The 442,234-nt window shown below is 45.1% G+C and overlaps 16 protein-coding genes and 2 pseudogenes across 29 annotated transcripts in view; 6 read left to right on the plus strand and 12 right to left on the minus strand.

Annotated features, from left to right (window-relative positions):
• Positions 1-9,962, minus strand: part of LOC134396155 (zinc finger protein ZFP2-like) — a 12,257-nt gene extending 2,295 nt beyond the window's left edge. The window contains exons 1-5 of the mRNA XM_063122547.1: positions 9,896-9,962; positions 5,860-6,963; positions 5,520-5,649; positions 1,821-1,888; positions 433-556 (exon numbers count right to left, since the gene is read on the minus strand). Coding sequence (XP_062978617.1) covers positions 433-556; positions 1,821-1,888; positions 5,520-5,649; positions 5,860-6,621 — 1,084 coding nt within the window. The 5' untranslated portion in view covers positions 6,622-6,963; positions 9,896-9,962. The remainder of the gene's footprint in view (positions 1-432; positions 557-1,820; positions 1,889-5,519; positions 5,650-5,859; positions 6,964-9,895) is intronic.
• A 14,348-nt stretch (positions 9,963-24,310) lies between these two features.
• On the minus strand, positions 24,311-33,728 carry LOC134396143 (oocyte zinc finger protein XlCOF6-like). Of its 3 annotated transcripts, none has more exons than XM_063122525.1 (6): positions 33,660-33,728; positions 31,525-32,003; positions 31,221-31,347; positions 30,369-30,439; positions 29,429-29,555; positions 24,311-26,905 (listed from the first exon to the last, which is right to left on the minus strand). In XM_063122525.1, the coding sequence occupies exons 2-6, from the start codon at positions 31,939-31,941 to the stop codon at positions 25,263-25,265; spliced, it is 2,385 nt and encodes a 794-aa protein (XP_062978595.1). In that variant the 5' UTR covers positions 31,942-32,003; positions 33,660-33,728; the 3' UTR covers positions 24,311-25,262. The 3 variants fall into 3 exon arrangements, with proteins under 3 accessions (XP_062978595.1, XP_062978596.1, XP_062978594.1); XM_063122526.1 differs by having other exon boundaries at positions 24,311-26,902; positions 31,525-32,043; XM_063122524.1 differs by having other exon boundaries at positions 31,525-32,043.
• Positions 33,729-38,763: 5,035 nt separating this feature from the next.
• On the plus strand, positions 38,764-105,683 carry LOC134396129 (oocyte zinc finger protein XlCOF6-like). 5 transcript variants are annotated; one of them, XM_063122498.1, is made up of 6 exons: positions 38,764-38,829; positions 42,091-42,610; positions 98,590-98,716; positions 99,168-99,238; positions 99,726-99,852; positions 102,938-105,683. In XM_063122498.1, the coding sequence occupies exons 2-6, from the start codon at positions 42,194-42,196 to the stop codon at positions 104,923-104,925; spliced, it is 2,730 nt and encodes a 909-aa protein (XP_062978568.1). In that variant the 5' UTR covers positions 38,764-38,829; positions 42,091-42,193; the 3' UTR covers positions 104,926-105,683. The 5 variants fall into 5 exon arrangements, with proteins under 5 accessions (XP_062978568.1, XP_062978567.1, XP_062978569.1 ...); XM_063122497.1 differs by having other exon boundaries at positions 38,785-38,829; positions 41,943-42,610; XM_063122499.1 differs by lacking the exons at positions 38,764-38,829; positions 42,091-42,610 and adding exons at positions 94,786-94,855; positions 97,667-98,217.
• Positions 43,693-48,100, plus strand: LOC134396959 (zinc finger protein 883-like). The gene is made up of 4 exons (XM_063123572.1): positions 43,693-43,755; positions 44,540-44,666; positions 45,619-47,185; positions 47,419-48,100. Exons 1-4 carry the CDS (start codon positions 43,693-43,695, stop codon positions 47,666-47,668), a joined length of 2,007 nt encoding a protein of 668 aa, XP_062979642.1. The 3' UTR covers positions 47,669-48,100.
• Positions 55,899-57,721, minus strand: LOC134396960 (zinc finger protein 567-like). Its single transcript, XM_063123573.1, has 2 exons — positions 57,713-57,721; positions 55,899-56,843 (listed from the first exon to the last, which is right to left on the minus strand). Exons 1-2 carry the CDS (start codon positions 57,719-57,721, stop codon positions 55,899-55,901), a joined length of 954 nt encoding a protein of 317 aa, XP_062979643.1.
• LOC134396138 (oocyte zinc finger protein XlCOF6-like) lies at positions 63,718-72,653 on the minus strand. Of its 2 annotated transcripts, none has more exons than XM_063122518.1 (6): positions 72,442-72,653; positions 69,606-70,124; positions 68,988-69,114; positions 68,364-68,434; positions 67,872-67,998; positions 63,718-65,748 (listed from the first exon to the last, which is right to left on the minus strand). In XM_063122518.1, exons 2-6 carry the CDS (start codon positions 70,020-70,022, stop codon positions 64,052-64,054), a joined length of 2,439 nt encoding a protein of 812 aa, XP_062978588.1. In that variant the 5' UTR covers positions 70,023-70,124; positions 72,442-72,653; the 3' UTR covers positions 63,718-64,051. The 2 variants fall into 2 exon arrangements, with proteins under 2 accessions (XP_062978588.1, XP_062978587.1); XM_063122517.1 differs by having other exon boundaries at positions 63,718-65,751.
• Positions 82,618-85,348, minus strand: LOC134396245 (zinc finger protein OZF-like). Its single transcript, XM_063122666.1, has 2 exons — positions 85,299-85,348; positions 82,618-84,398 (listed from the first exon to the last, which is right to left on the minus strand). Exon 2 carries the CDS (start codon positions 84,295-84,297, stop codon positions 83,242-83,244), a length of 1,056 nt encoding a protein of 351 aa, XP_062978736.1. The 5' UTR covers positions 84,298-84,398; positions 85,299-85,348; the 3' UTR covers positions 82,618-83,241.
• A 2,578-nt stretch (positions 105,684-108,261) lies between the features above and the next one.
• On the plus strand, positions 108,262-120,601 carry LOC134396141 (zinc finger protein 436-like; annotated as a pseudogene).
• A 5,609-nt stretch (positions 120,602-126,210) lies between these two features.
• Positions 126,211-355,398, plus strand: LOC134396130 (zinc finger protein 420-like). Its single transcript, XM_063122502.1, has 6 exons — positions 126,211-126,299; positions 127,390-127,892; positions 128,068-128,194; positions 128,649-128,719; positions 129,088-129,214; positions 353,248-355,398. The coding sequence occupies exons 2-6, from the start codon at positions 127,479-127,481 to the stop codon at positions 355,320-355,322; spliced, it is 2,814 nt and encodes a 937-aa protein (XP_062978572.1). The 5' UTR covers positions 126,211-126,299; positions 127,390-127,478; the 3' UTR covers positions 355,323-355,398.
• Positions 147,553-170,655, minus strand: LOC134396961 (zinc finger protein 569-like). Its single transcript, XM_063123574.1, has 6 exons — positions 169,342-170,655; positions 168,881-168,888; positions 161,189-162,072; positions 153,841-154,117; positions 151,361-151,487; positions 147,553-149,777 (listed from the first exon to the last, which is right to left on the minus strand). Exons 1-6 carry the CDS (start codon positions 170,615-170,617, stop codon positions 148,573-148,575), a joined length of 3,777 nt encoding a protein of 1,258 aa, XP_062979644.1. The 5' UTR covers positions 170,618-170,655; the 3' UTR covers positions 147,553-148,572.
• LOC134396135 (zinc finger protein 345-like) lies at positions 181,734-314,870 on the minus strand. 6 transcript variants are annotated; one of them, XM_063122508.1, is made up of 7 exons: positions 198,652-199,246; positions 198,361-198,487; positions 197,542-197,612; positions 186,154-186,181; positions 185,269-185,339; positions 184,555-184,681; positions 181,734-183,756 (listed from the first exon to the last, which is right to left on the minus strand). In XM_063122508.1, the coding sequence occupies exons 1-7, from the start codon at positions 199,066-199,068 to the stop codon at positions 182,093-182,095; spliced, it is 2,505 nt and encodes an 834-aa protein (XP_062978578.1). In that variant the 5' UTR covers positions 199,069-199,246; the 3' UTR covers positions 181,734-182,092. The 6 variants fall into 6 exon arrangements, with proteins under 6 accessions (XP_062978578.1, XP_062978580.1, XP_062978581.1 ...); XM_063122510.1 differs by lacking the exons at positions 197,542-197,612; positions 198,361-198,487; positions 198,652-199,246 and adding exons at positions 186,439-186,958; positions 189,022-189,068 and having other exon boundaries at positions 186,154-186,280; XM_063122511.1 differs by lacking the exons at positions 181,734-183,756; positions 184,555-184,681; positions 185,269-185,339; positions 186,154-186,181 and adding exons at positions 194,624-196,285; positions 196,947-197,100.
• LOC134396131 (zinc finger and SCAN domain-containing protein 2-like) lies at positions 220,177-229,683 on the minus strand. Its single transcript, XM_063122503.1, has 7 exons — positions 229,637-229,683; positions 226,905-227,346; positions 226,124-226,235; positions 224,803-224,873; positions 223,093-223,611; positions 222,776-222,899; positions 220,177-221,751 (listed from the first exon to the last, which is right to left on the minus strand). Exons 2-7 carry the CDS (start codon positions 227,319-227,321, stop codon positions 220,280-220,282), a joined length of 2,715 nt encoding a protein of 904 aa, XP_062978573.1. The 5' UTR covers positions 227,322-227,346; positions 229,637-229,683; the 3' UTR covers positions 220,177-220,279.
• Positions 234,914-239,193, minus strand: LOC134396228 (uncharacterized). The gene is made up of 2 exons (XM_063122648.1): positions 239,153-239,193; positions 234,914-236,544 (listed from the first exon to the last, which is right to left on the minus strand). Exon 2 carries the CDS (start codon positions 236,430-236,432, stop codon positions 235,014-235,016), a length of 1,419 nt encoding a protein of 472 aa, XP_062978718.1. The 5' UTR covers positions 236,433-236,544; positions 239,153-239,193; the 3' UTR covers positions 234,914-235,013.
• On the minus strand, positions 258,319-266,158 carry LOC134396219 (zinc finger protein 501-like). Its single transcript, XM_063122638.1, has 3 exons — positions 266,093-266,158; positions 264,510-264,636; positions 258,319-260,545 (listed from the first exon to the last, which is right to left on the minus strand). The coding sequence occupies exons 1-3, from the start codon at positions 266,153-266,155 to the stop codon at positions 259,185-259,187; spliced, it is 1,551 nt and encodes a 516-aa protein (XP_062978708.1). The 5' UTR covers positions 266,156-266,158; the 3' UTR covers positions 258,319-259,184.
• LOC134396216 (zinc finger protein OZF-like) lies at positions 314,869-331,654 on the minus strand. Of its 2 annotated transcripts, XM_063122635.1 has the most exons (3): positions 331,616-331,654; positions 324,431-326,009; positions 314,869-314,924 (listed from the first exon to the last, which is right to left on the minus strand). In XM_063122635.1, exons 2-3 carry the CDS (start codon positions 325,952-325,954, stop codon positions 314,889-314,891), a joined length of 1,560 nt encoding a protein of 519 aa, XP_062978705.1. In that variant the 5' UTR covers positions 325,955-326,009; positions 331,616-331,654; the 3' UTR covers positions 314,869-314,888. The 2 variants fall into 2 exon arrangements, with proteins under 2 accessions (XP_062978705.1, XP_062978704.1); XM_063122634.1 differs by lacking the exon at positions 314,869-314,924 and having other exon boundaries at positions 324,332-326,009.
• Positions 355,399-369,841: 14,443 nt separating the features above from the next.
• LOC134396188 (zinc finger protein 436-like) lies at positions 369,842-434,021 on the plus strand. Its single transcript, XM_063122592.1, has 5 exons — positions 369,842-370,289; positions 370,860-370,986; positions 371,285-371,355; positions 430,879-431,005; positions 432,880-434,021. The coding sequence occupies exons 1-5, from the start codon at positions 369,873-369,875 to the stop codon at positions 434,013-434,015; spliced, it is 1,878 nt and encodes a 625-aa protein (XP_062978662.1). The 5' UTR covers positions 369,842-369,872; the 3' UTR covers positions 434,016-434,021.
• Positions 383,903-404,141, plus strand: LOC134396261 (zinc finger protein 420-like; annotated as a pseudogene).
• LOC134396202 (zinc finger protein 883-like) lies at positions 411,568-417,057 on the minus strand. Its single transcript, XM_063122612.1, has 4 exons — positions 416,934-417,057; positions 416,445-416,512; positions 415,972-416,098; positions 411,568-413,216 (listed from the first exon to the last, which is right to left on the minus strand). The coding sequence occupies exons 1-4, from the start codon at positions 416,974-416,976 to the stop codon at positions 411,712-411,714; spliced, it is 1,743 nt and encodes a 580-aa protein (XP_062978682.1). The 5' UTR covers positions 416,977-417,057; the 3' UTR covers positions 411,568-411,711.
• Positions 434,022-442,234: the final 8,213 nt, after the last annotated feature.

Raw genomic sequence — 442,234 nt, forward strand, 5'->3', positions numbered from 1 at the left:
GGGAGCGTTATATAAATATTCTAAATAAATAAATAAGGCAAGAGACAGGTTTACATACTGGAATAGTCAGGTGATGTTTTTCTATGGGAATGAAACATAATAGGAATGAAGCCTTCTTTAAGTCTTCTGGATGGGGAAATAAGTAGACCTCTTTCCATCCCAAATCCCAGTTAAGGAGGATATCATCAGGTTTGAAGAGAGACTTGATAATAATAAATAGATGTTATCATCCACCAGAGAAAGAGGTAGCTCTACCTCTTTCCTCTTCCTCTTCTTTCCCCATTCCTTTTACCTGGACTGTCATGTCTTTTTAGACTGTCAGCCTCTGGACACAGGCTGTCTTATATACTGATTATACATACGCCACTCAAGGATCCTTTTTGGTTGAAGAATGGGATAAAAATAGTTTAAATAAATACATGAATAAATTACCGAGAGAGGACATGATCCTGCAATTCTCTTCCATGACTAGTCTGTGTGGGGCTCCCTGGTCAAGATCCAATAGTGTTGATTCTTCCTTGAGACACACAGCAACCTCCTGAAAGTTCTCAAGATCCTGTACAAAAATAAATAATTCCTAAGGACATTTTTCTCCGTTTCTCATAATACTAGAATCCAGTGGGATCATCCCATGAAGATGACTGGTAGGAGATTCAGGACAGATAAAAGGAAGGACTTCTTCACACAGTGTATAGTTAAACTCTGGAATTCACTACCACAAGATGTACTGATGGCCATCAATTTGGACGGCTTTAAAAGGGGGTTGAATATATTCCTGGAGGAGAAGGCTACCAATGGCCACTAGCTCAGATGGTTATGTGCTACCTCCAGTATCAGAGGTAGTATGCCTATGTACACAAGTTGCTGGGGAACATGGGTGGGAGAATGCTGTTGTTGCACTCATGGTTGGCCACTGTGTGAACAGAATTTTGGATCAGATAGAGCCTTGGTCTGATCCAGCAGGGCTCTTCTTATGATCTCATAATAGTTTACCTTGTTAAGGAGATATAGTGGGTCATTATACAGCAAGATCTAAACATTCATGTCATCCTAGTGGAGGACAAGACGACTCCAGGATGAGAGGCCAGAAATCTCTGAATACCATTTGCTGGTAGAATAGCAGGACAGGCCTATGATCTTAGGTTGCCAGAGCCAAACAGCAGACAGATTTAGAATGATAGAATAGTATAGTTGGAAGGGGCCTCTGATGCCATCAAGTCCAACCCCCTGCTCAATGCAGGAATCCACCTTAAAGCATGCCTGACAGATGGTTGTCCAGCTGCATCTTGAATACCTCTAGTGTGGGAGAGCCCACAACCTCCCTAGGTAACTGCTTCCATTGTCGTACTGCTCTAACAGTCAGGAAGTTTTTCCTGATGGCCAGCCGGAAGCCAGATTGAGCCCGTTATTCCGTGTCCTGCACTCTGGGAGGATCGAGAAGAGATCCTGGCCCTCCACTCTTCAAATATATTCAAGTATTTGAAGAGTGCTATCATGTCTCCCCTCAATCTCCTCTTCTCCAGGCTAAACATGCCCAGTTCTTTCAGTCTCTCTTCATAGGGCTTTGTTTCCAGACCCCTGATCATCCTGGTTGCCCTCCTCTGAACACGCTCCAGCTTGTCTGCATCCTTCTTGAATTGTGGAGCCCAGAACAGGATGCAATACTCTAGATGAGGCCTAACCAGGGCCGAATAGAGAGGAACCAGTACTTCACGTGATTTGGAAGCTATACTTCTATTAATGCAGCCCAAAATAGCATTTGCATTTCTTGCAGCCATATTGTCCCTGACTGTCTCCCCAGTGTTCATTCCCCAGCCTACCTGGCCTGGTTTCACTCCATCCCCAAGAAAAGATGGTTCAGTCCTCATTGCTGGCATCATTCCTGCCCCTGTAGGATACAAAGATGATGTGAAATTAGCAGAATGCATAGGATTCCACTGAAAGTGATGCAAATCTAAGTTCGCATGAGTGTTACAAGATGTCTTATCCTTTCTTTGCATTTTGGATGCGTAAAGAAACTCTGTTTACCTGAGGTAAAAGTTACTGTTTTGTTGTGGCACAGTGACTGATGCATGAAGGGTGAAATGAAAAGGGAAAAATTGGTGTCTTTTAATTTGGCTGGGGCCAGAGAAATGATACAAAGTTGGAATCTGAAGATGGAAATCTGCCAGCTGAGAAACGGCCATTTTATTGCTTGTTGTTACCAATAGGGTGGCTATGTTATGTCTCTATGAGCTTCCTGTCTTTTTATATCGGAGTGTGGCATCAAATTGTGGTCAGATAGGATTGGTTAACTTGTGGAAGTTCTACTGAAGTCTATTGGTCCATTATTACAGTCCAGAGGGTGGGAGGCGGGAATTCAACACCAAAATGAGCTGATTGGCTGGAGGAGCCTGGCTGGAGTGCATATAAAGAGAGGTAGAGTCAGAGGATCAGACAGAGCTGAGGTAGGACTTAAGTTAGGGCAGTCTGAAGTCGGCCCTACACAACTTGAGACCAGGATACCTAGCAGACCACCTTCCCTTATACATACCCAGAGAGCTTCGGCTATTGGGCGGTATAAAAATGTAATAAATAAATAAATAAATAAATAAATAAATACCCAGGCGACCTTTAAGATCAGCCAAGGAGGTTCTGCTGGTCATTCCAAAATGGACGGAATGTCACCATGAAGTACCCAGATGGCCGGCCTTCTCTGTAGTGGCACCTGCCTTTTTTACTGTATAGTCTGAGCGGCAGAAAATGTGGCCTCTTTTAAACACCTCCTGAAGACACACTTGTTCACCTAGGCTGTCCCTGGGCTGTAAGTAAATTAATTAGGCCACTCCATTTCACTGCTTCTTTATTGTAGTTCGAAGTGTTTTAATGCTATGTTTTAATGCAGTGTTTTAATATTGTCTTTTAACATTATATTTTAATCTTGTGAACCAACGAGAGATTCTATTATATTCAGCAGAATATAAACGTTACAAATAAATAAATAAGTCAGTGAGCGGCATCTGAAGTTGGGGAAAGAGCTGAAGACTGAAAAACAACCCTGAGGCTAGAATCACTTGAGTCAACAGCTAGAGAAAGACTGTGAGTGGGGAGTGGAAGACACCTGAGGTAACCTTCAGAAAGGCGCCGAAGTGACAGTGAGGGTGCAATGTTACCTGAGGCAACAGCTGGACCAAACTGAAGACTGCAGGAGACACCTTGAGAAACCTTTAAAGGTACCTGACTCAGGAAACCCCTACCAAAAGGAAGACTGCAGACTAAACCCTCAGTAGAGCTTGTGGTGGAACTTTGTAGGGAAAGTGCCTCACTACACTGGCTGCCAATTAGTTTCCGGGCGAAGTACAAAACCTTTAAAATCCTACATAGTTTGGGTCCAGGTTACCTGCAGGATCTCCTTGTTCTGTACAATACACCTCGCACACTCAGGTCCTCTGGAGAGAACTTACTTCAGTCAGTCAAAACTAGGCTAACAACTGTTACTCAGGACCTTTTCTTCTGCCGCCCCCAGACCATGGAACGGCCTGCCGGAGGAGATTCGTCAACTTAACTTTCTCTCTGAGTTTAAGACAGCCATAAAGACTAATCTTTTCCGGCAGGCCTACCCAGATGAATTTTAAACTTAAGAATTTTAAGATGTCCTGACTGTTATTTTAATATTGTATTGGTTTTATATTTATTTATTTATTGCATTTATATACCGCCCCATAGCTGAAGCTCTCTGAGTGGTTTACAAAAGGTAAAAACGGTAAACATTAAAAACAAATATACAAAATTTAAAAACGTAAGAAGCATAAAAACAACAGTATCCTTATATGCTCTTTTAATTAGTTTTATGTATTTGATTTATGTTGTGTTGTTGTACTAATGTTATTTCTAGCCTCAATCCAATAATAATAATAATAATAATAATAATAATAATAATAATAATAATGCCTATCAAAATACAGCCACACCAACATCCAGAAAGCAGTCATAATTAAAACATGCTTAATTGTCAGGAAATTCCTGACTCGGTAAAAGACAACATGACTTGGCAAAGCCCATCATGTTCGTCTAGAAAAACTGCCATGAGCCAGAAAGAAATGATGATGATGATGATGATGATGGTGATGATGATGATAATAATAATAATAATATGATAGGAAGTGGAACTAGAGATAAAATATAGCCAGCTTCTTAAGGCAATAGAAACATCTTTGTTGTTTATGAGTGAACCATTAAAGGAAACAGTAACATATGGTGACTAACAGTAACATGCCTTCTGTTTAAGTAAACATATTCTGCTATAGTTACATTATTATTAGCGAAAAAGCCCATCATACGACAGGTGTATTTATTGTGTTAGCACTTCTTTCAGCCAGTTCCCTCATTGCTGCATCTTCCACAACAGCTCGTTTACATTTTGGGGGCATATTCACTATTTTCTCATTGTGAGGAGGCGCAGTCTGGTGAGGAGGTTAGTGGGTTTTGGCCCCTCGGCTAGTAGGCCGGAAGCTCCTGGCAGTTGTCTTTCTCGGAACTTGGAACTTCCACAGAAGGCCGCAGTTCTGAGGAACGTCCCTAGATGACGCCAGAGGGCAAAACCTAGAAGTGGTTTGGAGGCGCCCTCTGGCCTTCTATCTTGGAACTTCCCTAGATGGCAGTTATTTTTCTTGGTAGATGGCAGTAATTTTTCTTGGAACTTCCATAGAAGGCCCTGTGAGCTCAGACTTTTTAAACATGCAAATAGGAGAGAATGCAGAGGCAGTGGATTGGCCTATAAGTGCTATAAGTGCAAATAGGAGAGAACATGCAAAGGCCTATAACTACAAATAGGAGAGAACATGCAAATAGGAGAGAAGGCAGAGGCAGTGGATTGGCCTACTGGTTGGTGGTGACATCACCAACCAGTAGGCCAATCCACTGCCTCTGACTTCTCTCCTATTTGCATAAGTGGATTGGAGGAGGACTCTGTGCTTTTATATAAGAGATTATTATTTTAAAAATACTTAATATGAACTTCCTGTCTGTTTTGCCCTATGTCTATCCCCACCTACTATAGAGAATAAGAGTAACAGGTAAACAGGGGTTCATATTTTATGGTTGGCAGTAGAATGGATTTGGGACAATTAATACATGGAGTAAGCGTTCATGTAGTTATCAAACTAGCCCTCCTCAAGGTGGTTATCATTTCTAGGGATGTGATAACCTGAGAGTTTTTTGTTGTTCTCATTGTTATCCACGCTTGGTACCATAAGTGATGGGATACCCTAGATAAGGAGTGATCCTCCACAAAATGTTTATACTCATTTTTTATTTGTGTCAAATGAAAACACATTTCTCTCCACTTGGCCTCAGAGAGTGTTGAACAGTGAGCTTGTTTTTGAACTGTACGAAAGGCTGGAGACAAGCGTCTTCCCCCATAAAATTCTTGAAGAAACACAAAATTCTTGAAGAAACATAAAAGCAGCCCAGAGATCATTTGCAGAGTTAAGAGTGTGAAGCCAGATTGAAACATGACCACCTCCCCAATGAATCCTTACCCCCAAAGATGACAATTTCATCACCCTCCTGCTTGATACCCCTTGGCAGGGGGTTCTGGTGTCCGGAGTCTGATGGAGGCTTCTCTGCCACAGCAGAATTAGGTCTCACATCTGCAAACAGACTCGGTACCTGAAACAGCAATGAGGATTGAAAGGAAAGAAGACAAGAATTAGAAAAGGAACAACAGATGCAAAATTCTGGGGAGGGGGGGATTGAGTTGGGACTTGGGGTAATGGGGCAAACTTCCTTGAATGATTGGCAAAAAAGGTTGGGGAACTGGTAGAGAGTCTTAGGATATCCTCACTCACATCCCTGACCTCCTGGATGCAATGCTCTCACCTGCTGCTGCTCTTGCTGCTTCTGGTCCTCTGCCTGGCTCAGGAGGAAGCCTTCAGCCAGGGCCACCGCCTGAGAACTGGTCTCCGCTCCGCATTCTCTCACCCAGCTCGCCATCTCCGCTGGCAGGATGGTCAGGAACTGCTCCAGGATCACCAGGTCCAGCATCTCCTCTTTGGTGCGCCTGTCCGGCTTCAGCCACTGGCGGCAAAGTTCCCAGAGCCGGCTGCAGACCTCTCGGGGCCCTCGGGGCCCGGCATAGCGGAACTGCCTGAAGCGCTGGCGGTGGACCTCCGTGGCGAGGTCTTCCTCCGTCTCTTCTTTCACTTGCCCACAGGGTTCATTCTCTCTCGGATCCATGGCATGTGCTGGCTGGGCTGCTCCATTGGGGCCCGTCAAATACTCTTCTCTAGGTTGTTGGGCAGCTGCAGTGACCGTCTTGTAACAGATCAGGGAAGCCTTAGGATCTCCCCACAGAGCCGTTTCTGGCAGCTGCGGATTCCCTGTCCCAGAGTGGGGGGACTCCATGGCCTTGAGGAAGGCCTGCCACTGGGCCTCCCACAGCTGCTGCAGCTCCTCGGGCCCAATGGCTCCCACCCCAGCAGCTGTTCTGGGGACTTTCCTTGGGCCTTTAGGTTCCATCTCAGATTCGGTATCCACGGGGTTCTTCCTCTCCAATTTCACTCTGGGCTCCATCCCTTTCTCTAGCGCTGCCCGGAACTGGTGATCCAGGGATGAGACCTCTCCTTCCTTCCCTTCCGCCATCACCTCTTGTAGGGGGATGATCCGAACACCGAACACTCCCTCCGTCGTCGTCCCCGTCAGCAAATATGTTAGACGTGCATCTGGCTGCTATGTTAGAAGTATCTGACAGGCTTTGGGCCTGTCATTACAGCCGTGCAGGTCCAGAAGGACAGGGAGAGCACTGTTGCACCTGTGTCCTGCTTGTGGACTTCCCGTGGGCAGCTGGTTGGCCACTTCATCAACAAAGTGCTGGACTAGATGGAGCCTTGGTCTCACCCAGCAGGGCTCTCCTTATGTTCTTATGCCTCTCCGTAGCGATTGTTGTGTGAAAGTGGAAGACATTCCAAGATATTCTCCTGTCTGCTAGAAGGATAGGCAAAAATGGCAGTGAACGACATGTGCGTGGCATGTTTTGCTTCATGGGGCAGAAGTGGCGACATTGCCGCAGAGGGCAGTGCAAGAACTTAACAGGTGAAAATCCCAGGGAAGCAAATTTCAAGTAAACATTTGGAATGCTGTGTGTGCTTGGAATATGGGGTACAGTTCTGGACGCCACACCTAAAAAGGAGTATTGTAGAATGGGGAAATGTGTCCAAAAGGTCAACAAAAATGGTCAAGGGACTGGAGAAACTCCCCTGTGAGGGAAGGTTACAACAGCTGGGATTGTTTAGCTTGGAAAAGAGGAGGCAACATGATAGAGGTGCAAAGAATTATGCGTGGTATGAAGAAAGTTGATAGAGGTGCATTGCTCTCCCTCTCTTATTATTACTAGAACCTGGAATCATCCCTTGAAGCTGATCGGTGGGAGATTCAGAAAAGATGAAAAGAAGAACTTCTTCACACAGCGCATAGTTAAAACTATGGAATTCGCTGCCACAAGACGTAGCGATGGCTACTAACTTGGATGGCTTTAAAGGAAAGGAAAGGAACCTCTCGTGCAAGCACTGAGTCATTACTGACTCTTGGAGGGACGCCAGCTTTCGCTGACATTTTCTTGGCAGGCGTTATAGCGGGGTGGTTTGCCGTTGCCTTCCCCGGCCGTTATTACCTTCCCCCCAGCTAGCTGGGTACTCATTTTACCAACCTCGGGAGGATGGAAGGCTGAGTCGACCCGAGCCGGCTGCCTGAAACCAGCTTCTGCTGGGATCGAACTCAGGCCGTGGGGAGAGTTTTGGCTGCAGAAACTGCTGCTTTACCACTCTGCGCCACACGAGGCTATATGGCTTTAAAAGGTTAGACAATTTCATGGAGGAGAAGGCTTATCAATGGCTATTAGTCCTGATGGCTATGAGCTACCTCCAGTACCAGAGGCAATATGCCTATGTACACCAGCTGCTGGGGAACATGGGCAGGAGGGTGCTGTTGCTCTCGTGTCCTACTTGTGGGTTCCCTGTGGGCACCTAGTTGGTCACTGTATTAACAGAGTGCTGGACTAGATGGACCCTTGGTCTGATCCAGCAGGGCTCTTTTTATGTCCTTATGTTAAGCAAAAAACAACAACGCCCACCTTTTTTACAAATATAAAAGATGGTGAAATAGATGTGACCATCTATTGGTATAAAGAGTGACTCTTTATGCATCTTTTTTACTGTTTTTAAAAAAATCCTTAGCTTTTGTTTAACCTCCTGCATGACGAAAAGTTCTGTGGAACTCAAAATCTCACACAGCAGATTGTGAATCTGGGTTGGTTATAATAAAGGATGCTGTTTTTGTGAAATCAGTCAATCAATCCTGATTGCATCTTTTAAAGTAACCTATAAATCTTTATTGACGGATTTCCCCCATTTTACAGAACTCAATATACAGTTAAATAATGCAATGCAGGAGACAAACAAATATAAAGAGTGTGAGGCAGTTATAGTCAAAGGAATGTTTATGCTTGAAGTGAAATGAGGTGTGTATATCTGTATCAGTAGGGGAAAATTTGGGAGGCCCAGAGCCATTTTCAGACCTGGACCAGCCCTACGCCTGGTAGGCCTCACTTCCCTCCCCTGCAGCACTGAAAAAATAAAATTAAATAATTATTAATTATTGTTTATTATTACTATTATTGTTGTTGTTGTTTTAAAATGGCATCTGGAATGACCACCAAACAGCAAAAGGGTTATAATTACTTGCAAATGTAATTTTAACCTTCTGGGCATTCCATAGCTGCTCCAGATATGTTTCTGTTTCCACATTAAACAACAACTTGAACATTTAACCAGTCACTGCATTTCAGTTTAGCCTTCCTCACAGGGCTGTTATGAAGATGCTGCCATCAGTTTTTTTCGAAGAAGGATGGATTTAAAATGCTTTTAAAACCAATATGCCAGCTTTCTGAGCAACACAGAACCCTTCCTTAAGAGAACCCTAACCCCCTCCGTTATTTATTTTTATTTAGCAACACCTTTTCTTCAGAAATAACCATATTTTCTTTCCCGAATCCTGATCTGTGGGCTGTGCACTGAGGCAGGCGATAAAATGTGAAGACATTTTCTTTACTTTTGTGCAAGCAATGAAACAAGCTCACCTGTTCTTTCCTGACCACGGAGAGACAAGAGAGCCCCACAAATCAGTGGTAGATGATTTGCATGTGTTGTAGTTAGAAAGCATGCAGGCAGAAGAAGCACATAGAAACACCTAGGGGGAGGGGGATCTACACTACTGCTTTAAAGCACTTTATAACAGTTTTGACAACTGTTGGGGCCCAGGACACACTGCATATACAGGTTTCAAAACGTTTTCAAAGTGCTTTAAAAGCAATAGTGCAATACTGCCAAGACTACCTGCATTTCATCTGCTGTCAGGATAGGGCTGAGGGGCAGAAGTCCAGGAGAATGAGTAGGATTAAACGCAGCGTGCCTGGCTTACCCCATGTTGAAATAATAGCACACATTACGATTTGAAGTGGGAGGGGAGCATAAGACAGTTAAGTCCAGATAGGGGATCATAGAATATAGAGTCCAGAGTTTGACATTATTTCACTGAACCACTGGATCCCATATTCAGTCACTGGCATCTGCAGTTAAAAAAAGACCCAGGCAGCAGAGGGTGGGGAAAAGAACTCTCTCTGCCTGAAACTCTGCAGGGTCAACTGCCAGTCAGAACAGACAATATTGTGCTCAATACATACTCTGACCTGGTATAATGTAGATTTTTATGTCCCTGCATGAACCAGCTACTCAGTCATTCTCCCCAGTCTCCTGCCCCTGGAGAGGGGGGTTCAGCCTCACCCTCTTTTCTTCCATCCTGCAATCTCTTGCTTTTCCCTCCCCATGGGTCCAATAATCCCCTCACTCTCCCTTTAACTTACCAACGCCTCCTCTTTGCCTCAGCCTCCAACTCCTCTCTGCACCGAGGAAATACACAGAGCTAGGTCACTTTGCAGATGGGTGGGACAATAATCCACTCTCTCCCTTTCTCTCTATGGTAGTGACATTTTTCCTTTCCCCAGATTTCGCCCTTCCTCTCTAGGAACCCAATCTCGACTGTTCGAGTTAACCCTGAGAGGACCAATCTCAGATTTGGTAGCATCCTCATTGTTTCACTCCAGACTGCATTGACGTATTTTACCTTGGCCAATTTGGTTTTTTAATGAAACTTTTTATTGTTTATTGTTGTTTTATTATAGTATACTGGCGTTGCTGGCCTTGAGCAACATTTGCAGGAAAGAAATGTTTAATAGAATAATAGAAGTATTTAAATAAATTTAAAAAACTTGCAGGGAAGTATGAATGTGACTGATGGGTCACATTCGATATAGTACATCGTTGGTGCTATATAAATAAATAAGAAGAAGAAGAATGGGGTGGGGGGGAATCACAATTACCACAAAAGACTAGTTGCAGGCAAAGATAACAGCTTTATGGAAAGGAGGACAGGGTTCCTGTATCTTTAACAGTTGTGTAGAAAAGGGAATTTCAGCAGATGTCATTTGTATGCATGCATCACTTGGTGAAATTCCCTCTTCATCACAACAGTTAAAGCTGCAGGAGCCCTGCCTAGGCAAGGCTCCTGCAGCTTTAATTGTTGTGATGAAGAGGGAATTTCACTAGGTGCTTCGTTTAAATTAATCGAAGCAAAAAAAAGTATTCATATCCTGCTCCGATATCTTGCTACCCTTACTATAAAACTCAGTGTAAAACCTTTAAAACTGTAAATTTATATCTGTAGCAGAAGTATGTATCATGTTATTCTCATCTTTAATGGCGAAAAAGACATTTCAATCTTTTTGATGTTTAAGACAGTGTGCCAAAATTTTGCCGGGACATTCCCCATTTTCCCAGTATTGCAAGCAAGTTGAGGCAAATTCCTCCTGCTGAAAAAGAATATTGTTTAGCTTGGCCCATATACATTAATCATAGCAATGATTTTATCCATGTATTTCCCAACCAAAATTAAAAAGCGACCATCAGGATCAATCATCTGTCGCAAAGAAAAAGGTCGTTTATGGATTAAAATTGCCACTGCTTTGGAATGTGTTGAAGTACGTGTTACATGAGCCTCACTAACCCAGGCTTTGCTTAACAAGTGGGCGTCTTCAGCGGTCAGGTGGGTTTCTTGTAAAAATGTCACATCAACGTTAAGCTCTTTTAGCTTAGGAAGAACCATTTTCTGTTTGTTAGCATTTTGGAGCCCCTTGACATTCCATGAAGTCACATTAAGCACTGGACAGAAAGAAGCGTGTTATTTCCCCCTCCACATAAACAAATCATCCCAATGTTACAAATATTTCTTACGCTTGAATCACAAACCACATTGAACCTTAACAATGCATATCAGTCTGCGGGGGGGGGGGGGGGAATCCACACTAATATTTGTCTCTCCCAAATAACAATAAAAAAATGGGGGGGGAATCTGAATGAACCAACAGAACCAGAAGCAACAAAAAACCAATCCAAACCAGAAAAAATATCTTGCCTTCTGTTAGAGACCATGCTGCACACACTCATCCCACCCTCACCCTGTATTGAGTTAATCAAATATTTAATCAAACCAGCAAGTAATATTGAAGTATTAGCAGATTGCCTTGGAAGGGGGGGGATCCCTGACCACTTCCTCCCCAACCCCCGCCACCCCCAGCCCCCATTCTTCCTGGCCCGGCACCTTCATCTACTGCTCCATCTAACGTTACAGGAAGTTAGATTCCGGCTGGACATCAGGAAAAACTTCTTGATTGTTAGAGCAGTACGACAATGAAACTAATGACCCAGGGAGGCCATGGGCTTTCCCACACTAGAGGCCTTCAAGAGGCAGCTGGACAGCCATCTGTCAGGGATGCTTCAACGTAGGTTCCTGCAATGAGCAGGGGCTTGGACTTGATGGCCTTATAGGCCCCTTCTAACTCTATGATTCTATGAGTCTATAATATTAATATGACTCATCAACACAGAACACTCTTAAACCTTGTTCCATAAACATGCTTTGCTATGCTTTCTTTCCTGGGTGAATTTAAAAAATGAAAAGTGAGACTTCTCTTCTGATTGAAGGGGGTATTCTTACACGGGGAATGCTACCAAGTGAATGAAAGGGGGAGAAGAAGGGGCCTCTGTCAAAGTCTCCCAGCTGTAGAAGATAGGCTGTATCAGTGTCCTGTGTGTCACCCCCTCCTGGCCTGTAAGGCAGTGGAAGGCCTGGTGGAGCTCAGTTGTCAGATGCCTGCCTTCCTATGACTGGGGCTGACTCTACAGCGTCCTTGTCTGAATCACTGTCAAAAGCTATAGCTCCTCCTAAACTGGGACAAAGTCACACACTACCTCTACGGGGGTCAAGCACCTTTCACTGAAACTGTTTTCATACTGGTTTCTCCCCCGTGTGAATTCTTTCATGTTTATTGAGAGATTGTCTCTGACGGAAGCTCTTTTCACACTTCAAACACTGATATGGTTTCTCCCCTGTGTGTGTTCTTTCATGTTGAGTAAGAGTTCGCTTCTCACTAAAGCTCCTTCCACATTCCAAACACAGATAGGGCTTCTCCCTTGCATGAATTCTTTGATGTTGAGTGAGCTTTCTTTTCTGATGGAAGCTCTTTCCACATTCCAAACAATGATACGGTTTCCCCCCCCATGTGAATTCTTTGATGTTCAGTGAGAGTTATCTTACGACTAAAATTCTTTCCACACTCCAAACAATGGTACAGTTTCTCCCCTGTGTGAGTTCTTTTGTGTTGAGTAAGAGTTCTCTTCTCGCTGAAGCTCTTTTCACACTCCAAACACTGATATGGTTTCTCCCCTGTGTGAATTCTTTGATGTTGAGTAAGAATTTGCCTCTGATAGAAGCTCTTTCTGCACTCCAAACAATGATATGGTTTCTCCCCTGTGTGTGTTCTTACATGTTGATTGAGGGTTTTCTTCTCACGGAAGTTCTTTCCACACTGCAAACACTGGAATGGTTTCTCCCCTGTATGAGTTCTTTCATGATGATTAAGAGTTTTCTTCTCATGGAAGTACTTTCTGTGATGGAAGTCTGAGTTAATCAGTCCTTCCTCAGGGTCTCTTCCCCGCTTGCTCCCACCCAAAGAACCAGTACTTCCTTGGAATAAAACACACCAACACCCGAAGTAACCAAAATAAAAGGTTTATTTTTAAAAAGACAGCTATTAGATAGGCACTTGGTCAGTAGCAGATATAAACAAGTACATAGAACAGAACATAAGAGGGAATGGGGGTAGGGAATGGATAAAACAAATACAAGTCAGGCAAAACCACCCATAAATCCATTCATACAAGAACCGACAGTCAGTCCATTAAATTTCCCTTTCCCTGGTCAAACCGACCAACTTGCCTTTAGAGAAACCAGCTCACAGCCAAAGTACGGCTTCCTAACGCTCTCCCAGTCCCCTAACCGGGCAACCGTAGACATCCATAGCCTCGGGGCTAAAGACGAACCCCCAGCCTAATCCTATCAGCTTTTATCTGTTTGTCTCCTAATGAGGGAGTCAGTTCTTTCTTCTCACACAAAGCCCAATTAGCCTAGGCAGGAGATAACCTCCAGGTGTGAAGCCTCAGCCTGACCTCAGTAAGTTTAACTCCCACTTTCCCACATACCAAAAGCTGGGTCCTGGCGCCGGTTTACCCCATAAACATATCAAGTTAATCTTTCCTCTATCTATCACCACTATGGTATACTGCCTAACAGGAAAACAAGGTTTAATACCTGAAAAAAAAAACACAAATTACTTCGGGAACAACTATATTTTAGGACCTAATACATTTTATAACTTTCCCAGTCCTTCACACGCCCTCCTTTGAAAGATGAGACTTGAGGGTAAATCCCTCAAGATCTCTATCTCAAAAAAAAGAAAAAGAAAAAAAAAAGGAAATTCACTTAACCAGACTCTCTTTCCCAATCACAGACAATCTCCTTCCCTTAGGTAACAGCTCTTTTCTCAAATACACCACAGGGTGCAGCTGCTGATCTAACCCCTCCTGCAGCAGCACAGCCCCAATCCCGGTGTCTGATGCATCAGTCTGCAACACTAGCACCGGATGGAAATCAGGGGCCAGCAAAATAGGCGCAGACATCGGCTTCTCTTTTAACAGATCAAAAACCTGCTGCCAAACAGGAGTCCACCGTACTTGTACGGGTCTCCATTTCGGACACCAATCAGTAAGAGGGGTAGCTACAGCACTAAACTGGGGCACACACTTACGGTAGTACCCCGCAAACCTCAAAAGGGACTGAACTTGTTTCTTAGTCCGGGGAATGGGCCAATCCTGAATCGGTTGAATCTTAGCCTCTAAGGGTTTGATGTTCTTTACCCTAAAAGGCAAAACTGTAAATTCAAACAACCTCTGGTGAGTCATAACGACCGATTTTTTCCTCGCCCCTTCATCCGTTCGGGGCATGGGATAGGGATCCAACTGCGTTAGCTGATTGATCTTTCTGTAGTCTATCTCTTGCAACTCCTTTTCTAGGTCGAGAGCATGCGGTCTTGCCGCCCGATAGGGCAGGAACCGGATGGGGGGATGGTCCCCCGTATAAATCAGATGCTTGGCCAAAGAAGTCCGCCCTGGGCGGTTTGAAAACAGAACCCGAGATTCCCCCAACACCTGCCTCAGCCCCGTTTGCTGTGCAGCTGAAAGAGAGGGGGATAAGACCACACATTTCACTTCTTCAAGCCTCGGATATTCTTCTAACAAATCCCCAGGTCTCTCTACCTCCCCCTTTAAGCCAAATACAAAATCTTGTTGGTCAACATACAACTTTAACATATTTACATGAAACTCTTGAAGTTGTCGAGTTGTTCTCGGGCAAGTCAACAAATAATTCACATCTTCCCACTGCGGTTTGATCATTAAAGGACCTTCCCCTTTCACCGACAGTTGGTCCGGTTTCATGGGCTTGAGAACTAAAACCTGGTCACCGGGCTGGGAGGTACGGGTTCGGGCAGCCCGATCACACCACGCTTTCTGGTTCTGTTGGGCACCCTCCAAGTTCTTCCGTGCCACCTCCCGAATAGTTTGTAGTAGGCTCTGAAGCTGTTGCATAAAACCCACCACCAACCAAGGGCTGCCTTCCACCTTCCCCTCCCATTCCTCCCATAGGAGGGTAAGAGGGCTCCGTACCCGCCTCCCGAACATTAACTCATTCGGGACAAACCCAACACTCTCCGGGATCACATTGTTGTATGCAAAAATTAGCATCGGGAGTCTTTGGTCCCAATCCGTAAGATGTTCTATAGTAGACGCCCTCACCATCTTCCCCAAAATCGGATTGAACCTCTCCACCGACCCATCAGTTTGGTGATGGTAAGGGACAGAAAAAACATGCTCCACACCGCCCAAGTCCTTCGTCCCTTGCAATAGCTGGAAAACAAATCCAGGCCCTCTTTCCAACGAAAGAGCCGGGCACATTCTCTGTCCAGCCTTCTCTTGACACTTCGTGTCTGTCGTTGGCTGTCGGAGGGGCTCGGGTTTGTTGGAGAAAGAGGCAGCTATATCCAGATCTGCCACACTAATCAATCCTGCCCCTTCCTCCTCCTGCGCCTGCTGGATCTCTGGGCCCTCAGGGGTTTCCTGTCCTTTCTGCTCCAAAGGCTGGGGTTGCATCTGGCTCCAGGTTGCTACCCCCACCTCAGCCGCCAAATAAGCCAAATCGTTCCCTAATATAACAGGCCACGGGGAATTCCTGTGCACTAAAAAAGTCATCTCCCCTTTCCACCCTTCGTACTCCACAGGAATTTTAGCTAGAGGTAGAGCAACTGGGGGGGAACTATAGGGAATGACGGTGTACTTCTGCCCCGAGAGCATCTGATCCGGTCGAACATATTTTTGGTCAATAGCAGACAGGGATGCGCCAGTATCACGCCAACCCCTCCGCGTAGTCCCATTAATTTTAATGGACCTACAGAAGTGTAACTGACTCCACTCTATTTGTCCGGGCTGGACCAGAGCCCTCGCTGCTTCATTCCCTTGCCCGGGCTGGATCAAGGCCATCGTCGCCGCATCTGAACCGGGTCGCCCCATCCTCGAGTGGGGAGGTCCAGCCGCCTCCCTCCCTTGCTCGGCTTCCCAATCGGATCCGTCATTTCCTCCCTCGTCTGGGGAAGCATAAACTCTGCCCATCTTAGACGCAGCCGGGTTTTCTCTAAGCTTCCTGGCTGCTAGCTTGGGGCAGTCCTTCTTCAGGTGACCTTCTTCTTTACAGTAGAAGCACCCCGACGTGATAGGAGTAGATGTCGCTCTCGAGGGGTCCACCCTTTCTCGCCGCTCGCCCCGGGGCGGCCAACCCGGATTAGCAGCTCTACTCTTCCCTCCACTCGCCGATGGCGCCGCTGGCACGGCTCCGCTTCCCCCTCGCTTGGGCAGACTGGCTCGACCCGCCTCCTTTCGCCGGTACACCCCCATCTGATCCGCTAGCAGGGCAGCATCCCGTAAAGTAGTGGGACGATGATCACTCACCAGCGCAGCCAGATCTTCTGGAAGGGCGGCATAAAATTGTTCCATGTTCAGTACCTCCGCCATAGGAGCGAGAGGAACAAACTTCGCAGCCGCCGCCCATTGTTCCATCGCTCTTGTAATCCGATCCGCCAGTGAAACACAAGTCTCTTTCGACTCCAGTCTAATAGCTCGATATTTCTGGCGGCAGCTCTCCGCCGAGAGGGCAAAACGTTGGCGGACAGTTTCCTTAAACTTCTCATAGTCCTGAGCGTCCTGCTTCGGGATGGTGCCCATCACGTCCGCCAGTTCCCCACTCACTTGGGCCCGCAACACCGCCATCCGTTGCGTCAGCGGCACCCTCTGATCATCACACGCCGTCTCGAACAAGGAAAAGAAAGAAAACATATCTTGCCCGGATTGGAAAGTGGGGAACAGCTTTCGATTAACCGCCACGACACCCCGGCTCCTCTCACTTTCCTCCAACTGGAGCTGCAATGCCCTCATTTGCAACTGCATAGCCACCATTTGTTGGTGCTGGAACTCCTCCTGCCGTCGTTGTCTCCTCCGTTCCCGGCGGCGATATTCCGCGGCCCTCCGCGACTCCTCCAGGTCGCTTCCGCTATCCGTGTCCAAGAGGCTCTGCTCCATATTCAGGTCGGCAGCCTCCGCTCGCCTCAACCCTTGCCCCGCCGCACCAGCCTCTTCCCCGGCCTCGGACGGCAGCACCGACGATGGCGGGCTCCCTGCCGTGTCCACCAGCGTCACCAGCAAGCCTTCTGGTGCGCTTAAACTCGCAGCCGGAACAAGCCTCCCTATATTCCCAGGCTCACTCATGGCAGCCTGCTTTTTAGCCAACTTTAACTGCGTCTGGTTTTCCAAAATTTCCTATTCCCCCACACACACACCACTTTTATTCCAAAAAATACTGGCTCTTTTATCCCACAGCTTGCCACCATGTGATGGAAGTCTGAGTTAATCAGTCCTTCCTCAGGGTCTCTTCCCCGCTTGCTCCCACCCAAAGAACCAGTACTTCCTTGGAATAAAACACACCAACACCCGAAGTAACCAAAATAAAAGGTTTATTTTTAAAAAGACAGCTATTAGATAGGCACTTGGTCAGTAGCAGATATAAACAAGTACATAGAACAGAACATAAGAGGGAATGGGGGTAGGGAATGGATAAAACAAATACAAGTCAGGCAAAACCACCCATAAATCCATTCATACAAGAACCGACAGTCAGTCCATTAAATTTCCCTTTCCCTGGTCAAACCGACCAACTTGCCTTTAGAGAAACCAGCTCACAGCCAAAGTACGGCTTCCTAACGCTCTCCCAGTCCCCTAACCGGGCAACCGTAGACATCCATAGCCTCGGGGCTAAAGACGAACCCCCAGCCTAATCCTATCAGCTTTTATCTGTTTGTCTCCTAATGAGGGAGTCAGTTCTTTCTTCTCACACAAAGCCCAATTAGCCTAGGCAGGAGATAACCTCCAGGTGTGAAGCCTCAGCCTGACCTCAGTAAGTTTAACTCCCACTTTCCCACATACCAAAAGCTGGGTCCTGGCGCCGGTTTACCCCATAAACATATCAAGTTAATCTTTCCTCTATCTATCACCACTATGGTATACTGCCTAACAGGAAAACAAGGTTTAATACCTGAAAAAAAAAACACAAATTACTTCGGGAACAACTATATTTTAGGACCTAATACATTTTATAACTTTCCCAGTCCTTCACACTTTCCACACTGCAAACACTGGAACGGTTTCTCCCCTGTATGCATTTTTGTGTGTTGAATAAGAATTCTCATCTCACTGAAGCTCTTTTCACATTCCAAACACTGATATGGTTTCACCCCTAAGTGAATTCTTTGATATCGATTGAGATTTTGTTTCTGATTGAAACTCTTAGCACACTCCAAACATTGATATGGTTTCTCACCCGTGTGAGTTCTTTGATGAGAAATGAGATGTGTGCTCTGACTGAAGCTCTTCCCACACTCTGAACAATGATACGGTTTCTTCCCTGTGTGAGTTCTTAGATGGCGAGTAAGATTCTGTGTTTGATTGAAACTCTTTCCACACTCCAAACAATGATATGGTTTCTCACCGGTGTGAAATCTTTGATGAGAAGAGAGAGAGATTTTCTGACTGAAGCTCTTTCCACACTCCAAACATTTATATGGCTTCTCCCCTGTGTGAGTTCTTTGATGAGAAATTAGATGCGTATTGTGACTGAAGCTCTTTCCACACTCCAAACAGTGATATGGTTTTTCCCGTGTGTGTGTTCTTTGATGTCGAGTTAGAGTTATCCTCTGACTGAAGCTCTTTCCACACTCAAAGCATTGATATGGTTTCTCCCCTCTGTGTGTTCTTTGATGAGAAGTTAGATATTTCTTCTTACTGAAGCTCTTTCCACACTTCAAACAATTATATGCTTTTTCCCCAGTGTGTAATCTTTGATGACAAGTATGGATTATTTTATGATTAAAACTGTTTCTACACTCCAAACAATCAGATGGTTTTTGCTCTATATGGGTTCTTTGATGAGAAGAGAGATGTACCTTGTGACTGAAACTCTTTCCACACTTCAGACATTTATGCGGTTTCTTCAATGTGTGAGTCTTGAAATATGCTTTACTGTTTGATTCAGAATTGAAATTTTTCCTATTCATATGCCACCTAGTCTTTTCCTTTCTTTTATGCATTTCTTTTTTGATGGCGATACTTCCCTCAAAAATAAAGGAATTCTTCCTTTTATTCCAATTTACTTCAGTTTTACTTCTCTGCTTTTTGCTATTTTTACATCTGTCTTTTTTTTGGTGACATCCCATATGGTTCTCTCTTCTTCTCCATGTCCCACCTTTCAGCTTCTGGAATGAAGACAAGAAATAGCTGAAAGCCTGAGTTAGCAATAGAATTTATCATTAATGATTTTGATAAAAGGAAGAATTAAATAGATTTCAGTGAGATGCAGTTCTTTCCATGTGTTTAACTGCCTCTGTTGACTGCTATTAACTGACTATTGGTTTGGTACAATGCATTTGATTGGGTGCTAGCTACCTCCCTTCCTGGCTTCAGGACAGTTGTTCTGTCAGGCTTCTGAGATTCTATGATGGGTCAGTATTTATTGAGCTCTCAACAGGCCTGTTCAGACAACACACTAAGCCACAGTTAGGCTGCTAACCCTTTTGCAGCAAATAGATACTGTTTGAACCATGGCTTACGTAGCCACCATGGGGAGTGGGGAGAAATGGGGCAGGGTCCAGCTCCTGTCCATGGTGTAACATCAAATCCCCCTCTGACACTTTGGGGGTTGAATTTGGGCACCCCATGCCCCGCTCCCTCCCCTACAGCCCTTTACCCCAATGCACAAAGGGGGGGGGTCTCACCTGATCCCCCAATGAGGCACAGATGAAGCACCTGGATGAAGCTCCTGTGAAGGAAGAAGGCGGGACATGAAGGGCCTTTGGAGTGGGGTGGGGTGGGGGGGAGAGGTGCATTTCCTGTGGAGGACACCCCCTTCCTCCTCAAATCCCCTTCCTCTCTAGGAATCCACTTCAGGCCCTTTAACCCTTAGATATCCTAGCAGCAAGATCCTCTCACTGTGCCCCTCTTTGTTCACAGGACCAGGGGAACACCTTGCATTGCACCACAATGGATTTTGGCTTCCAAACAGGGTGCTACTGGCAGGGCCGGTGCCAGACTATTTTGCGCCCTAGGCAAGGTGAGCTACTTTCACCCCACCCCACCCAAAAATGCCAACTTTGGTTTTTAAGAACATATGTTTCCTGGAAAAAAATAAGAAGCACAAAACTTGAAACTGCTAAATTTATTTTAAAGTGCAAGAAATACGTCGTGCCAATTATATCAAATAAATTGGAAAGGAACGTCTATGGGTGTAAAATGCATTATTTAATAGGAATATGACCTCCAAATCATCCCCCCCAACTCACACGCGCGTGCACACACACTCAGCATCACTCACTCCAAACAAACACACACATGAACACATGCATTCACTCAAAGACCCCATGCACCCCATTCACCTATACATTTATTTATTTCTTTATTTATTACATTTTTATACCGCCCAATAGCCGAAGCTCTCTGGGCGGTTCACATTCTCTCTCTCTCTTCTGGGCGCGTCCCATCCCCACCCCAGCGTCCCTGGTTTTGCTTCGGCTGGGCGGGTGCGGAGCACCATCTCGCCTGCCCAGGCCCAGCTGAATCCTCAGGCCGGGCCGGCTCACAGCCAACACACATGAGTGCTGCAGTGTGCCCGGCGCCCCTTTTAGCTTGGCGCTCTAGGCGGCCACCTGAGTGGCCTGTATGGTAGCACCGGCACTGGCTGCTGGCAGCAATTTTGTTTTTATTCAAGAAAACTGCCCTAGAGGTTCAACAAGTTAGGATGGTGTAAAAGCCGGAACAGAACAAGCCAGAATAACCCCTTTATATTAAACCCCCCCACAAAAAACCGCCAAAAACAGTGGCATGTGTTAGAAACAGTGGAGAACAATAACTTAGGACTAAAACACTTGCAATATTAAACCGCCCAGAGAGCTTCAGCTGTGGGGCGGTATATAAATGTAATTAAATAAATAAAAAATAAATATTATATGACTATTAATCCCAGAACAACAACCGGAACAGAATGGATGGCCCAGAATAGGCATCGGCATGTGTTTTTGTGGAAGTTTTGTGGCTTATTGTATCTGTCCCACCTAGTAATATGTGAGTGGTGAGTTTGGTTGCGTTGGCTCACTTGGAAGCCGCCGTTCTGCCCCATTTTGCGCAATACGGACTACAGCCCAGAATGGGTATCAGAATGTGTTTTTCATGGAAGTTTTGGTGCTTATTGCATCCCTGCCATGGACTGGAGGGTTTGGTTGATTTCACTCACTCGGAAGTGGCCATTCCGGGCCATCCATTCAGTTCCAGATGTTGTTCTGGGAGTTATGGGGTTAATAGTGATATAATAATGCAAAGGTTTTAGTCCCAAAATATTGTTCCCCAGTGTTGCTAACACACGTCACTGCTTTTGGTGCATTTTTTTTTTTTTAATATAAAGGGGTCGTTCCGGCTTTTACACCATCCTCAAGTCAACAAGTCAGGCCAGGACACTGAAACCTTCAGGGGCTGAGGGAGAAAGCTGCACTTTGGTCCTGTATGTTTGTCCAGAAACAAGAGCCATTCAGTGCCCTGGGTCTTACTCCCTGGTAAATGTTTACAGCAGCCTTCCCCAAGACACCCCTCTGTCCCAGCTCGAGCCATTTTGGGGAGCCAAGATGGTTGACAGCAGAGCCTGACTGGCACCTTTTCACTGTGGGGCTAAAAGGCCTAATCCTAATTGGTGCTTGCAGCCACTGGACTAAAGGTAGGGTGAGCGTGACCCTATGAAAAGGTCAGAGCACCTTCATCTTTCAAAACAGTTGCATTGAAAGGGGAATTTCAGCAAATGTCATTTGTATGCATGCAGCAGCTGGTGAAATTCCCTCTTCATCACAACAGTTAAAGCTGCAGGGGCCCTGCCCTCTTTTGTATCCGGTCACACTAGGCAGGGCTCCTGCAGCTTTAACTATTGTGATGAAGAGGGAATTTCACCAGCTGCTGCATGCATACGAATGATAAAGCAGGACATGGTGCGACAGCACCCTCCCATGTGCCCCAGCAACTGGTCCATATAGGCGTACTGCCTCTGATACTGGAGATAGCACATAAGCCATCATGACTAGTAGCCATTGATAGCTTCCTCCACCAGGAATTTATCCATCCCCCTTTAAAACCTTCCAAATTGGTAGCCAACACTACATCTTGTGGTAGTGAGTTCCATAGTTTAACTATGCACTATGCGAAGTAGTACTGCCTTTTATCTGTATAAGAACTTGAATCTATTATTATGGTCTACAAAGTTCATATATTCTTTCTGGTCAGGGAATCTGCTACATTATCCCTCTCTGTTTTCCCTTCGGTTCTTCAAAGCAGTTCATTATTGTATCAGGGGTGAAGTGTTAATTTGTGTGTGTATGTGTTCATTTCTTTTTGTGATTGTGCAAACTATCACTAAATTTCTTTTCTGGGAGTAGTATTTTTATTTATTTATTTGAAATATTTTTACAGTACTTTTCAAGGAAAAAGCTCTCCCAAGGCAACATACATCATTATGTATTTTAATCTTATATCAATTTCTGCTGCGTGGTTTTATCCTGGTTGTGCTTTTTATATTGTATTTTGTATTTGTGTTTTTAGACTATTGGTTGTTTTATTATGGTTTTAATTTTTGTGAACCGCCCAGAGAGCTTCGGCTATTGGGCGGTATAAAAATGTAATAAATAAAAAAATCATTAAAATGCATGAAATAAAAAATGATATGAATAATAAAAGCAGCAAAAGTTCCACAAAACAAGAAACATCAGCATAAGACAGAACCTACAAGACAATTGCAACCGGTTTGATAAAACCTAATCGGGCAAGGCCAGAGTAAAGATGTCTTCAGGGTGTTCTTAAAATCCTGGAATGACGGCCCCTGAGACGCCTAACGGCAACTTATTTCAGAGATGTGTGGCCACTGCAGAAAAAACCCTGTTTCGTGGACTCACCCATCCAACTGCAGTCAAAAGTGAGAAAGGCCTGACTTTCCTGATCTTAACGTGCAGGCAGGCTAGTAAAGGCGAGGGTGGCCCTTCAACTAATTTGGCCCCAAACTATTTAAGGCTTTAAAGGTCAAAACCAGAACTTGAAACTGGGTGCCCAATTTCACCTGACGCAGGATTTATTTATTTATTTATTTATTTATTACATTTTTATACCGCCCAATAGCCGAAGCTCTCTGGGCGGTTCACAAAAATTTGCCCCAACACCACTGGAACCACTTTAAAACTGAGTCTCCTAAGACCAACTATAAAGAAAAATTATAGCTACATATGTTGGATAGACATTATATGATCTGATGGCTTCACCCCCATCAACGTTCTGCACCAGCTGGTCTTTGGAACATCTTCAAATTCAGCCCTGTGTACAGCGCATTACAGTAGTCTAGCCTGTATGTTACTATGCATAGATTATCCAGGCAAGATCTTTCCTCTTCAGATCGAGCTGCTGCTGGCGTACCATCCTAATCTGGTAAAACACACTCCTGGACACCGTAGCCACCTGGGCTTCCCTAATTAGCACCGAGTCCAGGTGGATTCCCAGACTATACCATTGGTCTTTTAGGAGGATTGTATCGAAGACCAGCTGTAAACCTCTATCTAGTGTAGCTGATTTCCCAACCTACGGTACCTCCGTCCTGTCTGGATTAAGCATTAGGTTGTTCACCTTCATCCATTCAAAACAGCCTCCAGACACTGGTTCAAGAGTTCCACATACTGATTGAACCTCAGCCCAAACCTCTGGATGACTTCCCCCAGCGGTTTCACGTACATGTTAAAAAGGATGGGGGGGGGGACACAAGATGGAGCCTTCCAGCACCCTACAGGCTCACATCAATAGGGTGGAGCAGAAGTGCCCCAACACCACTGGAACCACTTTAAAACTGAGTCTCCTAAGACCAACTATAAAGAAAAATTATAGCTACATATGTTGGAATAAATCAATTTCAATACATGCCAAAGAAATGTATATACACACACACGTATATAGATACAGCTTTCTAAGAACTCTACATAAACTTCAACAAAGGCAGACCAAATAGGCATATACGTATCCATTTGTAATTATCGTCTATATGCCACCCATAGAAATTTTGAAAGTGCTGTAATGTCCTCAGTCCACTGCATTAAAGGTGAGCATTTTTCCTTCTAATGCCGTAGTATCAGTCTTTTAGCTGTCAAAAAGGCGTGGGGGAATCCATTTGTGCTGAACATGTGTTAACATCCAGTAAGCCCAGAGATAATTTAAGATATGTACATCAGTGAATATTAGAGTGTTCCAATATAAAATTTATCCGTATAATAAGCTCCACCCAAAGAAGCAGCAACTATTGGGCATCACTATTGAGTCTAAACATGCATGGGATTGTGCCCTACGTAAGCTAAAAATAAAAATACAAGTTAAAATGTCTAAATGAATAAGAACATTTTGACCTAATACCAAAAAGGTCAAGTGCAGGCACCATATGGGTCTCTTTAAGTGCAGCCATTCTATAACTGGGGTGACATGGTTGAGAAAGCCCTTCAATCAAATGCTAAATATCATACCTCTGATAAAGGAAAAATATGGAGAAACTCTCTGTTTAGTAAAACGTGGAGCCAGGAAATTAGAAGTAGTTGCTGATGCCGTAACTGACGTGCCTTGTGACCGGTGAGGTTATTGTGCAATGTCACAAATTGTGCTTGATTATGACTTACCCTCCATGCACCCACCCTTTTGTTTGGACTTTCAGGCCTAGATCTACGTGAGGGGGCAGAGTGTCTGAGATCAGCACTCAAAAAAAACCCCCAAAGAGGCTTGGAAATCAGATCTATTTTGTAGCATATAATCCCAGGCAACTAATAAAAATGTCCTGTATTGCCTTACGAAGCATCTGGGCTCTACTGCTTTGCTAAATGACTCTTCCTGTGGGTTGACTCATGTGTGCTTGTTGGATTCATCAGTAGCCGTCATGCAGTAACATGTAGTGTTGTCTGATGTTGTGGAATCACATTTCATAATGAAAGGAATATGCAATTCACGTAGAATCCACTAGATTCAATTTATATGGTTATTGCCCTGTGCAAAGTCTTTTTGCAATCCAAGCATCTTTATAATTTCTCCCCTATATGAGTGCACTGATGAGAAATAGCTTATGACTGAAGCTCTTTATATACTCCAAACAATGATGTTGTTCTCCCCTATATGAGTTCTTTGATGAGAAGTTAGATATTTCTTCTGACTGAAGCCCTTTCCACACTCCAAACAGTGATATGGTTTCTCCCCTGTGTGAGTTCTTTGATGATTAGTAAGATATTTCTTCTGACTAAAGCTCTTTCCACACTCCAGACAATGATATTGTTTTTCCCCTGTGTGAAACCTTTGATGACAAGTTAGAGTTACTTTATGACTAAAGCTCTTTCCACACTCCAAACAATGATATGGTTTCTCCCCTGTGTGAGTTATTTGATGAGAAGTGAGATGTCTCTTCTGGCTGAAGCTCTTTCCACACTCTAAACAATTATATGGTTTCTCCCCTGTGTGAGTTATTTGATGAGAAGTGAGATGGGTTTTCTGACTGAAGTTCTTTCCACACTCCAAACAATGATATGGTTTATCCCCTGTGTGAATTCTTTGATGAGACATTAGATATTTCTTCTGACCAAAGCTCTTTCCACACTCCAAACAATGATATGGTTTTTCCCCTGTGTGAGTTCTTTGGTGAGAAGTGAGTGTTGTCTTCTGACTGAAGCTCTTTCCACATTCTAAACAATGATATGGTTTCTCTCCTGTGTGAGTCCTTTGATGAGTAGTAAGATATTTCTTCTCACTGAAGCTCTTTCCACACTCCAAACACTGATATGGTTTCTCTCCTGTGTGGAATCTTTGATGAGAAGTGAGAGTTATTTTATGACTGAAGCTCTTTCCACACTCCAAACAATGATACTGTTTCTCCTGTATGTGAGTTCCTTGATGAGATGTGAGATGGTTCTTCTGAGTGAAGCTTTTTCCACATTCCAAACAATGATATGGTTTTTCCCCTGTGTGTGTTCTTTGATGAGAAGTAAGAATTATCTTCTGACTGAAGCTCTTTCCACACTCCAAACAGTGATATGGTTTCTCGCCTGTGTGAGTTCTTTGATGACAAGTAAGAGTTCTCTTTTCACTGAAGCTCTTTCCACACTCAAAACATTGATATGGTTTCTCCCCTGTGTGAGTTCTTTCATGTGAAGTGAGATATTTCTTTTGACTAAAGCTCTTTCCACACTCCAAACAATGGTATGGTTTTTCTCCTGTGCCAATTTTTTGATGACAAGTGAATGTGTTATTCTCACTGAAACTCTTTCCACACTCCAAATAATGATATGGTTTTTCCCGTGTATGTAATCTTTGATGACAAATGAGAATTATTTTACGACTGAAGCTCTTTCCACACTCCAAACAATGATATGGTTTCTGCCTTGTGTGGATTCTTCGATGAGATGTGAGATATGTTTTATGAGGGAAGCTCTTTCCACACTCAAGACAATTATATGGTTTCTTCAGTACGTGGATTTTGTAACGCATTTTAACCTTTGATTCAGAATTGAAAGTTTTTCTACGCAAATGGAACCTCTTCTTTTCCTCTCTTTTATGCATTTTTTCTTGGACTGTGATGTTATGGTAATCATTGCCCTGAGAAGAATAAGAGTTGTTCCTCGTATTGGGTTTTGCTTCAATTTTCCTTCTCTTCTGTTTGCTATTTTTACACTTGTCTCTTTGTGGTGACGTCCCATATGTTTCCCTCTTCTCCGCTTCCCACATGTCAGCTGCTGGAATGAAGACAAGAAGTTGGTAAAAGCCAGAGTTACTAATAGAATTAACCCCCTCCCTGCCCCTCAATTACTGAGTTTGATAAAAGGGAGAACTGAAAAAACTTTGATGGGATGCCGTTCTTTCCAGGTGTTTTAACTGTCTTGGTTGACTGGCATTAACTGACTGTAAGTGTAGTACAATGAACTTTCTGAACTTGGGACCTACTCTTATTTTCTGAAAATAGGACCACATGACATTCTGATTAACAAACTAGCTAAAAGTGGGGTAGATGGAACAACTATTAGGTGGATCCACAGTTGGCTACAGAATCGGACTCAAAGAGTGCTTATCAATGGAACCTTCTCAAACTGGGGAGAGGTAACAAGTGGGGTACCGCAGGGCTCAGTCCTGGGCCCAGTGCTCTTCAATGTTTTTATTAATGATTTGGACGAGGAGGTGCAGGGAACGCTGATCAAATTTGCAGATGACACAAAATTGGGTGGGATAGCTAATACCCCAGAAGACAGAAACAAACTTCAAAGTGATCTTGATAGGCTGGAATGCTGGGCTGAAAACAACAGAATGAAATTGAATAGGGATAAATGCCAAGTTCTACATCTAGGAAATAGAAACCAAATGCACAGTTACAAGATGGGGGATACTTGGCTCAGCAATACTACAAACGAGAAGGATCTTGGAATTGTTGTAGATCACAAGCTGAATATGAGCCAACAGTGTGATATGGCTGCAAGAAAGGAAAATGCTGTTTTGGGCTGCATTAATAGAAGTATAGCTTCCAAATCACAGGAGGTACTAGTTCCTCTCTATTCGGCCCTGGTTAGGCCTCATCTAGAGTATTGTATCCAGTTCTGGGCTCCACAATTCAAGAAGGATGCAGACAAGCTGGAGCGTATTCAGAGAAGGGCAAGCAGGTTGATCAGAGGTCTGGAAACAAAGCCCTATGAAGAGAGGCTGAAAGAACTGGGCATGTTTAGCCTGGAGAAGAGAAGATTGAGGGGAGACATGATAGCACTCTTCAAATACATATTTTATTTATTTATTTATTACATTTTTATACCTCCCAATAGCCGAAACTCTCTTGAAAGGTTGTCACACAGAGGAGGGCCAGGATCTCTTCTCGATCCTCCCAGAGTGCAGGATGCAGAATAATGGGCTGAAGTTACAGGAAGCCAGATTCTGGTTGGACATCAGGAAAAACTTCCTGACTGTTAGAGCAGTATGACAATGGAACCAGTTACCTAGGGAGGTTGTGGGCTCTCCCACACTAGAGGCCTTCAAGAGGCAGCTGGACAACAATCTGTCAGGGATGCTTTAGCTGGATTCCTGCATTGAGTAGGGGGTTGTACTCAATGGCCTTGTAGGCCCCTTCCAACTCTTCTATTCTATGATTCTATGACTTATAGGCCCCATTCTGACAACATGCTAAACCATGCTGCTTAAACACAAAATGATTAACGGAATGCATGTTGCTTCTTTTGTGTTGTAGTTTTCTAATATTTTGTATTGATATCTCACCAGTATTAGTTCCTATATAGATTTTCTTATTTATTTATTTTATTTTTATTTATATATTGCATTTGTTTACCCCATAGCCGAAGCTCTCTCGGCAGTTCACATAAGATAAAACATTTAAGAACAATATACAAAAATTAAAAACTACAAAAACATGCAAAATGCATATACAATTAAAACCACTGTAACAACTTTAGAAACGATGAACCCCAAAAACAGACCAAGGCTCATTACATATTGCTAAATGCCTGGGAGAAGCGAAAAGTCTTGACCTGGCGCCGAAAAGATGACAATGTCGGCACCAGGCAGGCCTTGCCAGGGAGATTGTTCCACAGTTGGGGGGCCACGACAGAGAAGGCCCTCTCTCTTGTTGCCACCCTCCGAGCTTCCCTCGGAGTAGGCACCTGGAGGAGGACCTTAGATGTTGAACATAGTATTCGGGTAGTGTTCTTCAATGGAAAGGCAGGAATATAAATGTTTTAATAAATAAAAGTAAACAAAGATTTCATCATCACCAGATCACTTCTTTCTTTATTCTTGTAAGCCGCCTTGGGAAGGCCTCTGCCCTGAAAGGCGGCCAAGAAACATTTCAAATAAAGAATAAACGAATACACAATAGAACTCCATATGGCCCCTTCATTTATGCCTTGAAACATATCTGTTCTGGGCTGCCTTTCCCTAATCAGTGTTTTGCTGCTGGCGGTTTTGGAGACTCCTGTCTTAACGTATCCTCTAAAAATGTTTGTGGTATGTTTGAGGCCTGTATCTTTAAACTGCGGTCTTAAATTAGCTTTTAATCATACGATGATTTTAATATATTTAAATTTATCTTACTTTCTTTTTGAACATCATTTTTTGAGCGTTATGCCATAAAAGGCAGACCCAAAACAACAAAACCACGGAGCAATGTTATGGGAATGTAATTTCAGGGGACCGAATGGCGAAAAAAATCTTCCTCGTTGTTAGTGCATTTGGAACCCGATATTGTCATTACGAGGGAGCCTTACTGAGAGAGGCCACGATCCTACGGTTCTCCTCCATGGTTTGCCTGTGCAGGGCTCTCTGGTCAGGATCCAGCAAGGCCCACTCCTCCTCTGTGAAGCACACGGCAACCTCCTCAAAAGCTACCAGAGCCTGGATGGAAAAAAGAAAACATTTCCATCTCAAGGATAGCGGAAAGTGAGGTAGCTAGACATTACACTGCAGAATTTAAACTTGTTTACAGTAAAAAGCAGCTGCTGGGGGTGGGAAAACTGGGGGTGGGGGGAAACAGCTCTGGCCATCCTGTCCTGCTTGCAGGCTTTCCAAGAGGCAACTGGTCAGCCACTGTGAGAATCATTCTCCATTCGGCCCTGGTTAGGCCTCATCTAGAGTATTACGTCCAGTTCTGGGCTCCACAATTCAAGAAGGACGCAGACAAGCTGGAGCGTGTTCAGAGGAGGGCAACCAGGATGATCAGGGGTCTGGAAACAAAGCCCTATGGAGAGAGACTGAAAGAACTGGGCATGTTTAGCCTGGAGAAGAGAAGATTGAGGGGAGAAGCCAAATTCCAGCTGGACATCAGGGAAAACTTCCTGACAGAGCAGTATGACAATGGAATCAGTTGCCTAGGGAGGTTGTGGTCTCTCCCACCCTAGAGGCCTTCAAGAGGCAGCTGGACAAGCATCTGTCAGGGATGCTTTAGGGTGGATTCCTGCATTGAGCAGGGGGTTGGACTTGATGGCCTTGTAGGCCCCTTCCAACTCTGCTATTCTATGATTCTATGAATCAGGATTCTGGAACAGAGGGGCCTTTGGTCCAATCCTGCAGGGCTCTCAGTATGGTCTTAGCTTTGCCAGAAATAAATGGAAGGAGAGGGATGTATCCTGGCCTAGGAGGCAAGGAGGGGATAAAGGCACCCTGGCTCCTCCCTACTTACTGTATATTCCCAGTGATTCTTCCCCGTACCTGATCCGGCTCCACTCCATCACAAAGAAAACGAGATGGCCAAGTATCCATTACCAGCATCATTCCAGCCCCTGCGAGAGAAAGATGATGGGAAGCCAGTTTTATATATTAGTCACAGAGACAATCAGGATGATCAGGGGTCTGGAAACAAAGCCCTATGAAGAGAGACTGAAGGAACTGGGCATGTTTAGACTGGAGAAGAGAAGACTGAGGGGAGACATGATAGCACTCTTCAAATACTTAAAAGGTTGTCACACAGAGGAGGGCCAGGATCTCTTCTCAATCCTCCCAGAGTGCAGGACACGAAATAACGGGCTCAAGTTACAAGAAGCCAGATTCCGGCTGGACATCAGGAAAAACTTCCTGACTGTTAGAGCAGTATGACAATGGAACCAGTTACCTAGGGAGGTTGTGGGCTCTCCCCCACTAGAGGCCTTCAAGAGGCAGCTGGACAACCACTTGTCAAGGATACTTTAGGGTGAATTCCTGCATTAAGCAGGGGGTTCGACTCGATGGCCTTATAGCCCCCTTCCAACTCTGCTATTCTATGATTCTATGACTGAGATTACCATCCTAATCTCCTGGGAAATAAGCCCCTTGGAACAGAAAAAGTCTTCCTTCCCAGTAAAATGGGTAGAATTGCACTGGAAGTGATGGTAAGTCTCAATATAGCTGGGCATTACAAGATGTCTCATTTGTATTTGGAGAATTCAGTTGGGTAAAAATGCATGTTTCCCCCACAAAATACTCAATGGTGGTGGTGGTGGTGAATAAATGCAGCCCAACGATCTCTTGCATACTCCAGAGAGCAAGACCAGGTTGACATTCACCAACCCCGAAATTAACCCTTACCCTGCAAAGAGACACATCCGTCAACCTCTTGCTTGATCTCTGTTTGCGGGAGGCTCTGCCCAGTGTTTGATGGAGCCTTCTCTGATGCAGCGAAATCTGGCGTTACTTCTGCAAACAGACACTGTAACTGAAAGAGCAACAAGATCTAAGACACAGAATGAGAAGAAGGAATAGAAAAAGAGTGAAAGAGGCAAAAATGTATAGGAATATCCCCCCTCCTGGGGCGATTTCCAGAATGGGCAACTAGTAGAGTTTTCAGACATCCTCCCTCCCTTTCCTGCCCCCTGGGATGCAATGCTCTCACCTGCTGCTGCTCTTGCTGCCTCTGGTCCTCTGCCTGGCTCAGGAGGAAGCCTTCTGCCAGGGCCACCGCCTGGGAACTGGTCTCCGCTCCGCATTCCCTCACCCAGCTTGCCATCTCCGCTGGCAGGATGGTCAGGAACTGCTCCAGGATCACCAGGTCCAGGATTTGGTTTTTCGTGTGTTGCTCCAGCTTCAGCCACTGATGGGAAAGACTGTGGAGTTGGTTGCAAACCTCTCGGGGTCCCTCAGCCTCCTGGTAGCAGAACTGCCTGAAACGCTGGCGCTGCACCTCTGAGCTAACCGTGTCCTCACCCTGGATCATCTGCACTGTTCTTTCCCAGAATTCTCCACTGCTCTCGGTCTTAATGGCACCAGGGTCTCTCTTTAGTTTGGGGCCAGCTAAGCCCTGCTCTGCCATCTTTGATCCGTGTTCCAAGGATGTCTCCAAGGGGGCTGAAGAAACTCTTCCCTCTTCTGTAACTGGGCAAAGATTGCTGTGTAAAACAGTGCAGCTAAGGTTCTGTAAAGGCAAGACATTGATTCTGTTAAAGAACATTCAGTGCAAGACGAGACGTGCAGAACTCCAGCTTATAAGCAGGTCTTGTCTCGGAAGGTCTGGGGAAGGGGGAGGAGGAATCCTTCACCTCAGCCACAGAAGAAAAGCCCTTCACTGGCTTGAGTTGTGAAATGTCTCAATTCCCTTCTCTCCTCACGCCCCCCCCGCTAGCCATTCACCCCCTAAAATTACATACCCATAGCATTTCCCAATTATTTTGTGAGGTATCCTGCCTCAGTAGACGGAGGCTCCATTCCTAACTTGCAAACGTTCTCACAGAACCGCATCCTACTTCTGAGAAGACCATAAATGTATCCAACAGAAACGGACACTTTGGGGCTAAATTTGAGATCCTAGTGATATAGGCTGGGATACAAATCTTTTAATAAATAAATAAATAAATAAATAAATAAATAAATAAATAAACAAACTGTGACCCACCACTTGAGGTTTACATTCTTCCTCGTCAAGATTTTTAGCATGTTTTTTATTTTATTTTATTTCCCCTCCATAATAATAATAATAATAATCCTTCTCCTTCTAGAAAGAACCCCTCTCTTGCTGCCTCTCAGTGCAGGCCTGCATCACAACATTGGCACAAGAACCTTTGCTGCCTTTAGCAACAACTACCACCAGCGCTGCACCGCTCTGCCACCCGGTAGTAAAATGTCAATAATAGTTATTTGAATAACTAAGAATTTGTTCCCCTTTCTGGGCTCCCAAAATCTTGGCAGGGCCAGCCTTTGCTTTTGTCACACCAGCAAACACAGCAGAGAACGAAGGGAGCGTCTCAGCCCCAGGCAGAATTGCATCAGGGGACCCACATTTGCAAAGGGGGAGGGGGGGAAACAGGGCTCCCGATTCAAGGGGGGGAGAAAGGATTTCAGTCAATGCAGAGCAGATTAATCAGTGAATCAGTTTGATAAATTGACTCAGCTCTAAATGTCTCTCCTGCTCCCCATTTGCCAAATCAAAGGGGCCACCTGGTCGGCTGAACGGAGTCGATAATATTGCGGGGGTGGGGGGAACCCAAGTGGATCAGCTATACAGGTCACCTTGCTATAGGGTAGGGTGACCATATGAAAAGGAGGACAGGACTCCTGTATCTTTAACAGTTGTATTGAAAAGGGAATTTCAGCAGGTGTCCATTGTATGCATGCAGCACCTGGTGAAATTTGCTCTTCATCACAATAGTGAAAGCTGCAGGAGCCCTGCCCTCTTTTGTATCTGATCACTCTAGTATAGCACTTGTAGCTTTAACTGTTGTGATGAAGAGGGAATTTCTGCAGGTGCTGCATGCATACAAAGGACACCTCCTGAAATTCTCTTTTCTATATATCTGTTAAAGATACAGGAGCCCTGTCCTCCTTTTCATATTGTCACCCTACTATAGGGAAAAATGGAGGGGGGAATCCAGCTCCCTCCCCCATGACGTGAAATCAGATCCCCCCTCTGACACTTTGGGGCTATATCTGAGCATCTCCCTTCGAGTCTTCCCACCTCTGTCCTGCCCCCCATACCCCTTCCCTGAAGCTTAGGGGCCCTCCTCACCCCAATGCACAAGCCTGAGTGGGTCTCACCTGATCCCCCAAATGAGGCGCCAATGCAGCACCTGGAGGAAACTCAAACTCCCCTTTCCTTCTGGAGGAATAAGGTAGGACAGGAAGCAGCTGGGGGGGGGGAGGAAGTGCACTTCCTGTGGAGGGCATGGCCCCTGCCTTCATCCCCAAATCCCTTTCCTCTCTAGGAATCTAGTTGAATCCTTTAACCCTTAGAAGGCCGAGCAGCGCGATCCTCTCTTAAGAGTAAACTAGGTGACCATGTTTTGGGTAGAAAACCCAGTTATAGGCCTGCCGCCTCCAGTCGGCTGTGCGGCAGCTCCATCTAAGGGGGATGGCGTGGACAGACCCCTCCCTCAGGGGGCTATGGGGTGGGCCGTGGGGCTAGGTGTGCCAGCAGGTGTGTCTTCACTCAGGTGTGGCGTAGGGTGACCATATGAAAAGGAGGACAGGGCTCCTGTATCTTTAACAGTTACATAGAAAAGGGAATTTCAGCAGGTGTCATTTGTATATATGGAGAACCTGGTGAAATTTCCTCTTCATCACAACAGTTAAAGCTGCAGGAGCTATACTGTGACCAAATTTAAAAGAGGGCAGGGCACCAGCAGCTTTAACTGTTGTGATGAAGAGGAAATTTCACCAGGTTCTCCATATATACAAATGGCACCTGCTGAAATTCCCTTTTCTATGTAACTGTTAAAGATACAGGAGCCCTGTCCTCCTTTTCATATGGTCACCCTAAATAAAACAAAAAGATCGTTTTAAGAAGGATTGGCAAAAATATATAGAATATATGAAGAAAGAAAAGAACAACTCTGGCAGAAGCCTATAGGACTCTGGGATTCCTGAAAGGAAGTAGTGCTAAAAAATAATATAAAATAAAACAGAAGAGAGAAGGAAAAATGATATACCATCCTAGGAAGAGAAATGGGTAATCTATGGGAGATGGACCAGGCTGGGGGAGGGAATAGGGTAAGGGGATAAAAGGTGAAACTTGAAAGGAAAATAATTTTGCTATAACTTTGGACTGTAAAAAGTTCTGCATTTTGTACGTTTTATATATATATATATATATATATATATATTTGAGAAACCTCATAATAATAATAATAATAATAATAATAATAATAATAATAAAGATGGAGCACCCTACTGGATGGGACCAAAGGCCCATCTAGTCCAGCATCTTTGTTCTCACAGCGGTATTATTATTATTATTATTATTATTATTATTATTATTATTATTATTAATTATTTATATAGCATCATCAGTGTACATGGTGCTGTACAGAGTGAAACAGTAAATAGCAAGACCCTGCTGCATAGGCTTACATTCTAATAAAATCATAATAAAACAATAAGGAGGGGAAGAGAATGCAAACAGGCACAGGGTAGGGTAAACAGGCACAGGGTAGGGTAAAACTAACAGTATAAAGTCAGAACAAAATCAAGTTTTAAAAGCTTTAGGAAAAAGAAAAGTTTTTAGCTGAGCTTTAAAAGCTGCAGTTGAACTTGTGGATTTCAGATGTTCTGGAAGAGCGTTCCAGGCATAAGGGGCAGCATAAGAAAATGGACGAAGCCAGGCAAGGGAAGTAGAGACCCTTGGGCAGGCGAGAAACATGGCATCAGAGGAGCGAAGAGCACGAGCGGGGCAATAGTGTGAGATGAGAGAGGAGAGATAGGAAGGAGCTAGATAGTGAAAAGCTTTGTAGGTCAACAGGAGAAGTTTATATTGGATTCTGAAGTGAATTGGAAGCCAATGAAGAGATTTCAGAAGTGGAGTAACATGGTCAGAGCAGCGAGCCAAGAAGATGATCTTAGCAGCAGAGTGGTGAACAGAAACCAATGGACTGATGTGAGAAGAAGGAAGGCCAATGAGATCTACCAGATGCCTCTGCTAAAGCCCACAGGCAGGACAGGAGGGCCAGAGCCAATTCTGGCTGCTGATCTCCCAGCACCTGCTTTTCACAGCAAGCAAGTTAAATCCTGTGTTACAACACTCAACTGCCTCTTCATAACTAGCCATTTCAATTTCGTTGATCTTTATGTTACCCTTGTGTAGGAAACATTTTCTTTTTCTACCCAGGATCTAGTGACTTTCGAGGTTGTGGTGTGCTTCATGGAGGAGGAGTGGGCCCTGCTGGATCCTGACCAGAGAGAGGAGAACAGTGGGATCGTGGCCTCTCTTGGTAAGCCTCCATTTTCCCATTTAAGGACAATGTTGGCTTCCAAATGCAATCATGACAAGGAAGATAATACCATTTTTGATATTTTATGAAACAGTCATAGAATCATAGAATAGCAGAGTTGGAAGGGGCCTACAAGGCCATCGAGTCCAACCCCATGCTCAATGCAGGAATCCACCCTAAAGCATCCCTGACAGATGGCTGTCCAGCTGCCTCTTGAAGGCCTCTAGTATGGGAGAGCCCACAACCTCCCTAGGCAACTGATTCCATTGTCGTACTGCTCTGTCAGGAAGTTTTTCCTGATGTCCAGCTGGAATTTGGCTTCCTTTAACTTGAGCCCGTTATTCCGTGTCTTGCACTCTGGGAGGATCAAGAAGAGATCCTGGCCCTCCTCTGTGTGACAACCTTTTAAGTATTTGAAGAGTGCTATCATGTCTCCCCTCAATCTTCTTTTCTCCAGGCTAAACATGCCCAGTTCTTTCAGTCTCTCTTCATAGGGCTTTGTTTCCAGACCCCTGATCATCCTGGTTGCCCTCCTCTGAACACGCTCCAGCTTGTCTGCGCCGTTCTTGAATTGTGGAGCCCAGAACTGGATGCAATACTCTAGATGAGGCCTAACCGGGGCCGAATATGTTATGTTCAAAAAGTAAACCAGGTGCATTAATTTATATTTAAATCAAACAGTTGTACAGTATTTTGAGGCAGCAGCTTCAAGGCACAGGCTTCAAACTTATTCCCCAAAATTTCACAAGACAGCTCAGAGATCCAAAGCAAAACAGTGATTAGGAAAGAGCAGCCTAGAACGTCTTCACACGTGGTTTCAAGGCATAGCCTGTTCTCCAGTGCCATGAGTAGCTGTACTGCGTTTTCCAGCACTTCCAAATCCCTCCTTCCAGTCTCCCAGAATTTGATTATTTATATTTACTAAACCATTTCTAATGCTGTCTTGGTCAGCCATGTCACTCCAATTACAGAATTTGCCCCGCTCTTCTAGAGGTTCACTTGGTGCCTGTATTGCAATCCCATTGGTATTTCATCAAAATGTTCTAATTTATCCAGACATTTTTTTTTAAGTTGATGTAGGATTTATTTCTCTTTAAACATGCATAGTACTGTGCCCTACAGCTTCCAACACCACTACCCCATGCTGGGAATTTTAGGACATATTTATGTCTGAACATACATAAACATGTTTATGTGGGTTTTCTTTATTTTTGCATTTATAATTATAGACCGCTTGGAAATCCTACAAAGGACACATACATGTTTTCAATAAAGCACAGTTTTTAGTTTTGCCAGATTTCCAAGAATTAATGCGGAAGCAGCTCCTTCCCTGGCTTCTCAGACTTCAAGGCATGGAGGACTCTTTTCCAACGCCTGCTGTACCTTAAGAACTAGGAACTTGCTTTTTAAAAAGGGAAACAGGCTTTTCTAGAAGCAGCACACTCTTGTACTTCTCCCATGCTGCCGTGCGTTGGGCCAACCCCTGACCGTGACCATCAGCACCTCTTTCGCACAATTTGTGCCTGTATGTAGGAAAGGCTGCCCCCCTCCATGGCGAAGTCGCATCAACACCCCCCCCAACCCCAACCCCTAGTCTAGGTCAAATTAACGAAAGAACAGTTCAGTGGGAGTCCTGTGGCTTAGAGTGTCTCCGTCCCTGTTATGACAAAAGGTGATTCAGTGGAAATAGCGGAGATCCAGGATTTGCCCCCATAGGAGTTTGGCTTCTGTGGCCTCTTCTGGTCTCTCTGGATCTGGCCCAGATTGGGAATGGAAATGCTGGGTTCGAGCTGGCCGGCTGCCTGATAGTTCTCATAACTCCCAGTCAATGGTTCTGTTTCTGTGCTCATCCCTGGACTCTACGTTTCCCTCGCTGTGGCCACCTCCTTACCTATCTCATGTCCACACTTCCACTTCTACCTCCATTTTACCTCAGTTTCGGCACAGCATTTTGGAGGAGCAGCCTGCCTCCCTCGCATCTCTTGCTGTGATCCTTTGAGCGCAGCGAGAAATCAAGCAAGCAGGGGGTCTCCAGTGAGGCAGCCTGCCTGATCTCTCATTTAGGGCATTCTCCAAGAGAGAGAGGTTGGGCGGGCGAGAGGCTTCTCCAGAGAGGCCACCTGCCTGGTCTCTTGCTCTGGGACACTCCCCCAAAGGAGAGGATACCTGGACAGCCTCTGCAGTAAAGTGCCCAGGCCCGAAAACCCCACCATAAGGAGTTCTCAAAGCACTGTGAGGAGGCGGCCCTGGTAGACTGCCTTTAAGGGTGCCCTCTGTACAGGCAGGCCCAAAGGCCACCACAGAATGCCACTCTTTTGGGTTATGACCCCTCCACGAACAGCATTCAGGCCTGAGCACTGTTCTGGAGAGGCCCCTCACCCAATCTCTCCCTCAGGAAGAGCGCTTCTGCTGCAGTGTTAGGGTGGTGGATGCTGCTGCAGGAGCAAGGCGTGTTCTCCCACCTGAGACATCTTGCGCTGCGGCCAGGGCCAGATCTCCACCAAGCAGAATAGGACCCTTTGAAACCCGTTTTGAAAACTGTCTATGGAGGGTGTCCTGGCCCCCAACAGTTGTCACTACGGTTATAAAGCATTTTAAAGCAGTCGTGCAGCTCCTGCCCAGGTTCCTTCCTTAGCCCTGAGGACCCCTGAGAGCCGAAAGGGTTGGGTGGGGGGGAGCTGTCTGCAGTGTCCCATTGAGTGAGCTGCAGTCACATCCTTTTCTGCTGATGGGTTCTTCTGCAGAGTCAGAGATTTCTGGAAGGTATTTCCAGAGGCAGCCCCACATCAAAAGCCTTTGGGGCGTCTTGCTGCTCAGCCTCAGGAGGGTTAAAGAGAACCTTACTACAAAGGACGGGGATTTGGGGGGAGAAGGGAGGGGGGCTGCGACCCTGCGCAGGAAATGCATGTTCTCCCGCAGATGCCCTTCCTGCGCCGCCTTCTTCCGCCAGAGCAGCTCGGACTTTGAGCCTCCTCCAGGTGCAGCATCGGCGCCTCCAGGGGGTGAGATCCGTTGAGTCCCGTCCCCCTCCTTGTGCATTGGGGTGAAGGGGGACCCCTGGGCTGTAGGGGTGGGACATGGGGGGGGGCAGAAAACGGAGGATGGGGCAGCTCCGGGAGGGTGGGGGGGAGATGCTCAGATTCAACTCCTTTGATTTGGCAAAGAGAGGGGCGGAGCTTCAGGCCAGGCTCCCGCGGAGCAGCCTGATTGGGGGGGGGGCGCAATGTGGGAAGAGCCTGGAATGGCGCCGCTCCTTCCCTCCCTGCTTCTGCCCTCCGCCTGCTGTGCCGACTAAGAAGCGCCGCTCGCACGACGCCCGCCCGCCCTTGCTGCCCTGCGGGCCGCCTTACCCCCCTCCCCAAGGTGCCGCTGGCCCTCCGCCGCCCCAGAAAGCGCGGCCCTGCTTTGCACTGATTGCTGCCTGGCTCCGAGAAGCCCCCAATCCCCCCCGCCTGGCTGCCTGCCGGCCCGCTTTCTTTCGGGGCCGTCCCTTGAGCCGGGCCTGGCTGGACTGCAGCGCTGGCTAAACTCGACGGTCGCCATTGTGCTGCTGCGGAGGGGAGAGGGAGGAGGAGGGTCTTGCGGGATGTGCTGGGTGAAGGCAGCACAAGATCGTGGCCCGGCCCGCCGTGTGATGCAGGCCTGGCGCTAGAGGCGGCTGGAGAGGCGTCCTCTCCAGAAGAAGGAGAAGGCTGAGGGTCCGAGTAAAATAAGGATCCGTGATACCAAAAACCGCATCCCCCTGATTGCATATGATTTTTACAGAGCAACTGCTCCCCCCCAAACCACAATCCAATCACAGAGCCCATCGGCCTCCACAGACTGAGCCACCTGAATCAGGGATCCACCCTCGTGGGTGCAGCCACCGTGCAAAAACATGGATCCGAGGCAGGGATCCTCATGATTATAAGACAACTACACCAAAACACCATCATATCACAGATCATACCTGCTTCCACAGACTGAACCACAGAAATAATGGATCCACTATTTATGGGTGTGACTACGACACAAGAACATGGATCTGAATCTTATATGAGATCCACATGAAACCATAATCAAATCAGTGTTCAGTGTGAACCAAATTACTAATCCCTTATTAGACTGTTCCACTGCAGTACAAAAGCATTGATTTGAGGGACAGATCCTCATAGCTGAACCTTAAAAAGCTGAACCTGTAACTTCTTTAAAACCCTGGGTTTTTATGAATGAGTCCGCATGCTATGGCACGCTGCCTGATCTCTCCTGCTCTGATTGAAAGCAGCTAAATAATTCAGACATGTTTCGACCTTTGGTGTTTGTCTGGCTTTTCTCTTTGTGAACAAACCAGAGAAATAGCCCCAAATTTATAATCAAATCAGCTGTCATCCTTCTATACTCTCTGGCCTCTGAAACGCATGTATCAATTGGAGCAAGGGGTTAACGGAACAACAACAACAACAAGAGGTATATGAGGAATGGATCCGCACGAACCATCTTAGTAGTTTTTACATGGAACACCTAAAATCAAATGCTAAGCCACACTTTACACCCTTATCTATGGAGTGCATCATAAAAATCAGCATGGATCCAGCAAGTTGTACAAGCTTTGATCAGAAGCAGGGGCCTTGTGATTCTTGCACACAAGCCCCACCATGCAATCTCCCGTAATACTAGAACCCAGGGTCATCCCATGAAGCTGATTGGTAGGAGATTCTGGACAGATAAAAGGAAGGTTTTCTCCACATAACACATAATTAAACTAGAACTCGCTACCACAAGATGTGATGGCCACCAATTTGGATGGCTTTAAAAGACAGTTGGATAAATTCCTGGAGGCTATCAATGGCTACTAGCCCTGATGGTTGTGTGCTACCTCTACTATCCGAGGCAGTAAGCCTGTATACACTAGTTTCTGGAGAACATAGGTGGGAGGGTGGTGTTGCATGGCGGCCAACCAGCTGTCCCTGGTCAACAGCTGGTTGGCCACTGTGTGAACAGAGTACTGGACTAAATGGACCCTTGGTCTGATCCAGCAGAGCTCTTACGATGTTCCCTGTGATATAACAGTGCATTTGTGGGGACACTATATTAAAATCCGGTGGACCCATCAGGAACTGCATCTTGAATCAACGCCCCCCCCCCCCCCCATCCTGGTTCTGAGAAGTATAGGGTCCATGCTACTGTATGATTCAGCTTTGATTTTGGATGCACTGCATATAAAAACCAGATGATCCATCAGCATCTATAACTTGCATAAAAGGATCACACTGTTTGAGTTGAAGAAGCAGATATTTATTTATTATATTTTTATACAGCCCAATAGCCAAAGCTCCCTGGGCAGTATACATGCTAAGATATGGGATTCTTAGCATGCATAGTTGGACAAAGATGAGTTCTGTGCTTTGATGGGTTTTTTGGGTGGGTGGGGAACCCAATGCAAAAATTCCCAGGATCCACGCTGAATTGTGCCTCCTATCCATGATTTATACTATGACAGTGCCATAAAACTCTAAATCTATGTTTTTTGTAGTTTGTTCCCTGGGCATGGATGAGCTTTGTGATTGGATTGAAGTTTGGGGGTGTTGCTCTGTAAAAATCATATGAAATCATGAGGATCCCTTTTTGATTTCATGGATCCTCGCTTTACTTTGTTCCGAAGGCAGATAATAAATAAGTGGGGAGGGGGAAAATAAAAGAGAATGAAGGACAGATGATAAGAAAATATATTGTGAACCTGAAAAAAGCAAAGCTCACCAGAGCACCAGCGGAATCCCTGTTCTCGTGGGGCACCAAACGTCTGGTCTCAGAAGCAAGAGTCGTCTTGTGAGGACTTTTGCTCCGTTCCAGTCAGGCAGTTCCTGGCTATGATTAAACTACAACTATCCTGAGGGAAGATTTATCTTTAGCCTCACACTGTGCCCCAGAAAAGAAGGAGTTGATATTATTAGATAGATACAGCAAGTGGGGAGGAAGGGAGCAAGTTGTTCTTCCTCATCACTCAATTTTGCTTTCTGCGTATTACTCCACCCCCTAAACAGTAATTGCTTCTTTCTCTGTCAGATCTTTTACACTCGGCCTTCAGCTGTCCTAAGGTGCTTATTTTCGATTTCTCCACCTGTTTTCTTCATTGCAGAAAGACTTTCTTTAGCTTCCTTCTCTGTCAGCCATGACTGCCAATTTCTTCTGAGATAAGACCTGCTTACTAGCTGGAGTCCTGCACATTTCACCTTGTCCCAAAAGCGTAATAAATCTTTTAAGAAAGCCATGTTCTGCCCTTACAGAGCCTTAGTGACTCTGCCTCAGACAGCCCTCTTTGCCCAGATAACAGACGAGGGAGGAGTTTACCTGGTCCCCTTGGAGGCTTCCTTGGAACACGGATCAAAGATGGCCGAGCAAATCCCAATTGGTCCTGAAGCAAGAAAAGACATTGATGTTTTTAAGACTGGTTATACTGGGGAATTCCTGGAAACAACAGTGCAAGTTCTCCAAGGTGAGGATATGGCCTACCCAGACATACAGCGCCAGTGTTTTAGGCAGTTCTGTTACCAGGCAGCCGAAGGGCCCAGAAAGGTTTGGAACCAACTTCACAATCTTTCCCGTCGGTGGCTGAAGCCAGAGCGACACACAAAAAACCAAATCCTGGACCTGGTGGTCCTGGAGCAGTTCCTGACCATCCTGCCAGCAGAGATGGCGAGCTGGGTGAGAGAATGCGGAGCGGAGACCAGTTCCCAGGCGGTGGCCCTGGCAGAAGGCTTCCTCCTGAGCCAGGCAGAGGACCAGAGGCAGCAAGAGCAGCAGCAGGTGAGAGCATTGTATCCCAGGGTTCAGGAATGGGAGGGATGATTTCCAGTCCAACCCCATTTGGAAATCACCCATTCCTCACTCTCAACAGTTTTGCCTCTGTTGTCTTAGATCTTCATTGCTCTTTCAGGTACAGCGTCTGTTTGCAGAAGTGGGACCTGATTTCCCTGCAGCAGAGAAGGCTCCATCAGATGCCAGAGAGAGCCCCCCACAAAGGGGAATGAGGCAGGAAGTTGACGGATGTCCTGCCATGCAGGGTAAGAATTAGTTTGGGAGTGGCTGCATTTCAACCTGGTCTTTTCCTCTGAAGGGTGGAAGAGATCGTTGAGCTGCTTTTATTTCCCACCCGAAGTCCTCTTAAGGGGAGATGATTATCTCCAGAGTTTTCCAAAATTGAAAACCAACAGTTTGATTTGTGGCCAAGAGTCCAAAATGGGGGAAATGCACTTTTACCCAACTGATTTCTCAAAAAGCAAATAAGACATCTTGTACTGCCCAGGTGTACTTAAAGCATCTCTACATGAGGGGCAATCGTGTTGCTTACCCGGGGCCTTGTGCCTTCTGGTTCTTTTGCACATTTGTTATGGGTTGCATTTCATGGGCATAGAGGGGAGACCATGTGCTTTCAAATGAATTCTTACCCTCCCTTCATTTCTGTTGAGGCACCGACATCTAGTGGTAGAAGATCCTGCTTCCCCCAGATTTTACTGCATTAAAAGTGGCTCTCTCACAGCAGGATTTCCAAGGGATACCGTGGTAGATGTCCTGGGCATTGAGAAAATCATGTAATGGACCGCAAAACTTCTGTGACTGGCTAATCATGCACATGCAATAAATTCCTCGTTTTGAAGAGCCCTTAGACTTCCACCACTTATTTATTTATTTATTTATTTATTTTATTACATTTATATACCGCCCCATAGCCGAAGCTCTCTGGGTGGTTTACACTTCCCATAGAAATCTATGTATTGTACTCCTATTGAGTTCAAAGAGGCTTACTTCGTAGCAAGTGTGTTTAGGATTGTAACCTTGTTCTCTAAGCCTATTTTGTACTGTATCACCTGTTTCCCACAGGCACTGGAATGACGCTGGCAACAATTACTCAGCCCTCTCTTATTCTTTGTGACGGAGAGGAACCACAACAGGTAAGGTGAAGTAGCCGGGTGCCTCCATCCCCCACTCACGTCCCAGGGCCAGAATATCTGTCTCTCCTTCTGTTTTTCTTCTGGGAAAGCAAAGATCATGCTTGTTGGATGGCACCAAAGGCTCATGTAGTCCAGTATCTTGCGGCTTGTCTATGCACCCTGTTTAGCCCATTCTGGCTGCGCGATGGTGCCGCGTTTTTTATAAGATGCAGCCGCGAACTTGCAGCCACATCAAGCTTTTCCCCGTGAAACTGCAGTTGTTCGCGGTGTCGATTTCCCGCAGTTTTTAAAGCTGATACGAGGTCACGCGTTCTTTCCTCCATCTGTGGGTGGGGGCCTCACTTTGGGTTGAGCAGTGGGCGATCCTGGGGGCGGTTGAAGCCCAGGGGAGATCTGGGTAAGCACAAGAAAGCCGGGCAAGGGGGCAGGCTCAAGGAGCCAAAGGGCTGCCACACTGCGGTTTTTCCGGACAGATAACCTGTGGTCCTTTCTGACATCTAGATTTGGCATTCCCACCCCACAGCTGCGATGCTGCAGGGTTTGGGGGGGAAGCAGCTGCAGAACGGCATTGTATAGACACTCCTTTGTTCCTCACAGTGGCCGACCAGATGCCTCTTGGGAAGGCCACAAACAGGACAGGAGGGACACAGCCGCTCCTTGCTGTGCTTATTTCAGCACCTGTTTCTTTCAGCAAGCAAGTTAAATCCTGCCGAATAATGCCCAGCCATCCATTTTGTGGATCTGTATGTTATCCTTGAGAAGAAAGCTTGTTTCTTTTGTCCAGGATCTGGTGACTTTTGAGGAGGTCACTGTGTACTTCACTGAGGAGGAGTGGGCGCTGCTGGATCCTGACCAGAGAGCCCTGCACAGACAGATCATGGAGGAGAACCGTGGGATCGTGGCCTCTCTCGGTAAGCCTCCCTGTTGGCCTGCACGATGACAATGTTGGCTTGGATTTTATAATTGCTGTTGTTCCCCACCTCGATCCAATCGGAGAGGTGGGTAAGAAATAAATTGTTGTTGTTGTTGTTATTATTATTATTATTATTATTATTATTATTATTGGAATCATGATGTGGAAGGTAATAATACTGTTCTGGGTATTTTGAGGCTGCCTTTTACGAAATAGTCCTCTGAAGGTGATGTTAGGTACATTAATTTATATTAAAATCAAGGATCGTGCAGTATTTTAAGACGGTAGCTTAAAGGCACAGGCCTCCAACATATCGCCCCTCCCAAATTTCATGAGATGCATTAAGACGGCTCCGAGTCCCGCAGCAAAACACTGATTAAGAAACAGCAGCCTAGAACATTTTCACACACATTTTCAAGGCCTGGTTGAAGGCCTGCCTCTAGCACCGTGAGCAGTGGGATTGCTTACTTCAGCCAGACTTTGTTTATTCTCATTTACTAAAACATTTCTAATGATGCATTTGCATTAAACAAGAGTCCGTGCAGGAGCTAATGCTGGTGAGATAGCAATATGAAATGTTAGAAAACAGAATCAAAACAATCATCAGCATTCGGTCATCAGATCATCAGGAAACGTTTATTGCTGCCATACATGGAAACATAGAAGTGACCCATCATACAGTCCCAGAAGCCTGATAGTTCAGCTGTCCTGAAGCCACGGAGGCAGGGGGCAGGGTCTAGGGAGGTGGCAGCACCCAGGCAAATGCAGTGTCCCACACCAACATTCAGTTAATGGCAGTCAGTAGAGGCAGTGGAGTGCACGGTAGATCTGTCTCCCACTGAAGTCTTTTCAGTGCTTACTTTTATCAAACTCACTAATTGTGGGGAGCTCAGTTATTTGCGTTTCTATTGCTAACTCAGGCTTTTACCCTTTTCTTGTCTTTATTCCAGAAGTTGACAGGCGTAAAGTGCAGACTAAAAGGGAACCATGTGGGATGCCACTGGAAAAAGACAGATGTAAAAAGAGCAAAACGCAGAAAAGGGAAACTGAAGTAAATCAGAATAGCATGAATAATTCCTTTATTTCTCATGACGGTGGCTACTATGATATCACAATCCAAGAAGAAATGAATTCTGAATCACACGGTAAAGCTCATTTCAAGACTCACACACTGAAGAAATCACATCCATGTCTGGAGTGGGAAAAGAGCTTCGATCCAAACAGTACTCTCACTATATATCAAAGAACACTTGCAAGCGAGAAACCATATCATTGTTTGGAATGCGGAAAGAGCTTCAGCCAGAAGATTTCTCTCATTAATCATCAGAGAAATCACACAGGAGAGAAACCATATCATTGTTTGGAGTGTGAAAAGAGCTTCAGTTGGAGGAAAACTCTAATTTCTCATCAAAGAACTCACACAGAGCAAAAACCATATCATTGTTTGGAGTGTGGAAAGAGCTTCAGTCAGAAGATTCATCTTACTTATCATGAGAGAACTCATACAGGAGAGAAACCATATCATTGTTTGGAGTGTGGAAGGAACTTCAGCCAGAAGATTTCTCTTATTAATCATCAGAGAACTCACACAGGAGAGAAACCATATCATTGTTTGGAGTGTGGAAAGAGCTTCAGTTGGAAGAAAACTCTAATTTCTCATCAAAGAATTCACACAGAGGAAAAACCATATCATTGTTTGCAGTGTGGAAAGAGCTTCAGTCAGAAGATTAATTTTAGTTATCATCAGAGAACTCACACAGAAGAGAAACCATATCATTGTTTGGAGTGTGGAAAGAGCTTCAGCCAGAAGATTTCTTTCATTAATCATCAGAGAACTCACACAGGGGAGAAACCATATCATTGTTTGGAATGTGGAAAGAGCTTCAGTCAGAAGATTAATCTCACTTATCATCAGAGAACTCACACAGGAGAGAAACCATATCATTGTTTGGAGTGTGGAAAGAACTTCAGCCATAAGATTTCTCTCATTAATCATCAGAGAACTCACACAGGAGAGAAACCATATCATTGTTTGGAGTGTGGAAAGAGCTTCAGTTGGAAGAACACTCTAATTTCTCATCAAACAACTCACACAGAGGAAAAACCATATCATTGTTTGCAGTGTGGAAAGAGCTTCAGTCAGAAGATTAATTTTACTTATCATCAGAGAACTCACACAGGCGAGAAACCATATCATTGTTTGGAGTGTGGAAAAAACTTCAGCCAGAAGATTTCTCTCGTTAATCATCAGAGAACTCACACAGGAGAGAAACCATATCATTGTTTGGAGTGTGGCAAGAGCTTCACCCAAAAGATTTCTCTCATTAATCATCAAAGAACTCACACAGGGGAGAAACCATATCATTGTTTGGAGTGTGGAAAAAACTTCAGTGAGAAGAGAAGTCTCACTTCTCATCGAAGAACTCACACTGGGGAGAAACCATATGAATGTTTGGAGTGTGGAAAGTGCTTCAGTGAGAAGGGAAATCTCACTCAGCATCAAAAAACTCATACAGGGTAGAAACCATACGAGTTTGGTTTGTGGAACGAGCTTTAGTTGTAAAGCACATTTTACTTCTCATCAAAGAACTCAAACAGGGGAGACACCATACCATTGTTTGGAATATGGAAAGAGCTTCAGTTGTAAGGCACTTCTTATTTCTCATCAAAGAACTCACACGGGGGAGGGACCATATAAAGCTTAGAGTGTGGAGAGAGCTTCAATGAGGGGAGAACTCTTCTCATCATAGAACTCACATAGGAGAGAAACCAAATCATTGTCTGGAGTGTGGAAAGAGCTTCAGTCATAAGATTAATCTCACTAATCATCAGAGAACTCATAGAGGGGAGAAACCATACAATTATTTGGAGTGTGGAAAGAGCTTCGGGAAGACAGAATCTCTTACTCTGTATCAGAGAACTCACACAGGGGGAAAACCGTATCATTGTTTGGAGTGTGGAATGAGCTTCAGGAAGAAGGAATCTCTTACTCTGCAGTAGAGAACTCACACAGGTGAGAAACCATAACATTTTATGGAATGTGGAAAGAGCTTCAGTAATGAGAGAACTCTCACTTCTCATCACAGAATTCAAACAGGAGAGAAAACATACATTTTTTGGAGTATGGAGAGAGATTCAGTCAACAGTGGAATATAACTTCTCATCAAAGAACTCACACCAGGGAACGACGACACACCATATAAATGCTTAGAGTGCAGAAAGAGTTTCAGTGAGAAGACAATTCTCACTTCTCATCACAGAACCCACTCAGAAGAGAAACCATAGAAATAACCTGGAGTATGGAATTAGGTTATTAACATTTATTTCACATTAGAAGACCAATGTAGGTGATATACCATATAAAGGATGCTGAAGCTAAGACAACAAAGAAACTTTAATGAACGTTTTGTTCTTATATCAAAACATAGTAAAAAAGAAAAATATGCAAGTCTTAAATATCCTCAGAATATAGGGTGAAATTGAATTTCTCAGTTATGTGCATTTCAAATTTCTTTCATAAAGTTTTTATTTATATTTGTATAATGTTAAGAAAAAAGTACATATTTCAATATTGAATAAATATGTTCAAATAGCAAAACAATGCTTCACTAAAGGGGAAGAGATTGTTCCCTTGCGTAAGGTAAGTAGAAAAAATATTCCATCATGATTAGCTTTATAATTTCATTGCCTATAACAGTAACTCCTCTTGAGCTAATAATTTCAGCCTTGGCTTTTGAGATCTACTTGAAATTTCAAATCAACATGGTAAAGGTTAGGCCAGGTACAGCAAGTTCAAAAGTGCTTACAACGGACAGATTTATCCTTTCTACCCATAATATATTTGTTCAAGCTTTGATGAAAACTGGTGATGCCTTGTTTTCAGCTTTCAGAAGGTTGGTACATTTCACTGGTTTGATGAGATTCTAAGCAGTAGCTCAAAGATTATTAGATTTTTTTCAGCCCCATTAAATCCTAGGGCAGCAACTATTTTCAGAGTTATGTCATGCATGCCCAGGATCATTGTACCGCTGAAATGCTGCCAGTAGTCCAAACTTTGAGAAGAATTCTATGCTATAGCTGTAATCTAGTTGATGTTATGTGCAATGTCTATTCCTGGGGTGCCATATGGAAAGGAGGACAGGGCTCCTGTATCTTCAACATTTGTAGAGAAAAGGGAATTCCAGCAGGTGTCATGTGTATGCATGCACCTGGGGAAATTTCCTCCTCGTCACAACATTTAAAGCTACAGGAGCCCTGGCTTTTTTTGTAGAGTGACCAGATACAAAAGAGGGCAGGGCTCCTGCAGCTTTAACTGTTGTGATAAAGAGGGAATTTCACCAGGTGCTGCATGCATACAAATGACACCTGTTGAAATTCCCTTTCCTATCCAACTTTTAAAGATGCAGGAGCCCTGTCCTCCTTTTCATATGGTCACCCTATTCTCTACCACATTGTGATTTTCCCCAGCACACCTACTTCATGACTGATTTGTGGATGCTTTGGAGCTTGGGTTTTACTCCAGCGCCCAAGCCCACACAACCAGGCCTCGTAGGCTGAGAATAAAATGTTTTTGTGCTTTTATACACTCATTCTGGTCAAAGGTGGGGACCCCAATGAGTGAAGAGACAACCACCTTCCAATCAAAAATGGTATGCATGTGTGTTTAGACTACCCGTTCCCCAACCAGAAGTAAGGTGTTTTCTCTATCTCTGACAATCTCATGTTTTATGCTCACATAGAATCATAGAATTGTTGAGTTGGAAGGCACCACAAGGGTCATCTTGTCCAACCTTCTGCAATGTGCAGGAAACACAATTAAACCATCCATGAGGCTGTCCGTCCTCTTCTTTCAAACCTCCAGAGATGGAGAACCCACAACCTCCGAAGGTAGACTGTTCCACTGTTGTACAGATTTTACAGTCAGGAAGTTTTTCCTTATATTTAATCGGAATCTAGTTAGCTGTAACTTATACTCATTATTTCAGGTCCTAATTTCTGTGGCTGTGTAAAATAGTTCTTGACCATCTTCCTGGTGGCACCCTTTGATGTAGCTGAACCCTACTAACATGGCTCCCCTCAGTCTTCTTTTCTGCAGACTCAACATCCCAAGTTCCTTCAGCCTGTTCTCAAGTCCCTGGATCATTTTTGTTGCCCTCCTCTGAACCTTTTCTGACCTGTCAATGTCCTTCTGGAAACGTGGTGCCCAGAATCATGCACAATACGCCAGCTGTGGTTTCACTAGTGCCGAGTAGAGAGGAATACGGACTTCACTCGTCTTTGAGACAAGGCTTCTTCTAATGCAGCCCAGAACTGCGTTAGCCCTTCTAGCAGCTACCTCACACTGCTGGCTCACGTTCAGGTTGCTGTCAATGACCACACCCAAATCCTTCTCTGGTGTAGTGCTTCTAAGCCATGAATCCCCCTCTTGTATGTGGACCCTACATTTTTTCTCCCTAAATGCAATACCTCACATTTCTCCCCGTCAAAGGACATCTTCTTCCTCTCAACCCATTCTTCCAACCTGTTCAGCAAAGGTTGCAGTCTCATGCTGTCATCACTGGCCAGACCTCCCAGTTTTGTGTCATTGGCAAATTTGATAAGCCCATCAATCCCGTCATCCAAGTCATTAATAAAAATGTTGACTAATAACCCAAGACAGAACCCCGTGGTACCCCGCTGGTTACTGCTCTCATAACCCTGGGCGGCAGGCCTGAGACTCAAGGCCGGGCTGGCCCTGGCTAACTGGGAAAATGATTCCAGCTGGGAAAGTGGGCTTCCAGCAGGGTGGGGGTGGGTAAGCTGGGGGGAGGAGCTCGCTCAGTGATTGGCAGAGATCGCTCAGCTGAGGCAGCCAGGGCCTGGGCATCAGAAGAAGGGGTTTGAAGATGGAACTGTGTCCCAGGTGGCCTTGCTGTGTGGAGGTGGTACGACTGTGGCTAACTGACTGGAGGGAAGGCCCTATCCATGGTAATGTATAGATCAGATCCACTAGGCTTTGTTATTTTGCATGGGTGTAATTGGTGAAGGATCTCTGTTTTACTTGTATTTTACTGTACTGGTGCATTCCTTTGATCCCCTTTAACCCCATTTTATTCATTTTACTTTCCCTACTTCCCTTTCCTTAATAAACTGCTTTCAATCTTCAAAGCTGTGTGTTTACTTCAAGGTAACTCCTGGTGCTCAATCCAATGTTTGCTGGTTTGCTGCGCTCTTCCTTCACAACACTTACTTGGGAGTAAGCTCCATTGATCACAATGGCACTTCTGAGTAAACACGTGGGGAACTACTAGCACAAGGAAGGGATTTCACTGGGTGCTTCAGACATAAAAATGACACCTGCTAGAATTCTCTCTTCAATATAACTATTAAAGATACAGGAGCCCTGTCCTCCTTTCCATATGGTCACCCTAATCAGGGGGACCTCAAATGCCCGATGAACGGAGAAGGATTTCAGTGACTGCCGGGCAGATTAATCAGTGGCTGAGTTCAGAAGACACGCTAATCAACTGGGGGTGGGGGGTAATAGTAGGGTGACCATATGAAAAGGAGGACAGGGCTCCTGTATATTTAACAGTTGTATTGAAAAGGGAATTTCAGCAGATGTCATTTGTATATATGGAGCACCTGGGGAAATTCCCTCTTCATCACAACAGTTAAAGCTGCAGGTGCCCTGCCCTCTTTTAAATCTGGTCACTCTAGTATAGCTCCTGCAGCTTTAACTGTTGTGATGAAGAGGGAATTTCACCAGGTTCTCCATATATACAGATAACACCTGTTGAAATTCCCCTTTCAATATAACAGTTAAAGATACAGGAGTCCAGTCCTTTTCATATGGTCACCCTAGGTAATAGGAACAGAATGGGAAACAACCCGTTGATTAGCGTGTTGTCCGAACTCCGCCAATTAGTCACTTTGACATATGTGCAGTTCATCTCGACATCACCATTTGCCAAATCAAAGGAGGCCACCAGGGCAGATGAACAGAGGAAGGAAGAGACTCTCTGATACTGGGGGGGGGGGGCATCCCAAGTGGATCAGCCACACAGGTCTCCTGCCAATCAGGTGAATCGGTGGGGAGGGGGAAGGTCCAGTTCCCCTCAATGACAAGAAATCAGATCCACCTCCCACCCGGGAAGCATTTCCTGTGGAGGACACAGCCCCTCACTTCCTCTCTATAGAAAACTAGTTCAATTCTTTAACCTTTAGAAAGCCAAGTAGCAAGATCCTTCTCTCTGCATTGCTCCAAGCACGACCCGGGAAGCATCAAGCATTTGCACTTCACGGCGTTTTTTGTTTTGTTTTTGCTTCCCCTCCGCTGCTGCTGGCTGTGATTTATCTTTCCTGCTCTGATCATTTCCTCTCCTTGCTGAATGAATCTGTTCAGCCTGCCTGTGTTTTGTTTTTGGTTGTGAAATCCTCCTTTTAGTGGTTGTTTTTGCCAGGAGGCTGAAAAGGTTACAGGAGCTTCAACAAATGACCCGAGAACTCATAGAATCATAGAATAGTAGAGTTGGAAGGAGTCTACAAGGCCATCGAGTCCAACCGCCTGCTCAATGCAGGAATCCACCCTAAAGCATACCTGACAGATGGTTGTCCAGCTGCCTCTTGAAGGCCTCCAGTATGGGAGAGACCACCACCTCCCTAGGTAACTGGTTCCATTGTCATACTGCTCTAACAGTCAGGAAGTTTTTCCTGATATTCAGCCGGAATCTGGCTTCCTTTAACTTGAACCCATTATTCCGTCTCCTGCACTCTGGGATGATCAAGAAGAGATCCTGGCCCTCCTCTGTGTGACAATCTTTTAAGTATTTGAAGAGTGCTCTCATGTCTCCCCTCAATCTTCTCTTCTCCAGGCTAAACATGCCCAGTTCTTTCAGTCTCTCCTCATAGGGCTTTGTTTCCAGACCCCTGATCAACCTGCTTGCCCTTCTCTGAACACGCTCCAGCTTGTCTGTATCCTTCTTGAATTGTGGAGCCCAGAACTGGACGCAATACTCTAGATGAGGCCTAACCAGGGCTGAATAGAGAGGAACCAGTACCTCACGCGATTTGGAAGCTATACTTCTATTAATGCAGCCCAAAATAGCATTTGCCTTTCTTGCAGCCGTATCGCAGTGTTGGCTCATATTCAGCTTGTGATCTACAACAATTCCAAGATCCTTCTCGTTTGTAGTATTGCTGAGCTAAGTATCTTGACAACTTAAGGGGTTTGGGGAAGAAAGCTGCAATGCCATCTTGTCTGAGTTTGCCCAGAAGTAGGCCCACCCAATGGGGTTTACTCCTTAGGAAATGAGTTTAGCAGTCTTCCCCAAGCATCACTCTTGTCCCAGCTGGAGCCATCTTAGAGCAGGACCTGACTGACCCCTGACTAACTGTTGGTTGCAGTTACTTGACTAAAAACCGCCTCAAATGGTTGGTTCTGTTTTTGGAGAGGTACACAATGAGCAAAATGCGTTGATAAACAAAAGACAGGAGGCAGCTGGAAAACCATCTGTCAGGGATGCTTTAGGGTGGATTCCTGCACTGAGCAGGGGGTTGGACTCGATGGCCTTGTAGGCCCCTTCCGACTCTACTATTCTGATTCTTCCATTCACTTCCCTCTTCCAAGCCCTGCTCTGACTCTCCCAACGTACAACTGCAGAATTGGGAGGAAATGCGGATGTAGGTATTATTATGGCCTACAAATTTAATACTGTATATTCTTCCTGGTCAGGGAAACAGTCATATTCTCTCTCTCTATTTCCCATTCAATTCTTCAAAGCGGTTCATTATTGGGTTAATTTTTGCATAGGTTTTTAATTTCTTTTTGTGGTTGTGCAAACGATTACTAAATCTTCCATTTCTGGGAAAAAGTTTAATCCCCCCCCCTGTGATTTATTTATTTATAAGCTGCCTGCTAAGGTGGCGTACGTCATTAAAATACATATAATAAAATTCATTTAATAAACTATGTGATAATAAAAGCAGTGAAAGTTCCACAGAACTAAACATCAGCATAAGACAGGACCTACAACATAATTGCAGCTATCACCTGGCTTGATAAAACAAACAAGGGAATGCCGGGATGAAGAAGTATTAATTCAGAACGTTCTTAAAAGCCTTGAATGATGGCCCTGGCACATGCCTGATGGCAACTTATTCCAGAGATGTGGGCCCACCCTAGAAAAGGCCCCCTCTCACACACTCACACACCCAGCTGCACTCAAAAGGGTGCTAGGGAAAAGGGCTTCTCTTGTTGATCTTAAAGTGCAGGCAGGAGGATAAGAGTTTGTGGGTCATTTACATGGCAGCAGCATCCCACAGGGCCTCTCCTGTGCTTTGTAACTATTATCAGGGTTTGGGGTTGCTGTTCTTTTCCTAGTGTGGGCTGTCTGATTTTAGAAATGGCAGGATGAAAATCTCATGTAAGTGCACAATTCCACTATGCCTCACACCACCATCTAATGGTTGAATAATGAAACATATGGCAAGCCAGAGAAAGAAAACTCTTGGGGGGAAAGCACATTTAAAGGAGGTAATCCTGATCCCACAAAGAATCTGGTAGCATTTTTGGTAAAGGTGCAGGATAAAAGCCTCACGTAGAAATGCCCTACGTTCCATTTGGAATTCTATTGCGTTTTCCAGAGTTCTTCCATCTCTTTGCTTTTAAGGTCGGAACTGTAATTTGGGCTTGGAAACACACCAGTAACCAGAGCAGCATTATATGATCTGATGGCTTCATCCCGATCAACACTCAGGTGGCCACATTTTGCACCAGCTGAAGTTTTTTCAAACTCAGTCACAAGTACAGCGTATTTCAGTAGTCCAATCTGGAGGTTACGAGTGCATGGATAACCCAGGCACGATCTTCTCCTCTTCAGATAGAGCCACCACTAGCAAACCAGCCTAATGTGGTAAACACTCCTGGACACCTGGGCTTCCCCAGTTAGCTTGCTGTAAATGTTTCACTTCTTTTCACACTGGTTTGAAACATGGCACAATTATACACTTTGTGAAGTACGTATCTGGTGATGAGGTTCATGTCATTACCTCGAGTGTCGTTTTTATAAGCAATACAGTTTTGAGGCCTATACTGCCAGAACATTCCCACCCGCCCTTAATGAAGCATTGTCTTATTATTATTATTATTTATTTATATAGCACCTTCAATGTACATGGCTTGGCTTGGTTAACTGCATATATCTTTCAGTTTCGGAATATGTATTTTTCCCACTCAACGCTCTTACAAGAGTAAATAAAACATATAAAATGCATGTAACTGAGAAAATCTATCCTGCCCCAGATTCTGGGAATATTTATGATCTTCATGTCGTGATTTTTCAATATGTTGTGATGTAAAACAAAAGATTTGTTTACTGAAGTGCTTTTCTTGTTTTAGTTTCAGCACAGGTTTTCTTTATGGCTTTAGCTTCAGAGCTCACATCTAAAATATTTATAAGGTTTCTCCTCTGTGTGAAGTCTTCTTACAATCCAAGCATTCATATTATTTCGCTGCTGTGTCAGTTCTTTGGTAAGAAGTGAGTTAGCTTATGAATGAAGCTCTTTCTACACTCCAAACAATCATACGGTTTATCCCATGTGAGATCTTTGATGACAAGTGAGAAATGGTTTATTTATTATTTATTTATTACATTTTTATACCACCCAATAGCTGAAGCTCTCTGGGCGGTTCACAAAAATTAAAACCATAATAAAACAACCAACAGTCTAAAAACACAAATACAAAATACAGTATAAAAAGCACAACCAGGATAAAACCACACAACAAAAATTGATGTAAGATTAAAATACAGAGTTAAAAAGTAAAAATTAAATTTAAGTTGAAATTAAGTGTTAAAATACTGAGAGAATAAAAAGGTCTTCAGCTGGCAACGAAAGGAGTACAGTGTAGGCGCCAGGCGGACCTCTCTGGGGAGCTCATTCCACAGCCAGGGTGCCACAGCGGAGAACACTCTCCTCCTAGTAGCCACCTACCTCACTTCCTTTGGCAGGGGCTCACAGAGAAGGGCCCCTGTAGATGATCTTAAGGTCCAGGCAGGTACATATGGGAGGAGGCGTTCCTTCAAATAACCTGGCCCCAAACCATTTAGGGCTTTGAATGTCAATACCAGCACTTTGAATTGGGCCCGGACCTGGACTGGCAGCCAATGAAGTTGTAAAAGGACTGGCGTAATGTGGTCTCGCCAGCCAGTCCCTGTTATAACTAGAGGTCTTTCCACACTCCAAACAATTATATGTTTTCACCACACGGTGAGTTCTTTGTATGAGTTATTTGATGACTAGTTAGATATTTCTTCTTAGTGAAGCTCTTTCCACACTCCAAACAAGTATATGGTTTCGCCCCCGTATGAGTTCTTTGATGCCAAGTCAAATGTATCTTCTGACTGAAATTCTTTCTACACTCCAAACAATGATATGGTTTCTCCCCTGTGTGAGTTCTTTGATGACTAGTTAGGTATCTCTTCAGACTGAAGCTCTTTCCACACTCCAAACAATGATACGGTTTCTCGCCTGTGTGAGTTCTTTGATGATTAGTTAGATATTTCTTCAGACTGAAGCTCTTTTCACACTCCAAACAATGATATAGTTTTTCCTCTGTGTGAGTTCTTTGATGAGAAGCAAGATCTTTCTTCTGGCTAAAGCTCATTTCAGACTCCAAGCAATATGGTTTCTCCACTGTGTGAGTTCTTTGATGATTAGTTAGATATTTCTTTTTACTGAAGCTCTTTCCACACTCCAAACAATGATATGGTTTTTCGCCTGTGTGAGTTCTTTGATGGGAAGTCAGACTTATCTTCTGATTAAAGCTCTTTCCGCACGCCAAACAATGATACGGTTTTTCCCCTGTGTGAGTTCTTTGATGATTAGTTAGATATTTCTTCAAACTGAAGTTCTTTCCACACTCCAAACAATGATATGGTTTCTCCCCCGTGTGAGTTCTTTGATGGAAAGTAAGATTAATCTTCTGACTGAAACTCTTTCCACAATCCAAACAATGATATGGTTTCTGCCCTGTGTGAATTTTTTGATGTTTAGTTAGATATTTCTTTTTACTGAATCTCTTTCCACACGCCAAACAATGATGTGGCTTTTCCCCTGTGTGAGTTCTTTGATGACAAATGAGATATATCTTCTGATTGAAGCTCTTTGGACACTGCAGACATTTATATGGTTTCTTCAACGTGTGAATTTTGCAATGAGTTTTAAGGTTTGATTCAGAACGGAAAATTTCCCTATGCAAATGAAATATATTCTTTTCTTGTCTTTTACGTATTTCTTCTTGGATTGTGGTATCATAGTAGCCACTGCTGTGACAAGCAAAGGAATTATTCCTCCTATTCTGATTTGCTTCAGTTTTTTTTCTATCTTCTTTGATATTTTTACATTTATCTCTTTTCCATGACATCCCATTCAGTTTTCTCTTATCTTCTGCTTCCCAACTCTCACCTTTGGAAGGAAGATAAGAAATTGGGGGGGGGGGGATCCAAAGTTAGACATTGGCTTTAAGAAAACACATTGTTTGTATTCTTGCATATTGTGAAGTAATAAATAAATAAATAAATATAAATACTGACCCCAGAATAGTTGTTTTAAATGGATATTGTTGTTTTTATGCTTTCGATGGTTTTAAATTTTTGTATATTTGTTTTTAATGTTCACTGTTTTTAACCTTTGTAAACCACCCAGAGAGCTTCGGCTATGGGGTGGTATATAAATGTAATAAATAAATAAATAAATAAAATAAAATAAATCACTTACGCAAGATAATAAAAAATGCACCTCTTTGAAACTCCTGGGATAGCAAATGAAAATGTAACAATACAAGCAAACGTCGCCTCAAGATAAGTAAATTACCAGCTCACATGCTAGAACAGGAATTTCTGAGTCTCCCAGGAAAGATGAAAGATTTCTTAGGCCTATAAAGGTCCTTTTGGTATTTGATGGTTTTGGGAAACCAAGTCCTTTGTGTATTCAGTGTGCCAGCTGACTGGTACAGGTGCATTTGTTGCTGGTTGGAAGACTACCATCCTGGGTCCGCATCACTGAAACCATCTTGGTCGCCTGGGAGGACTCCATTTGCTTTTCAGTTTGTGGCAAACTCTGAAGTTCTGTTGTTCTTAGACATACAAAAGCAGGTCTCTTTCCCATCCCTCCACCTCAGCTAAGAAGGATTTAATCTGGGTGTCTATATGTGAAGAGAGACTGGAGTTTGAAGAACAGACTCAGGCCTTAGCTAGACCTACCTGATAATCCAGGATGGAAGAGATCCCTCCTCCGTTTACACGTGAGGTGCAACAACCTCAGAAAGAGAGGTGTCGCGCCCGCCATTTTCAAAATTATTTTTAAAGGAGAAGCAGCGCACGAACGATCATGCGCTTAAGGTAGGTCTTTTTTAAAATTTAACTTAATTTCCTGTTCCCCTCACCCTACCCCCGATGGGCACAGCGCTCCTCCCGACTCGCGTGGAGCTGGGTCAAACCGCGGCAACGGGCCACCCGAGACCGCGGAAAAAGTGGGCCCAAAGAGGAGGGCGAGATCCCGGAGCAAGGGAAGGATGAGCCCTTCCTGATCCTGGGATCCCCTGTGCGTCATGTGGACACACAGGGATGATCCCGGGGTTCACCCCGTGATAAAGCCCGGTCTATCTAAGGCCTAAGAGAGGAACACCTGGGTTGGGATTCTTTAAAGAACTACATTTGGGGGTGCTGGCTGCCTCCCTAGAGACCTCCCTCTCTGGCTTCAGCACAGCTGATCAGTCAAGATTCTAGGATTCTGTGATGGGTCCATTAAATATTAGAATTTGTGGCAGCTCCGGATTATTTCATAAAGGGACACTAATAGTCCCCCCCCATCCCGCCATTATCTTGATGTTTTCTAATATTTTGTATTGGTGTTTCATCAGTATTACCCCCTTGTGGATTTTTGTTAAATGAAAAGTCAGTATTATAAATCCTTTGGTAAATAAAAGTGTAGAAGGAGCAGAAGGTATAAGATAGAGACAGCAGGGGTGGTGGAAGGGAGCATGTTGCCAGGTAACGGAAAAAGAATGTTGACAGTTGATTTGATGGGAGGGGGAAGAGGAGAAGAGCTGAGAGAAGGAGTCATGGCTGACCAAGAGAGAAGCTGAAGAAAGTCTTCATGAGAGAAAGGAGGAAACAGATGAAGTAGACAATAAGTACCTGACAGTAGAAGGCCAAGCGGAGCAGATCTAACAAGAGAAAGAGAGCACTTACTGTGAAAAGAAGTAATGAATGCAGCCACAAAGTAGTAAATAAATAAATATTATATGACGTATGCAAAAAAATGGTATTATCTTCCCAATCATGATTAAGTTTGGAACTCAACTTATAGTCAAGCAGGAAATCAGGGAGCTTGAAATAATGTTTAACCATAACAGTCTTGACAGTGTTTTAGCATTCAAGAAAGCTGTCCCTATCTTCAAAAAGGGCAAAAATGAGGAACCTAGGAACTACAGACCAGTCAGTCTGACATCCATCCCTGGGAAAATTCTGGAGCAGATTATAAAGAAGTCAATCTGTAAACACCTTGAAATCAATGCGGTGATCACTAGAAGCCAACATGGATTTGTCAAGAACAAGTCCTGTCAGACAAATTTGATCTCATTTTTTGATAAGGTAACCTCCCTTGTGGACCATGGGAACGCTGTGGACGTCATATATCTTGACTTCAGCAAAGCTTTTGACAAAGTACCACATGACATTCTGATTAACAAACTAGCTAAAAGTGGGCTAGATGGAACAACTATTAGGTGGATTCACAGTTGGCTACAGAATCGGACTCAAAGAGTACTTATCAATGGAACCTTCTCAAACTGGGGAGAGGCAACGAGTGGGGTACCGCAGGGCTCAGTCCTGGGCCCAGTGCTCTTCAACATTTTTATTAATGATTTGGACGCGGAGGTGCAGAGAATGCTGATCAAATTTGCAGATGACACAAAATTGGGTGGGATCGCTAATACCCTGGAAGACAGAAACAAACTTCAAAGTGATCTTGATAGGCTGGAGTGCTGGGTTGAAAACAACAGAATGAAATTTAATAGGGATAAATGCCAAGTTCTACATTTAGGAAATAGAAACGAAAGGCACAGCTACAAGATGGGGGATACTTGGCTCAGCAATACTACAAACAAGAAGGATCTTGGAATTGTTGTAGATCGCAGGCTGACTATGAGCCAACAGTGCGATATGGCTGCAAGAAAGGCAAATGCTATTTTGGGCTGCATTAATAGCTTCCAAATCACGTGAGGTACCGGTTCCTCTCTATTCAGTCCTGGTTAGGCCTCATCTAGAGTATTGCGTCCAGTTCTGGGCTCCACAATTCAAGAAGGATGCTGACAAGCTGGAGCGTGTTCAGAGGAGAGCAACCAGGATGATCAGGGGTCTGGAAACAAAGCCCTATGAAAAGAGACTGAAAGAACTGGGCATGTTTAGCCTGGAGAAGAGAAGGTTGAGGGGAGACATGATGGCACTCTTCAAATACTTAAAAGGTTGTCACACAGAGGAGGGCCAGGATCTCTTCTTGATCCTCTCATAGTGCAGGACACGGAATAACGGGCTCAAGTTAAAGGAACCAGATTCCAGCTGGACATCAGGAAAAACTTCCTGAATGTTAGAGCAGTGCGACAATGGAATCAGTTACCTAGGGAGGTTGTGGGCTCTCCCACACTAGAGGCCTTCAAGAGGCAGCTGGACAGCCATCTGTCGGGGATGTTTTAGGGTGGATTCCTGCATTGAGCAGGGGGTTGGACTCGATGGCCTTGTAGGCCCTTTCCAACTCTGCTATTCTATGATTCTATGATCCCTCCCCTCCAGGGCCTCCCCCTCCTCCAGAGCCTCCCCCTCCTGCCCCCCACGTCCCTCCCCTCCAGCGCTTCCTCCTCCCCTCATCACTCGGGGGTGGTTTTCACCTGAAAAGGGGGCCGCGATGCAGCGCCTGGAGAGAGAAAACGAAACCACAAGGGCCTCCGCGGGGGGGGGAGTATTTCCTGTGGGGGACCCGGCCACCCCCTTCCTCCCCAAATTCCCATCCTCTCTAGGAATCCAGTTCAGCTCCTTTAACCCTTGGGAGGCCAAACAGCGCGATCCTTCTTTGCATCTCTCCAAGCAGGACCCGGGAAACACCTTGCAAAGCGCCACGTGAGTTTCTGGCTTCCCTTCGGGAGCCGCTGGAAGCGATTTCCCCTTTCCCTTCTGCAGGGCCGGGCAAAGCTGGTAGTAGGCCCAGGCCAGATGGGAAGTGTAGGCCCCATTTCAAACTGCTCATTAAGTATTTTCTAATCAGTTCTAAATACATATGAACTAAAACGATTTATTTAAAAGCACTTTTATTCAAGATGTATAGAAGACATCACTTCTTCACATTCAGAAATGCTTTACGTGCTTTTCTTTGGTTAAATTCATCATCAACAAAAATTAAGCGACTTTGCCCAGGGGGGCTCAGAGTAGGCCCTGTGGCATTACACCCCACAAGTCAGTTCCCAAATGTATGTCTTGAGTTTGTAAGTCTGTGGTTTTTAGAATGTTGGCCTGAGTGGGCGGAGTTAGGAGGGGGAGGAGTGATATATAAGGGAAAGCCGGGATTGTGGAAACTTTTTAGTTACTCTTAGAGTCTTTAGTGCTCTTTGTGTGTTAGATCTTGGTGTTTAGAGTACTTGGGTCTGGAGAATTTGAGGTTCAGTGTAGAGAGTGGTGTCGTTGGAGTGTGGTGTGCACATAGTTGCTGTATATTAAACAATACTGATAATAAAGAAAGCTCAAAAGTGATTGTGTGAGAGAAAGGAAAGCGTGTATGTGAATGGGTGAAAGGATTGGATGAAAGGTTTCAAAAAGGTTTTTAAATGTTTTATTTTGAAACAAAGCTTGTGAACTTTTAAAATAAATTTTAATCATTTTGTTTTTAACTACCACAAAAATCCCACGTGTCTGTTTGGCATATATTATCTGAAGTTTATACATTTAGCACCCACTCTGACAATAATTCGCCTCAGCACATATAACTCACAGTGTATTATTTTATGTATTGAGATCCTTATCCATTTAATCCCTTCCTCCACATAGTTTGGAGAAAGGCGGTGTTTGTCCCTTGCCTCAGGCATATCAAACGGTGGTGCTTGGCTTGAGCAGGGAGTAGCCGCAGCCAGGCCTGGTGTTCAGAGCCTGTGTCATGGCAGGCCCCCTCAAAATCATAGACCCATGCCAACTGGGCCCACTGCCCCCACCCTCTGCCCAGCCCTGACCTTCTGGACATTTCCTCTTCTGAAGCTTAGCCATGCATTAGCTTTCCTCCTGCAATTTGTGAGAATGAATCTGTTCAGCCGGTGTGTACTTTTGGTTTTAAAACATTGTTCTTCCTCTTCTTGTCAGGAGGCTCAAAAGATCCCAAGAACTTCAGCAAGTCAACCCAGAGGGCAACTAAAATGATGAAGGGGCTAGAGCATCTCCCTTATGAGGGAAGATTACATCAACTGGGATTGTTTAGCCTGGAAAAAAAGGAGACTAAAAGGAGACATGATAGAGGTGTACAAAATTATGCATGGGGTGGAGAATGTGGACAGGGAGACAATTTCCCCCCTCTCTCAAAATACTAGAACCCGGAGTCATCCCATGAAACTGATTGGTGGAAGATTCAGGACAAATAAAAGGAAATAAAAGGAAGTATTTCTTCGCACAGCACATAAATTATGGAACTCACTACCACAAGATGTAGTGATGGCCACCAATCTGGATGGCTTTAAAAGGGGTTGGATAAATTCCTGGAGGCAAAGGCTATCAATGGCTACTAGCCCTGATGCTTGTGTGCTATCTCCAGTATTCGAGGCAATAAGCCTGAGTGCACCAGCTGCTGGGGAACATGGGTGGGAAGGTGCTGTTGCACCATGTCCTGCTTGTTCATCCCTGGCCGATGGCTGGTTGGCCACTGTGTGAACAGAGTGCTGGACTAGATGGACCCTTGGTCTGATCCAGCAGGGCCCTTCTTATGTCCTTATGTTCTTATGACAGTGAAACTTTCAGAGGGGTTAATTAATTAATTAATTAAATGTATATTCCACCTATACACAAAATACTCTAGGCAGCATGCAAAGGTACAAACAAGTTAAAATGAAACAATAAGAAAAACACGACATAAAACAATATATTACAGTCAGCAATAAGATTCTAAAAAGGGAAGGCCTGGGAATAATAGTCTTTAATGCCTGCTTAAAGACAAAGACATCCAAAGAAGTCAGCAGGCGCATTATGAAGGCAGTAAAAGAAAAAAGTCCTGTGGCGTATGGCCGCAGCAGAGGACCCTCTAAGGAATTTAAGAGGCAGGCTGGTTGGGGGAGAAAGCTACAGTGCTATCTAGTCTGCGTCTGCTCCCAAGGAATACCCATTCAGTTCCATGAATACTCCCTAGTATATGCATATAGCAGCCTTCCCAAGGTTCCCCCCTGGCACAGCAGGAGCTGTTAAAGGTGCAGGAGCTATACTACAGTGACCAGATTTAAAAGAGGGCAGCGCACCTGCAGCTTAAACTGTTGTGATGAAGAGGGAATTTCACCAGGTTCTCCATATATACAAATGACACCTGCTGAAATTCCCTTTTCAGTACAACTGTTAAAAATACAGGAGCCCTGTCCTCCTTTTCATATGGTCACTCGATGTTACAAGCTCGCATTGGAGGGGAAAAGGAGCATTTCTGGGGTGCAAAGAGGAGGTGGGAATAGGAGGTATCATCAGCCTCCTTACCTCCCCTACCCACAGACTCCACTAAACACAAAACTTTGGAGTTTTAGGAGCAGCCAGGGTGGCACCCATAGAGAATAATTTCATCTCCAGCTCCTGGAAAACATCAAAAATAGTTTTCGTTCCAAAACCTGGAAGAAACCTAAATGACCTAGATTCTTACAACTCAGTTTCAATGCTTTATCAAAATTATTCATTTTTATATGCAACACAGTTTTCAGGGTATACTGGCAAAACATTTCCCCCCAACTTTACTAAAAAAAACAATGCCCCACCGCCTTTAATGAAGTATACTCTTGGCTTTGCTAATTGCACATGTTTATTCAGTTTTAGAATATGTAATTTTCTTCTTAACGTTCTTACAAGGATAAAATATTAAAGAAATATGAAATGCATGTAAACATCTATCATGCCCCATATTCTGGGAATAATTTTCGGCAGTGTTTCGTATTTTTCAATATGTACTGAGATAATACAAAAGATTGCTAATTGATGTTTCTTTGATGTCTTCGCTTCAGCACCTGTTTCTTGGTTGGCTTAGCATCAACTCTTACCACATTCAAAATGTTTATACAGTTACTCCCTTAAGTAAAGGTTTTTTTTTGTTTTTTGTTTTTTTACAATTAAAGCATTTATATTATTTCTCTGCTGTGTCAGTTCTTTGATGAGAAGTGAGTTGACTTATGACTAAAGCCCTTTCCACACTCCAGTCATATGGTTTCTCCACTATGTGAGTTCTTTGATGAGAAATGAGATGTGTCTTTTGACTGAAGCTCTTTCCACACTCCAAACAACGATAAGGTTTCTCTCCTGTGTGAGTTCTTCGATGATTAGTTAGATATTTCTTCTGGCTGAAGCTCTTTCCACACTCCAGACAATGATATGGTTTCTCCTCTGTGTGAGTTCTTTGATGATTAGTTAGATATTTGTTCTGACTGAAGCTCTTTCCACACTCAAAACAATGATATGGTTTCTCTCCTGTGTGAGTTCTTTGATGATCAGCTAAATATTTCTTCAGACTGAAGCTCTTTCCACACTCCAAACAATGATATGGTTTCCCCCCTGTGTGAAATCTTTGATGATGAGTGAGAGCTATTTTATGACTGAAGCTCTTTCCACACTCTGAACAATGATGTGGTTTCTCTCCTGTGTGAGTTCTTTGATGATTACTTAGATGTGTCTTCTGACTGAAGCTCTTTCCGCACTCCAAACAATGATGTGGTTTCTCCCCTGTGTGAGTTCTTCGATGACAAGTCAGATGTATCTTCTGACTGAAGCTCTTTCCACACTCCGAACAATGATATGGTTTTTCCCCTGTGTGAAATCTTTGATGGGATGTGAGAGTTCTTTTATGACTGAAGCTCTTTCCACACTCTATACAATGATATGGTTTCTCCCCTGTGTGAGTTCTTTGATGAGAAGTGAGATATGCCTTCTGAGTAAAGCTCTTTCCACATTCCAGACAATGATATGGTTTCTCCCCTGTGTGAGTTCTTTGATGAGAAATGAGAATTATTGTACGACTAAAGCTCTTTCCGCACTCCGAACAATGATATGGTTTTTCCCCTGTGTGAGTTCTTTGATGAGAAGTAAGATTTCTCTTCTGGCTGAAGCTCTTTCCACACTCCAAACAATGATATGGTTTCTCTCCTGTGTGAGTTCTTTGATGAGAAGTAAGAGTTATCTTCTGACTGAAGCTCTTTCCACACTCTAAACAATGATATGGTTTCTCGCCTGTGTGAGTCCTTTGATGATTAGTTAGATACTTCTTCTTACTGAAGCTCTTTCCACACTCTAAACAATGATATGGTTTTTCCCCTGTGTGCGTTCTTTGATGCCAAGTCAGATGAATCTTCTGACTGAAGCTCTTTCCACACTCTGAACAATGATATGGTTTCTCCCTTGTGTGAGTTCTTTGATGGTTAGTTAGATATTTCTTCTTACTGAAACGCTTTCCACACTCCCAACAATGATATGGTTTTTCCCTTGTATGAAATCTTTGATGCCAAGTGAGATGTATCTTCTGACTGTAGCTCTTTCCACACTCCAGGCATTTATATGGTTTCTTCAGCATGTGCATTTTAAAATGAGCTTTAAAGTTTGATTCAGAATTGAAAGTTTCACTGTGCACATCAAAGCTATCTTTTTCCTGTCTTTTATGTATTTTTCCTTGGATGCTGATATCATGGTAGCTACTGCCATGAGAAGCAAAGAATTTATTCCTCCTGTTCTGAAGTGCTTCATTTTTCCTTCTCTCCTGTTTGTTATTTTTACATTTCTCTTGTTTCAATGACCCATATGGTTTTCTCTTATCTTCTGCTTCCCAACTCTCACCTTCTGGAACGAAGACAAGAAATTGGTAAAAGCCGCAGTTAGCAATAGAACTTGAAACCACTGAGCACCCTCGATTAATGATCTCAATAAAGGGAAGAAGGGGAAAGCATTGGATGGAATGCAGTTCTTAGCAGGTGCTTCACTGCCCTTCAAGGACTCTTAGTGTGGGACAATGTGTTTGATTGGGCTCCTTGGAGGCCTGGGTTAGAGCTTCCAGTGGAGACATTAAAAGTACTCTGTGTTTCTGGGCCAGTTGCTCCTTCTCAGCCAAGCCTATATGACAGACTTGTTAATGGGCTGTCCATCAGCAGGGCAGTTATTGCAGACTCCAATGAATTTGGCTACCATAGACACGGGTCGTGACACAAATCATGGCGTGCGCCAAGACAGGACAAGTAACGGCAAAGTCATTCTTACCTAACAGCCCTATAGATCACTTATGCAAGCTGGTAAAAAAATCACCTCTTCTGAAAGCCCTGGGACAGCAAACACAAATGTCACCCTGAATTGGTCTCCTTGAGATAAGTAAATAACCAGCACAGGGGTGAGACCAGGAATGTCTTTGCTTTTGAGGAAACATGTTAGCCTTTGGTTTGGGAAAACTAAATAAAAATCAATATCTTTGTGCACTCAGTGTACTTGCTTAAAAGTGCAGGTGCATTCATAGCCTGTTGGAAGAGTCCCATCCTGTGTACACACCACTGAAACCACCTTGGGTCTCTGGAAAGGACTCCACCTGCATTTCAGAGTGTGGCAAAACCTGGAGTTCTATTGCTCTCAGACAGAGAGAACCAGGTCTCTTCCCCATCCTTCCACCTCAGCTAGTATCTGGGTGTGAAGACAGACTGTAGTTCATAGAATAGTAGAGTTGGAAGGAGCCTATAAGGCCATGGAGTCCAACCCCCTGCTCAATGCAGGAATCCACCTTAAAGCATACCTGACAGATGGGTGTCCAGCTGCCTCTTGAAGGCCTCTAGGGTGGGAGAGCCCACCACCTCCCTAGGTCACTGGTTCCATTGTCGTACTGCTTTAACAGTCAGAAAGTTTTTCCTGATATCCAGCCGGAATCTGGCTTCCTCTCACTTGAGCTCATTATTCCATGTTCTGCACTCTAGGATGATCGAGAAGAGATCCTGGCCCTCCTCTGTGTGACAGTCTTTCAAGTCATTGAGAAGTGCTATCATATCTTCCCCTCAATCTCCTCTTCTCTGGGCTAAACATGCCCAGTTCTTTCAATCTTTCTTCATAGGGCTTTGTTTCCTGACCCCCGATCATCCTCATTGCCCTTCTCTGAATACACTCCAGCTTGTCTGCATCCTTCTTGAAGTTTGAGAGACAGACTAAGAGAGGAACACCTGGGTTGGGATTCTGTAAAGAACTACATTTTGGGGCGCTGGCTGCCTCCCTAGAGACCTCCCTCTCTGCCTTCAGCACAGCTGAACTGTCAAGATTCTATGATTCTATGATGGGTCCATTCTATATTTGTATTTGTGGCAGCTCAAAATGTTTCCAGATGATTTCATAAACAGATGCTAAATGTATTTTCTATTATCCTGTAGTTTTCTAATATTTTGTATCGATATTTCACCCGTATTACGTCCGTTGGGGATTTTTGTTTAATGGAAAGTCAGTATTATAAATCCTTTAGTGAACAAAAATAGACAACAACTGGTAGATTGGAAGAATCATAGAATCATAAAATCATAGTAGAGTTGGAAGGGGCCTCTAAGGCCATCGAGTCCAACCCCCTGCTCAATGCAGGAATCCACCTTAAAGCATCCCTGACAGATGGTTGTCCAGCTGTGCAGAAAGGATGTGGAGGTGTTTTGCTGGTGGTGGTTTTGAGTTTCAGCAGTCTCAATGTGACTTCTGAAAATTTCTGTGTTTGTTTGAGGCCCGTGTCCTTAAGTTGCTCTCTTAAAGTAGTGTTTACTCATTTAATGATTTTAATATAAGTACATCTTATTTTCTTTTTGAACAGTACCTTCTGAAGGCTCTGCCCTGAAAGGCAGCTTCAAAACAATAAATAAATAATTATAGAGCATGTGCAAAAAAAGGTATTATCTTCCCAGTCATTACTGCATTTTGAGCCCATCATTAAGCAGGTAAACAGGGAGCCTTACCAAGAGAGGCCATGATTGCATGGTTCTCCTCCATGATTTGGCTGTGCAGGGCTCTCTGGTCAGGATCCAGCAGTGCCCACTCCTCCTCAGTGAACCACACAGCAACCTCCTCAAAAGTCACCAGAGCCTGGATGAAAAAAGAAAATGTTTCCTCTTCAAGGATGACATAAAGTGAGGTGGCTGGGCATAATAATGCAGAATTGAAATTTGCTTGCTGTGAAAACCAGCAATAGGGGAATCAATAGCAAGAAATGTCTCTGGGCCTCCTGTCCTGCTTGTGGGCTTCCCAAGAGGCACCTGGTTGGCCATTGTGGTGAACAGGGTGCAGGACCAGAGGGGCCTTTAGTCCAATTCAGCATCGCTCTCCATATGCTCTTAGCTTTTCCAGAAGGAAACAAAGAACAGAGACGTATTCCGGCCCTGGGAGGTGAACAGGGGATGGAAGCACCCGGGCTGCTCCCTGCCTGTCTCCCCAGCGATATTTCCACCTACCTGATCCAGTTCCCCTCCATCAAAAAGAAGAAGAGATGGCTGTGGATTGATTGTCGGCGACACTCCAGCCCCTGTGGAGACAGAGGTGATGGGAAGCCAGTAGCACATGATAGCCTCAGAGGTTGAGATGACCATCTGAGATTCCTAGGAAGAAAGTCCCTTGGAAGGCCAAAGGACATCCTGCCCAGGCGAATGCATAGAATTGCATCGGAAGTGATGCAAGTCTAAGTACACCTGGGCATTGCGTGATGCCTAATCTTTAATTTGCATTTTGAGAGTTCAGTTGGGGAAAAATATGTGTTCCCTCATTTGGGCTGTTCGCAAGAAATCTGTTAAGTTTCCATGTATAAAATCTCATGTTGTTCCCCATCTCGATCAGAATGGAGAGGCGGGTAAGAAATAATTTTTTATTATTATTACTATTATTATTATTATTATTGTTGTTATTAAAGTCTTGTAAGTTAAATAGAGCTTTGAATTGCTGAATAGGCTGGAGACAACCACCTTCCCCCACATAACATGCAGGGGTGGGGGTGTGTGAATAAAGGCTGCCCAACGACCCCTTCCATAACTCTAGAGAACGAGACCAGGTTGAAATCGAGCCACCCCCAAATGAAGCCTTACCCTGCAAGGCAGCACGACCTTCACCCTCCTGCTTGATCCCCATTCGTGGGGAGCTCTGACTGGTGACTGAAGAATCCCTCTCTGCTGCAGGGCAATCAGGCCTCACTTCTGCAAACAGATTCTGTTCCTGAAACAGCAATCAGCAAACAACAAGACATGGAAGGAGGAGGAGGATTAGAAAAGGAATCAAAGAAGCAAAAATGCTGAGGGGAAGTCATGCAACGTCTCTCTTCAGGTGTTTTCCAGAAGGGGTTGGGCAATGAGTAGAGAGGTTTTGGAAAACCTCCCTCACATTCCATTCCTTTTTTTGGATTCTAAAAATTTATTTTATTTTATTTTTAAAAAAATCTTTAGTTCTGGTTACAAAGGTCAAATAATTCTCTCTCTCTCTCTCTCTCTCTCTCTCTCTCTCTCTATATATATATATATATATTCAGGGACCATACAAATATAAATATATGTTCCAATCTGGATTTCAGGTTATTTAACATTAATTTAATTTAATTTAATTGGACAACTTTCCTTGGGTGACTTCCAGAATGTGTTGGGCAATTTGTAGAATTTTAAGATGTTCCCTCCACCCTCTTATTCCTGACCCTGTGGACGCAATGCTCTCACCTGCTGCTGCTCTTGCTGCCTCTGGTCCTCCGCTTGGCTCAGGAGGAAGCCTTCTGCCAGGGCCACCGCCTGGGAACTGGTCTCCGCTCCGCATTCCCTCACCCAGCTCGCCATCTCCACTGGCAGGATGTTCAGGAACTGCTCCAAGAGCACCAGGTCCAGGATTTGGTTTTTCGTGTGTCGTTCCGGCTTCAGCCACCGACAGGAAAGATCGTGGAGTTGGTTGCAAACCTCTCGGGGACCCTCAGCCTCCTGGTACCGGAACTGCCTGAAATGCTGGCACTGTATGTCTGAGCTGACCACATCCTCACCCTCGAGCTTCTGTACTGTGGTTTCCCAGAATTCCCCACTGCTCTCCATCTTAATGGCACCGAGGTCTATTTTTGGTTCAGGGAAAGCTGAGCCCTGCTCTGCCATCTTTGATCCGTGCTCTAAGGACGCCTCCAAGGTTAGCAAAGAAACTCTTCCCTCTTCTGTATCTGGGCCAAGATTGCCATATGAAGCAGCTCTACCGAGGTTCTGTTAAGGCAAGACATGGTTTTGTCAAAAGAATGTTCAATGCAAGATGAGACGTATTGGACTCCAACTAGTAAGGACGTTGTGGCGATACCCACCTCTCTGTCCCTTAGGTATGTCTGTGTTTGTATATCTAGTGAGTGCGGAATGTTTGACTGAGTGGGTGTGGCTGGTGATGCTGTGAGAAAGGGGGAGGGAGGAGTATAAATAGATTGGCTGAGGAGATAGTGGTAGTTTAGTGCAGTTTTGGTTTGGAGGTTTGGTTTTAGTCTGGGAGTTTTAGTCTGGCTTGTGCCTCATGAGAGTGTTTGGTGTGTGAGGAGTGAGGATAGGATTTTAAGGAACTTGGGATTGTTGTTTTAAATATAAAAATAAGCAGGTTTGATCTAAATTGAGATACCAAAGATCTGTTAAATTTCAATAAACTTTACTTTGTGTTCTGTTACCACAAACCATGTGTCAGCTCGGATTTATTACCTGCTATATTACACAGTGCAAAAACAATGTGCCAATATAGAAGGTGGGGGGGGGGCAATGACCCCAAAGAGCATATTCTAGGGTGGGGAGATAGGAAAAGTTGGGAGCCTTAGAGAGCAGTCAGTGAAAGGCTTGGCACGTATGTAGGTGTGTCAGGATAGTATGCATAAAATAAAAGTTTACAAAAAATCCTGGGAAAGTTGAGAGCAATCATTCTGGGTGTTTTTTTGTTTTTGTTTTTTTAGGTTGGGTTGAACTTGGTGAAAGGCTAGAATTTTATTTTCATTATTTTTATAAGGATACTGTTGTTTTTTATGTTTTTAAACTTTGTATATTCGTTTTTAATGTTTACTGCTTTTAACTTTTGTAAACCGCCCAGAGAGCTTCGGCTATGGGGCGATATAGAAATGCAATCAATCAATCTAACAATACACCTGCAGTTCAGTACCTCAACAATAGAACCTATTTTCCAAAACCCTTTACCTTGTTCCCTCACATATAGGGGAAAGGTTGTGTTGTTTTTACCCTTTCCTCAGGCTTTTCAAGAGGTGGCGCTTGGCTTGAGAAGGGTGTGCTAGGCAAGGTCTTCTGTGTGAGGTTGGTGCCGATGCAGACGTCTTGTCCCGAAATGAACTTGGGGGTTCCTTCACCTGACAGCCACAGACCAAAGCCCTTCACTGGCTTGAGTGTCCGAAGATGCTGCACCCTTCCACTGCTCCTCACACACAGGTGTCTGTCTTACCATTTGGCCCCCTAAAATTACATTCCCATAACGTTTCTCCCTCATTAAGTGAGGTACACTGCCTCAGCAGATGGAGGCTCCATTCCTAACTACGAGCTGCCTCAATGGAACAGAGCAAAACTTCTCACAGGACTGCTTCCTACATCTGAGACCAGAAATGTTACATTCAACAGAAACTAGGATTCATTGCTTGTGGTCTGGTGAAGTTTACTGTTTTCCTGTCCAGGATTTTTAGCATCTGTTTTTCATTCTCTTTTATTTCCACCCCTTTCTTATTTATTTTAATTATTTAGTATTATCAGCCTTCTCTCAAAAGGGCTCCTCTCACTGCAGGCCTGCATCACAGAGTTGGCCGAGGAACATTTGCTGGCTTTAGCAAAAAGTACTGCAAGCACCTCTCCTCTCTGCCCCTACAGCAGTAAAATGTCAATTAAATAATTAAAATAAATAAATAAAAAACGCTGCCTTTTCAGGGATCTCCAAATGAGCTCCCTTCATGGGAGGGCCGGACTTAGGGAGGGGGCACCGCGTCTCCCTGCGCCTGCTTTAGTTTGCTTTTGTCAGTCCGCCCAATCCAGTACAGAAACATCTCAGCCACCCGCAAAATTGGATCAGGGGATCCACATTTGCAGAGTGGTGGTGGTGTGGGGAGGAATAGAATCAGTGCCCGATGAAGAGGGAGGAGATTTTACTCAATGTAAAGCAGTTTAATCAGTGAATCGGTTTGATAAACTGGCTCAGCTTTAAATCTCCCTCCACGCGTCCACCGTGTGCCAAAATCAAGGGGGGGGGGGCATCTCGGCTGCTGAACGGAGGGAAAAGGTGAAGCTCCCCGACATTGTGGGGTGGGGTGGGGGGATCGCAAGTGGTTCAGCCGCACAGGTTGCCTCCCTGGGGAGGTGGGGATGGGGGGAGGATCCATGAAGCCAAATCAGATCCGCCTCTGACACTTTTGGGGCTCAATTGGGCATCTCCACCCACCCACCTCCGCCGGCCCGGTCTTCCCATCCCTCCTCCCTCTCCTGCCCCATGTCCCTCCCCTTTCCTTGCCGCCCAGGGTCTTCCCTTCCCCTCAATACATGGGGTGGGTGGGTGTCTCACCTGACTTCCCCAAAGGAGGCCCCGATGCCGCGCCTGGACGAAGAAAACGAAACCAGGAAGGGCCTTCGGTGCGGGTGGCGGTGGTGGATTTGAGTGTATTTCCTGCGGAGGACACGGCCCCTCCCTTCCTCCCCTCCGCTCTCGGATCCTGGTTCAGCCCCTTTAACGCTTAGATGGCAAAGAAGCGAGATCCTTTCTCTGCATCTCCCCAAGCAGGACCGGGTCAACGTCTTGCATTGCACTGCTTTGGGTTTTTCGCTTCCCCTCGGGGTGCTGCTGCTGCTGCTGCTGCTGGTGGTGGTGGCGGCGGCGGCGGCGGCGGCAGCGACTTCTCTTTCCCGATCCGGACCTTTCCTCTTCTTGCTGAATGAGTCTGTTCAGCCGGTGTGTGTTTGGTTTTGCTGGTAAGACACGGGCTCTCTGTTTTAAGGCTCTTCTTGCCAAGAGGCTCAAAAGGTGCCAGGAGGTTCAACCATAGGGTGACCATATGGGAAGGAGGACACGGCTCCTGTAACTTTAACAGTTGGTTTTTGTAAACCACCCAGAGAGCTTCAGCTATTGGGCAGTATAAAATGTAATAAATAAAATAAAATAAAATAAATAAAAGTAAAAGGGAATTTCAGCAGGTGCCATTGGTATGCATGCAGCACCTGGGGAAATTCCCTCTTCATCACAACAGCTAAAGCTGCCTTTAGAGCCCTGCCCTCTTCTGCATCTGGTCACACTAGGCAGGGCTCCTGCAGCTTTAACTGTTGTGATGAAGAGGGAATTTCCCCAGGTGCTGCATGCATACCAATGACACCTGCTGAAATTCCCTTTTCTATATAACTGTTAAAGATGCAGGAGCCCTGTCCTCCTTTCCATATGGTCACCCTATTCAACCAGGCAGCTCTGAACACGGAAACCTGTGGGAGGACCCTACAGGTCCATCCTGTCTGTGCCTGCTCAGAAGTAGGGCCATTTAGTTCTATGGTGCTTACTCCTCGGTAAATGGGTATAACAGCCTCCCTGCCCCCCCACAGCTGGAGCCATCTTGGTGGTAATACAAGTGACGGCAGAACCTGACTAGTCCTTTGTCACTTTGGGACTAAAAGGCCTGATCCTAACTTTGGTTGGTACACCAACTACACCCGTTCCTGGATAGGGATAGCCTTGCCACGGTCATTCATGCACTGGTAACCTCACAACTAGACTACTGTAACGTGCTCTACATGGGGCTACCGATGTGTGTGGTTCAGAAGCTGCAGCTAGTGCAGAACGCAGCAGCTAGGGTGCTCACTGGGACACCTAGCTCTGCCCACATAAAACCTGTATTTAGAAACTGCACTGACTGCCTATTAGCTACCAAAGTTGTGTTGTTATCCTACAAAGCCCTAAACAACTTGGGACCAGGATACCTAGCAGACCGCTTTCCCTTATATATACCTGGATGACAACTACGATTCTCAGAGGAGGCCCCACTGGCCATTCTGAGTCAAACCAAATGCCACCATGAAGAACCTTCTCTGTGGTGGCACCCACCCACTGGAGGACCCTCCCTCGTGTGGTTCAGGAGGCGGAAAATGCAATGTCTTTTAAACGCCTCCTGAAGACATACCTTTTACCACAGGCGTCCCCTGGTTTTCAGTGGAGCTGGTTTTATATTGCCTTTTTAACTTTTCAATGTTTTAAATTTATACTTGTTAGATTTTATGGTCTTTAATTGTGCTCTGCCCAGAGAGCTTCGGCTGATGGGCAGCATAAAAACGTAATAAATAAATAAATAAATAAATAAATAAATGCAGTTCCCAGACTCAAAAACAGATTGCTTAAAGGCAGATTGCTCAAAAACTTAATTTTTGGGGGGTATCCAGTGAGCAAAATGTTTTGAAAAACAAGGGCAGAAGGACTTATTAACTACCAGGCCTGTCCTTCTGCCTGGAAAAGTAGAAAAATGGTGGGGTCAGGGAGATATTGCATTCAGAAGACACCTTAAACCATGGCTTTCACCACGGTGAATAAGAGTTTTTGCTTTATCCACAGTGGTTAAAGCCATGGTTTAAGGTGTCTTCTGAACACGGCCTGGCTTTCTGGCTTAACCACCGTGGTTAAAGCCATGGTTTAAGGTGTCTTCTGAACACGGCCTGGCTTTCTGCCTTAACCGCCGTGGTTAAAGCCATGGTTTAAGGTGTCTTCTGAACACGGCCTGGCTTTCTGGCTTAACCACCATGGTTAAAGCCATGGTTTAAGGTGTCTTCTGAACATGGCCTGGCTTTCTGGCTTAACCGCCGTGGTTAAAGCCATGGTTTAAGGTGTCTTCTGAATGGGGCCATAGGACCTGAAGCTTGACTTTCCTCTTGCATCTCGTGAGACATTTTTACATTTAAGTTTGTTTATACAAAAATATTTATGATTCTCTGATGTTAGAAGAACAAGGGCAGCTCTGTTGTGGTACGTTCTCAGACAAATACATCCGAGTAACCGAGAATATGGGGGTGGGATGAGGGAAGAGAGACCAAAGGAGGGAAAGGGGCCTTTAAAAAACCTTTTTACACAAATATTGTCTTACAAGAATTTTGTATAGATCCTATTTGACGCAACATCATTTGGAATCCACCTGTTCTTTAAGGTATCAAGGTGAACTAGTAGTGACCATCTTTGAGATGGAAAACAGTATGTGAGGCTCCTGGTCAGGAACATTAAAATGCCTCACATACTCAGCACCCATTTCCTCCTCAAAACAAGCCCCTGAAGTAGGTTATGGCTGGGAGAAAATGACTGTTCTAATGTTATTATTATTATTATTATTATTATTATTATTATTATTATTATTTATATAGCACCATCAATGTACATGGAGGGGGCACTGTTCAGTTTGTCAGCAGGCTTTTGGGCCTGGGAACTTTGGAGTTTGTCTTACTGGAAAACCCTTTACTTCATTGAAGTATATGATAGGATAGGAAATTCTGGTTTTGCCTCCAGTATTGCTTCAAGGGGTTTCTCCTGTTAGTTTGGGGTTCTTAATCGTTTGTGAACTTGTATATCTCTTTCCCCCTTAAGCCCCTTCCTTGTTGTTAATAAATGTTACCTTTACTTTGGAGCTGGTGTGTGTTTTAATCCTCAGTACTAAATCCAGAGCCTTCTGCTTGATCCTGCTCCTGTTTAGGATTCTAGGCTTGGGGTGCAGAATAGAGGTAAGCCCTTATACTTACACCCCAGGGGTGTCCCAAAAGGTCTGAGGATCCCCTGGCTCAGGATGGGTTGGACGTTAAGGGGTGGCGGCAACTTACTGGTTAATTTGTTTGCCCACTGTCCACAGAGCAGGGGGGAATTTTGGGGTAACACCTCTTAACTTCCTCTTGCTCCACCTCCCTCTCTGGAAGGGTTTGTTGTTCTTCCTTCACAATTTATAGGCAACGTTTCACAGTAGGAACTCTCCCAAGGCGGCGTACATCATGAATATGCATATAATAACATTCATAATAAAAAAAATGGATGTGACAATTGAGGGGAGACATGATAGCACTCTTCAAATACTTAAAAGGTTGTCACACAGAGGAGGGCCAGGATCTCTTCTCAATCCTCCCAGAGGACACGGAATAACGGGCTCAAGTTAAAGGAAGCCAGATTCCAGCTGGACATCAGGAAAAACTTCCTGACTGTTAGAGCAGTACGACAATGGAACCAGTTACCTAGGGAGGTTGTGGGCTCTCCCACACTAGAGGCATCCAAGAGGCAGCTGGAAAGCCATCTGTCAGGGATGCTTTAGGGTGGATTCCTGCATTGAGCAGGGGGTTGGACTCGATGGCCTTGTAGGCCCCTTCCAACTCTGCTATTCTATGATTCTATGATTAGTAAATTGCATCTACTGTATTTCTTCGATTGTAAGACACACAGTACCACCAACAGAAAAAAAAATCTAAGACACACCTGCGATTCTAAGGCGCACCCCATTTTTAGAGATGTTTATATGGGGAAAAAAGTGTGTCTTGGAATCAAAGAAATAGGGTATCACCTGGTTTGACAAAACACCATCATGGTGGTGTAGTGGCTAAAGTGTTGGACTGGGAGTTAGGAGATCCTGGATTCTAGTCCCCACTTGGCCATGGAAACCCACTGGGTGACTTTGGGCCAGCCACAGACTCTCAGCCCAACCCACCTCACAGGGTTGTTGTGAGGATAAAATGTTGAGGAGGATTATGTATGCTGCCTTGGGTTCCTTGAAGGAAAAAAGAAGGGATATAAATGCAACAAATAAATAAATCATTTTAACCAAGTAAAAATAATAATAATTCAAAACCTCACACATTATCTCTGTTTAAACACAGTTTAAGAAGCAATCTTATGTCCCCTAGACATTGTCTTGGGGGGGGGGGCATAGAATATTTTGGTTTCCTGGATCGGGGCTCACGCAGGAGTTGGAGCTAGGAAACCGTATTCCCGAGCCCTCCGCCACCCCATCATAGCCAGTGCAAAGAGAACCACTCTTACAAGCTCGCATAGGACAGGAAAGGGGCGTTCCTGGAGGCCGGGGAGTGAGAAGACTGGGGATGTGGGAATATGAGGTATACCCAACTCTCCCTTCCCCTCCCCGAAGTCTCCGCTAATGAGTTTGGAGGCTTAGGAGTAGCCAAAGGATTGTGCCGTTAGAGAATGAGGTCTTCTACGGCTCCTGGAAAATATCCAAAATAGTTTTCATTTCGAAACCTGGGAAAGACCTAAATGACCCAGACTCTTACTACCGACAAAAAAAGTATACATAATTTGCCCCCACACTACATTCATAGAGACCAATTTGGCTTCATTAAAACCAAGCAAATTGCTGAACCTATCAGGCGGCTGAACCTATCATGCCCCCAGTGATGGAGTTCTCCTCAGAGGAAGAGCCAGGGCCCCCAGAAGTCCAGGGCATGCTGAACTAAGGACTGCAACTGGACCCACAAGAGCTTGAGCCCTTGGGGGAATGTGTTGCAAGGTCATCTCTGTCAGGAAAAAGGGAGTCCTTGGTCTAGGGTGCCCTGGGCTTCTGGGGCATCTAACTCTTCTAGAGAAGACATGAACGACTGCTCAAACTTATTTCTTAGTGCACCAAAAGCAAAACGTCTCCTCACATGATTGCCTCACCTGATGCTCCAAAAGCCTAGATTAGAATGGCCCTTCCAACTTGAGGTTTGTGAAAGCATGGAAATGGGCACAAATGTTATATATACATCTTATTTTTTTATTATTTTTTAAAATCTTTTTAAAAAATTATTTCGTTTCTATACTGCCCAATAGCTGAAGCTCTGTGGGTGGTTCACAACAGTTCATAAGATAATAAAATAGAGCATAAAATGTGCATAAAAATAGAAATATACAAAACTGAAAAGCGGTTAGACAACTAAAAACAGTTTCAATAGAAGGCTAAACCTGTGACAATGGCTGGCATAAATGTGACATTATATGCCAGGCAGCTGGGCTGGTGACGGGTGTGAATTGCCTGCCGGGTGCAAAGGTTGCAGATATCACGCACCATCTAGATGGCATAGTAGACAGTGCTGGGGTAGGTGGGTGGGGAATCAGTTGTCATGGTCCATGTTGGTACCAAAGGTGCAGGAAAATGTAGTTGTGAGGTGCTGGAAGCCAAATTTAGGTTGCTAGTCTGAAACCCAGAATCACCAAGGTAGCTTTCTCTTAGATGCTACCAGTTCCATGTGCAGGGCCAGCTAGACAGGTGAAGCTGAGGAGTCTCAACGCGTGGATGAGACGGTGGTGCAGGGAGGAGGGGTTCAGAGGGGAACATTTTGGGACAAGCTGGACCTGTAAGAGGGACAGGCTCCACTTAAACCAAAATGGATCCAGACTGCTGGTGCTAAACATAAAAAAGCAACAGAGCAGCTTTTAAACTAAACCCTGGGGGAAGCTGACAGGAGCTGGGAAGCATCTGGTTCGGATTAAATCATCCAAAGGGGATGAAGATGAAAATGCTTTTGATTGCCCAAATACAGAAGGGAAGCAAACAGGCCATGAGTACATGGTAGTACAGGATAGCCAGTCAAAGAAGCTTAAGTGCCACAGTGAAAAATGCACACGCCAGAGACATCTGGGGAGGGACACTGTATATAGGTGTTTCTATACAAATTATAGAAACCTCCGAGCTCAAATGGGAGAATTGGAGTGCTTGGTTTTAAAGGAGAACCAGGACATAGTGGGCATTACAAAAACCTGATGGGAACGGAGAGGACCAGTGGGATATGGTCATCCCTGGATGTCAACTCCACAGGAAGGACAGGGAAGGGTGTTCTGGAGGCTGTGTTGCTCTGTATGTCAAAGAGGTCAATTAGACTAGCATCTAAATAGGTCAGACTCTTCCACAGAAGCATTGTTGGTGATAATACAGGGTCCTAAGACTAATTTAGTGCTAGGAACGTGCTATCAGCCCCCAGACCAGAATGCTCAGGGTGACCTTGAGATAGAAAACGAAATCAGGGAGGCCTCCAAAAGAAGAAGGGTTGTAATAATGGGCGACTTCAATTACTCCCACAATGACTGGATAAATGTATATTCCAGTCATAACAAGGAAGCTAAATTCCTCTATACCTTAAATGACTTGGTCCTAGAACAGTTGGTCATGGAAGTGACCAGAGGGGAGGCAACCTTGGACTTAATCCTAAAAAGTGTCCCCCTAGGGCCTAGTACGAGATGTAAATATTATTTATTTTTTTATTTAAAACATTGATGTCCCGCCCTGTATCAATAAGATCTCAGGGCGGCGTACAGATAAAAGCATACAGTATAAAAACAGTAAATAAACACAGCTAAAAACAAATTAAACCATAAACCAAGTTAAAACGATATATAATTTAAAAGCAGTAAAACAACGTGCCTAGTGAATTCAACCATTTAAAGCTTTGTTAAAAAGCCATGTTTTCACTTGGCGCTGGAATAAAATCAGCATTGGCGCCAGTCAGGCCTCTAAGGGGAGAGCATTCCACAGTCGGGGTGCCACCACAGAGAAAGCCCTCTCCCATGTCCCATCAGAGGAAATGTGTTGTGCTGGTGGGATGCAAAGAAGGGCTCCTCCAACAGATTTCAAGTCTCGGGCAGGCATATATAAGGAGAGGCGCTCCCTCAAGTATCGAGGTCCCAAGCCATTGAGGGCTTTAAACATCATTACCAACACCTTGAATTCTGACCGGAAGCGTATAGGCAGCCAGTGCAATTCCTTTAAGACTGGTGTTATATGGTCTCTGTAAGATGTATCCACCAGCAGTCTAGCTGCTGCATTTTGCACTAGCTGCAACTTCCGAGTCGTTTTCAAGGGCAGCCCCACATAGAGTGCATTGTAGTAGTCTAATTGGGAAGTTACCAGTGCACGCACTACTGTGGCTAGGTTGTCCCTGTCCAGGAAAGGCCATAGGTGGCGGATCAGCCGAAGCTGACCCCAAGTACTCCGTGCCACGGAATCCACCTGGGCCTCCAGTGACAAAGATGGATCTAGGAGTACTCCCAAGCTATGCACCTGCTCCTTCAGAGGAAGTGCCACCTCATCCAGAACAGGTCGCTTACCCAATTCCCGGACTCGGGAACCACCAATCCACAGAGCTTCCGTCTTATCAGGATTCAGCTTCAGTTTATTGGCCCTCATCCAGCCCATTACAGCCTCCAAACACTGGTCCAGCACCTTCACAGCCCCAGCTGACTCCGACGACAAGGAGAAGTAGATCTGAGTATCACCAGCATACTTATGGCACCCAACCCCAAAACCCCTAATGACCTCATCCAACGGCTTCATATAGATGTTGAACAGCATGGGGGATAGAATAGAACCCTGTGGCCCCCCACAGCTTGTTGAACCAATTGGTAACAGTGACCACAGTGCTATCAGATGAAATTTATATTTAAATGGAAAACTGCCCAGGAAGTCCAACACAGTCACACTTGACTTCAAAAGAGGAAACTTCTCTAAAACAAGGGAACTGGTGAAAAGGAAGTTGAAAGGGGGAGTCAAGGGGATTAAATCCCTTCAAAATGCATGGAAGTTACTCAAAACCACAATAACAGAAGCTGAAAGAAAAAGGAATGCCACAGGTTAGGAAACACACCATGTCAGTGTCCATGAGGTCACTGGCATGGTTAACCAGCAGTGTCAAGGAAGCTATTATAGAAAAGAGAGCTTCCTTCAGAAAATGGAAAACTTGCCCAAGTGAGGAAAATAAAAGGGAGCACAAGCTTGCATAAAGGCAATGCAAGCAGACAAAAAGAGATGCGAACAAGCATTTTGAAGAGCATTATTGCTAACAACATTAAGGCCAACAATAAAGAATTCTTTAAATATATCAAAAGCAGGAAACCAGCTAGGGAAGCAGTTGGACCGATGGATGACAGCGGAGTTAAGGGAGTACTAAAGGAGGATAGGGAGACTGCAGAGAAGCTGAATGAATTCTTTGCATTTGTGTCCACTGCAGAGGATACAGGATAGATGCCTGGGCCTGAATTGAGGCTTTCAGGAAGGGAGTCTAAAGAATTGAGGCAAATAGTGGTGACAAAAGATGAAGTTCTCAACCCTATTGACAATCTGAAAGCAAATAAATCACCAGGCCCAGATGGCATCCATCCTAGAGTTCTCAAATAACTCAAATATGAAATTGCTGGTCTTCTAACAAAAAATATGCAACATGTCCCTAAGTTCGGCTTCTGTTTCAGAGGACTGGAGGATGGCCAATGTAACACCATTTTTAAAAAAGGGATCCAGGGGGATCCAGGAAATTACAGGCCGGTTAATTTAACGTCTGTTCCAGGTAAATGGTTGAAAGCATTATTGAAAGCCAGTATGGTGTAGTGGTTAGAATGTTATTCTGGGAGCCAGGAGATCTGGATTCTAGTCCCCACTCAACTATAGAAACGCACTGGGTGACTTTGGGTAAGTCACAGACTCTCAGCCCAAACTATCTCACAGGGTTGTTGTTGTGATGATAAAATGCAGAGGACGGAGGATTATATACCCCATCCTGAGTTCCTTGGAGGAGAAAAGGTGGGATATAAATGTAATAAATAAAAATTAAAAAGACAAAATTAACAAGCATATAGAAGGACAAATTCTTCTGAAAAAGAATCAACATGGCTTCTGCAAAGTTAAATCCTGTCTCACTAATTTGTTTGAGTTCTTTGAGAATGTTAATAGACATGTAGACAGGAGAGATGTTGTGGACATTGCTTACTTGGACTTTTAAAAGGCCTTTGATAAAGTCCCTCATCAAAGACTCAGCCTTGGCAAAGCTTAATTTCCTATTTCAGCCCTTCCCCCTAAATTTCTCAGAACATTATTTAAACAAATGTCAGAAATGATTTACACATTGGCTCCATTCAGAAGACCTTAAACCATAGCTTTAACCACAGTGGTTAAGCCAGAAAGCCAGGCTGTGTTCGGAAGACACCTTAAACCATGGCTTTAACCACTGTGGATAAAGCAAAAACCCTTGTTCACCGTGGTTAAAGCCACAGTGTCCTCTGAACAAGGCCTGGCTTTCTGGCTTAATCACCATGGTTAAAACCATCGTTTAAGGTGTCCTCTGAACAAGGCCTGGCTTTCTGGTTTAATCACCATGGTTAAAGCTATGGTTTAAGTTGTCTTCTGAATAGGCCCAACTTGTTCTCGGCGACAAAAAGTGCCAACAATGCCCGATTTCACCAAACCAAAAAAAGGAGGCTTGCAAATGCCAAACATACAGATCTATTTTGCAGCATATCAATCTGGGCAACTGATTGGAAAAAAGCTCCTGTTTGGATTTAAGAAGCATCTGAGCCTTACTGTTTGGCTAGGCAAAGCCTCGAGTGAGTTGACCCCTGCCTGCTTGCTGCATAAATCACCAGCCGTCGCGTAATACGATGTAGCCTTGTCTGACCCATGAAATCACATTTCATAATTCAAGGAATAGGCATTGCACACAGAATCCACTACATTCCCTCTGAAATATAGAACCGGTCCTAAAACATCAGACTACTGGCAATTTAGATTTAGAACAATATCAAGCATAAGTGACACAACGTTGACAGCGGTTGCTGCCCAAAGCTTTAACAGGGCAGGAAAACCTTAATGACTTTTGAAGCGCTGCTTAGAACCTCATCAACCCCCTTGAAAGGACCCCTTTTTCAATAAGCCAGAATACAACACATCAGTAGTTTGGACCAAAGTTTAACAAAACATGATATGCATTTCTAAAAATTGGAGTAAAGGAGATAAATGTGTCAATTGCACGCACTTTTTAAACTTGCTGAACCTATTCCAATTTTTATCACAGCAGAATGAAATTTGGCACAATTATACTCTTCATGAAGTACATCACTTATGATCAGATTCACATTATTAGCTCACTGGGTGACATTTTTATAAGCAATACAATTTTGAGGAATATACTGCCAAAACTTTTTTTTTCCTATTTGCCTTTGCTAACAGAGAAATGCCTACCCTCTTCAATGGCACACTGTGTTCAGTTTAGTAATAGCACATATTTATTCAGTATTAGAATATATATTTTTCTTCTTCCGAACCCTCTTACTACAAATTAATCTCATTCCATACCCGCATTTCTATGATTTGCAAGTTCTTTAACGAGAAGTATTTTCAGATTTAATTTTCATCCACATTCTAAAAAGTATTAGAGATCCTCCCACATGACTTTGATGAGAAAGTTTCTTTCTCACTGAACTTTTTTCCACACTCCAAACATTCATACTGTTTTTCAGGTGAGAGAGTTCTTTGATGAAAACTGAGAGTTGTCTGATGACTAAAGCTCTTACCACATTCAAATTATTTACATAGTTTCTCCCATGTGAAATCTTTTACATTCCAAGTTTTTCCTCTGTGTGAGTTCTTCGATGAAAAGTGAGAGTTCGCTTCCGACTGAAGCTTTGTCCACACTCCAGACAATGATATGGTTTCTCCCCTGTGTGAGTTCTTCGATGTTTAGTTAGATGTATCTTCTGGTTGAAGCTCCTTCCACATTCCAAACAATGATATGGTTTCTCGGCTGTGTGAGTTATTTGATGAGAAGTGAGATAGGTCTTCTTTTTGAAGCTCTTTCCACAATCCAAACAACGATATGGTTTCTCCCCTGTGTGATTTCTTTGATGATTAGTTAGATATTTCTTCAGACTAAAGCCCTTCCCACATTCCAAACAATGATATAATATCTCACCTGTGTGGGTCCTTTGATGATTAGTGAGGTTTATCTTCTGACTGAAGCTTTTTCCACACTCCAAACAGTGATATGGTTTCTCCCCGGTGTGGATTCTTTGATGTTGAGTAAGATGTGCCTTCTGACTGAAGCGCTTTCCACACTCTGAGCAACAATATGGTTTCTCTCCTGTGTGAGTTCTTCGATGATTAGTAAAATTTATCTTCTGAATGAAGCTCTTCCCACACTCCAAACAATGATATGGTTTCTCCCCTGTGTGAGTTCTTTGATGATTAGTGAGGTTTATCTTCTGACTGAAGCTCTTTCCACACTCCAAACAATGAAAAGGTTTCTCACCAGTGTGGGTTCTTTGATGTTGAGTGAGATGTGCCTTCTGACTGAAGTTTCTTCCACACACCAAACAATGATATGGTTTCTCCCCTGTGTGAGTTCTTTGATGACAAGTAAGATTACTTTGATGACTGAAGGTCTTCCCGCACTCCAAACAGTGATATGGTTTCTCCCCTGTTTGAATTTTGCAATGAGGTTCATTGTATGATTCAGAACTGAATGCCTTTGTATGATTTAGAATTAAATGCATATGGCACCTATCCTTTTCCTGTCTTTTATGCATTTCTTCTGGGATTGTAATATGGTAGCCATTGCACTGTGAACCAAATGCACATTCCCTCTCTTGACTTTCCCTTGTGGACGTATCCATTCTTCATTCAAGCCTCCTGCCGCACTCTCTCTTTGTGTCATCTGCTGCTGCTGCTGCTGCCACCGCCATCTTTTCCTTAGGCCTCTCTTACACCAAGTTTCCTTACAAGTGGTTTAAATTAAGGCTGTCAGTCATTTAAAGAAATCTTTATTGATTAGTCTGCTGATTTTAAAAGGTCAACATATTAATCAATGGAATCCGTTTGTGCATAGAAGCTAGAAATTCTCTTGAGTACAAACATTTCCCTTTACTTTAGAAAGACTGTGCTTTACTAGGGTGACCATATGAAAAGGAGGACAGGGCTCCTGTAACTTTAACAATTGTGTTGAAAAGGGAATTTCAGCAGGTGTCATTTGTATGTATACAGCACCTGGTGAAATTCCCTCTTCACCACAACAGTTAAAGCTGCAGGAGCCCTGCCCCATTTAGCTTGAGTGACCAGGTACAGAAGGGGACAGACTCCTACAACTTTAAATGTTTGATGAAGAGGGAGTTTCACCAGGTCCTGTATGCATACAAAATTACACCTGTTGAAATTCCTTTTCAGTGCAACTGTGGTCACCCTAGTTGTACATTAAATAAACACATAATAGTTCTCCCCGATTTTTTGAGACATACTGCCCCAGGAGATGGAGGCTCCATTCCTAACTAGGAGCTGCCTCACCGGAACAGAGCAGAACAATGTCTTGCTTCTTAGGAGACCACAAGTTTGGTGCCCCACTGAAACTGGGATTCACTGCTTGGGCTCTGTTGCGATTTATTTTTTGGTTTTTTTGCATACAGGACTTTCTTTTGTAAAAAAAATCCTTTTATTCTCTTTAAAATTCCCTCCCCTCTTATTTTATTACCATCTTTCTTTTCAAAGGGACGCCTATCCAGCTGGGGGTTGAATTTGGGCATCTGCTTCACCCGGAGTTCTCCCTCCTCTCCCGCCCTCATATCCCACCCCCGGAGATTCCCCTTCACCCTAATTCTTAAGGCGGGGGGCGGGGGTGTCTCACCTGCTCCCACACAGGAAGCACCGATGCCTTCGGGAAGGAGGGAGTGCATTTCCTGTGGAGGCCTCGCCCTCTTCCTTCCTCCCCAAACGCCCTTCCCTTCTAGGAATCAATGTCATTTCTTTAACCCTTAGGACGCCAAAGCAGCAAGAACTTCTCTCTACTACATCTCCCTAAGCAGATCCCTGCAAACATCTTGCATTGAGCCACATCGGCTTTTGGCTTCCCTTCACGTGCTGCCGGCGGCGATTTTGGGGAATACGAAATCTTATTTAAAGGCGCCAGAGTAACCAATAAATGACCGTCTTTTGGAGTTTGGCAGCTACTCGCCGGAGGACCTTGTCTTTTGCTGCTCTTCAAAATGGACCTGCAGACTTCTTTGAGGGACGGTGTAAAAGCCGGAACGGAACGGAACAGGCCGGAACAGCCCCATTATATTAAAAAACCATACCAAAAACAGTGGCATGTGTTAGCAACACTTGAGAACAATATTTTAGGACTAAAACCATACCAATATTATATCACTATTAACCCCAAAACTCCCAAAACGACGTCCGGAACAGAATGGGATGGCCGGAACGGCCACTACTGAACAAGCGATATCAACCAAACTCACCAGTCATGCATACCTCCATGGCAGGGACGCAAAAAGACACAAAAGTTGCCCCGAAACCACGTTCAGATACCCGTTCCGGGCAAAAAAGTGTATTGCGCAAAATGGGCCGTAACGGCAGCTTCCCAATGAGGTAAGTGAACCAAACTCACCAGATGCACTTGACAAGGTGGGGCAAATATAGAAAGCTCCAAAAGTTGCCCTGAAACCACGTTCAGATACCCGTTCCGGGCAAAAACGCGTATTGCGCAAAATGGGCCGTAACGGCAGCTTCCCACTGAAGTAAGTGAACCAAACTCACCAGATTCACATAACTAGGTGGGGCAAATATAGAAAGCTCCAAAAGTTGCCCCGAAACCACGTTCAGATACCCGTTCCGGGCAAAAACGCGTATTGCGCAAAACGGGCCGTAACGGCAGCTTCCCAATGAGGTAAGTGAACCAAACTCACCAGATGCACATGACAAGGTGAGACAAATATAGAAAGCTCCAAAAGGTGCCCCAAAACCACGTTCAGATACCCGTTCCGGGCAAAAACGCGTATTGCGCAAAATGGGCCGTAACGGCAGCTTCCCAATGAGGTAAGTGAACCAAACTCACCAGATGCACATGACAAGGTGAGACAAATATAGAAAGCTCCAAAAGGTGCCCCAAAACCACGTTCAGATACCCGTTCCGGGCAAAAACGCGTATTGCGCAAAAACGGCCGTAACGGCAGCTTCCCAATGAGGTAAGTCAACCAAACTCACCAGATGCACATGACAAGGTGGGACAAATATAGAAAGCTCCAAAAGTTGCCCCAAAACCACGTTCAGATACCCGTTCCGGGCAAAAACGCGTATTGCGCAAAAACGGCCGTAATGGCAGCTTCCCAATGAGGTAAGTCAACCAAACTCACCAGATGCACTTGACAAGGTGGGGCAAATATAGAAAGCTCCAAAAGTTGCCCCGAAACCACGTTCAGATACCCGTTCCTGGCAAAAACGCGTATTGCGCAAAAACGGCCGTAACGGCAGCTTCCCAATGAGGAAAGTCAACCAAACTCACCAGATGCACATGACAAGGTGGGACAAATATAGAAAGCTCCAAAAGTTGCCCCGAAACCATATTCAGATACCCGTTCCGGGCAAAAACGCGTATTGCGCAAAACGGGCCATAACGGCAGCTTCCCAATGAGGTAAGTGAACCAAACTCACAAGATTCACATGACAAGGTGGGACAAATATAGAAAGCTCCAAAAGTTGCCCCGAAACCACGTTCAGATACCCATTCCGGGCAAAAACGCGTATTGCGCAAAAACGGCCGTAACGGCAGCTTCTCAATGAGATAAGTGAGCCAAACTCACCAGATGCACATGACAAGGTGGGACAAATAAAGAAAGCTCCAAAAGTTGCCTCAAAACCACGTTCAGATACCCGTTCCGGGCAAAAACGCGTATTGCGCAAAAACGGCCGTAACGGCAGCTTCCCAATGAGATAAGTGAGCCAAACTCACCAGATGCACATGACAAGGTGGGACAAATATAGAAAGCTCCAAAAGTTGCCCCGAAACCACGTTCAGATACCCGTTCCGGGCAAAAACGCGTATTGCGCAAAACGGGCCGTAACGGCAGCTTACCAATGAGGTAAGTCAACCAAACTCACCAGATGCACATGACAAGGTGGGACAAATAAAGAAAGCTCCAAAAGTTGCCTCAAAACCACGTTCAGATACCCGTTCCGGGCAAAAACGCGTATTGCGCAAAAACGGCCGTAACGGCAGCTTCCCAATGAGATAAGTGAGCCAAACTCACCAGATGCACATGACAAGGTGGGACAAATATAGAAAGCTCCAAAAGTTGCCCCGAAACCACGTTCAGATACCCGTTCCGGGCAAAAACGCGTATTGCGCAAAACGGGCCGTAACGGCAGCTTACCAATGAGGTAAGTCAACCAAACTCACCAGATGCATATGACTAGGTGGGACAAATATAGAAAGCTCCAAAAGTAGCCCCGAAACCACGTTCAGATACCCGTTCCGGTCAAAAACCCGTATTGCGCAAAAACGGCCGTAACGGCAGATTCCCAATGAGGTAAGTCAACCAAACTCACCATACGCACATTAATAGGTGGGACAGCAATTCAATAGTCCTGTTTCTAGAAAATCACCGAAAGGAGCATTCTCTACAATCCACTTCTTGTCTTCAGCAATACAACAGTATTACACTTCATCTTGGTCTTTGTGCTTAATGGGTGATCAGTGCAAGAAACCCAAGAAGGATACCATGGTTCTGTGCGAGGGAGCATGTCAGGACTGGTACCATCTCTCTTGCCTTGAGATAAATCAAGCTTCTCGTGGTATATTCAAATGTCCAAAGTGTTGTGAGAAATGAATAATCTACACTGTAGGCAAAAATTTATGTTAACAGGTGCTGTATGTTAGCATTTACATTTACACACACACACACACACACACACACACACAGAGTATATAGATATTATGTACATTGTTTTTGTTCTTACTGTTTGTGGTTATTTTTCTTGTATTCACGTTGTCATAAAGAATATGACTAAAGAAGCGTATATGTTAATAAAGCTTCAGAACATCACAGCCAATGACAATGGGTTATACTGAATCAAACAAATGGTCAACCTAGCTCCCTCTTATTCACATGGGGCTAACCTATTCAAAACACCTAACATACAATTAAAAATTGTGTGATTGGCTTTTAAAAATAAATTCCATGTTTGGGGAGGGGAGGGGTACCTGTCAAGATTGTGGAATGTGGGCATTAACGCTTTGTCTCCTGGTGTGATAGGGTGACCAGATGACCCGGAAAACCCGGGGGACCTCTGGAAAAATGGACATCTCCAGGGCAACCGGGACTGGCACCCAATTTCCTGGGGGAAAGGGCTGAGGGGGAAGGCCTCCATCAGCCCTGGAAGGGGTTGGGGGCCACGTTTTTGGACTTCCTGGAATGCAGCCTCCAGTACTCCCATGGCAATCCTCAAAAGACCTGGGCTTTTTTGACAGAACATTTATATCCCACCCGCCACCCAGAAACGCATGGTGAACTACAATGGCCTTTCCCAATTTTGTAATAACCCTGTGGGATAAGTTAGGTTGAAAGATGTGAATAGCCACAGGTCATTGTAAGCTTCATGATGGAATGAGACAGGCCAACTCCAACAATGCCATCATAGACTGATATTTTAAGCACACTATCAAACCACATGACAACTATGGGCTTCTGTAGGAAACCATCTTTGCAGAACTTCACTCCGGATTCTGAGAAAGTTTATTAAATGTTCCAGTTAGTACAATGAAAGTAGTTTATTTGATTGCATTCATACACATAGAAGTTGCCTTTCGAGGCAATTTCCCGACAATAGATAGTGCCTCATTTTCCTCACCCATAATTTTCTTTTCCAGCTAATTTTGGGAATATGAACTATGGCCCGGAATGGGTAACAGAACCTGACTTTCATGGAAATTTCAGAGGTTATTATATCTGTCCCACCTAGTAATGCGCATCTGGTGAGTTTGGTTGACTTACCTCATTGGAAAGCTGCCGTTACGGCCCGTTTTGAGCAATATGGGTTTTTGCCTGGAACGGGTATCTGAACGTGGTTTTGAGGCAACTTTTGGAGCTTTCTATATTTGCCCCACCTTGTCAAGTGCATCTGGTGAGTTTGGTTGACTTACCTCATTGGGAAGCTGCCGTTACGGCCGTTTTTGCGCAATACGCGTTTTTGCCCGGAACGGGTATCTGAACGTGGTTTCGGGGCAACTTTTGGAGCTTTCTATATTTGTCCCACCTAGTTATGTGCATCTGGTGAGTTTGGTTGACTTTCCTCATTGGGAAGCTGCCGTTACGGCCGTTTTTGCGCAATACGTGTTTTTGCCCGGAATGGGTATCTGAACGTGGTTTCGGGGCAACTTTTGGAGCTTTCTATATTTGTCCCACCTTGTCATGTGCATCTGTTGAGTTTGGTTCACTTACCTCATTGGGAAGCTGCCGTTACGGCCCGTTTTGCGCAATATGCGTTTTTGCCCGGAACGGGTATCTGAACGTGGTTTCGGGGCAACTTTTGGAGCTTTCTATATTTGTCCCACCTTGTCATGTGCATCTGGTGAGTTTGGTTGACTTACCTCATTGGGAAGCTGCCGTTACTGCCGTTTTTGCGCAATACGCGTTTTTGCCCGGAACGGGTATCTGAACGTGGTTTTGGGGCAACTTTTGGAGCTTTCTATATTTGCCCCACCTTGTCAAGTGCATCTGTTGAGTTTGGTTCACTTACCTCATTGGGAAGCTGCCGTTACGGCCGTTTTTGCGCAATACGCGTTTTTGCCCGGAACGGGTATCTGAACGTGGTTTTGGGGCAACTTTTGGAGCTTTCTATATTTGCCCCACCTTGTCAAGTGCATCTGGTGAGTTTGGTTGACTTACCTCATTGGGAAGCTGCCGTTACGGCCGTTTTTGCGCAATACGCGTTTTTGCCCGGAACGGGTATCTGAACGTGGTTTCGGGGCAACTTTTGGAGCTTTCTATATTTGTCCCACCTAGTTATGTGCATCTGGTGAGTTTGGTTGACTTTCCTCATTGGGAAGCTGCCGTTACGGCCGTTTTTGCGCAATACGTGTTTTTGCCCGGAACGGGTATCTGAACGTGGTTTTGGGGCAACTTTTGGAGCTTTCTATATTTGCCCCACCTAGTCAAGTGCATCTGGTGAGTTTGGTTGACTTATCTCATTGGGAAGCTGCCGTTACGGCCGTTTAGCGCAATACGCGTTTTTGCCCGGAACGGGTATCTGAACGTGGTTTTGGGGCAACTTTTGGAGCTTTCTATATTTGCCCCACCTTGTCATGTGCATCTGGTGAGTTTGGTTCACTTATCTCTTTGGGAAGCTGCCGTTACAGCCGTTTTTGCACAATACGCGTTTTTGCCCGGAACGGGTATCTGAACGTGGTTTTGGGGCAGCTTTTGGAGCTTTCTATATTTGTCCCACCTTGTCATGTGCATCTGGTGAGTTTGGTTGACTTTCCTCATTGGGAAGCTGCCGTTACGGCCGTTTTTGCGCAATACGCGTTTTTGCCCGGAATGGGTATCTGAACGTGGTTTCGGGGCACCTTTTGGAGCTTTCTATATTTGTCCCACCTAGTTATGTGCATCTGGTGAGTTTGGTTGACTTTCCTCATTGGGAAGCTGCCGTTACGGCCCGTTTTGCGCAATACGTGTTTTTGCCCGGAACGGGTATCTGAACGTGGTTTCGGGGCAACTTTTGTGGCTTATTGCATCGTTGCCATTTAGTTATGCATGACTGTTGAGTTTGGTTGGTATCGCTCGTTCCCTAGTGGCCGTTCCGGCCATCCCATTCTGTTCCGGGCGTCGTTTTGGGAGTTTTGGGGTTAATAGTGATATAATATTGGTATGGTTTTAGTCCTAAAATATTGTTCTCAAGAGTTGCTAACACATGCCACTGTTTTTGGTATGGTTTTTTAATATAATGGGGCTGTTCCGGCCTGTTCCGTTCCGTTCCGGCTTTTACACCGTCCCCTTCTTTGAATGTCGACAAGCAGGCATTAAAGACTCTGTTATTCCGGCAGACCTTCCCTTTTAAGAAACGTATTGCTGACTGTAGTATGTTATTATGCCGTATTACTTTATGGATCGTTTCATCTTGTTTAAATTGTGTGTATTTTGTATATAGGCAGGGTATAAATTGAATAATAGTAATAGTAGTAGTAGTAGTAATTTAATTTTTGTGAACCGCCCAGAGAGCTCCGGCTATTGGGCGGTATAGAAATGTAATAAATAAATAAATAATAATGATGATGATGATGATGATGATGAACCCCTGAAGGCTTTACTGCCCTGGGCTGACTTGCTGAAGCTTTTGAGATCTTTTGGGCCTACTGGCAAGAAGAGGGAGACCAACGTTTTACAATCCAAAAACACATACTGGCTTCATCCAGCAAGAAGAGAAAACGTCCGGAACGGGAAAAGAGAAATTGCTGCCAGCTGCGCTCGAAGGAAAGCCAAAAACCAATGAGGCGCAATGCAAGATGTTTCCCCGGTCCTATTTAGAGAGGAGGCGAGGCGAGGGATCTTGCTGCTTGGCCAGCTAAAGGCTAAAAAAAAAAAAAAAATGAATTAAGTTTCCTAAAGAGGAAGGGAGTTTGGAGGGAGGGGCCGGGTCCTCCATAGGAAATACTCTCTCTCTCCCCCACCCCTCTTCATCTGAAAGAGCTTCAGTCAGAAAACACTACAAAACTAAGACAACAAAGGAAGATCATGACACGCAAATATTTCCAAAATATGGGGCAGGATAGATTTTCTCAGTTACTTAATCTGATGTTACTTGTATAGTTTATTTACTCTTGTAAGTGTGTTGAAAGGAAACATGAATTTTCTAATACTGAATAAATATATGCAGTCAGCAAAGCCAAGACAAAGACTTGCATTAAAGGGATTGCTGTTTTAGTAAAGGCAAGTTGAAAAAAAATGTTGAGGAAACTACACAAACCTCATCATCTGATACGTCCTTCATGCAGTGCATAATTGTGCCAGACATCAAACTGCAAGGAAACAAATTTGAGCAATATTATAAAGGTCATGTCTGAAACAAAAATTAATACTCAAAACAAAATTGGTTTAAGAAAATTAATGAGATACAAGATTCAAATGGAGGTACTACTAAACACACAGATATAAAATTTAATAAACTAACTGATCCATACTGTTAAGTATAACAAGTAATAATAAACACTTAATAATTGAAATTGGTAACAATTTAACACATAACATTATACCAAAATAAGATCAGTAGTAAAATGTGATATGTGTCATTTCTTCCTAGTTTTTGTAGACAACTTAGTTCTTACTTTGTTATAATGTTATATTTTGTGTTGAATCATTAAATTTATAAACTATTATGTGTTTATTATCACTTTTATTCTTAACAGTTATTTTCTTAAATTTTATTGGAACAGTTCCAGCAAGCTAAAAGTATTTATTTTTTTATTGCATTTCTCCACCGCCCAATAACCAAAACCCTCTGGGCGGTTCACAAAAATTAGAACCATTCAAAGAATAAAACCACAGTATAAAACCATCATATAAAATACAATATAAAAGAACAACCAGGATAAAATCAGGAGCAGTGCAGAAATACAAATTTAAAACAGCACATACACTTGGCACATTTACCGTAAGTTGGGAACCCAACTCTTCTGGGTGGAGGTTTACAGCTGGCCTTGGATGGGTTTCACTCTCCCTATGCTGGCTTCCAAGAACACCTTGAAAGGCCTTCTCTTGCTAGGACTGCTGCTGGTGGTATTGCAGGTATTGTTGTTGCTTGTTTGATTGTTGGCTTTTATTGTTGATATTTTATTGCTTTCTTTTTTATTGTGCTTACGTTTGGACACTTTTAATATTTCAACAGTTTGTGTATTTTATTGCTGTGATCCACCTTGGGAGTGCTTCTGCCCTCAAAGGTGGCCAAGGAAGTTTATTTGAATTTTCAGAAAGGCAGGTCAGATTTTTTTTTGTCAATCTTGGGTCCACCCACTGATGCATTGTTTTCCGAACTATTGAGGAGAGAATCTCCTTTCTTGAGTTTGGGGAGGTTCTAAGAAGTGCATCAAAAGTTATGAAAGTTGTCCTTCCCCTGTCAGGCCTTCAGGCAGCAGCAACAGCTGTCAACGTTCGGTCAGGTAGGTTCAATATTATGGGACTTGTTTATTTCTAAAGATGCATATTATAACACTCTGTGGTGTGTGTTTTTTAATTGTTGTATTTGCTATGTGACACCATTGACTGTACACAACTCAGAAATCCTAAAAAGTATGAAAGGTAGTATATAGACATTACATAAAAAGCACGTTTGTTCTTCTTGCTCGATTCCAAGAAATATTGTGGAAGTGGATGTTTCATGAGAAACGCTGGCTGGTGAGTGTTTTTAAAGGTAGGCATATCTGGGTCCTTGATTTCAAAAAAAAATAATAAAAAAATCCGCACCCTGAAAAAAAAAGCGTTTCTCTGGGGGTGTGGGGAGTGTATTTTGCAGAATTTACTCTGGCTTTGGAAGTCAGGTGCAGGAAGCAAGAGCTCGACGGGCACTAAAGCGCCCCTTGCCCTCTGATGCCTGTTTCTCCCCCAACCCCCTGGAGGTTTCAGTGTTCTGGTCTGACTTGTTGAGCCTCCCGGGACCTCGTGAGTCTCATGGCAAGAAGAAGCTCTTGACGGAGAACCACCTTTTACAACACACACACACACACACACACACACACACACACACACACACACACACACGACCTGCGCCCCACAGACCCACTGGCTGAACAGATCCAGGGAGAAGAGGGGATGTCATAACATAAGAAGCCTTATGCCGGGTCAGACCGAGGGTCCATGTAGTCCAAGACTCCGTTCACACAGAGGCCAACCAGCTGTTGACCAGGAACCAACAGAGCAGGACACAGTGCAGCAGCACCCTCCCACCCATGGTCCACAGCAACTAGTGTATACAGGCTTACTGCCTCTCATAGTGGAGGAGTTGGCACGTAGCCATCAGGACTAGTAGCCCTTGATAGCCTCCTCCTCCAGGAATTTATCCAGCCCCCTTTGAAAGCCATCCAAATTGACCATCACTCCATGTTGTGGTCGTGAATTCTGGAAAATAGACATCGTTACCAGCAGGAGCTGAGGAGAAGCCCAGAGCCACTGTGGTGCATTGGAAGAGGTTTCCCTGCTTGGAGGCGGAGGCGGCTGTTGTTGGTTGGCCCTGTAAGGGTTAAAGAAATGAGCTAGATGCCTAGAGAGGAAGGGGATGTGGAGAGGTTGGGAGAGGCCGTCTCCCCGACAGGAAATGGCCCTCCCCGGCACTTTCTGTCCCGCCTACTTCCTCCGGAGGAAAAAGGACTTAGATCTGCCTCCAGGTGCTGCATCCGGGCCTCCTGGAGGGGAGCAGGTGAGACCTCTCCAGTCTTCCGCATTGGGGGGGAGGGAGTCCCTGGGCTGCAGAGGAGGGTCATGGGGTGGGGGGAGATGCCCTAATTCCAACCCCGCCATGTCGGGGCGGGGGGTGTCGTCCAATTCCGAGTCTTGGATGGAAGCTGGATCCTTCCCCCATTTCACCCCAGAGGGAGGGAACATGTGCGGCCCCTGCATTTACGATGCACCCAGAACCGGAGGGAGCTTCTTCGTCTTGACCTCCCGGCGAAGCCAGGAGTCCTCATTGAGCGAGGAGTGTCGCGGGGGAGGTCCAGCGTTGAATGGATTAATCAGACCGACCCCTTGAATACACTTCTAGGCCTTGAGTGAAATCCTTGCTCTCGTTATGTGGGTCCTCGGGTGGATTTCCCCAGGTGGCTCAGAGGGTCCCCAGGTGGCTTCTCCACTTGGCTGCCCATTGTGGTGCAATGCAGGATGTGTCCCAGGACCTGCGTGGAGAGATGCAGAGAAAGGGCCTTGCGGCTTGGCGTCCTCTTGACGCCTGAAGAAATGAACCCAATCCCTGGAAGGGAGTTGGGGAGGAAGGAAGAGGCCGAGGCCTCCACAGGAAACCCACCCACCCTCCTTCCCCAAGGCATCGGTGCCTCCTGTGTGGGATCAGCCGACACACCCCACCCCACCCTGCCTGATGCATTCGGGTGAAGGGGAATCTCTGGGCTGCAGGGGAGGAAGTGGGACATGGGGGCAGGGGAGAGAGAGAGAGAGAGGTGGGGAAACTCTAGGGGTGGGGAGAGATGAAAAGAAGGCTGACAATAAAAGAATAAATGGAGAAGGGGGAAATTAAACAGAATGAAAAGGGGAATTTGAAATTCCGGAATACAAAAACAGACACACCAAATCTGAACAGAGCACAAGTGATGAATCACAGTTTCTTTGGGGAACAAAAGTTGTGGTCTCCTTAGAAGCAGGAGGATGCTGACCTGTGAGAGCCTTTGTTCTGTTCCGCTGAGGCAGCTCCTAGTTAGGAATGCAGCCTCCATCTGCTGAAGCGCTACACCTCAGGAAATCAGGGAGAAGAATGATCTGTCTTTATTACTATTTAATGTAAAGCATCGTCTTTCTAAAGGAAAGCGGAATGTTTGTGTTTGTAGCAGTTTCTAGCTTTTACACACAAATGGATTCTGTTGATTAATGCATTGATCTTTTAAAATCAGCAGACTAATCAATAAAGATTTCTATAAATGACTGACAGCCTTAATTAAACCACTCGTAAGGATGCTTAGTGTAAGGGAGGCTCAACCTTATTGACAAATTGAAAGCAAATAAATCACCAGGCCCAGATGGCATCCATCCTAGAGTTCCTATAGAACTCAAATACTAAATTGCAGACCTCCTCACAAAAATATGCAACATGTCCCTAAGCTCAGCCTCTGTACCAGAGGATTGGAGGATGGCCAATGTAACACCAATTTTCAAAAAGAGTTCTAGAGGGGTCCAGGAAATTACAGGCCAGTTTGCTTGACATCTGTTCCAGGTAAATTAGTTGAAAGCAATATTAAAGACAAAATTAGCAAGCATACAGAAGGGCAGGTTCTGCTTAAGAAGAATCAACATGGCTTCCACAAAGGCAAGTCCTGTCTCACTAATCTACTAGAATTGGTTGAGAGTGTCAACAAACATGTAGGCAGGGGTGATCCGGTGGACATTGTTTAAACCAGATTTGTTTATTAGGGAGAAAAGAGAAGCTAGCAGTAGAGCCCACCAGCTGATATTACATTTCATCATCTCTTAGGGAATACCGTCTGGACCATGAGCCTTGCCATGCTTTAGCTGGAGTAGTAATTCCTCAACAGTATTGGTGTCAACATTGGGCCATTCGGGAATATCTAGAGGCAGACGGGGAGAAGTTTGATGTTAGGCAGTCACTGAAGACAGCACAACAGTGATTCTCCCAGATGTTAGCTAGAACATGACAATCCATACTACTGTCGCTATTGCTTCAAGCTCCTCACGCTATCTGCCAGAAAGTTTTGTAGTTCTTAGTGACAGAAGCACCTATCAATTGTTGCCATGACTTTCTGGTCACTTTGGGGATTTTTTTTGCAATGCAGAAGCTTCTTTTGATTTTTTTCTTAAGTCATAATATGAGCAAGGTAGTTGACGCTCATTGTTCTGTTGGTAAGAGTGGTATATGGACTGGATCTTTCTCCTGAGATTAGCACACTCACAGTCAAACCATGTATTTGTGTGGGCTCTCGGGCGTTTTGTGGTGCTGAGATTGTTTTGAAGGAGGGTATATAAGTCCTGAGTGATCTCCTCATAAGCTAAGATGCCCTACTCAGGAAAAGTGCCTGCAGTAATCTGGCTATCAATGGCTACTAACCCTGATGGTTAAGTGCTATCTCCAGTATTTGAGGCAGTAAGCCTGTGAGCACCTGTTGCTGGGAAACATGGGTGGGAGGGTGCTGTTGCCCTCATGTCCTGTTTGTTGATCCTAGGCCAATGGCTGGTTGGGGCACTGTGTGGACTAGATGGACCCTTGGTCTGATCCAGCAGGGCACTTCTTATGTTCTTCAGGAGAAGATGGCAGCAGCAGAAGGCATCACAGAGGCGTGGCAGGGGGGTTGGATGAAGAATGGATAAGTCAAGAGAAGGAATGTACCTTTAGTGGGGTGAATGGTTAGAGATGGTCTGTGGGGGTCGGGGGGAGGCTCTTTCTGGTTCTCAAGCAAGTGAAGAGCTTTGGTCTGTGGCTGTCACGTGAAAAGTCCTGCTCTGGTTTCTAGTTCCTCTTGGAATGTTTGCATTGCTTTGATTTTCTTTCCAGGAGAAGACCTGCTTTGAAGCTGGAGTCCTACGTATTTCATCTTGTCCTGAGAGTATAACACTTCTTTACACACTCTATGAATAGTAAGGAAATCTTTGCCCAGATACAGAAGAAAGAGGGGGGGGTTGCCCCTCTTCAAGGTGTCCTTGGAACACAAAACAAAAATGGCCGAGGAGGGCTCTGCTGACCCCGAATGAAATGATGCCATCAAGACTGAGAGCAGTGGGGAATTCTGGGAAAGAATGGTGAAGGAGTCCCAGGGTGAGCAGCTCCAGCATTTCAGGCTGCTCCGCTACCAGGCTGCCCAGGGCCCCCGAGAGGTTTGCAACCAACTCCACAACCTTTCTCGTAAATGGCTGAAGCCAGAGAGACACACGAAAAACCAAATCGTGGACCTGGTAATCCTGGAGCAGTTCCTGACCATCATGCCAGCAGACATGAAGAGCTGGGTGAGAGAATGTGGAGCAGAGACCAGTTCCCAGGCGGTGGCCCTGGCAGAAGGCTTCCTCCTGAGCCAGGCGGAGGACCAGAAGCAGCAAGAGCAGCAGCAGGTGAGAGCATTGCATCCCAGGGGGCAGGAATATGAGCAAGGATATCCTAAAACACTCCACTAGTTGCCCAACCCTTTCTGGGAATCGCCCCAGGAGAGAAATCCTAGACCTCACCCTCAACATTTTTGCCTCTTTCTCTCTTTTTCTATTCCTTCTCCTCACTCCATGTCTTGGGTCTTATTGCGCTTTCAGGTACATCCAGGGGGTCAGGAATGGTAGGGCAGAGTACCTAAAACTCTACTCATTCCCTCCCCCTTCTGAAAAACACCCATGGAGAGATGCCCCCATACCTCGCCCCCAACATTTTTGCCTCTCGCTCCTTTTTGAAGCCTTTTGCTCCTTTCGTATCTTGGATCTTCATTGCTGTTTCAGGTACGGAGTCTGCCAGCAGAAGCGGGGCGTGGTCGCACTGCAGCAGAGAGGGCTTCTTCAGACACCACTCAGAGCCCCCCACAAAGGGAGATCAAGCAGGAGGGTGACTGTCGTGCTTCCTTGCAAGGTAAGACTTCATTTGGGGGTAGCTCTATTTCAACCTGGCCTCATTGTCTAGAGTTATGGAAGGGGTCTTTGGACAGCCTTTACTCACACACACACCACCACCACCACGCTGCCTGTTATGTGGGGGAAGATGTTTTTCCCTGTCCTTTAAATTTACAGACTTTGAGATTTTTTACCCATGGAAATGAAGAGTTAGATTTGTGGTGAAGAGCCCAAATGGGAAAATGTGGATTTATTTTCCCAACTGAACTCCCAAAATGCAAATTAAAGGCAAGGCATCTTGCAATGCCCAGGTGTACTTAAAGTTGCATCACTTCCAATGCAATTCTGTGCATTTGACTGGGAAGTAAGTCCCTCTGTGGTCCAAAGGACTTTCTTCCCAGGCGTTTCGTTCATCTCAGCTTCTCAAGCAAACCTGTGCTACTGGCTTCCCATCTTCTTTGTCTCTACAGGGCCTGGAATGATGCCGGCAATAAATCCACAGCCGTCTCTTCTTCTTTGTGATGGAGGGGAACCGGATCAGGTAGGTGGAAGGATCACTGGGGAGACAGCCTGGGTTCCTCCATCTTCTGTTCCCCTCCCAGAGCCACAATAATTCCCTCTCCTTCTCTTTCCTTTCCTAAGAACATAGGGAGAGCCGTGCTGGATTGGACCAAAGGCCCAGCTAGTCCTCCATTCTGTTCCCCAGAGTGGCTGAGGAGAAGCCTCTTGGGCCTCCAGAATCAGGACAGGAGGGCCAGAGTCTTCTTGCCATTGTTCCCATGGCAACTGGTTTTAAATCCTCCACCTCACTTTACCCCAAGCCACCTCACTTTACCCCTAAAGAGACAACTTCATGCCATTAGGACCAAGAGCAGTGGGGATTTCTGGGAAAGAAAAGTGCGGAAGATCCAGGATGAGGACATGGTCAGCTGAGACATGCAGCTCCAGCGTTTGAGGCAGTTCTGCCACCAAGAGGCCGATCGCTTTATCTCATCCTTGAGTAGGAAACATTTTCTTTTCTCATCCAGGCTCTGGTGACCTTTGAGGAGGTTGCTGTGCATTTCACGGAGGAGGAGTGGGCCCTGCTGGATCCTGACCAGAGAGCCCTGCACTGGCAGGTCATGGAGGAGAACCGTGGGATCGTGGCCTCTCTCAGTAAGTGTCCCTGTTTTCCTGCTTAATGATGGGTTCCAAATGCAGTAGTGATGGGGAAGATAATACTTTGTGTATTGGAAGCTGGGGTCCACCCAGCGTCCCTGCAAGGTAAGCTCCTGGACAAAACATCCTTCAAGTCCCAGGCAAACCCCCTCCCTAGTCCTGTCCACAACTGGAACGAGCCAGATGTTCAGCGAATAAAGCACAAACACACATTTAGGGACCAAAGCAGGTTTATCAACAGCACTAAAACTACCATGTAAGGCCTTGGTCTGTAAAAGCTCCTAAAAGGGGAAGGGAGATTGGGGAAAGGGGGTGAGGTAGGAAGGCGAGGAAATAGTCTAGCAGCTAGCAATAACCCCAATAAAACAATCAATAAAACAATCATCCCTCCGCCCAGCCACAACGGTGGCCGACCTTCTCCACGATACCCAAACACTTTACATAAGCCTATGCGGCAGGGTCTTGCTATTTACTGTTTCACTCTGTACAGCACCATGTACATTGATGGTGCTATATAAATAAACAAACAAATAAATAAATAATAATAATAATAATAATAAGCCTTTCTAACTCCAAGCAAACCCCCACCCACCCACTGCATCGGACCTGATCTTCCCACTTGACACGCGTTCAGTCCACCAAGGAAGAAGGACGCCCTCAGGCATGGGGCTTCTTATCCCTTTTTCGGTCACCTGGCCCCATTATTTATTTATTTATTTATTTATATAGCACCAACAATGTACTTGGTGCTGTACAAAATATACAAATAAAACAGCGATACCCTGCTTAGAGGCTTACAATCTAAAATCACATTAAAACATATGAAGGGGGTGTGTGTGGAAGGGGTTCGCAAAGCAGAAATAAGAGAATAATCTTAGTAATAAGAACAGTAAATCAAGCTAAAATACCAAAAGCTATTGAAAACAAATGAGTTTTCAAACGCGTTTTAAAATCTACAATGGAACTCGTGGTACGTAGTTGCTGTGGGAGAGCATTCCAAGCAAACGGGGCAGCCAGAGAGAACGGGCGAAGCCAGGCAAGAGAGATAGAGACTCTTGGGCGGGAGAGCAATATAACATTTGAAGAAAGGAGAGTACGAGGGGGATGGTAAAGTGAAATGAGAGAGGAAAGATAAGAAGGTGCAAGACCGTGACCTTCGTTAACCAACCAGTGCCCTTCCCGGGCTTCTGGCGACCCCTCCCAGCAGGAACGGGACCCACCTTCTTTTCCCACAGCTGAAACGAGTTAGCTCCCAAGCATCCTTGATAACCCCCAGGTGCTATAGTGGGAGTTGAAGGCTCTAGCTGGCCTTGGCACCAAGCCCTCGACTCTCTCCCTCCCACCAGAGCTTGGGCCAGCAGATTTGGAACACAAGGGTGCATACATTAAGGCAGACATGAAAGTTGTTGTTGTTTATTCGTTCAGTCGCTTCCGACTCTTCATGACTTCATGGACCAGCCCACGCCAGAGCTTTCTGTCGGCCATTGCCACCCCCAGCTCCCCCAAGGTCGAGTCTGTCCCCTCCAGAATATCATCCCTCCATCTTGCCCTTGGTCGGCCCCTCTTCCTTTTGCCTTCCGCTTTCCCTAGCATCAGCCTCTTCTCCAGGGTGTCCTGTCTTCTCATTATGTGGCCAAAGTCCTTCAGTTTTGCCTTTAATACCATTCCCTCAAGCGAGCAGTCTGACTTTATTTCCTGGAGTATGGACAGGTTTGATCTTCTTGCAGTCCAAGGCACTCTCAGAATTTTCCTCCAACACCACAGTTCAAAAGCAAACATAAAGCAAATCAGAATCTTGAACCCCATGTCCTTCACACTTTGCACATGTCCTATTATATATAATTTATCTATTACTTTGATGCTGCCTTTTAGGGCACAACCATCAGAAGGTACTGTTCAAAAAGAAATTGAGATTTATTTATTACATTTATATACTGCCCCACCAGCCAAAGCTCTCTGGGCTACAAGTGCTCTCAGATGCATTTGTATTAAAATCACCAAATGATAAAACACTTGTCAAATGATAAGACGGGTGTAAATTTGGTCCTTTTAAACCTCAGAACCTACACCAAATTGGATTACCCAGCGGGACATGTGGGGAAGCAGCAGAAGAAATCACAAAGAACTCCAGCTACAGTGCCCGTGATTTCATGCGCTTGCCCTGGCCAGAGGTGGGAGCCTCCACTGCATGATGAAACACACCGTCTTCTAGGGTGCAGGGTGGTTAGACCACCCACTTTCCAATCAGAAGCAAGGTGTCTTTCTATCCCCCCAAATTCTCCCATTTTACGCACCTGTGTTTTGTGAATATCTGTGGCATCATAACGAACAGGTTCAACGGAGTCTATTGTAGGTCCACCCACTGGGCATGTTACCTTGATGGATCTGTTTCTTCCTAGAACATCTTCCTTGAACTTTGGGTGTTCTTTAGTCACATTCTCCTTGCCATCGCAGTTCAGGCTCCTTGTGACGGCTCCTCCGTCCCATGAGCTTTGAGGAATGACGTTCCTCTACCTCTGTCGGTGCATAGCGTCAGATGCTCACTGACGAGTCTTTGCTCCTCATCATTATGGCAGCTGGCACCAGTCCTTCTGTCCTTCATCTCAGCATCTCTGCCCCCAGTTGGCCCAGGCCCAGCGATTGCTCTGCAGAAGCCATTTGCAAAACGAATCTGCCCTTCTTGTTTCTTTTCTTTCAAAGCCAGTCTTGCACAGTTCCAGTTAGAGGTATCCATGGCTACCAAACTCATTTGGAGTCTGCAATACCAGCTGTGCTGTTGGACAGCCGGTGAACAAGTTTGTCATGTAGGCTGGGCTGAGAGGGAGCAGAAACACCCAGTGCATTTAATTCCTCTGCTGAAATCTCGAACCCAGGCCTCCACGGGGCCCAGTCCAATGCCTTGCCCCACATAGAGGGTCCGTGAAGGGCAGTCCACAAGGGCACTTAAGCACCTGGGGAGAACTGCATCCCATCCAATGCTTTCCCCTTCTTCCCTTCATTGAGAGCATTAATTGTGGTGGCTCCCTGTTTTCAAGTTCACTTGCTAACTGCGGCTTTTACCAATTTCTTGTCTTTATTCCAGACAGTGACATTTGGGAAGTGGATAATAAGAGAGAACCATACGGGCTATCATCAAAAAGAGAGAAATGTAAAAACAGCAACAAGGAGAGAAGGAAACCTGAAGTAAATTGGAATGGGAGGAATTATTCCTTTGCTTCTCAGGACAAGAGATATCATGATAGCAGCATGCAAAAACACACACACAAAAGACAGGAAAATAATACGTTTCATGTGCATACGGAAACATTCAATCCTGAATTGAAAGATAACACTCACTCCAAAATTCACAGACTGAAGAAACCATATAAATGCCTGGAGTGTGGAAAGAGCTTCAGTCAGAGTTCATGTCTCATTCTACATAACAGAGTTCACTCAGGGAAGAAACTATATCATTGCTTACAGTGTGGAAAGAGCTTCAGTCACAAGACAAATCTTACTACTCATCAAAGGACTCACACAGGGGAGAAACCATATCATTGTTTGGAATGTGGAAAACGCTTCACTCAGAAGAATCATCTCACGTCTCATCAAGGAACACACATACAGGAGAAACAGTATCATTGTTTGGAGTGTGGAAAGAGTTTCAGGGAGAAGTCATATCTCACTTGTCATCAAAGAACTCACACAGGGGAGAAACCATATCATTGTTTGGAGTGTGGAAAGCGTTTCAATCAGCAGGCACATCTCACTTCTCATCAAAGAACTCACACAGGGGATAAACCATATCATTGTTTGGAGTGTGGAAAGCGTTTCAATCAGCAGGCACATCTCACTTCTCATCAAAGAACTCACACAGGGGAGAAACCATATCATTGTTCGGAGTGTCGAAAAAGCTTCAGTCGGAAGATATATCTCACTTCTCATCAAAGAACTCACACGGAGAAACCATATTATTGCTTGGAGTGTGGAAAGAGTTTCAGGGAGAAGTCATATCTCACTTCTCATCAAAGAACTCACACAGGGGAGAAACCACATCATTGTTTAGAGTGTGGAAAGAGTTTCAGTCGGAAGAGAAGTCTTACTTCTCATCAAAGAACTCACACGGAGAAAGCATATCATTGTTTGGAGTGTCGAAAAAGCTTCAGTCAGAAGGGAGAACTTACTTCTCATCAAAGAACTCACACAGGGGAGAAACCATATTGTTTGGAGTGTGGAAAGACCTTCAATCAGAAGATAAATCTCAAACGTCATCAAAGAACTCACACAGGGGAGAAACGATATCATTGTTTGGAGTGTGGAAAGAGTTTCAGGGAGAAGTCATATCTCACTTGTCATCAAAGAACTCACACAGGGGAGAAACCATATCATTGTTCGGAGTGTCGAAAAAGCTTCAATCAGAAGGGAGAACTTACTTCTCATCAAAGAACTCACACAGGGGAGAAACTATATCATTGTTTGGAGTGTGGAAAGAGTTTCAGTCGGAAGATATATCTCACTTGTCATCAAAGAACTCACACAGGGGAGAAACCATATCATTGTTTGGAGTGTGGAAGGCGTTTCAATCAGCAGACACATCTCACTTCTCATCAAAGAACTCACACAGGGGTGAAACCATATTATTGCTTGGAGTGTGGAAAGAGTTTCAGGGAGAAGTCATATCTCACTTCTCATCAAAGAACTCACACAGGGGAGAAACCACATCATTGTTTAGAGTGTGGAAAGAGTTTCAGTCGGAAGAGAAGTCTTACTTCTCATCAAAGAACTCACACAGGGGAGAAACCATATCATTGCTCGGAGTGTGGAAAGAGTTTCAGGGAGAAGTCATATCTCACTTCTCATCAAATAACTCACACAGGGGAGAAACCACATCATTGTTTAGAGTGTGGAAAGAGTTTCAGTCGGAAGAGAAGTCTTACTTCTCATCAAAGAACTCACACAGGGGAGAAACTATATCATTGCTCGGAGTGTGGAAAGCGTTTCAATCAGCAGACACATCTCACTTCTCATCAAAGAACTCACACAGGGGAGAAACCATATCATTGCTCGGAGTGGAAAGAGCTTCATTTATAAAGCATATCTTACTTCTCATCAAAGAACTCACACAGGGGAGAAAGCATATCATTGTTTGTAGTTTGGAAAGAGCTTCAGTCAGAAGACAACTCTTACTTCTCATCAAAGAACTCACGCAGGGGAGAAACCATATCATTGCTTACAGTGTGTAAAGAGTTTCAGACAGAAGTGTAATCCCACTTCTGATCACAGTCTTCACCCGAGAGAAAAACCATATCAACAGACTGAGGAAAGTGCTTCAGTCAGAAGACACATCGAACTAATCTACAGAGAGCTCGCACAGATGAGAAACCATATCATTGCTTTTCACTCATTATCCAAGAATTCACACAGGAGAAAGAACATATCATTGTATACAGTGTGGAAAGAATTTCAGCCATAAAAATTATCTTAAAAGCACTCGCACAGGGGGAAAATTACATGATTGTTTGGAATGTGGAAAAGGCTTCATTCATAAGCTAACTTACTTCTTAACAAAGAAATGACACAGAGGAGAAATAATATAAATGCTTAGATTGTAAATAGCCTTCACACAGTACAGAAACCATCTACATATTTTGAATGTGCTAAGAACTGAAGCTAAGACAACGAAGGAAGATCATGACACACAGATCATAAATATTTCCAAAATATGGGGCAGGATAGATTTTCTCAGTTATATACATTTGATGTTTCTCGTAGAGTTTATTTACTCTTGTAAGTGTGTTGAAACTTAACATTCATTTTCTAATTCTGAATAAATACGTGCAGTCAGCAAAGCCAAGAGAAAGACTTGCATTAAAGGCGGTTGGGGATTGCTGTTTTGGGAAAGGCAAGTTGGGGGGAAAATGTTGAGGAAACAACACAAACCTCATCATCTGATATGTCCTTCATGAAGTGCATAATTGTGCCAGATATCAAGCTGGAATGAAAAGAATTGGAGCAATATTATAAAGGTCATATCTGAAACCAAAATTAATACTCAAGACAAAATGGGTTTAAGAAAATTAGTGAGATACAAGATGCAAAGGAAGCTACTACTATACACACAGATATAAAATTTAATGAAATAACTGTTCCATACTGTTAAGTATAAACAATAATAATAAACACTGAATAATTTAAACTGGTAACGATTTAACACATAACCAGAGATCAGTAGTAAAAAGTGATGCGTGTTGTTTCTTTCTAGTGTTTGTGGACAACTTTGGCTATGGGGCGGTATATAAATGTAATAATAATAATAATAACTTCTTACTTTGGTATGACGTTATATTTTGTTTTAAATTATTAAATTTATAAATTATTAAGTGTTTATTATTACTTTTTATACTTAACCGGTGCTTTATTAAATTTTATGAAAATAATTGGAACAGGTCCAGCCGGCTAAAAAGTACTTACAGTTGGCGCATTTACTGTGAGTTGGTTAACCAACTTCTTTGCCTGGAGGTTTACTGCTGGCCTTGGAAGAGGGTTCATTCCTCCTGTGCAGGCTTCCAAGAAGGCCTTGAAAGTGTATTCTGTTACTGCGGCCTTCTCTTGGTAGGACTGCTGCTGCTGGTATTGCAGGTATTGTTGTTGCTGGTTTGGTTGGTGGCTTTTACTGTTTTTATTTTTATTGCCCTTGCTTTTGATTGCTTTTAATATTTTAACTGTATTTTTATTTATTTTATTTCCTTGATCCGCCTTGGGAATGCTACTGCCCTCAAAGGTGGCCAAGAAAGGTTTTTAGTACATATTAAAAATGTTATCCTTTTTACTCTAATTTTCAGAAAGGCAGCTCATATATTTTTCTCAAACTTGGGTCCAAACATCTGATGCAGTGTATTCTGACCTATTGAAGAGAGAAGTTCCTTTCCTGATTTTGTCGAGGTTCTAAGTAGTGCATCAAAATTTATTATTTACTGCATTTCAATACCGCCCAATAGCCGAAACTCTCTGCACAGTTTACAAAATTAAGACAATTCAAGTATAAAACAACAGTATAAAACCATAATATAAAATACAACATAAAAGCAAAAAGCAAGATAAAAACAGCAGCAATGCAAAAGTACAAATTTAAAATAAATTTAAAACAGCAAGTTCAAATTAATTTATAGACTGTTAAAATACTGGGAGAATAAAAAGGTCTTCACCTGGCCTCTAAAACAATATAATGTAGTTATGAAGGTTGTCCTGCCCCAGTCAGGCCTTCAGGCATCAGCAACAGCTGTCAACGTTTGGTCATGTAGGCTCAAAATGAAGGGACTTGTTTGTTTCTAAAGATGCCTAGGATAGCAGCCTGTGGGGTTTTTCAATTGGTTTTTTTGTTTGTTTGCTATGTGATACCATTGACTGTACACAGCTCAGAAATTCTAAGAAGTATGACAGGTAGAATATACATGTTTTAAATGGTCTGTTACGCTTGCCGGATTCCAACAAATATAGTGGGAGTGGATGTTTCATGAGAAACGCTGGCTGGTGAGTGCTTTTAAAGGTAACAGGTTCTTGATTTCAAAATGAAATAAAATTCTGCACCCTCAAGAAAAACAAAAAAAGTTTCTCCCGGGATTTTGGGGGGGGGGGGAGGCTATTTTGCTGAATTTACTCTGGCTTTGGAAACTGGACGGGCATTAAAGCGGGCTGTTTCCCCCCCCCCCCCCCCAATTCCCTGGAGACTTCAGTGTTTTGGTCTGACTTGTTGAGCCTCCCGGGACCACGTGAGCCTCATGGCAAGAAGAAGCTCTCGACAGAGAACCACCTTTTACAACACACACACACACATTGCGCCCCACAGATCCATCCAGCGAGAAGAGGGGATGTCATAACATAAGAAGCCTTATGCCAGGTCAGACCGAGGGTCCATCTAGTCCAGTACTCCGTTCACACAGAGGCCAACCAGCTGTCGACCAGGAACCAACAGAGCAGGACACAGTGCAGCAGCACCCTCCCACCCATGGTCCACAGCAACTAGTGTATACAGGCTTACTGCCTCTCATAGTGGAGGACGTAGCACACAGCCATCAGGACGAGTAGCCCTTGATAGCCTCCGCCTCCTCCTCCAGGAATTTATCTAGCCCTCTTCTAAAGCCATCCAAATTGACCATCACTCCATGTTGTGGTCGTGAATTCTAGAAAATAGACATCGTTGCCAGCAGGAGCTGAGGGAGAACCCAGAGCCACTGTGGTGCATTGGAAAAGGTTTCCCTGCTTGGAGGCAGAGGCGGCTGTTGTTGGTTGGCCCTGTAAGGGTTAAAGAAATGAGCTAGATGCCTAGAGAGGAAGGGGATGTGGAGAGGTTGGGAGAGGCCGTCTCCCCGACCGGAAATGGCCCTCCCCGGCACTTTCTGTCCCGCCTACTTCCTCCGGAGGAAAAAGGACTTAGATCTGCCTCCAGGTGCTGCATCCGGGCCTCCTGGAGGGGAGCAGGTGAGACCCCTCCAGCCTCCGCATTGGGGGAGAGGGGGGAGGGGAGTCCCTGGGCTGCAGGGGAGGGTCATGGGGTGGGGATGGCCCAAATTCCACCCCTGCCATGAAGGGGGTGGGAGTAGTCTAATTCCCGGTCTTGGAGGGCAGCTGAATCCTCCCCCATTTCACCCCAGAGGGAGGGGACATGTCCGGCCCCTGCACGTACGATGCACCCAGAACCGGAGGGAGCTTCTTCGTCTTGATCTCTCGGCAAGCAAGGAGGCCTCATTGAGTGGGGAGGGCGGGGGGGGGGTGGAATCCAGCGTTGAGTCGATGAATCAGACCGACCCCTGAATCCCCTTCTGGGCCCTGAGTGAAATCCTTGCTCCCGTGGATCGCCCCTCCTCCCCGCTCGGCCTACGTGGGTCCTCGGGTGCCTTTCCCCAGGTGGCTTAGAGGCTCCCCAGGTGGCTTGGCTGAAGGAGATGGGTGACCCCCCTCATCCCCAGGACCCACATGCCTGGCACACGCCTCAGAGAGGGGATTTCAAAGGAATCGCTGCTGGAGCCCAAAAGCCGCAGTAGTGCGATGCAGGATGTGTCCCAGGACCTGCGTGGAGAGATGCAGAGAAAGGGCCTTGCGGCTGAAGAAATGAACCCAATCCCTGGAAGGGAGTTGGGGAGGAAGGAAGAGGCCGAGGCCTCCATAGGAAACGCATCCCCTCCTTCCCGAAGGCATCGGTGCCTCCTGCGTGGGATCAGCCGAGACACCCCACCCTACCCTGCCTGATGCATTCGGGTGAAGGGGAATCTCTGGGCTGCAGGGGAGGAGGTGGGACATGGGGGCAGGAGAGAGAGAAGGAGAGGTGGGGAAACTCTAGGGGTGGGGAGAGATGACAAGGCTGACAATAAAAGAATAAAAGAGAAGGGGGAAATTAAAAAGAATAAAAAAGGGAATTTGAAATTCCGGAATACAAAAACAGACACACCAAATCTGAACAGAGCACAAGTGATGAATCGGAGTTTCTTTGGGGAACAGAACTTGTGGTCTCCTCAGAAGCAGGAGGATGCTGACCTGTGAGAGCCTTTGGTCTCTTCCTCTGAGGCACCTTCCAATTCGGAATGCAGCCTCCATCTGCTGAAGCGCTACACCTCAGGAAATCAGGGAGAAGAATGATCTGTCTTTATTACTATTTAACATAAAGCACCGTCTTTATAAAGGAAAGGGGAATGTTTGTATTTGTAACAGTTTCTAGCTTTTATTCACAAATAGATTCTGTTGATTAATGCATTGATCTTTTAAAATCAGACTAATCAATAAAGATTTCTATAAATGACTGACAGCTTAATTAAACCACTCGTAAGGATGCTTACTGTAAGGGAGGCTCAACCTTATTGACGAAAGCAAATAAATCACCAGGCCCAGATGGCATCCATCCTAGAGTTCTCATAGAACTCAAATATGATATTGCAAACTCCTCTCAAAAATATGCAACATGTCCCTAAGCTCAGCCTCTGTACCAGAGGATTGGAGGATGGCCAATGTAACACCAATTTTCAAAAAGAGTTCTAGAGGGGTCCAGGAAATTACAGGCCAGTTTGCTTGACATCTGTTCCAGGTAAATTAGTTGAAAGCAATATTAAAGACAAAATTAGCAAGCATACAGAAGGGCAGGTTCTGCTTAAGAAGAATCAACATGGCTTCCACAAAGGCAAGTCCTGTCTCACTAATCTACTAGAATTGGTTGAGAGTGTCAACAAACATGTAGACAGGAGTGATCTGGTGGACTTTGTTTACTTGGACGTAATTATTATTTATTTTTCTTAATATAAAACATTTGTATCCCGCCCTATGCCACTAGGATCTCAGGGCGGCGTATAGATACAATCATACAATATAAAACAATAAATATACACAGCTAAAAACAAATTATGTCAATCCATGCTACCGTCGTTTTTGCTTAAAGCTCCTCACACTATCTGCCAGAATGTTTTGCAGTTCTTAGTGACAGAAGCCCCTATCAATTGTTGCCATGACTTTCTGGTCACCTTGGGGGGGGGGGGGGGTTGCAATGCAGAAGCTTTTTGTGATTTTTTTCTTAAGTCATAATATGAGCAAGGTAGTTGATGCTCATGGTTCTGTTGGTAAGAGTGGTATATGGACTGGATCTTTCTCCTGAGATTAGCACACTCACAGTCAAACCATGTATTCGTGTGGGCTCTCGGGTGTTTTGTGGTGCTAAGATTGTTTTGAAGGAGGGTGTATAAATCCTGAGTGATCTCCTCATAAGCTAAGATGCCCTACTCAGGAGAAGTGCCTGCAGTAATCTGATAAGTGTTTATGTTAGCTAGGAGAATAAGCAAGCCTATCAAAGACTTTTGAGAAAGTCCCCCACATGAACAACCTCCGCAGTCATGGAATAAGAGGAGAGGTCATCTTATGGATTAGTAACTGGTTAGAGAACAGAAAACAGAGGGTAGAAATAAATGTTCAATTCTCCCGAGGGAGGGAAGTAAATAGTGGGGTCCCACAGGGATTGATATTAGGGACCAACTCTTTTCAACTTAATCAGAAATGATCTGGAATTAGGAGTGAGCAGTGAAGTGGCCAAGTTTGCCGACAACACCAAATTATTTAAGGTTGTTAAAACACAAAGGGATCGTGAAGAGCTCCAAAGGGATCTCTCCAAGCTGGGAGAGTGGGCGTCCAAATGGCAGATGCAGTTCAATGTAAGCAAGTGTAAGTTGATGCACGTTGGGGCAAAAAACCCCAACTTCAAATACAACCTAATGGGATCTGAGCTGGCAGTTACCAAACAAGAAAGAGATCTTGGGTTTGTGGTGCACAGCTCGATGAAAATGTCCACCCAGTGTGCGGCGGCTGTAAAGAAGGCAAACTCCATGTTAGGCATTATAAGAAAAGGAATTTCTTATAATGGACATCAGGAAAAACTTCCTAACTGTTAGAGCAGTGCGACGGTGGAATCAGTAACCTAGGGAGGTTGTGGGCTCTCCCACACTAGAGGCCTTCAAGAGGCAGCTGGACAACCATCTGTCAGGGATGCTTTAGGGTGGATTCCTGCATTGAGCAGGGGGTTGGACTCGATGGCCTTGTAGGTCCCTTCCAACTCTGCTATTCTGTGATTCTATGAATTGAGAATAAAATCGCCAGTATCATACTGCCTTTATACAAATCTATGGTGCAACCACACTTGGAATATCTGCAAAAAAGGATATTATGGAGCTGGAAAAAGTGCAGAACTGGCAACTAAAATGATGAAGGGGCTGGAGCATCTCCCCTATGAGGGAAGGTTATATCAACTGGGATGATTTAGCTTGGAAAAAAGGAGGCTTGAGCAGACATGATAGAGGTGTGCAAAATTATGCATGGTATGGGGAATGTGTACAGGGAGACATTTTTCTCCCTCTCTCAAAATATTAGAACCCCAAGGGGTCATCCCATGAAACTGATTGGTGGGAGATTGAGGACAAATAAAAGGAAGTACTTCTTCACGCAGAACACCGTTAAATTACGGAACTCACTACCACACAAGATGAAGTGATGGCCACTGTGGCGATACCCACCTTTCTGTATCTTAGGTATGTCTGTATTTGTATGTCTAGTGATTGTGGAATAATTGACTGAGTGGGCGTGGCTAGGGAGGCTGTGAGAAAGGGGGAGGGAGGAGTATAAAGAGTTTGGCTGAGGGGCTTGTCTAATCTGATTCTGATTCTGATTGTTATCCTTGTGGAGTGTCTCAGGCTTGTGCTCCTTGAGAAAGTTTGGTGTGTGGGGAGTGGGAAGAGATAGGATTTTAAGGGACTTGGAATTGTTTTAAATATAAAAATAGGCAGGTTTGATCTACATTGAGATACCAAAGATTTGTTCAATTTCAATAAACTTTACTTTGTGTGCCGTTACCACAAACCACGTGTCAGCTCGGATTTATTACCTGCTATTTTTGCACAGTGTAAAAACATCTGCCAATGTGGATGTTCAGTACCTCAACAATAGAACCTGTTTTTCAAAACCCTTTAGCTTGTTCCTTCATGTATAGGGGAAAGGTTGGATGGATCCTTTGTCTGATCCAGCAGGGCACGTCTTATGTTCTTCAGGAGAAGATGGCGGCAGCAGAAGGCGTCACAGAGAGGGCGTGTGGCAGGGGGGTTGGATGAAGAATGAATAAGTCATGAGAAGGAATGTACCTTTAATGGGGTGAATGGTTAGAGATGGTCTGTGGGGGTCGGGGGGAGGCTCTTTCTGGTTCTCAAGCAAGTGAAGAGCTTTGGTCTGTGGCTGTCACGTGAAAAGTCCTGCTCTGGTTTCTAGTTCCTCTTGGAATGTTTGCATTGCTTTGATTTTCTTTCCAGAAGACCTGCTTTGTAGCTGGAGTCCTACGTATTTCATCTTGTCCTGAGAGTATAACACTTCTTTACACACTCTATGAATAGTAAGGAAATCTTTGCCCAGATACAGAAGAAAGAGGGGGGGTTGCCCCTCTTCAAGGTGTCCTTGGAACACAAAACAAAAATGGCTGAGGAGGGCTCTGCTGACCCCGAACGAAATGATGCCATCAAGACTGAGAGCAGTGGGGAATTCTGGGAAAGAATGGTGAAGGAGACCCAGGGTGAGCAGCTCCAGCATTTCAGGCTGCTCCGCTACCAGGCCGCCCAGGGCCCCCGAGAGGTTTGCAACCAACTCCACAACCTTTCTCGTAAATGGCTGAAGCCGGAGAGACACACGAAAAACCAAATTGTGGACCTGGTGATCCTGGAGAAGTTCCTGACCATCCTGCCAGCAGACATGAAGAGCTGGGTGAGAGAATGTGGAGCAGAGACCAGTTCCCAGGCGGTGGCCCTGGCAGAAGGCTTCCTCCTGAGCCAGGCGGAGGACCAGAAGCAGCAAGAGCAGCAGCAGGTGAGAGCATTGCATCCCAGGGGGCAGGAATATGAGCAAGGATATCCTAAAACACTCCACTAGTTGCCCAAACCTTTCTGGAAATCGCCCCAGGAGAGAAATCGTAGACCTCACCCTCAACATTTTTGCCTCTTTCTCTCTTTTTCTATTCCTTCTCCTCACTCCATGTCTTGGATCTTATTGCACTTTCAGGGGGGTCAGGAATGGTAGGGCAGAGAACCTAAAACTACTCATTCCCTCCCCCTTCTGAAAAACACCCATGGAGAGATGCCCCCATAACTCGCCCCCAACATTTTTTGCCTCTCTCGCTCCCTTTTGAAGCCTTTTGATCCTTTCGTATCTTGGATCTTCATTGCTGTTTCAGGTACGGAGTTTGTCAGCAGAAGCAAGGCCTGAACACCCTGCAGCAGAGAGGGCTTCTTCAGACACCACTCAGAGCCCCCCGCAAAGGGAGATCAAGCAGGAGGATGACTGTCATGCTTTCTTGCAAGGTAAGACTTCATTTGGAGGTGGCTCTATTTCAACCTGGCCTCCTTCTCCAGTGTTATGAAAGGGGTCGTTGGACAGCCTTTATTCACACACACCCCACCACCACCACCCTGCCTGTTATGCGGGGAAAGATGTTTTCTCTGCCCTTCAATTTTAAAAGACTTTGAGATTTTTTACACATGGAAATTAAGAGATAGATTTGTGGTGAAAAAGAGGGAAATGGGGAAGCATGTATTTATTTTCCCAACTGAACTCCCAAAATGCAAATTAAAGGTAAGCCATCTTGCAGTGCCCAGGCGTACTTAAAGTTGCATCACTTCCAATGCAATTCTATGCATTTGACTGGGAAGTGAGTCCATCTGTGTTACAAGGCACTTTCTTCCCAGAAGTCTCGGATGTTCATCTCAACCTCTGAGGCAAGCCTGTGCTACCGGCTTCCCATCTTCTTTGTCTCCACAGGGCCTGGAATGATGCCGGCAATAAATCCACAGCCGTCTCTTCTTCTTTGTGATGGAGGGGAACCGGATCAGGTAGGTGGAAGGATCACTGGGGAGACAGCCTGGGTCCCTCCATGTTCTGTTCCCCTCCCAGGGCCATAATAATTCTCTCTCTTTCTCTTTCCTTTCCTAAGAACATAAGGAGAGCCGTGCTGGATTGGACCAAAAGCCCAGCTAGTCCTCCATCCCGTTTCCTAGAGTGGCTGAGGAGAAGCCTCTTGGGCCTCCAGAATCAGGACAGGAGGGCCAGAGCCTTCTTGCCATTGTTCCCATGGCAACTGGTTTTAAGTCCTGCATTATCCAGCCCAGCCATCTCACTATACCCCAAAAGAGACAACCTCATGCCATTAGGACCAAGAGCAGTGGGGATTTCTGGGGGGAAATAGTGCGGAAGATCCAAGATGAGGACATGGTCAGCTGGGACGTACAGCTCCAGCGTTTGAGGCAGTTCTGCCACCAGGAGGCCGATCGCTTTATCTCATCCTTGAGTAGGGAACATTTTCTTTTCTCATCCAGGCTCTGGTGACTTTTGAGGAGGTTGCTGTGCACTTCACGGAGGAGGAGTGGGCCCTGCTGGATCCTGACCAGAGAGCCCTGCACAGGCAGGTCATGGAGGAGAACCGTGGGATCGTGGCCTCTCTCAGTAAGTGCCCCTGTTTTCCTGCTTAATGATGGGTTGCAAATGCAATAATGATGGGGAAGATAATATGATGGCCTATGATATATAATTTTTTGACGCTGCCTTTTAGGACACAACTGTCAGAAGGTAGTGTTCAAAAAGAAATCGAGATTTATTTATTTATATATTTATTACATTTATACACCACCCCACTGCCGAATCTCTCTGGGCTACAAATGCTCTCAGATGCATTTGTGTTAAAATCACCAAATGATAAAACACTTGTCAAATGATAAGACAGGAGCCTCTCAGAAACACCACCTGCAAAACACTGATGAAAGAAAGGCAGCTCAGAACGGGCCCATTTTGAAGGCAGAAGAACTTAAGAAGAGCCACTCTGGATCAAATCACGGATCCCTCCAGTCTGGCATTCATTGCACACATTGCAACCCCCACAGGAGACCCACAAGCAGGGCATGTGGGGAAGCAGCCGCAGAAGTGACAAAGAGCCGCAGCTACCCGTGATTTCATGCACTTGCTCTGGCCAGAGGTGCGGGGGCCCACTGCGTGACAAGACATGTTGTCTGGGATGTTCCCCAACCTGATAGGGAAGGAACCACTTCACAACCTGTTCAGGCACAGAGACTCTTCTATTGATCCATGCGCATAGGAGACAGCTCTTACCTCCTACAAACTGATGGCAGAGACTCTCTACCCATCATCCAAAGCATACATTTATAACTTTCCAAGCCCCTCCACACATTATACAAAAGTCCCTCCCCCCATCTTCTATTGATTGCATATTTTCTACATTTTCCATAAACTAACTTCTCTACACAAAACAATGCCCCACATTGTGACAACTGCGCCCCCCCCCCCCGGTATGTAACTCCTTGTAGTTTTGTTAAGACCCTCGCCAAGGTCAGCCGAAAGTGTCTCCAGCTAGCTGTGAGCCACTTCTCGGTGCCCAATAAGGAGGGGGTCTTGTGGATCAGGCTTGAAGATGCCTCTGTGTCTGCAAATACGGAAACTTGTTTCCGTCCTCAAGGCTTTCTTTCGGATATGTTTTGCAGGACTGCAACCTTTTCCCTGTGTCAGATTAGTAGGGGTGGATGTGGGGGCAAAGGGTTTAGGGCAAACTTGAGCCTGAAGTGAAGACTCGGCACTTTATTATTCTCCATGAGGAGACACGAAGGTGGGAGCCAGGACAAGGAGTGTGCATGCTTTTGTACTTTAATTCACATTGAAATGAAAGGCTTCAGGGAGGCTTTTCAGGTTTCTCTATCAACATCTTCTAATCCTAAGTGGGGTGCAGGGTGGTTAAACCACCCACTTTCCAACCAGAAGCGAGGTGTCTTTCTATCCCCCCAAATTCTCCCATTTTACGCCCGTGTGTTTTGTGAATATCTATGGCATCATAACGAACAGGTTCAATGGAGTCTGCTGAAGGTCCACCCTCTGGGCACGTTCCCTTGACGGATCTGTTTCTCCCTGGAACCTCTTCCTTGAGCTTTGGGTGTTCTTTAGTCACATTCTCTTCGCCATCGTGGTTCAGGCTCTTTGTGACGTCTCCTCCGTCCCATGAGCTTTGAGGAAGGACGTTCCTCTGCCTCTGCAGGTGCATAGCGTCAGATGCTCAATGACGAGTCTTTGCTCCTCGTCAACATGGCAGCAGGCGCCAGTCCTTCTGCCCTTCCACAGCATCTCAGCATCTCTGCCCCCGTTTGGCCCTGGCCCAGCAACTGCTCTGCAGAAGCCATTTGCAAAACTAATCTGCCCTTCATGTTTCTTGTCTTTCAAAGTCAGTCTTGCATAGTTTCAGTTAGATGTATTAAGATGCCGCAATGTTAGTTGGCAGGGAAGCACGATTTCCGGGTCAGGGGTTTGGCGTCCTCCTAAAGATGAGTCGGGGATCTTCGGGCAAGTGCTTCAAAACCTTCATTCTGCCCATTCCAGATCAAAGTCATTGAACGCTGCCTCTTCAGCCTTTCAATCCTTTCTGGGCCAGATTAGTAAGGCGCTGAGCCTGCAGGTATTGAACATTGCCTCTTTCCTGAAGGGCTAAGAAAGTCCTGGTGTAGAAATTCCTGATCTTCCTCCAGGAGACCTCTTCAGGCCCTGCTTATGCTTGAATGGTTAGGTTTGCTTTTGCGGTCCCAGGGCTTTAGGAAGATGTGCCCTTTTGATGAGCTTGGTAAAGCCAGATCCAACCTAGCATAAGCGATCTATCGGGTAAGATGACTGTGCCCTTACAGGTCCTACCTTGGCGCATACCATGATTTTGACAGGACCCGTATCCATGGCTGCCAAACTCATTTGGAGTCTGCACTACCAGCTGTGCTGACGGACAGCCTGTGAACAAGTCTGTCACATAGGCTAGGCTGAGAGGGAGCAGAAATGCACAGTGCATTTAATTTCTCTGCGGAAAGCTCGAACGCAAGCCTCCATGTGGCCCAGTCCAATGCCTCGCCCCACACAGAGAGTCTGTGAAGGGCAGTCCACAGGTGCAGTTAAGCACCTGCTAAGAACTGCACCCCATCTAATGCTTTCCCCTTCTTCCCTTCATTGAGAGCATTAATTGTGGTTGCTCCGTGTTTTCAAGTTCTCTTGCTAACTGCGGCTTTTACCAATTCTCTTATTTTCATTCCAGACAGTGACAGTTGGGAAGTGGATGATAAGAGAGAATCATATGGGCTATCATCGAGAAGAGAGGAATGTGAAAACAGCAACAAGGAGAGAAGGAAACCTGAAGTAAATTGGAATGGGAGGAAGTATTCCTTTGTTTCTCAGGGCAATAGCTATCCTGATAGCAGCATCCAAGAAAAAATACACATAAGACAGGAAAATAATAGGTTTCATGTGCGTAGAGAAACTTTCAATTCTGAATCAAAAGTTAAAACTCACTTCAGAATTCCCGGACTGAAGAAACCATATAAATGCCTGGAGTGTGGAAAGACCTTCATTCAGAGTTCATGTCTCTTTCTACACAACAGAGTTCACTCAGGGGAGAAACCATATCATTGTTTGGAGTGTGGAAAGACCTTCAATCAACAGACACAACTCACTTATCATCAAAGAACTCATACTGGGGAGAAACCATATCATTGTTTGGAGTGTGGAAAGAGTTTCAGTCACAAGACAATTCTTACTTCTCATCAAAGAGCTCACATAGGGGAGAAACCATATCATTGCTTACAGTGCGGAAAGGGATTCAGTCGCAAGACAACTCTCACTTCTCATCAAAGAACTCACACAGGGGAGAAACCTTATCATTGTTTGGAGTGTGGAAAGAGTTTCAATCAGATAACAACTCTCACTTCTCATAAAAGAACTCACACAGGCGAGAAACCATTTAACTGTTTCGAGTGTGGAAAGAGCTTCAGGGAGAAGGCACATCTGACTTCTCATCAAAGAACTCACACAGGGGAGAAACCATATCATTGTTTAGAGTGTGGAAAGAGCTTCAATCAGAAGATAAATCTCAAACGTCATCAAAGAACTCACACAGGGGAGAAACGATATCATTGTTTGCAGTGTGAAAAGAGTTTCAGTCAGAAGATAAATCTCACTTCTCATCAAAGAACTCACACAGGGGAGAAACCATATCATTGTTTGGAGTGTGGAAAGAGCTTCAGTCGCAAGACAACTCTCACTTCTCATCAAAGAACTCACACAGGGGAGAAACCTTATCATTGTTTGGAGTGTGGAAAGAGTTTCAGTCAGCACACACATCTCACATCTCATCAAAGAACTCACACAGGGGAGAAACCATATAATTGTTTGGAATGTGGAAAGAGCTTCAGTAGTAAGGCAGATCTGACTTATCATCTAAGAACTCATACCAGAGAAAAACCATATCATTGTTTGGAGTGTGGAAAAAGCTTCAGTCAGAAGACGTCTCTTACTTCTCATCAAAGAACTCACACAGGGGAGAAACCATATCATTGTTTGGAGTGTGGAAAGAGTTTCAGTCGCAAGACAACTCTCACTTCTCATCAAAGAACTCACACAGGGGAGAAACCATATCATTGTTTGGAGTGTGGAAAGAGCTTCAATCAGCAGACACATCTCACTTCTCATCAAACAACTCACACATTGGAGAAACCATATCATTGTTTAGAGTGTGGAAAGGGCTTCAGTCGTAAGCCAGATCTGACTTATCATCAAAGAACCCACATCAGAGAGAAACCATATAATTGTTTGTAGTGTGGAAAGAGCTTCTGTCACAAGACAATTTTTACCTGTCATCAAAGAACTCACACAGTGGAGTAACCATAACATTGTTCAGAGTGTAGAAAGAACTTCAGTCAGAAAACACAACAAAGCTAAGACAACAAAGAAAGATCTTGACACGCAGATCATAAATATTTCCAAAATATGGGGCAGAATATATTTTCTCAGTAACATAAAATTGATGTTTCTTTTATAGTTTATTTTCTCTTGGAAGTGTGTTGAAAGTTAACATGCATTGTCTGGAGTGTGGAAAGAGATTCAGTGAAAAGAGAAAACTGACTCAGCATCAAAGAATTCTCACAGGGTACAAAACACATCATTGCTTTCAGTGTGGAAACAGCGTTAGACAGAAGAGTAATCCTACTTCTCATCACAAATTTCACACGAGAGGAAAACCGTATCAATGGAGCGCGGAAAGAGCTTCAGTCAGAAGACACATCTTAAAAGCGCTCACACAGGTGAGAAATCAGATGACAGATTAAGTTTTCATTCATAAGCTAACTCACTTCTTACCAAAGAAATGACACAGAAGATAAATAATATAAGTGCTTAGATCGTAAAAAGACTTCACACAGTGGAGAAACCATATACATATTTTGAATGTGATAAGAGCTGGTGTTAGGACAACAAAGAGACATCATGACACACAGATCATAAATATTTCCAAGATGTCAAGCAGTGTTGATTTTCTCAGTTACATACACTTGATGTTTCTTGTATAGTTTATTTACTCTTGTAAGTGTGTTGAAAGGAAACATGCATTTTCTAATACTGAATAAATATGTGCAGTCAGCAAAGCAAAGCCAAGACTTGCATTAAAGGCGGTTGGGGATTGCTGCTTTAGTAAAGGCAGGTTGGGAAAGAAATGTTTAGGAAACAACAAATGGCGATTGAAGAGACAGCTTTAGTGGCATTGTTATCATTATATGGAGAACTGAATTGCACTAAAGAGACAAAAGAATTGATAATGAAATTATTAACAGCAGCAAGATTAATGATATCTAGAAACTGGAAGGTTCAAGGGATTATCATATAGAAGATTGGTGTAAAGAAATATGGGATATTGCTATTAATGATAAGTTAACATGTAATATAAAAGTTAGAAGAGGGATGATAAAAACGAATGATTTTGATGGAATATGGAAACAGTTTCTAGAATTTGTTTTATCAAAGGGGAGAGGGAAAACACCTCCAGAGGAAGCAATGAGATTCTGGAAATATGAATAAGATCCCGTGGGTGGGTGGGGGAGCACTTTTATGTTAAGTATGATTATGTTAATCTAGAATATATTTTATCAAATGTTTATTTTATATTATTGTGTATTATGTGGTATTGTTTTATTGTATTGATGTATTGATTTGTATTGATTTATATTGATGTTTAATAATAATAATAATAATAATAAGATGCCTAGTATAGCACCCTGTGGTTTTGTTTTATTGTTGTATTTGCTATGTGACACCATTGACTGTATACAACTCCGAAATCCTAAAAAGTGTGAAAGGTAGTATATAGCTATTACATAAAAAGCACCACGTTTTTTATTCTTGCCCGATTCCAACAAATAATGTGGGAGTGGATGTTTGATGAGAAACGCTGGGTGGTGAGGGCTTTTAAAGGTTACAGTCATATCCGGGTTCTTGATTTCAAAATAAAATAAAAAATCTGCACACTAAAAAAATTAAAATCGTTTCTCCCCGGGGAGTGTATTTTGCAGAATTTACTCTGGCTTTGGATGTCATGTGCAGGAAGCAAGCACCCTTGCTTGCCCTCTGACGCCTGAAGCAGGCAGTTTCTCCCCCAAACCCCTAGAGATTTCAGTGTCCTTGTTGAGCCTCCCGGGACCTCCTGAGTCTCTTGGCAAGAAGAGGCCCTCAACGGAGAACCACCTTTTACAACACCCTCCCCCTCCCTGCACCCCATACACACGCTGGCTGAACAGATCCATCCAGCAAGAAGAGGGGATGACATAAGCGTCATGCCGGGTCAGATCGAGGGTCTATCTAGTCCAGTACTCCGTCCACACAGAGGCCAACTAGCTGTCGATCAGGAACCAAGAAAGCAGGACACAGTGCAGCAGCACCCTCCCACCCATGGTCCACAGTAACTAGTGTATACAGACTTACTGCCTCTCATAGTGGAGGAGTTGGCACGTAGCCATCAGGACTAGTAGCCCTTGATAGCCTCCTCCAGGAATTTATCCAGCCCCCTTTCAAAGCCATCCAAATTGGCCATCACTCCATGTTGTGTTCGTGAATTCTAGAAAAGAGACATCATTGCCTGCAGCAGCTGAGGGGAAGCCCAGAGCCACTGTGGGGCAATGGAATACGTTTCCCGGCTTGGAGAGAGGAGGCTCTTGCTGCTTGGCCCTCTAAGGGTCAAAGACATGTGCCAGATTCCTAGAGAGGAAGGGGATTTGGGGAGGAGAGGAGTGTCCGTATCCCACCACAGAAAATGCCCCTCCCCAGCTCTTTTTGTGCCGCCTTCTTCCTCCTGAGGAAAGAGGACTTGGATCTGCTTCCAGGTGCTGCTTCGGAGCCTCCTGGAGGTGAGCAGGTGAGACACCCACCCACCCCATCTTCCGCATTGGGGGGAAGGGGAGACTGAAGAAACCGTATAAATGCCTGAAGTGTGGAAAGAGCTTCATTAAGAGTTCATCTCTCATTCAACATCACAGAATTCACACAGGAGAGAAACCATATCATTGCTTACAGTGTGGAAAGAGCTTCACTCTGAAGACACGTCTTACTTCTCCTCAAAGAACTCACATGGGGATTGGAGTGTGAAAAGAGCTTCAATCCAAAGATAAACCTCACTCGTCATCAAAGAAGTCACACGGGAGTACTCATATCATTGTTTGGCGTGTGGAAAGAACTTCAGTCGCAAAACACAACAAAGCTAAGACAACTAAGGAAGATCATGACACACAAATCATAAATATTTCCAAAATTTGAGGCAGGATAGATTTTCTCAGTTACATACATTTGATGTTTCTTTTATAGTTTATTTACTCCTGTAAGTGTATTGAAAGGAAACATGCATTTTCTAATACAGAATAAATATGTGCAGTCAGCAAAGCCAAGCCAAGCTTTGCATTAAAGGTGGTTGGGGATTGCTGTTTTAGTAAAAGCAAGTTGGAAAAAACATGGAGAAGAAACAACACAAACCTCATCATTTGATATGTCCTTCATGAAGTACATAATTGTGCCATAATGGAATGAAAAGAATTGGAGCAATATTATAAAGGTCGTGTCTGAAACTGAAATTAATACTCAAAACAAAATGGGTTTCAGAAAATTAGTGAGATACTAGATTTAAATGGAGGTACTGTGGCGTTACACCCCACAAGTCAATTCCCAAAGGTATGTCTGCAGTTTGTAAGTCTGTGGTTTGTAGAATGTTGGCCTGAGTGGGCGGAGTTAGAATGTCTTGGGAGGGGGAGGAGTTATATATAAGGGAATGACGGAGGGGATTGTGAGTCTTGTTCTGTTCTGTTCTTGTTCTGTTCTTTCCAGGGAGACTGGTTAGGTACTCTTAGAGTCTGTAGTGCTCTCTGTATTTATGGTACTTAAGTTTTGGGAAATTTGAGAGTCAGTGTAGTGCGTGGTGTCTTTAGAGTGTGGTGTGCACGTAGTGGAAGTATATTAATCAATACTGAGAATAAATAAAGTTCAAGAGTGATTGTGTGAGAGAAAGGAAAGCGCGAATGTGAGAGTGACAGGATTGTATGGAAGGTTTCAAAAAGGTTTTTAAATGTTGTTATTTGAAACAAAGCTTATGAACTTTTAAAAATAAATTTTGTTTGTTTATTTTAAAACTACCACAAAAATCCCACGTGTCTGTTTGGCATTTATCATCTTAAGTTTACACATTTAACACCCACTCTGACAATCATTCACCTAAGCAGATATAACTCACAGCGCATTATTATATATATTAAAATCCTTCTCCATTTTAAACCCCTTTCTCCACATAGTTTGGAGGAAGGTGGGCTTTATCCCTTGCCTCAGGCGTACCAAGTGGTGGTGTTTGGCTTGAGAAGGGAGTAGCCTCGGCCAGGTCTGGTGTTCAGAGCCTGTGTCGTGGCAGGTACCACTATACACACCGATATAAAATTTAATAAAATATCTGTTCCATACTGTTAAGTAGAAACAGTAATAATAAACACATAATTTAAATTGGTAACAATTTAACACATAACTTTATACCAAAATAAGATCAGTAGTAAAAAGTGACGCCCCTCGGCTATGGGGCGGTATATAAATGTAATAAATAATAACTTAGTTCTTACTTTGGTATAATGTTATATTTTTGCTAAATCATTAAATTTATAAATTATTAAGTGTTTATTATTACTTGTTATACTTAACAGTTACTTTATTAAATTTTATGAAAATAATTGGAACAGGTCCAGCAGGCTAAAAAGTACTTAAAGTTTGCACATTTACCGTGAGTTTGGAAACCAACTCCTCCGGGTGGAGGTTTACAGCTGGCCTTGGATGGGGTTCACTCCCCCTGTGCAGGCATTCAAGAAGGCCTTGAAAACATATTGTTACCGTGGCCTTCTCTTGCTCGGACTGTTGTTGAAGCTATTATTGTTGCTGGTTTGAGTGTTGGCTTTTATTATTGTTTTTATTGCTTTTTGTTGTTGTTGAGCTTACGTTTGATCGCTTTTAATATTGTTACTGTTTTTTATGTGTTTTATTGCCGTGATTTGCCTTGGGAGTGCTTCTGCCCTCAAAGGTGGCCAAGAAAGGTTTTTAGTACATATTAAATAATGTTATCACGACCACAAAGCCTTGCATTTTAAAGCCTTGCGCTTTTCAATTAGCGCATCCTTTCTCAAAGCCAAGATTTCAGCCATTTTCTGGGGTAAATTGTGTTTATTTTTTGTTAATTCCTTCTTTATTGTCTCCCACGAGACCTAGTGTGTCTTAATTTTGTTCTGAAATTCCTGTCAGAACTCCTTTGTGTTTATTATGGCCAACACTGTATTTTGCTAAATAGCACTGGATCTCTTTGAATCTCTCTACTATAGCCAACACCTGTGATCTCCTACATGCACGGATCACCGCAGTCTGTTCTAGCACTGGATCTCTTTTGTATCTCACTGCTTTGTCCACCACTTGTGACGCCCTGCCCCCCTGCATCGTCTCCACTTCACCTGAGACACCCACAAGCACCCGACAGGACTGTCCACGGCACTAGCACCCAGGGCCACTTCAATCCCCCGTGCTCTCACAATGGCCGTGAACGGGAAAGGGTGTGGGTGTTGGCACCCTCAAGAAATCGACACATAAAATAAGTATTAGCAAGGCGGATAGAAAGTCGTGACAAATTTATTGCAATGGGGTTTCCTTTCATAGGCTATCTTAATAAGGACGGTGGGAAAAGCAGTCTTCCTGATACACAATAATAATTTAAAAAATGTACTGATCTTGGAACTCCTTTCACTACTTGCATGCCATTATGTTTTTGGATCATATTGTACTTAGTTTATTTATAAGAAAAACCCTTAAAAAAAAAAGGACAGTTTAAATCAAGGAACTGACCATGGTATTAGGTCATGAACAATAAACTATAAAAATGGAAAGTGTATACTGGGGGAGGGGGAGATGAGTAAATTGATTCAACTTTTATCCAATTAAATGTTGTATTTGAGACTTCAACTTTTGTCCAGTTTGGGGGTAAATCCAATGAACAAATCTATCTGTAAAGGGCATGGTCCTCACAGTGCCAAAATTGATTACCTCTGTCTTCATTTTAAAAAGAAACAAAGTAAAAAGGGAATGATTGGAGATGGAACAAGTTTTGACCGCCATTTATGCCATATTAACGAAATTCATTTTTCATTCAGAATTACCCAGTTCATTGAAGAATTTTCCTGTCAATTACACCCTTGATTTTCTTCCAAGTTCCCCTTTATAAAAGCGCTGCCACCACCCTGCTGTGGTCTTCCTTTCCTGCCAGAGTCTGGGAGATTGGGAAGCACACACCCAGGAACTTAGCACAAGAGCGCTGCCCTCATTCTTCTCTTTCCCTCTAAGAGGCCCAGAAATATTCAGGTATCACCAACCTTACATTTAAAAAGGTCTCTCTACGGAGCTGCAAAAGGAATGCCAAGGGAAGGCTAAGCTTCAAACCCAGTATCTCCCTGACCCCGCCATATCTGAAACGTTCACCTTCATCACTTTTCCGGGCGGAAGGGAAGGCCTCCTTGCTAAGAAGTCCTTCCGACCTTGGCTTTCAAACATTTTGCTCGGAGTGAACCAAAACACCCAAGAACTAGTGTGGCGTAGTGGCTAGTGTGTTGGACTGGGAGTCGGGAGATCCGGGTTCTAGTCCCCACTCGGCCATGGAAACCCACTGAGTGACTTTGGGTCAGTCACAGACTTCTCAGTCCAGTCTACCTCACAGGGTTGTTGTGAGGATAAAGTGGAGAGGAGGAGGATCATGTACGCCGCCTCGGATTCCTTGCAGGAAAAAAGGCGGGGTATAAATGCAATAATAATAATAATAATAATAATAATAATAATAATAATAATAATAATAATAATAATAATAATAAAAATAAACTAGCAATTCAAGATGGTTTTGAGTCCAGCGACTGCAAGCACAGATTAGGCAAAGGCCTTTCAGCCCCAAAGAGAGATGCTGTCAGAGAGGCCCCAAGATGGCTCCAGCTGGGACCGTGGAAGCGGCCGTAGGCATTTACCGGGGAGTAAGCGCCATGGGGCTGAATGGGCCTCGCTGATGAGCAGACACGGACACAACGGGGCTGCAGCCTTCCGCGCCCTGGGCTGAATGGCTGAAGCTCCTGCGACCTTCAGAGCCTCATGGGGAGAAGAGCAACGAAAGGGGGGGGGGGGAGGATTTACGAGCAAAACCCAAACACACATCGGCTGAACCGATTCATTCAGCAGGAAGAGGAAATGTCCGGGATCGGAAAGACAGATCGCTGCCAGCAGCGCCCTGAGAGGAAGCCGGAAGCCAAGGCGGCGCAATGCAAGATGCTTCTCTGTTCCTGCTTGGAGAGAGGCAGGCAAGGCTCTTGCCGCGTGGCCACCGAAAGAGTCAAGAAGACCGAAGTAGGTTCCTAGAGGGGAGGGGGATTTGGGGAGGGGCCGAGTCCTCCGGAAGAAATGCATTTTCTCCCCCAAGGGCCCCTTCCTGCCGGGTCTTCTTCCTCCAGAGGAAAGAGGCCACCGATCCTCCTCCAGGTGCTGCATCGAAGCCTCCAGGGTGGGATCAGGTGAGACTCCCCGCCGCCCGCCTTGTGAATTGGGGGAATGTGGGTCCCTGGGCTGCAGGAGAGGGGGGGACAAGGGAGGCAGGAGGTGGTGAAGACCCAGGGGGAGGAGATCCCCGAAGAGGGATCTGGTTTCTGCTAGGGACGGGAGCTGGGCCCTCCCCTCCTTTCCCCCCACGCCATAGGGATTTCCCCCCCCCCAAGGGAGCTTCCCTCTTTCCTCCAGGCCGCCCCTTTGATTTGCCACCTGGGAGGGGGAGACTGAGAGTAACATGGACCCCATTTCCCAAACTGATTTATTCACTGCTCTGCATTGATTAATATCCGCCCGTTAATCCGCATCTCCTGTCCCCTCTCTCCCCCGCCCCACCCCCGGCCCTCCCGGGAGGCAGCTGATCCAGGGAGCCCTAAAAGGGCCATAGCTTTTGTCGTTATTTAAATAGGCATTATTGACATTTGGCGACTGGGCAGGGAGCGGAGAAGAAAGCCGATTTTGGTAGTTTGGGCTAAGGGCCCCAAATGATCTTGGCCCGCCCTATGATGCCACTCTGAAGAGAGAGGTGGCTGGAGAAGAGACCTGTCTGGAAGAAGGAGGAGGCCGATAATAACTGAATTAAAAGAGAAAGAGACAGGAGAAAAAAGCAAACCTGAGCAGAGGACAGTCTGTGAATCTCAGTTTCTATGGGGCACACTTTGCTGGTCTCCCCCGAAGCAGGAGGATGCTGTCATGTGAGAACATTTGCTCTGTTCTAGTGGGGCAGATCATGGTTATGATCATAAGGAATGGAGCCTGCAGAGGCAGTATACCCCACAAAATATGGGGGAAATGCTACAGACATGTACCCTTATGAAGACAAATGGTTACAGAGGAGCATTGTGGTGGTGGGGATGGACTCTCAAGCAATGGAAGGGCTTCGGCCAATGGCTCTCAAGTGAAGCATCCTTCCCTAGTTTCTGGTTTCTCTTGGAGTCTTGGCATTCCGGGAGCTTCCCTTCTGGGACAAGACCTGCTTAATAGCTGGAGTCCTGCACATTTCATCTTGTCCTGACAGTGTAATGATTCTTTAACAGACTCTTTCCTTACCTTTTACAGAGCCTTAGGAGCCTTGCCTCTTGTTTTTGCCCAGATACAGAAGAGGCAAGAGAGTCTGTGGCCCCTTGGAGGCTTCCTTGGGATGGAAGATGGCTGAGCACAATTCAGCTGGCCCTGAAGCACAAAGAGACGAGGCTGCCATTAAGATTGGGAAGAGTAAGGAATCCTGGGACAGAACAGTTCAGAACCTCCAGGGTGAGGACATGGTCAGCTCAGACGTGCAGCTCCAGCGTTTCAGGCAGCTCCGCTACCGGGAGGCTGAGGGACCCCGAGAGGTTTGCAACCAACTCCACAACCTTTCCCGTCAGTGGCTGAAGCCAGAGCAACACACGAAAAACCAAATCCTGGACCTGGTGATCCTGGAGCAGTTCCTGACCATCCTGCCGGCAGAGATGGCAAACTGGGTGAGGGAATGTGGAGCGGAGACCAGTTCCCAAGCGGTGGCCCTGGCAGAAGGCTTCCTCCTGAGCCAGGCAGAGGACCAGAAGCAGGAAGGGCAGCAGGTGAGAGCATTGCATCCCAGGGGGCAGGAAAGGGAGGGAGAGTATCCTAAAACTCTCTGCTAGTTGCCCAACCTGTTCTGAAAATCTCCTGAGCAGAGATGCCCCAGGCCTTCCCTGCTCTATTTATGTCTCTCTCATTGCTTGTCTTATCCCTCCCATTTCATTGCTGTTTCAGGTCAAGAATCTCTTTGCCGAAGTGAGGCCTGATTCCCTTGCAGCAGAGGCAGCTCCATCGAACACCACACAGAGCCCCCCACGAAGGGGCATCTGGCAGGGGGGTGACGGACGTGCTGCCTTGCAGGGTAAAGAATCTGATGGTGGTGGTAGGTGCATTTCAACCAGGTCTCGCTCTCTGGAGCATGCAAGAGAACTTTAGCCTGCTTTTATGTGTGTGTTTCTGCCCCACTCACACCCCACCGCACCCACACACCAAAACGTCTCTGGGGGGAAATGCTTCTCTCCAGCAATTCAGAACTACGTTAAATTTTCAACACTTCGAGACTTTATATATGGAAACGTACTGTGTGATTCATGGCCGAGTGCCCAAATGGGGAAATACACATTTTTCAAACAATTGAACTATCAAAATGCAAATTAAAGCTAACTCCCATTATAAGGCCCAGGTGTACTTAGAATTGCCCTCGGTGCATTTTACTGGGAAGGATGTTTGTGTTCCATGGGGCTTTCATCCCAGGAATTTAGGATGAGTAATCACAGTCTCTGAGGCAAACATGTCCCGTCATCCTTCTCACACAGGGGCTGCAATGGCGCCGGCAGTGGGTACTCGTCCATCTTCTTTTCGTTGTGATGCAATGGCACCGGATCCGGTAGGTGGAAGGATTGCTGGAAAGAGAGGCAGGGAGCAGCAGCCTGGGTCCCTCTGGCTAATGCCCTCCGCTACGGTCCCAAATTTATCTGCCTCCTTCCATTTGCTTCTGGCCAATCTAGGATTGTCTGAGAGCCCCGCTGCACCTGACCAGCTGCCCCCTTGTCCCGCTACCTGGCTCCCCAGATGCCTCTTGGGAAGGCAACAAGCAGGACAGGAGGGTGATCAATGCTGCAGCAACATGCCCAGCCCACCTCGCTTTACGTTACCTTTGAGTAGGAAACTCCAGTGTTTTAGGCAGTTCTGCTACCAGGAGGCTGATCGCTTTATCTCATCCTTGAGTAGGAAACATGTTCTTTTTTCGCCCAGGCTCTGGTGACATTCGAGGAGGTTGCTGTGAGCTTCACGGAGGAGGAGTGGGCCCTGCTGGATCCTGACCAGAGAGCCCTGCACTGCCAGGTCATGGAGGAGAACCGGGGGATCGTGGCCTCTCTCGGTAAGGCTCCCTGTTTTCCTGCTTAATGATAAAATAAGGTTCCAAATGTAATAATGATGAGGAAGGCAATATTACCATTTTGGGGTATTTTGAGGCTGCCTTTTATGGCAAAGCCCTCGGAAGGTGATGTGCACAAAGAAAATAATATATATTGTTAGGCATCCCCAACCTTTTTGAACCTGTGGGCACATTTGGGGATTTTAGAAACTGCTGGGGGGCACCACCACAAAATGGCTGCCAAAAGGATATGGCTGCTGTGAGGGCCTGGCTGGTCAAAAGAGGTGTTGGGGGAAGAGAAATAGTAAGGCTAGAGGCTGGGAGGGAGGGAGGAATGGGAAGCCAAAGGGATAGAGAGGAGAAAAAGCAAAGGGGGAAGAGGTGACGGGGAAGGGAATGAGCAAGGCTACGGGCAAGGAAAGCAAAGGAGAGGCAACCATCTGTCAGGGATGCTTTAGGGTGGATTCCTGCATTGAGCAGGGGGTTGGACTCAATGGCCTTATAGGCCCCTTCCAACTCTACTATTCTATGATTCTGTGGAGACCAGGGATGGGGAAAGAAAGAAATAGTTTGGAAAGGGGTAGGGGGAGAGCCGAATCTTGGAAAGATGGGAAAGGGCTTCATTGGTGTTTTTTTAAAATGGTGAATATTAAAAAATAATATTGTGAAAAAGAAAACAAACTCCATTACATATATAGGAATATCATAATTTCCCCATCAGGTATACCATTCTTTTTTTTAAAAAAAAAAAAAGGTGGGTTCTTCAACCTCATACATAGGGTTGAAGAAAAGCGGACCATACGGCCACGTATTTATCCACTCACAAGTCACACCTATATAACACCCGTTCAGATGATGATGATGATTTACATTTATATACCGCCCTATAGCCGAAGTTCTATGGGCAGTTTACAAAAGTTAAAAACAGTGAACCTTAAAAACAAATATACAAAATTTAAAACCATAAAAAGCATAAAATACAAACATAAAATACAACTTCTGGATTTTAAGAAAGGCATAAAGACTGATCTCGTCCAGCAGGCCTACTCAGTTGAATTTTAAGATGCCTTTTAATAATGCGCTGCTTTTCATGATGTATTAGTTTTGAATGTTTTAATTATATGTATTTTATGGCGTTTGCATTTGTGTTGTACCCTGCCTCGATCCAGAGGGAGAGGCGGGTAACAAATAAATAAATAAATTATTATTATTATTATTATTATTATTATTATTATTATTATTATTACAGAATATCTGTTTAAAACAATTATTCTGGGGTCAGTTAAAAAACTCAGCATATGCTGTTAAATGTTGTTAAATGCCTGGGAGAAGAGAAAAGTCTTGACCTGGTGCCTGATAGTATTGTTAAGTCTTCAAACCATAGCATTATGGGAGGTGAGCATTTGTCCTTCCAACAGGATAATACTCGCTACTGGGCCAGGTTTAAGGTTCTTGTACTAGTGTACAAAGCCCTAAACAACTTGGGACCAAGATACCTTACCCACCTGCCCAGTCACTGAGGGCACCCGAGGGCCTGCTCCTGGTGGTTCCACGTGGACCCATCCTCCGATTGGAGTCCACCAGGAGAAGAGCCTTCAGCGTGGTAGTTCCCCCCCCCCCCATGGAATTCCCTGCCTCTGGAGGTCAGGCAGGCACCAACTTCTTATTCCTTCGGCGCCTCCTGAAAATGTCATTGTTCCAGGAAGACTTTCCTTAATGACCAGCCACGGTTCACTTTGCTTCTTTTAAAATCTATTTTAAAGTGTTTTATTCTGTTTTTATTTCATTTTATCTTGTACACCACTCTGAAATTTTGAATGGGGAGCAGTATTTAAACATTGCAAATGAATAAATAAATAAATAAATAAATAAATAAATAAATAAAAGGCTTTAAGGGCTTCATATCGAAACATAGTACCAGAGAGTATGGCGGATTGCTCGCCTAGAGAAATTGACACAGAAGTTCAGGGTGGCCATGAGGTCAGTTAAATGGAAGACAAGTTTGAAGGGGGTTTGAAGGAAGTTCATTAAATTTGTAAATGCCCCAGAACTTGGGAAAATGCCTCCGTCAGCATATCCAGGGGGCTACGGAGAACATGGATCTAAGGAGACGAGGCTCCCTTTACAAAATGTCTGAAAGTCAGCTTGGTCCATAGATGGGTGATCTAGGGATTAAGAGTTATGAAATAAGGTATATTAAGCCAGTAAACAGTCTTTTAGCATTCAAGAAGGCTGTCAAGACTGATCTCTTTCGGCAGGCCTATCCAGTAGAATTTTAGGATATTTTAGTATATTTTTAAACAGTGTATACCATGTTTTTAATCAGTATTTTATGTATTTTATGCTTGCTGTTGTTTCCCGCCTCGATCCAATCGGAGTGGCGAGTAAGAAATAAATTATTATTATTATTATTATTATTATTAACTGATTAATTAATATTAAAACCAGGCAGGAACTGGAATTGAATGTAAATAAATAATTTTATTTATTTGAGTTATGTAACCAGAAGTAAAGTTATTTTCAATGGGGGGGGGGGGAAAGAGGAAATAGGTGTGGGGAGAGGAATTCCTTGACTGGCTGCAGGAATGAGCAAAAGAGGAAAGTTCTCTATGGGCGGATGGATTGGGTGGATGAGGAACAGGTCCAGGAACAGGAAGGAGAACCTGGTGCCTGAATGCTTTACGTTTTTAATTAAAAACTAAATTTGGAAGGGTGCAGGAAGTGCAGAGGGCGCATTGGGGACCCCTGCCTTAAATTATATTAAAACAACCAAATGATTAAACAACATTTCAAGACAGTAGCTTGAAGACACGGGCCTCAAACACACCACAAACATTTGCACAAGACACATTAACGTGGCTCATGGTCTCTAAATCCAGCAGCAGCAAAACACTGATTAGCAAAGCGCAGAACAGACCTGTTTTCAAGGCCGAGTTGAAGGCCTGCAGGGGCCATGTGGAGTCTGACTGCATATTTCAACACTGCCAGATTCCTTCTTCCTAGGGTGACCATATGAAAAGGAGGACAGGGCTCCTGTATCTTTAACAGTTGTATTGAAAAGGGAATTTCAGCAGGTGGCATTTGTATATATGGGGAACCTGGGGGAATTCGTTCTTCATCGCAACAGTTAAAGCTGCAGGAGCCCAGCACTCTTTTAAATCAGGTCACTCTAGTATAGCTCCTGCACCTTTAACTGCTGCGATGAAGAGGAAATTTCACTAGGTTCCCCCGTATATACAAATGACACCTGCTGAAATTCCCTTTTCTATGCAACTGTTAAAGATACAGGAGCCCTGTCCTCCTTTTCATATGGTCACCCTACTTCTTCCAGTCTCCCAGGACTGGTTTATCTTTAAACCAGGGCTCTGGAACACCCTTCCCAGGGAAGCTAAACTGGTTCTCTCCTTGCTATGCTTCCAGAGTCAGCAAAAATGTTTTTGTTCTGGCAGGCCTTTGGGGAATCATAGAATAGCAGAGTTGGAAGAGGTCTATAAGTCTGGGACATCTGCTTATGCGTTGTTTACACATTGGATTTTTTTTAAAAAATATATTATTTGTATTTTAAAATTTGGAGCATGTTTAATTATAATTTTTAAGAGCTTCAATGAGAAGAGAACTCTCACTTGTCATCAAATGACCCACACAGGGGGAAAATCATATAAATGTCTGGAGTGTGGAAAGAGCTTCAAAGAGAAGAAAACTCTCACTTGTCATCAAAGAACCCACACAGGGGAGAAGCCATATCATTGTCTGGAGTGTGGAAAGAGCTTCAATGAGAAGAGAACTCTCACTTGTCATCAAATGACCCACACAGGGGAAAAATCATATAAATGTCTAGAGTGTGGAAAGAGTTTCAGTGAGATGAAAATTCTCACTTGTCATCAAAGAACCCACACAGGGGAGAAACCATATAACTGTTTCGAGTGTGGAAAGAGCTTCAGGGAGAAGGCACATCTGACTTCTCATCAAAGAACTCACACAGGGGAGAAACCATATCATTGTTTGGAGTGTGGAAAATGCTTCAGTCAGAAGATAAATCTCACTTGTCATCAGAGAACTCACACAGTGGAGAGACCATATAAATGTTTGGAGTGTGGAAAATGCTTCAGTCAGAAGAAAAATCACACTTGTCATCAAAGAACTCACACAGAGGAGAAACCACATCATTGTCTAGAGTGTGGAAAGAGCTTCAGCAGGAAAGATTCTCTCATTACACATCAGAGAACTCACACAGGGGAGAAGCCATATCATTGTTTGGAGTGTGGAAAATGCTTCAATCAGAATAGCCATCTCACTTGTCATCAAAGAACCCACACAGGGGAGAAACCATTTAACTGTTTCGAGTGTGGAAAGAGCTTCAGGGAGAAGGCACATCTGACTTCTCATCAAAGAACTCACACAGGGGAGAAGCCATATCATTGTCTGGAGTGTGGAAAGAGCTTCAAAGAGAAGAGAACTCTCACTTGTCATCAAATGACCCACACAGGGGAAAAACCATATAAATGTCTTGAGTGTGGAAAGGGTTTCAGTGAGAAGAACATTCTCACTTGTCATCAAAGAACCCACACAGGGGAGAAACCATATAAATGTTTGGAGTGTGGAAAATGCTTCAGTCAGAAGATAAATCTCACTTGTCATCAAAGAACCCACACAGGGGAGAAACTACATCATTGTCTAGAGTGTGGAAAGAGCTTCAGCAAGAAATATTCTCTCATTACACATCAGAGAACTCACACAGGGGAGAAGCCATATCATTGTTTGGAGTGTGGAAAGTGCTTCAATAAGAATAGCCAACTCACTTGTCATCAAATGACCCACACAGGGGAAAAACCATATAAATGTCTTGAGTGTGGAAAGGGTTTCAGTGAGAAGAAAACTCTCACTTGTCATCAAAGAACCCACACAGGGGAGAAGCCATATCATTGTCTAGAGTGTGGAAAGAGCTTCAATGAGAAGAGAACTCTCACTTGTCATCAAAGAACTCACACAGAGGAGAAGCCATATTTGAATGTAAAAAGAGCTTCTGTGAGAAGCTTACTCTTAACTGCAGACCAAAGAAGTCACACAGGGGAGAAACCCTAACCATTAAAGTCATACAAAAGCTCTCCCCAGACACAGGAGAATGATGTTGCCTTCGGACATCAATGGATAAATAAGCTCTGCACATTTATTTTTGAAATAGCCCACAATCCCCCTGCCACATGAAATGGCTAATAAGCCACTGTGAGTAGCTTATTAAGCCACTGGTTATAATTTGACTCTCAGACATGTACCCTGGCCCATTTGGCTGCAGTCCTCTTGCCTGCGCAGGTGTGATGTTTCACCTGTAAAGTGCTGGAGGTTTGCAGTTGGCTTGCAGCCAATCCTACATCAAAACCCTGCACAACTACTCACCAAAGGACAACACTTCACACACAGCCTCTCCTAATTGGGAGGCACCCGAACCAACCACAGAACTCTGTGCTATTACCCTAGAGGAGTACAACATAGGTGCCAGGAGAACCTCTCTAGAGAGCTCATTCCACAGCCAGGGTGCCACAGCAGAAAAGGCCCTCTTCCTGGTAGCCACCTGCCTTGCGTTCTTCGGCAGGGGCTCTCGGAGGAGGACTAGTGGTTCCATAGCCATAGCAACTAAGAGAAGAGAGAGAGGACATCTTGGTTTTGTTCCCGGCTGAATGTTTAAAGACCGTGAGTCATAATTGTTCATCCTGTTATTTGCCCATTTAGATGCATTCAATCTTCGAAGGAAATGCATCACATTTGTGCCCGTTTCCTTACTTTCACAAACCTCAAGTATGAAGGACCATTCCAGTTTTTCCAAATGTTTTTAGAGCATCAAGTGAGGCAATGATACGTAGGGTGACCCTATGACAAGGAGGATAGGGCTTCTGTATCTTTAGCAGTTGTATTGAAAAGAGAATTACGGCCGGTGTCATTTGTATGCATACAGCACCTGGTGAAATTCCCTCTTCCAACACAACAGTTAAAATGGCAGGAGCCCTGCTTAACATGACTAGATGCAAAAGAGGACAGGACTCCTGCAGCTTTAACTGTTCTGATGAAGAGGGAATTTCACCAGGTGCTGCCTGCATACAAATGATACCTGGTGAAATTCCCTTTTCAACACAACTGTTAAAGATAAAGGAACCCTGTCCTCCTTTTCATAGGGTCACCCTATGGTACCAGGAGATGTTTTGTTTCAAGGTGATATACTGAGCAGCCTTTTTATAGGGTTAGCAACAATTTGCTAGTTTTTAAGAAAGCCCAATTGATTTCTATGAATGCTAGTGAACATTTTATAATCTTGATTAAGCAGGGGTGACCATGTGAAAAAGAGGACAGGGCTCCTTACTAGAGTGACCAGATACAAAAGAGGGCAGGGTTCCTTCAGCTTAACTGTTGTGATAAAGAGGGAATTTCACCAGGTGCTGTACGCATCAAATGTCACTAGTGAGCGAAGGGAATTGGCACCAGTAAGGAGGTAGAAGAAGGAGAGACGAGCTCTGGTGCTGTGTGTAAATGAACAATAAACGTTTTATTTTTGTAATGATGTAAAAAAGCTCGATTTTTCGGATTCAGAAGCTAAAACAAACAGATTACAAAACCATTATTTAGTGTAAAAGAAAATATGCACAATATTGTAGCTGTTAGAAAAAAATTGTATTATAGATATCCAAAATTTCTATTTTATCTGTATGGGTGTTGTTCTTGTTCTTTTTTCTGTATCATTTTGGTCTGTAGACCCCAGGTGTGCTGTTCAGGGATACATTTCAGGTGATGATGTCAGAGACCTTGCATGTGAGTTAGCCCTTGCTGATAATGTCACCCAGAGAAGAGTACAAGACCAGCAAATCTCCTTAGGTGAGCTAATGGGAAAGCAGATAACTGAATTAGCAAGGTCTTCCCCATTATCTGTTGAAAGGGGGAATTTTCCGAGCCATGAAGTGAGTAACCTGGAAATTAAGTGGCCAATTAATAACTGACCAATGTGGACAATTAATTGAACAGTTGTTAGAAATTGAGAAATGGGTGATTGATACCTCCAAGGATCTAGGTTTAATTACATCTTTCCTGGCAGAATCGTATGGCCTCAACAACAGTGGTGGAGATCTATAGAAATGGGAATACTGGTTCTGCTCAAACTGAAAATCAGGGATTACTCAAATGAAAAGGCTTTCTTTCTTACCTGGGTCGCCCCATTATGGGCTCACCTGATGCCTACAAGTCAAAATGTTATTCATCCACACATTTTAAATTGACACCTGCTGAAATTCCTGTTTCTATGCCACCGTTAATGATAGAGGAGCCCTAATTTTTGTACAAATTCACATTCCCACCTATTAGCTTCCCTGTAGCCCCTCTTCACCTTTGAAGGAATATGGAAACAGTTTTTAGAATTTGTGTTATTAAAGGGGAGAGGGAAAATGCCCCCAGAAGACGTAATGAGATTTTGGAAATATGAATACGATCCCGAAGTTGGAGGGAGCACATTTATGTTAATTATGGTTATGTTAAGGGAATTAAGCTAGAACATATGTTTATTAAATTGTTTACTTTATATTATTGTGTATTATGTGGTATTGTTTTATATTGTATTGTTGTATTGTTTGGATGTATTAAAAAATAAAAAATTATTAAAAAAAAAAATTAAAAAAAGATACAGGAGCCCTGTCCTCCTTTCCATAGGGTCACCCTAGGGTGCATGTGTGAAGCATTTCGATGTTTAAGGGGAGATTGGGAGCTGTCTGAACTGGAAAACCTTTGCCCAGGCATCAAACATACTGTTTCCTACCCAACAGACGGTATTATTATTATTATTATTATTATTATTATTATTATTATTATTAATTTATTTATTTATTTATTTATTTCTTACCCACCTCTCTTTGGATCGAGGCGGGGAACAACATTAGAACAGGAATCAATACATATTAAAAATGCATGATTTAACATTGATCTGGATAGGCCTGCCAGAAAAGGCTAGTCTTTAAAGCTGCCTTAAAATCACACATAGAGTTAATTTTACAAATCTCCTCCAGCAGGCCGTTCCACAATCTGGGGGCGACAGAAGAAAAGGTCCTCTGGGAAACTGATGTCAGCCTAGTTTTAGCTGACTGAAGTAAGTTCACCCCAGAGGACCTGAGTGTGCGGGGCGGACTATATGGGAGAAGGGCTTTAAAGGTAATGACCAACACTTTGTACTTTGCCCGGAAACTAATTGGCAGCCAGTGGAGTGATTTTAATGTTGGTGTAATGTGGTCACCCCTAGGTGTACCAGTGACCAACCTGGCTGCCATATTTTGAACTAGTTGAAGTTTCCGAACTAGGTACAATGGTAGCCCTATGTAGAGCGCATTGCAGAAGTCAAGCCTTGAGGTTACCAGCGCGTGCACTACTGTCTTTAGGTCTTCTGACTCTAAGAAGGGGCGCAGCTGGCGTATCAGCCGAAGCTGATAGTAGGCACTCCTGGCCATCACATCCATCTGGGCTGTCATTTGGAGCGACAGATCTAGGAGCACCCCCAAACTGCGAACACAGTCTTTCAGGGGGAGTGTAGCCCCATCCAGAACTGGCTGACACACCTCCAAACCTAGGTCAAAGCCCTTGACAGCAAGCACCTCTGTTTTGTCTGGATTCAGCTTCAGTTTGTTTTTCCTCATCCAGCCCATTACTGCCTCCAAGCATTCATTCAGAGACACACTATCTTTAGCTGATGCTGTTATTGAAGGCATAGAGAAATATATTTGGGTGTCATCAGCATACTGATAGCACCCCGCCCCATGCCTCCAGATGATCTCTCCCAGTGGTTTCATGTAGATGTTAAACAGCATTGGGGATAGGATGGTACCTTGTGGTACGCCATACAACAGCTCCTTTTTTGAGGAGCAACTACCCCTAAGCATCACCATCTGGAATCTACCTGAGAGGTAGGACCGGAATCACTGGAGCACAGTGCCCCCGATTCCCAAACCCCTCAGGCGTTCCAGAAGGATACCATGGTTGATGGTATCGAAAGCCGCTGAAAGGTCCAAAAGTACCAGCAGGGACACACTCCCCCTGTCAATACTCATTCGGAGATCATCTACTAAGGCGACCATAGCTGTCTCAACTCCGTATCCTGCCCTAAAGCCAGTTTGAAATGGGTCCAGACAATCTGTATCATCCAAGACTCCTGGGAGTTGGAAGGCAACTGCCCCTCTCAATCACCTTGCCCAAAACTGGAAGATTTGATACTGGTCTATAACTATTAAGGTCCAGGGGATCCAGGGAGGGCTTTTTTAGAAGCAGCCGTACCACTGCTTCTTTTAAACATGGTGGAAAACTCCCCTCCCTGAGAGATGCATTAACAATATGTTGTAGTTGTAGTCTAACTGCATCTCCTCCCTGGGCGACCAGCCAAGAAGGACCGGGATCGAAAGGACAAGTTGTCTTCCTTACTCGTCCAAGCAGCTTGTCCACATCATCAGTACTCACCAACTGAAACTGATCCAGTGTAATCCTACTCACGTAGTTGCTGGACACTTCAGTTTCAGCTTCTGTTATAACGGCGGCATCGAAATTGGCTCTTATCCGAGAGATTTTATCTGTGAAATGATCATTAAATGCATCACCGAAGGCTCTAAAACTGGGTTCAGGGGAGGAGGTGCCTGAGTTAGACCCCTCACCACCCTAAACAGTTCTGCTGGACGTGAATTTGCAGACGTAATGCGGTCAGAGAAGAAAGCTTTCTTTGCTGCACGTATTGCCACCCCATAGGAACGAAGATGTTCTCTATGATGTGCCTTGTCGGATATGAGACGAGTTTTCCTCCATCGGCGCTCCAGTCGTCGACCTTCCTGATTCAATTTCCTGAGATCTTCTGTGTACCAAGGTGCCCGATTGGAAGCAGGTCGGAGAGGACGTTTGGGGGCAATCGTGCCGATAGCCCTAGTGTAGGCCTCTTTAAGGGAGGGCATTGCACGATTGGAGTGACGTGGCTGAGAGAGCCCTTTCATCTGAAGCTAAATAGCGTTCCTCTAATAAAGGATTAAAAGGGAGAAACTGTTTTATATGGTAAGAACATAAGAAGAGCCCTGATGCTGGATCAGACCAAGGGTCCATCTAGTCCAGCACTCTGTTCACACAGTGGCCAACCAGCCATTGGCCAGGGATGAACAAGCAAGTCATGGTTCAACAGCACCCTTCCACCCATGTTCCCCAGCAACTGGTGCACACAGGCTTACTGCCTCAAATACTGGAGATAGCGCACAACCATCAGGGCTACTAGCCATTGATATCCTTCGCCTCCAGGAATTTATCTAAACCCCTTTTAAAGTCATCCAGATTGGTGGCCATCACTACATCTTGTGGTAGTGAGTTCCATAATGTAGCGCCAATCACTGAAAGCTGTGGCTGACGCCTTAACTGACATGCCCCATGATCAGTGATGCCAAGCACAATTCCTTACCTTTCATGCACCTTGGTCTTTCAGGGCCAAATTCAGATGGGGAGGACGGAGCGCCTGGGTCCAGCAAAGATGCCCCACCTGGTCCCGATCCTGTATTGCCTTATGAAGCATCTGAGCTTTAGTGTATTTCTAGAAGAATCCTTCTGTGTGTTGACCCAGGGCTGTTTGCTGCCTACATCTCTTGCTGGCGGGAGGGGTTAAAAAGTGGGGGATGAGGGGAGGTCTCCTCTGCCGCAACAGGGCTGAGAGTGGTACTGCTGCTATTGACTAGGGGAGTGCAGTGCTTGTACGCATATTTCCTAGCATCCTGCTCCAATGCCCAAACCTCACACAGGCCCCTTTCAGAAGACACCTTAAACTATGGCTTTAACTACCCTGAATAAGGCTTTTTGCCTTAGTCACTGTGGTTAAAGGTGTCTTCTGAACACAGCCCAGCTTTCTGGCTTAGTCACTGTGGTTAAAGCCATGGTTTAAGGTGTCTTCCGAACACAGCCCAGCTTTCTGGCTTAGTCACTGTGGTTAAAGCCATGGTTTAAGGTGTCTTCTGAACACAGCCCAGCTTTCTGGCTTAACCACTGTGGTTAAAGCCACGGTTTAAGGTGTATTCCGAACACAGCACAGCTTTCTGGCTTAGTCACTGTGGTTAAAGCCATGGTTTAAGGTGTCTTCTGAGCACAGCACAGCTTTCTGGCTTAGTCACTGTGGTTAAAGCCATGGTTTAAGGTGTCTTCCGAACACAGCCCAGCTTTCTGGCTTAGTCACTGTGGTTAAAGCCATGGTTTAAGGTGTCTTCTGAACACAGCCCAGCTTTCTGGCTTAACCACTGTGGTTAAAGCCACGGTTTAAGGTGTATTCCGAACACAGCCCAGCTTTCTGGCTTAGTCACTGTGATTAAAGCCATGGTTTAAGGTGTCTTCTGAGCACAGCACAGCTTTCTGGCTTAGTCACTGTGGTTAAAGCCATGGTTTAAGGTGTCTTCCGAACACAGCCCAGCTTTCTGGCTTAGTCACTGTGGTTAAAGCCATGGTTTAAGGTGTCTTCCGAACACAGCCCAGCTTTCTTGCTTAGTCACTGTGGTTAAAGCCGTGGTTTAAGGTGTCTTCTGAACACAGCCCAGTTTTCTGGCTTAGTCACTGTGGTTAAAGCCGTAGTTTAAAGTGTCTTCTGAATGGGGCCACCGTGTCTTTGCCAAGCTGGTCAGTCAGAGCAACGTCTTCCATTCACTTGCCTCCCCACAAAGGTCTTCTTCCAAGCTCTCTCCAAAGTACAATTGCAGAATTTAGGGGAAAATGCAGAAGATACTAATTTTCGCATTGATTTTTAATTTCTTTTTGCATTTGTGCAATAAATCACTAAATCTCCCATTTCTGGATCTATAGCTTAGTAATTTCTTGACTTATTTATTTAAAGTGCAAATGCTATTCTTGGTTAGAATACAGTGTAATAAAAATGTCGTGTTTTGCTTTGCTTGTCGCCATTTCTCTGGAAAAATCCCCATACTGCTGAAAATCCATTTACTCATAAAGGGTACAACAACTGGGAAAAAGCTACTGCTAATGGTTCAGGATTGAAGCTGCATAACAGAAGTGCAGTCCACAAAGCCTGTATGGTGGCATGGGACAGTTACAAACAAACACAGAAATCCAAAGGAGGCTCAGTTTTAGTGCAATTAAGTGATGCTCATAAAGAACTTATCAAAGAAAATAGGCATTATTCTTTTGCTCACTGCTGTACAAAAAATTGCTCAGTGTGGACATTGGGAAAGTGAGGCAAGTGACAACAAGGGAAATGTTCTAGAACTCGCATTTAGTCGCAAAACACGATCCCAGAATCCAGTCTAAGATACATACTCTTCCTCGCAATGCAAAGTACACACAGCTTTCCATTCAAGATGAATTGTTAAGCATTATGAGCAGAATGGTTCTGGAGTCAATTTCTCACGAAGTGAAGGAATCTGGCTTCTTTGCATTAATTGCTGATGAAACAAAGGACATACGTAAGCAGGAACAAATGTCAGTAGTTCTCCGTTATTGCTACAATGGCAATATATATGAACGTTTTGTTGGTTTCCATCCATGCCATTCACTGAATGCTCCTTCACTACTGAGTTATATAAAGGAAATCTTAGCATGTTGTAGCAGATATCAACAACTGCATAGCAAACTGTTGGATCCTGGATTGGATCTGGTTTTTATTTTTCCACTGGTTTTACAATTACCTGGAGACCTGAAGAAAATGAGTCAGCAGAACGTATTCCCTTAAATGTCAAGGTCTCAGCTGGACATTTATTGAATTATTGTATGGAAGCATTTTTCTGCAATTAATCAATTAGTGATTGCATCATTGTACAGGACTGCCTATATAAGTAGCTGTGTTTTTCATGCATTTATTCCTTCATCTTACCCCATCTTGATGTATGCTGCTGTGTATTGATCGTCTGTGAGTATTTGTATATGTGCTGGCATAACTAAATCATTTTAACTGTCAGTAAAGGATTTGTTTTTAACTTACAAAGAATCCTTTGCCTCATTTAGTCTTTGCTGCGTCCTAAACTGAGAGCCGCTGCTACTTCTGCTCAACTCTGGTTCAGAGTGTGATTTCCCAACATATGATGGTGCCAGTGTAATGAGTGGGAAGCTAAATGGGGTGCAGGCACTGCTCCTGAAAGAGATGCCACAAGCCGTCTATGTCCATTGTTTCAACCACAGGATGAACTTAATTATTATTGATATATGTAAGAATATTGATGTTGTTGCAAACTTCTTTAATCTTCTTCAACAACTGTACATATTTGTATCCTCTTCTTATGTGCATCCACGTTTCATTGAATTGCAAAGACAAACAAGGAATATAATTATTAAATTAAAAAGAAAAGGAGGACAGGGCTCCTGTATCTTTAACAGTTGTATCAAAAAGGGAATTTCAGCAGGTGTCATTTGTATATATGGAGAACATGGTGAAATTCCCTCTTCATCACAACAGCTAAAGTGCAGGAGCTATACTAGAGTGACCAGATTGAAAAGAGGGCAGGGCACCTGCAGCTTTAAATGTTGAGATGAAGAGGAAATTTCACCAGGTTCATATATACAAATGACACCTGCTGAAATTCCCATTTCAATACAACTGTTAAAGATACAGGAGCCCTGTCCTCCTTTTCATATGGTCACCCTACTCAGGGGGCTCTTGGCACCAATTTCTCTTTTCCCTTCTGGACATTTCCTCTTCCTGCTGAATGAAACTGTTCAGCCAGCGTGTGTTTTGTTCTTTGGTTGTAAAACCTTGTTCTTCATTTGAAGGCTGTTCTTGCCAAGAGGCTCAAAACGTTACAGGAGGTTCAAAAACGTGTCCTGGAAAATTATGGCTCTGTCTAACTTCAATATTTGATGGGTGTTATGTTTAGCTCAGTGCTCACTTGCTAAGCAGAATATTCAGTATTCCGAATATTGAACTTCAATATTTAATGGTGCATATGTTAAAAGACAAGGTAACAGTTATGAGTCGGACCTAGCTGATATCAAATTATGTCTGATTCTTTCCCCGGGCAGCTAGTTGCAGCTAATAGGAATATTGGGGGAGCAAAGACAAAGTCCATTTCATCCTTGTAGTCAGGATGGTGCTATGAACTGAGTGAGTTTAAAATGAAAAACATCTGCTAACTCTGCTATGCTATGATTCTATGATCAAAGGGAAAGAAAATACGGGGCTAATACTGGTCGATGATGATGTCATGACTAGGCCTGTTCCCCTTAGGCTGGGGGAAGGAGTTTCAGGCAATCAATCAGATTCTGAAGCAGAAGAGACAGTGCCAGAAACATACCCGCCTATATGGGGAGTGGAGGAGGTGACTCACGGGCTCTTCACCAGCTGGGAATGAACCTTCGCCAGACCTTATCTCTGAAAACGTTAACAACACACAGTCTGTGGGAAATCAGTATTGTTCCCGAGGGGGAGGGCACTTCAGGGCTGGCTGATCCTAGAGTACGCCACAGACTAAACCAGCGGAGCTAAAGAAAGGTGAGAGAAGGTTGGCCCAGCTAGCTTCTCACCAGACGCTTCTCCAGAACCAGCCTCCCTGAAGTCAAAGCGTTCTGGGAAAAGGCTTCCTGTTCTTCTTGAAAGGACAATTGTCTCGCTTAGTTTGCATAGTTTTGCCTAGAGGAAAGTGTTAAGGTGGTCAAAAGACCCCCTTTCTAGGGGGAAAGTGTACACCAAGGACTCAAGGCTCGGCCACCAGACCCCTCCCTTCCCCCTCTCATTAATAAAGAGTCATCAGAATGAAGTTGGCAAGTTGTTCAAGGTTGCTCTGCACTTTCTAACTCACAAAGGAAGTCCCTAATCTGCCTGGTCAAGGGTAACAACTTCTAAAAACGCAGCTACCAGAGGCTTGGATCCCGGATCCATGTTGTCATTATCCCAGACACTTCGGCGCACTGCTCCTTGTTATCATGAAGCCCACCCCAATGGTCAGCAAAGTTAGCTTCGCCTGCCCTTGCATGGGGGGCTTATCTGGTACAGTAATTTACATAAACAGGGCATTGATGTCACATATTATGTGTTATTAGCTGTTAGAAATAGTTTCATTTATGGAAAACATGGAACTGCAATCAATAAGGGATGGGAGGAGGAAGGAACCATGAGCTCATCAGGAGGGGCATGGAATGTTATAAAAGACGTTAGTTGTGGATAGTGGGGAGAGAAGCTCACCTTCGATCCGTCGAGTGTGAGTTTCTTCCCACACGTGTAGTTCAATAAAATGGTCACTGACTCTGGACTTGTCTGGTTTTCCTGTTCCCTCCTTTCTGGTTGGGTTTTTTTACCTTAACAAAAGTTCCTAGAGGATGTGTGGTGGATGTGACTCTGCCATGAAGAGGGCAACCTTTCCTACATGCAGGCACAATGCAAAAGAGCTGCTAAGAGTCATGGCCAGATGTAGGCGGGCAAATTTGTTTTTTCGAAAGCAAGTTTCTAGACAGCAAGATACAGCAGGCATTTGAAAGGGAAGCTCCAGCCCTTGAAGTCTGAGAAGCCAGGAAGGAGGTGGCTGAAGGCACGTTCCAGCAATCAAAGGGCAAGAGGCTCTTTAGGGACCCCTAGAGGTCATAAGAACATTAGAAGGACCATGCTGGATCAGACCAAGGGTCCATCTAGTCCAGCACTCTGCTCACACAGCGGCCAACCAGCTGTCAGCCAGGGACCAACAAAGCAGGGCATGGTGCAATAGCACCCTCCCACCCATGTTCCCCAGCACACACAGGCTTACTACCTTGGATACTGGAGATAGCACACAGCCATCAGGGGTAGTAGCCATTAATAGCTGTAGCCTCCAGGAATTTATCCAACTCCCTTTTAAAGCCATCCAAATTCATGGCCGTGACTACATCTTGTGGTAGTGAGTTCCATAATTTAACTATGCGCTGTGTGAAGTACTTCCTCACTTCCTGCTCATGACTGACAAAGTCAGAATAAATTTGGCGAAATACACTCCAATTGGAAAAACACTGCTCGTGTATGTGTGTGTGTGTAAAAAAGATATTTGTAAAGAGAACACCCCAGACCTGGGTGTTACCTTTTTAAAACTCTCATCATCTAGCGACCAGCTTTTCTCAGAGAATACCCTCTCCCATGTTATTTCTTGGATATCAGGCAAGGCTAACACATATTTTTCTTTGTTTAAAACATGCACATAGTACCCTTAGTCTTGTTTTAGGATTTATTGAAGGGTGTTCTTAAAATAAACTTATTGCTGTGTATTTTAACTTGTGCCAAATCTGCACAGGGATTCAATAAGATGTGTGGCATACCTGCCTAGTTACCAGTGAGAACACCTTTTCTACAAGGCCTTTCCCAGAGTAGGCAACATCTCCACATACAATATAATGCTGCCATCAGGAACTTTACACCAGGTTCATCTCCTTTACTTTTCGAGGCGAGAGGTCACACTGGAATCTTTGTTCTAACATGTTGTTCTTATCACTTTTAGGCATTGGTAGCCATGAGCCATACGCCTATTTTTATTTATTTATTTATTTATTGCATTTTTATACCACCCAATAGCCGAAGCTCCCTGGGCGGTTCACAAAAACTAAAAACAGGATTTGGAAAAGCAAAGAAATATTTATCATTTATAGAATTACAGTGTTAAACAGTAAATCACTTTACTCCCCTCCTGCACATAAATACTTGAGTTACAGCAATAAGTTATTTTAGTACCTACAGGGACTTCTCACCATTTCACACCCACCCATTCACTCAACCAATCATCTCACATATGCAAATAAAATATACCTGCTGTCACTCATACCATTCACACTCTAGATCTACTTACAAGAAACATACAGTGTCGTAACATTAATGCATTTATACAGATTCATCACATTTATGCATGTGACATCACAGGATGCAACTCCAGTATTTAGTTGACTCTGGATGACCTGGTAACCACTCCCACACAGTTTTCACCAGGGCAAAGGGTCACCAGGAATGCAGGTTCTGGTTTCTGGTATTATAGACACAACCTTTTCGTGCAGGAACAACCCTCTGAAACCAGGCTTTTGCCTTCCCTCTCTTTTAGCTTTTCAGGCAGATCCCTAGTACAGAATAAACACTAAACGTATAGTGCTGTTACAAGCACAAACATCATGATACATTTCCAGGAGCAAGGCCTGTGAAGAGCAAAACATCACAGTAAATAAGGCATCTAATCAGTTTTCCAAAATCAAGCAAAGAATTTGAGTTCTTCCAGGGAGCACTGAAATCTTTGAGCACTAGACTGCCTTTGATACAAGTTAAGTCTTTTTATACTTGAACATTTGCTTACATGCATTCAGATTTCATGTTTCTTCTTAATACAATAGAAATATCATCACTAAAGCTATTCTAAAAAGCCATCTCTCCTGGCCTCAAAACCAGATTTCTCGCTACAAAAGCATGTATCTGAAACAACTTCCATGAACATAACATGCCATTTATTATGTGAATGACAGATAAATGAACTGTCTCCAAATAGTTATATTTGCATTTTACTCTAAATCAGACATTTCTCGTTTCAAGCATCCCTCCCTGGGTTGATAACATTCCTGGTTTATGGCTGTCATTGCTCATGACCTAATACCATTGTGACCCCCTTGATTTGCCAGACATCACATTTATTTTAACCCTAGAACCTCCATTATCCATCAGTCTATGTCTTGGTATGGATTGTTCCCAGAATGTTAAGTATTACCAGATCCCCACAAGAGTGTTCTTGGAGAAACAACACTTTGTTCTCAGCCGAAGAGGCCCCATTGTGTGGGATTGAGCGCTGGAATAAAATCGTGGAATCCTCATGCAGAATATCCTTTGATGACTGTGATCATGGGATCCTCGAACTGCTTCGCCAGGTCAGACGGGGCAATGTGGGTCCCAATATTTGCCAGAAGCTGCAACACTTGTCCTTGTCCTGTGTTGCCTTACAAAGCACCTGAGCCTTACTGGTTTGCTAGAGCAATCCTGTGAGTTGACCCAGGCCTACTTATTACATTTGTAACTCCCATGTAGTAACATAAAGTATTGTCCAACCTCATTAACTCACCATAGATTCTGCTAGATTTTCTCTGCAACATAGAATCCACCCTAAAGTAGCCAAGTACTGGCGGTCTTCCAACTTTTGATATCGAAACTGGATGAAATAACTTTGACAGCCATTGCTGCCATAGGATTTAATTGGGTATGAAAACCCTAATAACCTTTGACACATCCATAGAACCTGAAACACACCTGACTTAAATAAGCCAGAATAAAATGCATCAGTAGTGTTCAGAAAAAGTTGACAAAAATATGTGATCTTCCCTTCCAAACATTGAAGGAAAAAAGAATAAATGCGTCAACAGTAAGCTCTTTTGAACTTGCCGTACCTGTGCCAATTTTTATCATTCTAGTTTAAATTTGGGCACAAATGTAGAATTCATCAAGTCGATCTCTAAAGCTAAGGCTCAGGTGATGAACACAGGAGGTGTCACTTTTATTAAATTTTGAGGTTTATAATGCCAGAACATTTTTTTTCTATTTGTCATAAAAGAAGGAGCGATCCATTCCTACTTTAATGAAGCATCGTCTTGGTTTTGCTAATTCCACATATTTATTCAATATTGGAAAACAGACTTTTTATTCATAACCCTTTAACTAAAACAAATAAAACCTTTATTAAAGAAATTTGAAATGCACTGAAATGAGGAAATCTATCCCACCACATGTTCTTGGAAGTTTTGTTGTCTGCACGTCACTATTTTTTATGATATACTGATATAAAGGGAAAGATAGTTTATTAAATTATTTATTTCTATTTAGTTACAAAATTTATATACTGCTCCTCATCCAAAGGTTTTTGGAGTGGTGAACAACAAATCAAATAAAACAATAAAAACACTATACTAAAATTACTTTTTAAAAAAAGAACAAAGTTCTGGTAAAACTGCGGCCAGTCATTTAAGAAAAAAAAGCTTCCTGAAAAAACATTTTCAGCAGGTGCCGGAAGCAATACAACCAGCCTGGCAGGAAATCCCATAGGAAGGGGGCCACCACTCTGAAGGTTGTTCTCCTGGTGTACTCCAAAGGGACCATAGGTCCATCAGGAGCCCCCCAGAAACATCCCTTGATTAGCTTCACCATATCAATAGACTCCTTGGTTGACATCCCTTTATATAGTGTATCTCCTATGTAGGTCCTGCAATATGAAATATGGGTTGATCATAAATTAATCTCATCCCAATCTAAGCATTTCTATGGTTTCTCCACTGTGTGAGTTATTAGTTGAAATGTGAGATCAGATATTTTCCCCCACATTCTAAGCAGTTTTACAAATTCTCGCCTCTGTGATTTCTTTGATGAGAAGCAAGGTTTTTGTTCTGCCAAGGCTCATTCCGGATGCCATACAGTCCTATGGTTTCTCCCCTGAGTGAATTCTTTGATGAGAAGTGAGATTTGTCTTCTGGCTGAAGCTCTTTCCACACTCCAAACAATGGTAAGGTTTCTCCCCTGTGTGAGTTCTTTCATGCTGAATGAGAGATATTTTATGACCAAAGCTCTTTCCACATTCCAAACAATGATAAGGTTTCTCTCCTGTGTGAGTCCTTTGATGCTGAGTGAGAGTTATTTTATGACCAAAGCTCTTTCCACACTCCAAACAATGGTATGGCTTCTCCCCAGTGTGGATTCTTTGATGAGAAGTAAGCGCTATCTTCTGATTGAAGCTCTTTTCACACTCCAAGCATTTATATGGTTTCTCACCTGTGTGAATTCTTTGATGAGAAATAAGATGCATCTTCCGACTGAAGTCCTTTCCACATTCCACACAATGATATGGTTTCTCCCCTGTGTGAGTTCTTTGATGAGAAGTAAGAGTTATCTTCTGATTGAAGCTTTTTCCACATTCCAAACATTGATATGGTTTCTCCCCCGTGTGAATTCTTTGATGCTGAGTGAGATTTATCTTCTGACTGAAGCTCTTTCCACACTCCAAACAATGATATGGTTTCTCTCCTGTGTGAAAGCTTTGATGAGAATTAAGAGTTATCTTATGACTGAAGCTCTTTCCACATTCCAAACACTGATATGGTTTCTCCCCTGTGTGAGTTCTTTGATGCTGAGTGAGAGTTATCTTCTGACTGAAGCTCTTTCCGCACTCCAGACAATTATATGGTTTCTCTCCTGTATGAGTTCTTTGATGACAAGTGAGGGACATCTTTCGACTGAAGCTCTTTTCACACTCAAAACATTGATATGGTTTCTCCCCTGTGTGGATTCTTTGATGACGAGTGAGATGCAACTTCTTACCAAAGCTTTTTCCACAGTCCAAACATTTATATGGTTTCTTCAGTGTATGAATTTTGCAAGGAGCTTCATTGCTTGATTCAGAACTGAAAGTTTCCGTACACATACAGCACATATTCTTTTCTTCATCTTTATGTATTTCTTCTTCAATTATGATATCATGGAAGGCATTGCCTTGAGAAGCAAAGAAATTATATCTTGTATTAGAAGTTGCTTCAGTTTTCCTTCTCACCTGGTCACTATTATCACATTTGTCTCCTTTCGTTGTCATCCCACATTGCTCTCTCTCATTCTCCACTTCCCACCGGTCACCTTCAGAAAGGAAGACAAGAAACTGGTAAAAGCCTGAGGTAGCAATAGAATCTCAAATAACTAACTCACCCTCAATAAAAGATTTTGATGAAGGAAGAACTGAAAAGGCTTCAATGGGACGCTGTTCTTACCTCGCGTTTAATTGTCTCTGTTGACTACCATTAACTGAGTGTTGGGGTGGGACAATGGATTTGATTGGGCCCATGGTGTCCTGGGTTCAGCTTACAGCTGAGAAGACCAATGTACTGAGTGTTTCTGGGCCTGTTTCTCTCCCTCAGCCTAGCTTACACCACGGACTTGTCATCAGGCGGCTTGTCAAGAGGTCAGGTCCCACAGACTCCAATGAAACTTGGCAACCACAGATATGGTCACTTTAACAAATCCTTGCCAAGGCGGGAAAAGTTACAGCAAAGTCATCTTGCCTTAGAGAACAGTTATACGAGGTCAGATATGGCATTTGCTAGCAAATCAAAAGTGCAGCTATTCAGAAAGCCTCAAGATGGGCAAAGGCATATGCCAGCCCTGAAGTGACCACCTCGAGATTAATAAATTACCATGTCAGGTGGTAGCCTAGGAATTTCTTAGCTTTTCAGAGAAGATGCAGTCTAGAATACAGTAGCTGTAGGGCCATGCCTTAAGAAGAAGCCTCAAAATAAATAAATAAATAACAACAATGACAAAGGAAGTTAAGCAGGTGGCCACCAGGAGAAGGGTCTTCTCTGCTGTGGCACCCTGGCTGTGGAATGAGAGCCCTAAGGGGGTTTGCCTGGCATCTATACTATATTCTTTCAGATGCCAGGTAAAAACCTTTTTATTCTCTCAGCATTTTAACAGTCTATAAATTCAATTTTAACTGCAGTTTTAAATGTGTGTTTTAAATGTGTGTTTCTGCACTGCTGCTGATTTTATCCTGGTTGTGCTTTTATATTGTATTTTATATCATGTTTTTGTACTGTTTGTTTTAAACTTTGAATGGTTTTAATTTTTGTGAACCGCCCAAAGGGCTTCAGCTATTGGGCGGTATAAAAATGCAATAATTAATTATTTACTTTAATTAATTAATTAATTAATTATGTAAGTGCTCCTGTGCTACCTGGGCTTTCGTACCCTCGCTCTGGCCAGAGGTGGGTTCCCCAGTGAGTGATGAGACAACCCCCTTCTAATAAAAAATGGGGTGCCTGGAGGGTTAGAGCACCCATTCCCCAATCAGGGGTCTACCTATCCCCCCAAATCTCCCATTTCACACCCACGTGTTTTGAATATCGCTGGTATTATCACTAAGGCTTCCAAGTGATGCTAAAGGTTCCCCATCTGGGTGAGTTGATGCATCTTCCTTGAACTCTCTGCCTTTTCAGTCATATGCACCTGAATCCCTCCTCTTGCAGGTTCTCAAAGCATCTCTGCTTGGTAAAATAGTTGGTTAGGAGAGCTTCTTAGCTCATCCCAAGAAAAGACTTGGAGAAAAAGGTGACATAACTATGAGAGTCCCATCCAGGGAATGAGGCCTGCTCTTGTCAGCTAAGGCCTGTATAAAAATGCAATAAATAAATAAATGAATTAATCATGGAAATTGGGAGCCTTACCGAGAGAGGCCACAATCCCACAATTCTCCTCCATGACCTGGCTGTGCAGGGCTCTCTGGTCAGGATCCAGCAGCACCCACTCCTCCTCTGTGAACCACACAGCAACCTCCTCAAAAGTCACCGGACCCTGGAGGAAAAAAGAAAATGTTCCCTACTCAGGGATAACATTAATGGAGGTGACTGGGCAATATTCTGACAACAAGGAATTGCTATGGCCCTGGTGTTCTGCTTGTGGGCTTCCCATGGAGCATCTGGTGAGCCCCACTGAGAAACAGGGTGCTGGAGTAGGTGGGCTATTATTATTATTATTTATTTATTACCTGCCTGTCCGACTAGATCAAGGCGGGGAACAACAGCAATCACAAAATACTGATTAAAAACATAGCACACACTGCTAAAAACATCCTAAAAGCATCCTAAAATTCTACTGGATAGGCCTGCCTGAAGAGATCAGTCTTGATAGTTTTCTTGAATGCTAAAAGACTGTCAAGCTGAGGAGTCTCTTCCGGCAGGCTATTCCACAATCTGGGAGCAGCAGAAGAGAAGGTCCTCTGGGTAAGGGTTGTCAGCCTAGTCTTCGCTGACTGAAGTAGATTCTTCCCAGAGGACCTGAGTGTGTGGGGCAGATTGTATGGGGGAAGGCAATCCCGCAGGTAGCCTGGACCCAAACCATGTAGGGCTTTAAAGGTAATAATCAACACTTTATACTTCGCCCGGAAACTAATTGGCAGAGAAGAGATTTTAAGACAGGTGTAATGTGATCACCCCTAGATGTACCAGTGACCAAACTGGCTGCCATATTTTGAACTAGTTGAAGTTTCCAGACTGGGCATAAAGGTAGCTCTATGTAGAGCGCATTGCAGAAGTCGAGCCTCGAAGTTACCAACATGTGCACTACTGTCTTTAGATCGTCTAATTCTAGGAAGGGGCGCAGATGGTGTATCAGCCGAAGCGGATAGTAGGCACTCCTGGCCATTGCATCTATCTAGGCTGTCATTTGGAGCGACGGATCCAGAAGCACCCCCAAACTGCGAATGCAGTCTTTCAGGGGGAGTGTAATCCCATCCAGAACCAGTTGCCAAACCTCCAAACCCAGGTTGTGGCCTTTGGTCAGATCCAGCAGGCCTCTCCTTACGATCTCAGCTTTGACCGAAAGAAACAGCAGGAGAGAAATGAATTCTGGGCCAGGGAGGTGAGCAGAGGATGGCGGCAGCCAGGCTGCTCCCAGGCTGTCTCCCCAGTGATCCTTCTGCCTACCTGATCCAGTTCTCCTCCATCACAAAGAAGAAGAGATGGCTGTGGAATTATTGCCGGCATTATTGCAGCCCCTGTGGAGACAAAAGTGATGGGAAACCAGTAGCGCATGTTTGCCTCAGAGGTTGAGATTGCTATCCGAAACTCCTGGGAAGACAAATGGACCGACTTCCCACACAAATGCACAGAGTTGTTCTCATGGAAGGGATGCCAGTCCAAGTACATCCAAACATTATGAGATGTCTTATCTTCAGTATGCATTTTCAGAGTTCATTTGGGTAAAACACACACACCATACTTTCCCATTTGGAGACTTGGCCACCAATCAAACTGTTGGTTTCTATGTATATGTTTTTCATGTTGAAAATTTAACATAGTTTTGCATTCCCAGGTTAATCTGTGAACTTTGAGTTGGGGGCCACAGAATTAATTGCGTAAGCAGAAGAGCTTATTGGGGTGGTACAGCAGAGGCATGATGGGAAAGGAGATCTGAGGACAAGAGTTGGTTTGTTTGTAAATGCTCGCATTTGTGTGTGTATCTGGTGGGGATGGAAGGACTCAGGACAGATTCAGGAGTGGACTCTCAGTATGGATGAAGGTTAAGATCTTGTCTGCTAACAGCTGAGGAAGACTCACGGTCTTCCCCACAAAACATAAGGGAACATAAAAGCACACTTTTCAGTGGGAACTGATTAAAGTACACCCCCCCCCAAATATTAATCCTTACCCTGCAAGGAGACACGTCCGTCACCCTCCTGCCAGGTCCCTGTTGGTGGGAGGCTGTGTCTGGTGACCAGGGGAGCCCTCTCTGCTGCAGGGAAGTCAGGTCCCACTTTTGCAAACAGACTCTTTACCTGAATCAGCAATTAAATTCAATGGCAAGGAATGAGAAGAAGGATTAGAAAAGGAATGAGAGAGGCAAAAACGTTGGGGGGCAAGACATGGGGCAGCTTTCCTTGGGGGATTTCCAGAACGGGTTGGGCAGTTTGTAGAATTTTAGGATGTTCCACTTCCCATTCTTGCCCCCTTGGATGCAATGCTCTCACCTGATGCTCCTCTTGCAAGTAGAGAGTTTCCAGAAATCCTCCCTCCCATTCCTGAGCCCTCTAATGCAATGCTCTCACCTGCTGCTGCTCCTGCTGCCTCTGGTCCTCTGCCTGGCTCAGGAGGAAGCCTTCTGCCAGGGCCACCGCCTGGGAACCGGTCTCCGCTCCACATTCCCTCACCCAGCTTGCCATCTCCGCTGGCAGGATGGTCAGGAACTGCTCCAGGAGCACCAGGTCCACAATTTGGTTTTTTGTGTGTCTCTCTGGCTTCAGCCACCAGCGGGAAAGATCATGGAGTTGGTTCCAAACCTTTCTGGGCCCTTCGGCTGCCTGGTAATGGAGCTGCCTGAACCGCTGACGCTGCACTTCTGAGCTGACCATGTTTTCACCCAGGTCCTTCTGCAGTGCTGTTGCCCAGAATTCCTCACTGCTTCCACACTTAACAGCATCAGGGCCACTTTCAGTTTCAAGACCAACTGAGTCTGGCTTAGCCATCTTGGATCGGTGTTTCAAAGAAGCCTCCAAGGGGCCCAAAAAACCTCCCCCCTCTTCTGTATCTGGGCAAAGATGACTGTATGAGGCAGTGCCACTAACAGACTATAAAGGAAAGACATGGTTCTGTTAAAGAATTACTGTTTTGTCTCGACAAGGGGAAATTTTTTTTGGGGGGGGGAACACAAGATAACAAACAGGACTTGTCCTAGAAGGAAAGACAGGCAAATGCCAAGGCTGAAAAGGAAATTGGAGACTTGGGAAGGATCCTTCACCTGACAGCCAGAAGGCCTTCATTTGCTTGAGAGTCAGGACAGGTTTCATCCCTTCCACCACCCTCCAGCTCCGTCTCTTCCAGTCATCCCACTAAAAGTACATCCCCTGTCTCGGCCCTCCCTTGGTTGGGCTTTAATCTGTTCTTCATCCAAGCCCCCAGCCACACACCCTCTCCATGACACCTGCTGCTGCTACTATCTTCTCTGTAAACCTCTCTTAAATTGAACTACCAAAAACGTTGATTAAATTAAAGCTGTGAGTCATTTAAAGAAATCTTGGTTGATTTATCTGATTTTAACTCTCAGTGTATTAATCAACCAAATTCATGTACCCATAAAATTATATTATAATTCTGATGAACACACAAATTTCTCTGTACTTTACGAAGACTGTTTCACATTAAACACTGAAAAAGACCCATAACATTACTCCCTGGTTTTTGAGGTATACTGCCTCAGCAGATGTAGGCTCCATTCCTAACTATCATCGCCAGGATCTGCCTCTTTGAAAGGAGCAAAAGAACAGCACCCTGCTTCAGAAGACACCAGCAGTTTTGTGCCCCACAGAAGCTGCCATTGACCGCTTTTACTCTGTTGACCTTTGCTTTTTTCCTGTTCAGGTTTTTTTAAGGCCACTTTTTCGTGCTTTTTTATTTCCCCCCTCCTTATTTATTGTCAGCCTTCTCCTCCGTCTCGAGAGGCCTCTTCTCTCACAGGCTTGGCCCAAAATCATTTGCTGCTTTTAGAAAGAAAAAAACCAATCCCAGAAGCCCTTTTCCCCTCTGTCCTTGCAGCAGTAGAATGTCAATCGCAGACAATTAAATACCTAAATAATAATTTTGAAACATGGCTGCCGTTCCAGTGCTCTCCCTATCACTGGCCTCGCAGGGGCACCTGCCTCTCTCCACCACCACCTTTGTAGGCTTCTGTCAGTCCGTCCAACCCAGCGCAGAACGAGGGAAGCATGTCAGCCCCAGGTAGAATTGCATCGGGTGGGAGGGGTATTTGCAGAGGGAAGGGGGAGCAGCGGCCCATGAATGGGGGGCGGGGGGATTTTACTCGATGCAGAACAGTTCAATCCGGATTGCAGTTCATCTCTGTATCGCCCCCTCCCACTTGTCAAACCAAAGAGGCCGCCTGCTCTGCTTAAGGAAGGAAACTCTCTGACATTGGGGGGGGGGGGGGACCCCAAGTAGATCAGCGGCACAGGTCACCTCCCTGTGGAGTGGAATTGGGGGGTTGAATTTGGGCACCTGCTTTTCCCCGGGTCGTCTTCCGTCCCCGCCTCCCCAATGCACGAGGCTGGGGTGTGTTTGTGTCTCACCTGATCCCACCCAGGAGGCAGCGATGCTTTTGGGGGGAGGGAGAAAGCATTTCCTTACCCCCACCCCTCTCGCCCTCCACGCCCCTCCGCCTCCCCATCGCCCCAATGAACAAGGCCGGGTTGTCTCACCTGATCCCACCCAGGACGCAGCGATCCTTTTGGAGGTAGGTAGGTAGGTAGGTAGGTAGGGAAGGAGCAAGCGAGCGAGAGCACTGCCTTCGGAGAACCCGGCTCCTCCCCAAATCCCTTCCTCTCTAGGAACCTCCTCGTTCATCTCATTTAACCCTCCGGAGGCCGAACAGCAAGAGCCTTTCCCTGCATCCCTCCAAGCAGTGAAACGCCTTGCATTGCACCATGTGAGCTTTAGGCTTCCCCTGGGCTGCTGTTGACAACGATTCCGGTTTTCTGTTCTGCATCTTTTCTCTCCAGGCTCAACGAAACTGGGTGTGTTTTGTTGTTCATTGTGAAATCAAATGTCCTCCTTTTTTAGTGGCTGTTCTTGAGAGGAGGATCACCTCGACCGGGTGAGGGAGAACGCTGCAGTTCCATCCTGGATGTGTCTGCTCTCAAGCAAGGCCCATTCAGTTCTCTGGCATTTACTCCCCAGTGAATTTGTATAGCAGCCTGTATAGCAGTGGGATTTGTATCCCACTGTCACAGCCAACTGGGAGCCAATATGGGTGATGCAGAGCCTGACTGGCCCCTTGTCTCCTATGCGCTTAAAGGCCCTGATCCTACTCGGTCCTGGTCTTAAAACCACCTTCAATTGCTGATTCTTAGTTGGGTTGTTTTAATCATGAAATTCTATTTTATTCTGAAATAAGGTTAACAAAATGAAGTCAATAAAAAGAACATACATGATAAAAAAAGCATTTCTTTAAAAACGGAAATTCACTAATTATACACCTTAGTCCATAAATGACATGCTTATATAAGCTGAACATTTGAAAAGGAGATCAGGGCTTCTGTATATTTAACAATTGCATAGAAAAGGGAATTTTAGCAAGTGTCATTTGTATACATGCAGCACCTGGTTAGGGTGACCCTATGAAAAGGAGGACAGGGCTCCTGTATCTTTAACAGTTTTATTGAAAAGGAAGTTTCACCGGGTGTCATTTGTATATATGGGGAACCTGGTGAAATTTTCTCTTCATCACAACAGTTAAAGCTGCAGGTGCCCTGCCCTCTTTTAAATCTGGTCACTCTAGTATAGCTCCTGCAGTTTTAACTGTTGTGATGAAGAGGAAATTTCAGCAGGTTCTCCATATATACAAATGACACCTGATGACATTTCCTTTTCTATGCAACTGTTAAAGATACAGGAGCCCTGTCCTCCTTTTCATATGGTCACCCTACACCTGGTGAAATTCCCTCTTCATCACAAGAGTGAAAGCTGCAGGAGCTATACTAGAGTGACCAGATACAAAAGAGGGCAGGGCTCCTGCAGCTTCCACTCTTGTAATGAAGAGGGGATTTCACCAGGTGTTGCATGCATAAAAATGACACCTGCTGAAATTCCCTTTTCTGTGCAACTGTTAAAAGATGCAGGAGCCCTGTCCTCCTTTTCCTATGGTCATGCTACTTCTACTTGTTCATCTGGTATTAAAAGGATTAAATAATTTTGCTACCAAAAAACTGGACTCCCTAAAGACCTGAGATTCCAATGGAAAGAATCCTTGTATTCCATACTCTTCAAGGCAAGGAGACCTCAAAGTTTTGGATTTTCTGCTAAATGACGTTCTCTAACTAAGATGACTCTGGGCTTCTCTAAACCGGCTATTTATAGCATGCCCATGTATGGCCACTCACAGAAGTTTCCAGGTGGTTTAACTAACATTACAAACAAACAGGATGTCCCCTGTAGTTCCCTCATTCCATTTTTTTAAATAAAACTCAGAGATAAGCTCTGGCTTACTCCCATGTAAGGGAAACTCTACATGATGCTAGACTGGAGTTGTGCTTGAGAGGTTTTTTTCAGTTAATTTGTGGTAGTAGTTTCTCATGTGTTGACTCAGAAGTATCATTGTGTTAGAGTGACCATATGAAAAGGATGACAGGGCTCCTGTATCTTTAACAGTTGCATAGAAAAGGACATTTCAGCAGGTGTAATTTGTATATATGGAGAACCTGCTGAAATTTCCTCTTCATCACAACAGTTAAAGCTGCAGGAGCTATACTAGAGTGACCAGATTTAAAAGAGGGCAGGGCACCTGCAGGTTTAACTGTGGTGGTGAAGAGGAAATTTCCCCAGGTGCTCCATATATACAAATGACACCTGCTGACATCTCCTTTTCAGTACAACTGTTAAAAAATACAGGAGCCCTGTCCTCCTTTTCATATGGTCACCCTAATTGTGTTTAATGGAACTTACCCACAAGTGGTTACGCTCTCCCTACAAGGTAGACCAGGTGAATCACAACCAGCCAGCCACTTTCAAGCAGCAAACACTGGATTGAGCACCAGGAGTTACCTTGAAGTAAACACACAGCTTTGAAGCTTTAAACTAGTTTATTAAGAGAAGGGAACTATGGAAGGTAAAACAAATAAAATGGGGTTAAAATGGATCAGAGAAATAAAAGCAGCAGCGTAGTAAAATATAATGCAAACACAGAGCCTTCATCAATTACACCCAAGAAAAATAACAAAGCCTAGCAGACCTGACCTGATCTATACATTACCATGGATAGGACCTTCCCACCGTTCAGTCACAGCCATGGTACCACCTCCATGCAGCAAGGCCACCTGGGAAACAACCCCATCTTCAAATCCCTTCTTCTGATGCCCTCGCTGCCTCAGCCCATCAATCTCCGCCAATCACCAAGCGAGCTGGTCTCCCCGACCTGCTGGAAGCCCACTTTCCCACCAGACCCAGCCTTGAGGCACAGGCCTGGCGCCCAGGGTTTTGAGATGACACCCTACCAGATGGTGCCTGTGTACCTGTGAGCGAACGATGAGCTGATGACAGCTCTTTTAGGGAAACAACTTCCATGAACATAATGTGCAATTTATTATGTGAATGACAGATAAATGAACTGTCTCCAAACAGTTAGATTCGCGTTTTGCTCTAAGAGGTCTGGCATTTCTCGTTTCAAGCATCACTCCCTGGGTTGATAACATTCCTGGTTTATGGCTGTCATTGCTCATGACCTAATACCATTGTGACCCCCTTGATTTGCTAGACCACATTTATTTTAACCCTAGAACCTCCATTGTCAGTATTCATGACTCTTTGTCTTGGCACGGATTGTTCCCAGAATGTTAAGTATTACTAGATCCCCACAAGAGTGTTCTTGGAGAAACAACACTTTGCTCTCAGCCTAAGAGGCCCCGTTGTGTGAGATTTAGCGCTGGAATAAAATCATGGAATCCGCATGCAGAATATCCTTTGATGAATGCAATCATGGGATCCTCGAACTGCAAGCAATGCAGCTGTGTAGGGGGGAAATCAGAATGTGGTCGAGAATGAATCTTTTTCTCTCACTCACCCAACTGCTTCTATCCCAATGAAAATATTCAGATTCCAAAGTGACCTCAAATATCCTGAAGGAATGCCTGCTGGTAGAAATCTCAATGCAGCATTGAATGCTTTTCCCCGCCTCCCCCAATCATCATGGCGCAGTTCAAAATCTAGAAAAAGAAGCTTGAACTCTCATGCAATTCAGTCTTACCCCAGTGCTGCAAAAAATGAGGTGGGTTGCTAAAAAGAGAGCTCTCTCTCACTCTTTTAACCCCCTGACAGCAATTGATGTAAGAACCAACCAGGCATGGGTCAAAGCACATCCGCAAAGCCATTTACCAAGTCTTCCTGGTCCCAGAAATTAACTCCAACAGTTTAATGATCCTGCCTTTTCATGTGGGCCAAGAGCTCGACTAATCAGACAGGAGACAGTGGACTTCTCTGTGTGAGGCTTGTATAAAGGGATATCAGAGTAAATTGCAATCCATAGGTCTGAATCACTGCCACCCATTTCCTGATAAAACTGTCCAATGAAATTTATTTATTGATTTATTTATTTATTATAAATCAATCAATAAATAAATCTGAAATCAATCTGGCCGCTGCATTTTGCACGAGCTGCAGCTTCCGACCCGTCTTCAAAGGCAGCCCTACATAGAGTGCATTGCAGTAATCTAACTTGGAGGTTACCAGAGCATGGACAACTGAAGCCAGGTTATCCCTGTCTAGATAGGGGCGTAGCTGGGCCACCAACCGGAGTTTGCAGAAAGCACTCTGTGCCTTTTTATTTCTCATTCATCAGGGTGCACTTCCAAATCCTGAAGAGAACTGAACTCTCATGCAATTCAGTCTTAACGTAACGCCACAAAACAAGCATCAAAAAGATGTTGAAGGTTGCTAGAAGAGGGCTCCCTCTCACTGTTTAACCCTTCCTGTCAGCAAGTGATGTCAGCCACAAATAGGCCTGGGTCAACATTTGGTAGGATTCCTCTAGCATTACAGATGAGAAAGCCTTAACTGCAGGCTTAAATTAGAAGGGCTTTCGATCATTGAGTATATAATGGATGAAGCTGCACAAAGCCAGTAAATTGGAAGTTAAGACTCACAGCTTAATATCAAAGCTCATATTGCCTCATGGACAAGTGATGATGTCACAAATTGGGCTTGCTTACCACTGAGAACCTCCATCTGTGCACCCAAAATTGTCCTTATTCTTTCAGGGCCAAATCCAGATGGGGTGGAGGTCCCATGTTGTCCTTGTCCTGTATTGCCTTACGAAGCACCTGAGCCTTACTGGTTTGCTAGAACAATCCTCCTGTGAATTGACCCAGGCCTACTTATTACATCTGTAACTCCCAAGTAGTAACATAAAGTGTTGTCCAACCTCTTTAACTCACCATAGATTCCGCTAGATTTTCTCTGCAACATAGAATCTATCCTAAAATAGCCAAGTACTGGCAGTGTTCCAACTTTTGATGTCAAGACTGGATGAAAGATAGTTTATTAAAGACTCTTGTTGTCATCGCCTATTTATTTTAATTTTATTTACAATATTTATATATTGCTCACCATCCAAAGGTTTTTGGAGTGGTGAACAGCAAATCAGATAAAAGAATAGAAACACTATATTAAAATTACTTTTTTAAAAAAGAACAAAGTTCTGGTAAAATTGCGGCTAGTCATTTAAGGAAAAGAAGCTTCCTGAAAAAACATTTTCAGCAGGTGCCAGAAGCAATACAACCCGCCTGGCAGGAAATCCCATAGGAAGGGGGCCACCACTCTGAAGGTTGTCCTCCTGGTGTACTCCAGTGACACCATAGGTCCATCAGGAACCCTCAGAAACATCCTTTGATTAGCTTCACCGTATCAATAGTGTCCTTGGTTGACATTCCTTTATACGGTGTAACTCCTATGTAGGTCCTGAAATGTGAAATATGGGTTGATCATAAATGAATCTCATTCCAATCTAATCATTTCTACGGTTTATCCCCTGAGTGAATTCTTTGATGAGAAGTGAGATTTATCTTCTGGCTGAAGCTCTTTCCACACTCCAAACAATGGTATGGCTTCTCCCCAGTGTGAATTCTTTGATGAGTAGTGAGAGTTTTCTTCACACTGAAGCTTTTTCCACATTCCAAACAATGGTATGGCTTCTCCCCAGCGTGAATTCTTTGATGCTGAGTGAGAGTTATTTTATGACCGAAGCTCTTTCCACACTCCAAACAATGGTATGGCTTCTCCCCAGTGTGAATTTTTTGATGAGTAGTAAGAGTTTTCTTCTCACTGAAGCTCTTTCCACACTCCAAACAATGGTATGGCTTCTCCCCAGCGTGAATTCTTTGATGCTGAGTGAGAGTTATTTTATGACTGTAGCTCTTTCCACACTCCAAACAATGGTATGGCTTCTCCCCAGTGTGAATTCTTTGATGAGAAATGAGAGTTTTCTTTTCACTGAAGCTCTTTCCACACTCCAGACAATGGTATGGCTTCTCCCCAGTGTGAATTCTTTGATGAGTAGAGAGAGTTTTCTTCTCACTGAAGCTCTTTCCACACTCCAAGCATTTATATGGTTTCTCACCTGTGTGAATTCTTTGATGGGAAATAAGATGCATCTTCCGACTTAAGCTTTTTCCACAGTCCAAACATTTATATGGTCTCTCCCCTGTGTGAGTTCTTTGATGAGAATTAAGAGTTAACTTATGACTGAAGCTCTTTCCACAGTCCAAACAATGGTATGGCTTCTCCCCAGTGTGAATTCTTTGATGAGAAATGAGAGTTTTCTTTTCACTGAAGCTCTTTCCACACTCAAAACATTGATATGGTTTCTCCCCTGTGTGGATTCTTTGATGACGAGTGAGATGCAACTTCTTACCAAAGCTTTTTCCACAGTCCAAACATTTATATGGTTTCTTCAGTGTATGAATTTTGCAAGGAGCTTCATTGGTTGATTCAGAACTGAAAGTTTCCGTACACATACAGCACATATTCTTTTCTTCATCTTTATGTATTTCTTCTTCAATTGTGATATCATGGAAGGCATTGCCTTGAGAAGCAAAGAAATTATATCTTGTATTAGAAGTTGCTTCAGTTTTCCTTCTCACCTGGCCACTATTATCACATTTGTCTCTTTTCGTTGTCATCCCACATTGCTCTCTCTCATTCTCCACTTCCCACCGGTCACCTTCTGAAAGGAAGACAAGAAACTGGTAAAAGCCTGAGATAGCAATAGAATCTCAAATAACTAACTCACCCTCAATTAAAGATTTTGATGAAGGAAGAACTGAAAAGGCTTCAATGGGACGCTGTTCTTACCTCGCGTTTAATTGTCTCTGTTGACTGCCATTAACTGAGTGTTGGGGTGGGACAATGTGTTTGATTGGGCCCATGGAGTCTTGGGTTCAGCTTACAGCTGAGAAGACCAACGTACTGAGTGTTTCTGGGCCCGTTTCTCTCCCTCAGCCTACACCACGGACTTATCATCAGGCAGCTTGTCAAGAGGTCAGGTCACATGGACTCCAATGAAACTTGGCAACCACGGACACCTACCTCCCAGCCCACCTACCGACCCCCCTCCCTTGGTGGAAGCCCACTTTCCCACCAGCCCCAGCTGGAATCATTTTCCCAGTTAGCCAGGCCCAGGCCTAGCCCCAGCCCTGACTCTCAGGCCTGGCACCCAAATAACACCCTACCAGGTGGTGCCTCTGTACCTGCGAGCTATGAGCTGATGACAGCTCTTTTAGGGAGAACAGAGAATTGTACTCATTCAAAACATGTCTGCTGTTCAAAGGAGCCCTGGGAATCAGCAGGATCTTCTCCTTTGTCACCCCTCTCTTCCCATGTAATGCAGCCCATATCAGTCCCGCCAAGGAATCGCAACAAGGCAATTTCCCTTAATGTAGACACGCTCTCTAACTACGATTTTTGCAGGAGCGGCTTGGGGGGAAAAGGAAAACAAATGCAGCTATGTTTCAAGCGGCTTCACAGAGCATGTTCAAGGCCTTGGTGAGTCAGCAGGTTTCTCCATGCTCAGACACCCGCAAGGAGAAAGTTAATTAGTTGGTATTGTACACCTGTAGAGAAGAACATGTTTTTCTCCACCCAAGTTGAGTGAGTAAGCCCTAGTTGCATAAGCAACAGTTGGGAGGTTTGGGAAGTAGATATAACTAAAGATGAGCAGAGATGAGCCTGAGTTTAAACACGATGTACCAGGAAGAAATACATCAATCCAAATAATATGCTAAGATGGCAGACTTTTTGCCACATATTACATTTAGGGAGGTAAAATGTAGGGTCCACATACAAGAGGGGGGATTCATGGCTTGGAAGCACTACACCGGAGAAGGATTTGGCCGTGGTCGTTGACAGCAACCTGAACGTGAGCCAGCAGTGTGAAGTAGCCGTTAGAAGGGCTAACGCAGTTCTGGGCTGCATTAGAAGAAGCCTTGTCTCAAAGACGCGTGAAGTCCATATTCCTCTCTACTCGGCACTAGTGAGAGCACGCCTGGAGTATTGTGTACGATTCTGGGTACATTTCCAGAAGAACATTTACAGGTTAGAACAGGTTCAGAGGAGGGCAACAATCCAGGGACTTGAGGACAGGCTGAAGGAATTTGGGATGTTCAGTCTGCAGAAAAAGGAGACTGAGGGGAGACATGTTAGCAGGGTTCAGCTACATGAAAGGGTGCCACCAGGAAGATGGTCAAGAACTATTTTCCACGGCCACAGAAAGCAGGTCCTGTATTGCCTTACGAAACTTCTGAACTTTAATGTTTTACAAGACAAATCCTTTGATTTGACTCATGCCTGCTTGTTGCATAGATCAATAGTTGTCACATAGCATGTGGTGTTGTCTGACCTTGTGAAATCTCATTTCATAACAATAGGAATAGGTAGGCTGACCATATGAAAAAAGACAACACAGCTCCTGCATCTTTAACAATTGTGTAGAAAAGGGAACGTCAGCAGGTGTCATTTCTATTCATGCAGCACCTGGTGAAATTCCCTCTTCATCACAACAGTTAAAGCTGCCGGAGCTATACTAAAATGACTAGATACCAAAGAGGGAAGGGCTCCTGCAGCTTTGTTGTGATGAAGAGGGAATTATCCCAGGTGCGGCATGCATACAAATGACAGCTGCTGAAATTCCCTTTTCAATACAACTTTTCTTATGGTAACCCTAGGAATAGGCATTGCACATAAAATCGACTAGATTAGAGCTGTAATATAGAATTCTTCTGAAAACTTTGGACTACTGGCAACATTCCAGTAGTACAAAGATTCCGGGCAAGCATGACATACATAGCTTTGAAAGTAGTTCCTGCCCTAGGCTTTAATGGGGCAGAATAAAACTAATAATCTTTGACCTCCTGTTTAGAATCTCACCAAACCAGCAAAATGTACCAATCTTCAAAAAGCCAATCACCAGTTTTCACCAAAGTTTGAACAAATACATTATGGGGTACAAGGATAAATCTGTCCGTTGTAAGAGCTTTTGAACTTGCTGTACTTGTGCTATTATTATTATTATTATTATTATTATTATTATTATTATTATTATTATTATTATTATTTGTATCCCACCTTTTGCCCAATACTGGGCCTCATGTTGATTTGAAATTTCAAGTAGATCTCAAAAGCCAAGGCTCAAATTAGAGGAGTCATTGTTATAGGCAATGAAATTATAAGGCTAATCATGATGGAGTATTTTTTTCTACTTACCTTAGGCAAAGGAGAAGGCCCTTCCTCTTTAGTGAAGCATTGTCTTGGTTTTGCTAGCACAAAACCTTCGAGATAATCCAAACGTGAAGGGGGTAAAAATAGAGAATGGGGTTAATTTGTTAGGGCTCTATGCAGATGACATGGTCCTGACCACAGACCAAGTGCTTAGTTCAGCACCCCACTTGAAACAAGAATTAGAGAATTTTAGTTTGGTGCCGGGTTCGGAGGGAAATTATAGCAAATCAGGACATGGAATAACGGGCTCAAGTTAAAGGAAGCCAGATTCCAGCTGGACATCAGGAAAAACTTCCTGACAGAGCAGTACGACAATGGAACCAGTTACCTAGGGAGGTTGTGGGCTCTCCCACGCTAGAGGCCTTCAAGAGGCAGCTGGACAAGCATCTGTCGGGGATGCTTTAGGGTGGATTCCTGCATTGAGCAGGGGGTTGGACTCGATGGCCTTGTAGGCCCCTTCCAACTCTGCTATTCTATGAGTCTATGATTCTATGAATAAATATTATCCTTCCCCTCTCTGAAAGGATGGGGATACTGCTATGTTATGTAAGTTTTACATATTTAGGGGTTCAAATTACTAGGAATCTAAATAAATTATATGAAGCAATTACAAAAAGGATGGAAGACTATATGAGGAGGCAGAAGCAGCAGAAGTTAGGAATTACAGATCACTCAGCTACCATTAAAATGATGTCAGTTCCAAAACTTTTATTTTTATTCCAAACACTGCCGGTCTGGATCCCCAAAAGCCAACTACAACATTGGCAAAGACAATTGAATTCATTCATATTTGACACAAACACCCCCACCCCCAGGATACACAAATCACTTCTATACAAGCAACACGAGAAGGGCAGGTGGGGAATCCCAAATATGACATGCTATTATGAAGCTAACCGATTTAAACATATAGTTCCTTTGATGGATGGAAGATGTCTCTAAACAGAGGAGGTGAAGATGGAAGGGATTAGGTGTGAGGGAGCTTTAATTAGCATTTGCCCACTCTGAACATAATATTCAATTAGTAGAGCAGATACAGAATCGATTTACATTGACTACATCTAGGAAATAGAAACCAAATGCACAGTTACAAGATGGGGGATACTTGGCTCAGCAAAACCACAAACGAGAAGGATCTTGGAATTGTTGTAGATCACAAAATGAATGTGAGCCAACAGTGTGATGTGCCTGCAAGAAAGGCAAATGCTATTTTGGGTTGCATTACTTGGGCTGCATTAATAGAAATATAGCTTCCAAATCGCGTAAGGTACTGGTTCCTCTCTATTCGGCCCTGGTTAGGCCTCATCTAGAGTATTGCGTCCAGTTCTGGGCTCCACAATTCAAGAAGGATGCAGACAAGCTGGAGTGTGTTCAGAGGAGGGCAACCAGGATGATCAGGGGTCTGGAAACAAAGCCCTATGAAGAGAGACTGAAAGAACTGGGCATGTTTAGCCTGGAGAAGAGAAGATTGAGGGGAGACATGATAGCACTCTTCAAATACTTAAAAGGTTGTCACACAGGAGGGTCAGGATCTCTTCTTGGTCATCCCAGAGTGCAGGACACGGAATAATAGGGTAAAGTTACAGGAAGCCAGATTCCGGCTGGACATCAGGAAAAACTTCCTGACTGTTAGAGCAGTATGACAATGGAACCAATGAGCTAGGGAGGTGGTGGGCTCTCCCACACTAGAGGCCTTCAAGAGGCAGCTGGACAACCATCTGACAGGGATGCTTTAGGGTGGATTCCTGCATTGAGCAGGGGGTTGGACTCAATGGCCTTATAGGCCCCTTAAAACTCTACTATTCTATGATTCTATGAGTGTGTGGAAATCGAGGATGAAAATATTAACTCCAGGACTCTCACTGTTAATTCTCACCCAGCCTTTGAAGGTGGATTAAAAGCAATGGAAATAGCTAAGTAGAAATCCAAAGGATTTTATTGCCTTACGGATTTCTTTAAAAATGGGCAATTGATCCACCAGGAGAGGGTACAGTGGTTAAAAATCACACAAGTATGTGCCTTTCTCCTTCACCCAGCAATACAAACTGCGGCTACAAGGAATTTGACAGCATTGGGACGGGAGGTGGTGAGATATACAGGAGGAACAAAAGGCTTAACATTTAAGTTAAATAAGTGGATAATAGCTCAGGAAGTTGGCATAAACAACCCACTCCAGATGGTGTAAGAAGCAGATCTTGGAATTCAAATGGGGGGGGGGGGGACGACTGGAATGCATTGTGGGACTGGTGTCCATTTAAAACAATAGCAATTAAAAATAGGGTACTAATGTTAAAATTAATACACAGATGGTATCTCACATCTAGGAAATTATTAATGATGAGCCAGAGTGTTGGAGGGGATGTTCGGGCACAGGCACATATATAGATATGTCACGGTCCTGCCCTAAGGTAAATAATTTTTGGAAATCAGTGTTCCAAGAAAGGGAATTGAGAATAAAACTGCCAGTATCATATTGCCTTTATACAAAACTATTGTGAGACCACACTTAAAATACTGTATACAGTTCTGGCCACCACACCTAAAAAAAGATAGAGCTGGGAAAAGTGCAGAAAAGGGCAACTAAAATGATGAAGGGGCTGGAGCATCTTCCCCTATGAAGGGAGGTTACAGCAGGTGGGGTTGTTTAGCTTGGAGAAAAGGAGGCTAAGGGGAGACCCGATAAACCGGACAATGGGTTCATCCATTTCCACACCTAGCCTTGCTAAATTTATGTAGAGGATTAGATATCAATCCATTAAGTAAGGAATTAGTATGTCATCTATTGTTAGCGGCAAGATGGTTGATAGCCAAACATTGGAAAGATGGTAAAGGGCTCTATATCGAAAACTGGTATCCGAGAGTATGGCAGATGGCTCTTTTAGAAAAACTGACTCAAAAGTTAAGGACAGCACGAGGACAATTAAATGAAGACAAATTTGAGGAGGTATGGAGGAAATTCATTTATCTTGTAAACCAGTGGTTCCCAAACATTTTCAGGTCACCGCCCCCTTGGTTCCAGAAACTCATGCCCAGTGCCCCCTACCCTACCCTATCAAAATCATTATTCAGAATAGCAGTTTTCAACAACCCACTAAGGAAGATAATAATAAAATTCAAAACAGTAACAATTAATTGAATATTTATTCAAAATCTGAAGCACTTGCCGCAGGCTTGCCAAAGGAGGGAGGGAGGGAGGGAAAAGAGAGCGAACGCCTCTGTTTTGCAGCCGGCGTGGCGGGGCACACCAAACAGGGTATGTCTCTTCATTAGCATTTTGGTGCTTTTGAAACATTTCAATTCACTGTTAAAAGGACTCTTCTTAAACGGTATTAATACATGTGTGGATTCTTCCCCTATATGGCTTGGGACCCATCTACCTTCTCTCATAAAAATGTCTCTGGGTTTTAAGACCTTCTGGAGAAGCGCTGCTCGGAAAAGATCACCTCGAGTGCCCCTCGCTGCTGCCCCTTTGCCTCTTAATGCCCCCCTATGCAATCCCATCGCCCCCAGGGGGGTCGTACCACCCACTTTGGGAACCACTGTTGTAAACAAAGTAGAACATGGGCGAATGCTTCCATCAGCATATAGAGAGCTCTGGAGAGCATAGGTCGAAGGAAATGAGGCCTTGTCCTAACAAGAGTGAAAGAAAACATTGTCTATAAAAGGGTGATTTAAGAGGAAAGGAGTAAGGAAACTAAGTGCTTTAAGCATGTTAATGATTAGTATTTTTAAATCCAGGAGGGAACTGGAATTGAATGTAATTGGAAATGTATGACTTATTATTTGACTTATGTAAAAAGAACTACAGAACAATAAAAATATTATTTTTAAAAAAAATTAAGGAATGTTTATGAAAGAAATTTGAAAGGCACATAACAGAAATTTGATCATCCCCTATAATCTAGGATTATTTATGATTTGCACATTTTTCTTTTTTACTATGGTTTCTCCTCTGAGTGAGTTTTGTGAAGGGAGAATTGTTTTCTGGCTGAAAATCTTTCTACACTAAGTATTTCTATGATTTTTCCCCAGTGTGAGTTCTTTGATGAAAAGTAACATTACTTTGTTGATTGAATCACTCTCCACACTCCAAACAATGATACGGTTTCTCTCCTGTGTGAGTTTTCTAATGCAGTGTGAGAGATGCCTTCTTCCTGAAGCTCTTTCAACACTCCAATGATATGTTTTCTCACTTGTGTGAGTTCTCTGATTATTAGTGGATTGATCTTCTAGTTGACACCTTTTCCACACTCAAAACAATGATACAGTTTTTCTCCTGTGTGAGTTCTCTGGTTCAGAGTGATATCTCTTCCTCCTGAAGTTCTTTCCACACTCCAAACTATGATATGGTTTCAGCTCTGTGTGAGTTCTTTGATGATAAGTGAGTATAATCTTACGACTGAAGCTCTTTCCACAATCCAAACAATGATACTGTTTTTCTCCTGTGTGAGTTCTCTGATGCAGAGTAAGATATTCCTTCTTCCTGAAGCTCTTTCCACACTCCAAACAATGATATGGTTTCTCTCCTGTGTGAGTTCTCTGATGATTAATGAGAGAAAACTTCTGGCTGAAGCTCTTTCCACACTCCAAACAATGATATGGTTTCTCTCCTGTGTGAGTTCTTTGATGATAAGTCATATTAATCTTACGAGTGAAGCTCTTTCCACAATGCAAACAATGATATGGTTTCTCTCCTGTGTGAGTTTTCTGATGATAAGTTAGTATAATCTTACGAGTGAAGCTTTTTCCACACTCCAAACAATGATACATTTTTTCTCCTGTGTGAGATCTCTGATGCAGAGTGAGATATTCCTTCTTCCTGAAGCTCTTACCACACTCCAAACAATGATATGGTTTCTCCCCTGTGTGAGTACGCTGATGTTTAATGAGAGAAATCTTCTGGCTGAAGCTCTTTCCACACTCCAAACAATGATATGGTTTCTCTCCTGTGTGAGTTCTCTGATGATAAGTGAGATTAATCTTATGACTGAAGCTCTTTTCACACTCCAAACAATGATATGGTTTCTCCCCTGTGTGAGTTCGCTGATGGAGAGTGAGATATTCTTTCTGCCTGAAGCACTTTCCACACTCCAAACAATGATATGGTTTCTCCCCTGTGTGACTTCTCTGATGATAAGTAAGATTAATCTTTTTACTGAAGCTCTTTCCACATTCCAGACAATGATAAGGTTTCTCCCCTGTGTGAGTTCTTTGATGCTGAGTGAGAGTTACCTTCTGACTGAAGCTCTTTCCACACTCCAGACAATTATATGGTTTCTCCCCTGTGTGAGTTCTTTGATGCTGAGTAAGATTTATCTTCTGACTGAAACTCTTTCCACACTCCAGACAATGATACGGTTTCTCCCCTGTGTGAATTCTTTGATGACGAGTGAGATGTAACTTCTTACCAAAGCTTTTCCCACAGTCCAAACATTTATATGGTTTCTTCAAGGTGTGAATTTTGCAATGAGCTTCATTGTTTGATTCGGAACTGAAAGTTTTCGTACACACAGGGCACATATTGTTTTCCTCATCTTTATGTATTTCTTCTTCAATTGTGGTATCATGGGAGGCATTGTCTTGAGAAGCAAAGGTATTACATCTTGTATTCCAATTTGCTTCAGTTTTCCTTCTCAGCTGGTCACTATTTTCACATTTGTCTCTTTTCATTAACATCCCACATGGTTCTCTCTCATTCTCCACTTCCCACCAGTCACCTTTTGGAAGGAAGACAAGAAACTGGTAAAAGCCTGAGGCAGCAATAGAATCTCAAATAATTCACACACCCCTCTCAATTAAAGAGTTTGATAAAGGAAGAACTGAAAAGACTTCAATAGGATGTTGTTCTTCCCTTGTGTTTAACTATCTCTGTTGACTTCCATTAACTGAGTGTTGGGGTGGGACAACGCGTTTGATTGGGCCCATGGAGTCCTGGGTTCAGCTTACACCTGAGAAGACCAATGTACTGAGTGTTTCTGGGCCCATTTAGAATCATAGAATCATAGAATAGCAGAGTTGGAAGGGGCCTACAAGGCCATCGAGTCCAACCCCCTGCTCAATGCAGGAATCCACCCTAAAGCATCCCTGACAGATGGTTGTCCAGCTGTCTCTTGAAGGCCTCTAGTGTGGGACAGCCCACAACCTCCCTAGGTAACTGATTCCATTGTCGCGCTGCTCTAACAGTCAGGAAGTTTTTCCTGATGTCCAGCTGTAAAAACTCTCCCACAGCCTGGCCTACATCACCGACTTGCTATCAGGTGTCTTGTCAAGAGAGCAGGACTCCAATGAAACTTGGCAACCACGGACATGGTCACTTTAACAAATCCTTGCCTGTGCCAAGGCGGGAAAAATAACAGCAAAGTCATCTTAGAGACCAGTTATACAAGGTCAGATCTGGCATTCGCAAGCGGAACAAAAGTGCAGCTATTCTGAAAGCTTCGAGATGGGCAAACGCAAATCTAATCATATAAGCATATGCCAGCCCTGAAGTGACCACCTCGAGATTAATAAATTACCATGTCAGGAAATTTCTTAGCTTTTCAGGGAAGAGGCAGTCTAGAATAGCTGTAGGGCCATGCCTTAAGAGGAAGCCTCACAATACAAAATAACAAGAACAAGCAGCAGCATGGAAACTGGGAGCCTTACCCAGAGAGGCCACGATCCCCCGGTTCTCCTCCATGACCTGGCAGTGCAGGGCTCTCTGGTCAGGATCCAGCAAGGCCCACTCCTCCTCCGTGAAGTGCACGGCAACCTCCTCGAAAGTCACCGGACCCTGGAGGGAAAAAAAATGTTCCTTACTCAGGGGTAACATTAATTGAGGTGGGAGGTTAGTATATCTCTCCCGACATGAATCATAGAATAGCAGAGTTGGAAGGAGCCTACTATTGGGATATGTTGGTCTAATATTTACAACCTTATTTTAGTTATTGCCAGACTGGGCTTCTGGCCAATAACCATATAGCAGAGTTTTGCAGCGGTTTCCAGCAAAGTCAGCACAGACACAGATTAAGACTGAGACTTTCAGTAGGTTTAAAGAAACCTTTACTGGCATATAAAAATATAATTTAGTTATGGCAATCACAAATACAAATACTTACATACGGTCAGTCAATACAACTCTGATAGAGTGATCATTTCTGATACATGTACATGGGAATACATTCCTTTTTATAGGCTAACTGTACAATGATGCAACTGCTTGCAATCCCTTAATTGAAACAATCAAGTCACCAATTATTCAATCATGACATCAATGTCCAGGTGCAACGTTGACCTTTAAGTTTTCTGCTGAGTCTTCTGATTCCTCCAGCTCCTCAGCAATTAGCAAATCCCTGGAAACATATCCAGGATCCATTCCAGGATCCAACACCTACAAGGCCATCGAGTCCAACCCTCTGCTCAATGTAGGAATCCACCCTAAAGCATCCCTGACAGATGCTTGTCCAGCTGCCTCTTGAAGGGCTCTAGTGTGGGAGAAGAGCCCACAACCTCCCTAGGCAACTGATTCCATTGTCATACTGCTCTAACAGTCAGGAAGTTTTTCCTGATGTCCAGCCGGAATCTGGCTTCCTTTAACTTGAGCCCGTTATTCCGTATCCTGCACTCTGGGAGGATCGAGAAGAGATCCTGGCCCTCCTCTGTGTGATAACCTTTTAAGTATTTGAAGAGTGCTCTCATGTCTCCCCTCAATCTTCTCTTCTCCAGGCTAAACCTGCCCAGTTCTTTCAGTCTCTCCTCATAGGGCTTTGTTTCCAGACCCCTGATCATCCTAGTTGCCCTCCTCTGAACACACTCCAGCCTGTACACTATGCTCAACATCTAAGGTCCTCCTCCGGGTGCTTATTCCAAGGGAAGCTCAGAGGATGACAAGAGAGAGAGCCTTTTCAGTGGTGTCCCCCCCCCCCAATTATGGAATGGTCACCCCGACCAGGCTCACCTGGTCCTGACATTGTTATTTTTTCAGCGCCAGGTCAAGACTTTTCACTTCTCTCAGGCATTTAACAGCGTATGTTGAGATTTTAACTGACTTTAAATTTAATATTTTAAATTAATATTCATCTGTTTTTATGCTTTTTATGGTTTTAAATTTTGTATATCGGTTTTTAATGTTCAGTGTTTTAATCTTTGTAACTGCCCAGAGAGTTTCAGGTAGGGTGTGTGTATGTATATAAATGTAATAAATTTAATAACAACAATAAATAATAATAATAAATAATAGGGGACAGAGGCACCCAGTCTTCTCCCCACTTGTCTCCCCTTGTGATCCTTCCACCTACCTGATCCAGTTCCCCTCCATCACAAGGAAGAAGAGATGGCTGTGGATTTATTGCCGGTGTCATACCAGCCCCTGTGGAGACAAAAGTGATGGGAAACCAGTAGTGCATGTTTGCCTCAGAGGTTGAGATTGCTATCCGAAACTCCTGGGAAGACAAATGGACCGACTTCCCAATCAAATGCACAGAGTTGTTCTCATGGAAGGGATGGCAGTCCAAGTACGTCCAGGCATTACGGGATGTCTTATCTTCAGTATGCATTTTCAGAATTCAGTTGGGTAAAAAAACATACTTTCCCATTTGGGGTACTGGCCACAAATCAAACTGTTGGTTCCTATGTATACATTTTTCATGTTGACACTCAGGGCTCTGTGGTTAGCGTAACCATGCTTCTCTGTCATTAGCACTAACCACAAGCCGTATGTTTGCATACAGCATCGTTAACCCTTTCCGGCTCCCAGTTTCCTTAACCACACGCTAACCACAAAGCAATTAGATGAGCGCCTGAGTCCTCCAAATGCTCTGTTCCGTATCCTATCAGCCCTTGTGTTAAGACAGCTGTCAGTTGCGAGATTTAGGCCGCTCTATATGGCTTGATCTACAATTCTGGCCCCTTAAACACAGCTGCATCGCAGAAGACGCCTTAAGCCAAAGTTAATGCCACTAACTGGATGACTGGAGGAGGGCGAATGTTGTCCCTATCTTCAAAAAGGGCAAAAAGGAGACACCTGGGAACTACAAGTCAATTAGCCTGACATCCATCCCTGGGAAAATTTTGGAGCAGATTATGAAGAAGTCAACCTGTCAGCACCTTTTAAAAAATGCAGTGATTACTAGAAGCCAGCATGGATTTGTCAAGAACAAATCCTGCCAGACTAATCCGATCTCATTCTTTGATCAGGAAACCTCCCTTGTGAACTGTGGGAATGCTGTGGACATAATATATTTTGACTTCAGCAAAGCTTTTGACAAAGTGCCCCATGATATTCTGAGTGAATCTGGTGGGGTTGGAAGGACTAAGGACAGATCCGGGAGTGGAGTCTTAGTACAGATAAAGGTTAAGATCTTGTCTGTTAATGGCTGAGGAGGCCTCATAGTTTTCCCCACAAAAAACATAAAAGCACCCAAAGATCTTTTCAGCGGGACCAGGTGGAGATAACCCACCCCCAAATTAATCCTTACCCTGCATGGCGACACGTCCGTCACCCTCCTGTGAGGTCCCTGTTGGTGGAGGGCTGGGGCTGGTGTCCAGGAGAGCTCTCTCTGCTGCAAGGAAGTCAGGTCCCACTTTTGCAAACGGACTCCATACCTGAATCAGCAATGAAGATCAACAGCAAGGAATGAGGAGAAGGATTAGAAAAGGAATGGGAGAGGCAAAAAAGTTGGGGGCAAGGCATGGGGCAGCTTTCCTTCAGTGATTTCCAGAACAGGTTGGGCAGTTTGTAGAATTTTAGGGTGATCCCCCTCACATCCTTACCGCCTTGGACGGAGTGCTCTCACCTGCTGCTGCTCTTGCTGCCTCTGGTCCTCTGCCTGGCTCAGGAGGAAGCCTTCTGCCAGGGCCACCGCCTGGGAACTGGTCTCCGCTCCACATTCTCTCACCCAGCTCACCATCTCCACTGGCAGGATGGTCAGGAACTGCTCCAGGATCACCACATCCAGGATTTGGTTTTTTGTGTATTGCTCTGGCTTCAGCCAGCGGCGGGAAAGATTGTGAAGTTGGTTGCAAACCTTTCTGGGTCCTTTGGCTGCCTGGTAACGGAGCTGCCTGAAACGCTGACGCTGCACCTCTGAGCTGACCGTGTCTTCACCCAGGTCCTTCTGCAGTGCTGTTGCCCAGAATTCCTCACGGCTTCTGCACTTAACGGCATCAGGGCCACTTCCAGCTTCAAGACCATCTGAGTCTGGCTTGGCCATCTTTGATCTGTGTTTCAAGGAAGCCTCCAAGGGGCCCAAAAAACCTCCTCCCTCTTCTGTATCTGGGCATATAGTGCCGTATGAGGCAGTGCCACTAAGGGACTATAAAGGAAAGACATGGTTCTGTTAAAGAAATATTGTTTTGTCTAGACAAGGGGAAAAGGGGTGTGTGTGGCAAGCTAGCAAGCAGGCCTTGTCTTAGAAGGAAAGGCAGACAAAAGCCAAGGCTGACAGAAAAACTGGAGACTTGGGAAGGATCCTTCACCTGAAAGCCAGAAGGCCTTCATTTTCTTGAAAGTCAGGACAGGTTTCATCCCTTCCACCATCCTCCAGCTCTGTCTCTATCCAGTCATCCCACTAAAAGTACATCCCCTGTCTCGGCCTTCCCTTGAGGTTTAATCTGTTCTTCATCCAGGCCCCCAGCCACACCTTCTACTGCTGCCATTTTATCCTAACGCCTCTCTTAAATTAAACTACCTTGAAACTACCTGCATGAAATTGAGGCTGTCAGTCATTTACAGCAATCTTTTATTTCCCTCCTCCTTATTTATGTATTTATGATCAGCTTTCTCACAGGTTTGGCTCAAAATCATTTGCTGTTTTTAGAAAGGAAGAAAAACAATCCCAGAAGCCCTTCTCCCCTCTGTCCCCCCATAACCCTTGCAGCAGTAGAACGTCAATTGCAGACAATTAAATATCTAAATAATAATTGTGAAACATGGCTGCCGTTCCAGTGCTCTTTATATCACCGGCCTCGCAGGGGCACCTGCCTCTCTCCATCACCCCCTTTGTTGGCTTCTGTCAGTCCGTCTCACCCAGTGAAAAACGAGGGGAGCATCTCAGCCCCAGGCAGAATTGCATCGTTGGGGCTGGGGGGCTGGGAAGCTCCCGATGAATGGGGGAAGGATTTAATCGATGCAGAGCAGTTCAATCCGAATTGCAGTTCACCTCTGTATCGCCCCCTCCCACTTGGCAAATCAAAGAGGCCGCCTGCTCTGCTGAAGGAAGGAAACTCCCTGGGATTTGGGGAGGGGGGGACCCCAAGTAGATCAGCGGCACAGGTCATCTCCCTGTGGAGTGAAATTGGGGGACATCCAGTTCCCTCTCTGACAATTTGGGAATTGAATTTGGGCACCTCCTGCCCCCGGATTTCCCCCCTCTCCTGCACAAGGCGGGGTGGTGGTGGTGGTCTCACCTGTTCTCACCCAGAAAGCAGCGATGCTTTTGGAAGGAGGGAGGGAGAGTCTTTCCTTCGGAGAGCCCGGCCTCTCCCCAAATCCGTTTCCTCTCTAGGAACCTCCTCGTTCATCTCATTTAACCCTCAGGAGGCCAAACAGCAAGAGCCTTTCCCTGCATCCCTCCAAGCAGGACCAGTGAAACGCCTTGCATTGCACCACGTGGGCTTTGGGCTTCCCTCGGCTGCTGTTGGCAACGATTCCGGTTTTCTGTTCTGCACGTTTTCTCTCCAGGCTCAACGAAACTGTGTTTTGTCCTTTTAGTGGCTGCTTTTGCCAGGAGGCTCAAAAGGTGGCAAGAGCTTCCACAAGTCGGCCCACGGCACTGCAACCTCAACACGGTGGGGAAGAAAAGCTGCAGTGCCATCCTGGATGTGTCTGCTCCCAAGCAAGACCCATTCAGTTCTCTGGCAGTGCGGTGTAGTGGCTATAGTACTGGAAATCCCTTTTCTAGTCCCCACTTGGCCACGGAAGCTCACTGGGTGACTTTGGGCCAGGCATCGACTCTCAGCCCAACCTACCTCACAGGGTTGTTGTTGTGAAGATAAAATGGAGAGGAAGATTATGTGTGGCACCTTCAGTTCCTTGGAGGAAATAAGGCAGAATTTAAATGTAATAAATAATAAATAAAATGTCATTTATTCCCCAGTAAATATGTATAGCAGCCTCCCTCAAAGCTCCCACTGTCACAGCTAAAGCCATCTTAGAGCCAATATGGTTGATGCAGAGCCTGACTGTCACCTTTGGGCTTCAAAGAGTGATGAAAAGGAAGTCAGGACTTGTATTGAAAAGGGCATTTCAACAGGTGTCATTTGTATGTATATGCAGCACCTGGTGAAATCCCCTCTTCAGGGCTCCTGCAGTTTTAACTGTTGTGATGAGGGATTTTCACTAGGTGCTGCATGCATACCTGCTGCAATTTCCTTTTCAATACACGGGTTAAAGCTACAGAAGCCCTGTCCTCCTTTTCATATGGTCATCCTACTTCTACTTGTTCATCTGGTACTAAAAGGGTCAAATAATTTTGCTAACAAAAAACTGAAGACTCCCTAAAAGACCTGAGATTCAAATGAAAAGGATACTTGTATTCCAGATCTTTCACCCTGGACAAAGACCTCCAATGTTTTATTTTCTGCTGACATTATCTAACTAAGAGGGGCTCTGGGCTTCTCTAAACCAGCTATTTGTAGCAGGCTCATGGCTGGCCACTCACAGAAGTTTCTGGGTGGTTTACATAATGCTGTAAACAAACAGGATGTCTCCTGTGTGTAAAGCTGGCATTGTGTTATAAACTTGAGGAAGGGCTTTCCCAGCTATTGAGGAAGAAGAGGGTAAAATGCCTCTGTGCAGCGAAGGTAGGCAAATCTGGCTTACTCCCAAGTAAGGGAAACCCTACATTATGCTAGACTGGAGTTGTGCTTGAGATCCTTTTTAAATTTTTAGTTCATTTGTGCTAGTAGTTCCCCAAGTGTTGACTCAGAAGTAAGTACCATTGTCTTTTATGGAACTTACTCACAAGTGGTTACGCTCTCCCTATAAGGTAGACCAGGTGAATCACAAACAGCCAGCCACTTTCAAGCAGCAAAAACTGGATTGAGCACCAGAAGTTACCCTGAAGTAAACACACAGCTTTGAAGCTTTAAAGCAGTTTATTGAGGGAAGGGAAGTGTGGAAGGTAAAATGAATAAAATGGGGTCAAAAGGATTAAAGCAGCAGTGTAGTAAAATACAATAAAAAAGGGAGCTTTCACCAATTACACCCAAGCAAAATAACATAGCAGACCTGACCTGATCTATACATTACCATGGATAGAGGCTTCCACCAGTCAGTTAGCCACAGCCGTACCATCTCCACGCAACAAGGCCACCTGGGACACAGTTCCATCTTCAAACCCCTTCTTCTGATGGCCAGGCCCTGGCTGCCTCAGCTGATCAATCTCCGCCAATCACCAAGCGAGCTGCTGGAAGCCCACTTTCCCACCAGACGCAGCTGGAAACATTTTCCCAGTTAGCCAAGGCCAGCCTGGGCCTTGAGTCTCAGGCCTGGCACCCAAGGTTTTGAGAGCAATAACCAGTGGTAATGACCTGGGTGACAGGATTGATGGGCTTCTTATCAAATTTGCCGATGACACAAAACTGGGAGGTCTGGCCAGTGATGGCAGAATGAGATTGCAATCTGATTTGGACAGGTTGGAAGAATAGGCTGAGAGGACGATGACGTCCTTTAACAGGGAAAAAATGTGAGTTATTACATTTAGGGTGGCAAAATGTAGGGTCCGCATACAAGAGGGGGGTTCATGGCTTGGAATCACTACATCGGAGAAGGATTTGGCCGTGGTCATTGACAGCAACCTGAAAGTGAGCCAGCAGTGTGAGGTAGCTGCTAGAAGGGCTAACACAGTTCTGGGCTGCATTAGAAGAAGTCTTGTATCAAAGACGCGTGAAGTCCGTATTCCTCTCTACTCGGCGCTAATGAGACCACAGCTGGCGTATTGTGCATGATTCTGGGCACCACATTTCCAGAGGGACATTGACAGGTCAGAACAGGTTCAGAGGAGGGCAACAAAAATGATCCAGGGACTTGAGAACAGGCTGAAGGAACTTGGGATGTTCAGTCTGGTGAAAATGAGACTAAGGGGAGACAGGTTAGCAGGGTTCAGCTACATCAAAGAGTGCCACCGGGAAGACGGTCAAGAACTATTTTCAAAGGCGACAGAAATTAGAACATGAAATAATGGGTATAAGCTACCTAGATTCCAATTAAATATAAGGAAAAACTTCCTGACGGTAAAATTTGCACAACTGTGGAAAAGTCTACCTGCGGAGGTTGTGGGTTCTCCATCTCTGGAGGTTTGAAAGAAGAGGACGGACAGCCACCTCTCATGGATGGTTTAATTGTGTTTCCTGCACATTGCAGAAGGTTGGACTAGATGACCCTTGTAGTCCCTTCCAACTCAACAACTCTGATTCTATGTGGGCATAAAACATGAGATTGTCAGAGATAGAGAAAACACCTTACTTCTGGTTGGGTGATCTAACCACACATGGATCCCATTTTTGATTGGAAGGTGGTTGTCTCATCACTCATTGGGACCCCCACCTTTGATCAGAATGAGTGTATAAAAACACAAAAACATTTTATTCTCAGCCTACGAGGCCCAGTTGTGTGGGCTTGGGTGATGGAATAAAACCCAAGCTCCAAAGCATCCACAAATCTGTCCTGCAGAAGTGTCATTCAAGAGGCAGCTGGACAACCATCTGTCAGGGATGCTTTAGGGTGGATTCCTGCATTGAGCAGGGGGTTGGACTCGACGGCCTTGTAGGCCCCTTCCAACTCTGCTATTCTATGATTCTATGAAGGTGTGCTGGGGAAAAATCGCAATGTGGTAGAGAATCTATCAACCTCCAGGAATGTGTCAACATGCAGAAAGATTCCTTCAGCATTACTGCAAGGCTTAGATGCTTCATAAGGCAAGAAGAGGGCCAGGCCAACATGCAGCATCTTGGCTGCTCTCAGGCACTCTGTCCTCCCAAGTGTGACCAGGCACAAAAGAAGCCAGGGCCCCTGTAGCTTTAACTGTTGTGATGAGGGGGGAATTTCACCAGGCACTGAATGCATAAAAATGACATGTTGTGAAATTCCCTTTTCTCTACAAATGTTGAAGGTACAGGAGCCCTGTCCTCCTTTTCATATGGTCACCCCAGGAATAGGCATTGCACATAAAACTGACTAGATTACAGCTGGAACAGAATTCTTCTCAAAGCTTTGGACTACTAGTAGCATTTCAGCGGTACAATGATCCTGGGCATGCATGACATAACTCTGAAAATAGTTGCTGCCCTTGGATTTAATGGGGCCAAAAAAATCTAATAATCTTTGACCTATGCTTAGAATCTCATCAAACCAGTGAAATGTATCAACCTTCTGAAAGCTGAAAACAAGGCATCACCAGTTTTCACCAAAGTTTGAACAAACATATTACAGGTAGAAAGGATAAATCTGTCCATTGAAAGCGCATTTGAACTTGCTGTACCTGGCCTAACCTTTATCATGTTGATTTGAAATTTCTAGTAGATTTCAAAAGCCTAGCTCAAATTATTAGCTCAAGAGGAGATATTGTTATAGGCAATGAAATTATAAAGCTAATCATGATGGAATTTTTTTTCTATTTACCTTAAGCAAGGGAGCAATCACTTCCGTGTTAATGAAGCATTGTCTTGGCTTTGCTACTTGAACATATTTATTCAATATTGAAATATGTACTTTTTCCTTAACATTATACAAAAATAAATAAAATGTTTATGAAAGAAATTTGAAATGCACATAACTGAGAAATTCGATTTTACCCTATATTCTGAGCATATTTTAGATTTGCATAGTTTTCTTTTTTACTATATTCTGATATAAGCAAAAAATATTCGTTGAAGTTTCTTTGTCTTAGCTCCACCTTTTTTTATATGGTATATCACCTACATGGGTCCTCTAATGTGAAACATATAATAATAGAAAAGCAGAGTTGGAAGGGGCCTACAAGACCATTGAGTCCAACCCCCTGCTCAATGCAAGAAACCACCCTAAAGCATCCCTGACAGATGGTTGTCCAGCTGCCTCTTGAATGACTCTAGTGTGGGAAAGCCCACAACCTCCCTAGGTAACTGGTTCCATGTCGTACTGCTCTAACAGTCAGCAAGTTTTTCCTGATGTCCAGCCGGAATCTGGCTTCCTGTAACTTGAGCCCATTATTCCGTATCCTGCACTCTGGGAGGCTCAAGAAGAGATCTTGGCCCTCCTCTGTGTGACAACCTTTTAAGTATTTGAAGAGTGCTATCATGTCTCCCCTCAATCTTCTCTTCTCCAGGCTAAACATGCCCAGTTCTTTCAGTCTCTCTTCATAGGGCTTTGTTTCCAGACCCCTGATCATCCTGGTTGCCCTCTTCTGAACACGCTCCAGCTTGTCTGCGTCCTTCTGGAATTGTGGAACCCAGAACTGGACACAGCACTCTAGATGAGGCCTAACCGGGGCTGAATAGAGAGGAACCAGTACCTCACATGATTTGGAAGCTATACTTCAATTAATGCAGCCCAAAATAGCATTTGCCTTTCTTGCAGCCACATCACAGTGTTGACTCATATTCAGCTTGTGATCTACAACAATTCCAAGATCCTTCTCATTTGCAGTATTGCTGAGCCAAGTATCCCCCATCTTGCAACTGTGCATTTGGTTTCTATTTCCTAGATGTAGAACTTGGCATTTATCCCTATTAAATTTCATTCTGTTGTTTTCAGCCCAGCACTCCAGCCAGTCAAGATCACTTTGATTTTTGTTTCTGTCTTATAGGGTATTAGCTATCCCATCCAATTTTGTGTCATCTGCAAACTTAATAAGCATTCCCTGCACCACCATGTCCAAATCATAAATAATTTTTTTGAAGAGTACTGGGCACGATGTGTTGATGGTAAACGAACCTAATTCCATACTCCAGGTATTTCTATGGTTTCTCCTCTGAGTAACTTCTGTGATGAGAAGTGAGAATTGTCTTCTCACTGAAACTCCGCACTCTAAGCATTTATATCGTTTTTCCCTAGTGTGAGTTCTTTCAAGAGTAGTAAGATTCCTCTGTTGACTGAATCTCTCTCCATACTCCATTTTTTATGTTTTCTCTCATGTGTGAATTCTGTGATAAGGGAGAGTTCTCTCATTACTGAAGCATGACATCCATGCAATGTTATGGTTTCTCCCCTGTGTGAGTTCTCTGATGCAGAGTGAGAGATTCCTTCTTCCTGAAGCTCTTTCCACACTCCAAACAATTGTATGGTTTCTCCCCTGTGTGAGTTCTCTGATGATTCATTAGATTAATCTTACGACTGAAGCTCTTTCCACACTCCAAACAATTATATGGTTTCTCCTGTGTGTGAGTCCTCTGATGATTAATGAGAGAAATCTTTTGGCTGAAGCTCTTTCCACACTGCAAACAATGAAATGGTTTCTCCCCTGTGTGAGTTCTCTGATGATAAGTGAGATTAATTTTCTGGCTGAAGCTCTTTCCACATTCCAAACAATGATATGGTTTCTCCCCTGTGTGAGTTCTCTGATGATTAATGAGAGAAGTCTTCTGGCTAAAGCTCTTTCCACACTCCAAACAATGATATGGTTTCTCCCCTGTGTGAGTTCTCCGATGATTAATGAGAGAAATCTTCTGGCTGAAGGTCTTTCCACAATCCAAACAATGATATGGTTTCTCCCCTGTGTGAGTTCCCTGATGACAAGTGAGATTAATCTTCTGACTGAAACTCTTTCCACACTCCAAACAATGATACATTTTTTCTCCTGTGTGAGTTCTCTGATGCAGAGTGAAAGAATCCTTCTTCCTGAAGCTCTTTCCACACTCCAAACAATTATAGGGTTTCTCTCCTGTGTGAGTTCTCTGATGGTACGTAAAATTAAACTTCTGACTGAAGCTCTTTCCACACTCCAAACAATGATAGGGTTTCTCCCCTGTGTGTGTTCTTTGATGAGAAGTCAAATTAATCTTATGAGTGAAGCTCTTCCCACACTCCAAACAATTATATAGTTTTTCTCCTGTGTGAGTTCTCTGATGAACAGTAAGATATTCCTTCTTCCTGAAGCTCTTTCCACACTTCAAACAATGATATGGTTTCTCCCCTGTGTGCGTTCTGTGATGACTAATAAGAGAAATCTTCTGCCTGAAGCTCTTTCCACACTCCAAACAATGATATGGTTTCTCTCCTGTGTGTGTTCTCTGATGATTCATGAGAGAAATCTTCTGGCTGAAGTTCTTTCCACACTCCAAACAATGATAAGGTTTCTCTCCTGTGTGAGTTCTCTGATGATTAATTAGAGAAATCTTCTGGCTGAAGCTCTTTCCACACTCCAAACAATGATATGGTTTCTCTCCTGTGTGAGTTCTTTGATGATAAGTGAGATTAATCTTCTGGCTGAAGCTCTTTCCACATTCCAAACAATGATATGGTTTCTCCCCTGTGTGAGTTCTACGATGATTAATGAGAGAAGTCTTCTGGCTGAAGCTCTTTCCACATTCCAAACAATGATATGGTTTCTCCCCTGTGTGAGTTCTATGATGCATAGTGAGAGTACTCTGTGGATTGAGGCTCTTTTCACACTCCAGACATGGATGTGATTTCTTCAGTGTGTGAGTCTTGAAATGAGCTTTACTGTGTGATTCAGAATTCATTTCTTCTTGGATTGTGATATCATAGTAGCCACCGTCATGAGAAATAAAGGAGTTATTCATGCTAATCTGATTTACTTCCGTTTCCCTTCTCAGCTTTTTGCTCTTTTTACATCTGTCTTTTTCCAGTGGCATCCCACATGGTTCCCTCTTAGTCTGCACTTTACGCCTGTCAACTTCTGGATTGAAGACAAGAAAAAGGTAAAAGCCTGAGTTAGCGACAGAAACGCAAATAAATGAGCTCAGTCCAATTAATGAGTTTGATAAAAGCAAGCACTGAAAAGACTTCAGTAGGAGACAGATCTACCGTGCACTCCACTGCCTCTGCTGACTGCCAGAACTGAATGTTGGTGTGGGACACTGCATTTGCCTGGGTGCTGCCACCTCCCTAGACCCTGCCCCCGTGGCTTCAGGACAGCTGAACTATCAGGCTTCTGGGACTGTATGATGGGTCACTTCTATGTTTCCATGTATGGCAGCAATAAACGTTTCCTGATGATCTGATGACCGAATGCTGATTATTGTTTTGACTCTGTTTTCTAACATTTCATATTGCTATCTCACCAGCATTAGCTCCTGCACGGACTCTTGTTTAATGCAAATGCATCATTAGAAATGTTTTAATAAATGAGAATAAACAAAGTCTGGCTGAAGAAGGCAATTCCACCTTCAACCAGGCCTTGAAAATGTTCTAGGCTGCTGTTCCTTAATCAGTGTTTTGCTTTGGGACTCTGAGCCGTCTTAATGTGTCTTGTGAAATTTTTGGGGGGGGGATATGTTGGAGGCCTGTGCCTTTAAGCTGCCGTCTTAAAATACTGCATGATCCTTGATTTTAATATAAATTAATGTACCTAACATCACCTTCAGAGGGCTATTTTGTAAAAGGCGCCCTCAAAATACCCAAAATGGTATTATTGTCTTCCTCATCATGATTCCAAGCCAACATTGTCATCGTGCAGAACAACAGGGAGGCTTACCGACAGAGGCCACGATCCCACGGTTCTCCTCCATGATCTGTCTGTGCAGGGCTCTCTGGTCAGGATCCAGCAGCGCCCACTCCTCCTCACTGAAGTACACAGTGACCTCCTCAAAAGTCACCAGATCCTGGACAAAAGAAACAAGTTTTCTTCTCAAGGATAACATACAGATCCACAAAATGGATGGCTGGGCATTATTCGGCAGGATTTAACTTGCTTGCTGAAAGAAACAGGTGCTGAAATAAGCACAGCAAGGAGCGGCTATGTCCCTCCTGTCCGGTTTGTGGGCTTCCCAAGAGGCATCTGGTCAGCCACTGTGAAGAACAAAGGAGTGTCTATACACTGCCATTCTGCAGCTGCTTCCCCCCTCAAACCCCGCAGCATCGCAGCTGTGGGATGGAAATGCCAAATCTAGATGGCAGCTTTAAAAATCGCAGGAAATCGACACTGTGAACATATGCAGTTGCATGGGGAAAAGCTCGCTGTGGTTGCAAGTTGGCGGCTGCATCCTATAAAAAAGGCAGCACCACGGCACAGCCAGAATGGGCTAAACAGGGCGTATAGACAAACCCAAAGATACTGGACTACATGAGCCTTTGGTGCCATCCAGCAAAGATGGTATTTGTTTCCCAGAAGAAAAACAGAAGGAGAGAGATGTATTCTGGCCCTGGGACGTGAGTGGGGGATGGAGGCACCGAGGATACTTCACCCTACCTGTTCTGGTTCCGCTCCGTCACAAAGAAAAATAGAGGGTTGAGTAATTGTTGCCAGCGTCATTCCAGCGCCTGTGGGAAACAGGTCAATTGAAAATAGGCTTAGAGAACAAGGTTACAATCCTAAACACACTTGCTACGAAGTAAGCCTCTTTGAACTCAATAGGAGTACAATACATAGATTTCTACGGGAAGTGTAAACCACCCAGAGAGCTTCGGCTATGGGGCGGTATATAAATGTAATGAATAAAATAAATAAATAAATAAGTGGTGGAAGTCTAAGTCTAAGTCTCTTTAAAATGAGGAATTTATTGTATGTGCACGATTAGCCAGTCACGGAAGTTTTGGGGAGCATTACATGATATTCTCAATGCCCAGGACATCTTCCGTGGTATTCCTTGGAAATCCTGCTATGAGAGAACCACTTTTAATGTCATAAATTCTGGGAAAAAGCAGGACCTTCCACCACTAGCTGGCACTGCCTCAACAGAAGTGAAGGGAGGGGAAGAATTCGTTTGAAAGCACATGGTCTCCCCTCTATGCCCATGAAATGCAACTCATAACAATAGTGCAAAAGAACCAGGAAGCACAAAGCCCCGGGGAAGCAACACGATTGTCCCTCTTGTAGAGATGCTCTAAGTACACCTGGGCATTACAAGATGACTTATTTGCTTTTTGAGAACTCTTCAGTAAAAGTGCATTCCCCAACCCCCATCCCCATTTTGTGCTCTTGGCCACAAATCAATCAATTTGACAAATCAATCACAAACAAGCATCTCCTCTTAAGAGGACTTGGGTTGGGAAATAAAAGCAGCTCAACGATCTCTTCCACCCTTCAGAGGAAAAGACCAGGTTGAAATGCAGCCACTCCCAAACTAAGACTTACCCTGCATGGCAGGACATCCGTCACCTTCCTGCCTCATTCCCCTTTGTGGCGGGCTCTCTCTGGCATCTGATGGAGCTTTCTCTGCTGCAGGGAAATCAGGTCCCACTTCTGCAAACGGACGCTGTACCTGAAACAGCAATGAAGATCCAAGACATACAGAGGCAAAACTCTGTGAGGAATGGGACATCTCTCCTGAGGTAATTTCCAGAAGGGGTTCAGCAACAAGTAGAGTGTTTCCGGAAATCGTCCCTCTCATTCCTGAGCCCTCTAATGCAATGCTCTCACCTGCTGCTGCTCTTGCTGCTTCTGGTCCTCCGCCTGGCTCAGGAGGAAGCCTTCTGCCAGGGCCACCGCCTGGCAACTGGTCTCTGCTCCACATTCTCTCACCCAGCTCGACATCTCTGCTGGCAGGATGGTCAGGAACTGCTCCAGGACCACCAGGTCCAGGATTTGGTCTTTTGTGTGTTGCTCTGGCTCCAGCCACTGGCGAGAAAGCTGGTAAAGCTGGTTCCAAACCTTTCTGGGCCCTTCAGCTTCCTGGTAACAGAACTGCCTGAAATGCTGGCGCTGTACATCTGAGCTGACCGTGTCCTCCCGCTGGAGAACTTGCACTGTTGTTTCCAGGAATTCCCCAGTACAACCGGTCCCAATGACATTAATGTCTTTTCTTGCTTCAGGCCCAGTTGAGGTTTGCTTGGCCATCTTTGATCCGTGTTCCAAGGAAGCCTCCAAGGGGACCAAGGAAACTCCTCCTTCACCTGGTATCTGGGCAAAGAGGGCTCTCTGAGGCAGCGCCACTAAGGCTCTGTGAAGACAGAACATGGCTTTCTTAAAAGATTTACTATGCTGCCAAGACAAGATGAAATGTGCAGGACTCCAGCTAGTAAGCAGGTCTGCTCTCGGAAGAAATTTGGCACAAATGCCAGATCTTTTATGGCACCATTGAAGTATAAAGTCACAGATAGGAGGCACAATTCAGTGTGGATCCTAATTTTTTTTTTTGCATTGGGTTCCCCACCCACCCCAAAAAACCAGCAAAGCACAGAACTCATCTTTGTCCAAAAGTGCACTCTAAGAATCCCATTCTTCTACTCAAATAGTGTGATCCATTTATGCAAGGTATGGATGCTGATGGATCATCTGGATTTTACATGTAGTGCATCCAAAATCAAAGCTGAATCATATAGCACATTTATTTATTTAAAACATTTCTTAGCAATGTCAGTAGCATGGTCCTATACTTCCTAGAACCGATGGGGGGGGGGAGGATTCAGGATACAGTTCCTGATGTGTCCAGTGGATTTTAATATAGTGTCTGCACTGTTATATCACAGGGCACATCATAAGAGCTCTGCTGTATCAGACCAAGGGTCTGTTTAGTCCAGCACTCAGTTTACACAGTGGCCAACTAGCTTCTGATCAGAGCTTGTGCAACATCCTCTTCTTGTTGTTCCCTGGTAACCCCTTGCTCTGGCTTTTTAGAGGCCAGATTGTATACAAGGATGACACCTGATTTGTTTATGGATTTGGGGCTATTTCCCTGGTTTGTTCACAAAGAGAAAAGCCAGACAAACACCAAAGGTCGAAACATGTCTGAATTATTTAGCTGCTCTCAGTCAGAGCAGCAGAGATCTGGCAGGGTGCCATAGCATGCGGACTCATTCATAAAAACCCAGGGTTTTAAATAAGTTACACGTTCAGCCTTTTTAAGGTTCAGCTCTGAGGATCTGTCCCTCAAATCAATGCTTTTGTACTGCAGTGGAACACTCAAATATGGGATTAATAATTTGGTTCACACTGATTTGATTATGGTTTCATGTGGATCTCATATAAGATTCAGATCCATGTTCTTGTGTCGTAGTGGATCCATTATTTCTGTGGTTCAGTCTGTGGAAGCTGATATGATCTGTGATATGGTGGTGTTTCGGTGTTGTTGTCTTATAATCATGAGGATCCCTGCCTCGGATCCATCTTTTTGCACGTGGCTGCACCCACGAGGGTGGATCCCTGATTCAGGTGGCTCAGTCTGTGGAGGCCGATGGGCTCTGTGATTGGATTGTGGTTTGTGGGGGAGCAGTTGCTCTGTAAAAATCATATGCAATCAGGGGGATGCGGTTTTTGGTATTGTGGATCCTTATTTTACTCGGACCCTCAGCCTTCTCCTTCTTCTGGAGAGGACGCCTCTCCAGCCGCCTCTAGCGCCAGGCCTGCATCTCACGGGCCGGGCCACGATCTTGTGCTGCCTTCACCCAGCACATCCCGCAAGGCCCTCCTCCTCCCTCTCCCCTCCGCAGCAGCACAATGGCGACCGTCGAGTTTAGCCAGGGCGGCAGTCCAGCCAGGCCCCGCTCAAGGGACGACCCCGAAGGAAAGCGGGCCGGCAGGCAGCCAGGCGGGGGGATTGGGGGCTTCTCGGAGCCAGGCGGCAATCAGTGCAAAGCAGGGCCGCGCCTTGAGCCAGGCGGCAGTCAGTGCAAAGCAGGGCCGCGCTTTCTGGGGCGGAGGGCCAGCGGCCCCTTGGGGGGGGGGTGTCAGGAGACCCGCCGGACAGCAGGGACGGGCCAGGCAGGTCGGTCGGGCGTCGTGCAAGCGGCGCTTCTCAGCCCGCCAGGCAGGCGGAGAACAGGAGCAGAGGGAGGGAGCGGCGCCATTCCACGCTCTTCCCCTATTCCGCCCCCCCCCCCCCGATCCGCTTCAGGCTGCTCCGCAGTAGCCTGGCATGAAGCTCCGCCCCTCCATTTGCAAAATCAAAGGAGTTGAATCTCAGCATCTCCTCCCCCCCTCCCAGAGCTTCCCACTCCCTCCCCTGTTTTCTGCCCCCCCATGTCCCCCCCCCGTACCGCCCAGGGGTCCCCCCACTGATCTCACCCCCTGAAGACTCCGATGCAGCACCTGGAGGAGGCTCAATGTCAGAGCTGCTCTGGCGGAAGGCGGCGGCGCAGGAAGGGCATCTGCTGGAGAACATGCATTTCCTGCGCAGGCTCGCAGCTCCCCTCCCTCCTCCTCCCAAATCTCCGTCCTCTGGAGGAAGGATCTCTGCAACCCTCCTGAGGCCGAGCAGCAAGACGCCCCAAAGGCTTTTGATGTGGGGCTGCCTCTGTAAATACCTTCCAGAAATCTCTGACGCTGCAGGAGGTGGCCACAGCGAGGGAAACGTAGGGATGAGCACAGAAGCAGATCCATTGATCGGGAGTTACGAGAACTCCCAGGCAGCCGGCCAGACCGAACCCAGCTTTTCCATTCCCAATCTGGGTCAGATCCAGAGAGACCAGAACCAGGCACAGATGCCGAACTCCTGTGGGGACAAATCCTGGGTCTCCGCTATTTCCACCGAATCACCTTTTCTCAGGACGGACGGAGACGCTGCAAGCCGCAGGACTCCCGCTGAGCCGTTCTTTCGTTAATTCGATCTAGAATAGGGGCCGTGGGGTGTGTGTGTGTTGTTGTTGATGTGTCTCCGCCGTGGAGGGGGCAGCCTTTCTTACATACAGGCACAATGCGAAAGAGGTGCTGATGGTCATGGTCAGGGGTTGGCCCAACGCCACGGCAGCACGGGAGAAGTACAAGAGCGTGCTGCTTCTAGAAAAGCCTGTTTCCCTTTTTAAAAAGCAAGTTCCTAGCTCTTAAGGAAAGAGGTCTTCCATGCCTTGAAGTCTGAGAAGCCAGGGAAGGAGGTGCTCCCGCATTAATTCTTGGAAATCTGGCAACACTAAGAACTGTGCTTTATTGAAAACATGTATTTGTTCTTTGTAGGATTTCCAAGCGGTCTATAATTATAAATGCAAAAATAAAGAAAACCCACAAACATATTTATGCATGTTCAGACAGAAATATGTCCTAAAATTCCCAGCATGGCTGGATGAGGGTGGTGTTGGAAGTTGTAGGGCACAATACTATGCATGTTTAGAGAGAAATAAATCCTACATCAAGTTTAAAAAACGTGATAAAATGTCTGGATAAATTAGTCATAGGGTGACCATATGAAAAGGGGGACAGGGCTCCTGTATCTTTAACAGTTGCATAGAAAAGGGAATTTCAGCAGGTGCCATTTGTTTATATGGAGAACCTGGTGAAATTCCCTCTTCGTCACAACAGTTAAAGCTGCAGGAGCTATACTAGAGTGACCAGATTTAAAAGAGGGCAGGGCACCTGCAGCTTTAACTGTTGTGATGAAGAGGAAATTTCCCCAGGTTCTCCATATATACAAATGACAACTGCAGAAATTCCCTTTTCAATACCTCTGTTAAAAATACAGGACCCCTGTCCTCCTTTTCATATGGTCACCCTAAATTAGAACATTTTGATGAAATACCAATGAGATTACAATACAGGCACCAGGTGAACCTCTAGAAGGGCAGGGCAAATTCTGTAACTGGAGTGACATGGCTGAAAAAGCCCTTTTGTCTGATGCTAAATGGCAAACCTCTGGTAAAGGAGGATCGTGGAGGAACTCCCACCCACCCCCGTTTTGTAAGACAGGGGTCCCCAACCCCCAGTCCGCGGACTGGTCCCAGTCTGTGGCCTGTTAGGAACCGGGCCGCGCAGGTGAGCTGCTTTCACCCACCCCCACTCCAGTGAACCTGGGCGCGGGGCGCCATCTCGCCTGCCCAGCCGAAGCGAAGCTAGGACGCTGGGGTGGGGGTGGGGGGCTTCAGAACAGCGCGCCCAGCCAGAAGACTTCTGGGAGAGCGACTTCAGGGCGCGCCATTCTGAGGCCGCCCGCTCGCGCCAGTGTCCTGGCTTCGCTTCGGCTGGTCGCCCCCACCCCCACTAGCATCTCTCAGAGCTGCTGTGGGAGAGCGGCTTCCAGGTGCAGTGGCTGGGGTGGGAAGCTCGGGGACCAGGCGGGCGCGACCCTGGCCGCTACCACTTGCAGGCAGGAGCGGGCCTTGTGCGTGGATGGGCTGGAGGCACATGGCGCTATCGGCACTCCAAACGCGGAGCAGGTTGCAGCTTGGGCTGCTTGGTGGGAGGAGGAGGGGTGGCTGCGGCTGGCAAGGAAAGGGGCGGCCCACCCCTTGGCGCCTCCCTAAACCTTCAACCTCATCTCCCTGCCCCCCCCCCCACTCCATGGAAAAAGGTTGGGGACCAGTTGTAAGACATGGAGCCAGGAAATTGGAAAGTAAGGCTGAGGCCTTAACTGACATGTCCCGTGATCAGTGTTGTGTGATGTCTCAAAATGTGCTTGCTTACAATGCACCCACACTCTTGCTTGGTCTTTTAGGCCCAAATCTGGATAGGGAAGATGAGACCAATGCAGATGGACTGCGTTGTCCTTGTCTTTTCGATAACGTTCCTACTATATGGATGCTGCTGGTCATGACTCAATACCATTGGGACGCGAGGTGACTTACACTGTCCATTTTTTTTTTAAAAAAGTAGTTTTTATGATAAACAATTAAAGTATAATATGGTTAGGAACATAACCATAGACCCTCCATCATCAGCTATTCCCCATTCTACCTCATGACACAGGTGTTTCCCAAAGTGTTAAGTATCACAACAAAATTTTGCTACCAGTCTTAAGAGGCCTGGTTGTGGGGGACAGGGTGCTGGAATGAAATCATGGAATCCAAATACAGAATATCCTCTGATGCACTTGATCATGGAATCCGCTAATTGCTTAGCTAGGTCAGGCCAGGCCAGGCCAGGCCAGGCAATATGGGTCCAAACATCTCCCACAAACTGGAACACCATACCACCCACAATGTCTTGTCTGGAAGGTTCAAGCAACACAGCATCCACAAATTGGTCTTGTAGCAGTGAGCTGGGGGAAATCACAAAAGTGGTAGAGACTGTAAGCAATCACCAGGCATGGGTGAACCTGCAGGAAGATTCCTCTAGCATTACAGTTAATAAGCTCAGTTGCTTCATACTGCAATAAGAGGGCCAGGACAACGTGGAGCATCTTGGCTGCTCTCAGGCTCTCCGTCCTGCCCATCTGGATGTGAGCCCGAAAGACCCAAGAGAAGTGTGGGTGTCTGGATGGTAAGTTGTAAGCAAACTCAATTTGTGACATTTCACAACATCATGACCAACCACTGGGCATGTCTGTTAAGGCATCAGCCTTACTTTACAATTTCTTGGCTTTCCAGACCTTGAACCAACATCGGAAAGCCTTAACTCTGGTATCAAATTAGCAGGGTTTTGATCACTGGATATATATATATATATATATTGGGTGTGGCTACATAAAGACAGTGATGGTGTTGAGTAATGTCACAGATTGTTCTTGATTACCATTTATTTATTCATTAAAATATTTATACCCCACCCTATATCACAAGGATCTCCGGGCGGCATACAGATAAAAACATGCCTATATAATAGAATATAGAATTCTAAAACAAATTAAACCATTAGTATGTTAAAACCAATGTGAAATTTTAAAACAGTAAAAGCCAATTAAAACAAGACAGTGTGCAGAGGCTGGCAGATTTAGCCATCAAAGGCTCTGTTAAAAAGCCATGTCTTAACCTGGCACTGAAACGAGGCCAGTACTGGCCAGTCAGGCCTCCAGGGGAGGGCATTCCACAGATATCGGGAGAGGCGCTCCCTCAAGTATCACGGTCCCAAGCCGTTCAGGGCTTTAAACGTCATACCAACACCTTGAATTCCAACAGGAAATGTATTGGCAGCCAGTGTAATTCCCTTAAGACCAGTGTTATGTGGTCTCTATGGGATGTTCCAGGCAGCAGTCTAGCTGCTGCATTTTGCACTAGCTGCAGCTTCCGAGTTATCTTCAAGGGCAGCCCCACGTAGAGTGCATTGCAGTAGTCTAATTGGGAGGTTAACAGTGCATGTATTACTGTGGCAAGGTTATCCCTGTCCAGGAAAGGCTGTAGCTGGCGGATCAGCTCCTTTGCCCAATGCACCGATAATTTTCCATATTCTTGCAGGCTGAAATTCAGACGCATTAGATTGAATGCACGGAACCAGAAAAGATGCCCACATTGTCCTGGTCCTCTATTGCCTTATGAAGCTTCTGAGCCTTACTGTTAGGAAAGAGGAATCCACCTGTGAGTTGCCCCATGCCTGTCTGTTGTGTAGATCAGCAGCTGTCATGCAGTAACATGTAGTCTCGTCTGACTTTGCGCAGTCACATTTCATAAGAAAACAGGCATTGCACATAGAACTCACTAGATTATTGACGCAAAAAGGCATTATTAAATATTGCATTATTGCCATTATTCAATATTGGAGTATACACTTTCTTCCTTATCATTTTAAAAGATAACTAAAATAGTGAATAATGAAAATTGAAAAGCACATAACTGGGAAATTCTGGGAATAGTTTTGATCTGCACAGCATTATTTTTCACTGTTTGCTGAAGATTCTTTGTATTCTAAGCTTCATCCTATCAATAGACAGATGGGTTGTATTTGCTGTATGCAATCTATCTCCTACACTCGTCATGCAGTGTGAAATTTATTATTTATTTATTTATGTATTTATTACATTTCTATACCGCCCAATAGCCAAAGCTCTCTGGGCGGTTCACAAAAATTAAAATCATAGTAAGACAATCAACAGGTTAAAAGCACAAATACACAATACAATATAAAAAGCACAACCAGAATAAAAACCACGCAGCAAAATTGATATAAAATTAAAATACAGAGTTAAAACAGTAAAATTTAAATTTAAGTTAAAATTAAGTGTTAAAATACTGGGAGAATAAAAAGGTCTTCAGCTGGCGACAAAAGGAGTACAGTGTAGGCGCCAGGCGGACCTCTCTGGGGAGCTCATTCCACAACCGGGGTGCCACAGCGGAGAAAGCCCTCCTCCTAGTAGCCACCTGCCTCACCTTCGGCAGGGGCTCACGGAGAAGGGCCCCTGAAGATGATCTTAAGGTCCGGGCAGGTACATATGGGAGGAGGCGTTCCTTCAAATAACCTGGCCCCAAACCGTTTAGGGCTTTAAATGTCAATACCAGCACTTTGAATCGGGCCCGGACCTGGACTGGCAGCCAATGAAGTTGTAAAAGGACTGGCGTAATATGATCTCGCTGGCCAGTCCCCGTTAGTAAACAGGCTGCCCTGTTTTGTACCAGCTGAAGCTTCCGGACCGTTTTCAAAGGCAGCCCACGTATAATGCATTGCAGTAATCCAAACGAGAGGTTATCAGAGCATGGATAACTGTAGCTAGGCTATCTCTGCCCAGATAAGGGCGTAGTTGGTATATCAACCTAAGCTGATAAAAGGTGCTCTTTGCCACTGAGTTCACCTGTGCCTCAAGTGACAGTTCTGGATCCAAGAGCACCCCCAAACTACAGACCCGATCCTTTAGGGAGAGTGCAACCCCATACAGGACAGGGGTTGATTGTAAAGGAAACACCTGTCGTGTTTCCCAAAACCTCTTGCCTTCTTGGGAGGCAATAATGAGGCCTGCTAAGTAATCCACAAAGCTTTATTCAAGCAATAAACATCTCTTTCCACCTGAAGAGAGTCTAATCTCTAGGAACTTTCCCCTAGGCAACATTATGCAACCTAAGCGAGACAATTGTCCTTTCAAGAAGAATGAAAAGCCCTTTCCCAAGACGCATTAACTTCAGAGAGACTAGTTCTGAGGCAGCTTCTGATGGGATGGTAGCCGGGCCAACTTTCTCTCACCTTCCTTTAGCTCTGCCTGTTTTAGTCTGCGGTGTACTCTAGGATCCGCTAATCTCTCCGTGCTGTTGCCTTCCCACTGACTGTGTATTGTTTGCCTTTCAGGAGATAAGTTCTGGAGCAGGTTCACTCCCAGCTGGTGAAGAGCCTGTGAGAGCTTTCTCCCCCAATGGTATAGCCTGGCCTGTGTCTGGCGCCGACTCCTCTACTTCAGAGTCTGATTCTGATTGATCACCTGGAACACCTTCTTCCAACCCAGGGGGAGAAGGGCTAGACATGACGTATGGTTTCTCCCCAGTATGAGTTCTCCGATGATTAGTGAGACTAATCTTACAATTGAAGCTCTTTCCACACTCCAAACAATGAGGTTTCTCATCTGCGTGAGTTCTCTGATGAGAAGTAAGATGAATCTTCTGAATGAAGCTCTTTCCACACCCTAAACAATGATATGGTTTCTCCTCTTTGTGAGTTCTCCGATGATTAATGAGAGAAGTCTTCTGGCTAAAGCTCTTTCCACACTCCAAACAATGATAAGGTTTCTCCCCTGTGTGAGTTCTCTGATGATTATTGAGAGAAGTCTTCTGCCTAAAGCTCTTTCCACACTCCAAACAATGATAAGGTTTCTCCCCTGTGTGAGTTCTCTGATGATTAATAAAAGAAATCTTCAAGCAGAAGCTCTTTTCACATTCCAAACAATTATATGTTTTCTTCCCTGTGTGCGTTCCCTGATGATAAGTGAGATTAATCTTGCGACTGAAGCTCTTTCCACACTCCAAACAATGATACAGTTTTTCTCCTGTGTGAGTTCTCTGATGATATGTCAGATAAATCTTACAACTGAAGCTCTTTCCACACTCCAAACAATGATATGGTTTTTCTCCTGTGTGTGTTCTCTGATGACGAATGAGAGATTCCTTCTTCCTGAAGCTCTTTCCACACTCCAAACAATGATATGGTTTCTCCCCTGTGTGAGTTCTCTGATGATAAATCAGATTAATCTTTTTACTGAAGCTCTTTCCACACTCTAAACAATGATATGGTTTCTCTCCTGTGTGAGTTCTCTGATGCAGAATGAGAGATTGCTCTTTACTGAAGTAGTTTCCACACTCCAGACAATGATATGGTTTGTCCTCTGTGTGAGTTCTCTGATGATTAATAAGAGAAATCTTCTGGCTGAAGCTCTTTCCACATTCCAAACAATTATAAGGTTTTTCGCTTGCAAGTGTTCTTTGATATATAGTGATAGTACTTTTTGGATTGAAGCTCTTTTCACACTCCAGACGTGGATGTGATTTCTTCAGTGTGTGAGTCTTGAAATGAGCTTTACTGTGTGATTCAGAAATCATTTCTTCTTGGATTGTGATATCATAGTAGCCACCGTCATGAGAAATAAAGGAATTATTCATGTTATTCTGATTTACTTCCGTTTCCCTTCTCTGCTTTTTGCTCTTTTTAGATCTGTCTTTTTTCAGTGGCATCCCACATAGTTCCCTCTTAGTCTGCACTTTACGCCTGTCAACTTCTGGAATAAAGACAAGAAAAGGGTAAAAGCCTGAGTTAGCGAAAGAAACACATAGAGCAGGACCCAATTAGTGAGTCTGATGAAAGTAAGCACTGAAAAGACTTCAGTGGGAGACAGATCTACCGTGCACTCCACTGCCTCTACTGACTGCCATTAACTGAATGTTGGTGTGGGACACTGCATTTGCCTGGGTGCTGCCACCTCCCTAGACCCTGCCCCCGTGGCTTCAGGACAGCTGAACTATCAGGCTTCTGGGACTGTATGATGGGTCACTTCTATGTTTCCATGTATGGCAGCAATAAACATTTCCTGATGATCTGATGACCGAATGCTGATGATTGTTTTGACTCTGTTTTCTAACATTTAATATTGCTATCTCACCAGCATTAGCTCCTGCACGGACTCTTGTTTAATGCAAATGCATCATTAGAAATGTTTTAATAAATGAGAATAAACAAAGTCTGGCTGAAGAAAGCAATCCCACTGCTCATGGTGCTGGAGGCAGGCCTTCAACCAGGCCTGCATGATCCTGTGCCTTTAAGCTGTCATCTTAAAATACTGTATAATCCTTGGTTTTAATATAAATTAATGTACTTAACATCACCTTCAGAGGGCTATTTCGTAAAAGGCAGCCTCAAAATACCCAGTACGGTATTATTACCTTCCACATCATGATTCCAAGCCAACATTGTCATCATGCAGGACAACAGGTTCTCCTCTGTGATCTGCCTGTGCAGGGCTTTCTGGTCAGGATCCAGCAGTGCCCACTCCTCCTGAGTGAAGCACACAGCAACCTCCTCAAAAGTCACCAGATCCTGGACAAAAGAAACAGGCTTTCTTCTCAGGGGTAACATAAACATCAACAAAATCAAAACAAATAATTAAGATGAGATGGCTGGATGCTTCCCGCCCCGCCCCACCCAGCATCGCAACAGATGGAGGAAAGAACACGTGACCTAACAGTAGCTTTAAAAATCACAGGAAATCAACACTGCGAACAAGTGCAGTTGCACGGGGAAAAGCTTGATGTGGCTGCAAGTTTGCAGCTGCGTCCTATAAAAAACAGCACCACTGCGCAACCAGGACAGGCTAAACAGGGCGCAAAGACAAGCCGCAAGATACTGGACAACATGAGCCTTTGTTGCCATCCAGCAAACATGATCTTTGCTTTCCCAGAAGAAAAGCAGAAGGAGAGACAGGTATTCTGGCCCTGGGACGTGAGTGGGGGATGGAGGCACCCGGCTACTTCACCTTACCTGTTGTGGTTCCTCTCCATCACAAAGAAAAAGAGAGGGCTGAGTAATTGTTGCCAGCGTCATTCCAGTGCCTGTGGGAAACAGGTGATACAATGCCAGTAGAAAATAGGCTTAGAGAACAAGGTTACAATTCTAAACACAATTCCTAGGAAGTAAGCCCCTTTGAACTCAACAAGAGTACAATACATAGATTTCTATGGGAAGTGGTGGAAGTCTAAGGGCTCTTCAAAATGAGGAATTTATTGTATGTGCATGATTAGCCAGTCATGGAAGATTTTGGGTCCATTACATGATGTTCTCAACGACCAGGATATCTAACACAGTATCCCTTGGAAATCCTGCTATGAGAGAACCACTTTTAATGCGATAAAATCTGGCAAAAAGCAGGACCTTCCACCACTAGATGGCAGTGCCTCAACAGAAGTGAAAGGAAGGTTACAATTTAAAGGACATGGTCTCCCCTCTATGCCCATGAAATGCAACCCATAACAATCATGCAAAAGGACCAGGAACCACAAAGCCCTGGGGAAGCAATGTGATTGCCCCTCGTGTAAAGATGCTCTAAGGACATCTGGGTATTACAAGATGTTTTATTTGCTTTTTGAGAACTCTGTTCAATAAAAGTGCATTTCCCCTCCCCTCCATTTTGTGCTCTTGGCCACAAATCAATCTGTTGGGTTTCATTTTTGGAAAACACTGGGGACAAGCATTTCCCCTCAAAAGGAATTGGGGTGGGAAATAAAAGCAGCTCAGCGATCTCTTCCACCCTTCAGAGGAAAAGACCAGGTTGAAATGCAGCCACTCGAAACTAGGACTTACCCTGCATGGCAGGACATCCATCACCTTCCTGCCTCATTCCCCTTTGTGGGAGGCTCTCTCTGGCATCTGATGGAGCTTTTTCTGCTGCAGGGAAAACAGGTCCCACTTCTGCAAACGGACGCTGTACCTGAAACAACAATGAAGATCCAAGATATACAGAGGCAAAACTGTTGAGAGTGAGATATGGGACATCTCTCCTCAGGAGATTTCCAGAAGTGGCTGAGCAACGAGTAGAGAGTTTTCAGATAGCCCTCCCTCCCATTCCTGAGCCCTTGGGTGAAATGCTCTCACCTGCTGCTGCTCTTGCTGCTTCTGGTCCTCTGCCTGGCTCAGGAGGAAGCCTTCAGCCAGGGCCACCGCCTGGGAACTGGTCTCCACTCCGCATTCCCTCACCCAGCTCGCCATCTCCGCTGGCAGGATGGTCAGGAACTGCTCCAGGATCACCAGGTCCAGGATTTGGTTTTTCGTGTGTCGTTCTGGCATCAGCCACCGATGGGAAAGATGGTGAAGTTGGTTCCAAACCTTTCTGGGCCCTTCGGCTGCCTGGTAGCACAACTGCCTGAAAGACTGACGCTGCACGTCTGAGCTGACCGTGTCCTCCCCCTGGAGAACTTGCACTGTTCTTCCCAAGAATTCCCCGGTCCTACTGATCTTAATGACATCAATGTCTTTTCTTGCTTCAGGACCAGTTGGGATTTGCTCAGCCATCTTTGATCTGTGTTCCAAGGAAACCTTCAAGGGGACCAAGGAAACTTCTCCTTCGTGTGGTATCTGGGCAGAGGGCTCTCTGAAGCAGTGCCACTAAGGCTCTGTAAAGGCAGAACACGGCTTGCTTAAAAGATTTACGACACTGTCGAGACAAGATGAAATGTGCAGGACTCCAGCTAGTAAGCAGGTCTTATCTCAGAAGAAATTGGGCACAAATGCCAGGTCTTCATGAGAAACTAGAGTCTGGCAATGGATCCGTCACCTGAGAAACACTGACTACCACTGATGTAAGAAGATTTCTCATCCCTTAGCCCCCACCCCCCAAGTCAAGCTCTAACCATTCATCCCCCTTTACATCCATTCCCTCTCTTGGCCTTCCTGTGAGGCCTCATCCATTCTTCATCCAAGCCGCCAGCCACAAACCCTCTCCATGACACCTTCTGCTGCTGCCATTTTCTCCTTAAAGCCTAAATGTCCTTTAAATTGGTTTAAACTAGGGCTGGTAGTCATTTAAAGAAATCTTTGTTAGTTAGTCATCGGATGTTTAAAGTTCAAGGTATTAATCAACCAAATCCACTTTTGCATACAAGTGAGAAATTCTAACGAATATGTTATCTTTCTTTAAAAGGCAGACTTTACTGTACATTATATAATTAAAAAGACCCGTAACATTTCTCCCTGATTTTGTGAGGTAGATTGCCTCAGCAGATGGAGGATCCATTCCTAATCTAGTGTAGCAGGAACTGAAAGGGTTAGGTCGATACAACAGGGGGCGGGGCTAGGGAGCCAGTTGCCCAGGTAATGGAAACAGAATCTTGGCAGTTGATATGAAAGGTGGTGGAGAGAAGGAAGAGCAGAAAAGGGGGGAGTCATGGCTGGCAGAAAGGGAAGCTGAAGAAAGTCTTTCTGCGATGGAAGAAAGATGAAGAAATCGAAAATAAGCACCTTAGGACAGCTAAAGGCCGAGTGTAAAAGATCTGACAGAGAAAGAAGCAATTACTGTTTAGGGGGTGGAGTAATACACAGAAAGCAAAATTGAGTGATGAGGAAGAACAACTTGCTCCCTTCCTCCCCACTTGCTGAAAAGATTGAAAGAATTGGGCATGTTTAGCCTGGAGAAGAGAAGATTGAGGGGAGACATGAGAGCACTCTTCAAATACTTAAAAGGTTGTCACACAGAGGAGGGCCGGGATCTCTTCTCAACCCTCCCAGAGTGCAGGACACGGAATAACGGGCTCAAGTTAAAGGAAGCCAGATTCCAGCTAGACATCAGGAAAAACTTCCTGACTGTTAGAGCAGTACGACAATGGAATCCGTTACCTAGGGAGGTTGTGGGCTCTCACACACCAGAGGCCTTCAAGAGGCAGCTGGACAAGCATCTGTCAGGGATGCTTTAGGGTGGATTCCTGCATTGAGCAGAGGGTTGGACTCGATGGCCTTGTAGGCCCCTTCCAGCTCTGCTATTCTATGATTCTATGCTGTATCTATCTGATAACGCCTTCTTTTCTGGGGCACATTGTGAGGCTAAAGCTAAATCTTCCCTCAGGATAGTTGTTGTTCAATGATAGCCAGGAATAGGGTGACCCTATGAAAAGGAGGACAGGGCTCCTGTATCTTTAACAGTTGTGTCCCAAAGGGTATTTCATCAGGTGTCATTTGTACACCTGGTGAAATTCCCTCTTCATCCCAGCAGTTAAAGCTGCAGGAGCCCTCCCCCTTTTGTATCTGGTCAAGACGCCAGGGCTCCTGCAGCTTTAACTGTTGGGATGAAGAGGGAATTTCACCAGCTTCTGCATGCATACAAATGACACCTGCTGAAATTCCTCTTTCACAATACAACTGTTAAAGATACAGGAGCCCCGTCCTCTTTTTCATATGGTCGCCCTAGCCAGGAACTGCCTGACTGGAACAGAGCAAAAGTCCTCACAAGGTGACGTCCTCTCCTCTCCCCTCCGCAGCAGCACAATGGCGACCGTCGAGTTTAGCCAGCGCTGCAGTCCAGCCCGGCCCGGCTCAAGGGACGGCCCCGAAGGAAAGCGGGCCGGCAGGCAGCCAGGCGGGGGGGATTGGGGGCTTCTCGGAGCCAGGCGGCAGTCAGTGCAAAGCAGGGCCGCGCTTTCTGGGGCGGTGGAGAGCCAGCGGCCTCTTGCATAAGGCGGCCCGCCGGGCAGCAGGGACGGGCCAGGTAGGGCGGGCGGGCGGGCGTCGTGCAAGCGGCGCTTCTCAGCCGGCCAGGCAGGCAGAGGACAGGAGCAAGGAGGGAGGGAGCGGCGCCATTCCACGCTCTTCCCCTATTCCGCCCCCCATGATCCGCTTCAGGCTGCTCTGCAGTAGCCTGGCATGAAGCTCCGCCCCTCCATTTGCCAAATCAGAGTTGAATTTGAGGATCTCCGCCCCTCCCGGAGCTTCCCACCCCCTCCTCGGTTTTCTGGCCCCCCCCCATGTCCCACCCCTACAGATCAGGGGTCTCCCCCTTCACCCCAATGCACAAGGAGGGGAGGGGGGGCTTAACGGATCTCACCCCCTGGAGACTCCGATGCTGCACCTGGAGGAGGCACAAAGTCGGAGCTGCTCTGGAGGAAGAAGGCGGCGCAGGAACGGCATCTGCGGGAGAACATGCATTTCCTGCGCAGGCTTGCAGCTCCCCTCCCTCCTCCTCCCAAATCTCCGTCCTCTGGAGGAAGGATCTTTTGTGTTTTAGAATTTTAAATTTTGTATACTCGTTTTTATCTTAATTTTAGAATTTCTGTAACCCGCCCAGAGAGCCCTGGCTATGGGAGCGGTATATAAGTGCAATAAATAAATAAATAAATATAAATAAACCTCCCTGAGGCCGAGCAGCAAGATGCTCCAAAGGCTTTTGATGTGGGGTTGCCTCTGTAAATACCTTCCGGCAGCGGCACAAGATGTCTCAGATGGGAGGACACGCCTGACTCCTGCAGCAGCATCCACCGCCCCCATACCGCAGCAGAAGCGTTTTCCTGGGGGAGAGATTGGCCGAGGGGCCTCTCCAGAACGGTGCTCAGGCCTGAATGCTGTACGTGGATAACTCAAAGGAGCGACATTCTGCAGTGGCCTTCGGGGCTGTCTGTACAGAGGGCACCCTTAAAGGCAGTCTACCAGGGCCGCCTCCTCACAATACTTTGAGAACCCCTTAAGGGCCTGGGCACTTTACTGCAGAGGCTGTCCAGGTATCCTCTCCTTTGCGAGAGTGTCCCAGAGCAAGAGACCAGGAGAGGCCTCTCGCTCGCCCAATCCCTCTCTCAGAGAATCCCCTAAATGAGAGATCGGGCAGGCTGCCTCACTGGAGCCCTCCCGCTTGCTTGATTTCAGAGATGTGAGGGAGGTGGGCTGCTCCTCCAAAATGCTGTGCCAAAACTGAGGTAAAATGGAGGTAGAAGTTGAAGTGTGGACATGAGATAGGTAAGGAGGTGGCCACAGCGAGCGAAATGTAGACTCAAGGGATGAGCAAAGAAACAGATCCATTGACTGGGAGTTACGAAAACTCCCAGGCAGCCGGCCAGCTCGAACCCAGCATTTCCATTCCCAATCTGGGCCAGATCCAGAGAGACCAGAACAGGCCATGAAAGCCAAACCCTTTGGGGGGCAAATCCTGGATCTCCGCTATTTCACCAAGTCACCTTTTCTCATGACAGGGACTGAGACACTCTAAGCTGGAGGACTCCCACTGTACCGTTCTTTCATTAATTTGACCTGGAACGGGAGCGGGGTTGGGGGTTGTTGATGTGCCTCTGCCATGGAGGGGGCAGCCTTCCTTTAATGGAAGCTATACTTCTATTAATGCAGCCCAATAGAAGTATAGCTTCCAAATCGCGTGAAGTACTGGTTCCTCTCTATTTGGCCCTGGTTAGGCCGCATCTAGGGTATTGCATCCAGTTCTGGGCTCCACAATTCAAGAAGGATGCAGACAAGCTGGAGCGTGTTCAGAGGAGGGCAACCAGGATGATCAGGGGTCAGGAAACAAAGACCTCTGAAGAGAGACTGAAAGAACTGGGAATGTTTAGCCTGGAGAAGAGAAGATTGAGAGGAGATGTGATAGCACTCTTCAAATACTTAAAAGGTTGTTACAAAGAGGAGGACCAGGATCTCTTCTCAATCATCCCAGAGTGTAGGACATGGAATAACGGGCTCAAGTTATAGGAAGCCACATTCTGGAAAAACATCAGAAAAAACTTCCTGACTGTTAGAGCAGTATGACAATGGAACCAGTTACCTAGGGAGGTTGTGGGCTCTCCCACACTAGAGGCCTTCAAGAGGCTGCTGGACAACCATCTGTCAGGTATGCTTTAAGGTGGATTCCTGCACTGAGCAGGAGGTTGGACTCAATGGCCTTATAGGCCCCTTTCAACTCCACTATTCTATGATTCTGTGATTCCCCATTTGGGCTCTTTGCCACAAATTGATCTAGTGATTTTGAATTGTGGGAAATTCTGGAGAGAAGTGTCTTCCCCGAGAAACTCTCAGCCGGTTGGCGGTATGGACATATCTCTTCCATACTCTAGGGAGTGAGACCAGGTTGAAATAAAGCCACCCCCAAATTAATCCTTACCCTGCATGGCGGGAGATCTGTCACCTTCCTGCCAGATCCTAGTGTCTGACGAAGCCCTTATTGCTGCAGGGAAATCAGGTCCCACTTCTGTAAGCAGGCCCTTTTCCTGAAACAGCAATGAAGATCCAAGATGTACAGAGGCAAAACTGCTGAGAGCGAGGTATGGGATATCTCTCCTCATGATGTCCAGAATGTGTTGGGAATGTTTAGAGAGTTTTCAGTAATTCCCCCTCCCATTCCTGAGCCCCTGGATGCTCTCACCTGCTGCTGCTCTTGCTGCCCCTGGTCCTCTGCCTGGCTCAGGAGGAAGCCTTCTGCCAGGGCCACCGCCTGGGAACTGGTCTCCGCTCCGCATTCTCTCACCCAGCTCGCCATCTCCGCTGGCAGGATGGTCAGGAACTGCTCCAGGATCACCAGGTCCAGGATTTGGTTTTTTGTGTGTCGCTCCGGCTTCAGCCACAGGTGGAAAAGACTGTGGAGTTGGTTGCAAACCGCCCTTCAGCTGCCTGGTAACGCAGCTGCCTGAACTGCTGACGCTGCACTTCTGAGCTGACCATGTCTTCACCCAGGTCCTTCTGCAGTGCTGTTGCCCAGAATTCCTCACGGCTTCCACACTTAACAGCATCAGGGCCACTTCCAGCTTCAGGACCAGCTGAGTCTGGCTTGGCCATCTTGGATCCGTGGTTCGTAGAAGCCTCCAAGGGGCCCAAAAAAACCTCCTCCCTCTTCTGTATCTGAGCGAAGATGACCGTATGAGGTGGACTCTAAAGAAAAGACACGGTTCTGTTAAAGAATTACAGTTTTGTCTAGACAAGGGAAAATGGGGGGGGGGGCAAGCTTGCAAACAGGCCTTGTCCTAGAAGGAAAGGCAGACAAATGTCAAGGCTGACAGAGAAACTGGAGACTTGGGAAGGATCCTTCCCCTGAGGGAAGGCCTTCATTTGCTTGAGAGTCAGGACAGGTTTCATCCCCTCCACCATCCTCCAACCTCTATCCAGTCATCCCGCTAAAAGTACATCCCCTGTCTCGGCCTTCCCTTAGTTGGGGTTTAATCTGTTCTTCATCCAAGCCCCCAGCCACACCTTCTGCTGCTGCCATTCTCTCCTAAATTAAGCTACCGTAAACCTGCATGAAGTTAAGGCTGTCAGCCATTTAAAGAAATCATTGATTTATCCGATTTTTAAATCTCAATGTACTAATGAACACAACCAAATTCTTGTATGCATAAATGATGAACACATAAACTTCTCTTTAAGTTTAGAAAGGCTGTGTTTTATATTAATGAAAAAGCCCCATAACATTACTCCCTGTTTTTTGAGGTATACTGCCTCAGCAGATGTAGGCTCCATTCCTAACTATCATAGCCTGGAGATGCCTCACGAAAAGGAGCAAAAGATCTTACTGGACAGCTCCCTGCTTCAGAGGACACCAGCAGTTTCGTGCCCCACAGAAGCTGCAATTGACCGCTTTCACTCTGTCGACCTTTGCTTCTCCCCCCCCCCCCCCGCGTTCAGGACTTTTAAGGCCTCTTTTTCGTGCTGTTATTTCCCTCCTCCCCAGTTATTTATATACTTATTTAGGATGACCATATGAAAAGGGCTCCTGTATCTTTAACAGTTGCATAGAAAAGGGAATTTCAGCAGGTGTCATTTGTGTATATGGAGAACCTGGTGAAATTCCCTCTTCATCACAACTGTTAAAGCTGCAGGAGCTATACTAGAGTGACCATTTTAAAAGGGAGCAGGGTACCTGCAGCTTTAACTGTTGTGATGATGAGGAAATTTCACCAGGTTCTCCATATACACAAATGATACCTGCAGAAATTCCCTTTTCAATACAACTGTTAAAGATACAGGAGCCCTGTCCTCCTTTTCATAGGGTCACCCTAACTTATTATCAGCCTTCTTCTCCTCCTCCTATGATTCTCGAGAGGCTTCCTCTCTCACAGGGTTGGCCCAAAATCGTTTGCTGCTTTTAGAAAGAAAGAAAAACAATCCCAGAAACCTTTCTCCCCACAACCCTTGGAGCAATAGAATGTCAATTGCATAAAATTATATATCTAAATAAAAATTAAAAAATGGCTGCCGTTCCAGTGCTCTCCGTATCACCGGCCTTGCAGGGGCACCTACCTCTCTCCACCACCACCTTTGTTGGCTTCTGTCAGTGCAGAACGAGGGGAACATCTCAGCCCTAGGCAGAATTGCATCGCGGGGTGGGGTGGCATTTGCCGAGGGAGGGGGGAGCAGCGACCGATGAATGGGACAGGAATTTAATCGATGCAGAGCACTTCTATCCAGATTGCAGTTTAATCCGGATTGCCCCCTCCCATTTCACAAATCAAAGAAAGAGACCGCCTGCTCTGCTGAAAGGAGGAAGGAAGGATGGAAACACCCTGACATTCCCTGTGCAGTGAAATTAGGGGGTTGGATTTGGGCATCTGCTCCCCCACCGGGTCTTCCTCCCTCTCCTGCCCTCCCCAATGCACAAGGTGAGGGGTGTTTGTCTCACCTGATCCCACCCAGGAGGCAGCGATCCTTTTGGAGGGAGGGAGATAATTTCCTTCGGAGAACCCGCCCCCTCCCCACACTTTTTTCATCTCTAAGAACCTCCTCGTTCATCTCATTTAACCCTCAGGGGTAGGGTGACCATATTTGGGAAACCAAAAAAGAGGACACCTAGTGTGTGTGTGGAGAAGCAGCTTTCTGAGTCCTACAGAAAGTACGTTATTCCCCCACCACCTTAAAGAACCCGATTGGAGTGGAGGAGGGGAAAGGATTTCATTCTGTACCACCACCATCCACTCCAATTGGGGCCTTTTCTATAATGTCCACGAATGACCCACTTTCCCCTTTAAGACCTCAATTGGAGCTCGGGGTGGGGGAATGATGTGCCTCAAGAAAGCATGTCATTCACTCCTGCCATGCTAATGGCAGCCTTAAAGGGGAAGGTGTGTCATTCCAGGACATTATTGAAAATTATAGAAAATCCCCCCTGACACCATGGAAAGAACAAAAACCAGGACAAATCCGGGGAAATCCTGACAGTTGGTCACCCTACTCAGGAGGCCAAACAGCAAGAGCCTTTCCCTGCATCCCTCCAAGCAGGACCAGTGAAACGCCTTGCATTGCACCATGTGGGCTTTAGGCTTCCCCTGGTCTGCTGTTGGCAACGATTCCGGTTTTCTGTTCTGCACGTTTTCTCTCCAGGCTCAACGAAACTGGGTATGTTTTGTTTTCGAATGTTAAAAAAGAAAGTCCTGCTTTTAGTGGCTGTTTTTGCTAGGAGGCTCAAAAGGTGACAGGAGCTTCCACAAGTGAGCCCACGGCACTGCAACCTCAACACGGTGGGGAAGAAAAGCTGCAGTGCCATCCTGGATGTGTCTGCTCCCAAGCAAGGCCCATTCAGTTCTCTGGCAGTGCGGTGTAGTGGCTATAGTACTGGAAATCCCTGTTCTAGTCCCCACTTGGCCACGGAAGCTCACTGGGTGACTTTGGGCCAGGCATCGACTCTCAGCCCAACCTACCTCACAGGGTTGTTGTTGTGAGGATAAAATGGAGAGGAAGATTATGTGTGGCACCTTCAGTTCCTTGGAGGAAATAAGGCAGAATTTAAATGTAATAAATAATAAATAAAATGTCATTTATTCCCCAGTAAATATGTATAGCAGCCTCCCTCAAGTCTCCCACTGTCACAGCTAAAGCCATCTTAGAGCCAATATGGTTGGTGCAGAGCCTGACTGTCACCTTTGGGCTTCAAGGAGTGATGAAAAGGAAGTCAGGACTTCTGTATCTTTAACCATTGTATTGAAAAGGGCATTTCAACAGGTGTCATTTGTATGTATATGCAGCACCTGGTGAAATCCCCTCTTCAGGGCTCCTGCAGCTTTAACTGTTGTGATGAAGAGGGATTTTCACCAGGTTCTGCATGCATACCTGCTGAAATTTCCCTTTCAATACAAGGTTTAAAGATACAGAAGACCTGTCCTCCTTTTCATATGGTCACCCTAGACATACTTTTTTTAAAAAAAATATTTTTATTGCTTTTCCACATTAATTAAACATACAATAAAACATTACAATAAAAGAAAACATCAAAACAACCACTACATAAATGTTGAATAAATGTTGAATACATATATGTTGAATAGATATTAACTATAAAATATCATACCATACATAATAATTTTTAACATAAAAGTGCGCCCCCCACCTCGGGATCTATTCCTGATTCCAAAATCTTATCGTTTCTTCTGCTGGTGGTTTCCCACTTCCCCTGGTAAACACAAATATTAGGAACTGTTTCCAGATTCCTTCAAACTCATTTATTTTGGTTATACCTTTTCTCCACTTAATATTACAAGTCAGTTTATCATTAATAGCTATATCCCATACTTCTTTATACCATTCTTCACTAAAATATTCCCCTTGAATCTTCCAGTTCCTAGCTACCATCAATCATGCTGCAGTCAGCAAACTCAATATCAGCTCTTTAGTTTCTTTACCACATTTTAAATCTTCAAATAGTGACAGTAATGCAATCTTTGGTGTTTGTTCTCTAGACATACCTAAGGGAACAGAACTGTGGGATAATGCCACATGAGGCTTTTGGGCCTGGGCGCTTTACTGAAGAAGCTGCCCAGGTATCCTCTCCTTTCGGGAAGTGTCCCAGAGCAAGAAACCAGGCAGGAGGCCTCTCGCCTGCCCAGTCCCTCTCTCTCTGAGAATCCCCTAAATGAGAAATTGGGCAGGCTTCCTCACCAGAGAGCCCCGCTTGCTTGATTTCTTGCTGCACTTAAAGGATCACGGCAAAAGACGTGAGGGAGGTGGGCTGCTCCTCCAAAATGCTGTGACGAAACTGAGGTGTTATGCTTTTATTTTAAACATGATGGGTTGAAGGGGGAAATAGTAAAAGAAAAAAAGTGTGATATTTACTCAATTGTGAAAGAAAAATATAGGGCTTTTACTCGAGGCTTGTGCCTGTGGGGGAGTTACATTGCAGGTACGGTGTGCTGTTGCTAAGGCTTCAGCTCTTTCCTCCAAAAGCTGCTCTGGTGTTTCTCCCTACCTTCTTTAGCTTTTGCTCTTCCCCAAGCTGATGTATTCGTGAGAGACTGGGGTGCCTAAAGAAGACACCTTCTCAGGTAACTCTCCGTTTAGTTTTCTCTTGACATCCTGCGAATGGTTTCCAAAAGCTATGTAATTAGAAGACTTTTGCAGACAGAATTTAAAAAATATTTTTATTTCCAGTCATTTTTCAGATGTCTGGAAATAAAAGTCACACCCATAAATAGTGGATCCATGATTTCTGTAGTTCAGTCTGTGGAAGCAGATATGATCTGTGATATGATGGTGTTTCGGTGTAGTTGTCTTATAATCATGAGGATCCCTGCTGCACCCATGAGTGGTAGATCCCTGTCATCATGACCCTGTGGGGAAGGAGCTGTTGGTCTGCCCCTCCAGGGTCTTCCCACCAGCCTGAACAGTCTCCTTAATTTTTCTTTCCCCCTTTTTTCCTCCCCATCCCCTTTTCCTTGTGTGTCATGTCTTTCTTTTTTTCTTTAGAATGTAAGCCTGAGGGCAAGGACTGTCTTCTTTACTGATCAATTGTAAACCACTTGGGGAGCCTTTTTGGCTGAGGTGCAGGATAAAAATACTCTAAATAAATATATAAATATTATTATTTATTACATTTTTATACTGCCCAATAGCCGAAGCTCTCTGTTTTGGTGGTCCAGTCTGTGGAGGCCGATGGGTTCTGTGATTGGATTGTCGTTTGTGTGGGGTGGGGGGTGCGCAGTAAAAATCATATGAAATCACAGAATCTGCCCGGAAACACTGGCAGCATTCTAGATTTAGATGATATCAAGCATGCATGACCTAACATTGACAAGCGGTTGCTGCCATAGGCTTTAATGAGGCAGGAAAACCTTAATAATTTTTGACCTGCAGCTGAGAACTGCACCAAACAAATGCAAGGCACCTTCTTCAATAAGCATCAGTACTATTCCTCAAAATTGGGGGGGGGGGGGAATCAATAATTTGCCTTTTCAAAATTTGGAGTAAAAAGGATGAATGTGTGAATTGTAAACACTTTTGAACTCGCTGTACCTGTGCCAATTTTTATCACACCAGTTTGAAATTTCGTACAATTGTAGATTTCATCAAATAGCTCTCTAAAGCCATGGGTCACATTGTTAGCCCAGCAGGTGCTATTTTTATAAGCAATAAAATGTGTGTGTGTGTGTGTGTGTGTGTGTGTGTGTGTGTGTGTGTGTGTATATATATATATATATATATATATATGCAATAAAAGGTTGAGGCGTGTAATGCTGGAACATTTTTTCTACTTGCCTTACCCAAGGAGAAATCCCTCCCCCTTTATTTAAGTATTCTCTTAGTTTTGCTCATTGTATATTCAATTCTGATGTACATCCTTTTTTTCTTAATCATTTAACAAAAAATAAATGCAATATTTATTAAAGAGATTTAAAAAGAACTTAAATTTAAAATGAGAATCCATCCCACCCCTATATTCCAGGAATATTTCTGTCCTGCAAATCATTATCTTTCACTCTCTCAGATATAAGAGAAAAGATCGTTTATAGAAGCTCCTTTATTTCCGTAGATTCAGCACATGCCGAGAGTAATCCTATGCACTCCCATCCAGCATCTGGGGATATTTCAATTTCTTGGCTTCAAGCTCATGGACAGGGCACCAAGCTTGGATCCAGGAGACCATGCAGGGTATGTGAGTCTGTAGGGGGTGCATTCCCAGGGATGAGAGGAGCCTGGGGATGTGGGGCTAGGAGGTATCCCCAAGTGTCCCCAAACCCCTTCCCTCCCACTCCCAAATCCCCCATCCAGTTAAGATGCAGAGTGGGAGGTGTGTTGCGCTTCTGGCTCTGCATTGAATACTCATAACCCTCTGCATTCAAAGGCATACAAGTACCCAGTCAGCATTAGTTGGCATTAATTTATATAGTGCATCTCCTTTATAGCTCCTCTAATGTAAAATATGACTAAATTGTAAATCAATATTACATACGCTTAAGTATTTCTATGGTTTCCTCCATAGATATGAAGTTATTAGATAAGAAGATCAGATTTGATTTGATTCCGTATCGCAAACAGTTTTACAATTTCTCCACTCTGTGATTTCTTTCATGAGAACTGAGATACATTCTTACTGAAGCTCTTTCCATACTCCAAGCATTTATACATTATTACATTTATATCATGCCTTTTTCCTCCTCTCCATTTCATCCTCACAACAACCCTCTGAGGTAAGTTAGGCTGAGAGTCAGTGACTGACCTAAAGTCACCCAGTGAGCTTCATGGATGAGTGGGAACAAGAACCCACACCTCCCCAGGTCCAGTCTAACATTCTAACCACTACACCACTCTGGCTCTCTTTATACGATTTCTCGCCTGTGTGAGTTCTTTGATGAGAAGCAAGATATATCTTCCGACTAAAGCGCTTTCCACACTCCAAACAATGATATGGTTTCTCCCCTGTGTGAGTTCTTTGATGAGAAGTAAGATTTATCTTCTGACTGAAGCTCTTTCCACACTCCAAGCAATGATATGGATTCTCCCCTGTGTGGGTTCTTACATGTTGAATGAGATGTGCATTCCGACTGAAGCTCTTCCCACATTCCAAACATTTGTATGGTTTCTCTCTTCTGTGAGTTGTTTGATGAGAAGTAAGATGTTTCTTCTGGCTGAAGCGCTTTCCACACTCCAAGCATTTATATGGTTTCTCTCCTGTGTGTGTTCTTTGATGACAAGTGAAATTTATCTTCTGATTGAATCTCTTTCCACACTCCAAGCATTTATATGGTTTCTCCCCTGTATGAGTTCTTCTATGTTGAATGAGATTTTTTTTCTCACTGAAACTCTTTCCACATTCCAGACAATGATATGGTTTCTCCCCTGTGTGAGTTCTTTCATGTAAAGTGAGATGTGCATTCTGACTGAAGCTCTTTCCACACTCCAAGCATTTATATGGTTTCTCCCCTGTGTGCGTCCTTTCATGTCGAGTGAGATTTCTTTTCTGACTGAAGCTCTTTCCACATTTCAAACAATGATATGCTTTCTCTCCTGTGTGGCTAATTTGATGGGAAGTAAGATGTGTCTTCTGACTGAAGCTCTTTCCACACTCCAAACAATAATATGGTTTTTTAAATGTATGAATTTTGCAATGAGCTTTAATATCTGCTTCAAAATTGAAAGTTTTTCTATGCATATGACATCTATGCTTTTCTTGGCTTTTATATATTTCTTCTTGGGTTGTGATATCATGGTAGCCATTGCCCTTAGAAGCAAAGGAATTATGTCTCATACCCTCATTTACTTGAATTTTCCTTCTCTGCTGTTCGCTGTTTATACATTTAACTATTTTCAGTGGGATCCTGTGTGGTTCCCTCTTATTCTTCACTTCCCGCCTGTCAGCTTCTGGAATAAGGAAAAGAAATTGGAAAAGCCGGAGTTAGCAGTAGAACCTCAGAAAATTGAGCACTTTTGATTAATGAAACTGATCAAAGGAAGGACCAAAGGGCTTAGATGGAATGTAGTTCTAACTGGCTCAGTTCACACAACACTTTTCTCTATGCAGTGTGAAAACTCCCCACAACAGTTCTAACAGGACACGGAATAACAGGCTCAAGTTACAGGAAGCCAGATTCCAGCAGTACATCAGGAAAAAACTTCCTGACTGTTAGAGCAGTACGACAATGGAACCAGTTAACTAGGGAGGTTGAGGGCTCTCCCACACTAGAGGCATTCAAGAGGCAGCTGGACAACCATCTGTCAGGGATGCTTTAGGGTGGATTCCTGCATTGAGCAGGGGGTTGGACTCGATGGCCTTAGAGGCCCCTTCGAACTCTACTATTCTATGATTCTAACTCCACCGTTGTGTGAATGTGGGCTCCCATGGAGTTGAGTAAAAGTAATCACGATGTTTGATTGGCAGTTCCTCCGTCCTCTCTCGTTCCCCATTACTCCCAATGGTTAGGCTTTTTCTTTCTGAACATCACTGTCAGGGGCCTACATGCTAAAAGGCAGCTTCTAAATACCAGGAAAACAGTAATATCATCTGCCTCATCATGACTGCATTTGGAAGCCAACATTGTCATCATACAAGAAAACAAGGAGCCTTACCAAGAGAGGCCACGATCCCACAGATATCCTCCATGACCTGCCTGTGCAGGGCTCTCTGGTCAGGACCCAGCAGGGCCCACTCCTCCTCCGTGAAGCAAATGGCAACCTCTTCAAAGGTCACCAGAGCCTGGATGAGAAAAGAAAATGTTTCCTACTCAAGGAGAACATAAAGTGAGGTGGCTGGGCAGGACACTGCAGGACTTCAGCAAAGTTTTTGACAAAGTGCCCCATGCTATTCTGATTAACAAACTAGCTAAAAGTGGACTAGATGAAACCACTATACTAACCCACAGTTCAACAACAATCCACATTCTACCACTGACTGTGGATTAGTATACTATGCCAGTGTGGTGTAGTGTCTGAAGTGTTGGACTGGGAGTTGGGAGATCCGGGTTCTAGTCCTCACTAGGCCATGGAAGCTCTCTGGGTGACTTTGGGCCAGTCACAGACACTCAGCCTAACCTAACTCACAGGGTTGTTGTTAGAGTAAAATGGATTATGTACGTTGCCTTGGGATCCTTGGAGGAAAAAAGGCAGGACCTAAATGTAATAAATAAATAAATGAATAAACTGTCAGAGCCAGAAGAAAACAGAGAGAGATGTATTCTGGCCCTGGGAGGTGAACCTGCCTGCCTGTTCCCCGCCTCTCTCCCCAGTGATCCTTCCACCTACCTGATCCGGTTCCCCTCCATCACAAAGAGGAAGAGACAGCTGTGTATTTACTGCCAGCGTCATTCCAGTCCCTGTGGAGACAAAGGTGATAGGAAACCAGTAGTGCATGTTTGCCTCAGAGGCTGAGATTGCCATCCAAAATTCCTGGGAAGAAAGCTCCTTGGAAGATAATGGGCCTGTTCAGGCGACACTTCAGCCTCTGGGGTTAGTGAAACTGTGGATCTCTGGGGTCAGCACTAACACAATCCTTTAAACCATGGTTAGAGCTGCTAACCCTGCTGCAGACAGTGCAACTGTGGTTAGTGAGTGAGCAGGGTTTAGCAAAACACATTGTCCAAGAAGCTGGGTTTAAGGTGTTTTCTGAACAGGCCCAGAATTGCACAAGAAGAGCTGGAAGTCTAAATACATGTGGGCGTTACAAGATGTGTCATCTTTAATTTGTATTTTGAGCATTCAGTTGGGGGGAAATGCATATTTCCTCATTTGTGCCATTAGGATTCGATTATTTTTGTCTGTCTCTTCTGCCAAGACGCTTGTTCATGCATTGGTTATTTCTCGGTTGGACTACTGCAACCTTCTTCTCACTGGCCTTCCTTCTTCTCACATCAGTCCATTGGTTTCCGTTCATCACTCTGCTGCTAAGATCATCTTCTTGGCTTGCCGCTCTGACCATGTAACTCCACTTCTGAAATCTCTTCATTGGCTTCCAATTCACTTCAGAATCCAATATAAACTTCTCCTGTTGACCTTCAAAGCTTTTCACGGTCTAGCTCCTGCCTATCTCTCCTCTCTCATCTCACACTATTGCCCCGCTCGTGCTCTTCGCTCCTCTGATGCCATGTTTCTCGCCTGCCCAAGGGTCTCTACTTCCCTTGCTCGGCTTCGTCCATTTTCTTCTGCTGCCCCTTATGCCTGGAACGCTCTACCAGAACATTTACGAACTACAAGTTCAATCACAGCTTTTAAAGCTCAGCTAAAAACCTTTCTTTTTCCTAAAGCTTTTAAAACTTGATTTTGTTCTGACTTTATACTGCTAGTTTTACCCTACCCTGTGCCTGTTTGGTGCATTCTCTTCCCCTCCTTATTGTTTTATTATGATTTTATTAGAATGTAAGCCTATGCAGCAGGGTCTTGCTATTTACTGTTTTACTCTGTACAGCACCATGTACATTGATGGTGCTATATAAATAAATAATAATAATAATAGCCAGAAACTTAACTAAGTTTCCATATATACATTCTCAAATGTATATATATAAAAAATTAAACATAGTGTTTAACTGAAGAAAAGGCTGGAGACTAGCATCTTCCTCACAAAAGAAATGGAAGAACATGAAAACAGTCCAAGAATCTCTTCCATAATCCAGAGAGTGAAAACAGGTTGAAATAGAGCCACCCCCCAAATTAATTCTTACCCTGCAAGGTGGCACATCCGTCACCCTCCTGCCTGATCTCCCTTTGTGGGTGTCGAGGAAATCAAGCTGGTTCTTTTACCTAATGCCCACAGGTATAAGGAAATGGCTCTATAACACATTAGCTCCATACAACATAAAGTTCATATCTTCCTGCTTTATTAAAAGTGAATTGCTGTCACAATTTAGCTGATGCTGAAACCACATGTCACAAAATAGTTAGACAGATAGTAAGATATTTTTAAAGCAAGCTAACCACAACTAGGAAACAGATGGAGATGTATGTCCTGTAACTAATACAATATAGTATTCTAGTCAGAGAAGTACTTGAACTCTGTATATGCCTAGGTGCTTTGCTTCTCATTGGTTATTGTATTGCAGAGCTGTATTATGATTGGTGGGAAGGTTCTGCCATTGTATCTGAGGAGACCTGACCCTATAAATACGTTAACCTTTCCTGAAATTGTTGGGCAGTTCCTCAAACTGTCACCCTGCAACGCTGCTTGTAATAAATCTTCTAAAGAGAGAGAAATTGTGTCTTGAGAGTCTGTGACCACCACTCAGCGAACCACAGGGACCCGTGGTTTCGGGTTCCACCACAGCGGGGGACTCTGCCTGGTGTCTGAAGGAGCTGCTGCAGAGAAACTTCCTGACTGTTAGAGCAGTACGACAATGGAATCAGTTACCTAGGGAGGTTGTGGGCTCTCCCACACTAGAGGCATTCAAGAGGCAGCTGGACAACCATCTGTCAGGGATGCTTTAGGGTGGATTCCTGCATTTAGCAGGGGGTTGGGCTTGATGGCCTTGTAGGCCCCTTCCAACTCTGCGATTCTATGATTCTATGATCTGATTTTAAGTGTCAATGGGCCTGTTCAGACAAAACACTACGCTATGGTTAGGCCGCTAACCCCTTTGCAGCACAAGATTAGTGTGTTTAAATCATGGTTATGTAGCCACCATAGCTAGGAATGTTGACACAATGTGCTAACTTAGGGTGACCCTATCGAAAAGGAGGACAGGGCTCCTGTACCTTTAACAGTTGCATAGAAAAGGGAATTTCAGTAGGTGTCGTTTGTATGCATGCAGCACCTGGTAAAATCCCCTCTTCATCACAACAGTGAAAGCTGCAGGAGCCCTGCCCTCTTTTGTAACTGGTCACTCTAGTATAGCTCCTGCAGCTTGAACTGTTGTGATGAAGAGGGCATTTCACCAGGTGCTGCAGGCATACAAATGACACCTGTTGGACTGAACAGAGGAAAGAAGGAAGTTCCCTGTTAATGTGAAAGGAATCTGAAGTGCCACACAGGCCAGCTCCTTGTGCGGTGAAATGTGGTTAGGAACCAGCTCCTTCCTGTGATGCAAAATCTGATTCCACTCTGCCACTTTGAGGATTCAATTTGAGCATCTCCACCACACCGGGTCATAGCATAGCAGAGTTGGAAGGCGCCCACAAGGCCATCGAGTCCAACCCCCTGCTCAATGCAGGAATCCACCTTAAAGCATACCCCATGTCTCTTCCCCCTCTCCTGCAGCCCAGGGAGTCTCCTTCTTCCCGATGCACAGGGTGGGGTCTTACCTGATCCCAGCCAGGAGGCCCCGATGCAGCACTTGGAGGAAGCACCAAAGCCTCTTTCCTCTAGAGGAAGAAGGTGGGATAGGAAGCAGCTTGGGGGTGGGAGGTGCATTTCCGGAGGACACGACCCTCCTTTCCTCTCTAGGAATATAGTTCATCTCTTTAACCCATGGCTGGCCAAGCCGGACGCTCCTTTGTGTGCATCTCTCCAAGCGGTACCGTGGAAACATCTTGCATTCCAAGCACATTGGCTTTTGGCTTGCCCTCAGGCGCGGCTGGCTGCAGTTTCTCTTTTTGTGTGTGTGTGGATGTTTTTTCTTTATTGCTGGATGAATCTGTTCAGCCAGTGTGTATTTTGTATTTGATTTAAGGGCTCAGACCGAGGGTCTATCTAGTCCAGCACTCTGTTCACACAGTAGCCAACCAGCCATCAGCCAGGGATGAACAAAGCAGGACACGATGCAACAGCACCCTCCCACCCATGTTCCCCAGCAACTGGTGCACACAAGCCTCTGCTACTGGAGGTAGCACACAACCATCAGGGCTAGCAGCGATTGATAGCCTTTGCCTCCAGGAATTTATCCACCCCCTTTTAAAGCCATCCAAATTGGGGGATGTACTAAAACAAAGGACAGTACTTGCCCATAGGGAAGCCATACTTGCCCATAGGGATCCATTGCAAAGCGCTTGCCCATCGCAATCTATAGGACAGAATTGTCTATAGAGAAACCATACTTTAAAAAAAATATCTATTCCAATTTAGGAAACACAGAGAACTTGCTTGTCGGATTTAGGGAAGACATTTATAGGTTAAAATACTCAATTGTTGTGGCTGCTTGCAAAAAGTAAGTAAGATCCTGCTATGCAAGGATAATTACATAACATTTGTTTCCCTGGGTTGTTTCCAATGTATGAGTTCCTGTTTTTAAAAAAATCTATTCCAATTTAAGAAACCCTGAGAACTTGCTTGTCGGATTTAGGGAAGACATTTATAGGTTAAAATACTCAATTGTTGTGGCTGCTTGCCAAAAGTAGGTAAGATCCTGCTATGCAAGGATAATTATATAATTACATAACATTTGGTACCAAGTTTTTTTTCCAATGCATGAGTTTTTTTAAAAATAGTCTTCTCCCCCAGGAATTTATCCAACCCCCTTTTAAAGCCATCCAAATTGGTGGCCATCACTATATCTTGTGATAGTGAGTTCCATAGCTTAACTCTGCGCTGTGTGAAGAAGTCCTTCCTTTTATTTGTCCTGGATCTCCCACCAATCAGTTTCATGGGATGACCCCGGGTTCTAGTATTTTGAGGAGAAAAATGTCTCCCTATCCACATTCTTCACCCCATGCATAATTTTGTACTCCTCTATCATGTCTCCCCTTAGCCTCCTTTTTTCCAAGCAATCCCAATTGATGTAACCTTCCCTCATAGGGGAGATGCTCCAGCCCCTTAATCATTTTAGTTACCCTTTTCTGCACTTTTTCCAGCTCTATAATACCCTTTTTTAGGTGTGCTGACCAGAACTGTACACCGTATTCTAAGTGTGGTTGCACGATAGATTTGTATAAAAGCAGTATGATACTGGCCGTTTTATTCTCAATTCCTTTTCTTATAATGATGGAGTTTGCCTTCTTGATAGCAGCCGCACACTGGGTGGACATTTTCACCGAATTGTCCACTACAACCCCAAAATGACTTTCTTGTTTGGTCATCACCAGCTCAGATCCCATCAGGTTATACTTGAAGTTGGGATATTTTGCTTCAGCGTGCATCACCTCACACTTGCTTACACTGAACCGCATCTGCCATTTGGATGCCCACTCTCCCAGCTTGGAGAGATCCCTTTGGAGCTCTTCACAATCCCTTTGTGTTTTAACAACCTTAAATAATTTGGTGTTGTCGGCAAACTTGGCCACTTCACTGCTCACTCCTAATTCTAGATCATTTATGAACAAGTTGAAAAGAATTGGTCCCAATACCGATCTCTGTGGGACCCCACTATTCCCCATCGGGAGAATTGACCATTTATTCCTACTCTCTGTTTTCTGTTCTTTAACCAGTTACTGATCCATAAGAGGACCTCTCCTCTTATTCTATGACTGCTAAGTTTGTTCAGGAGTCTTTGGTGAGAGATTTTATCTCTGTTTAAAGGCCATACTTGCCTGAAAGCTCAGGGTACAAGACTGTGTCCTGGTTCACACGTAATGAGAAGCCACCATGGGTGAATTTCCCCACAGGATTTATTGCTGGGGCAGTAGCCATTGTGAATATTCATAGGGGTGCAGTAGTTTCTCATTTTGTTTGAAGCCAGACTCGGTGGGTTATTTGGCTGGTTGTAGCCCAGGGGTTCTGGGTGGCTTGTAAACACCCCAGGAATAGGATGACCAGAAACAAAGGAGGGCAGGGCTCTGGTAGCTTTAACTGTTGAGATGAAGAGGAAATTTCACCAGGTGTTGCATGCATACAAATCACACCTGCTGAAATTCCCTTTTCTAGACAACTGTTAAAGATACAGGAGCCCTGTCCTCCTTTCCATATGGTCACCATACCTGGGAACACAAGGACATCCATGCTGGGTCAGACCCAGGGTCAATGTAGTCCAGCATTCTGCTTACAGTGGCCAACCAGCTGCCCACAGGAAACCCACAAGCAGGACATGAGTACCACAACATCCTCCTACCCATGTTCCCCAGCAACTGCTGTACATAGGCTTACTGCCTCTGCTGCTGGAACCTACCCTCTCCAGGTTCACATGAAACAATAAAGCTGTGGTGACAGGCACTTTGATTGTCAAGAGAAGCACTGAAGAGTAGGTTTCAGGGCTGTAGCACCTTTAAAAAACTCCCATCTCCAGAGAAGCAGCCAGCACCACAAAATGCTGCTTAATTACAGACCCCACATCCAGCTTTCTCCTCAGTCTGTCCTAGTCTCTCTCTCAAACCATGGATTATTCCCACCCCCCACAGGGCTAACTGTCATATTCACCCTGTGGGGAAGAAGGAGCTGTTGGTCTACCCCTCCATTTGGAGATGAGAGGACGGAGCAGGACCTTCCCACCAGCCTGAACAGTCTCCTTAATTTCTCTTTATTTTCTCCCTCTTCCCTCCCCATCCCCTTTTCCTTGTGTGTCATGTCTTTTTTAGAATGTAAGCCTGAGGGCAGGGACTGTCTTCTTTACTGATCAATTGTAAGTCGCTCCGGGAGCCTTTTTGACTGAGGTGTGGGATAAAAATACTCTAAAAATATATATATATATACCTAGATTACAACATCTTTCACTTTAGGAAGGGAGGGGGGAAACGACAGGATGAGGAACAGGTCTGCTTTCACCCCATTGAGAAGATAAAAGGTGGTTGTCTAATCATTTGATCCCAGGGAAACACATCACATAAAATGTTCCAGGCTATTAGCCTGCACTTTCCCTAACAACTGATGAGCTAACCAACATTACCAGACCTTGTGGAGTTTCTATTCATACATCTGTCTCCACTAAATCTTTCCTCTCCAAGGCCCCAAACCCGCTGCAATATGAACATCTGATATGGTGCACCATGTGCCACCTGAATAGGGGAGGCTGTGGATGGAGTTTGTCCCAATCCTGCAAGCATCCAATGTTTTTAGATGAGAAAGATATACCTTCTTACTGAAGCTCTTTCCACACTCCAAGTATTTACATTATCATTATTATTAAATTACATTCATATCCCACATTTTTTCCTCCTGCAAGGAACCCAACGCAGCTCACAGTCCTCTTCCTCTTCATTTTATTTTCTCGCAGCAACCCTGTGAGGTAAGTTATGCTGAAAGTCATTAACTGGCATAAAGTCACTTAGTGAGCTTCATAGCTGAGTGAGGACTGGAGCACGGATCCCCCCAGTTCCAGTCCAACACCCTAACCACTACACCACACTGGCTCCCTTTATGTGGTTTCTCCCCTCTGTGAGTTCTTTGATGAGAAGTGAGATGCATCTTCCGACTGAAACTCTTTTCACATTCCAAGCATTTATATGGTTTCTCCCCTGTGTGAGTTCTTTGATGAGAAACAAGTGTTATCTTTTGACTGAAGCTTTTTCCACACTCCAAACAATTATATGGTTTCTCCCCTGTATGAGTTCTTTGATGCAAAGTGAGATGTATCTTCTGGCTGAAGCTCTTTCCACACTCCAAACAATGATATGGTTTCTCACCTGTGTGAGTTCTTTCATGAGAAGTAAGATGTTTCTTCTGACTGAAACTCTTCCCACACTCCAAGCAGTGATATGCTTTCTCCCCTGTATGAGTTCTTTGATGAGAAGTAAGATTTTTCTTATCTGTGAAGCTCTTTCCACACTCCAAACAATGATATGGTTTCTCTCCTCTGTGAGTTCTTTGATGGGAGGTGAGACTTATTTTATGAGTAAAACTCTTTCCACACTCCAAACAATTATATGGTTTCTCCCCTGTGTGAATTCTTTCATGTTGAGTGAGATTTCTTTTCTGACTGAAGCTCTTTCCACATTTTAAACAATGATATGGTTTCTCACCTGTGTGGGTTCTTTCATGTAGAGTGAGATGTGCGTTCTGACTGAAGCTCTTTCCACACTTCAAACATTTATATGGTTTCTCCCCAGTGTGAGTTCTTTGATGAGAAGTGAGAGCAATCTTCTGTTTGAAGCTCTTTCCACACTCCAAGCATTTATATGGTTTCTCCCCTGTGTGAGTTCTCTGATGAAAAGTGAGATTTATCTTCTGACTGAAGCTCTTTCCACACTCTGAGCATTTATATGGTTTCTCCCCTGTGTGAGTTCTTTGATGAAAAGTGAGATTTATCTTCTGTCTGAAGCTCTTTCCGCATTCCAAGCATTTATATGGTTTCTCCCCTGTATGAGTTCTTTGATGAGAAGTGAGATTTATTTTCTGACTAAAGCTCTTTCCACATTCCAAGCACTTATACGGTTTCTCTCCTGTATGAGTTCTTTGATGAAAAGTGAGATGTATCTTCTTGCTGAAGCTCTTTCCACACTCCTTGCATTTATATGGTTTCTTCAATGTTTGAATTTTGCCACGAGGTTTAATATTTGATTCAGAATTAAAGGTTTTCTGACGGATATGGCACCTCTTCTTTTCTTGTTTTTTATGTATGTTTTCTTTGATCGTGATATCATGGTAGCTATTGCCTGGAGAAGCAAAACAACATTTCCTCTTACTCTGATTTGCTTGAATTTTCCTTCTCTGCTGTTTGCTATTTATACATTTTCCAGTTTTCGGTAAGATCCCACTTGGTTCTCTGTTCTTTTCTGCTTCACAGCTGTCATCTTCTGGAATGAGGAAAATAAATTGGGAAAAGCCCAACTTAATAATAGAACTACAAATAACCAACAAGCCTCAATTAACGATTTTAATAAAAGGATGGATTGGAAAGACTTAGAGGGGATGCAGTTCTTACCATGTGTTTAACTGCCTTTGTAGACTGGAATTAACTGGCTGTTGCTAGGGTACAATGCATCTGAATGGGACTATGGTGACTTGGGCTTAGCGTTCAGTTGAGAAATCTCATTTACAGCATACATCTGGGCTCGTTACCCTCTCTTATCCTAGCCGACCTCACAAGCCTGCTATCAGACTGCTTGTCAGTAGGGCAGGTAATACAGACCTGAATAAAATTTGGCAAATCATGGACATTTTCACTTTAAGAAAACCTTGATTGCTCGAAGGCGGAAAAAGTAACAGGTGTGTTTTTACCTAATAGCCCTATAGCGCACGTGCACAAGTGTGCCATCCCACGTTAGAGGCCTTCAAGAGGCAGCTGGACAACCATCTGTCAGGGATGCTTTAGGGTAGATTCCTGCATTGAGCAAGGGCTTGGACTCCATGGCCTTGTAGGCCCCTTCCAACTCGGCTATTCTATGATTCTATGATTCTATGCCATTACCCAGCTAATGAAAAGTGCACATATTCAGAAAGCCTTGAGATGGGCAAACGCCCATCTGGCTGTACAAGCATATGTCAGTACTTCAGCGATCTTTCTGAAAGAAGTAAATTACCAACTCAGGTGCTAGACCCTGAAATTCTTAGCCTTTCGGAAAAGATGCAGCCTTAGAATCATAGAATAGTAGAGTTGGAAGGGGCCCATAAGGCCATCGAGTCCGCCCCCCTGCTCAATGCAGGAATCCACCTTAAAGCATCCCTGGCAGCTGGCTGTCCAGGTGCCTCTCGAGCATCTTTTGTGAGCATCTTCCTCACAAAAGAAATAAGGGGACATAAAAGCAGCCCAAGGATCTCTTCCATACTCTAGGGAGTGAGAACAGGTTGAACTCGTGCCACTCCCGAATTCATCCTTACCCTGCAAGGCGGGTTGTCCATCCTCCTCCTGCTTGATCTCCCTTTGTGGGTGGCTCTGCCAGGTGCCTGATGGAGCCTTCTCTGCAGGGAAATCAGGTCCCACGTCTGCAAACAGGCTTTGTACCTGAAAGAGCAATCAGGATCCAAGACATGGAATGAGGGGAAGGATCAGAAAAGGAGCAAGAGAGGCGAAACTGTTGTGGACGAGGTATGGGACATCTCTCCTCGGGTGATTTTCCAGAAGGGTTGAGCAATGAGTAGAGAGTTTTGGGATACCCTCCCTCCTCTTCCTGAGCCCTGGGATGCATTGCTCTCACCTGTTGCTGCTCTTGCTGCCTCTGGTCCTCTGCCTGGCTCAAGAGGAAGCCTTCGGCCAGGGCCACTGCCTGGGAAGTTGTCTCCGCTCCGCATTCCCTCACCCAGCTCGCCATCTCTGCTGGCAGGATGGTCAAGAACTGCTCCAGGATCACCAGGTCCAGCATTTGGTTTTTTGTGTGTCGCTCCGGCTTCAGCCACTGATGAGAAAGATCATGGAGTTGGTTGCAAACCTCTCGGGGTCCCAAAGCCTCCTGGTAGCGGAACTGCCTGAAACGCTGGAGCTGCACGTCCGAGCTGGTCATGTCCTCATCCTGGATCATCTCCACCGTCCTTTCCCAGAATTCCCCACTGCTCTCAGTCTTAATGGCATCAGGGACTCTTTTTGGTTCGGGGCCAGCTGAGCCCTCCTCTGCCATCTTTGATCCGTGTTCCAAAGACGCCTCCAACGGGGCCATAGAACCTCTTCCCTCTTCTGTATCCGGGCAAAGATGTCTGTATGAGGCGGTGCTACTAAGGCTCTGTAAAGGCAGGACATGCTTCTGTTAAAGAATTATACTGTCAGTACAAGATGAAATGTGCAGGACTGTATCAAGTGAGCAGGTCTTGTCCCAGAAGGGAAGGCACATGAATGCCAAGTCTGAGAGAGAAACTGGAGAACCATAGCCCAAAGTCCTTCTTTTGATTTCTACTACTGCCAACTACTCCTTTATCCTCTCTTACACTAATCTTCCTTTAAAATGGTTTAAACGAAGGCTGCCAGCCATTTAAATCAGTTTTTATTGATAAAGTTATCTGATTTTTAAATGTCAACGTATTAATCAACCAAATTCTCATACGCATAGATACTAGACATTTTGAGGAGTACATGCATTTCTCTTTCCTTTAGACATATTTCATTCTATATTAAATCATTAGAAGGACCCATAACATTTCTCACAGATTTTGTGAGGTATACTGCTCTAGCAGATGGAAGCTCCATTCCTAACTATCAGAGCTAGGAGCTGCCTCACCGGGAGAAAGCAAATGCTTTCCTGGTCTCAAGAAGATCAGGAGTTTTGTTCCCCACAGGAACTGGGATTCCCTAGTTGTTTTGTGCTGAGGTTTGCTGTTCTCTCATTCAGGATTACAAACACCCCTTTTTCATTCTAGTTTCCCCCCTCCCCATTTATTAATTAATTATTAGCAGGGCCCTCATAGAATCATAGAATAGTAGAGTTAGAAGGCCATCAAGTCCAACCCCCTTCTCAATGCAGGAATCCACCCTAAAGCATCCCTGACAGATGGTTGTCCAGCTGCCTCTTGAATGCCTCTAGTGTGGGAGAGCCCACAACCTCCCTAGGTAACTGGTTCCACTGTCGTGCTGCTCTAACCGTCAGGAAGTTTTTCCTGATGTCTAGCTGGAATCTGGCTTCTTGTAACTTGAGCCCGTTATTCCATGTCCTGCACTCTGGGATGATAGAGAAGAGATCCTGGCCCTCCTCTGTGTGACAACCTTCTAAGTATTTGAAGAGTGCTATCATGTCTCCCCTCAATCTTCTCTTCTCCAGGGTAAACATGCCCAGTTGTTTCAGCCTCTCTTCCTCCATATGCTCCTAGCTTTCCCGGAAGGTAACGGAACTAGAAACATGTATTCTTGCCCTGGGAGATGAGCAGGAGATAGAGGTACCAGGCTGCTCCCTTCTAGTCTCCCCAGAGATAAATCCACCCACCTGATCTTGTTTCACTCCATCATAAAGAAAAACAGATGGCTGAGTTCTTATTGCCGGTGTCATTATATCCCCTGCAAGAGACAAAGGTGGTAGGAAGCTTGTAGTACATGTTTGATTCAAATCCAAACTCCTGGGAAGTGAGCTTCTTGGAAGCTCACTATGGTGGGACATGGGAGAGGGCCTTCTCTGTTGTGGCACCCCGACTGGAATGCCCTCCCCTTGGAGGCCCGACTGGCGCCCACGCTGACTCTATTTTGGCGCCAAGTAAAAACACGGCTTTTTAGCAAAGCCTTTAATGGTTAAATTCACCTGGCTTGCACATTGCTTTAACTGTTTTAATTGGTTTACTGCTTTTAAATTATATACTGGTTTTAACTTGATTAATGATTTAATTTGTTTTTAGCTGTGTGTATTTATTGTTTTATATGGTATGATTTTATCGGTACGCTGTCCTGAGATCCTAGTGATACAGGGCGGGATACAAATGTTTTAAATAAATAAATAAAGACTGTGGAAAAATAAAATCTGGGGCATAGCAATAAACGAAAAGTTGACACAGAAGTTACGAATACATACAGAGATAAAGAAAAGAGACACCTTCAGGACAGACTGGCAAAAATATTTAGAATATACGAAAAAGGAACCAAACAGAATAACTATGGCGGAAGCCATATCCCACCGCTGCCACCACAAAAAATTTTGTGAACCGCCCAGAGAGCTTCGGCTATTGGGCGGTATAAAAATGTAATAAATAAATAAATAAATAAATAAAATATAGAAATCTTTGGGACTCATAACCAGACCACCAACAATCTCCTTGAAATATTTTGTCGGACACATCACAACTAATGAGATAATTCCACTTTGCAGGTTGAGTGTTGGGATTTGACGTAATTGACCAAGCGTGGGGAGGGAATGGGAAGGGTTACAGAATAAGGAGGGACGTGGTTTGTGTATTATAAAATAAATAAATAAAAGAAAATAAATAAATAAATAAATAAAGACAAAAGGACTGCATAGAATTCCACTGGACGTGATGCAAGTCCACGCAGACCTGGGCATTACACCATGTTCTATCTTTAGTTTGCATTTTGAGAGTTCAGTTGGATAAAGATGCATATTTCCCCTATTTGGGCTCTTGGTCACAAATCTAACTCCATGCATTCTCCAAATGCTGAAAACTAAAAGCAGAAAACGTTGGAGACTATCATCTTTCCCATAAAAAAAAAATAGGCCAACCTAATAGGGGCCCCAGGGTCTCTTGCATACTCCAGAGACCGAAAACAGGTAGAGATAGAGCCACCCCCAAATTTATCCTTACCCTGCAAGGCAACACATCCGTCATCCTCTTGCTTGATCTCCCTTTCTCTGATGGCCGGAGCTTTCTCTGCTGCAGAGAATTCAGGGACTGCTTCTGCAAACAGATGCTGTACCTGAAAGAGCAATGAAGATCCAAGAGATGGAATGAGGAGAAGGAATTATTATTATTATTATTATTATTATTATTATTATTATTATTACTTTATTTCTTACCCGCCTCTCCCTTTGGATCGAGGCAGGAAACAACATTAGTACAGGAATCAAAACATCTTAAAAATTCTTGATTTTACATTGATTTGGATAGGCCTGCCGGAAAAGGCTAGTCTTTAAAGCTGCCTTAAAATCACACAGAGAGTTAATTTTATGAATCTCCTTCGGCAGGCCGTTCCACAATCCAGGGGCGACAGAAGAAAAGCTCCTCTGGGAAACTGATGTCAGCCTAGTTTTAGCTGACTGAAGAAAGTTCACCCCAGAGGACCTGAGTGTGCGGGGCGGTCTGTATGGGAGAAGGCGATCCCGCAGGTAACCTGGACCCAAACCATTTAGGGCTTTAAAGGTAATGACCAACACTTTGTACTTTGCCCGGAAACTAATTGACAGCCAGTGAAGAGATTTTAATGTTGGGGTAACAGAACAGAAACAGAATGAGAGAGGCAAAAATGTTGGGGGCAATTTATGGGACATCTCTCCATGGGAGATTTCCAGAACGGCTTGGGCTATTAATAGAGAGGTTTTGGATGTCCTCCCTCCCATTCCTGAGCCCTTGGGTGCAATGGTCTCACCTGCTGCTGCACTTGCTGCTTCTGGTCCTCCGCCTGGCTCAGGAGGAAGCCTTCTGCCAAGTCCAGCGCCTGAGAACTGCTCTCCGCTCCACATTCCCTCACCCAGTTCGCCATCTCCGCTGGCAGGATGGTCAGGAACTGCTCCAGGACCACCAGGTCCACAATCTGGTTTTCTGTGTGTTGCTCTGGCTTCAGCCACTGACAGGAAAGACTGTGGAGCTGGTTGCAAACCTCTCGGGGTCCCTCAGCCTCCTGGTAGCGGAACTGCCTGAAAAGCTGGAGCTGCATGTCTGAGCTGGCCATGCCCTCGCCCTGGAGCTTTTGCTCCGTTCTTTCCCAGAATTCCCCACTGCTCTCGGTCTTAATGGCATCAGGGTCTCTTCCTCCATTAGGACCATCTGAGTTTTGCTCGGCCATCTTTGAGCCGTGTTCCAAAGGAAGCCTCCAAGAGAGCCAAAAGGAGCCGGGCAAAGGTTTGCCACACGAGGCATGGGCTTCTAGAGCTCTGTAAAGGCAGGACGTGCTTCTGTTAAAGTATTGTTATACTCTCAAGACAATGTGAAGGGTTCCAGCTAGTAAGCAGGAAAGGAAAAGCAGGTGAACGCCGAGACCAAAAAGAAGCTAGTGACTTGAGGAAGGTCCTCACCCTGAGAACAACAGGCCAAAATCCTTCTTTTGCTTGAGAGTCAGAAGAGGTCCCATCCCATCGCCTTCCCACCCTCCTCTTCCATCTCTAGTTGTTCATCCCACTAAAAGTATGTTTGTTTATTTATTTATTATTGCATTTATATCCCGCCTTTTTTTCTCCAAGGAACTCAAGGCGGTGTACATAATCTAGGGTGACCATATGAAAAGGAGGAAAGGGCTCCTGTATCTTTAACAGTTGCATAGAAAAGAGAATTTCAGCAGGTGTGATTTGTATATATGGAGAACCTGGTGAAATTCACTCTTCATCACAACAGTTAAAGCTGAAGGAGCTATACTAGAGTGACCAGATTTAAAAGAGGGCAGGGCACCTGCAGCTTTGACTGTTGTGATGAAGAGGGAATTTCACCAGGTTCTCCATATATACAAATGACACTTGCTGAAATTCCCTTTTCTATGCAACTGTTAAAGATACAAGAGCCCTGTCATCCTTTTCATATGGTCACCCTAAATAATCCTCCTCTCCATTTTATCCTTACAACAACAACCTTGTGAGGTGGGTTGGGCTGAAACTCCGTGACTGGCCCAAAGTCACCCAGTGGGTTTCCATGGCTGAGTGGGGACTAGAACCCGGATCTCCCGACTCCCAGTCCAACACTTTAGCCACTACATTAGGGTGACCATATGAAAAGGAGGATGGGGCTCCTGTATCTTTAACAGTTGTATTGAAAAGGGAAGTTCAGCAGGTGTCATCTGTATATATGGAGAACCTGGTGAAATTTCCTCTTCTTCACAACAGTTAAAGCTGCAGGCACCCTCTTTTAAATCTGGTCACTGTAGTATAGCTCCTGCACCTTTAACTGTTGTGATGAAGAGGGAATTTCACCAGTTTCTCCATATATACAAATGACGCCTGCTGAAATTCTCTTTTCTATGCAACTGTTAAAGATACAGGAGCCCTGTCCTCCTTTTCATATGGTCACACTACTGCTTTATAGTGGTATTGAAGTGCACTGACAACTGTTGGGGCCCATTGAGACATACGATATACCGCTTTCATACTGTTATATCCTGCTTGGTGTGGCTCCTGCCTTTTATATATAACTTTCATAGTGGAATATCCTGCTTGGTGTAGATGAGCCCCCAGAAGTAAAATGTTTGTGGACTCTCCCACCCTAGAGGCCTTCAAGAGGCAGCTGGACAACCATCTGTCAGGGATGCTTTAAGGTGGATTCAATGGGGGTTGGACTCAATGGCCTTATGGGCCCCTTCCAACTCTACTATTCTATGGTTCTATGAAAATATCAACAATAGTTATTTAAAGAACTAAATTGCTCCCCAGATCAACTGCCTCCTGGGTGAGGCTCCTCTCCATCCTTCCTTCGCCTTTGACAGTCTGGCTGATCCAGCAGAGAAGGAGGAGGAAGTCTCAGCCCATGGCAGAATTGCAGCTGGGGACCCACATTTGCAGGGTGGAGGGCAGTGCCCGAAGAATAGGGGCATTATTTTAGCCAAGACTGAGCAGTGAATCACTTTTATTAATTGACTCAGCTTTGCAGTTCACCTCTAAATCTCCTGCCTCTGTCCCAGATCAAAGGAGCAAAAAGGAGAGAAACGAGTTCTCAAGATGCTGAACGTTTTATTTAATATAATATAATATAAAAAAAATTAAAAAGGGCTTCTCAACCTAATATATAAAAAATAAAAAGTTCAGCATCTTGAGAACTCATTTCTCCCTTTTTTGCACCTTTCTTGGATGGTCTGTTTTTGCTCCCGTCTTTGCTCCAGATCAAAGGAGCCAGCTGCTCTGTTGAACGGGTGAAGCTTCCGGATAATGTGGGGCGCATCCCAAGTGGATCGGCCGCTTAGGTAAGCTCCCTATGGGGGTCCAACTGCCCCATAGCATGAAATCAGATCCTCCTCTGACATGGTGGAGGTTGAATTTGGGCATCTCCACCCGCTCACAGTCTTTCCAACCCCTCCTCCCTCTCCTGCCCCCCCATGTACCTCCCCTTGCCCTGCAGCCCAGGGACCCCCTTCACCCACCCACCCACTCACTCAATGCACAAGACGGGGAAGGGTCTCACCTGACCCCACCCAGGAGGCACCGATGCAACACCTGGAGGAAGATCAATGCCCTTCTCCTCTGGAGGAAGAAGGCGGGACAGGAAGCAGCTTTGGGGAGCAAGTGCATTTCCTGTGGAGGACTCGGCCCTTTCCTCCCCCCAAATCCCCTTCCTCTCTGGGAATCCAGTTCAGTCTCTTTAACCATCAGGCCGCCAAACAGCAAGATCACTTCTCTGCATCTCTCCAAGCGAGATCCCGGAAACCGCTTGAAATGCTCCACATTGGATTTAAGCTTCCCCTAGGGTGTTGCAGGCAGCGATTTCTCTTTTCTGTGCTGGACGTTTTCGCTTTTCTGTTGCTTGAATCTGTTCAGCCAGTCGGTGTTTCGCTTTTGGTTGTGAAACATCGTTCTCTGCTGGAAACCTGTTCTTGCCAGGAGGCTTAGAAAGTTGCATTTTATTATATTTGTATTTTATTGGTGTCAGCCGCTGCCCCCCCTTTTTTTTTTTACAGAGGACAGTCCTGTATTTGAAGGTTTGCAGAGTATTGTCCCCAATTTTGAAGGTCTGTCTGGTTGAAGTCTAGAATAAAGATAAGAAACCATCAGAAGGAAGAACTGGACCTTGAAATCCACAGCACCTGGACAGCAGGCTGAGCAGAGCACCCAAGTCATAGATTAGTAGAGATGGAAGGGGCCTATAAGGCCATTTAGTCCATCCCCCTGCTCAATGCAGGAATCCACTTCAAAGCATCCCTGACAGATGGTTGTCCAGCTGCCTCTTGAAGGCCTCTAGTGTGGGAGAGCCCACAACCTCCCTAGGTAACTGATTCCATTGTCGCACTGCTCTAACAGTAAAGAAGTTTTTCCTGATGTCCAGCCGGAATCTGGCTTCCTGTCACTTGAGCCCAGTATTCCGCTATCTGCACTCTGGGAGGATCGAGAAGAGATCCTGGCCCTCCTCTGGTAACAGTCTTCCACTCTACACTGAAAATACTGACCTGGTTGTCACGACCACTGCAGCATTCCGGGGGGGGGGGGGGCATTTCCTTAATTACTAGCCCAGGTGCAGCTTGAACCTGGGTGACATAGCTTGTTTGAAGGGGAAGCAACCCTCAAATAATCCATGGCCTGTGGTTTGGTTATTGTTTATGCTGCGGTGATTGTGCAAACTGGGCCACTGAGTTGTGTTCATATGTCACAACAGCCCATGGTGGGTTGCTTTACCTGTACTTCACCCACGATATAGACACCAGATGATCGATCGCTTCATGAGTTGTTTTCCTATTTCATGGGATGTTTTCCTGTGCCCTCTTTGCCCATATACCTGAAGCCTTTGTGACACTGAAGGGTTGGCTTCACTACGTCAGTATCTTCTTCACCATTGATCCTCTGAGTGTGTATTAAGAATATAAGAAGAGCTATGCTAGATCAGACCAAAGGTCCAGTGGCCAACCAGCTGTCTACCAGGGACCCACAAGCAGGTGACGGTGCAACAGCACCCTCCCACCCAGCAACTGGTGTATATACGTAGGCTTTCTTTGTCTGATACTAGAGGTAGCACTTAGCCATCAGGAGCAATGGCCATTTATAGCCTTTTCCTCCAGGAATTTATCCAATCCCTTTTTAAAGCCATCCAGATTGGTGGCCATCACCACCTCTTGTGGAAGTGAGTTCCATATTTTAACTCTGCGCTGTGTGAAGAAGTCCTTCCTTTTATCTGTCCTGAATCTCCCAACGATCAGCTTCATGGGATAATCCCAATGGGTTTCAGGTATCCACATTCTCCACCCCATGCATAATTTTGCACACCTCTATCAGGTCACCTCTTAGCCTCCTTTTTTCCAAGCTGAACAGCTGTTGTAACCTTCCCTCGTAGGGGAGTTTCTCTAACCCCTTGATCATTTCAGTTGCCCTTTCCTGCACTTTTCCAGCTCTTTGGCCACTCCCTGGGATGCTCATACTGCCCCAATGAAACCTTCCCCCAACCCTAAGCACCCACTTCCCTTTGAAGCCTTTATTAGCAGTAAAATTCACACCCCACTGCCCGCTTATGGGTCAAGTGCTGTGTGACTCAACTGGAAACAAAGCCCTATGAAGAGAGACTGAAACAACTGGGCATGTTTAGCCTGGAGAAGAGAAGATTGAGGGGAGACATGATAGCACTCTTCAAATACTTAAAAGGTTGTCACACAGAGGAGGGCCAGGATCTCTTCTCGATCCTCCCAGAGTGCAGGACACGGAATAACAGGCTCAAGTTACAGGAAGCCAGATTCCAGCTGGACATCAGGAAAAACTTCCTAACTGCCAGAGGAGTATGACAGTGGAACCAGTTACCTAGGGAGGTTGCGGGCTCTCTCACACTTTCAAGAGGCAGCTGGACAACCATCTGTCAAGTATGTTGTAGGGTGGATTCCTGCATTGAGCAGGGGGTTGGACTTGATGGCCTTCTAGGACCCTTCCAACTCTACTATTCCATGATTCTGTGGCCAGACAAGACCCCTTCATTCGTCTGCACTCCCTCGTCCTATTGCAGTGCTTCCCTCCACCACTTTCCATCCCTTTCAGGGCCTTCATTGATGTTCCCACACCACTATTGCATCCCTGTCTTCCCCAAAACCCCACCTTGCAAATGCACAGTTGCTGATTTTCCCATGCAAAGAAGCTGAGAGGCACAGGAATGCATCTCATCTCCTCCCTCTGTCAGTGCTGCCTTCAAACCATCCCTGCCTCCTTCTGTCCAATGTTTCTCCCTTGCGAATGGAGGCCGACTGCATTCATATATTTAGGACAAAAGAATACACCTGATGCAGATTACCCTTTATGTTTTACTCATAGCTTGATCATTTTCCGTAGGAGCCAGGCAAGCACTTCATTTGAGAGAGCCAGTGTGACGTAACCATTAAGAGTGTCGGACTGTGAGTTGGGAGACCTGGGTTCTAGTCCCCACTCGATGATGGAAACCCATTGGGTGACTTGGGGCCTGTCACAGGCTCTCAGCCCAACCTACCTCACAGGGTTGTTGCGAGGACAGAAATGGAGAGGAGAATTATGTACACCACCTTGGGTTCATTGGAGGAAAAATGGGGGGATATAAATGCAATCAATCTAGTGTGGGGCTTTGTGGAAGTAAATAAATAAATACTGAACCCAGAATAGTTGTTTTAAAAGAGTATTGTTGTTTTTATGCTTTTGATGATTTTAAATTTTATGTATTTGTTTTTAATGTTCACTGTTTAAAACTTTTGTAAACCGCCCAGAGATCTTCGGCTATGGGGCAGTATATAAATGTAATAAATAAAGTAGAAAAGAAAGAAATGGCCTAAGTGTAGCCATCTTGACTTGTATATGTGACAAGGGCAAAGAACCGAAAGCGTGGTTCATCCTTTTTTTCCAGGGAGATAAAGATAATGAGAAATGCCTATCAAGCACATTCTAACATGAAACAATAGCTGTAACTTAGTTAACTGAAATATATCAATACTTTCCTAAAAGTTACCCTGGATGGAGATTTGCTCAGGGACAGAGAACGTTCCGTCTGGCTTCTTCCCTTGCAATTGCAAGTAATAAAATGTCTTTGACTTGTTTGTTTGCAACCTAAATGCAGATGTGAAGACTTGTTTTTTTCTCCTTTTCTTCCACAACTATGAAAGCTGAGCTGCCAAGCCCTCTGTGAGGCACAGTACTTATGTACTTTGATCGAGTAACCTCCCTTGTGGACTGTGGGAATGCTGTGGATGTAATACACAAAGTGCTCCATGATATTCTGATTAACAAACTAGCTAAAAGTGGGCTAGATGGAACAACTATTAGGTGGATTCACAGTTGGCTACAGAATCGGACTCAAAGAGTGCTTATCAACGGTACTTTCTCAAACTGGGGGAGGTAACAAGTGGGGTACCGCAGGGCTCAGTCCTGGGCCCAGTGCTCCTCAACATTTTTATCATTTGGATGAGGAGGTGCAGGGGACGCTTATCAAATTTGCAGATGACACCAAATTGGGTGGGATAGCTAATACCCTGGAAGACAGAAACAAACTTCAAAGTGATCTTGATAGGCTGGAGTGCTGGGCTGAAAACAACAGGATGAAATTTAATAGGGATAAATGCCAAGTTCTACATCTAGGAAATAGAAACCAAATGCACGGTTACAAGATGGGGGATACTTGGCTCAGCAATACTACAAACAAGAAGGATCTTGGAATTGTTGTAGATCACAAGCTGAATATGACCCAACAGTGCTAAATGGCTGCAAGACAAACCAAATGCTATTTTGGGCTGCATTAATAGAAGTATAGCTTCCAAATCGCGCGAGGTACTGGTTCCTCTCTATTTGGCCCCGGTTAGGTCTCATCTAGAATATTGCGTCCAGTTCTGGGCTCCACAATACAAGAAGGACGCAGACAAGCTGGAGCGTGTTCAGAGGAGGGCAACCAGGATGATCAGGGGTCTGGAAACAAAGCCCTATGAGGAGAGACTGAAGAAGAGAAGATTGAGGGGAGACATGATCGCACTCTTCAAATACTTGAAAGGTTGTCACACAGAGGAGGGCCAGGAAGCCAGATTCCGGCTGGACATCAAGAAAAACTTCCTGACTGTTAGAGCAGTACAACAATGGAACCAGTTACCTAGGGAGGTTGTGGCTCTCCCACACTAGACGTGGATGCTAAAAAGAGAAATCAACTCTGGTGCTTGATAAGCGTGTTAAAAACTATTTTATCCTGTTTGCATTCTCTTCCCCTCCTTATTGTTTTACTATGATTTACAAGCCTATTAGATTGTAAGCCTATGCGGCAGGGTCTTGCTATTTACTGTTTTACTCTGTACAGCACCATGTATACTGATGGTGCTATATAAATAAATAATAATAATAATAATAATAATAATAATAATAATAATCTTTAAATCCAAAAATGCTCCCACACTAGAGGCATTCCAGAGGCAGCTGGACAACCATCTCTGTGGCAAGTACTACAATAGTACTACAATAATGGAATGCTGGGAAGGGGGCAGATTTACAATTAAGAGGCGGTCAGAAAAGGGGGAGGGGGAGTTAAGCCCAGTCTTGTGAAGAAGGTGTTGTGTTGGCCAGCAGGACTGGGAAAGATCTGGTTTTGGAGAGACTGACGTGGGACGGAATAGCCGTGAGGAGTCGGTAGATCGGGTGGCCTGCAGCTAAAGAACGAGACAAGAGAAAGACACAGATCACCAGCTGTCTTAGAAAACCCAGATCTTCAATGGTGATCATTGAACTGCTACAATAGTTAAAAAGCATTTATTAGTTTACAGGGACATTAGAGCTTTGCGGTGAATTCTCTTAACACTGATCCATTTTGCTAACGCGTCTGCTGGAATTGGTCCAATGCCCATCTCAGACGGCCCTATAAAGAACCGTCACACTCAGTCGTGAGTAACGTGGGGATAGCGGTCCCAGAGGAAGTCAGCTATAGCGGCGCGAGTGGCCTGCCCTTCGTGTGATGCCGTTTCCGAGCGGGGATTCGGAGGGTGCGGAGCAGGCCGCTGTAACGGGGGATCGGCGGGGACGGCGTCGTTCTCAGCCTCTGGCCCAGGAAGGTCAGGGTTTGCCTCCAAGAGCACGTCCCCCCGCGATTCGCAGAGGTTGTGAAGGATGCAGCACACGACGATAACGTCCGGGACTAGATCTTCCTCGACATCCAGAAGTGTGTAAAGAGAGCGCCAACGTGACTTCAGTCGGTCAAACGCTCTCTCCACTGGTAGTCTTGCCCTGCTGTGGTAGTGGTTGAAGTTTTCTTCTTTGGGTGTTGCTGGAGTGCAGTACGGGGCCATGAGCCAAGGTTGAAGCTCCAAAGCTCCAGCTTCCAGAACGAGAGGGCGCACGGGGACCCCGTTGACTATTACAGGGAGACCGCTGAAGAATGTCCCCTTGGCTAGCTTATCTGCCACGGGTGAATTCCAAAAGACACCTGCGTCATCACTTCCTCCGGAAACCCCGACGTACACGTCCATGAACCTGCCGTTCGCGTCTACCACTGCCTGCAAAACCATGCTGTAGAAACACTTTTGGTTATTGGACTCGGGGCCCTTCCCCTCCGGAGCGAGGATCCTTATACGGGATGAATCCAGGCCTGCTCCCACACAAGGGAACCCAAGCTCCCGGAAGCCCCGGACATTTTCTTCTTCATCGCCCACTTTGATGACATCAGCCAGGTAGAGGTTCTTCAGGGCTTGCACCGTTTCTCTGAAAATATTGCAGGCTGTTGAGTTCCCAACTCCGAAGGTGGTACTGAGAGGGAGGTAGCCCAGGTTGGATGCCAGCTTGTACAATGTCAGTGCTAACTTTTTTTTGACTGGGACCGCGCGTCGCATCACTGTGTTTTGCCTCTGGATTACAGGGGCGACGGCTGCGGCGACGGCGTCAAACGTTTCCCGTGACATCCGGAAACTTCCACGGAAACATGCGTCGTCCCCATTGAGCATCGAGGCCCAGGCAGCTTCGGTGCGAGGCAGGGCCCAGCGGCGTGACAAGCTCAGGTCCGCGGTCATGTGGTCAGCCAGAGCAATGGTTGCCGTGGCCACTCGGGCCTGTTCTGCTATGGCGGACATTCTCTGGTGCATCTGATGCAGGCTTCGCATGTGGCCAGAGAGCCGGTCTCTTTCGAAGCGCATTACTGCCCCCTCGGCGGCTCCGACGGTGTTGAGGTGCTGCTGCAGGGACCCAATAGCTGCTCTACGGAACCTCAGATGCCACTGGAAAAGCTCCTCTGCAGCATCGTGGTTCTCGATGACGCGCTGTAGAATCGTGCTGATGGCGGCCACCAGTGTAGCGTTCTCCCCCATGCTTGGTTCTCAGCTTTTGAACGTTGAGAAGATTGTTACAATAATCAGCAAGGGCTGGGATGGGCTGGCTGGAGGAGGAGCAAGCGGTAGGCAGCTGTGGGCAGTGAAAGGTCTGGAGGAACAGAGAGAGCTCATAGTTTAAACAACTCGAAGTTCACAATCCAACAACAAGCCATGGGTTCTCAGTGAGGCAGTTCACATAACACACTAACCCATGCTCAGTGGTTGAGTGTGGGTTGTTTTCAACCATGGGTTGTTCGTTGAACTGTGGGTTAGCGTGTTTTCTGGATGAAGCCAGATGGCTTGTTAACCACGCAGTGTGGCTTATTTTTCTTGTGCAAGCCACCTTGAGAACCCACAGTTTGTTGTTGGGTTGCTCAGCGTGGTTAACAAGCCACCCTGGATGTGATCAGACAACATAACCCACCCTATGGAAAACTTGCTGCATTCAGACAACACACTAACCCGTGGTCCAGCAAACAACCCACACTCATCCAGTGGGTGTGGGCTAACATATTGAATAGCCCCAGCGTGGGTTATTCATGGTTAACAACCCACATTTAACACATCGTGCTGGGTTCACATGACACGACAATCCATAGCAGGGGTTGTTTTAGTGCAGGTTGTCGTGTCATGTGAACCAGGCCTATATTTCTTTTTAAAACTATAATTACTATTCCTAAATTAGGATTTATACATGTGAATTAGGATGCAAATTTAACAAACATCAGAATGATAATAATGAGCAGCAACCCCATTCTGTATGCCATCTTTTTGAGTTACACAGCACCCTTCTTCAGCCTGGGTATAATTAGAAACATAGGAAGTTGCTTTATACGGAGTCAGACCATTGGTTCATATAGCCCAGTATTGTCAACACTGACTGGCAGCAGCTTTACAGGGTTTCAGGCAAGATTCTTTCCTTGCCATACCTGGAGAAGCCAAGGATCGAAACTGGGACCTTATTCCCCCTGTTTTAATAATTGAAATATTTTAATCAGAAATGTTTAAAGTTACTAGGCCCTTTGATAGATCAGTACGTCTACACCTCCAGCCTGAGAGGCAGGACAGGCTGCAAGACACCTGTTTGTCTGCCTTCCTCACGCCCTCTTTTTAACAACCTGCCCACAGAAGAAGACAGGCGGATGGCTTTTACATATGGAAGAAGACAGGCCTATTTTTCAGAACATAAGAAGAGCCCTGCTGGATCAGACCAAGCGTCCATCTAGTCCAGCATTCTGTTCACACAGTGTCCAACCAGCTGCTGATGGGAAACACACAAGCAGGATATGAATTAAACAACAGCCTCCCACCCATATTCCCCAGCAACTGGTGAACACAGGCTTACTGCCTTGGGTACTGGAAGTAGCATAGAGCCTTCTCCTCCAGGAATTTGTCTAACAACCTTTTAAAGCCATCTAAATTGGTGGTCATCACTACATCTTGTGATTGCAAATTTCATAGTTTGACTATGAGCTATGTGAAGAAGTCCTTCCTTTTATATGTCCTGAATCTACCACCAATCAGCTTCATGGGAGGACCCCAAGTTCTAGTATTATAAGGGGAGGGAATCTCCCTATCCACATTCTCCACACCATGCATAACTTTGTCCACCTCTCTCATGTCTCCCCTTAGCCTCCTTTTTTCCAAACTAAACAATCCCAGTTTTTGTAACCTTCCCTCATACAGAAGATGCTCCAGCCCCTTGATAATTTCAGTTGCCCTTTTCTGCACTTTTTCCAGCTCTATAATATCTTTTTTTAGGGGCAGTGACCAGAACTGTAAAGAGTATTCTAAGTGTGGTTGCACCATAGATTTATATATCTAGGCAGTATGATCTTGACAATTTTATTAATTCCTTTCCTAATTATGCCTAACATGGAGTTTGTCTTTTTCAAAGTGGCTGCACACTAAGTCAGTATTTTCACTGTCCTGTCTACCCCCCACGTTTTAACCTGTTACAGTTTTTAATTTTTTAACATGTTTTTAATTTTACTGTAGGTTTAATTCTATTTTAACTTTTGTAATTTATATTTATATGTTTTAATTGTACATGCTTTAATCTTGTAAACCGCCTTGAGGAAAAGGCGGGATATTAATAATAATAATAATAATAATAATAATAATAATAATAATTTTTACTGATTTAGGGGACTCTAATAGTTAAATCAGCCGAGCTGTGATTCCTAGAGACGAAGGACATTTGGGACAGGAGGATGGGATGGTCCACAGTGAATGGACCTTACAGAGACACTGAACAGCCTCTGCCAAGGGCACCAAATCAGTGGTCTTCAACTGGTCCAGACCCCAGACCTACCCCAGACTCCCACTCTGCAACATGGGACCCACTTTCACAATTGCCCCATATGGTGGCAACAGCTTTGCTGCGACCCATCTGGACTGATCTCATTTTTGGGTTGAGGATCCACTGGTTGAAGGCCACTGGACTAGATAATATTCATCTAGAAGCACTAATGATCTGGATTCTAAATAAATCAACTCCAAATGTTCCTGGGTACAGGATCCCAATTCCTGCTTCTGATCCTCCCTCTGTTTTTAGGTGCCTGTTCTTATGTTCGGATTCGTTAGGGAAATATATGAAAATGTTACAGTGGGAAACTTGATTTAACTCAGTAACTTGAATCGAACTTTTTTTCTTTCTTGCTGATTTAAATCGCCTTGATTGAAATCCATCTACCCGGGCTGTTATACACACTTACCAGGGAGTGAACTCAAGGGGGCTTATTTCAGAGTAGACCCATACAAGACGGCAATGCAGCTTTCTCCCTCCAAACCCCCGAAGGTTTCAATGTCTCGGGATGACTGGTTGAACCTCCTGTGACCTTTTGAGCCTCCCGGCAAGATCCGCCTCTAAACAGAGAACAACGTTTGACCACCAAAAACACAAAACAGTTTCATTGAGCAAGAGGCGGAAACGTCCAGAACAGAAAAGAGAAATCATTGCCTGCAGGCAGCCACAACTGAAGGGGGTTTGGTGCGATGCAAGATATTTCCACGGTCCTGCTTGGCGTCCTTAGGGTTAAAGAAAAGAATTGCATTCCTAGAGAGAAAGGGGATTTGGGGAAGATGGGAGGGGCCGCGTCCTCCACAGGAAATGCACCCCCCCAAAGGCTCTTCCTGTCCCGCCTTCTTCCTCCAGAGGAAAGAGGACTTTGAGCTTTTTCCTACAGAGGTGCCTCCTGAGTGGGATCAGGTGAGACCCCCTCCCCACCTTGTGCATTGGGGAGAAGGGGGGAGTCCCTGGTCTGCAGGGGAGGGCCAGGGACATGGGGGGCAGGAGAGGGAGGAGGAGGTGCGAAGACCCCAGTGGGGGAGATGCCCAGATTCAACCCCGAAATGTGAGAGGGGGAATCTGGTTTCACGTCATGGAGGGGGGCTTGACCCTTTCCCATTTCACCCCATAAGCAGGTGACTTCTTCTTGCGGGTGATCCACTTGGGATTCCCCCTGCAATATCAATTTAGCAATCCAGGTAACCCCCTGATTAAACAGCTCTGCCTTGACTCAAGTCCTTCCCCCATTAATCGGGCACTGCTCCCCCCAACGCAGAAATGTGGGTGCCCTGATGCAATTCTGCATGAAGAGGACACCCCACACACACCCTGCCTGTTCTCTACTCTGTTAGCCGGTCTGACAAAACCAGACAGATCTGGGCAAAGGGAGACCAGGGGCTCATCTACACCAAGCAGGATATTCCATTATGAAAGCGGTATATAAAAGGCAGGAGCCACACTACTGCTTTATAGTGATATTGAAGAGGACTAACAACTGTTGGGGCCCATGGACACATACCATATATCGCTTTCATACCACTTTCATAGTGTTATATCCTGCTTGGTGTAGATGTGTGATGGGCCCCAACAGTTGTCAGTGCACTTCCGTACCACTATAAAGCAGTGGCAGAAGCCCTCCCAAGGGAGCTTGTAGCAATAAAGTACGTAAAAACAGTTACCTGATTAACCTGCTTCGATGCTGATTGTGTGTATTAAAGATATCCCATGTTTGATTATTGTGTTATGTTTGATGTGATTGGATTCAATTATTGTGTTTTTTTTAAAAAAAGTTAAAATATTAAAAGCAGTAAAGACATGAACAATATTTATAGTATAGATAGCATATGATAGGTGTAGGATGGCATAGCTAAGATAGGGTGACCATATGAAAAGGAGGACAGGGCTACTGTATCTTTAAAGTTGTATAGAAAAGGGAATTTCAGCAAGTGTCATTTGAATGCATGTAGCATCTGGTGAAATTTTGTCTTCATCATAACAGTTACAGCTGCAGGAGTCCTGCCCTCTTGACCAGATACAAATTCCCTTTTCTATGCAAAAGAGAGGAGGGCACCTGCAGCTTTAACTATTGCGATGCAGAGGAAATTTCACCAGATGCTGTATGCATACAAATGACACCTGCTGAAAATCCCTTTTCTCCACAACTGTTAAAGATACAGGAGCCCTGTCCTCCTTTTCATATGGTCACCCTAGCTAAGAGAGGGGGTGGGGGTGGGGAGCATGTTTTATTGGCTTGCAGCCAGGAAACCAAAAGAGTCCTATGTCTCCCAGACATTCCCTAGGCGACAAAGGATTGCTCCCTACTAGGCCAAACAAAAGTTTTATTCGGTAAGCCAAGTTTGAGCTGAAGTGAATTTTGTGAAGTGCTTGTTCAGATAGCAGAGACATCTTTTGACTTTGTAAAAAAAAATGTTTATAAGAAAAAGCTTGAGGTTAATGCACCTTTTTTTAGTTACATTGCCAACCACAGGGTACAAAGACAAGATGCTTTAGGAGAAGTTGGAGACTTTTCAAGTTTCTTTGGAATTATCTAAGACCTGGTTGTAAGAGGAAGGCAATTAGATTTAGAGTAAGGGGATTGAATGAAGCTAATAACCATTATTAAGTGTACAGCATAATAGATAGGACATATAGTGTTAGATAAAGGGTTGGCAGAGGACTTATGGGTATACTTTTTTTTAACCTTTGGACAAAGTTCCTACCTTCTGTCTCGACTCTAAAAGAACAAATTCATGTTGAGAGAGGGGACGGGGTCTCTGCCGGCAGATCTGTGAAAGTCTTAATGCTTCTATTTCTGTTTTAAGTATGAATGGTGTGTATGAAGACATCTTGGTAAGAAAATATACTTACTTTTGTGTGTGTAAATCATTCATTTGGATATAAAACCCAGCAGTTTCTTGTATCTAGGCAGTCATATTTCCTACCCCAAGTGAAATCCTAGAAGAGGGGAGGTAAAATCCTGTCCGAATTCAGATTTCTTCCAAATGGAGTGACTGCCTTAATTTAAACCAGTGTGAAGGTACTTAACTGTAAAAGGGGCTTAAGGAGAAGGTGTCCGCAGCAGAAGGCTGGTTGCTTCGGATGAGGAATGGGCATGGTTTCAGTGGAAGGAGGTTGTGGGTGGTGGGGAGAAGTGGTTAGAGACAGATCAGTGCAGCAGGAGGAAATGCGAAATATTATTATTATTATTATTATTATTATTATTATTTGTTATCCGCCTCTCCCTCTGGATTGAGGCGGGGAACAACACCAAACACAATGTAATACATAAAAGTAGTTAAAAGAGCATATAAAAGCAATACAATATTAAAATTATTTATTTATTTATTGCATTTTTATACCGCCCAATAGCCGAAGCTCCCTGGGCAGTTCACAAAAATTAAAACCATTCAAAGTATAACAATCGCAGTATATTAAAGTTCTTAGGTTTAAAATTCATCTGGGTAGGCCTGCCGGAAGAGACTAGCCTTTACGAGAGCATTAAACTGACTCCCAAGCAACTGAAGGACTTTGGTCAGTGGTTCTAAGGTGAAGGATCCTCAAAAAGGATTGCTCTTGAAGTCTTGGCGTTTGCCTGCCTTTCCTTTTTGGACAAGGCCTGCTTACTAGCTGGAGACCTGCACATTTTGCTTTGTCCTGATACTGTCAAAATTCTTTAACAGAACCATGTCCTGCCTTTACAGAGCCTTAGTAGCACCGCCTGTTAAGTGCCTCATCGACTTGAGAGATTGTCAGAAAAAGGACGTGGTCAAAAATGGCTGAGGAAGACTCAGGCAGCCCTGAAGCATGGAGAGACCCTGAAGCCATTAAGAGCAGGAGCAGTGGGGAATTCTGGGAAAGAACGGTGCGGAAGGACCTAGGTGAGGACATGGCCAGCTCGCACATACAATACCAACATTTCAGGCAGTTCCGCTACCAGGCAGCCAAGAGCCCCCGAGAGGTTTGGAACCAACTGCGCATTCTTTCCCATCGGTGGCTCAAGCCGGAACGACACTCAAAAAACCAAATCCTGGACCTGGTGATCCTGGAGCAGTTCCTGACCATCCTGCCAGTGGAGATGGCGAGCTGGGTGAGAGAATGCGGAGCGGAGACCAGTTCCCAGGCGGTGGCCCTGGCAGAAGGCTTCCTCCTGAGCCAGGCAGAGGACCAGAAGCAGCAAGAGCAGAAGCAGGTGAGAGCATTGCATCCGAGGTAGCAGGAATGAGAGCAAGGATATCCTAAAACTCCTGGAAAATCACCCGAGGAGAGATGCCCCATACCTCGCCCCCAACAGTTTTGCCTCTTTCATGCCTTTTTGAAGGCTTTTGCTACTTTCATGTCTTGGATCTTCATTTCTCTTTCAGGTAAAGGGTCTGTTTGCAGAAGTGCTCGCTGACTTCCCTGCAGCAGAAAGGGCTCCATCAGACACCAGGCAGAGCCCCCCAGAAAGCGGGATCAGGCAGGGGGGCAATGGATGTGCTGCCTTGCAGGGTAAGGCTTAATTTCTGGAGAGGCGGGATATTTCAACTTCATCTCCCTCTCTGGAGATTGCAAGAGAGCCCTGAATATTTGTGGGTGGGTGGGTGTGGCATTATGCTTGCCTCCAGCCTTCAAATATGTCTTTTGATTTTGAACGCTTGCAGGCTTTTTAAATAGAAACCAGCACTGTGATTGGTAGCCAAGAACTCAGATGGGAAGAGATGCATTTTCTCCAACTGAACTATAAAATAGGCATAAATGTCAAAAATACAGATCAAGGGGAAGGCATGTCATGATGCACATGTGTACAGAGGCCCCGTTCGGGCAACATGCTAAACCATGCTGCTTCACCACAAAATGGTTAACGGAATGCAGTCCATTAACCATTTTGCGGTTAAGCAGCGTGGTTTAGCATGTTGTCTGAACGGGGCCGTAGACTTGCACCAATGCCAGTGCAATTCTATGCATTTTACTGGGAAGTAAGACCTATCGTGTTCCAAAGGGCTTGCTTCGCAGGAGTATAGGGTTGTCATCTGAAGATGCTTCTAATTTACCACCACCTTTGTCTCCTCCAGGGGCAGGAATGAGGCCAGGAATGAGTACTCTACTGTTTCTTCTTCTTTGTAATCGGGTGACACCAGATCCGGTAAGGGGAAGGAATACTGGGGAGAAAGGCAGGGGTCAGCCTGGGTGCCTCCGTCCCCTGCTCACCTCCCAGGGCCAGAATACATCTCCCTCCTTCTGTTTCCTTATGGAAAGCTAAGATCATACAGAGAGCCCAGCTGGATGGGACCAAAGCCCTTGACTAGTCCAGCATCCTGCTTCCCAGAGTGGCTGACCAGATGCCTTTTGGAAAGACCACAAGGAGGACAGGAGAGCCAGAGCTGTTTCTTGCTGCCCCCCACCCCCAGCTGCTTTTCACAGCAAGCAACACTGAATCCTGCACTTTAATGCCCAGCCACCACACTTTATGTCATCCTCGAGTAGGAAACATTTTCTTTTTTCATCCAGGATCTCGTGACCTTTGAGGAGGTTGCTGTGTGCTTCACGGAGGAGGAGTGGGCACTGCTGGATCCTGAGCAGAGAGCCCTGCACAGGCAAATCATGGAGGAGAACCGTGGGATCGTGGCCTCTCTGGGTAAGGCTCCCTGTTCTCCTGCTTAGAATACATTTCTGGTCGCCACACCTAAAAAAAAAGATATTATAGAGCTGGAAAAAGTGCAGGAAAGGGCAACTGAAATGATCAAGGGGCTGGAGCACCTTCCCTAGGAGGGAAGGTTACAACAGCTGGGATTGTTTAGCCTGGAAAAAAAGGAGGCTAAGGGAAGACATGATAGAGGTGTACAAAAATCAGGCATGGTGTGGAGAATGTGGACAGGGGACAGTTTTCTCCCTCTCTCAAAGTGCTAGAACCCAAAGGGGTCATCCCATGTAGCTGATTGGTGGGAGATTCTGGACAAATAAAAGGAAGGACTTCTTCTCACAGCGCATAGTCAAACTATGAAATTTGCAGTCACAAGATGTAGTGATGACCACCAATTTGGATGGCTTTAAAAGGGGGTTGGATAAATTCCTGGAGGAGAAGGCTATCAATGGCTACTAGCCCTGGTGGTTGTGTGCTGCCTCCAGTATCCGAGGCAGTACACCTGTGTGCACTGGTTGCTGGGGAGCATGGGTGGGAGGGTGCTGTTGCACCATGGTCCCTGGTCGACATCTGGTGGGCCACTGTATGAACAGAGTGCTGGACTAGATGGACCCTCGGCCTGATCCAGCATGGTACTTCTTATGTTCCTAATGAGAATCTCGGGTTCTGAATGCAGTCAAGATAAGGAAGATCATATTACCGTTTTTTGATATTTCAAGGCTGCTTTTTGGGATGTGGCCATGAGAAGATGATGTGCAAAAGGAAAATAAGATGCATTAATTCATATTCAAATCATCCAAAGATTAAATACTATTTTACGAAAGTAGCTTAAAGACACAGGCCTTCAAAATAATGTAATAGTTTTCCCAAGGCATATTAAGACAGCTCAGAGTCTCCAAAGCCACCAGCAGCAAAACACCGATTAGGGAAGGCAGCCCAGAACAGGCATATTTTCAAGGCCTATATGAAGGCCTCCCTGGCACAGGCCGTGTGGAGTTGGATTGCGTATTTTAACACCTCTACATCCTTTCTTCCAGTCTATCAAAATTTGACTATTTTTATTTACTAAACCATTTATAGTACTGCCTTTCCATTTCACAAAAATCCTCAAAAGGAGCTAATTCTGGTGAGACATCCATATGTGATGTTTGGAAACCAGAATATAATCAGGACAGCCACCAACATGAGGTCATCGAAACATAGGGAACGTTTTAGTGCTGTAACAAATACAGCTTTGGGCCGTCACAGAATCTCAGAAGCCTGACAGAGCTGCTGTACTAAAGCCAGAGAGAAGCAGCACAGTGGTGCCACTCCTGAGAAGGCCCTGCCCTATATACCTCAGATTTGGAATGAGGATCTGAACAGTCTGGGAAAATCTTAATGTGTGGGTAGGCTGATATGGGATAAAGCCATTGTACCCGTTAATGGCACTTAATGCCATTAATGGCAAACAACAGAGGCAGTAAAACACCTGGTAAGAACTGCATCCAGTCTAATGCTTTTCCGTTCTGCCCTTTATTGAGATCATTAATTGAGGGTGTTCAGGGATTTCAAGTTCTATTGACGATGTCAGTTATTTGATTTTCTATTGCTAACGCAGGCGTTTACCATTTTCTTGTCTTCGTTCCAGAACATGACAAGTGGGAAGTGGAGAATAAGAGAGAACCATATGGAATGTCACGAAATAGAGACAAATGTAAAAATAGCAAAGAGCAGAGAACAAAACCTGAAATAGGTCAGAATAGGAGGAATAATTCCTTTGCTTCTCATGGCAATGGCTACCATGATATCACAATCCAAGAAATAAATCGTAAAAGACAGGAAAAGAATAGCTTCCATATGCATAGGAAAACGGTCAGTTCTGAATCAAATGCTTATTACAAAATTCACACATTGAAGAAACCATATAAATGTTTGGAGTGTGGAAAGAGCTGTAGTCAGAAGATGCATCTCACTTGTCGTCAACTAATTCACGCAGGGAATCATCCATACGAATGCTTGGAGTGCGGAAAGAGCTTCAGTCAGAAGAAATATCTCACTTCTCATCAAAGAATTCACAAAGGGGAGAAACCACATAAATGTTTTGAGTGTGGAAAATGCTTCAGTCAGAAGATACATCTCACTTGTCATCAAAGAATTCACACAGGGGAGAAACCATATCATTGTGCAGAATGTGGAAAGAGCTTCAGTGAGAAGAAAACTCTTACTTGTCATCAAAGAACGCACACAGGGGAGAAACCATACCATTGTTTGCAGTGTGGAAAGAGCTTCAGTCAGAAGATTACTCTAACTTCTCATCAAAGAACTCATACAGGGGAGAAACCATACCATTGTCTGGAGTGTGGAAAGAGCTTCAGTGAGAAGAGAACTCTTACTTCTCATCAAAGAACTCATACAGGGGAGAAACCATATAAATGTTTGGAGTGTGAGAAGAGCTTCAGTCAGAAGACACATCTCAATTCTCATCAAAGAATTCACACTGGGGAGAAACCGTATAAATGCTTGGAGTGTGAAAAGAGCTTCAGTCACAAGATAAATCTCATTTCTCATCAAAGAACTCACTCAGGGGAGAAACCATATCATTGTGTGGACTGTGGAAAGAGCTTCAGTCAGAAGATGTGTCTGAAATTCACACAAGGGGTTGTCAACACCAGCCCTTCGGACATGCACTTTGGGGGAGAAATAGCCACTCACAGTGATGGTTGCTAACACCAACAAAGAAATGTGAAGGATGTTGGTCCGTGTGATATTTTGTTCACGGATTACGCGGAACATGTCTATGAAACAGCTAAATAACTAACATTTAAAACTGCTACTGAAGTAAATGACTGAGCTTCCACCTGGGATTTATTTTCAAGAGACCAGTGGTCGCCTATGTTAGTTTCCACTTACCAGTCAGTAAAGTTGAGGGAGAATGGCAGAATCACTGTGTTTTTCCATTGGTTATTGAGCATAAAGCTGACGAAGGATATGCAATTCATCCTCAGCCTGTTAAAAAGCTATTGAGTCTCACTGTGGGTGGGAGCCATTTGATAAGAGTTCTTGAGAGCTTTGGATTATTCATTCCTACTTGTTTATGCAGTTGGAATGTGTCCAGGTGACGTAATAGGGGAGCATTTGCCTCTCCAATATTATCTCACGGGATGGATGTTTTCTGGTGGACTCTTCATTGCAGTGCTTTGGATTGGCCTATTTTTTTAATAATATACACAGCCTATGATTCTGCATCGTGGCTCAGGGGGCTAGGGGATTTTTGCAAACTCCTGGCTGGCTGCATTGGCAACTGATTTGGGAAAGGTAGGAGAGGATTGATAATGGGATTATGGAAGTCACATACTTCCAAAGGGAATATTTTAATAGGGTCACTACCTGCTAGGTCTGTCTGTTTTTGAGGCCTGGCATTTTCACATCTTGAACATTTCTTTCTGTTTCCTTCTGAATGTTGTTGTGTCATCTCCTCTATACTGCCCAATAGCCAAAGCTTTCTGGGTGGTTTACAACAATTCATAAGCTAATAAAATGCAACATAAAAATACACTGCTATTGCTGAACGTCGTCGTCATCATCATCATCATCATATAATATTTCTTACCCACCTCTCCCTTTGGATCGAGGCAGGGAACGACGTTGGTACAGGAATCAACACATCTTAAAAATTCTTGATTTTACATTGTCTGGGTAGGCCTGCCGGAAAAGGCTAGTCTTCAAAGCTGCCTTAAAATCACACAGAGAGTTAATTTTATGAATCTCCTCCGGCAGGCCGTTCCACAATCCAGGGGTGACAGAAGAAAAGGTCCTCTGGGAAACTGATGTCAGCCTAGTTTTAGCTGGCTGAAGAAAGTTCTCCCCAGAGGACCTGAGTGTGCGAGGTGGAATGTATGGGAGAAGGTGATCTTGCAATTAACCTGGACCCAAACCATTTAGGGCTTTAAAGGTAATTACCAACACTTTGTATTTAAGGATGTATACTGTACAAATATGTCATCCAATAATTCAAAAAGTTACATGAATGGGTCAGATAGATTCTGCACCCCAAAACCAAAATTAAGCCCATCTAAGGATCCAGAGATGCGTTGCCTGCTACTGACAATGAGAACTGTACAAAGCCACTGAATAAACAAGGGATTATGGAAGGGAGTTGAAAATGGAAAGTCTGCTATAAGTTTCATTGGAGCTTTGTGAATACCTGCAGTAGTAGGATTTTTTCTCTGCCTGTTTTTTTGCCAAACTGTTCGAGTTTAATGTAAGAAGAGCCCTGCTGGATCAGGCCAAGGGTCCATCTAGTCCAGCACTCTGTTCATACAGTGGCCAACCAGACATCAGCCAGGGACCCACAAGGAGGACATGGTGCAACAGCACCCTCCCACCCATGTTCCCCAGCAACTAGTATATACAGGCTTATTGCCTCCTTCTGACAAAGGAGTCAGACCTTTATATTTGATTTTAAGAGAATTATTTTAAAAACTTGGACTGTGACCCAGAATGCCCAGTTATCTCCTTGAGAAGGAGGCTGCTCTGCTAAAAAAATAATAATAATAGAGCAGTAAAGAGAGAAATCCATCTTTCATATATTTCTGTGATCCTGGGCTTAGTTTTTCTGAAATGATTTGTACTGTTATGGGAAGCAGGTTTAGGAATGTACCTCTTTCTGCCCCACCACCTTTATTTTAATTTATTTTAATTTAATGTATTTATTAAAACATTTGTATCCTGCTCTATACTACCGGGATCTCATAGCAGTGTACAAATAAAATCAGAACAGTGGAAACATAAATAATATACACAGCTAAAAAACATATTAGCTGTGGACATGTACTTATCTCAGGAAGGTGGGTATCCTCAGAAAAAGCAGATACTGGGCATTTTACAGCATAACTGAGCCAAAGAAAATGTGCCTTATGCTAATTTTGTCTTAAGTAAATGTTATACTACATGGTTGGTTTTATTTTTATTTATTTTTAACAGAACACCAACAGGTCTGAGAAGAAGGTGCTAAGAAACCTAATTAATGTTGGATGTTTGTTTGCTTCGTGCTAAGAAGGATTAGCAAAATACTGAGTGAAGTGTAGTTCACATCATGAATGAACTTGCTAAGAAATGACTATTGTTGAATATATGCTACTTGCTCTGTTATTAAAAAAAGAAAAAGCAGTTTGTCCCCATTATCCAGCATTAATGATTAACTTAACACACGATATGATCAAAAAGATAAGGTTCTGGGCTTATATAGTCCTCTACTCTGAAATGGCACAATGCTCCTGAGCAAATGTGTTAAGGGATGTCACATTATGAGTTGAGTTTGAAATGTGAAAATCTGGGCATCTGCAGATTTTTTTTTAATTCAACAGGGTTGCCATTATTGGGGCTGTGCATGCTCCCCCCGATTCGCCTTGGAGGCCAGTTCGGAGCCCCCGAAACAGCCCTGATTTGACTTGGGGTGCTTCAAGGGTTGCCTGCCTCGCCTCGGTGCTGAAGCCTCGGAGAGATTTGGGCCCCCCAAGGTGACTTGGCCTTAGAATCATAGAATCAGAATAGCAGAGTTGGAAGGGACCTACAAGGCCATCGAGTCCAACCCCCTGCTCAATGCAGGAATCCACCTTAAAGCATCCCTGACAGATGGCTGTCCAGCTGCCTCTTGAAGGCTTCTGGTGTGGGAGAGCCCACAACCTCCTTAGGTAACTGATTCCATGTAAGTCCCTGGGTAATGGCTGCGCAGGCAGCACCCAGAAAAGCTGGTAGCAAGGCCAGCCGTGAGTCCATTGGACTCCCCTCCCTCCTCCCGCTCACCTGCCGCCACCGCCATTGCCTCCTCACTCCTGCCGCCATCACCGCCGTCTCCTCCTCTGCTCCTGTCACCATCGCCACCTCCTCTTCCTTGCTCCTGCCACCATTGCTGCCTCTGAGAACCAGGCTGCGATTTTAAGATATCGCGGGGGATCTAATTAGTACTTCTGTGGCCACCATAGTTTGTGACCATAGAGGTACGAATCAGAGCCCCCACGATATCTTAAAATCGCGGCCTGGTTCTCAGATGTGGCAGTGGTGGTGGCTGCGACAATGGCAGCAGGTGAGCAGGGAGAGAGTGGCCCAGTGCTGCTCTGAAGTGTGCCAAGGCGCCCCAAAGCTGATCAACTTTGGGGTGCCTTGGGCTGACCCAGAACCAACTTGGAACCTAGGCAAGGTGGGCCGAATCAACCCGCTTTGCCTCAGTTTCGGGGATTCGGCCCTTAGGCGGTGCACAGCCCTAGCCATTATTATCATCATCATCTAACGTATCAGAAATATAGCAACTGTGGCAGGGTGGAGTGGCTGCTAAATGACGTGATACACCTTAAGACTAGGCAGGGGGCGAGGGGTGTAAGAGTATGGGCCTGTTCAGAAGGTACCTTAAACCATGGCTTTAACCACAGTGAATAAGGTCCCTTTAACCCTCAGATGGTCAAGCAGTGAGATCTTTTCTCTGCATCTCTCTGGAGGACTGGAAGCATTGGTTTTTGGCTACCACCACCACCACGATACTGACAGTGATTTTCTTGTCTAGTTTTGGATTTATTTTCCCCCCAGGGGCGGGTGTTAGGGGAGAGAAATCATCTTGCAATTTTGTTCCTGGTTGTAAAATGCTGTTCTGTGGTTTGAGGCTGTTCTTGCCAGGAAGTTCAGCCCAGGAAATTGAGATTTTGGAGGGCTGAGCTGAGGGGAGAGCAAACTACCATGCAGTCCTATTCAGAAGGAGAATCCCATTGAGTTTCATTCAGCCTTACTCTCCATTAAGGGCATATAGCAGCCTTCCCTGCCCTGGATCCTTTGGACTACAACTGCCATTATACATCTCCCATTATAGAATCATAGAATAGCAGAGTTGGAAGGGGCCTATAAGGCCATTGAGTCCAACCCCCTGCTCAATTGAGAAATCCATCCTAAAGCGTACTTGACAGATGGCTGTCCAGCTGCCTCTTGAATGCCTCTGGTGTGGGAGAGCCCACGACCTCCCTAGGTAACTGGTTCCATTGTCGTACTGCTCTAACAGTCGGAAAGTTTTTCCTGATGTCCAGCCGGAATCTGGCTTCCTGTCACTTGAGCCCGTTATTCCGTGTCCTGCACTCCATGATGCAGACAGTTCAGAACAATCTCAGCGTGGCTCAGAAACAGCAGAGCCAATGGTATCATCACAACACTCTCGCACGCCTTCGCTTGTGGGAGCTTGATGCATTGCCTCAATAAACTGGCTGTTTGGATCTTACCCGCCTTGTCCATCTCACATTGACTCTTGGTTGGACAACGAACTCCCTACCCAGGGAGGAGCAGCATTCCCACTCTTACCACACTATTGGCTTGTTCTCTCAGAGCTTTCAAACGGCTGTCAGTTTGTAACTCTCGTTTGAATGCACTTGAATCAGAGAACCTTGTTGCCTCCATAGAAGATATAGTAACGGGTTTTCCTGCCTTTTCTGTGGTATTCCTGGCAACACTGTTATCTCTCTCCTCAGCTTGGCTGACTTCCCACAAAGGAGCTATGTTGTTTGGGGCCTCTTTTGCTGGCTCTGCACTCTTGTCCCTTTGACTCCTAGTGACTATTTAAATTTTCACTCCCCCTCCCAACAGAATTAACTACTTAACAGCCTTATCATACAAAGTCTAAACAACCCTGTAATGCTGCCCCTGTAATGACGTCGAAGTGGACTCCATCTTGCATGTACTATTTTACTGCAATTACTATCAAGAGGCCAGGAAAAATGTAATATGTCCTATTATACAGCGTTTCCCCGGTCACTGTCCTGAGTCCCATGATTATTTTACTTCAGGGCACCTGCTGTATCAGGGCTGCAGCTTCTCCTTACCGCCGTGTGTCTTCACAGCCAGCAGCTTCGATAGATAACACCATCAGATCAAGCACTGTTTGTAGAATGTTTCCCAACGGTGGGGGAGAGGAATGCAGAGGAGTCCGACAACTCCGAGCTGAGCAATTAAACAAATTCCAGAGGCTAGCTTTCCTCATGTAAAAAGCACTAATAATAATGCCAAGATAAAATCGAACTTCAAACAATAGGGTAAATGAATTAAGATAAAAAGAGTAAAATTAGGCGAGCTAACAGACTGCGTGTGTGCTGCCTCGCCCAACCGGAACCGGAACTCCTCCAGCTCCTTCAGGACACCAATAAACCTATTACTGCGCAAGAGGCCAATTTTTTGAATTTGGCTATTCTCATCAGACCACTCATTATTTTAAACCTACTGATTAGCATTTTTACAGAATTTGTATCCTTTCTTTTTTCCATCATGTATTTTTTTATTAACGTCTGTGTACTTGGCTGCTGTAACAATGGTCTGTTGACTGTAAATAAAGATTGATTGATTGATACATAACAGATAAATGGAATAAAACTGAAGCATCAAAGCAAGCAACCCCCAGGGTTTTTCTGGGTAACTAGATCCTGGAAGTTCCCCTAGTTTTCTGGATAACTAGGGGAAGTGGGGACCCCTGTAATGCCTTTCTGTGACCGAATCCTCTTCCTGGACTGTTTACGCTGGAGCCTCTGGCCCACAGGAGGCAGAGGGAATCCACCATCTCAGGCAGCAGAGCAAGAGTGGTAAATGGCCTGTTCCCCCTGTCAGGTGGTCCTGCTGCCACTGTGCTTGCCCGCCCCATCTCCCACCCCTCTCCCTTCTACCCCATTGCTGCTGCCACATACCATGCAGATCCCCACACCTACAGTTAAAATCACAGGAAGAAACATTAACAATCTCAGATATGCAGAGGACACCACTTTGATGGCTGAAAGCGAGGTGGAGCTGAGGAGCCTTATGACGAAGGTGAAAGAAGAAAGTGCAAAAGCTGGGTTGCAGTTAAACCTAAAAAAAAAACCAAGATTATGGCAACCAGCTTGATTGATAACTTGCAAATAGATGGAGAAAACGTGGAGGCAGTGACAGACTTTGTATTTCTGGGCGCAAAGATTACTGCAGACGCTGACTGCAGCCAGGAAATCAGAAGACGTTTACTTCTTGGGAGGAGAGCAATGACAAATCTCGATAAAATAGTTAAGAGCAGAGACACCACACTGACAACAAAGGTCTGCATAGTTAAAGCAATGGTATTCCCCGTAGTAACCTATGGCTGCGAGAGCTGGACCATAAGGAAGGCTGAGCGAAGGAAGATAGATGCTTTTGAACTGTGGTGTTGGAGGAACATTCTGAGAGTGCCTTGGACTGCAAGAAGATCAAACCAGTCCATACTCCAGGAAATAAAGCCAGACTGCTCACTTGAGGGAATGGTATTAAAGGCAAAACTGAAGTACTTTAGCCACATAATGAGAAGACAGGATACCCCGGAGAAGAGGCTGATGCTAGGGAAAGTGGAAGGCAAAAGGAAGAGGGGCCGACCAAGGGCAAGATGGAGGGATGATATTCTGGAGGTGACAGACTTGACCTTGGGGGAGCTGGGGGTGGCGACAGCCGACAGAAAGCTCTGGCATGGGCTGGTCCATGAAGTCACAAAGAGTCGGAAACGATTGAACGAATAAACAACAAACAGGTGATCTCCAGGGATGGCCCCTCCCACACTGCCTGTTCCTGAGAAGGGACCCCCTCAGAGGCAGGAATTTGGGCCTAGCTGGGTCCCTGACCAGCCATACTCAGTGGTGGGTGGTGGCACTGATTTGAGCGGGGCTATGAGACCATCTTGGGTTTTAGTCAAAAGCAGACAAAACTCCATAGGAGTTATCCCCAAAAGAGGTTCAGCACCTTGGACAGCGCAAGAGTCCTGGCTGGTTCTGACTTCTCAGCTGTGGAAACGCCCCTCTCTCCATTGCACACGTCCCCGAATTTCTAGTAACTTGTCTTAAGGGTGCTCTCCTGGCTCCTCTGATATTGCAAATGGGTGCAGCAAAAAAGGGTGGACCCTAGATCACCCTTAAAACAACTTGCTGGAGAGTTGGGGAGGTGTGCAATGGAAGTGGGGGGGGGACCCCCAAAGGTCAGTTTAACACTGCAAACCCTGAGGATCTCCTTAAGTAGAGGAGCCATGCTGGATCAGACCAACGTTCTGGGAAGACCAACCAAGATGGCTGCAGTGTTGCTACTGCCTGGTGGCAGAGAGAGTTAACAAGAACTGTTCTCAAGGACTATTTCTGGGGGGTGGGGGGACAGTTTGTTAGGCACTTCCCCAGAAAACAGCACCTGGGTGATTATCAGTGTGGCTCAAGGCCATTTGCAAGGATGGTGCTGACTGACTTCAGCTGTGGGGAAAGCGGCCTGGTGGGAAAGGCTCCTTTCCCAAAAGGGAGGGAGATCTGAGGCTTGAGAGGGGGTTGGGATTGGCCAAGGTGGGTCATGATACCGGCTGAACGTCTTGTCACCTTTGGGCGTGATTTATGGTGGATTAATGTTTTAGTGCTGCTATACACCTAAATCTTCTCCCCGCTGCCTCCCCATGTCTGTGTTTTTAAGTGCATGTTTGACTGAGGCCTTGCGTGATTAGTTTTAGAGTTTTTAATAAGCTGCTTTCCTTAGTCTACTGTGTGTTTATTCTTCAAAAGGCTGGCTGTTGCTGTCTTGGCATGGGGCTAGGGAGGTGGGAGTCTAGGAAACTGGATGGTTGGTCCAAAGACTACCTTGCAGGGAAGACAGGTGGACCCTGGGCTTTCCTTCACAGGTTCCATCTAGTCCAGCATTCTGTTCACACTGACCAAACCACTGTTGACCAAGAACCCACAAGCAGGACTCGAGTGCAAGGGCAGTCTCCCGCCCATGTTCCCCAGCAACTGGTGTGCATAGGTTTACTGCCTGTGGACTGGAGGTAGGATCTTGCCAAGGGGGCAATGAGGTCCCCTTCCCTGCACTTGTCAAAAGCTGTGAAACTAGCTTCTCTTTCCCTTTGACAGCTCCAACATACAAGCCAAGACTATTTATAGGTTGACAGCCTTAGGGGTGCACTTTTGCAATGGTGAAAAACTGGCAGGGGGTGGGTGGGTGGAATAATAACAAAATAACAAAAATAAATACCTGGCACTGAAAAGATAAAAATATTAATGGAACCAATTGTGCAAATATTGGGACCAACCCCCCGCGCCATTTAAAAAACCAATCTTCGGGAAATAAAAAGGGAGCACAGAGCAGGGAAAGGGAGGGGACAGGTAGACAAGACAGGTTCTGCTGATACGGAGTGGACTGAAATTCGGCAACTGTAGACATCAGGTAGGTCTCTAAAGCCAAGGGTCACTCCAGACATTGATTTGGTTCTACCATACCTTTGCTAGAGGAATCCTCCTCAGAGAAAGAATCATAGAATCATAGAACAGCAGAGTTGGAAGGGGCCTACAAGGCCGAGTCCAACCCCCTGCTCATTTGGAAGCTATACTTCTATTTATGCAGCCCAAAATAGCATTTGCCTTTCTTGCAGCCATATCACACTGTTGGCTCATATTCAGCTTGCGATCTACAACAATTCCAAGATCCTTCTCGTTAGTAGTATTGCTGAGCCAAGTATCCCCCATCTTGTAACTGTGCATTACATATAAATGTAATAAATAAATATCCCAATTTTTGGTGAAAGAGACCCTATTCTTAAGTTTCCCAACTAAGAGCTGCCCTACTGGAACAGGTTAAAGCTTCACACAGGGCAGCCTCCTGCTTGCAAGGAAACATACATGTTTATTCCCCCAGAAACTGGGATTGACTGGTTTTGCTCTGTTGATCTTTCTCCACCCCCCTCATTTGTCCTTCATCTTTTTTATCCTGGCTTTTTAAAAACACCTCTTTTTATTCTCTTTCATTTTTACTTCCCCATTAATAACGACAATTAGTCTCTTTCTTGAACAGGGGCTCTTCTACATGGCTCTCTGCACATGACAGCACTGGAATATCTGTGCAGCACAGGGACGGCCATTTTGCCTCCTTGAACCACTGTCCCTGCTCCAATCAAAACCTCAGCTTCTCTTGCATGAGAATGAAGGCTTAGCAACTGCCCACCCACCCTGCTCTGATACTGGTGAAGTTATTTTCGCACCTGAGGAAAGAAATATCACACCCTCCCTAGCAGTAAAAACCCCAAAAACCACAAAGACTACAAAAAATAAAAATTATATTAAATAACGTTTTGCTGCCCTTTCAGGACAGCCCAAATCGATTGCCTGAAGCAGTCCCTTCATAGAATCATAGAATAGCAGAGTTGGAAGGGGCCTACAAGGCCATCTAGTCCAACCCCCTGCTCAATGCAGGAATCCACCTTAAAGCATCCCTGACAGGTGGTTGTCCAGCTGCCTCTTGAAGGCCTCTAGTGTGAGAGAGTTACAAATATCCATATTTGGTGGGATACATACCCATCCACAGGCTTGTGGTTGAAGACAGAATAATAATGTGGGGCAGGACCAACACACACATACACACACCTGCTTTGGGGTTCCTCCTCCCCACCCCAGAGTCCTGATACAATCATGGGAGATGGCAGATCATAGAATTATAGAATAGCAGAGTTGGAAAGGGCCTACAAGGCCATCGAGTCCAACCCCCTGCTCAATGCAGGAATCCACCCTAAAGCATCCCTGACAGATGGTTGTCCAGCTGCCTCTTGAAGGCCTCTAGTGTGGGAGAGCCCACAACCTCCCTAGGTAACTGATTCCATTGTCGCACTGCTCTAACAGTCAGGAAGTTTTTCCTGATGTCCAGCCAGAATCTGGCTTCCTTTAACTTGAGCCCGTTATTCCGTGTCCTGCACTCTGGGAGGATCGAGAAGAGATCCTGGCCCTCCTCTGTGTGACAACCTTTTAAATATTTGAAGAGTGCTATCATGTCTCCCCTCAATCTTCTCTTCTCCAGGCTAAACATGCCCAGTTCTTTCAGTCTCTCTTCATAGGGCTTTGTTTCCAGACCCCTGATCATCCTGGTTGCCCTCCTCTGAACACACTCCAGCTTCACCCTGCCTCAGCCTTGCCTTTCAATCCAAGGTTATTATTGGAGACATGCTTCATTTTCTATTCCATAATATTTTACCCTGACGTGTTTTTTTTTCTCTAGCCAGGATTTGTTGTGGTGGTTTAATGCCTCTTTTTAGTTCTTCCCTCTCCCTCCGCCTTGGACAGTCTCTCCTCCCTGTGTCTCTCTCTGCAGGAGTGCATCATCAGAAAGCCGAGGCAACACTGGGCTGGATGAAGATATTTTGCTTTTTCCCCCTCTGCCAAAGCGCACAGGAGCCAAAGCTGAAGGCTGGTGCATTTGGCACCAGAAACACAAATAATCCCTCAAGTGCCTCCCATGCTCCCTGGCAGAGAAAAAACACATTTAGAGTTTATTAAATAATGAAGGACTTGAGGCCCCTCCAGGATCCCCCAACTCAGCTGCCTGAGGCACCCCCCCTCACTTTGCCACGTGGTCTTGGGATGGCAGGGGGGAGCTCGTCTCTCTCCGCCCAGCATCGTCGGCTTTGCTCAGTGCATCCAATGCAGCAGAGACCGAGGGAGCATCTCAACAAGGCAATCAACAAGGCAAGGCTACATATTGTTCAAGAGCTGTGGGGGTGCACTTCTGCAACTGTGAAAAACCAGCAAAGGAGGATGAGGATACTAGTAAAATAACAAATACATTTCCATAAATACCTGGAATTGAAGAAATAATAATAATAATAATAATAATAATAATAATAATAATAATAATAATAATAATAATAATAATGATGGCCCCATATGCATGAATGCCTGTGTCAAAGGGAGGGGGGAACCCCAGAAGCCTGGGAAAGAAAATGGGATCTCAGGATGGACCGACAAGGCGGGTTCTGCTGCACAGGACCCAGGGGATACCAAGCGAAGGACTGAAATTTGGCACAATTGTAGACATCAAGAAGACCTCTAAAGCCAAATTATTAAATCAGGAGGTGTCGTTATTATAAAATTTGGAGACTTAATTCTTCCGGAACGCTTTTTTCTACTTGCCTTAACCAAAGCAGCAATCCCTTCTCCCTTTAATGAAGCATTATCTTAGTATTGCTAATTACACATATTTATTCAGTGTTGGAATGCATTTTGTTTCTTAACCCTTCTACAAAAAATAATGAAATATTTATAAAAGAATTTTGAAATGCACTTCACTGAGAAAATACATCCAACCCAGTATTCTTGGATTATTTACAGTCCGAACATATTTTTCAATATGATTTTTTCTTACATCATTTCCCAAGATGATAAAAGAGAAAATGTTGTTTACGTAAGTTTCTTTGTGGTCTCTTCATTTGAGCACATTAATAGTCTCATTGGTTTGGCATCTCCTAAGCTGGTCTTCCTAAGTTGGTCTTCTAATGTGAAATAAAGCTTGAGTGTAAATGAATCTCATTTCACGATCCCAAAGGTTCCTATGGTTTTTCCCTGGTGTAAGATATTAGATGAGAAGTAAGATAAAATATAGTGTTTTCAGTTTTAAAAGTTCTTCCCTGCATGATTTATTTGATGAAAACCAAGGAGTTTGTTTCTACTGAAGCTTTTTCATCTTTTAAGCATTTCGATGGCTTCTCCGCTGAGTTAATTCTTTCATGCAAACTGAGATTTCTCTTTTGAGAGAAGATCTTCCCACTTTCCAAACAATGAGACAGTTTCTTCTCTGTATGAGTTCTTTGATATAAAGACTGATCTCTTCCGGCAGGCCTATCCAGTGGAACTTAAAGATGTTTTTAGAATGTTTTTAGGATGTTTAATGTATATTATGTTCTCATCAGATTTATATATTTTATATTTTCTGTTGTTCCCCACTTCAATCAAAATGGAGAGGTGGGTAAGAAATAAATTTATTTTTATTATTTGATGAGAAATAAAATGACTCTTTACAGTGACGCTCTTTCCACACTCCAAACAATAAATTAGCTTTTCCCTGTGTGAGTTCTTTGATGTCGAGTAAGATTTGTCTTGTGACTGAATCTTTTTCCACACTCAAGACAATGATATGGTTTCTCCCCAGTGTGAGTTCTTTGATGAGTAATGAGTTTACTCTTCACACTGAAGCTCTTTCCACAGTTCAAGCAATAATGTAGCTTTTGCCCTGTGTGAGTTCTTTGATGTTGAGTAAGACTTGCCTTGTGACTGAATCTTTTTCCACATTCCAAACAATGATATGGTTTCTCCCCTCTGTGAGTATTTTGATGAGATGAGAGTTGTGTCTTCCAACGGAAGCTCTTTCCACACTCCAAGCATTCATGTGGTTTCTCTCCTGTGTGAGTTCTTTGATGAGTAGTGAGAGAATGCTTTGCAATGAAATTCTTTCCACACTCCAAACAATGATATGGTTTCTCCCCTCTGTGAGTATTTTGATGAGATGAGAGTTGTGTCTTCCAACAAAAGCTCTTTCCACACTCCAAGCATTTATATGGTTTCTCCCCTGTGTGAGTTCTTTGATGAGTAGTGAGAGAATGCTTCGCAGTGAAATTCTTTCCACACTCCAAACAATGATATGGTTTCTCCCCTCTGTGAGTATTTTGATGAGAGGAGAGTTGTGTCCCCCAACGGAAGCTCTTTCCACACTCCAAGCATTTATATGGTTTCTCTCCTGTGTGAGTTCTTTGATGAGTAGTGAGAGAATGCTTTGAAATGAAATTCTTTCCACACTCCAAACAATGATATGGTTTCACCCCTGTGTGCGTTTTTTGATGTCGAGTGAGACTTGTCTTGTGACTGAATCTTTTTTCACACTCCAAACAATGATATGGTTTCTCCCCTATGTGCATTGTTTTATGAGTAATGAGACAACTCTTTGCACTGAAGCTCTTTCCACACTCCAAGCAATAATATAGTTTCTCCCCTGTGTGACTTGTTTGATGTTGCGTGATGTTTATCTTTTGACTGAAGTTCTTCCCACATTCCACACGATGATATGGTTTTCCTGTGTGAATTCTTTGATGAGAAATGAGGTGTATCTTGTGACTGAAACTCTTTCCACAACCCTTGCATTTATATGGTTTCTTCAATGTGGGAATTTTGCAATAAGCTTTAATTTTGAATTCAGTATTCAAAGTTTTCCTTCTAATTGGGAACTTATTATTTTCTGGTCTTTCTTCTTGGATTGCGACATCCTCGTAGTTATTGGCCTGACAAGGAAAGGAATTATTCCTCATGTTCCAATTTGCTCCATCTTGCTGTCTCCCCTCTTTGCTGTTTGTATGTCTTTCTTCCTTCGATAGCATTCCCGATGCTTCTCTCTCATTCTCTGCTTCCCAATAGTCACCATCTGGAACAAAGACAAGAAATTTGTGAAAGCCTGTATTAGCAAATAGAACCTGAAATAGAATCATAGAATAGCAGAGTTGGAAGGGGTCTACAAGGTCATCAAGTTCAAACCCCTGCTCAATACAGGAATCCACCCTAAAGCATCCCTGACAGATGGTTGTCCAGCTGCCTCTTGAAGGCCTCTAGTGTGGGAGAGCCCAAGACCTGTAACTTGAGCCCGTTATTCCATGTCCTGCACTCTGGGAAGGATCGAGAAGAGATCCTGGCCCTCCTCTGTGTGACAACCTTTTAAGTATTTGAAGAGTGCTATCATGTTTCCCCTCAATATTGAGCAACTTAATAAATTTTGATTAAAGGAAGAACTAAAAAAAATAGATTGGTTACAGTTCTTACCATGTGTTTACCTGCTTGTGTTGACTGCCACCAAATGTGGTAACATGGTACAATGCTTTTGATTGAGCCCATGGAGACCTAGGTACAGGTTTCAGCTGAGAAATTAAATGTACGGTGTCTTTCTGGGCCGGTTACTCTCTCTCAGCCACCTAACCCCACAGGCTTGTTATCCAGCTCCTCGTCAGTAAGGCAGATATCACAGACTCCAGTGATATTTGGCAACCATGGACACAGTTCCTTTCCGAAGCCCTTCCCAGTGCCAAAGCGGGAAAAGGAAGGCAAAGTCCTCTTACCTATTAGCCCCAATGGTCACTGATTATTTATTTATTTATTTATTTATTTATTTAAGCATTTAATACCACCATTCAGCCAAACAAGTCTCTCATGGTGGCTTACAAAAATATTTCTTGACAGTCCCTGCCCACAGGTTTACAATCTAAAAATCATGACATAAAAGAAAAGGGGATTGGGAGGGAAGAGGAGGGGGAAAAGAAAAGCACATTCAGGCACTTCATTCTTAGGGCCTTGCTAGACCTGCCGGCTTACGCCGGCAGGGAGGCGGGGCCGAGGCGCGCTGAAGTTAGCGCGCCTCCCCCAGGCTACCAGACGTACGACGCGCAGGGACGTCGCGTCCCTGCGGCGTCCGCCATTTTTTAAATTTTTTTTAAAGGGGCCGGGTGCGGCCCGAAGACTCCGGAGAGGTAAGTGGGGGTTTTTTGGTTTTTTTACCGGGGGGGGGGGGCGAAGGCTGGGAGGGTGGGTGCCAGGGTGGGTGGCATGGGGGGAGGGTGGGGGCGATTGCGCCACGCGCCGCCCGAGCCCGGGCAATGCCCCCCCCTATAGTAGCGCTGTGCCCGAGCCCCCCCCCGCCGATGGGCACAGCGCTACTATAGGCGCTGTGCCAGGTCCGCGGCTTTTCGTGGCTCCTCGCGAGTAAGCGAGGAGCCGCGAAAAGCTGCGGAAGTCCCTAGACGTTCCCCAGCTCCGGCCTGAGGCCGGAGCTGGGGAAAAGGCGCGCCATAAGCGAATTCGCTTATGGCGCGTTGGAGGAGGCCTCAGCGCGGCCTGTCTCCGGATTCCCCTGTGCGTCATCTGGACGCACAGCAGGGAAGCCGGGACAGAAGGCGTGCTAAGGCCTCGTCTAGGAAGGCCCCTGGTTACAAAGTTCAGCAGTGACAGTTGGTAGCAGGAGGGGGGGGCTCTCAGCTGGAGCTGGACCCAGGCACGATAGAGAGGTGCCTGGCTGCTGCTTCCTCCCCGTGTCACTCACATAAAGTCAGATCTGGCACTGATAAGCTAATGAAAAGTGCAGACCTAACCTTCCAAGTAGAGGACAGCCCTGCAGTGTCTTCCCTGAGATAAGTAAATTACCACCTTAGGTGCCAGACCAGGAGTTTCCTAACCTTTCAGGAAAGATACAGTCTTGAATAACTGCAGGCTCTGCCCCTCTGTTAATGAGTGCTCATCCCAAATTGCCCACTTTTAACATTTGAGATGGCTCTGGCAAGGTGTTCTCTGAACCCCATTATCTTTCTGCATGGAGCGGGTCTTGTCAACACCTGGGAATCTTTCCTTAACTCCTTGTAGCTTTGAAATATCAGACTGGCACCCTTTGTGCCCCTGAAGGTTCTGTGCGAACCGGAGAAAGATGCAGAGTTTCTTGCCTTCCGTGTGCTTACTTACTATAGCAGTGGCATTTGTAGCTGTTGGAACGGTTCCAACCTAGATCTATGCTACAGAAACAATCTTGGTCTCCTGGGCTATCCAGTCATGGCAGGATCCCACTTGCTTTTCAGAGTGTGGCAAACCCTGGAGTTGTTTTGTTCTCAGCCAGAGAGAATCAGGTCTCTTTCTAATCCCCCCACCCCAGTTGGGAAGGATGACAATTCTGGGCTCCACAAGTCAAGAAGGACGCAGACAAGCTGGAGCGTGTTCAGAGGAGGGCAACCAGGATGATCAGGGGTCTGGAAACAAAGCCCTATGAAGAGAGACTGAAAGAACTGGGCATGTTTAGCCTGGAGAAGAGAAGATTGAGGGGAGACATGAGAGCACTCTTCAAATACTTGAAAGGTTGTCACACACAGGAGGGCCAGGATCTCTTCTCGATCCTCCTAGAGTGCAGGACATGGAATAATGGGCTCAAGTTACAAGAAGCCAGATTCCAGCTGGACATCAGGAAAAACTTCCTGACTGTTAGAGCAGTACAACAATGGAACCAGTTACCTAGGGAGGTCTTGGGCTCTCCCACCCTAGAGGCCTTCAAGAGGCAGCTGGACAACCATCTGTCAGATATGCTTTAGGGTGGATTCCTGCATTGAGCAGGGGGGTGGACTCGATGGCCTTATAGGCCCCTTCCAACTCTATGATTCTATGACATCTGGGTTTCTATGTGTGAAGAGAGACTGCAATTTGGGAGACAGAGATATGGGAGAAATAGCTGGGTTGGGATTCTGGAAACTCATTGCGTTTTGGGGTGCTGGATGCCTATCTAGAGACCTCTCCGTTGGCTTCAGTATGGCTGATCCGTCAGGCTTCTGGGATTCTATGATCCATCAGTTCTGTGTTTGTATTTCTGGAGCTCTAAGTGTTTCCTGTTGATTTCATCACCAAATACTTATTATTGTATTGATTCCATTGTCGTTTTCTAATATTTTGTCTCACCACTATTCGCTACTCTTGTGGATTTTTAGTTAATGGAAAGGCAGGACTAAAGATGTTTTCATAGATGAAAATAGGCAAATTCTGGTAGACTGGAAGCAATACTAATACTAATAATATATTTATTTATTTGTTACCCGCCTCTCCCTCTGGATCGAGGTGGGGTACAATACAAATGCAAACACCATAAAATACATATAACTAATTAAAACATGTAAAACTAATACATTATTAAAAGCAGCACATTATTTAAAAAAAAGGCATCTTAAAATTCAATTGGGTAGGCCTGCCGGAAGAGATCAGTCTTTATAGCTTCCTTAAATTCCAGAACACTATTAAGTTGACGAATCTCTCCTGGCAGGCCATTCCACAAACAGGGAGCAGCAGAAGAAAAGGTCCTCTGGGTAATAGTTGTCAGCCTTGTTTTTGTTGGCTGGAGTAAATTCTTCCCAGAGGACCTGAGTGTGCAGGGTGGATTGTACGGGAGAAGGCGATCCCGCAGGTAGCCTGGACCCAAACCATGTAGGGCGTTAAAGGTAATAACCAACACTTTATACTTCGCTCGGAAACTAATTGGCAGCTAGTGAAGAGATTTTAAAACTGGTGTAATGTGGTCACCCCTAGGTGTACCATACCGGTGACCAGCCTGGCTGCCAAACCATCTCCACATGGCTTTGCAGGGGAGGCCTTCAAGTCTGCCTTGAAATTGTGCGTGTTCAGGGCTGCCTTTCTCTAATCTGTGTTCCGCTTTTGGAATGCTGCCTTCTGAGGGCTGCGTCCTCAAAGACAGCCCCCAAATACAAAAAGTATAAATAATGTTGGATATGTGCGAACACATTGTAATACTACATTCCTCACCATTATTGCATTTGAAATCCAACAGTAAAAGTAAACAAGAAAACAAGGAGACTTACGGAGAGAGGCCACGATCCCAAGGATGTTCTCCGTGATTTGGCTGTGCAGGGCTCTCTGGTCAGGCTCCAGCAGGGCCCACTCCTCCTCCGTGAACCACACGGCAACTTCCTCGAAAGCCAACAGAGCCTGAATGAGAAAAGATGTTTCCTTCAGAAGGACAATGTAAAGTCATAGAATCATAGAATCATAGAGTTGGAAGGGGCCTACAAGGCCATCGAGTCCAACCCCCTGCTCAGTGCAGGAATCCACCCTAAAGCATCCCTGACAGATGGTTGTCCAGCTGCCTCTTGAAGGCCTCTAGTGTGGGAGAGCCCACAACAGCCCTAGGTAAATGAGGTGGGCTGGGCTGCAGATTGAAACTGGCTGGCTGTGAAAACCATTTGCTGTGAGACCAACAGCAGGAAACAACTCCGGCCCTCCTCTCTTGCTTGTGGGCTTCCCAAGAGGTATCTGCTTGGCCGCTCTGAGAAACGGAGCGGTGGGCTAGAGGGCCCTTTGGTCTCTTCCAGCAGGGCTCTCCGAATGGTCTTAGCATGACCAAAAGCAAACAGAGGGAGGGAGAGGTGTTCTGGCTAAAGAGGTAAAATTTAGGAAATTCTGAAGCCATGGAAAAAAAAATGGGTTTCCCTGTTTTTTTCCGGGGGGGTGGGGGGGAATTTTCGGAAAAATTGAAATAATGCAATATTAGCACTTTTTACAGATTGAAAGTCACTTTGTTACTTTAGGAACATAAAATGTAATTATGTCCAAGTTGGTTTGGCATAAAATTATTACGTTTGGTATATTAAAAGTACACTGTATTCAAACAATTATGACAAATTTAATTTACTTTTTTAATTCCCCCCCCCCCCCCCCGGTGTTTTTGGTAACAAATGGTGCTACAAGCTCCTGAACTGTTAGGAACACGTGAACTGTAAGGAACCTCTTTGGTTCTGCCAGTTTATGAGGAGCAGGGGAAAAAGAATTAAAAAAAACAACGGAAGAAACCGGCAACATTAGTATCAAAGAAAATTATTTATGTTTCCGCTAGTCCTCCACAGTGTCAAAACATAAAGCACCCATTCCCATAATAAGAACTGAGAAAAAGGGGGGAAACCAAGGTTCAGTGAATATGCATGAAATTTAATCAGACTCATTTTCTGACCTATAGCTATCACTATCAGTTTGAGTCTCTGCTTCCATGGAAGTGCTGCCCCCTAGAGGCAGAAAATCATCTTGCTCTTGCATTTGAGAGTTGTAGTCTCAGTTTGCAACCTAGGACTTGCTTGTCCTCGGGGCACAGACATTGTAATAATCTGATACTGTACAGTTTTTAGAAATCATTTGGAGAAGTAAATATCTGAACACCTTGTCTTAAACATTTTATTCATCATGCTGAAATAAAACATCCCATAATCCATTTTTTCTTCGTTTTTTCAATCTTTCGGGGGGAAACCCAAAAAGGGTTCGGGGGGAAAACGGAACACACACACACAAACACACAGAATTTTACTTTTTTCACATCTCTAGTTCTGGCTCAGGGAAGTGCGTAAGGGACGGAGGCACCCAGGCTGCTCCCTGCCCTCAGCATCTTTCTGCCTACCTGGTCCGGCTCCACTCCATCACAAAGAAGAAGGGACCTCTGAGTACCCATTTCCAGCGTCATTCTATCCCCTGCAACAGACAGAAGTGATACGAAGACAACAATGGCCCCATTCAGAAGACACCTTAAACCTTAATGGTGGTTAAGCCAGAAAGCTGGGTCATGTTCAGAAGACACCTTAAACCATGGCTTTAACCATGGTGGTTAAGCCAGAAAGCCAGATCGTGTTCAGAAGACACCTTAAACCAAGGCTTTAACTGTGGTGACTAAGGCAAAAAGCCTTATTCACTGTGGTTAAAGCCATGGTTTAAGGTGTCTTCTGAACGGGGCCAGAATGGGCTTAGAAATTATGATTACGATTTTAAACACACATCCTTGGGAGTAAGCCCCCTTCCAACACAAGAGGACTGAAATTCCCTGTAAAACGCATACGGATCATTGCAAGCGATGCAAGTCAAAGCACACCTGGGTGTTACAAGATACCCTTTCCTTTATTTCTCGTTGGATATGTGTAACCATTTTAGGGTTCAAGTTGGATGAAATGGCTTCTCTCCCCACAGATGGATTTCAAACTGGTTCCCCTCCTGGGCAATTAATCCTTACCCTGCAAAGAGGAACCTTCGTAACCCTCTTGTGTGATCCCCTTCCATGGGCGGCTCTGCCTGGTCTCTGCTGGAGCCTTCACTGCTGTAGGGAAATCAGGGACTGCTCTTGCAACCAAACTCAGTACCTGGGAGAGCAATGGAGATATGGAACGAGGAGAAGGAATAGAACTGGAATAAGAGAGGTGTAAATCTTAGGGGCTACGCATAGGACATCTCTCCGCGGGTGACTTGCAGAATGGGTTGGGCAATTAGTTTCCGGTCAAGAGTTTTAGACTACCCTCCCTCACATTCCCATCCCTTTGGATGAAATGCTCTCACCTGCTGCTGCTCTTGCTGCCTCTGGTCCTCCGCCTGGCTCAGCAGGAAGCCTTCTGCCAGGGCCACCGCCTGGCAACTGGTCTCTGCTCCGCATTCTCTCACCCAGCTCGCCATCTTTGCTGGCAAGATGGTCAGGAACTGCTCCAGAATCACCAGGTCCAGGATTTCATTTTTCGTGTGTTGCTCTGGCTTCAGCCACCAATGGGAGAGATTATGGAGTTGGTTGCAAGTCTCTCGGGGGCCGTCAGCCGCCTGGTAGCGGAGCTGCCTGAAACGCTGGCGCTGCACCTCTGAGCTGTCCATGTCCTCATCCCGGTCCTTCTGCCCTGTTGTTTCCCAGAATTTACCACTGCTCTCACTCTTCATGGCATCAAGGCCTCTTCCTACTTCAGGGCCAACTGAGTTTTGCTCAGCCATCTTTGATCCGTGCTCAAAGGAATTCTCCAAGAGGGCTAAAGAAACCCCTTCCTCTTTCCCGTCAAGGACTCTCCTGTGAGGAAGTGCTACTGGAGCTCTAAAAAAATGAAGACATTGTGCAATCAAAGAGTTATTATACAGTCAGGAGAAGGTAAAATGTGAAGAACTCCACCTAGCAGCCAGGTCTTGTCCCAGAAGGAAAGACTGGCAAACGCCAAAATCAAAGGGGATCCAGAGCCTTGGGGAGGTTCCTTCATCTGGGAGCCCCATACCAAAGTCTTTCACTCGCTTGAACAGGCTTTGCAGAAAGGAGGAAAAAATGGAGCTCCCATATGTTGTGGGGTGGAAACCCAAGTGCACCAGCCCCACAGCCCACCTCCCTATGGGGTGAAATGGGGGGAGGGTCCAGCTCCCCTCCATGATGCTAATTCAGATCCGACTCTGACCCTAGGATGAATTTGGGCATCCCCAACCCCTCCTGACCCTATGCCCTTTCCCGCAGCCCAGGACCTCCCCTTCACCCCAATGCACAAGGCAGGGAGGGATCCCACCTGGGAGGCTCTGATGCAGCACTTGGATGAAGCGCCAAGGCCTCTTTCCTGTGGGGTAAGAAGGTGGAAACAGGAAGGGCATTGGGAGGAAAGAAGCATTTCCTGTGCATCACACACCCCTCCCTTCTTCCACAAATCCCCTTCCTTGCTAAGAACCCAGTTAACCCTTAGATGCCCTAGCAGCGAGATCTCTTTTCGGCTCTTGTGAGTTTTGCAAAAGGCTGTTCTGTGTTTGGAGTCGGTTCTTGCCACCAGGTTCAAAGGGACGCAGGAGGTTCAGCCCAGGAAACTGGAACTTTGGAGCCTGCCTACTCAGAAGCAATCCCCAGTGAATTCCATTCAGCTTACTCCTCAGTAAGGGTATATAGCAGCCTCCCCTGTTCTGAGGCCTTCTAGGAGTTTTGGACTACAACTCCACAAATATATTTGAGATAAAATTGTTTTGTAATTAAAAGTTAAATCTCTAGCAATTGATATCCCCTGATTTTCAAAGATAGAGATTCCATTCTTAAGTATCACAATGAGTCTGGGTAAAACAAGGATCCATAAAATAAAAAAGGATCCCCCTGATTTCAAATGATTTTACAGAGCAACACCCCAAACTACAAATCCAATCACAGAGCCCATCTGCCTCCGCAGATTGAACCACAAAAACCAGAGATTTACCACTCGTGGGAGCAGCCACCGTGCAAAAACATGGATCTGAGGCAGGGATCCTCATGATGATAAGACAACTACACCGAAACACCATCATATCACAGAAAGTTGAAAGGGGGAATCAAGAGGGTTAAATCCTTGGAAAAGGCATGGCGCTTACTCAAAAGCACAATAATAGAAGCTCAACTAAAATGTATTCCACAGGTTAGGAAGGGTAGCATCAAGTCCAAGAGGTCACCAGCATGGTTAACAAACAGTGTCAAAGAAGCTATTGCTCAATGCAGGAAGTCTTGCCTAAGTGAGGAAAATAAAAGGGAGCACAAGCTGGCACAAAGGAGTTGCAAGAAAACAATACGATGCAAAAAAGCATTTCGAAGAGCACATCAAGTCCAACAATAAAGAATTCTTTAAATATATTAGAAGCAGGAAACCAGCTAGGGAAACAGTTGGACTGTTGGAGGACAATGGAGTTAAGGGCAGGGAGGACAGGAGGACAGGGAGATCGCAGAGAAGCTGAGTGAATTCTTTGCATCGGTGTTCACTGCAGAGGATACGGAACAGATGCCTGTGCCTGAACTGATGTTTTCAGGAAGGGAGTCTGAGGAACTGCGGCAAACAGTGGTGACAAAAGATGAAGTTCTCAACCTTATTGACAAATCAAAAGCAAATAAATCACCAAGCCCAGATGGCATCCATCCTAGAGTTCTCAAAGAACTCAAATATGAAATCGCAGACCTCCTCACAAAAATATGCAACATGTCCCTAAGCATAGCCTTGGTACCAGAGGACTGGAGGATGGCCAATGTAACACCAATTTTCTAAAAGGGATCCAGGAAATTACAGGCTGGTCAGTTTGACATCTGTTCCAGGTAAATTGGTTGAAAGCATTATTAAAGACAAAATTAGTAAGCATATAGAAAGGCAAAGCAATTCACAGCTTACTGATCAAGTTCCGCGGTGTCCTTCGTGGCCCTTATCAAGAGTCAGGACAGGAGATTGGTGCCAGCCATGGTGGTAGCTTCTAGGAGCAACCTGATTATTGTTACTAGTGTAGTTTGGGACTATACTGGCACATTCTCTTCCCATAGAAACATAGAATAGTAGAGTTGGAAGGGGCCTACAAGGCCATCGAGTCCAACCCTCTGCTCAATGCAGGAATCCACCCTAAAGCATCCCTGTCAGATGGTTGTCCAGCTGCCTCTTGAATGACTCTAGTGTGAGAGAGCCCACAACCTCCCTAGGCAACTGGTTCCATTGTCGTACTGCTCTAACAGTCAGGAAGTTTTTCCTGATGTCCAGCTGGAACCTGGCTTCCTTTAACTTGAGCCTGTTATTCCGTGTCCTGCACTCTGGGAGGATCGAGAAGAGATCCTGGCCCTCCTCTGTGGGACAACCTTTTAAGTATTTGAAGAGTGCTATCATGTCTCCCCTCAGTCTTCTCTTTTCCAGGCTAAACAGGCCCAGTTCTTTCAGTCTCTCCTCATGGGGCTTTGTTTCCAGACCCCTGATCATCCTGGTCGCCCTCCTCTGAACACGCTTCAGCTTGTCTGCGTCCTTCTTGAATTGCGGAGCCCAGAACTGGACGCAATACTCTAGATGAGGCCTAACCAGGGCCGAATAGAGAGGAACCAGTACCTCACGTGATTTGGAAGCTATACTTCTATTAATGCAGCCCAAAATAGCATTTGCCTTTCTTGCATCCATATCCCACTGTTGGCTCATATTCAGCTTGCGATCTACAACAACATGGGGGGAGGGAAAGACAAAGGGGGAAGGGAGCCTGGCATAAAACCACTGTCCTAGCTTAGGGTGACCATATGAAAAGGAGGACAGGGCTCCTGTATCTTTAAGAGTTGTACTGAAAAGGAAATTTCAGCAGGTGTTATTTGTATATATGGGGAACCTGGTGAAATTTCCTTTCAATCACAACAGTTAAAGCTGCAGGTGCCCTGCACTCTTTTAAATCTGGTCACTCTAGTACAGCTCCTGCACCTTTAACTATTGTGATGAAGAGGAAACTTCACCAGGTTCTTCATATATACAAATGACACCTGCTGAAATTCCTTTTTGTTAAAGATACAGGAGCCCTGTCCTCCTTTTCATATGGTCACCCTATCCTAGCTGGCAGAGAGCCTGCAGCCCGCGGGAGGCTGCCCTTCCTCCTCCCCGTGTCGTTTCTCAAGAATGCTTTTGGATCGGGACCTGCCTGCCTGGACTTGGCTTCATCTCTGCTTCGGTCATTTCCGTGACAATAATCAATTGATCAGTTGAGTCAATCAATTCCACGCTGCAGTTCTTCTTTGAACAATGAAAAGGGCCTCCAGGAGAAAGAACACTCTGTGTGTGGGGGGGGGGGGGAAGAACCCCAGAGAATCAGCCCCACAACCCACCTCCCATGGGGTGAAATGGAAGGAGGGTCCAGCTAAACCTACCGCCCGCCCCGCCCGCCCCGAGATGGTGGGGGATGAATGTGGGCATCTCCCCCTCCCCCTCCCCCAATGCACAATCCCGCCCCCCTTTCTGCCCCCAGTCTCACCTGACCCCACCCAGGAGGCCCTGATGCAGCGCCTGGAAGAAGCGCCAAGTCCTTCTTCCTCCCCGGATCTCCTTCCGCTCTAGGAAGCCAACCCAGCTCCTTTAACCCTTAGATGGCCGAGCAACAAGAGCCTTCCTCTGCGTTTCTCAAAGGAGGATCGCGGGAACACGGATTTGGGGCTTCCCTCCGGGGATTCTGGCAGTGATTTCTCTTGTCTAGTTTTGGATTTATTTTATTTTATTGCATGAATGAGGGAGGGAGGGAAATCATCTCGCAGTTCAGCGCTTGTGAGTTTTGTTTCTGCTTCTGTTCTTGCCAGGAGGTTCAAAGGGACCTAGGAGGTTTCAGCCCAAGAAACCGAGACTTTGGAGTGGGATCGGGGAGAGCAAACTACCATGCAAGCCTAGGCAGGTCTACTCAGAAGCAAGCCCTGTGGAGTTCCATTCAGCTTACTCCCCATTAAGGGCATATAGCAGACTTCCCTGCCGTGGATCGTTTGGACTACAAGTCCCATTATCCCTGACCCTTTGCCCTTCTGGCTTGGAGTGATGGGAGTTGCAATCCATCACCTCTCCCGAGCATCAGAGTGGGAGGGCGTTGGCGTATTGGATCGTAGCCATTATCACTCTGAGAAATAGGAGCTCTCTGGGCGGTTCACAAAAATTAAAACCATAATAAAACAACCAACATGTTAAAAGCACAATTACAAAATGCAGTATAAAAAGCACAACCAGGATAAAACCACGCAGCAAAATTGATTAAAATACACCGTTAGGACAGTAAAATTTAAATTTAAGTTAAAATTAAGTGTTAAAATACTGAGAGAATAAAATGGTCTTCAGCTGGCGACGAAAGGAGTGCAGTGTAGGCACCAGGCAGACCTCTCTGGGGAGCTCATTCCACAACTGGGGTGCCACAGCGGAGAAAGCCCTCTTTCTAGCCCTCTCTGGGCGGTTCACAAAAGTTAAAAACATTCAAAGTATGAAACAACAGTATAAAACCATAATATAAAATACAATATAAAAGCTCAACCAGATAAAAACAACAGCAATGCAAAATTACAAATTTAAAACACCCATGTTAAAATTTATTTATAGACTATTAAAATGCTGGGAGAATAAAAAGGTCTTCACCTGGCGTCTAAAGGCATATAATGTAAGTGCCAAGTGAAACTCCTTAGGGAGCTCATTCCACAGCCGGGGTGCCACAGCAGAGAAGGCCCTCCTCCTGGTAGCCACCTGCCTCACTTCCTTTAGCAGGGGCTTGCGGAAAAGGACCCCTGAGGATGACCTTCAGGTCCGGGCAGGTACATATGGGAGGAGGCGTTCCTTCAGATAGCCTGGCCCCAAGCTGTTTAGGGCTTTAAATGTTAATACCAGCACTTTGAATCGGGCCAGGACCTGGACTGGCAGTCAATGAAGCTGGAAAAGGACTGGCGTGATGTGGTCTCGTCGGCCAGTTCCTGTTAGTAACCGTGCTGCCCTGTTTTGTACCAGTTGAAGTTTCCAGACCGTTTTCAAAGGCAGCCCCAGGTATAACACATTGCAGTAATCCAAACGAGAGGTTATCAGAGCATGGATAATTGTAGCTAGGCTATCTCTGTCCAGATAAGGGTGCAGTTGGTATATCAGCCTAAGCTGATAAAAGGAGGAAAAGGAGCTAAAAATGGATTTAACCACTCCGGAAACAAAAGAAACTGAGCTGAAAGAGAGAAGAGTGGAATCTCCATGGCCAATAGACAATGATGAATTGGAATTTCCTTAGTCATTGATCTTGGGTTCAGTGGGGAAACAGCCAAGACCAGGAGAGGCCGGATGCATTTATATTTGTTATTTTCATATCCCAAATGCTTTTATTGTGTGGATGTCCCCAAAATGTGGATAAACCATGGCAATGTCACGCAAAACCCCTAGCCTGGAAGTCCACCCCCCCCCCGCTCTCCTCCAGTGCAGGGGGTTGTTAGCAAGAGGGATCTCATCCCACTAGGTGAGTTTGAGTAGAACAGGAAGAGTGTCTGGCTCCAAATTGCTTTCGCCACAAGGCCAACCGTAAAGGTTGCAGTCTTATGAGCACCTGTGGGAGCCAGTGTGACATAGTGGCTAGACTAGTGCTGGACTGGAAGCGTCATCCCACATACCTGTTTCCCACGAATTATCCCCTACAGCGCTAAGCTGTCGCCCTTGTTGTTGTTGCTACCGGGCGGCTAGATCCTTTGCATTCCAGGAAATGGGTTTAAGGGGGGAAATGTAAAAAAAAATCATTAAAAAATCAACAGATGACCCAATCAGATTCAAATTTGGTATGCTTAAAGCTCTCCTTAATATCTATTACTGTGCCAATTTTGATGTCTTTATCTTTAAAGCTTACGCAGATGTAAGCATTTGTTTAATTTTTCTTCAAATCCTGCTCCTGTGCCCCAGTGGCCACTCAGAAAACAACAAATAATACACTCGAAAACTAGTAGCAAAATACAGTGAGGCTTTTGCCTTTGAAGCACAATTAAAGCAGGATGCATGGGAGTACTTCACAATAAAAGCAGATTATAAGCTGAAAAACTTCGGAGTCCTTTGCACGCAATTCGCAGTGATTGCACAGTATAACACTAGTGTGATAAAGCTCTGGGAGTTGGGAGATCCGGGTTCTAGTCCCCACTCGGCCATGGAAACCCACTGGGTGACTTTGGGCCAGTCACAGCCTCTCAGCCCAACCTACCTCACAGGGTTGTTGTTGTGAGGATAAAATGGAGAGGATTATGTATGCTGCCTTGGGTTCCTTGCAGGAAAAAGGGAGGATATAAATGCAATAATAAACAAATAAATAAATGCAGTTCTGTGAGCAGAGAGCACATCTCTGAGCCTCAGTGCTTCCCAGGTGTATACTGGGACATTAGGCTCAAGACTGCAGGAAGAATATTCTGATCTTTAAAAGTAAATTGGGCGGAGGGTGGAGGGTTTCTGTTGTTGAGTAATGGGTATGTCCTCAATGCAGGCTTGGAGGACTCAGCGTTTCCTTGAGGAAACGTACCAGGGAGAAACACCAGGGAAGGATTTAGCAGCTGTGGTCACTCCATGTGCATTTGGCAGGGACAAAACCCTGGGGGGTGATTTCCCTGCCCGGCATCAGTCCCTGCAGGTGGTGAACATTGTGCGAATTCTCCAAATGACTGAGCCATTCTCCAGTTGTGTCATGTTCTGCTGTAAGAGTTGCCACCAGGACAGTCTTCCTTATTACACTATGAAGTCAAAGCGCCTGTTTCCAGCTGCTGCGTCTCTGATGGAGTCAATGGATCAAGGAGGTGTCAATCTACCTTTGTCACCCAACCCTCTCAAAGGGAAAGGATCCTCCTCTGGATGCAGGGGGTGGGGGTCAACCCCCAGGGATTCTCTGGGTAATTAGATCTTGGGGAAGTGGAGACCCCCATAATGCTTTTCTGTGACCAAATCCTCTTCCTGGACTGTTTACTCTGGAGCCGCTGGCCTTCTCATGAGGCAGAGGGAATCCACCAGCTCAGGCGGCAGAGCAAGAGGGGCGAATGGCCTGTCCGGTTCCCCCCACCCATCAGGTGGTCCTGCTGCCACTGTGTGTGCTCACTGTGTTCTGACTTATCCTCAAGCCGTGGAAATGTCCCCGTCTCCATTGCACACTTCCCCGAATTTCTAGAAACTCATCTTATGGGTGATCTAGGGTCCAAACCCTTTTCCTGGCTCCTCTGATACTGCGAATGGGAGCAGCAAAAAAGTGTGGACCCTACATCACCCTTAAAACAACTTGTTGGGGAGGTGTGCAATGGAAGTGGGGGATCCCCAAGGGTCAGTTCAACACTGTAAACCTTGAGGATCTCAAGAAGAGGATCCCTTTTGGAACCGACCAAGGGTCCTTCTAGCCAAGCATTGTTCACACAGTGACCAACCAGCTGTTGACCAAGAGCCCACAAGCAGGACCCGAGTGCAAGAGCACACGCCCACCCATGTTCCTCAGCAACTATAGACTTACTGAGGTCCCCTCCCTGCACTTGTCAAGAGCTGTGACAGTCGCCTATCTGCACTTCCCTCTGGTCAATGGCCATGTATGTTCTCTGGTACTTTTCCGTCCCTTTGACAGCTGCAACGTACAAGCCAAGACTATAGACGTGGACAGCCTTAGGGGTGCACTTTCGCAACTCTGAATCCCTGGTTTGGGGTGTGGAATGATCACAAAATAATAAAGATCTTTGCGTAAATACCCGGCCCTGAAAAATATTAATGGTTCCAATTGTGCAAATATTGCCCCCCCCCCCAAAAAATATCTACAGGAAATAAAAAGTGCTCGCAGAGCAGGGAGAGGGAGACCAGACAGGTTAACTGTTGACACTGAGTGGAGGATTGAAACTTGGCACTACATCACCCTTAAAACAACTTGTTGGGGAGTTGTGCAATGGAAGTGGGAGTCCCCAAGGGTCAGTTCAACACTTCAAACCCTGAGGATCTCCTTAACAAGAGGCTGGAGAAGACCAAGGGTCCATTGACCAACCAGCTGTTGACCAAGAGTCCACAAGCAGGACCCGAGTGCAAGAGCACTCACCCACCCATGTTCCCCAGCAACTAGAGTACATAGGCTTACTGCCTTTTGTTACTGGAGGTAGGATCTTGCCAAGGGGGCAATGAGGTCGTCTCCCCCTCGCACTTGTCAAGAGCTTTCAAACTAGCCAATCTGCACTTCCGTCTGGTCCATGGCCATGTATGTTCCAAGGTCGTTTTCCTTCCCTTTGACAGCTGCAACTTACAAGCCAAGACTATATATGGACAGCCTTAGGGGTGCACTTTCGCTACTCTGAATCACTGGTGTGGAATGATCACAAAATAATAAAGACCTTTGCATAAATACCCAGACCTGAAAAAATAAAAAATTAATGGCCCCAATTGTGCAAATATTGGGGCCAAAAATATATATCTACAGGAAATAAAAAGGGATCACAGAGCAGGGAGAGGGAGGGGGGACAGGTAGACAAGACAGGTTAACTGCTGACACTGAGTGGAGGATTGAAACTTGGCAACTTTCTAGACATCAAGTAGGTCTCTAAAGCCAAGGGGCACATCATTGGCTCAAGAGGAATCAGTATTATAACATTTTGAGATACTTCCAGAATAATTTTTTCTGCTTTCCATAACCAAAAGCGCAATCCCTTCCTACTTTAATGAAGCATTAGCTTGGTTTTGCTAATGACACTTATTTCTTCAGTATTGGAATACATATTTTTATTAAGCCCTTTACAAAAATAGGTGAAATATTTATTAAAGAAATTTGAAATGCACTTCACTGTGAAAATAAATCCCACCTTGATTTCTTGGATTATTTATGACCCGCACACAATTATGTTCAAGATGTACTCGTAAGAGGATCTACTGTCATTTTACGTTTCATTGTTGTCTTTGTGATATCACATTCATAGTCTTGGTTTGGCATTCCTTTCTACAGGGTATCTCCAGAGTCAGTCATCTAATGTCAAATATGGCTTGAGAGAAAATGAATCTCATGAGGGTCACCAAGTATTTCTTAAACTTTCTTTATTGCGATCTATAGATCCATAAAAAGAAAAGAAACAAACAACCAAACACAAGAATCAGACATGAAATCATACAGTTAGAGCTATTATCAACTTTAGTCTAATACACAAAGAGCTCTAATCTTGGCTGCCACTGTAGGAAATTTAGCAACAGCCAAAGTTACACTTGAGGACTTATCTTCCAACAACCAAGTATTTCTATGTTCTCCCCCAGTGTAAGTTATTCGATGAGAAGATGAGATGTAACGTTTCCCCCATACTCCAAAGCGTTATAAAACTTGTTCCCTGTGTGATTCCTTTGATGAGAACCAAAGTGTTTGTTCCTACTGAAGCGCTTTCAATCTTCCAAGCATTTAGATGGGTTTCTCCCGAGAGTGAATTCTTTCATGCTGACTGAGATACCTCTTCTGAGAAAAGCTCTTTCCACCTTCCAAACAATGATACGGTTTCTACCCAGTGAGTTCTTTCATGAGAACTCAGACTTGTCCTGACCAAAGCTCTTTTCACACTCCAGACGTTGATTTGCTTTTGTCATGCCCTCAGTAGAGGAATTAACTAGACTGAAGACTGAAGCTCTTTCCACACACCAAGCATTTATATGGTTTCTCCCATGTGAATTCTTTGATGAGCAGTAAGATAATTCTTCACAATGAAGCGCTTTCCACACTCCAAACAATGATGTGGTTTCTCCCGTGTGTGTTCTTTGATGTCGAGTGAGATTTGACTTTTCACTGAAGCTCTTTCCACACTCCAATTAATTATACGGTTTTTCCTGTGTGAGTATTTCGATGAGAGGAGAGTTGTGTGCTCCAATGGAAGTTCTTTCCACACTCCAAACAATGATACGGTTTCTCCCCAGTGTGAATTCTTTGATGAGAAACAAAGGGTGTTTTTTGACTGAAACTCTTTCCACACTCCAAACAATGATATGGTTTTTCTCTTGCGTGGGTTTTTTGATGAGAGGAGAGTTGTGCCTTCGAACGGAAGCTCTTTTCACACTGCAAGCATATATATGGTTTCTCCCCTGTGTGAATTCTTTGATGACTAATTAGGTTGCTTTTGTGACTGTAGCTCTTTCCACACTCCAAACAATGATATAGTTTCTCCCCTGTGTGAGTTCTTTGATGTCGTGTCAAACAACTCTTTGAAATGAAGTCCTTTCCACACTCGAAACAATGATATGGTTTTTCTCCTGTGTGGGTTTTTTGAGGAGAGGAAAGAAGTGTCTTCAAACGGAAGCTCTTCTCACACTCCAAGCATTTATATGGTTTTTCCCCTGTGTGAATTCTTTGATGATAAATAAGGAGTGTTTTTCGACTGAACCTCTTTCCACACTCCAAACAATGATACGGTTTCTCCCCTGTGTGAGTTCTTTGATGAGAAGTGAGATGACTCCTCACAATGAAGTTCTTTCCACACTCCAAACAATGATATAGTTTCTCCCCTGTGTGAGTTCTTTGATGTCGTGTTAAACAACTCTTTGAAATGAAGTCCTTTCCACACTCGAAACAATGATATGGTTTTTCTCCTGTGTGGGTTTTTTGATGAGAGGAAAGAAGTGTCTTCAAACGGAAGCTCTTCTCACACTCCAAGCATTTATATGGTTTTTCCCCTGTGTGAATTCTTTGATGATAAATAAGGAGTGTTTTTCGACTGAACCTCTTTCCACACTCCAAACAATGATACGGTTTCTCCCCTGTGTGAGTTCTTTGATGAGAAGTGAGATGATTCTTCACAATGAAGTTCTCTCCACACTCCAAACCATGATATGGTTTTTCTCTTGCGTGGGTTTTTTGATGAGAGGAGAGGTGTGCCTTCGAACGGAAGCTCTTTTCACACTGCAAGCATATATATGGTTTCTCCCCTGTGTGAATTCTTTGATGACGAATTAGGTTACTTTTTTGACTGCAGCTCTTCTCACACTCCAAGCATTTATATGGTTTTTCCCCTGTGTGAATTCTCTGATGATAAATAAGAAGTGATTTTCGACTGAACCTCTTTCCACACTCCAAACAATGATACGGTTTCTCCCCTGTGTGAGTTCTTTGATGAGAAGTGAGATGACTCTTCACAATGAAGTTCTTTCCACACTCCAAACAATGATATGGTTTTTCTCCTGTGTGGGTTTTTTGATGAGAGGAAAGAAGTGTGTTCAAACGGAAGCTCTTCTCACACTCCAAGCATTTATATGGTTTTTCCCCTGTGTGAATTCTTTGATGATACATAAGGAGTGATTTTTGACTGAACCTCTTTCCACACTCCAAACAATGATATGGTTTCTCCCCTGTGTGAATTCTTTGATGAGAAATGAGATTTCTCCTCTCAGTGAAGCTCTTTACACAGTCCTTGCATTTATATGCTTTCTTCAATGTGGGAATTTTGCAGTAAGCTTTCACACTTGATTCAGTATTCAGGGTTTTCCTTCTAATTTGGAACCTGTTCTTTTCCTGACTTTTATGTATTTGTTGTTGAATTGCGACATCGGCGTTGCCATTGGCCTGATAAAGAAAGGAATTATTCCTCATTTTCCAATTGGCTCCATTTCCCCATCTCCTCTGTTTGCTGTTTGTGTGTCTTTCTTCCTTCGATAGCATCCCGCATGGTCCTCTCTCATTCTCTGCTACCCAACAGTCACCTTCTGGAATGAAGACAAGAAACCAATAAAAGCCTGAATAAGCAAATATAAACTGATGAAATAATTGAACAACTTTCATAAACGGAACAACTGATGGCATGCAGTTCTTCCCATGTGTTTAACGGCCTCTATTGACGGCCATAAACTCAGTGGTGATGAGCTACAATGCACATGACTGGGCTCATGGAGACCTGGATGCAGCTGAGAAAGGAAATGGACGGTGTCTTTCTGGGCCAGTTGCTCTCTCTCAGCCCAGCCAACCTCACCATCTTGTCATCAGGCTGCTCGTCAGTCAGAAGGTACCCTAAACTTCCATGAAATTAGACAGCCAGGGACACGGTTCCTTTCACAAACCTTCCCAGCGCCAAGGAGAGAAAAGGAAGGCAAAGTCCTCTTACCTAGTCACCCCAGTGGTCACTGACGCTCACTGAGATCTGGCATTGACAAGCTAAACCAACGTGCAGCTCTTCAAAAAGCCTTGGGACGGGTAAAGGCAGATCCCACCTTCCAAGCATAGGGCAGCCCAGAAGTGACTTCCCCGAGATCCGTAAATTGCCAACTGAGAGGTGCCAGACCAGGACTCTCTGAGCCCTTCAGGAAAGAGGCAATCTTGAACAGCTACAGACTCAGCACCTCTGTTAAAGAGCCCCCATCCCAAATTGCCCACTTCTGCATCAGGCAAGGACATCTCTGAACCCCCATGTTTTCAGCATGGAACAGCTCTTGTCACCACCTGGGACTCTTTGTGTAACTCCTTGTGGCTTTGTAATACCAGACCTGGCAGCCTTCTGCCCTTGAAGCTTCTGGGCCAACCGGAGCATTTTGTGCCCTCGGGGTGCTGGTGTTGTTGGGGATTACCATTCATAGCTGTTGGACCAGGATGAACCCGGATCCACACCACTGAAACCGTCTGCATCTCCTGGGCTTCCCACTACTGGCAGGGTCCCACCTGCTTTCCAGAGCGTGGCAAACGCCGGAGTTGTTTTGCTCTCCGGCAGAGAGAAGCAGATCTCTCTCTCATCCCTCCACCCCAGCTAAGGAGGAGGACAGCTGGGTAGCTGGAGGTCTCTGTGTGAAAAAGGAGAACCTGCTAGGCTTGAACTCTGTAAACAAACAGCACTTAGAGGTGCTGTCTGTCTCACTAGCTGATATCTCAGGTTTCAGGATTCAATGATAGGTCAGTTCTGGGTCTGTATTTCCAAACTAGACAAATCCTGGTAGATTGGAAGAAGGAACGCGGAGGCACTGTAATACTCAATTGAGCTCCATGTGGCCCCTGCAGGACAGGCCTTCAACCCTGCTTTGAAAACCTGCCTGATCTGAGCTCACAAGGAAACAAGGAGACTTACGGAGAGAGGCCATGATCCCACAGACGTCCTCTGTGATTTGCCTGTGCAGAGCTCTCTGGTCAGGATCCAGCAGCGCCCACTCCTCCTCCGTGAAGCACACAGCAACCTCCTCAAAGGCCTGGATGAGAAAAGAGAAATGTTTCCTACTCAAGGAAAACATAAATATAGATGGCTGGGCAGGACACTGCAGGATTGAAACTGGCTTGCTGTGAAACGCAGTTGCTGAAACAACAACAGGAAGAAACATGTATGGCTCTCCTGTCTTTTTTCTGGGTTTCCCAAGAGGCATTTGGTCATCTCTATGGGAGACAGAACGGTGGGCTAGAGGGCCCTTCGGTCCCACCCAGCAGGGCTCTCCATATGGTCTTAGCTTTGGCAGAAGCCAACAGAAGGAAAGAGCTGCATCCTGGTCCTAGGAGGGGAGCAGGGGACAGAGGCACCCGGAATGCCCCCTGCCTCATAGAATAGCAGAGTTGGAAGGGGCCTACAAGGCCACCGAGTCCAACCCGCCTGCTCAATGCAGGAATCCACCTAAGAGCATCCCTGACAGATGGTTGTCCAGCTGCTTCTTGAATGCCTCTAGTGTGGGAGAAGAGCCCACAACCTCCCTAGGTAACGGATTCCATTGTCGTACTGCTCTAACAGTCAGGAAGTTTTTCCTGATGTCCAGCTGGAATCTGGCTTCCTTTAACTTGAGCCCGTTATTCCGTGTCCTGCACTCTGGGAGGATCGAGAAGAGATCCTGGCCCTCCTCTGTGTGACAACCTTTTAAGTATTTGAAGAGTGCTATCATGTCTCCCCTCAATCTTCTCTTCTCCAGGCTAAACATGCCCAGTTCTTTCAGTCTCTCTTCATAGGGCTTTGTTTCCAGACCCCTGATCATCCTGGTTGCCCTCCTCTGAACACGTTCCAGCTTGTCTGCATCCTTCTTGAATTGTGGAGCCCAGAACTGGACGCAATACTCTAGATGAGGCCTAACCAGGGCCGAATAGAGAGGAACCAGTACCTCACGTGATTTGGAAGCTATACTTCTATTAATGCAGCCCAAAATAGCATTTTCCTTTCTTGCAGCCATATCGCACTGTTGGCTCATATTCAGCCTGCGATCTACAACAATTCCAAGATCCTTCTCGTTTGTAGTATTGCTGAGCCAAGTATCCCCCATCTTGTAACTGTGCCTTTGGTTTCTATTTCCTAAATGTAGAACTTGGCATTTATCCCTTTTAAATTTCATTCTGTTGTTTTCAGCCCAGCACTCCAGCCTATCAAGATCACTTTGAAGTTGAAGATCACCTCCCTCCGCAGTGATCCCTCCCCGTACCTGATCCGGCTCCACTCCATCACAAAGGCGACGGGGTGGCTGAGGACCCATTGCTGGCAACATTCTCTCCCCTGCAACAGACAAAGATGGCAGGAAGCCAGGAGAAGGTGCTTAGAAACTATGTTTACCATCTTAAACACACATCCCATAGCGGAAGCCCCTTTCAACACAAGAGGAGTTATTCCCTGTAAAATGCAGATGGTGGCATTTCAAGTCAAAGCACGCCTGTGTTCTACGAGATGGCCTTCCTTCTATTTCTTGTAGGATATTTGTAACCATTTCACAGTTCAGGTGGTTGAAACTGCTTCTCTCCCCACAGATGGATTCCAAACTGGCTCCCCTCCTGGGCAATTCATCCTTACCCTGCAAAGAGGCACCTTGGTCACCCTCCTGCCGGATTCCCCTCCGTGGGGGGCTCTCCCAGGTCTCAGGTGGAGCTTTCACTGTTGCAGGGAAATCAGGTCCCACGTCTGCAAACAGACTCTGTGCCTGAAAGAGACATGAAGATCCAAGACATGGAATGAGGAGAAGGATTAGTCAATGAATGAGAGAGGCAAAAATGTTGCAGGATGCGACGCCTCTTTCCTCAGGTGGTTTTCAGAAGGGGTTGGCCATTTAGCAGAGTGCATTACTACATCCCACCTCACATTCCCATCCCTTTGGATGAAATGCTCTCACCTGCTGCTGCTCTTGCTGCCTCTGCTCCTCAGCCTGGCTCAGGAGGAAGCCTTCTGCCAGGGCCACCGCCTGGCAACTGGTCTCTGCTCCGCATTCCCTCACCCAGCTCGCCATCTCCGCTGGCAGGATGGTCAGGAACTGCTCCAGGATCACCAGGTCCACGATTTGGTTTTTCGTATGTCGCTCCGGCTTCAGCCACTGACGGGAAAGATCGTGAAGCTGGTTGCAAACTTCTCGGGGCCCCTCAGCCTCCTGGTAGCGGAGCTGCCTGAAACGCTGGAGCTGGACGTCTGAGCTGACCGTGTCATCAACATGGATCTTCTGCCCCATTGTTTCCCAGAATTCCCCAGTGCTCTCAGTCTTAAGGGAATCAGGGCCTCTTCTTGCTTCAGGGTCAGCTGAGTTTTGCTCAGCCATGTTTGATTTGTGCTCAAAGGAATTCCTCAAGAGAGCCAAAGAAACTCCTCCCTCTTTCCCATCAATGACTCTCTTAAGAGGCCGTGCTACTGGAGCTCTGCAAAATGAAGACATTGTGCAAACAAAGTGTTATTATATTGTCAGGAGTAGACAAAATGTGGAGAACTCCATCTAGCAGCCAGGCTGGCAAATGCCAAGACTCAAAAAGGACCCAGAGCTTTGGGGAGGTTCCTTTATCAGGGAGTCGCAGACCATCACTTGAGTCAAAAGTGGCAGCATCTACTCCAACCCGCTCCTGATCAATCTCTATCCATTCCTCCCCCAGAAGGAATCTCCATCTCTCGGCCTTCCTTTGTGGCCTGACCCATTCTCCCAGCAAGCCCTCTGTCACACCCCCTCTTTGCAATGCCTTCAGCTGCTGCCAGGTTCTCCTTTAGCCTCTCTTACCCTAAAATACCTTAAAGTAGGTTATATAAATCAAGCTAGTTCATATCTGCATGGGAGTTGGCCTGCATTGCAGTGGTTTCACTCCTACTTTGATAGCCGGCACCAGAAGGTGGTGCCTGGGGGAAACTGGTCGGCCCTGTGGATTCTCCAGTTTGAGGTTCTTCAGGGCGTGGTTTTGTCCTCCATCTTGTTCAACATCTACATGACTGAGATGCTGATAGTGGGTGGTTCTCCTGACCGAATGGACGTTGTTAAACCTGTTCTGGATGGGGTTGCACTCCCCGTAAAGGAGGAGGTAGTAGTTTTGGGGTCCTCCTGGAATCATCTTCGTCACTTGCAGCTCATGTGGCCCAGTGGCAAGGAGTGCCTTCTACCAACTTTGGCTGGTAGCCCAGCTGCACCTCATCTGGGCAGGGATAACCTGGTTTCAAGTGATCTTTATTTTGGTAAACCTCCAGGATAGATCACTGCGATGCACTCTAGGTGGACCTGCTGTTGATCTCCCCTCCCCTGTTCCGCCATCTCACCTTTATCTTTTCCATCCAGGCTTTAAAAAATATTCTTCCATGATATTTTTTCCTCTAGGCAGGATTTTGTTTTGGTTAATGCCTCTTTTTAGTGCCTCACCTGCTCCCTGGCAGAAAAAATAAATGTCAGAATTAATTAAATAACGGAGGATTTGGGGCCCCTCCAGGACTCCCCAACTCAGCTGCCTGAGGTGCCCCCCGCCTCTGCCTCGTGGTCTTGGGGTGGGGGGCTCATCTCTCTCCGCCCAGCATCGTGGGCTTTGCTCAGTGTGCAGCCAATGCAGCAGAGAAGAGAACGAGGGAGCATTTCAGCCCCAGGCAGAAGCGCATCTCGGTACCCGGGAATGGGGAGAGAGATGGGGGGCAGGGAGTTTGGTTAATCAATTCCACACTGCAGTTATTCTTTAAACAACGAAAGGGGCCTCCGAAAGAATAAAACATGAAGCTCCCGTATGTTGTGGGAGGAAACCCGAGAGAATTAACCCCACAACCCACCTCCTATGGGGTGAAATGGGGGGGTCCAGCTAAATCTACCGCCGCCCCCCTTTGAGATGGTGGGGTGTTGAATGTGGGCATCTTACCCCCTCCCCCAAAGCACCACCCCTTCCCCCTGCTCCACCCCCCAGTCTCACCTCATCCCTCCACCAGGAGACCCCGATGCAGCGCCTGGAAGAAGCTGAGAGTCCTCCTTCCTCGCGAAGAAGAAGGCGGAACAGGAAGGGCGTTGGCGGGACACGGGCATTTCCTGTGGAGGATCCGGCCCCTCCCTCTCTCCCCAAATCCCCTTCCGCTCTAGGAGTCCAACACAGCTCCTTTAACCCTTACATGGCCGAGCAGCGAGATCCTTTTTCTGCGTTTCTCAAAGGAGGATCGCGGAAACATGGTTTGGCTGCCTTCCCTTCCGGGGATCCTGGCAGCCATTTCTCTTGCCTAGTTTTGGGTTGATTTTATTTTTTGCGGTGTGTGTGTGTGTGTGTGTGTGTGTGGTGGTGGGGAATCATCTGTTTTTGCCAAGAGATTCAAAGGGGCCGAGGAGTTTCAGCCCAGGAACTTGAAACTTTGGAGGGGAGAGCAAACCATCATGCAAGCCTAGGCAGGTCTCTACTCAGAAGCAAGCCCTGTAGCGTTCCATTCAGCTTACTGCCCATTAAGGGCATATAGCAGCCTTCCCTGTCGTGGTCGTTTGGACTACAAGTCCCATTATCCCTGACCCTTTGCCCTACTGCCTTGGAGTGTTGGGAGTGGTAGTCCATCACCTCTCCCGAGCATCAGAGTGGAGGGCGTTGGCGTATAGGATCGCAGCCATCGTCACCCTTGGGAAATAGCAGCCCTGCTCTCTTTCTGCTTGGTGAAGGGGGGCAGTGAAAATAGCACATTATAAGTGGAGGGCAGAAGCGGGCAAAGGGCAGCGTTGCTGGCACATTTTTAGGAAAAGGAGCTAAAAATGCATTTATTTATTACATGTATATACCGCCCCATAGCTGAAGCTCTCTGGGCGGTTTACAAATTGAACTTGAATGGAGATGGTTCTGGGAGGAGAGGCCTCCTGTATCTTTAAAAGTTGGATAGAAAAGGGAAATTCAGTTTTGTTACTCCAGATGTAATGGAGTAACAAAAGGTTTGACCTCCAATCTTTGTAAGTGGATAGCAAGTCAAGAAGCTGATACAAACAGGGCCGGCGCTTCCATAGAGGCCAGTTAGGCGGCCGCCTAGAGCGCCAAAGTAAGGGGGTGCTGAACGGCGGGCCCGGAAGTCGCCCACCCACTCCCAGAGCCACTCTGGCCAAGTGAGGGCAGCTTCCGGGCAAGCCGTTCTGAAGCCTTCTGCCGCCTCCCCCCCCCCCCCGCGTCCCTGGCTTGGCTTCAGCTGGGCGCCCACCCAGCAACCGAAGCCAACCTGGGACACTGGGGGGCAGGGGTGGGGGGCTCCACGTTCTGACTTCCAGCGCGTGCCGGAAGTCAGAACATGGAGCCGTCTGACTGCCCTCCCCCAGCTTCCCGGCTTGGCTTCAGCTGGACCCTCCCAGCTAAAGCCAAGCTGGGAGGGGGGCGATCGGACGGCTCCACGTTCTGACTTCTGAGCACGCTGGAAGTCGGAACATGGAGCCACCTGCCTGCCCACCCCACCCCACCGCAGTGTCCCACCAAGCCAGGAGGCCTTCGAGCGAGGGATAGGTAACGTGGCCTCATCCCCGCCTGTCTCCGGCTACCTGGGGTGGTGGGGGGTACGGTGGGGTGTGTGTGAAAGCTGCCCACCCCACCCCACCGCAGTGTCCCACCAAGCCAGGAGGCCTTCGAGCGAGGGATAGGTAACGTGGCCTCATCCCCGCCTGTCTCCGGCTACCTGGGGTGGTGGGGGGTACGGTGGGGTGTGTGTGAAAGCTGCTCACCTTGCCTAGGGCGCAAAAAAGCCCGGCACCGGCCCTGGATACAAATGATCCACTTAGGATGGTCAGGGAGACGGATTTAGGAATCCAAACGGAAGAAAAAGATTGGGATGTTTTGTGGGACAGAGGTTTATTTAAAACAATATCTAGTGAAAAATATAATTAATGTTAAAACTGACCCACAGATGGTATTCTGATGCCCAGAAGAATATCCATGATGAGTCCAGGGTCATCCCCAGTGTGTTGGAAGGGATTTCTGGGGTAGGGACGTCCATTCATATGTGGTGGTCTCACCCTAAGGCGAGTGGTTTTTGGACAGAAAGCACTTCTGCGAGGGCACCGATGTCACACAGAAGGCCTTGCCTAGCACACCCTTCTCAAGCCAAGCGCCACCGCTTGAAAAGCCTGAGGAAAGGGCAAAAATGACGCAACCCTTCCCCTATATGTGAGGGAACAAGGCAAAGGGTTTTGAAAAATGGGTTCTATTGTTGAGGTACTGAACTGCAGGTGTATTGGTAGATGTTTTTACACTGTGTAAAAATAGCAGGTAATAAATCCGAGCTGACACGTGGTTTGTGATAACAGAACACAAAGTAAAGTTTATTGAAATTGAACAGATCTTTGGTATCTCAATGTAGATCAAACCTGCTTATTTTTATATTTAAAACAACGATCCCAAGTCCCTTCAAGTCCTCTCTCTTCTCACTCTTCACACACCAAATACCCTCAAGAAGCACAAGCCTCAGACACGCCACAAGAATCAGAATCAGACAAGACTAGACCCAGGGCCAGTGCTACCATAGAGGCCACCCAGGCAGCCGCCTAGAGCGCCAAGCTAAGAGGGGCGCCGCGCAGCACAGCACACACATGCATTGTTGGCTGTGAGCCGGGCTGGGACGGCCCGAGGATTCAGCTGGGCCTGGGCGGGCGAGATGGCGCCCAGCTGAAATGAAGCCAGGGACGCTGGGGTGGGTGGGGCTGCTCCACGTTCGGACTTCCGCCTGGAAGCCGCCCTCCCAGAGCTGCTCTAGCCACCAGGATGCCGCCACCAGAAGAAGAAGAAAAAGCACGTGGCGAGCTCGACCCTGGCCCAAGCCAGCCTCTGCCTTACTCCTGAGTAAAGGGCACTGGGTCGCCTCGCCTCTCTCCTCAAACAGGCCGCGATGTCCAAGCAAGCGGGACTCCCTCTCCCTTCCCCCAGGAAAGCTAGGGACTTGTGGACTCCTCGCAAGGCAAACTCTCCTGCTTCCCCATCCTGCGCGCATGGATCAACAGGACTTGCATCCGAGAAAGCGTTGCACTGAGAGGCACCAGTGCGGCCCGATCCACCTATGCCTCCTTACTCGGAAGCCTTATTCCCCCGAGTAAACGTGTGGAGGGGATCGGGACGCCAGGATGCATAGCGGGTTGCGTTTGCAAGGAAGTAAGTCCCAGTGAATTCCAGACAGCTCGGTCCCAAATCGAAGTGAGCCAGTCCCAGCTCTCCACTCGGCGCACGCGTTCGGACTTCTGTGCAATTTGGGTGTGTGTGTGCAAGTAGCTCGCCTTGCCTAGGGCGCAAAATAACCTGGCACTGGCCCTGACTAGACCACAATCCCTCAGCCAAACTATTTATACCAATTCACTTCAGAATCCAATATAAACTTCTCCTGTTAACCTTCAAAGCTTTTCACGGTCTAGCTCCTTCCTATCTCTCCTCTCTCACACTATTGCCCCGCTCGTGCTCTTCGCTCCTCTGATGCCATGTTTCTCGCCTGCCCAAGGGTCTCTCCTTCCCTTGCTCGGCTTCGTCCATTCTCTTCTGCTGCCCCTTACGCCTGGAACGCTCTTCCAGAACATTTGAGAACTACAAGTTCAACCGCAGCTTTTAAAGCTCAACTAAAAACTTTTCTTTTTCCTAAAGCTTTTAAAACTTGATTTTGTTCTGACTTTTATACTGTTAGTTTTACTCTACCCTGTGCCTGTTTGGTGCATTCTCTTCCCCTCCTTATTGTTTTATTATGATTTTATTAGAATGTAAGCCTATATGGCAGGGTCTTGCTATTTACTGTTTTACTCTGTACAGCACCATGTACACTGATGGTGCTATATAAATAAATAAATAAATAAATAAATAATAATAATAATAATAATAATAATAATACTCTCTTCCCCTTTCTCACAGCATCCCTAACCACGGCCATTCAGTCAAACTCGCAAGACATACAAACTCAGACATACCTAAAGGACAGAAAGGTAGCATTGCCTTCCATCTTGTCAATAAACATGTATGTTCCCTAGTACTTTTCCTTCCCTTTGACAACCAAGCCAAGACTATATACCTCAACAGCCTTAGGGCTGCACTTTTGCAACTCTGAAAAACCATCAGTGGATGGTTGGTTAATTGGAATAACAAAATAACAAAGACATTTGTGTAAATACCTGGTACTGAAATTGTGCAAATGATGGGGCCAAAAATTGTATTTTAAGAAAACCAATCTGCAGGAAATAAAAAGGGAGCACAGAGCAGGGAGGGGAAGAGGACAGGTTGTACTCAAACTGAGTGGAGGACTGAAATTTGGCATAATTGTAGACATCAATCGGGTAGATCTCTAAAGCCAAGGGTTGCATAATTAGCTCAAGAGGAATCAGTATTATAAAATTTGGAGTTACTTTCAGAATGATTTTTCTGCTTTCCATAAGCACAAGTGCAATCCCTTCCTACTTTAATGGAGCATTAGCTTGGTTTTGTTAATGACACTTATTTAGGCCTCATCTAGAGTATTGCGTCCAGTTCTGTGCTCCACAATTCAAGAAGGACGCAGACAAGCTGGAGCGTGTTCAGAGGAGGGCAACCAGGATGATCAGGGGTCTGGAAACAAAGCCCTATGAAGAGAGACTGAAAGAACTGGGCCTGTTTAGCCTGGAGAAGAGAAGATTGAGGGGAGACATGATAGCACTCTTCAAATACTTAAAAGGCTGTCACACAGAGGAGGGCCAGGATCTCTTCTCAATCCTCCCAGAGTGCAGGACACGGAATAACGGGCTCAAGTTAAAGGAAGCCAGATTCCAGCTGGACATCAGGAAAAACTTCCTGACTTTTAGAGCAGTGCGACGGTGGAATCAGTTACCTAGGGAGGTTGTGGGCTCTCCCACACTAGAGGCATTCAAGAGGCAGCTGGACAACCATCTGTCAGGGATGCTTTAGGGTGGATTCCTGCATTGAGCAGGGGGTTGTACTCGATGGCCTTGTAGGCCGCTTCCAACTCTGCTATTCTATGATTCTATGACCTTGAAATTGTAGTTAATAGTTTTGCAGGGATGCATAAAAATCAGCTCATATCTACATACTTCTCCCTCTCAGTGAGTGACAATCGAATCAGCCAGATATGGCTATAATTTAGATACCGGTATCTAAATGTAGGGGGGGAAACGCACCAATAAGTGTGGATGCTAAAAAGAGAGATCAACTCTGGTGCTTGATAAACATGTTAAAAACTATTTTATTCTTTAAATCCAAAAATGCATTTTTGGATTTAAAGAATAAAATAGTTTTTAACACGTTTATCAAGCACCAAAGTTGATCTCTCTTTTTAGCATCCACCCCTATAATTTAGATACACAACAACTTGCATTGGGTTTCCTAGGTGTACAGGGCCCAACTTTCTGAGTTTATTCTTACTTTCCTTATGCTAAGAGTCTACCTTCCTGGTTCTGCCTACACCAGTTCAAAAGTAACTGTTTTTAAAAGAAATTGTTCTGTCTTATCTGTATGTCAAGGAAATGCTTGTGTAGTGACTCTACCTTGTTTGAAAGCTTTTTTTCCTTACTGTAATTTGAATTTGGCTAATACATGTTACATTTTTTTAAAAGCCCTAAATTAATCAATATATGACCTACTGCAGAATGTATGGCTAGGATGGCAGTTTTAGTGTGAGATATACTGTTATTTTTCTTTCAAAGATCTTAACATGCGGGACACAGCTCGCTCAACTAGAAATATACTTTGCCCCTTCTCTGCACCCCCGATTTTTCTCCCCTGGTGCTGTCACTGGGTACAGCCCAGGAAAATGAAACTTTGGATGGGGAAGGGGGCATGAAGCTAGAAAACTACCATGCGGTCCTATGCATGTCCCCGTCTCGATCCAAGTGGAGAGGCGGCTAAGAAATAATAATTAATAATTATAAAAGGCAAAACCTATTGACTTCCGTTCAGCTTACTATCCAATAAGGGTATATAGCAACCTCCCCTGATGTAGATCCTTTGGATTGCAACTCCCATGATCCATGACCCTTTCCCATTCTGGTTTTGAGTGATGAGAGTTGCAATCCTGAGCATCAGATCGGAGGATGTTGGCATATAGGATCATAGCCATAGTCACCTTGAGTAATAGCAAGTCTGCTCTCTTTCTGCTTGGCGAAGGGACAGGGAGGGGCAGTGAAAATAGTATATACAAGTGGAGTGGAAAAGCGGGCAAAGAGGGACGTTGTTGACAAACCTGTGGGAGGAGGAACTACAAATTGACGAAGCCTGGATGGAGATTGTAGAAGAAACGTTCCAGAAACAAAGGTAGTTGAGTTGTCACACAGAGGAGGGCCAGGATCTCTTCTTGATCCTCCCAGAGTGCAGGACACGGAATAACGGGCTCAGGTTAAAGCCAGATTCCAGCTGGACATCAGGAAAAACTTCCTGACTGTTAGAGCAGTACACTAGAGGCCTTCAAGAGGCAGCTGGACAACCATCTGTTGGGGATGCTTTAGGGTGGATTCCTGCATTGAGCAGGGGGTTGGACTCGATGGCCTTGTACGCCCCTTCCAACTCTGCTATTCTATGATTCTATGAAAGCAAGAACAGCAGAAGCTACACTGGCAATGAACAAGTAATTGGAATGGCCTTACTCATTGATCTTGGGTTCAGTGGGGAAACAGCTAAGACCAGGAGAGGATGGATGCATTTGTATTTATTTCCTTATCCCAAATGCTTTTATTGTGTGGGTGTCCCCAAAACGTGGACAAAGCATAGCAATGCCACATGAAACCAGTAGCATGGAAGAGCCCCCACACTTGTCCAGTGCAGGGGGTTGGCAGAAGGGGCCTCGCTGGAGATCGCTGGGTGATTCTGAGTAGAACAGGAAGAGTTTCTGGCTCCCATCTACTTTCACCACGAGGCCAATGTCAAAGGCTGCAGTCCTATGAGCACACGCAGTTCTGCGAGCAGGAAGTACATCTCTGAGCCTCAGTGCTCCTCAGCTGTATAATGGGACGTTATGCTTAAGATTGCAGGCAGAATATTCTGATCTTTAAAAATTCAATGGGTCGTATTGGTCTGCTGTTGGCTAACTGTTATATCCTCAATCTTGGATTGCGGCGAAATATGATTTTGTGCGCCTTTGACCAGGTCCTTGATGCAACGTTGGTGGTTGGTGGAAGGCTCGATTTGAATCCCTGATATGCAGGAACATCTTGCATTGCAGCACATCGGCCTCAGATTCTCTTTCTTGTTCTGAACATTTTCTCTTCTTGCTGAATGGAACTGCTGTGCCAGTGTGTGTTTTGGTTTTGGTGGCAAAACGTCGTTCCCTTTGGAGAGGCGATTTTTGCCAGGAGGCTTGAAAGGTTGAATGGGGATGAGGAGGGGATCTTATCAGCCCCGTGTGGAACTGACCTTTGGCAGTGTCCTACTTCCATTGCACACCTCCCCAAATCTCCAGCAAGGGTGATCTAGGGTCCATCTCCTTCTCAAGTCTCCTCTGATACGATGAGTGGGAGCTACAAAATGGGGGCAGGTGCTAGATTACCCTTAAAACATTGTGCTGGAGATTCGGGGAGGTGTACGATTGAAGGCAGGGGACCTCCAAGTGTCAGTTCAACACTCCAAACCCTGAGGATCACTTTGCCAAGGGGGCAATCAGGCCCGCTTTCCCCCACAACCCATCAACGGTGCTCCGTTTTCGCAAATACTGTTGCCAAGAAAAATAACCCGTAGTCCTGGGAAAGAAAAAACAATCACAATCGGAGGGGGGAGAGAGACGGGACAAGCATACGAGATATGCAGGATCTTGGGATACTAAGCAGGGGTCTGAAATGTGGCACAATTTTAGACATCATCAAGTAGATTTCTAAAGCCAAGATACAAATTATTAACTCAAAAGGTGTCATAAATACAAAATTTTGAGACTTGTACTTTCAAAACAATTTATTCTACTTCCCTTAACCTTTAATGAGGCGTTATCTTGGTTTACTAATTACACATATCTATTCAGTATCAGAATACATATTTTTTTCTTCCTAACTCTTCTACAAAAATACATGAAATATTTATTAAATAAATTTGAAATGCACTCAACTGGGAAAATACACCTCACCCTGCACTCTCGGAATATTTATAATCCACACAAAATTATTTTCCAAGATGACCCATTATAAGAGAAAATATCGTTGAAGTTAATGTGTCTAATGTGAAATATGGCTTTAGTGTATATGATTCTCATTCTATGCTCCAAGAACTTCTATGGTTTCTCCCCTGTGTCAGACGTAAGATGGAATATAACGTTTTCTTCCACACTCCAAAGAGTTTTAACACTTCTTTCAGGGTGATTCCTTTGATGAGAACCAAAATGTTCGTTTCTACTGAAGCTTTCTCCATCCTCTGAGAATTCAGATGGCTTGCTTCCTGAGTGAAATCTTTGATGCAAAGTGAGATTTCTCTTCTGAGTGAAGCTCTTTCCACACTCCAAACAATGAAACGGTTTCTCCCCTGTGTGAGTTCTTTGATGAGAAGCAAGATACTCCTTCCTATTGAAGCTCTTTCCACACTCCAAACAATTATATGGTTTCTCCCCTGAATGAGTTCTTTCATGCCGAATGAGAGTTATCTTCTGTCGAAAGCTCTTTCCACACTCCAAACAATTATATGGTTTCTCCCCTGTGTGAGTTCTTTGATGAGTAGTGAGACGACTCTTCGCACTGAAGTTCTTTCCACATTCCAGACAATGATACAGTATCTCCCCTATGTGAGCTCTTTTATGTTGAATGAGGGTTACCTTGTCACTGAAGTTCTTTTCGCATTCCAAGCATTTATATGGTTTATCCCCTCTGTGGGTTCTTTGATGATAAGTAAGACTTTTTTTATGACTGAAGCACTGTCCACACTCCAGACATTTATATGGTTTTTCCCCTGTGTGAGTTATTTGATGAGAAGTGAGGTGTATCTTTTGACTAAAGCTTTGTCCACACTCCAAACAATGATATGGTCTCTCCCCTGTGTGAATTCTTTTATGTCGAATGAGAGTTTCCTTCTCACTGAAGCTCTTTCCACATTCCAGACATGGATATGGTTTCTCCCCTGTGTGAGTTCTTTGATGTCGAGTGAGAGTCCCCTTCCCAACAAAGTTCCTTCCACATTCCAGACATTTATATGGTTTCTCCCCTGTGTGAATTCTTTGATGAGCCAAGAGATGTGACATGCAACGGAAGCTCTTTCCGCACTCCTTGCATTTATATGGTTTCTTCAATGTTGCAATGTTGTAGTGAGCATTTGATTCAGTACTGAAAGTTTCCATTCTAATACTGAGCATATTATTTTCCTGTATTTGTTCTTGGATTATGATGTCATGGGAGCTATTGCCCTGAAAAGGAAAGGAATTATTTCTTGTATTCCAATCTGCTCCATCTTCGCTTCTCTGCTGTTTGCTGTGCTTATAGCCTTCTCTTTTGGGTAACATCTCCCATGCGTCTATCTCATTCTCCACTTCCCAACAGTCACGTTCTGGAATGAAGACAAGAAATTGGTGAAAGCCCGAGTTAGCAACAGAACCTCTCCCTTAAATGATTTTTAATGTAATTGTAGATGTTATATGTATCTTTGTTTGTATGTATTATGTGTGATATTCATTTAGATGTTGTTGTTGGGAAAAAATAAAATATTATTAAAAAAAAAGCAACAGAACCTCAAATAATTGTGCAAATAAACACTGTTGATAAAAGGAAGAACTGAAAAAATTAGACAGGAGACAGTTCTTACCATGTGTTTACTTGCCCCTGTGGATTGTCATAAACTCACGGATAATTTGCTATAATGGATTTGATCAGGCCCATGGAGACTGAGTTTCAGGATTCAGCTGAGAAATGAAATGTACCATGTCTTTCTGGGCCAGTTTCTCTCTCTGTCTCTCAGCCTATCCCATCCCCCAGGCTTGTTCTCTTTCAGCCTAGCCTACATCACAGGCTTATTCTCAGCTGCTCGTCAGTAAGGCAGGTATCACAGACTCCAGTGAAATTTGGCAACTGTGGACATGGTTCCTTTCACAAACCTTCCCAGCGCCAAAGCAGGAAAAGGAAGGCAAAGAGAGCTTCGGCTATTGAGCGGTATAAAAATGCAATAAACAAATAAAATAAAATGAATAAGTCATCTTGCCTAATAGCCCCAGTGGTCACTGATGCAAAGTTGAAACTCTTCAGAAAGCCTTGGGACGGGCAAAGGCAGTTCCCACCTTCCAAGCATAGGACAGCCCTGAAGTGACTTCCCTGAGATCCGTAAATTGCCAACTGAGAGGTGCCAGACCAGGACTCTCTGAGCCCTTCAGGAAAAAGGCGATCTTGAACAGCTGCAGGCTCAGCACCTCTGTTAATGAGCGCGTATCCCAAATCACCCACTTTTACATTTGAGATGGCTCTGGCAAGGATGTCTCTGAACCCCATTGTTTTAAGCATGGAACAGCTCTTTTCACCACCTGGGAATCTTTCCATAACTTCTTGTGGCTTTGTAATATCAGATATGTCACTCTGGAGGGTTTTATTTATTTATTTATTTACTGCATTTATATACCTCCCCATAGCCAAAGCTCTCTTGGTGGTTTACAAAGGTTCTGTTCAAACTGGAGAAAATCCAAGAACCAGTGTGGTGTAGTGGCTAAAGTGCTGGACTGGGTGTTGGGAGATCCGGGTTCTAGTCCCCACTCGGACATGGAAACCCACTGGGTGACTTTGGGCCAGTCACAAACTCTCAGCCCAACCTCCTCACAGGGTTGTTGTTGTGAGGATAAAATGGAGAGGAGGAGGATTGTGTATGCGCCATTGGTTCCTTGGAAGAAAAAAGACAGGATAGAAATGCAATAATAAATTAATAATGAAGGTTCCGTGCCCTTGGTGTCCTGGCATACTTGAGCTTTTCCATTCATAGTCGTGAACCCAGTTTGGTACTGGTCCAATGCTTCCCACTACTGGCAGGATTCCACCTGCTTTCCAGAGTGTGACAAACCCTGGAGTTATGTTGTTCTCAGCCAGAGAGAATCAGATCTCTTTCTCATCCCTCCACCCCACGTAAAGAGGATGGAATCTGGGCATCTATGTGTGAAGATTGAGTGCAATTTTGGAGAAAGAGACTAAGAGAGAAATAGCTGGGTTTGGTTCTGTAAACTAACTATGTTGGGGTGCTGAATGCCTCTTCAGATACCTCCTTTCCTGTCTTCAGTACAGCTGATAAGTCACACTTCTGTGAATTTTAAGAAAACAGAGAACGAAACAGAAAAAGGATTTGTTCTCTATTTTGTTTTGTTAAATTCTCAATAAAAGGAAAATGAATTTTATTGTTTTACTCTGTACAGCACCATGTACATTGATGGTGCTATATAAATTAATAATAATAATAATAATAATAATAATAATAATAAAGGAATTAATTTTTAAAAATGGCTTATGGGATGCTATGACAGGTCAACTCTGCGTTAGTATTTCTGGAGCTCTAAATGCTTCCTGTTGATTTCATGACCAAATATTGATTATTGTTTTGATTATGTTTTAGTTTCCTAATATTTTGTCTCACCACTATTCGCTTCCGTGTGGATTTTTTGGTTAATGGAAGGGCAGGACTAGAAATCTGTAGTAAACAAAAATAGACAAATTCTGGTAGACTGGAAGAAGGCATCTGAAATATGCACTCAAGCTCCACACGGCCTCTGCAGGGAAGGCCTTCAACTCTGCCTTGAAAATGTCCTTGTTCTGGACTGCCTTTCTCTAATCAATGTTCTGCTTTTTGAATGTTGCCTTCTGAGGACTGCATCCTAAAAGACAGCCTCAAAATCCAAAATAAATTAATAAGATAAGACGTATGCCCCAAATTGATAATATTATCTTACTCACCGTTATTGCATTCGAAAGGAAAGGAACCTCTCGTGCAAGCACTTGAGTCATTGCTGACTCCTAGAGGGACGCCTGCTTTCGCTGACGTTTTCTTGGCAGGCTTTGTAGCAGGATGGTTTGCCATTGCCTTCCCCATTGCATTTGAAACCCAACCATATATTTAAACAAGAAAACAGAGGAGACTTACCGAAAGAAGCCATGATCTCACAGTTCTCTTCTGTGATTTGGCTGTGCAGGGCTCTCTGGTCAGGATCCAGCAGTTCCCACTCCTCATCAGTAAACCACACGGCAATCTCCTCAAAAGTCACCAGATCCTGGATGGGAAAAGAAAAAGTTTCCTACTCAAGGATCACATAACTTTAGGTGGCTGGGCAGGACACTGCAGGACTTAATTCTGTTTGCTGGAGGAACAACAGCAGGAAACATGTATGGCCCTCCTTTCCTGTCTATGGGCTTCCTGGCCAGCCACTCTGGGAAACAGGATGGTGGCCTAGAGCAGCCTTTGGTCACTCTCCTTGTGCTCTTAATTTTACCAGAAAGAAACGGAAGCTGCAGCTCGTGCAAAATGCAGCGGCCAGATTGATTTCGGGAACCACAAGGTTCAACCATATAACACCTGCTCTGGTCCGCTTGCACTGGCTGCCTGTATGTTTCCGAGCCCAATTCAAGGTGCTAGTTTTGACCTATAAAGCCTTACACAGTTTGGGACCACAATACCTGACGGAACGCCTCTCCCGACGTGAGTATACCCGGTCACTACGTTCAACATCTAAGGTCCTCCTCCGGGTGCCTACTCCGAGAGAGGCTCGGAGTGTGGCAACAAGGGACAGGGCCTTTTCGGTGGTGGCCCCCAGACTGTGGAACGCTCTCCCTGACGAGGCTCGCCTGGCGCCAACGCTGCTATCTTTCCGGCGCCAGGTTAAGACTTTCCTCTTCGCCCAGGCATATGGCGGCACATCTTAATCACCCACATGTTTAGTTTTTTAACGGTTTTTAATGCTTTATGTGTGTATGTTCTGTGTTTTAGAATTTTAAATTTTGTATACTTGTTTTTATCTCAATTTTAGAATTTCTGTAAACCGCACAGAGAGCCCTGGCTATGGGGGCAGTATATAAGTGTAAATAAATAAGGAGAGAGATGCATTCTGGCCTGGGGAGGTGCATAGGGGACGTAGTCACCCAGGCTGCTGACTGCGTGGCTCCTCAGTATCCTTCCTCGTACCTGGTCTGGTTCCACTTCATCACAAAGAAGAAGGGACGTCCGAGCACTCATTTCTGGCATCATTCTATCCCCTGCAACAGACAGAAGTGATATGAAGACAGCAGAATGTGCTTAGAAACCATATTGACAATCTTAAACACACGTCCTACGGAGAAAGCCCCTTTCAACACAAGAGGAGTTATTCCCTGCAAAAACTCAGGCAATTCAAGCGATGCAAGTCAAAGCACGCCTGCGTATTACAAGATGGCTTTCCTTATATTTCATGTTGGATATTTGTAGCCATTTTATGGTGCAGTTAGGGGAAAATGCATATCTCCCCAGAGATGGCTTTGAAATTGGGCCCCTATGACAAATCTTGATAAAATAGTTAAGAGCAGAGACACCACACTGACAACAAAGGTCCGCATAGTTAAAGCAATGGTATTCCCCGTAGTAACCTATGGCTGCGAGAGCTGGACCATAAGGAAAGCTGAGCGAAGGAAGATAGATGCTTTTAAACTGTGGTGTTGGAGGCAAATTCTGAGAGTGCCTTGGACTGCAAGAAGATCAAACCAGTCCATACTCCAGGAAATAAAGCCAGACTGCTCACTTGAGGGAATGGTATTAAAGACAAAACTGAAGTACTTCGACCACGTAATGAGAAGACAGGATACCCTGGAGAAGAGGCTGATGCTAGGGAAAGTGGAAGGCAAAAGGAAGAGGGGCCGACCAAGGGCAAGGTGGAGGGATGATATTCTGGAGGTGACAGACTTGACCTTGGGGGAGCTGGGGGTGGTGACGGCCGACAGAAAGCTCTGGCGTGGGCTGGTCCATGAAGTCACGAAGAGTCGGAAACGACTGAACGAATAAACAACAAAAACTGGGCAATTCATCCTTACCCTCCAAAGACGCATCTTGGTCACCCTCCTGCGGGGGGCTCTCCCTGGTCTCGGACGGAGCCTTCGCTGCTGCAGGGAAATCAGGGACTGCTTCGGCAAACAGACTCTGCACCTGAAACAGTAACCAATGTTCAAGGTATGGAACGAGGAGGAGGAATATGAAAGCAATAAGATGGGTAAAACTGTTGCAGTTTGGGACTTTTCTCCTCTGGAGATTTCCAGAAGGGGGTGAGCATTTATTTATTTATTTATTGCATTTCTATACCGCCCCATAGCCGAAGCTCGAGAGATTTCGGATAATTTCCCAGGGATGCAAGGCTCTCACCTGCTGCTGCTGCTGCTCTTGCTGCCTCTGGTCCTCTGCCTGGCTCAGGAGGAAGCCTTCTGCCAGGGCCACCGCCTGGCAACTGGTCTCCGCTCCGCATTCTCTCACCCAGCTCGCCATGTCCGCCGGCATGATGGTCAGGAACTGCTCCAGGACTACCAGGTCCACGATTTTGTTATTTGTGTGTTGCTCTGGCTTCAGCCACTGCCGGGAAAGAAAGTGGAGTTGGCTGCAGATCTCTCGGGGCCCCTCAGATGCCTGGTAGCGAAGCTGCTTGAAACGCTGGCGCTGCACGTCAGAGTTAGCCTTGTCTTCATCCAGGTCCTTCTGCACTGCTGTTTCCAAGAATTCCCCAGTGCTCTCGATCTTCACGGCATCAGGGCCTCTTCCTGCTTCAGAGCCAGCTGAGTATTGATCCGCCATCTTTGATCTGTTTCTCAAAGGAATTCTCCCAGAAGGCCAACGCAATGAGTCACTCCTGATACCAATCTTTCCACTGAATGACAGTTGTAACAGGCAGTGCTACTAAAGACCTGCAAAATGAAGACACTGTTCAATCAAAGAGTTATTATACCTTCAGGGGGAGACAAAATGTGGAGGGCCCCATGTAGCAATCAGATCTTGTCCCAGAAGGAAAGGCTGGCGAATGTCAAGACACAAAGAGCAAGCAGAGACTTGGGGAGGTTTCTTCATCTGGGAGCCACAGACCAAAGTCCTTCACTCGACTGAGTGTCAGAAGTTAGGGTGACCCTATGCAAAGGAGGACAGGGCTCCTGTATCTTTAACAGTTGTATTGAAAAGGAAATTTCAGCAGGTGTCGTTTGTACATACGGAGAACCTGGTGAAATTTCCTCTTCATCACAACAGTTAAAGCTGCAGGTGCCCTGCCCTCTTTTAAATCTGATAGGAAATGAAGAGAGGAGCCCTCACAAAAGGAACATGTCAAGCCTGTGATTGATACTACTTATGATAATTGTTATTCTGAATAATGTGTTAATACATCATTAGAGATTACTAATGAAGTGAGAAATGGTGAATTATCTAGAATAACCGTCTAATCCCCAATTTAATCCTCATTTCACGTTACTTCAGAATAAGCCTAACTCCACTGTATAATTACTTCATGTTACTCTGTGATTTATACTGTGTATTGACGACATGTTAATCTGTGTAATGTTGATGCACGTTCATGGAAGCCATCGTATTTCTTCAATTCTAAGACACACTTTCCCCCCATATAAACATCTCTAAAAACGGGGTGCATCTTAGAATCGCGGGTGTGTCTTAGGTCTTTTTTTTCTGTTGGTGGTACTGAAATTAATGTGTGTCTTACAATTGATGGCGTCTTACAATCGAAGAAATATGGTAATAATGTATTCCTTTGTCTATAATTGTACAGCTTTCTAGAGTGTATTGTCTACAATTGTGTAGTTTCCTAGATTTCATTGTTGCATCATCAACAGTGTCTCCCATTTTCACATTCGTGGGTTGTGCATTAGTACTCCATTGGGTTCATTAAAGCCATTGACATTTTCACAACCCCTTTTGTATATAATTTTTTGTATATAAATTTTGGTATTTGGACAGGGATATACATTTATCTCATTAAACCATCCAGACATTGTTTTATTAAGAAATACTTTATATCACAGACACATGGTTTTCTGGGGGATCCACTCCTATACATGTTTCTCTTTTAAATCTGGTCACTCTAGTATAGCTCTTGCATCTTTAACTACTGTGATGAACAGAGAATTTCACCAGGTTCTCCATATATACAAATGACCCCTGCTGAAATTCCCTTTTCTATGCAACTGTTAAAGATACAGGAGCCCTGTCCTCCTTTTCATAGGGTCACCCTACAGAAGTGGCAGCATCTAATCCAACCCACTCCTGATCAATCTCCACCATTCCTCCCCCAGAAGAAAGCGCCATGTCTCTCGGCCTTCCCTTTTGGCCTTACCCATTCTTCCAGCATCCCCCCTTTCACACACCCTCTTTGTGATGCCTTCTCTTGCTGCCATGTAGGTTGTAAAAATCAACCTATTTCATTAAGCCACAGTTCACAGTTCATTTTGCTTTTAAAAATCTATTTTATGGTGTTTTATTCTGTTTTTATTGTATTTTATCTTGTACACTGCTCCGAAATTTTGAATGGGGAGCGGTATATTAATATTGTAAATAAATAAATAAATAAATAAATTCTTACCTACCTCTCCATTCTCATCGAGGTGGGGAACAACAGCAAACAGTTAAATACATAAAACTGAATTAAAACATAATATACATTGTTAAAACATTCTAAAAACATCTTAAAATTCCACCGGATAGGCCTGCCAGAAGAGATCAGTCTTTATAGCTTTCTTGAATGCTAATAAACTGTCAAGTTGACAAGTCTCCTCCGGCAGGCCATTCCACAGTCTGGGAACAGCAGAAGAGAAGGTCCTCTGGGTAATACCTGCCAACGTTGGGTTGCTTCTGAATACGACTCAGAACTTGTGCAAAATGCTGTAGCCATACTGATAGCAGGTCCAATCTTAGAACACTTCTTTTTCACTCTGGCATTTGGCCCTTTCCAGTGGTGCCCCCCCCCCCCATTATGGAATGATCTCCCTGATGAGGCTCGCCTGGTACCAACATTGTTATCTTTTCAGCACCAGGTCAAGACTTTTCTCTTTTCCCAGGCATTTAACAGCATTTAACAACGCTAAGTTTGCTTGTTTTTTAATGGACCCGAGAACTGTTGTTTTAAAATGGATACCATTGTTTTTATACTGTTTATGTTTTTGATGGTTTTAAATTTTGTATATTTTTTAAAGTTCACTGTTTTTAACTTTTGTAAACCGCCCAGAGAGCTTTGGCTATGGGGCAGTATATAAATGTAATAAATCAAATTAAATCAAATTTGGCAGCATAGAACAAGTCTTTTTCATCAGGTCCTGGATTGTCTCTGGCTGATGGTTTTAGATACATGTTGTTGTGTGTGCTGTTTTATGTCTGTACACAAATGGTTTTATACTTTATGTAATGTATTTCAACAGTTTCTATCCAGGCTGCTACTTCTTTTTTAAACTACCTCTTTTTCATTCTCTTTCATTTTTCCTTTCCAATTAATAATAACAATTAGTCTCTTTCTTTAATGGGGCCCTTCTACCTGCCCTCTCCATGCAGACACAATAACTATTCAACACAGGGCCGGCCCAAGACATTTTGCTGCTCTAAAACATTGTCCCGGATCCTGCCAAAATATCAGGATGTGGGCTTCCCAAACGCCCGTCCCGCTGCTCCAAGTAGCCAAGACTAATAAAGTTATTTGGGCAGCGGAGGAAGGAAATATCACAAGGGCCTCCCTTCCTTCCTGTCAATAATAATAATAAAATATAATAAAATAATAATAATAATCCAGTAAGAACAAAATGAATAAAAATTATATTGAATAAGAAACGTTTTGCTGCCCATTCAGAACAGTCCAAATCATTCTTAACTATAGTAGCTAGGGGCTAGCTTAGTGGAACGGGTTAAAGGCTCGCCCAGCCCTGTGTCCTGCAGAAATTGGGATTCACTGGCAGAGGTCTCTTTTTTTCCTCCTTTATTGTTTTCTCTGTTTAATAGAGAAAAGGTTTTAGGGCCCCTCCAGGCCGCCCCAACTCAGTCGGCCTCGTGGTCAGGGCGGGCACCTCGTCTTTCTCCATCCAGCATTGTCTGCTTTGGTCAACAAGGGGGGGGGGGGCTGAATCTCGGCCGCAGGCAGATTCGCATCTGGGGACTCGGGTGGGTGCGTGGGGGGTAATCACCGCCCCCCATAACCCGGATAATGGGGGCCAATTATTTTCATCAATGGACAGAACTATCACCAATTGATCGCTTTGAGGATTCAGTTCCACATTGCGGTTCTTCTTTAAACAATGAAAGGGGCCTCCAGGCTTCGCAGAAGGGGGGGGGGGAAAGGAGGAATTAAGCGCCCGTATGTTGTGGGGGGGGGATCAGCCCCACAGCCCACCTCCCTATGGGGTAAAATGGGGGGGGTGTCCAGCTCCTCTCCGTGACGCTAAATCAGGTCCGCCTCCGACACTTTGGGGGCTGAATTTGAGCGTGTTTCTCTCCCCACTCCCGGGCCTTCCTGCCCCCTCCTGCCTGCAATGCCCCACAACTCCGCTGCAGCCCAGGGACCCCCACCCCACCCCACTCCCCCCAATGCACAAGCCGACGGGGTGGGCGAGGTCTCACCTGAGCCTACCCAGAAGGTCCCGATTCAGCGCCTGGATGCGGCTGCAAGACCACCTTCTTCTGGAGAAAGAAGACAGGTTTAGGAAGGGCCGAAGTGGCGAGTGGGGTGGGGGGGAGAGTACATTTCCTTTGGAGGACGCGGCTCCTCCCTTTCTCCCCAAATCCCCTTCCTCTCTAGGAATCCTGTTCTGTCCCTTTAACCTTTAGATGGCCAAGCAGCGAGTTCCTTTCAAAGGAGGGCTACGGAATAATAATAATAATAATAATAATAATAATAATAATAATAATAATAATAATAATAATAATAATAATATATTTATTTATTTATTTATTTATTTATTTATTACATTTCTATACCGCCCACTAGCCGGAGCTCTCTGGGCGGTTCACAAATATTAAAAACATTCAAAGTATAAAACAACAGTATAAAACCATAATATAAAATACAACATAAAAGCTCAACCAGATAAAAACAGCAGCAATGCAAAACTACGAATTTAAAACACCAAGTTAAAATTAATTTATAGACTGTTAAAATGCTGGGAGAATAAAAAGGTCTTCACCTGGCGTCTAAAAGCATATAATTTTGGTTGCCAAGCGAACCTCCTTAGGGAGCTCATTCCACAGCCAGGGTGCCACAGCAGAGAAGGCCCTCCTCCTGGTAGCCACCTGCCTCACTTCCTTAGGGTCCAGGCAGGTACATATGGGAGGAGGCGCTCCTTCAGATAGCCTGGCCCCAAGCCGTTTAGGGCTTTAAATGTTAATACCAGCACTTTGAATCGGGCCCGGACCTGGACTGGCAGCCAATGAAGCTGGAAAAGGACTGGCGTGATGTGGTCTCGTCGGCCAGTCCCTGTTAGTAACCTTGCTGCCCTGTTTTGTACCAGCTGAAGTTTCTGGACCGTTTTCAAAGGCAGCCCCAGGTATAACACATTGCAGTAATCCAAACGAGTGGTTATCAGAGCATGGATAACTGTAGCTAAGCTATCTCTGTCCAGATAAGGGCGCAGTTGGTATATGATCCTAAGCTTATAAAAGGTGCTCTTTGCCACTGAGTTCAGTGGCAATAAATAATAATTTATTGCATTTCTATACCACGCAATACCCAAAGCTCTCTAGGTGGTTCACTACTACTACTACTACTAATAATAATAATTTATTTCTTACCCACCTCTCCGTTTGGATCGAGGCAGGGAACAACAAGTATAAAATACATAAACTGATTAAAAAACATGGTATACATGATTAAAGCAGCCTAAAATTCCGCTGGATAGGCCCGCTGGAATAGATCCCTCTTTATAGCTTTCTTAAATACTGGCGGTGATTTCTCTTGTCTGGTTTTGATTCGATATGACTTTTTTGCGGTTGGGGTGGGGTGGGGTGAATCATCTCGCTGTTCATCGCTTGTGAGTTTGGTTTCTGCTTATAAAATGCTGTTTTGTGTTTAAGGCTGTTTTTGCCACGAGGTTCAAAGGGACACAGGAGATTCAGCCCAGAAAAAACCTGAAACTTTGGAGGCGGGGGGAGAGCAAACTACCGTGCAATCCATTGCATGTGTATTCAGAAGCAAGCCCCATTAATTTCCATTCAGCTTACTCCCCGGTAAAGGTATATAGCAGCCTTCCCTGAGGTGGATTCTTGGACTACAACTTCCATTTTCCCTGACCATTTGCCCTACTGACAGGTGATGGGAGTTGCAATCCATCACCTGTCACGAGCATCAGAATGGAGGGCGTTGGCGTATAGGATCGTAGCCACCGTCACCCTGGGAAACAGCAGCTCTGCTCTGTGTCTGCTTGGCGAAGGAGACTGGGATGGGGGGGGACAGTGAAAATAGCATATAAAAGTGGAGGAAACAAGCTAGCAAAGGTGATTGTTGCTGACACATTTGTAGGAAAAGGTGCTAAAATGGATTAAACCTGGATAGCCCTGCAGAAGGTGCTCACGGCATGGAAATGTGGTCTATATTTTTTTGTTTTTCACCTTTGCCTGCCTGTGCCTATGCTGTCGCAGTCAGGGGCACGATCTACACTACTGCTTTATAACGGTATTGAGGTGCATTGACAACTATTGTGGTTCATGACACATTTCACATACCATTTTCAAACTGCTTTCAAAGTGTTATATGTCCGGATTCTGGCTGGACATCAGGAAAAACTTCCTGACTGTTAAGAGCAGTACGACAATGGAACCAGTTGCCTAGGGAGGTTGTGGGCTCTTCTCCCACACTAAAGGCCTTCAGGAGGCAGCTGGACAACCATCAGTCAGGGATGCTTTAGGGTGGATTCCTGCATTGAGCAGGGGGTTGGACTCGATGGCCTTAGAGGCACCTTCCAACTTTATTCTATGATTCTACCCTGCTTGGCAAAAATCTGGCCCTTGAGGAGACGCTAGAGCAGCCCTTTGCACCCTGCTTTTTAAAAGCTCCAGCTGCAGTAAGTGTCCTCTGTGCTGGGTGCCTGCTCTTTCCGGACCCATCCCACCTGTTTCAGAAGGGAAGCGACAACTCCCAGGTTCTCTTCTCGATCATCCCAGAGTGCAGGACACGGAATCATAGGCTCAAGTTACAGGAAGCCAGATTGTAGCTGGACATCAGGAAAATCTTCGTGACTGTAGAGCAGTACGACAATGGAACCAATGACCTAGGGAGAGCTCTCCCACACTAGAGGCATTCCAGATGCAGCTGGGCAGCCATCTGACAGGGATGCTTTAAGGTAGATTCCTGCAATGATCAGGGGGATGGACTCGATGGCCATATAGGCTATTTCCAACTCTACTATTCTGATTCTATGATCCCCTCCCTTTGGGAAAAATTTCTTACCCTGCTTAGGTTGCAGCCAGTGCCTGTGACGCATTCCCATGAGGAGACCCAGAGGGATGGACACAGCACAGTCTTTTCAGATGTCCCACTGACCTCAGTAGGACTTACTCTAAGGCAAATATGCATAGTGTTGCAGCCTGAAAAGGATGGAGAAAACACAAGATGAAGGCACGTCTCCTGAGCATCAGAGTGGAGGACGTTGGTGTATAGGATCGTAGCCATCGTTACCCTGGGAAATAGCAACTCTGCTCGCTTTCTGCATGGCGAAGGGGACTGGGAGGGACAGTGAAAATAGGATAAATAAGTGGAGTAGACAAGTGGGGAAAGGGCAGCGTTGCTGGCAAATTTGTAGGAAACGGAGCTAAAAATGAGAAGAATCCTGAATGGAGAGTATTGTAGGCCTCAGTGTGGCTTTGTCCAGATCTTTATGGAGCTCTGCTGATCACTTTTAGAGGACAAGGTTACAATCCTTAGGCAATAGTAACACAAATGTAGATGTCAGCTTCTATGTGCAGACTATCCCATGTGCAGTGAGGATAATTTGGATGTCACTTTCTGACTAGCCATCCTGATAGAACTAGGGTTGCCATACGTCCCGGAAAACCAGGAATGTCCCCATTTCCAGGAGATTCTGAAATGTCCTGACCGGCTGGGCATTCCTGGTCCAGGTGGCCGGAGAAATTCTGACCTCAAAATGGTGCCTTGAGCCTGTTCAGCGAAGCGGCAGCAGCAGAGAAAAAGACGCATCAATCCAATGCTTTTTCCAGAGCATCACCGCTCCTCCACAGGCTCATCTGAGTCACTCACCGTGACTCACCTTATTGCGCCTGCGGATGCGTAGAAGATGAACAACAGCGAGGAAAGGCGCACGTGCTCTCCTCCAGCTACCTGAGTCCCATGCAATGAAAAGGAGTTTGGTGAGCTTGGCTGGTTGTGGTCAGACCTTTAGGGTTAGCGCGGGGCGGAGATGCTGGGTTATTTGTGGGGGAAGAAAGAGAGTTTTGTGGGGGACAGGAGGGAGGGAGCGAGTGGGGGACGAGGTGGTAAAGGGGAAGAAAGGAGAGAGGGGAGAAAGGAAAGAAAAGTCACTCCTCCCAAAATCGCCCTTCAAAAATGCACCTCCTTGGATTTGGGTTGCAAGCCTCAAATCTGTTACTTGGAAGTAAGTTGCAGTGAATTTAAGATGTCTGGTTTTACAGTAGTTGTTTTAATTGAAAAATTGGGCTTTGCAAAAATTGGGCTTTCCCTAGACCTTTACATATTTCTCAGTTTTTAAAAATATCCTAGCCCAGCCCCCCCACCAAAAAAAATGTCCTGGTTTTGTGGATTCAGAATACGGCAACCCTAGATGGAACGCCCCCCAGCCCCCACTCGTGTTTGGAAGGTGGCAGCTGTGGCATGTTTTAGGAGTGAATTAAAGACCCATCTCTTTGCCCAGGCTTTCCCGGAGTGGATGTGTTGCCCAATTTGTTAATTATGGTATTGTAAGTATTTCACATGTACTGATATAGGTGAAAATACTGTTTATTTAAGTTTCTTTGTAGACATTGCTACACCACACTAATAGTCTCCTTGGTTTGCTATTCCTTTATACAGTACATCTCCTAAGTCAGTCTAACGTGAAATATGGCTTGAGAGTACTTGAATTTCATTCCATGAGCCAAGTATTTCTATGGTTTCTTCCCAGTGTGAGTTGTTGGATGAGAAGATGAGGTTTAAAGTTTTTTCCCCACATGCCAAATATTGTAAAAACTTTTCCCTTGAGTGATTTCTTTGAGAAGCAATCCCTTTCCATCCTCCAAGCATGTATATGGTTTCTCCCCTGAGTGAATTTTTTTATAAGAAGTGAGCCTTCTAGTCTCTCGGAAGCTCTTTCCACATTGCAAGCATTTTTATGGCTTCTGCGCTGTGTGAGTTCTTTGATGAGAATTGAGATATGCCTTCTGACTAAAGCTCTTTTCACACTCCAGACATTTATATGGTTTCTCCCCTGTGTGAGTTCTTTGATGAGAATTGAGATATGCCTTCAGACTAAAGCTCTTTTCACACTCCAGACATTTATATGGTTTCTCCCCTGTGTGAATTCTTTTGTGAGAAGTGAGATGACTCTGCACACGGAAGCTCTGTCCACACTTCAAACAATTACATGGTTTCTCTCCTGTGTGAGTTCTTTGATGAAGAGTGAGAGATGTCTTCTGACTGAAGCTCTTTCCACATTCCAAGCATTTATATGGTTTCTCCCCTGTGTGAGTTCTTTGATGACGAGAGAGATTTGACTTCGTTATGAATCTCTTTCCACAATCCAAGCATTTGTATGGTTTCTCCCCTGTGTGAGTTCTTTGGTGTAAAGTAAGATGTTTCTTCGCCCTGAAGCTCTTTCCGCACTCTAAACAATGGTATGGTTTTTCCCCTGTGTGAATTCTTTTATGTTGAGTGAGGGTTCTCTTCTCAGTGAAGCTCTTTCCACACTCCAAACAATAATACGGTTTCTCACCTGTGTGAATTCTTTGATGAGAAGTAAGATTTGTCTTCTGAGTAAAGGTCTTTTCACACTCCAAACATTTATATGATTTCTTCCCTGTGTGAGTTCTTCGATGAGAAGTGAGAGTTTGCTTATGGCCACATTCAAAACAACAATTTGGGTGTATTTCTTTGTGGATTGTAATATCATGGTAGCCATTGCACTGACAAGGAAAGAAATTATTCCTCTTATTCTGATTTGCTCCATATATTTCTCTCTGCTGTTTTCTGGTTTTACAACTTTCTCTTTTCGGTAATATCCCATATGGTCCTCTCTCATTCTCTGCTTCCCAACCATCACCTTCTAAAGTGAAGACAAGAAATTGTTAAAAGCTTGAATTAGCAATAGAATCTCAAACTGAAAAATTTAATGGTTTTGATAAAAGGAAGAACTGAAAAAATAAGACAGGATGCAGTTCTTACTGGGTATTTAACTTTCTCTGTTTACTATCATTTACTGACTATTGGTGTGATGCAATGCATTTGATTGGCCCCATGGAGGCCTGGGTCCAGCTTTCAGCTGAGAAATGAAATGTACTGTGAATTTCTGGGCCACTTGCTCTCTTTCAGCCTAGCCTACATCACAGACTTGTTATCAGGCTGCTCATCAGTAAGGCAGGTATCTCAGACTCCAATGCAATTTGGCAACCATGGATACGGTTCCTTTAACAAATTGTTCCCTTTGTCATGGCGGGAAAAGTAAGGCCAAAGTCATCCTACCAAATGTCACTTGCCGAATGTCAGATCTGGCATTAACAAGCTAATCAAAAGTGCACATCTTCAGGAAGCCTTGGGACAGGCAAACTCAAATCTAATCATACAAGCATGTGCCAGTGCTGCAGTGACTTCTCTGAGATAAGTAAATTACCACACCAGGTGCCAGATTTCAAATTTCTGAGCCTTTCAGGAAATATGCAATCATAGAATAGTAGAGTTGGAAGGGGCTTATAAGGCCATTGAGTCCAACCCCCGTTCAGTGCAGGAATCCACCCTAAAGCATACCTAAGAGATGGTTGTCCAGCTGCCTCTTGAAGGCCTCTAGTGTGGGAGAGCCCACGACCTGCAGGCTCAGCACCTCTGTTAATGAACACCTGTCCCAAATTGCCCACTTTTACATTTGAGATGGCTCTGGCAAGGCATTCTCTGAATCCCATTGCTTTAAGCCTGGAACAGTTCTTGTCAGCACCTGGGAATCTTCCTATCACTCCTTTGTGGCTTTGTAATATCAGACCTAGCACCCTTTGTGCCTGTGAAGGTTTTGTACGAACTGGAAAAAAATAATTGTGCCTTCGGTCTGTTAGTGTACTCCAGCATTTTTATTCAGAGTTGTTGGACCAGTATCAATCTAGGTCCACAGTGTTGAACTTTCCTTGGCCTCCCGGGCTACCCACTCCTGGGTTACCTATTCCACCTGCTTTTCAGAACATGGCAAACCCCAAAGTTGTAGAATCAGATCTCGTTCCAATCCTTCCACCCAGGCTAGTGGGGTTGTAATCTGGGGATACAAAGCTTTTGACAAAGTGCCCCATGATATTCTGATTAACAAACTAGCTAAAAGTGGACTAGATGGAACAACTATTAGGTGGATTCACAGTGGGCTACAGAATCAGAGTCAAAGAGTACTTATCAACGGAACCTTCTCAAACTGGGGGGAGGTAATGAGTGGGGTACCGCAGGGCTCAGTCCTGGGCCCAGTGCTCTTCAACATTTTTATTAATGATTTGGATGAAGAGGTGCAGGGAATGCTTATCAAATTTGCAGAGGACACAAAATTGGGTGGGATAGCTAATACCCTGGGAGACAGAAACAAACTTCAAAGTGATCTTGATAGGCCGGAGTGCTGGGCTGAAAACAACAGAATGAAATTGAATAAGGATAAATGCCAAGTTCTACATCTAGGAAATAGAAACCAAAGGGACAGTTACAAGATGGGGGATACTTGGCTCAGCAATACTACAAACGAGAAGGATTTTGGAATTGTTGTAGATCACAAGCTGAATGTGAGCCAACAGCTCACATTTCTTGCAGTGTGATATGGCTGCAAGAAAGGCAAATGTAATTAAATGTTCTAAGTTCCAAGAAATAGTTTTGTCTCATGAGGGTAAATTTGATAGAAGGATAGGAAAGAACAGGGGAAGTTGGTTCAAAATTTTAAAGAAGTGTATACCAAATACATTGTATTCAAAGAAATGCTAACAAAATAAATACACCTGCCATATGACGGGCTTTTTTGCTAGTAAATAAATAACATAGGACATGTGTCCAAAACATTATTGCTATTGGAACCTGACAGTATAATGTAACAAGACATAGAGGAGACTTACCGAATGAGGCCATGATCTCACAGTTCTCCTCTGTGATCTGCCTGTGCAGGGCTCTCTGGTCAGGATCCAGCAGGGCCCACTCCTCCTCCGTGAACCACACAGCAATCTCCTCAAAGGTCACCAGAGCCTGGATGAGAAAAGAAAATGTTTCCATAACATGCATTTGATAAAAATCCAAAGGGAGAGGCGGGTAAGAAATCATAGAATCATAGAATAGCAGAGTTGGAAGGGGCCTACAAGTAGGGTGACCATATGTAAAGGAGGACAGGGCTCCTGTATCTTTAACAGTTGCATAGTAAAGGGAATTTCAGCAGGTGTCTTTTGTACACATGTCGCATCTGGTGAAATTCCCTCTTCATCACCACAGTTAAAGCTGCAGGAGCTATACTAGAGTGACCAGATTTAAAAGAGGACAGGGCACCTACAGCTTTAACTGTTGTGATGAAGAGGATGCAACTGTTAAAGATACAGGAGCCCTGTCCTCCTTTACATATGGTCACCCTACCTACAAGGCCATCGAGTCCAACCCCCTGCTCAATGCAGGAATCCATAAATACGTTGTTGTCGTTATGATTATGAAGTGAGATGGGCTGGGCATTCGAGTCCAGGATTTAAGCCTGCTTGCTGTGAAAACCTGTTGCTGGGAGAACAAAGCAAGAAAGGGCTCTGGCCCTCCTGCCTTACTTGTGGGCTTCCCAAGAGGCACCTGGTCAGACACTCTGGGAAATCAGATGCTGGGCTAGAAGGGCCCTTTGGTCCCATCCAGAAGAGCTCTCTTTATTAGGGTGACCCTATGAAAAGGAGGACAGGGCTCCTCTATCTTTATTTAACAGCTGCATATAAAAAGGAATTTCAGCAGGTGTCATTTGTATATATGGAGAACCTGGTGAAATCTCCTCTTCATCACCACAGTTAAAGTGCAGGAGCTATACTAGGGTGACCAGATTTAAAAGAGGGCAGGGCACCTGCAGCTTTAACTGGTGTGATGAAGAGGGGATTTCACCAGGTTCTCCATATATACAAATGACACCTGCTGAAATTCCTTTTTATATGCAGCTGTTAAATAAAGATACAGGAGCCCTGTCCTCCTTTTCATATGGTCACCCTATCTTTATTATCTTTGTTTTGCCAGTAGGAAAAAGGAGAGAGGTTTTTCTGGCCCTTGGAGGTGAGCAGGGGCTGCTCCCTACCTGTCTCCCCTGTTATCCTTCCACCTACCTGATGTGGTTCCACTCCCTCACAAAGAAGAAGAGAGGGCTGAGCATCCATTGCTGGCATCATTACAGCCCCTGCAAGAGACAAGGATGGTACAAAGCCAATATAATGTGCATTGAGATTAAGTTAGGGTGGCCATATGAAAAGGAGGACAGGGCTCCTGTATCTTTAACAGTTGCATATAAAAGGGAATTTCAGCAGGTGTTATAGTATATATGGAGGACCTGGTGAAATTCCCTCTTCATCACAACAGTTAAAGGTGCAGGAGCTATACTAGAGTGACCAGATTTAAAAGAGGGCAGGGCATCTGCAGCTTTAACTGTTGTGATGAAGAGGAAATTTCACCAGGTTCTCCATATATACAAATGACACCTGCTGAAATTCCCTTTTCAATACAATTCTTAAAGATACAGGAGCCCTTTCCTTTTCATAGGGTCACCCTAATTAAGTAGAGTGATGAGATACAAAAGAGGGCAGGGTTCTTGCAGCTTTTATTGTGATGAAGAGGGAATTTCACCAGGTGCTGCATGCATACAAATGTCACCTGCTGAAATTCCCTTTTCTATACAGCTGTTAAAGATACAGGAGCCTTGTCCTCCTTTTCATAGGGTCACCCTAGCCTAGATTAAGATTTCACTACTAAATACTGTTACTAGGGAGTAAGATCCTTGGAACACAGTAGGAGTTACTTCCCTGTAAAATGCATAGGGTGGTGTGACGTCACCGACCTTTACACTAGGCCCGTCACATTTCCCCTTCTCAGGCCAAGCCCCACCACTTGAAACCCTGAGGGGAGGGTTAAATAAAACCTTTCCCCTAGCTAGGAGGGAAACAGGTTTAATATTGGATCTCTCAGAATATACTGTGGGTATAATCTGGTGTAGGTGTTTAATAACTGCAAGGCAGTTAAATAATGCCAAGCTGACACGTGGTATTTAGAATCATAGAATAGCAGAGTTGGAAGGGGCCTACAAGGCCATCGGGTCCAACCCCCTGCTCAATGCAGGAATCCACCCTAAAGCATCCCTGACAGTTGGTTGTCCAGCTGCCTTTTGAAGGACTCTAGTGTGGGAGAGCCCACAACCTCCCTAGGTAACTGATTCCATTGTCGTACTGCTCTAACAGTCAGGAAGTTTTTCCTGATGTCCAGCTGGAATCTGGCTTCCCTTAACTTGAGCCCGTTATTCCGTGTCCTGCACTCTGGGAGGATTGAGAAGAGATCCTGGCCCTCCTCTGTGTGACAACCTTTTAAGTATTTGAGGAGTGCCATCATGCCTCAATCTTCTCTTCTCCAGGCTAAACATGCCCAGTTCTTTCAGTCTCTCTTCATAGGGCTTTGTTTCCAGACCCCTGATCATCCTGGTTGCCCTCCTCTGAACACGCTCCAGCTTGTCTGCGTCCTTCTTGAATTGTGGAGCCCAGAACTGGACGCAATACTCTAAGTGAGGCCTAACCAGGGCCGAATAGAAATTTGGCAGCTAACAAAATAATAATACGTTTATTGTTATTTAAAAGCTTGGGGAAAAAAATACTTTCAATCCTGCCTAATCTAAACTCTCCACACACCACACACCTCACTGTCTTCACACCAATCCTAAATCCCTAGAATCCAAACTTTTCAATAAACATCTCTCTCTCACACTCACTCCTCAAACTCACAGGCACTCTCCTTATATACTCCTTCCCCCCCACCTATTACATCACAAACCACACCCACTCTGTTCTAACATTCCATACATACTAGACATACTAAACTAGACATATACAAGATACTCAATTGTGGGGTAAAGCCACAGACAGCATTTCAAGTGATGCAAGTACACCTGGGTGTTTCAAGGTGGATTTCCTTTTCTTTCAGTGTGTGTGTGTGTGTGTGTGTGTGTGTGTGTATATATATATATATATATATATATATAATGGGTTAGTTGGGTGAAAATATGAATCTCTCCTCAGATGAATTTCAAATCGGCTCTCCTCATGTGCAATTGGTTCTTACCCTGCAAAGAGACACCTTGATCACCCTCCTGCCTGATCACCCTTTGTGGAGGGCTCTCTCTGGTATCTGGTGAAGCCTTCGCTGCAGCAGGGAAGTCAGGGACCACTTCTGCAAACAGACTCTGTACCTGGAACATCAATGAAGGTCCAAGACAGGGAACATGGAGAAGGATTAGTAGAGAAAAGAAACAGGCAAAAGTGCTGGGGTCCAAGTATGGGACATCTCTCCTTGGTCAATTTCCAGAATGGATTGGGCAATGAGAGAGTTTTCCGACCTTCGACCTCCCATTCCTGATCCTGTGGATGCAATGCTCTCACCTGCTGCTGCTCTTGCTGCCTCTGGTCCTCTGCCTGGCTCAGGAGGAAGCCTTCTGCCAGGGCCACCGCCTGGCAACTGGTCTCCGCTCCGCATTCCCTCACCCAGCTTGCCATCTCCGCTGGCAGGATGGTCAGGAACTGCTCCAGGATCACCAGGTCCATGATTTGGTTCTTCGTGTGTCGCTCCGGCTTCAGCCACCGATGGGAAAGGTTGTGGAGTTGGTTGCAGATCCCTCGAGGCCCTTCGGCTGCCTGGTAGTGGAGCTGCCTGAAACGCTGGAACTGCATGTCTAAAATGACCGTGTCCTCACTCTGGTCCTTCAGCCCTGTTGTTTCCCAGAATTCTCCTGTGCTCTCAGTCTGGATAGTGTCAGGGCCTCTTCCTGTTTCAAGGCCAGCCAAGTTTTGCTTGGCCATCTTTGATATCCGTGCTCCTCACTCTGACATCAGTCAAGCTCGTAAAACGTAGTGCTAGTACCGCTCTGCAATGGAAGGCATTTTGTTCAATTCAAAAATTATTATAGTGTCAGTAGAAGACGCGATATAGAGGACTAGCAACCAGGTCTTGTCCCAGAAGGAAAGCAAAGCAAAGAGAAACTAGACAATTGGGGAGGGTCCTTCACCTGAGAGCAGCACACCAAATTCCTTATTTGCTTGAGAGTCAGAAGATGTCACATCTACTCCACCCCACTCCCGATTAGAGATGTGAAGGCCAGGAAAAAAGCTGGGAAAATTCAGAAAAAAATGTTTCCCCCCATTTTTTCCTCAAAGCCTTTTGTTCCCCCCCCCCCCGAAAAATTGAAAAAAATGGATTATGAAATGTTTTATTTTAACATGATGAATAAAATGTATAAGACAAGGTGTTCAGATATTTACTCCTGCAAATGATTTCTAGAGAGAACCAGTGTGGTGTAGTGGCTAAAGTGTTGGACTGGGAGTCGGGAGATTGGGTTCGAGACCCCACTCAGCCATGGAAACCCACCGGGTGAGTTGGCCCAACCTACCGCACAAGATCGTTGTTGTGAGGATAAAATGGAGAGGAGGAAGAGAAGGAAAAAAGGCAAGATATAAATGCAATAATAAAATAAATATAAATTTCTAAAAACTATGTACAGTATCAGATTATAGTAAAATAGAAGGCTGTGGTTGAAAATAACAATATTACAATATGAGTGATAACACTCAACCACAACGGTACTAAGAAAGTTTTATAGACGAATAGTTCAAAAGACATCACAAATGTACAAAAGACAGACATATAGATAATTTTCGAAACAGGACTTGTTTCGAACAGGACTACTGTTTATTAGACGCTATTAGAAGCTTTAGGAAATTATTTATTAGACGCATATTTATAAGATTCTTGATTCTTGTCATGAATGTTTAATGGATGCTAACTTACTGTAGGCTTCATTATGAATGTTTGATGAACACTTTGTAAATGTTACCTATATGCCTGTCTTTCGTACATTTGTGATATCTTTTGAACTATTCGTCTATAAAACTTTCTTAGTACCTTTGTGGTAGAGTGTTATCACTCATATTGTACTATTATCAGTATCAGATTATCACAATTTCTGTGCACTGAGGACAAGCAAGCCCTGGGTTGCCAACCGGGACTACAACTCTCAAATGCAAGAGCAAGATGCATTTCTGCCTCTAGGGGGCAGCACCGCCATTGAAGCAGAGACTCAAACTGATCGTGATTAGCTATAGCTCAGGAAATGAGTCTGATTGAATTTCATGCATATTCATTGGATCTTGGTCCCCCCCTTTTTTCTCCGTTCTTTTTATGGGAATGGATGCGTTACATCTGCTTGACACTGTGGAGGACTAGCGGAGACATAAATAATTGTCTTTGTTACTAATGTTGATGGTTTTCTTCTCTTGTTTTTAAATGGATTCTTTGCTTTTAGGACCCCCCCCCCCAAACTCAGCAGCCTGTGGCGACCCCCTCACTCTGCCTCGTGGTCTCGTCGGGGGCGGGGAACCTCATCGCCCTCCTCCCAGCATTGTCGGCTTTGCTCAGTGCAGCCAATGCAGCAGAGAACAACCCAGCATCTCAGGCACATGGGGAATTGCATCACGGCATCCACGCTGATGGAGGGAGGAAAGGGGTCGGGGAGGAGAATAGCTTGTTTTAATAGGGGCAACGATGTCCATCAAGGCACAGAAGCATAATCGGTCACTTCGATAAATCGACTCCATATCGCAAATCTTCTTTTAAAAAGTGCTCCCCCCGAATGAAAGGGCGTCCAGGCGTTGCAGAAAGAAGGGGGGGGAATGGAGCCCCCCATATAGGGTGGGGGGAATCCCAAGCGGAACGGCCCCACCGCCCACCTCCCTATGGGGTGGAATGGGGGAGGGTCCAGCTCTTCTCCACGATGAACCATCAGACCCTCCTCTGCCATACGGGGGGTTGAATTTGGGCATCGCCGTCTCCCGCCGGTCTTCTCACCGCCCCCCCCCCCCTCGGTCCTCTATAGCTCAGGGCCTCCCATTCACCCCAATGTTGGAAGCGTGGGGGGGTGTGTCTCACCTGATCCCACCGAGGAGGCCCCGATGCAGCACGTGCAAGAAGCTCAAAGACCTCTTTCCCCTGGGGGAAGAAAGGCGGGACAGGAAGGGCCTTTGGGGGAGGGGGCAGAAAGTGCATTTCCTGTGGAGGACACGACCCCTCCCTTCCGTCCCCCCGAAAACCCCTTCCCCTTTTGACATCTAGTTCGGGCCCTTTAACCCTTAAGATGGCCAAGCAGGAAGATCCTTTCTCTGAATGTGGAAACATTGATTTTTTGGTTCCCCCTCGTTTTGTTCTGGGGTGCTCACCCAACACCCACATATACTTGAGTGGGGTTACAAATATCCACATTTGGTGGGATACATACCCATCCACAGGCTTGTGGTTGAAGACAGAATAATGGTGTGGGGCAGGACCAACACACACCTGCTTTGGGGTTCCTCCTCCCCACCCCAGAGTCCCTGATACAATCATGGGAGATGGCAGATCATAGAATTATAGAATAGCAGAGTTGGAAAGGGCCTACAAGGCCATCGAGTCCAACCCCCTGCTCAATGCAGGAATCCACCCTAAAGCATCCCTGACAGATGCTTGTCCAGCTGCCTCTTGAAGGCCTCTAGTGTGGGAGAGCCCACAACCTCCCTAGGTAACTGATTCCATTGTCGTACTGCTCTAACAGGAAATTTTTCCTGATGTCCAGCTGGAACCTGGCTTCCTTTAACTTGAGCCTGTTATTCCGTGTCCTGCACTCTGGGAGGATCGAGAAGAGATCCTGGCCCTTCTCTGTGTGACCTTTTAAATATTTGAAGAGTGCTATCATGTCTCCCCTCAATCTTGTCTTCTCCAGGCTAAACATGCCCAGTTCTTTCAGTCTCTCTTCATAGCTCTTTGTTTCCAGACCCCTGATCATCCTGGTTGCCCTCCTCTGAACACGCTCCAGCTTGTCTGTGTCCTTCTTGAAGTGTGGAGCCCAGAACTGGACGCAATACTCTACATGAGGCCTAACCAGGGCCGAATAGAGAGGAACCAGTACCTCTCGTGATTTGGAAGCTCTACTTCTATTAATGCAGCCCAAAATAGCATTTGCCTTTCTTGCAGCCATATCGCACTGTTGGCTTATATTCAGCTTGCGATCTACAACAATTCCAAGATCCTTCTCGTTTGTAGTATTGCTGAGCCAAGTATCCCCCATCTTGTAACTGTGCATTTGGTTTCTATCAGAGGAAGGATTCCCTTGCTAGCGATAGTGCTAACAAGAGAATCCCTTGCAGATCTCTGATGAGCAAGGGATAGGAAATACTGCGATGGTGACAAGGATGAGGGGGTTAGTGGGCCATCAAAAATGATGTGTTTGGTCACTTACAGACCCTGGGCTTCATTTTTTGCACCCGATTGAGATGGATGTTTCCCCCATGTGATTTACGTATCCCAATGGTCTCAGTGTGTGGATATCCTGGGGAAAGTGAGGAGAGTGTGACAAATGCCACGCTAAACACCCATCATGGAATTGCCCCCCAGTGTAGCCCAGTACCGGGGTGGGGGAGGGGGTTGGCAGAAGGTAGATCAGGATATAGAGGTAGATCTTGGGGCGATTTGAGGTAGACTAGAAAGGGGTTCTGACTCCCAATTGTTCTAACCACAGAGACTGAAAAGGCTGCACTTTGACGCAGTCTTACGTACCAGATCTATGAGCAAGTTGTACATTTCTGCGCCTCAGTGTTCCCCAGCAGTAAAATGGGACTTTACACTTAAGAGCGAAAGCAAGACATGCTGCTCTTTAAAACTCCATTGGAGGAAAATGTGCTAATTGTTGGCCTCAGTGTGGCTTTTTCAAGATCTTCATGGAATTCTGCCGATTGCTCTTAGCAGGCGGGGTTAGGATCCCCGGACGACAGGAACGCAGATGTAGATGTATACGTCTATGTTCAGGCCATCCCGCTCATGGAGTGCAATGGGGGCAATTGGCAAGTCATTTTCTGACTAGCCATTCTGATGGAATGCTCCTCCCCACTGGTATTTGGGACACGGCAGCTGTGGCATGCTTTAAGAGAGAATGAAAGACCCATCTCTTTCCCTAAGCCTTCCTTTAGTGCATATGCTGCCCAGTTTGTTAATTACAGTGTTGTAAGAATTTAATCTAAAGATTTTCGTAAAGGTTTTCATAAACATTTTTTGTATTTTTATGATGTATTTTAATGTACCTTAATGGATACTACAATGTCTTTTAATTTTAATCTTCCTGGAAACAGCTTAGAGGTTTTTCTTACATATTATAACCAATATAAAAATTTATTCATCATCGTCATCATCTTTCTGTAAAGAGTGGGCAACATAGAATCATAGAATAGCAGAGTTGGAAGGGGCCTACAAGGCCATCGAGTCCAACCCCCTGCTCAATGCAGGAATCCACCCTAAAGCATCCCTGACAGATGGTTGTCCAGCTGCCTCTTGAAGGCCTCTAGTGTGGGAGAGCCCACCACCTCCCTAGGTAACTGATTCCACCGTCGCACTGCTCTAACAGTCAGGAAGTTTTTCCTGATGTCCAGCCGGAATCTGGCTTCCTTTAACTTGAGCCCGTTATTCCGTGTCCTGAGAAGAGATCCTGGCCCTCCTCTGTGTGACAACCTTTTAAGTATTTGAAGAGTGCTATCATCTCTCCCCTCAATCTTCTCTTCTCTAGGCTAAACATGCCCAGTTCTTTCAGTCTCTCTTCATAGGGCTTTGTTTCTAGACCTCTGATCATCCTGGTTGCCCTCCTCTGAACACGCTCCAGCTTGTCTGCATCCTTCTTGAATTGTGAAGCCCAGAACTGGACACATGTACCCCATGGTCCACGTTTGGCCTCTGATGCTCCCCAAAGTTGTTATGAGTTTTTAAGTTAACTTAAACAAGCTGATTTTGCTCCCTTTTTGTGCTCCATAGGTGATCCAGATGCTTTTTATTTTAGTTTTTTCCATGCTGTGTCTAGAGGGTGGGTGCTGGATCTCCCAATGGTTTGTTATTGGGTTGAGAACTCTGGCTTGTTCTGGTTAATAAGCCATAGTTACACCATAGTGAAGGGTTAGCACATAATGACAATCCATAATTCAATAAACCACAATTCAACAACAACTCACGGCTCAACAACAACCCATACTCAATCCATACCCTGGGTTGTTGTTACATGCAAACCAAGTCACAACCTGCGTTATCATTATGTGCAAACCAGGTCAGTGGTAAGACCACTGCTCTCTATGTTGCATAAAACTCACCTACCTAGTTTAATACAATATTGTGTAAGAAGTAACATATAATAAACTTGTTTCTTTAATGATCACATAATAAATACATCATATTTCAAATATATACTTCAGGATCTTTTGACCATACCAACATCGGGATCACTCCACAAATCATCATTACTTCATACTGTTTGTGCTGTTTCCAACAAGGAAGCTGACAATTGAGATGTTTAGCAAAATATCAGTACTACTTACTACTAATAATATTTATTCATTATATTCCTATACCACCCAATAGAAATAATGGATGGTATAGAAGCTTTTTGGAGGTTCACAAAACTTAAAACTAAGTAATAAAAGGATAAATAAAACAAATAAAAGGCTTCCCTATGTTCAAATTAACAAGATGTGATGATTTCAACTTAGGATGCAGGTAGCTCATTCCTAGGTCCCACTCACCATGTTTTGACCGTATCTCATCTCAGTGCTGATATATAAACAGTCCATTTGCTCCTCCCTTTGTGACATGAGCAAACAAAGCAGAAAGCATTTAATTAACCAGTTTCCTGCTTCATACAAATGAGAAAACTATGGTTACCAGTTTCAGAACAAGCCAGGATAGCTGGTTTAAAGTTCATAGAATCATAGAATAGTAGAGTTGGAAAGGGCCTATAAGGCCATTGTCCAACCCCCTGCTCATTGCAGGAATCTACCTTAAAGCATCCCTGACAGATGGTTGTCCAGCTGCCTCTTGAAGGCCTCTAGTGTGGGAGAGCCCACAAGCTCCCTAGGCAATTGGTTCCATTGTCATGCTGCTCTAACAGTCAGGAAGTTTTTCCTGATGTCCAGCCGGAATCCGGCTTCCTGTAACTTGAGCCTATGATTCCGTGTCCTGCACTCTGGGATGATCGTGAAGAGATCCTGTGTGACACCCTTTCAAGTATTTGAAGAGTGCTATCATGTCTCCCCTTAATCTTCTCTTCTCCAGACTAAACCTGCCCAGTTATTTCATTCTCTCCTCATAGAGCTTTGTTTCCTGACCCCTGATCATCCTCATGGTTAAATATCCTGGTTTGTTCCAAAGCTGGCAACTGTATTTCCCTGGTTCAGATAGATCAGGAAATTGTGGTTAATCACAGCTCACATGAATGGAGGAACAAAGGGCTGTGTGCACAGGAAGAAAGCTTGTTTGTATCTTAGCATATTTAGCTGAGATACAATCATCTGAATCGGCTCAATAAATTCAATGCAACCTACTTATTTGTAAGCATTCCTCGAATTGTGATCTGAAAATCTATTGGCTGAAGTGATCCCAGAAACAAAAGCAATCCTCTTTGAGAATTCAGAGAAAAATAAAGAGGCTGAGAGAAAGGTCTTTCACATCTTCCAAAATATGTGCTGAGAAATTATAGATGTTTAACTTCAATATTTCATGGGTGTTATGTTCAGCTCAGTGGCAGCAATTGAGTTACATTTGCTAAGCATAATCAACTTCAAAGTAATTTTTTTGCTTAAATTTCTTATAAACAGTAACATGTTTTGAGAAGAAACTAGCTGACAACTGAATTGTGTCAATCAGTTGACAATGAATTGCGGACAATTTATTTCTTTTAACTAGGAAAGAAGTAGAATGAAGGAAAAGCACTATCAAATCTAAAGTTGAAGGCAGGACAAAACACTCTTCTGCTTATTATTTGGATATCGAAGAGAAAGAAAATGCAGGATGAGTCCTGATGCAGATAGGTACAAGAGTAGGTAAGTAGGGTGGTTTAGAAAGATTTCATTTTAACTTACAGGGATAACATAACAATGGTACTCTTAGTCCGCACTCTCCTGGAATTGTTTGCTTTTGTGCACACAATGTCTTTCATCAGTCTTCTATAAAGCCATACAGGTAAAAAGGACTTTGAACTATAATAACTCTATAGTAAGAATCTGTCCTGAGCCAGAGGACCTTGTCCATTATATTTTGTACTGTCTCCTATACAATGACTCAAGGGACTGATTTCATAGAATCATAGAATAGTAGAGTTGGAAGGCGCCTATAAGCAGGGGGTTGGACTCAATGGCCTTGTAGGCCCCTTCCAACTCTCCTATTCTATGATTCTATAAGGCCGAGTCCAACCCCCTTCTCAATGCAGGAATCTACCCTAAAGCATACCTGACAGATGGTTGTCCAGCTGCCTCTTGAATGCCACTAGTGTGTGACACCCCTAATTGAAAACTGTTCTTACCAGAGCCCACTGGAAGTGATTTTCTACCTACTAGTGGATATGGATAAATATGTGACCTGGCGTGTAGCTCTGTTTGCCACAGCTGCCAAAAAGATCCGAAAGAAATACATAGCAGAGATAGCCATCAATTGTAAAGGAGATGGTTGCATTTGACCATATCTGATTTACATCGTATCACTTATTGGTCATCTATGACACACTATTTTATACTTTTAAATTTTGTATATCATGTGTTATATGCATTATGTTTAACTTCTGTAAGTTCTTTGTTTTTCCATATTTGTCTGATTATACGATCATTATCGTTTGTTTTATGCAAAGGCCACCGGCCAAAAGCAATAAACTTGACTGAGTCTGCTCTATAGTAGGAAAGGAAGGAAAGGAACCTCTCGTGCAAGCACTGAGTCATTACTGACTCTTGGAGGGACGCCAGCTTTCGCTGACATTTTCTTGGCAGGCCTTATAGCGGGGTGGTTTGCCGTTGCCTTCCCCGGCCGTTATTACCTTTCCCCCAGCTAACTGGGTACTCATTTTACCGACCTTGGGAGGATGGAAGGATGAGTCGACCCGAGCCGTCTGCCTGAAACCAGCTTCCGCTGGGATCGAACTCAGGCCATGGGGAGAGTTTCAGCTGCAGAAACTGGAAAATGTATGTGTATAAAAGAATGTGGTGACATTAGATCACACTATCTAGTTTTGGGTTCCTCCCCCTAGATATTCCATCTGGTTCCTAAGGAGGAAGATGTATCGAAAATGTTTCGCTGTCTCCATTGGGTTTCTCTTCTATGTGTAGGGGTGGGCGGGAGCCACATATTTAAAGAACACTGATCTTCCACCGAAAAGTTACTCATTTGTGAACATTTGTATGATTTCTCCAAGGAGAAATTTGTCACCTCGGATTTACGCTCTGCTCATAATCAGAGAGTACGTAAGTCCTCCGTTCCTCACTGGGCTCATTTACACCAAGCAGAATATTCCACTATGAAAGCAGTATATAAAAGGCAGGAGCCACACTACTGCTTCATAGCGGTATTGAAGTGCACTGTAGGATCTACACTACTGCTTTATAGTGGTAATGAAGTGCACTGACAACTGTTGGGGCCATGACACATCTACACCAAGCAGGATATAACACTATGAAAGTGGTAAGAAAGCATTATATGGTATGTGTCAATGGGCCCCAACAGTTGTCAGTGCACTTCAATACCACTATAAAGCAGTAGTGTGGCTCCTGCCTTTTATATAATGCTTTCATACCACTTTCATAGTGGAATATCTGCTTGGTGTAGATAAGCCCTCTGTTCTGATAGCACAGCCAAGTAGAACCGTCCCCAACCTGATGCCTTCCAGGTGCGTTGGACTACAACTCCCATAACCCTCAGCTGCTGGGAAAGGCAGGTATATGACCTAGAGTAAGGTGCAAGGATAAGTAAAGGCTTCTCCGTTTTGTTCCCCTACAACTTATCTCCTCTCCGGCTTCTACACAATAAATGTTGACGTGTGAATGAAGCTTTCATCACAGTAAGAATCATACACCTTCTCCTCTGCGTGAATTCTCTTACGCTGGCTGAAGCCAGAAGGATCGACGAAACTTTGCCTGCGTTCCGAACACTGACGTGGCTTCTCTCCTGCATGTGTTTGCAAGTGTTTACATTTTAGGATACTTTTTGGATGCTTTTACTATGCTTTTAGGATGTTTCTTTAGGAAGTTTTCATAGAATCATAGAATAGTAGATTTGGAAGGGGCCTATAAGGCCATCGAGTCCAACCCCCCGCTCAATGTTTTAACAATGTAAACTATGTTTTAATCAGTATTTTATGTATTTCATACTTACTGCGTTCCCCACCTCGATCAGGATGGAGAGGCGGGTAAGAAATAAAATTATTGTTATTGTTATTATTATTATTATTTGGACAAGGGCTTTTTCCTATGTGAAATTCTGCCCTCAGTCTGGGCTCTTGTGTAGCCATTCTCTAGTATGGGTTTGCTGATGCTGTAAAAGGCGTGAACTTACGCCGAATCTTTTCCCACAATTTGTGCACTGAAACGGTTTCTCTCGTGTGTGGATTTGCCGGTGCCTAAGGAGACAGGAGCTGAGATTGAAGCCTTTCCCACAATCGGCACATTTGTACGGCTTCTCTCCCGTGTGAATTCTCTCGTGGACCACGAGGCTGCCTTTCTGACTGAAAGTTTTCCCGCACTCTGAACATCCATATGGTTTCTCTCCGGTGTGGGTTCTTTGATGCCTAACGAGGTCATGCTGGATAATAAAGGACTTTCCACAGAGTGAACATTCATACGGCTTCTCTCCTGAGTGGAACTGTATATGCGCCATAAAGTTTCCAATCCAGCGAAAGCTTTTGCCGCAATCCGAGCATTTGTAGGGCGTCTCTCGCGTGTGAAGACGCTGATGTTCAATGAGTTTGGAGTTCACGCTGAAGGACCTCCCGCAATCCGAGCATTTACAGGGCTTCTCTTTTGTGTGGGTTTTCTCGTGGGCAACTAGGTTGCCTTTTAAGGAGAACTTTTTCCCACAGACCAGACATTTATATGGCTTCTCGCCAGTGTGGCTTCTGATGTGCGTAACCAGGTTGCATTTTTTACTGAAACTTTTGCCGCACTCAGAGCATTTGTACTGCGTCTCTCCCGTGTGGGTCCTGTAATGTCGGATGAAATCCGAATTCATGCTGAAAGATCTCCCACACACTGAGCATTGATATGGTTTCTCCCCGGTATGGTTCCTGTGATGCCTTGTAAGATCGGCGTTTTTACAGAAGGACTTCCCACATTCTGCGCATTTGTATGGCTTCTCTTCAGCATGGAGTCTCTCATGAATCACAAGGTTTCCTTTCTGAGAGAAGCTTTTCCCACAGACGGCACAGGTGAAGGGCTTCTCCCCTGTGTGCATTCTCAGATGAGCAACCAGGTGGCTTTTCGTACTGCAGCTCTTCCCACAGTCTGAGCATTCATTCATTTTGTCCCCTATGTGCATTCTGTGATGTCGAATAAAGTCAGCGTTCATACGGAAGGATTTCCCACATTCTGAGCATTCGTATGGCTTCTCCCCAGTATGGGTTCGGTGGTGTCTGATGAGATCGGCGTTCTTACAGAAGGACTTCCCACATTCTGAGCACTTGTATGGTTTCTCAACTGCATGGATTCTCTCATGGACCACTAGGTGCCCTTTCTGAGAGAAGCTTTTCCCACACTCTGAGCATTCATATGGTTTCTCCCTGGTGTGGGTTCTCTGATGACTAATAAGATGAGCATTCATACTGAAAGACTTTCCACAGTCTGAACAATGATATGGTTTCCTTTCTGTGTTGATTTTAATATATGCAGTCCTGTGTGAACTCTTCTCATCTTCAACGAACGTCCTTTGTACTTCATCCTTCCCAGTCTCCTCCTTGGCTAGGATTTCACATAAGCCCTGGAAGCTTTCTCCAGACAGAATGGATTTATCCATTCGTGGTCCTGGATGCTTTTCCTGTTGCTTTTCAATGGCAACTGTTTTCACGTGATGCTGCAGAGCTCTCATTGGCTGATATCTCAACTATTTCCTTTTGCTTCTGCTCATGATCTGGTCATCTTCTCTATACACAAAAATGAAAAAAGAGATATTCTTGAATGAGTCATATGTTAAACCTGGAGGTCATAAAAATAACTGCTTGGAGAGGATTTAGGTTAAGGACAAAAAAGGAGAAGGCAAGATTATAAAATTGGTCCCGTCCCGTCCCCCCCAATTATGGAATGATCTCCCCAAAAAGGCGCTCCTGGAGCCAACGTTGTTATCTTTTCAGCAGCACATTAAAACTTCTCCGTTTTCTTAGGCATCTGACAGTTTTAATGAAGTCCTGGATTTGCCTTGATTGCATAAAGTTGTTTTTAGATATATGTTGTCTCTGTCCAGAGAGCTTTGGCCATGGGGTGGTATAGAAATGTGTATAATAATTACAACAGCTGGGATTGTTTAGCTTGGAAAAAAAGGAGGCTACAGGGAGACCTGATAGAGGTGTACAAAATTATGCATGGTGAGGAGAATGTGGAGAGGGAGAATTTTTCTCCCTCTCCCATAATACTAGAACTCTAGATGAAGCTGATTGGTGGGAGATTCAGGAAAGATAAAACAGAGGACTTCTTCACACAGCACAGAGTTAAATGATGGAATTCACTACCGCAAGATGTAGCGATGGTCACTGTGGCGTTACCCACATGTCTAATCCCTTAGGTATGTCTGCATGAGTATGTCTAGAGAGTGCAGAATGACTGAGTGGGTGTGGCTGGTGATGCTGTGGAAAGTGGGGAGGAGCAGGGCCGGCGCTTCCAAAGAGGCCAGTTAGGCGGCTGCCTAGAGCGCCAAGGTAAGGGGGCGCCGAACGGCGCTCCCGGAAGTCGCCCTCCCACTCCCAGAGCCGCTCTGGCCGAGTGAGGGCAGCTTCCGGGCGTGCCGTTCTGAAGCCTTCTGCCCCGCCCCCCCAGCGTCCCTGGCTTGGCTTCAGCTGGGCACCTGCCCAGCAGCCGAAGCCAACCTGGGACACTGGGGGGCGGGGCGGGCAGCTCCACATTCTGACGTCCGGCGCGCGCCGAAAGTCAGAACGTGGAGCCATCTGACTGCCCTCCCCCAGCTTCCCGGCTTGGCTTTGGCTGGGCCCTCCCAGCCAAAGTCAGGCCGGGACACTGGGGGGCGGGGGAAAGGAACGGCTCCACATTCTGACTTCTGGCGCGTGCCGAAAGTCAGAACGTGGAGCCGTCTGACCGCCCTCCCCCAGCTTCCCGGCTTGGCTTTGGCTGGGCCCTCCCAGCCAAAGTCAGGCCGGGACACTGGGGGGCGGGGGAAAGGAACGGCTCCACATTTTGACTTCTGGCGCGTGCCGAAAGTCAGAACGTGGAGCCGTCTGACCGCCCTCCCCCAGCTTCCCGGCTTGGCTTTGGCTGGGAGAGCCCAGCCAAAGCCAAGCCGGGACGCTGGGGGGGGGGTGGCGAACGGACGGAATTGGAGCTGCCCGCTCACCCCACCGCAGTGTCCCGCCAAGCCTGGAGGACTTCAGGCGAGGGACAGGTAACCTGTCTCCGCTTACCTGGGGTGGGGGTGGGGATACAGTGGGGTGGGGGGCGGTGAAAGCAGCTCACCTTACTAGGGCGCAAAAAAGCCTGGCACCGGCCCTGGGGAGGAGTCTATATATAGGGGAGCTGAGTGGTCTGAGGAGTTCGGTTGGTGATTGGGTTTAGAGGGTAGATGTGTTTAGCGGTGTGATTTCTTGTCAGGAGTTGTGTGAAGAGTGAGTGAAAATAAGATCATAGGGACTAAGGATTGTTATTATTAGATTGGTTACTACCAGTATTCTTAAGAATAGGCAGGACTGGAATAGAATTCGAAGGAACTAAGAACTGTAAACAACAATGAACATTTTCTTTATTTTGCTACCATAAAACCATGTGTCAGTTTGGCTGTGTCTCCTGCTCTATTGGTTCATAAATAAACACATTACATTAAACCTTCAGCCAGCTATATTCACAGAAAAGCCTTTTTCCAAATCTCCTTACCTTTCCCCTCTGCTATAAGGGAAAGGTTATGCTTTTCTTTTTACCCCTTCCTCAGGTATTTAAGTGGCGGTGCTTAGCATGAGGGAGGTGTGCGCGAGTTGTGCGCATCAAAGCCTTGTGTGTGAGGTGGTGGCGTGGCACTCACCAATTTGGATGACTTTAAAAAGCTGTTGGATAAATTCCTGGAGGAGAAGGCTATCAATTATCTGTGCTGAATCTCCCACCAATCAGTTTGGGCACAGACAGAGTCACTCAAGGAAGGTTTTCAGGAGGTGTAGGCAGCATCAGATGAGTTTTAATTGATCCTGGATCTGTTAGGTTTGGCTGATTGCTCAAAGTTGTTTTTAGATTTATGTTGTGTATACTGTCTGCTTTTATGGTTTTAAATCTTCTATATCATTTTAAATGTTTCAATCTGTTGAAAACCACCCAACAACAACACAGAGCTGCTGACTGGGGGTCCCAAGAGATGGCTAGTCAGGCCTCTACTTCCTAGATCCAACTTCTCCCTTATTGAATGAGGGGGTGGATTTACCCCAACACCTGCGATCTGAAACTCCCCTTTATCCTGAACCCCAGAAAAAACACCAGAGGCTGCCAAAAAAAGCGCTACAGTCAAGTCCAAAGAAGGCAAGGGGTCCCTCAAGGTACCCTTAGTTTTCCTTTTACCCATGAAGAGAGGTGAAGATCTATACCAGGAGTGAGCAACTTGGGGCTCTCCAGATGTTTTGGCCTATACCCACCATCATCCTTCACTATTGGCTAGGCTGGCATAATAATAATAATAATAATAATAATAATAATAATAATAATAATGATAATAATAATAACCTACCTCGATCCAGAGGGAGAGGTGGGAAACAAATATTTTTATTATTATTATTATTATTTTCCGCCGCCGTCCGGAAACAAATAATTTTTAAATTATTATTATTACTATTATTATTTGGAGTGGGTGGGAATGGCTGTCCATTTTATGAAGAAGCACTCTGCTGGATATTCAGGCCAGAGGGACCAGAATAGGGGAATTAGGAGAAGGGTGCTCTTACAACACTAAATAAAATATAATACATAAAATTAGTTAAAAGAGCATATAAAACCAATACAATATTAAAATAACAATCACAGCATCTTAAAATTCTTAGATTTAAAATTCATCTGGGTAGGCCTGCTGGAAGAGACTTGTCTCAAACTCAGAGAGAGCATTAAGCTGACGAATCTCCTCTGGCAGGCCATTCCACAGTCTGGGCCAGCAGAAGAAAAGGTCCTCTGGGTAACAGATGTCGGCCTAGTTTTGGCTGACTGGAGTAAACCCTTCCCAGAGGACCTGAGTGTGTGGGGCGGATTGTATGGGAGAAGGCGATCCCGCAGGTAACCTGGACCCAAACCATGTAGGGCTTTAAAGGTAATAACCAACACTTTATACTTTATGCCCGGAAACTAATTGGCAGCCAGTGAAGTGATTTTAAAGTTGGTTTTAAAGTTATGAGCCCCTGAAGGATGAAAAACATGACTGTTAAGCTCCTTACAGCCAGCACATCTCTCTCTCTCTTTCTCTCTCTCACACACACACACACACAAACACACACAGGGCATCCCAAGTGCAAAACTGTCTTTTCTGCTTGGAGGGAAAGAGCATATTCTGGATCATATCAATCATAGAATAGTAGAGTTGGAAGGGGCTTATAAGGCCATCAAGTCCAACCCCCTGCTCAATGCAAGAATCCACCCTAAAGCATACCTGACAGATGGTTGTCCAGCTGCCTCTTGAATGCCTCTAGGGTGGGAGAGCCCACAACCTCCCTAGGTAACTGATTCCATTGTCGTACTGCTCTAACAGTCAGGAAGTTTTTCCTGATGTCCAGCTGGAATCTGGCTTCCTGTAACTTCAGCCCATTATTCTGTGTCCTGCACTCTGGGAGGATCGAGAAGAGATCCTGGCCCTTCTCTGTGTGACAACCTTTTAAGTATTTGAAGAGTGCTTATGGACTGGAAATAGCTTCCCCTTCATATTTTGCCAACACTCCTCTATAATCAAAGTCCCACTGGGTGAGTGTATTATAACGTTGCATTCTACCCATTTTCCCAAGCACTAAGAAAGCGCAAAGGTGATGCTATGGAATTCAGTATCCTTTGTTTGAGAGAGCTCAAGAGACCTACGAACACAATCCTTGGCATGTTGAGACAGAATAAAGTCGTACGTTAGACCCCCAAAAGACAGACTTTCCCCCCTGTCTAAACATGCCTAGGATTTCATCCCTATTTTCACAAATATGCAAGCAGGGGATGTAAAAGTAAATATTTTCTCCTATAAGGCATACCCCTCAAAGAGTAATTGTGTTTGACCGTTCGATTGGTAGTATTTCCCACTTCATATTAATGCCACCGCCTTCCTGTATTCAAAGCCTCATTTTGAGTATATTGTAAGAGTTCACTCCTATGCAGCTGTACAGCAAAACTGTCAAGGCTATCTCAGTTCCTTCCCCTGGCTTTCAAGGAAGAGTCTTTGAATACAGAGGAATGCTGGCAAAAATATGAAGAGGAAATTATTACCAGTCCATGAAATTATTTAATTATTATTACCAGTTAAGCCAGAAATCCAAGCTGTGTTCAGAAGACACCTTAAACCATGTCTTTAACCACAGTGGTTAAGCCAAAAAGCCAGGCTGTGTTCAGAAGTCACCTTTAACAAAAGGGCCTTACTCACCATGGTTAAAAACATGGTATCTTCTGAACACAGCTTGGATTTCTGGCTTACCCACCATGGTTAAAGACACGGTTTAAGGTGTCTTCTGAATGGTCCCTGTATGATCCAGAATATCCCCTCTCCGCCCCCCCCCCCCAAGCAGAAAAGAGAGTTTTGCACTCAGGAGGCCCAGGGCATATTTATTCTCTCAATATTTTTATTCTCTCAATATTTTAACACTTAATTTTAACTTAAATTTAAATCTTACTGTTTTAACTCTGTATTTTAATCTTATATCAATTTTGCTGTATGGTTTTATCCTGGTTGTGCTTTTTTTACTGTATTTTGTAGTTGTGCTTTTAACCTGTCTGGTTGTTTTATTGTGGTTTTTAATTTTTGTGAACCGCCCAGAGAGCTTTGGCTATTGGGCGGTATAAAAATGTAATAAATAAATACATAAAAAAAAAGTCTCTGTGTGTGTGTGTGTGTGTGTGTGAGAGAGAGAGAGAGAGAGAGAGAGAGAGAAATTTGGGTGTTTCTAGCTGGAGGGAAGTGAAATGAGGTAGCAACCATGAGGGCAGAGTGTCCCCAAGTTGCACTTTGGGCATATGCTTTGTAGAAGTGACTGATGACCCCGATCTGTGGCCAGGAAGAACCTTTTTACAAAATGCATTTACACCGACGTCTTATATATTTGTAAATAAAGCAGAAATTGAAAGGACAGCGATCTCTGAAACAGAGTATAGTAAACCCTCCTGGGGTTTCTTGCCGCTTGGAGAAACGGGGAGAATGCAACAATACACCCACTCGGTGGTGCTTGGAGTACAGAGGAAGGGCAGCAAGAACATGAAGAGGAAACGGTTACTAGTCCCTATGGGCCGGGCCGAGCCAGGCCCCCTCCCGCTACCCTTTCCCCTGCCCTCCACTATTGCTCCGCTTTGCCTAATATATACTCCTGCTGCGACTCACCTCCTCCTCCTCCTGCAGCCATTCAGAAGTTGCCTCCTGGAGGCGGCGGACTAGGAAGAGGCTTTTTCCCATCCGCCTTCCTCGCATTCCCAGGCCTCTCTAGGAAGGAGCCTCTGTCACTTTAACTCTGGGGAAGTCGAAATGCAAAACTCCGTCGCGTTGGTTCTATTCCCTCCTGTCCTGCCAGTGTAAATTGTATGCTTCTGCGCAGTTTGTGCACATTAAGCTCCTTGCATCAGTGAAAGTAGTGCCTGTGTAGCTTTCCTACCAGTTTCCTCCCTCTCTTCATAAGGTCATTTTTTATTATTATTATTATTATTATTATTATTATTATTATTATTATTATTATTATTAATTATTATTATTATTATTAATTATTATTTATTGCATTTGTATACCACCCCATAGCCGAAGCTCTCTGGGCGGTTCACATAAGATAAAAACATTTAAAAACAATTTACAAAGATTAAAAAACCAGCCACAAAAACCAGCAAAATACACATACATTTAAAACCACTATAACACTTTAAAAACGATGAGCCAAAAAAACCAGACCCACGGTCATTACATATCGCTAAATGCCTGGGAGAAGAGAAAAGTCTTGACCTGGCACCAAAAAGATGACAATGTTGGCGCCAGGCGGGCCTCGTCAGGGAAATTGTTGCACAGTTCGGGGGCCACCACAGAGAAGGCCCTCTCTCTTGTCGCTACCCTCCGAGCTTCCCTCGGCATAGGCACCCAGAGAAGGATGGAAGGGCTGTAACTCATTGGGTAAGCATACACTTTCCCAACCTAGCCTCTGTCAGTTTAAGTCATAGAATCGTGGAATTGTGGAGTTGAAAGGGACCACAGGAATCATCTATTCCAACCCTCTGCATTGTGCAGGAAAACCAGTTAAACCATCCACGAGAGGTGGCTGTCCAGTCTCTTCTTAAAAAAAAAATCCCTCCAGAGATGGAGAACCCGCAACCTCCATGGGTAGAGTGAGGTCGAAATGCACTGTCCTGCTAGTGTAAGTTGTCCATTTCTGCGCAGTTTGTAAGCAATAATCTTCTTTGCATCAATGAAAGCAGTGCCAGTGTAGGTTTTCTACCAGTTTTCTCCCTCGTAGAATCATAGAACAGGAGAGTTGGAAGGGGCCTATAAGGCCATTTAGTCCATCCCCCTGCTCAATGCAGGAATCCACCTCAAAGCATCCCTAACAGATGGCTGTCCAGCTGCCTCCCACTAGTGTGAGAGAGCCCACAACCTCCCTAGGCAACTGGTTCCATTGTCGTACTGCTCTAACAGTCAGGAAGTTTTTCCTGATGTCCAGCCGGAATCTGGCTTCCTGTAACTTGAGCCCATTATTCTGTGTCCTGCACTCTGGGATGATCGAGAAGAGATCCTGGCCCTCCTCTGTGGGACAACCTTTCCAGTATTTGAAGAGTGAATAAAATCAGCATTGGTGCCAGTCAGGCCTCCAAGGGGAGGGCATTGCACAGCTGGGGTGCCACAACAGAGAAGACCCTCTCCCATGTCCCACCATAGTATATGTCTTCTGATGGTGGGACATGGAGGAGGGATCCTTCAACAGATCTCAAGTCTCAGGCAGGCATATATAGGGAGAGGCACCCCTTCAAGTATTGAGATCCCAAGCTGTTTAGGGCTTTAAATGTTATAACCAGCACCTTGAATTCTGACCGGAAGTGTATAGGCAACCAATGCAATTCTTTTAAGACCAGTGTTGAGAGGATCTGCAGTGAGAACAAATCATAGCAGCAAAAGCAGAGAGTTCAGGAAATAATAATAAATTTTATTATTATAATAAATAAGAAATTTATTTCTTATCCGCCTCTCCATTTTGATCGAGGCAGGGAACAACAATCAACGATAAAATACAAGAACTTCGGCTATTGGGCAATAGAAAAAATGTAATAAATAAATAAATAATACTCAATTAAAACATAGTATAAAAACATTCTAAAAACGTTTTTAAAATGAATGCCTCACAAGGGCCACAAATCAATCAAATCTGTTTCCACCCCACCTCCGCTCACTCCGCCCAAGGGCCTGTTGGGTCACTCCCTGATGAAACGTTGCCCTAAAAAGAGCTGAGCTCCAACACCAAAAGTCGGGGCTCCGTGCCACAGGGAAGAATTCTACACTTGTGGAAAGACTGCAAGCTCATCATGGAGAGCCTCAAAAGAAAACAGCAGGTGATTGTGGTGCAAAGGAAGAAACAAACAAGAGTGAAGGGAGTGTCAGCACAATCCCAAGGCCCTTCCAGAAATCCCCTATTTAGATTTATTTATTTTAGCTCTCTGGGCGGTTTACAACAGTTAAAAACAGTAAACATTTAAAAAGTATACAAAATTTGGATGTGACCAAAGATGTAAAAACTGGGCCCTCTGAAGAGAATGCAGAAAGAGAAGGGAAACCCCGTGAGGGAGTGGAAAAAAACAAGCCAAAGGCAGCGGCGGAACCAAGGATAATCTTGTAAAATATTATTTGTATAGAAAAGGATTTAATGAAGTGTGGGGATGTCACAACACCTGAAGTCTTGCAGACAGCGAACTGTCTGGAGATAAAGGGTGGATGTGGCAAACCCCTTTATCTCCCTATTGTCTAAGAGCAGTGCGTCATGTTTTGACTTCCAGCTTAATCCGGGGAACAAACATGGTAAGAGAGCTAGTTTAGCAAACACAGGTAATGAAAAAAGTTAATTCCCTTACTTCCACAGGACAATGGCGGTTGACTCACCCAAGGAGGAGGGAGGAATTGAGGGAGCACGAAATGGGTATATAAACTCTTGATATGTTCTTAATAAACGTGATTTACCATCATCTGTGAGTGAGTTTACTACAATGAAGGTAGTAGCCCATGCGTTTTGGACAAAAAAACGTCCTTCCTCAGGGCTATCTGAAAACAAAAACATCTTTTGTAACAAAATATTTACAATAGAAAAAAAGAATTTTAAAAAAACTTTCCAAGCAGCTCTGCCTTGAAATACATAATATCACGATAGAAAACAGTTTATAACAATAAGTATAGAGACATATATATTAAACACAAAAAGTTAAAATACATCATTATTCAGCCTATAAATGTGACTATACAAAGTATAACAAACAGCAAAGAATCATCTATGTTACACAAATAAAATTCAAGTACTTACTCAAAAACGTTTTTACAGTTTTCCGCTCAATGAAATCATAGGCTTGACTGGTACAGAGAGATGTGAGAGATATAGAAGAGAGACCTTAACAACTAGGTAAGAACAGCTGTTTATTATAACATTGCTGATAGTTCAAAGGATTCATTGAGGCCAGAGGGGGCTGATCGTATTTAGCCTAATCATCCATCTGGGCCCTCTGAAGAGAAAACAGATATGATCCAGGGTTGGTGTGTGGTCCATAGGATGGTGCTGCACGTCAAGCTGGGTTCCTCTGCTGCTCCAAAGAGGCTTGGTTTGCGTCCGGGACGGAAAAAACCTCGTCCTCTTTCACATGCCCCCACTCATCATCGCTGTCCCGGAGGGCCTGTCGGACAACTACATCTGCATAGACTGCGTGATCAGGAACCGAGAGAAATCCAAGCGATGTCTCCTGTGTCAGCAAGGACAAGGGAAAGATAATGGGGCCTGCTCGTCCCAGAATGCCTTAAGGAGCCTGAGGCCTGTTCAGAATGGTGCGGTCTCAGCCGTCGCTCCTTGCAACTGGGGCCTCTAAAGACAAAAGACGGTCGACAGAGATTAGGAAATTGTATCAGTCCCAAGAAGACCAGGCTTATTTATTTAGAATCATAGAATAGCAGAGTTGGAAGGGGCCTACAAGGCCATTGAGTCCAACCCCCTGCTTAATGCAGGAATCCACCCTAAAGCATCCCTGACAGATGGTTGTCCAGCTGCCTCTTGAAGGCCTTTAGTGTGGGAGAGCCCACAACCTCCCTAGGTAACTGGTTCCATTGCCGTACTGCTCTAACAGTCAGGAAGTTTTTCCTGATGTCCAGCTGGAATCTGGCTTCCTTTAACTTGAGCCCGTTATTCCGTGTCCTGCACTCTGAGATGATCGAGAAGAGATCCTGGCCCTCCTCTGTGTGACAACCTTTTAAGTATTTGAAGAGTGCTCTCATGTCTCCCCTCAAAATTTAAAACATTTATCTCCCGCCCTATATCAATAAGATCTCAGGGTGGCGTACAGATAAAAGCATACCATATAAAACAGTAAATATACACAGCTAAAAACAAATTAAACCATAAAACAAGTTAAAACAATAATTTAAAAGCGGTAAAACAATTAAAACAGTTAAAACAATGTGCCATCTTAGTGAATTCAACCATTAAAAGCTTTGTTAAAAAGCCATGTTTTCACGTGGCACCTGAATAAAATCAGCATTGGCGCCAGTCGGGCCCCTAAGGGGAGGGCATTCCACAGTCAGGGTACCACCACAGAGAAAGCCCTCTCCCTTGTCCCATCATAGCAAATGTGTTGTGCTGGTGGGATGCAGAGAAGGGCTCCTCCAACAGATCTCACATCTCGGGCAGGCATATATAAGGAGAGGCACTCCCTCAAGTATCAAGGTCCCAAGCCGTTTAGGGCTTTAAACGTCATCACCAACACCTTGAATTCCGACCGGAAGCATATAGGCAGCCATTGCAATTCCTTTAAGACTGGTGTTATATGGTCTCTGTATGATGTATCCACCAGCAGTCTAGCTGCTGCATTTTGCACTAGCTGCAACTTCTGAGTCATCTTCAAGGGCAGCCCCACATAGAGTGCATTGCAGTAGTCTAATCGGGAAGTTACTAGCGCATGCACTACTATGACTAGGTTGTCCTTCTCCAGGAAAGGCCGTAGGTGGCGGATCAGCCGAAGCTGACCCCAAGTACTCCAGGCCACGGAGTCCACCTGGGCCTCTAGTGACAAAGATGGATCTAGGAGTACTCCTAAGCTACATACCTACTCCTTCAGAGGGAGCGCCACCTCATCCAGAATTGGTTGATTACCCAATTCCCGGACTCAGGAACCACCAATCCACAGAGCTTCCATCTTACCAGGATTCAGCTTCAGTTTATTGGCCCTCATCCAGACCATTACAGCCTTCAGGCACTGATCCAGCACCTTCACAGCCCCAGCTGTCTCCGATGACAAGGAGAAGTGGAGCTGAGTATCATCAGCATACTGATGGCACCCAACCCCAAAATCCCTAATGACCTCATCCAACGGCTTCATATAGATGTTGAACAGCATGGGGGATAGAATAGAACCCTGTGGCCCCCCACAGCTTAATTGCCATGGGGTGGAACAGGAATCCCCCAATACCACTCTCTGGAGTTGGTCCTGCAAACAGGAGCGGAACCACTGTAACACAGGCCATAGCTAGACCTAAGGTTTATCCCTGGATCGTCCAGGGGTCAAACCTGTTCATCTAGGTGACACACTGGAGATCCAGTGCTCAGGCAGGGGCAAACCCTGGATGATCCCAGGATAAACCTCAGGTCTAGCTGTGATCACAGTGCCTCCTACTCCCATCTCGCAGAGCCGGTCCAGTAAGATACCATGAGCAATGGTATCAAAAGCCGCTGAGAGATCCAGGAAGATCAACGGGGTAGCACTCCCGCTGTCTTTCACCTGGAGTAGGTTGTCAGTCAGAGACGTGGCCTGAAACCAGACTGAAACAGGTCCAGATAATCCATTTCTTCTAGAACGTCTGAAGTTGCCTGACCACCACATGCTCAAACACCTTGCCCAAAAAGGAGATATTAGGGATAGGGCGGTAGTTCTCACATACCTCTGGGTCCAGGGAGGGCCTCTTCAGGAGAGGGCTCACCACAATCTCTTTCAAGGCAGCAGGCACCACTTCCTGACAGAGGGAGGCATTTACCATCCCCTGGACCCACCCAACCAATCCACCTCTGCTAGATTGAATTAGCCAGGATGGGCAACAGTCAAGCTTACATGTAGCGGGACAGACAGATTCAAGCATCTTGTCTACATCATCAGGCTGCAACAACTGGAACTGATCCCAAGAAACATGACCAGAAGGGGCACTGTACACCTCCCCAGGCTCTGCGATAACTGTGGCATCAAGTTCTGAGCGAGTACGAGCAACTTTCTCCTCGAAGTGCCTAGCAAATTTATTACAGCAGGTTACCAAGGGTTCCAATTCTGGTTTCCCAGAGCCCAAGCCTCCTCCCAACAGGCTTTTCACCACTCGGAATAATTCTGCCGGGCGGCATGTTGAAGATAAAATTGAGGAGGCATAATAAGATTTCTTTTTGCCATCCTCACTGCTGCGTAATAGGCACAACAAAGGATCTTTGCTGATCTTCGATCGTGCTCACTCCGAGACCTACGCCACCTGCACTCTAGCTGTCGTCCAGCCTGTTTCATTGCCCGTAGATTTTTTGTAAACCAAGATGAATTACAGGCTCCACAGCACCGGAGTGGGTGCTCGGGAGCGATTGTATTGGTGGCCTTTCCCATCTCACCATTCCATAGTGAGACCAAGGCCTGGACCGAATCGCCAGCCCTATCCCCCAGAGCATTCAGGAATCCTTCAGATTCCATAAGTCTCCGGGGGCGGACAATCTTAATGGATCCCCCAACCCTGCAGGGAGGATCTGCTACCGGCCAACCAAATTTCACAAGGAAATGATCTGTCCATGACAACGGGATTGTTGGGGAAAACCCCCCAAAACCAGATCGTCCCCCATCTGACCAACAGTAAAAACCAGATCAAGGGTATGTCCTGCCACATGTGTCAGGCCAATGATGTACTGAGACAGCCTCATGGTTGTCATGGTAGCCATGAAGTCCCGAGTGGGCCCTGGCAGGATAGCCTCGGCATGGATATTGAAGTCCCCCAAAACTCCTAGGGTTCTCCAACACCACCTCAGAGACCACCCCAGCCAGTTTGGGCAGGGAGACTGCTGGGCAGCAGGGTGGTCGGTACACCAGCGTCATACCTGTTCTGTCTCTTTGGCCCAGCACAACGTACAAACCCTCAAAACTGCCACTAGGATTGATGGGCTTCCTTGTGAGGAAGATGGAATCCTTATGGAGGATGGCAACTCCTCCTCCCCCCACCCCCCGGGCTTCCAATCTGGGCTGGTGCTGCACCAAGTACCCAGGTGGACAAAGCTGAAACAGATCTACTCCCCCCAGCTCATCCACCCAGGTCTCAGTGATACACACCAGGTCAGGCCTTTCATCCACAATCAAATCATGGATGGTGACTGTTTTATTGTGGACTGACCTGGCATTCAAAAGCAGCACCAGCAGATCAGAGGGTGGGCTGATAGGGCAACCTGGATTTTGAGATATGGGGGAAGGACCAAAAGTTGGGACTGATTTCAAACATCTGACCCGCCTTTCCCTTACCTGGCATATCCAACCCCCAACACTAGGGCGAACATATGAAAAGGAGGACAGGGCTCTTGTATCTTTAACAGTTGCATAGAAAAGGGAATTTCAGCAGGTGTCATTTGCATATACGGAGAACCTGGTGAAATTCCCTCTTCATCACAACAGTTAAAGGTGCAGGAGCTATACTAGAGTGACCAGATTTAAAAGAGGGCAGGACACCTGCAGCTTTAACTGTTGAGATGAAGAGGAAATTTCACCAGGTTCCTCATTTATACAAACGGCACTTGCTGAAATTCCCTTTTCAATACAACTGTTAAAGATACAGGAGCCCTGTCCTCCTTTTCATATGGTACCCCTACCCAACGCTATATCTCCCTCTGCCCAAGACTACGCCAATAGGAGCACCCCATTCCTCCCCCTCCCCTGGGATTCACCTAGGCGCATAGACAATTATTATTATTATTATTATTATTATTTACTTATATAGCACCATTAATGTACATGGTACTGTACAGAGTAATACAATAAATAGCAAGACCCTGCCACATAGGCGTACATTCTAATAAAATCATAATAAAGCAATAAGGAGGGGAAGAGAATGCAAGAAGAGCAAAAGCTGGTACAACGAAACAGGTATACCAGGCCATGGAGGGAGTGCAGCACCAATTCAATTTAGGGGAGGCCTCAAGCGGCATTCTGCAATTATATAAGCTGCCATCCAGGCTATGGCCAGTCTCTCACCCTGGCCAATCGCCCCCACCCCTCAACTCTCACCTAAGGGGTGGTTGGATGTCAGCCACATCAGCTCTCCTACTCTCTCACCATAGGACAGCTTGTTCACACAGCACTTTCACACACATACAGTGCCTAAGAAAGGAGCAAGGCAGGCAATAGCTGCTTGTCAGTTCAGCTGTTCTTCACTCCAGTTCTTCTCCAGGCAGCAGATTCCTCTTGTATAGCTTCCCACCTGCAGCTGAGAGTGCTCTTGTGCCACAGGCTCACGCCTCCAGCAGCCTGGAGGCTTTATTACCTGTAGAGGTGGGTGGGGCACACAAAACTTCTCAGTTGCAGATCACTACACTACACCCTCCCTGCAGTTAGGGTTGCCGTACCTCCCGGAAAACCAGGAATGTCCCAATTTCCAGGAGATTCTGAAATGCCCTGACCGCCTGGGCAAGAATCTTGGATTCCTGGTCCAGCTGGACAGAGAAATTCTGACCTCCAAAATGGTGCCTTGAGCCTGTTCAGCGAAGCAGCAGCAGCAGCAGAGAAAAAGATGCATCAATCCAGCGCTTTTTCCAGAGCATCACTGCTCCTCCACAGGCTCATCTGAGTCACTCACTGAGACTCACCTTACTGCGCCTGTGGCTGTGTAGAAGAGGGACAACAGCAAGGTAAGGCGCACGTGCTCTGTGCAGGCTACCTGAGTCCCACGCAATGCAAAGGAGTTTGGTGAGCTTGGCTGGTTGTGGTCAGACCTTTAGGGTTAGTGCAGGACGGAGCTGCTGGGTTATTTGTGAGGGAAGAAAGAGAGTTTTGTGGGAGACAGGAGGGAGGGAGCGAGTGGGGGATGACAAGGGGGTGAAGGAGAGGAAAGGAGAGAGGGGAGAAAGGAAAGGAAAGTCACTCCCCCCAAAATCGTCCTTCAAAAATGCACCTCCTTCGATTTGGGTTGCAAGCCTCAAATCTGTTACTTGGAAGTAAGTTGCAGTGAATTTAAGATGTCTGGTTTTACAGTAGTTGATGTTTTAATCAAAAAATTGGGCTTTCCCTAGACATTTACATAGGGTGACCATATGAAAAGGAGGACCGGGCTCCTGTATCTTTAACAGTTGCACAGAAAAGGGAATTTCAGCAGGTGTCATTTGTATATATGAAGAACCTGGTGAATTTCCCTCTTCATCACAACAGTTAAAGCTGCAGGAGCCCTGCCCTCTTTTCAATCTGGTCACTCTAGTATAGCTCCTGCAGCTTTCACTGTTGTGATGAAGAGGGAATTTCACCAGGTTCCCCATATATACAAATGACACCTGCTGAAATTCCCTTTTCTGTGCAATTGTTAAAGATGCAGGAGCCCTGTCCTCCTTTTCATATGGTCACTGTACTTTACATATTGCTCAGTTTTTATAAAAAAAAAAACTGTTCAAGTTTAAAACCTTCCATACAATTTCACTTCCTACTATCTGACTTGTACTCACAGGGGAAGATTAAGATGACATTGTTTTCAGTGTTAATTAGACTATGGCCCAGAACGGGTATCAGAACATGGTTTTCATGGATGTTTTGGAGCTAGTATTATATCCCACCTAGTATTATATCTGTCCTCCTTTTACACCATCCCTGTAGTATCCCTCAGGCATAGGGGACCATAGGGGTGAACTTACCTGCTCAACCTGCCGGGCAATAATTTCAGAGCCTTGTCCTTGATGGATTCTTTCATTATTAAAACGTCCTGGAACAGGGTTGCACCAAACTCTCTGCAGCAAAGCCTACACCACAATGAACATGAAGCAAAATCCCCACTTTGATATGGACCTGGAGACTAGCAGCTGCAGACCTCTTAAAGACTGACAGCTGCAGACCTCTTAAAGGTACATCTGCATATCACATCCCCCCCTTCTCCATAAAAACAATATCTTTTGTTCAAATAAATCTTAACATGTCAATCTTAGCTCTTTACCACTATCCCATAACATAGTCCTTAAACTTTGCTGGTAGTCTCACTTCTCACACACTCTGCGTCCATTCAGTCCTATCTGCCATTAGGAGCTTTATCACACCAGCATTATACTGTGCAATCACTGCGAATTGCATGCAAAGGACTCCGAAGTTTTCCAGTTTATAATCTGCTTTTATTGTGAAGTACTCCCATGCATCCTGCTTTAATTGTGCTTCAAAGGCAAAAGCCTCGCTGTATTTTGCTACTAGTTTTCCAGCGTATCATCCGAGCGGCCACTGGGGCGCAGGAGCAGGATTTGAAGAAAAATTAAACAAATGCTTACATCTGCATAAGCTTTAAAGATAAAGACATCAAACTTGGCACAGTAATAGATATTAAGATTCATCCCACGTATCTGCTTCCCTTGGATTATCCCCGTAGCGCTAAGATTTGACGGTTGTTGTTGTTTTTGCTACCGGGCAACAGCGATCCTTTGCATACCAGGAAGTGAGTTGAAGGGGGGAAATGTAAAAAATAATAAAAAATCAACGGATGACCCAATTCAATTCAAATTTGGTATGCTTAAAGCTCTCCCTAATATCTATTACTGTGCCAATTTTGGTGTCTTTATCTTTAAAGCTTATGCAGATGTAAGCATTTGTTTAAAATCCTGCTCCTGTGCCCCAGCGGCAGCTCGGAAGATACGCTCAAAAAGTAGGGGCTAAATACAGCAAATCTTTTTGCTTTATTGCACAATTAAGGTAGTATGCATGGGAGTAGAATCATAGAAAGCAGAGTTGGAAGAGGCCTACAAGGCCATCGAGTCCAACCCCCTGCTCAATGCAGGAATCCACCCTAAAGCATCCCCGACAGATGCTTGTCCAGCTGCCTCTTGAAGGCCTCTAGTGTGGGAGAGCCCACAACCTCCCTAGGTAACTGATTCCATTGTCGTACTGCTCTAAGAGTCAGGAAGACAATTCCATTGTCGTACTTCACAATCAAAGCAGATTACAAGATGGAAAACTTCTGAGTCCTTTGCATGCAATTCACAGTATAGTGCTGGTGTGATAAAGCTCATTAAGGAGAGCTTTAAGCATACCAAATTTGAAACGGATTGGGTCATCCATTGATTTTTTATTTTATCTTTACATTTCCCCCTTAAACTCATTCCCTGGTATGCAAAGGATCTTGCCGCCCAGTAACGACAACAACAACAGCTTAGTGCTACAGGGATAATTTGAATGAAACAGGTACGTGGTATGAAGGTCTGCATCTGATGGAAGCTCCAGCTTGCCTTGAGGTCCTTCTTCGGGCAAGACCACTACCTCGGGGGACACCGGCTCCTCCTCAACCCCAGATCCACATTGGTTAGATCCACATGTTAGGCCCTCTGAAGAGTTTCTGGGGATGGACTCAGAGGAGGAGGAAGCAGAACCCGTGCAGACAGAGGGTAGCGTCACGGCTGCTGAACTGGTGCCGGCTGGGAGTGGGGCCAACTCAGAGAATGAAGTGGAGGCAGAGACAACCAACAGTGTGCCGGTAATTAAACCAGCAGGGAGTTTGGCCAATTCAGAAGACACAGAGGGAGAAGCAACAAACTTACCTACACAGTTGTTTAGGCAGCATAGGGCGGGAAAGGAAGCCCGGCGCAGGTCTCTGCGTATTTATGCTAGACGCCAACTCAATAGGGAACACCTGTAACTGCCAGGGAGGGGTATTTAGAGAGCAGGGAAGCAACAGGAACTTTGCCAGAGATTAACTGAGCATCCTGGCGAAAGCTCTTGATTCCTGTTTCGGATCTTGGTGACCTTGTATCCTGGTTGAACGTCGGACTGCATTGGAATTCGTGACCTGCTCGTATCCCTGGACTCCTGGACTGTTTTCTTGGACTCTCTCTGCCTGTCGTAAGCCTTTGACTCTCGGAACGGAACTGGACTCTGCCTCATGTTTAACTGTCTTGTACTCTGATATTAAAGAGTTAACTGTGTTGTTTCATAGCACAGCTGAAGATGAACTCCACTGTTTGTTTGCTGGGTTTGTGGCCAAATTCTTGGGGTTTGTCTGGGCACGCCGCCCACATCTGTATCTCTGTCTAATCAGCTGGTCTATTGGCAGCTTTCCCGGACACCACATCAGTTACACCCTCAGGAGAAGGGTTTGACCTTGCGGAGACTCAATTACATATGAGCGTGGCTCTCTTCTTTTCCGAGCTACTGATGGAGGAGCGGTGGGGGCTTCCATGGCAGGATCTACACGACTGTTTTAAAGCGGTTTATAACAGTTTTGACAACTGTTGGGGCCCAGGACACAGGGCATATACCATTTTTAAAACGCTTTAAAGCAGTAGTGTAGATTCCCCACCCCCACCCCCGGCACTAGGGGTTTCGCATGGCATTGCCATGCTTCATCGAAGTTTTGGGGACCTCCACACATTAAAAGCACTTGGGATACGGAAATAACATATAAATGCATCCATCCACTCCTGGTCTTGGCTGTTTCCCGACTGAAACCAAGATCAATTCGTAAGGGAATTCCAGGTCATCTTTGTCCATTGGCCGTGTAATTTCCACCCTTCTCGCTTTCAGCTCAACTTCCTTTGTATCTGGAGTGTTTCTACAACGGTCTACGGTCACATTTAATGCATTTTTAGCTCCTTTTCCTACAAATGTACCAGCAATGCTGCTCTTCTCCCCGCTTCTCCCCTCCACTTTTATCTGCTATTTTCACTCCCCCCCCCGTCCCATCCCATCCTCTTCTGGCAGTGCCAAGAGGGTGGGCAAGTACCCCCCCCCCCCAGACAACTCACCACTCCCAGTCCCTTCGCCAAGCTGAAAGAGAGTGAATAACTTAGGGTGACCATATGGAAAGGAGACAGGGCTCCTGTATTAATACAGTTGTTTTGAAAAGGAAATTTCAGCAGGTGTCATTTGTATATATGGGGAACCTTGGGGATTTTCCTCTTCATCACAACAGTTAAAGCTGCAGGTGCCCTGCCCTCTTTTAAATCTGGTCACTCTAGTATAGCTCCTGCACCTTTAACTGTGGTGATGAAGAGATTTCACCAGATGCTATATGCATAAAAATGACACCTGCTGAAATTCCCTTTTCTATGCAACTGTTAAAGATACAGGAGCCCAGTCCTCCTTTTCATATGGTCACCCCAAATAACTATTTCCCAGGGTGACGATGGCTGCGATCCTATACGCCAACATCTTCCAATCTGATGCCCAGGGGATGTGATGGATTGCAACTCCCATCACTGCAAGCCAGTAGGGCAAAGGGTCAGGGATAATAATGGAAGCTGTAGTCCAAAGGATCCACCAGGGAAGGCTGCTATATGCCCTTAATGGGGAGTAAGTTGAATGAAATTTCACTGGGCTTGCTTCTGAGTAGACCTGCCTAGGACTGCACGGGAGTTTGCTTTCCCCTTGAAAGTCTCGGTTTCCCGGGCTGAACCTCCTGGGTCCTTTTGAACCGCCTGGCAAGAACAGGCTCGAAACACAGAACAGCGACTTGCAAGCAGAAACAAAACTCACAAGCGCTGAACTGCGAGATGATTTCCCTCCCTGCCAGCGGAGAGCCAATTCATCCCTAGACTAGAGAAATCACTGCCAGGATCCCGAGGGTGGGTGGGGGGGCAAATCCACGCAGAGAAAGGATCTCGATGCTCGGCCATGTAAGGGTTAAAGGGAGCTGAAGTAGATTCCTAGAGCGGAAGGGGATTTGGAGAGAGGGGAGGGGTCCGAGTCCTCCACAGGAAATGCAGTTCCCTCGCCCCCCCCAGGCCCTTCCTGTCCCCCCTCTTTCCTCGCGAGGAAGGAGGACTTGGAGCTTCTTCCAGGAGTCGCATCGGGGCTTCCTGGGGGGGAGATCAGGTGAGACTGGGGGAGGGCAGGATGGGGGGGGGATTGTGCCTTGGAGTAGGGTGACCATATGAAAAGGAGGACAGGGCTCCTGTATCTTTAACAGTAATGTAGAAAAGGGAATTTCAGCAGGTGTCATTTGTATATATGGAGAATCTGTTGAAATTTCCTCTTCATCACAACAGTTAAAGCTGCAGGTGCCCTGCCCTCTTTTAAATCTGGTCACAGTATAGCTGCAGTATAGCTCCTGCAGCTTTAACTGTTGTGATGAAGAGGAAATTTCACCAGGTGTGACATGCATACAAATGACACCTGTTGAAATTCCCTTTTCTATGCAACTGTTAAAGATACAGGAGCCCTGTCCTCCTTTTCATATGGTCACCCTAAACTTTGGAGGGAAGGGGAGGCCCTAGGGTGACCATATGAAAAGGAGGACAGGGCTGCTGTATCTTTAACAGTTGCATAGAAAAGGGAATTTCAGCAGATGTCATTTGAATATACAGAAAACCTGGTGAAATTCCCTCTTCATCGCAACAGTTAAAGCTGCAGGTGCCCTGCCCTCTTTTGAATCTGATCTCTCTAGTATAGCTCCTGCAGCTTTAACTGTTGTGATGAAGAGGGAATTTCACCAGGTTTTCCATAAATTCCCTTTTCTATGCAACTGTTAAAGATACAGGAATCCTGTCCTCCTTTCCATATGGTCACCCTACTGGTCGGGAGAGGAGGGGAGATGCCCGCATTCAACACCCCACCATCTGGGGGGGCGGGGGCGGCGGTGGATTTAGCTGGACCCTCCCCCCATTTCACCCCATGGGAGGTGGCTTGTGGGGCTAATTCTCTTGCGTCCCCCCATCCCCCCCAACATACGGGAGCTTCATGTTCTTTCTCCTGGACGCCCTTTTCATTGTTTAAAGAAGAACTGCATTGTGGAATTGATTAACCAAACTGATGATAGTTCTGTACAGCGATAAAAATCATCGCCCCCCCCCATTATTTGGACTAAACTCCCCGCCCCCCTTCTCCATCTCCCCACTCCCGAGTCCCGAGATGCGCTTCTGCCTGGGGTTGAGATGCTCCCTCGGTCTCTGCTGCGTTGGCTGCACTGAGCAAAGCCCACGATGCTGGGTGGAGAAAGACGAGGTGCCCCCCCACCAAGACCACGAAGCAAGGGGGGGCGCTTCAGGCAGCTGAGTTGGGGAGTCCTGAGGGGGCTCCAAACTTTCCATTATTTAATTCATTCTGACTGAATTTTTTTTGCCAGGGAGCTAGTAGAGGCACTAAAAAGAGGCATTAACAAAAAACAAAAACAAAAAAATCCTGCCTAGAGAAAAATATATCCAGGAAAAATATTTTTTAAAGTCTGGATGGAAAAGATAAAGGAGTGATGGTGGAGCGGGGGTGGGGAGATCAACAGCAGGTCCAACTAGAGTGCATTGCAGTGATCTATCATGGAGGTTACCAAAATAAAGATCACTTGAAGCCAGGTTATCCCTGCCCAGATGAGGTGCAGCTGGGCTACCAGCCAAAGTTGGTAGAAGGCACACCTTGTCACTGAGGCTAGATGAGCTTCAAGTGACAAAGATAGTTCCAGGAGGACCCCAAAACTATCTCCTCCTTTAGGGGGATTGCAACCCCATCCAGAACAGGTTAACAATGTCCTCCACAGGAAATGCCCGTGTCTCCCCAAGGCCCTTCCTGTCCGCCTTCTTCCTCGCATGGAAGGAGGACCCTGAGCGTCTTCCAGGTGCTGCATCGGGGTCTCCTGGGGGGGATGAGGTGAGACTGGGGGGTGGAACAGGGGGAAGGGGTGGTGCTTTGGGGGAGGGGGCAAGATGCCCACATTCAACACCCCATCATCTCGAAGGGGGGGGCGTTGGATTTAGCTGGACCCCCCATTTCACCCCATAGGAGGTGGGTTGTGGGGCTGATTCTCTCGGGTTTCCTCCCACAACATACGGGAGCTTCATGTTTTATTCTTTCAGGCCCCTTTCGTTGTTTAAAGAATAACTGCAGTGTGGAATTGATTAACCAAACTCCCTGCCCCCCATCTCTCTCCCCACTCCCGGGTCCTGAGATGTGCTTCTGCCTGGGGCTGAAATGCTCCCTCGTTCTCTGCTGCATTGGCTGCTCTGAGCAAAGCCCACGATGCTAGGCGGAGAGAGATGAGCCCCCACCCCACCCCCAAGACCATGAGGCAGAGGTGGGGGGCACCTCAGGCAGCTGAGTTGGGGAGTTCTGGGGGCCCCCAAATCCTCTGTTATTTAATTAATTCTGACATTTATTTTTTTCTGCCAGGGAGCAGGTGAGGCACTAAAAAGAGGCATTAACCAAAACAAAATCCTGCCTAGAGAAAAAAAATATCATGGAAGAATATTTTTTAAAGCCTGGATGGAAAAGATAAAGGTGAGATGGCGGAACGGGGGAGGGGAGATCAACAGCAGGTGCACCTAGAGTGCATCGCAGTGATCTATCATGGAGGTTTACCAAAATAAAGATCACTTGAAACCAGGTTATCCCTGCCCAGATGAGGTGCAGCTGGGCTACCAGCCAAAGTTGGTAGAAGGCACTCCTTGCCACTGGGCCACATGAGCCTCAAGTGACGAAGATAGTTCCAGGAGGACCCCAAAACTACTACCTCCTCCTTTAGGGGGAGTGCAACCCCATCCAGAACAGGTTTAGCAACGTCCATCCGTTCAGGAGAACCACCCACTATCAGCATCTCAGTCATATAGATGTTGAACAAGATGGAGGACAAAACCACGCCCTGTAGAACCCCAAACTGGAGAATCCACAGGGCCGACCAGTTTCCCCCAGGCACCACCTTCTGGTGCCGGCTATCAAAGTAGAAGTGAAACCACTGCAATGCAGGCCAACTCCCATGCAGATATGAACTAGCTTGATTTATATAACCTACTTTAAGGTATTTTAGGGTAAGAGAGGCTAAAGGAGAACCTGGCAGCAGCAGAAGGCATTGCAAAGAGGGGGCGTGACAGGGGGCTGGTTAAGGGCAGGTTGGAGTAGATGCTGCCACATTTGACTCACAAGGGATGGTGTGTTGCTCCCTGATAAAGGAACCTCCCCAAGGCTCTGAGTCCTCTGACATTCGTCTGCCTTTCCTGCTGGGACAAGGCCAGCATGCTAGGTGGAGTTCTCTACATTTTGCCTTTTCCTGACAGTATAATAACTCTTTGATTGTACAATGTCTTCATTTTCCAGAGCTCCAGTAGCACTTCCTCATAGGAGAGTCATTGACTGGAAAGAGGGAGGAGATTCTTTGGCCCTCTTGGGGAATTCCTTTGAGCACGAATCAAAGATGGCCAAGCAAAACTCAGTTGGCCCTGAAGCTGGAAGAGGCCTTGATTCCCTTAAGACTGAGAGCACTGGGGAATTCTGGGAAACAAGGGGACAGAAGGACTTGGGTGACAACATGGTCAGCTCAGAGGTGCAGCGCCAGTGTTTCAGGCAGCTCTGCTACCAGGCGGCTCAGGGGCCCAGAGAGATTTGCAGCCAACTCCACAGTCTTTCCCGCCAGTGGCTGAATCCAGAACAACACACGAAAAACCAAATCCTGGACCGGGTGATCCTGGAGCAGTTCCTGACCATCCTGCCAGCGGAGATGGCGAGCTGGGTGAGGGAATGCGGAGCGGAGACCAGTTCCCAGGCGGTGGCCCTGGCAGAAGGCTTCCTCCTGAGCCAGGCAGAGGAGCAGAAGCAGCAAGAGCAGCAGCAGGTGAGAGCATTGCATCCAAAGGGATGGGAATGTGAGGTGGGATGCAGTAATGCACTCTGCTAAATGGCCAACCTCTTCTGAACATCACCTGAGGAAAGAGGTATCCCATCCTGCAAGGTCATTGCTTCTCTCACTCGTTTTCTAATTCTTCTCCTCATTCCATGTCTTGGATCTTCATTGCTCTTTCAGGTACAGAGTCTGTTTGCAGAAGCGGTCCCTGATTTCGCTACAGCAGCGAGGGCTCTATCAGAGACCTGGGAGAGCCCCTCATGGATGGGAATCCGGCAGGATGGTGACCAAGGTGCCTCTTTGCAGGGTAAGGATTAATTGCCCAGGAGTGGAGTCACCTTGAAATCAATCTGTGGGGAGAGAAGCCGTTTCAACCACCTGAACCATAAAATGGCTAAAAATATCCGCCATGAAATAGATGGAAGGCCATCTCGTAGGACACAGGTGTGCTTTGACTTGCATCGCTTGAAATTGTTAGGAGTCTGATGTATTGCACTCCCTCAGAGCATGCACAGAGTGCAAGCACACATCAGCAGAGACAGGTCACTGGCAGCAGGCAGATGTTCACGAAGTGAAGGAATACTCAGACACAGCGTTTTGGACTACCAATCTAAGTTTACTTTACAAATATTTACATAGCTTTTAAAACTTGATGTTGTGCAGACTTCTACTGTTACTTTATACTGTTAGTTTTACTCTACCCTGTGCCTGCTTACCCTACCCTGTACCTGTTTGCATTCTCTTCCCCTCCTTATTGTTTTACTATGATTTTATTAGATTGTAAGCCTATGCGGCAGGGTCTTGCTATTTACTGTTTTACTCTGTACAGCACCATGTACACTGATGGTGCTATATAAATAAATAAATAAATAAATAAATAATAATAATAATAATAATAATAGAGCATAACATAGTTGAGGAACTTTACACAATAGCTCTTCACACAAACTCTCTACACTCTTCAATCACATGTCACATATTAATAGCTTTGTGAGCCAATCATAGTGTCCACATGCAATATGAACACCGGATTGCATCACCAGGATTGTGTTGCTATGCTTCAAGGAAAAAACCATGGGCAAACGGCCTTGATCAGAGAGCTATCCAGCTGCACATCCTGGCTGCTCTCAAAGACCTTGAGATGGCTATCTCAGAGGTTGTTACTTTTGTTCTTCAGTTCCAGAAAAACTTCTACTTAGATATGAACACTTTCAAATCAAATACCTGACAGAAATGCCACCGTATGCATTTTTGCAGGGAATAACTCCTCTTGTGTTGAGAGGGGCTTCCGCGATGGCACGTGTCTTTAAGGTTGTAAACGTAGTTCCTAAGCACCTTCTCCTGACTTCCTGCTATCCTTGTCTGTTGCAGGGGAGAGAATGATGCCAGCAATGGGTACTCAACCATCCCGTCGTCTTTGTGATGGAGTGGAGCCAGATCAGGTACGGGAAAGGATCACTGTGGAGGGAGGCAGCTCTCTCCTTCTGTTGGCTTCTGCCAAAGCTAAGACCATACAGAGAGCCCTGCTGGATTGGACCGAAGGGCCTTCTAGCCCACCGTTCTGTCTCCCATAGTGATGACCAAATGCCTATTGGGAAACTCACAATCAGGACAAGAGGGCCAAACATGTCTCCAGCAACTGCGTTTCACAAAAAACCAGTTCCAATGCTGCATTGTCCTGCCCAGCCATCTATGTTTTCCTTGAGTAGGATGCTAAACAAAAAGTTAAGGATATATACGATAAAGCAGTGATATTTAATGTTCAAGAATAAAATTGGAATTCACAATAATATTACATTACATTACTATACTAGATTGGTAGACGAAGAGGCTTAATTGGCCTATAAACAAACAGTATTTAACCTCAGCTGTAAATCAGCCAGCCTTAATGCCATTTATCTAAAGATTACGACCCAGGCGGTTTTGGAAAAGGCTGTAAGTAATTTTTTTATGTACTTCTCTGACTAGTTCTAGAGAGTTAGATCCATAATGGATTTTCCATTAATAAAAAATAACTACCATATGTATTGCTGTGCAAATACTCTATTATTTTCCTTAGGCTCTGTACTACTTCTAAAAGGGAGTGACACTTTGTACCACACAACTGTGGGAACTGTAAAGTCAGCCCAATTAAATCTCCAGGGATCATACAGCAGCCTGGTATGTCAACTGCTCTGTATGATATATACATCTTTTTTGTCTAAATCTAAAACAACATTTATAGCAACCTATGTTAGGTCCTTTTGCTCCCTGCATGTATATTATGTAATTTGCTTTTTTTGCATATTGTATTTTAGCATTGGCCACTGACGAAGAGGTCGTGTTGAAATGCATTTGGCCGGTTCATTTCATGTTATTTCTGTCAGATATCTGTTCCTGTGCAATACGTTATTGCACTTTTAATGTAATACTATTGTAAATTCCAATTTTATTCTTGTACATCAAATATCACTGCTTTATTGTATATATCCTTAACTTTTTGTTTAGCGTTATCTGGTTGTTTGTTAAGGATTTCACCTTTCCTTGCTTTCCTTGAGTAGGAAACATTTTTCTTTTCCCATCCAGGCTCTGGTGACCTTTGGGGAAGTTGCTGTGTGCTTCACGGAGGAGGAGTGGGCGCTGCTGGATCCTGGCCAGAGAGCTTTGCACAGGCAAATCACAGAGGACATCCGTGGGATCGTGGCCTCTGTCCGTAAGTCTCCTTGTTTCCTTGAGAGCTCAGAACAGGCAGGTTTTCAAAGCAGAGTTGAAGGTCTGTCCTGCAGGGGCCACGTGGAGCTAGATTGAGTATTACAGCGCCTCCGGGTCCCTTCTTCCGGTCTATACAGTCCCAGAACTGACCTATCATAGAATCCTGAAACTGGAGAGATCGGCTAGGGGGGCAGATGGCACCTCTAAATGCCGTTAGTTTACAGAGTTCAAGCCTATCAGGTTCTCGTTCTTCACACAGAGAGCTCCGGCTACCCAGCTGTCCTCCTTAGCTGGGGTGGAGGGATGGGAAAGAGATTTGCTTCTCTCTGCCAGAGAGCAAAACAACTCTGGGGTTTGCCATGCTCTGGAAAGCAGGTCGGATCCTGCCGGTAGTGGGAAGCCCACGAGACCAAGCCGGTTCCCGTAGCGTGGATCCAGGTTGGTGCTGGTCCAAAAGCTATGAATGGAAATGCCCAACTATTCCAGCACACCGAGGGTACAAAATTCCCCGGTTGGCCCAGAAGCTTCAAGGGCAGAAGGGTGCCAGGTCTGGTATAACAAAGCCAGAAGGAGTTACACAAAGAGTCCCAGGTGGTGACAAGAGCTGTTCCATGCTGAAAACACGGGGGTTCGGAGACCTCCTTGCCAGAGCCATCTCAGATGCAAAAGTGGGCAATTTCGGATGGGTGTCATTAACAGAGGTGCTGAGCCTGCAGCTGTTCAAGATCGCCTCTTTCCTGAAGGGCTCAGAGAGTCCTGGTCTGGCACCTCTCAGTTGGCAATTTACAGATCTCAGGGAAGTCACTTCAGGGCTGCCCTATGCTTGGAAGGTGGGATCTGCCTTTGCCCATCCCAAGGCTTTCTGAAGAGCTGCATGTTGGATTAGCTTGGCAATGCCAGATCTCAGTGAGCGTCAGTGACCATTGGGGCGACTAGGTAAGAGGACTTTGCCTTCCTTTTCTCTCCTTGGCACTGGGAAGGTTTGTGAAAGGAACCGTGTCCCTGGCTGTCTAATTTCATGGAAGTTTAGGGTACCTTCTGACTGACGAGCAGCCTGATGACAAGATGGTGAGGTTGGCTGGGCTGAGAGAGAGCAACTGGCCCAGAAAGACACCGTCCATTTCCTTTCTCAGCTGCATCCAGGTCTCCATGAGCCCAGTCATGTGCATTGTAGCTCATCACCACTGAGTTTATGGCTGTCAATAGAGGCCGTTAAACACATGGGAGGAACTGCATGCCATCAGTTGTTCCGTTTATGAAAGTTTTTCAGTTATTTCATCTGTTTATATTTGCTTATTCAGGCTTTTATTGGTTTCTTGTCTTCATTCCAGAAGGTGACTGTTGGGTAGCAGAGAATGAGAGAGGACCATGCGGGATGCTATCGAAGGAAGAAAGACACACAAACAGCAAACAGAGGAGATGGGGAAATGGAGCCAATTGGAAAATGAGGAATAATTCCTTTCTTTATCAGGCCAATGGCAACGCCGATGTCGCAATTCAACAACAAATACATAAAAGTCAGGAAAAGAACAGGTTCCAAATTAGAAGGAAAACTCTGAATACTGAATCAAGTGCTAAAGCTTACTGCAAAATTCCCACATTGAAAAAAGCATATAAATTCAAGGACGGTTTAAAGAGCTTCATTGGGAAGAGAAGTCTCCTTTCTCATCAAAGAATTCACACAAGGGAGAAACCATATAAATGCTTGCAGTGTGAGAAGAGCTTCCGTTCAAAGACACATCTCTCCTCTCATCAAAAAACCCACACAGGGGAAAAGCCATATCATTGTTTGGAGTGTGGAAAGAGGTTCAATCTAAGAAACTACTTCATTTGTCATCAAAGAATTCACACAGGGGAGAAACCATATAAATGCTTGCAGTGTGAGAAGAGCTTCCGTTGGAAGTCACATCTCTCCTCTCATCAAAAAACCCACACAGCAGAAAAACGATATCATTGTTTGGAGTGTGGAAAGGAATTCATTGCAAAGAGTTGTTTCGCACGACATCAAAGAATTCACACAGGGGAGAAACCATATCATTGTTTGGAGTGTGGAAGGAGGTTCAGTCGAAAAATGCTTCTTATTTGTCATCAAAGAATTCACACAGGGGAAAAGCCATATAAATGCTTGCAGTGTGAGAAGAGCTTCCGTTCGAAGTCACATCTCTCCTCTCATCAAAAAACCCACACAGGAGAAAAACCGTATCATTGTTCGGAGTGTGGAAAGGACTTCATTGCAAAGAGTTGTTTCACACGACATCAAAGAACTCACACAGGGGAGAAACCGTATCATTGTTTGGAGTGTGGAAAGAGGTTCAGTCGAAAAATGCTTCTTATTTGTCATCAAAGAATTCACACAGGGGAAAAGCCATATAAATGCTTGCAGTGTGAAAAGAGCTTCCGTTCGAAGAGATATCTCTCCTCTCATCAAAAAACCCACACAGGAGAAAAACCGTATCATTGTTTGGAGTGTGGAAAGAGCTTCAGTCAAAGAACACCTTTTGTTTCTCATCAAAGAATTCACACGGGGGAGAAACCGTATCATTGTTTGGAGTGTGGAAAGGACTTCATTGCGAAGAGCGGTCTCGCTCGTCATCAAAGAACTCACACAGGTGACAAACCATATCATTGTTTGGAGTGTGGAAAGAACTTCATTGTGAAGAGTCATCTCACTTCTCATCAAAGAACTCACACAGGGGAGAAACCATATCATTGTTTGGAGTGTGGAAAGAGCTTCAGTCTAGAAAAATTCCTAATTTCTCATCGAAGAGTTCACACAGGGGAGAAACCATATCGTTGTTTTCAGTGTGGAAAGAGCTTCCGTTGGAACACACAACTCTCCTCTCATCAAAATACTCACACAGGGGAGAAACCATTTTATTGTTTGGAGTGTGGAAAGAGCTTCAGCGCAAGGAGTGGTCTCACTACTCATCAAAAAACTCACACAGGGGAGAAACCATATCATTGTTTGGAGTGTGGAAAAAGCTACACTCGAAAAAACACCCTCATTAGTCATCAAAGAATTCACACAGGGGAGAAACCATATCATTGTTTGGAGTGTGGAAAGAACTTCATTGCGAAGTGTTCTCTCACTTCTCATCAAAGAATTCACACGTGGGAGAAACCACATCATTGCTTGGAGTGTGGAAAGAGCTTCCGTCAGAAGGTACAACTTATTTCTCATCAACGAACTCACACAGGAGAGAAACCATATCATTGTTTGGAGTGTGGAAAGAACTTCATTGTGAAGAGTCATCTCATTGTTCATCAAAGAATTCACACAGGGGAGAAACCATATAAATGCTTGGTGTGTGGAAAGAGCTTCAGTCAGAGGACACATCTCACTTACCATAAAAGCACTCACACAAGGGAGAAACCATTTTGTCAGGGAATAGTTTCAACACTGTAGTGAGCTATTTAGTTTATAGCTAAAATTTAATTAGAAGTAGTCTGGAAGAGTTTAAATCTATTCAGTCTTTGGTTCTCTGTCCCAACTCCTTGCACCCACCTGGGGAGCGGTATATTTTGTGAACCGCCCAGAGAGCTCTGGCTATTGGGCGGTATAGAAATGTAATAAATAAATAAATAAATAAATAATAAATATAAATATTCTAAATAAATAAATATTCTAAATAAATTATCTGGGAAGTTCTCTGTGAGAACCGGATAGAGTTGGGAGAAGGAGTTTGCAGAAGAGTCACTCAGATTGGAGTCCTGCGGCGTAGAGTGCGAAAGCAGTGGCACAGAGCTCCTTGCGTCTATGGGCTTCTCCTTTGCTGGATCCTGTTTAAGCCTTGACAGTATTGCCTGGAGTTATTCATGAATGATCTACCTCTCTTTGTTAGGACTTAAAAAAATATCCCCCTTTGATTGCCTGAGGGATTATGTCAGGAACCGTGGAGATGGCAATGAAGAAACCTTGTTGATGAGGATCTCATCACAGCAGTAGGGATAAACTTTTGACTGATCCTTAGCTATATTGGTTCTAAAATTGTGTAACCATTAAGCTTTTGCTATGGATTTTCCTGCAATAAGAAATCTCACTGATTTGGGTATCCTGTTTCAGCCTGCCAGAATATGTGCTTCCTAAGAGACCGGGAAACCTGACACATACCATTGTTTGGAGTGACGGCCTCAGTCAGAAAATAAACATTACTTCTCATCAAAGAACTCACATAGGAGAGAAACTGTCCTGCCTTGGCTGTAGCAGTCTGGGTGAAAGGGCTGACCACGAGGCAAAATAAAACTGTTCAGGAGGCAAGTTTTGGTTCGAGGGAGTTCAGGCAAAGGCAGAAAAGATCAGGATAACAGCCCCCAGCTCAAAGCATAGGCAGGTGAAGAGGGATGCTTCAAACCATCCCTGTTAGACAGTCTGATCTATACACTGTGTTAACCTGGTGCTAAAAGGGTTAAATTATGCTGCATAAAGAAGGGTTAAATATGGATGATTTGATCTGGAATGGTGGAATGGGTTGAGTGAGGATTTGAGGAAGATTTACAAGAAGACCCTCTAGAAGACCCCAGACTCATATCTGAGAGACCCCCAAAGGTACATTCCAGACCCCTGAGCCATGGACATGAAGACCTTGAAGTTTGATTCTATGCCAATTGATTTTATAACATTAACTAAGACTCTAGCTAAGACTTGCAGGACTGTCATTGAAGAAAAAGGGGGAAATCACAAGCTGCTTCTCAGAGCACATTCAGGGTCCAGTGTGCCAGGAGAGTATGTGAGTAAGCTGAAGGAAGAGATCTGAGCACGCCCAGATGTCCACTAAGAGGAAGAAACTTGTTTTAACACCTGCTGATAAGAGAATGTCCTCACTCGGAGTTGGGCATTGAAAGTCATAATATTGAGCAAACGTGACACCTGGGAGGAAGTAATTGGGCGGATACGAAGGTGAGTTCAAAGAACACAGTAATACGCCAATCAAGATAATACGCCCCAATGGCAGCCATGTTTTCTGGACCTCATGAGTATAACATGTGATCCATTGGTGAGGGGGAGACCCCTAACTTCTAATTGGTGAATGGGTGGTCTAATCACTTATTCATGCCTTTTGTGATTGGGAGACGGTGGTCTCATCACTCATTGACCCCCACCTTTGGCCAGTGTATAAAAGCACAGGTAGCAGAGGCTGCAAGACAGATTTTTATTCTTATTTTTCCTTGCTCTTGGATTTAGAATCATGGAATCATAGAATAGTAGAGTTGGAAGGGGCCTATAAGGCCATCAAGTCAATGCAGAAATCCACCCTAAAGCATACCTGACAGATGGTTATCAAGCTGCCTCTTGAAGGCCTCTAGTTTGGGAGAGCCCACAACCTCCCTAGATAACTGATTCCATTGTCGTACTGCTCTAACAGGAAGTTTTCCTGATGTCCAGCTGGAATCTGGCTTCCTGTCACTTGAGCCCGCTGTGTCCCACACTCTGGGATGATCGAGAAGAGATCCTGGCCCTCCTCTGTGTGACAACCTTTTAAGTATTTGAAGAGTGCTATCATGACTCCCTTCAGTCTTCTCTTCTCCAGGCTAAACATGCCCAGTTCTTTCAGTCTCTCTTCATAGGGCTTTGTTTCCAGACCCCTGATCATCCTGGTTGCCCTCTGAAAATGCTCCAGCTTGTCTGCGTCCTTCTTGAATTGTGGAGCCCAGAACTGGATGCAATACTCTAGATGAGGCCTAACCAGGGCCGAATAGAGAGGAACCAGTACCTCACGTGATTTGGAAGCTCTACTTCTATTAATGCAGCCCAAAATAGCATTTGCCTTTCTTGCAGCCATATCACACTGTTGGCTCATATTCAGCTTGTGATCTACAACAATTCCAAGATCCTTCTCGTTTGTAGTGTTGCTGAGCCAAGTATCCCCCATCTTGTAACTGTGCATTTGGTTTCTATTTCCTAGATGTAGAACTTAGCATTTATCCCTATTAAATTTCATTCCGTTGTTTTCAGCCCAGCTTTCCAGCCTATCAAGATCACTTTGAAGTTTGTTTCTGTCTTCCAGGGTATTAGCTGTCCCACCCAATTTTATGTCATCTGACTTCTCCTCTGACTTTTGGATTAACGGACCCAAGGATTTGGGTAACTATGAATCTCTTTATGCTTTTAGACTTTGGTACTAAGAGTATTTTTCTGAATTCTAAAAGTTGGGACTTGGAGTATTTCTAGACTTTAGTGCTTGGTGTTATTTCTGAAGCTGGAACTTGAAATTATGTCCAAGTCTTGGATTTTCTCTTTCACTCTAACTTCTGCTTTTACTCTTTACATGCCTAGAAGAACTTAGTAATGCTTCTTCATAGTTTTTAGATTCAAATAGTGTGCAGGAGGAAGGGTAGGGAGGGTCGACTACTATGTTTTAGTATAGTCAAATATGTTGTTAGTTTAGCTTCAAACTGGAAGTAGTAAACAGAAGCGGATAAACAGGAGTCATAACAATACTAGAAACGCAAGCTGTTATCTTATTAGCTCAGTTTGTAATACCTGCTTTAGCAACTGCAATTCTTTTAATTAATCTTGTATTTGCATTTCATTCTCTTTTCTTGTAACCACAGAGAGAGAGATTGTATACTTATATAACCACCATGCCAATTTTGCAATTTTTACAATAAATAGATTATTTACAATCATGTCTGTGGTGTGCTTGGGATTAGATGGTTGTCTGCTTGGATTAGCCCTGGTGACCCACCGGGGTGTTCCGGCCCCTTTTGGTGAAGGTTCTGAGGTGGAAAAGGACCACATTTACACACTGTCCAGTGGCAGAGTCAAGTGCGAAAGCAAGGAAAACCCAGTGGCACTTTAATAAAACTTTTGCTAATATTATTGTTGAAGATTACTTGGTTCCACCCTTGCCTTTGGCTATTTTTTACTCCCCCAGTGGCAGAGTCAAGCATGAGTCCAAGGTCTGTAGCCCAGAAGTTCAGTCACAAGGCTGAGTGAGGGATTTCCTGTGGCATCACCATGTTTCGGTTAATGACATTTCAAGATTCCACGTACCAGTTTCCCCTGGGAAAGTGCACAAGCAGAACACAGAAACGGAACAATTGGCACCTCTCACTCCCGGATCAATAAAGTGTGATGTTGGCCAAACAAGCCCAATGTCTCCCCTCTTTCCCCTTCCAGCCAACGTGCCAGCGCTTAGCAATCACAAAGCTTCACAGTCTTGACCCATGGCACATATCATGAAGACAGGAAGGATTCCTCCTCGTCTTTGTCTAAACACTCAGATGTTGCTTACAGGGCAATTCACAACTTCTTGATCATGTTCCGTCAGGAGAGCGGACTGGTGCCGATTCTGGTTGTAGCTTCTAGGAACAACTTGTTTATTTTAACTATTGTAGTTTGGGACTATACTGGAATGTACTCTGCCCATGGGGGGAGGGATCAAAGAAGCCTGGTATAGAAATACTGTAACCTGTCCTAGGTGGTAGAGAGCCTAGCCTTCAGTCTGAATATTTTTTTTTGTATCGGGACCTGCCTGCCTGGACTTTGTGTCATCTCTGCTTCGGTCATTTCCGTGACACTTCATTCACATTTTTGGGACATCCACACAATAAAAGCATTTGGGATATGGAAATAAAAAATGCATCCATCCATCCATCCCGAGGCTTGGCTGTTTCCCCACTTAACCCAAGATCAATTAGTAGCTTCCTTTGTTTCTGGAGTGTTTCCACAACAGTCTCTCATTTCTTATGGTTTAATTTTTAAAAAATTTTTAGTTCTGGTTACATAGGTCAAATAATAGATTATATAACAAGTCAATACAAATATAAATACGTGTTCCCGCCTGGGTTTCAGATTGTTAAACATTAATTAATTTAATTCAATTTTGGGCACTCCGGAACTAAATCTCTTTACCCGTTGACCTATACCTTCCATGTCAATGGAGGTGTTCTCCCATCTTCTTCTTTACTCACATAATCAATAAATTTCCTCCATACCCCCTCAAATTTATCTTCACCCACTGCTTAGAAGTGACTTTGTCCATCAGGGGGATCGTATGTTTAAATTGATTAGCCTTGTAATAACCTGTCAAGTTTGGGATACCCCATCCGCCTTTCTCCTGCTGTTTATATAAAAGTGATCTACGTATTCTAGAATTTTTTTGTACCAAATATAAACCAATTTAACTGCTTCTGCTAGTGTTGTATTTGGTTGTTTGGAATCCAAACTGGCAAAGTTTGGAACATAAAAGTTTTGGTCTTGGCAAAAACATGATTCCGCCCATCACACAGACACACCACAGCAAAAAATAAAATAAACCCAAAAATAGACAAGAGAAATCGCTGCCACGATCCCCGGAAAGGAAGGCAGCCAACCCACGTTTCCGCGATCCTCCTTTGAGAAGAGCAGAGAAAGGGTCTCGCTGCTCGGCCATGTAAGGGTTAACGGAGCTGTGTTGGATTCCTAGAGCGGAAGGAGATTGGGAGGAAGGGAGGGGCCGGGTCCTCTACAGGAAATGCCCGTTTCCCCCAAAGGCTCTTCCTGTCCCGCCTTCCTCCTCGCGAGGAAGGAGGACTCGGAGCTTCTTCCAGGAGCTTCCTTCTTCAAAGGGAAGGAAAAGTACCAGAGAACATACATGGCCATTGACCAGAGGGAAGTGCAGATAGACGAGTTTCACAGCTCTTGACAAGTGCAGAGAAGGGAGCTCTAGTTGCTGGGGAACATGGGTGGGTGAGTGCTCTTGCACTCGGGTCCTGCTTGTGGGCCCTTGGTCAACAGTTGGTTGGTCACTGTGTGAACAGAATGCTTGGCTAGAAGGACCCTTGGTCGGTTCCAAAAGGGATCCTCTTCTTGAGATCCTCAAGGTTTACAGTGTTGAACTGACCCTTGGGGATCCCCCACTTCCATTGCACACCTCCCCAACAAGTTGTTTTAAGGGTGATGTAGGGTCCACACTTTTTTGCTGCTCCCATTCACAGTATCAGAGGAGCCAGGAAAAGGGTTTGGACCCTAGATCACCCTTAAGATGACTTTCTAGAAATTCGGGGAAGTGTGCAATGGAGACGGGGACATTTCCACGGCTTGAGGAAACGAGAATGATATGGTGATAAACCCTGGTGGGTTTCTTTCTAGTTGTGTAGCCATGGCTCCTTCTGTAAACTTTGTGGCGTCATACTGAGGAAGAATCTTCGAAACAGCAATTAGTTTATTTAAGGATTTTTAAAGATGCTTCATGTGAATAGTTCACCATATGTATATTAGATTGTTGATATTACAGGCTTTGTTGTGAATGTTAGTGTGAACATCTTATAAATGTTGTTGATGTGCCTGTTCTTTATAAATTTGTAAAATTTCTGAATTACTCATCTATGTAAGTTGTTTTGATGTCTTTGTGGTTTGAGTGTTACCACTCTTATTATACTGTCTGGTTACAACTCTTACAGCAGAACATGACACAATTGGCGCATTCATTTGGAGAATTTCTGCAATGTTCACCACCTACAGGGTCTGATACTGGGCAGGGAAATCACCCCCACCCCCGAGTTTTGTCTCTGCCAAACGCACATGGAGAAACAGTGACCACAGCTACTAAATCCTTCTCTGGTGTTTCTCCCTGGTACGTTTCCTCGAGGAACCGCTGAGTCCCCCAGCCCTTCATTGGTCCAATCAAAGCTTTACAGCTGTACAACAATGAGGCTACCCACCCCCGCCCAATTTAATTTTAAAGATCAGAATATTCTGCCTGCAGTCTTGAGCATAACATCCCAGTATACAGGCAGGAAGCACTGAGGCTCAGAGATGTACCACCTGCTCCTAGAGCTGCGTGTGTCCATAAGACTGCAACGTTTGGTTTGGGCCTCCTGGCTGAAACAACTGGGAGCCAGAAACCCTTCGGGTTCTACTAAAACTCACAAGGAGATTGCAGAGAAGCTGAATGAATTCTTTGCATTGGTGTTCACTTCCCAAGATAGAGGACAGATTCCTGATGCTTTCAGGAAAGGAGTCTTAGGAAATGAGGCAAATAGTGGTGACAAAAGTCGCGGGGGGAAGGGGACATGATTGCTCCCTTGGCAAAGTGATCCTCAGGGTCTGAAGTGTTGGACTAACACTTGGGGGTCCCCCGCTTCCATTGCCCACCTCCCCAAATCTCTAGCATGTTTTGAGGGTGTTCTAGTATCAGAGACTTGAGAAGGAGATTGCTGCAGATTGGGAAGCTGTGCAATGGAATTAGGACACCACCAAGGGTCAGTTCCACACTTCAAAGTTGAGAAAAACTGTGCTAAGGAGCCAATCAGATCCCCGTCTCCTCCCCACTCAACCACGCGCCCTCTGTCAACCTTTCGAGCCTCCTGGTGAAAATCGCCTCTCTAGAGAGAATGATGTTTTAACACTAAAACACACACTGGCAGAGTAGTTTCATTCAGCAAGGAGAGAAAACGTTCAGAACAAAAAAGGGGATCTGCTCCCAGCAGCAGGGGGTGGGGTGGGGGGGAGTCAGACCCCCATCTGCTGCAATGCAAGATGTTCCTGCATATCAGGGATTCAAATCAAGCCAACCACCAGAGCGGCACCACCTTTGCATCAAGGAAATGGTCAAAGGCACACAAAATATTTTTTCGCTGGTAACACTGAGGATACAACAATTAGCCAGCAGCAGAAACTCACCACCCCTTGTAATTTTAAAGATCAGAATATTCTGCCTGCAATCTTAAGCATCATGTCCCATTATACAGCTGAGGAGCACTGAGGCTCAGAAACAAAGCCCTATGAAGAGAGACTGAAAGAACTGGGCATGTTTAGCCTGGAGAAGAGAAGATTGAGGGGAGACATGAGAGCACTCTTCAAATACTTAAAAGGTTGTCACACAGAGGAGGGCCAGGATCTCTTCTCGATCCTTCCAGAGTGCAGGACACGGAATAATGGGCTCAAGTTAAAGGAAGCCAGATTTCAGCTGGACATCAGGAAAAACTTCCTGACTGTTAGAGCAGTACGACAATGGAATCAGTTGCCTGGTGAGGTTGTGGGCTCTCCCACACTAGAGGCCTTCAAGAGGCAGCTGGACAACCATCTGTCAGGGATGCTTTAGGGTGGATTCCTGCATTGAGCAGGGGGTTGGACTCGATGGCCTTGTATGATTCTATGAACATAAAACCTGCTGCAGCAGTGGTCAGCCTCTCCTAAAGTATCCAGACACTTTAAACATAAAAAAACCGAGCCAGCACCTGGCTCAACACTGATCTTCCACTTCACACACGTGTAGCCCCTGGGAAGATGGAAGGTACCTGGCTACTCACTTCTTTATCCATCTTCGGATCCACAGGTCCCATGACCCGCCTCCGCCAATCCTATGCCCCACTCAGGCCATTGGTGCCCCCTCCCTCACGTGTGTTCCTTCTCACAGCTGAAACAATTCAACACCCCAATTAGCCCAACGTTGCCTAGGCTGGTAACTCCACAGGTGGTGTTGTAGGAGACAGGGAGTGCTGGGCACAGCCAATTACCCAGCCATGAGATAATGGAGCGTGTTCAGAGGAGGGCAACTAGCGGTCTGTGATGATTGTGCAAGAATTGTTTATGAAAATGATTTTGGAGTATTATGGATGACGGAACCTATATTGATAGAGCCATTTAAGTGTTCCTTGTTTATTATTCAACGACATATTATTGTAATTAATAAAGCTTTCTTTGTTTATAAAATCCTACGCTTCCTGCTCATGGCTGCGTAAAGGGGAGGCAATAAAGGGAACAGTACAACTACGGACAGAAGTTCGCAACATTGTCCAAGAGGTGGCAACAAAAAAGTCCCAAAGAAAAAGAAAACCAAGAAGGCAAGATGGCTGTCTGCTGAGACACTGGAAGTAGCCCAAGAAAGAAGGAAAGCAAAAAGCAACAGTGATAGGGGGAGATATGCGCAATTAAATGCAAAATTCCAGAGGTTAGCCAGAAGAGATAAGGAATTATTTTTAAACAAGCAATGTGCGGAAGAAGAAGACAATAGAATAGGAAGAAGACAATAGAATAGGAAGGACAAGAGACCTCTTCCAGAAAATTAGAAACATCGGAGGTAAATTCCAGGCAAAAATGGGTATGATCAAAAACAAAGATGGCAAGGACCTAACAGAAACAGAAGAGATCAAAGAAAGGTGGCAAGAATATACGGAAGATCTGTATAGGAAGGATAATAATATCGGGGATAGCTCAGACGGTGTGGTCGGTGAGTTAGAGCCAGACATCCTGAAGAGTGAGGTTGAATGGGCCTTAAGAAGCATTGCCAATAACAAGGCAGCAGGAAACGATGGTATCCCAGCTGAACTGTTTAAAATATTGCAAGATGATGCTGTCAAGGTGATGCATGCCATATGCCAACAAATTTGGAAAACACAAGAATGGCCATCAGACTGGAAAAAATCAACTTATATCCCAATACCAAAAAAGGGAAACACTAAAGAATGTTCCAACTATCGGACAGTGGCACTTATTTCACATGCCAGCAAGGTAATGCTCAAGATCCTGCAAGGTAGACTCCAGCAATTCATGGAGCGAGAATTGCCAGATGTACAAGCTGGGTTTAGAAAAGGCAGAGGAACTAGAGACCAAATTGCCAATATCCGCTGGATAATGGAGAAAGCCAGGGAGTTCCAGAAAAACATCCATTTCTGTTTTATTGACTATTCTAAAGCTTTTGACTGTGTGGATCATAACAAACTGTGGCAAGTTCTTGGTGGTATGGGGATACCAAGTCATCTTGTCTGCCTCCTGAGGAATCTGTATAACGAACAAGCAGCAACGGTAAGAACAGACCACGGAACAACGGACTGGTTTAAGATTGGGAAAGGAGTACGGCAGGGTTGTATACTCTCACCTTATCTATTCAACTTGTATGCAGAACACATCATGTGACGTGCTGGGCTTGACGAATGTACAAAGCCCTAAACAACTTGGGACCAGGATACCTTCTCCCTTACCAACCTACCTGGTCACTGAGGTCATCCGAGGACATGCTCCTGGTGGTTCCACATGGACCTTTAGCCCAATTGGAATCCACCAGGAGAAGAGCCTTCCTGTGGTGAAGCCTTCTCTGTGGAACTCCCTGCCCCTGGATGTCAGGCAGGCACCAATACTAGGCTGTGTCCGGTGCCTCTTGAAAACAACCCTATATCAAGAAGTATTCCTCAACTGACTAGCCACTGTTTTTATTGTTCCTTTGTTTTTAAATTGAACAATTTTAATTTGCTTTTCTAATCTTCATTCTTTTTAATGTTTAACCCTATGTGCACTGCTCCGGAATCTATTTAAGATAGGGAGTGGAATATAAATATTGTAAATAAATAATATATTTAGTGTTTATTCTGTATTAAGAAACTACTTGAAATAAATTAAAGACAGAAATGACCAAACTTAAAGTCTCAGGTGCTATTAGACAGCCACCTGTCAGGTATTCTGTCAGGTGAGCAGGGGGTTGGACTCGATGGCCTTAGAGGCCCCTGCCAACACAACTACTCTATGGCCTTCTGAAGAGCTGGTGATTTCAGTCTAAATGATGAAGGATGATTCATTCTATGTCACTGAGAATAGGGTGACCCTATGAAAAGGAGGGCAGGGCTCCTGTTTCTTTAACAGTTGTATTGAAAGAGAATTTCAGCAAGTGTCATTTGTATATATAGAGAACCTGGTGAAATTCCCTCTTTATCACAACAGTTAAAGCTGCAGGTGCCCTGCCTTCTTTTAAATCTGGTCACTCTATGCTCCTGCTGCTCTAACTGTTGTGGTGAAGTGGGGATTTCACCAGGTGCTGCAGGCATACAAATGACACCTGCTGAAATTCCCTTTTCAATACAACTGTTAAAGATACAAGAGCCCTGTCCTCCTTCTCATAGGGTCACCCTAACTGAGAAGGTTGCTAGGTTCCTTCTTATTTCAATGCAAAGAAGGGGGGAAATTATGTTGATTCCATTTTAAAATGTACTGGTTTTATTTAATTACCACTATTTTTCTTTGTACAAAACTGTGTATTGGTCTGCGACCATAATAAACCATCCATTCATTCAGTTTGCAACATATCAAACACCTCTCCCCCCCCCCCCCGCCCCATGTCCGGCAGCCCAGCGCCTCTTCTTAGGGTGACCATATGAAAAGGAGGACAGGGCTCCTGTATCTTTAACAGTTGTATTGAAAAGGGAATTTCTGCAGGTGTCATTTGTATATATGGAGAACCTGGTGAAATTCCCTCTTCATCACAACAGTTAAAGTGCAGGAGCTATACTAGAGTGACCAGATTTAAAAGAGGGCAGGGCACCTGCAGCTTTAACTGTTGTGATGAAGAGGGAATTTCACCAGGTTCTCCATATATACAAATGACACTTGCTGAAATTCCCTTTTCTATGCAACTGTTAAAGATACAGGAGCCCTGTCCTCCTTTTCATATGGTCACCCTATCTTCACCCCAATGCACAAGGGGGCGGCGGGGAGGGGTCGTCTCGCCTGCTCCCACCAAGCGCCTGGAAGAAGCAAATCCTCTTTCCTCTGGGGAAAGAAAGGCGGGACAGGAAGGACCTTCGGAGGGGAAAGAGCGTTTCCTGTGGAGGACACGTCCAGTCAGTCCCCCCACCTTCCTCCCCCAATTCCCCTTCCTCTCCAGGAATCCCGATCGGTCCCTTTAGCCCTTAGATGGCCAAGCGTCCGGCTCCTTTCTCCGCCGCTCTCGAAGAGGACTGCGGAAACATTGGGTTGGAGCAGTGATTTCGTTTGTCTGCTTTTTGATTTTACGTACTTGTTTTGCGGGGTGCAGGGGAACCGTCTGGCTGTTCAGCTCTGGTGAGTTTTGTTCCTGGGTGTAAAAAGCTGTTCTGTGTTTAGAGGCTGTTCTTGCCAGGAGGTGCAGCTTTAGGGTGACCCTATGAAAAAGAGGACAGGGCTCCTGTATCTTTAACAGGTGCATAGAAAAGGGAATTTCAGCAGGTGTTATTTGTATATATGGGGAACCTGGTGAAATTCCCTTTTCATGACACCAGTTAAAGCTGCAGGAGCTATACTAGAGTGACCAGATTTAAAAGAGGGCAGGGCTCCTGCAGCTTTAACAGTTGTGATGAAGAGGGAATTTCACTAGGTTTTCCATATATATAAATGACACCTGCTGAAATTCCCTTTTCGATACAACTGTTAAAGATACGGGAGCCCTGTCCTCCTTTTCATAGGGTCACCCTAGTTTCAGCCCAAGAAATTAAACTTTGGAGGGTTGTGGGCAGAGCAAACAACCGTGCCGTCCTCTACCTGTCTTCTCAGAAGCAAGCGCCATTGTTTTCCATTCTGCTTACTCCCTGGTAAAGGTATATTTATTTATTTATTTATTTATTTATTACTTAAAATATTTATATCCCGCCCTATATCACTAAGACCTCAGGGCGGCGTACAGATAAAAACATACAGTATAAAACAATAAATATACACAGTTAAAAACAAATTAAACCATGATCTAAGTTAAAACAATATATAATTTAAAAGCAATAGTTTATATTGCTTAGTTTATATTGTTTATATTGCAATATATAATTTATATAATATATATAATTATATTGCAATATATAATTTAAAAGCAATAGTAATTTAAAACAATATTAGGGTGACCATATGAAAAGGAGGACAGGGCTCCTGTATCTTTAATAGTTGCATAGAAAAAGGAATTTCAGCAGGTGTCATTTGTATATATGGAGAACCTGGTGAAATTCCCTCTTCATCACAACAGTTAAAGCTGCAGGAGCTATACTACAATGATCAGATTTAAAAGAGGGCAGGGCACCTGCAGCTTTAACTGTTGTGATGAAGAGGGAATTTCACCAGGTTTCCCATATATACGAATGACACCTGCTGAAATTTCCCTTTCAATACAACTGTTAAGGATACAGGAGCCCTGTCCTCCTTTTCATATGGTCACCCTAACAATATACAATTTAAAAGCAATATAGCAGCCTTACCCTTCCTTTGGACTCCACCTCCTTTTATCCCTGCTGAGAAGGGGCTTGCAAAGAAGAGGGAATTGGACCAGCTGTACCTGTTGGACCCTGAGGCTTTTTCTGTTTCTGCTTTAACTGAACTTGTTGTCACCAAAGTTTGGTTTTTCACATGGGTTTATAGTTATTTTATTTATAATTGACTGAAATTTGGTAATGATTTTATCTGTTATGAGCCGCAGGAAGAGACCTAGCTCCAGGGGACTCAGGTTTTGAACCTCTCCCAAAGCAATGCAAAATTGATGTTTTATCCTCTAAATCAGCTAAGCAGGGTGAATTGGCCTTTACAGACCCAGTTGCAAATAGATTCTCAGGTCTTAGCAATGATGATGATCCTACAGACAAGACTAAATATTCTGTGCCCCCCCCCTCCATTCCCCCCTCCTCTGATGCCTCCTACTTAAAACGTATGGCACAACGGCTTTTAGTAGCTGCAATCACACAGGGCAAGGAGATGCACGTTGGGGCAAAAAAACAACCCAACTTCAAGTATAACCTAATGACCAAACAAGAAAGAGATGTTGGGATTGTGGTGGACAGCTCGATAAAAGTGTCCGCCCAGTGTGCGGCCATTGTAAAGAAGGCAAACTCCATGTTAGGCATGATAAGAAAAGGAATTGAGAATAAAACGGCCAGTATCATACTGCCCTTATACAAATCTATGGTGCGACCACACTTAGAATACGGTGTACAGTTCTGGTCACCACACCTAAAAAAGGACATTATAGACCTGGAGGAAGTGCAGAAAAGGACAACTAAAATGATTAAGGGGCTGGAGCATCTCCCGTATGAGGGAAGGTTACATCAACTGGAATTGTTTAGCTTGGAAAAAAAGGAGGCTAAGGGGAGACATGAAAGAGGTGTACAAAATAATGCATCATGTGGAGAATGTAGACAGGGAGACATTTTTCTCCCTCTCTCAAAATACTAGAACCCAAACGGGTCATCCCATGAAGCTGATAGGTGGGAGAACCAAGACAAATAAAAGGAAGGACTTCTTCACACAGTGCATAGTTAAATTATGGAACTCGCTACCACAAGATGTAGTGATGGCCATCAATTTGGATGGCTTTAAAAGGGGGTTGGATAAATTCCTAGAGGCAAAGGCTGTCAATGGCTACTAGCTGTCATGGTTGTGTGCTATCTGCAGTATTCGAGGCAGTAAGCCTGTGTGCACCAGTTGCTGGGGAACATGGGTGGGAGGGTGCTGTTGCACCATGTCCTGCCTTGTTGGTCCCTGACTGATGGCTGGTTCGCCACTGTGTGAACCCTTGCTGTTTTTACACCAATTCTAAGCTCATACCGTGGGAGGAAGGGCGAGATGAAGCTTAATTAGTTTCTCTGTCCCGAAATATCTTTAGTTGTCCTCCAAAAAGGATTGACTCAAATTCCCAGGCGAATGTATAACGAAGCCTCAAGGGTGGTGAGCTTTTTAACAGCCTTAATATGTCAATTTCAAGGTAGTTTAGTGTAAGAGAGGCTAAAGCAGAACATGGCAGCAGCAGAAGACATCACAAGGAGGGTGTGTGGCAGGGGGCTTGCTGGGAGAATGGGTCAGGCCACAAAGGAAGGCTGAGAGACGGAGCTTCCTTCTGGGGGAGGAAAGGATAGAGATTGATCAGGAGCAGGTTAGGGTAGATGCTGCCACTTTATTTTTATTTTATTTATTGCATTTTTATACCACCCAGTAGCCGAAGCTCGCTTCTGCCTCTCAAGCAAGTGATAGACTTTTCGTCTGTGGCTGCCTGATGAAGGAACCTTCCCAAGTCTCTGGGTCCTCTTTGAGTCTTGGCATTTGCCAGCCTTTCTTTCTAGGACAAGACCTGGTTACTAGGTGGAGTCTTACACATTTTGTCTTCTCCTGATAATATTATAATTCTTTAATTGCACCATTTTGCAGATCTTTGGTAGCACTGCCTCTTATGAGCATCACTGCCTGGAAAGAGTGGTGTCAGAGTGAGGAGTTGCTTTGGCCCTCTGGGAGAATTCCTTTGAGCACGGATCAAAGATGTTGGAACAAAACTCAGCTGGCCCTGAAACAGGAAGAGGCCCTGATACCCTCAAGGCTGAGAGCAGTGGGGAATTCTGGGAAACAACAGGGCAGAAGGAGCTGGGTGAAGACATGGTCAGCTCAGAGGTGCAGCGCCAACTGTTCAGGCATCTCCGCTATCAGGCAGCTGAAGGCCCCCGAGAGGTTCGCAACCAACTCCACAATCTTTCCCGTTGGTGGCTGAAGCCGGAGCGACACACGAAAAACCAAATCCTGGACCTGGTGATCCTGGAGCAGTTCCTGACCATTCTGCCAGCGGAGATGGCGAGCTGGGTGAGGGAATGCAGAGCAGAGACCAGTTCCCAGGCGGTGGCCCTGGCAGAAGGCTTCCTCCTGAGCCAGGCAGAGGACCAGAGGCAGCAAGAGCAGCAGCAGGTGAGAGCATTATTTTGTTTATTTATTTATTTATTTATAGTATTTTTATCCCACACCTCAGCCAAAAGGTTCTTGGAGCGGCTTACAATGTATCAATAAAGAAGACCGTCCCTACCCTCAGGCTTACATTCTAAAAAAAAAGACATGACACACAAGGAAAAGGGGATGGGGAGGGAAGAGGGAGAAAATAAAAACAAATTAAGGAGACTGTTCAGGCTGGTGGGAAGGCCCTGCTCCCCCCTCTCATCTCCCAATGGAAGGGCAGACCAACAGCTCCTTCTTCTTCCTCACAGGTTCATGATGACAGTTAGTCCTGTTTGGGGGGGGGGGGGGCAACTGAAGCAGGCTCTGATGGTCTCTGCCTGCTCCCGTCTGCCTCGCTTCTTCTTCCCCTAGGGCTCAGGAAGGGGATTGAGGGTATTGTAAAACCCTCTACTATTTGGCCAACCCATTCCAGAAATCACCCAAGGAGAGATCTCCCATACTCAGCCCCTAACATTTTTACCACTCTCGTTCATGTTCTTATCCTTCTCCTCATTCCATGTCTTGGATCCTCATTGCTTTTTTCAGGCACAGAGTCTGTTTGCAGAAGCGGTCCCTGATTTCCCTGCAGCAGCGAAGGCTCCATCAGAGACCAGTCAGAGCCCCCCACGAAGGGGGATCAGGCCGGAGGGTGACCAAGCTTCCACTTCGCAGGGTAAGGTTTAATTGCCCAGGAGGTGAGCCAATTTGGAGTCCATCTGTCGGGAGAAAAGCAGTTTAAACCACCTGAACCATAAAATGATTACAAATATCCAACATGAAATAAAAGATAAGGCTATCTTGTAACACCCAGGTGTGCTTTGACTTCCATCACTGGCAACCCCATGCATTTTACGAGGAATTCAGTCTTATTGTGTTAAAAGGAGCTTCCTCCCTAGGATGTGTGTTCAAGATGGTAATAGTAGTTTCTAAGCATCTTCTGCTATCTTCCTACCAACTTTTTCCCCCTGCAGGGGCTATAATGATGCCAGCAATGGATACTCAGCCATCTCTTCTTGTTTGTGATGGAGTGGAACCAGATCAGGTAGGTGGAAGGATCACTGGAGAGACAGGCAGGGAGCAGCCTGGGTGCCTCCAAGGGCCAGAATAGATTATTTTATTTATTATTTATTTATTTATTACATTTCTATACCGCCCAATAGCCGGAGCTCTCTGGGCGGTTCACAAATCTCTCTCTTTTTTTAGATCTCTCTCTTTTTTCCTTCTGGCAAAGCTAAGATAATAAAGTGAGACCTGCTGGATGGGACCAAAGGCCCATCTAGTCAAGCATCCTGTTTCTCACCTTGGTTGACCAGATGCCTCTTGGGAAGTCCACCAGCAGGACAGAAGGGCCTTTTCTTGCTGTTATTCCCCCATTAACTGGTTTTCACAGCCAGCCAGTTCCAATCCTGCAGTGTCCTGCCCAGCCGCAGAGCGGAAAAGCAGCAGTTTCTGCAGCTGAAACTCTCCCCACGGCCTGAGTTCGATCCCAGCGGAGGCTGGTTTCAGGCAGCCGGCTCAGGTCATCTCAGCCTTCCATCCTCCCGAGGTCGGTAAAATGAGTACCCAGTTAGCTGGGGGAAAGGTAATCACAGCCGGGGAAGGCAACGGCAAACCACCCCGCTATAAGGCCTGCCAAGAAAACGTCAGCGAAAGCTGGCGTCCCTCCAAGGGTCAGTAATGACTCAGTGCTTGCACAAGAGGTTCCTTTCCTTTCCTTCTGAGTAGGAAACATTTTCTTTTTTCACCCAGGCTCTGGTGACCTTTGAGGAGGTTGCTGTGTGCTTCACGGAGGAGGAGTGGGCCCTGCTGGATCCTGAGCAGAGAGCCCTGCACAAGCAAATCACAGAGGACTTCCGTGGGATCATGGCCACTCTTGGTAAGTCTCCTTGTTTTCTTATTTAATTATACTGTTGGGTTTCAAATACAATAATAGCGAGGAAGGTAATAATACCATTTTTGGCACATGTCAAATATTATTAATTTAGGTTTTTGAGGCTGACTTTTAGGACACATCCCTCAGAAGGCAGCGTTCAAAGAGCAAAACACTGATTAGAGAAAGGCAGACAGGACGTTTTCAAGACAGAGTTTACATCCTTCCCTGCAGGGGCCATGTGAAGCTTGATTGCGTATTTCAGCACCTCCAGATCCCTTCTTCCAGTGTACCAGGATTTCTCATAAGAACTGCCCTGTTGCATCAGGCCAAGGGTCCATCTAGTCCAGCACTCTGTCCACACAGTGGCCAACCAGCCATCGGCCAAGGACCAACAATGCAGGTCATGGTGCAACAGCACCCTCCCACCCATGTTCCCCAGCAACTGGTGCACACAGGCTTACTGCCTCAAATACTGGAGGTAACACACAACCATCAGGACTAGTAGCCATTGATAGCCTTCTCCTCCAGGAATTTATCCACCCCCCATTTAAAGCGATCCAAATTAGTGGCCATCACCACACCTTGTGGTAGCGAATTTCAGATTTTAACTATGTGCTGTGTGAGGAAGTCCTCACCAGAGCCATCTCAAATATCAAAGTGGGTGATTTGGGAGGGGTGCTCATTAACAGAGGTGCTGAATCTGCAACTATTCAAGACGGCGTCTTTCCTGGAAGGATCAGGGAGATCACTGCAGGGCTGGCGTATGCCTGTGTGATTCATTTTGAATTTGCCTGTCCCAAGACTTTCTGAAGATGTGCAGTTTTGATTAGCTTGTTAATGCCAGATCTAACCTTGTGCAGGTGATCTTTGGGACTATTAGGTAAGGTGTTTGCCATTACTTTTCCCACCATGGCACAGGGTACGATTTGTTAAAGAAACCGTGTCCACGGTTGCCAAATTTCTTTGGAGTCTGCGATACCTGCATTACTGATGAGCAGCCCGATAACAAGCCTGTGAAGTTGGCTAGGCTGAGAGAGAGTAACTGGCCCAGAAAGACACCATACATCTCAGCTGAAACCTAAAGCTAGGTCTCCATGGGCCCAATCAAATGCATTGTACCACATTACCAGTCAGTTAATGGCAGTCAACAGAGGCAGTTAAACACATAGTAAGAAATCAATCCTGTCTGTTTTTCCCCCCAGTTTGGTCTTCAGTTATTTGAGGTTCTTTTTTTAACTCGGGCTTTTACCAATTGTTTGTCTTCATTTCAGAAGGTGACTATTCGGAAGAGGAGAATGAGAGTGAACAATGTGAGATGTTACCAATAAGAGAAAGATGTAAAAACAACAGTGAGCAGAGAAGGGAAAATGGAGCAAATCAGAACACAATGAATAATTCCTTTCCTTGTCAAGGCAATGGCTACCGTGATATCACAACCCAAGAACAAATACATCCAAATTGTTGTTTTGAACATGGAAAGAGCTTCAGTCATAAGGAAACTCTCAATTCTCATAAAAAAACTCATACAGGGGAGAAACCATATAACTGTTTGGAGTGTGGAAAGAGCTTCAATCAAAAGCTACATCTCACTAATCATCAAAGTACTCATACACAGGAGAAACCATATAAATGCTTGGAGTGTGGAAAGAGCTTCTCTCAGAAGATAAATCTCACTCGACATCAAAGAACTCACACAGGGGAGAAACCACATCATTGTTTGGAGTGTGGAAAGAGCTTTCGACAGAAGATAGCTCTTACTTTTCATCAAAGAACTCACACAGGGGAGAAACCATATCATTGTTTGGAGTGTGGAAAGAGCTGCAGTCAAAAGATACATCTCACTGAGCATCAAAGAACTCACACACAGAAGAAACCATATAAATGCTTGGAGTGTGGAAAGAGCTTCAGTAAGAAGGGAACTCTCACTCAGCATCAAAGAATCCACACAGGGCAGAGACCATATCATTGTTTGGAGTGTGGAAAGAACTTCTCTGAGAAGATAAATCTCACTTCTCATCAAAGAATTCACTCAGGGGAGAAACCATATAAATGTTTGGAATGTGGAAAGAGCTTCCGACATAAGCTGACTCTCACTCGACATAAAAGAACTCACACAGGAGAGAAATGTAAATGTCAGGAGTGTGGAAAGAGCTTCAGTCGCAAGGATAATCTCACTCGTCATCAAAGAGCTCATAAAGCAACGAAACCACATAGAATCATAGAATAGTAGAGTTGGAAGGGGCCTGTAAGGCCATCAAGTCCAACCCCCTGCTCATTGCAGGAATCCCCCTTAAAGCATCCCTGACAGATGGTTGTCCAGCTGCCTCTTGAAGGACTCTAGGGTGGGAGAGCCCACAACCTCCCTAGGTAAGTGGTTAGGGTACACAATATACACAAAGATACATCTATAAACAAATATAAGCTATCAGCCAAGATTAAAACAGAGCCAGGATCAGTGAAGCTCATCACATACTATTAAATGCCTGGGAGAAGAGAAAAATCTTAACCTGGCGCCAAAAAGATAGCAATGTTGGTACCAGGTGGGCCTCGTCGGGGAGATCATTCCACAATTGGGAGGCCATCACTGAGAAGGCCCTCTCCCTTGTTCCGCTCTACTGAGCCTACCTCGGTGTAGGCACACAGAGGACCTTAGTTGTTGAGAATAGCGTACAGGTAGGTTCAAGCCGGGAGAGGCGCTCCATTAGGTATTGCGGTCCTGAGCTAAGGCTTTATTGATTAGAACCAGCACCTTGAATTGGGCTCAGAAACATACATTTCCAAAATGTACATAATGGTGGCAAACCCTTATGAAGAACGGAGATGTATTTATATTTTTAAATATTTCCGTATTGTCCTTTGTTCTTCATCCTATTTAGTTCTCAGGTGTTGGATTACTTTAGTTTATTTTATTGGATATTGTATGTATTGATATTTCTACTATGTATTGATCTGCCAACGTTGTAGTTATTTGTAATAGTTTCTATTGTATTGCTGCTTGGTATGTTGTAAATTGAATGAATGAATGGTTTATTATGGTCACAGACCAATACACAGTTTTGTACAAAGAAAAATAGTGGTAATTAAATAAAACCAGTAAACTTTAAAATGGAATCAATATAATTTCCTCCTTCTTTGCATTGAAATAAGAAGGAACCTAGCAACCTTCTCAGTGACATAGGATTCAGACCAAAATCACCAGCTCTTCAGAAGGTTATAGAGGACTGGAGTTGGTAGGGGCCTATAAGGCCATTGAGTCCAACCCCCTGCTCATCTTAAAGGATACCTGACAGATGGCTGTCCAGTAGCACCGTGAATACCTCTGGTGTGGGAGAGCTTATGACCTCCCTAGGGAATTGGTTCCATTGTCATACTGCTCTGTCAGGAAATATTTCCTGATGACTTGAGCCCATTATTCCATGTCCTGCACTCTGGCATGATCGGGAAGAGATCCTGGCCCTTCTCTGTGGGACAACCTTTCAAGTACTTTCAGTCTTTCCTCACAGGGTTTTGTTTCCAGACCCTTGATCATCCACATTGCCCTCCTCCGAACTACCCCAGAACTGGATGCAGTACTCAAAGTGAGGCCTAACCAGTGCTGAAAAGGGGAACTAGTACCTCGCATGATTTGTCGCCCTGGGAGAATTCTTAATAAGGGGGGAAACAGCTTCTCTCTGCAGTCTTTATACATATTACAGTATAGGAGTACATGATCGAGAGATTCTATAGTACCTATGCCATTAGGGTTGCCATACATCCTGGAAAACCGGGAATGTCCCATTTCCAGGAGATTCTGAAATGGATTCCTGGTCCAGCTTGCCGGAGAAATTCTGACCTCCAAAATGGTGCCTTGAGCCTGGTCAGTGGAGCAACAGCAACAGAGAGAAAGACGCATCGATCCGGCGCCTTTTCCAGAGCATCACTGCTCCTCCACAGGCTCATCTCTCATCGAGACTCACCTTATTGTGCCTGTGGCTGCATAGAAAAGGAACAGCGAGGCAAGGCGCACGTGCTCTCCTCAGGCTACCTGAGTCCTGTGCAATGCAAAGGAGTTTGGTGAGCTTGGCTGGTTGTGGTCAGACCTTTAGGGTTAGCGCAGGGCAGAGCTGCTGGGTTATTTATGGAGGAAGAAAGAGTTTTTTGGAGGAGAGGAGGGGGGAGCGAGTGGGGGATGAGGGGGTGAAGGAGAGGAAAGGAGAGAGGGGAGAAAGGAAAGGAAAGTCACTTCCCAAAAAATCACCCTTCAACAATCCACCTCCTTAGATTTGGGTTGCAAGCCTCAAATCTGTTACCTGGAAGTAAGTTGCAGTGAATTTAAGATGTCTGGTTTTATAGTTGTTGATGTTTTAATCAAACAATTGGGCTTTCCCTAGACCTTTACACAGGGTGACCATATGAAAAGGAGGACAGGGCTCCTGTATCTTTAACATTATTGTTGTTGTTGTTGTTGTTGTTGTTGTTGTTGTTGTTATTTCACTAGGTTCCCCATATGTACAAATGACACCTGCTGAAATTCCCTTTTCAATACAACTGTTAAAGATACAGGAGCCCGGTCCTCCTTTTCATAGGGTCACCCTACTACAGATAACCTCCCAACCTGAAGCAGATGCTAACCAGCAATAGGACACAGACAGAGGGACCAGACCCTGCAATAGACCCAAGTGCCAACTCTGCCCCCGCATCTATTCAGGCAACGCTGTCACAGGACCCAACAACATCAGTCACAACATCAAGGGCTCTTTCACCTGCATCCTTATATAATTTGTGTTACAAGCCATCCCTGACTTTGTCTGTTGTTAAGTTCTTAATAAACATGTACACATAACACGTGTCTTATTCTTTTCACCACTTTTTTCATCTGCACATTATCAGATTTCCAACTGCACATTTTGTGTCCAACTGCACACTAAAAATAACCTGTGGAAATGCACCAGAGGACCCATGTAATGAGAGCAGGGATTTCACTCAATGCCCAGAAGGCGATTCAAGAGGTTGGTCTGATTAATCGACTCAACAATGGACACCTCCCACCCCACCCAAAAGGGATGAAAGAAAGAAGCTTGTCAGTTTCAGGATGGTGTAAAAGCAGGACAGATATAATACTGGTGGGATATAATACTAGCGCCAAAATTTATTTATTTATTTATTTATTTATTACATTTTCTATACCGCCCAATAGCCGAAGCTCTCTGGGCGGTTCACATGAAAACCACGTTCCAATACCCATTCTGGGCCATAATCCATATTCTGCAAAAAAGGCCAAAACAGCAACGTCCAAGGGAGCCAAATCAACCAAATCCACCAGTCACACATTACTAGGTGGGATAGATATAATAACTTCAAAAACGTCCATGAAAACCATGTTCCGATACCCGTTCTGGGCCATAGTCTAATTAACACTGAAAACAATGTCATCTTAATCTTCCCCTGTGGGTACAAGTCAGATAGTAGGAAGTGAAAATGTATGGAAGGTTTTAAACTTGAACATTTTGTATTTGTGCTTTTAACCTGTTGGTTGTTTTATTATGGTTTTAATTTTTGTGAACCGCCCAGAGAGCTTCGGCTATTGGGCGGTATAAAAATGTAATAAATAAATAAATAAATAAACAAACATTGCAGGCTATTCTCATTTGATTCAATATAATATGTCAGTTTCTTGAGGAGGATGCAAAGGAAACAGGTGTTCTGACATTCTAAATTGCATATTGCCCAGAATAACCTTATTTTAAATCATAGATAATTGTCAGTCAGTTCCAATGTATGAACTTGGTTGATCTCACCATTTGGAAATTGGTGATCCAGGGCTTCTGAGTAGAAGGAGTAGCAAACAAGCAGCAAGCTTAGAATCATTGGCCCCGTTCAGACAACACGCTAAACCATGCTGCTTAACCACAAAATGGTTAACGGATAATGCATTGACCTTAATGCATTCCATTAACCATTTTGTGGTTAAGCAGCATGGTTTAGCGTGTTGTCTGAACCAGGCCATAGAATAGTAGAGTTGGCCTATAAGGCCATCGAATCCAACCCTGATTTTTCAAGTCCAACCCTGCTGCTGATTTTATCCGGGTTGTGCTTTTATATTGTATTTTATATCATGTTTTTATACAGTTTGTTTTATACTTTGAATGTTTTTAACTTTTGTGAAACGCCCAGGGAGCTTCAGCTATTGGGCGGTATAAAAATGCAATAAATAAATAAATAACCCCCCTGCTCAATGCAGGAATCCACCTTAAAGTATACCTGACAGCATGCCTTTGTTTTATTGCAGTTATTGCTAGACTGGTTTTTCTCCCCAAAAGAGTCTGGAGTTGATTTGGTTCACTTAGAAGTTGCCGTTCCAGCCAGTACAGATTATGGCCCAGAATGACTATTGGAATGTGGTTTTCATGGAGGAGGTTTTAGAGACTATTATATCTGTTCCACTGAGTAATGTGTGAATGGTGAATTTGGTTGATTTGGAAGCTGCTGTTCCAGCCTGTTTTGTGGAATAAGGACTATGGCCCAGAGCGGCTACTGAAACGGGGTTTCCGTGGAGGTTTTTGGAGGTTTCTTCGTCAATCACATCTAATAATGTGTGACTGATGAGTTTGGTTGAGTTGGCTCACTTGGAAATTACTGTTCCGGCCCTTTTTGCAGAATATGGACTGTGGTCTCGAACGGGTATCAGAACATGGTTTCTGTGGACATTTTGTGAATTATTGCATCCCTGCCATAGAGTGAGGTGTGAGTTTGGTTGATTTCACTTGTTCAGAAGTGGCGGTTCTTGGCCATTCTGTTCCATTCTGGATGTGCTTATTTATTTATTATTGCATTTCTATCCCGTCTTTTTTCCTCCAAGGAACCCAAGGCAATGTACATAATCCTCCTCCTTCTCTCCATTTTATCCTCATAACAACAAGCCTGTGAGATGGGTTGGGCTGAGAGTCTGTGACTGGCCCAAAGTAAATAATAAATAACTTTATTGTTATTAGGATGCTTTTAGGATTATTTTTAGGAAGTTTTAACAATGTATATTGTTTTTAATCAGTATTGTATGTATTTTATACTTACTGTTGTTCCCTGCCTTGATCAGGATGGAGAGGTGGGTAAGAATTATTATTATTATTATTATTATTATTATTATTATTATTATTATTAAAGTAGGGTGGCCATATGAACATATGAAAAGGAGGACAGGGCTCCTGTACCTTTAACAGTTGTATTGAAAAGTAAATTTCAGCAGGTGTCATTTGTATATATGGGGAACCTGGTGAAATTTCCTCATCACACCAGTTAAAGCTGCAGGTGCCCTGCCATCTTTTAAATTTGGTCACTCTAGTATAGCTCCTGCAGCTTTCACTGTTGTAATGAACAGGGAATTTCACCAGGTTCTCCATATATACAAATGACACCTGCTGAAATTCCCTTTTCATTACAATAGTTAAAGACACAGGAGGCCTGTCCTCCTTTTCATATGGTCACCCTAATTAAAGTCACCCAGTGTGTTTCCTTGGCCGAGTGGGGACTACTTCTGATGTCACTAGAAAGAGAGATTTCACATTGTTCTCTCTGTTTCAAAAAGAGTCAAACACAGCCTTGAGATTGCATGCTTGCATCCGTGAGAAGAATATGATGTACCAAGTAAAAAGCAACAGATACATACACACACATAGTTCTAGTTTAAGGTCGCTCGCATTGCTTGCTATGCATTCCTTAATAATGAGAACACTAGAGACAAAGAGAAGGGTTTTATCCAATGAGACAACGAATGTAACAGGTGATTTATGATTGTATGCACTTTCTCTGGTAACCTAACATGCTACTAAAAAGGGGGTGCTATAAATGTAATGACGTTGATCAATGACAAATTGAATGCACTTTTTTCTGATCAAAAGACTACAAATGTTTCCAGTATATTTTGATCGGGGTGCTCTGGTTTGATTTGATGCTAGAGTGCCCAATACTGCAGTATTGTTCTAATAAAACTTGGCTAAGTTGGATTCTCGACCCCATGTGAGTTTTGATTGGGATATACGCGCCGGGGCCAGGACCTGCAAACCCTAATTGAGGGACAACACTTCCAGTCCAACACCTTAGCCACTACGCCACACTGGCTCTCGTGTGTTCTGGGAGTTATAGGGTTAATAGTTATATAATATTTCAAGGGTTTTAGTCCTAAAATATTGTTCTCAAGTGTTTCTAACACATGCCAATAATTGGCATGTTTTTTTGTTTAAATGTAAAAGCGTTGCTCCGGCCTGTTCCATTCTATTCCGGCTTTTACAAGGTCCCAACGAGAAGAGAAAAAGACATCACAGCCAGCAGCAAACAAGGGGAAGCCAAATGTGGCGCAGAATGTTTCCCCTGTCCTGCTTGGAGAGATGCAGAGCAAGGATCTGGCTTTAACCATCTAAGGGTTAAAGAAGTGAACTAGTTTCCTAGAGAGGAAGAGGATTTCGGGAGGGGCCGTGTCCTCCACAGGAAATGCTCTTTCTTCCTCCCCCAACGCCAAAGGCTCTTCCTGTTCCGCCTTTTTCCTTCAGAGGAAAGAGGTCTTTTAGCTTCTTCCAGGTGCTGCATCAGTGCTTCCTGGGTGGGATCAGGTGAGACCCCCCCCTCCCGCCTTGTGCTTTGGGGGGCCCCTGGGCTACAAGGGAGGGAGAGGGAGAGACGGACATGGGGGACAAAAGAGAGAGGAGGGATGGGAAGACCCCAGAGGTTGGGGAAATGCCCAAATTCAACCTCTCCCACACTAGAGGCATTCAGGAGGCAGCTGGACAAACATCTGTCAGGGATGCTTTAGGGTGGATTCCTGTTGGACTCGATGGCCTTATGGGCCCCTTCCAACTCTGCTAGTCTATGATTCTATGAACCCCCAAAGTGTCAGAGGCAAATCTGAATTCACATCATGGCGGTGACGTGGACTCCCTCCCCTGCTCCATATCACCCCAGATGGAGATAACCGGTGAGGCTGGTCCATTTGGGATTCCTCCCACAATGTCACGGACCATCTTCCTTTCCTCCTTTTAGCAGACCAGGTGGACCCTTTGATTTAGGAAATGGGAAGGAGACGTTTCGAGGTGAATGGCAGTGCTCATGCGATGTATCAACCGATGCACTGATTAAACTGCTCTGTATTGACTAAAATCCTTCCCTCAATCGGATACTGCCCCTCCTCCGCAAATGGGGGGTCCCCTGATTCAGTTCTGCCTGGGGTTGAGACACTCCCCTCGTTCTCTGCTCTGTTGGATCGGCTGGGCTGACAAAAGCAAGCAACGGTACGCAGAGGCCTTGTTCAGACAACACGCTAAACCATGCTGCTTAACCACAAAAATGGTTAATGAAATACACTAAAGTTAATGTCTCCCTTCAATCTTCTCTTCTCCAGGCTAAACAATCCCAGTTCTTTCAGTCTCTCATCATAGGGCTTTGTTTCCAGACCCCCTAATCATCCTCCCTGCCCTCCTCTAAACCCCTTCCAGCTTGTCTGCATTCTTCTAGAGGTGTAGTGCCCAGAACTGGATGCAGTGCCCAAGATGAGGCCTAAACAGTGCCAAACAGATGTTAATCGATACCATGAGTGATTTGCTTTTTTTGCAGCCACACCACACTGTTAGAATCATAGAATAGCAGAGTTGGAAGGGGCCTACAAGGCCATCGAGTCCAACCCCCTGCTCAATGCAGGAATCCACCCTGTTGCTCTATAATAACTTCAAGATCCTTCTTGCTTGTACTTTGTGGTTAAGCAGCATGGTTTAGCGTGTTGTCTGAACCAGGCCAACGAGAGAGATGAGGGACGAGGTGCCCCACCACCAAGGCCGGCCCTCCCAGGAGACATGTGATTCTGGGAGTCCTGAAAGGGGAATGCGTTCTTTGCTTTTAAAATATTATTGGCAATTTACTGCTTTGGGGAGAGGTGCTTGTGGCTGTTTTTGCTAAAGGCAGCAAATGATCCTGGGCCAATATTGTGATTCTGGTCTTAAGGGAGAGGCGGCTGGAGAGGAGTTGTTTTGAGAGGGAGGAGAAGGCTGATCATAATATATAAATGAGGAAGAGGGGGGGGGATAAAACAGAATAAAAGGCTGTTAAAAATCCTCAACTGGAAGAAAAGGAAACTTCAACAGAACAGAACCGGTGAATCTGTTTCTGTGGGGCACAAAATTTGTAGTCTCGTTAGATGGAGGATGCTTCCTATGAGACCTTTTCCTGTGGTTCTTTGAGGCACCTCCCAGGTATGTTAGTTAGGATTGGAGCCTCCCATCTACTGAGGCAGTAGACCTCAGAAAATCGGGGAGAAATTTTAGAAGAGCATAAGAGCCCTGCTGGATCAGGCCAAGGGTCCATCTAGCATAGCATTCTGTTCACACAGTGGCCAACCAGCTGTTGTCCGGGAACCCGCAAGCACAACACAGATGCAACAATACCCTCCCACCCATGTTCCCTAGCAACATAGGCATACTGCTTCTTAGTAGTAATGGGTCTTTTTAATTATTTAATGTAAAACACAATCTGTCTAAAGAAAAAAGTATAGATTCATCAGAATTTCTAGCTTCTGTGTATATATGAATTCGGTTGATTAAAACATTAACCTCCCTCTGAAGGAGCAGGTGCGTAGCTTGGGAGTACTCCTAGATCCATCCTTGTCACTGCAGGCCCAGGGGGACTCCGTGGCCTGGAGTACTTGGAGCCAGCTTCAGCTGATCCACCAGCTACAGCCTTTCCTGGACAGAGACAACCTAGCCACAGTAGTGCATGCACTGGTAACTTCCCGATTAGACTACTGCAATGCATTCTACGTGGGACTGCCCTTGAAGACAACTCATAAGTTGCAGCTAGTGCAAAACTCAGCAGCTAGACTGCTCACTGGAACATCCTATAATAATAAACTTTATTGCATATTAGCCGCATGGGCCATTCGCAAACAGACGAGACAATAACATACCCGCCGCGAGCTTGCCACTAGCCAGCAGAAGTGCTACAAAAAAGAGTTACTAGGTTATAATTACAATGTTAACCAACATATAATATTGGTTATTAGAATTTAATCGTTTGAGTCAATCAATAGTTTCCGGACCTCCATCGCCCGCTGTACAAACTTGGCAGTCCTAAATGATGTGTAATAGTCTGTACCAACCAAAAGTGTTTGAACTACACCTTTAGATGACATGAAATTAAACCTGAGAATTAAAGGCTCAAGGTAATGTTTCCTCAGCTCCGCATACCTTGGGCACTCAACTAGGAGATGAATTATATCCTCAGCTTTAGGGCAGCCTGCTGGGCAATCTACATCGGCGCTAGGGTGATTTTTATAGCGCGCCTTCACCTCCATCAGCTGGAGTGAATTTAACCTGCACCGAGTAAATAGCCATCTCAGCTCTTGTGGCATTCCAGAAGTTAAATACAGGGGAGCCTTTCCCGGAGCAGTAATGATACTTTTATAGAGCCCATTTGAGCGGCTCACTTCGACCGCTGCCATAGATGTCTGAATATCACAGTCATACAGCTTTCTAGAAATCTCATCCTTGGCCCCATCAAACCCCCTCGTAAGGAGGAATGCTTGCGAGACCATATAACACTGGTCTTAAAAGAACTGCATTGGCTGCCTATACACTTCTGGTCAGAATTCAAAGTGCTAGTAATGACATATATTTGTCATATATGTCATATATATAAATGACAGACATTTGTCTGTCTCTTCTGCCAAGACTCTTGTTCATGCTTTGGTTATTTCTTGGTTGGACTACTGCGACCTTCTTCTCACTGGCCTTCCTTCTTCTCACATCAGTCCATTGGTTTCTGTTCACCACTATGCTGCTAAGACCATCTTCTTGGCTCGATCCAGAAGGAGAGGCAGGTAACAAATTATTATGATTATTAATTTTCTCCAAGCTACACATGCCCTGTTCTTTCAGTCTCTCCTCATAGTGCTTTTATTTCCAGACCCCCTGATCATCCTCATTTAAACCAATGTAAAGATAGTTTAACGAAAGATGGCAGCAGAAGAACGTGTTGCAGGCAGGATGAGTCAAAGAGGTAATTTGATGAGGAGTAGATAAAGCCTGAGCAATAGGCTAAGAAAGGGGATGTACTTTTAGTGGGATGAATGGTTAGAGATGGACTCTAGTTTCTCTTTGAGTCTTGGTATTTGTCTGCAATACCTTCCAGGACAAGACCTGCTTACGAGTTCAAGTCCTGCACATTTCTTCTTGCACTGCTTATATGATCATCACTCTACAGAGCCTTTGCAGCACTGTTTCATACGGCAGTTTTTGCTCAGGTACAGAAGAGGGAAGGGTTTCTTTCACCCCTTTGGAGGTGTCCTTGGAACACGGATTAAAGATGGCAGAGCAGGGCTCCGCTGGCCCTGAACCAAAAAGAGACCCTGTTGCTGTTAAGACTGAGAGCAGTGGGGAATTCTGGGAAATAAAAGTGCAGAAGGTCCAGGGTGAGGACATGGTCAGCTCAGACGTGCAGCTCCAGCGTTTCAGGCAGCTCCGCTACCAGGAGGCTGAGGGACCCCGAGAGGTTTGCAACCAACTCCACAGTCTTTGTTGTCAGTGGCTCAAACCAGAGCGACACACGAAAAACCAAATCCTGGACCTGGTGATCCTGGAGCAGTTCCTGACCATCCTGCCAGTGGAGATGGTGAGCTGGGTGAGGGAATGCGGAGCGGAGACCAGTTCCCAGGCGGTGGCCCTGGCAGAAGGCTTCCTCCTGAGCCAGGCAGAGGACCAGAGGCAGCAAGAGCAGCAGCAGGTGAGAGCATTGCATCCAAAGGGGCAGGAACGGGAGCAAGGATATCTTAAAATTGTCCACTGGTTGCCCAACCCATCCTGGAAATCGTCCCAGGAGAGATGTCCCATACCTCACCCCCAACGTTTTTGCCTCTCTCACTCCTTTACTAACCTGACTCATCATTCCATATCTTGGATCTCCATTGCTGCTTCAGGTACGGAGTCTGTTTGCAGAAGTGGGACCTGATTTCCCTGCAGCTGAGAAGACTCCATCAGACACCAGACAGAGCCCCCCACCAAGTGAGATCTGGCAGGATCATGATGGATGTGCCGCCTTGCAGGGTAAGGATTAATTTGGGGTGGGTGGGTGCATTTCAACCTGGACTCGTTCTCTGGAGAGTGTAAGAGATCCTTGGTCTCCTTTGATGTTCCCTCAGGAGGAAATTGCTTGCCTCCAGCCCTTTCTTCAATTCAAAACTACCTTTCATTTCCAACATGCAGAGACTTTATACATGGAATAGTGTTTCTATTCAAATGGATCTCTGCCGTCTCAAGTAATAAGATAGCACCTTGGTTTGCAGAGACTAAGCTTAAAATGTGAACACTACCTGACTCTAATTTCTAACCCTTGTCTGAGATCAGTCCTTGCACGATTCAAGATGCAACAAATGAAAACAGCGGTGCTAGAAGGGCGTTTTAATAAAATTCCTTATGCCTCGTCACTCTGCCCTTGCCGTAGTGGCAAAGTGGAGGATCTGCCTCACTATTTGTTCTACTGCCGTATCTTTTCTCAAATTCGTTCTAAATATTTAGATCGGTTTTTTGAGAATAAGCCCAGCGGGTCCGATTCAGAAAGAATATACTTTTTGTTTACATGCAATAACAAGGCTGTCGTATTGGCACTGGCCAACTTCGCTCTTACAGCCCAAATGTACAGAGCAAAATGTCTGACCTTGCATGTGTGATTTGTTTTAGCATTGCTTTTATTATGCTTGTTGTAACCATTGGTTGAAACGAGAAAGCTTTATTACTACTTACACGGAAATCAATAGTTTGATTTGTGGCCAGGAGCCCAAATGAGGAAGTGTGAATTTTTACCCAACCAAACTATAAAACTGCAAATTAAAAATAAGACATCTCGTAATGCTCAGGTGTCCTTAGACTTGCATCACCTCCAGTGCCATTTGGTGTATTTTACTGGGAAGTAAGTCATTTTTGTGTTGTAAGGTACCTACTTCCTTGAAATTTAGGATTGTAATCTCAGCTAGACTTAAGGATTATCCCAGGCAAATGGATAATCCCCCTGCTTGCTCCCGGTGTCCCCTGTGTGTCATTTGGATGTACAGGGATGATCCCGGCATATAGGCCTGGTCTAGCCATGGCCTCAATCTCTTGAGACAAAAATGTGCTATTGGCTTCTGTGGAGGAACCCAAAAGGGTGGGTCCCCTTTGTTCGCTGAATGGTGGTCAAAGACTCTCAAGACATAATTTCTCTCATTTTAGAAAAGGTTTATTATGAGCAGCCTGCAGTGCTGCAAGGTGGCAACCCCTAGAGGATCTGAAGGACTGCCCACAAGTTTCAGGAAAGGCTAACATACTTATAGGGTCAGTTCCCCTTAGAGACAACGGCAGAACCTTCCTGCCAATCATAATACAGTTTTGCAATACAGTAACCAATGATAGACAAGGCATTTAAGCATGTGCAGAGTGCAAATAATTCTAAGACTCAGAAAACAATACATAGATGGGTATTGCAATCATTTAAGCAACCAGACCTCCATCTGTTTCCTTTTTGCACTTCAGCTTGCTTTGAAAATATCTCACTCCACCCTCTAACTGTTTCTGTTGAGACACAGTCCTGTGACATGTATTTCAACATAGACCATCAGTTGTGAAAGTGGTTGCAGCCTTAATATATGTCAGTTATCTCTCGGTTGGACTACTGCAACCTTCTTCTCTCTGGCCTTCCTTCGTCTCACATCAGTCCGCTGGTCTCTGTCCACCACTCTGCCGCTAAGATCATCTTCTTGGCCCGCCGCTCTGACCATGTCACTCCACTTCTGAAATCTCTTCATTGGCTCCCAATTCACTCCAGAATCCAATATAAACTTCTCCTGTTGACCTTCAAAGCTTTTCACGGCCTAGCTCCTGCCTATCTCTCCTCTCTCATCTCACACTATCGCCCCACTCGTGCTCTCCGCTCCTCTGATGCCATGCTTCTCGCCTGCCCAAGGACCTCCACTTCCCTTACTCGGCTTCGTCCTTTTTCTTCTGCTGCCCCTTACGCCTGGAACACTCTTCCAGAACACTTGAGAACTACAAACTCAATTGCTGCTTTTAAAACTCAGTTAAAAACTTTTCTTTTCCCTATAGCCTTCAAATATTGAGTTTGTTCTGACTCTATCCTGTTAGCTTCACCCTACCCGGTGCCTGTTTACACTTCCCTGTGCCTGTTTGCATTCTCCTTCCCTCTTTATTGTTTACTACAACTTATTAGATTGTAAGCCTATGCGGCAGGGTCTTGCTATTTACTGTGTTATCTGTACAGCACCATGTACATTGATGGTGCTATATAAATAATAATAATAATAATAATGATGAAAGCATGAATCTTACGATTTATAATGAAAAGGCCAAAGCAGTTTATTTTCTTATACCTGTGGGCATAGGTAAAAAGACCACCCATCTTGATTGCCTCGACACTTCCCATCATCTTTGTCTGTTGCAGGGGAGAGAATGTTGCCAGCCATGGGTACTCAGCCATCTCTTCTTCTTTGTGATGGAGTGGAACCAGACCAGGTAAGGAGGGGGGATCACTGCGGAGACAGGCAGGGAGCAGCCTGGATGCCTCCGTCCTCTGCTCCCCTCCTAGAACGAGGACGCAGCTCTCTCCTTCGGTTGGCTTTTGGTAGAGGTCACACGGAGAGCCCTTGTGGATCCGACCAAAGGCTCATCTAGTCCAGCATCCTGCTTTCTCACCTTGGCTGCCCAGATGCCTCTTGGGAAGTCCACCAGCAAGACAGGACAGCCGGAGCCATGATCAGGGGTCTGGAAACAAAGCCCTATGAAGAGAGACTGAAAGAACAGGGCATGTTTAGCCTGGAGAAGAGAAGATTGAGGGGAGCCATGATGGCACTCTTCAAATACTTCAAAGGTTGTCCCACAGAGGACGGCCAGAATCTCTTCTCGAGCCTCCCAGAGTGCAGGACACGGAATAACGGGCTCAAGTTAAAGGAAGCCAGATTCCGGCTGGACATCAGGAAAAGCTTCCTGACGGTTAGAGCAGTGCGACAATGGAATCAGTTACCTAGGGAGGTTGTGGGCTCTCCCACACTAGAGGCCTTCAAGAGGCAGCTGGACAAGCATCTGTCAGGGATGCTTTAGGGTGGATTCTTGCATTGAGCAGGGGGTTGGACTCCATGGCCTTGTAGGCCCCTTCCAACTGTGCTATTCTATGATTCTATGATTCCCCCAGCAACTGGTTTTCACAGCAAGCAAGGCTGAATCCTGCAGTAGAACACCCAGCCACCTCATTTAATGACCCTGTTCAGACACTAAGCCACAGTGGTTAAACATTTTTAGCTAAACATGGCTTAACGTGTCATGTGAATCATTCCTAACCATAGTGGCTACGTAACCATGGTTTAAAAACACAGTCACTAACCATTCGCTGCAAAGGGGTGAGTGGCCTAACCATTAGTGTGTTGCCTGAACAGGCCCTATGTCATCCTTAAGAAGGAAACATTTTCTTTTGTTTTTCATGCAGGGTCTGGTGACTTTTGAGGAGATTGCCATGTGCTTCACGGAGGAGGAGTGGGCCCTGCTGGATCCTGACCAGAGAGCCCTGCACAGGCAGGTCATGGAGGAGAACCGGGGGATCGTGGCCTCTCTTGGTAAGGCTCCCGTTTTTCCTGCTTAATGATAATATTGTGTTCCAAATGCAACCGTGATGAGGAAGGGTGTATTCACATTTTTTCCACATATCCTGTATGATTTATTTATTTAGTACTTTGAGGCTGCCTTTTAGGGCATAGCCCTCAGAAGGCAGCATTCAAAAAGAAAATAAGATAGCTTAAGTTACATGAAAATCCTCAAATTTATATTTATTTATTTATTTATTTATTTATTTATTTATTTATTACACTTATATACCACCCCCATAGCCAGGGCTCTCTGGGCAGTTTACAGAAATTCTAAAATTAAGATAAAAATGAGTATACAAAATTTAAAATTCTAAAACACACATATACACATAAAGCATTTAAAACCGTTAAAAAACTAAACATGTGGGTAATTAAGATGTGCCGCTATATGTCTGGGCAAAGAGGAAAGTCTTAACCTGGTGCCAGAAAGATAGCAGCATTGGCGCCAGGCGAGCCTCGTCAGGGAGATCATTCCATAGTCCGGGGGCCACCACTGAAAAGGCCCTGCCCTTCATTGCCATACTCCAAGCCTCTCTCGGAGTAGGCACCCGGAGGAGGACCTTAAATGTTGAACGTAGTGACCGGGTATATTCACGTCGGGAGAGGCGTTCCGTCAGGTATTGTGGTCCCAAGCCATGTAAGGCTTTATAGGTCAAAACCAGCACCTTGAATTGGAATCGGAAACATACAGGCAGCCAGTGCAAGTGGACCAGAGAAGGTGTTATATGGTCGAACCTTCTGGTTCCCGAAATCAATTTGGCTGCTGCATTTTGCACAAGCTGCAGCTTCCGAACTGTCTTCAAAGGCAGCCCTACGTAGAGTGCATTGCAGTAATCTAACTTGGAGGTTACCAGAGCATGGACAACTGAAGCCAGGTTATCCCTGTCCAGATAGGGGCGTAGCTGGGCCACCAACCAGAGTTTGTAAAAGGCACTCCGTGCCACTGAGGTCACCCGAGCCTCAAGTGACAATGATGGATCTAAAAGAACCCCCAAGCTACGAACCTGCTCCTTCAGGGTGAGTGCAATCCCATCCAGAACTGGTAGAAATGCTTAAGCAGTATTTTAAGACAACAACTTAAACCCTCAAGATACGTTAAGACAAGCTCAGAGTCTCCAAAAGAACAAATCCTGCCAGACTAGTCTGAACTCATGCTTTGATCGGTTAACCTCTCTTGTGGACTATGGGAATGCTGTGGACATAATATATCTTGACCAGCTTTTGACAAAGTACCACATGACATTCTGATCAGCAAACTAGTTAAAAGTCGGGTAGATGGAACAACTATTTGGTAGATCCACAGTTGGCTACAGAATCGGACTCAAAGAGTGCTAATCAATGGTACCTTCCCAAACTGGGGGGAGGTAACGAGTGGGGTGCCGCAGGGCTCAGTCCTGGGCCCAGTGCTCTTCAACATTTTTTATTAATGACTTGGATGAAGAGGTGCAGGGAACGCTTATCAAATTTGCAGATGACACAAAATAGGGTGGGATAGCTAATACTCTGGAAAACAGAAACAAACTTCAAAGTGATCTTGATAGGCTGGAGTGCTGGGCTGAAAACAACAGAATGAAATTGAATAGGGATAATTGCCAAGTTGTACACCTAGGAAAAAGAAACCAAATGCACAGTTACAAGATGAGGGATACTTGGCTCACCAATACTACAAGCAATAAGGTTCCTGGAATTGTTGTAGATCACAAGCTGAATAGTGTGGTGATGTGGCTGCAAAAAAAGCAAATGCTATTTTGGGCTGCATTCATAGAAGTATAGCTTCCAAATCGCGTGAGGTACTGGTTCCCTTTTATTCGGCCCTGGTTAGGCCTCATCTTGAGTATTGCGTCCAGTTCTGAGCTCCACAATTAAAGATGGATGCAGACAAGCTGGAGCATGTTCAGAGGAGAGCAATAAGCAGGGGTCTGGAAACAAAGCTCTATGAGGAGAGACTGAAATAAATGGGCATGTTTAGCCTGGAGAAGAGAAGATTGAGGGGAGACATGATAGCACTCTTCAAATATTTGAAAGGTTGTCACAGAGAGGAAGACCAGGATCTCTTCTCAACTATCCCAGAGTGCAGGACACGGAATAATGGGCTCAAGTTACAGGAAGCCAGATTCCAGCTGGACATCAGGAAAACATCCTGACTGTTAAGAGCAGTAGGACAATGGAACCAATTGCCTAGGGAAGTCGTGGGCTCTCCCACCCTAGAGGCCTTCAAGAGGCAGCTGGACAGCCGTCTGTCAGGGATGCTTTAAGGTGGATCCCTTCATTGAGCAGGCGGTTGGACTCCAACTCTACAGTCCTATGATTCTACGAAAGCTGAACCCAGATCTCCATGGTCCCAATCAAATGCATTGTACCACATGAACAGCCATTTAATGGCAGTCAGCAGATGCAGTTCAACACATGGTAAAAACTGCATCCCATCCAAGTCCTTTCTGTTTTTCCTTTTAACAAAATCATTAACTCACAGTGTTCAGTTATTTGAAATTCTATTGCTAACTCAGGTTTTTACCGATTTCTTGTCTTCATTCCTGAATGTGAGAGATGCAAAGTCAAGAATAAGAAAGATCCATGTGGTTCTCCCTTATTCCAGTCTCCGTGGTCTGTTTTCCAAGTGCAGTTCTTCCCTTTCTTGAAATCAATAATTGTAGATGCTCAATGATTTGATGTTCCATTGCTAACCCAGGCTATTACCAATTTCTTGTCTTATTTCCAGAATGTGACAGATGCGAAGTGGAGAATAAGAGAGAACCATGTGGGCTATCACCGAAAAGATACAGATGTAAAAATAGAAAACTGCAAATTACGAAAACTGAAGCAAATTGGAATAGGAGGAATAATTCTTTTGCTTCTCAGGGCAATGGCTCCCATAATACCACAATCCAAGAAACAATACATAAGAGACAGGAAAAAAATGCATTCCATATGCTTAGGAAAACTTTCAATTCTGATTCAAATACTAGAGCTCATTCCAAAATTCACACATCAAAGAAACCATATAAATGCCTGGAGTGTGGGAAGAGCTTCAGGCAAAAGATGCATCTCACTTGTCATCAAAGATTCCACACAGGAGAGAAACCTTATCATTGTTTGGAGTGTGGAAAGAAATTTAGTCAGAAGCTAAGTCTGACTCGTCATCAAAGAACTCATACAGGGGAGAAACCATATCTTTGTTTGGAGTGTGGAAAAAGCTTTAGTCAGAAGGCAATTCTTACTTCTCATCAAAGAATTCACACAGGGGAGAAACCATATAACTGCTTAGAGTGTGAAAAGAGCTTCCGTGAGAAGGGAACTCTTACTCGCCATCAAAGAACTCACACAAGGGAGAAACTATATCATTGTTCTCAATGTGGAAAGAGCTTCAGTCAGATGTTATCTCTCACTAAACATCTTAGAACTCACACAGGGGAGAAACCATATAAATGCCAGGAGTGTGAAAAAAGCTTTATTCAGAAGATACATCTTACTCGTCATCAAAAGTTTCACACAGGAGAGAAACCTTATCATTGTTTGGAGTGCGGAAAGAGCTTCAGAGAGAAGACACATCTCATTATTCATCAAAGAACTCACACAGGGGAGAAACCATACAAATGTTTGGAATGTGAAAAGAGCTTCATTTCTATGTTATCTCTCACTCGACATCAAAGAACTCACACAGAGAATAATCCATATAAATGCTTGGAATGTGGAAAAAGTTTCACTCAAAGGCAGTATCTCGATTCTCATCAAAGATTTCACTCAGGGGAAAAACCATATCGTTGTTTGAAGTGTGGAAAGAGCTTTACTGAGAAGAGGAATCTTACTTCTCATGAAATAATTCACTCAGGGGAGAAACCATATCATTGTTTGGGGTGTGGAAAGAGCTTCAGTCGGAAGCTAAGTCTCACACGTCATCAAAGAACTCATACAGGGGAGAAACCATATCTTTGTTCGGAGTGTGGAAAGAGATTTAGTCAGAAGCTAGGTCTCACTCGTCATCAAAGAACTCATACAGGGGAGAAACCATATCTTTGTTTGGAGTGTGGAAAAAGCTTTAGTCAGAAGACAATTCTCACTTCTCATCAAAGAATTCACACAGGGGAGAAACCATATAACTGCTTAGAGTGTGAAAAGAGCTTCCGTGAGAAGGGAACTCTTACTTGCCATCAAAGAACTCACACAAGGGAAAAACTATATCATTGTTCTCAATGTGGAAAAAGCTTCAGTCAGATGATATATCTCACTAAACATCTTAGAACTCACACAAGGGAGAAACCATATCATTGTGTGGGTTCACACATAACGCAAAGCCATCCCTGTGAATAAGCTACACAGTGCAAGTTGTTTGCTGAACAACCCATGGGATGCCCAACAGATAACTGGGTCTGGCCAAGGTTGTTCTCCCCCTCCTTGATTTTCCTGCATGTATCTCAGGGGACTATGCAGCAAAACCATTTGTCTCCCCATTCCCATTGCTACCCATTTTTGTCCCCGTTGTTTAATTATTATTTTTCAGTGCTTCCAAAATGCGTAATTGTGGTCACTCCAATTATATCCCTTTTTGTTCCCTGACATTTTATACTTTTCAGTGCCTCAGAAATGTGCAGTCACTACAATTCTGGAAGGATGTTTAATTAGGCAGTTTAGTTGGTCCCCGTGAGGGGTGGGTGCACTTATTAGTATTATTTGTTGGATATGACTGTGTGATCATTTAGTGTTATATAATTTGCAAGTTATGTATTTTACAGTTTATATGAAAATTCAATAAATAAATTTTTAAAAAAAGAAAAAGAAATGTGCCGTCAACATTGTAATTTTTAAAATTATTAATTTGTGTGGGTCGTTCATTGGTCCAATAGTGTGCCCTTCTAGCTGTCCCCTATGTGTAGTCTTGCCTGGTCCATTTCCTTGTGTGTTTCTGGAATAGGTAACATACAAGGAAACTGACAAGGCGAGATCACATAGAGTAATTTGCGCATAATCCAAAGGACCAGGGGGAATAAAATACTATGGAGGAAGGAGGGACTTGATAACACAATTCAGAAGCACCAGAAAAGGAGGGGGGACCCAAAGGAGTAGGTGCACCAAAAATCTCTGCCATGCTGATATGATCTACTCAATTTCAAGTATTTGACTGCACTTGTTAGTGTCCCCCACCTTTTCAACACTTCCCTAAGTTTGTAGCTTCTCCGACAAAGGGACTCTCCCTCCCCTTCTTGTGGCTCCTTTTAATAGCAGTTACTGCTCCTGCTACTGTGGTTCCTTGACAGGTGCTTTTAAAATTTTATTTGTAATCCATAAATGTTCGCAAATTTAATAGTTGGGAAGTAAATGGGGTCAAAATTTGTGCAAATTGAGTGGCTCAGAAGTCCATGGAGGGGGGATTTCTGCACCTGCATAAACTGCTCCATTGCTGCAGGTGCTTAAATTTCCCCTCCATGTCTTTACCAGCTATTCAATTTGCTCAAATTTCACCCCTATTAACTTCACTGCCATTAAATTTGCATGACTTCCCTTCTATTTACCCTCCAGTCCTAAAAGTGCGCAAATCTTCCCAACCTTTTTTGTTAAAAAAACCCTTAGAGTGGAGCAAAGAGGGTTCTAGCTCCAGCAGTACCTCTACCTGGGGCCCCATTTATGCTATCCCATACAGCTGCCTTCTCAGGGTTTCCTTTAGAATGGACAGGGAGCCACTGTAACTGCAGCAGTCAGTGCTCCAAAAGGGAGCCACGGAAAGGGTTAAAGGGGTCCGGAGTTAATGCCTCCCCTTTCTGGACTTGCTCAAGACTCGGAGAAGTATTAAAAAGATGAAGATACTGAGATGGTAAGGGGAGTAAGCTCCTTTCTGGGTGTAATCTCTGTTGGCAAAGATTTATATTTATTAATTAAATTTATATACCGCCCCATAGCCGAAGCTCTCTGGGCGGTTTACAAAGGTTAAAAACAGTGAACTTTAAAACGTATATAAAATTTAAAACCATCAAAAATAAAAAAAATAGTATAAAACAATATCCATTTAAACAACAACAGTTCTGGGGTCCATTAAAAACAAACAAACTTAGCATATGTTGTTAAATGCTGTTAAATGCCTAGGAGAAGAGAAAAGTCTTGACCTGGCGCCGAAAAGATAACAATGTTGGCGCCAGGCGAGCCTCGTTGGGGAGATCATTCCATAATTGTGGGGCCACTACTGAAAAGGCTGTCTCCCTTGTTGCCATCCTCCAAGTTTCACTCGGAGGAGGACCTTAGATATTGAGCGCAGTGTACGGGTAGGTTCATGTCGGGAGAGGCGTTCCGTCAGGTATGGTGGTCCCAAGCCGTTTTGGTAACGTACGCAGTGTGTTTTGTCTTGTTTTTATTTTATTTATTTTATTACATTTATATCCCACCTCTTTTCCTCCAAGGAACCCAATGCAGCATACATAATCCTCTCCATTTCATCCCCACAACGATAACCCTGTGAGGTCGGTTAGGCTGCGAGTTCATGTCTGGCCCAAAGTGAGCTTGGATGGCCAATCTCCGGAGTCCCTGTCCAACTCTCTAACCACTGCACACTGGTTTTGTTTTCCTATTTCATCCTTGGTCAACAAACACCATGGTATCCGTTTTTTCTATAATTGTCTTAAGCACACTTGCTTGGTGTTAATAAATGTTTAAAACATCGCCTGTGTGCATCTATTTACACAGTAACTGAGTTGAGTGTAAAATGACTGAGTCCTCAGCATCAGAAAAACCACATTCCTATAGACCCCAATGCAGACAAAGAGCCGGAGCTTATGAAGAGAGCAAGAGGTCTGCTTAATTTAGTTTATTATCTGTACATTATTTCTCCTACACTTGCAAACAGCTGTCGCAGGGCCACCATACCCCATACTCCCATGGAGTAGTTCCTCCCTCCTCCTGCTTCTGCTCATCATCCACACCACGCTGGGGTACCTCTCCTGCACCAGTCGCCTGACGCGCCCCCACCTAGTCGACCAGTCCTTCCTGGGTGCAGATCCTTCAGTTGCAACACACCTGGGCCCGGTGCCTCCTGAGCCCCAAGTGGAGCAGACGACGCAAAAACAGGCCTCCCATGCAGGCTGGCATGGAAGATGGATGCAACTGTGGCCGAGGCACATCTTTAGAGTAGGCTTTCTGTATACGCATCCCTCCCCACCCCATGTAACGCACTCATAGAACACTAGAGTTAGAAGGGGCCTACAAGGCCATCGAGTCTAACCCCCTGCTCAGTGCAGGAATCCACCCTAAAGCATCCCTGACAGATGGTTGTCCAGCTGCCTCTTGAATGCATCTAGTGTAGGAGAGGCCATGACCTACCTAGGTAACTGGTTCCATTGTACTGCTCTAACAGGAAATTTTTCTTGATGTCCTGCACATCCCAGGGTGCAGGACACGGACTAATGGGCTCAAGTTACAGGAAGCCAGATGCTGGCTGGACATCAGGAAAAACTTCCTGTCTGTTAGAGCAGTACAACAATGGAACCAGTTACCTAGGTAGGTTGTGGCCTCTCCCACACTAGAGGCCTTCAAGAGGCAGCTGGACTGTCATCTGTCAGGGATGCTTTAAGGTGGATTCCTGCATTGAGCAGGGGGTTGGACTCGATGGCCTTGTAGGCCCCTTCCAACTCTACGATCCCTCCCTGAAGACCCCATTTTGCTTCTCCTTGGCTCACTCTTTCTTCACTTCCTTCTCTTTTTCCCCCCTGCCCCCTTACGAATCTTCAAGAGACAGTGCCTATTGCTTTGCGGGTCATTCCGCAGAACACATGTAGTTGCAGGGATGACCCAAGGTCTCCTTGCTATAGCAATGTCAGGCCACTTTTGTAACTGGTCACTCACACTGGGCAAGGCTCCTGCAGCTTTCACTGTTGAGATGAAGAGGGGATTCCACCAGGTGCCGCAGGCATACAAAGCACCCCCGCTGAAATCCCGTTTTCAGCACAACTGTTAAAAGATACGGGAGCCCCTGTCCTCCTTTTCGTGTGGCCACCCTACTGAACAGGCTCATGCAGAAAACAGGAATCATTGCCAGCAGCAGAGGAAGCCAAAAAAAACAACCGGTGTGGTGCAAAGCAAGGTCTTTCCCCAGTCAGCTTGGAGAGATGAAATGATGGCCCTGTTTGGCCTTCTAAGAGTTAAAGAAGTGAACTGGGTTCCTAGAGAGGAAGGGGATTTGGGGCGGAAAAGGGGGGGGGACGAGTCCTCCACAGGAAATGCAACACACACACCTGCAAAGGCCCTTCCTGCCCCGCCGCCTTCTTCCTCCAGAGGGAAAAGGTCTTTGATCTTCCTCCAGGTGCTGCATCGGGGCCTCCTGGGTGGGACCAGGTGAGAGACCCCCCCACACACCTTGTGCATTGGGGGGAGGGGAAGGGGGGACATGGGGGGCAGGAGAGGGCGGGCGAATGGGAAGACCCGTGGGGAGGGAGAGGATGCACAAATTCAATCCCAAACGTATCGCAGGGGGATTTGATTTCGTGTCAAAGTCTTCATTATTTGAATGACTGGTTTTGACATTTTACCGTTATTAACAAAGAAGTTAAGGAAATAAATAATCAATAAATCAATAAATAATCCCTTAGGTTTGGGAACAACCAGGTCAGCCACCTCTTTAAATAACTCTTCTGAAGAACATAACAGACTGAGTAGGTTTAATTTACTTTTAAATCATTTAAATAATAAAATTTACAATTCTTGTTACTGTATCTGAGGCATTTACTATTGTTTTTCATGTATATTTTGGCTAATTGGCCACTGAAGAAGACTATAGTTTGGCCTATTTATTTATTTATTACATTTTTATACTACCCAATAGGTGAAAATCTCTGGCCTTTGCTTATTGTGATTACAGAGCATGGTTTTTATTGTATTATTTTTATTGAATGTGTATAAAAAGTGCTCTTTGTAGATTATATTAAGTGTTAATTTTGAAAATTACACTATGTATTAAATTATATTGATTGATTATTTATTTCTTTAACTTATTTGTTATCAACTGATCAGTTTTGCTTAAGGCTAGCACCTGTTTCTTGTGCTTCGACATTTTACTGCCAGTGGGAGTGAAGGGGAGAGGTGTTCATGGTTTTTTGTTTTTTTTCCCCTAAAGTTGGCAAAAGATGTTGCGTTGACCCTGTGATGCAGGCCTTTAGAGCGAGACGGCTGGAGACCACAGTATAAATAAAAGACCACTCTTCAAATACTTAAAAGGTTGTCACATAGAGGAGAGCCAGGATCTCTTCTCGATCCTCCCAGAGTGCAGGACACGGAATAATGTGCTCAAGTTACAGGAAGCCAGATTCCGGCTGGACATCAGGAAAAACTTCCTGACTGTTAGAGCAGTACGACAATGGAATCAGTTGCCTGGTGAGTTTGTGGCCTCTCCCACACTAGAGGCCTTCAAGAGGCAGCTGGACAACCACCTGTCAGGGATGCTTTAGGGTGGATTCCTGCATTGAGCAGGGGGTTGGACTCGATGGCCTTGTAAGCCCCTTCCAACTCTGCTATTCTGTGATTCTATGATTCTATGATAAAAGAGGTGGGTGGGAAATAAAAGAATGAAAAAGAGTTGTTAAGTCTGAACAGGAGAAAAAGCAAAGCTCAACAGAGCAAGGACCCGAGTTTCTGTGGGGGCGTAAAACTTGTGATCTCCTCTGATGGAGGAGGCTGTCCTGTGAGAACCTTCCCTGTGTCCCAGTATCGCAGCTGTAGCTAGGACAGGAATGGAGCCTCCATCTGCTGAGGTAGTATACCTCTGAAAATCAAGGAGAAATGTTAAAGTCTTTTTGTATTTAAATTATATCACGTAGAACAAGGTCTGCCTAAAGGAAAGAGAAATGTATGATTTCATCAGAATTTCTGATTTTTATGCGGTTATGAATTCTGTTGATGAATACATTAACCTTTAAAAATCAGATGTCTACTCAACAAAGATTTCTACAAATGACTGACAGCTATAATTTAAACCATTTTTAAGGACGTTTAGTGTAAGAGAGGCCTAAGCTTTCACAGAGAGGGTGTGAGGCTGGGGACTTGGATGAAGTTGACAGTGTTTTGGAGTTTTTTTTTTTCTTTTGTTTTTTGGAACACAGATAAAAAATGGCCAAGCAAAACTTAGCTGATGCTGAAGCACAAAGAGGCCCTAATGCCATTAAGACCAGGAGCAGTGGAGAAATCTGGGAAAGGACAATGCAGGAGGGCATGGTCAGCTCAGACATGCAGCGCCAGCGTTTTAGGCAGCTCCACTACCAGGCAGCTGAAGGGCCCCGAGAGGTTTGCCACCATCTGCACAATCTTTCCCGCTGGTGGCTGAAGCCGGAGCGACACACGAAAAACCAAATCCTGGACCTGGTGATCCTGGAGCAGTTCCTGACCATCCTGCCAGTGGAGATGGCGAGCTGGGTGAGGGAATGCGGAGCGGAGACCAGTTCCCAGGCGGTGGCCCTGGCAGAAGGCTTCCTCCTGAGCCAGGCAGAGGACCAGAAGCAGCAAGAGCAGCAGCAGGTGAGAGTATTTCATCCAAGGGCTCAGGAATCGGAGGGAGGAGGTCTGAAAACTAATAACTGTCCAACCCATTCTGGAAATCCCCCGAGGAGAGGTGTCCCATATGCCACCCCCAACATTTTTACCTCTCCATATCTTGGATCTTCATTGCTGTTTCAGGTTCTGAGGCTGTTTGCAGAAGTGAGACCTGATTTCCCTGCAGCAGAGAAGGCTCCCTCAGACACCAGGCAGGAGGGTGACAGACATGACACCGTGCAGGGTAAGCATTAATTTTGGGGTGAGTATATTTCAATCTGGTCTTGCTCTCTGAAGAATGTCGGTGATCCTTGGGTTGCTTTTATTTCTCCCCCCCCAAAAAAAATATTTTTCAGGCCTCCAGCCTTTTTCACAATTCAAAACTGTGTTTAAGTTTCAACACTTGGTGATTGCATACATGGAAACCAAGAATTTGGTTTGTTACCAAGAGCCCAAATGGTGAAATGCAAAGTAAATATAAGACATCTTGTTACACCAAGATCTACTTAGATTTGCATCACTTTCAGTGCAATTCTATGCATTTTCCTCGGAAGTAAGTCTTTTTGTGTTCCAAGTGGTTTACTTCCCTGGAGTTATGGATTGTAATCTCAATCTCTTGAGACCAACATTAGCTGCCAGTCCAGGTCCGGGCCTGATTCAAAGTGCTGGTATTAACATTTAAAGCCCTAAACGGCTTAGGGCCAGGCTATCTGAAGGAATGCTTCCTCCCATATGTACCTGCCCGGACCCTAAGGTCATCCTCAGGGGTCCTTCTCCATGAGCCCCTGCCAAAGGAAGTGAGGCAGGTGGCTACCAGGAGGAGGGCCTTCTCTGCTATGGCACCCTGGCTGTGGAATGAGCTTCCTAAGGAGGTTCGCCTGGCACCTACACTATATTCTTTCAGACGCCAGGTGAAGACCTTTTTATTCTCTCGGTGTTTTAACAGTCTATAAATTTAATCTTAACTTTGCTGTTTTGTATTTGTATTTTAAATTTGTATTTCTGCACTGCTGCTGATTTTATCCTGGTTGGGCTTGTATATTGTGTTTTATATTATCTTTTTATACTGTTGTTTTATACTTTGGATGGTTTTAATTTTGGTGAACCGCCCAGAGAGCTTCGGCTTTTGGGTGGGATAGAAATGCAATAAAAAAATAAACAAACGTTCTACCGGCTACCCATTACTTTTGTCTGTCGCAGGGGCTGGAGTGACGCTGGGAATGGGTACAGAGCCATCTCTTTTTCTTTGTGGCGGAGTGGAACCAGATCAGGTACGGTGAAAGATCAGTGGGGAGACAGGCAGGAAGCAGTGTCAGGGTCTCTATACTCTGCTCACGACCGAGGGCCAGAATACATATCTTTCCTCCTGTTTGGTTCTGGCAAAGCTAAGAGCATATGGAGAGCCCTGCCGGATGGGACCAAAAGCCCCTCTGGTCAAGCTTCCCCTTTCTCACAGGGACCAAGCAGATGTCTCTTGGGAAACCCACAAGCAGGACAGGAGGACCAGAGCTGTTTCCTGCGGTTGATCCCATAGCAAACAGGTTTCACAGCAAGCAAGTTTTAATCCTGCAGTATCCAACTCGCTTCATGTTATCATGGAGGAGGAAACATTTCCTTTTTTTTAACCAGGGTCTGGTGTCTTTTGAGGAGGTTGCCGTGTGCTTCACGGAGGAGGAGTGGGCCCTGCTGGATCCTGACCAGAGAGCCCTGCACAGGCAGGTCATGGAGGAGAACCGTGGCACCGTGGCCTCTCTTGGTAAGGATTCCAGTTTTCTTGATAATGATTGTATCATCTTCTAAATACAGTAATGGCGAGGAAGATACTATTAATGTTTTTGGCACATATCCTATGTTATTCATTTTTTCCTCTATTTGGAGGTAGCCTTTGAATAAATTGCCCTCACAAGGCAGTGATCAAAAAGAAAATAAGATACCTTGAGTTATATTAAAACCATTAAAGAATGAAACACTATTTTAAGGCAGCAGCTTCAAAACTGACCTCAAACATGCCAAAACATGTTCACAAAAAACATTAAGATATCTCAGAGTCCCAAAAATCACCAGCAACACAGCTGATTTGGGAGAGGCACATTTTCACGGCATAATTGAATGCCTTCCCTGCAGGGGCCATGTGGACTTGGACTGAATATTTCAGTACCTCCAGATCTTTTGTATCTGGTCACTCCAGCTAAAGAGGGCAGGGCTCCTGCAGCTTTAACCGTTGTGATGAAGAGGGAATTCACCAGATGCTGCGTGTCTACAAATGACACCTGCTGAAATTCCCTTTTCTCTACAACTGATAAAAGATACAGGAGCCCTGCCCTCCTTTCCATATGGTCACCCTATTTTATCTAGATGGACAATTTCATCCATCTAGCAGAGGCTTCAGGGGAGGGGAGGGAAGGAGGCTGGAGTGGCCATAGGAATCATCATAGGACTCCTGCCCCCAGGAACACCCCCTTTTCCCTTTCTGCATGCTCTGTCTTCCAAGCGTGGAGAGGTAGCCGGCGTGGTTCTCTCTGCTGGCTATGAGAGGGAGGTGGAGAAGGCAGGAAAGTAGTTTCCTGGCTCCAAACTGGGAGCCCTGTCTCTGAGCTCGGTGCCAGGAAACGGAACAATCCTATGTCCCATGAGATGCTATCTACAGGGACGTGAAATTGCTCCCTAAATGACAGTCAGCAGTGACAATTAAACACATGGTAAGAACTGCATCACATCGAACTCTGTTCAGTTCTTCCCTATACTGAAATCAATAATTGAAAGTGTTCAATGATTTGCTAACTCAGGCATTTACCAATTTCTTGTCTTCATTCCAAAAGGTGACAGGTGGGAAGAGATAGAAGCATGGAAGATGTTACCAAAAGGAGAAAGATGTACAAACAGCAAACAGCAGAGAAGGAAAAATGGTGCAAATTGGAACACAAGGAAAAATTCCATTCCTTTTCAGGGCAATGGCTACCATTATATCACAATCCACGAAATACTTCATAAAAGACTGGCAGAGAATAGGCACCATTTGCATAGGAAAACTTTCAATTCTGAATCAAATGTTAAAGATCATTGCAAACTACAGAAATTGAAGAAAACATATAAATGCCTGGACTGTGGGAAGAGCTTTAGTCAAAAGTCACATCTCACTTATCATCAAAGAATTCATACAGGGGAGAAACCGTATTGTTGTTTGGTGTGTGGAAAGAGTTTCAATAGGAAGGAATATCTCACCTGTCATCAAAGAACTCATACAGGAGAGAAACCATATCATTGTTTGGAGTGTGGAAAGAGTTTCAGTCACAAGACACATCTCACTCGTCATCAAAGAATTCACACAGGGGAGAAACCATATCATTGTTTGGAGTGTGGAAAGAGCTTCATTCAGAAGACAGGGTTCACATATCATCAAAGAACTCATACAGGGGAGAAACCATATCATTGTTTGGAGTGTGGAAAGAGCTTCAGTCTGAAGACTAAACTCATTTCTCATCAAAGAACTCACACAGGGGAGAAACCATATCATTGCTTGGACTGTGGGAAGAACTTTAGTCAGAAAACACATCTCACTCATCATCGAAGAACTCACACAGGGGAGAAACCATATCATTGTTTGGACTGTGAAGAGAGCTTCTACAGAAAGGAATATCTTACTCGTCATCAAAGAACTCACACAGGGGAGAAACCATATCATTGTTTAGAGTGTGGAAAAAGCTTCAGTCAGAAGACAGGGTTCACTTATCATCAACGAATTCACAAAGGGGAGAAACCATATCATTGTTTGGAGTGTGGAGAGAGCTTCAGTCAGAAAACACATCTTACTTCTCATCAGAGAACTCATACAGAGGAGAAACCATACCATTGTTTGGAGTGTGGAGAGAGCTTCAGTCAGAAGACACAACTCACTTCTCATCAAAGAAGCCACACTGGAGAGAAACCATATATTTGTTTGGACTGCGGTAATACCTTTAGTCAAAAGAAAAATCTCACTCATCATCAAAGAATTCACACAGGGGAGAAACCATATCATTGTTTGGAGTGTGGAAAATGCTTCAATAGGAAGGAATATCTCACTTCTCATCAACGAACTCACACAGGAGAGAAACCATATCATTGTTTGGAGTGTGGAAAGAGCTTCAGTCAGAAAACACATCTCACTTCTCATCAAAGGACTCATACAGGGGAGAAACCATATCATTGTGTGGAGTGTGGAGAGAGCTTCTGCCTGAAGACACAACTTTCTTCTCATCAAAGAACTCACACAGGAGACAAACCATATCATTGTTTGGAGTGTGGACAGAGCTTCAGTCTGAAGAAACACCTCACTTCTCATCAAAGAACTCACATAGGGAATAAACCATATCATTGTCTGGAGTGTGAAGACAGTTTCAGTCAGAAAACACCACATCAAAGAATTCACACAGAGCAGAAACCATATATTTGTTTGGACTGTGGAAAGATCTTTAGTCAGAAGAAAAATCTCACTCATCACCAAAGAATTCACACAGGGGAGAAACCATATCATTGTTTGGAGTGTGGAAAGAGCTTCAATAGGAAGGAATATCTTACTTGTCATCAAAGAACTCACACAGGGGAGAAACCATATCTTTGTTTGGAATGTGGAAAGAGTTTCAGTCAGAAAACACATCTTACTTCCCATCAAAGAACTCATTCAGGGGAGAAAACTATCATTTTTGGACTGTGAAGAGAGCATCAGTCTGAAGACACTTCTCATCAAAGAACTTGCAGAGGGGAAAATCATATATTTGTTTATAATGTGGAAAGATCTTTAGTCAGAAAATACATCTCACTCATATCAAAGAACTTCTTCACACAGCACAGTTCAATTATGAAATTCACTACCACAAGATGTAGTGATGCTCACCAATTTGGATGGCTTTAAGAGGGAATGGATAAATTCCTGGAGTAGAAGGCTACTAGCCCTGATGATTATGTGTTACCTCCAGTATCCAAGGCAGTAAGCCTGTGTACACCAGTTGCTGGGGAACATGGGTAGGAGGGTGCTGTTGCACCATGTCCTGCTTTGTTGGTCCCTGGTCGACAGCTGGTTGGCCACTGTGTGAACAGAGTGCTGGACTAGATGGACCCTTGGTCTGACCCGGCATGACACTTCCTATGTTCTTATATTCTTAACTCACACAGGGGAGAAGCTATATCATTGTTTGGAGTGTGGAAAGAGCTTCAGACAGAAGAAAAAAATCACATCAAGTCAAAGAATTCACACAGAGGAGAAATTGTAAATTTCCAGTTTTTGAAAATGCATGATCATATCCCCCCCCCCCTCAAACTTCTATTGCATCACATTTTGGTTTATGAAGGAAGGGGGGCTTTCATCAGTTTGGTGATGTTCTAAATAATATGTCAAAACTCAATAAGGTTTTTCTGCCCCATTAAACTCTATGGCAGTTACTACTGTCAAAGTTATGTCATGCAGGCTTCCAAAACTAGAATGCTATTAGTACACCACTGTTTTTGATGCCTTTGATGTTAGAGAAAATCTAGACTATTCTATGTGCAATGCCTCTTCTGTTAGTTTTTCAATGTGATTTCATGAAGCCAGATAACACTACATGTTGCTGTGATGTTATACTTCTGCCATACTGAGTTTATGTTTATAAATGTTCATTCGTGTCATAGATCTGTGTTTTGGTAAGTATCCCTAGGGTGGGAATGATAGATTTGAATGTTTGAACAGATTGGCTGAGATAGTGAGAAGCAGGGGGTGAATATTGCATCCACTATATAAACCGAGTGCTCTTCCTGTGGGAGGCAGAGAGGGATTTGATATGAGAGGGACGAGATGAAGTTGGGTTTGCATTAGAGATAGGGTTTTAGGTTTGAAAACAGAGAGAGAGCGGTCTGTGATGATTGTGCAAGAATTGTTTATGAAAGTGATTTTGGAGTATTATGGATGACGGAACCTATATTGATAGAGCCATTTAAGAGTTCCTTGTTTATTATTCAATGACATATTATTGTAATTAATAAAGCTTTCTTTATTTATAAAATCCTACGCTTCCTGCTCGTGGCTGCGTAAAGGGGAGGCAATAAAGGGAACAGTACAAGATTATAGGATAAAGTCTGTGTGTCCTCCCAGAGAGAGGATTGAGTAAGAGTTGAGCCTGAGCCTTAACTAGGGTGACCCTATGAAAAGGAGGACAGGGCTCCTGTATCTTTAACAGTTGCATAGAAAAGGGAATTTCAGCAGGTGTCATTGGTATATTTGGAAAACCTGGTGAAATTCCCTCTTCATCACAACAGTTAAAGCTACAGGAGCTATACTAGAGTGACCAGATACAAAAGAGGGCAGGGCACCTGCAGCTTTAACTGTTGTGGTGAAGAGGGAATTTCACCAGGTTCTTCATATATACAAATGACACCTGCTGAAATTCCCTTTTCGATACAGTTGTTAAAGATACAGGAGCCCTGTCCTCCTTTTCATATGGTCACCCTACTTAAAGGGCCTTGTGGTAGCGAAACCCAGTATGTGTGAGAGAAAGGAAGTACGGTGGTGGTGTCCAGCTGAGCCCCTCTTTTCTGAGGCCTAAATCATCCCCTCTCCCCATTAAAGAAACAAAACTGAGCATAATATTCATGATTAGGGGAGAAGCCAGCCAATGTTAAAACACCTTTTCAGTCAAGAGCGTTAAGCACATAACACCAGGGAATGCAGATGCTGGCAGGCAGGTGGGCCCAATCCGAGGGGGAGGCAAACTGAGGTTCGCTTGCCTGAGCCCCCCAAAGCCAACAGTGAGTGTAATAATCAGAGTACAATCCAGCCAATGTTAAGCATCTTTTAGGACAATAAAGCTAAGCAAAAACACACAATTCAATTTCAGACAAGTAAAAGGGACACAAAGTCTTTTAACTCGGTGTTTAGACTGGGATACAGTGTGTAATACATATATATATATATTTCTAAGTAAGCCACATACATCATTGAAGTATTTCCATACTTCTTTCAGGACAGAATGTCCTCTCAGGTGGTTCAAACAAAAACCATAAAATAGTTTAAAAGGTAAAAAATACAGATCCCAATAATGGCACCATAGGGGGGAAAAAACCTCCCTATTACAGGCACATATATTTTGGGTAGAATGACCATATGAAAAGGAGGACAGGGCTCCTGTATCTTTAACAGTTGTATTGAAAAGGGAATTTCAGCAGGTGTCATCTGTATATATGGAAAACCTGGTGAAATTTCCTCTTCATCACAACAGTTAAAGCTGCAGGTGCCCTGCCCTCTTTTAAATCTGGTCACTCTAGTATAGCTCCTGCAGCTTTAACTGCTGTGATGAAGAGGGAATTTCACTAGGTTCCCCACATATACAAACAACACCTGCTGAAATCCCCTTTTCAATACAACTGTTAAAGATACAGGAGCCCTCTCCTCCTTTTCATAGGGTCAACCTAGTATTGTAGTCTCAAGCCATGTAAGGCTTAAGACCAGCACCTTGAATCAGGCTCGGAAGCATACAGGCAGCCAATGCAAACAGTCTTATATGCTTAGACCTTCTGGTCCCAGTTATTAACCTGGCTGCTGCACTTTGCACAAGCTGCAACTTCTGAACAGCGTTCAAGGGCTTCTGGAGTTTGCTACAGAAATCCTCCCGTGAGTTGACTTACGCCTGCTTGTTGCATGCATCAGTACCTGTCATGTGGTAGCATGTCGTTTCTGAAGTCACATTTCATAAATAAACATAGAGCATCCACTATGATTAACTCTGCAAAATCAAATGCATCCAAAAACGGTGTAGTACAGAGACACCCAAAGAAGAGATCAATTAGGCCGCCTCTCCAGACAGGGTGTCGGCAGCTTTGTGCAGCAGATATGGTTCTCTGGAAAGGTCACTCACCCACTCAACCGCTGCAACGTAGAATCCTGGAGTACAGGCGTCATTCTCGATTTAGAGTGATATGGAGCATACATGGCATCACTTTGACAGCAGATGCTGCCACAAGCTTTAACGGGGTAGGAAAACATTATTTACTGTTGACCTGGTGCTTAGAACCCCATCAAAGCCTGGAAAGCCACCCTTCCTTAAGAATCATAGAATAGCAGAGTTGGAAGGGGCCTACAAGGCCATCGAGTCCAACCCCCTGCTCAATGCAGGAATCCACCCTAAAGCATCCCTGACAGATGCTTGTCCAGCTGCCTCTTGAAGGCCTCTAGTGGGGGAGAGCCCACAACCTCCCTAGGTAACTGGTTCCATTGTCATACTGCTCTAGTATGTTTTTCCTGATGTCCAGCTGGAATCTGGCTTCCTTTAACTTGAGCCTGTTATTCTGTGTCCTGCACTCTGGGAGGATCGAGAAGAGATCCTGGCCCTCCTCTGTGTGACAACCTTTTAAGTATTTGAAGAGTGCTATCATGTCTCCCCTCAATCTTCTCTTCTTCAGGCTAAACACGCCCAGTTGTTTCACTCTCTCCTCATAGGGCTTTGTTTCCAAACCCTTGATCATCCTCGTTGCCCTCCTCTGAACACGCTCCAGCTTGTCTGCGTCCTTCTTGAATTGTGGAGCCCAGAACTGGACGCAATACTCTAGATGAGGCCTAACCAGGGCCTAATAGAGAGGAACCAGGACCTCGCGTGATTTGGAAGCTATACTTCTATTAATGCAGCCCAAAATAGCATTTGCATTTTTTGCAGCCACATCATACTGTTGGTGCATATTCAGCTTGTGATCTATATCAATTCCAGCATTCATTAGAAATCAAAAGTCATTTTGCTTTAAGACAGCCTTCCCCAACGTGGTGCCCGCCAGATATTTTGGACTTCAGCTCCCAACAGCTTCAAGCAACATGGCCCATGGTCAGGAATGCTGGACACTGTAGTCCAAAACATTTGGAGGGCACCAAGTTGGGGAGGAATGCTTTAGACACAAAAAGTAGCCTGCCTGTTCCTAAAGTTATTTTATGTGTAACTTAGTTTGCTCATAAAATTATCATTACATGATACTCAGATGAATTTTAAACCTAAGAATTTTAAGATGTTGTGATTGTTATTTTAATATTGTATTGGTTTTAAATGCTCTTTTATCTACCTTTATGTATTATATTTTATTTAGCGTTGTTCCCCACCTTGATTCTGAGGGAGAGGCGGGTAATAAATAAATTTATTATTATTTTAAAACTTTTAAAAGTAAACTCAGTAAATTGATAATTCTTGTCATTAATAACTAGAATTACATTAGATGACTACTACAGCATCAGAAACACAGAACTCTATAGAACAAATCCAAAGTGGTCAAGAATGCTCATTTACTGTCATGAATGCACAATGGTGACTCTACTCACATGTTGGGAAACTGAGCATAAAATGTCTATCACGAAAATATACTTTGGATCAGTGCTTCCCAAACTTTTTCAGGTAACCGCCCCCTTGGTTCCACAAACTCATGCCCAGTGCCCCCTACCCTACCCTATAAAAATCATTATTCAGAATAGCGGTTTTCAACAACCCACTAAGGAAGATAATAACAATAAAATTCAAAACAGTAACAATTGAATATTTATTCAAAATCCAATTGCATTTTTTTAGTTTATTCAATGAAACATAATTGATGAACTTGATCCAGTGAGATCATCTTTTCAAAATCTGATAGTCATTTAGCAAGAATATTAGATATCACATTTAGTAACTAGGGTAGAGTACCTCACTATTCTGTCAATTCTTAATGTGATGGATGGCCTTGATGAAGTGATACCAGTTTCCCAATGTCTGGTTTAAAGTCACTTAACATGAGCCTTAAATCACCACATTTAAGTAATCGGGAGTCGATTTCTTTGCTTGGAGAGAAGCAGGCAGACCACATTTAACCACATTCCACCAAATATGATGTTGGAAATGCAACCAGGAGCTTCTGAACCACTCTCCGTAGTGCAGAATAGCGATTAGAAATTTCCTTCTGTAACCAAAACTCCTGGTATGGAAAAGACCACCTCGAGTGCCCCCCTGCTGCCCCTTTGCCTCTTAGCGCCCCCCTATGCAATCCTACTGCCCCCAAGGGGGCGGTACCGCCCACTTTGGGAACCTCTGCTTTAGATCAATAATTTTAATACAGAATGAAATCAATAACTATGTTGGGAATCTTACAGAAAGGATTAAAAGACACACACACCCAATAGCTTCATTAATTCCACGTTTTACATCTCTATTCTTAGGTGTTAGTTATTACATAATTTTTAGTAGGGTGACCATATGAAAAGGAGGACAGGGCCCCTGTATCTTTAACAGTCGTATTGAAAAGGGAATTTCAGCAGGTGTCGTTTGTATATATGGAGAACCTGGTGAAATTTCCTCTTCATCACAACAGTTAAAGCTGCAGGTGCCCTGCCCTCTTTTAAATCTGGTCACTCTAGTATAGCTCCTGCACTTTAACTGTTGTGATGAAGAGGGAATTTCATCAGCTTTTCCATATATACAAATGACACTTGCATAGAAATTCCCTTTTCTATGCAACTGTTAAAGATACAGGAGCCCTGTCCTCCTTTTCATATCGTCACCCTAGTTTTTAGAAATCATTTTGGGAGTAAAGGTTGGGTAAGACAAATATATTTGTCTTAAATGCTAAAAGAAAATTTTTCATAATCCAAAGCTGTTCCAATTTTTTGGAAAGAAACACTTTTTTATTTTTGAATTTTTCTGGTTCACAAAACCCTTCAGATCTCTAATTGCAAGATCTTTTTAATAAGGTTTTGTCTAACAGCTAATTGTTGTAGGTATAACACAGCTAATGCTCCTTTTAACCATTAGTTTAGGCATTGCCTAATAGTTGCCTCTTTTGGGGATTATTATTATCATCATCATCATCACATTTCTATACCACAAATCATAAAAAAAACAAAAAATACATAATTATAACATTATAACACGACATCGTAATAAAACGTGCTCTTAAAAAAAATTAAAATGCAAAATTTAAAAACAAATCACTAAAAACAATTTCAGTGCACAATTTTAGTAACAGGCCTATTCAGGATGGCGGGAAAAAATTCCACATCATACGCCATTAAATGTTTGGGAGTAGAAGGCATTCTTAACCTGTTGCCAAAAAGATAACAGTGCTAGTCCCAGGTGGGCCTCAGTGGGGAGCTCATTCCACAGTTGGGAGACCACCACTAAGAAGGCCCTCTCCCTCGTTGCCACCTCCCGAGCATTCCTCGGAGGAGGCACTCTGAAGAAGGCCCCAGATGTTGATCATAGTGTCCAGGTAGGTTCGTGCCGGAAGAGGTATTGTATAGGGTAATCATATGAAAAGGAGGACAGGGCTCCTGTATCTTTAACAGTTGCATAGAAAAGGGAATTTCAGCAGGTGTCATTTGTATATATGGAAAACCTGGTGAAATTCCCTCTTCATCACAACAGTTAAAGCTGCAGGAGCTACACTAGAGTGATCAGATTCAAAAGAGGGCAGGGCACCTGCAGCTTTAACTGTTGTGATGAAGAGGAAATTTCACTAGGTTCCCCACATATACAAACAACACCTGCTGAAATTCCCTTTTCTATGCAACTGTTAAAGATACAGGAGCCCTCTCCTCCTTTTCATATGGTCAACCTAGTATTGTAGTCTCAAGCCATGTAAGGCTTAAGACCAGCACCTTGAATCAGGCTCGGAAGCATACAGGCAGCCAGTGCAATATTGCAGCCAGTGCAATATTCTAGATGGGGCCTAACCAGGGCCGAATAGAGAGGAACCAGTACCTCACGTGATTTGGAAGCTATACTTCTATTAATGCAGTCCAAAATAACATTTGCCTTTCTTGCAGCCATATCGCACTGTTGGCTCATATTCAGCTTGCGATCTACAACAATTCCAAGATCCTTCTTGTTTGTAGTATTGCTGAGCCAAGTATCCCCCATCTTGTAACTGTGCATTTGGTTTCTATTTCCTAGATGTAGAATTTGGCATTTATCCCTATTAAATTTCATTCTGTTGTTTTCAGCCCTGCACTCCAGCCTATCAAGATCACTTTGAAGTTTGTTTCTGTCTTCCAGGGTATTAGCTATCCCGCCCAATTTCATGTCATCTGCATATTTGATAAGCATTCCCTGCATCTCCTCGTCCAAATCATTTATATAAATGTTGAAGAGCACTGGGCCCAGGACTGAGCCCTGCGGCACCCCACTCGTTGCCTCTCCCCAGTTTGAGAAGGTTCCATTGATAAGTACTCTTTGAGTCCGATTCTGTAGCCAACTGTGAATCCACCTAATAGTTGTTCCATCTAGCCCACTTTTAGCTAGTTTGTTAATTAGAATGTCATATGGTACTTTGTCAAAAGCTTAGCTGAAGTCAAGATATATGACAGAATATAATGCATATGTTTTTATGGAAGCTTGACAAAAATATGTTAACTTCCCATTTCAAATATTGCAGATCTACAAGTTCTCCCCTGTGTGATTAGTGTGGTGTTGAATGAGATGTTTCTTCTGACTGAAGCTCTTTCCACACTCCAGACGGTGATATGGTTTCTCCCTTGTGTGAAATCTTTCATGGTGAATGAGCTGTATCTTCTGAATGAAGCTCTTTTCACACACCAAGCATTTATACGGTTTCTCCCCTATGTGAGTTCTTTGGTGTTGAATTAGAGTTCTCTTCTGACTGAAGCTTTTCTCACACTCCAAGCATTTATATGGCTTCTCCCCTGTGTGAGTTCTTTGATGAGAAGTTAGAAGTGTTTTCTGACTGAAACTCGTTCCACATTCCAAGCATTTATATGGTTTCTCACCTGTGTGAGTTCTTAGATGACAAGTGAGATATTCCTTCTTACTGAAGCTCTTCCCACACTCCAAACAATGATATGGTTTCTCCCCTGTGTGAATTCTTTGATGATGAGTGAGATGTGCCTTCTGTCTGAAGATCTTTCCACACTCCAAACAAATGTATGGTTTCTCGCCAGTATGAATTCTTTGATGAGAAGTGAGTTGTGTCTTCAGACTGAAGCTTTTTTCACACTCCAAACAATGATATGGTTTCTCCCCTGTATGAATTCTTTGATGGTAAGTGAGATGTGTCTTTTGACTGAAGCTCTTTCCGCACTCCAAACAATGATATGGTTTCTCCCCTGTATGAATTCTTTCATGATAAGTGAGATATGTCTTCAGACTGAAACTCTTTCCACACTCCAAGCACTGATATGGTTTCTCCCCAGTGTGAGTTCTTTGATGTTGAATGAGATTTCTATTGTGACTGAAACTTTTTTCACACTCCAAGCATTTATATGGTTTTTTCCCTGTGTGAGTTCTTTGATGAGAACTAAGATATTTCTTCTGACTGAAACTCTTTCCACATTCCAAACAATGATATGGTTTCTCCCCAGTGTGAGTTCTTTGATGTCGTGTAAGACTTATCTTATGATTGAAGCTCTTTGCACATTCCAAGCATTTATATGGTTTTTCACCTGTGTGTGTTCTTTTCTGAGTTAAGTTTTTTCCACACTCCAAACAATTACATAGTTTCCCCTCTCTGTTAGTTCCTTGATGATACTTGAGATTTGTCTTCTGATTAAAGCTCTTTCCACACTCCAAACAATGATATGGTTTCTCCCCTATGTGAGGTCTTTGATGAGAAGTATGATATATCCTCTGACTATAGCTCTTCCCACATTGCAGGCATTTATATATTTTCTCCAATGTTTTAACGTTTGATTCAGAACTGAAAGTATTCCTATGCATATGGAACCTATTCTTTTCCTGTCTTTTATGCATTACTTCTTCAGTTGTGAGGTGATGGTAGCTATTTCCCTGAGAAGGAAATGAGTCTTTCCTCCTATTGCTATTTACTTCAGTTTTCCTTGTCTGTGCTTTGCTATTTATATATTTGTCTTTTTTTGGTGACATCCCACATGGTTCTGTCTTGTTTTCTGTTTCCCACTTATCAGCTCCTGGAATAAGGAAAAGAAATTGATCCTCAATTAATGTTCTCAATAAATTAAAGAACTGAAAAGACTTAGATGAGGTGTAGTTCCTACCATTTCTTTATTTTATTTGTGGCATTCATATACCACTGAATATAGTAAAATCTCTCAACGGTTCACAATAAATATTGAAATACCTTTAGATAGAATATTTAAAGCACAACATTAAAACTACTGCAGTAAAAACTTTTAAGGAGCAGCCAAATGGAGGGACGTGGTTAGTTTACATACAGCCTGGGCGAAAAGGTACGTTTTTAGGAGACGTTAGAAAGATGCCATATTTTCTGCCTCTCAGATTGGACAGGAGACAGTTTTTCAGAGGGTGGGTGCCACTACAGAGAAGGCCTTTCACCGGGGTTCTTCCTGGCAACATTCTCTGTGTTTTGGAATGACCAGCAAGGCCTCCTCTGATTATCTACCGTATTTCTTCAATTGTAAGACGCCATCGATTGTAAGATACACACTAATTTCAGTACCACCAACAGAAAATAAAAACCCTAATACACACCCGCGTATGTATTCTAAGACGCACCCCATTTTTAGAGACGTTTATATGGGGAAAAAAGTGTGTCTTAGAATCGAAGAAATAGGGTAAGTGTCGCCTGGGTGTATATAAGAGAAGGCTGTCTGCTAGTATCCTGGTCCCAAGTTGTTTATGGGATAATAGCATAGCCTTGTATGTGGGTCGGCAGCTAATAAGCAGCCAGTGCAGTGCTGTTAAAACAGGTGAGCATAGCAGGGCGTCCCAGTGAGTACCCTAGCTGCTGCATTCTGCACTAGCTACAGCTTCTGAACCAGGTGCAAGGGCAGCTCCACATAGAATGCATTGCAGTAGTCTAACTGTGGCTAGGATATCCCTTTCCAGGAACAGGCATGCCATGTGTTTATCTGCCTCTGTTGAATGCCTTTCACTTACTCTCAGTGTGGTACAATGCATTTGATTGGGCCCCATGGAGACCTGGATTCAGCTTTCAGCTGAGAAATGTTATTATTATTATTATTTATTTATTTATTTATTTATTTATATAGCACCATCAATGTACATGGTGCTGTACAGAGTAAAACAGTAAATAGTAAGGCCCTGCCGCATAGGCTTACAATCTAATAAAATCATAGTAAAACAATAAGGAGGGGAAGAGAATGCCAACAGGCACAGGGTAGGGTAAGCAGGCACAGGGTAGGGTAAAACTAACAGTATAAAGTCCGCACAACATCAAGTTTTAAAAGCTTTAGGAAAAAGAAAAGTTTGAAATGTAGTGTGTGTTTCTGGGCTAGCTGCTCTCTCGCTCGCTCTCGTTCTCCCTCTCAGCTTAACCAACGTTACACACTTTTTAGCAGGCCGCTCATCAGTAGGGTGGTACTGCAGACTCCAATGAAATTTGGGGACAATGGGCAAGCATCCTTTAAAATACCTTTGCCTGCACAAAGGTGGGGAAAATTACCATCAGAGTCGTCTTACCGAATTCCCTATAGGGCACATTAGCATTAGCAAGCAAATCAAAAGTCCACATATTCGAAAAGCCTTGGGACAGGCAAACGCAAATCTAACAATACCAGCATTTGCCAGCCTTGTAATCTCCCCGAAATAAATAAATCAGTGTTTTGTTGTTGCTGGTTTTGAGGCTCTAATGTGAAAAAATGTTACATGTTTGAGGCCTGGATCTTTAAGCTGCAGCCCTAAAATAGTGTTTAATTAAGTGATGATTTTAATATAACTCAACATATCCTACTTTCATTTTTTTGAACTGCCTTCCAAAGGTACTGTTCAATAGCTGTCTGGCTTTTTACAGTGTTTTAATTTTTCTATGTTAAACATTTTAGACTATTTTTATTATGTTGCATTTTTTTAAATTGTTGTAAACTGCCCAGAGAGCTTTGGTTATGGGGCGGTATACAAATGAAATAAACAATAATAATGAAAAAATACAGCCACAAAATGTTAAGGGAATGTTAATGATCCTCATCCTGAAGGGTGAGTTTTGGTTCTGGTCCAAAGTGGTTTTCCCTTGGGTTTTTTTTTTTTTTTTTGGCATTTAGGTTTCGACGCTTCAGTTTGCTCACTCGCTCTTCCCTTCGCTGCCCCCACCACCTCCTACGTCACCAAAGATTTATTTCCAGAGCGAGTTATTTTGTATCCTCTCTGTATAAAATCATAGAATCATAGAATAGCAGAGTTGGAAGGGGGATACAAGGCCATCGAGTCCAACCCCCTGCTCAATGCAGGAATCCACCCTAAAGCATCCCTGACAGATGCTTGTCCAGCTGCCTCTTGAAGGCCTCTAGTGTGGGAGAGCCCACAACCTCCCTAGGTCACTGGTTCCATTGCCGTACTGCTCTAACAGTCAGGAAGTTTTTCCTGATGTTCGCTTTCAGATAAGGATATAACAATCTTTAATTTAAACTGTCTGCGTCTCATCAAGGTTATTTTTAATACCTTCCGTGCGTCTCTCCCTTCTCGGCGAGAAACCGAAACTAACTTTTCCCGGCTACACTGAGAGGTTTTTTTTACATGCTTCAACTTCAAAGAAGATTCATAATTCTGCTAATGAGATTTACCCACTTTATCATGCCAATCACACAGAGATAAATGCGTTTCTAGGCTTCAGACATCCGGAGCTTGGAAGAACTTTACTGCATCATTCGGCTGCTAGGCTCCGCCCCAACGTTCCTCATCCTTATTGCATTTGGAACCTGATATGATCAGGACAACAGGGAGGCTTACCGAGAGAGGGCACGATGCCCCGGTTCTCCTCCATGACCTGCCTGTGCAGGGATCTCTGGTCAGGATCCAGCAGGGCCCACTCCTCCTCCGTGAAGCACACGGCAACCTCCTCAAAAGACACCAGACCCTGGATGGAAAGAGAAAATGTTTCCTCCTCAAAGATAACAAAAAGTGAGGCGGCTGGGTGGCATTGTACTGCAAGATTTAACTTTGCCTGCTGTGAAAACCTGCGGCTGGAGGAACAGCAGCAAAAAATGGCTCTGCCCCTACTGCCTTACTTGTGGGCTTCCGAAGGGACATCTGGTCAGCCAAGGTGAGAAACAGGTTACTGGACAGGATGGAGCTTTTGCCCCGTCCAGCAGGGCTCTCCGTATGATCTTAGCTTTGCCAGACAAGGGGAGGAGAGAGATCCGTTCTGGCCCTAGGAGGTGAGCCAGGTTTGGAGGTACCCAGGCTGCTGGTATTCCCCCTACCTGATCCGGTTCCACTCCAGAAAGAAAGAGAGATGGCTGAGAACTCATTCCCGGCGTCATTCCAGCCCCTGCGAGAGACAAAAGCAATGGGAAGCCAGCAGCACACAGTGTCTCAAAAATTGAGATTACTTTTGGAAATCAAGTCCCTTTGAACACAACAGGATTGGACTTCCCAGTCAAATGAAACAGAATTTTACTGGAAGTGATGCAAGTCTGAGTACGCCTGGGCAAGTTGGAGATGTCTTTATCTTCAATTTGTAGTTTGATCTTCAGTTGCGTCTAAATGCACATTTCCCCATTTAGATTCTTGGGCACAAATCAAACTGCTAGTTTCCGGGGAATTTAAACACAGTTTTGAGTTTGGAAAAGGTTAGAGACAAGCGTCTTCCTCCTGAAAAGGTCCCGGTGGGAGCATCAACAGTGACCAAGGTTCTCTTACATTCTCCAGACAGTGAGACCAGGTTTAATGACCTCAAAAGTGATCCTTACCCTGCAAGGCAACACGTCCATCACCCTCCTGCCTGATCTCCATTTGTTGGGGGCTCTGTCTGGTGCCTGATGGAGCTTTCTCTGCTGCAGGGAAACCAGATCCCAATTCTACAAATAGACGCCATATCTGAAAGAGCAATGAAGATCCAAGACATGGAATGGGTAGAAGGGTTAGAAAAAGAATGAGAGAGCGCAAAATATTGGAGGTGAGGAATGGAACATCTCTCCTGGGGCGATTTCCAGAATGGTTTGAGCAACGAGTAGAGAGTTTTAGGATATCTACCCTCCCATTCCTGCCCCCTGGATGAAACACTCTCACCTGCTGCTCTTGCTGCCTCTGGTCCTCTGCTTGGCTTAGGAGGAAGCCTTCTGCCAGGGCCACCGCCTGGGAACTGGTCTCCACTCTGCATTCTCTCACCCAGCTTGCCATCTCCGCTGGCAGGATGGTCAGGAACTGCTCCAGGATCACCAGGTCCAGGATCTGGTTTTTTGTGTGTCGCTCCGGCTTCAGCCACCGGCAGGAAAGTTTGTGGAGTTGGCTGCAAACCTCTCGGGGTCCCTCAGCCTCCTGGTAGCGGAAGTGCCTGAAACGCTGGAGCTGCACATCTGAGCTGACCGTGTCCTCACCCTGGAGCATCTTCTCTGTTCTTTCCCAGAATTCCCCACTGTTCTTGGGCTTAATGGCATCAGGGTCTCTTCGTGCTTCAGCCTCAGCTGCTGAATCTTGGTCGGTCATCTTTGATCTGTGTTTCAAAAAAACACCTGCTGCTGCTGCCATCTTCTCCTGAAGCCTCTCTTTCCTTAATCTACCTTAGAATCAGTTTCAATTAAGGCTCTCAGTCCTTTAAAGAAATTTGTTTTTATTAGTTGTCTGATTTTTGAACATCATTGCATCAATCAACCAAGTTCATGAATGCATAAAAGCTAGAAATTCTGATGAACTCATACATTTCTCTTTATTTTAAGCAGACTCTCTTTTATGTTACATAATTAAAAGGGACTCCTTTTCCTAGCTATCATAGTTAGGAGTTGCCTCACTGGAGCCTCACTGGAGCACAGGACAGGTTCTCACAGGGCAGCATCCTCCAGCCGAGGAGATCACAAGATTTATGCCCCACAGAAACCCTGGGTTGCTCTGTTGTGGGTTGCTTTTTCCCCTCTTCAGAATGTGTAACACTTCTTTTTCGTTCTCTTTTATTTCCCCTTTCCCCATTTATTGGGCTCATCTACATCAAGCAGGTTCTTCCACTATGAAAGTAGTATATAAAAAGCAGGAGCCACACTAAGGTGACCATATGAAAAGGAGGACAGGGCTCCTGTATCTTTAAAGTTGTATAGAAAAGGGAATTTCAGCAGCATGTAGCACCTGGTGAAATTTTGTCTTCATCATAACAGTTAAAGCTGCAGGTCCTGTCCTATTGACCAGATACAAAAGAGAGGAGGGCACCTGCAGCTTTAACTATTGCGGTGAAGAGGGAATTTCACCAGATGCTGTATGCATACAAATGAAACCTGCTGAAAATCCCTTTTCTCTACAACTGTTAAAGATACAGGAGCCCTGTCCTCCGTTTTATATGGTCACCCCAACACTACTGCTTTATAGTGATGTTGAAGTGCACTGACAACTGTTGGGGCCCATTGACACATACCATATACCGCTTTCATACCACTTCCATAGTGTTATGTACTGCTTGGTGTAGATGTGTCATGGGCCCCAACAGTTGTCAGTGCACTTCAAAACCACTATAAAGCAGTAGTGTGGCTCCTGTCTTTTATATACTGCTTTCATAACACTTTCATAGTGGAATATCCTGCTTGGTGTAGATGAGCCCATTGATTCAATTATTACCAGCCTTCTCCTCCTCTCCAGCGACCTCTCTCTGCAGGCCTGCCTCACAGGGGTGTCCCAAGATCTCTGGCTGCCCTTAGAAAAACTGCCACAAGCACGTCCCAATTCCCCTACCACCGCCCCCAAAGAGTAAAATGTCAGTAACAGTAACTTGAATGACTACAAAACTTACTGCCCTTTCAGAGGTCTCCAAATCACTTGCCTTTTTTGGGGGGAGGAGTCTTGGGGGGGCACCTGGTCTCCCTCCACCCGCCTTTGCTGGCTGCTGTCAGTCTGGCTGATCCAGCACAGAACAAGGGCAGCGTCTCAGCTCCAGGCAGGATTGCACCTGGGGACCCATACTTGCGGCGTGGGTGGGTGGAGGGAGAGCGGTGTTCAATTAAATGGGGGAATAATTTTAGTCAATGTAGAACAGTTTGATGCATTCGTCAGTTTGATTAATTAGTACTGCAGTTCTCCTTTAAACCCCCCCCCCAACTCATAGGACCACTTAGTCTGCTGAAAGGAGGGAAGCTTTGCTGATATTGTGGGGGAAGGGAATCTCGAGTGGATCAGTCGTGTAAGTCACCTCCCTATGGGGTGAAAAGGGGGTAGCGTCCAGCTTCCCTCCATGACGTTTTATCAGATTCGCCTCTGACACTTGGGGGGTGAATCTGTACATCTCCCCTCCTTAAGTCTTGTCACCTACTCCCTCTCCTGCCCCCCATGTCCCACCCCTCCCCTGCAGCCCATGGCCCCCCTTCACCCCAGTGCTCAAGGCAGGTGGGGGTGGGGGTCTCACCTGATCCACCATAGGAGGCACCGAAGCAGCACCTGAAGGAAACCTGGAGGATCAGCCTCTTTCCTCTGGGGAAAGAAAACCGGACAGGAAGAGCCTTTGGAGGGGGGAGCATTTCCTGTGGCGGTCACGGCCCCTCCCCAAATCCCTTTCCCCTCTAGGAAACTAGTTCATTTCTTTAACCCTTAGAAGGCCGAGCAGCAAGCTCCTTTCTCTGCATCTCTCCAAGTAGGACCCTGGAAACACTTTGCATTACACCACGGTGGCTTTTGGCTTTTCTTCTGCTATAGATGGGTGCGATTTCTCTTTTTCTGTTCTGGACATGTTGCCTTCCTGCTGAACGGAGCTGTTCAGCCAGGGTGCGTGTTCTGGTTTTGGTTGTAAATTCTTGCTTTTGTTCCGAGGCTCTTCTTGTCAGGAGGCTCAGAAGGTGACAGGAGGTTCAACCTAGGGTGACCACATGAAAAGGAGGACAGGACTCCTGTATCTTTAACAATTGCACAGAAAAGGGGATTTCAGCAGGTGTCATTTGTAGGCATGCAGCACCTGGTGAAATTCCATCTTCATCACAACAGTGAAAGTTGCAGGAGCCCTGCCCTCTTCTGTATCTGGTCACTCTAGCTATACTCCTGCAGCTTTAAGTGTTGTGATGATGAGGGAATTTCACCAGGTGCTGCATGCCTACAAATAACACCTGCTGAAATTCCCCTTACCAACCTGCCCGCTCACTGAGGTTGCTGGAGGGCATGCTCCTGGTGGTTCCACATGGACCTATGGCTAGGGTGACCATATGAAAAGGAGGACAGGGCTCCTGTATCTTTAACAGTTGCATAGAAAAGGGAATTTCAGCAGGTATCATTTGTATTTATAGAGAACCCGTGAAATTCCCTCTTCATCACAACTTTTAAAGGTGCAAGAGCTATACTAGACTGACCGGATTTAAAAGAGGGCAGGGCACCTGCAGCTTTAACTGTTGTGATGAAGAGGAAATTTCACCAGGTTCTCCATATATACAAATGACACCTGCTGAAATTCCCTTTTCAATACAACTGTTAATGATACAGGAGCCCGGTCCTCCTCTTCATATGGTCACCCTAAATAAGGGCAACGTAAAAACATTTACACCTTGGGGAAGGCTGCTATACCCGCAGTAGAAAGCCCTATAGATCTGAATGGGCCTTACTTGTGAACAGGCGCAGGATAGTACTGTAGCGAACTACAAAGCAAAACACAAGTTTTGTTCAGCAAGAAGAGAAAAAGTAACAGAGAACATAAAAGAGACCTCATTGCCATGAGCAGCTGAGGGGAAGCCGATGCGGTGCAAAGAAGAGGATTCCCTGTTCTTGCTTGGAGCGATGTGGAGAAAGGAGCTTGCTTAGGGTGACCTTATGAAAAGGAAGACAGGGCTCCTGTATTTTTAATAGTTGTATTGAAAAGGGAATTTCAGCAGGTGTCATTTGTATATATGGAGGACCTGGTGAAATTCCCTCTTCATCACAACAGTTAAAGCTGCAGGAGCAATACTAGAGTGACCAGATACAAAGGAGGACAGGGCTTCTGCAGGCAGCTTTAACTGTTGTGAAGAGGGAATTTCACCAGGTGCTGTATGCATACAAATGACAACTGCTGAAATTCCCCTTTAACGTTACAGGAGCCCTGTCCTCCTTTTCATATGGTCACCCTAATTGCTGCTTGGCCTTCTAAGGGTTAAAGGGGCTGAACCAGAATCCATCACGGGGAAGGGGATTTGGGGAGGAAGGGAGGGGTCGTGTCCTCCACAGGAAATGGTCTCACCACTACCACCACCACCAATGCTCTTCCTGTCCCGCCTTCTGCCTCCAGAGGAAAGAGGACTTTAAGTTTCCTCCAGGTGCTGCATCATTGCCTCTTTTGGGGGGATCAGGTGAGACACCCCCCCTCCGGCCTTGTGCATTGAAGGGGGTCCCTGGGCTGCAGGGGTGGGGGACAGGAGAGGGAGGAGGGGGTGGGAAGACGCCCAAATTCAACCCCCAGCGTGTTAGGATGTTTTAATAATGTATACTATGTTTTTAATTCAGTTTTATGTATTTTATACTTATTGCTATTCCCCGCCTCGATCCAAACGGAGGCGGGTAAGAAATAAAATTATTATTATTAATTAGTATTATTATGGGATCTGATTTCACGTCATGGAGGGAGCTGGACCCTCCCCCCCATTTCACCCTATTGGGAGGAGACCTACAAGGCTGATCCACTTGGGATCCCTCTCCCTGCCCCCAACATCAGGAGACTTCTTTCCTGCCTCCTTTTAACAGACCAGGTGTCCCCTTTCACCTGGGTGAGGGGATTTAAAGGGAGAACTGCAGTGGTAATTAATCAAACTGATTCATGCATTAAACTGCTCTACATTGGTTAAAATCGTTCCCCTGTTAATTGGGGAACGATTTAATTTCCCCCCCCCTGTTAATTGGGGAACGTTCCCCCCCCCTTGGGAAATGTGGGTCCGGTGATGCAATTCAGCATGTGGCAAAGCCCTTCCTTCGTCCTCTGCTGGATTGGCCAAAATGACAAAAGCAAAGGAAAGTGGGCTGAAGTACGCAAAGTCCCTCACCAAGACTTGCCCTACCGTGAGGCAGCGGATTTCGGGAGCCATGAAACGGAAAGCAAATCCTTAGTTATTTGAATGACTGTTTTTGACCTTTTACTACCAGTGGGAGCAGAGGGGAGAGGTCATCATTGGATTTTTTATTTTGCTCAAAATAAGAAGAGACCTGCTGGATCAGACCAAGGGTCCATCTAATCCAGCACTCGGTTTACACAGTGGCCAGGAACCAGGGCTGGGCAAAGCTGGTAGTGGCCAGATAGGAAATGTAGGCCCCATTTCAAACTGCTCATTAAGTATTTTTTAATCAGTTCTAAATACATATGAACTAGAACGATTTATAAAAAAAGGTAATGGCAAGCACTTTTATTCAAGATGTATATAAGACATTGCTTCTTCACATTCAGAAATGCTTTATGTGCTTTTCTTTGGGCAAATTCATCATCAACAACAGAAAAATCAAGCAACTTTGCCCAGGGGGACTCGGAGTAGGCCCCCTCAAAATCATAGGCCCATGCCAACTGGCCCTCTGCCCGGCCCTGCCCGGAACCCAGAAGCAGATCACAAGTGAAATAGCACCCTCCTGCCCATGTTCCCCAGCAACTGGGGTACATAGGCATTCTGCCTCTGATACTGGAGGTAGCAACAAGGCATCAGGACTAGTAGCCCTCTCCTCCAAGAATTTTTCTAAGCCCCTTTTGAAGCCATCCAAATTGGTGGCCACAACTACCTCTTGTGGTAGCAAATTCCATAGTTGGATTATGCGCTGTGTGGAGAAGTCCTTCCTTTTATCTCTTCTGAATTTCCCACCAATCAGCTTCATGTGGTGACCCCCGTTGGCTTCTAGTATTATGAGTAAGGGAAGAAAAATTTATTTATTTATTTTATTTATTTATTTAAGGATTTTTATGCCGCCATTCAGCCAAAAAAGGCTCTCACGGCGGCTTACAAAAGTATTTCTTGACAGTCCCTGCCCACAGGCTTACAATCTAAAAGACATGACACAAAAGGAAAGGGGATTGGGAGGGAGGAGGAGGAGGGGGGAAAGGAAAGCAAACTCAGGCACTACAATCTTAGTTGCAAAGTTCAGCAGTTACAGTTGACAGCAGGAGGGAGGGGGCTCTCAGCTGGAGCTGGACCCAGGCACGGTGGAGAGGTGCCTGGCTGCTGCTTCCTCCCTCACTGGTGGCCTCTGCAGAGACAGTTGGTAGCAGGAGGGAGGGGGCTCTCAGCTGGAGCTGGACCCAGGCACGGTGGAGAGGGGCCTGGCTGCTGCTTCCTCCCTCACTGGTGGCCTCTGCAGAGACAGTTGGTAGCAGGAGGGAGGGGGCTCTCAGCTGGAGCTGGACCCAGGCACGGTGGAGGTGCCTGGCTGCTGCTTCCTCCCTCACTGGCGGCCTCTGCAGTGACAGTTGGTAGCAGGAGGGAGGGGGCTCTCAGCTGGAGCTGGACCCAGGCACGGTGGAGAGGGGCCTGGCTGCTGCTTCCTCCCTCACTGGCGGCCTCTGCAGAGACAGTTGGTAGCAGGAGGGAGGGGGCTCTCAGCTGGAGCTGGACCCAGGCACGGTGGAGAGGGGCCTGGCTGCTGCTTCCTCCCTCACTGGTGGCCTCTGCAGAGACAGTTGGTAGCAGGAGGGAGGGGGCTCTCAGCTGGAGCTGGACCCAGGCACGGTGGAGAGGTGCCTGGCTGCTGCTTCCTCCCTCACTGGCGGCCTCTGCAGTGACAGTTGGTAGCAGGAGGGAGGGGGCTCTCAGCTGGAGCTGGACCCAGGCACGGTGGAGAGGGGCCTGGCTGCTGCTTCCTCCCTCACTGGCGGCCTCTGCAGTGACAGTTGGTAGCAGGAGGGAGGGGGCTCTCAGCTGGAGCTGGACCCAGGCACGGTGGAGAGGGGCCTGGCTGCTGCTTCCTCCCTCACTGGCGGCCTCTGCAGTGACAGTTGGTAGCAGGAGGGACGGGGCTCTCAGCTGGAGCTGGACCCAGGCACGGTGGAGAGGGGCCTGGCTGCTGCTTCCTCCCTCACTGGCGGCCTCTGCAGAGACAGTTGGTAGCAGGAGGGAGGGGGCTCTCAGCTGGAGCTGGACCCAGGCACGGTGGAGAGGGGCCTGGCTGCTGCTTCCTCCCTCACTGGTGGCCTCTGCAGAGACAGTTGGTAGCAGGAGGGAGGGGGCTCTCAGCTGGAGCTGGACCCAGGCACGGTGGAGAGGGGCCTGGCTGCTGCTTCCTCCCTCACTGGTGGCCTCTGCAGAGACAGTTGGTAGCAGGAGGGAGGGGGCTCTCAGCTGGAGCTGGACCCAGGCACGGTGGAGGTGCCTGGCTGCTGCTTCCTCCCTCACTGGCGGCCTCTGCAGTGACAGTTGGTAGCAGGAGGGACGGGGCTCTCAGCTGGAGCTGGACCCAGGCACGGTGGAGAGGGGCCTGGCTGCTGCTTCCTCCCTCACTGGCGGCCTCTGCAGAGACAGTTGGTAGCAGGAGGGAGGGGGCTCTCAGCTGGAGCTGGACCCAGGCACGGTGGAGAGGTGCCTGGCTGCTGCTTCCTCCCTCACTGGCGGCCTCTGCAGTGACAGTTGGTAGCAGGAGGGACGGGGCTCTCAGCTGGAGCTGGACCCAGGCACGGTGGAGAGGGGCCTGGCTGCTGCTTCCTCCCTCACTGGCGGCCTCTGCAGAGACAGTTGGTAGCAGGAGGGAGCGGGCTCTCAGCTGGAGCTGGACCCAGGCACGGTGGAGAGGTGCCTGGCTGCTGCTTCCTCCCTCACTGGCGGCCTCTGCAGTGACAGTTGGTAGCAGGAGGGAGGGGGCTCTCAGCTGGAGCTGGACCCAGGCACGGTGGAGAGGGGCCTGGCTGCTGCTTCCTCCCTCACTGGCGGCCTCTGCAGAGACAGTTGGTAGCAGGAGGGAGGGGGCTCTCAGCTGGAGCTGGACCCAGGCACGGTGGAGAGGTGCCTGGCTGCTGCTTCCTCCCTCACTGGCGGCCTCTGCAGTGACAGTTGGTAGCAGGAGGGAGGGGGCTCTCAGCTGGAGCTGGACCCAGGCACGGTGGAGAGGGGCCTGGCTGCTGCTTCCTCCCTCACTGGCGGCCTCTGCAGTGACAGTTGGTAGCAGGAGGGAGGGGGCTCTCAGCTGGAGCTGGACCCAGGCACGGTGGAGAGGGGCCTGGCTGCTGCTTCCTCCCTCACTGGCGGCCTCTGCAGTGACAGTTGGTAGCAGGAGGGAGGGGGCTCTCAGCTGGAGCTGGACCCAGGCACGGTGGAGAGGGGCCTGGCTGCTGCTTCCTCCCTCACTGGCGGCCTCTGCAGAGACAGTTGGTAGCAGGAGGGAGGGGGCTCTCAGCTGGAGCTGGACCCAGGCACGGTGGAGAGGGGCCTGGCTGCTGCTTCCTCCCTCACTGGCGGCCTCTGCAGAGACAGTTGGTAGCAGGAGGGAGGGGGCTCTCAGCTGGAGCTGGACCCAGGCACGGTGGAGAGGGGCCTGGCTGCTGCTTCCTCCCTCACTGGCGGCCTCTGCAGAGACAGTTGGTAGCAGGAGGGAGGGGGCTCTCAGCTGGAGCTGGACCCAGGCACGGTGGAGAGGGGCCTGGCTGCTGCTTCCTCCCTCACTGGCGGCCTCTGCAGTGACAGTTGGTAGCAGGAGGGAGGGGGCTCTCAGCTGGAGCTGGACCCAGGCACGGTGGAGAGGGGCCTGGCTGCTGCTTCCTCCCTCACTGGCGGCCTCTGCAGAGACAGTTGGTAGCAGGAGGGAGGGGGCTCTCAGCTGGAGCTGGACCCAGGCACGGTGGAGAGGGGCCTGGCTGCTGCTTCCTCCCTCACTGGCGGCCTCTGCAGTGACAGTTGGTAGCAGGAGGGAGGGGGCTCTCAGCTGGAGCTGGACCCAGGCACGGTGGAGAGGGGCCTGGCTGCTGCTTCCTCCCTCACTGGCGGCCTCTGCAGTGACAGTTGGTAGCAGGAGGGAGGGGGCTCTCAGCTGGAGCTGGACCCAGGCACGGTGGAGAGGGGCCTGGCTGCTGCTTCCTCCCTCACTCAATGTCTCCCTATCCGTGTTCTCCACACCATACATGATTTTGTGCACCTGTATCTTGTCTCTCTCCCTACTCACCTTTCTTCTAAGCTAAACAATCACAGCTGTTGTAACCTTTCCACATAGGGGAGATGCTCCAGCCCCTTCATCATTTTAGTTGCCCCTTTTCTGCAGTTTTTCCAGCTCTATAATAGCCTTTTTAGGTGCACTGATAAGAACTGTACACAGTATTCTAAGTGTGGTCGCACCATAGATTTGAATAAAGGCAGTATGATATTGGCAGTTTTAGTATTAATTCCTTCCCTAATTATACCTAACACGGAGTTTGCTTTTTATTACAGCAGCCACACACTGGGTTGACATTTTCACTGAGCTGTACACCACAACGCCAAGATCTCTTTCTTGGTCAGTCACTGCTACCTCTGATCCCATCAGGTTATACTTGAGGATGGGATTTTTTTTACCCCAATCTGCATCACTTTACACTTATTTAAATTGGTCCGCATTTGCCATTTAGATGCCTGTTCTCCTAGTTTGGGGAGATTCTTTTAGAGCTCTTCACAATCCTTTTTTTTTGTTTTTACCACCCTAAATGATCTGGTTCCATTGGCAAACTTGGCCACTTCACTGCTGTCAGTACTAGTTGTCTCAGTGTTCAGATTCCATTCCTGAAAACGTCGGTTCAGCCACAGACATCTCTCCTATATCTTCTGCAGTGAAGCCAGATTCTGCAATCTCACTTAAGTACTCCTTTAGGAAGCAAAAGATCTTGAGCCAGCCCTGCAATGCAGGCCTGTAGAGAGAGGCAGATGGACAGGAGTCCTTTCAAAAAGGAGGAGAAGGCTGATAATAATGGAATAAAAAAGGGGAAGAAAATGTACTGGTTCCTCTCTATTCAGCCCTGGTTAGGCCTCATGTAGAGTATTGCGTCCAGTTCTGGGCTCCACAATGCAAGAAGGACGCAGACAAGCTGGAGCGTGTTCAGAGGAGGGCAACCAGGATGATCAGGGGTCTGGAAACAAAGTCCTATGAAGAGAGACTGAAAGAACTGGGCATGTTTAGCCTGGAGAAGAGAAGATTGAGGGGAGACATGATAGCACTCTTGAAATACTTAAAAGGTTGTCACACAGAGGAGGGCCAGGATCTCCTCTCGATCCTCCCAGAGTGCAGGTCACGGAATAATGGGCTCACGTTAAAGGAAGCCAAATTCCGGCTGGCTTCCTGACTGTTAGAGCAATACGGCAATGGAATCAGTTAGGTTGTGGGCTCTCCCACACTAGAGGCCTTCAAGAGGCAGCTGGACAAGCATCTGTCAGGAATGCTTTAGGGTGGATTCCTGCATTGAGCAGGGGGTTGGATTCGATGGCCTTGTAGGCCCCTTCCAACTCTGCTATTCTATGAGTCTATAAAAAAGAGGTGTTAAAAAGTCCAAACAGGGGAAAAAAGCAAAGACTCTGTGTTTCTGTGGGACATAAAATTTGTGGTTTCCTCCTGTGAGAACCTTTCCTGTATTACAGTGAGGCAACTCTTGACTATGATAGAAATGGAGCCTCCATCTGCAAAGGTAGTATATCTCAGAAAATGAGGGGAAAACATTATTAAACTTTGCAATTATTTAAGGTAATACACAGTCTTTCTAAAGTGGAGATAAATGTATGTATTCATCAGAATTTCTACTTTCTATGAGTACATAAAATTGTTGATTAATACCTTGACTATTAAAAATCAGGTGACTAAAAATGAAGATTTTTTTAAAGTACGGACAGCCTTAATTTAAGCCACTTATCAGGTAGATTAATGAAAGAGGCTCAAGTAGAATATAGCAGCAACAGCAGGTGTCACAGACACAGTACAGCTGCAGATCCAACTTTTAGGGGAACAAATAGTAAGAGGAATGAAGATGAGAAATGTCCTGACTCCCAAGGAAGTGAACAATTTTGGTCAGAGGCCTTCAGGTGAAGAATCCTTCCCAAGTCTCCAGTTTCTCTTTCAGCCTTGGCATTTGTCCTTCTAGGACAAGGCCTGTTTGCTAGCTTGTGTCCCCCACATTTCACCTTGTCTAGACAAAACAGTAATTGTTTAATAATTTTGTTTTACTTTATAGCCCGTTAATGGCACTGCCTCATACGGTCATCTTTGCCCAGATACAGAAGAGGGAGGAGTTTTGGGGGGGGGGCCTCGGAGACATTTTTGAAATACAGATCAAAGATGGCCAAGCCACACTCAGCTGGCCTTGAAGCTGGAAGTGGCCCTGATGCCGTTAGGTGCGGAAGCCGTAAGGAATTCTGCTCAACATCAGGGCAGAAGGACCTGGATGAAGTCATGATCAGCTCAGAGGTGCAGCGCCAGCAGTTCAGGCAGCTCCGCTATCAGGCAGCTGAAGGGCCTCGAGAGGTTTGCAACCAACTCCACGATCTTTCCCTCCGGTGGCTGAAGCCGGAGCGACACACGAAAAACCAAATCCTGGACCTGGTGATCCTGGAGCAGTTCCTGACCATCCTGCCAGTGGAGATGGCGAGCTGGGTGAGGGAATGCGGAGCGGAGACCAGTTGCCAGGCGGTGGCCCTGGCAGAAGGCTTCCTCCTGAGCCAGGCGGAGGACCAGAGGCAGCAAGAGCAGCAGCAGGTGAGAGCATTGCATCCAGGGGAGCAGGAATGCGAGGGAGGGTATCCCAAAACTCTCTACTCATTGCCCAACCCCCTCTAGAAATCCCCTGAGATGTCCCATTCCGCAACTGTTTTGGCAGTCTGATTCCTTTCTAATTCCTTCCCCTCTCAAATCCTTCTTGCTGCTTCAGGTACGGAGTCTGTTTGCAGAAGTGGGGCCTGGTTTCCCTGCAGCAGAAGGGGCTCCGTCGGACACCTTAGAGATAGTCCCGCTAAGGGGGATCCAACCAGAGTGTGATGGGTGTGCTGCCTTGCAGGGTAAGGATTCACTTTGGGGGGTGGCTGTGTTCCACCTGGTCTCGCTCTCTGGGGAATGGAAGAGAACCTTGGGCTCTTTTATGTTCTCCACCGGAGCGTTTCAGGGGGAAGACGCTTGTTTCCAGCCTTTTCCACTGTTCAAAACTATTGCTTATTTTTCAGCACTCGAAGGCTTTATACGTGGACACCAACAGTTTCATTTATAGCTAAGACAACAAATGCAGGCATGTGCATTTTTACCCCTCTGCATTCTCAAAATGCAAATTGAAGATACAGCATCTTGTAGTGCCCTGGTATACTCAGACTTGCATCACTTCCAGTGCAATTCCATCCATTTGACTGGGAAGTGAGTCCTTCTGTGTTCTTAGAACACAGATTAAGATTGTAATCTCCAATCTGTGAGACAAAGATGTGCTACAGGCTTTCCCATAGGTTTCCCATCAATCAGGAAGGACTTCTTCACACAGCACATAGCTAAACTGTGGAACTCACTACCACAAGATGTGGTGATGGCCAATAATTTGGATGGCTTTGAAAGGGCGTTGGATAAATTCCTGGAGAAGGCTATCAATGGTTATTAGTCCTGATGCCTAAATTCAACCTCCAGTATCAGAAGCACTAGTGTGACGGCACCAACCTTATACAGAACGCCTTGCCTAGCACACCCTTCTCAAGCCAAGCGCCACCTCTTGAAAAGCCTGAGGAAAGGGTAAAAACAACACAACCTCTCCCCTATATGTGAGGGAATAAGGTAAAGCGTTTTGGCAAATAGGTTCTATTACTGAGGTATGGAACAGCAGGTGTATTTTTAGATGTTTTTACACTGTGTAATATAGCAGATAATCACTCCGAGCTGACACCTGATTTGTGGTAACAGAACAGAACACAAAGTAACGTTTATTGAAATTTAACAAATCTTTAGTATTTCAATTTAAATCAAACCTGCATATTTTTACATTCAAAATAACAATCCCAATTCCCTTAAAATTCTCACTCCTCACACCAAACACTCTCACAAAGCACAAGCTAGACTAAAACTCCTAGACTAAAACCAAACCTCCCACCAAACAAACAAAACTAAAACTCAATCTCCTCAGCCAACCTATTTATACTCCTCCCTCCCCCTCTCACCGCATCACCAGCCACACCCACTCAATCAAACATTCCACACTCATTAGACATACCAATCCAGACATACCTAAGGGACAGAAAGGTGGGTATCGCCACAACTAGTTTTCGGGGAACATGGGTGGGGTGTTGTTGTTGCTTGTGTGTCCCTGATCGACAGCTGGTTGACTACTGTGGGAACAGAGTGCTGGAATAGATGGACCCTTGGTTTGATCCAGCAGGGCTCTGCTTATGTTCTTATGTTTGTCTCATGCAGGGACAGCAACGATGCTGGCAATACATAAAGAGTCGTATCTTTGTCTTTGTGATAAAGTGGAACCAGATCAGGTAGGTAGAAAGACCACTGGGAAGACAGGCAGGGAACACCTCACCTCCTAGGGCCAGAATCTCTCTCCCTCTCTCCCTCTGATTGCTTCTAGCAAAACTAGGATCCTAAGGAGAACCTTGTTGGGTTCAACCCAAGGCCCACCTAGTCCAGCATCCTGTTTTTCAGAGTGTCCCACCAGATGCCCGATGGGAAGCACGCAAAGGAGACAAGAGGGCCATAGCCATTCCTTGCAGTTCTTCCTCCAACAACTGGTTTTCATAGCAAGCTTCTATCCTGCGGTATACTGCCCAGCCACCTCACTCTTCAGTTATACTTGAGATGGAAACATTTTCTTTTTCCGCCCAGGCTCTGGTGACTTTTGAGGAGATTGCTGTGTGCTTCACAGAGGAGGAGTGGGCCCTGCTGGATCCTGACCAGCGAGCCCTGCACAGGCAGATCATGGAGGAGAACCGTGGGATCGTGGCCTCTCTGGGTAAGGCTCCCAGTTTTCCTGGTCATTGTATTGTTGGGTTTCAAATGCAATCATGATGAGGATGATAATATTACCATTTTCGGGCATATACCCTACGTTAGTCATTTATTTAGTATTTTGAAGTTGCCTCTCAAGAAACTGCCTTCATAAAGCCATTTTCAAAAAGAAAGCAAGATACATTGTATCTTATTTAAATCATCAAATTATTAACACTATTTTAAGGCAGCTAAAAGACACAGGCCTCAAACATGCCAGAACATTCTCACAAGACCCATTAAGATAGCTCAGTCTCAAAAAGACACATCAGCAAAACACTGGTTTGGGAAAGGCAGCCCACGACAGTCACGCTTTTAAGGCACAGATGAAGGCCTCCCTTGCAGGGGCCTTGTGGATTTCAACTTCCTATTTCAGCACAGCCAGATCCCCTCTTCCACTCTTCCAAGACTTGTCAATTGTAATGTACTAAAACAGTCATAATCCTGCCATTCCCTTAAACAACCGTCCAAACAGGAGCTAATACTGGTGAGGCATCAATACAAAATACTAAAAAAGACACAACAGAATCATACGAATAATCAGCATCCAGTTAACAGATTGTCAGGACCCATTAAGAGCTGCAACGAATACAAACACAGCACTGACCCACCATCAGATCCCCCCGTCCAGCACCCCAACATGAAGTTAGTTAACAGAACCCAAACTCTGCTGTTTCTCTCTTTCTCTCGGAAGGCAGAAAGTCTCCTGACACATACATAGACATCTGGATGCCCAGATTACATCCCTTTAGCTGGGGTGGAGGGATGGGAAAGAGAGCTGATTCTCTCAGCCTGAGTGCAACAGAACTCCAGGGTTTGCCATGCTCTGAAAAGCAGCATGGAAGAATCCTGCCATCAGTGGGCAGCCCAGGAGACCAAGGAGGGCCCTGTGGTGTAGACCCAAATCTGATATTACAAAGCCACAAAGGAGTGAGAGGAAGGTGATGACAAGAAATATTCCAGACTGAAAACCATGGCGTTTGGAGAAATTGTATTATTATTATTATTATTATTATTAGTAGTAGTAGTAGTAGTAGTAGTAGTAATAGTAATAATAATATCTCTTTCTCCCTCATGGAGGTTTTTCTAGACCGACATGACGGGCATTGCCAAATCATGCTGCATTTTACAGATTCAGGAATTTCCTGACAATTGGGCATGTTTAAAGTATGCTGCTTTCTGGATGTTGGTGTGGATGTATTTTGGTAGGCCCAGTTTCTGAAGGTTTTCTGTATAGCTTTTGGATTTGATGCCGGTGACTGATTTGATTAACGGAATGATTGTGACCTTTTCCTGTTGCCGCAGTTCTTTGACTTCCATGGCCAGTGGTGTAGGTTATTATTATTATTATTATTATTATTTATTTATTTATTTATTTATTTATATAGCACCATCAATGTACATGGTGCTGTACAGAGTAAAACAGTAAATAGCAAGACCCTGCCGCATAGGCTTACAATGTTTCATAAGGTTGAGTTTGATGGCCAGTTGTTGGTGAATTATTATTATTATTACTGTTATTATTCTATACCACCCCATAGCCGAAACTCTCTTGGCAGTTTAGATTTATTGCTTGGCAGAGCCATCTCAAATATAACGGTGGGCCATTTCGGTTTGGTTCTGAGTGAAAGAGGTGCTGAGCCTACAGCTATTCCACAATGCATCTTTCATGAAAGGCTCAGATATTTCTGGTGGAGCACCTGAGCTGGTAATTTGCATGGAAAGAACAACACCCCATCTAAATGTTTTCCCTTTCTCCCTCTATCGAAATAATTTATTCCAGGTGCTCAGTTATTTGACGTTCTATCGCTAATTCAGTCTTTCATATCTTCATTGCAGAACGTGACAGGTGGGAAGTGGCGAATAAGAGGCAACCCTGTGAGATGCCACCGAAAAGAGACAGATGTATAAACAGCAAACAGCAGAGTACGAATGCGGAAGTAAATCACAGTATGAGGGATGATTCCACTGCTTCTGAGGGCAATGCCTACAAATCTATCGCAATGCAAGACATAATACTTAAAAGACTGGAAAATAATAGGTTCTATAATCATAAGAAAATATTCAATTCTGAATCAAATGTGAAAGCTAATTGCAGAATTCACACATTAAAGAAAACATATAAAAGCCCAAAATGTTGGAAGAGTTTCAGTCAGAAGACAAATCTTACTCATCATCAAAGGTCTCACACAGGTGAGAAACTATATAATTGTTTAGAGTGTGGAAAGAGCTTGAGCAGCAAGCAAAGACTTATTTATCATCAAAGAACTCACACAGGTGAGAAACCATATTGTTGTTTGGATTGTGGAAAGAGCTTTAGCAGAAAGCAAACTCTCATCTATCATCAAAGAACTCATACAGCTGTGAAACTACATCATTGTTTGGAGTGTGGAAAGAGCTTCAGTTGGAAGAAAAATCTCAATCAGCATCAAAGAACACACACCGGGGAGAAACCATATAATTGTTTGGAGTGTGGAAAAATCTTCAGTTGGAAGCAAAGTCTCAATCAACATAAAAGAACACACACCGGGGAGAAACCATATCATTGTTTGGAGTGTGGAAAAATCTTCAGTTGGAAGCACAGTCTCAATCAACATAAAAAAACTCACACAGGTGAGAAACAATATAAATGCTTAGAGTGTGGAAAGAGCTTCAAGAGCAGTTTATATCTCAAGAGTCATCAAAGAACTCACACAAGGGAGAAACCATATAATTGTTTGGAGTGCGGAAAGAGTTTCAGTCGCAAGAACAATCTAAATCGACATCAAAGAACTCACACAGGGGAGAAACCATATAATTGTTTCGAGTGTGGAAAGAGCTTCAGTCAGAAGAGCAGTCTCAATCAACATCAAATAACTCACACAGGGGAGAAACCATATCATTGTTTGGAGTGTGGAAAGAACTTTAGTCATAAGAAAAATCTCAATCAACATCAAAGAACTCACACAAGGAAGAAACCATATCATTGTTTGTAGTGTAGAAAGAGCAAAAATAGACCCTGATGCCATTAAGACCAAGAGCAGTAGGGAATTCTGGAAAAAAACAATTGAAATGATCCAGGGTGAGGACATGGTCAGCTCAGACGTGCAGCTCCAGCGTTTCAGGCAGTTCCACTACAGGGAGGTTGAGGGACCCTGAGAGGTTTGCAACCAACTCCACAACCTTTCTTATAAGTGGCTGAAGCCAGAGCGACACACGAAAAACCAAATCCTGGACCTAGTGATTCTGGAGCAGTTCCTGACCATCCTGCCAGAGGAGGTGGCAAGCTGGGTGAGGGAATACGGAGTGGAGACCAGTTTTCAGGCGTTGGACTTGGCAGAAGGCTTCCTTCTGAGCCAGGCAGAGGACCAGAGGCAGCAAGAGCAGCAGCAGGTGAGAGCATTGCATCCCAGGGGGCAGGAAGGGGAGGAAGGGTGTCCCAAAACTCTCTACTCATTGCTCAACTTCCTCTGGAAATCCCCTGAGGAGAGATGTCCCATTCCACAAACGTTTTGCCCGTCTCATTCCATTTTTTATTCCTTCCCCTCTAAAATCCTTATTGCTGCTTCAGGTATGGAGTCTGTTTGCAGAAGTGGGGCCTGGTTTACCTGCAGCAGAAGAGGCACCGTCAGACGCCTTAGAGATTGTCCCGCGAAGGGGGGGAATCCAGCCAGAGTGTAATGGACGAGTCAATACGCAGGGTAAGGATTCGTGTGGGTGTGGGTGTTTGTTCCACCTGGACTCTCTCTTTGGGGAATGGAGGAGAACCTTGGGCTCTTTTATGTTCTCCACTGGACTATTTCAGGGGGAAGTCGCTTGTTTCCAGCCTTTTCCAATGTTTAAAACTAGTGTTTATTTTTCGACACCTGAAGACTTTATACGTGAACACCAACAGTTTCATTTGTAGCTAAGAGAACAAGTGGAGGGATGTGCATTTTTACCCCTCTGCATTCTCAAAATTTAAATTGAAGATCCATCATCTTGTAATGCCCAGATGTACTCAGACTTGCATCACTTCCAGTGCAATTCTATCCATTTGACTGGGAAGTGAGTCCTTTTGAGTTCTAAGGAGACTTACTTCCCAGGAGATTAAGTTTGTAATCTCCAATCTGTGAGACAAACATGTGCTACTGGCTTTTCCATTGACTTCCCAATGATCAGGAAGGACTTGAGCAGGGCCTTTCTGGGCAGTTTACATTAGATTAATTGCTTGACAGAGGCACCTCAAATGTAAAAGTGGGTGCTGAGTGAAAGAGGTGCTGAGCCTACAGCTATTACATATTGCATCTTTCCTGAAAGGCTCAGATATTTCTGATTGAGCAACTGAGCTAGTAATTTGCATGGAAAGAACAACACCCCATCTAAATGTTTTCTGTTTCTCCCTTTATCGAAATCATTAATTCCGAGTGCTCAGTTTTTTGACGTTCTATGGCTAACTCAGTCTTCCACCAATTTCATATCTTCTTTGCAGTGGGAAGTGGCGAATAAGAGGCAACCCTGTGAGATGCCACCAAAAAGAGACAGATGTATAAACAGCAAACAGCAGAGAAGGAAAATGGAAATAAATCACAGTATGAAGAATGATTCCTCTGCTGCTAAGGGCAATGCCTACAAACATGTTGCAATGCAAGAAATAATACATAAAAGACTGGAAAAATATAGGCTCCATATGCATAGGAAAACGTTCAATTCTGAATTAAATGTTGAAGCTGACTGCAGAATTTACATACTAAAGAAAATGTATAAACGCCCCAAATGTGGGAAGAGTTTCAGTCAGAAGACAAATCTTCCTCATCATCAAAGGTCTCATGCAGGTGAGAAACCCTATCATTGTTTAGAGTGTGGAAGGAATTTGTGCAGCAAGCAAACTCTCATTTATCATCAAAGAACCCACACAAGTGAGAAACCGTATCATTATTTGAAATGGAAGCACAATTTCAATCAACATCAAACAATTCACACAGCTGAGAAACTATATAAATGCTTAGAGTGTGGAAAGAGCTTCAGGAGCAGACAAAATGTCAACAGTCATCAAAGAACTCACACAGGGGAGAAACCAAATCATTGTTTGGAATGTGGAAAGAGCTTCAGGCACAAGAGCAGTCTCAATCAACATCAAAGAACTCATACAGGGCAGAAACCATATCATTGTTTAACGTGTGGAAAGAGCTTCAGTCGGAACAGCATTCTCAATCAACATCAAAAAATTCACGCAGTGGAGAAACCATATAATTGTTTAACGTGTGGAAAGAGCTTCAGGGAGAAGAAACATCTCATCAAAGAACCCATACAGAGGAGAAACCACATCATTGTTTTGAGTGTGGAAAGAACTTCAGGTTCAATTGTTTTCTCACTTACCGTTTAAGAACTCACTTAACTAAGAACTCACACAAGTGAGAAACTATATGAATGCTTCAAGTGTGAAAAGACTTTTAGTGGGAGGAGTGATCTCACTTTTCATCAGAGAACTCACACAATGGGCACGGCTTAAAGTGACGTGCAAACATGCCCATTATTTGAATTCATCAACAACTTTCTCTGTACCTATATGTAGTTATTTTCCATTAAGTGCTCATTATTAAAAACATGATTTTTGAAGGGGGGAAAAAACCAAGGACAGTGTCAATGAAGCAGGTCACAATGGTATTATGCCATGAGAAATAACAACCAAAAACCAGGAGCCTTAACCCCACAGGGAAAGTATGCTTGAAACAGACATGTTGCATCTCCCAGGCTAAAATAAAAATCTATCTATTCTGAAACAATTGATTCATTTGTCATTGACATATCAATTGCATATGATGATGGTCAAGGATGTTGTTTCACAGACATATTTTTGCAGCTAGAAATCTGGTTTTCAGACCAGGAGATACATCTTTTTAGATTAGATTTAGTAATGTGTTGACATTCCTATTGTTTTAAAAGAAACAAAATATGAATGTACATAAGTAGATGAACACACTTAACATGTATAAGAGGCCTTCCAGTCATCATAATTCCAGTTCTCCCTGGGAGAACTTGATTTCTTTGCTTGGTTTGGGAAGACTGGTAAGGTGCCCTGTTTGCTATGATGGTTTGAGCAGAATGCTGAAGTAGGTGGACTTTTGTCTGATCCATCATGGCTGTTCTTATGTTATTCATATGCATTCCTGATGATGCTTTACCCTGGGGTAAATTTGAGTGGGAGTGGTTAATTCCTGGTATAGGACCAGCTAAATGCTGGAGTTTCACCTCAGAAAAGACAGGTTTGTCACTGGTTAAAATAAACGGCAAGAACTGGAAGCGTTAAGTGCCTCCTTCCAGCATACTAGTAATTTCCTTCAAATGTTTGTCTTGACTTTCTCTCTAATAACTCTGCTCTGGATCCCTTTCAATCTGGCTTCCGTCCTTTGCATTCCACTGAAACAGCCCTTACCAAGATCACCAATGATCTTCTTACTGCCAAGTCTAAAGGCCATTATTCCGTTCTTATTCTCCTTGATCTAACCGCAGCCTTTGACACAGTTGATCACGATCTTCTCTTAGATTCCCTCCATGACCTTGGACTCTGTGGCTCTGTCTATAACTGGTTCGCCTCCTATCTAGAGGGTCGCTCTTTCAGCGTGTCGGCTAACGGCAGCTCGTCTTCCTCTTTTCCCCTTTCTGTTGGGGTTCCGCAAGGCTCGGTGCTTGGCCCGTTGTTGTTCTCTCTATACATGCTGCCCTTGGGTAAGCTTATTCAATCTCACAGCCTCCAATATCACCTGTATGCCGACGATACCCAATTATATCTCTCATCTCCAGAACTTTCTCCTGATGTTCACGATCGTATCTTGGCATGTCTTTCAGATATCTCAGCCTGGCTGCTTCATCGTTGTTTGAAACTTAATATGGCAAAAACTGAACTGCTTGTTTTCCCTCCTAAACCTTCTCACCTCTCATTCTCTCTTACTGTCAATGATGTCACGCTTACTCCGGTCAAGGAAGCTCGTAGTCTTGGCTTTATATTTGACTGCTCGCTCTCCTTTACTCCTCACATCGAGGCAGTAGCTAAATCCTGTCGTTTCTTCCTGTATAATATTGCCAGGATTCGACCATTTTTGTCTGTCTCTTCTGCCAAGACTCTCATTCACGCACTGGTTATCTCTCGGTTGGACTACTGCAACCTTCTTCTCTCTGGCCTTCCTTCGTCTCACATCAGTCCGCTGGTCTCTGTCCACCACTCTGCCGCTAAGATCATCTTCTTGGCCCGCCGCTCTGACCAGGTCACCCCACTTCTGAAATCTCTTCATTGGCTTCCAATTCACTCCAGAATCCAATATAAACTTCTCCTGCTGACCTTCAAAGCTCTTCACGGTCTAGCTCCTGCCTATCTCTCCTCTCTCATCTCACACTATCGCCCCGCTCGTGCTCTCCGCTCCTCTGATGCCATGCTTCTCGCCTGCCCTAGGACCTCCACTTCCCTTACTCGGCTTCGTCCTTTTTCTTCTGCTGCCCCTTACGCCTGGAACGCTCTTCCAGAACACTTGAGAACTACAAACTCAATCACTGCTTTTAAAACTCAGCTAAAAACTCTTCTTTTCCCTATAGCCTTCAAATATTGAGTTTGTTCTGACTCTATACTGTTAGCTTCACCCTACCCGGTGCCTGTTTACACTTCCCTGTGCCTGTTTGCATTCTCCTTCCCTCTTTATTGTTTACTACAACTTTATTAGATTGTAAGCCTATGCGGCAGGGTCTTGCTATTTACTGTGTTATCTGTACAGCACCATGTGCATTGATGGTGCTATATAAATAAATAAATAATAATAATAATAATAATAATAATAATAATAATAATAATGTAGGGTGACCCTGAGGATGAGGCTTCTTTATCTTTACCAGTTGCATAGAAAAGGGAATTTCAGCAGGTTTCACTTGTATGCAGGGAGCATCTGGTGAAATTCCCTCTTCATCACAACAGTGAAAGCTGCAGGTGTTATTCTATAGTGACCAGATACAAAAGACTATTAAAAATACGGGAGACCTGCCCTCCTTTTCATAGGATCACTATTCAAATTGTGTCTTCCCAACATGACTTTGTTACAAAACCATCCGCCTGTCCAAACTCTTGCTTGGGGAAAGGGCTCAGAGTGACAGATGGGCCCGTGGAGTTCTCAGGAGAAGCTCCCCACCCCCCTGTCTGCTTGCTTACTCTGGGCGCATGCCCCAAGCAAGGGATTAGGTGGGCGAGTGGCCTTCCACTGATCTGCATCAGCTGCACAAAGCTCTGGAGAGGCCACCAGGCCAGTCTCCGTGGGAGGGAGGAGGAGCAGTGTGCTTCAGCTGTTCCTGCTTTTCTGTTGTGGCAGTGGCCTCATGATTCGTCCTGCCCCTGGTAACTTCTTGCACCCTCACTGAGTCCAGAACCCTTCTTTGGTCACAGCAGCAGGAGATGGAGCAGCAGATCTCCGCACTGTCCCATGAACTTAAGCTGCAATGTCGTTTACTCTCTGGATAGTTCATTCTGCAGAGCCAGACATTTCTGGAACCTCTATAGAGACACCCTACACCACAGCCCTCTGAGAATCTCATGCAGAGGTTGTTGGAGCAGGGATGATGTGGACCAGGCCTCAGGCCCCCAGGAGAAGTTGCAGCCATCTTATCAGAGGCACCTGCTGGGGGTGGGGGAACGCACTCCGTGATGTTGTTGCTGCTGCTGTGGGATTCCCAGGATCCTCCAGGGGTGGCCCCTCTTTCAGGGGTGGAGGGTGACCTCGTCTCGGAGACAAAGTCCCACCTGCCCTGTCTCGCCACCTTTGACAGCCGTTCGCCATTCCACTAACGTTTGGATTCAGTCCCAGTAAAAGCAACAGGAAACTCAGGAGGGGGCCTTGTCTGGCAATTGTGGAGGCCAGCCCCCACTCAGGGAAGGCCCACCAAGCCCTGGGACTCCTCGTTCCTCTTGCTCTTTCGGCCTAGACTCAGGCTGTTTCCGAGGGTGGAGCAGCCATAAGATGGAACACCATCAGCCTCTGCTTGCTCCCTTCTTCTAGGCAGAAACTATAAAACATTTCAAAAGTGTAAAATACAAATCCCAATAATGGCAACATAAAAGTACAGGGAAGGCTGCTATAGACATTTACCGGGAAGTAAGAACTGCATGGGCCTGTGAGCAGATACGTGGAGGGCGACGCTGCAGATTCTTCTGCCACCTGCTTACGGTTTCAGTGTCCTGAGCTGCCTGGTTGAACCTCCTGTCACCCTTTGAGCCTCCTCATAAAACATTGTTCTCTGTTTAGAGGCAAGGACAGAGAATAATGTTTTAAAAGCAAAAACAAAATATGAAACAGTTTCATATAGGGTGACCATATGAAACTCTTTAACAGTCGTGTCTGCTCACTCTAGTACATGACCAGGTATGAAAGAGGGCAAGGCTCCTGCAGCTTTAGCTGTTGTGGTGAGGGAATTTCAAATGACACCTGCTGAAATTCCCCTTTATGCCACTGTTAAAGCTGCGGGAGCCCTTCTCCTCTTTTCAATAGGGTCACCCTAAAGTTTCCTACAGCAAGAAGAGGAAACGTCCAGGGCGTAGCGGAGAGACCCTTGCCAGGAGCCCAGGTGGGGCCATGAGAGATGTTTCCACGGGCTCGCTTGGGGAGATGCCGGAAAGGCTCCTGCTTCGCGGGGGTTAAAGCGATGAAGGAGGTTCCAAGGGGGATTTGGGGAAGAAGGGAGGGGTCGTGTCCTCCACAGGAAATGCACACTTTCTCCCCCAAGGCCCTTCCTGTCCCGCCTCCTTCCTTCCTCCCGGGGAAAGAGGACTTGGAGCTCCTTCCAGGTGATGTGTCGGTGCCTCCTTCGGGGGACCAGGTGAGACCCCGCTCGACTTGGGGGGAAGGGGGGCACCCTGGGCTGCCGGGGAAGGGGGGGGCAAGAGAGGGAGGAGCGGGGGGGGAAGATCCTCCCCCGTCCAGCATGTCAGAGGCGGGGTTGATCTCATGTTTTGGAGGGAAGCTGGACCCTCTCCCCCTTTTCACCCACTTCGAGCTGACAAATGCCAACAAAGCTGGTCGGAGGGAGATGAGGTGCCCCAGCCAGACCAGCCCTCTCATGAGGCAGCTGATTTGGGGAGCAGCTTCTCAGTTGTTTAAATGACTATTATTGACATGTTACTGGCAGTGCTGGCAAAGGGGAGACGCATCCGTGGTTTGTCTGGTTTGGTTTGCTAAAGGCAGCCAAAGATCTTGGGCCAAATCTATGATGAAGGTCTACAGAGAGAGGCAGCTGAAGAGGAATCCTGTCAAGAAGAAAGAGAGGGTGGATCAGAACTCCCCCCAAAAAAGTGGGTGGGGGGAGAGAAGCAGCAGCAAAAAAGCAGACAGGGGAAATCAAAGTGAAGGTGTTAAAGTTCCGAACAGCAAAAAAGCAAACCTCAACAGAGCAACTGACCCAGGATTTCTATGGGGCACAAAACTCATGTGAGAACTTTAGCCATGTTCCAGTAAGACAGCTCCTAGCTTTGATAGGAATGGAGTCTCCATTTGCTGTAACATACCTCTGAAAATCAGGGAGAAATGTGATGGGTCTTTTCCATTCTTTAATGTTTTGTTTATTAATTTATTTCATTTTTATATCACCCAATAGCTGAAGCTCTCTGGGTGGTTCACAAAAATTAAAACCGTAAAGTACAATTTAAAGTAGAAAACTTAAACTACAACATAAAACCACAAAATGAAACTACTACCAGAATAAAATTGAGCAGCAATGCAGAGATTTAAAATACAGTTTTTAAACAGCAAAGTTAAAAATAACTAGGGTGAAAATAGGTTAAAATACTGGGGAAATAAAAAGGTCTTCACCTGGTGTCAGAAATGTAAAACAAAGTCTTAACTAAAGTAGGGAGAAATATATGTATTTATCAGAATTTCTAGCTTCTATCCATTCATGAATTGTTTTGATTAATACATTGATCTTTAAAAATCAGGTGACTAATCCACAAAGATTTCTTTAAAGGACTGACAACCAATTTTATGGTAGATGAATGACAGAGAGACTGAAGTAGAATATGGCAGCAGCAGAAGGTGTGTGGATGGAAAAGAAGTAAAAGAGAGGCCAAGAGTGGAAATGAACTTTAAGCGGGATGAATGGCTAGAGATGGACCTATGTGTGGGGGTGGGATGAGAATCTCTTCTTACTTTTAAACCAGTGAAGGGTTTTAGTCAATGATTCTCAGGTGAAGAATTCTCCCCAAGTC

This window comes from Elgaria multicarinata, chromosome 3 (genome assembly GCF_023053635.1).
Source record: "Elgaria multicarinata webbii isolate HBS135686 ecotype San Diego chromosome 3, rElgMul1.1.pri, whole genome shotgun sequence".
Taxonomy (NCBI): Eukaryota; Metazoa; Chordata; class Lepidosauria; order Squamata; family Anguidae; genus Elgaria; species Elgaria multicarinata.

Bases quoted from the DNA above. Each gene is read 5' to 3' on its own strand.
- LOC134396188 (XM_063122592.1), top strand. From the start codon at position 369,873: ATGTTGGAACAAAACTCAGCTGGCCCTGAAACAGGAAGAGGCCCTGAT. The intron at 370,290-370,859 runs GTGAGAGCATTA...TGCTTTTTTCAG, and splicing joins GGCAGCAAGAGCAGCAGCAG to GCACAGAGTCTGTTTGCAGA. The intron at 370,987-371,284 runs GTAAGGTTTAAT...TTCCCCCTGCAG, and splicing joins CCAAGCTTCCACTTCGCAGG to GGGCTATAATGATGCCAGCA.
- LOC134396129 (XM_063122497.1), top strand. From the start codon at position 42,074: ATGTTCTGCCCTTACAGAGCCTTAGTGACTCTGCCTCAGACAGCCCTC. The intron at 98,717-99,167 runs GTAAGACTTCAT...TTGTCTCTACAG, and splicing joins CTGTCGTGCTTCCTTGCAAG to GGCCTGGAATGATGCCGGCA. The intron at 99,239-99,725 runs GTAGGTGGAAGG...TTTCTCATCCAG, and splicing joins ATGGAGGGGAACCGGATCAG to GCTCTGGTGACCTTTGAGGA.
- LOC134396130 (XM_063122502.1), top strand. From the start codon at position 127,479: ATGGCTGAGCACAATTCAGCTGGCCCTGAAGCACAAAGAGACGAGGCT. The intron at 128,195-128,648 runs GTAAAGAATCTG...CTTCTCACACAG, and splicing joins CGGACGTGCTGCCTTGCAGG to GGGCTGCAATGGCGCCGGCA. The intron at 129,215-353,247 runs GTAAGGCTCCCT...TCTTCATTCCAG, and splicing joins GGGGATCGTGGCCTCTCTCG to AAGGTGACTGTTGGGTAGCA.
- LOC134396959 (XM_063123572.1), top strand. From the start codon at position 43,693: ATGACGCTGGCAACAATTACTCAGCCCTCTCTTATTCTTTGTGACGGA. The intron at 43,756-44,539 runs GTAAGGTGAAGT...TCTTTTGTCCAG, and splicing joins ACGGAGAGGAACCACAACAG to GATCTGGTGACTTTTGAGGA. The intron at 47,186-47,418 runs GTAGAAACCATA...TTCTCATCATAG, and splicing joins CATCAAAAAACTCATACAGG to AACTCACATAGGAGAGAAAC.
- LOC134396202 (XM_063122612.1), bottom strand. From the start codon at position 416,976: ATGGAGATCAGGCAGGAGGGTGATGGACGTGTTGCCTTGCAGG. The intron at 416,099-416,444 runs GTAGGGGGAATA...CTTTCCATCCAG, and splicing joins CTGGAGTGGAACCGGATCAG to GGTCTGGTGTCTTTTGAGGA. The intron at 413,217-415,971 runs GTAAGCCTCCCT...TCCTTATTCCAG, and splicing joins GGGCATCGTGCCCTCTCTCG to GAGCTGATAAGTGGGAAACA.
- LOC134396219 (XM_063122638.1), bottom strand. From the start codon at position 266,155: ATGACGCTGGAAATGGGTACTCAGAGGTCCCTTCTTCTTTGTGATGGA. The intron at 264,637-266,092 runs GTAGGCAGAAAG...TTTCTCATTCAG, and splicing joins ATGGAGTGGAGCCGGACCAG to GCTCTGTTGGCTTTCGAGGA. The intron at 260,546-264,509 runs GTAAGTCTCCTT...TCTTTGTTCCAG, and splicing joins TGGGATCGTGGCCTCTCTCC to ATGGTGACTATTGGGAAGCA.
- LOC134396228 (XM_063122648.1), bottom strand. From the start codon at position 236,432: ATGGGGGAGAACGCTACACTGGTGGCCGCCATCAGCACGATTCTACAG.
- LOC134396131 (XM_063122503.1), bottom strand. From the start codon at position 227,321: ATGGCCGAGCAAAACTCAGATGGTCCTAATGGAGGAAGAGACCCTGAT. The intron at 224,874-226,123 runs GTAAGGATAAAT...TGTCTCTTGCAG, and splicing joins CGGATGTGTTGCCTTGCAGG to GGGATATAATGACACCGGCA. The intron at 222,900-223,092 runs GTGAGAGCAATG...TTGCTCTTTCAG, and splicing joins GGCAGCAAGAGCAGCAACAG to GTACAAAGCCTGTTTGCAGA.
- LOC134396216 (XM_063122634.1), bottom strand. From the start codon at position 325,954: ATGAGAGCTCTGCAGCATCACGTGAAAACAGTTGCCATTGAAAAGCAA.
- LOC134396961 (XM_063123574.1), bottom strand. From the start codon at position 170,617: ATGTTAATGAAAAGAGACAAATGTGAAAATAGTGACCAGCTGAGAAGG. The intron at 154,118-161,188 runs GTAGAAATGATT...TGAAACTGAAAG, and splicing joins ATTCACTCAGGGGATAAACC to TGGCCCTGATGCTGTTAAGT. The intron at 151,488-153,840 runs GTGAGGGAATGT...TTTTTCCTCCAG, and splicing joins CAGCGGAGATGGCAAGCTGG to GGTCCGGTGACTTTTGAGGA.
- LOC134396143 (XM_063122525.1), bottom strand. From the start codon at position 31,941: ATGGCAGAGCAGGGCTTAGCTGGCCCCAAACTAAAGAGAGACCCTGGT. The intron at 31,348-31,524 runs GTGAGAGCATTG...TTGCTCTTTCAG, and splicing joins GGCAGCAAGAGCAGCAGCAG to TTACAGTGTCTGTTTGCAGA. The intron at 29,556-30,368 runs GTACGGGGAAGA...TTTTCCATCCAG, and splicing joins ATGGAGTGGAGCCGGATCAG to GCTCTGGTAGCTTTTGAGGA.
- LOC134396245 (XM_063122666.1), bottom strand. From the start codon at position 84,297: ATGGATACGTCCACAAGGGAAAGTCAAGAGAGGGAATGTGCATTTGGT.
- LOC134396138 (XM_063122517.1), bottom strand. From the start codon at position 70,022: ATGGCAGAGCAGGGCTCAGCTTTCCCTGAACCAAAAATAGACCTCGGT. The intron at 67,999-68,363 runs GTAGGTGGAAAT...TTTTTCATCCAG, and splicing joins ATGGAGGGGAACTGGATCAG to GCTCTGGTGACTTTTGAGGA. The intron at 65,752-67,871 runs GTAAGGCTCCCT...TCTTCGTTCCAG, and splicing joins TGCAATCATGGCCTCTCTTG to AAGGTGAGAGTTGGGAAGCA.
- LOC134396135 (XM_063122507.1), bottom strand. From the start codon at position 299,445: ATGGCGGATCAATACTCAGCTGGCTCTGAAGCAGGAAGAGGCCCTGAT. The intron at 282,095-282,385 runs GTAAGGATGAAT...TGTCTGTTGCAG, and splicing joins CCAAGGTGCCTCTTTGCAGG to GGGAGAGAATGTTGCCAGCA. The intron at 279,357-280,702 runs GTAAGTCTCCTT...TCTTCATTCCAG, and splicing joins TGGGATCATGGCCTCTCTCC to AAGGTGACTGTTGGGTAGCA.